This window comes from Pseudonaja textilis, chromosome 5 (genome assembly GCF_049901715.1).
Source record: "Pseudonaja textilis isolate UNSWEBS1 chromosome 5, rPseTex1.2, whole genome shotgun sequence".
Lineage (NCBI taxonomy): Eukaryota > Metazoa > Chordata > Lepidosauria > Squamata > Elapidae > Pseudonaja > Pseudonaja textilis.
The window spans coordinates 27,269,270-27,845,985 of record NC_141994.1 but is presented as its reverse complement, the minus strand read 5'-3'; the positions used below and the strand labels follow the sequence as shown (position 1 = coordinate 27,845,985).

General features: G+C 40.3%; 10 protein-coding genes, 3 long non-coding RNA genes and 1 pseudogene across 22 annotated transcripts; 8 read left to right on the top strand and 6 right to left on the bottom strand.

The window, feature by feature from the left end:
* Positions 1–15,436: 15,436 nt before the first annotated feature.
* NELL2 (neural EGFL like 2) lies at positions 15,437–110,307 on the top strand. Of its 2 annotated transcripts, XM_026700707.2 has the most exons (20): positions 15,459–16,006; positions 16,322–16,450; positions 27,134–27,284; positions 28,293–28,466; positions 28,568–28,664; positions 38,502–38,574; positions 38,804–38,886; positions 39,428–39,556; positions 41,150–41,252; positions 56,146–56,237; positions 61,550–61,652; positions 63,277–63,405; positions 71,923–72,048; positions 78,594–78,716; positions 79,261–79,356; positions 95,066–95,206; positions 101,105–101,298; positions 101,705–101,881; positions 103,300–103,524; positions 109,609–110,307. In XM_026700707.2, the coding sequence occupies exons 1-20, from the start codon at positions 15,949–15,951 to the stop codon at positions 109,657–109,659; spliced, it is 2,454 nt and encodes an 817-aa protein (XP_026556492.1). In that variant the 5' UTR covers positions 15,459–15,948; the 3' UTR covers positions 109,660–110,307. The 2 variants fall into 2 exon arrangements, with proteins under 2 accessions (XP_087790516.1, XP_026556492.1); XM_087934390.1 differs by lacking the exon at positions 95,066–95,206 and having other exon boundaries at positions 15,437–16,006.
* Positions 110,308–123,860: 13,553 nt separating this feature from the next.
* On the bottom strand, positions 123,861–199,873 carry TMEM117 (transmembrane protein 117). Of its 3 annotated transcripts, none has more exons than XM_026700670.2 (8): positions 199,271–199,873; positions 190,124–190,418; positions 188,777–188,909; positions 175,233–175,332; positions 157,830–157,927; positions 152,491–152,650; positions 144,991–145,120; positions 123,861–126,923 (listed from the first exon to the last, which is right to left on the bottom strand). In XM_026700670.2, exons 2-8 carry the CDS (start codon positions 190,398–190,400, stop codon positions 126,277–126,279), a joined length of 1,545 nt encoding a protein of 514 aa, XP_026556455.1. In that variant the 5' UTR covers positions 190,401–190,418; positions 199,271–199,873; the 3' UTR covers positions 123,861–126,276. The 3 variants fall into 3 exon arrangements, with proteins under 3 accessions (XP_026556455.1, XP_026556462.1, XP_087790517.1); XM_026700677.2 differs by lacking the exon at positions 199,271–199,873 and adding an exon at positions 199,086–199,268; XM_087934391.1 differs by lacking the exons at positions 123,861–126,923; positions 199,271–199,873 and adding exons at positions 136,088–136,198; positions 199,086–199,268.
* A 9,163-nt stretch (positions 199,874–209,036) lies between these two features.
* On the top strand, positions 209,037–228,957 carry TWF1 (twinfilin actin binding protein 1). The gene is made up of 9 exons (XM_026700721.2): positions 209,037–209,449; positions 212,854–212,931; positions 214,356–214,534; positions 215,717–215,812; positions 216,699–216,803; positions 219,093–219,218; positions 219,929–220,079; positions 224,113–224,234; positions 225,782–228,957. Exons 1-9 carry the CDS (start codon positions 209,425–209,427, stop codon positions 225,950–225,952), a joined length of 1,053 nt encoding a protein of 350 aa, XP_026556506.1. The 5' UTR covers positions 209,037–209,424; the 3' UTR covers positions 225,953–228,957.
* A 3,503-nt stretch (positions 228,958–232,460) lies between these two features.
* On the bottom strand, positions 232,461–252,553 carry IRAK4 (interleukin 1 receptor associated kinase 4). 3 transcript variants are annotated; one of them, XM_087934393.1, is made up of 13 exons: positions 252,379–252,553; positions 247,033–247,202; positions 246,042–246,187; positions 244,370–244,519; positions 242,326–242,486; positions 241,000–241,064; positions 239,606–239,720; positions 237,795–237,904; positions 236,971–237,154; positions 236,207–236,269; positions 234,587–234,745; positions 234,436–234,472; positions 232,461–233,775 (listed from the first exon to the last, which is right to left on the bottom strand). In XM_087934393.1, the coding sequence occupies exons 2-12, from the start codon at positions 247,191–247,193 to the stop codon at positions 234,437–234,439; spliced, it is 1,350 nt and encodes a 449-aa protein (XP_087790519.1). In that variant the 5' UTR covers positions 247,194–247,202; positions 252,379–252,553; the 3' UTR covers positions 232,461–233,775; position 234,436. The 3 variants fall into 3 exon arrangements, with proteins under 3 accessions (XP_087790519.1, XP_087790520.1, XP_087790521.1); XM_087934394.1 differs by having other exon boundaries at positions 232,461–233,607; XM_087934395.1 differs by having other exon boundaries at positions 232,461–233,242.
* Positions 237,382–263,185, top strand: LOC148125570 (uncharacterized). Its single transcript, XR_015743801.1, has 2 exons — positions 237,382–237,715; positions 261,317–263,185. It is a non-coding gene; the product is annotated as an uncharacterized LOC148125570 (long non-coding RNA).
* Positions 241,506–258,158, top strand: LOC148125571 (uncharacterized). The gene is made up of 2 exons (XR_015743803.1): positions 241,506–241,677; positions 257,156–258,158. It is a non-coding gene; the product is annotated as an uncharacterized LOC148125571 (long non-coding RNA).
* Positions 244,467–246,043, top strand: LOC148125572 (uncharacterized). Its single transcript, XR_015743802.1, has 2 exons — positions 244,467–244,928; positions 245,402–246,043. It is a non-coding gene; the product is annotated as an uncharacterized LOC148125572 (long non-coding RNA).
* On the bottom strand, positions 262,329–415,872 carry CAMK1D (calcium/calmodulin dependent protein kinase ID). The gene is made up of 11 exons (XM_087934396.1): positions 414,972–415,872; positions 340,310–340,441; positions 311,523–311,597; positions 290,120–290,258; positions 285,252–285,378; positions 276,372–276,447; positions 274,816–274,928; positions 273,073–273,151; positions 269,390–269,477; positions 267,744–267,885; positions 262,329–263,749 (listed from the first exon to the last, which is right to left on the bottom strand). Exons 1-11 carry the CDS (start codon positions 415,064–415,066, stop codon positions 263,625–263,627), a joined length of 1,191 nt encoding a protein of 396 aa, XP_087790522.1. The 5' UTR covers positions 415,067–415,872; the 3' UTR covers positions 262,329–263,624.
* LOC148125569 (uncharacterized) lies at positions 359,626–367,240 on the top strand (annotated as a pseudogene).
* A 16,031-nt stretch (positions 415,873–431,903) lies between the features above and the next one.
* CDC123 (cell division cycle 123) lies at positions 431,904–454,055 on the bottom strand. The gene is made up of 14 exons (XM_087934398.1): positions 454,027–454,055; positions 452,032–452,133; positions 449,769–449,840; positions 447,672–447,732; positions 447,336–447,368; positions 445,237–445,332; positions 443,939–444,045; positions 441,168–441,216; positions 439,964–440,039; positions 437,613–437,735; positions 437,483–437,511; positions 436,806–436,934; positions 435,169–435,306; positions 431,904–432,122 (listed from the first exon to the last, which is right to left on the bottom strand). Exons 2-14 carry the CDS (start codon positions 452,103–452,105, stop codon positions 432,090–432,092), a joined length of 1,020 nt encoding a protein of 339 aa, XP_087790524.1. The 5' UTR covers positions 452,106–452,133; positions 454,027–454,055; the 3' UTR covers positions 431,904–432,089.
* A 543-nt stretch (positions 454,056–454,598) lies between these two features.
* Positions 454,599–471,131, top strand: NUDT5 (nudix hydrolase 5). 3 transcript variants are annotated; one of them, XM_087934401.1, is made up of 9 exons: positions 454,599–454,699; positions 459,660–459,768; positions 460,709–460,776; positions 461,430–461,482; positions 463,535–463,642; positions 464,858–464,953; positions 467,654–467,766; positions 469,367–469,418; positions 470,868–471,131. In XM_087934401.1, exons 2-9 carry the CDS (start codon positions 459,706–459,708, stop codon positions 470,975–470,977), a joined length of 663 nt encoding a protein of 220 aa, XP_087790527.1. In that variant the 5' UTR covers positions 454,599–454,699; positions 459,660–459,705; the 3' UTR covers positions 470,978–471,131. The 3 variants fall into 3 exon arrangements, with proteins under 3 accessions (XP_087790527.1, XP_087790528.1, XP_087790526.1); XM_087934402.1 differs by having other exon boundaries at positions 454,599–454,764; XM_087934400.1 differs by having other exon boundaries at positions 454,599–455,214.
* A 1,281-nt stretch (positions 471,132–472,412) lies between these two features.
* On the bottom strand, positions 472,413–492,077 carry SEC61A2 (SEC61 translocon subunit alpha 2). 2 transcript variants are annotated; one of them, XM_026700794.2, is made up of 12 exons: positions 491,910–492,077; positions 489,222–489,289; positions 487,060–487,125; positions 484,933–485,011; positions 483,088–483,219; positions 481,947–482,056; positions 479,660–479,813; positions 477,090–477,250; positions 476,019–476,216; positions 474,437–474,628; positions 474,233–474,309; positions 472,413–473,497 (listed from the first exon to the last, which is right to left on the bottom strand). In XM_026700794.2, the coding sequence occupies exons 1-12, from the start codon at positions 491,914–491,916 to the stop codon at positions 473,311–473,313; spliced, it is 1,431 nt and encodes a 476-aa protein (XP_026556579.1). In that variant the 5' UTR covers positions 491,917–492,077; the 3' UTR covers positions 472,413–473,310. The 2 variants fall into 2 exon arrangements, with proteins under 2 accessions (XP_026556579.1, XP_087790518.1); XM_087934392.1 differs by lacking the exons at positions 479,660–479,813; positions 481,947–482,056.
* Positions 492,078–493,348: 1,271 nt separating this feature from the next.
* Positions 493,349–523,437, bottom strand: DHTKD1 (dehydrogenase E1 and transketolase domain containing 1). The gene is made up of 17 exons (XM_026700782.2): positions 523,197–523,437; positions 520,944–521,099; positions 519,260–519,471; positions 513,871–514,065; positions 512,445–512,714; positions 510,145–510,316; positions 508,348–508,546; positions 507,472–507,784; positions 505,826–505,910; positions 504,622–504,761; positions 502,948–503,098; positions 501,883–501,989; positions 500,516–500,680; positions 498,413–498,495; positions 497,595–497,764; positions 497,095–497,180; positions 493,349–495,941 (listed from the first exon to the last, which is right to left on the bottom strand). The coding sequence occupies exons 1-17, from the start codon at positions 523,366–523,368 to the stop codon at positions 495,840–495,842; spliced, it is 2,778 nt and encodes a 925-aa protein (XP_026556567.1). The 5' UTR covers positions 523,369–523,437; the 3' UTR covers positions 493,349–495,839.
* Positions 523,438–526,185: 2,748 nt separating this feature from the next.
* Positions 526,186–570,287, top strand: UPF2 (UPF2 regulator of nonsense mediated mRNA decay). 2 transcript variants are annotated; one of them, XM_026700761.2, is made up of 23 exons: positions 526,207–526,303; positions 533,738–534,117; positions 535,084–535,863; positions 538,016–538,176; positions 538,606–538,803; positions 540,511–540,660; positions 542,282–542,344; positions 544,074–544,177; positions 545,511–545,596; positions 548,468–548,576; positions 550,605–550,718; positions 551,037–551,153; positions 552,183–552,368; positions 554,238–554,441; positions 554,994–555,269; positions 555,986–556,169; positions 558,362–558,501; positions 559,557–559,661; positions 561,615–561,713; positions 563,941–564,108; positions 565,536–565,677; positions 566,512–566,632; positions 568,781–570,287. In XM_026700761.2, exons 2-23 carry the CDS (start codon positions 533,756–533,758, stop codon positions 568,788–568,790), a joined length of 3,879 nt encoding a protein of 1,292 aa, XP_026556546.1. In that variant the 5' UTR covers positions 526,207–526,303; positions 533,738–533,755; the 3' UTR covers positions 568,791–570,287. The 2 variants fall into 2 exon arrangements, with proteins under 2 accessions (XP_026556556.1, XP_026556546.1); XM_026700771.2 differs by lacking the exon at positions 542,282–542,344 and having other exon boundaries at positions 526,186–526,303.
* Positions 570,288–576,716: the final 6,429 nt, after the last annotated feature.

The window sequence follows — 576,716 nt, the reverse complement described above, 5'->3', positions numbered from 1 at the left end:
AATCGGGTTTGGCTCTCTACCCGGTACTTACTGATGATGCAACCATCGAAAAGCTCAATCACCATTACTTGGGACCTTTTCCAGTCAAGGTGATGATCAATCCTGTGGCGTTTTGCCTCTCCCTGCCATGGACCATGCGTATCCATCCTGTCTTTCATTGCTCCCTGTTAGTCCTGGTATTGGCCGATAGCCCGCATAGACCAGCTCCACCACCGCCAGGTCTGGTAGCTCCTCAGGGAGAGGCAGAGTACAAAGTGGACAGCATCTGAGATTTACGCCAGTTGCGGGGCCGATTTCAGTATTTGGTGGCATGGAAAGGTTATGGACCAGAGGACTTCACCTGGGTCGATGCCACTGATGTTCATGCTCCTCGTTTGGTCCAGGACTTTCATGCTCAGTTTCCTCAATGTCCTTGTCTGCCTGGTTCCAGGGAGGGGGCCTGCGGGGGGGGTAGTGTCATGTCCCTGGTGGAGACTGACTCTGAGGGAGAGGAGGAACAGCCGACAAGGAATGGGAGTGTGGCTCCGGAGATTGTGGAGGAGGCTGGGGAAGTGCAGAGGCTAGCTGGGCAGTCAGAGGAGGACCCAGGCCCATCCCCTCTCCATCCTAGGGCACGCAGGGAGGAGAGGATAAGGGAGAGGCATGGTCTACTAGGGAGGAGAGGGCCATGATCCTCTTCATGGTTTGCAGCTGTGACAACTGGATAAGAGGACGGACATGCGTACAGGTGAGTGCTGAAAACAAAGCAACAAACAGTGTGTATTCTGATATCTGTGGATGTCTTCAAGCCTTTATCTTGCCTGGTTTGTGTTGTTTTTTTACTCTTTATAATTTAAACGGCATTTCCTCCCTCTTGTAACTGCTTATGTGAGGGTTTTTTGTCTCCAGTCAAGGATATTTGTAGCTTGGAAGCAAAGTGAAAGAATAAAAGGAGCTTCACCTGTTTTTTGTGACTGTGTTTATTTTGTATCCCACCCTGGGTCATCACAGGGTTCAAACAAGTAGATGGCTCCCTGTTGGGAGGAGCCGATGCCACTCATTTAACCAAACCAGTGAGACTAGAGCTAGCGGACCACTGGGAAATGATTTGATTCGTATTGGCTCCCAAAATAACAGATGTAGTCATACTGGGGCTTTTCTGTTTAAACAAGTGGAGCGCAACCATCTGGTGGCAAGGGGGTAGCCGCAGACTGAGGATAGTGAAGGGACCCCAACCCCTTCCTCACCATCAAATAGAAGCACCACCCACACAGAGAACCCTTCCAGAGGGTTCACCAGAACAACTGGCAGCCACCTCCGACAAAACCCCCGAGGTCGGACAGATCCCAAAAGAATATCAAGACCTCGCTGAAATATTCAGCAAGACTGAGTGTGACATCCTACCTGTGAGACAGACTGTGCCATAGAAATCATTCCTGGGGCAAAACTACCAAAACCTAAAATGTACGCCATGACGCCCCAGGAAATGCGAGAAATGTGCAAATATATGGACAAAAACCTAGCAAGAGGGTTCATCAAGCCAACCAAGCCACCGTTGCAGCCCCAGTCCTGTTAGGAATGTTGCTTCAGTTCACACTAGCAGCAGTCAGATTAACTCCTCTTTTCCATGGTTGGAGAATATAGAAAAAGCTTCAGGCAATCCTATTTTCCCCTATGTTTCACCTTTCCTCTCCAAAGTAAAAAGAAGATACATTGGAGAAACATATGGTGTCATAAGTTAAGACAGTGTTTCTCAATGTTGGCAATTTTAAGGTGTGTGGACCTGAACTTCCAGAATTCCCCAGTCAGTTGAGAGTTGAAGTCCATACATGTTAACATTGCTTAGGTTAACATGAACTCTGGTCTAGGAGACTGAATCTAGGATACCGCCCGGAGATTCCTGTCATTGGTATAGAAGAAGGAGTATAAAAGGCTCCAACATTTCTCTGTGTTATTCATAATACTTTATTAGTAGAATATGTTTGCTCAGTGAGATCTAGCTGTCAACAGTTTAATCAAGTAACAGGGATTTTTGCCCATCTCCTATAAGCTAAAAGAACAAAGAACATCGGCTATACCATTTTAAGTGACAGGTAGCTCTAATCTTAAATTGGTGTCATTTGTTAAATTGTTATGATATATAATTATTTTTATTATCACGTCTTCTTTTCCTAAGGGAATGGAATAAATAATATACATCTCTAAAAACTGACAGCAACATCCATCCTCTATCTCCCCACATTTCGAATATTTGTTTTCAATATAAGCAATACTATTTTTAGCAAATCAGATATGTGCTGGATGAGAGGCAGATCTATTAATTTTAGAAGACAGTTCTTTCTGTGAAATATTTCTTGTTCCACAAAACTTGAGTCCAAACTACCATGTATTCAAATTGAATTCAGCTGGTTTTCTGCATGTACTCTCTCCCTTTATCAACAATGCCTCCCAGAGCGACTGTTATTAAATCTGCAATAGCCAGATCTTAATATTGAGGCATTCAATAACAGCAGCACAACTATTCCCCTCAATTATTTAAGTTTACTTATTGATTTCTAGCATTGAAATATCAGGATCTGAAACCTACACCAAACAATCGTGATAGATTTTTATCTGATATAGAGATGTTTAAATGTGCTAATGGCAGCAGACTGAGAACTAAATGGAAAAAAGCAGGTAGGAAGGGGACAATTAATTTCTTGTAATCTAGAGGAAAAGCTGAAGATGGCTTTGAGTGGAAAGCACTAACTGGCACCAATTCTATATTTATCCTCCTTTTCCATTTTCTGTCAATATTTTAATCTCCCTTGAATTCCTCATCAATTGCTAAAAGAGATGTAGGTGGATTTTTGCCTGAATGGTATAGGAAGAGAATAAAACCACCAGATCATGTTGAAGAGTTTGAAGGGATTTAAGCTACTTTTCTTTTCTATTTTGGTTGTGTAGATGATGATGGTTAGAATATTAGTAGCAAAAACATTTTTCTAATTTTTTTATTTCAGAATTTTGTAAATATAAGAAATCCCATCATTCTCATTGCCCTTTTTTGTTTTTGTTGTTTTGTTTTGTAATTAGCTCTGCCTTCTGAGCCAGATCAAGCACCATTAAAAAACTGAGTATGTGGGGTTGATTTTGCCATAAATATTCAACTTAAAAAATAAATGTAAAGAAGCTTGGGTGGAATTTCCAGAGACCAGGTACTCTGATTCTTGCTGGATTGCAAGTAGGGGACAAATATTATTGTTTCTCCCCAAAACTCCTCTTTAGAAATCTAAAAACTATGGTTTCAGTGCTACCAATATGCCAACATACTAGGGTGTTGTGATTGGAAGGATCGGTCCTGTTAAGAGTTTTGAATCTGATGACTGTTTGATCGTGGATTGACGTCAGAACCAGGAAACGTTAATCTGAAGGGCAAGCCAGTTAATTAGCACGTTGCCTTAATGGGTATAAAAGGACACAGCTGAGCTGGTGCCTTTTGCCAGAAACAAAATGACTAATTTGAATGAGGACGTTACTGCAAAGAGATCTCTGTTTGTTTGAATTTTGAAGTGGAGTCCTAACAGTTTCTGGCAACCGTTATCTTGTTATTTTCCTTCAGTTTGATTTGATTGTGAAACGGCTGCTTTGTGTTTGTTCGTTTGAATTTCCAAGAGGAGACATAACATTATTGTTTCTGGCCTAAAACAAACCATCTTTAAAGCAAGATGGATTCAAATCAACTGCAGCGTTTGGTAGAGCAGCAACAACAGCAAATAAATCAGCTACTGCAAAGCAATGTGACGCTTCAGAATCAGGTAACACAATTGCTGAATTATGTTTCCAGCTTACCAAGCCCTGCTGCTGTTCCCCCTGCCCCTCCTGTGAGGAAAAGCCCAGTATCCATGCTGGAGAAATTTTCTGGGCAAACGGACATGTTTCCGGCATTTCTGGGGCAGTGTCAATTATTTATGTCCTTGAGGCCTGAAAACTTTCCAAATGATCGGGCCAAGACAGGATTCATTCTTAGCCTCTTATCTGGGCAGGCTGCTAATTGGGCTACTCCTTTGTTAGTTCAAGATAGCCCGTTGTTGAATGATTTCCAGGGTTTTCTTCAACAAATGAGAGTGATGTTTGAGAACCCAATTAAGATACAAACTGTGGACAGACGTTTATGGGATATAAATCAGGGGAAACGTTCCCTACAGGATTACGTTGCAGAATTTCATTTGCTGTGTTTGGACTCCAATTGGAACGAACCGGCTCATATGGCTGCATTCCAGGAAGGTTTGTCTGATGCCATCAAAGATGAGCTGGTCCATGCAGAGAGGGCTTTAACTTTGGATGCATTGATAGTTCAGTGCTTACGAATTGAAGCTCGTTTACAGCAACGTGGACGCAAACGGCTCAGTATGGAACCATCTTCGTTTTCTCGTGCACATCCCACACCACCGAGAGTTTTCCAACCCACGGTTAATGTTGAGGAGCCGATGGAGTTAGGCGCACTCCGCCCTCACTTAACGGTACGAGAACGATCGAGAAGGTTCCAGGAAGGCTTGTGCCTTTATTGCGGGGGTCTGGGACATTTTGTTAATTCCTGCAAACGGAGAGGGACCCGCAGATCCGTACCTGAAACCACTCTTGTCTCGTCAGGAAAACAGGGTAGACCTGATCTCAAGGAAACCCTAGGTCAGACACATTTCACATCCCCACCTCAAATTGCTGAAGTAAACCCTGGCCCTCCTCGGCATTTACTTTTGGACACTCGAATTTTTCTACAGTCACAGAAGGAGGGAATTCCCGCTGTTGCGTTGGTGGACTCAGGGGCTACAACCAGCTTTATGGACCGAGCTTTTGCTAAGCACTATGGGATCCCATTGGTTGCTGTACATCCACCCATTAAGGTGGAAACCGTGGATGGGCGTGAGCTCAAGTCTGGGCCCATTCGTTTTGCCACCCAGCCAGTGCGTATGATCATTGGGGATCATGAGGAGGTGATAAGTTTTTATATCACCTCGAACCTTCATCTCCCTTTGGTGCTCGGAATGTCCTGGTTGCGTTTGCACAATCCGTTGGTGGCTTGGTCGCAGAACGGTATTTCTTTTCCAAGTCTCCAATGTGTAGACCACCTGAGACAATTGGAACGAGCGACACCTCCATTGGCTGTGGGAGACAAAGTGGGGTTGTCAACGAAACATCGTCAAGTTAATCATCAGACTCGGGGGAAGGGCCCTGCGGTGGGGGATAGTGTTGTGATTGGAAGGATCGGTCCTGTTAAGAGTTTTGAATCTGATGACTGTTAGATTGTGGATTGACGTCAGAACCAGGAAACGTTAATCTGAAGGGCAAGCCAGTTAATTAGCACGTTGCCTTAATGGGTATAAAAGGACACAGCTGAGCTGGTGCCTTTTGCCAGAAACAAAATGACTAATTTGAATGAGGACGTTACTGCAAAGAGATCTCTGTTTGTTTGAATTTTGAAGGGGAGTCCTAACAGTTTCTGGCAGCCGTTATCTTGTTATTTTCCTTCAGTTTGATTTGATTGTGAAACGGCTGCTTTGTGTTTGTTCGTTTGAATTTCCAAGAGGAGACATAACACTAGGGTTGTTATAAGTACAGAGTTTTATGGGAAACACTTGATATTTTTAAATGGCCATGTGGACTTTTACAGTGACATAATATTGAGATTAAAATTCTAATTAATGCTAATATTGGACTCATGTAATTTTTAAAAAGAATATGATATAGTGTAGACCAATCCTTCCCAACTTGATGTCCTCCCAATCACAAAAGCCTTGATTATTAGTCATGATTTGTACATAAAATTATCTGAATGGTACCAGGTTGAAGAATGATATAATTTAAGATTTTACTGTATTTTTTGCCTGATGAACCATTCTAGGAACTTGAACCCCTGAGTACCATTTTGTGTCATTTTGATTGCCATAGAAATAACTTTGGCAATCCATACTTAGCTATGGATTTTATTTTATTTTTTTTTCACCATGGATCAGCACAGTCGTGATTGCTTCTCATTAAGATTATATTCCTTCCTTGGCACATTGATCATGAATGCCAATGCTTTGAACTGACTCATTGCTTTGAGTTGTGAGTCACTGAGAATAAATAAATCCCATGTTATAAATTCTTGAATGTTCTGATGACTGTGTAGGCAGCACATATACTCATCCAAATGGTAGCAATTTCTAGTTATCTGTCTAACGCTTCAGTTATTTGAGACACTTTCAGCTTAAAGCAAAACATGATTCATATTTTTTTAAAAATAACAAGAGTATTAATAAGATTTTTTAAAAAAGAATAATTACATTTGAATCTATATCAAAAGCAACATTCATAGCAAGTTCTATGAATAGTTTTTCCAGGCATTGCATCTCCAAGTATTATGTTGGTTAGAAATCAGAAATTTCACTCCCAATAGCTAAAGAAAGAGTATCAAACTGGCGACCTGGAGGCCAAATGCATCACATGATTGCGATGCCCACCCCAGCTCCGCAAAGAGGCACATAATCTCAATTTTCTCAACTAGAAGTTTTGGAAAGAGATTTTTCTGAAATTTTAAATAATTACTCTTAAATAGACCAATTTTTCACAATCTGGTATCCTCCAGATGTGTTGGCATTCAACTTATAATTATCAGACAAATGGCTGGAAGATTTGGATCAGTGGTGGTATTCAGCCGGTTCGCACTGGGTCGGGCGAACTCGTAGCAAGGATTTGGCGTGAATCACTGAACTGATGGTAAGTTCTGGCTGGCCACGCCCCTGACCCGGTCACCTGGTTGCCACTGGCTCACTCACCCCGCCTGCCTGACGCTCGTCCCTTAAGGTATTTCTTTCTTTTTTTCCCCTCCTGACAATCAGCTGTTCATACGATCAGCTGTGCCAGGATTCCCCTTGCTGAGGCCAGGAATGCAAAAAATAGAGGGAGGCCCCCACCTCCATTTTTGCTTTCCTGAGCCCCAGAGGAGACTTCTGGGAGTAAAAATGCCCCCCTAGAGGTTCTTCTGAGACTAGGAAAGTCCTAAAGTTTCAACCCAAAGTCGCTGCATGCCCCTCCCATACTCGGCTTTTTTTCTTCCTGAACCACAGAGGATCCTCCTGGGAGCAAAAACACCCCCCCCCGAGGATCCTTTGAGGCCCAGAAGGCCCGAAAAATGGGTGGAGGGATGGCTGCAAAATAACTGCCCACTCACGCCCATCCAGTCACATGGCCATGCCCACAAAGCCACGCCCACAGAACCAGTGGTAAAAAATTTTGACTCCCACCACTGATTTGGATATTGAATTTCAACATACCTAAAGGCAGAGATGGGCTGTACTTTCATTGGGAAGGGACTAGTTGTGAGCGTGCATGCACCGCTTTGGGGTTGAAACAGTGTCAGGTCTCCGGCATCCGCCCCCACTCAAATCATGATTCTCTAGCCACATCTCTCAGAATTTCTTTTAAAAAAGATTTATTAGGAGTGAATATGCCGGCGTTACTTGGATGCAGCCAACTCTACATCATTCATTTCACCCTTGACCCTGGTCTTCCCCCACCCCCTGGATGTAGTAAAAATTTTAAGTAAAAATTTAAAAAAATTAAGTAGTAAAATTTTTTGAGAATAGTAAAAATTTTTGAATCCCACTACTGATTTCCAGGCAAATACCTGTCCAGTCTCATCTTGAAAACTTCCCGTGATAGAAGGAAGAATGAGGAAGTGATAGAACTAGGAAGGTGAGGCTCTGCTCCTGGAACACTATCACCCTATAAAGCCACCGCCTGCACCAGAAATCACCCTTAAAGCTGCCGCCTACGCCAGTAACCGTGAGTAAACCGGAGCCCAAAAAATGCTGGATTCCGAAGCCCTGGAGCCCTAATCACACCGGCAGAACTCCTGCTAGCTGGAGCGAATGAACCATTATTGGCCTTCTTCAGAGAGCTTTCTTAAAAACGTAAACCAGAGCCCCAAAAAACACTGAATTCTGGAGCCCGCCCCTCCTTCTCCAAAGAAGCAGAGCTCCTTCCCTCGAGCCATATTAATCACACCGGCGAAGCTCAAGCTAGCCAGAGCTCTCTGAACTGGATCACTTGGAGCCAGCAGAGCGCAAACAATGCACCCTCATTTAAATCCACCCCACAGCTGATCGGAATATCTTCTACACCAGACAATGTGTCTCCATTCAAATCCCCACACAGTTTCCCCGGAGCCACAGCGGATAGCTGGCAGGGAGAAACAAGAAGGGAGGAAGAAACAAGGAGGGAGAAACAAGACTTGAGGAGAAGGACATAACTAGTGCAGAGTCCTGAGAGAATTATAAACAGAGAGGGGCTCTTTACTTTAAACTCTGAGTTTTAAAACTTTAAGAATAAGCCAAGGAGAAACCTTTTCACTACTAATCTCTACCTCACCAAAAATCAATTGCTTTGAAGCCATTCAAACAAACAGAAACCAAGTGCCTTCAACTTCTACCTCACCAAGATTCCCTGGACAGAGACTCCCTGAGCAGAGATTTCCTGCCAGCTGAAATCAGAGTAAGCTATACAAGTAGATCAGATAACAACAGCAAAACAACAAATCTTTCTTACCAAGCATGATCACCAGCAAAAATAAACCTTTACTTACTGACTTACTACCTCATATAACACTGATTACTTCATTACCTCAAAATGTAACTTCCAACAACCACAAGACATATATAAATGATTAGATAATGATGTCTATAAAATAATGTCTCTATAATAATGTCTCTAAAATAATTGATCCAAACAAAACAGAACAAAAACTAAACAACATGGCTTTAAGGAAAAACAAAGGACTTCCACTACAAACCTCCAATACTTCACTACCTCCAGTATTTCAGTACCTCAAGACCAAATATTGATAGATATTTGCTTTGTCTAAAACAATTGTTTTATCAACTAATAGTATAATAATTGTTAAATGACCACTAATTTACTGATTCATTGAATTGATAGAGATTTAATACTGTATCATTGTTATCTAGTCGATTGATTGATTTTTAGTAATAAGTAACCTTACTTTTGATTTGTTCTCTAACTTATCTACAAACATTCATTAAGTAACTGTCTATCTATCGCATTAATTAGCTATTGTAATCATTTAGTGTACTATTGTCATTGACCATGCCAGCCAAAAACTCCAAACCCTCCACTACCAAAGAACAACAAAAGAATAATATCTCTACCAATGATCTCCCAGACTCCTGCACATGCTTCAGATGTCTTGAAACCATCAATGAAAGTGAAAATAACATCAAATGCCACCTTTGTGACAATCAAGCCCACCTTGCCTGCCTAAACTTAAACAAAAGCCTAGCTGATCTCCTAAAAAAATCAATGTCCTTGTCTATGTCCATCATGTTTTCCTAAGCTAAACAAACTAAATACCCTGCCTGACAGAGTTGAAAGCATAGAATCACTCATTAATAGAAAACTGCTTAGCAACACGTTTTGAAACAATTGTACAAAAAAGTCTAATCTCTCTTGAAAAAAAATACAGTACAGATAAGTGAATACTTATCAACTCAAAATCAAATCCCAACTCAACAACCACTACCACAATTATTACCTCAACTACAATCACAACTACAACCAAAAATAACCACCAAACCACAGCCACAAATAATTCCTATCCCATCAAATAATACCACAAATGATATCCCTTTACTCATCAGAGACATCATAGAACGTGATCAGAAACTTCCAAATGCCATCTTATTTAGTCTTGAAGACATCAATGAATCAGACAAAATCACCAAAGTTCACAATATCATAAGCAACTCAAATACAACAAACATCTCTCCTGAAGATATCATTGAAATAACCAGAGATGGCCCTGAGTGCAAATACAATGATGGCTCTGTGGCCCCAAGATTTTGTAGAGTTGTTTGCAAAAATGAGTCCAGCAAATGTATATTCATTCATACAATAAACACCATTGCTAAAACCAATCCCACCCATAACAAACTTCGCTCAAGACCAGATTTATCCATACTGCAAAGAATCGGCTCCCATGAACTCTGCAGAGAACTCAAAAAATGTCTAGATCATCCGCGAACAGAACACAGAACGCAGAACGCAGAACGCAGAACGCAGAACGCAGAACGCAGAACGCAGAACGCAGAACGCAGAACGCAGAACGCAGAACGCAGAACGCAGAACGCAGTTGCTTTTAATATGATCATATTAAAGTATAAAGAGAGTTGGCCCTAGAACGCTGCTTTGGGGGACACCACTGTTGACAGGTACACAATTTGATAGGGTGTCCCCTATTTTGACCATTTGTTGCCTGTTTGACAGGAATGCATCAATCCAGTTATGCAGGTGTCCACAGATGCCATAAGATTTTAGTTTTAGGAATAGTTTGTCATGTACCACTGAATCAAAAGCTTTACAGAAGTCTAGGTAAATAGTGTCAATTGCTTTGCCCTGATCGAGTTGTGTAGTCCATATGTTTTTGCAGTGTAGGTGTCAGACCCGTGTTTCCGCCATTCTTCAATGGAAGAAGGGGGGGAATTGGTACAAGTAATCATTTTTGATGAAACCCGAATATATTAAATTCTATACTGATTCTGTATAACTTGCATATGATATACAACTGGAGGATTGGAGCCAGATGTCCAGGAATTTGTCACCTCTTGAAGAGATAACAAGATGAGAAGGAACCATAAAAATTCTAGCTCTGGCAGGCACTCCTGAGAACTCTTCTAAGATATGTTCCCAGAGAAGGGGAGGGGGGGAATTAACATGTTGGTTCTTTGTTTGACTAAATCCACATCTGAATAAGGAGACGGGTTCTAACTTCCTTATCTACAATTGTATGCCTTAGACTCTGCTTTGCCTAGTATTGAAATAAAATCCCTTTCAATAAAGGATTCCTTTTGAAACACTTGGTTTTCAGAAGTTCATTTCTTTTTGTTTGAAGGGAAAAAGTCCAGTGCTTACAGTAGGAGTTGCAGATTACATGGTAATTTTTTTCTGAAACTAAATTGTTTGTTAGAGAGTAGGTTATTTGTCTCTAAGTGGAGGATAATGGATTGGTTAATAATTTATTCCATGACTTTACAGGTGACGCAGCATAAAGAGATTGGTCTGTAATTTTCAACTAGGCTGGGGTCTCCCTTTGTGAATATGGGGATGACCGTGGCTTGTGACCATAGGTTAGGCAAGGAGCTGGTCCTGAAAGATTTTTCAAAGATTATGCACATAGGTTCTGCTATGGCAGTGGATAGCTTTTTTAAGAAGTAGGCACATATTCTGTCCGGTCCAATAAATAGAGATGGTTTTAGATTGCATAGCGCTTTTTCAACATTATCTTCTGTAAAATCGATATTTATTAGATCATTGTAGTTGTCTGTGTTTTAACTAGGAAATATTGGGCATGATCCATTGCTGTTTACAAAGACTGAGCTAAAGAATGTGTTAAAGAGATTGGCTTTAATGGTGTTATTGTTACAGTCTTTGTTAGGTTCTTTCAGGGGTGGGATGGACCTTGAGTTTGTTGTTTACAAAATTGTAGAAAGCGCAGGTGGAATTGGTGCCTAGAAGTTTTTCCTCTTGTTTAATGTGATAATTGGTGCATACAGTCTTTATCTGGTGGCATAAAGTTTTGTATCGGTGTTTAAAGTCGGCAAAGTGTCCAGATTTGTTTTTCCACCAAAGGGATTTCTTTTTGGATTGGATTGTCCTTATTGTTATGGGTAATTTGTTTTTTTTGGGGGGGGGGGAGTTTTTATTGGTACATATAGTTTGATGACTCTTTTGACTTCAAGTAATAATTTGTTGTAATGGTCTTCGACAGTGAATAGAATTATCCAGTGAATAGAATTTGCCAATCAAGAGATGAGAGATAATTTTTTAAAAGATCATAGTTGCCTTTTTTGAAGTTATAATTGGGTATTCCATCATTATGATGATTTTTGTGAGGACGTATGTTGAGACAAAAGTCAATCATGCTGTGGTCACTGTTGGAAAAGGGTTCTTTAATTTGTATTCTGTAAATTGAATTCAAACTGTTGCAGAAGATGAGATCGAGGTAGTTGTTAAGTCTAGTGTTGTTAGTTACTAGTTGTTCCAGTCCCAGATTTGTTACAGCATTGTAGAAGGTTGCATGTATGGATTCAGTTGTACATTCGTTTAGGGTCCAGTTAATACGAGATAGATTGAAGTCACCAAGAAAGATAAAAGCATGTGGGCAGGATGTTGCCCATGTTAGTCGTGAATTTAGCTTGTTTACATGTTCTATTTCATAATCAGGGCTCTGTAACATAGTAAGAATCGAAATGTGATATTTAAGGACAGTTCACAGACGATGGTCTCAGGAAGAGCAAGCTCCTGGGTAATTTGGATGTTTTTTAGATGTAGGGACTTTTTATAGAAGATAGCAACACCACCTCCTTTATGGATTTCATGATCTTATAGGTAAGCATGATAGTCTCTTACTGTGGTAATGGAGTCAGGGAGAGATGCATTGAGCCATATTTCACAGACAAATATGATGTCAAATTTAGCCGTATTTAGTAAGAGGAGAATTTCAGGTATTTTATTTATGAGGCTTCTTGCATGTAAGGCCAGTTGTAGTTGGAATTAAGGTAGTTAGGGCCATGTATGCCTAGTTCTGGAAGATGGTGAATTGGATGATGCTGAGTTGTGGGTTGTATGATTTACGTTTAATACAATCAGCATGGTAGTCAATGTATAAGTCCTTCTCTCCATTGTCTAGATGTTTTTTTGAGTTCTGTGTAGAGTTCACAGGAGCAGATTCTTTGCAGTATGGATAAGTCTGGTCTTGAGTGAAGTTTGTTATGGGTGGGATTGGTTTTAGTAATGGCATTTATTGTATGAATGAATATATGTTTGCTGGACTCATTTTTGCAAACAACTCTACAAAATCTTGGGCCCACCGAGCCGCCATTGTATTTGAACTCAGGGCCATCTCTGTTTTTTTCAGTGATATCTTCAGGAGAGATATTTGTTTTTATTGGAGTTGCTTATGATGTTGCAAACTTTGGTGATATCATCTGATTCATTGGTGTCTTCAAGACCAAATAAAATGGCATTTGGAAGTTTCTGATCATGTTCCATGACGTCTCTGATGAGTAAAGGGATATCATTTGTGGTATTAATTGATGGGATAGTGATTATTTGTGGCTGTGGTTTGGTGGTTATTTTTGGTTGTAGTTGTGCTTGTAGTTGAGGTAGTAGTTGTGGTAGTAGGGAAGAGATAGCAGAAAAGAGATCTCCAAACCCCATGCACTGACTGTGACTCACAAATGATGCTGCCCAGTAAAGCAGGATATGTTGCACTAGTGGTCTCACGAGTAGAAGTCCCAGGGTTCATTGTGTGTAATTTTAAATACTAAATAGCCTGGATTGTACACTGGCTACCCTCAATTTGGCCTCACAAACACTGGAAGCTAAAAGCTAGGCAGGCAGTAATGATAACCTTGGAAACGGGCAGCCTGTAATTTAAAGGCTGTGGAGAATGTAGGGGCTTGTGCTTACAACCTGACTATAAGTTCATAAAAAAGTACATCAAACATCTGAAAATTATTTTTTTTAATATGTTTATTGAAAGTTTCAAAACAAAACAAAAGAATATATTTAAAAAAAATGAGAAACATGTTCTCACATTTTTGCAATGTTTTCATAGCAGTGTACATTTCTATTAGTGTCAATTAAAGTCATTTGTTACAAGTAAATCTATAACTTGTTTCATAGATCCTTACTTTTTAATGTTATACATTTATACTTATTTCCATTTTCCCTTGTTGTTTGTTTAATTGGTTTCACTAGACATCTTTACTTCCTTTTTATACAACCATTTGTACCTTATATTTCAAGTTGTAAAAAACTCCCCCCTTCCTTACTTTTTAGTAACATGGTTAGTCTAACCATTTCTGCACATTGGTGGATTTTATTAGTTATTGCCAGGTCCGTGGGTGTCATTATTGATTTCCAGTTTTGGGGAAAGACTATCCTTGCTGCTGTAATGATATGTGATATCGGATGCTGATGTTTTTTGCTCCATGTCGGTTCTATCATTCCAAGTAGAAAGGTCTCCTGGTTGAATTTAATCTTTAGTTTTGTCATCTCTTCTAACCATGTCTGTATCTTAGACCAGTACTTTTGGGCTTTAGGACATGTCCACCACATGTGAAAATACATTCCCTGGCTAAAGTTACATTTCCAACATTTGGGTGACATATTAGGGAACATCCTAGCAAGTCTTGCCGGTGGGAGGTGCTAGTGATATAACATTTTATAAATATTTTCTTTATATGAGACTGATAACATTAATTTATAGTTAGTTCGCCAAATTCGTTCCCATTGTTTAATTCAATATTGTGACAACAATTTTTAGCCCATGTTATCATGCTCTCCTTAACCGTTTCCTCTTCCATTTTAAATTTCAATAAATAATTGTACATTTTGGTAATCATCTTTTTTTCACTTCCTTGTAAAATTTTGTCTAATTCCTGATGTGTATTATAAAATCCAAATTGTTCCTTGTCTTTTTTGTGTTTTGCTTGAATTTGAACGTACGGCCACCCACCCAATTTCAATTCCCTGTGTTTTTAATTGTATCTGTGCTTTCAAGTTGCCTTCATCTGTTATTAATTCTTTATACAGTATTTTATTGTCTTGTTCAAATCCATAACATTGGGATATACTAGTACCTCCATTGGAGATAGGCAGAGAGGTATTTTCACATAATGGTTTATTTTAATTCTTTCCCATATATATAACAAAGCGTCCCTTATCCAGTATCTTTGAAAGTAGCTATGGGTTTTATTTTTTCCATCCCAGTCTTCTGTTGTCAATATTCTTTTGTCCTTCTGTAATCTGAAAATTAATTGGCATGAAAAATTGGATACAGCAAAAAAAAAGAAATCCAGAAGTTTTCCCAGGCTGCTAGACCTTCATGGTTGAAAGCTTTTGGGAGTCACTGAAGGAATCCTTTTCTGTTACCTCTTTTTCAATGCCTTTCCCTTTGCATCAGAAAAATTGAAAGCACCTGTCAAGTCTCCCTGATCTGATCACCTTTTAATCTTTTGCCAAGACACTCGCGTGTTTTGGGCTGTTTATCAACTACTGGAGACGGTTCAAGTCTCACTGTAGGAATTTCCAGCTTTACATCAATAGAGAGTTGTGCGCTGTGCGAGGACCGAATGGGGGACGAAGGCGGGTGGCAGATGGCTTTGCGTCTCTTTGGCAGAAAAGCGAACCCGGGAACTAAGCCCTCAAAGAGGCCCAACAGGAGAAGGATTTCCCGGTTCTCGGAGCTTTTTCATCCGTGGAAGGGAACGAAGCGCACGTCGAGGGGCGCGGACGGTGTCGTAGGCCGCCTCTCTCTCGACGCCCACCTGCCTGTCATAACCGGCCCCAGCTCGCCTCCTCCTCTTCCAACCTGTCGCCGCCTCGGCCCCTTTTGATGCTGCGAGGAGGAGCCAGAAGCCTCGCCGGCGCCGTTGGACAGAGCGGTGGCGGCGGCAACAGCGGCGGCGGCAGAGACTCCTGCTGCTGCTATTGGTAACGGCCGCGGGGCTTGGCGAGGAAGCCCGATGGGAGAGAGCGAGCTAGGCACGCCTTAGGTGCGTCATCCCCTCGCTACTCGCCTCGCTTGCCACGGGGAGCTCCCGACACTGCCCCACGCGCGACGCGTTCTCCGGATCTTTTTCCCCCTCTGATTCTCACTGTTTTAGGGATAGGGGCGGTTTCGGGCTTTGCGGCGTCGGGCGGCTGCTGCTGCTCTCGGCTTGACACGCCCGGGAGGATGCTGCCAGCTTTAGGGCTGGTTTCGATCTCGTTAACCTTCGCCGGCAGGAGCCTCAGTTTCTCCTGAGGTTTCCCTCGCCTCCGCGAGAGAAAGCTCGGGAGGTTTCGAGCATTGGTTTTTTTTTTTTTTCACCGCGATCCGCTTCCGGAGGAGGACTATGGACTGATCGCCGCTCCCTCTCCAGTTCTATGGAGTCCCCGCCGGTATTAGCGAGCACTTTGTGCCTGCTCTTCTGCCTGAGCTCAGGTAAGGGCAAGGAGACGAAGGTTCCCCACCAATTCCCTTCTTCACCAACCCCCGCGCGGTGCCTTTGATCCGGCCGGCTCTTTTGTTTCTCAAGGAGAGGACCGGAGTCTGTCTCCGCCAGTGAAGAGGTCGGGAGGAGAGTTGGGGGCCAACACCCGACCCCCAGAACTTTGCCCATCGACAGCACTAAACTAGGTCTCGCAGCAAAGGGATCGCGGGTCATCAGAGAGGAGAAAACTGGGTCGGGGAAGAAAAGAGCGGAGGGAGAAAAGTTGCCCCCGTTCCGTGATAATCTTTTATTTTTTCTGGATTCAGTTTTCAGCATTGGCGTGGACCCTTCGGTGCAGATTGATGTGCTGAGCGAGTTGCAGTTGGGGGATTCTGTGGCTGGAGTGCGGCAAGTTCAGGGACTGCACAACGGCAGCAAAGCTTTCTTCTTCCAAGGTAAGGACGCCCAACCTTTCTGGGTTGCAGCGGTGGCCGAGGGCTGATTCTCCGGGAAGGGTCGGCCGAGTCCATCCAAACAATTCCAGAGCTTGCAGACTCAGGCATTTGATTGAACTTTTTGCATTAATTTTGAAGCTATTCCACTGGGCTTATCAGGCAAGATTTGGTCAGCAAGGATTCTCAACAAGGATTCTCCTGTGCTTTTAAAACATTGCCTATTTCCTACTCTGCCCCCTTCCCTTCCCTTCCCTTCCCTTTTGTAGCTCTTCTCTGACTGATAGACCTTTCATTAAGGGTCAGCAGGAAATATGGTGGCAGATGGCTTATTTTGCTAGTCATAGAAAGCATTGCCTAATAAATACATATTAGTTTAGACTGGCTGAAATTAGTTTATTTGCTAGGGCAGAGTAAGCTTTTGGTTTAGTTGTCCCTTAGAAGAAATTGCTGGCAATAAGTGCATTACAGTCTATATCTGGCATTGCAAATGTTGCATAAATAATGACAGTCACTCAAAAATATTTGCCTTTTTCTTTGATTAAAACTCCTGAAATGAATGTAATAGAAGAAACCCCATTATTTCTATACACAATAATAGTCTTTAATTAAGCTATTTTTTTTCCTTATGGTTTTTAGTCCTTAGTTTGCAAACAGCAACACCTTCCATGAGATTGATACTTAATGAATGATTTTATAACGATAAAATATTTTCTGTTGAAAGTGCATTTGTTTTTTCCATTCGGATTTATTTTGGCCAAGTTATATAAATTAATGTGTAGTGAAACTAAGCTGTAGAGCTTATTGCATTTTTTAAAAATTAGTTAATACATAATTTCTTTAATGCTGATAATTATTATTTTAATGTAGTCAAATTGTTTAGAGAGTGGACTAGTAACAATATATTGTTAGGTATTCCAATAATGAGAAAAGTTTTTTTTAAATTTCTTCCCTGGTGTCAAATGTAAGACAAGTGTAACTTTATAAAACAAATGTAAAACAAGTGTTTTCACCCATCAATAAAAATTACAGCCTTTTTCAGATTGAAGCAGAATCCAAAAACCCAACCAATTTCAGATTTTGATAATGAACTAATCTAGAAATGTTTAGAGATCACCAGGTTGGGAAAGGCAAATCCATAGCTGCCCACATAATCACTGGAGGTTCTGTAAACACTGTTCTAGAGATCAGCCAGAGTGTGTCACTATAACCATTATCATAGAATATTCTGGATATTTAAATAGAATGATTGATACATACTATTTATATATAGAGGAAGGCTCATTACCCCAAGATCTACAATAACTGCCATTCAACAGAATGAAAATCTCAAAAGTCATCTTTGGGACTAATAAAACAAACACTTCAGAACAGTGCTCATTGTTGCAAGGGATAGATTTGTTCTTATCTTTTCTTTTAAAAAAATTAATTGATCTTTTTTTGCATTTTAAAAGTTTTAACATTTGTTTTTGTTTTGCTTCTACTTTCCCTTTTTATTCTCCCTCAAATAAAAGTCATTCAGTAGAAGCGTTCCTTTTTACTTCCTATCTCTTCCTACATACCACTAATCTGTGGCACATCTTAGGAAACGATATAATTTTTTCATCTTGGATGAAAAATAAATGAACACAGAGAGGCATCTGTCCTACCTTATTCTGATTCTTACTGCTGCCATTTTCTGATTCTCAGAGTTCTGAAAATCTGTGTAATTTCTTGCCCAAATGATGAAAATGTATTTTGGTGTCCTATGGCAAATAGAGATCTGTAGACATTCAAGAATATTCCTTACCAAATTATAATTGTTACAACAAAACATATGTACCCAGTCTACACAGTGTTTGAATTAAGGATGGATTTATTGTAATATAAAATAAAAAAAACTTTATTAAAAAAATATTCCTTACCTAAGCTAGGCATTTTGCTCAACATATATTAGTGCTTTTATCTAATTGTAAACTAATTCCAAAATCTGGGTAGATGCCTGAAGATCTTATTGCTTCATATAGAGAGAAGAGTAATTGCTTCATGTGCCAATAGTGAAATGCTACATAAAAATTGCCTGTAATTAAGAAAATGTCTCTTTGTCTGTTGTCTTACCCCACCAGTAGTTAAATACTACTTATACATCATCACAAAATCTCCAGAACCCTAAAGGCTACAAACTTGAAATTTGACATGTATGTTCCTCTTGGCTTCTAGGTGCTCATTAAGAAAGGATTTTTCAAAATGACCATCAGAGCATTAGTATTTTGTATATTATTATTAACATGCTCTGATGCTAAGGAGTTCTACTCCCTCTCCCCACCTGAAAAGAAACCTGTTCCAAATGCAAAACACAAGCAGAGGAGAGGTGTTTCAGATTCAGTTTTACAGCACCAAGCAGCTTTAGTACAAAACAGTTGAGCTAAGCCATGCCCAGGCTCCTTGCTGTCTCCTTCTTGCTTGCAGAGCAAATACTGCTTCAGTTTCTAAACAGCCCTCAACTCTTTCACACACTGACAGGATGCCAGCCAGATGAATACTGATGGATGCTGGTAGGCAGAGGCAGAATTTTCCCCCCTTGTTTTCCTCCCCCAAAACTAAGCCCAACCACATAGTTTTGTAGCGAAGCACAAGTATCGAGCTAGTCTAGAATAAAAGACCAAACAGGAATTGGATTACTTATAAATACTCAAGATTGTTATCTGGTTTTTCATTGCAGAACTGTACTGTATATAAGACTGATGAAAGGAATTGGGAAAATGTAAAGTCATAACATTGGGGCCATATAAGATCATTTTGCCATGCAAATCTGCTTTGTCCTGCTATTCCTGGAGCAGGTATGTCAAATTCAAGGCCTGGGGGCTGGATTGGCCCCATGGGGTGCTTAGATCTGGCCCACAGGGCTGCCCTGGAGACAGTGAAGGACCAGCCTGTGGAGCTTCTGCCAGTGAAAACAGCTTCTGAGCTCTGTTTTCCCTGGCAGAGGGTTTCAGGAGGCCATGGCAGCCAAAAACTGAGCTCAGGAGCCCGTTTTCAGTGGCAGAGTGCTTGGGCCTCCACAGGTGCCCCCAATACAAGTGAAATCAAGCTGACCACTCACACCCTGGCCACATCCCCCCTCCCGAGGTCAAACACAACCCTTATACAACCCTCAATGAAATCAAGTTTGACACCTCTGTCCTGGAGAAATGTCACTAAGAAAAATGTCACTAAGGTATTTCTTGCTTTCATTGCCTCTACTGGGATTATTTTTGCTATTAATTATTCCATTATTGTGTTTATTTGTTTATTTCAGTGTGTGTGTGTGAGGTGGGGGGGAGAGGGAGGGGAGGATGGAGGGAAGTGGCTACTTCTTTTGTCACTGGGAAATCTGTGAGGCTTCCCTTGGCTAACAAGGCAACACAAACAAGTAAACAAACAAACCCTTTGAAGAATCGATTCCAAGGCAGCAAATTTTCAGATAAAGGCATAAATAAAGTTTATTTATGCAAAGTTTTAAATAAATTGTACAAAAGCAATAAAGCTATTATAAATGAATCTAGGTGACTTGGTATCAAAATGTAAGCTTCATTTAGAGTGAAATAAAGGCTTACATTCTTTCATTTTTCTCCTACCTATATAATGTGGCATCTGTCTTTAGTAACAAACAGGCCTGGTAACAAACTGTTTGTTTTTGACCATGTGAGCTCTCACATCATCCCCCACTTCAAGAGCAATTCTTCCCGTCCACTTTAGTTAAGGAAGGTTGGTGCTTCTTTCCTCCCTCTTTTCCACATAGCCAACTCACCAAGGATCTGCAATTTTTCTGCAAGTTCTCTGCATTTGTTGAAGTTAACAGCTTCACAGCTCTCCTTCCTTCTCTCCCCCTCTGGGAAACTTGGATGAAAAGGACTATCCCTTCTCCCACCCTAAAATGTCATTTTTCACATGGAGAGAAGAAGGAAATCAATCTTTATATTTCCCGAGAGCTAATTACAAGAGGGTAGTTTCTGATACTACAATTAGTTGCTCAGATACAGTTCCCAGATCGAACTCATCGTTCGAGGATCTGATGAAGCTGGGTAGGTGGCAGGAAACTGCTTATTGTAATTTGGAGATCAGAGGCATTACGCCATTACTGACCCACTGCAAACCGGTCATGCTGGAGGATGTTGCAGGCAGCAGAACGTTCTCCATGGCCTCTCCAGGCCCTGTCATGTCTGTCACATGTGCTCAGTGTGAACCTGCTTTCATTTGTGAAGAGCACAGGGTGCCAGTGGCGAATTTGCCAGTCTTGGTGTTCTCTGGCAAATGCCAAATGTCCTGCACGGTGTTGGGCTGTAAGCCCAACTCCCATCTGTGGACGTCGGGCCCTCATACCACCCTCATGGAGTCTGTTTCTGACCATTTGAACAGCCACATGCACATTTGTGGCCCGCTGGAGGTCATTTTGCAGGGCTCTGGCAGTGCTTCTCCTGTCCCTCCTTGCACAAAGGCGAAGGTAGCAGTCCTGATGCTGGGTTGTTGCCCTCCTACAGCCTCCTCCACATCTCCTGATGTACTGGCCTGTCTCCTGGTAGCACCTCCATGCTCTGGACACTACGCTGACAGACGCAGCAAAACTTCTTGCCACAGGTTGCATTGATGTGCCATCCTGGATGACCTGGACTACCTGAGCCACTTGTGTGGGTTGTAGACTCCGTCTCATGCTACCACTAGAGTGAAAGCACCGCCAGCATTCAAAAGTGACCAAACCATCAGCCAGAAAGCATAGGAACTGAGAAGTGGTTTGTGGTCACCACCTGCAGAACCACTCCTTTATTGGGGATGTCTTGCTAACTGCCTATGCTTTCCACCTGTTGTCTATTCCATTTGCACAACAGCATGTGAAATTGATTGTCAATCAGTGTTGCTACCTAAGTGGACAGTTTGATTCCACAGAAGTGTGATTGACTTGGAGTTACATTGTGTTGTTTAAGTGTTCCCCTTATTTTTTTGAGCAGTGTATATACAAACAACACATATACAATCTTTGCAGTGATGTGACATTGATTTTTCCATTTAAATCAATATATACATATTTACATTATTTTTTATTCCTACAATCTAACCAATTGTACCATTTTTCCCAGACAGTGTAGTATTCCATGTCTTCTCTATCTTGCAATTCTAGTGTGAGTTTGACCATTTCTGCACAATCCATTATTTTCTTTATTATCATACTTTCTGTGGGAATGCTATCTAGTTTCCAAATTTGTTCCAACTTTAAGTTATTCTTGCCTCTGTTAGTACATGTATTATGATATATTTAATTTCTTTCTTCAATACTGCTCTGATTATCCCTAAAAGAAACATTTCAGGCCTAAGTTCTATTTGGAGACCGGTAATTTCTTGTAACCATTTCCTTATTTTGTTCCTTTTTTTTTTTTTTGCTTTTGGGCAGGACCACCACATGTGAAAGAAGTACCTTGTTTGTTTTTACATTTCCAACATTCTGGGTTCATGTTTGAGTATACTTTAGCAAATCTTGCTGGTACTAGATGTCAACGGTAAAATATTTTATAGAGGTTTTCTTTATAGGCAGTAGCCATTATTAATTTATAGTTTTTGTTCCACAATTTTTCCCATTTCTCTAATTGTATATTATAACCAAAATTTCTTGCCCAGGCTATCATTGTTCCTTTGACTATTTCCTCTTCCCTATCAAATTTAAGTAAGTAATTATACATTTTAGTTGTAAATTTTTCTTCTGGTCCTAGTAAAATTTTGTCGATTTATTGTTGTTCTCTATCTATCCCAAATTCCTCCAGATCTTTTTTGTATCTTGTCTGCAATTGTAGATAGGGCCACCAATCTATAATTATTCCCTCTTCTCTGAATTCTTGGTTCGTTTTCAGTCTTCCTTGGTTATCCAGCAATTGGTTATATCTTATCATTTTGTTTAGGTCTAATGTATTTGGATAAATCATTGCTTTCATTGTTGAAAGCAAATCAGGTATTTTATAATGTTTTTATTTTATTTTACCCCAGACTTGTAATAATGCATTCCTGATAAAATGGTTTTGGAAGCGTGAATCTGTTTTGTTCTTTTTCTTCCACAAAAAGGCATGCCATCCTATTTGTAGGTCATGTCCTTCTAGAGTTGGTATTATCTTGTTCTTTAGAGATATCCACTCTTTAATCCATGCGAGTGCTGCTGCATGATAGTATTATTCCCAATCAGGGAGTCTGAAGCCACCTCTACTTCTACTATTCTGTAATAGTTTTGGCTTTATTTGGGACTTCTGATAGTGACATCACGATGGTGCGGAGAAGAGTGAGTGGAGCTCTGTGTCCTGAATTCAAGAATCAATGACCAAAAATAACGAGATGAAGAGTGAGATGGGGGAAATGAAAGGCAACATACATAAATTGGACAACAAAATAGGTATAATTCAGCAGACAATTGAAAAAAATGAACAAAAAATAAAAATGGTGGAAAACAGAACAGAGCAGACAGAAAAGAAACTGAAATCAGTAGATCAAACTAATGGCAATAAACAAGGGCTTAGAGGAATCTATTATATATTTGGAAATGAAACAAGTGGCCTTCTACCTACGTTTTCAAAATGTAATGGAAAACAAAGAAGATTTGAGAATAATTATGTCAGAACTGATAGCAGAAGCTACATGAAGGGATAATCAAGCAATTCAAAATGAAATAGATGAGATATACAGGATGCACACAAACTATGCTAGGCGTCATAAGTTACTGAGAGAAGTTCACATCAGATTCGCAAAGAAAAAAAATAAGAGGTGAAATCTATAAAATAACAAGAGACGAACCAATGACATAAAAGCAAAAAAAAATCTGACACTGAAACAGATACTAAGACAAGTGAGAGAATAGAGAAGAGACTACTGTTTCCTGGCAATGCAATTGATAAAATACAACATACTATTCAGGTGGTTCACACCAGAAGGAATGTTAACATGGCAGGAGAAGAAAATAAGAATCAACAATTTAGACAAGGCACAGGAGTCCAACTTATGATAGTAGAAGAGGAATTTAGTAGCAAAGAAGAATTAGAAAGCAGAAGCCAAGAGGAGCCACAATCTGAGGAAAAAGAATAGGAACAAGAAGAGAGAAACAAAGAGGAAATAGAACAGCGTGAAAAAGAAGGGATAAGAACAAGAAACAACTGTATAGACAATAAAATGGAAGAAGATATTAAACTAATAACTATGAACATTAATGGATTAAATTCCCCAATAAAAAGGAAACAAATTTTACAAATTACAGAAACAAAAGGCAGATATAATATGTCTCCAAGAAGTACATATTAAGAAACAACATAAGAACTACTTGGAACAAACAAAATTAGGGAAATTATATACCTCATTGGCAGACCAGGAAAAAAATGGGATAGCTGTACATATCAAAGAAAAGATAAAATCAAAACAAATTTACTCTGATGACAACGGAAGAACTTTAATGATAGAAGTTAGAATACAACAAAAACAAGTATTATTAGTAATAATTTATGCCCCAAATGATAACCAAAAGAAATTTTATAGCTGGAAAGCTAGAATAAAAGACTAAAACCACAGAGTAGACTTAAATAATTTGGAAAATACCTTGGACTACCAGAATATTGAGTAAATGCTGGAATTGGCTCATTTAAAAAATTGATGTTTTGAAAGAAATGGAGATTTAAGTGAAAAAGACATTTTATAGGAGAAGCTGGGAAGCTGAAATAAAAGACTAAAATCACAGAGCAGATTTAAAGATCTTGAAAAATACTTTGGACTATCATCAGAGTATTGAGTAAATGCTGGATTTGGCTTATTTAAATAACTGATTATGTTTGGAAAGAAATGGAAACTGAGTGAAAGAAACATCTGTTGGAAATTTGAGAGAAGAGACCCATCTACTAATAATTGGAAAATAAACCATACTCCTATAATGTTGGTCTCTCTGAATCAGATTGAGGCATGATCGTTTATTCCATTTTTATTGCTGCTATGATGGGAGTTGAAGGAACAGCTGTGGAAACGAGAGGACTTTTCAATGAGATATTTTTGTTGTTCTGAAATATTATGGATCTGATCGATAGGAGGGATGAGAAAAGGGAAAATATCTTGCAAGTACAATGAATGAAGAACAAACTGCCCATGAATTGATGGAATCAACAGAAAGATGGGATGAAATGGACTACTTAAGCCAGTAAATGAAACACGAACAGGGAAAGAATATGGATCAGCAAAACCAGCAAATGAAGTAACAGCTCAATGAAGAGGAAGACCAGATAAATGGCAAGCAAGAGGAAGGAAGGAACAGATTAATTGGTCACATCAACAAATAAACCAAGGACTGGAGCAAAAAATAGGACTGACAAATCAGCTGATAAAGGAAAAAAGACAAGAAAATAAAACAGATAAATCAACAATTGGAGAGCCCGGAATATACTTTTGATAAGGAGATTGGGACATGGACAGATATTTGGGAGAATTGGCACCATAAGATTGTATTGGAAGAAATGTCTAGATTAAATAAGAAAGACACAGATGAAGATAAATATGAGGAGTGTGGGAGGTGAATTTAAAAATGGATAAGAAATGAAGCACCAAGGAGGAGAAGAAATGATGGATAAAAAGAATTGCCTTTTAAGTAGCCTGATTGTAAGCTAAAGGAAGCAGAAATAAAATTAAGGGAAATATTAAAATATACATTTTTGGAGAATGAATAAAAATAACGGATAGAAAGACTAGAAGTTTACAGATGTAAGGCATTTCCTTTTTGTATTTTTCAAATAATATAATGAGAATTACTTAAAATTTGATAAATGTAATAGAGATTACTAATATTGTTAGTGTGAATTGGATCAATAGGAATGATACTTAGAATTAATTTTGTTTACATATATAAGGAAATGTTTAGACTGAACAAGAAAGACATAGATGAAGACAGATAAAGATGAAGAGTTAGGGTTTTTTTATTTAGTTGATGTATACTTAAACAATATAATGAGGATTACTTAAATTTGACAAATGTGATAGAGATTACTAATATTATGATGATGAACTGGATTAATATGAATGATACCCAGAACCAACTAGGTTCACACACAATATCGATGTATATTGGAAAAAATAATTAAAAATATACCTTAAAAAAAAAACTGTATGAGCAGGTGAAAATTCCAGAAGAGAGAATTAAACAATATTTGGAAAAAGCAGATCCACCTAAAATAATGAAAACTGTGTTAAATGAATCAATGATGGAACTGTCAGAAGCAATTAAGAAGCAAAAGAATAATAAAACACCAGGACCAGATCAGCTGCCAGCAGAATTTTATAAACATTTACAAGATATTTTGGACCCATCAATGCTGAAAGTTTATAATGAAGTATTATTTAAAGTGAAGGTACCAAATTAGTAGATGGAAGCAAACATTACTCTTATTCCAAAAGAAGATTCAGATTTAATGCAGATAAAAAATTATAGACTTATATCTTTACTAAATGCTGATTATAAAATATATGCTTCAATAATAGCAGAGAGACTGAAAAGATTTTTGAATGAATTTATTCCTTCAGATCAAAATGGCTTGTTGCCTAAGAGACAGATTAAAAACAACATGAGAATGATTCTGAGTACATTGGAATATTATGAAGCACATCCTGGAAAACAAATGGTATTGATTTTTCTGGATATGCCGAAAGCATTTGACAATGTAAACTGGCAATTTATGCTGTTACAACTAAAATTTATGGATTTGGGGGAGAGATTTATTAACATGATTATAGTAATATATAACAAGTAAACAATATTCTCATGGGTCATCATGGCTGTTTAAATTTTTGAATAGAGACAAAAGGATAATCTAAAGTCTCTTTGAAGCTATATTACATGAAAAGGATACATAAGCAGTTGGAGATCTTCCTGTGTGCTCAGAATAATAACTAGAATTATTTAAACATTTTGTTAAAGTTACTTTGTAATGGTAAAAAAAATATATTTCCCAATTTTTATCACTGAGCATTGTGAATTTTATTGTTTGTTTCTTGCGAAGAGTAAATGCCATGGTATTTTGTAAACAGCTGCATTGTGTTTTAGCCTTTGGGCAAGGTACATGTTTTCCTGAGTATTTTTCCTTTGTCCTTTGCCAACTTTGGTGAACAAGCTGTTTATCTTTTTAGATTTTGGTGTACATTTTAAAGAATAGAAATGTGTAATATTTTATAATTTTAGAATACTGAAGTGGTTGCATTTGAATTTCTCCATAATTTATTCACACTGATATTATGTAACAAAATAAGGAATTATGAATCAAAATATTAAGAAAATTTAATGTAATTTAAATATTAATACAATATTTTTAGAAAAGCAAAGAGTTTAAAGATCCTAAACTGAATTAAAATTTAATTTTCCCTTCTTGGTGAAAATTTCTAGAAAGACATGATTCTAATCAATGGAATAATTTTTGTGCTCAGAATTGTAAAACAACATATTGATATGTAAAAAAACTATAAATGTTTTAAACATAATTTTTAAAAATATCATTTCAGTGATGAGGATGAATACTTGATTCCATACTAAAATACATAATGAAATAGGTCTGAAAGTTGTATTTGACCAATCAATTTTTTTATCATAATAAACTGTAAAGATGGCTCTATGCCTAATTTGCTTATGAATGAGAATAATTTGTTGTTGGTTTTTTTTTTTTTGCTTTATTTCAGGAGCTGCAAGAAATATAAAAGTATCTCCAGAGAAAGCTGAACTTTTTTTTCAGAAACTGAGAAATAAACATGAATTTACCATGTTGGTATCTCTCAAACAAACTCTCTTAAATTCAGGTGTTATTTTTTCTGTTCATCATTTAGATCACAGGTATGCAGAAAAATATACATTTCTTGACATTTATTCATGGTATATTCAAAGTGACATAAAAATAGGATCAAACCTACTTCATACTTAATAAGGGACACCTTGGAAAAAAGTGGATTAAGCATTGAAAAAATATTTTTGGAATAAAGCAAAGGCAAAAAAAAATGCTTGGCTAGGATAATTTCTAGTTGAGCTCAACTCCAAGAAGTCTAATTCTGCCAACTTGGAATAAACCTAAAATAAATCTGAAATATATGACGGACACTAACTTGGGCAGTGATCCTATGCATATCAAGCTTTATTGAAGCAAAGATTTATTTCTAATACATTTAATGAGGACTCTGAGCGTAGTTAAAACAGGGCTTTTAATTTTGATCATTCCCCAAAGTTGTAGAAGTCTACCTACAGAAAAAGTAGAAAACTAAAGAAGACCTGAGGACATTTGAGAAAGATCTCTTAAGTGACCATTCAAAGTTACTACAGCACTGAAAAATGTGACTTATGACTGTCCTTCAAAGTTATAACCTTTGCAGCATCCCCATGATCATATGATCAAAATTCAGATGCTTGGCTCTTGTTTATGACTGTTGCGATTTCCCAGGGTCATGTGATCACCTTTTGTGACTTTCTGACAAGCAAAGTAAACGTGGGAAGTCAGTTTCACTTAACAGACTACTAACGTACTGACTGCAGTGATTCACTTAACAAAGATGGCAAGAAAGATCATAAAATGGGGCAAAATTCACTTAACAAATGTCTTATTTAACAACAGAAATGTTGGGCTCAATGATGGTTGTAAGTCAAGGACTACCTGTATATGTTTAATTTTTGATATAACTTTAAATTTGAGTTGTTCTTTGTCCTACTGAAACAATTTAGGAGAAAATCTAACTATGCAGCATTTACTTCTTATGAATAAGTGTTCATGTTTAGTTTGTATGCAAAGAAATATGTTATCTATTTATTTGGTGTTAAATTACTTCATAACTTTCTGGCCCATTTCTGATGCAGGTACTTGGAACTAGAAAGCAGCGGCCATAGAAATGAAATTAGATTGCACTATCGTTCAGGAAACCATCGTTCACACACAGAAAAATTTCCTTACGTTTTGGCAGATGACAAATGGCACAGGCTGTCCTTAGCAATCAGTGCATCACATTTGATTTTGCATGTAGACTGCAATAAGTAAGTTAAAAGTTACATTTTGTTCCAGTAACTTATATGAATTAAAAGAACAGGACTTCTTCTAAAAATTATTTTACTCCTAATTTCTTTTTTAAAATCAGAATATATGAGAGAGTGGTGGAAAAACCATATATGGATTTACCAGTTGGCACTACATTTTGGTTGGGACAAAGGAACAGCGCTCATGGTTTTTTCAAGGTATGTTTTTTTTCTTGAAATCCTTTTTCCAAGTTTAGGTAGACATGGTCATTTAGCTTAAGTAATGCATATATATGATTGTATTATGATTTTAGCTTCTCTAACTTAAAACACTCTGGGATTTTTCATGTTTAAATTAGATTTTTTTGTGTTTTTGTTCCATGTTTTAAAAGTTAAACATATGAAGTTCTTTTCCTCCTATACTGAATCTGGTTATTGAATTTAACATTTACACACTGGCTGGATGCTGAAAGAAAATCAAAAACAGTAAATTCTCCCCTTTTTCCTGGGACATTATTTTACCAAAAGTATAAACTTTACTGAATAAATCCACATTGGCACAGAAGTGAAACCAGCTCTGGCTTCCTGTGCAAAAGCACCATATTTCATTCCCCTTTCCCCACAGGCCACCCACAGTCCATTACATCAACCAATCACTTCTGTTTATTTTGTTATGAGAACCAGCCAGCCACACTGTGACATCTGCTCTGGGTGTCCTTGAGGGGGAGAGCAATATCTCATGGGAACCCACAATGCTTGGATGCCATTCCTCCCCACTCTTGCATTCCAATTCACCACCCCCAAGCTGCCAGCGAAGTGGAAAACAGGTGAATGTTTGTGTCAGTCTTACCATAACCCCCCACCCTCCGAAGAAGGGTAGACCCGAAACAACAATAACCACACATACACATTATTACTTACATCCTAACTACTGCTGCATTCCTTATTGGGGCCATTGAGGGTACCTAGTGTGAAACTTCTTAAACATTTCCATTTTTATATTTTCTAACATGGCATACAAAGAGAATACAAAAGTAAATAATAGGAGAATTAGGGAAGAGAAAAAGGAAGTGGATAGTGGAGGAAAGGAAAAGAAAGAAAAAAAAAGGAAAAAAGACATTTAACTTCCAACTCCTTTGGTGCAATAAAATAAGACATTAACATCTAACCGCAACTTTTTACTTTTATAGAATAATATAAACCATCCATTTTGATAATTCTAATTGATAAAACCCAAAATCAAACTTTCATTTTTTCCATCTCAAGCACAAATTCCAGAAGTGGTTTCCAAGTAGAAATAATGGTATTTGTACTTTTTTTCTTTAATTAAAGGAGTCAATTTAGCCATCTCTGCTAACTCCATCAGTTTTTGTAGCCATTCATCCATTGTGGGGATTGCTTCTGGACTTTGTGTTTGAGGTGGGGAAAAAAATGAAACTTTCATTTTGGGAGGAACCATCCACTCCGTCTACTAATAGGTAGCCTTTCCACAGTACTAGTTGTTGTAATATTTCCTTGTAATATCTGGAATTGAGGATCTTTTGGATCTCATAGTGCTCCTCTCCCTTTACTAGGATGGGAGGAGGGGATGGTTCTTTGACTGGGCTCAAGCCAGATCCCCAAAAGGATTTTAAAAGGCTGCAGTGAAATATCAGATGAACTTGCCTGAAGCTTCTTGGCAATTTCAGCTCCACTGTCACTAGATTCATGATCCGGATGATTAGGAAAGGTCCTACATATTTGGGACTTAACTTTTTACAAGGCTGACTCAGCTTTAGATACTTAGTGGACAAATATACTTTACCTCACTGTCAATTCCCTTTGGGGGGGCTTTTCTGATCTGCTTGCCTTTTTTTGGGCTTTCCCTAACTTTATTTAGTGCTTCATGCATGGTGGACCATATGGCTTTTAGAGTATCCATCCAATCAACTAATGACACTGAAGATGGAGCTTCCTGTGAGATATCTTGTATGGGTATGAACTGTGCTACATTCCCTGTGGCCACTTTGAAAGGGTAAAACCTGTGCTGCTGTGTGCCCTGTTGTTATATGTCACTTCTGTGAAAGGCAGGAGATTGACCTAATTAGTCTGCTGATAATTTATATTATTCAGCAGCCCTTTTGTAGTTGGATGGTAGGTGGAGCTAAGTCTCTAGAAGGAACCTATCAATTTTAAAAATTCCTACCACAATTTTGCAGTTAACTGCACTCACTTATCTGAGATAATACACTTTGGGACTCTGTATAGTCTGTACACGTGCTGCACGAATATCTTGGCTAGGGTCCAGCTAGAAGAAATGGTAAAGGTTCCAAGTTATATATCCCATTCAATAAGAACTCTGAGGCAGGCATATTCCTCAAATAACATTTTGTTGGAAGATATCAAATTGGCATTTTCTTGGTGAAAAATCAGCTCTAAGTTCCTGCCAGTTTTAACACTCAATTAAAAGTAAAACTTTGTCATTTCCCCCCAGAGTCACCAATCACATGATCCAAACAGCATGTAGTCCAGTTGCTAGGTGACCTCAGTTACTATCTTTCAAACACCTGCACCAATATCCTTGATTCCAGGGGAAACAATTTTATTTTGGCTGCAGCACCCCAGCTATCTCTACCCCCCTCCCTGGCCCCTTTGCTCCAGGCTGTGTCATCCCTGAAGCAGTGAGAAGAAACTCTCTAGAGAAAAACTACAAAATAAAATGGTCACAGTTCAGCCAACTTCATGGTTGACAGGAATCTTCAGACATGCCACAAGTGTGCCTGCTTCAAGAACAGGTTGATGACAGTCCAGATTACTATGTTCCCTGCCCTCTCAAGCAGCTCCACAATGAAGTCCATGGATATCTCCTCCCATGAGCTAGCTGGGTTTGCTGCCAACTGTAGCAAGTCTGGAGGCTTCTCAGATAGGCATTTCATGGACACACAAACAGGACAGCTGGCCATATAGGCATCTATGTCTTTTTCCATCTTTGGCTGCCAGAATTGTCTCTTCACCAGGTGAAAGGTCTTCAAAAACCCAAAATACCCTGTAGATTTTCCATTGTGGCTCCTCTGTAGGACCAAAGTTCTCTGGCTGGCTGGGATGTACATTTTACTCTCCTTCCATGCCAAGCCTTCCTTCATCAATAGGTCATCTTTATGTCTCTGGAACCATTTATCTGCCCCTATCCTCTCAAATTTCCATGCTTCCTTTTTTCCAACAGATGTTTATTTCACTCAATTTCCATTTCTTTCCAAACAAAATCAATTATTTAAATAAGCCAAGTCCAGCTCAATACTCTGATAGTCCAAAGTATTTCTCAAGATCTTTAAATCTGCTCTGTGATTTTAGTCTTTTATTCCAGTTTCCCAGATTCTCTTATAAAATGTCTTTTTCACTTAAATCTCAATTTCTTTCAAAACAAGGTCAATTGTTTAAATGAGCCAATGCCAGCATTTACTCAATATTCTGATAGTCCAAGTTATTTTACAAGTTATTTAAGTCTACTCTGTAGTTTTAGTCTTTTATTCTAGCTTCCCAGCATCTCTCTTATAAAATTTTCGCCTCTGGTAAGCATAAAGCTTACCAGTTAAAGATCACAACCACCAAATTTCAAATATTTCAAAAGAAATCTGGTTGTTAGGAGTATGCTCTGTGTTCTAATAATTAATAGATGGCACTCTCCTCCCAAATTTTCATGCTGCCTTTTTTCTAGCAGATATTAATTTCAATCAAGATCCATTTCTTACAAAGCAGTCAGTTATTTAAATGAACCAGTTCCAACATTTACTCCATATTATAATAGTCCAAATTATTTTCCAAGTTCTTTAAGTCAGCTCTGTAATTTTAGTCTTTTATTCTGATTTCCCAGAGCTTCTTTTGTAAAATGACTTTCTTATTTCCACCTCTGGAAATAAGAAACAATAATTGTTGTGAGACAATAAAGAGTTAAAAGTCACAGCCCTCCATGGGATATCAAATTCCTTTACCTCCCCTGTAACTCTCCAGGAGTCTAAGAGTCTCTTTTCCTTTCATTAGTAGATGGTACTCTTGACTTGCTTTTCAACAAAAATCTCTGAAGTGCTTATTTTCGCAGCCTAAACAATTGTGTTATAAGAGTCTCTTATCATAGATTTTTTTTATTCCTTGGGGTTGGTTTTTAAGTAAAAGAAGAATCAGCAACAATCTCTATTCACTGCTCTATTTGCTCCTGCACTTTCTTAGGTGTTCTGAACTATCCCTGGTTTGATGGCAGCCATGTTATCTGACTGCCACTGGTCCTTGTCTTTGGATGAGGGGGATTTTCCAAGTCACGGAGGAGAGATGCGGCTCTCCTCAACCTGCAAGATGCCCCCTTTCCCTACAGGGTGGCTATGGCTTCTTTTGGAGCCCTCCAACAGGGAGAGTTTGGAGCAGGGCCACAGAGCTCATGGTCATTGCCTCCAGTGCCACTAGAAGCACAGCCAGAAATCTGCCCATACAGTTTTTCATAATAGCCTTGTTTTGATGATATAGTGTTCCTTTCTCATCTACTAATCCATGTATCGATTTCTTTTCTTTCTCTATTTTCAATTTGTATTCAAGGTTTATTCGCATTTTCAAAAAAAATGTTTTGCATTTTTAATTTTTTGAGTCAATTCGTTATGTAGCAAATTCAGTTTGTGTTTTGTTAATTCCATTTGATTTTTTAAAGTCTTTTTTTTGGTGGTTCTTTCTGTAGTTCTAATTCCAATCTTTCATGTTTTCTTCTTCTAATGTCTTTTGGTTTGTTTTCTTTTTCTTATTTTTTTCCTGCTATAGGTTATAGCTAATCCCCAAATATACACCTTGGCAGTATCCCACACATTTTGTAGTGAGATTTCTTCTTTCCTATTTTCTTTTTTAAAAAGTCCATTTCTCATTCCATAGTTTGTATAAATTCCTATCTAGTATTGACTGGTTTAATGTCCATCTCTTTTGTCCTTTCCACTTGACTCTCACTGGATGGTGATCTGCCCAGACACTTACTTGCCTCTAGCTCTATTTCTTGAACAGAATTTTGATGGTAGAAATAGAAATAAATTATAATATTAATAGTAGAAATTTTATAATATTAATATTAATAGTAGAAATTTTAATAGTAGAAATTTTTTCCACAAATGGGAGCCAGGAACAATTTTTTAGAAATTTACATAATATAATTCAAGATATAGAGTATGACAAGATTTGTGTTCTAGGTGACTTTAATGCAATCATTGATAAAACATTAGACTACAAAAACAACACAAGAATAGGGAAAAGAAGAATATTACCTAAAACCTTCTTTTAAATAGCTGAAAATTTAAACATCCAAGACATCTGGAGAGAAAGGAATCAAGAAAAAAAGCAATACACCTTTTACTGAAACAGACAACAATCATGGTCGAGAATCAACATGGTGTGGATGTTGAAGGTAATTAATTCAGAAGTAAAGGAAGTAAAAATAGAAACAAACCTATGGGCAGATCACAATCATATGAGATTTAGCTGGAAATTATGAAATAAAAATCCAAGATAGACTCTGCAAAGATCAATTTTAAAAGAGAATGACTTTAGGTCTAAAATGGAGAAAGAATTGGGGTTCTTTTTCAAAGAAAATAAGAAAGAAGACACATCCCTACAAATTCCTTGTGACACAGCAAAGGTTTACATGAGAGGGGTGGCCATAACATACATGGCAAAAAGAAAGAAAGAAAAAAAGCAGCAACAGAGAATCCTAGAAGGAGAGTATAAAAGAAACAAAACTCAAGGAAGAACCACAAAAAAAAAAATGTAAAATAACAAATGGACCTAATTAAACATAAAATTAACCTGCTTGAGAAAGAAGAACTAGTGCGACAACTAAAAAAGACAAAATAAAACTTATTCGAGAATGCCAATAAACGGGAAGATGGTTAGCCTATAAATTGAGGAAACAGAGAGAAAAAAAGTTGGATCACCAAACTACAGAATGAACAAGGGAAGATATGCGGAGGAGGAAAAAAAATAGAATCCAGGGGTTCTATGAGAAATTATGCAATGAAGACAGCCACACCATAGAAGAAAAGGTGATATCTAAAGGATGCAGAATTACTGAAAATAACGGTAGAAACAAAAAATATGTTAAACATAGAGATAAGATTGTCAGAAGTAATTGTGACGATAAATAAACAAAACCAACAACAAGACACCAGGCCCAGATGGACTCTGGCAGAGTTGTACAAAGATCAACAAGAAATTTTTGGAAATATATTACTCAAAGTATTCAATGCAGTCCAAGAAGAGGTGAAAATATCACAAACGTGGAAAGAAGCAACCATTACAATATCCCCAAAGAAAATACAGACCAAACACTTATTAAAAATTATAGACCAATATCTCTTTTAAACACAGAGTATAAGATTTTTGCATCAATAGTAGCTGATCAATTTTAAAAATTCCTAAATGATTTTATACATGCCGACCAAAACGGCTTTCTACCAAAAAGACAACTCAAAAATAATATAAGAGTAATTTTAGATGCCATGGAATTTTATGAAGTACATAGCGGGGAGCAGATGGCACTACTGCTTCTGGATGCCCAAAAGGCATTCAATAACATCAAATGGGATTTTATTCTACAACAACCTAGATATATGGATTTTGGTCAGAAATCTGTAAACATAATATCGACTATATATAACAAGCAGGACACCAAAATAATAATAAATGGAGAGACAACGAAAAATTTTAAAATTAAAAAAGGTACGAGGCAAGGTTGCCCACTATCTCCACTTCTGTTTATACTAACACTAGAAGTACTAACAAGGATAATTAGAAAAAAAACATCAATAAAAGGTCTAGAAATTAAGAAAAAAATATTTAAATTAAAAGCCTTTGCAAATGACCTAGTTTTTATCCTGGAAGAACCACAACAATAGGGACTAAAACTCATAGAATTACTAGAAGAATATGGAGATGTCGCCGGATTGAAAATTAACAAAGAGAAAACTAAAATAATCACTAAGTATATGACGAACAAACAAAAGAAACATTGACCAAGGTAATGGTCATTCAGATAATTAATAAAATAAAATATCTATTCACGCATCAGCAAGATGCATAACAATCAAGGAAGATAATTATGCCACATTAATGAAACATAACAGAGGATCTGGAAAGATGGGGAAACTTAAGGTTATCTCTCATGGGTAGAATAGCCATAATAAAGATTAAAGTCCTGCCAAAATTACTCTTCCTCTTTCAAAACATACCCATAAAATTAGATATATATATATATTTTGCGATTTGAACAAAATAACATTAAATTTTATATGGCAAAGGAAAAAACCCAGGATTCAACTAAAATTGTTACAAGATGCCAAAGAAAGAGTTCACCAGATTGGGAAACATATTACCAGGCAGCAACACTTACTTGGGAATTGGATAACCTTAAAAAAAAAAGATTATTAGTGTTAGAAGGATATAATCTACAGTTAGGCTGGCATGCCTTTTTATGGTATGGCAGACATGATGCTCACCAATATTTTCAACAACATCAGATTAGATAGGCATTATTATTGGTATCGAATAAAATCAAACAACAAATATACATAGAAACCCCAGTTTGGCTATCCACTCTTGAAGCTTTAGTACACCCAAACTTTTTTAGTCAAGGAAAAATTATCACATATAAAGATATTACAAATGAAGCAGGAGAATTGAAATCAAGACAAGAGCTAAAAGAACAAGGGATGGAACTGGAATGGTGGGTCTATCTGCAAGTCCAATCAAGATATGGAAAAAAATATGAAAGAATGGGTGATTAATAGCTCATGACACTAGATGAAATACTACTTGAATCAGAGGATAAATTGATAAGAAAAATATACAGATTCTCACTGGATTATTAATTGGAGGAGAAGCAGGTAAAAGAAACGATGTTGGTGTGGGCTAAAAACTTTGGGCATGGTATTAATTTGGATAAATGGCAAATTTTATGTGAGAGAAATAAAAAATAACATTGGCCACATTGTATAAGGAAAACCTATATAAAATGTTTTATAGGTGGTACCTTCCATCAGCAAAATTGACCAAAATGTATAAAATATATCACCCAACTGCTGGAAATGTACCCAAAATTTAATTCCTCAAAATTTAATTATCCTAATAATTGGTGTTTGGTTAACTTTTTTATCTAACAGAAAAAGTTTAAATTATTTATTTGTTAATAGAAAGATTACCTCTGTTTGATTTTTATTTTATCAGCCAAGGATGGAAGTATTTTACATACTACAGAGTTTGATTTTAATACATTACATTTGTACTGATTTTTAAAAATATGGAGGACTGTGAATAATTTGATTATACCTTTTTTGTAGTCCCTAAAATATTTATATTTTGTACTTGGGTATGGTACAATAACATTTACAACATATTTTTGAGTTGCTTATCCACATAGATGTTCCATTCTCTTCCTCTAAATAATTTAAGATTTGTAGAATGATATAAATGATAAGAACTTAATATTTATTTTCATAAAATCATATTCATGTGATTTTATGTTAGATTTTCTTAATTTGAGTTTCTCTGCAATGGGACTTTTGAGTCTTGACTAGCATGATGAATGTTTTCTGAATATCTAGAACACTTAAGTTGGGTAAGGATAAGATATTGAACAGTGTTTTGTTTTTAGACTGGCTTGTAGACTTTTCTTTCTTTTTCTTTTCTTTCATCTGTTTTCAATTTTATAGCATAATCTAGTGACTAGAAATAAAGGAAAAGATGAATAGAATTAACTAGAAAAAGAGAAATAGAAATAGAATGAAGATTGAAAATTCCCTGTTCTTTTTATAGGAAAATTTTCTGTTCTTTTCTAGTTTAAAGAAATTCACCTGAAATAATAGAGCTGAGAAACATTTGGACATGTAAGGTTATTGAGAAGATGCACTTTATTCCTAAAATATCTTCTGTTCAGTTCATACTTAACTTTGAATATCTTGGTAGAACTAATTTCACATAAGTATTCGGACCAATATATTTTATAGTATTTTATTCTACCATTTTGTTTCACCATAATGGCTTTCAGTATAATGGCTTCACTATAATGGCTTTTTCATTATAATGGCTTTTTCAGGTCTGTATGCATCATTTAAATAACTATTAAAACTTGGATTTTTATTTATTTATTCTTAGTTGAATTTCACACATATACCCAAAACTTTTGAAATCAATGTGGCTCCTAAAAAAGACTAATGCTTGATTTGAAATCAGGAATAATCAGCTGCTGAGATTTGGAATATAATCATACCATGTTTTCTGGTACAAAATCATTTGTTTCTTTAATAATTGTATGCTATATATTGCTTCATGTATTTTTATGACTAAGTATGCCCTTGAAATTCACACAGGATTATGAAAAAGAAATTAGTAAATATAGCTGTCTAATTAGTCTATATATACCAATGGTTGTATATTCCCTTTTATTGTTAAAGTCAGGAAACTAGTGATCCTTTAGAAGTTGTTTAGAAGGTGTCATTCCAACTGTCTGTCACCATTTTATTTGCACTTATTTCTGTAGAATTATTCTTAACAGATTTGTGAAGTATAATTGTTGAAGACCTTCGTGATTTTGAATACAATCTACAATGTATTATTTTGCCTAAATTTTCTTAAATAAATTAACTTGTAACTCACCATTGTAGTTATGACTTATATTGCCATATTTTGTTTTAATGAATGGCTCAAAATTCAGTTAAACTGCATATTATATCTAAATTGCTTTTAAGATCACTTGAAACCTTTCCTTTGGCAACTAAATGAAAGTGACAGTGAATTCACAGCAAGCAGTCTCTTCCTAATTAATTATACCTTGACATTTGATCTTAAATGTCTGAAAATGGTTGACTGTATCAGTATGTTCATGCATTGTTACCTCTAATGCTACAATAAATAAATTAGAGAAACAATGATTTCATAGAAACGGTGTTTTTGTTTGTAGAAAGGTGCAAAAAAGTATACTAAAACTATGACAGTTTTATATAGAAATTTGGGATATTTTATTGCCAGGAATATAAAATTTCTTGTATCACTTTGCTACAGGGCATAATGCAAGATGTGCAATTTCTTATCATGCCTCAAGGATTTATCTCTCAGTGCCCAGATCTTAATCGCAGTAAGTCCTCTACTTTTTATGCCATAATATCCAGTATGATGGATTGTTTAATTTTTTATATACTGATTGGTTCTTAAAATGTATTGCTGTTCAATGCAACTTGCTAGACTGAAAAGACAATCTTATGAATTGCTATTCGTATTAAATTCAGTTGGCTTTCTTATTATAAGATTGCAATTTTTTGCTTAAAGTAATTGCAATGAGATCAATGCAGTATTTGTAATTTCAGCATGCCCAACGTGTAATGACTTCCATGGTCTTGTGCAGAAAATAATGGAGCTGCAGGATATTTTAGCCAAAACATCTGCAAAGGTAATAAGCTCTTCAGAAGCTTTTAGCGAGCTGAATAAAACTAACTTTTTTCACTTAATTGATTTGAAGTTTTTATGCAAGTCTAAGATTATTGAAAATCTAAGTAAAGCTTCTTTCCATACAACTACTTAGTATTTCTTAATATATTAAGTAAGGATTCTTTACATAGAAATTTTATTTAATTTAAGGTTCCAAAATGTTAAAAAATATTTTTGCTTCAGGATTGTAACCAATCATATTTTTTAAAAAATAAGTAATTCTTATTACGTTTGTTCATTGGAAGTATCGGGTAATTTACTTACACTGTAGTAACATGGTTGCTATTAGTTTAAATTGATAAACGACATGACATTTTTAATACCAGTGTTTATTTAAAATACGATTGATTCAATAAATGAATATATGATTTGTTTTTAGCATTTCTGTTTTCACATTTAGCAATATTCTTCTGCTGATTGAGATGTATTACATAGTGAGCTTAATTTGTGAGGGCAAATCTTTCTGTACTTAACAAATCTCTTTCTGTGAAACATCTACCTAGCTGTCCCGAGCTGAGCAGAGGATGACTAAGTTGGATCAGTGCTATTGTGAAAGAACCTGCACTATGAAAGGCATCAGTTACAGAGAATTTGAATCTTGGACAGATGGCTGTAAGAACTGCACTTGCCTGGTATGAGTGTAAACTTACAAAAATTCAAGGACCTAATTATGTATTAAAATATTTATGGATTTTGATTAAAAATAATTATCAGACCAAATCACTTAAAAGCAAAGAAATCATAGTGTCCATAAAAAATTGCAGAATCCATAATTAGGCCTACCAGTATTATAAAATCATACTGTCTTGTTTTCTACAACAAAATAAATCTGTATATATTTAAAAAAAAAATTAACATTATAATATAAGTTGCACTTTCTCTTTTAAAATACTTTTGATGAAACAGAGCTGTAAGTGTCAATAACATTCTAATGTTGGGAAATATCAGGATAAGCAAAAGTATTGCCCTTCCAGCCTGTTTGCCCTGTTTGCCCTGTGGTTGATGTTTGTTTAGTAATAGATTTTATATGTGTTCCAAATTCACAGCATGACTTGGGTAGCACTGAAAGAACCAATAACAAAAATAAGACAAAATAACAATACTAGGTACAAGGAAGGTATAACTATTAAAAAGTCAACAGGGACCCAAATTTGTTAAATGTCACCAGAAGGGAACTCATTCTAAACCAAATGCCTGAGGAAATAGCCTGATCCTCTCTGTTACAATGAATAATACGATCTGTGGTCATAATATATTAAAATATGGCTAAATCTTATAGAATGTTGAATGAAAGGTTAATAAAGCAAAGAGATAAGTGTAATAAATTTAATTCATTTCAGTGGAACTGAAAATAGCAGTTGGCTTTAGGATCAGTTCACAATTATATTTCATGCTGTAGGAAATGTAGCTGCATTTATGTGTCTTTGGTTTAAAACATGTTAACCACAATGAGATATTCATGAGATATTCATCTATTATTGGGATTTTCTACCTTGAGTTAGTGAAACAGTGTCAGTGTTGTAAAGAATATTAATTGTTCATGTAGAACATACCGTATTCACTATGTTAGGAAGCTGGCTCATTACATTTGATTTTATCAGAACTATGCAGTTATTATTAATCATTTAAGAACAGGGTTTTTTCAAATAAATTTACACAATGATGTTACTAAAACATTCCATTAGTGAGGCTGGCTACTTTCATCTACATTCTGTTCTATTGCTTTTCTCCAAGAGATTTACATTTTGGAGATGGTATTTTATCTTTTCAAATTATTAGTTGACTTCTTATCTAAAAAGATGCTTTATAGCTGCACACTTATTCCTTATTGGTTTAAGAACGAAGTAGAGAAATTCAAAAACAGAGATGCAAAAGTAGATAAGATAGATATAATAATTGATCTGTGAAAGTTACACCATAATTTGAAAGACTTTGATTTTTGAAAAATCATACTGAAACATAATAGTCAATAATCTTCAAATTACAGTATAATACAACATCTTGATTGATAATGACAGGATTTGGAACATCTTTAGGAATAATTGAAATGGTTTATCAGAAATCTAAATCATCTTACATAATGTGTTTCTCCTTCATAATTACTGTTATATAAGACATGATATGTTTTAAAGAATTCATGTCTTCAACTACCCAGTTTTATTTATTTGGAAAATTAATAGACTAGGTTCTGGCAATGGTTTTTAAAATAAGCTTTTGTTTTTTAGAATGGTACTATCCAGTGTGAAACATTGATTTGCCCACTTCCTGATTGTCTTCCTAATTCTGCACCTGCATATGTAGATGACAAGTGCTGCAAGGAATGTCAACGTAAGTCTTTATATTTTTTTATATATAATATTCATTGTTCCATATTACAGTATGTACAACCCTTCATTTCTATGCATATGTCTCAGGTTTTCACCACTGAAACAGAGTGTAATTTTATTGCTAATGAGATTGGTACCAAGTATTCACAATGAACTTTTATAGATGTTACATTAAGAGACAATGTAGGCAGTTCAGCCAAGCTTAAATTAAATGGAATATTTATCATGTAGCATTTCCAATGGCTTCTGGTTATGACTGTTTCATATGTGAATAGATCCATTGACTAGCAGAATTTTCATAAAGGAAGTTGTCCAGAATAAATCATATATCATGAAATTTAGATATCTACCAGGGTCATTCTTTACAGTTGACAAAGCTTTGTGTTAGGTCTATTAGTCTTTAATACGTAGCACAATTTGCTAGTTTTAAGATATAATAGCATTCTTTCTTGTAACTTATGTTACCTCTGTATGCATATGTGAAGTATAGAATGCTTTAGGAATGGGATAATAATGTTAGTTATTCTAGAGGAAAATTTTGCTCAAGTTATTCTGCCTAATTGTTTTCTTTAAAACCAATTTTCACTTTAAAAAGTCATTCCAAATTTATGAGATATAAAAATGCAGAAAACTGCAGTCCTACTTCTATCAAATTTAGATATGTGTGTATATTTATATAGCTTGTTCTCTTATTAGGATTTAACCCTCATTTTCTCAATGTTGTTTCTACTTAATTTCAGCAATGTATATTACTTCTATGGTGATATTTAAATAGCATTATTTTCTAGTGCATGTTATCATGGGACAAAATGGTTTATACTGGTAATCTTTGATTTATGACCAGTTGCTTACTGACGTCTGAAGTTACTGTGGATCTTCAAAAGATACTTATATCCCAGTTCCAAAGTTCCAACACCGCCTCCATAGTCACATGACACATTTTACAATTTTTTTTTGCCAACAACTGGCATTTATTTCCATTATGGAAAGTAAAGGTTCCATTATGGTCATAATTCAAGGACCATCTGAAATTTGTATTTATTTGTCATTATATTTTGAATGTAACATTACTCCTTTCTTCCTCTCTCCCTACCCACTTTCTTTATGAATACATATTATCACATATATGCATTAAATATCCTTCATTATTTTTAAGGGCAATATGTAATTATGCTCTACTTTATTTTTTTTCAAGCCATCAGTATTTTTACCATTAAAATGAATCCTATATTTGATTGGAATCTGAAAAGGCAACAGAAAACATACCATTACACAAAAATTCCAAGGCTCTTATAACTACTAAACTTTACAAAATATAGGCTCAATTCTCTTCTTTCTAATATAAATGTACAATATATCATATAGCTACTTATATACAGTGATTAAGGCACCAGGCTAGAAATTAGGAGACTGTGAGTTATGGTTCTCTCTTAAGGATGAAACCAGTTTAGTGACCTTGGCTCTCTTTCCGCCAGCCCTAAGAAGCAAGCAAAGGCAAGCCACTTCTGAAAACTTGCTCAAACCACAAGCAATAAATCTTACTTTGAGATCAGAGGTTTATTTCATGAGCAATTTGGAACATGAAAAGCCATCATAACATAATAACGTTTCTAGTAAGATAATACTTACTAATAACAACCCATTGCAATGAGGTTCAGAGATAGCAGCTAACTCCAGAAAGGATAGCTACTATCAGTGGCCCCGATTTCAGATTTACCCTCTTCTTTTATATCCCTCTTCTTCTGAAGCCCACCCAATGGTATATAATCTTACTGGATGTACTTCCCTATTCCCACATACTGTCCATCACTTAATACCCACTTGTAGGTATATGCCAACTCTTTGCCAACTCACTTACCACATGCTACTTTCAGTTCCCCCTTTTCTCAATGTCCCAGACATTTGTGATCCAAAATAGCTCTATTTTTGATTGTCCAGCAGATATATACTTTTTTCAGAAGTAGCAGATAGTAACATATTGCGAAGCTTGCAAAATTTTGTTTCGCCATGGTTGCAAAATCAGCTCAGCCAGCAGTTATTATATATTGTTAATTTGAGACCTTCAATTAAGCAGAGGCCTACACCAACTTTAGGGCCTAGTTGTCTTCCTCTCGTAATATATATCACATTACATCTTTATAATCATTTTCTGTTCTAAGTTTTAAAAAAATATTCAATAGCACTTCTGCAGACTTGTACATAGAAACACAAACATAGTAAACATGGTAACAAATGAAATCAGTTAATTACAGTCCTAAGTCCAGATACAATAAAATATATAATAGTAGAATATGAAACAGAATAAATATAACAGGATATATGAATAATTAAGAACAGATTGAAATAAAATAAAATGAAAACATAATGTTGTAGGTTTTTTTACTTGGAAAGATATTCTTGTCTGAAATAAGTAACATTAAGTAAAAATCTGCTTAGAGTTCTTATATAAGGAGCAGCATAGTAATATGAGTTTCTATTGAGCCATCACTACATGGACATAACTGAAGGTACACAGGTATCTTTAAAAGATCAAAAGGACTGTTTAGGGCAATGCACCCAGCCTGCTAAAGTGAAGACCTGACAAAATTTTAGAATCATAATGGATGATAAATAGGAGGTTGCTTGAATTTGTTTGAAATCTATATCCCGAATTTGTTGTTTCAGAGCAGTTTATCAAAACTTCTGGGAACAGAATTTTCCATAGAGAAATCCATTGAATGATTTTTATGTAGCACTTTTTGAAATCATGCTGATTTAAAATGATCTCTAAATACCAATGGAGCCAAATCTATAGGAAGAAGGAGTAACTTTAGCCAGAAAGTAATGAAAAACCATGCGGTAGTGTCCAATGAGACTATACCTGTCTCTATATGTAAGATGGCATTTTGGGAATCAACAGCATGGCTTGAATAAACTTATTTTGAATAGTTTCAAGAATATGAACCTTTGCCAAAACAAACAAACCATAAAGAGGTTGAGCCAGGGATGTAATGGGTTCCTTTTAAGTGATAAAATCTTACAATAGTTCTGGAAGTATCCTATGCAACACTTGTTCAGCAAAGAAAAAAAAGAGTATTCCAGAACAGAAAAACACAGAACTACACTCCAAAATATTTATAGCTACACATCTGTTCAATTTGAATCACATTTACTTCCCATTTGTGAATTTGATGATAATGTAAGGCCCAATACTGAATCTTAGTTCTATTGGTTTATTAATAGTTTTTGTTCAGAAATAAAATTACACAGAATAAAATTAGTGCCCTAAAGTGCTTTTGTCAAACCTGCCCCAATCAGGTCTCTTATTAAAGAAATCAACTCCGTGTGGGTGAAGTGATAGGTTCTTTTACTAAAATCTGCTGATTGCAGTAAAGTCAGGCCAGTCAACCAATGGAACAGCTTGCCCTCGGAAGTTGTGGGAGCATCATCACTTGAGACTTTCAAGAAGAGATTGGACTGCCATTTGTCAGAAATGGTGTAGGGTCTCCCGCTTGAGTGGAGGGTTGGATTAGATCACCTACAAGGTCCCTTCCAATACTGATTATCTGTTATCAGATACATTTTTCCCCTTCTCCCAACCCTCCTCTCATGACCAGTTTATGTTCAGCCAATGAAGAGCCACGTAGGTTTTTTGAGATGTTTGGGGTAGTCCACATTCCAGTCTCAGGGCACTTGGCTTTGAGAGCTGGCATCAACTGGTTCTGTGCTTCCCTCGTCTTTGTCAAGCTGTCATCCTCCCTCCCTATTTATTGCTCATTTCTCCTCCTTCTCCCACCTCCTTCCTGCTAGCCTTTGATGCGCATGTGTGTGTGATTCCCTTGCTGTGCACCACACATCTGCACATGCATGCACGACCCCCTTGCTGCACGCCTGCACATGTGCATGCAATTGCCCCACTGCGTGCCATGTATCTCTGCACCTGCGTGTGCGATTCCCCACCATGCACCATCCATCTGCACATGCACGCACAACCCCCCAGCATGTGCTGTGCATCTGTGCATGCACACATATTTCCCATGCACCCCTGCCCCCCGCACATGCCTGCCAGATATTTGACAATCAGCTGTCGGGTGGCAGTGGTGCGTGCACATTCACAGTGGGGCTCTTCTGGGCGAGCTCTCACGTGCCGGTGGAAATGGCTCTGCGTGCCATAGGTTCACCATCACGGATAGTGGAAATAACCTTGCTGACCCAACCTCAGTCTTAAAGCCACAATACCCTGCTGTCTCATTCTCATTGCATCAGAATTTACAGCAGCCTTACAATAGCTGATCAGCTGTTAAAATCTCCAATACCTTAACATGTTGGTATTTCAAGCAGCATTGAAGGTATTGCTCCAAGACTGCATTCATGCATTCACAGGCTCCATTCATTTGAGACTGATGGGCAGAACTAAGATACTAAGAAACTCAGGAACTCACTGCTAGAGGCCTCTGCAGTCCAATGGCATAACTTGAAACTGGTAGCAGCCCAGAGGACAGTTAAATGTAATTTTTCATGCATCTCCTTCCTTAATTCTCACTTGATAGTATGCGTCCTTCAAGTCCAGCTTTGTGAAGATCCTCCTCTTTGGAGATGCCCCAGCATGTCCTTCATCAATGGGAGGAGGTACATATTTTCCACAAATATACAGTTTAGCTCTCTATTTAGCTCTCTCTATAGTCAATGCATAGCCTAAAAGACACATCCTTTTTTCATACAACAGGGGCTGCCATCCTCAACTTGGCCAGCTGAATGAAGCCCCGGGTTAAATTTTTGTCTATGAAAATATAGAGCTTCTCCATCTCCCTGCGTGTCATCAAATATAGCTCTGGCTTTGGTAACTTGGCCACAGGCACAATTTCAATTTTACAGTCTGTGGGGCATTGGGGTGGAAGCGTGTCAGACTCCTTCTAGCTAAAGACTTCAGCCAGGTTGTGTTATTCTTTGGGAATCCATGTCTCTAAGCTATCTCCTCCCTCTAGTTCATTGGTGGTTTCCATTTTTGGTTTTTCAACTGCAGGTACATTTTTCAGGACTTTCACTAATTCTTGCCGATTTGTCAGAGCGTTTGCAGCATGACTACTATTATGAGACAACCCAGGAGCAAAACACAGCATACAGAGACTTAGACATTTAACAGTGGTTTATATACAAGACATATACAGAAATACACGTGGTAGGTATACCTGAAGAGGACACCAAAATCATTACCCTAGCATCATAGGAATGATGGAGCCGTTTACTTCAGGTCATCTCCCTCACTGTCATTTTCGTAGATGACTGGCCTCATCTTGGGAAGGATCAGAGTGTCCTCTCCCCTCACTGGATGGAATGGGGAACTCTACAACTTGTTGCCCTGCACAAGTTTTCTCCTTTGGCTTTGGTGAAGTCTTTTTTTTTCTTTGTTTGGCTTGGAGGCAGGGTAGCGATCATTGGTTGCAGCATGAGACACTCAGTAGCTCAATGCCCTCCTTTTCACAGCAAAAGCAGCCACCAAGGTTCTGGTGGAAGTCTCCCTTCTTTGGCTGGAAGTGCCCCCTGTTTTTCCCCTCTTGGAGCCACTCACTTCTCTGCAGGATTGACTCTCCTGCCCAGTGTGTTTGTGGAACTCGATCAGGTCAATGTCTACCCTGGGGGCTACATGGTATCATGTTTGCAGGTTTTGCGGCATCTCTTGAGATAGGCAATTTTGAAACAGTTCCTTGTTCAGTCCATCTCAGAAATGGTAGACCAGTAAGCACTCAGGCCAGTCTCCCAAGTGGCTGGCCAGGCAGCAGAAATCTTGAATGTACAACATTATCAGTCACTTTCCTTGCTTCACAGCACAGATGTTTGGCTGCCATGTGGTCTTCAAACCACTCTCACATGGCTTGCTTGAAGGCATTGATTGAATTCTTAAAATTTTGGGTCTAGTCATTCTGAAAATTAAAATTGATGATAGTCTAATTGAATAGTTACTATTAAATCTAATTATCTAAGGAATTAGAGTTCTGAATAATGTAAAACTGGGAATGGTTATGTTTTGTTTAGCATATTAATTTTCAGAACATTTTTGAACATTTTTGCACCAAAATTCAACAATTTTTTCCTTTGAATTTTTGTAGTGCAGCATAAGGACTCTTTTACTACAAGGACTTAAGCGGTTTGTATAGCACATTGTTTACATACAGTAGATACAGATTTAATTTCTAAGTTTTAAATGGTCTAGGAAAAATCTTCCTGAAACTCTAGAGAATTGGAAGTAATCATTGTACTGCATGATTGCACAAATTTTTGATTCCTGGTGTCTTATTTAATAATGGAGTTTTCTCAGTTAGCAACTTATCAACCAACCAAAGAGATCAGACCAGGTTTAATGATTTGGAGATAAAGAAGTCTAAATATATTCCACTTTAACAACTTTGCAAAAGTTGGTGTTTTGTTAGTGAAGTTTTGGCATGTGTGTTTATGCAGTTGAGAAGTTAATAAACTATGTAGAGTGTCAAATTTCTGCTTCATTCAATGTTACAATCCACTAAATACACAGGGGAAGAGTCCTGAACAATTTGCTTTCAGCAAGAACCTGCTGGGAGATTTTGGAAATGAAATTTCTGGAAGCAGCCCTGCAGCTAAGATGTCACTCATAATGTAATCCTTACAATACTGGTGCATATGGTGGTGGTGTCATTAGGGTTGAGCCATACCAGTGCTTTGGAGCTTCATGTTGCGAAGGTCACTTCTAATAAACTACAAGCTATTTAATTATACTTGACTAATAAAGTAGCTAAAGCTGGTGAGTTGAATATTGCCTTGAGATTGGAACAAATTGTGTACATCATTTGTCCTATAACATCCTATGTAGATCATATAGTCAAATATATACTATGTGAATATGTGAAATATTTATCTGGATTATGAATATGTGAAATATCAAGTGTCTGGAATGTGTACAGAACCACATTTCCTTTCTAATGGAATGAACTTTTGTGAGTGAAAAATATTTACAATCTTTTGGAAAAGGAAATCAAATTTAAATTATTAAACATTTGTCTTTAATGATTTCCAGGACCTGTACCAAAACTATAATAATGATGACTATAATTTTTAAATCATATACATATACATTTGAACTGAATATATTGATTAGAAATTTGTCATCTATGAATGTACTCTATCAACAGAATTAGTGCAAATTATGGTAAATTTCCCAACCTGCGTCTATCAAAGATAGATCAATTTCTAGTGAAATTGAATCCATCCAACTAATTTATTGACTTTATCATTCAACCTTTGGTAGCATCATAGACTTCTCAAGAAAGTTAGGTTTTGTTCGGTGCATTAATTCACAACCGATTAACTTATTAACAACCATTAGTTTATTTTCAGGAATATTCTCTAACACCAACATTCAATATTCTTTCTATCCTGCTTCTTCCAAGTCAGTTCTGTGTTCTACTTGGAAACCTTTGCATAAATGATTCTGATCTTTATACCATGGACATGTATCACATGTATGGACAATATCACAGGTGGTCTGTGGTATTGTCCATATAGAAGATCCTTGACTGCTAGTTCTTCTAGTGTTGATGATTAATCCTAGAAGGCAGATGTTCATTTCAATATATTCATGATCAGTTCTAAGATTGGCACTTGCTTCATTAGTGTGATACTTTTCATATTTAATTTATATCTAATTTATACAAGGTACTCCTTGACTTATTACTTAGTGACCATTTGAAGTTACCTATGCTTAGTGACCATTCAAAGTTACCATAGCATTGAAAAAAGTGACTTATGACCATTTTTCCCACTTATGACCATTGCAGAGTCATGTGATTTACATTTGGATATTTGACAACTAACTCATATTGATGACAGTTACAGCCATAACTGGGGTCATGTGATGACATTTTGCAATCTTCTGATGAGCAAAGTCAATGTCAGATTCACTTAACTAATTTAACTATTGCAGTGATTCACTTAACAAATGTGGCAAAAAAAAACCTCATGAAATTTGACAAAACTTACTTATCAAATGTCCCACTTAGCAATATTAATTTTGGGGTCAATTGTGGTCATATGTTGATGACTACCTGTATTTAATCATAATACCATTTTTCCATTGTGGTCCCTGACTTTTATTAGTACAGCTTCCAGATAATTTTCAGGTATCATCATCATATCACAGGTTATTGATTACTCTTCCTCCAAACCTCACTCTTCTTCAGTACATATACATATATTCATATACATAACACCTGAAATATATATTCAGTATATAGGCTGAATAAATAAAAGGAGAATATATATCTTTGTTTCCTTTGATGACTTGGAGCGAGTCTGTTTTTGCATGTACCATAGAACTGAAGCTGTGTAAAATCCTGTGTTATGTTTTTCATATAAGGGCATGAGATGTGCTGGGATTTTCATTTTCCTAAGCACATTTTACAGCTTGACACGGTCAACACAATCAGGCACATCTTGACTTCTTTTCTGTCTTTCTTAATTGTCCAGCATGCAACCATCAATGTGTCTTGTTCTATGGTCTTTTCTAAAGCATCTTCCTTTTCCTGTAGGACTGTAATGTGTATTCAATGAATCTAAGCATTATTTTGGTACCCTGTGAAAATAAGGATATTGGGCAATAGTTGCACACTCTGTTAAGCTTCTTTTCTTTTCTTTTTACATGTAGGATGACCTCTTCAATTGATGGCCTCTATGTCATTTTCCAGATTTGCTGGCATGGCTGGTTACAACCTTTACTGTTTCTTTTTCTCTAGCCTATGATTTGCATTCTCAAAAGTATTTTTGTCCACCACATAATGTTACCTTACTCAATACAATCATATGCTGGAACAAATTTATGTTTGTCATATTGTTTGTTTGTTTATATTTCATCTTTCTGAACTGCCTATCTCTCTCATAGAGGGACTCTGGTTAGTGTACAATAACCAGGATATTTGAAATGGTGTTAGATTTCAAACATCTGTTCTGTTATATAAATCAGGAAATACAAATATTTCATTGCAAGAGCAGATACTATGCTAGAATCACAGTTCTAGCTGGAACTGCTGCAACACTGAAGCTCAGAGTTTTACGTAAAATAGTTGAGGGCAATGAAAAGAAATGGTTGGTGCAATATGGGAAGGGATGACATTAAGAACAATTTTTCCTACATCAATAGGACCAGTCTTCTACTCCCTACTCAGAAAATGTTCTACTCCCTACTCAGAACATATGGCTAAATTATAGCATGAACAGATAACTAAATAAAATGGAATAGCCATGAGTCTGAAAAGTATTGGCAATGGACTTACAATCCTGCATCTTAAATAAGCTGGAAATAGATTTTAACTTATTCTGTTATTAGGTATGATGGTTGCTCAAAATGTTTTCAAGGCATTCTAAGTTTAGAATTCATATTCTAAGCTTCAAGACATTCACATAGAGATATGCAGCATCTTCCAGAATAGATAGTAATAGAATTAGTGGCATCTCTTGGTAATGAGGTGAGGAGGTCAGATTGACCAGACAGAATTGAGGTGTCACAATATAAGCCGTACCCCCTTCTTATGTGGATCTTAATGTCACATGAATACCTACATGAGGCAGAATTTACAGCATAATCTGTAACACTGATTTTCATCTTTCTGATGAAAATGGTGTCAGAGTATATTCATTAACTGGCAGAGACATGGTTAACAAAGTCAGCAAGTGAATAAGCAGGGCAACAGACCAGCCAATGGGAGCTGACAGCCTGGGTGTGGTTTGGCTCTGTGTGCTTTGCTGAGAATTGAAACTAAAACTGATATCTATTCTGAGCCCTCTGAGCTGCTGCTTGTGTTTTTGCTTTTATTACATTGAAAGAATCTACTAACGGTATTGTAAACTTTATATGTTATCATGTTTATAAAAAAATTAATGATCCTGCTGAATCAGTCATATGTGTGTTTTCTGGATTTGAATTTATGCTGCAAACTCTGCAAACCAGTTTGGCCCAGTTCAGCTGAACTGATTGTTAACTTTGTGTGCAGTTCGGCAAACTGGCTGATCCCACCACTAGTTGGCCCCACCAGTCACCACTCCTTGCCTTGGCTGGCCTCTCCTGAGGCCATTTTGGCATCTCAGCGCACCTCTAAGTCACCCCAGGGTGGCTGCACTGCAGGTAGCGGGGCAAAGGCATTGCCCTTGTTTCAGAACAACTCACCCACTTGTTTTGACCCAGCATGATGCTTGATCGGTAGGTTTGAACCTTCATCTTGTCAAACCTAAGATTTAAAAATTATATTTTATCCATTTATCTATTTGTTGCAATTCTCTATAATCCATCCTTACAATCATTGGTACACAACAAGCAAGTTATGATATTGGTAGACAGAGCTGGGCACTTGAAACATGGGGGGGAGGCAACATTAGGGAAAAAGGGCACAGATAGCAAGGAAGGGAGTACCCCCTCACCCCCTTTCCCTCCCTTGCAGTCTTCGTTAGCATCTCCAGGCTCACATTTCATCATTCTGCTTCCACTTATCTCCAGTGCATGAATGTAACATTCCTTCAAGGTCACTTCTTGAAAAGGAAGAAAAGTTGAATTTTAAGTTTAGTTCTCTGGGAGTCCATGAAATTTTCCCTACTGTGGCCCCATTGGTGAATGTGATGCTGCTTCCCAATGACAGCGGAAGGGAGAGGCAGCCCAGCCAGAATGGAGCCTCACCCACCACGGGCCTGTTTGGCAGGGGCACCATTCAGCCTCCCCCAATAGTTCCTTGGAAGAGGTGCAGTTCCACTTACCAGATGGATTGGCATTGGGAGAAGTCCATTTCATGCCCACTGTTTTGCTGGTTCATGGGGAAAGATCCACTCCAAGGATTATCCCAACAAGTCAGTCTTTGCATGCAGCAACACCTAGTAAATAATGAATTTGCCAATGAATTTTAATAAGGATAAAAGTAAAGTCCAGGAAGTTTCTCTCCCTCCCCTGCTGTGTGTGTGTGTGTTGGGTGAACCCTACTTGGCAGCACAACACAGTCCCAGATAGGATTGCATGTTCCTCTGCGCTGCTTGGCAGTCCTGGACTTGCAGCTTGATGAGCATGTGGCAGCTGTGGTAGGAGGACCTTTGTAGAGGTTTCTCTTGTGTACCATTTGACCTGTTCCTTGACCTTGAGGCAATTGTATTTTAGTCATCTCCTGGATGGACTACTGCAATATGCTCTACAGAGGGCTGTCCTTGAAGATCCACCAGAAATGACAGTTGATCCAAAATATAGCATCCCAAGCAGTAATGGGCATTACTCACTGTGCCCATGTCATCACTGGAATGTAAACTGTATTGGCTATCAATTGGCATCTGGGTACAGTTCAAAGTGCTGCTTGTCACCTATAAAGTCTTTGATTGCATAGGGCTTGATTATCTGTTTGGCCACCTGTCTTCAGTTATTTTTGGCTTGCCTGGTAAACCTAGACAGAGTGGCTGTGCCCTTGGTGCCCTCAATTAAACTTGCCATCTTCTGTCTTCTCTGTTGCAAGTGCTCTGTGCCTGCTCTTTTGGGGTCTGGAAGATGGAGTTCTGTTCCCCATCATGAAATTAGTGGAGCCTCTCTTTTGACTGTTAGGTCTGGTTTTTGTCTCAACTGTTATGCTTTTTAATAGTTTTAATTCTATATTTGATGTGTGGTGATATGGGAGTAGGTGACTCTAATGAAGCTAAATAGGAAGGAAATTATAGGTAGCTAAAAATGTCAAATCCAGTCTAAACATCTGTCTGACAACCATATAACTGATAAACGCAGGGGACCGGGAGGCCAGGTAAGTGGGCAGCTTAGCCGTGAGGTGAGTGGCCAGGCAAGGGGAGGAATGGCTGGGAGGAGAGGAGCAAAGAGAGGTGATGCGAGGCACCACTCAAAGTGCGTGATGTTGAGTTGGCCCACCCAGTCAAATGACCACCCAACCACACCTACCCAGCCAGTTATTAAGGCAGAGAACTGGTTGTTAAATTATTTGAATCCCACCACTGACTAAAATACTCCTACCAATTGCCATGCCTGACTAGATAATATTTGTTCTCCCTCTTCCAGTTCATTTTAGCAGGTTTACAGATTTGTTGTAAAGTGTGCTCAGATGTAACCATTCAAGTTACATTTGAAAATCCAGAATACATGTTGTTGTGAACTAAATAATGAAAAACAGTCATGGTTAAATGTCTATGGAGATTCTCAATCATCCAGTTATGGTTGCTCCAAAGGTGCTTTTTCCAAAAGGCAAATGGACTTCCTTGGTTTATTAAAAATGTTTGTTCTGAAGAAGTTTCTTGGAGGAAAATCAATCAATCATCAATCAATCAGTCAAAATAGAGCTGGAAGGAGCCTTGGAGGTCTTCTAGTTCAACCTCGTATTCAAGCAGGAAACACTATACCATTTCAGACAAGTGACTGACCAGTCTCTTCTTAAAAACCTCCAGAGATGAAGCACGCACAACTTCTGAGGGCAGAGTGTTCCACTGGTTAATTGTCCTCACTGTTAGGAAGTTTCTTCTTAATTCAGGTTGCTTCTTTCCTTGATTAGTTTCCATCCATTGTTTCTTATCCTGCCCTTTGGAAAATAAGTTGACTCCTTCCTCTTTGTGGCAACCTCTCAAATGCTGGAATACTGCTATCATGTCCTACTAGTCCTTTTCTCTAGACTAGCCAAACCCGAATCCTGTAACTGTTTTCCTATGTTTTTGTCTCCAGGCCTTTAATCATCTTACTTGCTCTTCTTTGCACTTTTTCCAAAATCTCAATATTTTTTTGTAATGTGGTGACCAAAACTGAATGCAGTATCCCAGGTGTGTCCTTACTAAGGCTTTATAAAGTGGTACTAATACTTCATGTGATTTTTGATTCTATGCCTTTGTTTATACAAAAAAGGATTGTATTAGCATTTTTGACTGTTGCCACACACTATTGGCTCATATTTAAGCGATTGTCCACTAGGACTCCAAAATCCCTCTCAAGCTACTGTTTTTGAGCCAGGTTTCTGTACTTGTACCATTGGTTTTTCCAGCCCGGGTGTAAAACTTTGCTTTTCTCCACATTAAATTTCGTTTTCTTGGATAGGCTCCATTGTTCAAATCTGTCAAAATCTTTTTGGATCTTGACCTTGTCTTCTGGGATGTTGGCTATTCCTGCCAGCTTAGTGGCATTGGCAAATTTGATGGGTTTCTCCTCTATTTCCTCATCTAAGTCATTTATGAAGATATTGAAGAATTCTGGACCTAAGACAGAATCTTTGGTTCTTCACTATTTACTTTCCTCCATGTAGATGTAGTACCATTAAGGATGACTTGTTGGGTATGGTTTGTTAGCCAGTTACAAAACCATTAGGTAGTGATGCTGTCTATCCCACATTTTTCTAGTTTACTAAGAAGTAGCTTGTGGTCTACTTTTTCGAATGCCTTGCTGAAGTCTAAGTATACTATGTTCACAGCATTTTGTTGTTCTAGTAATGTAGTCACTTTGTCAAAGAATGAAATAAGATTGGTTTGGCATGATCTGTTTTTAACAAACCCATGCTGGCTTTTAGTTATAACTTCGTTTCCTGATGTTCACAGATCAGGAAACGAAGTTATAACTAAAAGTTATCTGTTTTTTGATTATTTCTTCCACTTTCTTCCCAGGTATTGATGTTAGGCTGATTGGTCTGTAGTTTCCTGAGTCTGTAGTTTCCTGAGTCTGCCCCCCCCCCATTTTTTTTTTGAAGATGGGAACCATGTCAGCTCTTTTCCAATCCTCAGGTAGTTCCCCAATGTTCCAGGATTCCAGTTGCCTTTTGGAAAAAAGATCTTTGGGATAGTCATAGTTAAAAAAACCAGGAAACAGTGAAAAGGGTTAATTTAAGAGTATTTATGCCATTGCAGATTTGAATTTTTATCCATGCAGGCTACAGTTACAGAAGGAAGTAAGAGCATAGTACTCATGTCTCTCATATGATTGTAGCTAATGCTGAAGAATAATGTTCAGTGAATATTTAATTATATGTTGTAAATCAGATGCTGCTTTTCTTCTTATCACCTAATTTTATGGATTACCTTAAAACCTATCTAAGTAGAATTTAAAAATGTTTAATTGAAGGATTAGGGTTTATGTATTCTCAGGGTATTTTCTCAGAGAGTGATTTAAAACACGATCTTATTAGAATATTAATTATATTATTTGATAGGTTGGATAGAGGGAATGTATTGTCCACTCCTGCAGCCATCTTGCTCTGTTGCTTATTAAATCAGATGCTTATTATGTATGTACGTGTATATAAATTTTATGCATAATACTATTCATATTTCAAAAGTGTTTTGCAAACTTTAAAATAAAATAAAGTATATATAGCCTGAATGTTCATTAAGACACCAATAACAACATTCTCATAGATTCAGTTTTAACAGGTTCTTGTTTAAATGTACGTTATAAAAGTAAGTATTTATTTACTATTTAAGAAAAGTTGTAATTACAACTTCCCTTTCCCTTGCTTCACTTTCTGTCTCTTTTGCTTGACAACAGAGGAAAACAGAATGATCCTAGCCTGAATAATCATTTCCTCACATACAAATGCAATATTGTACAATTATAGCTGCTAAGTAAGAATTGCTATAATTTAAGTGATATTTAAATGGTGTCTAATATCTAGAGTTTTCTGTTAAGTGCTGTAAACCAGAGGTGGTATTCAGCAGGTTCTGACCAGTTCTGGAGAACTGGTAGCAGAAATTTTGAGTATTTCTGAGAACTGGCAAATACCACCTCTGACTGGAGATTTTACAGTATCCTTCCCCTGCCAGGCCCACCAAGCTACGCCCACAGAACCGGTAGTAAAAAATTTTGAATCCCATCACTGGTGTAAACGTGTCTATAGTTAGTTATACAGAATCCAAGTACCAAAGTATTGTTCTGTTTTTTAACTTTATAGCAATCTGTGTGTTTGAAGGCAAAACCTATTTTGAAGGAGAAAGACAATCAGTATATTTAGACTCAGAGGTCTGTATTCTGTTTGAATGCAAGGTAAGATTACTTTTAATTTCTCTTTCCCCTGTAATTTGGTCCAATTTTGTAAATAAACTTTAGAAGATGTTATAAAGTAGCAATGATGGCTTTTTAAGTTGATGTACATTTTTCCATATCATTTTTAAGAGGAAGATCCTTGTTAAAAATTGCATGTTACTTCATAATAAGGTTGAAGGGGATCCTAAATACTTCATAGGATATCTGAAGATTATATAAGAACAATATTCGGGTTGTTAACTATGTCATGCAATGTCATTTCTCCACTTATTATTGCTTTTAAGCCATTCATAATTTCATTGAATTTTTATGTAATATGCTGCTTTTACAATTTTGCAGTGTATCTCCATACATTTATTTTAGTTGAGATATTCAGTATGCTGCTATAACTACACACACACACACACACACTTTTTATAAGGAATGGATAAATATGTCCGCTTTATTAATTATCACAAATGTTTTTCATAAGACAACATATATCACTTCAATTATTTTTCCAATTTTGGAGTCATTAATTTTGGTGCACGTCTTATACAAAGTAGAACTGTATTTTTTCAGAATAATTTTAGATCTGTTTTAAGAGATGAGGGGACTATGTTTTGAATTTAACATGAAGAAAATATTCATTCATCAGCAAGGCTGGTTACTCTTATTAGTGCATATGCACCAACACTATCATCTTCAACAGAATCTAAAGACAAATTTTACAATGATCTGGCTGTCACTATTAAGAAAACCCCTGAGAAAGAATCATTATTTATCCTTGGCAATTTTAATGTCAGAGTTGCAGCTGACCATTGTTCTTGGCCCACTTGTTTAGGTCAGTTCAGCATTGGGAAGATGAATGAAAATGGCCAATGCCTGCTAGAGTTTTGCTGCTACTATGGTTTTTGTGTTATCAAAACATTCTTTAATACAAAGCCTCAACACAGAGTCTCCTAGAGACATCCAAGATTGAAGCATTGGCATCAGCTCGACTTGATTCTCACCAGGCACCCCTGGTTTTTATTTATATATACATATACATATACGTATACGTATATGTATATGTATATGTATATATATATATATTTTTTTTTCTTAAGTTTTCGCGGGTACTTACATGTATGGCATTCAGCTTTGTTCGGATATTTTCCCACGTCATTGTAGTTGTGCTTTTAAAGTTGTAGCAACGTTTTGGCAGAATCTCATCTGCCATCATCAGGCTTCTGTATAGTTCATCACAACTACAAGGACGTGGGAAAATACCCGAACAAAGCTGAATGCCATATATATATATATATATATATATATATATATGTTTTCTGAGGTTCTCGCGGGTATTTATATGTAAATCTTTGGTTGTTCGGGTTTTCTCCCACGTAAGATTCAAAGTATCTAGGCAACGTTTCGATGAAGTCTCATTCATCATCTTCAGGCTTCTGTCTCCGGCTCTGTGCTTTTCAGAGTAATGTGAGATTGCAGCTGCTTCTTCCTTTTAACTGCCAGTGGGGGTGGGACTTGATTGGGTGGGGGCTTGGCTGTGTTCTGATTGGGTGGGGGGGGGTTCTCATTGGTAGGGGGTTTAGCTGTGTTCTGATTGGTTGGGGGGGTTAGCCGTGTTCTGATTGGTTGGAGGCGTGTTCTGTTCAGGAGGGGGCTTGGTTGTGCTCAGGTTAGTTTTAGTTGCTGGGGGATTTGAGCTGGAGAGTTGTGATCTTGCTGTTTGGCTTCTAGTTCGTGGTCCTGCTGCATCTTCATAGTGGGTGTTGGTTTGCTTCATGTATGGCTCAGAGGGGTTTGAAGTGGGTAGTGATGCAGCTGCAGTGCAGCTTCTGGTCCAAGCTTTATGGTCTCCCCAAAATACACAAAGAAGGAACCCCACTCAGACCAATAGTCAGCTCCATAGGCTCACCTCTACAAAACCTGGCCAAATTTCTTGCCAAACAACTACAACCCTATGCAGAATCCATCAACTCACACGTAAGAAACTCATTCCAGTTCATCGAGATCATAAAGAAACAAAACTTACAACCTTGCGACCTACTAGTAAGCTTCGATGTCATATCCCTCTTCACCCAAGTGCCAATAAAAGAAGCCTTGACAGCCATCCAAAACAAATACAACCCCCCCAAGCACATCCTAGATCTAACCAACCACTGCCTATCCAATACTTACTTCACCTACAATGGACAAAAATACAAACAAATAGAAGGAGCACCCATGGGATCACCCCTCTCACCTGTCATCGCAAACCTCTACATGGAACACTTTGAAACACAAGCTCTAGAAAAATACGACCACAAACCCAAACTCTGGCTCAGATACGTAGATGACACCTTCATAATCTGGCCACACGGGAAGAAAAACTGAACAACTTCCTCACATACCTCAACAGCCTACACCCCAAAATACAATTCACCATGGAAACAGAAGCCAACAATCAACTTCCCTTCCTAGATGTCTTGGTATACAAAAGATCCAATGGCTCCCTAGGACACACCATCTACCAGAAGAAAACACATACTAACCGCTATCTACATGCACTCTCACACCACCACCCAGCACAGATCAATTCCGTAGCCAAGACACTCATCTCCAGAACAAAATGCTTAGCCGATGAACAACACCAAAAACCGAACTACACACTCTCACCAACGTACTTACAGCCAATGGATTCCAAAGAAAGAAGATTACCCACCTAATCCAAAAAGAAACCCCAACCAAAATCCAAGACAGAGAACAAGAAAACGGCAAAGCCCTCCTCCCATATATAAAAGGCACTACAGACAAAATTAGCAAGATCCTCCAAAAACACAACATCAAAACAGCATTCTGCACAAACAGAAAAATATCCACCATCCTAAGAAACCCCAAAGACAAAATCGAATTAGAAAACCAAGGAGTATACGAAATCCCGTGCACTGCCTGCCCTACCACATACATTGGACAAACTAACAGAAGAATAAGTGCACGCATTGAAGAACATAAGAACTCAATCAAAAAGAAGAAACAACCTCTTCCCTGGTCCAACACCTCAAAGCCACAGGACATGAAATTGATTTTAAAAATACCAGAACTATTGCCCAAACCGAACACTTCAACAGCAGAATAATCAGAGAAGCCATAGAGATAGAAAAACGCCCACACAGCATGAACAAACGAGATGACACCTCCCGCCTTCCAGCCATTTGGAAACCCGCCCTCATGAACAGACGAATACCTAACATGAAGAAGGACACCGGACCCACACCCATGAGAGCCACACAAGATGCCACCACCACACTTCCATGTAGAAAACAGACTCCCACCCATTCAGAAAATGAGAAAGCGACCATGGACCAGAAGCTGCACTGCAGCTGCATCACTACCCACTTCAAACCCCTCTGAGCCATACATGAAGCAAACCAACACCCACTATGAAGATGCAGCAGGACCACGAACTAGAAGCCAAACAGCAAGATCACAACTCTCCAGCTCAAATCCCCCAGCAACTAAAACTAACCTGAGCACAACCAAGCCCCCTCCTGAACAGAACACGCCTCCAACCAATCAGAACACGGCTAACCCCCCAACCAATCAGAACACAGCTAAACCCCCTACCAATGAGAACACCCCCCACCCAATCAGAACACAGCCAAGCCCCCACCCAATCAAGTCCCACCCCACTGGCAGTTAAAAGGAAGAAGCAGCTGCAATCTCACATTACTCTGAAAAGCACAGAGCCGGAGACAGAAGCCTGAAGATGATGAATGAGACTTCATCGAAACGTTGCCTAGATACTTTGAATCTTACGTGGGAGAAAACCCGAACAACCAAAGATCTACATATATATATATATATATATATATATATATATATATATATATATATATATATATATATATATATATATATATATATAAATATTATGTTAATATTTGCTTGTCATCTATAATTTATCTTTTAAAATTCTTTTTACTGACCTCAGTTATAGATTCAACCAACAGTAGAGTTATTCACTATTGTTCACTAAGGGCAACAGCTGTTAAAGGGACTATGCAACAATACATGGCAAAAGTTTCAGTAGCATAATTCATAAAAATGGCTATCAAATTCTTTATCAAAGCAGAATTAGGAAAGTTTACGAATAGAGTTCTGAATAGATGAGGCATTACTGTAGACCTTAACAATTCCTATATAATATTTATCATTTGCTGGCATAAGTTAAATTTACATGGGCACTTTTCATGCCAATTAAAGGTTAAGTTCATATATATTTTTGATGTATTGAAACTAGAATAGAACATTTGTGTGTTTCTTGTGCAATTCAATTTGAGGCTGGCTAAACTGAATGGTCTCTAATGTGCTCTGAGCAATTAACCTAGTACTAGTAGTAAGCTAATGATGAATGAATGCTGTTTATGCTGATCAACTGAAGTAGGAGATCTAATTTATTGTGTTTGTGCCCATTGTTAGTAGAAGGTAAGACCTCCCTCTGGACTGCCAAGCACCAACCCATTTAAGATTTGTGGATCATTTTTCATAATCAATTAGACTAAACTCTGCCTTTTATTCTTAATGCCTTTATACTGGGGACAGCAAGTTGTAGAACAAGCTTAAAGCTGAAAAATTAAAATGTTAAAGAAAAATGTTAAAATGTTAAATTAAAAATGTAAAGAAAAAATGGCTTATCATCAGAATCCATCCTTGCATTAAAATTACCAGTTACAATCAACTCAGAGTTTGGATATAGAGACAATTATTCCTTTAATTACAAGGTGCCTTTATTTATGACAGGTACCTTTATTTATGACAGACATTCAGAGGGAAGGAAATAAAGATTTGCTAATAAATCATTGGGGCTTCCAATTTTCAATTGGGGGAGATGCCTTGGGCATTAGAATATGATTTTATAGAGATATATAGTGTAACTAGTTGAATTTTAAAAAAGAACCCTAAAATAACCCAGGACGCTCCCATTTTTCTTTCAGATAGCTAGACGTGTGGCTTTGTATACTTAGGATAAGTAGATATACTAAAATTCATATCACCCATCAGAATTTTCCACTTCTGTCAAAATCACACAAATATGTTAGGTATGATATCTGAACATATGAACAACTGCATGGTGAAATAGATGATATTTGACTAGTAAATCCATGTGAAACAATAAAAATAAACAGCACAATAATGTTTTATAAACAAAAGAGATTTCAAATAGTTTCTACCCAGATTATTTATGTGAATACAACTGGTTATTAATTATGCAATTGTGTTTTTATTGAATGATATAATTATGCCCAAAATATATTTCATAGCCAACACAAATAATAATCTTGATTCAATAGAATTACAAAATGCAACGTACAATGGAGTCAAATTGTCCTGCTTTGAACTGTCCTGAGTCTGAACAAATATCCTTATCTAAAAGTTGTTGCAAAATTTGTAAAGGTAAGATAAAAGAAAAAAACAAAAAAAATGCAATCCATATTCATATAATTTTATCTTACAGTAGTTATTTCAAGCTTTTTAATACCATATTTACTGTTTTATTGTAAAAGTTTTTTTAAAAAAAAAATACTTGCCAGTATACAATATATATGAATAGATGCAACATAAATTGACATGAAAATTTCTTGAAATGCTTACTACTGAACAATTATTGTATGGTTGGCATACAATAATTGTTCAGTTGGCATAGGTGTCAATTCCATGTGCCAATTCCACTTTCTTAATTATTGCTGAAGAGGTAGAAATTTAATGGAATAATCTTGAGATACCCCTTATGTGACAAAGCATATTTTCACTAAGTTATACTTAGAAAAAACACACACAGTTCTAATTATGAAAATAACAAGGATCATGTAATTCATACTCATGACAGCAACATTTTTGAAATATCTGACGATTTATCAATTTTTTCAAAGTATTCTATAAGCTGCAGTGGTGCAGTGATTAGAATGCAGCACTGCAGGCTACTTCTGCTGACTGCCATCTAACTGCAATTTGGCAGTTTAAATTTCATTAGGCTCAAGGGTGACTCAGCCTTCCATCCTTCTGAGTAGTAAAATGAGGACACTTTCAGAATCTTGTGTTATTAATGATTAGGCTAAGATTAGGGTGTTCTATGACAAATAGACAGAAGAATGAGGTTAATATAACTACACACAACAGTTTTCAAATAAGATGATCAAAAAATGTTACTTCTCTTTTTTTTTTCTTTTGGTTTCTATTGTCTTCCCAACTGAAACACTCTTTATATAATCCAGGGTCTCGGTACAAATTTCTGAACATATTTCATAACTTCATTATTTCTATTCTAAGGTCTTCAAAGGTGAAGCCTCTAATTAGTCAAAGAATTGCCATAGGGCCACAACCTTAGCTTGATGAAAAAGTTACATGTAACAGAATTTATAGGAAAGGTAGTCAGTCCCTTTCTTCAAGATGAACTTTGCAATTTAAAGACATCAAGCCTTAATGAAATTAATAAACCAATTGCTCTAAACAGATGGCCAAATACTAGTGCTGTTTTGCAACTGTCACAATCTTTAAGAAAAGTGATAAATCTGATCTTGCTAATTTCTTTCCATTCAGCTCATTAAGCATTATTAATGAACTTTATACTAAATATCTGAATGAGATATGCACTGACATTTGTATGAATTCAAGGTGTCCTTTGAGACTTAATTCAATTCAAGTGACCCAGCGGAAAGAAACAATAATTTTAAAAGAAATGTTTATTCTTTGATTTTGAAAAATGTAAACCAGGGTTGACATCAAGACCAAGGCTAGGTCTGGTTGATGATATTACTGTTGATAATATAATATTACTGTTTGGGAGCTTTTCTTATCTATTCATGACTGTTGTTGTAACTTTTCTATCTCCTCTACTATTCTTGGCCAATATATTGTTGACCTCCTGGTGAAGTTTGGGTGGGAGCCCAGGAATCATTGTTAGAGGGAATTTGAATAAAGAAACATTCATTTTCATTGCTTTAGTTCATGTTTAGAGGATCACTACTGTATGTTTCTTCAATGTCAACTACTTAGGGTTTGTTTGTTTGTTTGTTTTTAGGCCACAATTTTTGCTCTGAAGGACATAAGTGTTTAGAGAATTCTTTTTGCCAAAATGTTGAAGAAAAGTCAGTTTGTAGCTGCCGAGATGGTTTCCGAGCTCTTCGAGATGACAGTGCATACTGTGAAGGTAAATTCTTATAAAACATGGCCATATCAGCAACAAAAATTAGTCTGGAATATTGCATGAAGTATAATTAATTCATAGCTTGCCCAAGTGATGGAATCATGAGAACATTTAATTTAAATCTTATTAAGCAAATTAAATAATTATATCTCAAATTAAAGTTTTATCTCTTTTAAAAAATTGATTTGTGTCAAAGTAGTACGCTAATATGACTAAGTTCTTGATTTATAAGTAATACATTTTGATTTTGTTCCATTGATCAGATTTCAGATAAGTTATTTGATATATATATATATATATGTGGATCTTTGGTTGTTCGGGTTTTCTCCCGCGTAAGATTCGAAGTATCTAGGCAACGTTTCGATGAAGTCTCATTCATCATCTTCAGGCTTCTGTCTCTGTGCTTCTCAGAGTAATGTGAGATTGCAGCTGCTTCCTCCTTTTAACTGCCACTTCAAACCCCTCTGAGCCATACATGAAGCAAACCGACACCCACTATGAAGATGCAGCAGGACCACGTACTAGAAGCCAACCAGCAAGATCACAACTCACCAGCTCAAATCCCCCAGCAACTAAGACTAACCTGAGCACAACCAAGCCCCCACCTGAACAGAACACGCCTCCAACCAATCAGAACACAGCTAACCCCCCAACCAATCAGAACACAGCCAAACCCCCTACCAATGAGAACACACCCCCACCCAATCAGAACACAGCCAAGCCCCCACCCAATCAAGTCCCACCCCACTGGCAGTTAAAAGGAGGAAGCAGCTGCAATCTCACATTACTCTGAGAAGCACAGAGCCGGAGACAGAAGCCTGAAGATGATGAATGAGACTTCATCGAAACGTTGCCTAGATACTTGAATCTTACGCGGGAGAAAACCCGAACAACCAAAGATCCACATACAAATACCATGAGAACCTCAGAAAATATATATATATATATATATATATATATATATATATATATATATATATGGGGACATGTTAATACATTTTGAGCTGTTGTATCATCGTAATTAAATAATTATGATTGTCCTTAAAATCATAGCATTCAAAGTAAACAAAAGGATTTTATAATATGCATAATTTTAATAACAGCATTATATTTGAAGGATTGAACAAATATTGCTACAGTTATGAATCTGCTAACTTATTACATGGTTTGTTCATTGAATATACATACACACAGTGTGTGTGTGTGTTTGTGTGTGTGTGTGTGTGTGTGTAGAATGCATTGCAAGTCAAGATGGGAACTGACTAGGGTGTGAGTGGCTGTGAGCAAAAACTGTTGGTTCAGAAGACCAAGAGTGGAGATAGCAATTCTCCATGGTTCAAAATATTCTAAAATCTAAGGTGAGGGTGCCATCTACTGATGAATGGAAAATATACCATACCCCTACAAGCCTGGGAAAATTCTGATAAGAGAAATAAACAAAATTCATCTGGAGGACTACAGTGATACCTACTGTTCTATAATTATCTACTTTATGATTACTAGAGACTCAAGTGTGAGAATAAGGAAGATTCTTAAGTAAAGTGACTTTTGACTTTTGGAAAGCTTCCTGATTACCTAAATGGAACTGATTGAATAATCCTGGGATATAAAGAACTATGATTATTATACTCTCAGAGGAGCAATATTAGGCTTGAATATATTGTTTTTGGACTATTGAGTAAGAGTGGGACCTACTTAAATAAGACAAGATACTCCACCAGGGGGAAATGAGTGAAATTTCAAAAGAAATGGCGTTGATGTTCCAAAGCATTAAGGATAGTATGACAAAGAGAAGAAAAAGAAGAAAAAGAAGGAGGAAAAGAACCTATTGCAAGGCATAAATGGTAAAATAGAAAATACCCTACAACTGATAATGAATGAAGATCAAAAAGGAAAGAGAAGAGACAACAGAAAGAATGGAGAAAAAGATAGAACAGACAAATCAGCAAATAAAGCAAGAAGATGAGAAGGAGAAGACAATGAAGATAATAATAACTGATGAAATATACCAAGGGGAAAGTACTTTAAGAGATTTAAAAATGGAATCAGATAAGCAGGAAGATATTTTTGAAAGGGAGATAGGGGCTTGGGCAGAGACTCTGGAGGTCTGGCAGCATAGGAGGATAGAGATGGGAGAAATACTTGGACTGAGTAGTGAAGACATAAATGTAGATAGAGACAAAGATCCAAGAGAGGAGTATGGGAGGCAAGCTAAAAAAACGAATAAGAATTGAGATATTAAGATGGACAAAAGATAATAGATAGAAAGGAAATATTTTTTCGTCTTCTTTTTAATATAATGATGGCCTGAACTAGAATAGAAGTAGGAATAATACACACTTTTTTTATAAAGCAATAGTTAGATGGAAAGATTAGAGGTCGACGGATGGTATGTTTAAATTAGTGGTCAAAAGTCATATGTTTAAATTGGTACTAGAATGGCATATTGAAATATTAAATTACTAAATAATGAAGGACTAAATCTTAATATAAAATGTGTATTAACACTAGGATTAGTAATGGTGGCCTGACTAGAAGCTAGAATAGAGGTAGAAATAAGAAATAGGAAGAATATTAGCATACATATTTTTATATAATAGAATAAAAGCAATAACTAGATGAAAAGATTAGAGGTTGAAAGATGGTATTACTATGTATGCTCAATTATTATGATCGGCATTAAAATGGAACATTGAAATGTTGAATAACTACTTTAAAACAAACATGTATATTAAGTTTATATTAATACATAAGTTTGACTAACAAATATTACTAATATTATTATTTTTATTTGTATCAAAATGAATGATACCCAGATACCACACTGTTCATGTATTGATGTTGATATATATTTAAAAATAAAGTGAAAATAAAAAAAAAAACCCAAACCCAGAGACATTCCATCTTGCCAGGGTTCTGTTTCAATCCGTTTCTCCCCATCCAGCCCTTAACAGCCTCAAGCACTGTTAGAGGGAGATCATGGCATTGTTTAACTCACCATGGGCCAAGATATATAACTATATGTGTGTGTGATGGGAGGTGTTTATAGACAGAGAGAGAGAGAGTCGGGGGCGGGCGAGAGAACGAGAACAGAAATGGAATCATAATTCACAAGTCAGGGATATTTTGCTTCTATAATGTTTCAAAACTTTGACATTCAACTGAATTTCAGTGAGTTATAATTCAGATGTTAGAACTAGTATTGCTTTAATATTTGTCCAGATTTTTTGTAATATTTTAAGGGTAGGGAGGAAATCTTCAAAAGTGTATTAATGTCTGTCTTTCTCCTTTTTCATGAAGATGGGCTTATTCTACCTGGAAAAAATGTGATTGTCTTTAAAGACAAGATTATCAAGAGTTTTCTTCCACCTCCCCACTTTTTTAATGAACATTTTGCCACTCTTCAAATTAAAACTTAGTTATTCCATGAAGTATTTTGAGAGTGAAGTGATATAAACCAATCTATGAATATTTCAGCTTTTGCTGAATATGACACCTGTTCATTATCTTTGTTCTTCTCTTACATTTCCTTGTTTTTGGGGGGGTGGGGGATAAAAGAATGTATAATTATACATTTTCTTTTCCATTTATTTTACTTGGTGTCATCAGGTACAGATAAAGAATTAATTATTTAAAAAAAACTGGTATTTTCAGGATCCATATTATGAAATAGATATAGTGCTATGTGGAAATGATCTCAGAAGACAGAAGGAAGAGGTATAGCCTAGACATCAGCCTAATTAATGGAATTGGTTCCAAAATAAGAGAGGGATAAAATTATTGCAGAAGTGACCCTTCATAGTTTTAGAAGAAAGTAAAAGTGAAGGATGGAATGAAGGTTACTTTCAGACTTTCAAGATTCTGGTTGTACTTCTTGTCTGAACTATCTCAGAAATACAATAATAGCTAAGCATCATTATCGTGACTAGTTTGAATTTTATGAGCAAAGAAAATACTTATGCATTTTAATACTGTGCTAAAACAGGTAATTTTACCCCATGATCAATAAACAGCAACCAAATTCTTAGATATTTTGAACAACCATATTTACAATATTTTTATTTAAAATGCTATTTTATTATCAGAGTGAAAGAGCGTGAAGCTGCAGCTGTAATTGTTGGCAAACTCAGAGGTGGTATTTAGCAGATTCTGACCAATTCTGGAGAACCAGTAACAGAAATTTTGAGTAGTTCGGAGAACCAGCAAATGCCACCTCTGATTGGCCCTGCCCCTATCTATTCTCTGCCTCCTGAGTCCCAGCTGATCGGCTGGGTCTTCTTTGGTTGCCCTGCATAGGAGAACGGAGCTGGAAAGCAGGTTAGTGGTATGGGGAGGGAATGGGGATTTTGCCGTAACCTTCCCCCAGGAGTACGGAGGGAATGGGGATTTTACAATATCCTTCCCCTGCCATGCCCAAGCCATGCCCACAGAACCAGTAGTAAAAAAAAATGAATCCCACCACAGGGCAAATTGCAGCTTTAATTACTACCACATATCAATTACTCCCTGTGTCTAGTGCACACTTACTGTATTACTGTACATAGTTTTGTCCCAAATAGATCTTCATGGAAATTAACTACATATTATATTTAAATTAGATTTTCTATTGAAGATTTTCTTCATCAACTGCATACATTAATGCTTGCCAATAAAGTCTAGAGTGATAAAAAATAAAGTGTTTTAAAAGGCAAGTAAAATAAAGTGCTTAAATGTATTTCATTAAAACTTGTGCCATCTGCAATATATTACACTTACAATTTTTAAACTTTTTAAAAATATGTATTTACAAATACTCATTATCTCTACTTCTAAAAATAGGGCCATTTTCTCTCAATAGCTTTCTTAATTATTTGGACTCCAGAAGATTGCACATTAACTGTAGTTATGCTAGAATTTCTAGATTCTTTTGCACATTCCCTATTATATATTATAACACCTTAGATCAGGGGTGGGATTCTACAGGTTCGCACCTATTTGCTAGAACTGGTTGTTAACATTCTAAGCAGTTTGGAGAACCGGCTGTTAGAAGAAATTACTGGCCTAATCCTGTAAAGAAGGCAGGAAGGAAACATTCTGGTGTTGCTTACAGAAACTGCCTCTCCGTTAACCCTTATTACATTCTTGGCAGGACTAGACTTCCTGTCTCAGGAACATCTCTGGAGTTTTTTTTCCCTTCCTTTGCTGGTACTTTGCTTGCATGGAGTGACCATTCAAACTTACAATGGCACTGAAAAAAGTGATTATGACCATTTTTCACACTTATGACTGTTGCAGCATCCCCACAGTTATGAGAGGCCAGGCGAGGAGATGTGTGCCTCGGTGTGAGTGATATTGAGTTGGCCACACCCAGACAATAACATGACCACCAAGCCATTCCCACCCAGTCACATGACCACCAAGCCACACCCACCACCTAAGCCACGCCCACAGAACCAGTTGTGAAAAAAATTGAATCCCGGCTTCTGGTTTGAACTTCTTCGGCGACAGACAGAAACCTGCGATCGTGTGTGGTTTCGGTCTGGGCTCGTCGCTGGAGTGCCCCAAGCCGGCTGGTTTCGGGGCTAAGCCACCCCATAGAGGTGGTGAAGAGGGAGGAGACTGCCAGCAGGGTTGAGGAGAGCCGCATCTCTCCTCCTCAGCTGGCCATTACTCCCTTTCTCGAAGGTGGTTGCAGCGGTGGTCAGAAATGGACACCTCAAAGAAGAACTTGACTGGGAAAGAATGTGCAGGAGGAAGATAAGAAGTGAAAGTTTTGGCTGACCGGGTTAAATTGCAAAAGCAACAACTAAGGTACCCTGGAATTTAAACTAAAAAAACAAATAACATCGTTCCCAAAGAAGATTCTGAAGCAGCGAAGGAAAGTGAAAAGGGAAAGGTTTGGCTTTTTTTCCCCCTTCTCTCTCCTTCCCTATACTGACAACTAAGAGACTTAAATAAGAAATTGTAAAAAAAAATCCACTTTGACATTAACAGGCAATTAAGCTGAAAATAAAACAAAATGTCAAAGGGATAATAAAGATTTCTGGACACTAATATTTTTCATAAGCAGGAAAGGAGAGAAAAAGAATAAAAGGGCAGGATCTGGAAAAAAGGGAGGAGACTGCCTGGAATTAAAAGGAATCTACAGTAAAACTTCAACAAGACTTCTAAAAGATACATTTTAACTGAAACTTGGCAACTAAATAGTAGAATTCCAGGAAGAAAAGCTGGAAAAAAAAAGCAAAAAGAAAGCTTGCTTGTATTTGGATTACTTGATGATCTTTGGATTCTTGGTTATTGCATTTGAATGACTAAAATTAATTGGGTGATTGTTTAAAAATTTATACAATGGCACTACTTCTGGATGAACTGAAAATGGAACTTAAAAAGTACAAAGAAGATGCACAAGGAGGGAGGGGTTCTTTTGGCTTCATTTTTTAATTCTTAGAAATGGAGATTTGGAACTATGAGAAACAACAAGAAACGTCTGCAAAACAAGAAGACTGGGACAAAGAAGAAGCCATCTTTAATGAACAAGTAATTCTATGTGGGGAAGAAAAAGGAAACGGGGTGGGGGGGAGAGAATGGAGAATTTAAGACTTAAAAAAACAAGCAAAGCAAAGAAAAATAATTCGAAAAATAAGTATAATACTGGAAAGCAACAGAAAAGGGGATTACAGAAGAGAGAAATAGAGGTAGAGAGACAAGGGGGCAAAAAGAGGAGAGAAGAAGAGAGGGAAGAAGGAAAGGAAAAGAAGTTATAAAGGAAAGAAACAAGATGTAGAGAAACAGGGCCTATTTAGAGATAATGGGTGAAAATTTAACTGAAAAAGGGATTCTGTAAAGGTACATAAGATTGTATTGTTATATTAGTAATAGAAATAATTTTAGAAAATTGGAAACAATGTATGATTAAAATGAGGGATAAAATAGTTACTGTAATCTAGTGAAATGTTTGTTAATAAAATAAATGAAATAAAATAAATAAGAAAATTGAATTAGGAAGGGACGGGAACATTTAATTAGTTAATGTTTTATAAAATATAAGTGAAGAGGGGGGGAATTAATTGTGGAAAGCTTATAACTGTTCCCATAGAAGTATGATATTTAATTGAAAAGTAATGTTAAAGAAGTTAAGATTTTAATGAATATTAACATTAATGATAGAATTGAATTGGAATGGAATGTGTTGTTTTAATTACATATATTTATAATCTTTTTTAAAAAGAATATAGTGTGTATTTTAAGAATGTACCAAGCAGAATCCAAATGGAAGTTATGTATTATATTGAATGTTATAACTTTAAGGTATATATTGAAGCTTAAATAAGAGTTAAATGGATAAAATTAAAAGATATAAAGGTGTCATACTCCAATCAGCAACGACAGGAGAAACTTTGTTTAATGAGAAAAGATAATATGAAATTGATACAGGACAGACAAAAAGTATAAATATAATGATTTGAATTGAGACGAGATAATTAAAATAAAATTGAGAAAATCAAAAGAGGGGAGAAGCTATGTAGAAAATGTAAAACAGTAATAAGATATGGAATAGAACATAAAAATGAGCATGAAATTGAATTTGTGTCTGTACGAAGAAATGTAACCCGGGATTACGCTACTTTCAAAAACGATGTTTTATTTGTATTTTTTTGGTGAAAACTCAAATAAAATTTACAAAAAAAAAATGGAATCCCACCCCTGCCTTAGATACTACACCCCACAAACTTTTTTTTTCTTTTTCTTATTCTATTCCTTTAGCTGTTATATCTAGTTCTTTAGTTAATTAGGAATTATGAAAAATATTAATTCCATCTCTTCTTAAAATTACTTTGTAAATCATAACATATTTTGATTTATTGTGCTAATTTGGTGGAATTCAAGACTTTTTTAGAAAATAAATTAGATAATGACTTAAAGGTAAATTTATATACCAGCATCATTTGTGTTGCTTCTTAGTTTAAGCAATTACTTCTTATAGATGATTTAATTGAAACAGGACTTTTTAAAAAATACAATAAGCAGTTCAGATCTGACTTTCACATGGAATGTGGTGGCTGCTGCTGTGATCTCTTTGAGATAATTTTCTAAGCTGCATAAGTAATAAAAATAATTTCACAAATATAAGTGCTGTGGATATTTGTTCTTCCATTTTAATCGATTACTGTTTTTATTAATTACTAATACTTAATATCTAATATTAATCAATAATTCCAGTCATTCTGACATTACTTATTAAAATTACTAAAATATTATTTTATATACTGTGTAAATTGTATATTTTTTATAAACTGTATAAATACACATATATACATACACACACATATACATATATAAAAAGTGTTACAAGGGATGAAGGAAATTGCTTCTATGACTAGTCACAGAATAAAAATTAGTGAGTGGGCTACTGTAACTTAAATCTCTGTCTAGGAAATAAGACAGAGACAATTGTTCTAATTGGCGACATTATTCCAATCTGTGTTAACAGCAGGATATTCAGCAGTGTTCGTTCAACTGGCCTTGTTATTTTATCCACAGATATTGATGAATGTGCTGAAGGGAGGCATTACTGTCAGGAAAATACCATGTGTATCAACACACCAGGATCATTTATATGTGTCTGCAAAACAGGTTACATCAGAATTGATGACTATTCTTGTACAGGTAAGAATAGATTCTTAACATAAGCAGGTGCCCATTACTTCAATTTTTTTTAAAGATTATTCACTTTTATAAGTCATTAGCAGATATAAAAATATGTTACTCTGTTTCTTTCATACAATGAGAGTCATATAATTACCAGAATTTTTTATGACATCTGTCTTGGTTAATTCTAATGTATTCTTACTGTTTTCCTCTTGTTAAAAAGGGAAGGCTTGATTTTTGTACTAACATAGAATGTATATGAATAAATGTAATGTAAGAAGTGAGGTGTAAGGAGATTAACCTCCCCTTCCTTCTTTCCAATTTTAAGCTCCTACCATCCTGCCCACTTTATGGTGTAGAGCAGGGGTGTCAAAATTTCACCGAGATCAGCATTATGGTTGCCCTCAAAGAGCCATTAGCCAGGTCACCACAACTAGATGGGCATGGCTGGGTGGGTGTGGCTGGTCGGCCATTGCTGACTTCATGCCACTCACTGGGTGTGATGACTCAGGATGGCTGGGTCAGGATGAAACGAATTACACTCGCTAATTTGACGTGGTGACTATTCAGTGCACAAACTCTTCACCTCCCCAAACTGCTGGAAGCCAAGTGTGTGAGCATGCATGTGCGTGCACGCGCATGCGCGCGCGCGCGCACACACACATGCATTCCAAGTTTGGGGACTTTTATCCACAGAGGAATGAGAAGGTGTTCTCCCCAAGCCCAGGCATGATTGGCAGTTTGTAAGCTCAGATGTAGATAAAAGTCTCCAAGCTTGCAATGGTGTGTGTGTGTGTGTGTGTGTGCATGTATACGTGTGCATGCATGTGTGTGTGCGTGTGTATGCAGAGCATGCCAAAGGAGATGTTCTTCTCCCAATCCCAGACATTGTTGCCATTTCCCTGTCTGGTGCTCCCTCCCAGCAAAGCAGGAGTCAGAGGACGCTGCTGCTGTGTGTGTAAGCATGGAGGAGAAAGTTTGCAGGAAGCAGACTGGTGGAGACCAAGATGAGTAGACAGGGGAGCAGTGTTCGCTCGTCCTGAACAAGTGACGCTGGCCCTTCTCAAAAGGGAATCCCTGTTTTCAATTACGTGTGGTAAGGATTCTGGCTTGTTGGAGCAGCCTTCCCTCATGCAGCTGTCTCACCACCCCTCCTCTCCATCTGTCAAGGCAAGTTGGACTTGGAGCAAGCATTCACATATTTGCATTTGTATGTGCAGGCAAACTTTTCGATAAACGCTTCTTCCAAGTGAGCCCTTCTTATTCCCATCTCCTTCCTTCCTTCCTTCCTTCCTTCCTTCCTTCCTTCCTTCCTTCCTTCCTTCCTTCCTTCCTTCCCATCCCTCCCTCCCTCCCTCCCTCCCTTCCTTCCTCCCTTCCTTCCTTCCCATCCCTTCCTTCCTTCCTTCCCATCCCATCCCATCCCACCTCACCTCACCTCCCCTTACCCCTTCTTATTCCCATCTCCTTCTTTCCTCCCTCTCTCCGCACTCAGGAAGGGATGAGGAGGAGAAGAGATCAGCAGCACAGCCAGTGGCCATGCTGCAGGTGGTTGTGGCTTTCCCACATGGAGTTGGCGTGGTCTCAGTGAAAGGGAAGTGCTTGTGTGCTGTGAGCCAGGCCAGCAAGCCAGCCAGGCCAGCAAGTGGACTATGGATATGCTGGTGTCTGGCACAGCGCTGATGTACAACTTGTGGTGGCTGTCTGGGCTGAAATGCAGTCAGCCTTAGATCTGATTTCTGGGAACTGGCATCCTGGGTGAAAGGGAAGCACTCAGAATGCATTCTGCCTGCTCGGCAAGATGATCACTAGGAATATCAGACCCCATATGCTCACTGCCTCCTGTGCTCCTTGCTGGTTCCAGGGCAGCCCTGCAGATCTATGGCTAAATGCATTCTAACCCAGATAACCATCATCAAGTTGTAGATCACCAAGCCATCACCAAGTTGTAGAGTCAGAAAGAGACTATCCAATTCGTGGTGGCCCAAAAATGGTGGAAGTCATGATATTGGGTTGGCATGGCTTAAGAAATGAAGCCAAACAATATATTGGCGAAAGGATGGGGTGCTGAATGATGACCCTGGAGAACCCAAAACATAGAGAAGAAGCATAGTGAGCTCCAGTCACAATCAGGAGGAAAGAAAGGGCCAGAGTACATGAGAATGGCTACTGAATAGGCACTCCAGGAGCCCACCATCCTCAAGGAGTATAGAGACCTAGCTGAAGCATTTAGCGAGAAGGAGTCTGACATCCTGCCTCACCATCATCCTAAGGACTATGCAATTGATATCTTACCAGGGGTGATGCTCTCTAAGCCTAAGATGTACATAATGGCCCCCAATGAGGTGTGAAGCTAAGAGACTTTGTAAATAAATATTAGCCAGGTGCTTCATCAAGTTGGCAAAATCCCAAGTGGCAGCCCCCATGCTGTTTAAAGAGAAAAAAGATGGGTTGTTGAGGTTGTGTGTGGATTTCCGCAGGATCAAAGGGGTCTGTGTGGAAAACATGTACCCGCTCCTTCACATGAAAGACATGTTGGGACACTTGTCAAAAGGAAATGTGTTTACTAAGCTGGACTGAGGGAGACATTCTACCATATGAGAATTAAAGAAGGAGATGAGTGGAAGACCACATTTAACTGCCCTTGGAATGCTACTAATTTAGAGTGATGCCTTTTGGGCTGCAAGGAGCACTAGCCGTGTTCATACAACTGATAAATGAAATGTTGCATGAGCGTTTGTACAAGGGGCTCCTTGTGTACCTGAATGATATTCTCATCTACTCTGAGACAATGGAGAAACTGATGTGCCAGGTGCTTAGAAAACTCCTGGATGCTAAGCTGTATGCCAAACTGTCAAAATGCAAGTTTCATAAAACCAGTCTTGACTACTTAGGATACCAGGTGTCATGTGAGGGAATAGAGATGGACTCAGAGAAGGTGAAAGCCATTTTGGAGTGTCAAGCCTCCCGAGCCCCAAAGCTGCAGAGTTTCTTAGGTTTTTAAGGCAGTTTATTCCCTCATTTGCTCAGATTGCCTTGCCAATCACAGAGTTGCTCAAGACAGGTGGAGGTGGAGTGAAGCCCAAACCCAACCAGCTGCTAAACTGGGTTATGGAATGCCAGGTAGTGTTCAAGAGACTCAAACAGCTAGTCCTCAAACACCCAAACCCAGACAAATCATTCGTAATACAGGCAGATACAAACAGTGTGGCAGTGGTGGCAGTCCTGCTCCAGAAGAATGTAGGGGGGAAGTTGCAACCCTGTGCTTACACATCTAACAGTTTGTCCCACAAACTAAATGAGACTAAGAGATTCTGGGAAGGGTGGAAAAAGAGTTTTTGTGGTTTGTTGGGCCCTGCTAACATGGAGGCAGTTCCTAGAAGGCAACAAGGTCCCCATTGAAGTATGGACAGAGCACAAAAACCTGGAGTATCTGATGACATACACACCCCAGAAACTTTCCCTGAAGCAAGTGCTTTGGGCCCAATACTTCAACTGATTTGACTTCAGACTGAAGTATATTCTGTGAAAAAGAACTTCTTAGCAGATGCACTTTCTCAGATACCCAGTAGAAGAGCATCCAGGAAGAGATAGTTAATTCTATTATACCCTTTTAGCAGCTAGTGAACCAAGTCTCTACAAGACAGCAGATGCGAGGGACCCTACTGATGCCCAGTGATGCCCTAGAGCAACAGTTGAAAGAAGCATTGCAAAAAGATGTGTGGTTCAGGACCCATTGGGAACATGGACAATATCAATCTTCCAACCAATGGATTCAATAAAAGGAGGCATCTTCAGGAATTTTAAAATCCCAAAAGCAAACCTATTGAGTCCATCATTTCAGCACTGAAAAAAGCAAAACCAACTCTTAAGTTTTCCCGCACAGTTAAAAATGAATTTTATCCCCTCCTTCCATGGAACTGGTCACATTGTCCAATTAGGAATCAGTCTTTTGTTTTGATAACAGTCCACATCTTGGCAGACACCTGAAAAAGTGTCCTTTGTTCTCATGGTTGAAGATTGTAGCCTCCGCATTCCATCTCACCCTTCCCTTCCCCCAGTTCTTTGGCAAGTTGGAAAGCAATAATAGTCACAGGAAGCTTAAGTGTTTTTCAATCTTGACAATTTTGTTTGTTTGTTTTGTTGCCTAGATCTGGCAGTGCCCTCATAAAGCAAAATGGTAAATCATAAAAAGAAAGAAAAAAAACATCCTATTCATATTGTAGATTGTTTAAATGCATTAAGGTTTTAAAATTATTGTAAAGCAATTAATTTCAAATCTCTTCAATATTTTCACCTCATTATTAAAGATCAACTGTTTCTGCTGCTAAGCTTTGAATAGTATAAACCTATGGTGGTGAACCTATGGTACGCATGCCACAGGTGGCATGCAGACCCCTCTCTGTGGGTATGTGTGCTGTCACCCCAGCTCAGCTCCACCGTGCATGTGCACCGTGCATGCCTCCCATTGGCCAGCTAGTCTTTGGACCTCTGGAGCATGCATGCAGGGTGCGTGTGCATGCATGGGACATGAATGCACACTGCATTTTGGGTATGCATGTCTGCACCTTTGGCATTTGGTGCCAAAAAGGTTGGCCATCACTGCTATAAACCATTGAGGGACATATTCCAAAGTTAATTTTCATTCATGGATGTCAAGTGATTTTTTTCCTATATTTTTGGGGACTTCAAATTTCTTATGAGATCTTCTAAAATACATACCCACCACTATCATAGTGTAGCATTTTGAGGAAAACACTTGTAGAGGCAGTCAAGCAATTTTTGGATGAAACATGCCTGATGTAACTGATCTTCCTTTTGAGGAGTGTCTGATAGGTTTTCCAGGATTTCCTCAATCATATTTTGAAAGTAACAATCTCAAGCATCGAAGTAGAGGCATAAAATGAGCTGTCCTGATATATTTAAGCTGTCTAAAATTATATATATTTAATATTTTTAAAAAGAATATCTAATTAGCAACTAACTAGGTGTAACCAGTCCAAATTGGTTTTCAGTTCTAAATTGGTCAAGTACTCTTTAACCAGCTGAGACACAAAAAGTACATGTATTCTTTGACTTACAATAGTTAATTTAGTTACTATTTGAAGTTACAACAGCACTGAAAAAAGTGACTTATGACCATTTTTTACACTTATGATTATTGCAATACCATGATCACCTGATCAAAATTCAAATACTTGGCAATGGATTCACATTTATGACAGTTGCAATGTTTTGGATTCATGTGAACTTCTGACAAGCAAAGTCAATGGGGAAACCAGATTCACTTAACAACCACATTACTAACAACTGCTGTGATTCACTTAACAACCAGAGCAAGAAATGTCATAAAGGGGGGCAAAATCCACTTAACAAATGTTTCACTTAGCAACAGAAATATTGGGCTCAATTGTGGTTGTAAGTTGAGGACTATCTGTACCCTTAATGCAGAAAGAAATTCTAGTGATCTGCTGGAAGTTTCCGTATAACATAGAGGGAACAGGAGAGTAATCAATCTCGGCTATTAGAGAATGGTGTTTTGGGAAGCCACTTGGTGTTAGTTGGTAGGAATAGTGTTTTTATTTTTTAAAAAAATATACTGTCAGTGTTCCAGAAAAACAAACTCCAACACCAAAACTCTGAGACAGGCATTTTCTCAAAGTTCCATTTTATTCGAATTGTCATACTGGCACATCTGGGAAAGCCTGAATCTGAAAGTTCCAGGTTTTCCCTCAATAATTGAAATTCAAAACCCCATCCCCTGCACCCCTCAGTCCACCACATGGCCCAAACACCATATGTCCCAACTTGAGACATTCTTCTAACCACTCCTCAACAAGGTGCAGAATAACATGACCTTGACAGAAAAGAAGAATGCTATTATGTCTAACTACATCCACCCTATGAAATCCCCCCTCCCAGTTTCCCAGACACAGGAATGTGGCAGCATGGAAGCTTCTGGTACTAATATGGTTTCCAAGGCTGACATATACATTATATTTGTATTGTAGTTTGCATTGTATTTTATTTTCAGTTCTGTTACCCAACTGATGAGATGGATTGATATAAGATTATACCAATCGATCAATCAATAAATCAATTGTATTAAAATTCAGAAGTTTTTGGGTTCTTCTTTGTGATGTTGCATGATCCAAAGTATTTTAGGAAGTATGGTGTAATTAATAATAATAGAAAAAGGAAAGATGTAAAAGTAATCTATACTTTTACTATTATTTGTATCTCTCAAGATAAGGTAAGGTAGGGTAGGGTAGGGTGGGATGAGATGAGAGAGACAAGATGAGTTAACACAAGATAAGATAACCTTTATTGTTACTTACATCACATTATATTGATACAACAGATTTCTTCTAAGTTATCTTTACTCAAGTCCTACTAAATCCAATAAGACATAGTAAGTACCACTGTTTCTGCAGAGTTTAACTCAATATATTAATATGTTTATTTACAGACCAATTACAAGGAGAAAAATGCAGGCAGAAATGAATATATCAAGATATGTTACAATATTAAATGCTACATGGTTTTCTTTTTTTAACCTTTAGAGCATGATGAATGCCTCACCAACAAACAGAACTGTGATGAAAATGCACTGTGTTTCAATACTGTAGGAGGACATAACTGTATTTGCAAACCAGGTTATACTGGAAATGGCACCATATGCAAAGGTAAGATATGACAACATGATTCAGATTTCAAATCCCTTTGTTTCTCTAACCTTTGCATTCCAACATCCATTGTTAGTACCATTTCCTTTCTTGATGTTGCAATTAGCACCAGATATTTATTTTTCACACCTTATGTGCTAAACTTGCTTTTGCACCTGAAAGATTAATGTGATTGCAGTTCTGAAAAATCCAAAAGGTATGTAAGTTTGATTATTTGGATATGTCAGCAAAATAATGATACATTATTATGTGAAATCATCCAAGGTCAAAAAGGTTATAGAGAGTGATAGAAGATGACTGTGGCAGATATGCAGCCTTGTCACCAAAGCAAAAAGGGATAAAATACATCTGAAGCCATGTGGAGGGGGGTTGGTTCAGTATAAATTTGCAGGATTCTTTTAGGAGTTTATAATATTTACTGTGTGTTCAAATTAAACTTAAATAATTTTTATTCAGATATTTAGAAAATATCCTTCTCTCCCACTTGAAATAGAATTGAAAATCTTATAATTTTTCCTCTTATAATTTTCTTCAATGGTTTCAGCCTTTTGCAAGGATGGTTGTAGAAATGGTGGAGTTTGCATTGCCTCCAATGTCTGTGCCTGTCCACAAGGATTTACAGGCTCAAGCTGTGAATCTGGTAAGAGATCCTTTACTATATTACCAAGCACATAACTGAAGTTTTGTGTATAACAAAAAATAAGAATATCTTCTTGAACACGATGGTTTATGTTGAATGAGACAAGAATTGCCAGGACCTCTATGAACCCCAAGCTTACTCTATGAAAATTGAGCAAAAAAAGAGTTTATTTTTGGCAACATTTTTTTAGTCTCAGAGTGGTAAGTTTACCGCTAAGATCTGGAGGGAGATTTAAAGCTCTATTGGGTCATCCCAAGGATTATCCTCAGCGTTCCATCCAGCATGCAATGGAGCAGCAGAGAGAGCGAACGCCATGGTGGAACAATAGATTAGATGCTATGTAAATTATCAACAAGAAAACTGGGCGGAGTTATTACCATTTGCAGAGGTTGCTTATAATAATGCAGTACATAGCAGTACAGGGTTGACTCCATTGCAAATCAATACTGGCATGGAATTTGTCCTTATGCCAGAATTACCTGGAGAATCCCCACATCCATGTCTGTAACAGAATGGATGAACCCATTAAAAAGGGGTTGGGAGGATACGAAAAAAGCTTTGACTGAGGCTGCTAAAGAATACAAAAAGCAGGCAGACAAACATAGATCCCTCCAACCATTGTTTAAAGTAGGAGACAAAGTATTTTTGTCAATGAAATATCTCAGATTGAAACTTCCTAGTAAGAAGTTGAGCCCTAAGTTCTTAGGTCTATTCCCAATATCAAAGGTAATCAATCCAGTCACAGTCCAATTAAGTCTTCCCTGGTTATTGGGAAAAATACACCCAGTGTTTCATAGTAGTTTATTAAAACCAGCTGTTACATCAATTATAAGACCAATACCAACAGCTCCCCCTAAATTATGAAATTATGAAATCAAAATTATGAACACATTATGAAATCAGGAAAATCCTTGATTCTAGGTTACATCAAGGAAGATTACAATAATTGGTATTGTGGAAGGGTTACCCTGAATCAGATGCTACTTGGGTAAAAAGTCAGGATGTACATGCAGATAGGTTAGTTAACCAATTCCATGAAGAATTTCCCAACAAGCCAAAGGGTCCTCTTGGAGGGGGCAGAGGGGATTTAGGACTTCGCATTAACCCCTGGTTGTGTTTTGTTTATGATTTCTTATAGGAGGTTAATTTCTCAAGGGGGGATGCCTGTCAGCTTTGGAATCCTTATTCATCGCTGCCACATAGTTTGAGAAAGCAGGAGGGGGTGATTTTTATTGAGCAGCTCTAACTAGACAAAATAGAATTCTTTTGTTAGTTCAAGGTCATAGAATGTGGCTCAGAGACAAAAAGGAACTTACTTTGGGATTGGTTCATGTGATATGATGATGAGAGAAAAGGGGATGGTTTGTAGTTTGGGACATTGTGGGAAGTCTGGGAAACTTTTAGTTTTGAAATTCCACAGATGTGGCAGGTACTTTTGAGATTATGTTTGTCTCGGAGTTACTGATTGGAATGGAAGTTCCTCGGAACACTGACATGTAACACCCCAGTGGGGTGTTAAAAGCAGTTTTCCACTCATCCCCTTTCCTAATTCTGATGCAGTAGTATGCCTCTTGTAAATCTAATTTTGAAAAAAAAAATTTTTTTCCACGCTGATGGTGTTCAGGTTACAGAAATCCACACAGAGTCGTAGGGTGCCATCTTTCTTTTAGAACAATACTGGGGCTGCTATTTTTGGTTGGGTGGGTTCGATGAAACCCCTTTTTAGATTTTTGTCAATAAATGCTCTGAGTTCATTTAGTTCTCTAGTACATTTTTGGTTTTGAAAGTTTAGCTCCCAGCAGGATCTCAATGGCACAACCTGTGGCACGATGAAGCAGGAGTTCATTTTTAGTTTGAATTTAGTTTACTTTATTGTCATTGCACCTCGTACAATGAAATCAAACACCATCTTCATGACCATGACCATGAAAATAAACACAAATACACATCCTTCACTCTTCACATATTGAACCAGAAATCCCCGACACCACACCAACATTGCACTATACAGCAGAATTCAAAAGAGCTACTGCCCTGGGATAGAAGCTGTTTTTCAGCCTATTTGTCCTTGTTTTAATTATTCTGTACCATCTGCCAGATGGTAATAGTTCAGAAAAAGGGTTCCCAGGATGAGATGGATCTTCGAGAATGTTTTGAACTTTCTTAAGGCAGCAGAAGCTGGGCTCCTGGTCAAAATGCCAAGAACAAAGGATTGAGTAATCCTTGATTGAGTTTTATACATTTTCACTAAAGGAGAAGGTGGGACAAAGTGAGATAATAAGAAATATCATCTAATAAACATTTTAGGAATAATTCTACAATTTGTTCTGTTGGTCTCTAGCTGTCCCTATTCCCAAGTCTTGGCTAACAAAAGCCCTAGGAATTATCTAATATACATTTGATTTGCTGAAGCCCCAACTTTAAGCTGAGGTCTGCAAGTTGCTACTTTTATCAGCTTTCCAATTAGCCAGGATTGTTACAAGATTTACACATGCATATCTCCTATAGATAAGCATTCTTTGTTCTTGCCAGACAGACTCCACAATTACAGGCTTCCTAATTTACTTTGAAGTATGTGCCATAACCTGGCTTTATTTTAGCAGATGGCCCATCAATCTGGCTAGCATCCTGTCAATGTGTGAGAGAGCTGAGGGCTGTTTGGAAACTGAAACAGTATTTGCTGTGTGAGCAAGAAGGAGACAGCAAGGAGCCTGGGCATGGTTTAGCTCAACTGTTCTATACTAAAGCTGCTTGGTGCTGTGAAATTGAAATTGAAACTTCTCTGCTTGTGTTTTGCATTTGGAACAGATTTCTTTTCAGGTGGGGAGGGGCAGTGGAAGTCCTTAGTATTGAAGCATGTTAATAATAATATATAAAATACTAATGCTGTGATGGCCATTTTGAAAAACCCTTTCTTAGTGAGCACCTAGAAGCCAAGAGGAACATACCTGCCAAATTTCAAGTTTGTAGGCTTTATGGTTCTGGAGATTTTGTGATGATGCATGAGTTGGTTTTCGCTTTTATATATATAGATTAGATGCTCCTATGTTTTTATGGCATAGGTAATACATTTGCAGAGATAAATCATAGAAAAACGCAGCCAAAACAAGGGGACATAAACGATGCAAACAGCTTACTAAAGGGTAAAAAAGGAACAACCACGTGAAATACCTTTTCCCTGAATATCAAACCAATCCCCAGGAGGAAATGTCTGACCCTGTATATTTAGTCATTATATTATTATGATACCATTAATATACTTTGATGTTTAGAAGATTAAAATTCAGCTAACATGTATGAAGTATTTATTTATGCCTATCTTCATTTGTATGTCACATTCTGTGGAAACTAAATAGTGTTGTGTGATCAAACCTAAGACTCTTTATCTCTCAGCAAACTGGTCACTCTAATATCATCCATGAGCTGTTTCACAGAGGTCATAAGTAAGAATAAATTGTCCGTGTCCAATTTTGCACCTGGAAGCAAAAGGGCAATTTTAACTGGGTTAATTAAAGCTTCCATACCTCACTAATCAGTTCCAGGCCCATTTCACTTATTGATTTGGATTCCACACAGTCCCCTGGGTGCTTACTTTAATATTAAAACAGTAAGACTTTCTGTATTATACTTCTAATTGGGATTATACGTAATCTGCACAAAGTTTCTATTTACCTGACATAAACTGTGTTGATCCATATTTAACTATCTCTTGGTAAGATATGATAAGGATCACAGATTTAGTAATTTTGTATCTTTAACCTTATTTTTTATCCTTATAATTCTACTTTATGGGATAATATTGATATTTTAAGTATCAAAAAATACAGTAATTTACTATGGTTTTGGACCCTGAACCCATATTCAACGTTCACCTGATTGCTTTAAGTTAATTAAAATGTACATTTGTATCTATGTATAATTTCAGATATATCAATATATAGAAGAATTCCATCAGTGTGCTTGAAACATCGATACTCAGAAAATGCTTAAAATAATGACGAGAATCTCTTGCATGTCACTTTACAGCATTGCAATTCCATTTTTACTTCACAGAATTGTATGTACTTGTCAAGCATTATAGATTATGGATCATCTGAGTTTAAATGCTGTCAAATCTTTAATGTCTCATTTTATTCTAAAGAATTAGAGAAATCTCTAACCTTCATATAAGAAATTATTTATTTATTCAATTTTTAAACTGAGGAAGATCCTGATATAAGTACGCTGTACAGTGGTAGAAAATGAATGCCCCACACCAATCATAAAAAATTGTGCTGGAGTATCTTCTTTTCTATTTTCTTTAAAGAAAAAGGCAAGTTCTTTCTCGAGCCATTGTATAAATTCCTTCTCCTTTAGGATAGTATTATTTAACGTCCATCTCGATCTTTTTTTTTTTGGCCCTTCCATTTGATTGTCAATGGGTTGTGATCTGCCCAAGTACTTGCTTCAATGTTTATTTCTTGAATACTAGATATTAATTCCGTTGAGATCCAGATCATATCTAATCTGGACCATGATAGGTGTCTATTTGAATAAAAAGTATATTGTTTGGTTTTAGCGTTTCTTTCTCTCCATATATCTTTTAAAATTAATTCGTCTGTCATTTTAAAAAAGGATTTAGGAAGTACCTTTCTATTATGTTTTGCTGTTGTTGCTATATAGTCTAATTTATTGTCCACAATTCCGTTAAAATCTCCCAATATAATTATATTGGCATAGTCCAATCCAGTTATTTTCATATGTAATTTTTTATAAAATTCTTCTTGTTTATCATTCGGGGCGTAAATTGCAATCAAAAGTGTTTTTATATTATTATCCATCATTTCCACCATTAATATTCTTCCATCTTCATCAGTGTAGATCAGTTTTGCGGGGATAGCCTCTTTAATATATAAGACCACTCCTCTTTTCTTACATTGAGTCAAAGAAGTAAATAATTTCCCTAATTTTGGCTGCACTAACAATTGTTCATGCTGTTTTTTAATGTGTACTTCTTGTAAACAAATTATGTCAAACTTTAATTTCCCTAGTTTATGAAAAGTCTTCCTTCTCTTGGCAGCTGAATTCAGTCCGTTTATGTTCATTGTTATCAATTTTTTCTCTTCCATGATGATATTTTATATTTAGACTTGGCGGGTCTCATACATCTTGGTTCACGTTGGTCTTTGATATCCACCTGTCCACGTACTACCCCTTCTTCTTTTCCCATCTCCATTTGTTCCTCTTGGGATTCAGTTAATAAGACCTCTTTTTCTGCCTCTTCCTCTCTCCTTCCAAAGAAATCTGCGTAGAAGATTTCTGCTTTCTCAACTGAATCAATTCTATATCTCTGTTCTTGCCATATGAACGTCAATCCTTCTGGGATCAGCCATCTGTAATTCACCTCCTTCTTCAATAACGTTTTGGTCAGAAATCGATATTCTCCTCTCATCTCTCTCACTCTTCTAGGTATTTGTTTTAGGACCAGGATTTCTTTACCTTTGTATTTCAACATCTTCTCTCTTGCCGCTTGTAAAATCTGTGTCTTAATAGATTTTTTGCTAAATCTAATGTGGACTTCTCTGGGCAGGTTATTTCTCATCGCATATTTTGTGGATCATAAAAAATTGTACTGAACTTTCTATCCTGCTTCTAGCAAAATGGCTGTAGTGTGTTATTTTGTTTTAGTTTTAGTTAATAACTGGTTAACCTTTATTAATTATATTAGTCTTGTGAAAACCTTAACCGACAAATGTTTTCCTTAAAATAAATATTAATAATCAGATTGCTTTTTATAAAAATATAATAAACAATGAAAGTACCTACTCTACATACTATGACTCTGGCAGAGTACATATTAAGGGAGAAACAGGTTGTTTTCAACACTACTTAATGTTTATTGCAAATTCTACTATACTAAAGCCTAGGACCTTTTAAATTCTCAGGATATCTTAGCTTATTTCCATTAATCAATATTTTTTCCACTTTTAAACAGTATTCACGGTGAATACATGCCTTTTAAAGACATCTGAGAGAAAGCAAGATACCATTAAAGTTTGTGATGTTCCCTATATAGGAATGAATCAGGATTAAATAAATTAGCCTGGGTCAATTTCAGAAACTCTTTTATACCATAAGAAAATGCACTGTGGTGCACTTTTTAAAAATTTAAAATGTTTTGCAAAAGAGGCACTGAATTTTTCTGTCAACTTAATCAGTTTGATCAGAAAGAATGAGTGAATAATGTAGAGTGTATATAATGTATAGAATTCACACAAGTAGAAAAGCTTTTGCAATGGAATAAATTGAAGAGGGCAGAAAAGAAAGAACGAAGGAGATGGAATTATATGTGTGTGTGTGTATACACATACACACACACACACATATATACACATTGTGTGTGTGTGTGTGTGTGTATATACATACATACATACATACATACATACATACATATATATGGGGTGTATGTGTATATTTGTGTTTCCCCCAAAATAAGACCCAGTCTTATTTTCTTTTTGACTGCAAAATAAACACTAGGGCTTATTTTCAGGGAAATATGATTTCAGGGTGATCAACCTGGCTGGGCACCCTCCTAGCACACATTCAAGAGCTAGCAAGTGCATGGGAACTGACCATATCCAGTAGCAGCTGCAGTGTGCCAGTACCTTGGTTGGCACACTATGGGGCTGCACAGAGCAGAAGGCACAGAGCAGAAGACAGGTGACAAACCTCCTGTGGTCGCCCGCCATTTCAGCCCACAGATGCTTGGTTTCCCGCAAGCCACATGATGTGTCCGGGTCACCTGCCTCTCCCCACTTCTGTTTCTGCCTGCTGCTTGGACGTGTACTCACCTGTGCTGTGCAGGCTGCGATTGCTGCCAGATAATGTCAGTTTGCATGCATTTGTCATGCCCACCTCTTCGTTAGGCTTAAATTAGGCTGGGGCTTATTTTCGGGGTAGGTTGCATTTTGGGAGAAATACATACATACATACATACATACATACATACATACATATGCTGATGGGAGTGGGAGTGCAGGTATCACTAGCCCCGCCCTCTCCATCTCACTGTCTGTTTGCCCTTGGCTGCAGGTTAGCCAAGCTCTCAGCATGCCCCAGCCTCCACTTGCCCTGCCTGCTGGTCCAGTTGCTGCTCAGACACTTCTCAGCTGTTGTAGGTGTCGTGCTGGTCACCAGGGGGCTGCCCATGCTGGAGCTAGCCTTGCAGGGACTCTTCACCTTCCTGGCAGGGTGTGTAGAGGCCAGAACATGCCGAGAGCAGACAGTGAGACAGAGAGAATGGAGCCAGTGGAAGCTGCCCAAACACTTTTCACCCAGAGGGAGATGTAGCTTTGTCTGCTTGCAAAGGGGATGCTTTGAAATGGAATGTCATCGTTCCAAGTAATGAACCCAGGGAAGTCAGAACTCTGACATGATGTGCAGGTTTAAGAAACCCTCTCTTGAGTACATCATCTCAGCACTTAGAAAGATGAAGCTAGCTCTAAATAGTTCCCACGCTCAGAGATAGTTAAAAGAATAGGATTTTCCCATCCCCATGTGTCTATTAAGTCACATGGGCCAATTATGTCAGCTATAAGTTCCCACTCAACTCTGACAGGTGGCATGGCCTTGGTTCACACTGAGTGGTAGACGTTTTGACTAGCAGCTGAGGTATCACATTCCTAAGTTCCCCATCCCCCACCCCCACAAATGGCAACCAAGAAACGAAAGAGAAAGTAGCATGAGAAAGAAAGGCTTCAGATGAGGTCATTTTGCAAGTTGGCAGGGAGCTAATTGCTCCCTTTGAAATCATCCCCTTCGCAAGCACACAAAGCTTTGAGTCTCTGTGGATGAAAAGTGTTCGGTCACCTATGGTGCACTTGGGAATGGAGTGATTAGCTCCTTTTCAAAGTGTCCCCTTTGCAAACATCTCCCTCGGGGCGAAAAGTGTGCAGTAGAGCCAGGTGGAGGCAGAGGCGATCCCAATGCCGACTCCATTCCATCACCTCTCAGCTTGCCTGTGGCCATGCTGACCAAACACCCATGCAGGGCTTTGAGATCACCTGCCTCCCCCAATGCCTCTGCCTGCTGCTGGGGCCATCACGCAAACCTCCTGCGAGTCAGGTAGCCATGCAGCATGTCCGGATCAGCGTGTCTTCTCCCCCACATCTCTGCTTCCACGCTTGGACTTATCAGTATTTGCACTGTGCCAAGGGACTGCTGCTGCCAGACACTCTCAGCTCATGTGCACTCACCACCTTTCATGCTGGCCACACCCATCCCCCCCAGGCTTATTTTCAGGGTAGGGTAAGCCCACCCCAAAAAATCAGGCTAGGGCTTGTTTCCAGGATGGGTCTTATTGGGGGGAAATTCAGTGTGTGTCACACACACACACACACACACACACACTCACACACACACACACACACACACCTATGGTATATAGGTAAATATATATATATAACAAGCAAAATTCCATTTCCTTCTTTCTTTCCTCTCTGAACATCTTTAATTTTTCCATTGCCAGAGCTTTTCTATTTGTGTGAATTCTAGTGTTTTGACTTGCCTATTACAACCTTCTCTCTTTTAGATTTTTCATGCTCTATCATTCCATCATATCCATTTCACAAAATGGATATAATAAACCAAATTATTCACCTCATTGTTTAGCTTTGCCATGATGGTTACTATTTAATACTTATAATTGCCTACTGCTTAATTTCAGATTTAGCATAAACTCTTTCTACAGTCCTCAGCATTATCTTTTATATTCTCTCTTTCTCTTCATATTTCTTATTGTGGACAATTTTGGCACAATATGAACCCATATTTACTTCTTAAACTTGAACATTCATCTTTTTCTTTTATGCCTTCTTGTGTTGAATTTTATGCTGCAAAAGGTAAATGAGGACTATTTTTCCACCAATATTTATTAAAAGGTATGAATTTGATATACAATCAATAATTTTTTTTACAGTCATAGACCAACATTACAAATAAAATCATTAAAAAAACAACATTAAAAATAAAAGACAGACAGAATACTATATTGTGATGGTTGGTGGATTAACAGTCAGCAATTAAAGTTTGCCTTTTATATACAACTTAGAAGAATTTGACCACATTCAGAGTAATTACTTCAGACTAATCGGATAATAGTAGTTGCATGTAACAAAGATCAGATTTTCCAGATATTTTATTAGATGAGGTGTTATAAATTGAGTCTATGAGTCTTTATAGAAGATGCAGTATAACAATAGGACATAAGCAACAGTTTCAGTGGCCCCTTGTCCACAGGGACAGTCTCAGTTCATATGGTATTTTTTTGTATCAGGCCTCCAAAAGGGCCTTGGGAAGTGTGTTGCAGCATACTAAGGTTAATGCCCTTCAGATTTCGATGAACGTTATTTGATATAAATAACACAGCATTAAATGGGGTGTTTGACTGCTCATGTAAGCATTATTGGGAAGAGCAGCCCCTTGTTGGATTTCCAGATCTTTAATATGTTGTTTAAGTGTATTAAGTGCACACTCATACCCTATCAATAAAAGCACTTCCTTTTAGAAACCAAGTTATTAGAATTTTTGTGATATGGTCCTGAATCATACTCATTTAAAATTATCATCTTTAAAAAGAAAAATCAACCCTGTAGGATTTTTTTTTTACCAAATGTGCAAAAATGTACATTTATGTACCTGTTTCAATTTTGGCTAGTCCTGCCTCCCTCCTTATGTAGTACTACATTTGGGACACAATGCACTTCCTGAAATATGGCTCTTTGGAATTTGGATTGCACCTTTTCCAGAAGAGTAAAAAAGGAGTAAGATCCCAGCTGAGCACCAAAGAGTAATTGTGCATGAGCCTGAATATAACTTCAGTCCTGCTAGAATATATTGTGCTACTCTGGAAAAATAAAACAATATAGTCCTTTCCCTCCTTCTTTGAGAGATAGTAATGAAGAAATAGAAATGGAAAGAACAAAAAAGGTGAAACAATAGTGGGTCATACAAAATAAAAAGTAGATTTTAACTCCAACCAAAAAGCAGCCAAAAAAGCTAATTCAATATTTGGTTGTATAAACAGAGGCATAGAATCAAAATCACATGAAGTATTACTACCGCTTTAGAAATCCTTAGTAAGATCACACCTGGCATACTGCATCCAGTTTTGGTCACCACATTACAAATAAGATGTTGAGACTTCGGAAAAAGTGCAAAGAACAGCAACTAAGATGGTTAAGGACCTGGAGACAAAAACATAGGAAGAACAGTTGCAAAAATTGGGTATGGCCAATCTAGAGAAAAGAAGGACTAGGGGTGTGTGTGACATGATAGCAGTATTCCAGTATTTGAGGGGCTGCCACAAAGAAGAGGGAGTCAATTTATTCTCCAAAGCACCAAAAGGCAAGACAAGAAACAATGGGTGGAAACTATTCAAGGAGAGAAGCAACCTGGAATCAAGGAGAAACTTCCTGACAAGACAATCAACCAGTGGAACAGAAGTTGCCTTCAGAAGTTGGTAGGTTCTTCATCACTGGACATTTTTAAAGAAAAGACTGTCTGAGGGTGTCTTGTTTGAGCAGGGGGTTGGATTAGAAGACCCCCAAGGTCCCTTCCAGCTCTGTTCTGATCGATAGAGATAAGGCATGAAAATAAGAGAGACGGTGCTTAGGCCAGATAGAAAAGTTTAAGTTCCATTCCCAAGCATTAGCTATTCTTTAGATACAATCTGTTTTCTTTATTCTGGTGCCCACCCTGTGCAGTTGCTTCCTCTCCGAAATTTGGATGAGCCTAGTCCTGTTGACTTTTGAAAGGAACTGAAGACCTTAATTTTGAAATAAGCTTTTAAGAGCTGTCTTATGGAGTTGAGTGATTGTGCTTGGTTGCTAGTTTGTTCCTAAAGTTGGATATTTTAAACCAGGGCTGTCAAACTCCCGGCCTCTGGGCCAGATGCGTCATGTGCTGGCCATGCCCACACCCAGTTTAGCAAAGGGGGGGGGAGTCCCGATATATCACGTGATGCCACTGTGATGTGAGTTTGATACTTCTGTTTTAAATCTTACTTTAAATGTGTTGTAACCCACCCACAATTGTTTTGAATTGGGTAAGTAAGTAAATAAGTATGTAAATATTATGTTTGGCAGCATATGATTACAGCTGTTCGCCTTTTCTGTTATAAATTCTTTCATTTTCACTGCTTTTTCTATTTTTCATGACAGAGGCCTTTCCATGAAAGAGGCCTTCCCATTGTCCCCCATGGCATTGGGGGATACTTTCTTCTCCTATAAATAAGTATTCCTATTCTGAAAATCTCTACTAGTATTTATGAGCTTTAGAGAGGGTTTTCTTTCATATTGAGAAGGACAATGCTAGATCTAAATATGAAAATCAAATTTCCATTAAGAGCATAAGTGCCTTGGACCCAGTAGCTTTCTTATCCCTTCCTATCATCCATGCATAATTTAATGGCCCAAATCCTCTGGAACAGGAAAGTCTGCTCCTCTTCAAATATAGGAAGAAGAAGGTCTTAGTTATGTCTCATGGCAGTTTTTTCTGTGTGCTGCTGCTATATTTGGGTTGACTAGCTCTTAAATATACATGTGACATAAATAAAACATGAATTTTGGCAGCAGTTGAGCAATATATTATATTTTGTTCTACTGGGAAAAGCATAAAGAATGACCTCATAATTCACTCCAAGCACTTTCACTTATGATTTATAGTCCATTATATAATTAAAGAAAATACAATGAATAATGTCATTAACATTCTTACATGTCCCTCTTTCATTTCTCCTTTCTCATTTTAAAAGAATCAGCAGTTCCTATATTTAGAATAAAGTATCCCTAAGCGTATATGGGGGATGGTTTAACCAAACCCAGCATCCTTAGATAGTTGGATTTTTATGTGCTTCCTAGTTTTTGTAGAATATTTGCTTTCAACAGGAAGGAAGGAAGAGTGAATAAAGCAAGAGGAAGAGGAAGACTGAGAGAAATGTGGCCAATGCAGTTGATGAGTTTCCCAAAAAAGAGAAGGTGAAAAAAATAGAGGACAAAAAGCAGTGTTGACCTGGTGGAAGCAAAAATTCTTTGCAAAGAAAAAGATATGAAGAGGTGTAGTTTATTGTGTTGGTATACATTAGATTTATCTAGATTTTTGTTTGTTTTGTATATCTCGTGGCTTATTTTCATTTAGTATTTGTTTTGCTTTTCTGCACTTTACATAATGCTTCTTACTCCAAAGGGAATGTATGGGTACATCAGATGCAGTGGTGGGATTCAAATTTTTTTACTACCAGTTCTGTGGGTGTGGCTTGTTAGGCGTGGCATGGCTTGGTGGGTGTGGCTTGGTGAGTGTAGCAGGGGAAGGATTCTGTAAAATCTCCATTCCCACCCCGTTCCTGGGGAAGGATATTGCAAAATCTCCATTCCCACCCCTATTCAAGGGGAAGGATTCTGTAAAACCTCCATTTCCTCCCAACTCCTGGGGGAAGGTTACTGCAAAATCCCTAATCCCTCCTCACTCCTGAGGGAAGGTTACTGCAAAATCCCATTCCCTCCCCACCCCACTAACTTGCTTTCCAACTCCATTCTCCTGTGCAGTGCAACAAAAAAAGACCCAGCCGACTCAGAGAATAGATGGGAGCGGGGCCAGTTAGAGGTGGTATTTGCCAGTTCTCTGAACTACTCAAAATTTCCTCTACCGGTTCTCCAGAACTGGTCAGAACCTGCTGAATACCATCTCTGATCAGATGTTTTAAATGTATAATTTTCATGGTTAAGTCCTCCTCAAAAAAGGAAAAATTAAACCCAACAAACTAAAGTGTTATCCATAAAATCCAACAAACAGTGTTATCCATAAAATTTTAATTTCATTCCCGTAATTCAATCTTAAATCCTGATTTAGAGATAGGCTTGGCTATGAATATTTCAGGAATCTAAACTGTTGGAGATTAGTAACAAGGCAAAATCAGTCAATGCAACTATGGGTCAATTTGCAGATAGGTTGTTAAGATTTAATTTTGCTTGTATAATCATACAATTAGGTTAGGTTCTTCCTGTTCTATAGTTTTCCTCAGCTTACAACAACAATTGGGACTGAAATTTCAATTGCTAAACAATGCAGTCATTAAATCAGTCATCATTACCATTTTTACCACAGTCGTTAAGCAAATCACATGGTCATTAAATGCAGTTGTTATGTGAACACAGCTTTCCAACTGACTTTGCTTGTTGGAAATTGGCTGGAAGATTGTAAATCATGAAGATTGTAAATCGTGATTGTAAGTCACTTCAAATTTTGTAAATACAAACCAGGTGCCAAATGCTCAAAATGTAATCATGTGACTGATGACTTTGAGGATTGATTGCAAGTCACTTTTCCTGAGGCTGTTAACTTTGAACCAGTGTTAAATGAATGGTCATAACCTATATTCTTAATGTTTGACTACATTTTCCTTCCTTCCTTCCTTCCTTCCTTCCTTCCTTCCTTCCTTCCTTCCTTCCTTCCTTCCTTCCTTCCTTCCTTCCTTCCTTCCTTCCTTCCTTCCTTCCTTCCTTTATAGAATGGCAGAATATAAATTCTCAGCTAAACTATGAGCAAACTTAATTGGAATTCACTTAAAGGCAATGTAACCTATGTTGATGTCAATGAAGCCTGTAAATTTTAATACTTATTTTCTATAGTCAAATGCTGCTGAAGATACATTGGAGGAAAAATCTTTAGAGTACTAATCTCTGAGAGACCACCATTTTTGGCAGTAAATAAATAAGTGTATCTACTGTTAAATATTGCAGAAAAGAAATCCTTCCATAAACCTCATGAGTACTGAGAGTTTGTTTACAGTTTTTCATTTGTGGCAATGAAATATAACAGACTCAACTATTTTGAAACAATGTTTCTGTCAGGATTCCAGCAGTTTCTTTGCAATTTTATAGTTGCCAGTTTCAAGCAGAGCTGATTTTTTCTCTCCTGACTTTAAAACAAACATCTTTACAATTTTATTCACACCATTAGTTTGTACTAACTCTTGGCATTGTGCCAGATTGACAGTGTACTCAGCTAAAGAAGCCTTGACATTTTTCTTCATTATATAAGCACTAATTCAAGCTGAACTATAGATCTCTAAAGAGGAAACTTATATTAATTGGATCTGATCTTTTTGGAAGATTGTGGTTTGAAAAGCTCTGAATAATTGGGAAGGAAAAGAAAAGAGGAGGTGTGGATTTTTTAGAACAAAGAGTGCCATCTGAGTTAAATTTAACTTGACTTTTTAAAAAAAAGACTCTGTTTCTTAAAAATATAAGGAAAATTGATACAATAAAATAAGAGTTTTGGAAAATTGAAATATTGAAGTAAAGAAAGGCACAGGAAAATTCTGCCCTTGGATTAATTGTTGATTCTGTTATGGACTTGGTATTGGACTAGCTGAGGACTAAAAGTTGAGAGGAAGGAAACAAAAGCGGACTGTTGGAAATTAACTTTAAAGACACTAACTGGATTAAATAGAAAATTGTTAAATGGCGATATCTCTTCAGACACTAAAAAAGGAACTTGGAAACGTTAAGGAAACCTTACAAGAAAGAGGTGAAACTTTGGGCTTCGTTTTTAAGTTTTTTTTGAAGAGGCGATTGCAGAGTATGAACAACAAAGGCAAAGTACAGAAGAAGAGGTGGAGCAAATTTCAGAAGGGGCCATCTTTAATCACCATCGAGAACAAAGGAATCCAGAAGGAAAGAGAAAAAGAATTGAGAATAAATATTGGAGGTCTGGGAAATTGAATAAAGAGGAAAATATCTGGAAATTAAAAAAAGGGGAAAGAATCAGCAGAAATCCGAAGGGCGGAAGGTAGCTAAGAACAGAGAAGGGGTTAAAAACTGGAGTGAAATAATAGAGGGGGAAATGTTAGGGGAAAGAAGGGGAAAGAAACAGGATTTGGGAACAAAGGAATATAGGAATTTTTATAAAATGGGGGTAAATTTCTTACACAGAGATAATGGTTGAATGATACTGAGAGAGGGGATTCTGCAAGGTGCTGGGGAATAATATAGACAAATTTGTAGTTGTGAAATGGGGACATATAAGATGGATAATAGAATTGTTATTTTTTGGCAACGTTCTCTTCCTTTATTTTTAAGAGGTAAATACAATAAATATATGGAATATGTTTATCAAATATATTGAAATACTTTGAGGATTGGAATGCTGATTTTCCTTTTTATTTTTTATTTTGGTTTAAATATGAATGGAATAATTAATAGAATATGTGTAATAAATAGATTGAAATAAATGAAATGATATAGGAGGAGAGCTGAAAGAAATTGGTATTAGGATTTAGGGTTAAATGAAGAGATAAATATGTCCTTTTTCTTCTCTGAAAAGATAGTGTAAGACATAGGGGAAGAGATAATAGTTAGAAATAACCTTCCGGATGGAATGACTTTTTCTGCTTGCTATGGGCAGTAACACACAAAATATGCTTCTCATTTATCTTCATTGACTAAATTAGAAATGTTTCAACAATATTGAGTATTTTAATGGCGTTATTTTGTTCATGATTCACATTTATTTCTCATCTTGCATCTTTGAAAAAAGATACTTCAGTTCCTTTTATGTCATTTTATAGAACGTAAATGTTTTTTGTGTATCAATTTCTTTTATGTGTCCACAAACAACAGCCATTTCTGTGGACTGATACTATGGTTTATGTTGTTTTCTATTTATTGAGCAGATATTGATGAATGTTCAGATGGCTTTGTTCAGTGTGACAGCCGTGCCACCTGTATTAACCTACCTGGATGGTACCACTGTGAGTGCAGGGATGGTTACCACGATAATGGCATGTTTTCATCTAGTGGAGAATCATGTGAAGGTCGGTAAAGGGGCATCATACTTCATTTGATATTCCTATGAAATTGTGTTTGAGTGATACTAATTGTCTTGATTTAGGCTAGGAAATAATTGTGTTGAGCCCAGAGAACTTATAAAGGGAATAGAATAGCAAACAAACACTATCTTTATTGCAATTTATATCCCCACAAAACTGGGGTTATCTGGAACTGAGCATTATTTCAGCAATCTGACCCATTGCAATTTACTTCAGGAAAAAAATCAATATCACATCAATACACATAAAATACTTTTCCTTCACCTCTTTCCATGTCACCCCAAAAGAGCTTTTAATTTCTTTGCTCTTTCTGCAACATCTGCTTTCCCTAAAATATTTTGGGAAGACTTAGAGCCTTCTTGAAATGTGGGATATCGTGGAAAGAATAAATGACCTCAATTCAGTCTTAATCTTAAACTAAGTAGAAAATTCACGTAAGGAATTTTTCGGGGTCTGTGTGAGAGAAATATCCCTACCCACATTGTTTAAGAGCATTTTCTAATGCAGAGTTCCCCAAGCTTCTGCCTTTGTGGACCAGAGGGTGGGAAGAGGAGAGGAGATGGTTCTGTGCAAGTGATGGCCAAGAGTGCAGGCACATGCATTTCCATTTGAACAAGTGTTGGGCTTACACAAATGAAAATGTGCTCACACATGAGCTTGCCCGCCACTTCCGCAGGGTGGTTCCACACAAGGCATACCACACAAGGCATGGCAGTGGGCCATGGCAAGGGTTGGGGACACCCTTCCTAGTGCCTTTGAAAATACAAATAGATAGAGAGAAACAGTGAGAATCATAAATTTTGAAACATATATATTCACAACAAACCAAGGCAAAGTCAAGGCTTGATTAAGCTAGTTTGTGCACATTACAGATATTCCTTTGATATTCTGGATGTTGAACAAAATGGAATAAGCAGTATGCCTTCATCAGATAACTGGAAATATCACTTGATGTTCACATGCACATTCGTATTCCATGAAATTGGGTAGACTTTTGGCAGCTTTTTGGGACTGGGAAAATGGATGAGAAGGAAGAGATTCTAAAATTATAGAGGGGAAAGTATTTTGTATCCTAGTTTTAATATTTTCAAGTACTTTGGAATAAATTTTATTTGAAAAAATATGGATGCTTTCATGGGTTTCTTACATTCCTAGACTCTATCCTGTGATGCGCAATCTAAATTTAGAATACCAACAGGTATTGTCTACTTTCATAGGAAGACTCATCTCCTTATGAACTGGTCTTCTCCTATAATACATTCAGACAGCTTTTTCCTTCTAAGAAAAGAGAAATTTCTTTACTCCTGTAAGATTAATTATATTTAGATTTTAGACAATTAATATGTAAAGATTGAATAAAAATGTAAATCTTAGTGCTATCAAAATGAAAGAGGTTTTCTTTCCTCTTACCTCTTCTTGATTTAAATAGTTCATTACAGAATGTGCTGTATAGTCTTCCTTGAGAAACAGAATACAAAGCTTCTACGTAGATATACTTTAAAGTTTCATTTCAGAACAATATCTTAGAAGTACCAAGTACAGGCCCACTAAATAATTGCCATTTATATAGTGCCTAATCTTTGTACAGCTAAGTTTGCAATACCGCTATACAGGTTTTTTTTCCTTATTTGCAGAATTTCTACAAATTATAAAAGCAGAATAATATTATTTTACTGGTGGTAAACGTTTATAGGTTATTAAAAGGTTTGTTTAAAATGTACAGTATATTAAATATGTAAAGCAAAAACAAAAACAATACAGAATGGTTTTATTCAGAAAAAAATACTCTCCTTTGCTGAAAATCTAGTAATCAATACCTTTAGTATATAGTCCACCTATAAAATTATGATTGTACAGAAATTGCCTGATCATATGCAGGTTGTCCTCAAATTATGACCATAATTGGGATCCAAATTTCTTTTGCTTAATAAGGTAGATGTTAAGTGAATCACATGCAATTTTATGAACTTTTTTGCCCCATGTTAATGTTAAATGATCACTGCAGTTATTAAGTGAATCATGTGGTTACTTGCCAGAAGCTGGTTGGAAAGCTTTCAGATGACCCCAGATGCTGCAAGTGTCATAAATACTTGCCAGTGGTTAAGTGCCTCAATTTGATCACATGATCGTGCTATCACTGTGACAGTCATAAGTGCAAAGACTTTTTTCAGTGCTGTTGTAACTTTGTATGATTGCTAAATGAATGGTTGTAAATTGAGGGCTACCTGTCCTCTTTATCCACATTTTCTGAGCAAACACTTACAGTCAAAACCATAATCAAGCCGGTAGGCATGTTGAAAGTGGAAGACATTGCTCTAATGCAGTAATCTCCCAACAAATATAGAGGGATTATGTAGCATCTAAACGGAGCTTGTAAGCCAGTGTATACAATGCCATTTTGTTCAGTTAATCCACTAATTATGTATGAGGTACTGGATTTATAGAGATTTTATTCAAGTATTACAAAGCCATAAAGATATTCTGGGAACGTTTGAGACAGAGCAGATAAAGAGGAAGCTCCAATCTATTTTTGCTGTCCAGACAGTATATATAGGTAATTGGGAATTGAGATAGTTAAGTTAGAATTGGGAGCTGTCCCCTTAAGGGAATGCCTCATGGTAAATGTAGTTATTGCATCGTGGGAAATGTAGTTCATGTCATGTGGTCACATCTGTAATCCTGATTGGTCACTGAATTGATCCTTCCTTGGTTGGGGGAGTTTCCTTTATTCTTGCTCGGACCCCAGCATTGTGCTGGTGTTTCACCCTCTCTGCTCCATCGTTATGGGATGAAAGATCACTATAATTTTACACTATGAAGTCAGCTGTGCAAAGAATTGGACATTAGTTGAATCTCGATGTAACCATGAGTTATATTTGAGGATGCCTTGTGAACCAAATAAAGAAACTTTGTATGGAAGCCTGTCTGTCTTTATATTCAGCTAGGAATTTAAAAGACAGAACACTCAGCATCACTTTTAGACTAAGAAAGTATCATTATCTGCTGCAATGCTACACAGCTTTATAAAGCTGTGAGGCAATTATATTGTTTAAAATAGAAAAGAGCAAAACTTATCTTTAAAACATTGGCCATTTTTCTAAAAACTTATCTTTAAAACATTGGCCATTTTTCTAAAAAAAAAACATAATGAAAGCAAAATAAAGAAAAAATAAGGAACACTGTGAAATTATTTTTGACTTACACATCTCTAATATATAAATTTGAAATAACTAAATCAATGTGGTTACTAATGCTGTATCTTAGTCGTTTGAACAGTATAATTCTTAATGTGCAATTGTTGCTCAAATCTAATTCCCTAGTGAGTTGACATTGGGTACTAGCCATTTGGAGAAAATATGTATTTGTGTTTTATGAATAAATGATAGCTTGTATGTATTTGTCTTCACTAACTTTTTAGCTGGTTATAAGGCAAACATGATATCTACATTAGCTCTATATGAATCGCTTTTAAGACAGCAATCTTTTTAAGTATACATAGCAATGTGATGTAATGTTCTGAACATGCTTAATATATTTTTTTAATGCTGACAAAATAAAAATATCTCAGAAGAGATGGAAACATCTAGGGTTCTATGAAATATTAATACAACATTTAGGAAATAAAAGGTCATTGCATTTTTTTAAAAAAGTTATCAATATATGGTGTAAGAGAAATAAAAAATAAATTCTTATTTTCTGAGAAATTAATGGAATCTTTAAAATGAATAATAAAAAGTTGAAATTACATCAAATAAACCAACAAAATATATATGTGTGTATAATTGTGAAAATAATGTGGAGGAACTATTTGTATCCATTATTAACTTTTGTCTAAATTTTATAATAATAATTCAAATGTTGACAAGCAATAGATATTGGCAACTTACTGCTGCAAATCAGATGCAGGGTGATGTTTTGTCTCTTTTATTCCTTAAAATATTCAATTCCCCTTACAAAATAAAAAAGACTGTATGGATATATTCTTGCCATTCAGCAACTGATCTGAAATCACTTGTTAACAATAATGTGATAAAATCAATCCATCTGAATCAATATGCCCACTAATAGCATTCCAATAACACAGCAATTGCAAGCAAACTGTTGTGTCACAATTCAAGCCCCTAAAATTGCTACCAATTATGAAATTTCATAAAGAATAATAACATTAGGAATAAAAAGTCAAAATAATTATTGCTAGTTGAACTGGAAAATTTGCTAAGAAGCATTCTGAGCTAAATTGTTTAATAAGAACTAGTCATTCTAAGATCCATTTTATTAAATTTACTGGCAGCATTTCAATCTACAATTATCTCTTAACTAAGTATTTTTCATAAGTAAAAATGTCCAAATTATGCCTGCAACTGAATATATTCCCCACTGATTTCAAACAAGCAAGAATTCCAATACTTGCCATGATTACAGTCAAATAGTAACCAATGAATAGTGGTAAATAAATGCCAATGATGGTGTCTGAAGCTGTGAAAAATTATATCTATCTGTTCCTGGTCATTTCAATCTATGCATTGAAAACTTAGAAAAATGCCCTTGCTATTAAAAATATTATTTAAACATGTGATTTATCACAATATTTTTAAACAAGCATTTTATATATATATATATATATATATATATATATATATATATATATATATATATATATATATATATATATATATATATACATACATACACACACACACACACACACACACACACACATTAGTAGGACCGTGCGAATCATTGCTTGGGACTTCACAAGCATGGTCTCTTTGAAGGAACACCATTCTTCACATCTGAACCAATTCTTTGTCATCATACACATTTTTAAAATTAATAATAATACATTTGCTCGTATTAGTAAGATTAAGTATATTCTGGGGAATCATTTGTTCCTATATCATAAGATCAAAAATGAACGTGAAAACAGAAGAAAAAGAAATCAAAGAAAAATATGTATATAACAGAAGCAGCTCCTAATAGTTTGAGAAATTTTGTACATATGCAGTATTTTCACTGTGTTTATTCATTTCTCCTCATTTATTTTGTTCAAAGTATCTGTGAGGCAGAAGTTGCAAAGATTTGTATAATGGATGCTTTTTGAAATGCCACAGGCGTGAAAATAGTTACATATGCCGCATAAAGCAATAATTGGCTAAAGTTTGAGTAAAGTTTGGTTCTTCACATCTTTGAAAAAAGAGTGGTATTTAAAACTGTGAATCCTTTTGAACTTTTCACAGTAGTCCTAAAACAAGATAAATATAACTCAGTGAAGCATTCATTTATTGAAATTCTATAGCCTTTAAGTGATATATATCCTTATGAATATATTTATATATTATCTATATTTTCATTGCTGCCAACAAATTTTGTTGCTTCTAATTAAAGTAGGATAATATTTTTGAAGTGTATGATGTATTCAAAATGGTAAATTAGACATACTTTTGATACTTTCTAATGAATAAATATGAACACTGAATTTTACTGATACATAGCACTTTCTTATTTCTAACAAGCATTTGTGTAAATGTTTAGAGCCTCTAATTCTTTGCAAAAGACGTTTGGACAAACCTTCTTGCTTTCCTTTTTCTTTTCTTTTTCTTTTATTTAGCTACTTGAATTTGTCAGCTCAATACCTTTTGAAACATTTAAGTAAAACAACATGTGACCTGATATAACATTGTATAGACGACTATCATCTTTGACTTGCCTTCTGATACACAGTACTAAACAATTGCTATTTTCATGTATTTTAATTGCTCTTATAATTAACTACAATAAAATAGATTTTTGCTATAAGTTAGTGTGGAACTCAGGCCTTTTGACTGAAAATTACTAGGGATTCTTTTATTGACCAATGGCAGATGCATCCTCCTTTTTCTACAGATATTGATGAATGTGGAACTGGGAGGCACAGCTGTGCCAATGACACGATTTGTTTTAATTTGGATGGAGGCTATGATTGTCGATGCCCTCATGGAAAGAACTGCACAGGAGACTGTATCCATGAAGAGAAGATCAAACACAATGGACAAATCTGGGTGTTGGAAAATGATAAATGCTCCATTTGCTCTTGCCAAGTGAGTTGGGAGATCCTGTGGGAATGTGAGAAAGTAAGAAATGAGAAAGAGCTGAAAACAGGTGTTTTTTTTTTTAGGAGAGTGGGTTGATGTGCTACATGAGAGATATTAGTATTCACTTATTAACATGAACAGACTTATAATTTATAGCATAACTAGGACATTATTCTGAAGAAGAAGAATGGTTTAACTAACTCAGTGTTCTATGTAGGGATAATCACTATAATTTTTTCCAATTGTAAATAATATTGTCTTTAGGTCATCCTTATTATAAATTAAATATGCTTTTAAAAGTCTTTAACTTTCATGCTGCAAACTAATGCAAAATGCAAAATGTTTTTCCTTTATTTTTTATGACATAGTAATGTAACATAAGTGACATTTTATTTATCTCTTACAATGGCAGACTGGCTATGTAATGTGCCGACGGATGGTCTGTGACTGTGAAAATCCCACTGTTGATTTATTTTGCTGCCCTGAATGTGATCCAAGGCTGAATAGTCAATGTTTACATCAAAGTGGGGAGATTGTATACAATAGTGGGGATACATGGGTTCAAAACTGTCAACAGTGCCGATGTTTCGTAAGTCTTCCCAGTATTTTATTTATTTATTCATTTATTCACTTTTTGTTCTCAAATGGACTTTGGCACAGTTAAAGTGTTATAAATAACTTAACTGTTGTTTATCCTGAGTAAAATTTCAGATAAGTGACAAGTACACACTGTAGCAGAAGACAGACATCATGAATCTTGGCATCAAAGCAATGCATTGGTATTATGGTTGCAAGGAAAAAAATGAAACAACTAAAATATAATGCAAATATTTGACTTAAAATTCCTTTACAGCACACAGGGAAAAGTTCTCCAAGATAATGGGCAATTCAGATCAAGTTAGGCATAACTGAGGCCTATTAAAATCTAAAGTAAAACAATAATTCAGTGCTTAATTATGACAATGTGATTTAAGCAATGGTTTCTGAAATGGACCTTTAATTGTTTAATGTTGATTATGCAGTTTCAGCACTTGCAAACACATAAATATTACAAATGAACAGGATAGGATATGCTAGAATATTAAACAATTTGTTTTTAGTTAAAAATAAGTTCTATGGGTCTCAGTAGGACTGTTACTGATGGAAAATCACAACATGATAATATCAAATAGATTTGAACTAAACATAGATTTCCAGTTTATTGCATGAAGCCATGTATAAGCCTGATTCTAAGCTCAATTTAAATATTTTGAAGTCCTGATCTAATTCAAATATATAATAGTCTCTATGGGAGTAAACTGGCTCAAAACAAGTGTACAATATGAAAAATTTGTATAAATATCTCTATTTTTCCTGGAAGTCTCATTAATAACTTAAGTCAGTGGTGGTATTCTACCTGTTTGGCCCAGTTTGGGCTAATTGGTAGTAAAAAAAATGCTACCGGTTTGGCTGAACTGGTAGTAAAAAAAAAATGCTACCGGTTTGGCTGAACTGGTAGTAAAAAAAAAATGCTACCGGTTTGGCTGAACCTATATTTTTGACGATCAGCTGTGCCACGTGATTTAGATTAGCTAGAAAGCAGGAAATCATCAGATTGCTTGCTTTCTAGCTAATCTAAATCATGCAGCACAGCTGATCCGCCCCCCCCCTTGTTGTACTTACCTCGCCAGGAAATTTTCCTGAGGCCCAGTAGGCCAAAAAATGGGGCATGGGGGGGGTGCTGCAAAAGGGAAAAAACCACATAGCCATGCCCACCCAGTCACATGACTACCTGGCCACACCCACAGAACTGGTAATAAAAAAAATTGAATCCCACCACTGACTTAAGTGACTGTTCGTAGCACATAGCCCATGGCAGCAATCAGATGGCTTTCTATATTTCATGGATTAGCAAACAATAACAGTGATTTTATTCATACATAGGGTATATATACAATACATACATACTCAAATATATACATATTATTACAACATACATCATAACTTTTGATCTGCTTTTTTTAACAGCAGGGAGAGGTTGACTGCTGGCCTTTGTCTTGTCCTGAGATGCACTGTGAATTCAGCATACTCCCTGAGAATGAGTGTTGCCCACATTGTGTCATTGATCCTTGTCATGCAGACACCATTAAAAATGATATCACCAAGACTTGTCTGGATGAAATTAATGTAGTCCGATTCACTGGATCATCCTGGATCAAGCATGGCACAGAATGCACTCTCTGCCAATGCAAGGTATGGAAAAGTGGAACTTTCTTTAGCTGGTTTTATAAAATGTAATAACATTTGCATCTTTGCTCTAGGTTCCTACAGCTGAAATATATGGCATTCCAATTTTATTAAAATCAAAATTATGTTCACATATCACTCTTATTTATGCCAGGCACTACATGACTTTGCAGATAAAAATAGCAAATACATATTTTTATTGAAATATATTGATTCTGTTCAGATAAATTAATGAACAATATCAAATTATTTTCCAGATATGTAAGCTATAACTTAACCTTCCCCCTTGCTCAATTTTCTATGAAAACAAATAACTGTCAGAGAGAATTATGGTATTTTGATGATGACAATCTTTTTATATTTCAGAAAATCAGAAAGGCAAATACTGTCATTTTTTTCCTTCAGAAAATAGAATGCATGTGATAATTTGGATCTGGTATTCCAGAAGAAATGTTAATATAGAAGGAGTGAAGAACTTACAGGATTCTAGTAGTTTTTTAAAATGCATAAGCTAGGAGGAAATTGGAATAAAATTGTTTTTCATTTATAAATAAACACAAGAGATAAAACATACTTTGTATAATTCTTTCTGAACTAAAATTAGTACTGATTCTTGAAATTTGAAACTTATATGTTATTATGGACAAAGACTAGCATTGAACAATATAATAATTTTTTTAAAAAAATCACATGACAATGAGGAAAAAATATACAAAATATATGAAGGTATAATTAAAACTGCCATGGTAAGTCCCAATAAACTCAAATAACAAGTAGTCAAAACTATAAAATCTATAACGGGCAAGCTAGTCCTAAAATCAATATAAAAGATGAAATCAATATAAAACTAGAACCATTATAAAATTACTGTATTGTGTAGACAATATACTAGTCAACTCTAGGCCCCTAGAAAACAATAATATCTGTTCAATGTCAAGATTTTCCTCTTTGCTTCTTAATATAATCACTGCAGTCTTTTGGGGTATGATATCAGGAAAATGAGTATTATAAAAAATACCTTGCATCTGCAGCAGAGAATACATCTGTGATACATCTGTAACTAAATGAACAGTACAGATTTTTGTTCAATCTAATTTATTTTCATTTGTCCAATTTTTTTCTACTACTCACAGAATTGCTTTCTATGAACAAAACTATTACTGTTCAAAGCAGTCCTATTTATATATAAATCATGATGCTTATGATTTTGAAAAGGTGATTCTTTTCATCCTGCCAAAAATATGGAATATTTTCAAGAACCAACTTTTAGAGATTGTTCACATCAGAAAGAAGGGTTAGTTATTGGTTTTGGAGAGAAATCAATTTTCCATTATTTCTTAAAATTTGTAACAAAATTTAACAAATCATATCTGGAAGAGTTAGAATTAGACCAAACCTGAAAACATTTTTAAGTTCTTAAAATATGAAAGAGAATTCTTGTTCTTGCTGTGTACTGTAGAGTTTATTGCATCACAGACCAACCCTAGTATGGATTCCTTTTTCTCTTGTTGCTCAAGAAAACGAAATGCTAATTAGACTTCCATTTCAGTCAGACAGAATAGAGCTGGAAGGGACCTTGGAGGTCTTCTCATCCAGCCACCACTCAGGAAGGAGGTCCTATACCATTTCAGACAAGTGACTGTCCAGTCACTTCTTAAAAACCTCCAGTGATGAAGCACCTACAACTTCTGAAGGATTTGGTCAATTGTCCTCAGTGTTAGGAAGTCTCTCCGTAATTCCAGGTTGCTTCCCTCATCATTATTTCTTGTCCTACCCTCTGGTGCTTTGAAAAATAAATTAATGCCCTCCTCTTTGTGGTAGCCTGTCAAATACTGTACTGGAATAGTACTATCATGTTCCCCCTATTCCTTCTTTTTTCTAGGCTAGCCAAATGCAAATCCTGCAACCGTTCTTCATGTTTTAGTCTCCAGGCCTTTAATCATCTTAGTTGCTGTTCTTTGCACTTTTTCCAAAGTCTCAACATCTTTTTTGTAATATGGTGACCAAAACTGTATGCAGTATTCTGGGTGTGGCCTTACTAAGGCTTTATAAAGTGGTACTAATACTTCACATGATTTTGATTCTATGCCTCTATTTATACAACCAAGGATTGTGTTAGCTTTTTTGATTCATGTTTAAGTGATTGTCCACTAGGACTCCAAGGTATTCAAATTCATTATCAAATTCATATATTCAAATTCATTATCCTCAGGATTGTTGCACAATTATTTTACTTCATAAACAAAAGGCAAACATGCTTAGTATATAAATGGTTATTCTAACAGAATATCTCACCTAGAAAAGAATTGTGAAGTAATTCTTTACAATAAACTGATATTTTTTACTGAGAATGCTACACTGAACTGTGACTGCAAAAGTTGGTGTCAGCCATCAAGGACCATATCAGTATTCTGAATGAAATGTAGGCTAAAAAAATTCTCCATCAGAGAACCTTGACTAGAGAGCAATAAACTAGCTTAGAACTAACTTCCTGAGATAATTGGAAGATAGCAGGATGGAATCCAAAACAGAGGTGTCAAACTTGATTTCATTGAGGGCTGCATCAGGGTTTTGTTTGACCTTGGTGGGCTGGGGTGGACATCTTGTATTGGGGGTGCCTGTGGTAACCTGAGCGCTCTGCCAGCAAAAACGGGCTCACGAGCTGTTTTCAGCTTCGTTCCTCTGCCAATGAAAACTGAGCTCATGAGAGCTGTGCTCCGTTTTTGGCTGGGACGGCCTCCTGCAACCCTCTACCAGCAAAAGTGGAGCTTGGAAGGGGTGCATGTGGCCCTCCCAAGCTCTGTTTTCACTGGCAGAGACACTGCAGGCCAGTCCCTCACTGTTTCCAGGGTGACCCTGTGGGCCAGATCTAAGCACCCCACAGGATAGAACTGGCCCACTTTGACACCCCGATCTAGAAAAATGTAAAGAGAATGCTTCAGATAGATTCTGGTTGATATGTTTAAATACTGCTGTCCTTGAAGCAGAATATTTTTGTACTTTATTTCATAACAGAGTGGATTTAAAAATTATGTATTTGCAGTGCCATGCATTCAATAACTAACATTGTAATTAAAATGAGACTCATTATTTGCTATATGAACATAATGTGATACTATAAAATAGAATATTAATGTTCTAAATGTTCTTGGACTGCATAGAAAGGAAGGTAATGGAATAAGACTTTAATTTGCAATAAAATAATGTTATTAAAAATTATAAAATTTCTTTTAGCTGAATATAACCATGACATACCATGAAATTGACATGGGTCAGTTTCTTAGTCCTTAAGTGCAGCCTTATATATATATTTAAGTTTTAAAGTGTATTTAAAGTGATAAATTTTTCTTCATTCTTGTTAGTAGCAAACAGTGATGTGACAGGAAAACTAAATACATGCTTTTTATTTGCTGCAGAATAATAATATGCAGTTGTAGAATAATATATAGTTCTGTAGAATAATATATGCTATAGAATAATATGTAGTTCTTCCTAATTACTTCTGAGATCAAGTCTTATAAGTTATCTTTATTTAGGCTAATGTGTATTTAAGAGTAGTAGGTTGTTGCACTATAGTGCATTATATACACTATAAGGTCAGATCTGCCCCAGTCCGATCCCTTAGGGAAGAATGATCATTGATTCCATTTAGTTGAAGTGACAGGTTCTTCTACTAAAAGATGCTGGGTGCCATGTAGTCAGGTCAGAACTGAATTTCCCATGTGAAAACATACAAACCTTTCCTATTGATCCATTTCCCCCCTCCTTCAACTTGTCCAGCCCAACGCCATCCAATGAGCTAGTGTCTAGGTGTTTTGGAAACAGCTGGTGTTTGGAGCAATCAACATTCCTTTCCCAACATCTCAGTTTCTTTGAAGGCTGGCCTGAACTGGTTTGAAGCATCCTGGTCTTCCTCAACTGTCATTTCTCCCTCCCTATTTCCCATCACACACTAACACAGGTTTATTGCCCGTTTATTCATCCTCCCCATGTCCTCTGTCCCTTAGCCTTTGATGGCAGGATGCCAGCAATGCGCCAAACTGGAGATAGATTGGAAAAGAGAGAGCAAAATTATGTGTGTTATATAATTTATTTAGCCAGCAGCTTTCTGCTATTTTTAGAAAATGATCAAAGTAGAATTTAAATTTGAATGAAGGCCGAGAGTGAAATTCAATTCACAGTAAGTTATTTGTGAGGCATATTTATATCTGACCTTTTTTATCATGAAATTCAAAAGGGGGGTTCATGTTATATTCCCCAGTGGTTTCCAAGAATCAATGTGCATAAAAGCTGGAACACATAGTCCAGTTTGTGACTGTTAAAGCAAACAGGTAGAATTCTAGGCATGAATATTCATCTTTTCTACTTCAGCTAAACCAAGTGATAGAAGTTTGGAAGCATTATTCTTTATTTTGGTTAATCCAACAACATTTAAGAAAAATATTACTATCAGTTTAATGGGAATATAATCTGATGCACATAAATAGATTCATATTACCTATAGCAGCAGTCGCCAACCGGTGGGCCGCAGCCCACTGGTGGGCTGTGAGAAAACTGATGGGCCGCAGAGAAATTTCACCCCCAGAGTACCCCCCCCAAAACAATTAATCCAGGCTGTGCAGAAACACAAGGCTGCACAGCCCACATGGCCCACATGAATCCTCCCCGCCCACTCACTCCTTACCCGGAAAACTTGCCTGCTAAATTGCTATTTTTCCTTTTTCCGACCATCATCTGTTCTGCTGTGCTGGGAGATTTAGATTAGCTTGGAAGCAGGAAATGGTTGGATTTCTTGCTTTCTAGCTAGTCTTTAGATCTTCAGCTCTGCTTTTAAGCACAGCCAAACCTCCTTTAGGACTGAAGGTTCTATTATTCAGTGCAGACTCATAGCAAGCAAAATTGAGAGACTGAGCAAGCCGATGGCAAATAGATAGATCTCTGAATGAATCTGTGATTCTGTGAGCAACTCAATCTGCCTACCTGCTTTGCCTGATTTTGGGTAAAAGTTGCTCTTTTTTTATAGAAAATTCAATATTTACATACATGGTGTGTTGTGAGTTAATTTTGTGGGTTTGCTTGCAAGCAAATTTTATGTGACAGACTGAGCTAGCCAATGGCAGATAGATAGATTTATGAATGAATCTGTGATTTTGTGATCAACTCAATCTGCCTGCCTGCTTTGCCTTATTTTGGGTAAAAGTTTCTCTTTTTTAATAAAAAATTCAATATTTATATAAATATTTATATTTACATACATGCTATGCCCAGCCAGTCACATGACCACCAAGCCACACCCACAAATTAGGCCACACCCACAGAACAGGTTAGTGGTCCCTGGGATTTAAAATTATGAGTTTGGTGGTCCCTGAAGTCCAGAAGGTTGGCGACCCCTGACCTATAATATGTTAAAATGTTATGGAAGAAAAAAAGAAACTATTATAATCCTGAAATCTGATTACACTTTTAACTGCCAACTTTGCTATACTTAATAACAGTAGCTGTTAGCTATGTCTATTCCTGTGGTATGATCAAGAGAAAAGACAATTTTCAATTTAACTTGTAGCTGTGATAAGAATAAAAAATACAACACACCATATGCACTAGCATCTGTAAAATAATCTCTTTGATCAACAATTATTTTTTGAGTACAGCTGGATAGGGCACACTTTGCTTCCATCACACAAGTATTGACAAGAGTTCTTTTTCATCCACTCTTTAGTTATATACAACTACTTCCAGGATATTTGATTATGTATAAAAATAAAATAATGGTAGGTGGCATGCGCTGTTTCTAAAGGAATATTCATATACAGATTAGGAGTATACATATACTGTGCATAGATATCGAATAATTAAATATAAAAAAGGGATTCAAGTATTCATTTTAAGTGATGTTAGTCATTAAAGGGTGGAAAATGAAAATTGCTGAATCTAACTAGAACATCAAATGAAAGTGTATTCAATGGACAGCTGAACAACAAGTGCTAATGAATGCTTTCCCCCCACCCCTCTCCATTTCAGTGTTTCTAGGGACACATGCTTAATTTTGAAAAAACTCTACTGAAAAATATTTTTTCATTTTTTTTCTAGAATGGGCATATTTGCTGCTCTGTAGATCCACAGTGTCTGCAAGAACTGTGAACACAGTATCATAACCCTGGACAATTTATGTTAAAGTATAGGGACTTTAACATAAGGACTTTCAAACCAAAAATTAATAAGCCAAACCTGGAACAACATTAATTTGATACAATTACAGTGCAGAAATGCTATGAATTGAATGAGATGTCTAGTTCCTCAGACTGAATGAAATGTGTATGATTAGGAAAAAGTTCAGATGTATAAATCTATGTTTTGATGTGAGGTTCAAGTTCTGGTTTATGTTTGTGTTTGACATCATTATGATACTGGACTACTTAAAAAAATGACATGCAAATAAAGATGTCAAAATCTTCAAGAAGGGAAATGCTTACTAAAGTTTTGAAACTGCACCTCATATATGGCCAAAATATATATTTTAATATAACTTCTCTTGTCTATATCAATTTGTTTGATTGATAACTGTAAGAATCCCGAAAGTTATATAAAAGGGTATTGTTTGGAAACACATAATTTTTTTGCAATGTATCTACAGCTATGAAAAAATCCTTTAACTGTAAAAATAATGCATGATTGCATAATGTTTTCTTATGAAAAAACCATCTGTATTTCCTCATTTGATTGCATTTCTTGATTGAATTTGTCCAGTATATACTCCTTGTTGCAAAATTTAAATAAATATTTCTCTTACCTTATGTTTTTGAGAATTTGTCAGATTTACAGAATGCATTCATTTATGAAGTCGATCATGTAATTATATTCACAATGTGGGAAGATGAGGAAGCACATTTTGTCCTTTCCTTCATAACATTTGCATCATTCTCATCTCACTGTCTTCAATGTACTCACTTCAAATATGAAGCATGTCTACTTCAGTAAACCTTCTAAAAGATTCTAAATTAAATGACAAGACTAAATGTGCTCCCCATTGCATACATGACTTATAACTGTTTATTGAACAATGGTTCAAAATTACCATGTCCTTAGAATTGGTGACTTACAACCCATTCTCAAAGTTACAATCACCACACCACCTCTACTGTCACATGACCACAATTTGGATGCTTGGCAACTGGTTCACATTTCTGATAGTTGCAGTGATGTATGGTTATGGCCAATTGATTGTGATTTGCAACCTTCCCAGCCAGCTTCCAACAAGCAAAGTCAATTGGGGAAGCCAGATTTGCTTAGTGACTGCATGATTCATTTTAACAACTAGGTATAAATCAGTGTGGGAATTACCTTGGGAACCAGAAGGAAAAGCCATAGAGTAGATCAGGCAAAAAGCTATCTCAGTGCGCAGTAGCAAAGACGCTGCATAAGTGTCTTGTAAGAGAGTCACCTTTTCTGGAAAGTAGAAGTACAGGAGATGAAAATGCTTTCAGACTTGCAATATTCTGTTGCTGTAAACTTACAATAAAGATAGCAGAAACTAGGAGGGCAGGGCTGGCATCGCGATGGTTATGGTGTGCAATCTTGAAGATCCGAGATCGCCGCCGATATCTTTGTTGCTGAATGGTTCAAACGGATCTAAACCGTCCCGAAGAGACGGTGAATGTAAAGAGCGCATCCTGTTGATCCCAGGGATATTGCAAAGTCCCTGGTAGATCCAGGAGAAGCTCTTTTTGCCAGTGGCAAAGAGGCAGCCATTAAAGCTGCTGAAGTTGGGACAGCTCTGAAACAGAAGAGAATGGAAAGAGAAAGTGTGCAGGTTTGGTGAGAGTGTTTCTTTTCTTTTATGATTTGAGAGAACACCCTAAGGAAAAGTAAGAACTTGCAAGATTTGAGACAGAAGTGATTAAGCAGCAATCTTAAACAGAAAGTCAAAATTAGTATTTCTTTTTTTACTGCTGGACTCTTAATGTATGATTTTTTACTTTGAAACTGGACTGGTCTTCTTCTACCTTATTTTTTTCTTTTTTCTTTTTTTTGCCCTTATAATATTCTAGGCTAGTTTTCTTTTTTAAGTTTTTCTTTTATTTTTAGTTAATTTTTTATTACTTAAAACACATTTTGTTTGAAAAAGGAGGGGGAAAGTGAAAGTAAAGGAAAATTTGTAACACTGCTATCTAGATGCTTGGAAACATTGTTTTCTTTTCTTTTTTTACTATTGAAGACTAGACAAAGCGGAGAAAGAACTGAGGCTTCTTTCAGGACTTTGAGCCTTCTTAAGGACTTTGAGCCTGTTTGATAAGTTAGAGGGAAGAGCACGGGAGAGAGTTATTGCAGGTGCTCCTCTGGGTTTCTATCAGTGTCTGGAGTCTGGTGTTGAAATCTATAGAAAGAAGATTATAAGACTCTAGAGAAGAAAGTTATAAAATTGTTTGGAACTTAACAAAAAACTTTGGATATTTAAATAGGTGCAGTGTGTTCTTTCCTTTTTTTACTGTTTTACGTTGGGCTATTCTCTACTTCAACAAACCCCCTCCTTATTAGCTTACTATTTTTGATAGCCACCTGGATTTTTGGCCTTCTGGAGTTTGTTTTTGTTCTTTTTTTGTTTTTGAGTCTATTTTTTATTTTTATATTTTATTTTAACAGAATTTTTTTTTCATCCACCTGTTTTTTGGTATTATTATTAGTATCAAATTTTCTTTTTCTTTTCAAGGGAGTTGTTTCTTTTTCTTTTTTTCCTCTCGCTTCCCATCTTTTTACTCATTTTTTATATTGGTTTTTTCTGTGACTCTTTTTTTCCCTCTTTTTAATATCTGAGACCTTTTAATTGGGTTAAGGTGTTGAAGAACCTGAAGAACTTTTTTTTTTTTTTTTGCTTTCCCTTTTCCTCCACTATTTTTACTTGGAATTACAATTGGTCATTAAACAAGTGGATTAAGATCTAGAAGAACCTGAAGATTTTGAATTGTTTGAAATGAGTAGGAAACTAACAGTGGCTGGTTCCTCAATTCCCACTTCTTCCTCTTCACTATCTGGAGGACAACGCTCAATACAGATGTTACAACAAGAAAAAGAACAGGAAAAGGTGATGCTGCAGATGATTATGCAAGGAATTCAAAACATACAAATAAGAACAGAGAATATTGAAAAGAGAACAGAGAACATTGAACAAAGAACAGGAAAAACTGATGAAAGGTGGAGAACATTCAACAAATAATGATGAAGTATGATGAGAGATTCCGAAAAATTGAAGAAGATGGCAAACAAAGAGATAAGAAGATTGGAGATATTGATGGCAGACTAACCATGGTTGAACAAGATAAGAGTGGGATGCTCGGATGATCAGAATTTTATCTCAGGTTCCAAAACATAGAGGTAGAAAAGGGACAAAATCTGGCAGAGATCATGATAGAAATTTTGGCCGAGGCTTTGGAAATAACTAAAGAGAAGATGATGGATGGAATAGATGAGGTTTTTTGAGTTTTCACAAGATATGCAATGAGAAATAGCTTGCCAAGAGAAGTTCGTATCAGATTTACAAGGAAAGCTATTAAAACGCAAATACTACAGGTGGCAAGAGAAAAAACACTGAAATACAAAGATAAGGAGATTGTAGTTCTGAAACAAATACCTAGAAGAGTGAGAGAGAGGAAAAAAGACTATCGATTTCTGACTAAAATACTACTCAAGGTGCTGTAGGCAGAAAGGTGGAAGTTAGAGAACGAGAACCAAGATCCAAGAGGGCTGCAAAACCTGCCTACAAAGTATAATCATGGAAGAGAAAAAACTGATTACAATTAATATAAATGGACTTAATTCGGCTGTTAAAAGAAGGAAAACTTTCCACAAGTTAGAGAAATTAAAATTTGATATAATCTGCCTACAAGAAGTACATATTAAAAAGCAGCATGAACAACTATTGATACAGCCCAGGCTAGGGAAAATATTTACTTCTTTGACACAATGTAAGAAAAGAGGAGTGGTTTTATACATCAAAGATGCTATTCCAGTGAAATTGGTCCGTACAGATGATGATGGAAGACTTTTAATGGTGGAAATAATGGACAATAGTATGAAAACACTCCTAATAGCAATATATGCTCCAAATGAAAATCAAAAAGAATTGTATAGAAAATTACATATGAAAATAATTGAATTGGACTATGTTAATATCTGTATGATGGGAGACTTCAATGGAATAGTAGATAATAAATTGGACTATACAACACAGAAAACAACAAAGCAAAGCAGAAAGACTCTCCCTAGATCCTTTTTTAAAATGATAGATGAAATAAATTTAAAAGGTGCATGGAGAGAAAGAAACGCTAAGACCAAACAATATGCCTTCTATTCAACCAGACATTCATCATGGTCTAGAATAGATATGATATGGATGTCAACAGAATTGATTGCTAATCTTCAAGAAAATTATATTGAAACAAGTACCTGGGCAGATCATAATCCAATGACAATTAAATGGAAAGGACAAAGAAGATCTAGATGGACGTTAAATAACACTATATTAAAAGAAAAAGATTTTACACAGAGAATAGAGAAAGAACTGGCCTTTTTTTCAAAGAAAATAAAAAAGACACATTAATGCAGAATGTATGGGATACAACGAAGGCATATGCCAGAGGCTTGATAATAGACTATACAAGGAAAAGAAATATTATGAAAAGACAAGCCTCTAAAACACTAGAGGATGAGTATAAAAAAGTTACACAAACTGCCACAGAAAAAGGACATTAAGTTAAAAATGGATACAATTAAACATAAAATGGGATTAATGGAAAAAGAAGAATTAGCACAGAAAATTAGAGGTGTGAAGCAGAACTATTTTGAAGATGCAAATAAACCAGGTAGATGGTTAGCATATAAATTGAGAAAGGAGAGAGAATAAAGGAAAATATCGCAATTAATAGATGATCAAGGCCAAGCTTGCTATGGAAGTAAAAAGAAGAAAAAAAATCATACATGATTATTATGGGAAATTATACGAACAAGAGAATATTGATGATGAAAGAGTTAAACAGTACTTACAGAATGCTAATTTACCCCAGATACCTAAAGAGACTGAAATAATGTTAGAAAGTAATATAACGATGATGGAGTTAACTGAAGCACTTAAGAAGCAAAATAATGGAAAGGCACCAGGTCCAGATGGACTTCCAGCGGAATTTTATAAGACATTACAAGAATCGTTGCATCTCCCATTGTTAGAAGTTATGAATGAAATTATGTCAAAGAAGAGGATACCCAAATCATGGTCAAAAGCTTATATTACACTTGTCCCAAAAGAGGACACTGACCCACAACAAATCAAGAACTATAGACCCATTTCCCTATTAAACTCAGACTATAAAATTTTTGCTTCAATATTGGCAGAAAGACTCAAAAATATTTAAATAACTTTATTCACCCTGATCAAAATGGATTTCTGCCAAAGAGACAAATCAAAGACAATATGACAATAAGTTTGGACACATTGGAATATTATGAGGCACATCCTGAAAAACAAATGGCTTTGATATTTTTAGATGCACAGAAGGCCTTTGACAATGTGAATTGGCGATTTATGTTATTACAGCTGGAGCAGATGGGCTTTGGTAAAAAATTTATTCGTGCAATAGAAGCTATATATCATAAACAAACAGCAAAGGTAATGATAGAGGGATAATTGACAGACTCTATTGATATAAGGAAAGGAACAAGACAAGGCTGCCCACTGTCACCTCTGTTGTTTGTGTTAACTTTGGAAGTGCTAAATAGAAACATTAGAGAAGGATATAAAAAGGATGAAAATTAAAAAGGAAGAATTTAAACTGTAAGCATTTGCAGATGATCTGGTTTTCATCTTAGAAGATCCATTAGAAACAGCATTAAAACTGATAGAAAAGATAGAAGTATATGGAAAGGTAGCTGGTTTGAAAATAAATAAAGATAAAACAAAGATCCTGACAAAGAATATGTTATTAAGACAAAAGGAAGAATTGGCAGATGTTTTGAAAGGTCACAAATAAGATCAAGTATTTGGGGATACATTTGACAGAAAGATGTAGCACACTTAAAGAGAATAATTATATTAAACTCAAGCAACAGATAGTGACAGATTTGGTGAAATGAAATGGGAAAACTTACCAATTGGGAGAATATCAACAATCAAGATGAACATATTACCCAGAATTTTATACTTGTTTCAAACAATTCCAATTAGGCTAGGGAAAGATTACTTTGAAGATTTAAATAAAATTGTGTTGAAATATATATGACAGGGAAAGAAAGCAAGAATAAAACTAAAACTCTTGCAAGAAGCTAGAATAAGAGGAGGATTTGGCCTGCCTAATTGGGAGTTATACTATCAAGCTACAAATTTGATGTGGGTTAAGAAATGGATAACATCAAGAAATACTAGATTGATGGCATTAGAAGGACATGATTTGTTGTTGGGGTGGCATGCCTTCTTATGGTACAAGGGAACTAAAACACAGGGGTACTTTAGAAGACATTATATATGGGAGGCTTTGTGGTTAAATTGGGAGAAGACTAAAAAGCAATGTTATTTGAAAATTCCAGTCTGGTTATCGACTATTGAAGCATTTTCTTATCCTATAACATATAAAAAGGAACAAACAGTTAGATATGGTGAAATATTGAATGAAAAGGGTGAACTTAAATCTATGCAAAAACTAGAGGAACAAGGTATAAAGATGAATTGGTTTTCATATGCGCAAATATGCTCTAGATATGACAAAGATTCCAAAACAGAAGGTTTTTATGATAAATTGACAGATTTAGATAAGATTTTGACAGGTACTGATGAAAAGGCAATTAAAAATTGTATGGATATTTACAAGAAGAAGAACAAGTTAAAGAAACAGTGATTGTTTGGGGGCGGAAATTGGATATGGGATTGATTTAGAGCAATGGCAAAATTGTGGTCTCAAAATTATAAAATGACAATGTCAAGAGCATATAAAGAAAATTTGTATAAGATGTTTTACAGGTGGCACCTACCTCCAACAAGAATAGCAAGAATGTTCAATAACTAATCTGAAAAATGTTGGAAACGTCATCAGATACCTGGCTCATATTACTATATGTGGTGGACGTGTGCAGATGCTAAAAGTTATTGGACTAAAATCCACACATGGTTGGAAAAAATGACAAAAAAAACACATAGACTTGAAATCAGAGATATTTTTATTGGGAATTTTACCTGAAATATACAGTAAGGAATTGAAATACTTGATTGTATTAACAGCAGCTAGGATTGTATTTGCTAAAAACTGGAAAAATGAGAAAATACCAACGCAGGAGGAAGTTATTAAGAAAATAATGGAATGTGCTGAAATGAGTAGATTCACATTTGAAATCAGAGAACAAGAAGATAAATAATTTTATAAGATTTGGGATTTATTTTATCAATGATTAGACAATAAAATATGGTAATGAAATATGTAGAACTTTAGAATATAAAGAATATATAAAGATGTATTATCATAATATAACTATGGGATAGATTTGGGATGATAATATGAATTGTCATAAAATAAATCAACTTAAATATGGACTATCTTGCAGAACATGAATGAATAATAGTATAGTCAAATGATTGGTAACAATGATATTAATGCATTTAGGAATATTTGATAGATAATATGAGAACATATACAAGTAATTGTAAGTGATGACTATGAAGTGGATACACAAAACAATTTGTAAACCAACTGACACACTGTATGTACGTAAGGGGAAGATGGCTTGATGTTTTTATGTTGTGTTTGTGTATATTTGTCAAAAAATAATAAAACTTTTGGAAAAAAAAAAGATAGCAGAAACTACAGATATTATGCTTCTTGTTTGGACTATTTCAAAGGTCCAACACATGTAACAATCCATTATGAATTATGAAAAAGAAAGATTTTCAGAAGAAATGTACATATTGATACACTGCTGTACATGTGCTTTTCAAATGCTTGTCTATAAACAACTGCTGCTACAGGCATTTTTTTTCTGTTTTATCCAAAAATTCTTCAAGCAGCAGAGTTTTTCAGTGTGAACATTTCAATACAGCATTTTCCTGCCAGCTAATAACTTTCAGTGAAACATACATACCGAATACCAATGATAGACTATAACAACAGACAAGTGCTGATTATGTACAGAAGTCCAATCTGATAAAAAGCAATACTGTGGAAAGATTAAATTCTAATTTATTATTAGTATGTGAGCAATTTGTAGTGAAAAAGCTGACATTCTGCTTCAGGAAGGAAAGCATAGATGAATCTTATTAGGTGTCATGGAATTTATGTATGGAAAGCGTCAAAATGTGCTACTACCAGTATATAACTACAACTAACTCCTGAATTTTTTAAATGTACTTAAAAAGAAAAATAAATTAAACTTGAAGGAGGAATTTAGCTAAGAAATCTGTTTGGCTTCTTGGATGCCAACAGAGTACAAGAATTACAAATGAGAGTGATTTAAAGAACTGTTGTTCAAAGTTTTGATGCCCAAGGCTCTTCAGTTAGTAGAAGCTCATTAAAATGGTCAATATATTTAGCCTTTGTTGCTTATCTGACTCCACAATTATTCAGATTTTCCTGAAATCAATGACCTAAGCCTGAACATACCAAGACTGTTTTACTGATTAATTTCAGCAACCTAAAGCCTTAATTATTCAATTTCAAAATACTATATTATATAATATTCTTCCCATCAACAGGAATAACATAACTGTATCAGCCTCCAAGCAATAAAAAGGCATTGGTGACAACTATTTACAGTCATCTTCAAATCATGATTCTTTTCTATGCCTATTATAGAAAAAAATCTATGAATACTTAGATTTTCTGAGATGTTCTTGAAATTTCAGGTTAAAGCAGAAAAAGCCAGATAAAACCATTAGAAAATGACTGGCTGTGTTACAATGGCATTAGTATAATTCAAAAAATGAAAATAAACCTGGATAAGTATGTGAAGTAATCTTATTATTCCACAGTGGCAATGCAGTATATCAACTGACTCAGTTTCACTAAATGCATTGGATTGGATCCAAATGTTTGCTTCCTCTTGATCAGGGGTGTCAAACTCAAGGCCAGTGAGCTGAAACTGGCCTGCAAAGTGCTTAGATCTGGCCCTTGAGGCCAGCCTGCAAACAACAAAGGACCAGCCAGTGGTGCCTCTGCCTGCAAAAACAACTCAGGGGGTGAAAGCATCCCCCATGAAATGTTTTCAACTGTGGTGGCCTTCTGCAGCCCTCTGCCAGTGAAAACAAAGATCAGAGGGCCGCGCATGCCCCCTTCGAGTTCTTGTTTTTGCTGGCAGGGGTACAAAAGGCTGTTGTGGATGAATATGAGGCATGGGGGGGGGGCATGTGCCCCCAAGTTCCATTTTTACTGGAAGGTTGCAGGTGGCAGTTGTGGTCAAAAACAGTGTGGGCAGGGCTGCATGCTCCCCCCCCCAGCTCTGTTTTCATTGGCAAAGGGCTGCAGGAGGCCATCGCAGCTGAAAATGGGATGCAGGGCTGCATGTGGCGCCCCGGGCTCCATTTTTGCTAGCAGAGGGCTATCAAACTAAAAACAAAAGAAAAGGAGAAAAGTTTCCCCTTTTGCATTTGAGTGTGCAAGAAAGGACAAGAAAGGAGAAAGGGAAAGAAGAAAGACAAAAGAGGACGGAAGTAAAAATAAGGAAACTAGGCACAATCCTGATGCAGCCCTCAATGAAATCAAGTTTGACACCCCCTGCTCTTGATAGATGATTCTGAGAAAGATTCATTTGTGGAAATTATTCTGTAATGCTGCCATACCCACATATGAGTCACCCTTGGAATTCTAGCTATAAAGTAAAATAATGGTTAGGTGTGTCAACCCTCAAATATTGCACGATGATGGGAAGAAAGCTTAAATCATAGTGCAATAATTGAAGATAATAAAGCATGCAATTACATATAATAGTAAGTTGACTGACATATCAAGTGAGAACTATGATCAGGATAATGTGAAGGAAACAGAAGGGCAAGGAGACCTTTTCTAAGCTCAGGGTTGACATACCCTTGGATGAGGTCTCAGATTGGCATCTCTGTTTGAATCTCTGACTTCCTGAACACATTGTGAAATTCCTTTTACTGACGTGCTTATGATACTTACATTTCTTAAGGATGTCCACTATGTCCGAAATCAGTGATTACAACTGGAACAAATTAGCTTCAAGAACATTCTTCAGGAGATCTGTACATTAACAGGTACACAAACCCATCCTTTCTCCTTCTAAGAACCATCTCTCTATCTCCATATATCCCCTTTTCTCTCATTACCTTTCCTACTTCTATTAATGAATATCCAATTGTTTTTCTATCTGGAAGTGTTGCTGAAGGAATAAATAAAAGGTTGGTGTCACCAAAAAAACTTTGATTCCTGGACCATGGTCTGCACTACCTCTATGTTGGGCTTTTGGCAAGGGATGGGCTGCAACTCACAAAGACTGGGAATAATGTTTTTTGGAAAGTGACTGGCTCAACTTACCAGGAGGGCTTTAAACTAAAATTGAGGGGGGAGGATGACCAATCTTTAGGATTTCCAGGACCTGGTTCCAAGCATAACCGCCTAGAAATCAAGTCAAATAATAAAGTAAGGAGGGATGGCAAGAAAGAGAAACTCAAATACCAAATAGGAGACATAGGAAGCATACCTAGAGTGAGGGTCAGACAAAAAGATGTACTTTCTGTGCAGAAAGACTTCCAGAGCTTGGGGTATGAACTTAGTAGTATGGGCTGTAGGCTTATCTTTTCAGAGGTTCTACCTGTATACAAGGAACAGAAAGGGAAAGCGTATAGTGGAGTTTAATGTGTGGCTAAAGGAGTGGTGTAAAAGGGAAGGCTTCGGTTTTATTAGTCATGATGTCTACAGCTGGTAGACATCATGTCTATGAATAATTATACAAAAGAGATGGTTTGCATCCATCAAAGAAAGAGATTGGGTTGCTTGGCATTAAATTCACAGATTTTCTGGATGAACATTTAAAATGAACAGCAGAGACAGAGAATTAATGGATACAGAACATTTCTGTCCCCAGCAATCTAAAATTAATAAGGATACCAGTGCATGTAACATAGATGTTTGTGGAGGTAAGATTATCAACCTTGCTGTCAAACAAAACCAAGCATTTAATAGAGAGTGGCATTCCATGTGCATTCATCAAACAGTGGCAAAAAGTAGGGGCAGTCAGGTACAACACAGGTTATGTAGACAGTAAAAACAGCATCAGTCTTAAAAACCTCAGGTGCCTATATACAAATCCACAAAGTTGGAATTACAGAAACTTGGCAGGATGAAACCCATGACTTAAACATACTGATAGAAGGATACAAACTGTTCAAAAAACCCAGACCCCACAGTACATAGATACACTGTACAGTAAATGTAGGTTTTTACTTCCAGAAAGGTTTAAGCAAAGTCCAAAATAAGCAATCCAAAGTCATTCACAAGTAAATCAGTCAGTTTTCAATCCAGGGATAATCCAAATATCAAAGTCCAGTGTCAAAAAATAGTTCAGTAACAGACTTACATTAAATCCAGTAATATCAGTCAATTAGAAGAAATGGAGAAATGGCAATACTTTCCAACAGAAGGAAATAGAGATACACTCACACTCTCTTCTGAGACTCAGACTAAAAAACCCAGGTTTCTGGCTCCATCTTATGGCCATTTGAGAAACCACACCCAATTGCATGCTCTTGCATTCCCTAAAAGAGACAGTATTAAAATGTGTTTCCTGGTTTATATATTTCTAACCCAAATACCTGTTAGGTGACTTATATTCCTAATGTCTCTTACTGTGGTAATGGAGTCAGGGAGAGATGCATTGAGCCCTGTTTCACAGACAAAAAAGATGTCGAATTTAGCCATATTTAGTAAGAAGAGAAATTCAGGTATTTTTTTTACAAGGCTTCTTGCATTGAGTAGCTTGCATTTAAGACCAGTTGTAGTTGGAATTGAGGTAGTTAGGGGTGTGTATGCCTCGTTTTGAGTGATGGTGGATTAGATGAGGTAGGGTTGGATGCAGAGTTGTGGGATGTGTGACTTACTTTTGATACAATCAGCATGGTAGTCAATGTATAGGTCCTCTCCATTGTCTAGACGTTTTTTTGGAGTTCTGTGCAGAGTTCACGGGAGCAGATTCTTTGCAGTATGGATAAGTCTGATCTTGAACAAAGTTTGTTATGGGTGGGATTGGTTTTAGCAATGGCGTTTATTGTATGAATGAATATACGTTTGCTGGACTCATTTTTGCAAACAACTCTACAAAATCTTGGGGCTACCGAGCCACCATTGTATTTGAACTCAGGGCCATTTCTGGTTATTTCAATATCTTCAGGAGAGATGTTGTTGTATTTGAGTTGCTTATGATATTGTGAACTTTTTTCTATGCTTTTTACTATGATTCTACGCTTTCAACTCTGTCAGACAAGGTACTTAGTTTGTTTAGCTTAGGTAAATATGATGGACATAGACAAGGGGTTGAAGTATTTAAGGACAGTTCATAGTTGATGGTCTCAGGAAGAGCAAGCTCTTGTATAATTTGAATCTTTTTTAGATTTAGAGACTTTTTATAGAATATAGCAACTCCACCTCCTCTATGGATTTTGTGATCAGACCGATAAACATGATATTCTCTTACAGTGATAATGGAGTCTGGGAAAGATGCATTCAACCATGTCTCACAGACAAATATAATGTTGAATGTGGCTATGCTTAGTAAGATGAGGAAATGAGGAATTCATGCATTTTTGCAAGGCTTCTAGCATTGTCTGCATTTAAGATATGAAGTAGTGGGTCTGGAGGAAAAAGGGATGTGCATCTGTAACGTTGGATGTTTGGGTGATGGTTGTTAGGAAATAGGTTGTGGCTCTTGCTTTTGAAACGATCTGCATGGTAGTCAATGTATAGATTATTATTACCTAATTCATGTATAGATTATTATTACCTAATTCATGTAGTCTTTTGAGCTCAGAGTGTAGTTCATGGGATCGTATATGTTGCTGTAAGGTTAGATTAGGGTGAGAATGAAGGTTCTTGTGGTTGTTGTTGCTCTTTGCGAGTGAATATATTGAGAAAATGAATTTATATTTGTTTGATTCATTTTTGCAAACGACCCTGCGGAAGCATCAGGCCATCAAGACATCTTTGTTTTTGAGTTCTGGACTGATGCAGAAAACATAAAGCATTTCATCAAGGAGATGGTTGACGCTTGATAGTCTCTGATGATGTTGCAGATGTTAGTGAAGTCATCATTGTCATTGACCCCTAGACCAAATAAAATGCTAGGAATCCAATGTCAAACCACAACCTAAAAAGAAAGAAATCCCTGCTAATGAACCACAAGACCCTTGCTTTTACCTTTAAAAAAACTTTAAAGGATAATGAAGATTACATCAAATGTTCTTTTTCTGACAACTACACTCACCATAATTCTTTAGTATTACCCAAGCAAATGGCTCTATTCCTAAAATCATCCGCCAATGCTTTTCCATATTTCTGTCCACCCTGCAGACCCAAACTAGACAAATACATTTCCCTGTTCGAAAGAGTTGATACCATAGAAACATGTATAACATCCCTTGACATCCCTTGATTGCAGCATCCCTGGACACTATACAAGCAAGATTAACAAACCTTGAAAAAAAGACACAACACAAAAAAATGAATGTTAAACAACTATAAACCATATCTCTACCCAACAACCAAAACCCAATCCACAAAAAAAACACAAATTCTGCAAATATTGATATCCCCATCCTCATCAAAGAAGCCATTGAGCATGAACAGAAGTGACCAAATGCCATTTTATTTGGTCTAGGGGTCAATGATAATGATGACTTCACTAACATCTGCAACATCATCAGAGACTATCAAGCGCCAACCATCTCCCTGATGAAATACTTTATATTTTCCGCGTCAGTCCAGAACTCAAAAACAAAGATGTCTTGACGGCCTGACGCCTCTGCAGGGTCGTTTGCAAAAATGAATCAAACAAATATAAATTCATTTTCTCAATATATTCACTCGCAAAGAGCAACAACAACCATAAGAACCTTCATTCTCACCCTGATCTAACCTTACAGCAACATATACGATCCCATGAACTACACTCTGAGCTCTGGTGCCTTAACTACTAGAACCAATTGGCTGCATTGTTCATCCAACATATTGTGGATAAAAAATATTGCAGATAAAAAACAGTAATATTTGCTGTATAGCAAAAGCAAATTTCTGTTTTCTAATAAGGAATTGTAAGCCCCAGACTTTTCCCTTTCAACCGATAAGAATGAACTTCTGAAAGCTAGGTACTTCAAAAGGAATTCTTTATTGAAAGAAAGTGATCCAGGTACTAGTCAAAGCAGAATCTAAGATGCTTCCAGGCATACAGTAATAAATAAAGGGAGTTAGAACCCCTCCCCTTATTCTGATGTGTCAAACAAAGAAACAACATGTTAATCCCCCCCACTTTTCTGGGAACATATCTTAGAAAAGTTTCCCAGGAAGTTTCTTTCAGAGCTGGAATTTTTATGGTCCTTTCTCTTCTTGCTGTCTCTTCAAGAGGTGACAAGTTTCCAGACATCTGGCTCCAATCCCCCAGTTGTATATCATGTGCAAGTTATACAGATTCAATACAAGACTTAAGATATTCAGGTTACATAAAAAAGGATTACTTGTACCAACTCCCCCCTTCTTCTTCCATTGAAGAATGGCAGATACACGGATCTGATAGGAATTAAATAGCCAGCGATCATTGGATTGCCAATATGGATTATTCTTTTTACTGCTTGAATAAGTTTATACTTACCAACACTAATGAGAGTTGCAGAATCTAAGGGATTAACATTTTGATTAAAACTTTCTCCTGATAAAATATTAAACATTTTGAAGGCAAAGTGGGATAACTGTGACCTTGATGCATTTGCACATTTTATTTCCAACAGCCAGTAATATTTATGATCCTAATAGCCTGATGCCCAGATTTTCTGTGCCAGCAGAGAAATGCTTAAAATGGAGCACAGCTATCATAGTGCATCATTTACAAGCTCTGACATTACATCAGTGTTTCAAGAACATTATGGCAGCATTTCAAACTCTTTTGCTGCAGCAAATATCAAAGCACAATATCAATCTGCTATTGGCTTTAGATATAGCTTTATCTGTTACCAAATGCTGAATAAATGTAGCTCTCAACACTGATGCAGTCAATGTGTAGTTCAGCCATGATTTTACTATGGAAATTTTTTTGAAAGCAAGCAAAATATGCAAATATTAGCAGATGATTAAAAATAATAATTGTTATAGTCAATTTTAAGTTTACAGTTAAGACACCTTAAGTGTTTGGGAATATAAAGACTGCAGAAGGCCATATCATAAATTCATCTGACCAATCCAAATCAAAGAAAGAACAAAAAAAAACACCAAATACAATATTTAATTCCATGTCTCCATTGGAATCTTTTTAATTAGTGAATACAATGTTAATTCTTCAAGGTAAGAAAACACAGTACTTGCTGTTTGATTTCATGCATTTACTCCTGTTCACAACTCCTGTTCCACAGCCTATTCCCGAGTATCACTGAAACTTAACTTTCTAATTCATGTTTATATTGCAGTATCAAATTCTGCAAAGAGAGTCCTATTATCCTTAATATCCCCAATATTATGAATATTGGCACTGCATAGATTTCATCTGGACATCTAGTTGTTCCACAAGTATTGCTTTTTATCTTCTTTCTCTTAAACAGGGAAAGATTTTTCTTTAATTAAGTAGAATTTTGACTTTATGTATAAAGATCTAATTAGTTATCATTATCTAAATCCAATTACTACTAGAGAAAGTTACATGTTTAAAAGTCATGTTACCTTATCACTATGATTCTACAGAATTATGAATCTGTCTTGGCTTTAGAATCTAACTATTAAAGTCAATCACTATCTAAATCAGTAACATAAAGTCACTATCATGGCTGTTATTTATTGGAAACCTTTCCTTTCTAAGAGTCTATAGAGATTCTCAGTCATCCAGGTCATGATTGTCCCAAAGGTGCTTTTTTCAGAGGCAACTGGACTTTCTTGTTTTTCTTTGAAGATGTTTCACTTCTTACCCAAGGAGCTTCAGTTGCCTCTTGAAAAAAGCACTTTTGGGTTTCCTTTTTAAGAATTAAGTTTTTTTTATGCTACAAACCTCTCCTTATCTAGTAACCTTCTATTGGATACATGGCATCTTCCATAGATTTTATCATCACTACAGAAAGCAATCTGCTCTGCTGCTGCACATGTCTTTATTATCTAAAGATAAGGAAAGAGGTCTGGGAAAGAAACCATCAAGTTCAGTTGAAGGAAAAAACATTCTCTGGCCAAGTCCTAAATCATTTTGTTTGAAACAATGTTTGAATACTTAATAAGGACACACACATTTTTTTTTCTATATGCTTGAATTAAATGTTTGAAGGCACCACCAAAGCAGCATTTTGTACCTGCAAGAAATCATCTAGTTCACTATTGCAATTATTAGAAGCAATCTATAAAGGAATGTTTACTATAATACAGTAGGCACAGACATTATAATATGAGTAGAAAACAATGCCATAGAAAAAAAGCATATTGAGCACCATTGGTGTATTTCTCCTGTTCTAAAGACTATGAACTGTCACTTACAAAAAAAAACCTCAGTGAAATCTCACAATATTTCTTTGTTTTACTGTTTCCAAGAGGGATGTTATTACTTATTAGGTAAAGGATTATTCTTTGGTACCGTGGACTCCCTTATTGGTTGCAATGGACTTGGCTGATCATCTAGATGGGAGCGAAGATTTTCAGATGTTAAGAGTGAGGAATTAAAGACAATCTCACTCAAGTCAGACTTGATACATATCAAATGGGGATCTTCAGAGCTTAAAGGCTCCTCAGCTAATACTTGTGTGTTCTCTCGTGTCATTCCCACATCAGATGGTGATTTCCTTTTCATTTGTGTGTATGATTTGTTAAGATTTTCCATGCCTTGATCGGTTTTGTGAAAACGCCCAAAGAACCAGATGAAGAATCCAAACAAAGCAAATGCTAACAAACACGGAATGAAGGCCAAGCATTTGACATCTAGGCTTGCACCAATGTATCGGCTATGTAGAAACATATCATCTTCAGTATAGGTTCTGTTGGTCAAAGGGTTTGTGTTGTTTGACCGCCACTCCCAAGACAGTTTGGTTCTATTGAGGTCCTTTAAGCTTTCCAAGTCTTCCACAGTATAAATTTTCTGTCCAGGACCAATATATTGACCATATTCATGTGGCTTGTAAAATATTTGATTCTTCCACATATTCAGATCCAAGATTAAAACAAGAAATATAATCCCATAATTAAACCATTTGCCTGTGGCAGAAAGAAAAGAATAATAATTAGAATAATAACTACAGCTACAACAAATAGTACATGCAAAATCTGTAGAAAAAATAAAATGTAAGCCTTTCCAATTAATTTCACACTGAAGTTTAATTAAATGTTTCATAACGGTAGATTTGTGACTGAATAAATTTTTACAATTTCACCTTGTAGTTAATTATTTGGAAATGTGAACCTAGAAGTAAAATAATAAAATTCTAGGTGGCCTGTAGATTAAGTAATTTTGCACTGCAGAATAGATCACATCATGGAAAAGCTGCCTTTTAATATTTTAAAATAGATCCTGGAAAATAAAAGCTATGTATGACACCTATATATTATTTTTACAGGTTATTTGTGCATTGTTAGTAGTCATCAAGCACTATAATATATATTGTTGTAAAAATGGAATTCAGAAGTTCAAATCATGAAAGATTGTAGACCTGCATGTTCAAGCAACAGATTAGATGGGTAATAGCTGCTTAGGGAATTCTGGGGTTTCAAATCCAAACCGTAAGGTTGTTAAAGTTGAGAAACTCCGGATTAGACAATTATGCTATACTAATTGCTCTTGAATGTTAACTTTAATAAATATGGAGTTAACTCTGAAGTTAATCTTCTTTTCCTCATCTTTTCCTTTTTTCATATCACTATTTCAGCTTCTGCTCTCTATCCCTGTCAACTCTGTGCTCTCCAATTTGATTTACACTATGCTAAACATGAGTTTATAGTATATGCTTTGGGGGGTCAGTGCTAAGTTGAAGTCAGTTTTACATAGTAGAGCAGAGATGGACTACAAATAATCTTCTAGGTTATTTAATTTCTTCACCAGTTTGACTCAAACAATTAATGCTGAATAACGGTAACCAAATATTATCTGGAGAAACATGTTTGTTCCCTTGTGATCTTTGGATAAAGTTGGAATGATTTCACAGGTATTAAGCAGTGACTTAAAATATCTTAAACCTTTGCAGTGGTGGGATTCAATTTTTTTTACTACTGGTTCTGTGGGTGTGACTTGGTGGGCGTGACAGAGGAAGGATACTGTAAAATATCCAGTCAGAGATGGTATTTGCCAGTTCTCCAAACTACTCAAAATTTCCACTACCGGTTCTCCAGAACTGGTCAGAACCTGCTGAATACCACCTCTGCTTTGGTGTCCTTTTCTTTCCTTTTCTCCCTTTATACTATATTTCTTTTCTTGTCCCTCTCCTCTTCTTAATTTTCCACTATTTTTAAATTTTTCTTTATATTTATATTTCTAAAAACCAATACAAATTATACATGAAAAAGATGCTAAACTCTTCACAGAAATATATAGGAATACAGACTAATTTATCTTAATTTTTTAAAGACTATGTCTTTTCTGTAAACTAGTGTAGATTTATTTTACAATAACTCAAAACCCCCAACTTAAGTAGCTTAAACACATAAACTGTTGCTTACGTCATTTGCATAGGAATCCAAAGATAAAGTTTTTCCATTCCTTTTCCAAGAAAAATTGCTTCCCAAATGTGCCAACTACACATTTTGTTTTTCTTTTTAATTTTTTAATTACTTTTTTGCTACAACCTATTAGGTTGCCATACAAAAATAGAACACAATAAAATAAACTGTTGAAATAACAATTTAAAAAAAGCAACAGAGACCAAACTACTAACAATACCAGCAGAAATACAAAAATTAAAAGACAGAATGAAAAGATTTTGCCTGACATAAAATAAAGTTATCAAATGACATGCCAGACCAGGAAGATCTCTAAAGAATTGCATTACTACATTCACTAAGTGTGCTCTCAGACCAGCCATACAATCTGTTTTTCATATCTGATATCTTACATAGTATAATTAATTAGCTGAAATGGCTATCCTTCATTTTATTATACTTCTTTAAACTTATGAATAATATATATACATGTCAGAGGTGGTCTTCAATAGGTTCTGACCAGTTCTGGAGAACCGGTAGTGGAAATTTTGAGTCGTTCAGAGAACCAGCAAATCCTACCTCTGACTGGAGATTTTACAGTATCCTTCCCCTGCCATGCCCACCAAGCCACGCCCAGAACTAGTAGTAAAAAAATTTGAATCCCACCACAGATACTTGTGTTTCTCCATACATATTCTATAACTAGGTTAACCATATACAAATTTTCATACACCCACATCAACATCAGATTACCAGTCTTTCCACAAGCAGAGCCAACTATAATGGCTGAGAACTCTGAAAATTGATGCTCAACCTATCTGGACAACTCCAGGTTTAGAAAGGCTCATCTACACAACCATCAGCAACCATCAAAGAGAAGATCAAGATGTAACTTCTGTTATGTTTTAGGCCCAGCAAGGTCTCAAAAGAATAAATCCAGGCTTGATATTTCAAGAGGAATTATAAGTTTGGTGTTTCAGAAAGAACACCATGAAAGGCCAGGCTCAACATTCAGGCTTTCTGTTTTCTAACCTTGCATGGAGAAAAAGGTCAAAGGTAAGGGATATATATCAATATGGCTGTTTCTAATAATAAATGACCCAAACAGTGCTCTTTCACCTCAATTATACCAAGTGCAGGAATATCAAATATGTCTATCCTAACAGCAGGAGGTCTTCCCTGGTGTCATGAATGACTGGGACATCTAAGTGTCTTGTTGTATTCTTAGCATGCGACAATGCTGCTGGACCTGCCTTCATGACTGTAAAACTGTTGATCAGTCTTATCCACTCAATCTGCCAGAGCTAATCTTCACATGCTGGAATAGACAAACCCCTATCTCACTGAGAGCAGAAGAACCATTGGCCTGGTTCACCTGGTTTGGTCTCTCTCTGTTGGTGAGAGCTTCACCACCACCAAGAGGGCCCGCCTGTCAGCTGCACTAGGCGCCCCAGGCGAAGCTCTTCGCACTCTGCCCGGCACCAGGCAGGGATGGTGGCTGGGCACTTCTCCCGGGGTGGGCTGATCCTGTGCTGCGGCCCCAGGAGATTTGCCTCCCCACATGGGGTTGGGCTGCCCTCTCAGGCAGGGGAGGCTTTGTCGTACCGGTAGTAGGGTGTAGTTTTTAAAAGAATTGGCTTTGCCTTTGAAGGCGAAGGGAAGGCAGCGACAGAAGCGCCCGAAGCCGAGTGTCTCCACCAGGCTCTGGTTGCAGGGAGGAGCCCTGGCTGGCCGCATGTGGCTGCGCCAAACGCCACGGCATTGCTCTATATGCCGCAGCAGCAAGGGAGAAGGGAAAGCAACGGTGGCGGAAAGTCTCCCAATACGAAGTGCCCACCAACGCCGAGGTCAACATCCAAGCTGTCGCTGCCCACCCACCTGAGGATGCAAGGGGGGGGGAATTAAGTCACCCCCAAAAAGACAGCCTAGCCATTTTTGGGGGGGCCAAAAAAAAAAGGGCCGGCCTTATTTTGTGAGAAACATGGTACTTATTTCCAGTATAGTTAAGTAAAAACATTTACATTTAAAAACATGCACACAAGTTAATGTTCTTTAATGAGGAAATAGTTGGAGAGAGTAAATAACCAAATTTTCTTTTAAGACCTATAGATCAGGGGTCTCCAACCTTGGCAACTTTAAGCCTGGAGGATTTCAACTCCCAGAATTCTGGAAGTTGAAGTCTAGGCTTAAAAGTTGCCAAAGTTGGAGTCCCCTGGTATAAATCACCCTGGATACCATGGAAACTAGGTTATCCTGTGTATTTCTATAAGCTACTGCCTAGGAAAGAAAGCACATGCTCTATAATGAGCCATCTGTCAAAGGAAATCTAGATGAGATAAGCAGATGGAAAAATGCAGCTCTCTATGTAAACAGATAAAAGAAAAAAAGTAAATGAGAAAATTAGGAATTCCATAGTATATGAAGGGTTAAGATTAAGGATAGGATGGGCAAACATAAACTGGTCAAATGTTTAGAAACAAGATCTACTCAAAAGATTGCCCTCTTCTTAAAAATCTCTAGTGATGGAACACCCACAATTCTGGAAGCAAGTTGTTCCACTGGTTAATTGTTCTGTCAGGAAATTACTTCTAAATTCTAGGATGGTTTTCTCCTTGATTAGTTTCCATCTATGGCTTCTTGTTCTGCCTTCAGATATGGAGTATTTAGTATGGAGTATTCAGGTATTGCTACTTATGGAGCAGATTTAACAAATATCACAACTGAAATTATATAAGCTTTAGAGTAGACTTTTGGGGACTGCCTTCAATTCAATGTTGATATTTATCTGACTATATTCACCATCAATAGGATATTCCATTTTTTTACTGATGCTTTTATATAATGCCTGGTAGCTGATAATGCTTTCCATAAATTGTGAACGCAGATTAAAGGCAACAAGCCTTTTCTCATTCCAAGAAACAGTGGCTTTCTTGTTGCTTTACCAAGGAAGGAGAATGATTCAATCTAAAATAATTTAAAAATAATTTAAAGGGAAATGTATCTAACATTCAAAATTCAAGCAGGTGAAAAGTGAAAGGCAATATATGAATATATGAAGCTCCAGAAAAAAAAAAGAATAGGTCAAGCTTTTGAAAGTCCTTTGAATTTGCTAAACTTGGTTGGATCCAAATACAGCTCTCACATTTATTACCGGAATCTTTTGTTGTGTTCTATATCCATTTCAAATGAAATCTCGATCCAAGATAACCTTTGATTTGGTACAAAGTGAATTGAAACAGTGATCCCTAGTAGAGTTGAAAATATATGGATTTTTCAGAGTTCAGATTAAAGAGGAAAATTAAGGTTAGCACTCATTAAAAGAACTATATTAGGTTGAAAGGAACATGTCTCCACATATTTTAGTTACGTGAAAAGAGATGATTGTGAACCACAGATATTCACAACTTCTCCTGGCATACCCACAGAATGGTACCCAATCTATTGAAGCTTCTAATTAGTCAGGGAAGGATTAGATCTGTTCCTTTTTGGGCTTTTATCATACAATATTAGATTTCTCTGAATTCTAGGCAAATAGATTGAAATGTATATTCTAATTCATCATGACATGAATTAAAACTGTAACTTAAGCAAAATGATGACTCCCCACCAACTTTTTAATGACATTTGTTGAACAGTTGTCCAATATATTCTTTCCTGTTTTTCTTTTAAACTGTAGAACCCTGCTCATATTTCTTTGCCAAATGGCTATCTCTCTGAGAGTAAACTGCATTGCTATGTAATTAATTTTACAACAAATGGCTTACAAAAATAATCGGAGACACTTAATTTAAAAGAAATATATTTTTCAAAGAACTTTTAAACGGAGTCATCAGATAAATCTGTGGAATTCTTTTCTACCTCTAAATTTTGGATTGGAATAAGATATTCATAAGGACAACCTTAAAAGATCCAAAGATGGAGATCAAAACTTAGAACTGATTTAAGAACAGATGGCCATGCACAGCTTACCCAAGGGGAGTTTCTCATGCTGGCTTGATACTCTTTATGATTCTCCTAAAATGGCACTGAACTGAGATAAAGCAGCCTCTTGCAGCTCTGGTGATATGATATGCATTCAAATGGACTAATTTGTCTAGTAACTGTAATAAATTGGACTTATTAATTCTGAACTGGAAAGGGAGAAAAAAATATTTCACAATCCTTATTCATGTGCTTGTTTTTCAATTAAATTATGCCCTTCACAAAAGTTCTCCATCACTTTAAAGGGTCTGAGAGAGGTAAAATGCACTGTAAATGCAATGGTCAACCTAGACAATCTGCTTTTAAAAAGAGCTAGGATGGGGGGGGGGGGAAAGCAAGTCACTTCAAGTTGCTCACTTCATTATGGAAGATTTTTCTCCATGTAGCCACTCTAGAGCCTCTGTCAGCATTCCAACAAACCGCCATTCCAATCAGTAACTCTGAGACAAATATATCTCAAAAGTACCTTTATTAGAATAGCACCTGGCACATCTGTGGAATCCCAAATCTGAAAGTTTTCGGGCTTTCCACAATTCCCCAAACTACCAATCCATCCCCCCCCAGTCATCATCACATCACATGGCCCAATCACGATCCATCTAAAAGTAAGATCCTTATTTCATCCTGCGCCATACTAAATGACCTTGAATTAACAGAAGAATTTCATTTTGTCTACTTAGAGCTACTTAATTGAAATTACCCCCCTCCCACCTTCTCAGGCTATGTGGCAGCATGGAATATGGCTTCCAAAGCTGACAGGCATCCCCCCTTGAGAAATTCACCTCCTAAAAGAGATAATAAACAAAACACAACCAGGGGCTAATGTGATGCCCTTAGCCCTCTCTTCTGCCTCCAAGGGGACCCTTCAGTTTGTCAGGGAATTCTTTATGGAATTGGTTAATCAAGCTATCTGCATGTATATCCCAACTTTTCACCCAAGTAGCTTCTGACAAAGGATAGCCTTTTCATAGGACCAAATATTGTAATTGTCCTTGGTGTAATCTAAAATTGAGGATTTTCTTTATCTCATAATGTGTTTCGCCCTGTACTACCAGAGGTTTGGGAGGGGGGGAGCTGCCAGTACAGGTCATAGATTGAAACCAATAGCCAGCTTCAACAAGCTACTATGGAATACTGGGTGTGTTTTACCTAACAGCCGAGAGACGCTAAGTTGGATAGTCGCTGGACTGATTACTTTTGATATAGGGAAGAGACCCAAAAATTTTGGTCCCAACTTTTTACTAGGAAGTTTCAACTTAAGATATTTGGTTGACAAAAACACTTTGTCCCCCACTTTAAATGGTGGTTCTATGTTTGTCTGCTTGTTTTTTATATTCCTCAGCAGCTTCGGTTAAAGCTTTTTTTGTATCCTCCCAACCTTTCTTTAATGAGTCCATCCATTCGGTTAAAGATATAGATGTTGGGGGTTCCCTCGGTAATTCCGATATAGGGACAAATTCCATGCTGGTGTTGACTTGGAACAGAATCAAGCCTGTGCTGCTGTGTACTGCATTATTGTAAGCAACTTCTACAAATGGCAACAGCTCCACCCAGTTCTCTTGTTGATAGTTTACATAGCATCGAATGTATTGTTCCACCATGGCGTTCACCCACTCCGCTGCACCTGTTGCACACAGGATGGAATGCTGAGTAAAGCCCTTGGATGACCCAATGGACTTCAAAAACTCCCATCAGAACTTAGCAGTAAATTGTATACCTCAGTCTGAGATTACTCTACGAGATACTCCGTGGAGCCTATACATATGCTTCATGAACAGTTTCACAAGTTTTTTAGTCAAAGGTAGTCCATTAAAGGCTGTAAAGTGGACTTGCTTAGAGAATAAGTTGATAATAGTCCAAATCACGGTATTTCCTCCACTCTCAGGTAACTCTATGATAAAGTCCATCACAATTTCTTCCTATGGCTTCATTGGTTCAGCTACTTGTTGAAGGAGGCCAGGGGTTTTTCCAATTCTGTGTTTCATTGTGGCACAAATTGACCAGCTTTTCACATAGTCTTCAACATCAGGTTTCATTTTTGGCCACCAGAACTGTCTCCTGACTAAATGCAAGGCTTTTAAGAACCCAAAATGTCCCCCCAACCGCGAGTCATGGCTACGCTTCAGTACCATTAGACATAGAGTATTGGATACATAAATCTTGGTTCCTTTCCAAGCCAATCCTTCGTTCATTGTCAAATTGGGTTGATGTTCAACAAACCATGGATCGGTTAAAAGTGGTTTTAAGCACTGGACTTTTTCTCTTCAATCGAAAAGAATGAACTTCTGAAAGCTGGGTACTTCAAAAGGAATTATTTACTAGTCAAAGCAGAATCAAAGATACCCCCAGGTATACAGGGACAGATAAAGGGAGTTAGAAGCCCTCCCCCTATTCTGATGTGGATTTAGTCAAACAAAGAAACAACATGTTAATCCCCCCCTTTCTGGGAACGTATCTTAGGAAAGTTTCTCAGGCAGTTTCTTTCAGAGATGGAATTTTTATGGTCTCTTCTCCTCCTGCTATCTCTCCAAGAAGTGACAAGGTTCCAGGCATCTGGCTCCAGTCATATATAATGTGCAACTCATACAGATTCAATACAAGGCTTAAGATATTCAGGTTACATCAAAAAGGATTACTTGTGCCAACTCCCCCCTTCTTCTTCCATTGAAGAATGGCAGATACATGGATCTGACGGTGCTATTTTCAGCTCAGCTGTCAGGTTGTCTGGGTCTGCATTTGGCTTGGCCTTGGGTGGTTATTTGGCCTGCAGGTTGGGTTTCTGATATCATAGTTTAAACTACCTCCTCCCAGCGACTGTCAAATTGGGGTTTTCTCAACAATGCATCTGCCAATATGTTTTTTCCCTCCTGGGATATATTTCATGTTAAAGTTGAATCTCTTGAAGTATTGAGCCCAGCTGACTTGTTTGGGTGATAACTTTTGAGGTTTCTTTAGAGCCTCAAGGTTCTTCTGATCAGTCCACACCTCAAAAGGCTCCTTCACTCCTTCCAGGAAATGCCTCCAAGATAATAAAGCCCATCGCATGGCAAACGTCTCTTTTTCCCAAACTGCCCATCTACACTCTGTGTCCATCAATTTTTTTTACATAGCTCAAGGCATCAGTTCTTGAGAGTTCTTTTGAAGTAGAATCACTGCAACAGCCACATCACTGGCATCAGCTTGGACTACAAAAGGCTTGGTTGGATCCAGATGTTGGAGGATAGGCTCAGCAGCAAATAGGCATTTTAAAGTTTCAAAAGATTTCTTTTTTAAAAAACAAGCTTTATTTCAGTTTTCCACGTTTTAAAAATGTCTCTTTTTAGTGAACAGCATTACAGGTTTCCATATTTACATACAAATATGACCATAGTTACGTATTCAACTTTTACATTCAACTTCTTATCTTATCAATGTTTCTATACATTTTCTATTTTATTATATTATTTCAAATGCTTTCCTCTTATTTAAATCACGAGTATTTTTCGTATCTTCACAATTATTATACTTTAATACTTTTGTCTATCATATCTGCATATTTCATCGCATATTCTTATTGCATCCTTTCATAGATTCTAATTTAATACAGTCATTTAAGAAATAGTTTCTCCCCAAATTACTAATTTAAGTATGCACCGCTATAATTTACATATTCATTAATTATCTCCCCTTTAAATCCCATTAAACATTTAACTTTTATTACCTAGAACATTGAACTTAATAATCCCTTTAAAACCACATAGCACATATACCTTTTAAATCAGATTGGAAACATCCCCCTCATTCATCACATCTGTGATTGCAGTGACCAGGTTGCAATATGTTGCATATTGGGCTCCAAACCAATCTATGTGGGACCAGATCTGAGTGAGAAATAAGCAAATTATTCATATCGTCCATCAAATGTTGCTTTAAAAGCCACCTGGTCTGGTCTGAGGGGGTGGGTAGGATTGCCATAGCAACTGCGGGTTGAGCTGGAATGAATGGAGTCTGGCGAGGAATGTATGAAGCTTGCAGGGGTACTCCAAGGGCCAGCTGTGTTGGGGCTCTCTGGAAGAAGGGCCTCTGCAGGGTTGCTCTCAGGGGTGGCTGATTTGGCACCTGCTGTGAGGAGGCTGTTTGTTGCACTCTTCCCTGCAATGGGAAGAGGGGAGTGGCTGCCATCTGATGTCTGCACAGATCCCTTTGCTGAGAAGGGATCACTGATGCTCTTTGGGGCCAGGTGGTCCCGAACCAGGTGGTGCAATGGGTGTTGTCATCCACTGGCATTGGACCCACCCTTGACCAGGATAAAATCCCCATCCTGGAGGAATACTCTCTTCAGGGGGTAATCTCCTTTCTGGTTGTGGAGGGGGAGGGCTTGGGGTTTGTAACATACCCAATGTTGGGTGCATCTGCTGTCTCTCCCTTGAAACTTGAGCCTGCTGGGCTGGGTGCTTCGCCAGCCATCTCCAACCAATGCCACAGTGATTGTCCCTCCACTTCTTGGACTAGGGAAAGTAAAGGGGGGCTGCATTAGGATCCAGCTTGTCTGGAGAGGTTGTGGCGGTGAGGCATAACTTTCCACCTTAAGTTGTTGGAGTTGTTCTGGGATTCCTGCCAACGACTGGCTTCAGGATGGAAGCCACAAGTTGCAGTCTTGGGAGGTGTCTGACCCCAACATTCCCCCACATCTTCATTCTGTCTCTCTGGTCATTCTCAGGGGGCTGGAGAAAGAGAGGCGTCCAGGCAGCATCTCCCCCAATCTCACCCCTGGATTCAGCTCCGTCTCCTTGGGCCGGCCTCCTAACCTCCGTCTCTCCTCTGCAGCCTCTAATGCCTGCATCACCTCTTCAGAAGGGGTGCTGGGGGCTTCAATTAATTGTCTGGTGTCCAGCCCCATAGCCCCTTCTGTATCTTCTCCTATCTTCACTGAATCTTCGCACTGCTCCATGTTTGGGATCAGTGCTGGGGCTCAGCACCCCTGACAGCCCCCTTTTGGGGTGCTGGAGTTCGTTAGAGATTTGGGATAATATCAGCATTCCAGCAAACTCCATTCCAATCAGTAACTCCGAGACAAACATATCTCAGAAATACCTTTATTAGAATAGGACCTGGCACATCTGTGGAATCCCAAATCTAAAATTTTTCAGGCTTTCCACAATTCCCCAAACTACAAATCCATCCCCCCTTGGTTGTCATCACATCACATGGCCCAATAACAATCCATCCAAAAGTAAGATCCTTGTTTCATCCTGCGCCATACTAAATGACTTTGAACTAACAGAAGAATTTTATTTTGTCTACTTAGAGCTACTTAATTGAAATCACCCCCCCCCCCCACTTTCTCAGGCTATGTGGCAGCATGAAATATAACTTCCAAAGCTGACAGCCTCTCTTTTTCTTTTAGACCATTTTTTTTGCCAGAAATGTTGCATTAGCCTTGATTTTTGATCAATGATATATTTTGAAAATATTAGCTTCTCCTGTCTTCACATCCTTCTATACATGAGGTACAGATCAATCCATTATTTATGCAACATTTAAAGGAAGAGAAGAATCAAATTAACTCCATAAGTACACAATGCCTGTGCTTTCTAGTAACAGATATTAGCTTCTCTTACATTGTGAAATATGAGTGTATCTCCTTTTTTTTTTTTTAGTATTTATTTGATTTGTCAATCGCTTACAAGATACAGGTATAAAAATAAATATAGTTTTGAATACATGAGATAGATACTTATAAGAAAAATAAAAAACAATAGGACAGGGACAGTAGGCATGATTGGTGCGCTTATGCATGCCCTCTACAGGCCTCTTAGGAAGTGGGTGAGGTCAATAGTAGACAGTCTAAAGTTTTTGGGGTTTGGGGAAGAAACCACAGAGTCAGGTAGAGTATTCCAAACACTGACCACTCTGTTGCTGAAGTTGTATTTTCTGCAGTCAAGTTTGGTGCGATTAACCTTGTGTTTGTATCTATTGTGTGCTCTTGTATTGTTATGGTTGAAGCTGAAGTATTCATTGACAGGTAGGACATTGCAATGTATGATTTTATATACTATACTTAGATTGGACCGAAGGCGGTGTAGTTCTAGGTTTTCTAGGTCTAGAATTTCAAGTCTGGTGGCATAAGGTATTCTGCAACAAGTAGAGGAGTGGAGAACTCTTCTTGTGAAATATTTTTGGACTTTCTCAACTGTGTTAATATCAGATATGTAATGTGGGTTCCAGACTGATGAGCTGTATTCAAGTATAAGTCTAGCAAATGTTTTGTATGCTCTAGTTAGTAGTGTGATATTACCAGAGAAGAAGCTATGTAGGATTAGATTAACAACTCTTAATGCCTTTTTGGCTATGTAGTTACAGTGGGCTCTAGCACTTAGATCATTTGAGCTGAGTATGCCAGGGTCCTTGACAAAGTTTAGATCCTCAACAAGCTCTTGACTATTTAGCTTGTATTTTATTTTCTGATTTTTTCTGCCAGTATGTAAGACAGAGCATTAATTAGTTGAGATTTGAAGTGGCCATTTGATTGACCATACTGATACATAGTCAAGGTCTTTTTGGAGGGTAGTATTGCCTGTGGTGTTGCATAGCTTTACATCAGCAAAGAGAACGCAGTTGCAGTTAATATGATCACAGAGGTCATTTATGTAGAGTATGAAGAGAGTTGGTCCTAGAACACTGCCTTGGGGGACACCATTGTTGACAGGTACAGAATTTGATAGGATGCTCCCAATTTTGACCATTTGTTGTCTGTTTGACAGGAATGCTTCTATCCAGTTATGCAGGTGTCCAGAGATACCATAAGATTTTAGTTTTAGGAGTAGTTTGTTGTGTATCACTGAATCAAAGGCTTTTCACCTTCCCTGGGCCACATTAGAAGATGAAAATTTGGTTTGGGCTGCACATAAAATAAAATAACAGTAACGATACCTGATCATCCAAAAAAAAACCATAGAAAACATAGTTAACATATTAAATTTATTTGGAAATGAAGTTAGTGAGATGTTTTTATTATTTATTATTAATTATTTATTAAAAATTATTTATTTTTTATCACGGTTTTTTTATCATGGATTTTTATCACGGTTTATTTTCCGGCCAAATTTTGCAGGGGGGGGGGAGAAAGCTTGCCCGCCTCACGCCTACCTCTCCTCCTGCAAATGGCCCGGCTGGATGAGGCAGGACTGGAAGGCAGAAGCAGCAGCAGCGGCGGGGGAAGAAGTGGCAGTGGTGCCGGGGCAGAAGCAGCAGTGGCAGCGGGGGCAGAAGCGGTGGCGGTGGCGGCAGTGGCGGGGGCAGAAGCGGCGGTGGTGGCGGGGAAGAAGTGGCGGCAGTGGTGGGGAAGCGGCGGCGGGGGCAGCGGCGGTGGGGGCAGAAGCAGCAGCAGTGGCGGGGGAAGAAGCGCCGGTGGCAGCGGTGGGGGCAGAAGTGGCGGCGGCGGTGGGGGCAGAAGCGGCAGCGGTGGCGGGGCAGAAGCTGTGGTGGGGGGTGGCGGTGGGGGCAGAAGCAGCAGCGCAGCGGGCAAGAAGCGGCGGCGGTGGAGGGGGCAGAAGCAGCAGCGGCAGCAGGGGCAGAAGCGGCGGCGGGGGCAGGGGAAGAAGTGGGGGTGGGGGGGGGGGAAGAAGCGGCAGTGGTGGTGGCGGCAGAAGCAGCAGCGGGGGCAGAAGCGGCGGCGGGGGCAGAAGCAGCAGCGGTGGCAGGGGAAGAAGCGGCGGCAGCGGAGGGGGAAGAAGAGGCAGTGGGGGCAGTGGCGGTGGGGGCAAAAGTGGCGGCAGCAGGGGAAGAAGCGGTGGCGGGGGCAGCGGCAGTGGGGGCAGGAGGCCTTTTCTGTTGCTGCTTGGCCTGGCACTCGCTTCGCCCCGCCTCGCACCTGCCTCTCCTCCTCCTCCTCGCTGGCACGAAGGTTGGGGTGGGCACTGGGCTGCATTACAAGGCGACCTGGGCCGCATGCGGCCCGCGGGCCGCGGGTTGGACAAGCCTGGTCTATTGCTTTGCCCTGATTGAGTTGTGTAGTCCATATGTTTTTGCAGTGTAAGAGTTGCAGATTACAGGATAGTTTTTTTCTGAAACCAAATTGTTTATTAGAGAGTAGGTTGTTTGTCTCTAAGTGGAGGATAATGGATTGGTTAATAATTGATTCCATGACTTTACAGGTGATGCAGCATAAGAAGATTGGTCTATAGTTTTCTTTTCTTTTTTTTTAATAAAGTTTTATTTGGGTTTTCACACACAAAATACAAGTAAAACATCTTTTTTGAAAATAGCATGGTCCCGGGTTGAATTTCTTTATACAGACACAAAACTCAATTTCATGCTCCTTTTTGTATTCTATTCCATATCTTATACTATTTTACATTTTCTATATAGTTTTTCCCCTCTTTTAATTTTCTCAATTTTATTTTGAATCTCATCACAATTTAAATCATTATATTTATACTTTTGTCTATTCTGTTTCAATTTCATATTATCTTTTTTCATTAAACAAATTTTCTCCTGTACTTACTAATTGGAGTATTACACCTTTATATCTTTTAATTACATCCATTCAACTCTTATTTAAACTTCAATATATACCTTAAGGTTATGACCTTCAATATAATACATAATACATAACTTCCAATCAAATTCTGCTTGGTATATTCTTATAATACACACTATATTCTTTTTTTTAAAAAAAGAAAGATTGTAAATATATGTAATTATAAACCCTCATTCCATTCCAGTTCAGTTCTATCATTAATAATCATTAAAATATTAACATCTTTAACATTTCTTTTCAATTAAATATCATACTTCCTTAAAAACACATATAATCCCCATAATTAATTTTTCCCTTATTTCTCTTCACATAAGTTTTATAAATCATTAATTATACCTTTTGTTACATTTATTTATTGACAAGCATTCCACTGAATTACGATAGCTATTTTATCAGACATTTTAATCATACATTGTTCCATATTTTATAAAATTATTTCTGCTTCTAATATAACCATACTACCTTATGTACCTTTGCAGAATCCCTTTTTCCATTAAGTTTTCACCCATTATTTCTAAATAGGCCCCATTTCTCTATATTTCGCTTCTGTCCTTTATAACTTCTTTTCCTTTCTTTCTTCCCTCTCATCTTCTCCCTCCCCCTTTTACCCCCTTGTCTCTCTAGTTCTAATTCTGTTCTGCATTTCCCTCTTCTGTTGCTTTCTGATTTTATACTTATTTTTCACTCTATTTTTGGGGGGGGGGGAGTTGTTTCTCCCAATCTTAAACTTTCCCTTCTCTTTCCCTGCTTTCCTTTTTTCCCCCCATCTAAGATTACTTGTTCATTAAAGGTGGCTTCTTCTTTGTCACAATCTTCTTGTTCTGCAGGCATTTCTTGTTGTTTCTCATAATTCCAAATCTCCATTTCTAAAAACTGAAATACGAAGCCAAAAGAACCTCTCCCTTCTTGTGCATCTTCTTTGTACTTTTTAAGTTCCATTTTCAGTTCTTCTAAAAGTGGAGCCATTTTAAACAGTTTTAAACAACCACCCAATTGATTTCAGTCATTCAAAACAATAACCAAGAATCCAGAAATCATCAAGTAATCCAGATAGTCCCGAGTTATATCTTCTTATTTCTTTTTCGACTTTCTCTTCCTGGGGTTTTTGTTGCGATATTTCAGTTAGAATGTATCTTTTGGAAGTCTTGTTGAGATTTTGCTGTAAGTTCTTTTTTAATTCCAGGCAGTGTCCTCCCTTCCAGATCCTACCCTTTTATTCTTTTTCTCTGCTTTCCTGTTTTCAAAAGCTTTTAATTATCCAGAAATCTTTATTATCCCTTTGACTTTTTATTTTCAGCATTAAATGCCTATTGATGTCAAAGTGGATTTTTTTCCAATTTCTTGCTTAAGTCACTTAGCTATCAGTATAGGAAAAGGAAAAAACCAAATCTTTTCCCTTTTCTCTCTCCTTCGCAGCTTAAAAATCTTCTTAGGGAACAATGTTATTGTTTTTTAACAGTTTCAATTCCAGGATACCATATTTGTTGCTTTTGCTGTTTGACCCGGTCAACCAAAACTTTCACTTCTTATCTTCCTCCTGCATATTCTTTTCCGGTCGAGTTCTTCTTTGTTGTGGCCATTTCTGACCACCGCTGCAACCGCCTTCGGGAAAGGGAGTAATGGCCAGCTGGGGAGGAGAGATGCGGCTCTCCTCAACCTTACAGGCAGTCTCCCCCTTCTTCACCACCTCTATAGGGTGGCTTAGCCCCAAAACCAGCCAGCTCAGGGTGCTCCAGCAGCGCACACAGATTGAAGCCTCAGAGAGACGAGATTTCGGTCTGTCGCTGAAGAAGCTCAAACCGGAAGTCAGATTGGTCTGTAATTTTCAACTAGGCTGGGGTCTCCCTTTTTGAAGATGGGGATGATTGAAGATGCTCTGAGCAAGTATACTCTAGAGGAAAGAGAATTCTGCTTTTTCCTGGATTTCCTTTATGTGAAGGGAGACTATGCACAACAGTATGATTCTGAGATCAAAGATATTCATGTGGGAAATGTGAAATTGTTCTTTTTGTACTGTTGTTCCCAGAATACATGGAAGATGTTCAAATGGACACTTGTCAAGCATGATTGAAAGCATTGTTCTTATCTTCTAGATTGCAATGTAAAGATATACATTTAAAAACAATACTTCATTTTCAGACTTTGTTTCATTTCTTCACTCCACTGGCTTTTGTGTGTGTGTGCGTGTGTACCTCTTCATTGAAATGTACAGTATTGAAGAGTTCTCTCTTCCTGCTGACTATATTTTGGAGTTAACAATTTAATTATTTTAAAATTTCAGTATTCCCCTCTAGATTCATATCTGCCAAAGGCTGTTGGATATATAATGTATTTCCATTTTATAAGTACTTTTAAAAATATATAATCTTCTAAGCTTTATTTTGTTTTCAGTGGAGATTCTTTCAAGATCGTTCAGTTTATCATTTTGACAGTTTCCATCGAAAAGATAGCAAGAATTAAAGTGAAGGTAATTTTCCTATTGTTTATGATTTCTAATACTTTTTAATTGTTTATTAATCTGACAACATAGCTCTTTCTATTCAATTTTTTCAGATCATAGTATTCATTTTTAATTTACTAATGCAAAAACAATGCAGTTGTATCAGTCAGTTAGAAGAAACCCTTTAATGAGTAAATATATTATAAAACTGAAATTGAAGGATTTTCATTCATTTTTCGTATTCTTTTCTATAATGGATCTAGACTTGTCAAATTGTAGACAAAAATCTCCTCTTAAAAAAAGTTGTCATTAATACATGTAAGAAAATAATTCCCCTTCTCTATTTAACATTGATAGTCCCAAGGTTAAGTTTTCTTATGAATGCCATTTACTAACAAAAACAAGCACATTAATTGCATTTGTACAATTCTATATCATAACATGCTATTTTTAATGCATACTCAAACCTAATGGAAATTTGGATTTCTTTTAACATTTAGTCTTATGGTTAAGTTTATTTTTCATTCTTCTGGAAATCATCTGCTATTCCGTGCTTCTTAAAGTTAAAGAATGGGGGAGAATGGCAGCCAGACTTTCTGAGCCCATGGCAAAGGGAGGATTAGGAGGAAATGACAGCTAAAAGTTATATGGATGCTAAATTAATCTGCAAGAATATAACCTGTGATTCACATTGGTTAGATCCAGGGGTGGGATTCAAATTTTTTAACAACTGGTTCTGTGGGTGTGGCTAGGTGGGCATGGCTAGGTGGGCATAGTCATGTGGCTACATGGGTGTGGTTTTTTTGGCAGCACCCCCCCCCCTGTTTTTTGCCTCCTGGGCCTCAGGGAAACCTCCTGGGGGGGGCATTTTGGCTCCCAGAAGGCTTCCCTGGGGCCCAGGAAGGCAAAAACTGGAGCACAGGGGCAGCACCCACCTGCGCTCTGTTTTGGTGCCTCCTGGGCTTCAGGGAAGACTTCTGGGGAGGTGTTTTTGCTCCCATAAGGCTTCCCTGGGGCCCAGGAAGGCAGAAAATGGAATGCGGGGGTGTGCGCAGCACCCACCCCCGCACACCCCTTTTTGCCTCCTGGCCTCAGGGAAGCGAAGCAGTAAGACAGCAAGGGGGATCCCGGCACAGCTGATCATCGGAACAGCTGATCGTTGGGAGGGGGAAAAAGAAATACTTAAGGCAATCTCGGGCATGTGCACGATGTCACGCATGTGCAATAAAGACTGACTAGGCAGGGAGGGGAGGGGCAGGTGGAGAGGGGCAGGGCCAGCCAGGGGCACAATTTGCCAGTTCTCTGAACTGCACAGAATCATAACAACTGGTTCTATAGAACCAGCCCGAACCAGTAGAATCCCACCCCTGGTTAGATCTTCTGAAAGAATTTTGCTACAAGGGCAAATTGTATAGGACAAGTGTTATGGACTGTACCATTTCAAATTTTAGGTGAATAATCACATGAATGAATGAAGCATCTCTTTTTCCTGAAAATCTCATTGCTCTTTTAAGAAATCATATTTATGAGAGTATTTTAATCTACGCAGATTTCAGTATATACTAATGTTATGTTCTTCCCAAGAAAAATATTTTTATTTTCTTTCCCGATTATGGAAATCAAAGATAAATGTAGCACTTTGGAATTCTCCAATTCTGTTTTGAATAAGATGTTCAAAGAATGTTACATACCTGTAATGTGTATGTGATACTCCTCCTTTAAAATAGTTTTAAAATAAGGCAGTCTGAACTGAAAATGTGCAGCAGGCAAGCCTGGAAGATTCACATCAACATCACCCATAAAATGTGGAAATTCCCAGTCCTGCGAAGAAAAGAAAACCTTTCACTTTCTAACATTTTTATTTAAAATATATTTCCTCTCACCTTCAGATACACTCTACAGAGTTGATTTATAGATTATCTTTCTGTGCCCAGATAAGCAGGGATTAACACCAGACAATCAAACATAAAACAATACCCTAATCAAGGAACCACACTGGCAGAGAACACTATTGTATATATGAGCAAACCTCATACTCATTAGCAATAGTGATGTTACTTAATTCCTATAGTTACTATAATATATAATATGTTATACTACAGTATACTATAAGTATATAATAATACCATAATTGTGGGCATCAAAAGCTCAGAAAGTCCACAAATGGGAGAAATCTACATGTAGGCAAATCTTCACTAAAAAGGAAACAAATCCCACACTCAATAGTACTGATGATGTTACCTATTCAGGTAATAACATGTCTGCAACCAAACAAAATTGCTTCAAGAGCACCATGGACCTCACAGTTCAACTTTGACCTCCATATTTTTCTATTATGTATATTTTTGGAAAAGAGTGCAAAAATTGGACCCCGCTGTGCTCCATTATAAACCACAAACAGAATTCATTCTTTTAATTTCTAGGAACAGTCCTTGCTATCATAATTAAACTGTCAGTTTACAGACAGTAGTTGGCTACAAAATTGATGCAAAAGTAAAACGGTTGCAGAAGACAAAAGAGATATCTTGTTAACATAGAAAATTGTTCTAAAATCATTGCTCTATGCATTAGATTAGACTCCTTCTGTTCATATTCTAAAATCTCGTCTTTCATGAAGGTAGTATTTTAATATTTCACAGAGATGCAGATTGTATGCTATATTCTAGGGACTCCTGGTGAAATCCCCCCCAAAATACTAGACTATATTAAGCAATCTGTCTGTTTATTTATGTTATATAGTCTGATAGATTGAAATGTCTTCGTTCCTGGATATGCACATAACAGGTGTGAATATCCATCCTTTGATACATTGGTTATAGTGTTTTCCATAAGACTGGTGCTTGGCTAAATATGCTGATTTTGTACAATTGAGTGAGGATTGTCTTTAGATGATGTAAGAAATTGTGATACAATTAGGAATCAAGAGGCATTGGCATCTTAAATCATAAATAGCAACTTGTTCTACCAGCCAGAATCCTTATGATAGCCATGGTCTACATCCAAAATATAAAACCATATATCTCTTTTGTAGGAAGTAAGAAGTTTCAAGGACTGATATCAATGAATTATATTTAATGGAGGGGCATATACAGAATCTTGGAATCTGGAAGAATAATTTATCCCCTAATTTATTGTGTTCACTATGGTAAAATCTCTTTGAACTATTTGAAAGGCTTCTTACTACCTGGGTTGAGATGCCACTTATGAGATTAGTTTAGTTTAGATTAGGGGATTTTCCTTCTATTTTGATTGCTTCTTTTTTTAGAATAGAATATTCTAATTCTACTATTCTAAGACAGGGGTATCAAACTCAATTTCATTAAGGGCTGCATCAGGCTTATGGTTGACCTTGAATGTACCAATTATCATATTAAACAAGAAGAAAACCTTCTATGCACCAATTCCACCTACACTTTCTACAATTTTGTAAACAACAAACTAAAAGACTCAAGGTCCATCCCACCCCTGAAAGGACTTAATGGTAAAGACTACAACGATGACACTATTAAAGCCAACCTTTTAAAGACATTCTTTGGCTCAGTATTTGTAAGCAATGGATTATGCCCGGTATTTCCTTGTCGAACCACAGACAACTACAGTGATATATTGATTTTATAGAAGACAATGTTGAAAAAGCACTACGTAATCTAAAACCATCTCTATCTATTGGACCAGACGGAATATGTGCCTACTTCTTAAAAAAGCTATCCACTACCATAGCAGAACTTCTAAGCATAATCTTTGAAAAATCTTTCAGGACCAGCTCCTTGCCAAAACTATGGTCACAAGCCACGGTCATCCCCATCTTCAAAAAGGGAGACCCCAACCTAGTTGAAAATTACAGACCAATCTCCTTATGTTGCATCACCTGTAAAGTCATGGAATCAATTATTAACCAATCCATCCTCCTCGTCCTCTTAGAAACAAACAACCTATTCTCTAATAAACAATTTGGTTTCAGGAAAAAACTATCATGTAATCTGCAACTCTTACACTGCAAAAACAAATGGACTACACAATTTGATCAAGGCAAAGCAATAGACGCAATCTACATAGACTTCTGTAAAGCCTTTGATTCAGTGGTACACGACAAACTACTCCTACAACTAAAATCTTATGGTATCTCTGGACACCTGCATAACTGGATAGAAGCATTCCTGTCAAACAGACAATAAACAATCAAAATTAGGAGCGTCCTATCAAATTCTGTACCTGTCAACAGTGGTGTCCCACAAGGGGAGGGTCAACTCTTTTCATATTCTACATAAATGACCTCTGTGATCAGAGTGTTCTCTTTGCTGATGATGTAAAGCTTTTCAACACCACAGACAATACTGCTACCCTTCAAAAAGACCTCGACTATGTATCAGAATGGTCAAACAAATGGCAACTTCAAATCTCAACAAATAAATGCTCTGTCCTACATATTGGCAAAAAAAAAAAATCAGAAAAAAAAATACAGGCTGAATAGTCAAGACCTTGTTGATGATCCAAACTGTCAAGGATCTTGGAGTACTCATCTCTAATGATCTAAGTGCTAGAGCCCACTGTAACTACATAGCCAAAAAGGCATTAAGAGTTGTTAATCTAATCCTATGCAGTTTTTTCTCTGGTAATATTACACTACTAACTAGAGCATACAAAACATTTGCTAGACCAATACTTGAATACAGTTCATCAGTCTGGAACCCACATTACGTATCTGATATTAACACAGTTGAGAAAGTCCAGAAATATTTCACAAGAAGAGCTCTCCACTCTTCTATTAGTTGCAGAATACCTTATGCCACCAGACTTGAAATTCTAGACCTAGAAAACCTAGAACTACGCCTCCTTTGGTCTGATCTACATATAATATATGAAATCATACATTGCAATATCCTACTTGTCAATGAATACTTCAGCTTCAACCATAACAACACAGGAGCACACAATAGATACAAACTCAAATTTAATCACACCAAACTTGCTTGCAGGAAATACGACTGCAGAAATAAAATGGACCATGTCTGGAATACTCTACCTGATTCTGTGGTTTCTTCCCCAAACCCCAAAAACTTTAACCTTAGACTGTCTACTATTGACCTCACCCCTTTGCTAAGAGGTCTGTAGGGGGCGTGCATAAGTGCACCAATGTGCCTACCATCCCTGTCCTATTGTTTCTTTTATTTTTTTATTTTTCTTATATGTATCGATGTATTCATAACTATGTTTTTACTTATACCTATTATTTGGTAAGCAATTGGCAAAAATATAAATAAATAAATAAATAAATAAGAAGGTGAGATGGACCTGGGGACCAAAAGAAGCCTTCACCTTTGATGCAGTTGTTTTTTGAAATGAATGTGATTTTTTTTAAAAAAAAAAATTACCTAGTCTCAACTAAATTGAGGAACTGCCAGACAATTTTTTCAGTTTATGGACAAAATGTAGTTAATTTTGCTCCTAGAGAAACCAACAAGTTGTAACATGGTACATTACACATGGGGAATAATTCAGTTGTGTCATTAAGTTTTCTTGTAGACCAGTGGTATGCTAGCTGGAGAATTCTGGGAGTTGAAGTCCACAAGTCTAAAAGTTGTCAAGTTTGGCGATCTCTGTTGTAGACCATTAAAATGTCAGCATTTTGTTTCCCTTTTGTAGCTATGATTCCATGTGGACCTGTATATTCTGGATCTACAGCCTTCATGAAGGAATCTTTATTGGGAATGTCTAAATTCTGCTGGCTGGCAAGGAATCTCTGTTAGAAATATCCACTTTAAAGGGACTCAGTAATGAAAAATTACAGTAGAAAAATAGAACCACAGAATGAAAACAGCTAGCAGTTTCACTCAAAAGTTCCAGAAAATTTGACTTAGCTTACCAACGGTAATTGTGTGTAATTGTGAATATTTGATCAAAAACAAATAATATGATGGATGTCTATGTGATTATCTCAGAGTAGCAGCTTACAATTCCAAAACTTCAGGATCTAACAAAAGCAGAACCAGCAGGGTAGGAGGTACAAGGAAGAAAACCACATAATATTTAATTCATACCAACAACTTTCTATAGCCAAGGCAAGCACATGTCTAATTTCTCCATCATAGAAGCCCTCTCAGACATCTCCATAAGGAGCCCTTTTTAATTGATTGTGCATCATTTACTCAAATCTTAGCCAGGAGGGCAATAAATATACAGTGGCCTCTCCCTATTAATATAAGGTCTACCAGTTTTATGGTTTTCAGTAATAAGACAAAGCTTCATAAAGATAGCATGCTACTGCCTGAGATATTGCACTTAACTTTCCACCCAGATACTGCATTTCTTATTCACAGGGATTGAAAGAAATGAAATATGCCGCTATTAAGGAAAACACACCACACTTGCTTTATGCATAAAAATCAATAAATTATTTCCTGCTTTTACTTCCAAGCAAAACATCTCAGGCATAGCCAAAGGGGGAAAAAACCTGCCCCATAAATCAAGTCCTTTAGGCAATGAATGAATCATAAAACTAAATACAAGGCTTAAGAATAAAAAGGGAAGGAGAAGCTGTTGTATTCCCTCTGATCCCAATGCAGTCGCATATGCAGACATATATGTGTTCAGCATCTCCAATCAAAATGCCTTTCTTTGTAAACTTGTAAAAAAAATATATATAAATTTCATTTTCAGTATGAATTTCATTTTCACTATTAGGAATCACTTGAGCAGATTTATCAAAGCGAGCAACCAAACAAATCAACAGCACCCCTATTTTAATTACATTTGCACTACCAAGTTTTAACAAACAAAACCAGGGGTGGGATGCTACTAGTTCGGCCTGGTTTTATAGAACCTGTAGCTGTGAAGAGCAGCTGACACCGAACCGGTTCGGTGTTTGGCCTACCCACCTGCCTGACCTCTAGGTTGCCCTTTATTCCCTGCTTTCCCCTTCTCAGCTGCTTTGTGCGGCACAGCTGAGGTTGAAAAAGCAAGAAACAAGAAGATTTTCAAATGCCGCGTACCTGAGCACAGCGCTTGTCAGCTGTCCAGGCGGCACAGCTGATGATTTCTTGCAAACACTGCACACATGATTGTCTCCAGTTCGGAAACCGGCAAATCGCTCCACTGGCTGGCCCCTCCTCTCCCTTTCCTCTCACTCCTTACCTGGCATGAGAGCCATCCAACTTGCCTGGTTTGGTAAGATTGCAGACGGCAAGTCCTTTCCTGCTCCAAAGTCTGTTTAGTCAGAGTCTACCCAGCAGGCCAAAGAGACAAAGCCATTAAGTTTTATGCTATTCTAGATGAACAAAGAAACAGGTCTTTAGCCAGCTCAGCCTTCTTTGATGAATTTGACATTAAAGGGCCTAGCACTCCACATTCCTTAAAAAAACTTGTGCAGAAATTGTGGAGTTGTGGGGAGAAGAGCATCTGGTTACCAAGTCGAGTCAGTAGAGGGGAAAACATGTCTGACTTTACCAACTCTTATTGAATGCAACCAGATCCCTGACCATAGATCTGAAATCCCTATGCCAGATGCAATGATTCATCACCCATATTTGAACCACGTAGCACATCTGATACCAGAGCTCAATCCTCAAGCTCAAACTTGCTCCTAGGGAGAGATATTTTACAAGTCCACAAAGCAAGAGCTCAGATCAATGGTCCCCACAGTACTCCATACATTCAGAAATTACCTAGGATGGGTCATTAAGGGAGATGTCTGTTTAGGAAGCGTGCACAAACCAACCTCTGTTAACAGCATACTGACAAGCACATGAGAGAATAGACTCCTTCTATTTTCCAGCCAAGCCACAACCAATTCCTCTTAAAAGAACCACTGCATGTCACCCATTTGCCTTGTCCCTTCACAGGCACCTTTAGTGAAAATCTTGCCTATGGCAGTGACAGAGGTCATTTAAGGTGCACAGTCTTCCAAAAGACGGAAAATGACAATCAGGTGGCAACATCTACTGAGGACAAACTCTCTTTAGGAAAGACAGATCAGGAATTAGTCAAAGAAGATAGTGACAACTCCTCTTCCCTTCAGACCATAGAGACGACGTCCACCTAACAATAAAGAACAAGAGGTTCATCCATATGGTAAAGAATCAAACCAGAAATAATTTGGGAAGAGGCAGAACTGGTAGCTTAAGTCAGTATTGCTCTAAGGAACTAAGATTTTTATGAAATTGCAAAATCTTGGAGTTATAATTATATGAGAGTTCCTATTACTGTTGCAACTACTTGCCTTCCTTTTAAAGTTTTTTGGCTCAGTTTTCAAAGACCAGTAAGCACAATCTCCTACATCAGTATATAATATTGTGCAATTAGGAGTACAATGTTGACACAGTTCAAAACTAAAACTTTGCCTGCATTTGTACAAAAGATGTTTAAGTTTTGATGTAATCTGACTATTTTAACAAAAAGGACATTAAAACTGATGGATTGAGCCCATATTTTGTAAAGTAAGGCTTCAGCTTGGAAACCAAAACTATATCAATAATAATATAGGAATTAAGTCAATGAAAGACTACATGTTGCTATGTTAATTTGCATGCAAAATGGTTGAAACATTTAGTGTTTCCCTGAAAAATGTAATTGTTAACAGTTTCATGACATTTAACAGCTATTAAAAGATTACCATGAAACTAAACCAAACTTGGAAATGTAGCCAGAAATAAAAGAAATTAGAACTATTAAAAATAAATAAACCCTCATTAGATAGACCTTTTGATTCATTTGTAACAAAAGAAAAAAATCAAATAGTAGAAAAGAGCTATCAAGGAGGCTTCTTTGTTATCAGGACAATTTTGTGCAGGATTATGTACTCTTGTTTTAGCATTAAGTCTCAAAAAAGCAAAAATGAGATCATCTTTAAGAATCCATCTCCTTGGAAACAGTAGTTGGTAAAAAGAAACTGATTATAAATGAAGGAGTACTTGGTGTAAAGAGAATGAAACTGCCTACCAATACAAGTTAATTTTTCATGTGATACATGTGAAACAACCTTACTTTGCTAAAATATTTATTTCAAATTCACAAGGAAGGTTTTTCAAGGAAAACCTTCTCATATGTTTATCCCATTTTGATTTTTCTCCGTGCCATTTTGAGTGGAACGCCTCCATTTGTAAAATCTATAAGAGTTTACATAAAAAGAATACATCAGAATAAGAAGATTTCTGGCCACTTAAGCACTTTGTGGAAGGAATACTGGAATAACACACCTGCATGACAATAAGAAGGTCAAAAACTAAGATGAAGGAAGCCAGGAAAGCTCTTGAAACCTCATCACTTGGCAGAAATCCACGATTCAACTTGTCCCAGCTTATCCAGTCTGTTGTGATGATCAGCACAACCACTGAGGTCAAAGTAAATAAAACTGTCCTAAAAAGAAAAAAAATCAAAATTCAATTAGGATTACTAATTACTAGTTATCTCCAAAACAATTTGAAAATACAACATCATTTTCTTTGTTAAACTTAAAATACCACTGCATGAATATTCTTGTAAACCTTCTACAATTAGATTTGTTCTATATGTGCTGGGCTACAACTCTATAATTTGGAGTAGTTCAAAGAACCAGCAAATACCATCTCTGACTGGCCCTGCCCCCATCTATTCTCTGTCTCTTGAGTCCTAGCTGATTGACTAGGGCTTCTTTTGTTGTCCTGCACAGGAGAACAGAGCTGGAAAGCAGGTTAGTGGGGTGGGGAGAGAATGGAGATTTTGAAGTAACCTTCCCCCAGAAGTGGGGAGGGAATGGGATTTTGCAGTATCCTTCCCCTGCCATGCCCACCAAGCCGTGCCATGCCCACCAAGTCATGCCCACAGAACCAGTAGTAAAGAAATTTGAATCCTAACACTGGTATGTATGTGAATGGGTCAACCAACTTCTTGTATTCAGAGAAGGTCCTTTCTTAAGTACTGTCAAGTTCTTTAAAATGTCACAGATTTGATAGAGTTCTTCCATGTTTAGGCTGCAAACATTTAAAACAATGAGGTCCCTTTGCTTGCTTGTGAAAATATGCATATGGATAATTGGGGGTGTGTTCATTGATATGATCTGAAGTATGTGTATGTGCATTCTCTCTCTCTCTCTCTCTCTCTCTCTCTGCTCTTCTACTCAATTTCTGACTGCTGCCTTTGTTCTTACTCACAACTGGAATTGGCAGACTATGAAAATACTGTCCTAGCCTTAACCAGCTCAAATCTTAAATAGCTGATATAAAAGCTTAAGTTATAGTTATATTTCTCCCACAATATTAGTGAACTGTAAACATATTCATTAAACAGCAACTACTCACAGTAAGATATATATTAACAAATGAAACCCACAATTATTTAGGAAGGCAATTCATATAGTTTGAATTACCACCACTAAATTGCTTGCTTTAGGCTCTCCTTGCACATTAGCTGTGAATCTCTCTTCTAAATATGCTTTAGAAATATTTCAGACAGTAGAAACACAAACAATAATTCTGGATGTCTATGCACATGTGTTATTTTAGGAAAGATAAATGCGTAGGCAGATGCATAAATAGCAAGTAAGCAAATCAATATTTGCCACGGTTTCCAATTGGAGTTCTCATACTGTTCCCAGGCATTTTTTAACCCTCAATTCCTTCTTTTTTCTGTGAGTGAGCATAGAAAGACAAAGTACTGAAAGCGTTCTTTTGTATTTCCAGTTATGCCCGATACTCATTATTCTTAAAGATCAATCACCCTTTCACTTTTTAAAAACAAGTCCCATACCATGTAATACTCAGTTTCTTATTTTTCTTTAATTTCTAGTGTTAATCTATTCATTCAGTATCTTATCACTTTTCCAATTTTGAGCAATTCTAGCTGCTGTTCAAACATGTATAATTAAGTATGTTTTTTCTTTACTATAACCTTCAAGTACTATTCCTAATAAAAATATTTCAGGCTTCAAATCTATATGTTGTTTAATCATTTTTTCCAACCATGTGTGTATTTTAGTCCAATATCTTTTAGCTTCTACACAAGTCCAACACACATGGTAATATGTTCATGGTGTTTGGTGACACTTCCAACATTTAGTTGATTTAGTTACATTTAGTTATCTTTGAACATCTTCACTAGTTTTGCTGGTGCTAAGTGCCATCTGTAAAACATACAAATTTTCTTCATATGCTGTAGATATTGTCCATTTATAATTCCTGTCCCATAACTCCTGCCATCTATCTAATTCTATAGCATATCCAAAAAAATTTGCCCATGTTATCATTGTTTCTTTAACTTGTGCCAGGGGTATACAGTGAGGCTGCACAGATAGCGAAATGTTGTCAGACCTGTCAGGCCAATATTGCCTCATCCAAAGGGGCGATACATGTGGGATGGAGGCCATGGGCACAATGCCCCTTTGAGAAACTACAGTTAGACTATATTCAACTGCCTTGAGCCAATGGCTTGTTCTAGTATGTAGTGATCAATTCACCCACTGGATAGAGGCCTTCCCCATGCCACTTCCCTTGAGACAGCAAGGCACCTGTTAAAAAACATAGTCCCCAGGTTGGAGTACCAAGCATCATGGACATGGACAGAGCTATACATTTTGTGTCTCAATCAACATTCATGTCTTGCAGGCCTTGAGGACTGCCCAGACTCTTCACACTCCTTTACACCTTTGCTCGTCTGGGGAGGTTGACAGGGAGAACAAAGGACTCAAGACCCTCCTAGGAAAACTGTCAGGAAACCCATCTACTATGGCCTCAAATACTGCCTATAGCCCTATTTTACCTTAGGACTCGATCCTGAAAAGACTTAGGCATTTGTCTGTTTGAATTACTGTTTGGCTGGCCACCAGACACTCTAAAAGGCTTAGACTCCCACTCCCTTAGTTTAGAAAGGGTATGTGTGTGATTTTATCATATCTTTTAGCCTTGCATTAACAACTCCACAGACGTTGAAGACAGAGTGCCCTGACCCAGACCCTGCCACTGGAAGAAAACCTTCACCCCTTTGAGCCTGGAGACTGGCTCTGGATCAAGTCCCTCACAAGGAAATCACCACTACTACCCAAGTGGAATGGACCCTTCCAGATCTTCCTCACAACCCACACTGCTGTAAAGGCAGCAGAAAGAAATGCCTGGATACATTGGATACACATCAAACCAGCAGTCTTCAATCACAGCACAGAATCAGCCTCAACGCAGAAGAGTGACTACAAAAGGACCCAGAGACTGACAAGTGGGCAGTAAAGATTCTATTTTGCAATGAAGATAATTGGGGGTGGGGTGGGGGAGCAGGAGGCTGTTTTGACATTCCATTCAATTTATCTGGTGAAAACTGAGAGTTTTGTAGAAACTTATTTCCTGAAAAGGAAAATGTGTGGGAATACTTAGTGGGAATACTAAAGAGGTACTGAATACGACTAACTTTTATCTACAGGGAAGCAAGTCAGTCAAAGGCATCTTAGCAATCTGCCATAGAGGAACAGCAACTCACCTACAGGCCATCCAAAATTTTACAAAACTCAGGGATTTCAAACTAGTATCAACACATTCCATTATTTGTGACTGGGGACGCAGCACAAATTTCAAGGATAGGACCATGTTTGCCTTAAATACTGCTATAATAATCAGGGCAGCCAGTGTTTTAAGATGACAGGCTGCAAACCCTCAAAGGTGTCTGATTGTCAAGTTCTAGAAAATATGGCCCTCAGTGGAACCACACTGAGGTAATCCCATTCACTTACACACATGTCAAACTCCCCTTAGGCTGGTTTTTACTCTGCAGCACAAAATCCTTCTCAAATTCCACAATTAACAGTCCTTACGCCTTCATTGCAGAGAAGACAAACGAGGGAACTCCAGCTGTTAACACCAGACTAACACCATTCCAAAACAGCTCTATTAAGAATAGCTGAGTATGTAGCCCTGGCAGTATCATTGGTGAGTGCGCCAAGCCTTGCAGTGTGGAATTCCAGAAATATTAGCAACCTAGCCTGCATATTGGCAAAAAGCCTTAATTCGATCTCTCAGGCCCTGGATGCTCTAAATAGAGAACTGAGCCAAGTATGGAGAGCAATGCTAGATAACCGGCTAGCTGTTGATTACCTCCTGCTGAGGCATAACCATGGTTGTGAAGAGTTTTGTGGCAGGTGTTGCTTTGACTTAGACAACTCTTCAAAACATATAGAGCGCTATATAAAACATGTCCAGGAGCTAACGAAAAATATGAGAAATCCCCCTTTGATCTATCAGGGCTCTTCCCCTGTTTTCCAGTCTTTCACTGGTTAAAAGCTTTCCTTTTGGGAACTGTCACAGTAGTTCATACAGGAGCCCTCCTCTGTTGCTTCTGCCAATGCTTACCCCTCAGCAAGCCTGAGAAATTGTCTCCCTCCCAGAACTCAAGGAAGAAAGACAGGTTTCCCTCATGATGTGCCAAATTGACAAAAAGTATCAGCTGTACTCCCATGAAATAGTTGGGCTAAATAATATATGAAACAGCCCAAAATGGGGGGCTGCTGGGGGAAAATCAAATAAACCCCTATTTTCTGAAATAAAATATCAGCCATAAGAAAAAAAACGCAGAAAAGCTAAGCTGCTAAGAAAAAACTGCCTAAGGCTCATTCCATATTCCAGCCAGGGGCTCAAAGGAAACAACACTGTAACAAGAAACTAACCACAAACAGCTAATGGTTATTTAGAAGATAATGAGCCTATTGAAAGTGGAAGCCCATTGACAAACAGACAAAATGATCTTCAGAAACCCATTCAAGACAGGATATTTCAAAATCTCCCCATGGCAAAATTTGACAACCAACAAAACAGAGTAATAGAATAAGAATAAGCGGCCCCACACCCAAGACCTAACACAGGACAAAAGTCATTTAGTCATAATAGGAATCGCCCAACACCCTTTTAGAAACACGAAGACCACATTGCATAAATCCCAAAACTTCAAAAAAAAAGAATCATATAAGAATCCTTCCTCTTACCCAGTTTTTTGTTCAGCTGACCCAGAAGTGAACTGAATGTTGTTGGATCGCGGGAAAGAGAGACGGGAGACCAGTGTGACTTTTCAGCTCTTTATTTCATGTATAGATCTGTGCAAGATCTTGGAGTCGCTGCAGCCCTTTTTATAGGGATTTTCTGCGGCTCGCAACCAATGACAGTTGTTTGAATCTCCCGCGATCGGCTGTGCCAATTGCGGGCGATTCTTAGTGAACCAATAGCGATCGGGTAATTGAACCAATCATGTCACAGTATCTCTCAACCAATCAGAAGAGGTTATTTCAAGTATGCTAATATGGAACAAATGTCACTTCACTTCTGCAATTAAAAACCTCCTTCTGAAGCAATCGTTTTCAGTTTTTCCATTTCAAATGGCAGCAGCATTTTTTTTTCTCTTATCTCTGCCAGGCGATCTCCCTGCTGGAAAGCGAGCCCTGACCTTTCCTTTTGACAGAACAGTTTGGTATTTTATTTTAATGGAGAAGGTTAAATTGTAAAAAAATTTTAGGAATCAATCCCTTCATGATGGCTTACAAGAAATTTAGAATATCAGTGTTTTTAATGTAAAGTGTGATTTTTCCTACCAGAATAAAATGATCCTAATGTTCCCCCTTTTCCAAAAAGCCCTGGCAGATTTTCCCCAGTCAGGGTAAGGCTTGTCCTGAAGCATCATATCGGTCACCTGAAGTGAAGAGATAGAGAGATAAACTATGTAGTTCAGTTTAAGGAGAAAAAAAAAACTGCATTAGGCTTGAGGGGTATAGAAAAACCTGACAATTGTCCTAATCAGCAAGATATTTTTTGCATATGCAAAAGAATCCTTATGTGCATATGTGTATAGAAAAGTCAAGTGCTTATACTTGGGTCTAGAATACATGACATGCAGTGATGCCCACAGACAAAAGACACAATGCCACACAGCAGCATATGCCTCACTGAAAAATATGACATTACATCTCTTTCCCTCTCTCTCTCTCTCTTTACCACCCCACCTCCACCATTGGTTGTAACTCTAAACAAGAAAGGTAAAATTGCCTATTGGCATGTGTAGAGAAGAATTCCACAAATATGAAAGGCAACTCTTAAAAGAAAGTTTAAATGTAATTATTCACTATAAGAGCGCAATTTCTGAATGTACACCTACAAGTTGTAGAAACTTGTAGAGAAAACTACAAGTTGCATAAAGCATTTAACTTTAGTTACTTATATGAAGTCATCCACAGAGATTCTGGGCAGCTAACAGTTAAGATACACACAATAAGAAAAATAAATAAATAAACCCAATCATAATATAAATAAATAGCTCAACATCAAAGCAATAAACAGTAAAATATGCAAACGTATGAATCCACCAGACTTCTGCCTTCCTTCTGAACTAGCTGGAATAACTGAACTTTAACTGTTCCCCTGAAATCTAAGAGAAAAGAAGCAGAGTGGATCTCTATGGGGAAGAAATTCCCAAGGATGAAAGCAGTGGCCCAAAACTTTGCTTCCAAGGTCTGGTGATGCAACCATGTCTTATAGAATGGATCTATGAATGTCCCTATTCAAACTGATCAGAGTGACAGTGATAACATGATCTGGAACCAGAAAGGCCTTTCAAGGAAACCTGGAATCACACCTAGAAGCCAACTGGCAACCAATACACCCAACTATGTATCTATCCCTATCCAGTTGCATTTTTCAAAATGCAGGCCCATGCAGAAGGCAAATAAGTGACTGAAGGCAACTGACTGAAAGCCAGGCCTCCTAACTGAGAAATGGGCCAAAATAGGAACTCAAGATATAACTGTATGAACATCTTCCAGGTGGCAGCTGTCACATGCTGATCAAACAATAGTTGTGAGTTCAAGAGGACCTCAAAGTTGTGAACTTTGAGGTCATGTTGAACTTCCTCTAACAGGAGAAGTACACCCATTTCAAAGTTGGATCTGTTATGGCCACAAAATCAAATATATTGTCTTTGGAATCATTCAAAATCTGCTCTTCCCCATTCAGACATTGACAGTCCTTATCATTTTTTAAAAAAATTCCACAGGTAATTTTTACACAGCGTTTTCTTTAGTTTTCTATTCTTTTTTTTAATTTTTATTGATTTTTGAAAACAAACATAAATGAACAAAACATAAAACATCTTTTTTGAAAGCAGCATAATCCCTTCGTACAGACACAAATCCAAGTTCATGCTCATTTATATATTCCATTCCATATCTTGTTACTAGTCTACATTTTCGATATAGCTTCTCCCCTCTTTTAACTTTCTTAATTTTATTTTATTTATTTCATCTCAATTCAAATCATTATACTTATATTCTTTGTCTGTCCTGTTTCAACTGTCTACTATCTTTTCTCATTAAACAAAATTTCTCCTGTAATCACTGATTGGAGTTATATCTTTCCCCTAAAATTATAACACTTAATATAATACATAACTTCCATTCAGATTCTGCTTGGTACTTTCTAAAACTACACACTGTATTTTTTTAAAAAGAACAAAATATAAATGTATAATATAATTAGAACAACAATCCATGCCAATTCAATTCTATCATTAATATTGATATTCATTTAAATCTTAACATTTTACACTTTACTTTTCAGATAAATATCATACTTCTATGGGAACACTTATAAACTTTCCATAGTTTACTCCCCCCCACTTCACTTATATTTTATAAAATATTGAGTAATTAAAATGTTCCCGTTCCTTTCTAATTCAATTCTCTCATTTATTTTATTTCATTTATTTTGTTCACAAAAGTTTCACTAAATTACACTGACTATTTTATCCCTCTTTTTTATCCCTCTTTGTTGTTTCCAATTTTCTAACATTATTTCTATTACAAATATAACAATACCATCTTATGTACCTTCACAGAATCCCTTTTTCAGTTAGATTTTCACCCATTATCTCTGAATAAGTCCTGTTTCTTTACATCTTGCTCCAAACCTTTGTAACTTCTCTTCCTTTCCTTCTTCCCTTTCTTCTTCTCTCTCTCCTTTTTACCCCCGTCTCTCCATCTCCATTTCCCTCTTCTGTATTCCCCTTTTCTGTTGCTTTCCAACATTATATCCACTTTTCAAATTATTTTTCCTTTTTTTGGTTGATTTTTTAAGTCTTAAATTCTCCATTCTCTTTCCCCCCCTTTCCCCTTTCTTCCCCAAATAGCATTAAAGATGGCTTCTTCTTTGTCCCAGTCTTCTTGTTGCGCAGTCTTTTCATTGTTTCTCGTAGTTATGAATCGCCATTTCTAAGAATTGAAAAACGGAGCCAAAGGAGCCCTTCCCTTCTTGTGTCTCTTCTTTATATTTTTTAAATTCCATTTTCAGTTCATCCAGAGATAATGCTATTGTAGAATTTTTTAAACAACCACCCAATTGTTTTTAGTCATTCAAATATAATATCCAAAAATCCCAAAGTCACCAAGCAATCCAAATACACACAGGCTGTTTCTTTTTACACTTTCTTCTTTTTTCACTTTCTCTTCCTGGGGTTACTATTTAGTTACAAGTTCCAATTAAAATGTATCTTTTAGAAGTCTTATTGAGATTTAACTTTAAATTCTTTTAAAGTCCAGGCAGTCTCCTCCTTCCAGATCCTGCCCTTATTCTTTTCCTCTTCCTTCCTATTTATAAACAAAAAGGATTTTTTAGTGTCCAGAAATCTTTAGTGTCCCTTTGGCATTTAATTATATTTTCAGCTTAATTATTGGAGCTAAAGCGGATTTTTCCAATTTCTTATTCAGCTCTCTTCATTGTCAATATGAGGAAGGAGAGAGAAGAAAAAAAAACATTTCCCTTTTCACTTTCTTTCACTGCTTCCGACTCTTCTTTGGGAGCGATGTTATCTTTTATAAAATTTAAATTCCAGAGTACCTTAGTTGTTGCTTTTTAACCCGGTCAGCCAAAACTTTCACTTCTTATCTTCCTCCTGCACTTTCTTTTCCGGTTGAGTGCTTCTTTCAGGTGGCCATTTCTGACCACCGCTCCTACTGCCTTCAGGAAAGGGAGTTTGACCAGCTGAGGAGAGATGCGGCTCTCCTTGACCCTATTGGCAATCTCCCCCCTCTTCACCACCTCTACGGGGTGGCTTAGCCCCAAAGCCAGCTGGCTCAGGGCGCTCTAGCGGCGAGCCCAGGCAGAAACTGTGCACAATCGCGGATTCCTGCCTGCTGCCAAAGCCCTGCAAACCGGAAGTCTTTAGTCTTCTATTCTGTGGACCCTATGAAAGATCCATCAACAGAATCACATTACAGAAAAAGATCTGTAAATAGATAAGTAGATAGATAGATAGATAGATAGATAGATGATCTAGAAAGATAGAAATAGAAAAATAGCTGAATGGTTGGGGGGGAGGGAGAGAGAGATAACACCATGCAGAATGAGCAAGTATTGTAATAAAATATATTCTGAATGTAGAAATTAATATAATAATACAATAGAGCAGATCCTAAATCTTTTAATCGCCTGTCACCAATCGTGTATATAATAATCAAGTATCTTCCAAAGCACAAAATTATTCCCATCCCGACTTCCGGTTTGGGCTTTGGCGACGGACCGAAATCTGCGATTGTGTGCCATTTTGATCCATGCTCGCCACCAGAGCACCCTGAGCTGGCTGGATTCGGGGCAAAGCCACCCCATAGAGGTGGTGAAGAGGGGGGAGACTGCCAGCAGGGTCGAAGAGAGCCACATCTCTCCTCCCCAACCAGCCATTACTCCCTTTCCCAAAGGTGGTTGCAGTGGTGGTCAGAAATGGCCACCTCAAAGAAGAACCTAACCGGAAAAGATTGTGCAGGAGGAAGATAAGATGAGAAAGCTTTGACTGACCGGGTTGAACTGAAAAAGCAACAACATAAGGTACCCTGGTTTCTGAACTATAAAGAATAACATTGTTCCCAAAGAAGATTTCTGAAGTGGTGAAGGAGAGAGAGAAGGAAAAATATTTGGGTTTTTTTCTTTCCTTCCCCATACTGACAGTTAAGAGACTTAAGTAAGAAATTGAAAAAAAAAATCACTTTGACATTAATAGGCATTCAAGCTGAAAATAAAATGTCAAAGGGATAATAAAGATTTATTGGATATTTAAAAACTTTTAAAAGAAGGAAAGGAGAGAAAAGGAAAAAACAAAAGGGTGGAATCTGGAAAAATGGAGGAGACCACCTGGAAGTAAAAGCAATTAACAGTGAAACCTTAACAAGATTCCTAAAAAATACATTCTAACTGAAACTTTGTAACAAGATAATAGTACCCCAGGAAGAGAAAGTGGAAAAAAGAAACAAGAAACAGCCTTGGATTATTTGGATTACTTGGTGATTTTTGGATTTTTTGTTATTAGATTTAAATGACTAAAATCAATTGGGTGGTTGTTTAAAAGTGTTTAAAATGGCATCACTCTTGGAAGAACTGAAAATGGAACTTAAAAAACAGAAAGAAGATGCACAAGAAGGAAGAGGTTTTTTTCGGCTTCGTATTTCAATTTTTAGAAATGGAGATCTTGAACAATGAGAAACAACAAGAAATGCTTGAAGAACAAGAAGGGTGGGACAAAGAAGAAGTCATCTTTAATTATCAAGTAATCCTATGTGGGGGGAAAAAGGAAAGGGGGGAAAGAGAGTGAAAAATTTAAGATTTGAAAAAACAACAAAAAAGAACAGTTTGAAAAGCAATTAGAATATTAGGAAAAATCAGAAGAGAGGATCAAAGAAGAGAGAATTAGAATTAGAGAGACAAGGGGTCAAAAAGGGGAAGGAGAAGAGGGGGAAGAAGGAAAGGAAAAAAAGTTATAAAGGACAGAAACAGGATATAGAGAAACAGGGAAACATGTAAGGATTAAAGGTATAAGCCTATTTAGAAGACATAGAGATAATGGGTGAAAATTTAATTGAAAGAGAGGATTCTGCAAGGGTACATAAGATAGCATTGTTATATTCATTAAAATGAATTTAGAAAATATGAAACAAGTTTGATTAAAGTGATAGATAAAATACTTATTGTAATGGAATGGAATGTTTGTTAATAAATAAATGAAATAAAGAGAATGAGAGAATGAAATTAGGAAAGGATCAGAACATTTTAATTGTTATTAATGATTTATAAAAATTTAAGTGAAGAGAAATAAGAAAGAAATATGAAAAAAATTATGGAAATTTTACAAGTGTTCCTAAGGAAGTATGATATTTAATTGAAAAGAAATGTTAAAGATGTTAATTAATATTAATGGAAGACTGTAACTAACATTAATGGTTGAGCCAAATTGGAATAGAATGAGCATTTTATGTATTATTGTTATATACACTATATATTTTATCTTTAAGAACTTTAAGAACTGTATTTTAAGAATGTACCAAGCAGAATTCGATTGGCAAAAGTTATATGTTATAAAATAGAGGTTAGATAGTGAATGTTAGGCATAAATTGAAGTTTAAATAAGATCTGAATGGACAAAAATTAAAAGATACAAAGGTGTCATATTCCAATCAGTAACTACAGGGGAAAACTTGTTTAATGAGAAAAGAAAATATGAAATTGAAACAGGACAGACAAAAGTATAAACCTAATGATTAGAAAGATATTGAAACTTAGAAAAAGATATGTACTTGAACTTAAAAAGGAATGTGATAATTAAAAACAAGGTTGAGAAAACTAAGGGAAGGGGAAAATCACTGAGAAAATGCTAAAATAGTAACAAGATATGGAATAGAATACAAAGATGACTCTGAAGCAGGTTCCTAAGAAGGTGCGCGAACAGAGAAAAGACTAAGTTTTTGGCAACACAACTCATCCAGAAGAATATAATGTTTCAAAGGTTAATTCCAGAAGGCTTGTTGGTAACATGGCAGGAAAAGAGGATCAGGATAGATAACTTAGACAATGCGCAAGATTTCTATGAGCAGATTGGAGGAAGAGAAGAAAGCAGCAGTAGAGACGAGCTAGAGACAGAAAGCCAAGAAAAACAACAACAGCAAGATATAGGAGGACTAGAACAAGAAGGAGAGAACAAGGAGGAGACTGAAGGAAGAAAATTAAGAACACGCCTGCAAAGAGAGACTAGAATTAACAGAAGACAGATAATATCCCACAAGTAGAAAGACGGAAATGGAAATGAAGCTATTATCATTAAACATAAATAGTCTAAACTCATCCATTAAAAGAAAACAGATACTATCTAGATTAGCCAAACAGAAATTAGAAAGAGTATACCTGCAAGAAGTCCTTATTAAAAAAACAATTTTGGAAATGTTTAGAATATCCTAAATTAGTAAGATTATTTGTAGCCCTGGCAGATCAAAAACAGAAAGGGATAGCAGTATATGATAAAAAAGAAATTAAGGCAGTAGAAAAATATGTAGACCCACAAGGGAGAATTTTTATACTTGAACTAGAATTAGGGTACAAGCCAATGTTATTAGTTATAGTTTATGCACCGAATGACAACCAAAGTCAATTCTGTAAGGAATTACATGAGAGAATTGTTGAGATGGGACAAGACAACGCATGCATTGTGGGAGATCTTAATGCGGTAGTAGATATAAGGAAGGATTATTTTAGTAATGCAAAGAACAAAAAGAAAAGGAAAATTTTGCCCAGATCTTTTTTCAATATGACACAGGAACTAAATTTGATAGATCAATGGAGGAGAATAAATTTGAGGAAAAAAGAATTCACATTCTACACAAATCGTGGTCTAAATTAAACATGGCATGGATGAACGCAGAACTAGGAAACCAACTAGATACGATAGAGATTATGACAAATGTATGGGCTGATCATAACCCATTAAAAATAATTTAGAAAGGAAGGAAAAGGAAGAGTAGAAGCTGGATACTTAATCCCCAAATTTTAAAGGAGAAAGATTTTTTAGAGAAAAATTAAGAAAGAAATGGAACTTTTTAAAAAGGAAAACACAGTGGAGCAAACATACAGAATATATGGGATACAGCAAAGGCAGTCTTGAGGGGGCTGGTAACAGCATATACAGCGAAAAGGAATAAGGAAAAATGGCAAAATCAGAATAAATTACAGGAGGAGATTAAAGACCTAGAAAGTAGATTACAAAAAAAACCCACAAGATGAAAATATGAGGAAAGAGATGATTCTTACTAGGCATAAATTGAACATTATAAATCAGGAAGAGAAGGTTAAAGAGGTGAAAAGGGCAAGACAGAATTTTTTTGAACATGCAAATAAACCAGGGAGGTGGTTAGCCCATAAATTAAGATTAGAAAGAGAAAGAAGGTTGATACAAGAATTGGAGGATGATGATGGAAAATTAGAATATCGAATGACTGAGAAAAAGAAAATAGTACAAAAATATTTTGAACAACTATATAGGGAGGATGGAATAAACCCTGAGAATATAGAACAATATTTGAAAAGGAAAGGTCTCCCAGAAATTAAAGAAGAACAGAAAGAGATATTAAATAAAGAAACGACAGTGATGGAATTGAAAAGGGCAGTTGAAAGGCAGAAATAAGACGCCAGGGCCAGATGGTCTTTCAGCGGAACTGTATAAATGTATTTATGAATGTCTTGAACCAGTGATGTTAGATGTGTACAATGAGGTATTAGACTTTGCCAAAATTATCTGATTCATGGAGAGAAGCAAATATCTCACTAATTCCTAAAGAAGATTTAGATCACAAACAGATTAAAAATTATAGACCAATCTCATTCTTGAACATAGACTATAAAATATTCACAACAATAATGTTGGAAAGATTAAAAATTATATTAAATGAACTTATTCATATTGACCAGAACAGCTTTCTACCTTCTAGACAGATACAGAATATAAGGATAGTATTAAATGTATTAGAATACTATGAGACCCACCCGGAAAAGCAGGCAGTGTTGATTTTTTTGGATGCTCAGAAGGCCTTCAACAATCTCAGCTGGCAGTTCTTGATCCAACAGGTCGAAAATATGGGATTTGGATCTAAATTCAAGAAAATGATTGGCACAATTTATTCAAACCAAAAAGCTAGGGTAATTATAAATGGGGAGATTACTGAAAACTTTAAGATTATGAAAGGTGTTAGGCAGGGATGTCCAATGTCGCCTCTGCTTTTTATCTTCACCATCGAAGTGCTTTTAAATCAGATTAGATAGAGAAAGGAGATAATCAGAATGAAGAGCAAAAAAGAAGAATATAAAGTACAGGCGTTTGCGGACAACTTAGTGTTTTTTGTGGAAGATCCAATGGAGTCAGGGACCTATCTAATTAAAGAATTAGAAGAATATGGGGTGGTAGCAGGACTAAAAATATATAATGGGCTGTGTGATGGCCTTGTGAGTTTTGTTGTGGAGATATCCTGGATCTTGTGCTGTAATCTCCTGGGTCGTTTGTTTTGTAGTGATCTACAACTCCATCAACCAATCAAGAGGCAGCATCGCAGCCAACCAGCCCAGCACACCAGCCCTCACCATCAGTATTTATAGAGAGACAGCAGCTCTGATCACATACACTTGCACTGGCACAAAGCCGAAAGCAGCAGCCTGAGGATGGCAAGTGGGACCTCGCCAAAACGTCACCAAGGTACTCTTAATCTTACACGGGAAAAGACCCAAACACACCTAGACCTATATATATTCTTAAGTTTTCGCGGGTACTTACATGTATGGTATTCAGCTTTGTTCGGGTATTTTCCCACGTCATTATAGTTGTGCTTTTAAAGTTGTAGCAACGTTTCAGCAGAATCTCATCTGCCATCTTCAGGCTTCTGTATTGTGTTCGTCTGTGAGTCAGACTTTTACAGTTGTTTCAGTTTTAAATTTGGGGGTAGCCTACTGCTGTGCCAGAATGGTATTTTCTTCATCCTGATTGGTTGGGAGTCTTGGGAGTCTTGGTCTGTGTTTATTGGTCTTGGAGTTTGCTGTGTTCTGCTTGCTTGGTGTTTCTCATATCTTCTGTCTGTTTTGTGGCTTTTCCTCACTTAATGAGGAAGTATGTTCCAGCTTTTTTACTGCATTTTTGTGCTCATCCAGGCGGGTACTTATTCTTCTATTGGTCTATCCAATGTATGTGGCCGGGCACGATGCACAGGGGACTTCATATATGCCTTGGTTTTCCAGGTCAATTTTATCTTTGGGATTTCTAAGGATGGCTGCTATTTTTCTGTCTGTTTTGAAGGCAGTCTTGATGTGATATCTGTGTAGTATCTTACTGATTTTGTCTGTAGTACCTCTTATGTAGGGCAGGACAGCTGTTCCATAGGTCTGTTCATCTTCTAGGTCTCCATTATGTCTCAGTGTGTTTTTGTGGATCAAGCCAGTGATTTTGCTTTTGTGGAAGCCGTTGGCTGTCAGTACTTTAGTCAGGGTGCATAGTTCAGTCTTTATGTGTGTCTTGTCTGCCAGGCATTTGGTTCTAGCAATTAGTGTTTTGGCCACGGAGTTTATCTGTGCTGGGTGGTGGTGGGATTGGGCGTTGAGGTAGCAGTTCCTGTGTGTTTTGTTCTGGTATATGGTGTGTCCTAGTGTGGCATCTGTTTTTTTGTAGATTAGTACATCTATGAATGGTAGTTGTTGTTTGTTTCTGTTTCCATGGTGAACTTGATTTTGGGGTGTGTGTTGTTTAGGTGTGGTAGGAAATTGTTTAGGTTTTCTTTTCCATGGGGCCAAATCACAAATGTGTCATCAATGTATCTTAACCATAGTTTGGGTTTGTGGGTGGCATTAGTCAGGGCTCTGGATTTGAATTCTTCCATGAACAGGTTTGCAATGACGGGTGACAGTGGTGATCCCATAGGGGCTCCTTCAATTTGCTTGTATCTTTGTCCTTTGTATATGAAATATGTGTTGGTTAAGCAGTGTTCTGTTAGTTCCATGAGGTGTTTAGCTGGTTGGTATTTATTTTTGATGATTTCAAGAGTTTCTTTTATCGGGACTTGAGTGAATAGTGAAACCACATCGAAACTTACAAGCAGATCTTGTTCCACGTGTAGATCTTTGATCATTTCCAAGAAGTGGTATGAGTTTTGTACATGTGAAGCTGCTGTTTCAGCATGGGGCTGTAGCTGTTTTGCTAAGTGTTTAGCTAGGTTTTGTAGTGGTGCTCCTCTGGAGCTGACTATGGGTCTGAGAGGTATGCCTTCTTTGTGTATTTTTGGGAGGCCATATATTTTTGGCCAAAACACTCCTCCCACAACCTCTGGGAATTTGAAATGCAAAAACAAATTTTGCCTCCTTTTCTACGCCCCTCCCCCAACCAGTGGGGCTCTTTTTTTCTCTTTAATTGGATTTTAACTTTTTAAACCAGGAACTAGAATGTAAACCTTTTATTTTGATTTTCTTTTTGTTTATTAAGAGGAACATATAGAATATTTTTCTTCTTTCTTTTTTTCTTTTTCTTTTTCCTTTTTACATATACCATTGCAACTAATTGGATTAAGCTATACAAGTGCCTGAAGATTTACTTTTTCCTTTTTTCCTTTGGAGTGGCAATTGCTTGCCTTCATTTTTTTTCTTTTTTCCTCTTTTTTTCCTCTTTTTTCTCTCTCTTTCTTTACAGATAAGCATTACAAGATAAGTAGAAAGACACCAGCTCCAGCTTCTTCGATACCAACTCCCTCACCATCTGGAGTACAACGATCTATACAGACAATATTACAACAGGAAAAAGAGAAAGAGACGGAAGTGACATTACAGATGATTATGCAAGGAATTCAGAAAATTGAGCAAAAAAGTGAAAAGACAGATGAAAAAGTGGAAAATATTCAACAGATGATGATGAAATATGGAGACAGATTTTAAAAAATTGAAGAAGATATACAAAGAGATAAGAAAATTGGAGATATTGATATTCGATTGAGCGATGTCAAGAAGGGCAGATTTGAACCATTAGGATGGGAAATAGACAAATCAGAATTTTATCTAAGATTTCAAAATATAGAAGGTATAAATCTTGCTGAAATAATGGCAGAAATATTGGCAGAAGCACTGGAAATAACCAAAGAAAAGATGATGGATGGGATGGATGAAGTGTTTCGTGTCTATACAAGATATGCAATGAGGAATAGACTACCAAGAGAAGTTCACATTAGATTTAATAAGAAGATTATTAAGACACAGATACTCTAGGTGGCGAGAGAGAAAACACTAAAATATAAAGACAAAGAAATTGTGGTGCTGAAACAGATACCAAGAAGAGTAAGAGAGATGAGAAGAGAATATTTATTCTTGACTAAAGAGTTACTTAAAAGAGGAGTAAACTACAGATGGTTGATACCAAAAGGCCTTTTGTTCACTTGGAAGGAACAAAGGCACATAACTGATACAATGGAAAAAGCTGAGCTATTCTACTTAGAATACTTTAGAGAAAAGGAGGAAGAGTCACTAATTGAATTCCAAGAGGAGTGTTTTGCAGTAATTGAAAAAGAAAAAGAAGGTGCAGTAGGCGGTGAACCCAGAGAACAACGAGAATTGAGATTTACTAGAGCAATAAAACCCTCTTATAAAGCTTAACATGGATGAAAGAAAATAGATTATGATTAACATAAATGGACTTAATTTGGCTACTAAAAGAAGGAAAGTATTTCACAAATTAGAAAAATTAAAATTTGACATAATCTGCTTACAAGAGGTACATCTTAAAAAAACAACATTAATATATACTAAAACAAGGAAAACTAGAGAAATTATTTATGTCGCTGGCACAATCCAAAAAAAGAGGTGTGGTATTATATATTAAAGATTTACAGAAGTCCCCACAAAAAAAGACATTAAAAATAAAATGGATACAATTAAACATATGGGACTAATGGAAAAAGAGGAATTAGCACAAAAAATTTAAAATGCCAAACAAAATTACTTTGAAGATGGAAACAAACCAGGCAGATGGCTAGCTTATAAACTGAGAAAGGAAAGAGAAGCAAGAAGGATTAGTCAATTAATAAATAAAGGACAAGTTTGCTATGGAAATGAAAAAAATTATACAAGACTACTACGGAAAACTGCACTTTCAAGAGAATATTCAAGAAGAAAAAGTTAAGCAATATCTACAGAGAGTGAACCTACCTCAGATACCTAAAAATACTGAAACAATGTTAGAAGGAAATATAACAATGATGGAATTAACAGAAACCTTAAAAAAACAGAATGTTGGGAAAGCACCAGGTCCAGATGGTTTGCCAGCAGAATTTTACAAGACTTTTCAGGAAATATTGAATTTTTATCTTTTAGAAGTTATGAATGAAGTTATGTTAAAGAAAAGAATACCAAAAACATGGTCAAGGCATACATTACACTTATACTGAAGGAAGGTACAGACCTGCAGCAAGTTAAAAAATATAGACCTATATCTCTATTGAACTCAGACTATAAAATCTTTGCTTCAATCTTGGCAGAAAAACTAAAAAGTTACTTAAATAATTTTATACATACTGATCAAAATGGATTTCTGCGAAAGAGACAAATCAAAGACAATGTGAGAATTATTTTGGATACTTTGGAATATTATGAAGCACACCCTGAAAAGCAAATGGCCTTGATGTTTCTTGATGCACAAAAAGCCTTTGACAATGTGATTTGGCAATTTATTTTACTTCAATTGATACAAATGGGCTTTGGTAAGAAATTTCTCCAAGCCATTGAAGCAGTATACCATGAACAAACTGCAAAGGTGATGGTGAATGGAGAATTAACAGAATCCACAGATATAAGAAAAGGGACAAGGCAAGGCTGTCCATTGTCGCCTCTGCTCTTTGTGTTAACATTGGAAGTGTTGAATAGGAATATCAGAGAAGAAAAAGAAATAAAAGGAATGAAAATTTAAAAGGAGGAGTATAAATTGCAAGCTTTTGCAGATGACCTGGTATTTATATTAGAAGACCCATTGGAAACAGCACCCAAATTAATAGAAAAAATAGAAGAATATGGAAAAGTAGCAGGTCTGAGAATAAAGACAAAACAAAGATAACACAGAATATGTTAGCAAGATGAAAGAAAGAGTTGGAAGAAATTTTAAAAATACAGGTCACGAACAAGGTTAAATATTTAGGGATACATATTACACCAAGATGTAGTACGCTGAAGGAAGATAACTATGTTAAACTCAAACAGAAGATTGTGACAGATTTGATAAAATGGGAAAAACTGCAACTGTCATTGATTGGAAGAATATCCACAAGTAAGATTAATATATTGCCTAGAGTTTTATATTTATTCCAGATAAATCCTATTTGACTAGGGAAAGAGTTTTTTGAAGAATTGTGTTGAAATATACTTGGCAGGGTAAAAAAGCAAGAATAAAATTAAAACTGTTACAAGGTGCAAGAATAAGAGGAGGGTTAGCCTTGCCTAACTGGGAGCTATATTACCAGGTGACAAGTTTGATGTGGGAAAAGGAATGGATAACACTAAGGAACAGTAGATTATTGACTTTAGAAGGCCGTGACTTGCTGTTGGGATGGCATGCCTTTCTCTGGTATAAGGGAACTAAAACACAGGGGTATTTTAGAAGACATTATATTCGAGAGGCATTGTTTTTGAACTGGGAAAAGATAAAAAGACAATATTACTTAAAAATTCCAACATGGATATCAACTATTGAAGCTTTTTCTTACCCAATAATATATAAAAAGGAACAAACAGTTAGATATTGAGAGATATTGAATGAAAAGGGTGAACTTAAATCTATGCAAGCGTTGGAAGAACAAGGTGTAAAAATGAATTGGTTTTCATATTTGCAAATACAATCTAGGTTTGATAAAGACTTATCTAAAGCAGAAGGTATTTATGATAAGTTGACTGATTTAGATAAAAATTTGATGGATACTAATGAAAAGGTAATTTAAAAACTTTATGGACATCTACTAGAATTTAAATTGGAGGAGGAACAAGTTAAAGGCACGATGATTGCTTGGGGGGAAAATTTTGGATATGGAATTGATTTTAGAAAAATGGCAAAAATTGTGGTCTTAAAATTATAAAATAACAATGTCAACTGCATATAAAGAAAATTTGTATAAGATGTTTTACAGGTGGCACCTACCCCCAACGAAACTTGTGAGAATGTTTAAGAATAAATCAGATAAAAGCTGGAAATGTCATCAGATACCTAGTTCATATTACCATATGTGGTGGACATGTTCAGACGCAAAGAAATATTGGACTAAAATCCACACATGGTTGGAAAAAATGATAAAACAACATATAGACTTTAAACCAGAGATCTTTTTATTGGGAGTCATACCGGACATATGCAATAAAGAATTGAAATATTTGATTGTAAATGTTTTAACAACAGTTAGAATTGTATTTGCGAAGAACTGGAAAAAAGACAAAATACCTATGCAGGAGGAAGTTATTAAAAAAATTATGGACTGTGCTGAAATGAGTAAACTGACATTTGAAATTAGAGAACAAGAAGACAAGCAATTTTATATGATATGGAATTTGTTTTATCAGTGGTTGAATAAAAAGACATGGTAAGGTAACAGAATAGATACTTTTGTTATAGAAGCTTAATAGATTGATATAAAATATAATGTAGACATATATAACCATTGGATGACAGCATAATACAATATTGATGGAATAAATAGCGGGATAATTGATAAATAGATAAGCATATGTTAGTTTGACAATGTGAGATTGATATAAATTGTGAACAATGATTATGAAAGGATTGCACAAAAGATTCAAAACCAACTGACACACTGTATGTACAAAATAGAAGATGGTTTTATGTTTTTTATGTATTGTCTGTGTATGTTTGTCTTAAAATAAAAATTTTATATACAAAAAAATATTTCAGGTCTCATTCTCCTTGGGCACAGCTCCTTGTTGGTCTAGGGCCACCAAACCTTCCCAAATGCCTTCATGTTGCTGTCACTTCTTCCTTGATCCACAATTGGGCGTCATGGCTCCGGATCCACTATACTGACCAATCTCCTTCTTGTCGCATTTGGGGGGATTTTCCTTCCTCCTTGTTGCTCCCCGGACTTCCCCTCTGTTCCACAATTCCCTCCAAGATTCCTGGTGGTGCGATGAGCCTCCAGACAAAAATAATCAGGCAAAGGGAATGAAGCCCCCTTTTCCTTGCTCCGCACCGCCATGATGTCACCACCAGAAGTCTCCAGTGATATGTCTTGTTACTGGAAACGCCATACATAAGGTCATCAACATTGTCAGATTTTATTAGGGGCCACACTGACCCAGATTTCATTTTAAAAAGTATATAATTCAAAGTAGTCATTAAAAAGTTGATCATCATGCATAGTCTACTTTGCTGTTAATTCACATGAGTTCTATTGATTACAATTCTAAACTTGCAATAGCAAGCGTCAATTTTGGGATCTTTATCTGTCAAAAGAATCAGTATACAGTAAAAATGTTTTTGTCTGATCTGAAAGTGAGCTACAAAGACATGTAAGTAACTCATTTGGGGGTCTCTTGGTTAAAATTAAAGTACAGCATGACATATGGTCCTAGGACTCGGTGCCCCCATCTTTCAAGGGATGAAGTCTTCTGGCATAAAATATTTTGTGGCACTCCTATCATCATGAAGTGCTTTGAGAAATTGGTTTGCCAGCACATCATTTCTGGTCTTCCACATACATTTGATAAGCACCAGTTTGCATTACAGAAGAAATAGATCTACAGAGGACGCTATAGCCATCACTCTTCATGCTGCTCTGACAAGGGGGCGGGGGCTATATGAGGATGCTTTTTTGTAGATTTTAGTTCTGCATTTAACACAATTCTTCCACATAGACTAGTGTCTAAACTTCTGGACCTTGGCCTTTCTTATTCAATCTGCCTTTGGATTATGGATTTCCTGTCTGGCCACTCACAGAGGGTCAGATTAGTTAATCATACCTCCTCAGCCCTTATTCTTACACTGGATGCCACAGGGTTGTGTGTTGAGTTCCTTGCTCTATACTCTTTATGTACATGACTGCATTCCCACTCACACTAGTAATACTATTACTAAATTTGCAGATGATAGAACAGTGGTGGGACTCATCTCCGGGGGGGATGAGTCTGCCTACCGAGATGAGGTGGACCGGTTGCTTTTGTGGTGTGGAGACAATAACTTGGTCCTCAACACTAATAAGACCAAGGAGATTATGGTGGACTATAGAAGGAACAGATCAGACATCCAGCCCTTGCTTATCAATGGAGACTGAGTGGAGCAAGTGGCCAGTTTTAAGTTTCTGGGTGTTACCCTAAAAGAGGACCTGACCTGGGATGCCCACATTGCAGCACTGGGCCCAGTAGAGATTATACTACTTGAGACTTCTCAGAAAACAACAACTTAATGAAAAACTGCTGGTGACCTTCTACCGCTGCACCATAAAGATTATCTTAATTTACTGCACTTCTGGTTTGCCAATTGCAGTGGTAGATAGGACAGCACTCCAGTGGGTTAACGTCATTGCCCAGAAGATAATTGGTTGCCCTCTCCCCTCTTTGGAAGAGCTTTATAGCTTCCTCTGCCTTAAGAAAGTTCAAAACATTCTTAAAGATCCATCTCATCCTGGGAACCCTTTTTTTGAACTATTACCATCTGGCAGACAGTACAGAATAATAAATGCAAGGACAAATAGGCTAAAAAATAGCTTATATCCCAGAGCAGTAGCTCTTTTGAATTTTACAGTGTTGGTGTGGTTTCGGGGTTTTTAATTCAATGTGTGGAGTGTGAAGGATGTGTATTTGTGTTTATTTTCATGGTCATTGTGCACTGAAGATGGTGTTTGATTTCGTTGTACGAGGTGCAATGACAATAAAGTAAATTAAGAACTAAGAATATGAAATAAGCTTCAATATCATTAGTCAGGAATGATACCAAGAGGGCTATTCAGCTTCTAAACTGTTCTGTTTGCAAGGTACAACCATATCCAGTTGTTCTTGATCATGCTACTGTTATCCTAGGGCCTATTTGATTTGAGTTATGCTTTAGAGACCTTCTAGTTATTTTGCATTTCAATTACCAATTGCATTTCTGTTCAACTTTTTGGATTGGTTTTTACAAAAATTCTTACCATCCAAGCTGTGACAAAATCTCCCATCCAGGTCCCCACTGCTGCTACTTTCATAAAGCTTTCATTCCTGATGCCCATGAAGTCTGTCACAATGTACAGCCTGTAAATAGAAGCATAAATATTGTTAGCCATTTACAGCACATTAATAGATAATCAGGCTCTGCTGTACCACTTACCACCACAACTGAGCCCCAATTTTTTGTTGCTAAGTGAGACATTTGTTGAATGAATTTTGTCCCCTTTTACAACTTTTCTTGCCCCGTGTTAAGTGAACCACTGCAGTTGTTATGTTAGTAACACAGTTGTTAAGCGAATCTAGCTTTCCCATTGACTTTGCTTGTCAGAAGGTCACGAAAGGTGATCACATGACCCTGGGACACTGCAACAGTCAAAAATATGAACCAATTGCCAAGTGTCTGAATTTTAATCATATGATTATTAGAATATAATAGTCGTGTGAAAAACAGTCCTAAGTCACGTTTTTCAGTACTGCTGTCAGCGTTACAGGGAACCTCCATTCCGATCAGTAACTCTGAGACAAGCATAATCTCAAAAGGACTTTTATTAGAATAGCACCTGGCACATCTCTGGAATTTTGAAACTAAAAGTTTCCCGGACTTCCCACAATGTCCCAACCTACAAATCTCCCCCTTCATGAGGGGGAGAGGGTACATGTTTTTGACAAACACAAGTTCACACCCCTAAAATCAACACATAATCTCAACCTGCCATCTTTCTTTTCTTTAAACAGCACTAGGGTGGCCAACCTAGATTTGGCAGGTTCAATGAAACCTCTGTCCAAATTGTTATCGATGTATGTCCCAACCTACAAACCATTCCCTTTTTATTCATTATCACATCACATGAACCAATCCCAAAGTAAGTTCCATTTCTTCCTGCGCTACACCTTGAACTAACAAAAGAGTTCTATTTTGTCTACTAACAGCTACTCAATTAAAATCACCCCCCTCCCACTTTCTCAAGCTATGTGGCAGCAATGAATAAGGATTCCAAAGCTGACAGGAGTCTCCCCCTTGAGAAGTTCACCTCCTATAAGAAATAAGAAACAAAACACAGCCAGGGGTTAATGCGATGTCCTTAACCCCCTCTCCCCCCTCCAAGCGGACCTTTCGGTTTGTTGGGGAATTCCTCATGGAATTGGTTAACCAACCTATCTGCGTGTACATCCCAACTTTTAAACCAAGTAACATCCAATACAGGGCAACCCTTCCACAATACCAAGTACTGTAATCATCCTTGGTTTAATGTAGAATTGAGGATTTTCTTGATCTCATAATGTGTCTCACCCTGTATGATTAAAGGTTTATGGAGCGCTGTTGGTATTGGTCTTATAATTGATGTAACAGCTGGTTTTAGCAAACTACTATGGAACACTGGGTGTATTTTTCCCGGTAACTGGGGAAGACTTAATTGGACTGTGACTGGATTGATTATTTTTGATATCGGAAATGGACCTAAGAATTTCGGGCCCAACTACTTACTAGAAGTTTCAATCTAAAATATTTTGTTGACAAAAATACTTTGTCCCTTACTTTAAACGGTGGTCGGAGGGATCTATGTTTGTCCGCCTGCTTTTTGTAATCCTTAGCAGCTTCAGTCAAAGCTTTATCATATCCTTCCAACCCTTTTTTAATGAGTTCATCCATTCTGTTACAGACATGGATGTGGGGGGTTCTCTAAGTAATTCTGGCACAGGGACAAGTTCCATGCCAGTGTTGATTTGGAATGGAGTCAAGCCTGTGCTTCTATGTACTACATTATTATAAGCAACCTCTGCAAATGGTAATAACTCCACCCAGTTTTTTTGTTGATAATTTACATAGCATCTAATGTATTGTTCCATCATGGCATTCGCCCTCTCTGCTGCTCTGTTGCATGCCAGATGGAATGCTGAGGATAATCCTTGGGATGACCCAATAGACCTTAAAAATTCCCTCCAGAACTTAGTGATAAACTGTACCCCTCTGTCTGAGATTATTCTACGAGGTACTCTGTGTAGCCTATAGATATGCTTCACGAACAGTTTTGCAAGCTTTTTTGCAGATGGAAATCCTTGCAAAATGGGCCTGCTTAGAAAATAAGTCAATAACACTCCAAATGATTGTATTCCCTCCACTCTCAGGTAATTCTACAAGAAAGTCCATCTGCAAAAAATTTCTTCCCACAGCTGTGTTGGTTCAACTACTTGTTGGAGAAGACCAGGGGGTTTCATCGTGGCACAAATTGAGCAGCTTTTCATATAGTCCTCAACGTCAGGTTTCATTTTTGGCCACCAGAACTGTCTTCTGACTAAATGTAGGGTTTTTAAGAAACCAAAATGTCCCCCCAACCATGAGTCATGGCTACGCATTAGTACCATTAGTCTTAGATTAGCGGGTACATATAAAGTTTGGTCCCTTTCCAAGCCTGTCCCTCATTCATTGTCAACTCGGTTTGATGCTCCACAAACCAAGGATTGGTCAATAGGGCTGCTTTCAACTCAGTTGTCAGTTTGTCTTCTAGGCATCTGGGGTTGCGGTTGGCTTGGCCTCAGGTGGTTACTTGGCCTGCCAGTTAAGATATCGTAGTCTGCACTACTTCCTCTCGGTGACTGTCAAATTGGGGTTTTCTTGACAGGGTGTCCGCCAATATATTTTTTCCTCCAGGGATATATTTCATGTTGAAGTTGAACTGATTGAAATATTGAGCCCAGCGGACTTGTTTAGGTGATAGCTTCCAAGGTGTCTTTAGAGCCTTGAGGTTCTTGTGATCAGTCCACACCTCAAACGGCTCCTTCACCCCTTCTAGGAAATGCCTCCAAATCAGCAAAGTCCATTCCACTGCAAATGCTTCTTTCTCTCAAACTGCCCATCTTCACTCTGTGTCTGTCATCTTTTGGACACATAAGTGCAAGGAATTAGTCAATTCTGAGAATCCTTTTGGAGAAGAATGGCCACGACAGCTACATCACTAGCATCAGCTTGGACTATAAAAGGTCTGGTCGGATCTGGGTGCTCGAGAATGGGCTCAGCTGCAAAGAGGCATTTTAAGGTTTCAAAAGCTTTCTGACAGTCCATTGTCCAAGAAAGAGGTTGACTGGGCTTCAGGTTGGTGGGAGAAGGCCCCATTTTAATAACTCTGTCAAAGGGAGGGTGACCTTGGCAAAAGAAGGAATGAATTGTCTATAGAAATTGGCAAAACCCAAAAAGCTTTGAAGTTGTTTTTGTGTTTTGGGGGGTTGCCAATCTAGCACGGCTTTCACTTTTCCAGGGTCCATCTCAATTCCCTGGTTGGATATTCGGTAGCCTAGGTAATCCAGCGACTCCTTGTGGAATTCGCATTTTGACAGTTTTACATATAACTTGGTGTCTAAAAGTTTTTTCAGCACTTTTCTGACTAATTTGACATGTTCCTCAATGGTTTCGCTGAACATAAGGATGTCATTGAGGTAGACAAGGACCCCCTGGTACAGGTGCAGATGTAACACTTCATTGATGAGTTGCAAAAATCCTTGAGGGGGGGCTTGGAGTCCGAAAGGCATGACTAAGAATTGGAAACTACCCAAAGGGCAGTTGAAGGCAGTTTTCCATTCATCTCCCTCCTTTATGTGGACTCAGTAGTAAGCTTCTCTCAGATCTAGTTTGATGAAGACCTTGCCTTTTGACAGGTGTTTTAATAAGTCCTTCATGAGGGGGAGAGGGTACATGTTTTTGACAAACACAAGTTCACACCCCTAAAATCAACACATAATCTCAACCTGCCATCTTTCTTTTCTTTAAACAGCACTAGGGTGGCCAACCTAGATTTGGCAGGTTCAATGAAACCTCTGTCCAAATTGTTATCGATGTATGTCCCAACCTACAAACCATTCCCTTTTTATTCATTATCACATCACATGAACCAATCCCAAAGTAAGTTCCATTTCTTCCTGCGCCACACTCTTTAACTTGGAACTAACAAAAGAATTCTATTTTGTCTACTAAGAGCTACTCAATTAAAATCACCCCCTCCCACTTTCTCAAGCTATGTGGCAGCAATGAATAAGGATTCCAAAGCTCACAACTGCTGTATCTTTAAACAATGATTAAATGAACTATTATAAGTCAAGGATTACCTGTACTGAAACCATAAATTTGAGTGGTTCTGGAAAATGAGTGACTTATGAGAGTTAGATCCAGTCTAGCACCTTGTTCATATCATGCCTGATATAACAGTTATTGAAAAGAATATAGTCTGGTTTGCTGACATTGTTACACTTGCTAATGCTAACAATGATAAAAACAATTAGAAAAAATTACAAAATACCAGGACTTGCAGATCAAAATTGAACACCTATGGAAAAATAAATCTGTTGTTATACAAATCAGAATTGGAGTCCTGTGCCCTAAAGTAGATGCTCAATTGGACAAGCTTATTGCACAAGGAGTTCTAGAACCTGTAGATTTGCAAAGTGGGAGACCCCAATAGTCATTCCTTTAAAGCAGGATGGCTCAATCAGGATTTGCATGGATTACAAATCCACAATTAATAAAGGGCTCCAGCCCAATGCCTACCCAGTGCCCATCATCCACATTCACAATGTGCTGACGTATTCATTGAAAAATCACCCTAATTTGAATGGCCAGAACTACCTCCAACCATAACTATCAACAATTAGTTGTACAGTTTCCATACATTGAGGTCCAAAATGTATAAAAATGGTAGCATGAGTCCTAAAACCAGTTTAGCATTTTTTCTAAAAAGAAAACTGTCAACCCTCCTCCCCCACCCACCCCAAAAAAAAGAAGAGGGAAAAGGGGAAAAATGTTGTGGTTTTACCTTCTAATTCTCAACTTGTTGAGAAATCTTAAGTGCATATACCTGCTGCAGTGCTGAGATCTCCCACCCATTTATCCTATGGGCAAACTTTACTTTGCCAGATGTATTAAGAAGCAAAAAGACATTGTTTTAAAATAAAGACAGTACAATGCAAGAAACAAGATGGAGCTATGTATGTAAAACAGAAATAGGAATGGAATCTATTTTGCTTGTTGAGAACAAAAGTCATCCCAAGGTAAGCATAAAGAAAAATTGTACAGCAGCTAATAGATTTCCAGGCTTTGGGGTATCTACTTGGCCCTAACACCTGTGGCTATTCTGCTAATGAATTCTGATGTGATGGCCTCAAATGGGAATTTCCCCTTCATTATTATTCAGGCATGGTATTATGGAAACTACTGTATGTCTATAACAAACTGCCCAGGAAGACTGAAATTGCTGCCGCTTATTCAACCAGTGATAGGATTGGATACTATATATCTCTGTTCTTATAAACAGATGCAACTGAATAGGGCTTAAGATTACCAGTTTAAAAACATCAAGGGGTGGGATTCTACTGGCTCAGACCGGTTCTATAGAACCAGTTGCTATGATATTGCGCAGTTCAGAGAACTGGCAAATCATGCCCCTGGCTGGTCCCTCCCCTCCCCGCCCAGTCAGTCCTTATCACGCATACGCAACATCGTGCACATGCCTGACATCACTGACTGTGTTCTTCCCTGCCCAATCACTCCTGAAGGTATTTTTCCCCTCCCAGCTGTTCCTATGATCAGCTGTGCCAGGATTCCCCTTGCTGTCTTACTGCTTTGCCCAGGCGGTTTTCCTAAGGCCCAGGAAGGCAAAAAATGGAGGGTGCAGCCCCCCCATGCTCCATTTTTTGCTTTCCTGGCCCCAGGGAAGCCTTCTGGGAGCAAAAATACTCCCCCCCCAGGGAAGCTTTCCTGAGGCCCAGAAGGCCCAAAAAATGGGTGGGGGTTGCTTCAAAGAAGCCATGCCTACCCAGTCACATGGCCACATCTGCCTAGCCATGCCCACCTAGCCACTCCCATAGAACTGGTTGTTAAAAAATTTGAATCCCACCTCTGAAAACATCCCATCCTGAAAACTCATTTGGATAATTCATTATATAAAGAATGCTTTGAAATCTATAACTATATTAGCTAAAGATGGTTTGGGGAGGAATCTGAAGAAATTTTCAAAGGGTATTGTATAGCTTCAAAAAAAAATTGAAACCAGCCATTTAATAAAAAAGGCGGGAGAAGTAGAAGTTAAAGAGATTCATATTATTATTATTTTTTTAAAAATAGCATATATGACAATTAGTACTGTAGTTAACACTGGCCATCATTTACTGTTTTATAATAGTGAACTCAATGGCTAACAGTCCCAAGTATTTGCCAAGTATTTGTACAGTCCTTTGCTGTCTTCTTGTGGCTTTCTCAGAAACGAAATTGAGGGGAAAAATTGACAAAAAACAAATGAATTTCATTATACACACACACACACACACACACACACACACACAGAGTTTCTTTTCAGTGATCAATGATTCAAGGGAGACTCACTTTAGTATAGAACTGACTGATTAGTTTTTCTTGCATTCTACACTACTCTTAATAATTGACTCCAGATTCATAATTTGAAGGTATACACATATTTTTTTCAATACATATATTTCTTTCAATTTCTTCCCATCTGCTTCCATATGTATATTATTATTTTGTTGTCATAGAAATATCTTTGAAATCTCAATCACTATCTTTTTCACTGTATCCTTCCTAAATTACTTCTCCAGAATACTAACCATCTTTATTTTTTATCTCAAGGAAATAAAACCACATTTTACTTCAATGTCCACTACAAGTATGCTTTTTTGCCATTGGGTTTATCTTCTTAACAATTAATATTAATCTTTTTTTCATTTTCTATGTTTATTTTCAAAATTAACTTTATTTTCAATTAAAGGGGGAATCAAATTACAATTATAGACCAGCATAAGGTTGATGAGGTACAATCAATTAAAAAGCATGTAAGATATATCAGAGTCCAAAATAAAAATTAGGAAAAGCTTAAAGAAGAGTTGTCAAATAATTATTTTTGTGGCCTATTTGGTGTCTACTTCCATCCTACACTTGCTGTAGAAGCTGAACAACTGTTTCTCCAGATTCTGTTGTTACAGGAACTTTTCCTTTATTGTATTTACTGTAACATTTCTTCAGAGGAATAATCTGATAATCTGGTACTCCCATTAGCTCTAATATAACACACCTTCTGGCATGATCTATATTACACAAAAAATTCCCACATTGCAGTACTGAATATAGTAAAAATAAAGCACCTTATTCGTCTACTCTTCTCTCCATTATCCTTTTTGTATTATCTATCTGATAATAACTTTTAACTACCTCTTCTTTAGTTTTAAATAGTTCAATGGAAATTTGATTTGTACTTCATGCTTTTCTATTTAATATCTACAGGTTCTCCTTTACTTACAATCACAACTGAGCCTGGAATTTGGGTTGTAAGTCATTGCAGCTGTTAAGTGAGATGCATCTGTGACCACTTTGCTTAACTCTGCAATCCCACTGCAGTGGTTATGCAAATTATGCAGGAATGCCTCAGTTGGTGAGAGAAATATTTGGAGGCCTAGCACCTACCAGCACTCAGAAACCTGCTGCAGGTCAAGAGGCCTGGATTGGTTCCAAACAGCCCATGCTTCAAATGCCCCATGCCCAAAACCTGCTTGGCTTTTGCATCTTTGACAGCAACAGGGCTGCTTGGCATAGAGACTCCACCCCATTTAGGCAGCAAGCAGCCCTGTTGATCTCCAAAAGACTGGCTGAAAAAGGTCTCTTCCGAAATGGATCCCAATAGCTTTCAGGAATCAGAGGGAGTCCTATCAGTAGAGGCAGTGGCTTGTGGCCTTCCTGCTGACTTCCCCATTGACTTTTTTGAAAGTCAGTAAGGAAGATTGTTAACGGCAATCACATAATTGCAGGGCTTTGGCATCCCAACCTAAGTGTGAACAAGTTGCCAAAAGGCCAGGTTGCAATCATGGAGGTGCTGCAAATGCTGTAACTTTGGGCACTCGTGATCAGTTCATTTAGTGGCATCATAATTTTGAACCACCACTGAATGAAGTCATTAAGCAATGACTCCTGTGGTATTGCTATTCCCCCTTAGTTTTGGTTTTTCAACTCCTTGTTTCATGTATTTTGGGAAAGTAAATAGGTAGCATAACTGAGAATTTGGATGAATGGATAGTTTTTAACCAATCCAACATTGAGGATCCATCTAATGCGGGGTGTTAAACTCATGTTGTCATGGCAGTATCACGTCACGTATCGGAACTTTTTTCCCCTTTGTTAAACCAGGCGTGGACTTAGACAGCACGTGACACATCTGGCCCACAGACTGGGAGTTTGACAGCCCTGATCTAATGTGTGAATGTCAACATGTAGAATTCACCAGCCACCATAGCTATTAAGAAATATTTTGGAAGGTACAAAGACTCTATTAGTTTTTAAAAAGGCTGTTTTCCCCTAACAGAGAGTGATCCTTTAACAACCTTTAATAATGGTATTTGGGAATGTCCTTGGGAGACAGGAAGAAGAGATGCAGCCAAGGGAATGGTCAGATAAATGGCAACTTAGCCTACAGCAGGAATTCAGAAGAGCAAATGGCTCAGAAAGGATTCCCCCTAGTTTTGTGAGCTGCAAAGTGGATGGAGGCAGAGAAATGTATTTTTAGGCTTGCAAGATTCTGCTAAACTGTCCTTATAATTCAGTAGAGCTAGCTCATATGGCAATGCTTCTAATACCAAATTTTAACAAGTAATTTACTATTTAGTTAGATGATACCACCTCTATCTATCTATCTATCTATCTATCTATCTATCTATCTATCTATCTATCTATCTATCTATCTATCTAAGACAAGTACCACTCACTCATCACGAAATCTGCAGAACTGTAAAGCCTATAAATTTGAAATTTAGCACGTATGTTCCTCTTTCACCACAAGATGGCGGCGTGTGCACAACGCGAGGCTCAGCATCTACCTAGAATTTGAAAGCTAATAGTTGTTGGGTTTTTTTTTGTTCGTAGCCAGTCTGGGTTTGACTTCCTACAGTCGACATGAACTTTTGGAAATTGGTTTCATTTATTACAACTGTGACATTTTATTTTAATTTTATTTTTTTAATATTTAAACTTTATTGGTTTCTAAAAACAAACATAAACAAACAAAACATTAAAAACATCAAGCTATCTTCCATAGGTGTACATACAGTGTGCTGGTTGGTTTACAAATTGTTTTGTGCTTCCATTTCATAGTCTTCAATTACATTACATATAATCTCATATTGTCAATCAAAAATTAAATACCTTAGTATCATTACTAATCAATCATTTGATTATACTTTTATTCATTCATGTTTTACAGGGTAACCATAATTTACTTAGTTTATTTTATAACAGTTCATATTATCATCCCAAATCTATCCTAAAATCATTTTGTAGATATAATAAGAAAGAAGTACATCTTTCCACATATGGAACTGCTTCCGAACTCAAGGCGGTGGGAGAGATATTCCCTTATGAGTTCCAATCACCCACCACCACTGAGCCAATGGATTGTAAACCAAATTTCTCCTGCACAGTGTCCCAGCTCCAACTCACTTCTTACACTGACCTCCTCAGTTCAAACGAATCTGTTCCTTCTACTGTAACACCAGTTAAAGGGAAAAGAGGGAAAAACAGGACAAAAGATTTACAGATGGAATTAGGAAAACACAAACAAGCGAAGCTGCAAAAAAGTATCGTCAACGTCATTCCAAAGTCAATAGAGAGGCTGTAAAAAAGTATGCATCTAATAACCCCTACATTAATCAGGCAGCTACAGCTAAATACAATAAAAAGGTATCACAAATCAGATCAATTCCTTGGAATAAGTATTTGTCTGGTTTTAACTATGAACCTCAGATTGATTACTCCAGGAAAAGGTTGTTGATCTCGGACCTCCGTTACCGTGTGCCTACTTAATATAGGGATAAGGCTACCAGAAAGAAACCACTTGACTTGAATGCAGACTACTTTCTATCACAAGAACATTTCCTTTTAATCAGGGGGTTCTAAAGCATGATTTTGTTGCTTTTTAGTTAAATTTCCAATCCGACAGTTTGGCAACCCTGATTAAGTAATCTTCCCAAGATGGCTGTGAAATAGTAAAGCACCTGAAAGATAATGTATGTCATTGATATAGCTTCATAAACTGTTTCAGAGTTTACATTAATATTTATTTACTTTTGGGTGGATTTTTAATTTAAGAAAAGATTTTAAAGGTGTTCCTTTTTTCATGTAGCATAGATAAATGGACAGATGATGATTATCATACTTCAGTCCATCTGCAACAGGCAGTGGCAATATGTACTTCTCCAGGGATATAGATTTGCTGGATTACAACTGTCATGATTACTTGATTACTGATGAATCTGATGGTAATTGAGTTCACTAACATCTGGATGATCACACCTTATTTCCTAATTTGTCATTTTAACTTCCTCATACTTCTCAGGCAGATGCTCAATGCCATCTGTTGGTATTTAAGAAATGCTACTACTTTCTCATCCAGAACACTATCCCCATAGATTCTCTCTGCCTATGACATTCTCAAAAACTCTGAACTTGGCTATTCTCCCAGGGATAGGGAGTTGAAGCCCTATCAGTTGTTGATTATTTTTGTTTCATTGAATGTTTTGTAATTGTGCATGATTCTTTTCTTTTTTGTTATTTGTCATTATTGATTTTAGTTATAAGTCACAGAATTGTCTATGGTTAGGCAGCATCTATATTCAAATAAATAATCCTCATCTGTTTTGCCATCTTTCAAGTAAGGAAGATTCTCCCAGTTCATTAAAGGACATTTGGACAGCTGTAGCAGCTATTAAGATCCTATAGATGGCGCTAGATGCTAGTAGCAAACTGCAGTGTTTAAAACATATATGGGGCTTCTTGGCTACTTGCATGATCTCATTCCCTATATCTTGATGAAGGTGGAAAGTCCTGGACTTTCCAGAGATAGAGGTGATCTCATTTACTAACACCACCACTAGTCTTAAGAATTGGTTGGGAGGTTGTACCAATATGGTAGAGAAGTTTCACCCATGTAGGATTTATTCTGCAATCCAAATGCTGTATCTATGCTATGTTTCCTTGCTTGTAAAAGGGGTATAAAAAGAATAAACGCCACGTATTTGGTCAGACATCTTGGCACCCTGCACAATGCCTGGTCTTTGAAATCCATCAGATAGCATATGGTCATTCCTTTTACACGTTTAGTAAACAAATTTTATTTATTTAAACTTCCATACCACCCAACTTCATATTGGCTCTGTGAAATTCATACCATAAAAAACAAAATTACAAATATACAAAAAAGTAGAAAACATAAAATGTAAACAAAATGGTGGCACTGATAAGAATAATTTCTCCTCTCCAGTTTGCGACTTGGAAAATGTCTAGTCTCTTTACTATGTCTAGTATATTAAGTTTTTTCTGGCCTACAAAACGTGATAAAAGCAGAAGACAGAAGCAAATTCCATCTCAATAAAAATAGCTGAAAGAATCAAGTACCTGATTTCATTCCTTCAAATTACTTATATTAAGGGTTTGCCATGGTGACTATCAAAACTTGAAGAAGAGTACAAATTCTGGAGAAAACTTTTAAAGAAAGTTAAGTAGCAATTTTACTGAGCAGTAATGATATTCTAAATGAACATCGAAAATGCAGTTTCAACTAACTTTAAAGAACGTTTGATTGGAAACTAGAACAGACTTTCTAATTTGAAAATTCTGTAGATGTGTTCAATATTGTCAGGGAATTGGGCAGCTGGTATCCAAATGGAGTCAGCTGACACAAACCAGTTTATTATATAAATAAATATATTTACAGTAAATAAGATAGGCAAACAGGAGTATCATCAGGTAAATCAACATAGCAGGAACATCACTAGGAGAATCACAGAGCACATAGAGGCACGCAGAGGAAAAAAGGCAGGAAACAAGAAAAAAAAATCTTTACTCAACCCCCCTATTATTCTTTATGACCTTGCATGTACCTTTTGCAAACATTAACTTGTACCCTTCATTATCTAAGCAAGACACACTCAAATTGTGATCTAAATCTGGTATACATAAATCTGGTACACATTTGCCAGGCTTACATATTCCAGGGCAATTAGTTCTAGATTAGAAAAAAAAGTTTTGGTTATTTACAATATGCTCACTTGCCCCACTGTTCAGCAAGTTTTTAGTGACTTTGGTGTTTGTTTTCACCACAGAAGTCTATGTGTCTTCTTTCTTCCATTGTTGCACTTCCTCTTTCTTTCTTGAATCTTTTAATATTCTTGATGGGAAATTTCTCTGGGTATGCAGACTGAATACACATGCATAGCAGCATTTTAATACACATACTTTATCCACCATCTTGTTATTTCACTGGAAAACAGTTCCTTCCTGACCGAGGTGTAAATCACTTTTGTTTCCCCTGGATGCGATGTACTTTTCCAATTGTTTCTATTCTTCTTCGAAAGTCTCCCAGTCACACAACTCATTGTTGAATCACACTCGTACATGGACTCCAGGCTTGTTATTAACACATCCCACGTATCAAGGGAGCTTAATACAACATACACTTTGTGCATTCTGAAAACATGATTCCTCGCTCTTCTAACTCTAGGAAGGTTTTCCTCATAAACTGAAAGTGATCTGACACACTATCTCCCAACTGTAACCTTGCTCTATAAAGTTTTCTGGTGAAAGTAACTTTGCTGCTTCCAGTCTCCCTTATATAAATTCTGCATAAGGACAGCCATCATTCTTTAGCAGATGTAAGCCCACGCATATGTATTATTTTCCAACCACAATCTTCCAAGTATCTTCCAAGCACAAAATTATGCTGGAATTTTTATTCTGTCTTTGCCCCTCCTTATTGAGATCTGAAGGAGGATTGCTTACAACTCACCACAAATCTTCCCTTCACAGAAAAATCTTCATCTTTAGGCTCCATGAGAGATAATTTGTTTCATTAAGACAAGCCACAAGAAATCCTTTTCCGATTCCTGTAATGGATAGCATCGTGCAGTCTTTACAGGCCAACAGTCCTCAAACTCCTTCAGGCTCACGAAGAAACATTTTCCTCAGAAAAATACTATTGGCTCTTCAGGGCATTTTTGGGCCCATAACCTGTCATGGAATTGTGCAGCTGGTGTCCAAATGAGTCAGAAACACTGACACGAACCGGTGGTTTTATATAAATAAATATATTTACAGTAAATAAGATGGGCAAACAGGAGCATCGTCAGGTAAATCAATACAATAGAAACATCAGGAGTTAAATCACAGAGAGCACACATGGCACACAGAGGAAAAAAGGCAGTAAACATGGAAACTCCCTCCTTTACTCTCATGGCAAGCCATTACAGCTCAGATTCCCTCATACAATACCCAACTCTTTTTAACCAATTAGCTATAACTGTGTCCAAACCTTCACTGCTCCAGCTATTAAATCATCAGTAGCAACTGGAATTTTTCTCCTATAGTTATTTAGTATTTTATACTTTGAAAAATGTGAATGAACTAGTTTCCTGTTATAAAACTTGCATATTTATAAAATTCTAATCAATGAGTTATAATTAACAAAAGAAGTATCAGAAAGCTACAGCTTACCTCATATTACCTGCCATAAGAAGACATAGATTGTAAATATGAGAAAAGATGAAGAGAAAAAGTATGGTGCTGAAAAACATTGTCATCCAAGAACCATGATCCTCTCGAAACATTTTCAACCGAAGTAGCTGACCTGCAAAATATTAAAAATTTATTCAGATTTCTCAAAGAACTTCCTACTATTCTAGAAAAGACAGAATAGTACAGAATTTGTAAACATGCCAAGACTCAGCTTTAGCTCCATGAATAATTCCTACTTACACTGAAGCAGAGAGTAAACGTCTCTGCCCCTTGTAATGTGGCTTGGAAAGTATGAGTCAAATCCATGTTTCATCAATGCAACATTTCCTAGACCAAACTCAATTTTATTGAGTGCTGCATCAGGGCTGTAGTTGACCTTGCAGGGGTACGGTGACTGGGTGGGTGTGCCCAATTGGGTGACCATGGCCGTCTTGACACCACTCACTGGGCGTGGCCGACTGGGTGGGCATGGCCAGCTTGACGCCACTCCCCATTGCTCTGTGGACTAATTTTGGCTGCTCATGGTTGGACTTAATTGGGACAGGTCTGCGTTTTGGTGAAGGGAATTGCTGGGGAATATTACTAAACTCAGTAAACCGCAGTTATGTGTGTGTGTGTGAATGAATGGGGTAGCACATCATCTCAATGCGGCCATGTTGCTGAGGCCGACTTACTGCGAAAAAACTCACCATAGGACAACTCACCATTGCCAACTCTCAGCGGAACAATCTATGTGGGATAATTAAAAAAAAATAACTTATCCGCCTTTTTTTCTTCTACACTACTTCCATTTTTGTCAATGGAAATAATGTTGAAGAAACAGAGATGGGTAATATTAATTGCACTGAGTTATACTGCATGGAACTGTCCCACAGCGAGTTGTCTCATGGTGAGCTAGCCACAGCATATTGAACCATGGCAAGTTGGCTGAGGAGGCATGGCAGCAGTGAGATGACTGAATCAGGTTGGCCATGATAAGATGACCAGGGTGGATTGGTCATGGCAAGATGGCTGCAGAAAATTGGCCGTGGTAAGTTTTCCCATTCTGAGGGAATAAGCTATACATTTGGGAATCAGATGATCCCCAATCACAAGATAGAAATTTTAGATGGTAGATAACAAGACAAAAAAAAGTTCTTTAGTACACTGTGAATGTAGATTAAAAAAACTGGATATTAATAATTAGATATTATTTACATATTCAAAGCAGATAAATACTGTACATTACACTGAGACTTGGCAAGGCCTCTGTTGCATTTTTATTTAAATATAAAAGTGTTAAACAACAACATCACCAAAATGCTTTTAACACAATTTGGGACTTACCAAATAGACGCTGGTGGAAGACAAACTTGCCAGCTATGAGTCCTGTGAGAATGGCAAGTAGCCACAAAGTCACTTTTAAAAAGTTCCAACCACCTCCATCAGGATATTTATTTGCAATGAAGGAAAAGCAGTTCCCAACAACGATGACGTTTGCTTCTGTTTGGCTGTGAGATACTGGATCTTCAGCAAATATTAAAAAATTAAAGAAGATCACTAGGTAGGCCACAATTAAGCGAGACCATGGATGCTGGAAGTAGTAACGGAAGTCTTTTTCCATTCTTAAATGCTTCAATCCCTGCACACAAAAACAAAGTATGGGAATATTCCATTATATTCTTAAAACTTAGGAAGCTACATTTTCCTTCTCTTTCCTCCAAACCTTTTTCCTTTAGCAAGCCTCCCAGGAGCAACTATTTGTTTCAACCAGATTTCTCCCCAAAACTTGATTTATTAAACACATTGTTGACAAATCAAAGAAAGTAGGATTGAATGAAACCACTTTACAAATGTACCTTTTTATGTATTAGGCAACAAAAATTGGAAACTCTGAAGAAAAAAAATATTTCGCAAAGACATACCTAATCTATATACTTGCCTATCAAAAAAACCTGCCAGTTTCTGAATTAATAGAATATAAGCCCATAAAAATACAATATAAAAGAAATACATGTAGGCAGTATTCATTCATAATACCATTGTATCGTTTTTATTTGTCTTCTGCATTAACTGTGTCCAAATAATAGATATGGATAAAACCCCACTGTAATTAGTGTAATTAGTTTGTTCAATTGAATAGAAAGTGTTTCTGTTACATTTGAGCAAACGTTCAGGTAAATGTAATAAAATAATAAAATTGAGTACAATTGTTAGTGGTTTTGTGGAACTTCTGCTGTATAAAAATGCAAGTGACTTGTACTTTTTGTTGGAAGTATCATTGATACACACTGAGTTTATTTGTTGCATAAAACTGAACTGGCTTATATGTCGGATATAAGTTGGAATCTTGAAGCAAGATTTTTTTTTTCACTTTTAAATTGTGCATATATTTTTGTATGTTTTCTGGTTTGAAAGTAAAAAAGAAAACAAATGCTTCTTAAAACAATGTTTGCCATCTGAGAGTTAAAAGGTATTCCTCTTTAAAATTATACATTAGTTATTATGGAATGGAAGATTGTTGCTGCCATTTACTATCAAATACCAATTAATATTTCAGAACACTTAATTGGCCTGGTTAATTGCCTACAACTGCGTATATTGATGGCTTCAGAACAGTGTTGAGTCCTGGCAACCACTATACTACACTAAGCTGATATGCATTTTTATTTGTATATACTGCACTAAAAGCGATTTCCATTCATTCTTGCAATCTTGCCTAAAAGCCAAAAATCCTTACTATGAAACAAGAACGGGCATTGGTAGAAGTTACCATGAACACCGTTTCTATCTATGCTGCAACAGAGCCCAGGATGGGTTGACTCCTTCCTATGACGTCATTTAGCTGAGTCTGTACTAAGATATAAAAGCCAGGCCCCGGGAGAGACTCCAGCTTTAGCAAAGATACTTGACAGACTGAAAGGTGTCTCTGAAAGCACAAAATGAATACAGAAATATGTCTTACCCTCTCTGGACGAATCAAGGGAGGGGCTGGGATCTCTCGCAGCATAGATAGAAAGAGCATTCAGGGTAACTTCTACCAACACCCATTCTCCTCCATGCTGCATCGAGAGCCCAGGATGGGATATACCAAAGCTTGCATGTCCATGGGCGGGTCCTTGTCCAGCTCATCACACCAACTGTGGAACCACTTGTTGAAGCATCCGTCTGCCAAAGGCTGCAGTTGCCGAGGCAAAGTCATCCAGACGGTAGTGTCTGATGAAAGGAGATGGGGATGTCCACGTGGCTACATGACAAATCTCCTCAAAGCATGCTTGGGTCGCCCAGGCAGCAGAAGTGGCTGCACCTCTGGTAGAGTGTGCTGTCAGACCTTGGGGAAGTGGAAGGGCCTCAGCTTTGTAGGCCTGCTCAATGCAAGACCTGACCCACTTGCTAATAGTAGGAGAAGAGGCCTTGTGCCCCAAGTGAGAAGGGGAAAAGGAAACAAACATGGCTTCCAACTTCCTGATGGAGAAACTGGCAATGATGAGGCCAAATTGGGATGCGGAGGTAAGCCTCAGTGAAATCAATGGAAGAGAGGAGGTCGCCCTCCCGAACACTCTCTAAAATAGAATGCAGAGTCTGCATTTTAAATCACCTGTATTTTACAAATTGGTTGAGAAATTTTAGATCAAGAATGGCTTGCCACCTGGGGGGAGATGCTTTGGGAATGATGAAAAGGCGAGAGTAAAGCCCACGTCTCCGTTGAGAGGGGGGAACAGGTTGAATAGCCCTGATTTCAAGAAGGTGCTGAATGGCCTGATTCATGAGGGCTTGCCTTGAAATGTCCCGAGAGACAGGGCAGATCAAAAAAAAAATTGGGGGGGGGTGGCATTAGGAAGTCCAATTGTAACCCTGACCTAATAGTGCTGAGCACCCAGGCATCCGTCGTTGACTCCTCTCATTTGGAGGCAAAGAAGGCTAGATGACCTCTGATGGGTGGGGAGAATGAGGGATTACTTAGAGCGATGGAAGGAACGACCTCCTCCCCCCCGCCAGATGCTTCCGCCTGTTGGTCTTGACGTTGGGAGTACGACCTCTGAGAGCGGGGGAAGCGAGATGAGGTCTCCGCTCGAAAGGCAGGAGGGCGATAAGGAGCTGGGCAATAATCAGCTTTCTTCCCAGAGGAAGAGAGAATTTTACATTTATCTCTGGTTTCGATGAGATAAGGTTCCAGAGCATCGCCAAAAAGCTTATCGCCTGTGAATGGAACTGAAGCCAGCTTCCATTTTTGGCGTGACTCCGCCTGCCAATTTCGGAGCCATAAAAGTCTTCTTGCTGTTACAGAAGATGCCATGGCCTTGGATGCAAATCTGGCGGAATTGAGAGTCGCATCCACAGTGAATTCCGCCGCTGCAATAATCTTATTAAAGTCTTGGTGAGATTGAAGGTCAGAAGCAGGCAATCTATTCTGGAGTTGGTGCAGCCACCGTATGGGTGCCCTTGTGAAAAAGGATGCTGCTTTTGAAGCCCTAATAGCCCAAGCAGCGGCCTGGTGATTGCGCTTGAGGGTCTGTTCGGAACCTTTATCATCCGGTTTCAGGATATCTTCTGGCTCCGTGGGAGTGCCAGAAGATGAGAATGAGGCCAGAACAAGAATGTCAACAGAAAGCACTGCCAGGGCATTGTCCAGAGATGCACTGACATTGTAGAAACGCTTATCCAGAGAAGATGGGCGAGGACCTGCCGAAGGGGAAGCGCACTGTTCCTTGACCATGTCCAGGAACAAAATGAGAGAAGGCAAAACCTCTGCATGCACTACAGGCTTGGAGAAGAGCAAATCCCCTTGACTAGAGGGATTTCCTTGTGGCTCGGGAGCCACTTCCTCTATAGACAGCTTGGCAGTGACCAAGGCCTTGCTGAGTAATGGCCTGAAGAGAGTAGGTCTGAAGACCAATGTAGAGGATGTCTGCTCTGGGCAAGAATCCTCTTCCTCTGAAAGATTTTGGTCAAAAATCTCACCCTCTCACCCAACGAGAGGAGTAACTGTGTTCAGATGGTGAAGTCCTTCCTTCCTCATCAACCTCCTCCCATTCTGGTAGAGAAGAATGGACCCTGAGGTCCTGGGGCCTGTGTAAATCAGGGTGATGAGGCAAAGAACCTATAGATTGAGAAGGGAGAAGGGCTTGAACCCTTTACAGAGGTCGAAGAATTTGCTTGAAGCCTTCAGCCAATCCCTGCCTAATGGCCAATGAGACAACATCTTGGATATCCCCTGTCTATGCTCAAAGGTAGAGGCAGAAGACTGAAGGCCCGCTGCTGTGAGAGTGAAGGTCTAGACTGAGGAGAGGTTCGAGGCCTGGAGGGAGGGGGAGGAGCATAGGGCCCAGAAGCCTGTTGGAAATAAGGCCCAGATCTGCTTAGATCCTGAGGATCTGATTGTACTGCAAGAGCCTCAGGAGACCAGGATGGAGGATGGAAAGGCTCATAGATAACTTCTCCTCCCCTGGGAGGGCTTGGCTGGGGCTCACGAGTATCACCTGAAACATGCTGTAGTTGCACTCCCTTCTGTTGAATAGTTCTGTTGAACTGCCTCTCTAGGGTTGCATGTCTGTGCTTCTCTACCCTCAACTCAGCCTGAGTTGCCTTCTTAGGGGCTAGAGCCTTAGCTATGATTTTAGCAGCCACCTCCCTCTGGACTGATTGGGTGCGTTGCCCACATTTTTTTCTCTGATTGGGGTTAAGAGACTGTTCCACTGGGGGGAAGCACTGCCTGAGCCTTATCTTGCTCCATTTGTAGAATAAAGGCTCTTGCGTTGGAAAGAAACTGTTTAGAATTTTTTTCTATTAAGCCCCTTAGGGTATAAAATGGCCTCCGGGCTTACAAAATAGCCGCTCACCTCGTGGTGGAAGGCTCAAATCCAAGATGGCTGCTGACTAGAGGAAACAGGCTCCGAGATTGAAGAATTGCTCTTTAGGCTATACAGAGCCCTGAGCAAAGTCAGCAAGGGAAAAATGCAGCAACCAGCCACACGATCAGCTGGCTTGCGCTCTTATCGGTTTGCCAATCATTTTTATGATTGCTCAAAACCGCAGGCATGGGGGTGGTCTACAGACGCTGCCCAGCTTGCCTGCACAGAGCTCTGGTAACGCTGCTCCCAACGTTGCAGGAGAGAGAGCCCTGCTCTCCTGGAAGAGCAGCTGCCCAGATCCCTGGGAGCTGCTTGAAGAGAGTAAAAAGTACTGAAGATCGCTGGTGAGTGCTATCTAACAGAACGTTTTCAGAGATACAGCTACTGACTGAAAGGAGCTGAGTCAAAAGCTGGGGTCTCTCCCGGGGGCTGGCTTTTATATCTTAGTACAGACTCAGCTAAATGACATCATAGGAAGAAGTCAACCCATCCTGGGCTCTTGAAGCATGAAGGATAAATATTTGTTTCACAATATAGTGTTTGGTTTCTGTCGGGTTTCATTTTCAAATTAATACTGAGCACTAAGATAACAGAATCATTCAATGTCTTATTGTTAATGAATCCCTTTCAAAAGCCTCTATAATGGGGTGTAAAACTCAATTTCATTGAGGGATGCATCAGGGTTGTGTTTGACCTTCGGGGGCTGGGCGGGGCATGGGCAAGTTGGGAGTGGCCAGCTCGATGCCACTCATCGAGGCAATATTTTCAGCCCTGTCAGCCCTCTCGGGCTCCGTTTTCGGCCACAACAATCCTCCTAGGCTCTGTTTTCAGCCATGACAGCTTCCTGCAGACCTCTGCCAGCAAAAATGGAGCTTAGGGTGGCCATGCAGCCCACCCAGGCTCCGTGTTTGGCCATGACGGCCTCCTGCAGCAAAAACAGAGCTCGGGAGGGCCAGTATGAGGCCACCCCAATCTCCCTTTTCACTGGCAGAGGCACCAGCAGCAGGTGCAGACAAGGGCGAGGACTTGGATGAGGGGCCTGTGTGTGATGCAGGGATGGGGCCAGGACTATCAGAGACTGGAGTGCTGCCTTCGGAGCTTGTGAAGGCTGGCAGCAGTGATGCAGTGGACCCCAAGGAGCTGTGCCCAGTGCAGGGCCGCTCGAAGAAGAGAGCAGCTGCAGCAGCATGAGCGACCCCAGAGTAAGTCTGCAAGGTGATAGCCCCTCCCTTAAGGGATAAAAGCCAGCCCTCAGAGGTGGGATTCTTTGCAGGAAGCAAAGAAATTCTTGCACTTCAAATCTTGTGGAAGTTCAGACTATGCTGGTTTGTGTTTGGAGACTTTTGGTTTTGATTATTTCCTTGCAGTTTAATCTAGTGTTCTTGGCAGCCTTGCACAACCTTGGCAAGGCTTGTTCTTATCTGGGACAATCAGTTTTTGATAGCGTTTTACTGTGAATGAACGGAATTCACAGAGAAGCATTAAAAAGGTTTTGCTTTTATCTCTGTTTGGTGTTTGTTTGCTTTGAGTGAGGCTTGGGTCAGAACATGCAGGCCAGTTCTTTGCTGTTTCCATGGTGGGCCTGCAGGCCAGATCTAAGTACCCTGTGGGCCGGATCTGGCCCACGAGCCTTCAGTTTGACACCCCTGCTCTATAATGAAAGACAAGTTCCATCAAATTTGATTGCTATTAATTATGTTAATGGTCAGTTAATAGATATTCTTATTTGTACAATTATCATTTAGGATAGAATTATATTGAATATAGATGCTTAAAATGTTTATCATACTTATCTCTATCTGTACTTATTGTAACATTCTAAGAATTCTATTTATTAATCAGACATTATTATGCAGTCTACTTTTTACTTTTGGATTAGTTTTATTTTTAACTATTTTTCCTTAGTGTTTCTTTTCAATTTTGCACATAATTACATAAACATGAGATGGAAGAGTAATATGAAAGAGTTTTCAACTATAAACATTTGCTGACACCTTAAGTGTACTTTAACTTAGATGTACAGCACAGGGCACATTTCAATCCTGAGTATCCTGAGATTTAGAAAAAAGCAAATGGTTTTTCTGTCTAAAGCATGTACTCCATAATGTAGTATCATTTTGTATTTATAAAAAGAGTAAAATGATGATTCTCAGTGCCTTTTCCAGAAAAAGTATCAATAAATGTACCAATCCTTCTTTTAAGGAAAATACCATTTTTTCTGACAATTCAAACTGCTAATTATGTCAGAGTAGCAGTATCTGTAAGAATAAGATTTAAATGTCTGAATATTTTTGGCAAATATTTATTTAGTGATAAGTGCCATTTGGAAATATAGCTCTTTATAAATCTTTGCAGCCAAAATTTGCCATTGTGGGAACATATTTGAAAAGTATGGACAAGTTCATAGACAATTTAAAGAAATGACTTTAAAATGGAACCATAAGGTTTCTAAAATAGATCTACAGCAGTCTGTTACAGTATGAGATTATTATATGCACAGAAATAGAAAGATTTGACACCACTTCGCTATAGATAAATGGTGGGTAAATTTGGCAAATTGTTTGAAATCAATCAGTTGACTTCTTTGATTAGAGAAAAGACATTATTTCTACATTTACTGGTGACTGGAAATGTCTAATGGACTTTTTGTGTAAAAATGAAAACAATGAACTCGTGATTTATATATTTTTGATTGCTAGATATAATATGTTACAGAAGGAAGAGTAATATAACTTTAGAGAGGTTAAAATATATTTGTACCTATGTCTGCAGTGAAGAATATTGGAAGCAACGTTTTTATATTTTTTTTTCTCTTTCGTTTCTTTTTCGTCTATTTCTTTTTCCATGCACCTTTTGCTTTCATTTTAATCTCTTTTCTTTATATTTGCATGTGTTGTTTTTTAATCTTGTTATACACACATACACACACACACACACACACACACACACACACATACACACACATAAAAAGATCCACCACAGCTTTCTAGAAGCTGGTTCTATGTTTCTCAAAAACTATGCAAAAACAGGAATTCTGGGAACACAACCTAGTGTAAATTACACACTGCACAAGAAGTGGAGCACATTGAGCAATTTATTTAAAAAATTCAAAAGCCATACAGCACTTTCATATACAAAAAAAGATTGCCAAACAAAGTGATTCAATGTTTTGAACATTAAAATGTTTTGGGCATCAGTAATGGTGATTACTGAGAGCCATAACTCATCTGAAGGGTTGTATTCAAAAGTTTTATAATTATTATGGATAACTTTTATATTAGTGTAACAGAACACAGTGTTTCTATTAATGTTAGAAAGAGTTAAAACATCAGAAGAGGAAAAGTTTTCAGATATCAATACTAAATGGCAGGAAAGCCCCACTTTGACACTTTTACTCATATTACTAACATGAATCTTTTCACCTATCTCAATTAAGTACTGTAATTCCTCAAAATGATAAGCCCCAATATAATGAGGCAGAATATGAACAATATAGGACTTTTAAATAATGTCTTTATGCCCTTTACTATGTGGAACTTTAAAAAATGTAAAGTAGAATAATATTATACCTTTGCAGATGAGTAACATAACTTCTAATATCAAATTTAAACAGAGATATCCAAGGCAGCTTCTTAAGCATTATAAATATAACTTCGGTTCATATTGCAACTCTAATCCTATACAGAACCTCCACACAAAACTGTTGGAAGTCATTATACACATGCAAACAATTCTACAAAAGTATTTTAAAATAAAACAGAAAAACTGTTCACTGAAAATCCAAACCTTCTATTCCCCCCACCCCAAAAGTGGGGGGGGGGTTTAAATGTGAAAGATAAGGTAAAAAGAATTTACCACACCTTTGTCTGGTGGCCTAGTGTTAATTCTGGGTAATGCAGCGTTAAGAATAAGGTGCCACCAAAAACAAAGGTGACAAGTGCCATTCCTTCACATAAACAGCTGAGATGGTAATGGAGTGGAAGGTGACGATACACCGTAAGCTTTCGATCTTAGGCTCTTAATTTGAATGGCTTTTTAAAAAACAGGATCCAACAGGAAAAAATTAAATATTTTCCCACGCATTTATTTCTACTTCCATCTCGAGGAATTCACAATTTCCATATATAACGAAGTAGGTTAGTAATGAAAACAACGTGCCAAAAACAACGTGCCTTCGAAAACGATACAAAGAATAAGAGCCTGCTTATCCTCGCTAGAACACGTGTCATACCCCGCATTTTTCCTGTGTCCGGGGCACGCACGGGCTAGTCACAGTTAGGGATCATTTTTTTCGGAAACTAAGGAAATAAAACCTCGTCAACTAACTCCCCTCTTATATATTCCCGGAATTAATTCCACTAGGCAGCAGCTTTGAACCCTACAATTCAGGCGCGAGCATGTGCAGAGCGCCTTTCACTCAGCACCGACTGTTTACGCTTGTCCCCCAAATTTCTTACCCGGTTTAAAAGAAGCAACTCCCCGGCACTCTGAACTGATATTAGCGCTGCCTTTTAAATGCTAAATTAAAAAAAAAAAAAAGGCTAAGTCACGGCGGGAAATCGATCAAGGCCAAACAGGCCAAAAAACGCCTGACAGGCTGCTGCTAGAAGCGGAAGCAGAGGAGGCGGCGTTTTTTACTCACCCCTCCCGAGCCGCCAAACGCGTTTTGTTTTCGGAGTGAAGCGGATCTTCCTCGCCGTTTGTACCCGTCAAGACTTTACCGCGACACAGAAAGCTGCTCTCACCATTTCTGAATGTAACATTAAGCCCCGAGTAGCCCACGGTCTTTTAAAAGCCCCAGAGTGGCGTGAGTGACCTTAGCGGCTGTCCCCTGCTTGTATCTCCCGGGTCCCGCCGCGCTTTTTTTCTCGACGAGGGGAAAGACAAGAAGGAGCTGCGCCAAGGCCGATTTACGGCTGTCACCAATAGCTCCCCAAGGCAAATGCTGCTGCTTTCTTCCCTTCCAGGCCTCAATGCCTTCTTAATGCAAGTAACCAATTGTGGGGAGGAGGAAGGAGCTACGGTGTTGATGTCCAAAGGTGGAGAGAAATATAGTCACTGATCTCGGATCCATAGTCAAAGACCTGGTCTAAGCGTGGAAATACAGTTACAGATTTTCCAAGATTGCTTTCCTCCTGCAAGCCGAATTGTTTATTTTGATGTTTTGCATCTACCGACCTTGGAAACCCACGCATCATTCCCGCGTTGAATTTTAGGCAAGGAATAATAGTCGTCCTTCAATAACAGGAGAGCCCCAGGAGGTAAGACAATGTAATATCCGGGCCAATATCATTGGGTACTTCTTCAGTAAGAGAGATTGAGAATTGTAGACTTTTCTCCTCTACAAAGGATTGTTGTCCCCAATTTGGGTCTGAGCCTGGTGCTAAAGCCAAATGATAGGATCCAGACACGAGGTGCAGGTTTTCTGATTGCCTTTTATTGGAGTACTCCAAGGAAAAGGGCTCCTGGTCAAAACGCCAAGAACAAAGGATTGAGCAAGTTTTATACATTTTCGCCAAAGGAGAAGGTGGGACAAAGCGAAATAATAAGAAATATCATCTAATAAACATTTTAGTAATAATTCTAAAATTTGTTCTATTGGTCTCTAGCTTTCCCTATTCCCAAGTCTTTAGCTAATGAATGCCCTAGGACCGCGATGGCGAATCTATGGCACGTGTGTCAGAGGTGGCATACAGAACCATGGCGAATCTATGGCACACGCCTGTCACCAGCTGTTCTTCTGGTTTCTGCCGCCAGATGGTCTTCGTGGGTGTTGAAGCACCCCCCAAAACTGGCAAAAAAACCAGGCTGTTTTCGGGTATTTTTCAGACCATTTTTCAGGCCCCAAAACAGGCATGTGCACCGACCAGCTAGTCTTTGGTTTTTCCGGCGCTCCAGCATGCACACACGCAAGGGCATGCATGTGGGTTCTGTTTTGGGCACTCGGTGGTGACAAGGTTCACCATCACTGCCCTAGGAGTTATCTAATACACATTTGATTTATTCCTAACTTTTTAGCTGAGGTCTGCAAGTTGCCTAACTCTTGTTACTTTTATCAGCTTTCTAATTAGCCAGGATTGTTACAAGATTTTCACATGCATATTTCCTGTGGATAATAATTCTTTGTTCTTGCCAGATACACTCCACAATTACAGGCTTCCTTGATTTATTTTGAAGTGTGTGTATGACCTTGTTTTATTTTAGCAGATAGCTAAAATGAGTTTCCCCACCCATCCTGGCTCAGGCACCAAACAACTTTGCCACAAGATTTGCTATTGAGCAGTTCCATTCTGTGTTTATGGCATGTTTCCTAGCCTGGGCTGGCCACATTTCAAGGGTCCCAGTCATTACAGGGAAGGGTGCCTGGCTTTCTGTTATGGCTCTGCTGCCTTCCCATCTCCCTGGTCAATCAGGACACTGCAGCAGGAAGAGGTTGGTCTTGTCTTCAGAATAATTTGTAGATTGCCCCTTTGGGTACTAAAATCAAAATAAATCAAAATAAAAAGTTCAAAGAAAAAAATGACAAGATTCTAGGATAGAAATATAACAGCGTGGAGACAGGTTTGCTATGGTGGGCTAAATAGATAGATGGAGGGATGGATAGAAGGGGGTGGATAGATGGAGGGATGGATTCAGGGATGGATTCAGGGATGGATGCAGGGATGGAGGGATAAATGGATAGATGGATGCAGGGATGCAGGGATGGAGGAATAGATAGAGGGATAGAGGGATAGATAGATATTATTTATTTACTTGTCAAGCGATTATAAGATAACAGGTATAAGTATAAACATAGTTATGAATACATGAAATGGATACATATAAGAAAAATAAAAAGAAACAATAGGACAGGGACAATAGGCATGTTGGTGCACTTATGCATGCCCCCTACAGACCTCTTAGGAAAGGGAATAGTAGACAATCTAAGGTTAAAGTTTTTGGGGATTGGGGAAGAAACCACAGAGTCAGAGTATTCCAGACATTGACCACTCTGTTGCTGAAGTCGTATTTCCTGCAATCAAGTTTGGTGCAGTTTACCTTGAGTTTGTATCTACTGTGTGCCCTTGTATTGTTATGGTTGAAACTGAAGTATTCATTGACAGGTAGGACATTGCAATATATAATTTTATATACTATACTTAGATCGGACCAAAGGCGACATAGTTCTAGGTTTTCTAGGTCTAGAATTTCAAGTCTGGTGGCATAAGGTACTCTGCAACAAGTAGAGGAGTGGAGAACTCTTCTTGTGAAATATTTCTGGACTTTCTCAACTGTGTTAATATCAGATACGTAATGCGGGTTCCAGACTGATGAGCTGTATTCGAGTATTGGTCTAGCAAATGTTTTGTATGCTCTAGTTAGTAGTGTGATGTTACCAGAGAAAAAGCTACGTAAGATTAGGTTAACAACTCTTAATGCCTTTTTGGCTATGTAGTTATAGTGGCCTCTAGCACTTAGATCATTAGAGATGAGTACTCCAAGGTCCTTGACAGAGTTTGGATCATCAACAAGGTCTTGACTATTCAGCTTGTATTTTATTTTCTGATTTTTTTTGCCAATATGTAAGACAGAGCATTTATTTGTTGAGATTTGAAGTTGCCATTTGTTTGACCATTCTGATACACAGTCGAGGTCTCTTTGAAGGGTAGCAGTATTGTCTGTGGTGTTGAATAGCTTTACATCATCAGCGAAGAGAACGCAGTTGCTCTTGATATGATCACAGAGGTCATTTATGTAGAGTATGAAAAGAGTTGGTCCTAGAACACTGCCTTGGGGGACACCACTGTTGACAGGTACAGGATTTGATAGGATGCTCCATCCCATCCATCATCTTTTCTTTGGTTATTTCCCGTGCTTCTGCCAATATTTCTGCCATTATTTCAGCAAGATTTTCACCTTTTCCTTCTTCTATATTTTGAAATCTTAGATAAAATTCTGATTTGTCTATTTCCCATCCTAATGGTTCAAATCTGCCCTTCTCGACATTGCTCAAACGAATATCAATATCTCCTATTTTCTTATCTCTTTGTATATATTCTTCTTCAATTTTTTTGAATCTGTCTTCATATTTCATCATCATCTGTTGAATATTTTCCACTTTTTCATCTGTCTTTTCAATTTTTTGCTCAATTTTCTGAATTCCTTGCATAATCATCTGTAATGTCACTTCCTTCTCTTTCTCTTTTTCCTGTTGTAATATTGTCTGTATAAATTGTTGTACTCCAGATGGCGGAGTTGGTATCAAAGAAGCTGGAGCTGTTGTCTTTCTACTTATCTTGTAATGCTTATCTGTAAAGAAAGAGAGAGAAAAAAGAGGAAAAAAAGAGGAAAAAAGAAAAAAAATGAAGGCAAGCAATTGCCACTCCAAAGGAAAAAAGGAAAAAGTAAATCTTCAGGTACTTGTATAGCTTAATCCAATTATTTGCAATGGTATATGTAAAAAGGAAAAAGGAAAAAATAAAAAGGAAAAAAAAAGAAAAATATTCTATATGTTCCTCTTAATAAAAAAAAGAAAATCAAAATAAAAGGTTTACATTCTAGTTCCTGGTTTAAAAAGTTAAAATCCAATTAAAGAGAAAAAAAGAGCCCCACTAGTTGGGGGAGGGGCGTAGAAAGGGAGGCAAAATTTGTTTCTGCATTTCAAATTCCCAGAGGTTGTGGGAGGAGCTGCTGGCTGCTTGTGAAGGAAGCAGAGGGTGAGTAGAAAAAAGAGAGGCAGTTTGAATTACTTCCATTGCATTTCAAATTCCCAGATGTTGTGGGAGGAGCTGCTGGCTGCTTGTGAAGGAAGCAGAGGGTGATAGAAAGGAGAAAGATAGCGGCCCGTGTGCACCTAATGGCACGCGAATCATATAACTATAAACCAAGAATACCAATAAGACATTTAGAGTAAGTGCGCTTGAGATTGTGATTTTATTTTATTTCAAAATGACCAGCTTAGTTCAGTGTAATACTTGTTTTACAGCTGTCTTTCACAGTACTCTTTTCAAACTTGGATACTGTCCTCTTTGTAAAAAATTACCAGTCTACGTGGACAGATTACCTATCTAGAGTCTCTAATCTGTGTTCTCCAAGCAGAAATTAGGTGCCCAATCCAACCATCTATTGAGCTGCCGTGCTACCAGCCCCCACTACCACAAAGATCCTACAGGAAAAGGGCAGTATGGACAACCGTGGGATCTGGCAGGGTGAGAGCTGTGGACCATAAACCCAAAACTTTTGCTGTGTCCCAACATAACAGATACAATTGCCCTTGCTGACCTTAACAGGGACACTAAAGTGACAGGTCAAGGTAGTTGTGATAATGATAACTTAAGTAAGCCAGGGATCATGGTCCTAGAAGAAGAACTTACTTTGGAAAGGAGAAGGTGTGAATCAGGTATTACGCACCAGTCACACAAGAAGAGCAAGGTATCCAAAAAGAGAAGCCACCTTCTGGTTGGGGAGTCAATTGTAAGGGATGTAAAACTTTCTGACAGAACAATCAACCAATGGAACAGAAGTTGCCCTCGGAAGTTGTGGGAGTGCCATCAGTTGAGACTTTCAAGAAGAGACTGGACTGCCATTTGACAGAAATGGTGTAGGGTTTCCTGCTTGGGCGGGGGGTTGGACTAGATGACCTACAAGGTCCCTTCCAACTCTGATTATCTGTATCTATCTGAAAAAGGTAAAAAGCAATTCTAATTTAAAACAAGCCTCTGACGCCAAATATCCAAGGCTCTTTGATAAATCAGCTCAGAGTTTTTCAAGGTCACTTCAATCTTCTTTCTTTCAACTTCAATTCCAGACTCCAGCTATCTGTTCAGAAATGAGCACCCGAATAAACAAACTGCCATGCTCATCTCTATCTTTTCCAATACGCAGCTCAGAGTCCTTGATTGTAACACAAATTTGTGAAAGAAAAAAGAAACAATGTATCCAAGCCTCTGGGTGGCAGTGCTACTTACTTTCCTTCACTTTCACTTCCCCCTCCTAAATTTACAACCAGGAACTAAAAAAAAAGTAAAGTCTTTTCCCTTTTTTTTAAAAAAAAGGAGAAAAATAAATCTTGAGTCAAGCAGAAGAATCATAGTCAAAAAGGGATTTTCAAAGGAGTTGTTAAAAAAAGGGAGAAAGAAATACAAACAAAGATAAAAAGATTAAAAAGTACCAGTCCAGCTTAAAGTTAAACAGCTTTGCCAAATTCAAAGTTGCAATAAAAAGGGGAAAAAAAACTTTCACTTTGATAATTAATCATGCCGCTTAAAGTCTTTTCTCTTCACTTTTAGTCCACTTTCATTTTTTCAGGGTGTTCTCTCCAAGAAATAATAAGTAAAAGTTCATCTCACCAAACTGACACACTTTCTTTCCATTCTCTGCCGTTCCGGAGCTGTCCCAGCTTCAGCAGCTTGGAAGGCTGCCTCTCCGCCGCCGTCAAAAAGGGCTTTCCCTGGATCAACCAGGGACTTTGCAATGTCCCTGGGATCGACAGTATGTGCTCTCCTCAATCACCGTCTCTACAGGACAGTTTAGGTCTGGTGGGACCATCCTGCAACAGAGATATCAGCGTTGATCTTGGAGCTTCAAGATCGCAGGCTGTGCCCTGAGATGCCATCAAATTTTCCTCCCAGGGATGGGACCTTCCTCTGCAGTTGTATGTCTCTGGGTTGGCCAGGGTCAATCCCCTGTTCTGGGGCATTTAGGGGTCGGGTACCTAGCATGGCTGCTGGTTCTTCAGCTTGTCCCGCTGCCCGATCATTCTCAGCTGAGTCCAGGGTGGTGGCTTGGGTTCTCTCATTTTCTGGTTCCCTCGCTCTCCTGTGTTGGCGTCCTGGTGCATCCCTCACCTCAAGGTTCTCCAGGGCTTCCTTCATGAGGCAATTTATGTACCGTCTCAAGTCGGTCATCGGCTGGTGGCTCCTTGCTCCATCCTTCCTGATCCAATAGGGCCTCCAGCTCCAAGACATTTGGGCTGATTTGCTACCTTTTGTGGAAGCAGCCTACAATAATGCAGTCCACAGCAGCACTTGACTAACTCCTTTCCAAATTACTCATGGGATGGACTTTGTGCCCATGCTTGAGTTAGCTAGAGTGCCTCCGTCCTCAATGTTCCTAACCAAATGGATAGACTAGCTAAAACAGGGATGGGAAAATAGCAAATGTGCCCTCACCCAAACCGCTGAGAAATACAAACGTCAGGCAGACAAGCACCGATCTCCCCAAGCCCCCTTTAAAGTGGGAGATTGGGTCTACTTGTCCACTAAATACCTTAGATTAAAGTTGCCTTCAGAGAAGCTGGGGCCAAAATTCCTAGGACCATTTCCCATAGTGAAAGTAATAAATCTGGTAACTGTGCAACTAAGTCCCCCTCACTTGTTAGAGAAAGTGCACCTGGTCTTTCATAGAAGCTTATGGAAACCGGCTGCTTGCTCACAAATAAAACCAAGAAATCAACCCACTCCAGGCCAATCACAGTATAAGGGGAAACACATTATGAATTAAAGAAAATATTAGACTCTAAATTACACAGGGGTCGGTTACAATACCTAATCCATTGGAAGCGGTACCCTTTGTCTGGGTGGAGAGTTAGGATGTAAAAGCAGATAGGTTGGTGAGACAGTTTCACGAGAAATTTCCCGATAAGCCCAAGGGGCCCCCTGGGGGGGGAGAAGAGTTGGTTAACTCTGATCCCTAACCTCTTGTCACTTGTCTCATTTCAGGACGTTCTCATTGCTTGAGGGGAGGCAGTCTGTCAGCCCCGGATCCATCTTCAGACGGATTCCGGGCTGCCATAGTAAGGGATGGGTAAGCTGTGGGAATGAGAGAGTAGTGAAGGGAGTATAGCCACAACAACATTCTTTCACCAGGGATCAAGGACAAGCTGCTGGCACCTGGAGGGGAGTGACTAGAATTTGGCGGCAGTTGAGGCAGGAGGTTGATTGGACAATGTGATCTGAGAGTCACTAAATGGGGCAGGGTGTGAGTTTTAGTGTGGAGGGGGGAAAACATGGGAATTCAGATTCGGGTTTTCCCCAGATGTGCCAACATGACTATTCTAATAAATTCTTACTTTGATGGACTTTGTCTCGAAGTTCTGAATTGTTTGGAGTTTACTTGGAATGCTGACATAGAGAAAAGGAGAGGAAAACAAAACACTCAGGTCTACACCCTGGTCATTCCCACCATAAATCTAAAGTCAAATGAGGGAAGGCACAAATCTTAACAAACACATTACTGGTTGCATAGAATATAGAGAAGATAGAGAAGAAAAATAAACGTTCCTATATATACATATTTCCCTTTTCTTTTTAAGTACAGTAGAACCTCTGTTCTACAGTCACGACTGTTGAATTTTCAATGGTGATGTTAGATTTTTCCCATCGGTTCATTTTCTGGGCAGGAAAATGGACAGCCGTCAGTGGCTGAAGGGTTGGACAGCGACCTGTAAAACCAACAGCAGGAACCTGCCTAGGCTGCCGTCAAAAATGTCCTTGAATTCAGTTTGCAGCTCCACTCTCATTGTTGTCATCTTCTTGTATGGTGTGTATGGTCACTTCCACTTCTATGGCTTCAGTCCACTCTATTCTGAGCAGGCTGGGTAATTCTTTGTCCGTGATAGTTAGTGGCAGCTGTGCCTGAGCAAAGCCCATTCTACACAATTTTTGTGCTCGCATCTTCTTCTTACCAGCCAGTATGGGCCTCTTGTCCCATGCCATGAGCAAATCTCCTAGAGGGTGTTCACAATCCTTGATCTACAGCTTCCCATGTTCCCCTTCTGAAGTGGGGCTTCCCCTTCCCCTTCCCATGTTCCCCTTCTGAAGTGGGGCTCATTTAGCTTAGCCAGTCACAGCCTGTCACTTTTTGGACCAAAAAGGGGCCCTGGAGGACCTGCTGCCCCCTATACAGACAGGCACCTCCTAACACAGCCATCCGTTTTCAGACCCTCAGGGGTTTGGGACCTGTGGCTTTTCCTAAGCAGTCGAGTATGGGCATCTCCTGACATAGGGATTTGCTCAGTGACTTTCCAGCTGGTTGCCCGATTTCTACTCTCATTCACTTTTTCATTCCATTTTCACACAGCCCCTCCCTTTTCCCTAACAGAAACCCCTGCGCTCTGGCTATATTTTCCAGCCTGTTAGAAAAGGCACAGGGAGGCAGGATTCAGTTGTGATTGGGAGAAGGGCCTTCTCACTTTCCCAGTAAACTCTCTTTACTACCCTTGCTCCAAATGGCCAAGGTCCAGGGAAACCCACCCACAGACACAAAGGGTCTGCTGCCAGCAAGGTGGAGGCTTACCCAGGCCAGGCCCTTGGGTCAGATTAGCTTGGAGTCCTGTCTTGGGGTGCCAAATTGTTACAAGAAATATCCATCTGGTTCAGTTCCAAGCTGAGAGAAAGACACTGGAAACATGGAGGCTGTTTGGAAAGATGGTTTATTGTTGAAGCAAAACCAAATGGGATGCTGGGCAGCTGACCAAATGGAGTTGAGAGTGGGTGGGTTTTATACCTTCTTTGGCCTTTGTATTTGAGCTTCCTGTTCCTGTGAAAGAACATGTCTTTTAATATTCTATTGGCTGTTATCAGATTCCTATGGGGTCATGTAGGGGTTATGTAGGGGTCATAGCTGGCTCCATAGGCAAAAGAAGAAATGCAAATCCTAGGAACTTGTCTGAGCTAATCTGGTCAACCTCTGATTTATTGTTTATATGACCTCCCATGTTTCTGTGACTGGGGGTAGTGCAATGAAGGGGTCTGAAACGGTGTTGAGCAACTCCTGTTGTGACTAATGACTTTCATCTTGGATGAGGGGCTGCTTTCTAATCCTATCATTCTGCCTTTGTTAGCTTTGCTGCAAGGAGTTTCAAAATATCCTGATTTGAATGGATTACTAAATCTGCATTTCTAAAAGCTGGCTGCCTCAGTTTCTGCTTGGGGGATATTAAGAAAAACTGAGTCTGCATTCTGCCTTTAAGAGCATGTTCCTTCATTTCTCCTTTAGGGAAATAAAATATTTTGTCTCTTTTAATATTTCATTCTTGGTGGGGGGGGGGTGCTGACTTTCTACAACAGTATTTAGGTAAAAAATAAGTCTTGTTGCCATTAAAATGCCCCTAGTTATAGGTTCAAAAATGAAGTCTATTGCAACAATAAAAACAGTCCTGTGACACCTTAAGAACTAGCCAATTGATTATTGTAAAAGGAAGATTCTGGAGCTGAATTTGAATACATTTTTTTTTGCTTTCAAGCAAAGTGTTCATAGGGTTTATTTTTTAAGTTTTTAGATGAAACATTTAATATGGGGAGGTCACATATAAGGAAGGACAAGACCTTAAAACTAAATTTCTCATTCTTATGTCTCTGTGGATATTTTGTTTTCTTTTCAGTTGACATACAGTCGTCATAAAGAGAGGGAGTAAACTGTTCTAGACTAGGATTTGTTTGAAAAGGAGGCTCTGGTGCAATTCTACGCAAAGGTCTTGGGAATGACATGAATCAAAGCTAGTAGGATTGACTTGGACCTCAGCACGTCCGGGATCGCCCGCTATCTTGTAAGAAAAGTTGCAAGGCGAGTCTCGGACCGCCCCTTTTTTTTCCCAGCGAGCGGCACTAGGATGCAATCTAGAGGTAACTGAGGTCAGCGCTCCCCGTGGCTCCCGGTGCAATTCCAACCGGAAGGAGCTGCCGGCTGGGCGAAAGCGGGTGAGTGGTGGCAAAGTGTCATGTGAGCGTCCTGCGCCGATCTGGGCTGTTGGTGGTGTCTCCTACCTTTGCCCGCTGCCCAGAGTTGCAAGTGCGAATAGCTGCTATTGCTGAAGTCATGTCCCACCAAACTGGCATTCAAGGTACAGTACGGTATCTTTCGTGGCAATCTGTAGTTTCGGGTTTCCTCCTTTTTATTTATTTGTTTTTGGATTTCCTAAACACCACTACCCCCCGTGCACCAGAAGGGCTCTGCTAGGGCTCATTGGGGGGGCGGGGGGAGTTCTGGCATTTAGATTTCACTCATTCGCCCAATACGCAGACTTGCGATTCCCGTCTGTGTGGAATTTATGCCTATATTTTTAGAAGAAAGCGAGGGATGCCTCTAAGTATGTGCCGAGTGCTTTGCGCTACTGCTCAGTTGTGTTGATTGAGGAAGCGGTGGGGGTTCTAGATCAGCAACTTAATTCCGGACAAGAGAAGCGGAGACCTGGTTGATAGGCTTTCAATGTCCGGTCTTTTCTCAGTTCTTCTCACTGGCTATTGAAGCCATTAAAGTGATCGAGTCGTTCCAAAGTCCGTCCAAAAGTATTTTGTTATTGTACATAGCAAACCCACAAAGCACCGTGTAGCGACGGGCTTGTAGAAGAGGCTCGTCTTTTAATTGCCACCAGGTGACGTTGCAAAGGAAGTGGAGAGGAGGGAGACGAGTGGAGGCGGCGGAGGCGGCTTGCGCTGCCCTCTTGGGAGTCGCAACTCCTTGCGGACGAGGCGAAGTTTCCGAGCAAAACGATTAGAGCTGGAAACCAATATGACGGAGGTTGTTTTGGACGAAGCTTAGTTCAACTGTCGCAAGCTCGTATTTGACTACTACAGCGTCTTATAATGGCAAATGTTAACTTTATCCTCATTTTTTTCTCTGTGTGAGCAAATTCGAAACAAACTCAGTTCCGGGATTTACATCGGATTGCCCTGCAACGGGAAAGAAACTTGAATAGCTAATAACCTGGCGAGAGTCTGAAACATCATCTAGCCATCATCATTTAGCTTACAGGATTTTATGAATCGAATCTGTGTGGTCAATTGATGGCAGAGGTCCCCAAATTCTTCAGCTCATCCCTTCATGCAGTTTTGGGTTATTCATCAACCCCAAACATTTATTATATTTAAATAATGTAACAAATACTACTTTAATAGTACTACTACAAATATTTACCCCTTGGATAGTCCTATCCACCCTGGTGGATCACTTTGGGAAGACCTGGTTTATAACCAAGATGTGAGCAAACATTGGAAAATTGGTCAATTTCAATAACCATAGTTAACAGCTGGTAAGGCAGTTGGATTGACAAGGACAGTGGCAGGAATTTAGTGAAGTTTCTTCCTTAAGTGAGAAAGGAATAGAAAGGCCACAATGGAAAAATATAAATCCATTGAATTAATTGATATATATAAACTGAAAATTCCAACCAGAATAGAAAAATGAGGGTTGACAAAACAACCCTCTGTCCTAAATATGCATTTTGTCACTCATCTGGAGAATGTGTTTTAGGTCTGCAACTTTAAACACTCAAAAGGGAGCCACAAAACCTGAGTGGGTGTGGCCAACTCAACATCACTCCTTCCCACCCACACATGACCCCCCCTAGCCACACCTACCCAGCTGGTCATTAGAGTAGAGAACCAGTTGTTAAAAAACACCCAGATCCACAAAACCCTTTCTCCCTCTCCCTCCCTCCCTCTCCCTCCCCCTCTTTCTCTCCCTTTCCTCCCCTCTCTGTCTCCCTGTATATCTCTGTGTGTCTCTCCCCTTCTCCCCCTGTCTCTTCCCCTCTCCCCCTCTCTCCCCTCTCTATCTCCTTCTGTGTCTCTCTCTCACTGTCCCTCTATCTTCGTCTGTCTCTGTATCTCTCTCTTTGTCTCTCCCCCATCTATCTTCCCATCTCTCCCTCTCTATCTCCCCTTCTCTATTTGTGTGTGTGTGTGTGTGTGTGTGTGTGTGTGTGTGTGTGTCGCACTCTTCTCTCTTGGAAACCTGAGGCTGGACCAATCTGGCGAACTCTCCTTGGGGCTCTTCACTATTCCTTTCTTTTTGGCAACTTTTTGGAAATCTGGGCTGGCTGAGGAATGAGTGCGAGCCATGGCAGAAACTTCCCTTCGGGAGACCCTCCTCCCTCTCTTCTTGCAACCCCCTGGCCGGTTGTGGTTGTGAGAGGAGGAGGAGGGGAAGGAGGGTCATCCGAAGGGAAGCCTCTGCTGCGGCTAATGCTCCTTCCTTAGCTGGCTTTCTGACAGAGAGAGAGATAGAGACAGATACAGAGAGAGAGAGAGAGAGAGAGAGAGACAGAGAGAGGGGGAGACTGGCTGACAGATGAGCGTTATTGGTGAGGACACGCTGGCTTTCTCTGAGCCTTATTCCCGGGGTGGCATTCAGGATTTGGTGGGGTCAGCCCCCTTTTCCCGCTGTCCTGAGCTGCTTTACTGCAGCAGAGTGGTGCCGCTGGCGGCTTTAATTGAAAACCGTTCTCTGGGTGGCAAAAGTCTCCCGTGCAAGTTTTAAAGCCATGACTGAATGCTGCAGGCCATCCCCCTTTCCGTTGCCCCATCCTCTTGGATCCCATTCCCACCCCGCCAGTCCTTGTGTTAGAGAGGCCGGATTGGGCCAGTGTCTCAGTGTCTCCCCAAGCGACGGAGGCACGCCCAGCACCAGTAAGCTCCAGCAAGAGTGAGGTGCTGGAGAATCAGCCCAGGCCGCTTCTCTATCCCCCACCGTCGCCTTTATTTTCTCAGGCCAGGCAAGGAGTGAGTGAGAGGAGAGGGCGAGGGGCGGGACTAGCCAGTGGTGGGATCACCCAACAGGGAGCCACAGCAGAGGGCCCAAAGAGCCGCATGCGTTCCGGAGCCACGGGTTGCAGACACCCTGCTATAAGGAATAGGGATGATGTACCAGAGGGATAAATAGATAAGCAAAGAAAGCTGCAAACCAAAGTTCTTTCAACAATTTTTGCAGTCTACAATTAAGGATGTCTTCTGGAAGCTGAATAAAGATTTGGGACTTTTAATAGATTTCCAGGAAAATAAATTATTTCCTCTGCTCTTTTGTCTTTCTTTAAGAAAAGGGGAAATTCTTCCAAACTTGTGTTCAGGCTTTGGCTGCTTTCTAAAACTGTTTCTCATGTGCCTATAGAAACTAGATCAGATCCGGTTGCCATGATTGTAACATAGTAACATTTATGTGACTCTTTCTATGCTATTCTGTAGGAGAATGTATTTTTGTCTTGCTATGTTGACTTATTCTCAATGCCAGCAGCTGAAGGCATATGCAACATACTTAAATGCTATTAACTTTGTGGATTTATTACATGTACAGGTATATTATACAATATAAAATGAAATTTCTGATTATGCTACTTTATTTAGTTTGAATTTATGAGGTGAACAGGACATCATTTGTAGTATAAAATATCTAACAGTGCAGGTCATGTGAAAATATATTTCAGATTCCTGAAACCCATTGTTCTTTTTCTTTGTTTTATCTTTCTTTCAGCTAGTGAAGAAGTCAAAGAAACCTTTGCCAGAGCTAGGAATGGCCAATACAGGTTTTTAAAAATAGTTATTGAAAATGGTATGTATCATTTTCCTTTCTGATACTTTCTCACAGTGTTGCCTAAATGAATAAAGGAAAGTTGGTGAAGTGGTGGATGAATGTATTGTTTCCGAGTGTTTGGAACAAGGCAGTGCTTGTCAATAGAAATTGCCTATGTCTTAGGTGACGCTTTGCTTACGTCAGGCTTGACTCCTGGTGATAAGCTCCAGCTGAGGAAAGGTGGACCGAAAGACTTCTAAGCTCCCTTTGAAAACCCTATGTTCTATCACTACTGACAGATTTGCATCAGGATTTTTCGAATTATGTTCCACAGCAGCAGTCCCCAACCTTTCCATCTTGGCAGGTTTGAGAGGGGGAGGAAAGGGGATGGTTCCATGTGAGCAGCAGATGCGCATGTTGAGCATGGCCAGCTCCATTTGATCAGGCACTTACTGCTAGCACAAATGGAGCTTCATGCATGTTCACACATTCGTGCAAGTGGAGCTGCGCGCACGCAAGCACCCTTGTGTCCACCACTGACTCCAGTGGAACAGGGCACACATAAGCACCTGCCACTTGCACAGCCCAGTTCCAGGTGACAGCCTGGGGGTTGGAGACCCCCTATTCTACAGAACACTAAGTTTAACAAGAGATTTCTTGAAAGGCTAAGGGCAAAAACAGGGAGGAAGGGTCTTGAACAGAACTAATCTTCTGTCACTAGAACTTTACCTTTGGATCAAGAGTTCTGGGATTTTATTTTTTTTAACCAGCAGGTTCCATATCTTGAACTAGTTTGAAAATTCCTGATATATATTGCTTTTTTAGCAACAGCTTTTACCGTATTTTTCGGAGTATAAGGCGCTCCGAAGTATAAGATGCACCTAGCTTTGGGGAGGAAAATAAAGGTGGGGGGGGGAGAATCTGCCTCTGCCTCCCAGCAATTTGTCTCCTTGTAGCAAACAGCAAACACCCTGGTCAGCTTCAGCACAGCCTGATTAGCACCAGTAGCTGATCGTCAGTAGGATCGGCGTCCCGACAATCAGTTGTTTCCGGCTGCAGGGATTGCCATCACCTACTGCTGCCTCCATGCACTCCATTTTTGGCCTCCACATCCCGTATTCAGCCTCCGTGTGCCCCGTTTTCTGCCCTTTCCAAGCGGTGGGGATCAGAACAGGTGGAAAATGGGACGCACAGAGGCAAAAAACGGGCATGCTGAGGCTGAAAATGGGGGTGCACGGAGGCGGCAATAGGTGATGGCAATCCCTGCAGCCTGAAACAGCTGATCATCGAGAGGCCGATCCTACATACAATCAGCTGTTGTGCTAATCAGGCTGTGCTGAAGCTGACCAGGCAACTCTACAGTAGATCTTTAAGTAGTCTTCTGAGAAACATAAATATGTTTATTTAATGTAAATGTTGCTATCATTAATAGTTGGTCATTCATGTTTAATGTATTTTTACAGAACAGCTTGTTGTGGGATGTGCTAAGCAACCTAGTTCAACCTGGGAAAAAGATTATGACTCCTTTATTCTCCCTCTGCTTGAAGACAGACAACCATGTTATCTCCTGTACAGATTAGATTCTCAAAATGCCCAAGGACATGAATGGATTTTTATTGCATGGTCACCAGATCATTCTCCTGTACGTAACAGAATTAAATTGATGACAACAAACCATACATTAAACTTTTTAAATACATCTTTTTCTGCAAATTATTATTTGGTTATTCCCATACTTCACAGATCCATGTCTTCCACCTTCTCACCCTTAAATCATATATTTCTTGGCTAACGGAGCCATTGGAAAGGATAGAACCAATTGAAACAGAAATAAATGCACATCTGTTCATGTGAATTTTTTATAATGATATTTTTTACTAGGCCTGGCATTCCGATATGCCTCTAGATGTTTTGGACTTTAATTTTGAAGTGCTGTTGTCACCATAGCCAGTGCCAATGAATTATGTAACTAATAATTCATCAGTTTGTGAAGAATAGTGATTTTTATTCTTATATTATGAGAAGCCCTTCCATCTAACCTATAAACAACTTTCAGCCCTCCCAGGTAAACAAGACAAATGTGGTAATTCTACTTTATCCTAAGGTTACATTAACAGAATCTTGCAAGTCTGGAAGTGTAAATCTCCTGCTGTCTCTCTTACAGTCTGAGAACTGGCAGTCTCTTATGAGCCCCTTTCTTTGCCTATTATCCAGCTGTGGACTATGCTGTCTCTTATCTAACCATTTCCTAGGCAGCTTCTCTCCCCTCCATCCCATTTTCCCATACAATTAAATAGACTTGTTTCAAATACGAGAATATGAATTTTTCCATCTGGGATTGATAGTGTTCCAGAAATTTGCATTATAATTTCCAGCAAGATCAGTAGCTAAAAATATTGAACCATATGGGGAGCACCAGATTGCCTGTTATTTTAATGAATAATGTATTTAGGAGGTAGTGGATATTGTACCCAAAGTTTTAAACTTTTGTAGAGAGTAAGATAACATCAATAATGTTGTTTTATAACTGATAAATTATACTTTTTGATAAAGAAATCAGTAATTGTTCATGTTTGCACCTAGCTCAACATTTTACTATTATGTTTTCCTTCCTGTTATAATAATTTGCAATAATCTTGTACATTTATCATATATATACACTGATAAAAGGGAAAATTAAAACAAATATTTTCAAAATTAAACATTTCTGTAAGAATAGAAGGGTGGAAGAATTGTAAATCTATATGAAAAGTAGTTTTAGCATTTAATTTTCATTTAATTCAATTTTAAAAAATCCAAAGTTATCCCTTTTATGACCAATCAGGTTCGTCAAAAAATGTTATATGCAGCTACTCGGGCAACGTTAAAGAAAGAATTTGGAGGTGGACATATTAAAGATGAAGTATTTGGAACAAACAAGGTGTGTATTCTATAGAAGCTAACTTAACCATTTAGAATACTTTATTGGCCAAGTGTGATTGGACACACAAGGAATTTGTCTTGGTGTAAATACTCTCAGTATACATAAAGAAAAGGTACATTCGTTAAGAATCAAGAATCATAACCTACAACACTTAATGATAGTCATACAGTACAATCAACAATCAAATCATACTAGGAAACAGTCAAGTGGGAGGGGATGGGTGATAAGGAGTGGTGAGAAGATTAACAGTAATAGTAGTGTACACTTTGTAAATAGTTGAACAGTGGTGAGGGAATTATTTGTTTAGCAGAGTGATGGCTTTCGGGAAAGCACTATTCTTATGTCTATTCTATTCTATTCTTGTTCTGGTGTGCAGTGCTCTATAGTGTCGTTTTGAGGGAAGGAGTTGAAACAGTTTATGTCCGGGATGTGAGGGGTCTGTAAAAAATTTTTGTAAGTGATAATCTAAGAAGAAATCAGTTGTATTTTCATGTGTTAATTTGATATTTTGGGGAGGGCAGAGAAACTTAAACCTGTTGAAATATTTTTGTTGGGAAGAATTTTGTTGTTTGTTTCTTGGTTTGTTTTATCTCAGAGCAATTTGAGTTTCCCTTATTTCCTTTCTTGCCACGTTGCCTTTTAAATGTCAGATGTTAGTAAAGCTGTTTTTGTATTCTGGGGCAGAGAGTCTATAAGATACTTGCTCCTCTGAGGTGGAGCATTTCTGAATGAGAGAGCGTGTCTGGGAACACTCATAAGGGCTGTAGGATTGCATCTTTAATTAACTGTAAAGCAGTATGATTCTGAACTGAACTGCTTCTGAAGAAAATGTTGCAATTTGAAATTACCAATCGTGCAAACCTAATGGCTCTGTGTTTTTCAGGATGATGTTTCATTAAATGGTTATCAGAAATATTTAATGACTCAATCTTCCCCTGCTCCTTTGACAACAGCTGAAGAAGAACTTCGACAAATCAAGATTAGTGAGGTACTGCATCTTGGTTTGGAAGCCAAACTCTTTTTAGAGAATTTAAAGCAAAGCCTGGATGTTAAATTTCCTACAGCCTGAAATGTTTTTTAACCTTTAAACTCTGTGTGTTTCCTTGTAAATACATTAAATAAGATTTATTTCTGACCAAATGTTCTTTGAATAGAAGCAAACCCCACTCTTCTGCAATCCAGTTTAGTGACTGTTTTGTTTTTAATTATGAGAATTCTTTTAAACATAAAGCAGATGGCCCTTCAAAATTATGACTACAATTGAGGATTCTTTTTTAAAAATAATTTTTATTGAAAATTAACTTTTAAAACCATTGAACGTGGTGATCTTTTTTGGCATGTATCTCAGCCTTTACATTATTGTATGAGCAAAAAGTCCACCCTCTTCTTAAGACGCCACTGCTGGACTCTACCCGGTTGGATAATTTCCAACCTGTCTCCATGGATTCTATCTTAGATTTTATGTTGCAATATAAACTCTTCTTAAATTCTATTTCACATTTTTTAGACTTCCTTTCATATCCCTCCATTTATAAATTTTTTTCCCATATTGCATGGAATTCTGAAGTGTCTCACTTCTTCAGTTCTAACATCATATTATCTAACTCAGTGCACTGAAAAAAAAATCTATTATTACTTCATCGTTCAGTATTCTTTTTAACTTCCATGTTTGGGCAATTGATAATCTTGCAGCTGTAATAACATGAATGATTATATATATATATGTGTGTGTGTGTGTGTGTGTGTGTGTGTGTGTGTGTATGTTAAGTTTTCGCGGGTACTTACATGTATGGTATTTAGCTTTGTTCGGGTATTTTCCCACATCATTATAGTTGTGCTTTTAAAGTTGTAGCAACGTTTTGGCAGAATCTCATCTGCCATCATCAGGCTTCTCTATTGTGTTCGTCTGTGAATCAGACTTTCTTGATTGGTCAATCAAGAGGCAGCACCGCAGCTGACCAGCCCAGCACACCAGCTCCCACCACCAGTTTTTATAGAGAGACAGCAGCTCCGATCACACACTGCTTGCACTGGCACGAAGCCGAAAGCACCAGCCTGAGGATGGCGAGTGGGACCTCGCTGAAACGTCGCCAAGATAATTTTAATCTTACACGGGAAAAGACCCGGACACACCTAGACCTACATACCTTTACCCATGAAAATCTACAAAAACAAATATATATAAAGATACATATAAAGATATATATAACGATATATATAAAGATATATGAATATAAATATAAATGAATATAAATATAAATATATATGCTTTTTTGAAATTCTCATTTATTATTCCCAATAAAAACATTTCTGGTGTATAATTTATTTTTAGGTCTAACATTTCTTCTCACCATTGCCATATTTTGTGCCAAAATTCTTGTATTTTCTTGCATTCCCACCACATATGATAATAGGTGCCCCATTCTTTCAAACATTTCCAGCATATAGGTGATTGAGAGCGCTCCATTTTGGCTAGACTGGTAGGTGGGAGATGCCATCTGTAAAACATCTTAAACAGGTTTTCTTTGTAGGATGTGGCTAATGTAATCTTTTTATTCTGATCCCAAATTTTCTGCCATTGATCCAAATTTATGTTATGGTCGAAATTTCTAGCCCAAGTTAACATTGGTTCTTTCACCTGCTCCTTACATTTTATAATCTAATAATTGTTTATTCTTATAATTATTTATTTGTTTCTTCTCTGATCCTAATAATATTTTGTCTAATATTGTATCTTGACAATTTATTCCCCATTCTTTCTTATCTCTTTCATATCTGGATTGTACTTGGAGATATGCCCACCATTCCAACGTTAAACCCTGCTGGTTAAGTTCCGATCTTTGTTTTAATTTTCCTTCATCTGTTAGGATATCTTTATATGTGATTGCCTTTTTCTGGTTGTAGAGATTTGGATATGATACAGCTTCTAAGGGGGAAAGCTAGCTTGGAGTTTCCATATAGTTTTGTGATCTTATTTTATTCCAAATTGAGATTAGGGTTTGTCAGATTTTATGTCTCAAAAAATATTGGCGTGTCATATGTCTACTGGGCCACAGATATGCACGCCAGCCCTGTTGTAGATTGTGCCCTTCTCAAAGTATTTCAAAAAGCAACTTAATTAATTCAATTTATATGATATAGTTATATTTCAGTACAGTACAGTTTTTCAACAATCACTTCTCAGGCTTCTAATTTCTTCTTTTGTGCTTTGGATGAAGCACAAATGTGCATTACATAATTGCCTTTTTGTGATTCTATTTTAAATTTTGTGTTCCAGGTAGAAACTGAAGTCAGTGTCAATACTAAACATCAGACTTTGCAAGGAGTTGCATTTCCAGTAGCTCAGGATGCCCTTCAGGCACTAGAAAAACTGAAAAACAAAGAGCTTAACTATGTACAGTTGGTAAGATAAATTAATTCCTTAAAATTCCATTTATCAGCATTGCATATTGAATTATAAGATCAATAGGGAACCCAGACATTGTACTCCAATGAAAGAAAACAAATCTCCCTTAGTCTTATTATTTAAGTGTTATTAGTCATAAAAATATTGAGGCTCTGGAAAAGAGCATAAAAGACCAAAAAAGATGATTAGAGGATAAAATATATGAAGGATAAAACATATGAAGAATGGCTGTAGGAATTCGGTATGTCTGGTCTAGTAAAAAGAAAGACTAGAGGTGACATGATAGCAGTGTTTCAATATTTGAGGGGCTGCTACAAAAAATAGGGGCGAACAAAAAACAATGGATGGAAATTATCAAGGTGAGAAGCAACTTAGAACTAAGGAGAAATTTCCTAACAGTGAGAAAAATTAACTAGTGGTTGCATTCAACAAAAAAATTTCCATGCTTCGTTCTACTTTAAAGCTCCTTTTGGATCGAGCCACCCTTTTTTGTCAGCAGAGTGAAAGTTTGAATTCCCTCCCCTCGTGCTTTATTATTTTAACTTTCATTCAAATCAAGAATATATTGTAGGGGTATTCAACCTTGGCAACTTTAAAACTTCTAGACTTCAACTCCCAGAATTTCCCAGCCAGCATTTCCAAGGTTGAACACCCCTGATATATTGTATACTTTTCTTTATAATCATTAATATTACATTTGTTCACAGCAAATTGATATGAACAATGAAATTATTGTCCTAGCCAGTGCACTTCCAACTGAATTAAAAGACTTGCCAAGAAGAATTCCTAAGAATTCTGCACGATACCATTTCTTCCTCTACAAACACTCACATGAAGGAGACTACTTAGAATCCATAAGTAAGTAAATACTTTCAGGCAGTCATGTAGATGGACAACTGAGTGATTAGAAGTTTTTTGGTAGGTCTTTGAGCCAGTAATTTGCATAATTGTAAAATGTACTTAATTTTTTCAGTGAATGGGGCCCTAGCCTAACTACCAAGCATCTGTGTAACAGATGAATTGTGTTCTCTGATAACAGCAACCTGCACTTCTCTGATAACAGCAACCTGCACTGTCCTGCACCTTACTGCTTAGGACAGAGGTGGGGAACCATGGCCCCTTTATGACTTGTGGACTTCCAACTCCCAGAATTGAAGCCCCAGGAATTCTGGGAGTTTGTCCACAAGTCATAAAAGGGCCATTGTTCCCCAATCCTGGCTTAGGGGAAAGGTCACATGATCCCCTTCCTTAACTTAGAAGTACTACAATAGAAGTACATAGCTACAAAGCTTGGCACACCAGTTCCGTGCTCCCCTCGCTTGCCAAAAGCACTCCTTAAAAATGCAAACAAACCTGCTTTCCAGCTCTGTCGCGTTTCTTCCCGCAGCTCAAGATGTTCTTTCATTGGATAAATAGAAAAGCTGGATTCCAAACAGCAAAAATGTGCAGGGAAACAAAAAACACTCATGGGGCTAAAAAAGAAAGTAAAACCAGACCTTCCAACTTCTCTCGAGAAAAAAGTAAGATTTCGTGAAATTGGAAAGGCTGATTTTACTTTTTAAGCCCCACAAATCTTTTTGATTTCCCTGCACATTTCTGCCAATTGGAATCCAGCCTTTCCATTTTTCCAGCGAAGAACATCTTGAGTTGTAGGAGAAATGTAATGGAGCTGGAAAGCAGGTTTGTTTGCAATTTTTTAAAAAACAAGTTTTATTCAGTTTTCCACATTTTAATGTCTCTTTTTAGTGAACAGCATTACAGTTTCACATACACATACAAATATGACCATGGTTACATATTCAACTTTTATATCCAATTCCTTATCTTAACAGTGCTTTTATACATTTTCTATTTTATTGTATTGTTCCAAATATTTATCTCATTATTTAAATCACTTATGATAACTTCATAATCATTATACTGTACTTTAGTACTTTTAACTGTCACATTTGTATATTTCATCTTAGATTCTAGTTAAAAAAGACACTTCTTCTATAAATTGGTTTTCCCCCTGAAATTTCAATATAAGTGCGCCACCTCTAAGTTACAAATTCATTTATTTTCACCCCTTTTAAATCTCATTAAAACATTTAACATTATTACCTAAAACATTAAACTTAATCATCCCTTTAAAGCTACATAGCATATATGAATCAGATTCTTCATGGTTTTTCTCCTTTTAAATTTCATTAAATCCCCCCCCAAAAAAGAGGACATATTAATCTACTCATTCAAACAGTGAAACAATCCTAAGCCCTAACATTAATTCCATTTCAGCTCTCCTCCTATATCATTTATTTCCATATATTTAATACACATATTCCATTAAATATTCCATTCATATTTAAACCAAAAAAGCCTACATTCCAATCTTAAAAATATTTCAATATATCTAATATACTTATTGCATTACTTGTTACAATTATCTCTCTACATAACGAGGAAGAGCATTAGATTCCATTATCTAAAAAATAACAATTGTGTTTTTCCATCTTGTTAGTCTATATGTTCCTATTTCATAACTATAAATTTATTTATATTACCCCCTCAATACCTTGCTGAATTCCCTTTCTATATAATAACCAGTCATTATCTGTGTCCAATTAAGCATTTCCCTGTTTTTTTACAATTCCCATATTTCTTTGTTCTCAAATCCTGTTTCTTGTCCCTTCTTTCCCCGTCTTTTCTCCTTTATTCTTTCACTCCAGTTTTTATCCCTCTATTTATCGCTTCCGTTCGCCCTTTGAATTTCTGCTGACTCTTTTTCTCTTTTTTAATTTTTCAGATATTCCCCTTTTATTTAATTTCTTAAATCTCCGGTATTTATTTCCAACTCTTTTCTTCTTTCTTTCAAGAGTTCTTTGTTCTCGATGGTCATTAAAGATGGCCCTGTCTATGATTTGCTCCACCTCCTCTTCTCCCTTTTGTCTTTGTTGTTCATATTCTGCAGTCGCATTTTCAATAAATTTTAAAGCAAAATCCAGCGATTCACCTCATTCTTTTAGTGTTTCTTTCGTTTTTCTGAGTTCCGTTTTTAATGCCAGAACAGAAATCGCCATTTTACAACTTTCTAATTCACAACTTAATCCAAATAGTATCTTTAAAGTTTATTTCCAACAGTCAACTTTTCTTCTTCTCAGGTTTTTAAGTCTCCGCTAATCCAGCGCCTAATCCATGTCAGAATCAGCAATTAATCCAAAGGCAGAATCTTCCTACTTCTTTCTTTGTTACAATGTTCAAATTTTTCAAAGTTCTTGCTTTATTGTATCAATTTCCATGCAATTTTAAGAAAGTTTTTTTTAAAAAAGAAAAACTAGTTGAGTTTAACTGAGATGGCACTCTTTATTATGCTAAATCTTCACTCCCTCTTTTCTTTTTTCTTCTCTATTATTCAGAGCTTTTTAAACCACAATTTTCCAATGAGAAAAAAATCAAATCCAGTTGATATTAAATTTCCTCTTTAACAGTCTATAGTTCAGCTTTATTAGTGCCAATATAGAATCAAAATATGCTTATCCAAGTTGATTATATAGTTCCTTCTACAGCTTCTACCTTTTGTGGTTTCAAAGCCCCGACTCTGTTAAAAGCAATTCACACCTTTTTTTTCTCTTTCTCTTCGCTGCTTAAATCCTTTCTTAAAGATTCTTTGAAATGCTAATTCTGGGGTATCTTCCATTTGATTATATCGTCCCATTCCTCCTGCTGTTTGATTCTTTCTCCTGCACAGTCTTATTCCAGTCTAATCTTCTCCTTCAGGGTGGCCATTTTAGACCACCGCTTCAGATGTCTTTGGGAGGGAGCAATTGCCAAGCCGGGGAGGGGATTTGTGACTCCCCTCTACCCAGCTGATGGTCTCCCCTTCCTCCGCCACCCCTGCGAGGCATAAGCTGCCCCGAATCCAAAGGATTTGTGCTCTCCATTGCCGAAGCATGAACCAAAGCTGCGCACGGTCGCGGTCAGTGGTCCATCTTTGGGGAGGCTCAAAACAGGACAGGTTGGTTTGCAATTTAAAGGAGTGCTTTTGGCAAGCGAGGGGAGCAGGGTGGTGGCATCCCAATCTCTTTAGCTCCGCAGTGGTGCAGTTTGTGAAATTTGGGTGGGTTCTGCGCTCCAAGCAACAGGGCAAGGCTTTGGGGAGGGGAGACCAGCTTGGCACTTCTCCGGCCAACTGGACAAGGGCTTCAGCACCCAAGGCCACACAGGAAGCGGGTGTAGGTGGCGCAGGGCTCTGAAACGCAGCACCTAAAGTTAACAGTTAGTGACTGGAAGGAGAGGAAAGGACCGAGCAGCTTGACACCTAGGAAGAGCAACATGGGATCTCTCAGTGGGTCAGAGGAGGCCTTGGATAGTCGGAAGCACTAGGCCTCCCATGGCCTTCTCCACCCCAAGTTACCTTGCGCAATTACAACCCACGCATTTGATTAGTGAATGCATGGGCTAAAGCAAGGAAGTTTTCACATTCATTTTACGTGATTCACTCCAACAAATCCTCTGGTTACGAATGTAAGGATCCATTCCATTCATAACTTGATGATTCCCTCTATATATTTTGCTTCCATACAGGTTTCATTTTGTTGTATCTTTATCTTCATTTATCCCCAGTCAAATTGTAGGCCTCAAAAGATTAATATCCTCATCCCCATCTTTTAACTATATTTTATCTTGTTTTGGATTTCTGTTTCTAAGATATTTGTTATGATTTTAATATTTTAATGCTGGAAGCCACCCAGAGTCATTCATTATAAGATGAGGAAAAAAAGAGAAAAGAAAGTCCTTAAAAATTTTTTTGTGTGTTACCTGTTTGGCTATTTAGCATTTCCTAATCTTGTGATACTTACAGGTTTTGTTTAAAAAATTGCAATAACAAATCACTACTTGAATTACTTTGCAGTTTTTATCTACTCTATGCCTGGTTTTGTGTGCAGTATACAAGAAAGGATGCTTTATTCAAGCTGCAAGAATCCTCTCCTAGAAATTGCAGAAAGACAGCTGTGGATACAAATCATTAGAAAGGTAAGACTGTAATTCCAGGCACTCTACCTCTTGACTTGACAGACCCGAGATAAAGTTCTCTGCAGATGATGTCTTTTCTTACAAAAAGAGGAAGAGTTTAAGATAACATTCAGTAGATTTATTATTGGATCCAAATGACTTTTGCAGAGAATAAAAATGGTTGCTACCATGTGTCACAAACATTTGCCCAGGAGTATTAAGCTATTTCACGTCACTGTGAGATAACATTTTCAGTATATGATATCAAATTATTAAACAATTCAGACACTGTGAGATAACATTTTCAGTATATGATATCAAATTATTAAACAATTCAGACAGTAGTAGGGTGATTCAACAATATACTTGATTATACAATTCTCAAATTTTGTTCCATTTTCTGATGTAATACATTAGAGATTTAGGAAATATATTAAGATGTATATTTGTATATGATATATATGATGTAAATATAGATGTAATATATTAAGAGATACAGGGGGAAAAACTTTTAAGCGTATAAAAGATTGTCTCTGATGTCATCCATATTCATGTAATTTAGGGCTGAACAAAGTTTTGTGCTTAGGAGCTACAAGTTTTCTTCAAATTATTTTTGGAGGTATTAGGGATGGAGCATTATCACCCTTGTTTATGGAAATCAAATGGGGAAGTCAAAGATAGCTTACTTAAAAGTTTTGTACAACTTTATTTTCTCACAACAAACAAATCAGAAATAGCAACAATGGTCTGTGATTTATGAATAAATTCTGAAAATGTGGAAGTGAGGGTCCTCTAATTTTTTTAAAAAAAGATTGCAGACCATGAGTTGCCCACCCAATATAAGTCAGACTGGAGTAGTTTTTAGTCAACCATGTTTCAATGTTGGTCTGAGTTTGTCAGATAGGCATTTGCCTAATGTATATTAAATTCATAGTTTTCTGAAAGATGTTTGTCACTGCCATAACCATAGCCATATTTTTTTAATTACTAATCCAGCCTACATCCCCTACCAAGTTTCTGCTAGTGTCTCATCCAATAACCTGATCTATACCTGTTAGCTTTTGGATATCAGCTGAGCTAGACATTATTTGACAATGCTTTCAATATGGAGGAATAAAATCCTTCACAGCAGGATATGGAGTTCTTGTACTTTCCTTCATTAGGGGGTGGCTTAATTATACAAGCTAATAAATTTTAAAGATACTATATGGAATTGATTTTAGTAGCTGTAGGAGTATTTCATTACACTCACTAGACTGTAAGTTTATCCTTTTAAAACTATCAAATCTAACTGCAATAAAATAATCCTGAAATGGTAAGAAAATTCAGCATTTCTTATAATTACATATGTACATACATACATTACATACATATACAGTACATATATGAAAATAATGCTTAAAATGGTCATAGGTGGCTTTGCTGAGTTCAACTATCAGGTGACAGATTTGATAAGATTTTTAAAGTATATAAAGTGGTAAGTTCAAGATTTTTATCTTTAATAGTTATATGTATGCTGGATGGAGCCTTTCTCAAACTTGGATTGTTATCTCCCCCTTTCATGACAGATTGAAATAGATGATGGAGATGAACTAACTGCTGAATTTCTCTATGAAGAAGTCCATCCCAAACAACACGCGCACAAACAAAAATTTGCTAAGCCAAAAGGACCTGTAGGAAAAAGAGGAATCCGAAGGTTGATCCGAGATCCAGTTGAAACTGAAACACCTGTTGACTAGACATTTATTGGGTAGAAAAGCAAAGCAGCATAATAGGAGGGAGTGGAAGAGTATGAATGCGTATGAATCTTTATAATGAACTGCAAGCGTTCTGTGTTGTTTTCCAATGGAAAATAAGTTACTTTCTATTGCACTTACCTGGCTATACCACTATAGATCTTATAAGGTCCAAAGACTGTGCTTGTAGTGTATGTGTTCAAAAGAAAAATACAACTTTGAAGAATATTTTGTCCTAAAAATCTTAACTCTTACTTTTATAATAGACACATGGCTATTCTTCATTCTCTCTTAGTAACTTCATAAAATGTACTTCGATCATTTACCTTGTGTATCTTAAGTAGACCATGTCTCTGAAAATGATAAAGAATAAGCCTTGCTTCTTTTCATAATTTCTTTGCTCCTATTCTCCAGGCTTGTATGTACATTTTGTACCACAGCTAAAATGCTTAGAGCAAGTTCCAGTAAATTGGAATGTACGAGACCAGTTTATTTGCTCTAGGGATGCAACTCTAGTTTTCATATAACTGAATAACAATGCATTTATTGTTTTTCTGAAAGAGCAATTGTTTCAAAAATTCTGACTTACAAATTTTATTTCTGCTTAAGGAAAATGCTACTCATTAGGATGATTCTGTCATCAATATGCTATTAAAGAACACAATACACTTTCCTATTCCCAGTAAATGAATTCAGTTTCTCTACAAAAATTGATACTTTGTCAGTTAGTTCAACATTATTAAGCAAGAAAAAATGTGAGTTCTAATGCATTTCTAGTATCTTAAGAAAACAAAAAATTATCATTGTTTCCAAGTGTCTCAAATTGTGAAACTAATTGTGATTACTTTAAGTTCAAACAAATCCTTTGATGCTACAGAACATTGTTCCTGTAAGCAATCTTTCTTATTAGTGATTTCCAGATAAAGGAACATACATACATGCCCATTAGAAATTAAAGCCCCAAACTTATTATAGAGGGCCAAATTCACAAAGTATCCATTCAAAATAAAAATATTGATTAATGTAATCTTAATGTATGGGTTGCTTATAGGAAGCAATGCTCCTATATCCATTGGCTTTTGCTTCCTTGTAAATATGCAGGTTTTATATTTATTAAATAAGCATTTTATATGCAATGAATGTGAGAAATGTGTAAGGTATATGTTCAAATTCCAATTTCTTTTCTCCTTGTCCCTATATAAAATATATATCAATAAATTCAGTAAACTGATTTTTATTTTATTTTATTTATTTATTTTGTCAAACCATTATTAGATAACAGGTATAAGTATAAACATGGTTATAAATACATGAAATGGATACGAATAAGAAAAAAAAGAAACAATAGAACAGGGACGGTAGGCACGTTTTGGTGCGTTTATGCACGCCCACTACAGACCTCTTAGGAAAGGTCAATAGTAGACAGTCTAATGTTGAAGATTTTGGGGTTTGGGGAAGAAACCACAGAGTCAGGGTATTCCAGACATTGACTACTCTGTTGCTGAAGTCGTAGTTCCTGCAATCAAGTTTGGTGCATTTTATCTTTAGTTTGTATTTATTGTGTGCTCTTGTATTGTTTTGGTTGAACCTGAAGTATTCATTGATAGATAGGACATTGCAATATATAATTTTATATATTATACTTAGATCAAACTGAAAGCGGCAGTTCTAGGTTGTCTAGGTCTAAAATTTCAAGTCAGGTGGCATAAAGTATTCTGCTACGAGTAGAGAAGTGGAGGATTCTTCTCGTAAAATATTTCTGGACTTTCTCAATTGTATTAATATCAGATATGTAATGCGGGTTCCAGACTGATGAGCTGTATTCAAGTATTGGTCTAGCAAATGTTTTATATGCTCTAGTTAGTAGCATGATATTACCGGAGAAAAAGCTATGCAGGATTAGGTTAACAACTCTTAATGCCTTTTTGGCTATGTAGTTACAGCGGGCTCTAGTACTTCGATCATTTGAAATGAGTACTCCAAGGTCTTTGACAAAGTTTTTGTCATCAACAAGGTCTTGACTATTCAGCTTGTTTGTTTTTTTTTTGCCAATATGTAAGATAGAGCATTTATTTGTTGAGATTTGAAGTTGCCATTTGTTTGACCATTCTGATACATAGTCGAGGTCTTTTTGAAGGGTAGCAGCATTGTCAGTGGTGTTGAATAGCTTTACATCATCAGCAAAGAGAACGCAGTTGCTCTTAATATGATCACAGAGGTCATTTATGTAGAGTATGAAGAGAGTTGGTCCTAGAACACTGCCTTGGGGGACACCACTGTTGACAGGTACAGGATTTGATAGGATGCTCCCACTTTTGACCTTTTGTTGCCTGTTTGACAGGAATGCTTCTACCCAGTTATGCAGGTATCCAGAGATATCATAAGACCTTCGTTTTAGGAGTAGTTTGTCGTGTACCACTGAATCTAAGGCTTTACAGAAGTCTATGTAAATTGCGTCAATTGCTTTGCCCTGATCGAGTTGTGTAGTCCGTATGTTTTTACAGTGCAAGAGTTGCAGGTTGCAGGACAGATTAATAAATAAGGTTTAATTTGAATGAAGAGAGAATCATTTGTGAATCAGCACTGATGCTCTCCTTATTTTAAACACGTGCTTGGTGATAAAATAGATTTTCAGTTAATTTATAAAACTAGTTCTGTAGAAAACAAACTGCCAGTATTTCTGCAGTTTTTCACAGTATATGCTGTGGAATGCAACATTACAGTTTCAATGACAATAGCATCAATTATTAATAATAGTGACAGGGTTGTTTATTTTTCTAATAACATACCTTATATTTTAGGGGGTTTTGCCCATAATAATTACCGGTATTCAAAAACGGCATCAGCTAGAAAAAAGGGAAGTGTAGTAACTGATCCAAAGCAAATAAAGATTGCTTGTGAAGCAAAAAATACTCGTCTACCTGAAAATAAGCAGTTTTGAATTCATTAGTTTATTTCCTAATTGTGCATTTCATTTCACAATAAACTGATTAATTAGTGATTGAAAAGGTGCTTGCTATTGTATTCTTTAAAAATGCATAATGTGGTATAGGAAGAAAGGTAAGCTGAATTGTGCAATCATTATAAATAGTTAAATAATTAAATAGATGAGTGCTTAAGGATGTGAATGAGGAAAACAATACCTGCCCGCTGTCAGCCTTCCAAGTAACATGTCCCCTGAATAAAGACCCAAGGCTTTAAATAAAGATCTTTCTTTAAAATCTGTTTATTAGGAACATATCAAGTTGGAAAGGATCTGATGTAATTCTGACTCTGGCTAGATCCTGGAATTACACCCAATAAAAGCAAAAATGTGAAACTCTTCACACACACACACACAAGTCACAATCTCCAATTCACAGTCCTATCAGCCTGGTGACTCCAAACTCCACTTTCCTCCAGCTGTAGGCATCTTCTCTGTTCTCACGGGAATTCCAGGAGCTCCTTGTAGTCCAAATGGCCTCACCCTGAAGTGGAAGTGTCCTAAGGGGCAATTAAAAGCAGTTTTCCACTCATCTCCTTTTATCCGCACTCGGTAGTGTGCCTCTTGGAGATCGAGTTTAGTAAATACTTTTCCTTTTGCCGGGTGCCCCAGCGTATCTTTCATGAGGGGCAAAGGATAGTTATTGTGTATGCACACAGCATTAATTCCTTTAAAATCCATGCAGAGCCTCATCCCGCCACATCTTTCTTTTCCTTGAATAACATAGCAGCTACCTTGGATGTTATAAAATAATATAGAGCAACTGGTGGCAGCACTCCTGGCTTGCAAGGGGGCGGATGCAGGCACCAACAGCAAGCAGACCAGGAGCAGGAGCAGCTGGCCCTGGGCCGCGGCAAGCAAGCGAGGGAAGCGGGGAGTCACAAAGTCAGCAACTTACCAAATATTATGCAGTCAAGAGAGGAGTCAGGGCAAGTAGGCAGGCAGGCAGGCAAGCAAACAAGCAAGAAAGTGGCAATGACAACAAGCAAGGAGCAGGAACCAGAGCACAAAGAACCGTTAGGCGGTACACATGACTCTGGAGGCGGGAGAGACAGATGGGGCGGGGCCAGCTAGTGAGGCAAAAAGTTACAGTTTTTGCAAATAGGATGGAGGTCAGTGTGATCTACAGACCTGAAAATCAGCTGGGAGGCACGCATGCACGGTGGAGCGGAGTTGGGCTGACCGCTTGCATGCCTGCAGAGGGCTCTGCATGCCACCTGTGGCACGTGTGCCATAGGTTCGCCATCACAGATATATACTACTATTTTCCCTGTATATATTTTCCCATTTTATTGATATTTTTTCTCATTATCCATCATCTCTTAACCTTTTTGGAAATCCCATTGTTTATTGTTTTTAATCAACCTTTTATTTCTCTCTTGGAATCTTGTATTATTTGGGGGGCGGGGGGGAACCTACTAATATTCCCGTTCTGTGAGTGCCCTTTGTCTCTTTCTTCTGTATTATTTGAACCCCTATCAACAAAACTTCTTTTTAGTTTTTCTAAAAAGAGATATATTCCTTTTCTCTCTATTCTGTTATAAACTTTTAGGGGGTTATATAATTGTCTTCTACTTATTATATTTTACTTATTTCTCCTCTTTGTTTTTGCGTCTCATTTTGATTTTTTCCTTCTGCTTTTTCTAATTTCTCACCTATTTCTTGAATATCATGTTTTTTCCCTCCAATTGTTGAGTAGCTTCTACATTCAATTCTGTATCTTTAAACCATCCCCTTGTCTCTTTATTATCTTTTAAAAATTCACACACACCTTTTAACATAAACAATAATTCTCCATATAACTCTATTGTCTCTTTGAAATCCATTTTATAGAACCCCTTATTTTATGATTTACAGCCTTATATTTTCCCAATTATATATGTCCCAATTGTCCATATTTTAGAGTCTTATTTAGCTGTGCTTTTCTCTTCTCTTCTGACACTTTGTCTCGTAGGATATTCTGTTGAATGACATTAATAATCCATCCAAATTCACAGACCCACAGCAAGTTAAAAATTACAGACCTATATCCCTATTAAACTCAGATTATAAAATTTTTGCTTCAATTTTGGCAGAAAGACTGAAAAGATAAACAATTTTATTCATTCTGATCAAAATGGATTTCTGCTGAAGAGACAAATTAAAGGCAATATGAGAATAATTTGGGACACACTGGAATACTATGAGGCACATCCCAAAAAGCAAAGGGGTTTGATGTTTTTAGATGCACAAAAAGCTTTTGATAATGTGAATTGGCGTTTTATGCTGCTACAATTGAACCAAATGGGCTTTGGTAAAAAATTTACTCAAGCCATAGAAACAATATATTGTAAACAAACTGCAAAGGTTATGATAAATGGAGAGTTAACAGACTTTATAGATATAGGAAAAGGGACTAGACAAGGCTGTCCACTGTCTACAATTAAGATGAATGTATTGCCTAGAATCTCATATTTATTCCAGACAATTCCAATCAGACTAGGAAAAGATTTTTTTTAAGATCTAAATAAAATAGTGCTAAAATACATTTGGCAGGGGAAGAAAGCAGGAATAAAACTTAAATTGCTACAAGATGCAAGAATAAGAGGGGGATTTGCTTTGCCCAATTGGGAATTATATTACCAGGTGACGAGTTTGATGTGGGGAAAGGAGTGGATATCACTAAGGAATACTAGACTTTTGAATTTAGAAGGACATGACTTGCTGTTAGGGTGGCATGCCTTCCTCTGGTATAAGGGAACTAAAACGCAGGGGTATTTTAGAAGAAATTATATTCGAGAAGCATTGTTTTTAAACTGGAAGATAAAAAAACAATATTATTTAAAAATTCCACTATGGTTATCTACTATCGAAGCTTTTTCCTATTCAATAATATATAAAAAGGAACAAACAGATATGGTGAGATATTGAATGAAAATTTTTTTGACAGGTACTGATGAAAAAATAATTTTAAAACTTTATGGACATTTGCTGGAGTTTAAATTAGAGGAAGAACAAGTAAAAGAAACAATGATTGTGTGGGGGAAAATTTTGGATATGGATTGACCTAGATAAATGGCAAAAATAGTGGTCTCAAAATTATAAAATGACAATGTCAACGGCATATAAGAAAATTTGGATAAGATGTTTTACAGGTGGCACTTACCTCCAATGAGAATGAAGAGAATCTTCAAAAATAAATCGGATAAATGTTGGAAATGTCATCAGATACCTGGTTCATATTACCATATGTGGTGGACATGCTCAGATGCAAAAAGATATTGGACTATAATCCATACATGGTTGGAAAAAATGATAAAACAACACATAAACTTTAAACCTGAGATATTCTTATTGAGAATTATACTGGAAATATACAGTAAAGAATTTAAATATTTGATTGTAAATGTTTTAACAGTGGCTAGAATTGTATTTGCTAAGAATTGGAAAAATGAAAAAATACCTATGCAGGAGGAAATTATTAAGCAAATCATGGACTGCGCCGAAATGAGTAAATTGACATTTGAAATTAGAGAACAAGACAAAGAATTTTATATGATATGGGATTTATTTTATCAATGGTTAGATAAAAAAACATGGTAAAGAAATAGATTAGGAAGCTTTACAATAAAAGTTAATAGATTGATATAGAATACAATATAAAATATATAACCATTTGGATGAATGTATAAGATTAAACCATAATGAAATGTAGAATATTTCGTATAGAATGATGGAAAAATAGTTTAGTCAAATGAATGATTAATAATTGATATTACATAAGTACATGTTAGATTGATAAGGTGAGAATTTATACAACTTGCGAGTAATGGTAAAAAAAAAGGATAGCACAAAAGATTGTAACCAACTGACACACTGTATGTATATAATTGAAAGATGGTTTTATGTTTTTATGTTTTGTTTGTATGTTTGTTGTAAAAAATAAAAAACTTTACAAAAAAAAAATAATCCATCCAAATTAAATCCAATAGTCCAAGTCCAAATTAGTCCACTAGATTCCTTCAGTCTTTCAAATCCACAATCCAATAGCCAAATTTAATTAAGTTTAGTTATTTGCAAATTAGTTCCTTTTATAAATCTTCCAAAAGGCAAGAAAAAAAGCCTCAGTAAATGTTCTCAAATTATCCAAGTCGTCAACAGTAGAGTCAAGGTCAGGCCATCCTCCAGATGTTATTGCTTCTATTCTGCCTATTAGGCTTTGTGTGTATTGAAATAACTTTTACTAAGCATGCTGTGGATTAGTACTTTTCTTCTTCCAGTAGATGGCTCTCTTATCCAAAAGCCAATGTTGAATAGTCTGTCAAAAGCAGCTGATTTTCCGATTAAATCCAGGGGGTTTAAAAATACAAATAAACCAGATAAATTCTCCCAGAAATTGCTTTTCAGATTATTTGAGATTTTTCCAAGCTTTCTATATTTTATTAGCTTCTATTGGGCTTCTTTTACCTCTTTGTTCTCAGTTTTTTTTCTTTGTGTGTCAATTCGCCACTATCTTAAGCTTAGGAATTACCTTTTAATATTCTTGTAGTTACTTCAAATCTTTAGGGTAAAAGTAATTATCTCACCCAGTTTCAATTCTCTGTCCATATACTGCCCCAGCACAAATATTGTGGTCCCGGTTGTCCCAGCTTCATGACTGCCAAAAATGGCAGTTATGCCTGCTGTTTGGAAAGACCTAACGAGGAAATTGTGGGTTTATTGTGATCAGTGAAGTGCCTCTCCTTCCTTCACCGCTCCTCCAAGGCAGCTATGAGGGTCTCCCGACAGAGGTTACCAGCTGGATTTTGTGAGCTCAGCAGAGCCCTCTATTTTCCAGCCATTCTCGCCGCGACATCAGCCGGAACTATCAGGATAACAATCCTTGAGTTAATACTATAATCCTTATAATAAACCTTTACTAGGATCCTTTTAATAAACTTTGTGAGATAATCCATAAATAATAAGGCTCTCGCCTACTTTAGCATCAAACCTACAATGAAACTTTTGCTAGGCTAAAATGAAGCAAATAAAGACAGTTTCCTCTCAGCTATCCATTCAAAGCAAATCTTCCAATACTGAAGAGTCTTGATAGCTTCTCCAACCTTAAACCATTTTTTTTCATTCTTAGCAATCAGAAACAAAGTTACATAAGATTATAGTAAAAACTGACTCTAAAGGTGAAATTAAGAAACCGTTTTAAGAAATATGCTAAGGAAAACCAGACTAGAAAAGAGACAATGTTTTTGAAAATAAATTATATTTGGTTTAGAATATATAATAGAAACATACATGATTTTAAAAATACAAGATTATATAATCTTTGTTGCAGATATCATTTTGGTATTCCTGAATACATTTTTATCACTATATTGTAGATCCTAATTTATGAATAGATAGAAGGGCCACAAACCTTATTGTGTTCATTTAAAAAAATACTGATTAACCATCATAGAGGAACACAAATATTCAAGTCAAGATATAAAAACAGGTTTATTTAAACATCAAGTTAAGATACAGAACTGACCTTATCCGATCAACATTTCTTTTAATTGTTCTTTGACCTGAAACAGAAGGAATATAAAATTCATGCTGGCAAATTTAAAAAGTGTGTGTGTGTGTGTGTGTGTGTGTGTGTGTGTGTGTGTGTGTTGCATCACTATATTTAAAATTGTTACCCTTTCAATATCTGGCCTCCGGTTCTTCTTCTCATGCAGACACGGGGCAGCAATTAAATACATTTGTTCAATCAACGTGATGTTCCAATTGCTGATTTTTTTATCAACATAATCTTCAACAGTCTTTTCTTCATCTTCAATTTCCTCTTTGATGGACAGCTGATTGGAGCAGCAAAGTATGAGAATAATATTACTTCATAATATAGGAATTCCATAGGGAAGGAAGAAAAACAAATTGTTCTTGTGAATTGATTAAAAGGAATAAAGCAAGCACGGGTTGTATGGTAGGATGGGGCAATGGGAGAGGTCATATGTTTGTATCACCCTATCTATAGGTCATCTTGTACATTCATTCCAAGAAGGGCTGTTGAGTGCTCCTACCCTATGAGGTTAAAGGAGTAGGAATCCCTATATTATAGAATGCAAATAACAGATTTCCATGTTATGTTTTGCTTAGATCCTGATAGAACTTTTTCTATCCTAATTTTCACAGTGTTACAGTTCCCATCTTCTGGAAGAATATTTTGAAGTTAAATAGACAATTGTATTTCAATCACATTAAACATTTGGTTATCTGAACTTGCATATTCTTATGAGAATAGATTACACTGGAAGGGACCTTGGAGGTCTTTAGTTCAGGCCCCTGTTCAAGCAATACCAATTTAGATGACTGCCTGGACCAGAGGCCACCAACCGGTAGTCCGCACGAGAAAGTTTTGGTAGTCCGCAGCACACCTGTGCCTGCAACAGGGATGATACCAGTGGCGGATGGACTGATGCGTGCGGGGAGGGTAATGCGCAGGAGATCAAGGCACTGGAGCCCTTCCCGGGTGTTCCCTAGCCTGAGAGGGGGTGGGGGGGAAGGAACCTTTGAACTGGTGTTGCATCCTGCCTCTGCGCATCGAGGAGGCCGAGCGGCAGCCAGCAATGCCCTCAAGTGAAGATGTTGCGAGGGGGATGCTCAACCCCCTCCCCTCAGGAGCCACAAAGTGCTCATTGCCTCTCTGATATCCGCCAAGACTCCTCCCACCGTGCTTCTCTTCACCAGAAGTGCTCACACACAGAGGGAAGGAGGCAGCTTGGCAGAGGCCAAAGGGGTGGTGAGCGCCCCTACAAGGTCCCTTCCAACTCTGATTATCTGTTATTATTCCTTGATTCATATTCAGATACTTCTTAGGTTTCCAAAAGGAACCAAGAAACTGCTTTATTCTATGACTTGATACTTCTGGTCCTACTAAAGAATTCATAGAAACAAACTGTCACACTAGTTTTTATACTTGCATCGATCTAACTTTAAAATAAATCAGCATAAGGACAAGAGTATTCTTTTTAATTCTCCGATACTGATATTACAAATATTTGCTGTTCACTTCAATAATCATCACCCTGAATTCTGTTTTAACTACAACTTGTTAAATAAGCCACAAGCAAATCATAATACAGCTTAGGGCAATATGTGAATTTGGCAAATGTTAGCTTCTACCAGAATCTGCCAAACCAACCGAAACAGTAGACCAGCCTTCCTTAGCCATGTGCCCTCCAAAGATGCTAAACTTCAGCTGGCATGGCACTGGCATAGCACTGAAACTGACAAATGAAACTATATATATAAAAACATACTAGTAACTGGGGATCCCGATTTTCATCCATAGGACTAAGCCCAGTTATTATTTCAAGTAATACCTGGAAACAGATGAAAATTAATAAGTGAAATACATGTCACAAGTTTTCATCAAATATCACTGTACAATAAACAATATAAAAAGGTAACTATTTTATTTCATGAGGGACACTCAATTACTTTAGCAACAAAGTGAGCAAGCTTTTATACAATTCCATAAAGATCAAAAAGTGTACTAATGAATATATGAACAAACTGCATTTTCAAAATCTCTGTCTGGCTATCACTAGACATAGGATTACATCAGAAACTTTTCAAATTCAGCATTTTATAGAATTTGAAGCCTTTTCACAATTAACAAATATTTAAATAAGTAATATCTGATAACTACCTGAAAAAGAAATAGATATTATTGGACTGCTGTATCCCCTCTGATCACTAGGAGTCTGGCTCTTAGGAAAAACTCTGGCTTGAGATAAAATAATGGGCAATACCCACTAAATCTCATTCATAACTTTCTTCGTGAAGAAAAATGAAGTCTGTCTTCAAAAGCAGAACAATTGAACAACAATTGAGACACTGGCATTACAGGAAACTTGGGAGTTAAATTTAGTTGTGCATTGGACGATCCCAAAGTTGGAAAACAAGGTACAGTTTGTGAGCTAACAATTTTTCATTAGGCAAGATGGTTTAAGAAACAGAAAGGGAGCAGAAAAGGAAAATAACCCTCATTTATGATTTATTTTAAAAAATAGCAACTTACCACGCCAAAACTGAAAATATCCGATTTAGGAGTTATCTCCCCTCTTAATGCCTCTGGAGCCATATAAGCTGCTGTCCCAACTATTCTATCTGTTAGAATAGTGTGTGTAAATTTTACCGATGCCCTTGCAAGCCCAAAGTCAGAAAGTTTTGGCACAAATGATTCTGTTAGTAAGATATTTGCACTGGGGAAAAAAACAGTAAGCTAAAAGTTATTGTGATGACCCATAGTCTCTCAAAATAACCCAAAACATACGTTAACTAATCATAAACTCCAGGAAAATAACCGAGAGTGCATGGGAAGAATGCCAGCAACGATAAACCTCTTTCAAAGTAAACACTAAACTTTGACTCCAGCAATTCTAACTGCATAGTTACAAAGTTATATACATAGCTCCCAGCTGCAAGCCACAAGGAGGTTCATGGTAATCTCCTCTTGAGTAGACTTCGCTTTTCCCTGATCCTCTCCTCCCTGCGTGACCTAGGATGGATAGGGGATGGGCCTGGATCCTCCTCTGACTGCTCATCCAGCCTCTGCCCTTCCACCACCTCTAGAGCCACACTCCGACTCCCTGTTGGCTGTTCCTCCTCTTCCTCAGAGTCAGTCTCCACCAGGGGCATAACAGTTATGTTTTGCCCTCTTCCTGAAAGAGGGACAATATATCAAACAGAAATAACAGCTGGTGGAATCCAAATGGTGGGGAACCTGTCTGGAACTCAGTTCACAAGGAACTCAAAGGAAAAGGGTAAATCTTATAGCCCTTTTTATCCCACTCCACCACCCTTTAGAATGCTTTGTACAGGAATTAATTTTACAGATTCTACCTTTTAATATCTCGATGAATGTGGTTATTTTCATGCAAGAAAGAGATTCCATTTGATGCCCCGTACGCAATGTTGCATCTTGTTTTCCATGGCATTGGTGAAGAGTTTTCCTTTATAAACAGGGAGAATAGAAAAGTTTCAGCACTTTATTGGGATCACTTATTTTATTCAATAAAATTAAAGTAACAAAAGAAGAAAAACAAAGTTGAGAGCATTCCATTCCCAAGATCCATTAAAGCTACAATAACTTCTGATATTTTTTTTCAAGATAAGTTGCAGTTTATAATAAATTTGGATCTTATTTTTTCATGTCACCGATTCCATGAAATGAAAGGTCATATTTGGCAATTTGGAAAAGAAGTATATCTCTATCTCATTTTTATATTTAAATATCAGCTGTCGTGAATATATCTCATTTTAGAGATTTCTGTTTTATAAAAAGTGCACTGTCTAAATTAACACTGTAAATCACTCCTTTCATATCTGCTGAGGCTGATCATTAGTAATTTCTGTATGATTCTTATGAACAGAATATACAGTTATTAACATCTTATATCTTAACAAAGCAAAGCCTTTTTGCACTGAAAACTCCAATATTAACTTATACACTTAAAATTCCTAACTGGTTATTTATAATTATAAACTCCAATCTTTAAAGTTTATCCTTAATTTGTTCAATTAGTATTAGCAAGATTAGTAGTCACTAGTCAAAGAAAACTGTTCATGTTATAATGAACTTTTTGACTACAGAATTTATGAATTACAATACAGAATTTATGAATTACAATTACAATAGGTAGTCCTCAAGTTACAACTATAATTGAGCCCAAAATTTATGTTGATAAGTGAGGCATTTGTTAAGTTAATTTTGCCCCATTTTATTACCTTTCTTGCTTCGGTTGTTAAGTGAATCATTGCTGTTAGATATGTTAGTAATTGGTAGTTAAATGAATCTGGCTTCCCCATTGATTTTGCTTGTCAAAAGGTCACAAAAGTTGATCATGTGATCTTGGGACACAGCAATGGTCATAAATATGAACCAGTTGCCAACCATCTGAATTTTGATCACATGACCATGGGGTTGCTGGAATGGTTGTAACTGTGAAAAATGGTTATGTCATTTTTTTCAGTGCCATTGTAACTTTGAATGGTCACTAAACAAACTGTTGTAAGTCAAGAACTACCTGTATTTTATAGCCAGTAAAAGAAAATTTGGAAATACATTAAAAAGTCTACTTTAGGAAAAACAATAAAACATACTTTAGCATTACATGAATAATATGGCTAAGATATATACTTTTCCCATTAATTCGAATAACACTGAATGAAGAGCAGAACTCTATTAAAGTTTTTTATGCCTTAAAGTACTATGTTTTTCCAACAGACGCTATACTTTAAGCTAAGAACATTTTGCTCCTATTCAGGCACAACAATCTCTAATTATTTTTAAAGATAGTGAAACATCTGATATACCCATTCTAGCTGTACTAAATAACACTTGTAACACTTTAACATTATGTCTTCAAAGGCTACAGATTTTTCTGAAATCTTGAATTGATTCATAAAACATTTATTAGTAATACAAACACGAATTAATCTTATGTAGAGAAATGTTACAATATTAAACAAGTTTTTCTAAAAAAAAAATCGAGAAATACTTGACAATGTACTAGAAAAACAATCTTAATAAGCCATATGATTTCTGGTTTTCACTGTTAAATTTTTAAATAGTTAAATATTTAAAAAGCATGATCCTGCATGAATAGTCAAGTTTTATACATTTAGACCTGAATACTAAAGAAAGCACTTACCAGGCAAGCTAATCTATCAAGCAAGGAGCCGTTGGGCATATAATCATATACTAAGCAAGGCTGATCAAAATTATTTGAAAAACCAAGCAATTCTACTAAGTTTTCATGTTGGCATCTGTAGACAAAAATAGATACGTTTTATATTGTTGGGGTTTTTCTGTTTTTCAATATGTACCATTCTGAAAAACAAAAGAGATCTAAGCTACTTCTAGCTTTGACTATAAATTAACTATGTAGTGTAGAAACTGATTCAATGCCTTCAATGACTGATCTCGTATTTTCTACACAAAATATTCTGTTAATTTCTATGGGTAGACTTAGAAATATTCCTTTCCAAAAATCTGATAGTCAATATTTTGAATACTGAACACCAAATTAAACATAATACTCAAGTTTTCAACTCTACCAGCACCACCAAGTGTTAGTTAATCAGATTGGTAGGGGAGAAATAAAAGCTGAATAACCTTGCTTCTAGTTTGGGCTTCCCACTTTTGAGAGCATTTTTGTTTTTAAAAATTGCATGACAGTTGTTAAGATATGAATGCCACCTGTCCCATCTGGCCTGAGTTAGGGCGATCACTGGTCTAACTAGATACAAAGTAGTATGGTAATTTTTTAAAAACCTAAAAATTGGATATTTATATGTAGGATATTTATATATATATAATCAAAAACAAATGTTTATTTTAACACATAAATGACCTAAAAAAAATCCATGAAACTTCAAAGGTTATAAAGAGTAAATTTCATTGCAATTAGTGAAAACTACTTTTTAGTTCATATATTCAGAATTGGTCACAGTAATTATGCAAAGAAAGCTACCTAAACATAAAAAATTTGTACATAAAAATAATTGGGAATACGTTCTTGCAAATGAACAGTTCAGATCAGCAAAATAGATGACTTCTGAAGAAGTCATAACACAAATCATGTTCATTTCTACAGAAATTTCCTCTCATGCTAGAACTGAAACCGAAGTTCCCTTCAGCTATCTCATGTTTAATTTTTTAAAAATTTAAAACTTTTTAAAAGCTATGGCCTTGCACAATGCTAGTCCCTTTCCCAAAAGAGATGGCCATTCTATGTGTATAGTTGTATTAGTGATATTAAAGTACATGGAAATTAAAAAGAAATTTTAGAATTACAACTTAACTGTTTTGATTGCTATATCAACATTTTCCTAAGCTACTTCACTGCAGTAATATTATCAGTAATTATTTTCCTAGTTTCTAATGCACCTTAAATTCCACAATTTGCAATTAGAAGAAATATCTAATATTTCTACATATTTTCTACCAAGATTTCAACTTTAGTACTAAGACCAAATAAAAAAACACTAGCAATTTATTCCAGATATATATTGCAACAATATTTTAGCAACACTTACTACTTACTTTGCCATAATCTTTATTTCTTGCTCAAATTGCTTTTTCAGGTCTTCGATACATATATTAGCCAACTACAATAAAATAAAAATAAAAGTACATGTGGTTAATAGAAAAGATACTTATTTTTGCAGAGCCCTATTATGGTTAGTTCACATATGCTATGCCTTGATTTCATTACCTAAGAGAAAGTGAATAAACTGCAATTATCTGGGTTCATATCCTGTATTGGCCAGAAACATGGCCTATTATCCATGATATTTGGTTTAAATAGTGTTGGAAGAAATATCTTTCTGGGTTCCGTTCCAAGTGGGGAAAAAGGCACTGGATTCATGGAAGTTGCTTGGAAAGGTGGTTTAATGGTGGACAGGACTTCATGCCTTGGAGCTCCTCAGTGAAAAGGGAAGAGATGTTGAGAATCCCTTAGTTTTATACCCTCTGTTGGGCCCCACCTTAGTGTTTCCTGTTCCTGTGTAAGAAATATATCCCATTGGCTGTCAGACTCCCAGGGACAGGGCTCTTAGCTAACTTTGTAGACTTTGTCTGGATCACATGGCTTCACTTGAGTGGTGGCTGATGCAATCTTCCCAGGCCATGTGGTGAGATGAGTAGAGGGCTTTGTTATGTAGAATACTCTGTCTCCGGCCCGCCCATTAACAAAGGTGGAGGTGAGCTTCTGCTTCTGAAGTGAGTTTCTGCTTCTGAGTTTCTACTTTTCTTTTTAGGGGAAATATTCTGCCTTTTTAGTATGTCCCAAAACATTTCATTTTCCTAGGATGGGTGGGTGGTAACTTCCTACAATAGGAAATCAAATCAAAGGGAAACGCTCTAGCTAATGAGGGACTTCTAAAAATGCTTTATGATTCAGCATGTTATATCAGTCCATCAGCTTTATGATTGTGGCTGATTTAAATATCCACTGTTATATTTCAACATGTTGTGAACAAAACAAATCATTATGTTCTCAGAACCAGTAAATACCTGAATTTCTACTTGTACCAGCCTTATTTTGTCATGCCTAAAATGTTTGTAGAACAGTAAATTGAAGGATTTTGCCATAAGTAAGGTTTTCTACACAGGATTATTAAAATCTGTTAGTAACTCAAACATTTCTGAAGTATAATTATTCGAAATAATTTTCCTGCCTGACTTGTTAAAGAGTTTTGCTCTTGTTCTAATTTTTCTATTAGATACTATAAATGTAGTGGAAAGGTAGCATAGAATTGTTATTACTGCATGATTTTCTGGTCTCCTTTTATTACATAATTATTTAAATTAAATAGGGAACATAGGATAAATCAAAGAATACTATTAGCAAAATAATTGAAAACCTACAGCTGAAAGTTTTTTAACTGCCACTGTTTGGCCGTTGATGCATCCTTTGTAAACCACTCCAAAGCCTCCTTCGCCAATCTTGTTGCCACCAGCTGACACAGTTCTGTCATCAAAGTTATTTGTGATACTTTTCAGCTCATAAAACAAGAACCTTTTCAATCCTGGGCAGAAGCGAGGAGGCAGGAAGAACAAGGTTGAGTGCAAATCACAAAACCATTTTAAGCATGGAAATCTTACAATACAAACTCTACATTTATTTACATATTGTAAATCACATGTTGTCCCAGTGCTATGCCATGGCATATAGCAGTGGTAGTGAACCTATGGCATGTGTGCCCAAAGTGGTATGCAGAGCCATCTCTCCAGGCACTCCAGCTGTCACCTGTTGCTCTTTTGGGTTGCAACGCACGCATGCCAGCCAGCTGGTCTTTGCATGTGCAGGAGCGCCAGAAACTGGAAAAAAGCTCCCCAGCACTCATGCGTGCATGGGAGCACCAGAAACCAGGAGAGCAGCTCCCTGGCATGTATGTGTGCGCTGGCCAGCTGGTTTTCACACACACATGCATGTTAGAAACCGGAAGACCAGGTGGCTGGCGTGCATGTGCCTGCCAGGAAGCTGAACTTCCATTTTCCGGTGTTCCTGTGCAGCGTGCCAGGGAGCTGTTCTTCTGGTTTCCAGCATGCAGGATGCCAAAAAGATTTGCCATCACTGGCATATAGCAATCTAAGTATAATAAACATTATTAATAGGGTTCAGAGGCTTTCCAAAACTATTATAGTGACCTCATCTCCAAAGGAAAATGAGGAAGAACAAAATCGTTACCATAATTCAACCAGGCAGTGATCACCGTACAACAAAGTGGATCAAATTAAAGTTTGTAGACAGTGGCTGGAATCAAATACCTGAATGAGGTTCAGCAAACACAATTAGTTTAATATACGGATGTAGGCTTTCAAGGCTGGTATCCGTTGGACTTCAAGGTTTATGGTCTAAACAACAGATTTCTTGACATTTTGCAAGCAACCAAGGCTGATATTGTAGGATTATTGGAAATTTCTTTTCTTTTTAGGTATGATATCTTTTCAGCTTAAAGATTTGGTAGTTTATTAGGTTACTACTAGATAATTAGAGGCTTTTGTAAACTTTTAAATTAACTTTAGCCAGAACCATTATTTCATTTGTGCCGTTGACTGCTAGAAGTAATATTTCATAACATCTGGCAGCAAGAGCTGGGAAGAGGGGTGTCCACAAACAGTCCGTAAGTCCAAATGTCTCCTATAAAGTATACTACAAATGTCTCCTATGTAGTCTAACAAGTTGTGCCTTTGACACTTGCAAGCAAACCTGTTACTGGATTATTTAAAGGGTACCTGGTATTTAGCTTAACAGTGGGCAGTCGTGTTTAGACAAGGGCCCGGAGATGTAATTTATCATAGCATAGTAAAAAAAAAAATCATACCCAGAGGTAGTCAGCTTGTATGATAATGACACAGAATTAAATAATTAATGGAGTATTGTGGGATAGTTTTGCTTTGTATATAAGTATGACTGTCATGTAACTTTGTAACCCATAAGCAATTCTCTTATTTTTGTTTCCTGTAGCACATTATATAATAATAACTGTGCCTGATTACTGGGGCGCTACTTGAATGTAAACTCCAGAGGCATCCTCTTCTACTTCTGAACAGAAATAAAAGGGTTTTTCCTTTCCTCAATTCTTATGTGGACATCGGATTCTTCACAACAGGTTCTTGTACTAGCCAGCCTTCTGGTCAAAAGCATTTTTAGAGACAAGATTATTTACTACACAGACCACAGGCAACTGAGCAGATCTATCTTTATAGCCAGGTGTCCTGACTGCTGACTGACAATATTACAGTGTAAAGGCACAGAAAGAAACAGCCTTGTTTCATGTTATCAAGAGCTGTAAGTTTATAATATATCTACCAGCTTGTCGTCATCTGGAACCAACCCTTACACTGGAACGGGCTAGCAAGGGTGGAGTAACAGATGAGTTAAAGTTTGGAAAGGATAACTGTCTACCTGTATCATTAAGGTGACTGCTGTTGTTATCGGAACTCAGATCACAATTGTTTGATGTTAGGTGACCTTCATTTGGATCCAAGGGTGGCAATTCAGATAGTATTTTCTTGCCTTCTACAAAAGATCCTTTTGTATGTAGGAGTACAGTTTCTGGTAAGGATAGAGAAAGGGTCATGTTTTTTGTCATGGTTACAGAATCTGTCATTAAATAAAATTATATAGATGTCTCGTAGGAAATGCATCCTAGATCACTTAAAAAGGTGTAAGGAATGAATTATGCTTGAGTAACAATTTAGTCTCTTAAGCATACTACGGGACTAACAAAAAGCTATGAGTCTACTAGAATGGTATGAAAACTTGGGGCTGGTTAAATTGTGAATGATGGCCTTCACCACAGTTTATAACCACAGTTTTTCATAATATGTGTCTCACATAATCTGAAAGATTCCTCAACTGTAAACTTGAAAATTTTGTCATCATTTCTACCCCACTGAATAAAAGGGATTTTTAATATATAAAACAAAAAAAAATACTAGCCCTTTCACATACATAAAAAGCTGTTTTCTTTTCCTTCTTCTTCTTCTTTTTCTTCAGCGTTTGTCTCGCGCTCGGGCGAGGTCCGCTAATGTCCTTGAGTACTGCTTCCACACCTCTCTGTCTGCCACGTGTGTCGGGTCTGCCTTCGCGATCTCTAGATCGGCCTTGATCGTGTCCATCCAGCGTTGTTTAGGTCTACCACGCGGTCTCGCTCCTCCGACAGTCACCTTCATTACAGATTTGATGATGGATTCTTCCTTGGCGCGGCTCACGTGGCCGAACCATCGTAGCCGGGACTGCCTCATGACCGTGGGGATGGGCACGACGTTGAACTGTCTACGCACTTCTTCGTTCCTGACGCGATCGAGTAGGGTGAGGCCTACCGACCATCGGAGCATTCGCATCTCCATTATCTGGAGTCTGCTTTCGACTTCTTTGGTCGTCGGCCAGCACTCTGCGCCGTATATGGCCACGGGGCGCACCACAGAGTTATAGATTTTCTTTTCCTAACTTATTGATATTTAGTTCTACATGAGTTTCTTCAAATCCAGATGAAAAAATTAAAGTCCTGAAAATACTATCCACTTCATTTTAAAATAATCTATTAATTCAGCAGCACAACCTATCAATAAATGTAATAAAGTTTTTTTTTTTAATGTAAATTTTAATTTTATCCCCTAAAATTATTTCCAACAAAAATAAATGAAGATTTCAACTCAGTAAATCTCAGTATAAAGGAGCCACTTTGTGGTACTTATTCAATAATGCTAGCCAATAATTTCTTTGACTACAAATACGCGTAATTGATAAAATCTGTGAGAATTTGTGCTTCACCAAAGAAGGCTAATCAGAGTTTATCTGTACTGTCTTTTCCACTGTCAAATCATATTGTAGGTCATCTTGTAAGCGGATAGTGATTTAGGTGTACTCTCTACAGAAGTTTCAGGCAAGGATTGCTAATAATGTTTGGTTCACTACAGGTTTAACCATGGCTAGGTTTCATATTAGCAATAAGCCAAAACAAAACATGTTTTCCATTATAGTTTAATTGTATGAAATCAACATTTTCAAGAAAACAAAATGCTTGGTATTAATTTCTTAACTATGCCAAAAATAAAGTGTAGATCAAAATTACCTGGAATCAAAAGACTTGCTGGTGCCAAGAACTGATTTCTGATGAGGAGGTCCACCAAATCACTAACTGTACAATTGAATGTTCCCCAGTCATAAAGTAATTCACATGTAGGACTTTTCCCTACTTGTTTTAATGCTTCAAATCGCCTTTAAGAAATATACATATGTTAAAGGATTAGCTATTATTTATTAAAAATATGACATGACCATTTTAGTTGCACTTTTGCTACTTTTTAATCCAAGCCTGAACAGCTAAATATTAAACATTCTGTCAGATATAAAGTACTAGGATAAATGAACTTACTGTCTTAAATTATATAATAATTAATCCCAGTAACAATGAGAAAACAGGACTATACCTAGCACAGAAACGAATGGTATAAAACAAAATAAAATGAATTGAACTGGAGAGCAAGTTAATTTCCAAGATTGTTTTCACAGAGTGATGTATGTAACTAATATAGCAAAAATCAGATATTACAAGAAAGGTTCAGCATCAAGGTGCCATTCTTAAAATAAAGTTGCCATCCCTGTAAGACAGTAGACACCTAAGTCTTATTTTGGACAGTCTACCTTTCAATGAAAACCTATAGGCAATATAATAACAATGATCCAATACAGCTTCTCACATCTCTAGGCTAGATATACGAGCAGGAGAAAACTCAGACATGGTCCATCTCAAAGGCTGATTTTTACTTGTCAGATCAGAACAGAAAAATCATCAGAACAGCTGCTGTTGGGAGGTCCTTAGTGATGTCCCAACAGCAGCGGTTCTGACAATTGTTTTGGTCCCTTACTCCAATTACCAATCACTCATAGTGAAGCAGCATGCTTGAGCATCCACTATTTCTATTGCCTTCATTTTCAATGACCAAATTATTTAGCAAGTTGCAAGCTAACTCTAGCTATTAATCAAGGAGTTAGGCATATAAATTTATTAAAAATATAAATAAATCTGTAACAATGCTTCCCCTTTGGTTTCCATACCTTACCTTATTTGCATTTGGTTGTATCGTTTAACACCAGATGAATCTGTTATATCAGCAGCTAACTTCTTCCATCCTTCTTGTGGATCAATGAAATCTGCCAGCTGTCTCATCAGTCCATAGCCAAGGGAACGTACGTAGGTAGAAGGTGTTATGGAATTAGTCATTTTTGATCCCTGACAAATGCAAATGAAGTTGCTTTTAAGCACTTTTTTTATAATCCAAGACTATACACTAACCCCAAGGCTGTAATGCAGAGCTTTCCAAACTTGGCAACTTTAAGACTTGTGGACTTCAACTCCCAGAATTCTCCAGCCAACATAGCTGGCTGAAGAATTCTGGGAGTTGAAGTCCACAAGTCTTAAAAGTTGCCAAGTTTGAGAACCCCTGCTGTAATGCATGTTTCATTTGTATTTTATTTTTACAAGTTTTGCCATAGTACTAATTATAATGCAGTATTTGATTACTATGTCCCCACAAGTTTTGAACTATTTTAGCAGATTCTTTTAAAAAAAAAAAACCAATCATCCATCACACATAGTCTCCTGTCAAATAAATGTGAAAGGATAACCAATATAGGTAGTGTCAGCCTCCAAGAAATTTTCCTGACATCTTTTTCTGCTTGACTCTTGCCAGCTACCATGGAAATGGATGGAGGGTAATTTGGTTTTGAGGCGGGGAAGGGTGCTGGAGGGCGAAGTTGTGTGAACTGAAAAGGATGGGATGCTTTCCTGCATATTGCGCAACTGCATACACTTATCTTTTCTGGGCCAAGGCCAACCGTCTTGGCATATCAGATGTGTGAGACACCATCTGAAGATGTACCCCACATGACATTATACACACCTCAGATTGGATGTCCAGTTTGAACTACTGGGGGAGGGAACTTGGGATAACTTTCAATATGTAATTTCCGCACCTATTTGCCTCAGAACTTGCTTTCCTTTTGTTGCTATCACTTCAAATTCAGTAAAAGTAATTTTCTCTATTTTAATGGAGTCTAAGGTTTTCTTGGATTTTGAATGGAGGCACAGCTGACAGCTATTCTTCGACTTATGAGAAAATTGAGCCCAAAATTTATTTATTTTTTGTCAAGTTTATTTTATATTGCTTATACATATCAATGCGTGAACAGTGTGATACCTGAGTATCATACATTTTAGTACAAATAAGCATATTATTATTACTCATAGTTATTACATTTCATGTTCATTGTTTCATATTGTTTAAACATATCTATTGTAATATTACCGCTATTCAATTTCTAAACCTCCCTCTTTTTATTACAGATCTTTTGTTATATTAAAATATGTATATTATTGTTCCACTCTTATTTCTATTTCAACTTTTATTCATGTCACCATAGTATTCAAAGACGTTTCTTTCCTGTTTTCCATCTTTCACCTGCTTTATTATTCATATTTCCCTTATTTAACTCTTCACATTTGTATATATTAAAATTTCATCCTTCATTCTTTCATTGTTCAGTTTTTCAATATACAATTCTTATACCAATTACAATATCATTTAAACATATAGGGTAGACCTATTCATATTCCTTCTATTCCAATCCCTGTAATTTCACTATTAGTACACATGCTTATATTAAAATATATTCTTTCATTATCTAATTACTCATTGTTTAATTTTATTATTAATATTTATACTATTAATTTTATTATTTCACTGCTAATCATATTATTTCAGTATGTTAACGCCATCATTCATTCTCTAATTTTTCAATTAATGCTTGGTTCTTATTCATAATTCCCATATTTCACTCTTCATATCTATTTGTATTAAAATATTATCCTTGTGCCTATCACAGTACTTACAAAATAGTCTATATAATTCTGTAGAATTCTAATGTTAATACACGTTTTTGCTTAAGTATGTTCTTAAAGAATCTTTTTTCCCCCTTTCTTTTTTCTATCCATCCTCTCTTGGCCTCAGCATTATTTGAAGTCTTATCCTTTTTTAATTTGCCTCCCATATTTTTCTCTTGGATCTTTAACTCTATCTATAACTGAATCCTGACAATTCAATCCAACTTTTTCTTCCCTCCCTACCCTTTTCCACTGTCTAATTTAAAGTTACCTGTTCTAACCCCTATCTCCTTTCCCAAAGTATCTTCCTGTTTCTCCCATTCTCTTTTTAAATCTTTTAAATTATTTTCCTCCTGTTTAAATCCCTTAATCATTATTAGTTGTGATGAAATCTTTTCCTTGTCATCTTCTTTTCGCTGGTTTCTCAGTTGTTCTTTCCTCCATTCCTTCCGCTAGTTCCTTCCTTTCCTGAACATCCTGGTCTTTGCTTGTATAATATTTTCCAGTTTTGTTCTATGCCAGTGATGGCGAACTTTTTTGTTGTGGTGTGCCGAAAGCGCACCAGCACCCACAATGCAATGTACCCTGCCCCCCCCTCCCACGCATGTGTGTGCCTCCCAGCTGATTTTCGGCTTATTTGAGGCCTTTTTTGCCCTCCCAGAGGGAAGCCTCTGCAGCCTCAGGAGGCTGAAAAACAGGCCTGTTTCAGCACTTCTGGTTTCGGCACTTCTGTTAGGAATGTAAGTCACCTAATAGTTGGGTTGGACAATATATAAACCAGGATAGACATTTTAATATTGTGTCTTTAAGAGAATGCTAAAACTGTAATTGGGTGTGGTTCCTCAAATGACCATAAGATGGAGCCAGAAATCTGGGTTGTTTAGTTCCTGTTCTGTTGTTCTGGAGAGCGTTGCGGTTCCTATTAACTATTATTCTTGGATTTGATGTAAGTCTGTTACTGAACTGTTTTTGATACTGGACTTTGTTATTGGATTATCCCTGGACTGAAAACTGACTGCTTTAACTGTGAATGATTGGACTGTTTTGTTGGACTTTACTTAAACATTTATTAGAAGTAAAAACCTACATTTTACTATACAGTGTATCTATGTGCTAGTTGTGTGTTATTCTTCACCACTCTCACTACGTCTCCCTGTATGCGCTCATTCTCCTAAAGAGGAATTACTTCAACAACTTCTGGAAATACCGGAAGTGCCTAAACAGGCCCGCAGAGGCTTCCTTTGAGCCTCTGGGAGGGCGAAAAAGGCCTCAGTCGGGCTGAAAATGAGGTGGGAGGCATGTGCATGCATAGTGCAGGTAAGTTTGGCTGGGGCTCGCGTGCCCGCACAAATGGCTCTGCATGCCACCTGTGGCACGTATGCCATAGGTTCGCCATCACGGGTCTATGCCATCAAATACTTTCACCATCGCCTTGTGTTGTTTCTGTATAAAATCCTTAATGCTTTGGAACATCAGCTTCATCTTGTTAAAAATTCCACTCATTTCCGCCTTGTGTTGTGTATTTTATTTTAGTAGATCCCACTTTTAGCCAAAAGTCAAGGAACCATTTATTCAAGGCTGAACTTATATAAACCACAATTCTTTATATCTCACAAATAATCAGTCAAATCCATTTAAAAAGATCAGAGGATTACCTAAATCTCAAATTTTATGGATTCAATTATATAACATAGCATTCAGGGGTCTTTTAATTGAAAATCTTATTTTAATATTCAATTCTCCAGTGATCTCAGGGTAGATGAATGTAATCCAATAAGTGTTTTCACAGTTCTTCAAATGGTTATTTCCCGGCTTGTATATTTTTCCTCTTGTCAGCAAATGGCGTTCTCTACTTCACAATGTTGTTACTGGGACATCTGATTTTAATTATTGTTCATTATTTCAGATTATAATTCAAGTGAAAAAGCAGTATTGATTTTTTTAATCCATAGTTCCAGCATTTTAAAATGCCTCCTTAATACCACATCTTCTCACTTTAAGAGTTCAATTTTCTGTATTTTTAAAGAATAAATTGTTTCCTCTCTCTTTAAATCTCCTCCTTCCAGCTTAATCACTTAATCCCTTTCCAAAGTGTTTGTTGGCTATTTAACAAATAGTTCTAAGTAGATAGTTCCCCTGAATTTCTTTGGGGTTGAAATTTGAATAGTAAAAATTCTTCTCATCCAGTTCACACACTGTTCACCAAAGTCCTTAGATGGTCATCTGCTGCCCAGCTTCTGGGCAGTCATCTTAGACTGCCTCTTCTCCTCGTGGCATAGAGAGAAAAAGGCCCAGGGTTCAGGAGGAGAGTTGCAATCTCTCAGAATGTCCCTCCTTAGCTTTGCCTCCCCTACAAGGCAGCTTTGGCTCCTTTCGGAGCTCACAGAGAAGCCAACACAGGAACAGAGAGCTCTGTTCCCTGTGACTGGCAATGCCAGGAAGCTCTACCGCTCTCCCTAAATTGAGCCCAAAATTTATGTTGCTAAGCGAGATATTTGTTAAGTGAGTTTTGCCCCATTTTACAACCTTTCTTGCCACAGTTGTTAAGTGAATCATTGCAATTGTTAAGTTAGCAACACGGTTAAGTGAATCTGGCTTCCCCATTGACTTTTGCTTGTCAGAAATTTACAAAAGCTGGTCACGTGACCACAGGACACTGCAACTGTTATAAATATGAACCAGTTGCCAACCAGTTGATCATGTGACCATGGGGATGCTGCAACTGTCATAAGTGTGAAAAACGGTCATAAGCCACTTGTTTTAGTGCCATTGTAACTTTGAAGGGTCACTAAATGAACTGCTGTAAATTGAGAATTACCTGCACAAGGCAATATCTCATTACCCTGTTACTTTAATATACATACCTCAACTACATATTTATATTCATCCATAGCATTTACTTTGCAAACAAAACAGGATATATTACAGCAAAACTGTTTAGTGGGCAGAGCTGCTATCATAAAAAGTGAAATGCATATAACCTACTAATCTACAATATTCCCCCCCCCCCAAAAAAAACCTACCAACTTCCTGTGCATGTTTGTATGGGAGACAAAGCAGAACTTATTTTAAAGAGGGCCTTTAGTAAACGTTTTAAAAAGCCAGTCTTAATGCAACAAGTAGGCACTGGGCGGAGGGAGGGTGGGAAGAGAAAGTGCAAAAACAAAAGAGATCACTTCGCAAGGTTTATGCCCATTCTCAATATTATTTAATTTTTATGCTGTTTTTCACGTTATGCCAAACTGTACAGAAAATCACTTTAAAAAAACCTCAATATAAACAGTTCAAATGTAAGAATTTAGCTGGCTGCCCGCCCAATCACAGAACTGCTAAGGAAAGCCTTTTTCCACTCTTCTGTTGTTTTATCAGAGAAGGGAAGTTTTGCCCTGGAAGGCGACGCAATACAGCGGGACTCTCTCAAAAACCCTATAGGATGGCTGTTGTAAAAAAAAAAAATGAGTCCCAAATCCGCCGCCTTTAACTCCGGATGAAAGATAGAATCGAAATCTAGTAAATAAATACTTACTACTTATAACCTAAGGAAGCGCCGCAGGTCTCACTTTGCGTATTTTACGCTCCGATCCACCGAAGCAAGGAAAAAACAGACCCCCCTCCCAGCCTCATCATCCGGTTGCCCAAGACGGGAACTTCCTTGCTTTCTCTTCTCTTTCATCCGGATTTCGCGCACTCGCTCTCACAACAAGAGTCTGCGCAAACGTTCACGTTTTCTCTCCGCAGGCTCGGCCTATTGGGACGGGTGTCGGGGAAGTAATTGATTGGTACCATGAAGTGAAACGCAGGAGACGCTACGCTCTTCTCTTTTTCTACCCCGGTTATAGGCCACAAGTGAACCTGTAATGAGCTTTCTATCTCCTGCAACTTAATCGGCCGCTCTGCTCCAATAGTCTAGATTGCCGCAGGGTTTGATTGTGGTACGGTCCTTTCTGCCTGACTCCTCCTTATTTTCTCTGTTCAGCGGCGGGTGGAAAATTGCTCGATGCGGTTCTCGCCCGGGAAGAAATTTCATTGCTTTTTATCTACGTGAACGCATCAACTGAGGCCGTGGAATTGCGTGCAATTGCACGGATCGGTCTTGGGATTACTAAAACACACAGTGGGGAAATACGCTCAATTGTTCGCTGAGTGCGCTTGCAGCTGCAGGCGCCAGTGCATACTTTTCGATGTGTATTCCTCATTGTATGCTGTTTTAATGTCTTGTAGTATAGAATAGAGAATAAGAGTTGGAAGGGGTCTTGTAGGTTATCTAGTCCAACCTCCTGCTCAAGCAAAAGATCTATACCATGTCTGACGAGCGGCTTCTTGAAAGCCTCCAGTGAGGAAGTACCGACAGGTTATGAAGGCAAGCTGTTCCGTTGGTTGATTTGTTCTCACTGTCAGGAAATTTCTCCTTATTTTAAATTGAATCTCTCCTTGATCAGTTGCTTTGGAAAATAGACTGTCCCACTCTTCATGACAGCCCCTCAAATATTGGAACACTGCTATCATATCATCATATCAATTTCCATCCATTGTTTCTTGTCTGGCTTTCAGGTGCCTTGGAAAATAGCTTGACTCCTTCCTCTGGCAGCCCCTCAAATATCGGAACTCTACTATCATGTCTCCCCTGGGCCTTCTTTTCACTAGACCAGCCATGATTACTTCTTGCAACTGTTTTTCATATTTAGCCTCCAGGCCCCTAATCATCTTTGATGCTCTACTCTGCATTCTATAGTCAACATCTTTTTATAGTGTGGTGCAGTATTCCAGGTGAGGCCTTACTAAGGCTTCATAGAACAGTGTTAGTATCTCATGTGATCTTAATGTTAATGCAAATTGCATTAACAGAGGGACTGACTCAAGATCATGTGAGGTACTAGAGCTCCTAAATTGCATTGATTTTTTTTGTCTGCTGCCACATTTTGCTGGCTTATATTTAATTGATTGTCCACTAAGACTCCAAGATCCCTCTCCCATTTAATATTCCTATTAAGCCAGCTTTAAGCTAATATGTACCTGTACGTTTGGTTTTTCTTGCCTGTGTAAGATTTCACTTTTCTTTACATTGAATTTCATTTTGTTATAGTTTCAAGTCTGCCAAGATTCATTTGGAAGCTAGGGTATCCCTCTGCTGTGGCTCTCTGCTTCTCTTCTGAATAATTCACGTACATCTGGGATGTGTGTGTACCTTATCGAGTCCGAGTGCATGTGCCCCAATCTCCTTTTCCCCCACAGAGTCCCATACAAAAAGGTTGCTTTAATGATTGTGAAACACTTTTCTGGTGTGTTTTGCTTTGCAAATAGTTTGAAACGTTTTGCATATAGCTAGTTGCAATCTGCAGAAACATTGTCTATGGTTTAAAAAAAACCAGAAATAATAAAGGAAAATTGTACATTAGAGGAAAATGTCAGGTGAATAATGAGTCTCAAAGATTAGATTAACAGAGTTGGAAGGGATCTTGTAGGTCATGTAGTCCAATCCCCCACCCAAGCAGGAGACCCTACACCATTTCTGACAAATGGTACTCCAATCTCTTCTTGAAAGCCTCCAGTGATGAAGCTACCATCAAGGAAGGAAGGAAAGAAAGAAAGGATAACTATGGAATTCCAATAACCAAGGAACCCTAACCACAATTTTATAATGTTCATGAATCAGATTTCTTGCTAACACTTTGTGTATGATAAAAACTATATAGAAAGTGGCAATGTAAATTTATAAAAAGAAAACACCATCTACTAAATAATTTCATTGAGAAAGTCATAGATGCTCTATCACTGGAGGCTTTTAAGAAAAGACTGGACAGCTACTTGTCTGAAATGGTTGAGTAGGGGCTTGGACTAGATGACCTCCAAGGTCCCTTCCAGCTCTGTTATTCTATATTCTGGATACTCTCAATATTGCAGTGCCCTCACCATGGAAGTATAATTTCTCCTGAAAAGAGGTGTGTGAGCTGAAGTCTATAAAGAAAACAACACCACTAGAACAAGTATTTGAAGTGGAAGACATACAACTGGTAGAAGATGTCCATATGAAACATATTTACTGAGTTTATTATATTTCCTGTTGTTGCTGCCTTAACTTGTCATGGCTTGTCATTATTTAATCCACAAGAATCAGTAGCAAGCTTGTCATTATTTAATTGGCAAGATTCATGTTCAAGAAAGCACAACTCATCATAATTTCTAGGTGGAATTTTGCGGTGTGACATTTACTTTCCGAATGTGTTCTCTGCAGAAGAAAAAAAATCTCCGTAGAATTCTTTTAAAAATCAAAACCCATTATTTAGCAGTAAATCCATCTCCGGCACAAAAGCTTTGAATCAAATTCAGCCACGACTATAAAAAGAAGGATGTGAGTAATATCATTTTTGCTCAGATTGCAAGTTTTCTGGGACAGAAGTAGTAAAATATGGCTGGTGTAATCAGAACTCCCCGGGTTTTGATAGGATATCTGATGTATTTTCCTTTTCAAGGTCACCAATTCTTCTTCCATCAGAAAGTCAAACCTGCTTCGTGATGGCCCATTTTTCCAAACTGCAGAACCAATTCCATTACCTTATTTCCCAGGTACATTGGTGCAGAATAATCTACAAGTAGACCTCAACTTACAGAAATTCATTTACAACGGCACAGAAAAAATGACTTACAACCATTTTTCACACAACCATTGCCACCTCCCTGTAGTCATGTGATCAAAATTCAGATGTTTGGCAACTGATTTGCATTTATGATGGTCGAAGTGTCCCGGGGTCACATGGTGCCCTTTTGTAACCTTCTGACGAGCAGTCCATGGGGAACCCAGATTCACTTAACAGCTGTATTACCCTGTTTTCCCAAAAATAAGACCCAAGCAGAAAATAAGCCCTAGCATGATTTTTCAGGATGCTCGTAATATAAACCCTACCCTGAAAATAAGCCCCAGTTAAGATTGTCAGCCAGACGGACACACCTAGTACCGTATTTCCCCCAAATAAGACCCAACCGGAAAATAAGCCCTAGCATGATTTTTCAGGATGCTTGTAATATAAGATCTACCCCCAAAATAAGTCCCAGTTAAGATTGTAAGCCAGATGGATGTATTTAGTGCCATATTTCCCTAAAAATAGGACCTAACCAGAAAGTAAGCTGCAACGCGTCTTTTGGAGCAATAATTAATATAAGACCTGGTCTTATTTGGGGGGAAACACAGTACTAACCTAACAACTGCAGTGATTCCCTTAACAACCAGGGCAAGAAAGGTCATAAAATGGAGCAAATCTCTCTTAAGAAACATTTCACTTAACAACAAAAATGTTGGGCTCAATTAAGGTCGTACGTTGACTATTATCTGTGTTGCATTCAGCATTACCAAAATAGAAGAAGAAGAAGAAGAAGAAGAAGAAAAGCGATTACAACTATTAACTGGGAAACAGACTTTAAAAGCTAACTGGAGAAGAGAACATTTTTTTCTCCTTAGACTTTAATTAAGGCTGTCACATCAACCTTCGAAAAAAAATCTAGATGCAGGTAGTTCTCAAAGTTCATTTAGTGACTGTTCAAAGTTACGATGGCAGTAAAAAAAACTGATTTATGACCATTTTTCACACTTAGGACCATTGCAGCATCCCCAAGGATCAAAATTCAGACACTGAATTCAAATGACTCATATTTATGATGGGGTCATGTTAGAGAGAGATTTCTCTGAATTAAGTGAGCAATTTATTCTGTCCAAATGGTAATTACTTAGAATAAAATATACATCTGCTCTGCATTTCTTACTTTCACTTAAAGTCACTTTAACACATTTGGCCTCTTAAAGGTGTTTTTTTTAGGGGATGGAAAGTGATCTTAACAAAAAAAATAAAAGGTCATGGAGAGAAAGTTTAAGAGTGTTCCATGGAAGTTGTAAGGAATCAGCCAGGGGTAAAACTGAAATGCAGATATTCACACATTTACAGCCCAGTTTTCAAACATTTGAAACACATTTGGGAAAATGGAAGACAAATGTCATATAAGTTGACTTGGAACATTTCTGGGGATGGAGAATAATCTATAAGCTTGAAGTAAAATTAAGAAGGGGTAACCTTACCCTTGTTAATGGGCTCCTACATTTCCTCTGCCTGATCCCAGATTTCAAAATTGTGGTACCCAAACTGAGATCTGGATGAAAAACAAGTTTGGAGGTGAGCTGTATCAGTCAGTTCCTCTCATCTTCTCATTTATGTTTTATTTTGCCTTCGTTGTCTGTTTATTCCTTCTTTAGTATGTCTGAATATGTATTGTTGCTGCCATTATTATTTTGATCCCTACCTTCTCTTTCAAAGTAGATAAGGTCGTCTTTCTTTCAAGAACTCATAGGCTCTCCTGTCCCCAAAGTGCTTTTTCAAGAGGCAAGTGGATTTTCTTTGTTTTTCTTTGAAGAGGTTTCACTTCTCATCCAACTAGCTTCTTCAGTTCTTTGCCTTCAAGAGCCTTTGGGTCAACCATGACCTGGATGACTGAGAATCTCCATAGACAAAATGCTTCCATTTGTTCTTCTCATCCTACACCAGCTCTAGAGGGTCACCTGTGGAGGATTGCTTAGTGTTAGATTTGCAAATGAAAGCTTTGTTGCCATTTTCTTTTATCCTGTTGCAGTCTTCTTTCTGTTGCTGCATCTTATTTGCTGTAGCCGGCTATGACTGGGCCCGTAACCTGTGAAAAATTCTGCATATAGCCCTATAGATCAGGGGTGTCAAACTCACATCGTCACAGCATCATATGATGTATTGGGACTTTCCCCCCCTTTGCTAAAATGGGCCTTGGCATTTGACAGCCATGCTATAGAACAAACAGTGCACAGTCCACATACGCTTTTCTGCTTAACTGCCACAAACGGGAACCTATAAACACTACCATCTATTGGTTGAAGAACATCTCTCTCTACTGAATGCACGAACACTGTATTCCAACAGTTATATGTTTGGTCTTCCCTGCCCTTATGCTTGACCTCCCACCTTCTTGGGCCCATGTGCAGAGTAGACAATAAGGTGTCTCAGAAGAAGCCAGTTTCATTTCATTTATTGGAGGAAAATTATTCTCTATATCCCTTAAATAATCTTTATGATAGAAATCTCGATAAGTACTGTATACATGATTGTCAAGGCAGAGAATAATTTGCAACACAGCCCCATGAAAAATTTGTAGCATCGCAAACTCCTTAGGCGGGTTAAACATTTTGCTTTGCCTTGTTACATGCACTGAGTAAATACACATTTCTTTTCTCAATGATGGTGTTATGGAACTGAATTGATTACAAGACTTATAATAACAGGCACACCGAACATTCCCGGATTAAATTTGCAAGTGGTTTCCCGCCCCCACCTTTTAAATGGACTTTTAAAAAAATATTTTTAAAAACATGCTTGCTTTTTTGTTGTTGTTGTTATTGTTGTAAAAATAAAAGCAAGAATGAGATGTTTTGCAATAAATGCCATTTTTAAAGAACTGTTCCAGATTTGGATCTGAGTCAAACCAAGCTTTAAAAAAAACACACACACCAAAGGAATATAAAATGTACATAAAATGCTGAATTTCATTGAGGAGCAAAAGTGTTCTGTCAGCTTCATTCACAAGCAACCGGTCACATCTAACAATAGGTAGCTCTGCTTGAAAATATACATCCAAAGTCTTACCCATTGAATGAGCCTTGAAAGTACATAGCGATAGGTATGAAAACACACAAATTAATCAACAATATATGCCACAGCGTAACTCCTTTGATTTTCCTGTTCGGTTGCTGGTTATCCAGAAAGCATCCAGAAAGGTTAAGGCTGCAAAACTAAACCCACTTATGGAAGGGCAAGTTCCATGGAAATGAATGGCCCTTATTTTCAAGTAAGTACACATAAGGTTTGCCGGAGAAGTGCATTAAAACGTATTTCATTCTATAGCAGACTGTGGTTGAAACCTGTAGATATTTGTTCTAATCAGAATAACAGAGTTGGAAGGGACCTTGGAGGTCTTCTAGTCCAACCCCCTGCTCAGACAGGAAACCCTATATACCATTTCAGGCAAATGGTCATCCAATCTCTACTTAAAAACTTCTAGTGTTGAAGCACCACCACTTTTGGAGGCAAGCCATTCCACTCATTGTTCTCACTGTCAGGAAATTTCTCCTTAATTCCAAGTTGCTTCTCTCCTTGATGAGTTTCCATCCATTGCTTCTTGTCCTGCTCTCAGGTGCTTTGGAAAATAAGTGGATCCCCCCTTCTTTGGGGCAGCCCCTCAAAGATTGGAACATGCTATCATGTTACACCTGCTCCTTTGCATTAAACTAGTCATAGTTTAATACAACTGTTCTTTGTATATTTTAGCCTCCAGTCCCCTAATCATCTTTGTTGCTCTTTTCTGCACTCTTTTGAGCATCATTAATTTCAGTGTGACTTGAGTTGTGAAGACCCCAGAGATTTGTAGAACACCTCTGTTTAAAGTATTTTTTTTTACTTTGACTAGAGTGCTTCTATAATTAATGTAGAATCTTGATTCTTAATGAATGTACCTTTTCTTTATGTATACTGAGAGTATTTTCACCAAGACAAATTCCTTGTGTGTCCAATCACACTTGGCCAATAAAGCTATTCTATTCTATTCTATTCTATTCTATTCTATTCTATTCTATTCTATTCTATTCTGTTCTATTCTATTCTATTCTAATGGGAAAATTAAAACTATGCGCATATTCTATCTATGCCTCCCAGCTTTCAAACTTCCCACTGATGTTTGCCAAGAAATTCCTGTGGAAACATCCTGTTACAGAGGATTATGTAAAATTGGTTGGGACTTTCCTTTTTTCTGTCTTTCCCAGAAACATAAATGGATGCAATGCATAGATAAGAGGTTTTCCTCAATAATTCTTGTTATTGGTATACAACATGGCAAAAATTTAGACCATTTCCAATTCTGTGTCCCATAAGGGGAAAGAAGGAAATTGCAAACTTTTTTTCATTTATGTTTTCTGATTTTCCTATCAAGGAAGCAAAACAGCATTTCAATGCTACCCATTTATGCAAAGCATCATCGGGCACAAAGAAATGGGTGGGTTTTGTGACATTGTGTTTGTACTGTTTTGCTTCTTCCTTCCCAATTCCTACTGAGCTGCAGGACTGACGATGGAGAATAAGTAATTGTTATTCTGATCACAAGGAATCACAATGGCACATATATCCTTTCACTATTTTGTCTAATTCATTGGACTTTCCTGTCTCTTTCTTGCCCTAGATACAATGGACCAATGCTCAGATTAAAAACACCTCTCCTTACTGAGAAACTACAGTGTCTATAACCAGAAAAAAGAAAATTAAAGGACTTCCTTAATCCTTTCTTGGTTAGCTTGTCCACTGGCACGATAAGCCATGATTCAGAAGTTTTATAGAATGAGATACGTTTTACAAAAATTTTTAAAAAATCAAATTTAAGAGATGGCAAGAAAGCCTACGGTTTCGGAAGGTGTTTTCATACAAAGGCAAAGATTGAGAAAGCAAGCTCAGTCATTAAAACATGCAGTGCAGCTTCATGCATTTTAGTTTTTTTCCAACATCTCCAAGTTGTTAATTCTTCCAGCAACAATTCCCAATTCTGTACCAAGGCTCAGCTTCACTTATCTGTTTCCCACCATTCCTCAATTTGGGTGGAAAATTGTTTTTTGAAAACTTCAGACAAAGCCAGGACTATATTGTTTTCCCATCAAGAAAGAAATAATAATAATCTCTCTTTTTTTAAAAAAAGTTTCTATAGATAAATGAACTGCCATAGTAGGCTTGTATTGGTTTATTATTTTTTTAAAAAGATAAAAATAGAATCTATTTTCCCCTCTTCTGTAACCAGAGAACCTTTTCAAAACTTTGCATTTTTTTTTAAAAAAAGATGAATGACATAATGATTCTAAAATTACCTGCAATCTAAGATAAAACAAAACCAGGCATGAAGATCAGGTGCTGGGATCCTGAGATTTAGCAAGAGTACTTTTTAAACTTATTATTAAAATAGATTTTAAAAAATTAGCCTTAATTGAAAAAAATCTTTGATTTATGAAAAATAGCGGCATCGGTGAATTTTTTTCCCCCCAGGTTGAAATAAAATGGAACAAAACAGCAATTCTCCTTTGCTACATGGTTGAAATGAGAGATCCTTGGTGCTATCTGAGCTTGGTTGTTTTCTTGCAGATGTTTCATGACCCAACTAGGTAACATCATCAGTGCTAGTCTTGTAAAGTCTTTGGGATAAAGGGAAAAATGAGACAGAGAAGGGAATAAGGAAGAGAGAAACACTATTAGGAGTCAATACTGGCCATCAGCGATGAAATCCAGCCCAAATGAAGCATTTCTATTGATTTTAATGGGAAGGACTTAAGCTTTTCTCACTGGCTTGACAGTTGCTTTATTCTGTGCTATTGGCTTATATTCTTGCATTACAAAGATGATTTTATTAACCAGTCTTTTTTTAATCAGACAGGAAAAATCTGCAAGAGAAGGGGACATTTTCCAAGTTTCTTCATGGGCATGGCACTGGAATTAATATAGACCACATAGACCAATCTAAATATTCAAATGTATGTCCTGGAAGCTCACCTAGCCATATATTTTCAGAAGACAGGACTCTGCTGGTTCCTTTATCCATGACTTAAAATTCACAGCACAGCAACAGATGTTTACATCTGTTTTGGTTTCAAACCAGAGCCAGCGGTTTTGAAGTATTATGGACTCCAGTAACACAGTCTGGGCTGTTAAAGTAGTATTTTCCTCAGCGTTTTGAACCGGGGCAATGATAATCTGTCAATCTGTGGAGGGGATGTTAGGTCTGGGTGAGATTAAGAAGAGAATTCCAAGAAACGGGACAGGGAAGATCAAAATTTCATCTCAAAATTATTGTCCCAAAGGTGCTTTTTTTTTTTTCCCCAAGAGTCAGCTGGGCTTTCTGTGTTTTTCTTTGAAGAGGTTTCACTTCTCATCCAAGAAGCTTCTTCAGTTCGGGGTGAATGGTGGAGGATGGAAGAACTGAAGAAGCTTCTCGGATGAGAAGTGAAACCTCTTCAAGGAAAAACACAGAAAGTCCAATTGCTTCTTGAAAAAAAAGCACCTTTGGGACCACCAGGATCTGGATGAGTGAGAATCTCCATTGACATCTGACAAAATTATTATTATTTTTTCCCTGGCTCAAGGAATGGTTGGAGAGAATTCAAACCGGTGGTTGGGCGTCAAATTCTTCTCCTTCTTTGTGGTTCCCATTTTAGCTAAATCAAGATGTCATAAAAAGGATTTCCTTTCTTTCCTCATTTTAAATCCCAGTCCTATTCTTTGATAGGAAGCTGTGCAGAAAGATTCTAGTAAAATCCACCTTTATTCTGAGGGCCGCACACCAGCAATTTGTTTTCAGATTTGCAAAGCAGTATAGTTGCATCTTAAGTAAACCACAATGGAAAAATTGGATGTACTTTTGCACCTGCTGGGAAGGAAGGTCACATTTCAATGCAAAGGTGGATTTTAATATCACAACTGCCCAACATTTCTGGAAGAAACAGACTTAGGAATCACTCCACAGCTTACTGCAAATAATTGCTGGGTCAGTACTGAAAAAAAAAACCTTTTCTAATTGCAATATTCATGGGGACAAAAATGATATTTTGTCTGGGTGAAGGTTGTCCAGCTCCTTTGCTTAGGAAACTCGATTTAAAAACAAATGATTCCATATTTTAGTAGAAAGAATCACACTGAAGTCGTTTACAGTACATTGATTTCCTGATATGTCTATTCTGATGTGTTTATGAACTCCCCTAGCTCCACACGGTTTCATTCTTTGCTTTTTCTACAGTCATTTTATACTTCCATATCCCTTTTTATGCTATATGGAATATGCTGGTCTTTGGCCATAATAAAGTTTTTATAGGGTTTTCCCTCCTCCCTCCTCAATTCAATTGAAAAGGGGGAAAAAAACCCACACAAGGTAATTTTGAAAGCCCCATTTTAGAGCCCGTGAAGATGAGTCTGGTGCGAATACAAACAGAATAAAACATTACTTCTGTGATTAACACAGAAACTTATCCTTAAATTCAGTCTATGAAACCTTCCCCTTCCATGAGACTGGAAGGAAACAAGAGCCTGTTCCCATATTCTTGACAAAATAGGATGCAAAAACAGTTCGTTTTCGACGTCATCGCAAGACCCAGACAAGTCTGCAGTCCAGAGTTAGGGAGTTTAAGAAAAATAGGTACATATATGTACATATAAAACACACCGCAAAAGCCTTCCTGATTTGAAAGATTAATGCAACCTTCTTTGTATTCTGGGGGGGAAAAAAACCAAGAGGAAAAAAAAAAAACCCAACAAAGCTGAAAATACAAGAAATACAATGGAAAAAAAAATGTCTAAATAATCCAGTTGAACTATTTTGTTAATGATAAACCAAAGCAGGTTAACACTGAGAGCTGAGTTAAATCATTGAGGTCCAACATAAGTCAGAACATTTTGGATTCCTGGATCCAGAACCAGGTGGTGTTCTCCTCTCCATCCTCCTGAAGTCACTTCCGTTTGCGACGAACGCAACTTTTCAGTATCACAGTATAAAATATGGCCATTTATTTTGTGTGTGTGTGTTGTTTAAATCCTTCTATTCTTGTAATGCTTCGATGTGTTTACAATGCAGGATGAAATCACCTGGGAGAAAGTTCCCTTCCCTGCCTGTTTGGGCACTGAGATGGGGTCCTTCCTCCCATCTCTGACATCTTCCTTGTTGGGTGTGGGGATTGCGAGATGACCTGGATCACTTGGTCGTTGTGTGTATTGTGGTTGTGGTTATCGTGGTCTGTCGGGGCCTCCTCTCTCCTCCAGAAGAAATACTGGGTGAAGCTGAAGAAGCTAAACTACAGTGAGTAGATGAGGAAATACCTGAAGGAGGAGGGAGAAAAAGAAGCAACATCACCAATCAACATCCATGCAATCGATGGATACAATTCTCAGAAGACTGTTCTGACCCAAACCCTTTTCCAATAAGACAAACACGAAGCAAAGGGAACAGAAAGCTTTTAATGCGTCTTACGAATCCCCAGTTAAAAGGCTGCTGCAAACTAATTAACTTTGATAAGCAAACCTTGCCAAAACCACACGAGACTGCCAAAAATCACAGATAAGAAATATTTCACAACACAAGAGTCTTCAAATATCAACTTAAAATACTGTAATATCCACGAGGCTGAGTTTCAAAATGTCTTTGCTTCCTGCAAAGAATGTTCGCTTCACAACTGGCTTTTATCTTCTTGAAGGAGGGGCCATTACCTTGCAGCCTTACTCCTGAGTCGCCCGTGCTGCTGCAGATGCTCTTTGCTGTGAGCAATCCTGTGTGCATGCGCACTTGGCACAGGCTCCTCGGGAACCTCCTCATCGCTGCTGCCAGCCCCACAATTTCTGAAGGCAGCAGTCCACTCCCTAATGGTCCTGGCCCCTCATCTGAGTCCTCAGTCTCCTCAGCCATCCGCACCTGCTGCAGCTAACCACAACAAAGATATAAGTTGGGGAGTGTGGGAAGCTCCCCTCTCCCTTGAGAATGAGATACATTTTGGGGAATATTAAAAGAAGGAGTCTATAGAGATTCTCAGTCATCCAGGTCATCGTTGTCCCAAAGGTGCTTTTTTCAGGACTTTCTTGTTTTTTCTTTGAAGACATTTCACTTCTCATTCAAGAAGCTTCTTCACTTCTCATCCAAGAAGCTTCTTTGCTTCTCATCTCCACCATCCAGTCAGAGCTGAAGAAGCTTCTTGGATGAGAAGCGAAATGCCTTCAAAGAAAAAAAGAGGAAGGCCTGAAAAAAGCACCTTCGGGAGAATATTGTATTTCCCCTAAAGTTAAAGAGGAGAAATGTGTTCTTAAAGTCAGGAAGCAGCCTCAGTCTTCTTGCTATAGGAAAGCAGCCTCAAGCAGAAGCCTGATGTCTTTAGAAATGGATATTTTGTACCCATTAAGAAAGCCAGGCCATCCTATTCATAAACCAAACGCCTTCAGCCACAGCTCCCCCAGAAGGCTGGAGCTGATAGGATTAAAGAGTAGAAAAACAAAGACTCCTAAAATCTACATTCCCCCACCCAGCTCCAAGGGACCTCCCAGCCACAAAGGGAGTCAGGCAACAATAATTAGAATATGGAAAGGGCACACTCAGCATATTTCACAACAAACAAGCATCTCACCTCCATTTTGTCAGCTGCCCCCCCCCGCCCCGCCCCCCAAAACATGTAGCTGGAACTGAAGTTTCTGGCTGCTAAATAGAAAGAAACCTCCTTTCCTGCAGCCTGCCTCCATTTTATTTCCAGCGTCTTTCTCCCAGATTGGAACTGGACTGGATTTTTCTTCCAACAGAAGGAAAGATCTAACATTTAACCCCTCTTCCCACAGGGAAAGAAATTTAGAACAGACTGAAAGAAAAGATTTCTTTACCAATCAAATCTTTATTAGTCAGAGATTGGCAGCCTTAATGAGTATTTAACTTGTAAGTTAAGAATGTTTTGTATTGTGGTAGATTTAGTTAGCCGTATATTAACTTTTCAATGTTTTTTGTATTTATTTAATGTTTTTCACCTTTTGAAAGCTTTTTAAAAGAATCTTGTGCTATCTATCTATCTATCTATCTATCTATCTATCTATCTACCTATCTATCATCTATCTATTATCTATCATCTATCTATCATCTATCTCATCTATCTATGATCGATCAATTGATTTCTATTATCTATATATCATCTATCTATCATCTATCTATCTATCTATCTATCTATCTATCTATCTACCTACCTACCTACCTACCTCTATCTATCTATCTACCTATCTGATCTATCATCTATCTATCATCTATCTATCTATCTATCTATCTATCTATCTACCTACCTACCTACCTACCTACCTACCTACCTACCTACCTCTATCTATCTACCTATCTGATCTATCATCTATCTATCATCTATCTATCTATCTATCTATCTATCTATCTATCTATCTATCTATCTATCATCTACCTATCTAGTTATCTATCTCTCTCAAATATTTTTAATTTTGTGTATTTTATCTTTTTTTTATCTTTTAAAAAATTCTACCTTCTTATGCTGATCTGGGGCCATAATAAATAAATCCAATAAATTCAAAAAAGATTCACTCTAATGATCTTTTTTGCAAGCCCGTATTATTCCCATTTGAACCACATATCCCTGATCAGAATAGTGATGATGGAGCCCAGACTCCTCCCCTGAAGATGTATTTAGATACTGAATTCCAAAATGGGAATAAATCTTCAGGTATTCGTGACATGAATTCCCCAAGGGGCTGCTTTGTTGACCATCTCTAAAACACCATTCTCTCCCTCTAGAGAGGAAACGACATTTGGTGATAAGAGACAATTGGATTCTATTGATAAAAATGTCAGGGATGTGATTCAAGCCAGCCACTTGGGAGTCAGGCTGAACTTTGGTGAACAACTTGATTTGGCTGTGAGACCAAAACCTGAGCTCCAGGAAATTCAGATCACCAGGCTCCAAATATAATATTGTTTTCAGAGGAAGACAAGCCATCTCCAGGGCTGCATTATTATGGAGGCAAAAATATCTAAAGAATGGTTGCTGGAATTGGAGATGTCTAGTTTAATGAAGAGAAGGAGGACATGATAGCAGTCTTCCAATATCTCAGGGGCTGCCCCAGAGAAGAGGGAGTCAAGCAATTCTCCAAAGCACCACAAGGACAGCACAAGAAGCAATGGATGGAAACTCATCAAGGAGAGAAGCAAGCTAGAACTAAGAAGAAACTTCCTGACAGAACAATTAATCAGTGGAATGACTTGCCTCTAGAAGTTGTGAATGCCCCAAACCTGGAAGTTGTTATTATTATTGTTCTCACTGTCAGGACATTTCCCCTTAGTTCCAGGTTGCTTCTCTCTTTGATTAATTTCCATCTGTTGCTTCTTGTCCTGCCTTCAGGTACTTTGGAGAATAGGTTGATTCCCTTCTTATTGGGGGCAGCCCCTCAAGTATTGGGACACTGCTATCATATCATCCCTAATCCTTCTTTTCTCTAGACTAGACATACCCTGTTCCAGCAACCGTTCTTCATACATTCTTCATACATGAGTTCTTCATACATTCCAGCCTCCAGGCCAGTGGTGGGATTCAAATCTTTTTATTACTGGTTCTGTGGGTGTGGCTAGGTGGGTGTGGCCATGTTATTGGGTGGGCATGACTTTTTTTGCAGCAACACTCCCACCCCATTTTGGGGGGCCTTCCTGGCCTCAGGGGATCCTCTGGGGTGTGTTTTTGCTCCCAGGAAGCTTCCCTGGGGCCCAGGAAGGCAAAAAAATGGATGGGACTGCTTCCTGGGCCTCAGGAAAGTCTCCTGGGTGAAGCAGTAAGAAGTGAGGGGAATCTAGGCACAGTTGATTGTTGTGAGGTTAAAAAAAAAGAAAGAAATACCTTAAGGAGTGACTGGGTGAGCGAGCATCAGATGGACGGGGTGAGCAAGCATTGGGCATCAGGCAGGTGGGGCAAGTGAGCGACCAGTGACCGGGCAGCTGGGTTGGGGACATGGCCAGCCAGAAGGTACTACCGGTATAGAAACCCATGCCAAATCCTTGCTACCAGTTCGTGTGAACCGGTGTGAACCGGCTGAATATCACCACTGTTCCAAGCCCCTAATAATCTTTGTTGCTCTTCTCTTCACTCTACATAGAGTCTCAACATCCTTTTTATATCATGCTGAAGATAGTTAACGTTGTGCAGAAGATGGCCAATATTATAGGTAGCAGGAGGTGATCAATATCAGATTAAATAATTGATGATCAATATTGCATTAAATAAACCTTGACCCAAGCCCCTGGTTTAATGACTACACTTGCTCCACGCCATGTACTTACACTCTTTTCTGGATGCACCATCTGGGAGCGGGTTGGCCAGACTAACATTGTTAGATACACTAATGTTGGAGCCACTATCCAAACTGCTGCCAAGATGTAACCGCCGCATGTGCCTCACCACGGCGGTGGCATTAAAAGCTTGCTGGAAAAGAAGAGACAAAAGTGACTTTCAGGAATTTTGGAGAAAGAGAAGGAACATGGCTGTCAGGGTTCCGACTGATGCCCTAATTAATTCATGAGTCTCGAGCCAAGTTTGAAAAGAAATCCAATTATTTATTAGGAGCAACATGTCGGCACTACTTTTCCCAGGTGCAGTTGGCTCTGCCCTACATAATTTTCTGCCCACGCAGGCTGTGGAAAACATGCCTCTCCGGCTGGGCTTGGTAACTTCAGACACAATCTAGAGAAAGATATGCATGGAATGTGCTTCTGGTCATTTCAACCAAACTGCTCCATCAGATCTCCCCCTCTCCTTAGGGCAACTCGAGACCAAACCAATAATGCTTTACAAGTTGACAAGGGCGCTACTACAGCTTTAGAATATCTACTCTCCCAGCATATCGGGTCTCTGAAGATACAGTCCCGTTGAGAAATGACAAATACTGTGGTTGAATACTGGCAGTCTTTGATTTCCAACCATTTGTTTAGGGACTGTTCAAAGTTACAAAGGCATGGAAAAAAAATGAGTGAAGGCCATTCCTCACATTTATGGTCATTGCCGCATCCCTACTGTCATGTGATCATAACTCAGGCACAAATACTCTGAATGTATTCTCAACGAGGAAAATATTAGAATGTGTGGGAATGAATGGCTTAACACTTGCAATTAAAGAGAAGGAACAAACTGAATATTATATGACATTGGAATCATTTTATCAATGGTAAGATAAGAAATATGAAAGTTAGAAACAGAAGACTAGAGAAATAAGATCGTATGCTAATAGAAGTCAACAAAATGAGGATTGTTATAATGATTAGATATATGATGTATATCAGTAATAAGCTAAGAGTAGAGAATCAATACTAATGTAAATGAGTATGGCTGGAAACTTTGGTTATTGTTGCACAAGATATTTGTACCCAGATGACACACCATTTAAATGGAAGGAGGATAGTTTGTTTCAAATTAAAAAAAATGTAATTAAAAATGTATCTGCAATGGTCATAGCATCCTGAGGTCACATGAATGCCATTGGCCACCTTCTGTCATGCCCCTGTCAAAATCTGATTTAGAGGGAGAGGCCGAGCAGCTGACAGGGAGCGGGAGTGGGAGTGTGGCTCCGTTGGCTGTGGAGGAAACTGGGGAAGGGCAAAGTCTGGCTGGGCAGAGCAGAGGAGAGGTAGAGCAAGGGAGAGGGAATTCAGAGGAAGACCCAGGGCCACCTGCTCTTCATCCTAGGGCATGCTGGGAGGAACGGAGACGAGAGCAACGTGAGTTGTGTGGCTTATGGGGGAGGAAAGGACCCTGATTCCCTTCATTAGCTGCAGCTGGGAACACAGTGTATAAAAAAGGCAAGCTACGTGCAGCAGGCTGTTGGGAGCAAATGTGACTTTATCTTGTATCGTCGTGGCTTATCTGTGTTCTTATCAGTCAATCAGTCAGTCAGTAGGTCTTCTACAACAATGTAAACCACCTGAGGACTTACTCTCCATTTGCTTTTTGCAAAATTCTTGCGAATCTGAGCGCTGACAGACTCGTGGATATTTTTGTTGAGGGCTGTGTCACCGGCGATCCTGAAAAATAAAATAAAGACATTTGATGAAGTCCTTGTTTTTGAGAGTTTACAACTGTAGGAACATTCCTTGTCATTCTTACTGAAACAAGAATGAAATCCAACTCCACATTTTTATCAACAGGTTCAGTAAAAAGATAGCTGCCCTGATAGTTAGCAAGGAAACTCCGAATGAAATGCAGTAGTGCATTTTATTCTTGGGTGAAAACAAATTCCATAGTTTTCCATAAGATGAGCCTCAGGAAAGCTCTCTGAAGACCTCTGCCAACCAGCAGGATTAAATTTAGTGAAGGACCAAACTGATGTAGCTTATCACTTGACTCTCAAAATTGTCTCATCTTTGCCTTGATGTGGCATTCACCCAGTTGGAAGTTCTTCTGGGTATCAGACTAGTCCAGGGGTTCTCCCACCTTAGCAACTTTAAGACTTGTGGACTTCAACTCTCAGAAGCTTTGCTGACTAAAGAATCTGGGAGTTGAAGTCCACAAGTCTTAAAGTTGCCAAGGTTGGAGACATCTGGACTAGGTCATGGTTGATCTGGAAGGAGACCCTTGAACAGAAATCCTGATTCTGGACAGGGGCTACATGCTCAAGTTTTCTACCTATTAAGATCATGAACTGACTGAGATATAGACCATTTCTTTCATCTCTCTTCTCAAGTTGCCTTGTTATCTGCTGTTGAAACAATTCTCTGAGGACTTTTGAGATGAGAGGTGCTGGAAGGGGGGACTTCAGAGAGCCTTCACTGCATCATAGATGACAAGGAGTATCAATCCTTCCATTCCCCACCATCCAGTCACAAATAAACTTCCAAGTGGCCTCAACGTCTCTCTAAAAGGATGCAAATGACCAGCAGTCTGCAAGGAGTATCAATCCTTCCATTCCCCACCATCCTGTGAGAGTTGAAGAAGCTTTTTGGATGAGAAGTGAAATGTTCTCAAAGAAAAACCAGAAAGTCCAGTTGCCTCTTGAAGAAAACACCAGGACCTGGATGACTGAGAATCTCCATGGACAAGAGCAAAGTTGATTTCTTCAGGGACTATCAGGCACAAAGAATGAGGATATGTTAAATTGCAGTTCAGACCATGTATTGCTCAAGTCTACACACAAGAATCCAGTCAACTAAAGTTCAATGCTAAATTGGCGCCAGGTAAGGTAAGTCAACTGAATTCAAGAGGAGTTGGATTTAGACCATTTGTGGCAATGTAATGGCTGATGATTTGTTTAACTCCCTCCCAGCTCTGCCTGCTCTTCTCCTACAGAACCATGCTTTCAGATTCCCAAACCAGTTTACAACTCCATGGCTTCCTGGCGGCTAATAATCTCCCATTCAAATATTCCACAGGGCTGATTATACTTAGCTTTCTAGGTGAGCCAATGTGGCTTAGATCTTGCCAAGGAAAACATCTGGCCCAGAAGAGATATCTAAGCTTGGATTTTATTGTGGAAGGGTCAGTGGAAAGTCTTGGCACATCTTCAGTCAGCCACTTGCTGAACATCAGGACGTTTTCTTTCCTTCCATAAACAAAAGGACCCAAGCTCTCTTTTTTAACAGCTTCCTGTCAAAATTGGTCAGGTCAAACTTTTCTGGTCTTGCTTGGTAAATGAGAGGGAAGATCTCCATAGTCCTCAACCAGCAGAAGTTCAAAGTTGGCCTTCTCCCTTCAAAGTATCTTCTGGGCTTGACCAGTTGACTTATTCTTCGTTCTTCTGCTTCCTTATTTGTGTTGGTGGGACATCCTCAAAACCAGAGTACTGTATGTGGTTTAGATTTTTATCAAGAGAAGTAAGGAACATTTGCAGCCAGTGAGGAAGGATACATGGAATCTGGCCAATAAAACACAGACCAGAGAAGGTAGGCTACACTTAAGATTTTGTCCCTCATGGCAAAGATTTAAGATACTCAAAGCAACTCGTTAAATGTTCTGTGGTGTAATTTAAATCAATGAGCCCTCACTGCTTAATGGAATGGAAACTCTAGAGCAAACTTTAAAGGAGCATCCAGGAAAAATAGCAGAAATAGCAAGTACTACTGGGTGTAGTTCCCAGTCAGCTAGCCCCAGCATTGCATATTAAAATAATCAGATGTTTGCTTCACATCATCCAATAATTCTGGATTAAATCTAAAGAAGGGGTTTCCCTCTATGCTGAATCTTAAATGTTCTCCAAAAAACTAACAAGGGAGCCTGATGTCTATGGAGATTCTCAGTCATCCTCCACCATTCAGTCAGAACTGAAGAAGCTTCTTGGATGAGAAGCGAAAACTCTTCAAGGAAAAAACAAAGGAAGTCTGGTTGCCTGTTGAAAAAGCATCTTTGGGGCAACAGATCTTGATGCTCATTGAAAGGAGCTGAGATTATTATTATTTTTTTCTCCATTGTCATTCCCCCCCACCCCATAGCTTTGTTTTTCTTAGAGGTTATCAACCTGCTTCCCTGGTCTTTCTAAACTTACAGGAGTTGAGTTGGATTTATTTTAACTACAGGGGTCCAGGGGTGGGATTCAAAAATTTCAGGAACTGGTTCTCTGCCTGGTTGCTGGGTGGGCGTGGCCATGGTGGGCGTGGCTTTCTGGAACTTCCAGGAGGCCTATTTTTCGCCCTCCCTGGGCTCCAGAGGCTTTTCTTGAGCCTCCGGGAAGGCAAAAACAACCTCCCCCGGGCCCTGGGTGCCCTCTAGACGCCGGAAACAGGCCCATTTCCAGACTTCCAGAACTTCAGAGAGGCCCATTTTTCACCCTTCCTGGGCTCCGGAGGCCTTCCGGAAGCCAGAAACAGGCCCGTTTCTGAAGTACTGGAACTTCTAGGAGGCCCATTTTTTGCCCTCCCCAGGTCCCGAGGCTTTCCTCGAGCCTCCGGAAGGAACAGCCTCCCCTGGGCTCCAGATTTACTCTGGGGGAGACAAACGGGCTCATTTCTGGACTTCTGGAACTTCTGGGAAGCCCATTTTTTGCCCTTCCAGAGCCTCCACACTTACCTGCATCCAAAACGGGTCACATGGAGACTCCAGGAAGGGGTGGGGTGGGGTAGGTAGACCCAGCTGGTCCTTGCAACTACTGGTTCAGCGAGCCCGATGTAAAATTAGAATCCGGCTTGTCTGAACCGGTCTGAACTGGCTGAATCCTACCCCTAATGTTAATTCAGTGGGGAAAGAATACCTGAATGTTTTTTTCCATTACAAAAAGAGAGAGAGAGAGAGAGAGAGAGAAGAAGAAGAAGAGTGAACACAAAAGGAATTGAGAGTCACGATGAGGGTGGCAGATTGCTGTTTCCCTTGGAAGCACATCACAAATTTTCCTTTACGGTGAAGCGGAAGAGCATTCAATTTTTCGGTCCTTCAATTTTCCATTAAAAATCTCCTCTCTGTTTGCCCAGACTGAACCTCAGATCTATGTGTGCTGTCCATCTGCCATCAGGGTTGCCTGGAGCTTTAAATCCAAGTTTGTTTTGGGCTTTGATATTATAATTAAATTTTCAGCGCCTTCTTTTTCGTCTCCAGTATTTTGTCTTTGTGCTGCGATCTTTCCCCAGGGACAAATGAGACTGGAATTTATGAACACGACAACTGACGGGGAATAAAAAAAAAAACCCAGCTTACCATGGGTGACGGGCAGCCTGTTCGCAGGTATATCTTTTATTGGGATCTTTCTCCATCAGGTTCCGAATAAAATCTTTCGCTGGGAGAAAGGAAAACAGCAGAAAGAAAAATGGCATTTGGTACTCAAAGGAACAAAACGGCCCAGCGGTATTGATAAAGGCATCGTGAGGCAGCCCAAGCCTCCTTTATAGAGGGAATTACTTTCATAATCGATTCAACGCATTGATTATGTAATAAAGCTTGGCTCAAACCCCAGCTCTCTCTCATGATTCCTACAGCTGTATTTTACTTGCACAATTGCTATTCACGGGTTTCTCAAACCAGAAGATTTATCTGGGTTTATTAACTGGAGACTGAGAATTGATTCACGTAATAATATAACAGAATAACAGAGTTGGAAGGGACCTTGGAGGTCTTCTAGTCCAACCCCCTGCTCAGGTAGGAGAAGCTATACCACTTCAGACAAATGGTTGTCTAATCTCTTCTTAAAGACCTCCAATGATGAAGCACCCACAACTTCCAGAAGCAAGCAGTTCCACTGGTTAATTGTTCTCACTGTCAGGAAATTTCTCCTTAGTTCCAGGTTGCTTCTCTCCTTGATTAGTTTCCATCCATTGTTTCTTGTCCTGCCCTCTGGTGCTCTGGAGAATAACTTGACCCCCTCTTCTTCTTTAGGGCAGCCCCTCAAATATTGGAACGTTGCTATCATGTCCCCCCTAGTCCTTTTTTCATTTCATTCATAAACTAGACCCATGGTGCATTCAGCCGGTTCGCACCAGATCGAGCGAACCGGTAGCAAGAATTTGGCGTGGGTCGCGGGCTGGCCACGCCCCCGACCCGGTTGCCCTCCCGCCTGATGCTCGCTCACCCCACCCATCTGACATTCACCTAAGGGATTTCTTTTTTTTTTTCCCCTACCGACAATCAGCTGTAGATAAGATCAGCTGTGCTGGGATTCCCCTTGCTGAGGCCCAGGAAGGCAAAAAAATGGAGGGAGGAGTTCAGGCCTCCCGCTCCATTTTTGCCTTCCAGACCCCCAGAGGAGTCTTAGGGGAGCAAATACGCCCCCCCAGAGGTTTTTCTGAGGCTAGGAAGCTCCCAAAATGGGTGGGTGGGGGTGCAAAAAAAAGCAAAAAATAAAAGCCACACCCACCCAGTCACATGACCACACCCACCAAGCCACACCCACAGAACCGGTAGTCAAAAAATTTGAATCCCACCACTTAACTAGACACACACAATTCTTTATATGTTTTAGCCTCCAGTCCCATAAACATCTTGGTTACTCTTCTCTGCACTCTTTCTAGTGTCTTTTCTTTACATTTGTGGCGATCAAAACTGGATGTAGAATTTCAAGTGTGGTCTTACCAAGGCCTTATAAAGCACCTCATGTGATCTTGATTTGATCCCTCTATTAATGGAGCCTAGAACCGTATTGGCTTTTTTGGCAGCTGCAGCTGCACCATATTAGAAAAAAATTTTTTAAAAAAAGGAGAGGTGGAAAAGTAGGGAATAGTGACTGTTCCACAGGAGGAATTGAGTTGTACACTGAGCCAAGGTTTCCCATTTTAAAGTGTGTGGACTCCACCCCCCAGAATTCCCCAGCCAGCATATGTGTAATATCATATCACACCCACGCACACCCACAGCAGCTCTGAATAGGGAAACTATTCAGAAAAACTACAAGGGAAAATGCAAGCTAAAATTGTTGGTATCAAGGAATGATCCCGACTTGTTTCTTACCAGATTCAGAGATATCGTCCCAATAGGGAGAGTCAAATTCATATTCTGCTTTCAGAATTTGCTCAAACAGCTTGGAGTCATTTTCGTCATAGAATGGAGGGTAGCCACAGAGCCTGAAACCCAAAAATTAAAAATTATTTTTTAACAAATTAAAAATGCGCTAAGTCACGGGGATACTGGAGGAAGCAAGGTGGAAATCATTTCAAAATTTGAGAATTGATATGATTCTGTTCCTTAGAATCCAAGAAGTGGGATTCAGCCAGTTCTGACCAGTTCTGGAGAACCGGTAGCAGAAATTTTGAGTAGTTCAGAAAACCGGCAAATACTACCTCTGACTGGCCCTGCTCCCATGTATTCTCCACCTCCCATTGAGTCCCAGCTGATTGGCTGGGTCTCCTTTGGTTGCCCTGCACAGGAGAACGGAGCTGGAAAGCAGGTTAGTGGGTTGGGGAGGCAATGGGGATTTTGCAGTATCCTTTCCCTGCCACGCCCACCAAGCCACGCCCACAGAACCGGTAGTAAAAAAATTTGAATCCCACCACTGATCCAAGAGATCTCTTATGAGCATATCTGGTTCTGATAAACCTACAAAGATTTTTGTTTTGAGCTTTTCAAGCATCCAAAGAGACACCCAGATACGGTGTATTCCTCCAACGTGTTAGTGACTCTTTTTTTTTTTAAGATTAGGAAGAGATTAGAAATGTAAGAAATATCTTGTTTGATGTCTATGGAGATTCTCAGCCATTCAGGTCTTAGTTGTCCCAAAGGTGCTTTTCCCCCAAAAAGGCAACTGGACTTCCTTGGTTTCTCTTTGAAGATGTTTTGCTTCTCACCCAAGAAGCTTCTTCATTTCATCCTCCACCATTCTGTCAGAACCGAAGAAGCTTCTTGGATGAGAAGCGAAAGATCTTCAAGGAAAACCAAAGCGTGGTTGTCTTTTGAAAAAGCAGATGTGGAGAGACCCAGCTCATAGAATTGTCAAGAGTTGGACACTATAGAATGGATAACATTGTCATCCTTATTGGATCTTCCATTTCATATTTCCATAGCTTGGTGCTAAACTAAATTTCTATTCAATGTGGTCTCACTCATGACCTGTTCCAACCTGGATGCTCCCAATAAAAGTGTCAGGTTCCAAGTAATGCAATCATCATAAAACAAACTCAGAGGCATTGTAATTCCTCAAAGAACTATTTTATTTAATCACACATCTTGGCACTAACTGGTGGAAGCCAGTACTTGAAAGTTTCCCGGGCTTCCATGTCATTATAACTAAAAGGTTCTCATTTTTCCAAAACAATAAGTCACATTGTCCAACCAGGATATAAAATAGTTTCCTGGAAACTTTGCTCCTCTTTTCTCTGGCCAAGCAGCAATTGGAATGCAGCCAACTCATCACTCAGCTATGTTGTTTTGGCTAGAGCTTCCTCCACCTCAGGTCTCCCTCCCTTCCAGTCCTCAAGTGTGTCAAAGTGAATTCATAGATTCCATCACCAAATTAAATTCAGGCTTGATAAAAAGTTCATTCCAGAGTAGATTTGTGTGATACCACTTACAGTATATAGGCAATCACTCCAATGGACCAGCAGTCTACCGCTTTGCTGTAGGGTTTCTGGGCAAGGACTTCGGGAGCTGCAGGAAGGAAAGAGGAAGGGAGAAAAATCAATCAACGAGAGAACATTCAATGAAACTGGCCAACATCCAACCAAGAACTCAAGGCGTGCTCACTGCAGCATGCCCTCCACTCTGTCCAATTGCCAACCTGCAAGAAATGGAGAGAATGGACAAACTCTTTCTTTCCTTTCCATATCTGTGCACATGGAATTCTGGCTGCAAGCAACTGATACAACAACAACAACGAAGTTCCAAATCTTTTTTTTCCAACTCATGATCTAGTCATTGTAAAAGAAAAAGAAAAAATCAGGTTTCAATTTTATGTTAGTTTTAAGAATCTTTTGCTTTATACAATGAATCTGAGCCCAATTCTCTCTCTTCCCTTTCCTTTCACACTTCCCTTCCTTCTTCCTTCCTTCCTTCCTTCCTTCCTTCCTTCCTTCCTTCCTTCCTTCCTCTCCCTTCAATTCCCTTCCCTTTTTCTTTCCTTCCTTCTCTTCCTCTTCCCGTTCCAGATATGGGGTTCTTTTGAAACCAAAGAAGGAATAAAATATAATCAGGGTCCACAAAAAAGGGGCAAGAATGATGTGGAAGATGGAAGCTAATAAGACCACTGCATCTAAAATGAGCAGGAGTTAAGAGTTGACTATTTGATAAGCGGGGAAGGAATGAAGAATCAGGATAGAATCAGGAACTGGAACCAGTAAATTCCAGTTCAGAAAATGTTATTGCTCATGTTTATACACCCAAGAATCTGGGGTCAGGGTCAGCACTAAATTGGTGCTTGATAAGAGTCAACAGAATTCGAGATAGGCTGCACTGACTTGGAGCATTTGTGGCCAAGTAACGATTCTAAGCTAAGTCCTCTCTTGACGCCACCCCCAGTCCCTGCCTTTTCTTCTCCTACAGGAAGCCATCCAATTATTAACAGATATGAGCCACTCTGATTGCCTTCTTTTGGCTTCATCCCCATTGCTCTCTGTTTGAAACATTCCTTTATTTTTAAATGGTGAATCATACCGACACACTCGTAAATCAACATCTGACAATTCAGTGGACTGTTAATAAAAAGAGGAGAGTGGGGAGGGGAGGAAGCCTCCCCATGAAAATCAGACACAAATCTTTAGGAAAGTTAGAAAAGAGGTGATTTATTCTAATTTAGTGAGTGGTTGGAATCTGGATGATTTTTCAATAGATAGGCAGGATACCTGGATCTCTGCTATATGGAAGTTGGGGGTGGGAATCATGTCAAATCCCACACAGAGAGGCATGGCATAATCCAATAGGCAGATTTATCTGTGTTAAGAGCTTAAAGGAAACTTGATACTTATTCCTTGCAGATAGATTCTATATATTCCTTCCTACTGCCCCTGAGCCTCAGGGCCTCAATATTTCATAAAGCTAACACATCTAAAGTACAAAGGTCCATGAGGTCAATTTTGAGGAGAGAACTTGAACCCCCATAGACCAGTGTTTTCTAACCTTGGCAACTTTAAGATGTGTGGACTTCAACTCCTTGAGATGTTTTTCAACATTGGCTATTGTAAGATGGGTGGACTTCAACTCCTTGAGATGTTTCTCAATGTTGGCTATTGTAAGATGGGTGGACTTCAACTCCTTGAGATGTTTCTCAACGTTGGCTATTGTAAGATGGGTGGACTTCAACTCCTTGAGATATTTCTCAATGTTGGCTATTGTAAGATGGGTGGCTTTAAGATGGGTACACTTCAATTGCTAGAATTCTCCAGTCAGCGTTGCTGCGGAATTCTGAGAGTTGAAGCCCACAAATCTTAAAGTTGTCAAAAGTTGAAAAACCACCATCCTAGGCCTAGACTAACACCTGGAACCCTGTGTCTATGGAATAGGATGAATCTGCTCATGTATTATTTGCATCTTTGCTCCTAAGTCAGGAAAAAGACTTAAACAGATCGGAAAGACTTAGAAAGATTGGAAAACAGATCTTTTAGCAGAAAATTGGGAAGAAACTTGTCCCTGAATGGAACTTTGAATTTGACATATAATTTGAACATGGTTGGGGGTTACGGAAGCCTCCATCTTTGCATAAGCACATCTGCATCATCATCATCATCATCATCATCATCACCATGACTAGTGATTTGTGATACAAAACCCAGCATAGTTATCTTGTTTGCTGTGTACACTGACATTTTTTGTGTATAATCTTAATTTTTGTGTATAATAATATTAATCAGTTCTGAAAGTGTTTGAATTGGCTCGGTATTTGTACATCTCTTGCCTAACAAAAGTGCTAACTTTAAAAAATTTGCTGGAGGAAATGAACATACAAAGTGTGGGGGGGGGACACAGATATTTTTGCTACAAGATCTCATTCTATCTTCCTCAGAAAAGGTTCTGGACTGGATGTATTTTGTGCTCTTCCATTCTTCTGACCATTTTTATATCATAAGAAAGACAGTAATTTATGCAAGGGCCATTCTCAGTAATAAACATCCCTGAATAAAATCAAGATAAAGAATGTGAGCAAACGGGGAAAAAGCAAAGTGTTTGATTCAGAGACCAGAGTGAAGATACAGCCCTGGCCGGCAAAAGGAAATTATAACTGCGGTGGAGCTTATCTTAGACACTGCTTATTATACCATGCAAGTTTTTTTTAAAAAAAAATAATGAATTTCTTTGTCAGCAGTATTTTGGCAAGAAAGAAATGTGGTGAAATTGCCTGTCAAAACGAAAGGGCGAACCTGCAGGAAGAAAATCAAAAGGTCCAGCAAGGTTCTGCTGAAATACAAATGATTGGCATCCCTCTACACTTTGGGGGTGGTGGTGGAGGATTGGAGCACACCTGAGAACAGGATGGTTGAATGCCAGCAAATGTCAAAAAATGAGAATACATCCATCAAAGGTGCAATTCGATGGAAATACCATCCGAAAGTATTTTATGTCAGCTATGCAATTATGTTTTAAAAAGTCTCCCAAACTACAAAACCCGTTAACTTAAAAAGGCAAGACTTTTAAAAAGGGAGTGTGTAACTTGGTAGAGCTTGATCAATAATAGAGGGGAAAGTATATATATCATGTTTCCCTGAAAATAAGACCCTGTCTTATATATTTTTTGCCACCGAAAAAGGCACCAGGTCTTATTTTCAGGGGACGTCATCCACTGACGAACCTCACTTGCGTGCGTTGCCCCCGTCCTCCTTTTCACTGTCTGAGGCCTTCAGGAATGTCTTCTTCTGTGGCCAGCAAGGCTTTCCTGAAGGCCTCTGCAGGGCCAATAACAGAGCTCTGGATCGATCCTGAACATTTTTCCTCAGCTCCAGAGGCCTTCAGGAAAGCCTCGCTAGCCTTGCTGGCTGCAGAAGAAATGGGCCGGCAAAGCAGGTGTCGGGGTGTGCGAGGCCTGGCTACAACTGTCCATAGGTAAGTAGTAGGGCAGCTCCACACATACACCATCCTCACCCTAGCTTAATTTTTACCTGTCCATTCTGGAGTGGGCGGGATCTTAATTAGGGCTTATTTTGGGGGTAGGGCTTATATTGGGCACAGGTGTAAAAATCGAGCTAAGACTTACTTTCAGGGTAGGGTGTATTTTCGGGGAAATCAAGTAATAACTGTAAATGAAAGATAATCTTCTAAATTACAAGCAGTTCTTGACTTACAATATTTATTTAGTTTTTCACAGTGATGCTCTTTGCAGGGTTCCCATGATCACATGATCCAAACTCAGATGCTTGGCAACCACCTCGTATTTTTGATTGTTGCAGTGTCCTGAGGTCATGTGATCCCCTTTGGGGACCTTCTGACCACCAAGGTCAGATGGGGAAGCCAGATTCACTTAACAACCGGGTGACAAACTTATCAACTGCAATGATTTGCTTAACAACCATGGCCAGAGAGGCTGTAAAATGGGAGAAAATTCACTTAACAACTTAGAACAACTTTTCCCGAAATGGCCTTTTTATTGGAGAATATACGCAGGATGTCAGCATTCGGCAGTGACCCCCATTTAAATCATGAGTCTTGAGCCAAGCTTCCAAAGCTTCAAAAGGATTTATTGGGAGTTAACATGTCCAGCACTGCTTGGCTGTAGCCGACTCTGAGACACAACATTCCTTGTCACCCTTGACGCTAGTTCCCCCCATCCCCTGGGTGTATCGTTATTCATGTCCTCCAATGGGACACCTCCATAGCCAAGAGTCATCAATCGTGCTCTCCAGTTAGAATTTTGCTCAGCAGAAACTTCAGTCACCCAGTTACAATCTTTGAAAACATTTATGGAATGCACTTTCAGTTTCCAAGCTGTTGCACTGCTCACCTCCCTCCCTTTCTGTTGGCAACTCTAAAAAGACCAGAGAAATATTTTATGAGTTGTCACTGAATTTTAAAATGATTCCGTACACCAGCTGAATTTAAGCATCTGTTCCATTTAATTCTGCAGCTAAAGTTCCTTATTTATACCTAATTTGTCAGTGCCATTTAATATTTATTAACTTTTTTTTAAAAAAGTACTCTCATAAATCTATACCAACCACCATTTAATTTGTCTCTGCATGGTACATAAATAGAATAGAATAGAAAATAATAGAAGAGGACACAGAATAGAATAGAATAAGATAGGATAGGATAGGATATTGGAATGAAGAATAGAATAGAATAGAATAGAATAGAATAGAATAGAATAGAATAGAATAGAATAGAATAGAATAGAAAATAAGAGAAGAGAATACAGAATAGGATAGGACAGAATAGAATAGGATAGGATAGAATAGAAATGAAGTCTTTATTGGCCAAGTGTGATTGGACACACAAGGAATTTGTCTTGGTGCAAATGCTCCCAGTATACATAAATAGAAAACCTTTTAAAGATTATACTTTGTCTCAACTTTTACTTTAATGGCCAATTAATCAAATTGTTCCTTGACCAGTCAGATGCCAAGTTACCACACCGGAAAACAAAACAAAACAAAACAATTCTTTTTAGGGCTAGATTTCAGAGAGGTGAGGAATTTTGCCGTCTTCACTTTCAACACAAGGGTTTCGATTTATAGCTGCTTTTACAATGCGGGAGATGGGCTTTCTCTCCATGAAAAGGAAAGTAAAATTATATGCCTGGGAAAATTAAGCAAATGCTGATAATTGGACGGATGTCCCTGGGACTCAAAAGGTCTACTTCTTCTGGAGGAAGAAACAGTGAGAGAAATAATCAAGGCTCTCATTATGGGTATTGTAGCAATGGAAAAATCTTGCCAAGGGCATAATGTAAAAAGGCCAGCATCGTTGTCAAGGCTTTGTCCCACGTTGCCTGGGTAACAAGCCACAGAAGGATGGAGAAGAGCTGGCAGGCACTGGAAATTAAATAAAACATAAGCCATGTTTCAACCGCTGAATAAAGTTATTGACAGCGGAGTCTATAGATCCACCCAAGTGGATGACGAGTGAAGAAGCTTGTTCAAAGAAAATTGGACAACGTACGGTGACCTCAAGGATGAGACTTCAAACTAGAATAGAGTTGGAAGGGACCTCGGAGGTCTTCTAGTCCAACCCCTTGCTCGAGCAGGAGACTCTATAGCAGGGATGAGATTCTACCGGTTCAGACCGGTTCTATAGAACCGGTTTTATGATTCTGCGCAGTTTGGAGAACCGGCAAATCGTGCCCCTGGCTGGCTCCTCCCCTCTCCACCCGCCCCTCCCCTCCCAGTCATTCCTTATCCTGCATACACAACATTGCACAGATGCCCGACATTGCTAGCTGCATTCTCCCCTGCCCAGTCACTCCTTAAGGTTTTTTTCCCCCTCCCGATGATCAGCTTATTGTACCCTATGACTATCATTGTGCTGTACCTGAGGATTCTTGATTAATGTATCTTTTCTTTTTATGTATACTCAGTTGGGACTCTAGAAAGAGTGCTGAGAAGAGCAACCATTATGATTAGGGGACTGGAGGCTAAAATGCACAAAGAACTATTGCAGGGATTGGATATGTCTAGTACAGAGAAGAGAAGGACCAGGGATGACATGATAGCAGTCTTCTAATATTTGAGGGGCTGCTACAAAGAAGAGGGGATCAACCTATTTTCCAAAGCACCTGAAGGCAGGACAAGAAGCAATGGATGGAAACTAATCAAGGAGAGAAGCAACCTAGAACTAAGGAGAAATTTCCTGACATAAGGACAATTAATCAGTGGAATGACTTCCCTTCAGAAGTTGTGAATGCTCCATCACTGGAGGCTTTTCAGAAAAGATTGGACAACCATTTGTCAACAATGGTAGAGGGTCTCCAGTTTGAGTAGAGGGTTGGATTAGAAGACCTCCAACTCGGTTATTCTGGATTTTAAAGGCTGCTGGTAAAACTTTCTTTTAGGTTCATAAAATACAACTCTAGGTTAAAAAAAAAAAAACCAGCATCTTCAATTTCTCAGCTTATTATTATTTTTCATTGTTGTTCTCTGAAAGCTGCTGATGAAGCATTTTTCTTTGGCCATGCGTTGGTGCCCAGAATAACAATGAAAATCTGGTTTCCAGCCTTTTAAAAGCTTATCTAAATGTAAATGCACAGAGTCAAAAGAGGGTAAGAGGAGGAAAGTGAGCAGCCTAGATGAGATGTGTTCGGCTATTTTTACTCAGCTTTAGATTCCGCAGCTTGTGAGGACTGCGGCGTAAGGACAATGCTGGATTTGTTGAAGAAATGATCAGGGGGTGGAGGTTAAAACATACAAAGAATGGTTACAGGAACTGGGTATAATCCAGTCTAGAGAAAAGAAGGACCAGGGGTGACATGATAGCAGTCTTCCAGTATTTGAGGGGCTGCCACAAAGAAGAGGAGGTCAAAATATTCTCCAAAACCCCGGACAAGACAAGAAGCAATGGATGGAAACTCATCAAGGAGAGAAGCAACCTGGAATTAAAGGAGAAATTTCCCAACAGTGTGGACAATTAACCAGTGGAACCACTTGCCACCAGAGGTTGCAGTGGCTCCATCACTGGAGGTTTTTAAGAAGAGACTGGACAGCCACTTGTCCAGAATGATAGAGGGTTTCCTGCTTCAGCAGGGGGTTGGAATAGAAACCTCCAAAATGGACTTTCCAAGTCCATTTTTCTATGTTCCATGGTTACCACTAAACCCAGCCATTCTTATTCCCTAATTAGGTTCCTTTATTATAGAATGTTTATTAATCCTTTCCAAAGCAGAAATAACTATCCCAAATTATATAATTCAAAGCTTCTACAAGGGAGAAGGATGGGTTTTCTGATCAAATGTATAATAAATCTTCCATTTCTTCAAAAGCAAGCAACGATGACCAATCTGGGTTTCCTCTCTAGACAATCTCTAGCTTTCACTCTCTGAGGTTTTGGGGAAATGAGTTTTGTATAACTCTTCGATGGGCAACCTAGAAGCAACAGCAAATCTTCTGGGAACATTTGCAGATAATTGATCTGGTGCTTTTGTTATTCAATGGGATGTTTCTAACATCAAAATATAGATCAGACCTAAAAGATAAAGATTCCAAGTTGATTTTCAATCTTTTGGTGATTGCAGATGTGTATTTTCTCCTCCTCCTCCTCTTCCTTCCCTCCTCCTCCTTTCTTTCTCCTCCTCTTCTTCCTCCTTCCCCTTCTCTCCTCCTCTCTCCTCCTCTTCCTCCTTTTTTCTCCTCCTCCTTGTCCTCCTCCTCCTCTTCTTCTTCCTCCTTTCTTCCTCCTCCTCTTCTCCTCCTCCTCCTCTTCTGCTTCTTCTTCCTCTCCTCCTCCTTTTCTTCCTTCTCCTCCTTTCTCTCTCCTCCTCCTCCTCCTCCTTTCTCCCATCTTCCTAATTTAGACAGAAATTCTTGGTTGGTTTCTTGTTGGTGGTCTCCACCAATTCATAACAAGATTTAACTGAGCCTCTGAGCCAGAGAAGATTGGTCACAGTCTGCCATTTCAGGTAACCAAAAGACAAAGCCCATTGACCAAACCAATATTGTTACCAGAACAAATGAGCCCTTTAAGAAGAGAATTCATTTTAATAGGTATCCTAAGAGTTCAGGAAGCAGAAAGACAAAATGAGGATTTAAGTTTAAATAGAGGAAAAACATGGTTTTTTGGGGGACATCTACCTGGGTAAAGACTAGGATTATCTTCTGGGCAGTTTTCAAAATACCAGCATATCCATCCATCTCAGACATGGGGGAAAAATATCTTTGAGCTCAAAGAAAGGTTGACAAGAGGCCTTTCACAATCAGTTTAATGCAAGGAAGACTAAACAGTATTCTCAATAAACCCACCTTGTATTTCATAGCCCCTGGTGCATCCTTTGGGCATGGGAACATAAACAGAGAAACCTGGCTCTTTATAATTAATTAAAAAGTGAGATATGATAGGGGGACCCTGTAGGGATAACCTAATGTCAACTTGTAAAACATTTCCAGGCCTGTATCCAAGTTGCCATAAGAAAGCGGGAGGTGGGAACCTGAAACAGCATACGGCAAATGAATTCAGAAGCACATTCCAACCTTATCTCAAAAGGATTGTAGCTAAGTTACTGGAGCTTTTGCCCATGAAATTCCTTAACTGCAGAATGTGATTGATGACACTCGGTGCTTAATTGGAGAATCTGATTTATGACACACCCAGGGGGAAACAGGGTCACAGGGGACTGTAAATTACGTATGCCAGAGTTGGCTTCATACAGGTCATGCCAGTATGTCGCTCTAATAAATTCTTTGAAGTTTTTGAAGTTTGGCTCGAGGTTCATGATTTAATTAGGGCAATCGCTGGAATACTGACACCTACAGTAACTGGCTTTGCTAAAATAGCACACATGAGGAAATGGGGCTAATAGGCTATTTTCTAAGTCTTGCACTTACCAACGTATCCTGGGGTACCACAGGCTGTGGACATGACATCCCCTTTCCCCTCCATTTTGGACAATCCAAAATCACTGATCATGATTTTAGAGTCTTCATCCTGGCTGTAGTATAGCAGATTTTCAGGCTATAGGGAGAGTAAGAAAAAAAAACATGATGTGAGAAGGGATGATAGAAGAATATAGATTTTTGAGTCAGATAAGATCTGTGTCTACTTTGCATCTCATCCCCCAACGTAAAAATATGTTTAAAATCTTGGCTGGCCGGGCCTGCAGCAGTGATTTACCTTAATAAAAAACAAAATGGAGCTAATGAGTTAAACCCAATTAAACAAAATGGAGTTAAAGAGAAATGCATCTTGAAGAGACGTGCCAGAGAGAGACTATCTCAGCAGTTGCAATGGATTAAACTACACTTACTGAAAATAATTTTCAAGTACCTTACTAAGCATGCTCTTTGCCTGGCTTCAACAGACTGGGATGATTTCTGTGTGTAGGCTCACAGCAAGAAAACAGCTAATTGGATTCTGCTAATAAAACTAATAAATTCAGCTAATAAAACAATAAAACAGGTAATTGAACTCTGCACTCTGAAGTGTGGATCTGGATGTTTGCCCCTGAAATTAATAATCTTAGGCTCATGGTTTGTTTGCACCTGGGTGAGACTAGATAAATGACATTCATGGGGACTTTGCTCTCTTGTGCCCACATAGAGATTCTAGATTAAGTCCTTGTTTAACTCCTTCCTCAGGCTCAGCCAATCTCTCTCTTACATTCCTCCTCCAATTAAATAATAACAATCAAGAAATTAGGTTCGAAAAGGAATATTGAGGAAGAACAGGTTGGATCATGTCCTTTGTAAGTGAGCCAAACATGACAATGATGGTGAAAAGATCATATAGATTGACTCTTGATATTCATCTACAACTTGTCTGACTAGCAAAATTTGCAAGCATCCAAAATATTAAAACTGGGTAATGAAAGCAAGTATATTTGGAGGGAGGTACTGGTCTCTTTTGCTAATATTATTGGAATAAGTCAAAAGATTTCTTCGCAATTGCTAAAGGATTACATTAATTTGGAATCTGCCAATTTGTGGATCTAGGACATACTGTTCTGGATCATATCAACGTCTTTCAAAGCTTTCCGTGCCCAGAATACCTCAAACTCTTTGTGGTTTGGGCAAATTCACTTCCATCAATTGACTAAAAGGCCTCAATCCTAAATTTTATGGTCTGGAGGAAAACAGAAAATTTCAGAATTCCACCAGGGTGCTCTGCTTCCAGATTGATGAATTCTATAGATCTCTAAAATAAGTGCAAATCCAGTTCCAGAGTGATAAATCAGCCTTTGAAATATGCTCTTATTAATTCATTAACGTCTATGGTAATACAATGCTTTCCTTAATAGAGGCACTTCTGTGATGGCAGTTTTCAATCAATCAATTCTTATTTGTGCTCAAAGAAAAGAAGATAATCAGGTGCATTGTTACACTGGCTACGAAGTGAGCAATTTTGCTGATTTGAGATCAATCGACATACATATTTAAATGAGAGAGAAAGAGAGGAGGGACAGAAGGAGGGAGAGAAAGAGAGGAGGAGGAGGGAAGGAGGAGGGGATGGAGAGAGAGAAGGAGAGGAAGAGGAAGAGATATTTTCAGTAACATTAGAAACAGGCTTGTCAAAACGTTTATACAAATTCCTATCATAATTTAATATATTCCTTTTACAAATGTGTGTTCCAGGCAGGGAATTCCAGGAAATGGCAAGGAATGTAATTTAATATTGCCACATTCCTTGGTCCCCAAACCAAGCTGACGTGAGGAGTTATACCACCATTTAAGGCAACAAGACATCGTATTATGTGGGGGGGGGGGGGGAGAGTGGGGCTTTGTTTAATATTCACGTGAGACAAGAACATTAAAGAGATTCACACAACTGTTATTTATGGGATTGCAATTATTTTATTGGTGTGTGTCTATGTGTGTGTGTCTGTGTGCGTTGCATTTTTATTAGCTCTGCACCTGTCCTTGGGGAAACATGTTTTGCAATGCACGAGGGTACTTGTGAACACCTCTTTTCTCATGGTTAAATTAGAAATGGTTTAATTTGATGGTTGTTAAAGCAGCCATGTCTTCTCCCGGGCTCCCACACTTCTGTGAAAGTTATTCTGGGCTCTGTCTACCTGTATGCACCTGTATAGCTTTTGAACAAAGTCCATCAGAAGATGCTTCAAAAGCAGCCATATATAAGAGACATGGCTGCTTTTGTTCTGGCCAAGGCTTCCTGAAACCGTAACAATCACACGCTGTTCCCAAAATCTTTTTTTAAATTATTTCAACGGCTGTGAATTATATGCATTCACAGCCCGTAATGAGTCCCAAACAGTTTGTGAATAGTCCAAAAGAGGTCTGCCACATTCCTTCAGGATAAGGCTGATAAGCACCCACCTTTATCTCCCTTGAAATGCTGCCAATGACTAAATTGCCAATTAGCTCTACAAGGCCAAATGGAGCACAAAGTCAACATGAAGCTTCAGAATTTAAACCGGCCAGAACGAACAAAGTTGCTTCCTTCAAAGACTCCTGTCCCTTTGCTCCTCCATTATGTCTTATGGAAGGGGCCAATCACCTCCAAGCCTTACTCCCGAGTCGCCCCTTTTGTCTTAGCTGCCCTTGCCTTCTGGCAGCTCTGCACATGGGTGCACTGGGAACAGGCTTCCCTTGTTCCTCTGCCTCGCTGCTGTCAGATTCTGGAGGCTCCGGAATCAGCACATAACTCCCAGATGGCGCTGGCCCCATCTCTGTATCAGACACAGGCTCTCATCTGAGTCCTCCCCAGACACTCAGACTGGCCCATGCTCCTCCCCACTGTCTGACTCTGCTGCCAGCTTCGCAGGCCACCGGTGGAACACAACAGCTTTAAAGATATCAAAATATCATCACATTATAAAAAAAGATGTTGAGAGTCTGGAAAGCATGCAGAGAAAAATCACCGAAGATTATTAGGAGCCTGGAGGCTAAAACATAAGAACGCTTGCAGGAACTGGGTGTGTCTAGTCTAGTGAAAAAAAGGACTCGTGGTGACATGATAGCAGTCTTCCAACATTTGAGGGGCTGCCCCAAAGAAGAGGGAGTCAAGCTATTCTCCAAAGCCCCTGAAGGCAGGACAAGAAGCAATGGATGGAAACTAATCATGGAGGGAAGCAGCCTAGAACTAAGGAGAAATTTATTAACCCTGAGAGCAATCAATCAGTTGAATGGTTTGTCTTCAGAAATTGTGGCTACTCCATCACTGGAGGCTTTTAAGAAGAGACTGGACAGCCACTTGTGTCTGAAATGGTAGAGGGTCTCCTGCATGAGCAAGGGGGTTGGACTAGAAGACCTCCACGGTCTGTTATTCTCTTGAATTATGGAGCTTCTCCTTTGGAGCGCCCTGCTATGCTTCCCCTACTTCTTACAAGTGCAATGAGAAAATTGATATATTTGAATTGATTTTTCTCCTCTGCTTAGCTCACCCTGCTTTATATAAGCAATTCCCTACAAATTCTGTTGTTTCAGCAGAAGATTGACTTAGCAAAAGGTGATACGTCTAAGCCGCCTATTTTGGCTTTACACTTCAGTGGCTGACTAAGCAAAAGTGCTAAGCAGTTAATGACCAAGCTGAGTGGACAAGTAATAATTTATGCACTATTATCTTTCACCCTCAAACAACCAAGAAATAAAAGGGAATTTTAAAAGTCTTGTTTTCATACCAAGGCTCCAAACTTTGACAATTTCAATTGCATGTAAATTACTATACAGGGATAAGATGGTGGATGGACAAGTAGAAAGATGTTAGAAATTCTGTTCATTCTGTTCATATATAGCAGCGCAGAGCAAACAAAGGGCACAGTCATCATGTGCTTTACTACTCAACTATTTAACTGTAACAGGAAACAGGAAACTCTACTTAGAACAAAAGAGAATAGGGTATATATCATAGATCCAAACTTGTAAACATGGGCACCTACTGACTGAATACTACTGTAGATGTTGCATAGATGTTGCCAACAATGCATTACAACAAAAGATTAAGTTTTCCTAAAAAAATTGAAGTCAAGACTATAAGGCTCTTTAGAGTAGCTTGCATCTGTAGCCATAGAGAAACTATCACAAATATTTATTTGTTTGTTTGTTTGATTGATTTATGTATGGTTTTGCAACTTAATCCCAATCCTATGCTGGATTAGAATTTTGAGTTTTGTAATCCCAAATCTCTAGTGGTTATTTTCTAGATTCGTGAAGGCTCAGGTAACATCTATCTTGTTTGGGCGTGTGCCTTTGAGTCTGTTTTGACTTCTGGCAACCGCCTGGAACTAATCCTTGCTGTTTTCATGGCAAGATTTCAGAAGTGAGTTGCCATTGCTTCCTTCCTAGGGCTGCCATTGAGTGACTGGCCCAAAGCCAGCCAGCCAGCTCTGTGACTAAGGTGGGACTAGAACTCACACTCTCCCGGTTTCTACCCAGATGCCTTAACCACTATACCAAACTGGCTTTGAGATATAGCAATGAAGAATATCTGTAGCTCAGGGTTGCAATGAGAGGTCCTTGGTGCTCTCTGCTTTCTTGTAGACATTTCATTACCCAACTAGCACTGATGATGTTACCTAGGGTGGTAATGAAACGTCTGCGAGCAAAACAACCAAGCTCAGAGAGCACCAAGGGCCCCTCAGTCCTTCTCTTCCTCCACTCTGCAAACTCTACTCCTTCTAGCACTGATGATGTTACCTAGTTTGGTAATGAAACATCTGCAAGAAAGCCACCAAGCTCAGAGAGCAGCAAGGGCCCCTCTGAGATATATATCTACGGTACTATCAAATTTTAAATACCTTGAGGTCTCTGTGAACAATGCCCATCCGGTGAAGATAATAGACAGCATCCAAGACTTGTCGTATCAGAGTGCTGGCATCCTTTTCAGTATAAAATCCTTTCTCTACGATGCGGTCAAATAGTTCACCTCCAGACACTCTGAAAAACATCACCATGTACAGCAACATTAACAGACCACTGAACAAGTTAAAGAAACAATGATAGCATGGGCAAAATTTTTGGATGTGTTATAGAATTTGATTAATGGCAGAAGTTATGGGACAGGAATAAATTATAAATTGACAATATCGACAGCATATAAAGAAAATTTGTATAAGATGTTTTACAGATGGCATTTAGCACCAGCAAAACTAGTGAAAATGTTCAAAGATAAATCAACTAAATGTTGGAAATGTCATCAAACACCAGGAACATATCACCATATGTGGTGGACTTGTATAGAAGCTAAAAGATATTGGACCAAAATACACACGTGGTTGGAAAAAATGATTAAACAACATATAGATCTGAAGCCTGAAATATGTTTATTAGGAGTGGTACCTGAAGGTCATAGTAAAGGAAAAAAAACATATTTAACATGTATTAACAGCAGCTAGAATTGTATTTGCTCATAATTGGGAAAGTAATGAGATACCGATAGAGGGAAAAGTAATTGAAAAAAATTTGAATGTACAGAAATGAATAGATTAACATTAGAAATCAAAGAAAAAGAAGAATCTGAATATTACATAGTATGAGACTTGTTTTACCAATGGTTAGAAAATAAAGGGGATTAGATTTATTTATAAGGCAATAAGAGAAACTAGCGTAATAGATATACTGGATATTACTTATATTATATATAAATATCAGAATGTGATATGGTTATATTGTTATATTGATAAGAAGAATGTTATTAGTAATTGTTAAGCACATGAAGTATGTACCTAATGGACATACAATTGAAATAAAGCAATAAGAGATTTATTGTATGTAAAAAAAATTTTTTTAAAAAAAAACCAGACATCTTTGTTAGATAACCAGTTAGAACCCCAAAGCCACCAGATTCGAAGGAATCAAGACTCTTTAATCTTTCTCATTTGAAGTGCATGCAACAAAATTACAACATGCAAAGGAGAAAAATTCATCTTTCATTTGAAGCCTGATCACATTTATTTCTGTACGTTTGCTTCAAACAGCTTTGAAGTGTGAGGAGGCCCTGGGTGCATTTAATCCCAATGTTTCTTAGAAAGAACCCATTCGTCTGTTGCATTTGCTAACTGGGACTTGAAATCCATGGCTGTAAAATGTCAAGGCACTTCCTTGGAGAGAAAAAAAAAATCAGAAAATAACCAGAGCATCTTTTTAAAATGATCCAATCCAATTCCAGAATTTGAAGGGTCTTTCTAATGAAATGTCTCTTCTGAACCTTACCATAATGCTTGCAACTATTGAATTATTGAAATCACCTCATGTTCAATAACCATTAGATACTTTAAGAACACCCAGAGAAAGTGTGACAACTCTAAAATGAATTTCAGGAAGGCAATAATAAGCTGCTCACTTTTCTGCTCAAATTCTATCGTTCGATGAAAGAAAAAGAGAAAGGAATTTATCCTAAATGTGCTGTCCCAGCCTTCCAGAGTTACTAATGTCCTTGCAGTATGCCAAATACTTCCCCCCCACCCCTGCCATTTTGTATGCATTGGCCATCTATAACACAGGATAAAAGGGAATGTAGTCGTGCATGATCCACAAATATGAAATGACAATTTGCACGATGTTTTCCCTTAATTCCTTACAGGGAAACCGGTCTTGCAAAATTTTAACAGGATCTTTCCTTTACAGAAGACCAAATTTTGAATGTCTTCTGCTTCTTCTGAGTTTGTAGACAGCGTGTGCCTTTTATCAGATAGTGGATTAAAATTCTTAATCAGCAACCTGAACCGACAAAGCAGAGAAGCAACCTGGAATTAAGGAGAAACTTCCCAACAGTAAGGACAATTAACCAGTGGAACAGCTTGCCACAAGAAGTTATTGGTGCTCCATCACTGGAGGTTTTTAAGAAGAGACTGGACAGCTACCTATCTGGAACAATACAGGGTCTCCTGCTTGAGCAGGGGGGTGGACTAGAAGACCTCCAAGGTCCCTTCCAGCTGTATTTTGTTTGAATAGCTTTAGCTGTTGGACAAATGGCCTCACATTTGACTCTGGAATATTTTGGTAGACAGAGGAGTTCATGGTGAACTCAATGAATATTGTTAGCAGTTACTCCTTGGTGGCCAAAGATTGCCAGAAGCACCATAACGAGGAGACATCATGTTTCTCAATCAATGTAACGTGCATCCCATTGGTCATTCAGAAATAACTGTACAAATAACATACTAAGGATTTACACAACAAAGAGACTACAAGGAGCAAGGGATCTTACTCATCTTGTGAGGCTATAAAACTGCCAGGTGGAGAAATTTAACAGCCCCAAACAGATTACCTAATGCTCCCCTCATTTCAAAAAGGAAATGGATATTAAATATCCATCATTTGTTGCATAAATCTTCTGCAAGCTATGCAGCTTGGCATATGAAAATAACACGCCAAAATTTTCTATGAAAAAAAAAACTTTATAGGATAGTAATACATTACCAAGAGCCCCCTCAAAAGACCCTTTGCTTTTCAACTCTATAGACAAGAGCCAACAAATCCCCACAAAACACCCTACTATGGGACCCTACATGGCAGTGAGTAAAAATTCAAGCCAGGAAATCGTCAGAAGGAAAATAAATCTGAGTTTCAAAAATCTCTAGATGATTTGCAGTGGATGCGCTGTTGACGTTTAACTGTCAAATGGTTTAAAAGGAAGATCAAAATTAGCTTCCTTTTTGCTGGATGGATAATACGCCATTGAAGTTCAGAGAAGCTTAGATTTAAACCCAAAAAGGCAAGGGCTCCATTCAGTTCTGAGCTATTAAATAAACTCCGGATCCAACCATTCGTTGGAATGCAAAATTATGTAGGAAACAATGAATGCTTCTGGCTGTCAAATGCCTGAATTTTAATTCTATGGCCAAGGGATTAAACGCTTTGATGGTCATAAATGCAAGAACCAGTTGCAAGCTACTTTTTTCACCACCATCATAACTTTGAATGCTCATTAAATGAAGCATAAGGTAAGTTGAGGACTATGTGTAATGGCAGAACCTTGAAAACCTGGCTGTAGGAGAAGGAGTGGGAGAACTTGGAGGGTGGAGTTAAAAGAGGCATCAGTCTAGAATCTCTACGTCATCACAAATGAACTAAATCTGACCTTCCTTGAATTCTGATGACCCTTATCTACTCATAGCAAGTGCAACTTGGTAGTTGAGAAGATTCCTGCATATAGTTTTTTAAGAAATAAATCAGTTCTCTCTTTTGCCTCGTTGCTGTTTTCCCCTACTATTTCCATGTGAGTTGCACACCAATGTGTAGAGTTGCACACACCCTTGCAATTTCTCCTCACTTAGGCTGCGTCTTTCCAAGATCCTGATTTTTGGCTGCCGTCTCTAATGAAGCACCTGTTCTCCCTATACCTGCGGTGTTCCTTGCTGCCTATTTGCACATTACCTGGCCTCTCTCCCACTGAAATGAACAGATTTGGCTTAGCAGCTGCCACAACAGGGACTGGCTTGGATTTAGAAGGACCCCCGAGAAATATATAATTCAGGGATATGTTTTTTTTCCCTTCTTCTTCTCTAAAATGCTGGAAAGTTTCAATCTCCTAATTGATATTTAGTTGATACAAAGAAAAGTTAAAATATAAAGCACTAAAATATTTTTTAAAAGGCAAAATAATTAAAAACAACAACAACAAAGAAGATATTAAAAAAAGAAAAGAAAAATGAAGACTAACACATATATTCGTAACCTCCTCCCTAGCTAAATGCTGATTCATATAATACAGAATAACAAAGTTGGAAGGGATCTTGGAGGTCTTCTAGTCCAACCCCCTGCTCAAGCAGGAAACCCTATACTATCTCAGACAAATAGTTGTCCAATCTCTTCTTAAAAACTTCCAGTGTTAGAGAATTCACCACTTCTGGAGGTAAGTTGTTCCACTGATTAATTGTCCTCACTGTTAGGAAATTCCTCCTTAGTTCCAAGTTGCTTCTCTCCTTGATTAGTTTCCATTCATTATTTCTTCTCTTGCCTTCTGGTGTTTTGGAAATAGCTTGACTCCCTCTTCTTTGGGGCAACCCCTTAAATATTGGAAGACTGCTATCATGTCACCCCACCCCCCAAATCCTTCCTTCCTCTAGATTAGCCATACCCAATTCCAGCAAAAAACACAGCAGTGTTAAGTTTCCCACAGACCAAAAGAATTTTAAACTGTTTTAAACTGTTAGCCTGTCCTCTGTGCATACCCTTTTATTTTCAATTCTTGCAGCTTCATTTTCTCCATGGATGGAATTGACTAGGCCAAAAAGGAACGAAAAAGCAACCACGGTCCATTTCCACACTATAAATATTTGCACTCCCTTTCAAAGAAAATCTGTCGTTCATTGGCCTTCGACTGGAGATACTTAGGAGGAAAAAAAAACACCAAATGACCAGGGTCATTTTTTCTCCTTGATACAACCATTTGGCATGATTCATTTTTGTCCATAAACTACCATGAGACAGAAGTGGTTTTTTTTTTTTTTTGGTAGTAAAATGGTGGAAAGTTGGGCAATGCCTATTTCCTTCCTCCTTCTTCCCCTGCCCTCAAAAAGAGGGGAGAACAAAGCTGCTTCTATATTCTGGTAAGGGAAAAAAGTGTCACTGCATTTTCAATTGCAAAGCAATGTTAAAAACTACCTTTTTTTACAGCAAATTGGTGCTCAGCAAAAATCAAAGTGCCTTTTCTATGGACGGGAGGCCCCTGCTGTAAACACTGACTGTACAATTTCCAAACTAAACTAGAGCAACCGAGTTAACTTTTTAAAAACTTTTTGGAACAAAAATCAAAGCTAATTCTATCCTTGGTTGTATAAACGGAGGCACAGAATCAACATCACATAAAGTATTTGTTGTTAGTTGTGAAGCTGTGTCCAACCCATCGCGACTCCATGGACAACATTCCTCCCAGGACTTCCTGTCCTCTACTATCTTCTGGAGTCCATTTACTGGAGTAAATGAAGTATTTTAAAACCTCAGTTAGGCCACAACTGGAACATTGCATCCACTTTTGGTCACCACGTTACAAAAAAATGATGTTGAGACTTTGGAAAAAGTGCAAAGACTGACAACTAGGAGGATTAAAGACCTGGGGACTAAAACATTTGAAAAATAGTTGCAGGAATTGGGGTATGGCCAGTTTTGAGAAAAGAAGGACTAGGGGTAATATGATAGCAGTCTTCCAGTATTTGAGGGGCTGCCCCAAAGAAGAGGGGGTGAACTTATTCTTCAAAGCACCAGAAGGCAGGAGAAGAAGCAATGGATGGAAACTAAACAAGGAGAGAAGCATTATGGAATTAAGGAGAAACTTCCTAACAAGACAATTAACCAGTGGAACAGCTTCCCATCAGAGGTTGTGGGTGCTCCATCACTGGAGGTTTTTAAGAAGAGACTAGACAGTCACTTGTCTGAAATAGTATACAATTTCCTGCTTGAACAGGGGGTTGGACTAGAAGACCTTCAAGGTCCCTTCCAGCTCTATTCTGATTGATTGATTGATTAACAGTAGGGTTGGTTCTGGCACCTTGGCAGACGAGTACATGTTGTGTTTTTGTGTTTCTCTTTTTATTGGGTGCTATGCACCGCTTATGATCCCTAGATGAGACAGGCAGCCATCTAATTTCTTTAAATAATTCTTTCAATAGTGTGTTGGTGTGATGTTCGGAGTTTTCAATTCAATGTGTGGAGTGTTAAGAATATAAGTGTTTCCTTCTGTTGGAGAGTATTGCCGTTCCTCCATTTTTTCTAATTGACTGATATTCATGGATTTGATGTAAGTCTGATGCCGAATTGTTTTTGATATTGGACTTTGTTATTGGATTATCCCTGGATTGAAAAACTGACTGATTTTACCTGTGAATGACTTTGGACTGTGTCTGAACTTTGCTTAACGTTTCCGAAAGTAAAAACCTACATTTACTGTACAGTTTACCTATGTGCTGTGTGTGTATTATTCAAACACTACTCTCAATATGTCTCCCTGTATGCGCTCATTCTCCTAACAGGGAATTACCTCAACATGGAGTGTGAAGGATGTGTGTTTGTGTTTATTTTCATGGTCATGATGTACACTGAAAATGGAGTTTGATTTCGTTGTAGGAGGTGCAATGACAATAAAGTAAGTAAGTAAGTTTTGCAAATGTCCCTGTGGCCCTCTAGACAACGTACGAGCATTTAAAGATCATGATTAAAATGGCTGGCTCCTTCTTCCCTCTTCTTTATGCTGCCCTAGTTTTTAGGACTCAATTAATCCACATTCAAGATAGTGAATTCATCCCTTTTAAGCCTTTCTCTATTACTGCTTTCTCTATTACTCCCCTCGGAGCCTTCAAAATGCCATCCGTCCAGTTTTTATGGGCCAGCAAAAGTTTAGGACAGCCGAAAAGACGAGAGAAAACCTACGGCAAAGGAACATGTGCATTTATTACGTCAGTTTTGCAATGCTCGATTCAAAGGAATCCTTGCTCAAGTTAATTTCAAAGCAGTTAAGAAAACACAAATATCCACTGTTGATGTACATGAAAAAGAAACCCACATTTCTGGTTTCAAATATCTCTCTATATAAAAGCTAAATGCTTTTCACTCATCATCACAAAATCTCCAGAACCGTAAAGCCTACAAACTTGAAATTTGGCTCGTATGTTCCTCTTGGCTTCTAGGTGCTCACTAAGAAAGGATTTTTTGAAATGACCATCAGAGCATTTAGAGTATTTCCTATATCGTTATTATTAACACGCTCTGATGCTAAGGAGTTCTACTCCCCCTCCCCACCTGAAAAGAAATCTCTTCCAAATGCAAAACACAAGCAGAGGAGAGGAGGTTTAGTTTCAGCTTCACAGTACCAAGTAGCATCCCTATGGTCACCTGATCAAAATTCAGGTGCTTGGTTACTGAACAAGTATTTATGATGATTGTTGTTCAGACCTAGACCTTCCTCACCCCAGTAAAACCCCTTTTATTTAGGTTAAAGGGAATTCCTCTCCAGCAAAGTCCCAGCAAACAGTCTTTAAAGAGATCTCACAACTACAGACCCTTATCAGGCTTGGAGAGTTGCCAGGCTGATAGCTTCCAAATGCCACGCTGCAGCAGCAATTACTTGGCAAGAAGTCAGAACAGATCTTCACCCTAATGAACTAATTGTCTCCTGCAAACACCACTCCCCTTTCAGTCCTCTTTATTCCCTATGGGAGGGGCCATTCACCATCCACCTGTGCCTTTACTCCCGAGTCAACCCTTGTTCCTTAACTGTTCCCTTCTCCTGGCAGCTCTGCACATGTGCACATTGGGAACAGGCTCCAGCTGTTCTTCTTCCCCACTGATCTCTGACTCCAAAGGCAGCTGATAACTGTCAGACAGCCCTGGCCCCATCTCTGCCTCCGACACAGAGCCCTCATCAGAGCCTACACCATACTCCAGGACTGGCTCATGTTCCCCCCCCCCCCCAACCACCTCACTCTCCGAGTCTGCCACTAGCTCCACTGCCCACTGGTGGGCCACAGCACCTGTAGCACATGATCCCCATTTGAAAACCATCCAGCTGACAAAGCCAATAAGGGGAACTAGATTTGTTTAACAACAATATAATTGCTAGTGATTCCTTTAACAATAAGGGCAAGGAAGAAAAAAAAGAAGTTGTAAAATTGGACAAGGCTCGCTGAACAGGCCCCTTGCTTAGCGACAGAAATTCTGATCTTAATTGTGGATGGAAGTTGAGGACCACCTGTCAAAGGAGACTGTTGAAGGATGTCAGTTAATGGCTCCTGCGAATGAATTCCAATGGGACACTTCCATAGCCCAGAGTCATCAATCATGTTCTCCAATTAGATATTTGCCCGGCAGAAACTTCAGTCACCTAGTTACTATCTTTGAAAACATTTACGGAATGCACTTTCGGTTTTGCAAGCTGCTGCACTGCTCTCCACTCCCTTTCTGTTGGCAACTCTACAAAAACCATAGAAATATTTTATGAGTGGGCATTAAATGTGAAAAACAGTCATAAGTCACTTTTTCCGGTGCCATTGTAACTTTGAACAGTCACTAAATGAACTGTTGTAAGTTGAAGACTAGCTGTACTGCAAAGGAACTTCCTATCTTGGAAGGAATGATGTATTGTTTAATGGCACCAAAACAAAACAAAACAAAACAAAAAAGGATTTATACAATTAGGACTCATGATGTACAGCCTTATATAAAAACAACAGATTTTCGCAGTCAGTCCTGAATTAAACACAGAAAGGACATCGTCCAGAATTGTTAGGATAACGCAACTGGTTTGTAATCTCTCTGTGTGTGTTATTCGCCCCATGAACAAACTTGATTACAATCCAATCTTTGATGGATCGTTGTGAGGGCTACTTCTCTCATAGTAAAAACAAAAAAACCCAGCTTGAATATGAATTCTGTCCATTATCTCTCTCTTTTTAATATATAATTTCATTTCAAAATGTTTAAAAAGAAGATAAAACGAATACAAACTAATATAAAGTGAGAAAAAGAAAGAAAGAAATCAGAGAGAAAGCTAAAAGTATAAAAAAGGAACGGAAGGAAAAATAGAAAAAAAGAAAAGAAAAAAACAGATACAAAGAAATAGCGACTGAGATTTACAACAGTTGTAAGTACAATTATAAATTTATCTCTTACTCTACATCATAATTCTCTTCTTTCTATAATCTACCCTGACTAATTATCAAAACCTCAAATCATAATTTTTTTTGTTTCTCCCAGGCAAAAAGCCCATATGAAGTTTCTAATCAGCCTTAAATTTGATAATCAACTTTTCTCTGATCAAAAAAGTTAATTTATCCATCTTTGAATCAGAATAGAGCTGGAAGGGGCCCTGGAGGTCTTCTAGTCTAACCCCATTTTAGATAATGTCTCTTCTTAAAAACCTCCAGTGATGAAGTACCCACAATTTCTGGTGGCAGGCTGATTCACCGGTTAATTGTCTTCAGTAAGTTCCATCATCCTGCCCAGCTATTCCTCCATGGTGGGTAATATGAATCTTTCTATCCTTGTTCATACCATAAAAAAAAAAAAGATTGGAGTGTACCGAGTGTATGAAAATAATTCTAATTAAAGTTAATGAATAATTAAGACCCATTCTCTATTGGAGCATGTCATCTTAGGATTTTAAAAAAGTGAAATCTACACCCAAAAGCTGAACATTTCAAAGAAGAACACCTATAAGTATGAAGCTAACTTTTAATACCTTGTTGCTATTACCATCAAAAGTTTTTTCCCTAGTCTGATTTTCTTTCTTTCTTTCACTTAATGTTACTTTTAAAACAAACATTTCTTTTTGTAGTTCTGTGAAATTTCCCATAGGAGGAGCTGTGAGTCCATTGTTGCCTTCTGAGCTTACTATTAAAGATCACCAAAAATTCTTTTCAACTCTTAAAAGAAAACTTTTTAAAGGGGAAAAAAAGAGAGGAGGGAATGGGTGGGCGGGCTTGTAATTGTTTGGAATGTCAACATTAATTATGACCATCAGATACCTGGAAGCACAGATGAATATGTGAAAATGTTTGAATAATTCAATGCACTCCTATCTCAGTTCTTAATACTTTTAAATGCAGAACCAATGTACTACAATTAAAATGATAGCTGGGAGTGCTACCTTTTAACATGTCCTTAAATAAATCATGAGACACTAAAAATATGTTTGAATTCTAAGGTAAATTTGGCCTAAAATATCAAAACATAAATTGGACTCCTAGAACAAGCAGAGCGGTAGGTGTTTGATACTTATTCCATTTTCTCTTCCAAAGGTTTCCTTTCCTAAATTCTCCTGAGTTATATTTGCATTCTCTTTTCTATAGCCAGGCTGGTCACAGGTATACTTTTCAATATACATCATAACTCGTTTTTTAGTCAAGAAAACATTTAGACTTTCACATTCATTCAGAATCTTAATAGCAATGGGGGGAGACAATGGAGTTACTCTGAAGGTTACATATAAGGATGGATGGCTGTGAAACAATTTTGTGAATTTAATTATAGGAAAGCAGATTCCAAGCAGAGGTCGGGAGAAATGTCCCAACGGAAAGAGTGACAGTCAAACTGTGTATCCAGATCAATGTTTCTCAACCATGGGAACTTTGAGACATGTGGATTTCCCCTCCCAGAATTCCCCAGCCAGGCAGCATGCTAAGGAACTGAGATTATGACCATAGCACTGGGGAATTTCTTGACAAATTAATAGAATTAATTAGTAGTGGAACAGCTTCTCTCCAGAAGTTGTGGATGATCCATCACTGGAGATTTTAAAGAAGAGATTGGACAGCAATTTGTCCAGAATGGTATACGGTCTCCTACTTGAGCAAGGGTTGGACTAGAAGACCTCCAAGGTCCCTTCCAACTGTATTATTCTATGTTCTATGTAATCTTATTTAAAAAATTCTGGAAAAAAAATCACCAGTTGAATCGATTCTATTCATTCACTGGGATCACTCCCTAACATGCCATGCGAGTAGAACAAAGTCCATTAAAAAATTCTAGGAAGAGATGGTCACAGAACAAAATAAAAAGAGAAATTGGATTTATTGAAGACGTTTTCTGATGGAAAGCTTGCATTTTTGAGTCTTATATCCTCCTAATGGGAGAGATGAAAAGAAGAAAATGCTACGGTTCTTCTTAGAAAAGCCAAAAGCTCCCAATCAGGGAAAAGCAAGCCAGAGAAGATAAAGTCAACCCCCTAAAGAAAAAAAATACCATCTTTTCCACCAAAATAATTTCATTCCTTTCCAGGGGCACGATGTCCCCAGAATTTTCAGCATCTACCTGTGGAACGATTAATCAGGTTGATCAGATCTTTCCATGATCTTTCTCCTTAGAGCCTGAATCCTTTTGTAGAGAACGTGGAAGTAATAGCAATTGAAATATAGAAATTTCTCCACGCAGAATAGAAAACCTCTGCTTTTCACCAAGAAGCCCCCGAAAGCAATTTCCTTTGGTCTAAAATCAATTAAAGTTGAACATTCATGAGCGTTACGCAGACATTATTGGGTTGGCTGCTTTTAGGCAACCTAGCCACTACCATCTTATGTTGGCTTATCCTTCACTGCTATGCCGACTGCCATGAGCTGTGGAGAGAGGGGGATAAAGGAGGGAATGCTTGGGGAACTGAAAGTAAGTGCAGTGTCTCCTTAAGAGACTACCTCAAAGTCACCCAACTAAAAGAAGAAGGGGAGCTGCATTACCAAACTGTGTTTGGGCTCACCATTATGAAAACATCTTTCCTGAATGTTAGGAATTGATAGTCACCTAACAGTTGGGTTGGAAATATATAAACCAGGATAGACATTTAATACTGTCTCTTTAAGGGAATGCTAAAATTGTAATTGGGTGTGGTTCCTCAAACGGCCATAAGATGGAACCAGAAACCTGGTTTGTTAGTTCTGTTGTTCGATGTTCTTTGGTTCCTGAATTTTTCCCTATTGACTGTTGCTGATCGTCATTCTACTTGGATTGCTGTAAGTCTGTTACTGAACTGTTTATGATACTGGACTTTGATATTTGGATTATCCCTGGACTGAAAAGCTGACTGCTTTAACCGTGTATGACTTGGACTGCTTGTTGGACTTTGCTTAACCGTTTACTGGAAGTAAAAACCTACATTTTATTATATAGTGTATCTGTCTGCTGGTTGTGTGTTATTCCTCACCACTTTCACTACGTCTCCCTGTGCACTCATTCTCCTAACGGGGAATTACCTTAACACTGAACCTGATTGGTTACACTGGGATGGACAATGAAAGGGAGGGAAAAAGTAGAACTTAGGGATTTTGGTGCTGGCTTTCCAATACTGCAACGACACTCGACTATGTCTACTTTATATTAAACTAGACCTTTCTCAACAAATGGAGCCAAGGATCATCTCTATCTAGAGATTGAAGTTGTGCAGGTCTGATACAACCTCTGAGAAGCTTCCACCATCCTATGTGAAGCCTCTAGGATCAGCTAGCTTTCAATGATATGCAGAAGTTGTAGAAATCAGCTGCTGTTAGTGATCACCTAGTAAGGAGCCTTCCATGCAGGATTTCTGCACCATTCCAGAGTTAGCGATGGATTTCTGCAATTGAATGGCGTTATCTATATTCGGCAACTGAGTTGATGGATTTCTGGCAAATATCTAGCATTGCTGAAGAGGCAACCTTCCCCTTTTTCTGCACTGACATTCTGGAAAGCTTGTGGGCAGACTGTTTTGTGGCACTCTGCCTCCTGGCCACAATCCAATCTCACTACCCTTCACATAAAGACTCAACCAGTATATCTCATGCCAAGGGCTGCAGCTAAAACTGTTGCCATCAACCTCATGTAGAGATAATACCTTTGTGGCTTTGTATCTGTAGGAGAAGGAGTGGTAGAGCCTGGAGGCAGAGTGAAAAAGGGAATCAGCCTAGAATCCATACATAGCCACAAAGGAACTAAGTCCAAACTCCCTTGAATGCCATTATTATTATTTCACTATAACCAGGTATCATTAGTTGAGAAGATTCCTTTACCTAGGCTTATAGTAATATATCAGGTGCAAAGAATCAGGACTGTACATTAAGTTTCAGTTCAGAATATTTATGGTTCAAGACTATATTCAAGAATCTAGTCAACTCAGACTCAACACTAAACTGGCACCAGGTAAGGGTTAACAGAATTCACAAGAGGTTGGATTTGGACCTTTGTGAGAATTTAATGACTCTAGGCTGCTGACTCGTTTAACTCCACCTTCCACTTCTGCCTGCTCTTGTCCTACAAAATCAGTTTAATTGGACGTTGACGTGTGGATCTGATCTTTCCTGGCTGACTATGTGACAAACAACAACAACAACAATAATAACTACTTCATTCCCAGATAGAAAACTTACTGGGGGAGTCTATAATAACTATGAAATGATAATTTCCACTCCATATTCTTGAGCTATTTAGTTGGGAAGTCATTCAACTAACTAGAAAAGAGATGGCACAGAAAGAAAGAAATCTGGGACTCTGCTGTTTAATTATTAATATTTATTTCACTTGCTTAATTTCTTTAATTTACTTTATTGCCAGAAGAGGCCAGAATAGTTTATAAGAGGCCAATAAAAACAGGCTTCAACAAAATTGTCATAATAAAACCCACAATGCTTATTTATACATCCAACTAAAAAATATGGCTAAAAACATTCACGGATGAAACAGCTGGTTAATTGAAATTTCTACTACGACAATCTGTCGGTTTAGCTTATTATTGAAAGTTTATTATAAATTAACTCCTGAACTTCACCACGACTTCAAGGATACAGAAATGTCTAACAAGGGTGTTATTTTATGTAAATCAAAAGACAGAAGTCTTTGAAAAAAATCTATGGGTATGGATCAGTGGTGGGATTCAAACATTTTTACTACTGGTTCTGTGGGTGTGGCTTGGCGGGTTTGGCATGGCTTGGTGGACACGGCAGGGGACAGAGATACTGCAAAATCCTCCTTCCCTCCCCACTCCACTAACCTCCTTTTCAGCTCCTTTCTCCTGGGCAGGGCAACCAAAGGAGACCCAGCCAATCAGCTGGGACTCAATGGGAAGCAGAGAAGAGATGGGGTTGGTGGGACCAGTCAGAGGTGGGATTTGCCAGTTCTCCGAACTACTCAAAATTTCTGCTACCGGTTCTCCAGAACCAGTCAGAACCGGCTGAATGTCACCCCTGGTATGGACATTTCTTGGGAGCTGGTGAATACAATCTCTGTTTTACACAGTCACACCGGAAAAGGAGCTGGTGAAAATAAGATGTATGGTCAGTATGTACACAATGTCCCATGTTTATCTATTTATCCAGATTGAGAAAATGCCCGACGTCTTAATGACACTGGGCAACTTCCATTAAAAAGAAGAGAAACCACTTATTGAGATTCAAGTTGAAAGAAAGAAAGAACTGTGGCCATTTGGGAGATGGAACAAATGTAATGAAATCTTTCTGTTTCGAGCCTGGAAAAACAAACCAGATTTTTAACAGTTCTAGATATCACAAAGGTAATTAGGAGGCTGGAGGTTAAAACATATGAAGAATGTTTTCAGGAATTGGGTTATGTCTAGTCTAGTGTAAAGAAGGACTAGGGGGGACAGGATAGCGGTGCTCCAATATTGGAGGGGCTGCCACAAAGAAGAGGGGAGGGTCAAGCTATTCTCCAAAGCATCTAAAGGCAGGACAAGAAGCAATGAATGGAAATTAATCAAGGAGAGAAGCAACCTGGAATTGAGGAGGAATTTCATGACAAGTTAGAACAATTAAGCAGTGGAACAGCTTTGCCTTCAGAAGTTGTGGGTGCTCCATCACTGGAGGTTTTCAAGAAGAGACTGGGCAGCCACCTGTCTGGAATGGTACATGTAAATGGTACATGAGCATAGGGTTGGACTAGAACAGGGGTCACCAACCAGTGGGCTGGGGACCACTGGTGGTTTGCGAGAAAAATTTGGTGTTCCACAGAGAAATGTCACCCCCAAAGCAATTAATCCAGGCTGTGCGGTAACACAAGGCTGTGCCGCCCGCATGGTCCACGGGAACACAAGTCCTGTGTCACTTGCATTGTGAACAACATGAGGTAGTGAGGGGAGGGGGAAAAGGGAGGAGGGGGGAACTTGCCCCATTCACCCTACGCACCTGGGCTGGCCACCGGGCTACTTCTTTCCGCTTCTTTCTTCTTCTGCTTTTGGCTGCAGGCAGGGAAAGCAGCAAAAGTCTTTCTTTCTCTCCCCCAAACTCCACCAGAAATGAGTCTTTGGGACCCTGCAAGGCCTCCTTCTCCAAGAGGCTGTGCCAGTAAAGACTCATTTCTGGCAGAGTTTGGGGGAGAGAAAGAAAGACTTCTGCTGCTTCTGCTGCTTTCCTTGCATGGAGCCAAAAGTCTCTCAGTCTCTCTCTCTCTCTCTCTCTCTCTGAGAATGGAGCTGGAGATGGTATCCTACGATCCCAAATAAAGTTTGATCGATCGGTAGGAAAACGGTGTGTGGGATTCTCCTGCAGAGTTTTTGGGGGACTTTCCCAGGGTCTCTGGTCTGCAGGATTTAAAATTATGAGTTTGGTAGTCCCTGAGGTCCAAAAGGTTGGCAACCACTGGACTAAAAGGCCTCCGAGTCCCTTCCAACTCTGTCATTCAGTTACACCTTGCAAGGCCGACAGGTATGGAGGTGACACCATTGAACTGACTAAGAATAGTCGAGACATGTAACAGTTTTTGCAAGACTTCACAACCCAAGTTTCTTTTTGACAACACTTTTCAGGCCAGGAACTCTCACTCTGTATTTTATGCAAACGCTGAGTTACACCTTAGACATTAAATTTGGGACTTTCCTTCAAGCCCTACCAAAAAACAAACAAACAAACCATGGTTTTCACAGCTCCCCCACTAGCTGTGAGTCACCGCTGTAGGCTTGCAGATACAACCATCTCGGCTCCTTCTTCCCTTCCTCCCACCACGAAACACCTCTCCTTCCTTGGCAGGAAGTGCTATAAGTTGCTTTAAGCATGAACACCTCCTTGTTAGCTGCTAAAAAGGACTCCAAGCCTTGAAAAATGGGAGTTCAGAATGATTTTTAGTCAGCCTAGAAAACCCACGGTTAGAAATGGCTTTAGCTTACACAACTACCCCTTCCAACAGTTACACTCCGTGGTTGTACGCAAAGACTCTCCTTAGAGCACGGATGTGTCCAGGGATGGGATTCAAATTTTTTAACAACCGGTTCTGTGCGTTTGGCTAGGTGGACGTGGCTAGGTGGGCATGGCCATGTGACTGAGTGGGCATGGCTGCTTCCTCCTCCTCCTCCTCCTCCTCCTCCTCCTCCTCCTCCTCCTCCTCCTCCTCCTCCTCCTCCTCCTCCCTCCTCCTCCTCCTCCTCCTCCTCTTCTTCTTCTTCTTCTTCTTCTTCTTCTTCTTCTTCTTCTTCTTCTTCTTCTTCTTCTTCTTCTTCTTCCTTCTCCTCCTCCTCCTCCTCCTCCTCCTCCTCCTCCTCCTCCTCCTCCTCCTCCATCCTCCTCCTCCTCAATCCCTGTTGCATTTATTGGGCCTTCTGGGCCATAGGGAAGTCTCCTATAGGGGGCGTTTTTGCTCCCAGAAGGTTTCCCTGGGGCCCAGGAAGGCAAAAAATGGAGTGGGGGTGGGGGCAGGGGGGAGCTTCATCCCCTCCTCCATTTTTTGCCTTCCTGGGCCTCAGGAAAGCCTCCTGGGTGAAGCAGTAAGGCAGTGAGGGGGATCCCAGCACAGCTGATCATAGGAACAGCTGATCATTGGGAGGGGAAAAAAAGAAAGAAATACCTTAAGGAGTGACTGGGCAGGGAAGAATGCAGTCAGCGATGTTGGGCATGTGTGCAATGTTGCGCATGCACAATAAGGACTGACTGGGTGGGGAGGGGAGGGCCAGGTGCAGAGAGATGGGGCCAGTCAGGGGGACGATTTGCCAATTCTCTGAACTGTGCAGAATCATCACAACCGGTTCTATAGAACCGGTCTGAACTGGTAAAATCCCACCCCTGGACATGTCCTCCTTAAGACTGCAAGCAGTAGAAGGAAACACAACAGCTCTTCAGCTACGGGCAGGATTGGATTCTACCCGGTTTGGACCGGTCTGTCCTTTGTTTACGTGTTTTGCAGCCCAGCTGCTTCATGCAGCAAGTGGATGGCCATGCCTCAGCTGTTTTACTCACCACTGCGCATATGTGCGAAGCATGCGTTTGATGCGCGCGCGGGGTCACCGAACCAGTTGTTACACCAGTTGAATCCCACCACTGTCTATGGGACAGCTCTATCTGCCTTCTGATGGATAGGAAATGGTGTACAAACAATGACTTGGGTATATAAAAGAAGGAAAGAGATCTATGGGATAAATTGTGTGGCTGCCACCACGGCCGCTTGACTACTTGAGTCCATATGGGAAGAGGTCCAGAGAGCATTTGCTAAAAATACACCCTAAAGATTGTGAGCTAAATCAGCCAAGGTTTTGTTTACAGTCCGTTGAGATGAGCAAATAAATTTCTTTTTTTAAAGAGAAAAAAGAAAACCGAAAAAACTATCCACTCTCTTGAGCCTTTCCTGCGGTCATTCTTTTTGTAAATCTAAATGGGGATTTTGAAAGAAGGCCAAACTCTAAATATAAAAGAAGGAGCCAGCGAGAAAGCCTGGGTTCTAATTCAAAGAAGGGAGAGAGGAAGGAGGAGGATTTGAGCTCTCCATCCTTCCTGCATGTACCGAAGTAAGGAATTGAATGGGGGTTTACTTCTGAACAAGCAATATGTAGGCTTCAGCTGTACAATTTTAGCAGTGGTTCCTGCAGAAATGGTAAGCTGAAGCATTGGCTGTATTACCATGAGAGGAATGATCTGATGGAAATCTGGACTTCAGCTGTCTATCATACCTTTCTAAAAATGTACTATCGTAATGATATATAGGTAAGAGATTCTTGGGTTGCATGGAGGATGTCACCTCGTTGCTCATAAAATGTCTGCAAGAAAACAACCAAGCCCAGAGAGCACCAAGGACACTTCAGTTCTCCTCCTCCTCCTCTTCTTCCTCCTCCTCCACCTCCTCCTCCTCCTCCTCTTCCTCTCTGAAAACTCCACTCCCTTCTAGCATTGATGATGTTACCTAGTTGTGTCATGAAATGTCTGCAAGAAAACAACCAAGCTCAGAGAGCATCAAGAACCCCATAGTTCTCCTCCTCCTCCTCCTCCTCCTCCTCCTCCTCCTCCTCCTCCTCCTCCTCCTCCTCCTCCTCCTCCTCCTCTGTTCACTGAACTGAAAAAGCTTCTTGGATGAGAAGCAAAACCTCTTAAAGGAAAAACAAAGTCCAGCTGCCTTTTGAAAAAGCACCTCTGGGACAACCGTGCCCTCGAGGACTGAGAATCTTCGTAGATAATTGTGGAAGTATTGGGGCTCACCTCACAAGTGAAGCACCCACACCAATGTCTTTTCAAGCATTGTGTTGGTCTTCCCCTTGCCAAGACCACTGCGGTAGACTGTGACAAACAGAAACACAACGCAAGAAGACCACAAATGCTGCAGGCTTTCTAAAAGCTAACTAAATTTAGACCTTTTAAGAGCCTTCTGATGCTGCATATTTCAGCTCTTTGCTTGGTGAATCTAGCTGGTCTTTGAAACGATGCCAGTGATTTTGATTAAATAGCAAGCTTCATTCCCGCTGGCTGGTATAATACCGAGATTAATTTTAACCTAGTTCGTCTTCCTCCAGCGTGCTTTGTTATCTGGCACGTAACGAGTAGCTTAGTTAGCTATCTAGAAAAGGGGTTTACCTAAGGCGCTTCTTTACTTTCATCCTAATTGTTATACAAACAAACTTTCCTGTAATCTTAATAGGGCACAAAATGGATGTTCTCTCTACCCTATGAGCAGATGGAGGAATTACTAGCACAATCAATCAAGTATTAGAATCCAATCATGGCTAGGGAGGAATCAGTGAAGAGGGGCCACAAAAGGCCCACATTCTGGCTGTGACTGGAAGATCAAAGCCGACCTCCCTTTTTACATATTTTCTCATGCATGGAAAGAGAGGGCTGCCTTTCAGTCACACAGTCATAACTCAGAAACCTCTTGGCTTTGGATTGTCCTAGTTCCTCCTGGGCTTTTCTGTAGGTCGTAGAATTGCTAAGTTTATCATTGAAGCAATTGAGTGAAGAACCCATACATGGAACAGACTGAGATATCCTGTATGGGAGATTTAATTTATCTGAACGTTGAGAATACATATGTATTTTATTACTATATTTTATCTATTTTATCCTGGAATTAGATCCTGTATTTTATTTTATTTTATTTTATTTTTTAATATGGTCATAAGATTAATCAATTAATAAAATGTCTGTCTGTCTGTCTGTCTATCTATCTATCTATCTATCTATCTATCTATCTATCTATCTATCTATCTATCTATCTATCTATCTACCCTACCCTACCCTACCCTACCCTACCCTACCTATCCATCTAACTACCCATCCATTTATCCATCCATCTATTCACCATCCCTATCCATCTATTCCTATCTATCCATACCTACCAATCTGTCTATCCATCCATCTATCCTTCTATCCATCCATTTATCCATCCATCAATTCACCTTCCATTTATCCATCTATTCCTATCCATCCATCCATCATCTCTCCATCCATACCTACCAATCTGTCTATCCATCCATCCATCCATCGATCCATCATCCATCTATTCATCATCCATCTATCCATCTATTCCTATCCATCCAGCATTCCATCCATCCTTCTATCTATCTATCCATCCATACCTACCAATCTGTCTATTCACCCATCCATCCATCCATCATTCCATCCTATTTGTCTATTTATTTATTTATTTATTTATTTATTTATTTATTTATTTATTTATTTCTATCTATCTATCTATCTATCTATCTATCTATCTATCTATCTATCTATCTATCTACCCATATCTCTCTGCCTGCCCCCCTGATTTATTTTGACCCAGCTGTCCCCAATAAACACCCCTCCTGTACTGAAATTGCAATGATAACAAGAAATAGGAAAAATCTTTATATTCTCATGCATGATATGTTTGCAGGAAAACCATCAAACGCAGAGAACACCAAGGACCCCACAATTCAACCTTCAAATGCAAATATTCACTTCCATGACCATTTATTACCAACCTATTTTGTACTTCAGGATAAGAACATCTATTACCGAGAAAGAGACTTGTCTTCGGTCCCCCCTCTTGCACCATATGGTCGGATCACTGCTTTCACTATTTCGTCTCCAAAATGTTAGTCAGTTCTAGCACTTACAAAGCAGCAGCTGGTACACAACCATGAATGAACGAAGCGATGAGAACGGAACACTTTGTCCCCGGATTCACAGCAAGAAGAATTAAATATATTCATTGCAAGACAGGCCTTTAAAATATTGCAAAGCCTTACAAGATCCCGGCAACCCTGTTTGGATAACCCTGTGAATTGATTTTCCCGGCGCTCTGCAGGAAGAATGAGTTATGTGGAAGGAGACAGAAATTCCCCATCCGTGTAGCGTATGGAATTCAGGTTTGTGGATGGGTGAGAATATTTACGATACCTTTACACAGCATTCTCAGGGAGGTGATGCAGAAATAATTAAGCAAGCTGTCAAGAGGCTATTGAAGGTTATTGAGCAGCACACATTCACCTGGGATCTAAAACCAGGGTCAAAACACAGACCACAGCTATTTCCAAAGAATGAGCTATGTCACAACCAGGGAGCTGGCTGTTTGAGATAACATATGCATATTTGCATGTAAGAGCCAAATCATGATTGTGGATTTATTTATTAAAGTGAGTTTTATAGCTCCTGGTCAAGATAAGATAACAGAATTGGACTAGAAGACCTCCATGGTCCCTTCCAGCTTCTGTTCTGTTCCATCCCATCCCATGTACTATTTTGTTGTTCTGTTCTGTTCTGATCTGTTCTCTTCTCTTCTCTTCTCTTCTCTTCTCTTCTCTTCTCTTCTCTTCTCTTCTCTCTTCTCTTCTATTTTCCATTCCATTCCTATTTTCTACTCTATTCTATATTCTATTCTATTCTTCCCTTATTCTATTCTTTCCTTTTTCTATTCTTTCCTTATTCTATTCTATTAATTCTCTTCTCTTATTCTATTCTATTAATTCTCTTCTCTTCTTCTCTTCTCTTCTATATTCTCTTCTATATTCCATTCCTTCTTCTATTCTATTCTATTCTATTCTATTCTATTCTATTCTATTCTATGCTATGCTATGCTATGCTATGCTATGCTATGCTATGCTATTCTATTCTATTCTATTCTATTCTATTCTATTCTATTCTATTCTATTCTATTCTATTCTATTCTATTAATTCTCTTCTCTTATTCTCTTCTATATTTTTTCTATTTTATCAATTCTCTTCTCTTATTCTATTCTGTTCTATTCTATTCTATTCTATTCTATTCTATTCTATTCTATTCTATTCTATTCTATTCTATTCTATTCTATTCTATTCTATTCTATTCTATTCTACTCTACTCTACCCTACCCTACTCTACTCTATTCTTTATTCTGTCCTGTCCTGACCACACCCAGATATTGGGTTTTACAGTGAAGACCCCCCAAAATGAATTGCACAAATTATTTTCTTGGAGCAAGGATGGTTTCCAGGAGCTTTATAGGACTTCGGCATAGACATGCATTACGCACACATTGACAAATTGATTTTAAAAAGATAAAGATTAATTAAAACTGATACTCACAATTGCATAACCAGATACAGATGGCTTGAACTCTCGTAAATGTCTTCCAGGGCCACAATATTTTCATGCTTGATCCTATATAAAAGAGAGTAGAACAAGGTTAAAAACTAAGCACCCTGGGATGGTACACTTGTATAATTGAGCCAGATGGGCAACCCGGGGCCAGTCATTCTCTCTCTGCCCTCGGAAGCCACTTCTGAAATCTGGCTAAGAACACTGCAAGGATTTATCCACTAGGAGTCAATGCTGACTCAGAACGAGGCTCAAGATAAGTCCATTTATCAATAGTATACAACAACCCATTAACCTCTTTCTTGTGAGGTTAAGAGGCTCTTCTTGAAGATTAAACAGCAGGGGGCAGCATCCGATTAACCATGGTTAGGTTCAAAGGTTAAGCAGGCTTCCAGACTGAATTAGCACTTGATGACAAATCTTAAAAACCTGGTATAGGTTAAAAGCCTGGTATATAAGCCAACAGAAAGCTATTTCTGCATTTGGGGGGGTGGGGGTGGTCACAGCCTGGAGGTGCTTCCAAGGTTACTAAGCTTGACTTGAAGAAGACTTTGAAAAGATTGTCTATTATTGTGAAAGCATCTGCTTCTCTCTGAGGCATGGATAGCAATCCAAATAATTTAGACAGATGCTTTTGGAACTCAACATAATTAAGCAGGCTTGGAAAGTGCGTTGATAATTGGGCTGATAGATTCAAAATCAGCCCTAGTCAAAAAATTTATTCAAAGCGCTGGTTTGAATACATTCTGGTACTCAACTATTTTGAAAACTGATCTGACAATTATAAAGCCCTTAGCTGAAGAACCACAGAAACGATTGTAACAAATAAATATTATGATGTTCTGACCAAGGCTTCCTCAGACCATAATTAAGCACACACATAGTCCAAACAACTCTTGTTTTATTTCAGCATTGGGAATTATGTTCATTCCCAGCCCGTAATTAGTCCCAAACAGTTCCCCGAGATAAGCACTCATCTTTCTCTCCTTTGAATGGCTGCCAACAACTAAAGTGCCAAATTAACTGTAAAAAACCAACCAAAGTACAAAGTCCACACATAGTTTCAAGGTTTAATCCAAACAGAGTGAATGACATTGCTTCCTGCAAAGGTTTCTCTACCTTTGCACATCCTTTATACCTTATGGGAGGGGCAATCACCTCCAAGCCTTACTCCCGAATCGCCCCTTTTGTCTTAGCTGTTCTTGCCTTCAAGCAGCTCTGCTCATTCGTGCACAGGGAACAGGCTCCCCTTGTTCTTCTGCCTCGCTGCTGCCAGACTCCAATAGAGGATTTTCAAGCCCAGAATATCCGGTTGCCTCAATTACAGTCTTTGTGAGATAAGCTTGGAATGTGCTTCTAAGTTCATTTGCCCTATGCTCCTTCAGGGTTTTACCCCCCCCCCCCTTTCTTATAGCAACTTGGAAACTGGCATAGGAGTGTTTTACAAATTGACAGTTCAGAGATGGGATTAAAAATATTTTTACTACCGGTTCTGTCGGTGTGGCTTGGTGGGTGTGGTGTGGCTTGGTGGGTGTGGCTTGGTGAGCATGGCAGTGGAAGGTTGCTGCAAAATACCCCTTCCCTTCCCTCCCCACCCCACTAACCTGCTTTCCAGCTCCATTCTCCTGTGCAGGGCAACCAAAGAAGACCCAGCTGATCTGCTGGGACTCGATGGAAGGCAGAGAATAGATGGTGGTGGGGCCAGTCAGAGGTGGTATCCCAAACTACAAAAAAACTACAAAAAAATTCCATTACCAGTTCTCCAGAACTGGTCAGAACCTGCTGAATACCACCTCTGTGACAGTGGGGTTGTTTTGCCACAGTTGTTAATTGACTTTGTTAATTGAATTGTGTGCGCATTCATTGAATCTGGCTTCTCCCATCGGCTTTGCTTGTGAGAAGTCAGCTGGGAAGATCCCAAGGGGAGACCACGTGAGTTCTGGGATCTTGCAACCATCATCATCCCCCGCTGATTGACAGCACCCAAATTTTGATCACACCCTTGGGAAGATGCTGCGACAGTTGTTAAAGTGCAAAGAACAGTTGTGAGTCAATGCTGTTGTAACTTTGAACGGCCCCTCAATGAATGGTTGTAAGTCAAGGATCATCTGTGTTAGAAATATGTTTTACTTTCAATATAATGTTCACGCTTGTTTAAAGTAAAAACTCATTCTAAAACTGTTTCTGGAATGTATAAATTTATTACCCAAAAAAAACAAAAAACCCCAGCCTGTGCAAATATTTCTACAAAACTGAGAATGTTTCCATACTTACAGATTTGCCAAACAGATGTCCTCGTTATGGTATCTTTCCTATTGTGTTCATTTCAGTACACAATTTCCTTAACTTAACATAATCTAAAAAAAAAAATCTAGTCCCATATTTGATAGCAAGCACATATATTATTTTGGTAAATTGCTCTACAATTCAAGCTGAACCATTTTTGGGGCTTTACTCTCAAACCAAACCAGCATATGTCCTTCTCTGTACATACTCATCCCTTCTCTTCCTGGTGCTATTCCAAAGGTGGAAAAGAGGTAATAACTTATAAGCCATAGAAATGAAAGGTTTAAGGGGAGAAATGAAAAGGCATATTGCTAAATCTAACTTACATTGACACTGTTTGTTATACTTCTTTAGAGCTTCCGATCATGGTTTCTTCTACAACACATCCCACAAGGCCATTCCCTCTACTCCTTTTTAGTCTTCACTGTTATGTCCCTGGAACTTGCAAGAGTTCCCCCTCAGGTCCGCTCACGCTGCGGGGGTGTTTGCTGTCCCTCATTGGCTGACCTTCCCCAGCAGCCGGCTATAAAAGCAGGCTGCGAGGTTCGGTCAGCCGCTGATCGCTGCGAGCCAGTCCCAGGCTTGGTTAGCACGTTCAGTCCTTTATTGACATAATAAAGTACTGTTGCATCCATGCCCTGGTTCAGCCTCTCATTGCTCAACTACAACACTGGCGACGAGGATGGGATGGCTACCAGAGGCAAACCGCAACAGCTGAATCACTAACCTGCCGATCCGCAGCCGCGCAGTCAGAGAGCTCGGTCGGCAGACAAGCGAAAGTGAGAAGCGTCTGTAGCCGCTTTTGGTAGCAAGCTACAGGGAAAGTGTAGCGCTGCGAGCCGCAGCCACTCAAAACAAAGGGCGCGAAATTCAAACGGCTGTCGTTTGAATTTCTTTACAGAATACAGCGCGGTGCTGTGTTTCCTTTTGAAATCACTGACGCCTACGCAGGCGCCAAATTCAAAACGCTGCCAACGGCCGTTGCAGCCTAGCCACGTTTGCAACCCAGAGAGAGAGAGAGGCTTTTGGGGAGCCCCTCCAGAGCTGAAGTCACTTGCCTGCCAAAGGCACTAGAGTTTTCTCTTGTTGTCCCAGAGAGATTCCACAACAGCAAGCTACTAGATTCTCAACATGAACTCCAACCCAGCCTTCCCATCGTTCAAACCGGATGAGGAGAAGTGGGAATCATACAAGAATCGTTTTAACCACTATATCGACGCCATTGGGCTGGCTGATGCGGGGGAGCACCGAAAAAAATCATTTTTCCTGAGCTACTGCGGAGCCATCGTTTTTGATACTGCCACAGCACTCGTGGCCCCACGTGAGTTAAAAAACGTCCCCTGGACAGAACTGTTAGAAATCCTCACTAACCATTATTCTCCTAGACCCTCACAGATCGCCAGGCGGTTCACCTTCCAAATGAGGAAGCAAGCGGAAAAAGAAACCATCAACCAGTACATGGCTGCCCTGAGGACTGCAGCACTCCACTGTGGTTTCGGAAGTTACCTAGACGACATGCTCCTAGATCAGCTCGTCTGCGGAGTCAAAGACCTCCACCTCCAAAGACGTCTACTCGCCAGGAAGGACCTCAATCTCGCCCAAGCAGTTGAGGAAGCCCTAGCAGCAGAATTGGCAACACAATCAGCCACCGAAATCCAAGGTCCTGTCCCCAAGCAAATTGCAGCCACCATCCATTCAGAAGAGGTGGTCAACGAAGAAGACCCCAGCGATTCGGCTGACATCCACCGCCTCGCTCACACCAGACACCCGCAGGTAGGAGCCAAGCAAGAGAACAACAGTCCACTCAAACACATCACCCTATGCCTATCCTGTGGTGGATCTCACCCGAGGGCCACCTGCAAGTTCAAGGGAGCTACCTGCAACAATTGCCACAAAAAGGGGCACATCGCCAGAGTCTGCCAAGCCGCCCACAATTCGGCACAAAAGGTCCCTTCTTTTTCACATTCTGGACCCCAAAGGCAAGTACTAAACTGTCACACTCGCTTCAATGCTAAGCACACTTGCCATGCCATTAGTAAAATTTCACTCTCCGTTTTATTAGAAGGTAAACCTTGTCGGATGGAGGTTGACACAGGGTCAGCGCTCTCAATTATCTCTTGGAGCACCCTCAAGAAGCTACAGCCCAGACTATCCAGGAGCCACCTCCAGAAGTGCCAGCTCACCTTAAGGGACTACCAGGGGAAGGACATCCCGGTACTCGGTAAAGGCAAGTTCCTTGTTAATTTTAAAGCTTTCAAAGGCCACCTGCCTCTAGTGGTAGTTAACGGCAATCTCCCTACCCTCTTGGGGCTTGATTGGTTCCCCCATCTCGGCCTAGGTTTAACGGGAGTCCATGCTGTCTCAGCTTCTGACACTGACTCCTTATTCGCTGACTACTCAGACGTATTCAGCAATGAGCTGGGGTGTTATAATGGTACCCCCATCTCATTCTCGGTCGACCCCCAAGCAGTCCCAATCCGGTTGAAGCCGCGTAGAGTCCCATTCGCCATCCGGCCTAAACTGGATGCGGAGCTGGATAAGTTGTTAAAGCAAGGGGTAATTGAGCCAACAGACTTCGCCAAATGGGAGACGCCAATAGTCACACCCCTTAAAAAAGACGGCAGTCTGAGAATTTGTTCAGACTATAAAACCACAATTAACCGGTTTTTACAAGTTAGCGCTTACCCAGTCCCCGTCATTCAACATTTATTGCACACTTTTGAACCCGGCAACATTTTTGCCAAATTGGACATGTCACAAGCGTATCAACAGTTCCCTGTTGACAATCAAACAGCCGAACTCCAAACCATTGTCAACCACAGGGGTGCTTTCCGGTGCAAGCGTCTCCAATTTGGCGTAAGTGTTGCCCCGGGCATTTTCCAATCCCTCATGGAGCGGATACTACAGGGCCTCCCTGGCGTAGTACCCTACTTCGACGACATTTTAGTCTCGGCCAGGGACAGGCCCCAACTCTTCCAGAGAGTTAGAGCAGTGTTAGAGAGGTTCAGACAGCATGGCCTCAAATTAAAAAGGGAGAAATGTGCCATTGCCACTAGACAGGTGGACTTTCTGGGTTATAAAATTGACGCCTCAGGCATTCACCCCCTGGAGTCCAAGGTTAAGGCAATCCATGAGGCACCCACACCAACCACCAAAGCAGAGCTTCAAGCCTTTTTGGGGTTATTGAACTTTTATGCATCATTCCTACCCCACAAAGCATCAGTAGCAGAGCCCCTGCATAGACTTTTGGATAAAAAATCACCTTGGCACTGGGGACACAACGAAGATACAGCTTTTCGCGCAGTCAAGTCACTGCTCACTTCAGATGCAGTCCTCATTCAATTCGACCCACACCTTCCACTAGTGCTGGCAGCTGACGCATCCCCTTTTGGGATTGGAGCTGTTTTAAGCCACAGACTGCCTAATGGCTCCGAGGCTCCAATCGTCTTCTTTTCCAGAACACTCTCATCAACAGAGCGCAACTATAGTCAGATCGACAAGGAGGCTTTAGCTGCAGTGGCCGCGGTAAAGAAATTTCATGAATTCCTTTACGGCCACACCTTCGAGCTAGTCACGGATCACAAGCCTCTCCTAGGTCTCCTAGCCGGAGACAGGCAGACTCCCCAAGTGTTGTCTCCCAGAATGACGAGGTGGACCCTATTCCTGGCAGCATACTCCTATAAACTCATACACCGCCCAGGAAAAACATTAAGCCACGCAGATGCTCTCAGCCGCTGCCCCCTGCCTGCTCCAGCTGAGGATCCTGCCCCGGTCCACGCTATTTTTGAGGTCACTCAACTAGACCTTCCCATCATTGCCCTCGACATCGCCACCAAATCCAAGTCGGACAAAACGGTCGCCCAGGTACTGGACTGGGTGAGGAGGGGGTGGCCGGGCACTAACCTCGCAACCGAATTCACACCTTTTAAGACCCGCCAGCAGGAGTTATCTAGTTTGCAGGGCTGCCTGCTGTGGGGCACCAGAGTGGTCATCCCGACCTCACTTCGCACCCGAGTCCTGGAGGCATTGCACGAGGGCCACCCTGGCATCGTCCGGATGAAGGCTTTGGCGCGAAGCTACATCTGGTGGCCGGGCCTCGACGACGACATCATCAAATGGGTAAGCTCTTGCCAACCCTGCCAAGAGTCCAGACCATCCCCTCCAGTCACCACCCCTACAAAGTGGGAAAGCGCCAATGCACCTTGGTCCAGGATTCACATTGACTTAGCGGGCCCAATCCACGGCAAAACATTCTTGGTGGTCGTGGATTCATACTCTAAGTGGATCGACGTGGCCCAGCTGTCCACGACCACCACACAAGCAGTCACCAAGGTGCTGACCCGCCTATTCGTGACACACGGGCTACCGGACTCTATAGTTTCCGACAACGGTCCCCAGTTTGCCTCAGCTGAATTCAGTCATTTCGCCACAAACCTGGGCATCCGTCACATCTTCACGGCCCCTTTTCATCCTGCCAGCAACGGATTGGCAGAGAGAGCCGTTAGGACCACAAAAGAAGCATTGGCCAGGTTCAGCAAGGAAGACTGGCACCACAGACTATCCCGTTTCTTGCTGAGCCAACACTCAACCCCGTGCACAGTCACTAATAAATCCCCTGCCGAACTCCTGATGGGTAGACGCCTAAGAACGGTGTTAGACAGGCTTCACCCTCATTACTGTCCTGACACGCCTCTCGCTTCAATGTCGGGGGTTAGAGATTTTGTCTTGCAGGAACATGTATTCGCGAGGAACTATGCTGGGGACCCACTGTGGATCCCAGGAGAGATCGTTGCCATCACCGGGCCCAGGTCATACCGAGTCCGACTGGAGGATGGCCGCCTCTGGAAAAGGCACCTGGACCAGCTACGAAGGCGTCAAGGTACCCTCGCCAACACAGAGTCATGGGCACAGGTCAGCACGCAGTTACCGCACCAAACCCTCGTCGACACCAGTCCCAGAGGTCCTTCACCACCTCCATCAGAGCCGGAGAGACACGACATAGATCGGGATCATCAGATGAGTGACCCACCCGAACCAGCAGACGAGGGCACATCATCACCGGCCCATTGTACGTCACCCAGACCAGTGCAGACCGCTGCGCAAGCTCGTGATTCTGCACCGGTCCCACCTACCACTTCGGACTCTGGACCACTTGTCAACTCACTCGAGTTGCGCCGCTCAGGGCGCCAGCACAGACCACCAGCATATTTAAATGACTATGCGTGTTCGCATCTGGGGGGAAGGGGTGTTATGTCCCTGGAACTTGCAAGAGTTCCCCCTCAGGTCCACTCACGCTGCGGGGGCGTTTGCTGTCCCTCATTGGCTGACCTTCCCCAGCAGCCGGCTATAAAAGCAGGCTGCGAGGTTCGGTCAGCCGCTGATCGCTGCGAGCCAGTCCCAGGCTTGGTTAGCACGTTCAGTCCTTTATTGACATAATAAAGTATTGTTGCATCCATGCCCTGGTTCAGCCTCTCATTGCTCAACTACAACATTCACATTTTGCAACTCTCTGCTTTGACCTCTGAACTTTCTTAGTTTTAAATCTTCCTCTTGACCCTTTGGCTTTTTAGTTCTTATCATTCCTTCTTTCCTATATGACCAACCCATACTGTACTGCTTCTATACTGTCTCTTACTTTGAATCTAATACACAATTCATCCATCATCACTTCTTCCTTCCTTCTTTCCTCCATCCCTCTCTCCCTCCCCCTTTCCTTTCCTTTCCTTTCCTTTCCTTTCCTTTCCTTTCCTTTCCTTTCCTTTCCTTTCCATTCCATTCCATTCCTTTTCTTTCCATTCCATTCCTTTCCTTTCCTTTCCTCTCCTCTCCTCTCCTCTCCTTTCTTGTTTCTTTCTCACACACCCCAATCCAACTGCGTTCAACTCCCTTTTGTATGCTTCCACCACCCCTCCTATCCCTCACAAATTCTTAGATATCCATTTTTAATTCCCTGCGAAAACAGTCGATTCCTTTGCAGCACACCGCACACCACACACCATCCACTCCCTATTGAACCCTTTCCATTCAATACTTCATCTTGAATATACCCATTGGATTTTAAAAAAACAGCCCAAAAGGGAAAGGGGTGATTCATCATTCCTTACACAGAAAACAGAGGGTTGGAGGGCCACAGAGAAAATTAAACACTGCAAGGTAATCGACAAAAGTAGATAATTGCCACAGAAATAATTCATTGTTCACAGTCAGTCTCAGACAAATTGAAATGAAGCCTCTTCCTTTATGAAAAAGGGAGAAGAATGAGAAAAGGCCATTATTCTAAGATCCTGTGTCATGCTAAAGAGAGAGTAGGGTTAGCATTGCCAAAACTGAAATTGTATTTTGAAGGCAAGGGTGACGTTGAAAATTATTAGATCTAGAAGGACATGATGTGAGATTTGGGTGGCATAAGAGGATTAAATTCAATGTTGATTTTGGAAATCCTTTTATTAGATGAACCATCCTGAGAATTTGGAACAAATACAAATTTAGAATATAACCAAACTAGCTCTATGACTACCTCTATAAGAAGAATATTATAGGAAAGAAATGGCAATTAGACAGAAATGGTGAAGATATGGTGACCTATGAAAATACTCCCAGGGCATAATTAAATTAAAACCCAGAGAAGTTTTAATAACAGAAGGTTTCAAATGTCAATGGTTTTCATATATACGTCACTTTCTCAGTACAGTTTAAAATTGATCAAGGAGTGAAAGTTTTTGAACAGAACAAAGAAACCACACTTGAAATAGAATTATGAGCCAAGAGTGACTGCCAAAACGGATATGTTTTTGTTAACATTACCAACAGAAGAAGAATTAATTAAAAGTTGCATAAGATGGGCAAAAAAAATTCAATACAATATACAAATTAATCAATGGGACAGCATGTGGACAGATGGATTGAAATTTACAGCAAGTTATTACCTTAAAGAAGATTTGCATATAATGATACATAGATAGCAGTTATCATTGGGTAAATTGTCAAAACATGTACAAAAGGGACTTCAAACATAGGCTGTGAGAATAAAAAAATGTAAAAACCAAGAAGGAACATTTTACTATCTCTGGTGGGCATACAAAAAAAACCAATAGAATAGAATAGAATAGAATAGAATAGAATAGAATATAGAATATAGAATATAGAATATAGAATAGAATAGAATAGATTAATAGAGTTGGAAGGGACCTTGGAAGTCTTCTAGTCCAACCCCCTGCCTAGGGAGAAACCCCTAGACCATTTCAGACAAATGGTTTCCAATCTCTTTCTTTCTATAGTTTTCACTTTTTCATACTTATTTCTATCTCTGATCTACTTCTCTCTCTCTTGCTTTATTTTCTTTTAATTTTTATCATTATGGTTGGGGTTTTTTTTAAAAAAAAAAGTTAATAAAGTGGAAAAATCCCTCTCCGATTTAAAAAAAAAAAGTTTGTTGAAGGAAATGAAAAGTGGTTTCTCCAAGCAAGGAGGATTAGAGGCTTTTCACTCCACAGGATTCCCTGAAGAGTGAGCAGTTCCTGTTTTTAACGTCGCCATAGCAATAGTCTCAAAACAAGGGCAGAAACAATTTATCTCATCATTCGAAGGGATTAGTGTTTTACTCAGAACTAGTTTTTAGATCTCAAACGTGGTGATTTAGACATCCCGAGGAGGTCAACGATGGTTTCCACACAAAATTTTGCTGCACAAGAACTTGAGAGTAGATAAAGGAGAAATACATACAGTGGAGATTAATAGAATAACAGAATGTCAGAGTTGGAAAGGACCTTGGAGGTCTTCTAGTCCATCCCCCTGCTCAGACAGGAAGCCCTATACTATTTCAGACAAATGATTGTCCAACCTCTTCTTTAAAACTTAAATTTAAAAAGAAGGACCATGGGGGACATGATAGCAGTCTTCCGGGGGGGCTGCACCAAAGAAGAGGGAGTGAAGCTATTCTCCAAAGCACCACAAGGATAGGACAAGATGCAGTGGATGGAAACTCAACAGAGAGAACAATTAATCAGTGGAACATGTTGCCTCCAGAAGTTGTGAATGCTCCAACACTGTGTTGTGGTTCGCCGGCAGCAGGTGAGGACAGCTGAGGCCTCGGAGAGTGAGGATTCCAATGAGGGGCCTGCATGGGATGCAGGGATGGGGCCAGGGCAATCAGGGAGTGGAGTGCTGCCTTCGGAGATGGTGGAGACTGGCAGCAGTGAGGAAGAGGTCCCTAAGGAGACTGTGCCCTGTATGTGTGCGCACCGGGCTGATCAAAGGAAAGAGCAGCTGCAGCAGCACGGGCGACTCGGGAGTCAGGCTACAAGGTAGTGGCCCCTCCCTCAAGAGATAAAAGCCAGCTGAGAAACGGGAGTTCTTTGCAGGAAGCAAAGAAGATTTTGCACTCAAGCCTTGTGGACGTTCGGACTCTCCTCGTTGGTGTTTGGAGACTCTTTGTGTTTGAAATATTTCTTGGCAACCTTATCTAGTGTCCTTGGCAGCCTTGCTTGGGTCAGAACACACTGGAAGTTTTTAAGAAGAGATTGGACAACCACTTGTCTGAAATGGTATAGGGTTTCCTGCCTGAGAAGGGGGTTGAACTAGAAGACCTCCAAGGTCCCTTCCAACTCTGCTATTCTGGAACTACATTTAAAGATATTACAGACAAAAGGTCCTCCATTTTATGGACAAGTCCCAGAACGAAAATAAAACAGAGGAAATATCTGTAGAATCTATAAGAAAGTTCTGCCTAGCTGGTCAGTAATAATTCCAAAGTCATTGCTAACAAACACAGTCTCACACAATTACATAGGTCAAAAGGGCCCACTAATTATGGGATGGAGTAGAAAACATTTCTTCTCTTGTCATCTTCTGCAGTGGGTGCACCAATTATTCCCTCATTCAGTAAATGATTTGAGGGTGTTTTCCTATACAATAAATTGTTCCTTGGCTGCCCATCAATACTGTTAAATTGGCATTAAATCACACCTGGATTTTTTCTCACCTCAGGAAAAAAAACCCAGGCCTTTCTTTACAGAGAGTGATTCACCATGCAATACAATCACCTTTTTCAAAATTGCAAGAATGGCCGAGAATCCACCATGTGAACAGAGAAAGCGAAGATAAAACGAACAAAGATAAATAATCATAATGAAGATAAAACCAAAACTGCCAACAGAGGGAATTGCATTGCACTGACCAGATATTCTTTTTTTTATTTCTCAAGTTTTTTTATTTTATTCTACATATTCACATCAATGCGTGAACAGTGTGGCACCTGGCTATCATACATTTTGGTGCAATTAAAAATAGCATTAATCATATCTGTTACATTCATCAATCTTATATAATTCTAATCTTAATACACATCTTTATATTAAATTATGATCTTTCATTATTTGATTATTAGAATAGAATAGAATGAGTAAAATAGAATAGAATATAGAATGAATAGAATAGAATAGAATAGAATAGAATAGAATAGAATAGAATAGAATAGAACAGACCAGGAGAGAATAGAATAGAATAGAATAGAATAGGATAGGATAGGATAGGATAGGATAGGATAGGATAGGATAGGATTCTTTTATTGGCCAAGTGTGATTGGACACACAAGGAATTTGTTTTTGGTGCAAATGCTCTCAGTGTACATAAAAGAAAAGATACATCAAGAGTCCAGAATCATCAGGTGCAACACTTAATGATAGTCATAGAGTACAATAAGCAATCAAATCATACTAGGAAACAGTCAATATAGATCGTAAGGATACAAGCGACAAAGTTACAGTCACACAATCACAAGTGGGAGGAGGTGGGTAATAAGGAAGGATGGGATTAATAATAGTAGTGCAGACTTTGTAAATAGTTTGACAGTGTTGAGGGAATTAGTTGTTTAGCAGAGTGATGGCATTCAGGGAAAAATTGTCCTTTTGTCTAGTTGTTCTGCTGTACAGGACTCTATAGCGTCGTTTTGAGGGTGGACTACCTGTATTAAGTTTCTGCAGGGGGTAGAAAGACTAGCAACGTCCAACTTCACTTGAACTGTATCACTGTGTTGACCTTACCGTGGTTTCTTTCCCAATATTGTAATACATTTTACAAATAAATAAATGTTAATCGAGGAAGGCATGTATTAGAGCATCCTACCTCTTGCTTTCCAAGTTGCCAATCAGTTCATTGCCTTGAAAAGTTTGCTAACTCCACTTCTTTATCTAAAATCTCAGAAAGTCCTGGAGGTGTATTCACTATGTAATTAATGGGGGGGGGGGAATGCATGCTTTTAATTAATGGTGATTAATTATGACTGGGAAGTTCCATACTGCTCCATAATAAATCACACACACACTTTTTTTTCCAGTCGATGCAATTTAATTAAAGAGCATAATGAGATGACTTTTACTTGAATAACAAAAAAAAACATATACAATCATCCTAAAACGGATGCTGTCAACTCATAAAATATTTCTATGGTCTTTTTAGAGTTGCCAGCAGAAAGGGAGTGGGGAAAGGGGTTTGAAAGAGCGGCAGCTTGGAAACTGAAAGTGCATTCCATAAATAGCTTTTCAAATAGCAATAGCACTTAGACTTATATACCGCTTTATGGTACTTTACAGCCCTCTCTAAGCGGTTTACAGAGTCAGCCAATTGCCCCCAACAGGTTGAAGTTTCAAATATGAAGTTTCTGCCATGAAAATATCTAACTGGAAAGCATGATTGATGACTCTTGGCTATGGGTGTGTCCCATTGGAGAATATAGATTATGAAACACCCAGAGGGTGGAGGGAAAACCAGGGTCAAGGGTGAAAAGGAATGATGTGTCTCAGAACCAGCTACACCCAGGCAGCGCTGGCATGTTAACTCCCAATAAATCCTTTTGAAGTTTTGGAAGTTTGGCTCGAGACTCAGGATTTAATTGGGGTAACTGCCAGAATCCTGACAGATGCTTTGAAATATGATAGAGATTGTATTGGTTTATCTCTATATATAAACAGACACAGAATAATATGAAAGATGAGGCTATTTCACTGGAAAATAATTACAAATGCTGTTTATTAAATATTTCATATATCAACTAAGACATTGTTTTTAATTGCTTGTAGCCTATTATTATTATTATTATTTGGAAATTTAAAATTGTCCCTAGGAATCTCATCAGTTAAAAAGATGTGAGATTTATTAATAATATGCACAGTGAAATGATAAATGCTAGATCAATAAAGGTACAAACATGTAAAATTATATATCTAATGCATTAATGACTATTTAAATTTAAAATACAGCTGAATGTTTTAACTAAAGGCTGCGTTACTGAATTAACAATAAAACATTGAATATTTATTTTAGACTGAAAGGTGCTTTTGAATTTACCCTGTTTCTCCAACAATACAGCCTCCCCTAATAGGAAGTCCCAGCATGTTTTATAGGCATGAAATGAAATTAAGCCCCTCCCCCCAAATTAAGGCCTGTATTAAAACATGCGAAATGGGGGGGAATGGTGGGGGGGCTTGCCATTAGGAAGTACTTTTGTCGCACACCCGGATATGGTGCTGCCTGCGTTGACCCTGATACGAAGTGCCCCACCAATGCCAAGGTCAACATCCAAGCCGTCACCGCCCACCCAAAGATGCAAGTGGGGGGGAATTAAGCCACCCCCGAAAAGACAGCCTAGCCATTTTTGGGGGGCTCAAAAAAAAATAAGACCCGGCCTTATTGTATGAGAAACACGGTAGAATTTCCATGCTGCCTCCCAAAATAATAAAGCCATATCATTTCTTAATACCCTAATTATCTTTTTCAGATCAATATCTTCCTTCTTACACACTAACTTGTCCATCTTTACATTTCCCAGATGTGAAGAAAACATTCCTTTTTTGATGGAAGAATAGAATATATCAATTCAATAATGTTGCTACCGAATTATAAGACCAAACATAGTTTGAGGGATTCTTGAATTCTGTATATTCATACATTAAAAAGTTGATCTTATTTATGCATAAGCACACCAAGCATTGCATTGATATATTTTTCATGTCTTTCTAATCGAAATGTATCAAGAAGAGAATTAAAATAATGCTTTGCACCGTCTTAGGAAAAAATGGGCCTTTTCCAATGTTCTTTTTAGCCTGCTTAGACATTGCTGGATTCCAAGTATATTGTAATTTAATCAATAGAGAAACAGATGTTGAAGTGGTTCATTGTGATTTATACTTGACAGCTGAGCATGTGGTGGAGCTAAGAAACACGTGAAAATAAATTTGTCAGCAAGCGTAGGAGAAAATGGATGACTTATTAAGGCATCTGGCTTTTAATCAGCATTTTTGGTGTTTTCTTGTGGTTCCCTAGATAAATGGAGAACAGATGGTGCACTGAGAAGACATCCTCAACCAAAAAAAGATGGAAAGACACAAAGAAAAAACACAAGATCTAGGCTAGTTTGCTATCAATGTCAATCAATGGCCTTTTGGCTACCAACAATGAGTAACTCATTGTAACTCGAGTCCAGGGTTTCATTAATGAGAAACAACAGATACAAAGCCTCAGAAATGAAGCTTCATTCTTATATAATGATATAACAATATATAACTTTCTTCTTCAGATAATAATTTGGTCAAATTGCCCTTCTGGCCAGTTTCAACCAAGTTTCAACTAAGTTCAGAGGCCCTGATTTTCTGACACATTTCGTGTAGCATCCAGGGGAGACCATAAGAGAACGGATCAATTCATGGAATCACTTTTGATCAGTTTATTGGACTATTGGAAGTTCCATTAAAAAAAAATACACTTGAAAGTTAAGTTCTGTTTTTTGAAAGAATGTTGGTTGGATGCAAGGATTGTTTTATTGGTCTACAGGTCAAAACACAACGAGAGTGCAACCAAGCCATTTTTCAGGCTGGTAGAACTTTACAAATTTTTGACTTCAGCTATGAGAAAGTTCTTTAGAGCATTGGTCACCAAACTGGTGGCCTGTGGACCACTGGTAGTCCATGAGAAAATTTTAGTGGTCCGCAGAAAAATAATTTGCATTTTTTTATACTGCGCTAAATCAGGGCTCCTCAAACTACAGTCCTTGGGCCAGATACGTGCAATGAACGTTTGTATTGCTGTAGAGAGTCTCCCCCTTCAGGGTCTTTTTGTGTGGGTCAGAGAGGGGGCAGAAGGACTAGAGGTGACATGATAGCAGCCTTCCAATATTTGAGGAGCTGTCACAAAGAAGAGGAAGTCAAGCTATTCTCCAAAGCACCAGGACAAGAAGCAACAGATGAAATTAACCAAGGAGAGAATCAACCTAGAAGCAAGGAGAAATTTCCTGACAGTTAGAACAATTAACCAGTAGAACTCCTTGCCTCCAGAAGTTGTGAATGCTCCAAGACTGGAAGTTTTAAAGAAGAGATTGGACAACCATTTGTCTGAAATAGTATAGGGTTTCCTGCCTAAGCAGGGGGTTGGACTAGAAGATCTCCAAAGTCCCTTCCAACTCTATTATTCTATTCTATCTTATGAACATTAAGGTAGGAAGACTACCAGTAGGTATGCTTAGATAAACTGAGCCTTTTGATTCTCTGTAAGTGGAAATATAAAACATACTGTAAGTGTATAACAGCAAATCCCTCTCAGTGGCTATTCAGCTACAGCCCTATTTCAAGCCTGTGTGTAACGAATTGTGATATTTGTTAGGAATATCATAATTTTTCCCTTTACCAAGTGGAATGTTTTACATTTAGGCAGGGGTGGGATTCAAAAGTCCCAGCAACCCATTCACTGCCCGGTTGCTGGGTGGGTGTGGCCATGGTGGGCATGGCCTACCAAAACTTCCGGGAGGGCCATTTTTCACCTTCCCAAAGATCTGGAGGCTTCCCTTGGGCCTCTGGGAGGGCAAAAACAGCCTCCCTCAGGCTCTAGAAGGCCCTCTGGAAGCCAGAAACAGGCCCATTTCTGGACTTCCAATACTTCTGGAAGCCCCGTTTTTCCCCCTCCCAGAACCTCCACACAGATCTTGCACTTACCTGCATCGAAAATGGGCCGTGCAGAGACTCCTGGGAAGGACGGGGTGGGTGGGTTGGTTCAAATACCGGTTCAGCGAACCAGATGCAAATTTAACAACCGGGTCACCCAAACCAGTCCAAACCGTTTTCCAATTATTTCCAAAGACTTGAGATGCAGGCCTCGTCTTAACTTAAATACTCTTGGTTTAAGGTAACCCTAAGTGCAGGAGTGGGATTCTACTAGTCCGAACTGGTAGAATCTCACTCCTGCATTTAGGGTTACCTTAAACCAAGCGTATTTAGTTAAGACGAGGCCTGCGTCTCAAGTCTTTGGAAATAATTGGAAACTCTGAGATGAATGCAGGAGTGGGATATGACAGGGTTAACTCCCAGTTCAGGATTTATGAGTTTCCCTGCATGCTGGGAGCCACACACCTGTAAATCGTCATCATCAGCTGCATTCAGAGAAGCAGCCTTTGAAACAGCCCTCTTTTCCAGCTTTTTAAACTGCAGCTGTGCCTCGTTCGGCAGCTGAAGTTGAAAAATCAGGAAAGAAAGATCAGGTAAGAGCCTGGGTAGGTGGGCAGGTGGGCAAAAACATCAGCATAACTGGTTCTATGTTTGCTGCTCTTCAGAGCTACCGGTTCTACAGAGGTGGACAGAACCGGCAGAAACCCACCCGTGGATGAAGGGTGAATCAAACACAAGCTTGGTGCCTCTGCCCTTAAGGACCTTTCTGAAAATCCAAGCAATAATTGACCAATTGCTTTGGGGCCAGGCAAAAAAAACAATCTTCACCCACCCATCAAGAGAGCTAGCGAGCAAGCTCTTGCAGGAATTTTGCAGGACAACGAGGCCAGTGTTAATTAAGCTGGGGCCTCTTGTCTGCTCCTTAAGATAATCCCTCTGTGCCACACTTTGCCTACTGCCAATTGGCAAGACACAAAATTCACTTCACACTTTTTCCAAGAGCAGCTGGCAAGAACAAGAAAGCATCACAGGCTCCAGTACCCAAACCCTCTTTGCGTGACAAAATTAAGGGGGTGGTTTGCATGCAGTGTGAAGGCCATCATGCAGACAACTATTGTGGTTTATCAGTTTGGAATTGGTATGGATTTTTGGAATGGAATGGAATGGAATAGAATAGAATAGAATAGAATAGAATAGAATAGAATAGAATAGAATAGAATAGAATAGAATAGAATAGAATTCTTTTATTGGCCAAGTGTGATTGGACACAGAAGGAATTTGTCTTGGTGCAATTGCTCTCAGTGCACATAAAAGAAAAGAGACATTCATCAAGAGTCAAGAATCATCAGGTAGGAGTTGAAACAGTTAATGTCCGGGATATGAGGGGTCGGTAGATATTTTCACATTGTTGTTCAAATATACTTATCTTGTGCTTTCAAGTCACTCCTAGCAACTGACTGAACAAGTCCCTTCAGTTTTCTTGGCAACATTTTCAGAAGTGGCTTACCATTGTCTTATTTCTAGGGTTAAGAGGGTGACTGGCTCAAAGCCAACCAGCTAGCTTTATGTCTGATGTGGGACTAAAACTCATAAATTTCTGGATTCTAACTTGGTGTCATTAACCACTGCATCTCATATATTCTTTCTTTCTTTCTTTCTTTCTTTCTTTCTTTCTTTCTTTCTTTCTTTCTTTCTTTCTTTCTTTCTTTCTTTCTTCCTTCCTTCCTTCCTTCCTTCCTTCCTTCCTTCCTTCCTTCCTTTCTCTCTTTCCTTCTTTCCTTCTCTCCCTCCCTCCCTCTCCCTCCCTCTCTCTTTCTCTTTCTTTTTTTCTACAAATTAATATGACTACCCTACTCTCACACTCTGGGCCTCTTACAGCATATACTGGATTTTTCAGAGTTCCTGGACAACATGCCAACTCTACTAAGTTCTACCTTACAATTTAAAGAAAAATCATACATACATACATACATACATACATACATACATACATACATACATATTCATTTCATCAAACGGTTTGGGAGGGCTCCAGACTTCTTCCCTCTATTCAGCCTCAGAAACCCAGCTACAGAAACGTGATTTATTCTCAAAATTTTGCCTTCTGTCATTTTTCCCTATTGACCTCTTAAAGCAACCTCACCAGGAACAAGACAACCCCAAACAACACTGCAAATGAAATGTCGTCACAGCTGCCAAAACCAAGAGGAAAAACAAGATGCAATCTGCTTTTCTTGCAGTAAGCATCCAAGGTGTTTCAGGTAATCCAAATCATTACAAACCTTGGAGAAACCTGGCCAATAAAAGAATAATATTGACTCATATGGATGTAGAACATTTGGAGAAAATCCACATTATATCTACCCTCTATAATCTTCAAATTATGACCACAAGTGAGCCCAAAATGTATGCTGCTAAGCGAGACAGTTGTTAAATGAGGTTCGCCCCATTTTATGATCTTTCTTGCCACAGTGGTTAAGTAAATCACTGCAGCTGTTCAGTTAGTAACCCGGTTGTTAATTGAATCCGGACTTCTCCTTGGACCTTGCTTGTCAGAAGGTCGCCAAAAGGAGATCATGTGTCTCCAGGACACTAAAACCGTCATAAGTACATGCCAGTTTCCAAGTGCCTGCATCTTGATCACAACCACAGAGAGGCTGCAACGGTTGTAAGTGTGAAAAGTGGTCACAAAGTCCCTTGTTTTTGTAACTTCGAACAGTCACTAAATGAACTGCTGTAGGTCAGGAACTATCTGTATTCCTAGCGTATTTCTTTCAACAACATTTTAGGAAGATCGTTTGCAAAGAAAGACGCAGAGCATTTTGGGATAGTTGATTACGGGAAAGCCAAGCTGATATTAGTGTATCCAGAAATTCAAGAATCCACAGAGATTATCATTTTGATCCACTTTAATTTACAGATCTATTCTGTTTTGTTACTAGGTGGCAATCGACATGGAGGGAACCTTTCCCAAATTTTCTCATCGAAGAAATAAGTTTATTTGAAGAATATCTTCTACAGAAAGCAAAACTTCCTCATTTTTGTTTGCTGAAAAGGAGACTCATTAACAGACCTGCCCTGATGAAATAGAAAGAAAAGCACAGGAAATCGTGTTGCTGCTATCAGGAATATCTAAACTCAACTCTCTTCTGTTTCTGAAGCTAAATCCCCTATCTCTGTCTTCCCCCCCCCTTTCTTTCTAGTCAGTTCCAGTTCCTTCTAACAATCAATTAAAATACACTGTTCCAGAGCACAGCTTTTGCTAAATCAAAGCCTTTGCACATTTCCAAAACCAATCTAGGCTTTGCAACTTGTTTTCATCATAATTAGGGCAGTTTTTATCGGTTTGGATCTGGAGACACACAGGGTTAAAGTTTTTGCCTGCAAACAACTAGAAAGTTGTCAAACCAGAACTGAATAGAATAACAGAATGGCAGAGTTGGAAAAGGGGACCTTGGAAGTTTTCTAGTTCAGCTTCCTTGCTCAAGAAGGAAACCATTATACTATTTCAGGCAAATGGCTGTCCAATCTCTTCTTGAAAGCCTCCTTCTTGATCACCCACAACTTCTGGAGGCAAGAGATTCCACTGGTTAATTGTCCTCACTGTTAGGAATTTCCTCCTTAATTCCAGGCTGCTTCTCTCCTGGATTAGTTTCCATCCACTGCTTCTTCTCCTGCCTTCAGGTGCTTTGGAGAATAAATTGACCCCCTCTTGTTTGGGGCAGCCCCTCAAATATTAGAACCTTGCAATCATGTCAGTTCTAGTCTTTGTTTTCATTTCCCTTATTATTACTAGTTAAAGCAGTGGATTCTGCAGCCCTGCAGTCTATTCTACTTCCAGGTTCTACAGAATGTTTTAAATCTAGATTTAATGATTTATATCAGACATAAGACCTGTAGGTTTACAGTGCTAACCTTTGAATCCCAATGGATTAATTTAAACTGAGATTTTAATCCCTTCCCTTAATGGAGGAGAACGCTCACAAACTCATTTTGGTTTCTAGAAGAAATGACAACAGCATGCAATCTGGTCTGGATCTATGACAATTTGCCATGGCCAACTCGCCGTGGCCAACTCACATGGCCAACTCACCACAGCCAACTCACCACAGCCAACCCACCACAGCCAACTCTCTGCAGGGCAAGAGTTACACTAATATCAAAGAAACGGTGTAACAGAGCACGAAAGAAAGGATGCAAAACGAGAAACCGAATGACATGCGAATGGCAGAAATTCAAATAACTTTTATTTATTTTAAATAATTAAAACGGAATTGTTAAATTGTCCCACAGCGAGTTATCCCATTCCAAATCTGTCTCACTTGACAAAATAAGCAATTTAAAAGTAAGTTTATCTTCATGAACGTTGTAATTGTTCTGCTTTTATTTCCTTGGGCAACTAAGTTAAACAACATCCCCATTCAAGAGAAAACACGGCTGTGCGGATTAAATTACACGGGGAATAATATTTGAATAAGAAATCAGAAGAAAATACCTGTTGTTGGCTATTGCTTTTTAAGAATCCGTGTTTCTGGTTTAAATAAATTCTCCCTGTATATTTTGGTTCCTTTATTACTTTATTACTACATCATCCAGCGTTTTCGTGAAAATTGAGCCAATATACCCCAGATTGTAAGTGAGATTGCCTATCGTTGTTTCCTTTGATTAGATGATTTTATTAAGCAATCTTTTAAAATGCCAAAAGCTGCATGCTTCTTAGTCTTTCCAAACAAAATAAATAAATAAATTTGAACCATTTCAGCATGAGGTTAATTCACCAACCGATGTCAAATTAAATCTGATGGTCCTGACAACAATTAGGCAACAAAACAGCCTAAGACAATTTGATTAGAGGCTAGGAAAAAGGACACAAAAATGCTGTTGTGCGTATTTAAAAATTAGACGTGTGTTCGCTGCAGCTGCTGTGCAACCTTGAGAGAAGGCGCACCTGCTTAAAGTTTCACATTCAGGGGCCACAGTTGTTCTTTCTTTATTTTTTTCCCCTAACTTTATCCCCAAAAGCAAACTCAAAACTGCTGAAATTAGCTTGTTTCCCAGTCCAGCAGGCACCACACAATGCTCTTTCGGAAAAGAGCCTGGTCAATTTCTAAATCCCTTTTGTGCTTTGGATTCCTTTCACACGGTCCGATGCGCAAGAGCTATGTAACAATATTGTGATGCACCCACCGTGGGGATCTTCTCCATTCGAGCATATATAGACGATTACGCAGCCATTCTGGGAAATTCAGGGAAAGAAGGCCTCTGGGATGGGGTGTTTTTTTTTTTTTTTTTTTGGCTCTGAGCAAACTTGGCTTTTAAACAATTAAAATATACGAGATTCTCTCTTGCCAGCTTGAAAAGGTAGGAAGTCAGCGCAACTCCTGTTCATGTCCTCGCCCAAAAGAAGAGCAAATGCTAACTGGCTTTTTCTCAGTTTCTGTTTGTTTGCCTTGGTAGGTGTCCCCTGGCCTCAATATTAATACTCAAATTAATTGCTAGCTGAATCTGAGGCCTTTTAATTTCTTATTCACGGAGTTAAGAGAACTGATGAATGAGATCACTGCCTTGTTGGGATTCTCTCTAGGAGAAGCAAAAATTCTCTGGTTGGGTCTCCCTCTCTCTCTCTCTCTCTTTCTCTTTCTCTCTCTCCCCCTCCCTCCCTCCATCTCTCTCCCTCTCTCTCTCTCTCTCTCCCTCCACTGGTGGGATTTAACAGGTTCACACCACTTCAGCCAAACTGGTTGTTAAATTGCTGGCTAGCCCCGCCCCTTCCAGGTATCCCCACATGCCCCATTTTGGCTCCCAGGTAAGTGCAGGGAGGCCTACTAGGCCCAAAACTGGGCGTGTGTGCGTGCAGCGCCGCCTGCAGCCTGTTTTTGCTCCCAGGGGGCTGCAGGGTAGCATACTAGGCCCAAATTGAGGCACAGGGGGTGCAGTGCGGGCCTCCCCACTGCCCATTTTTCCTCTCAGGGGAGTGCAGGAGGCCAAGTGCTGCCTGTCACATACCCCTGGCCACACCCACCATGGCCCTGCCCACTCGGTCATTAGGGCAGAGAACCAGTTGTTAAATTATTTGGATCCCACCACTGCCTCCCTCCGTCCCTCCCTCCCCTTGGGAATAACAGTAACTCCTTTGAGAATTGTCCTCTGTCCAGGTCAATTCCAGAAAACCAGGGATATTTGAATGGTTCTTGACATTTCCGACACAACAACCCTCATCAAAGATCAGTAGAGTTACAAGAAAGGAAGTTCTTGCCAGACTTTTCCCCATCTACCATTGACCTGTGCCTTATCTATGTGTAAGATCTGATCTTATGAATATACAAGATTGCCTCTGTTATTTTAGCTGGACTTTAATTGTTGACTGGGCCCTCACAATATTTGGTGGGCTTGGATTTTGCCTTGTAGACCATTCTCTGTTGCTTCTACTACCATGGTCAACACAATGCATCATTTTACGATAATTGATCCTAAACAGAATAGAGCTGGAAGGTACCTTGGAGGTCTTCTAGTCCAACCCCTATACCATTTCAGACATATGGCTGTCCAGTCTCTTCTAAAAGAGTTCCAGTAATGAAGCACCCACAATTTCTGCTCCACTGGTTAATTGTCCTCACTGTTAGGAAGTTTCTCCTTAATTCCAAGTTGCTTCTCTCCCTGATTAGTTTTCAACCTTTGTTTCTTGTCTTGCCTTCTGGTCCTTTGGAAAATAAGTTGACCCCCTTTTCTTTGTGGCAGCTCCTCAAATATTTGAATACTGCTATCATGTCCCCACCCCCCCACCCGGTATTTCTTTTCTCTAGATTAGCCATACCCAATTCCTGCAACCATTCTTAGTCTCCAGGCCTTTAATCATCTTAGTTGCTCTTCTCTGAACTTTTCCCAAAGTCTCAACAACTTTTTTGTAATGTCGTGACCAAAACTGGACGCAGTATTCCAGTTGAGAGTCACATGCAAACAACAACTGCTCATCCCAGGTTTAAACTTCTTCCTGGATCAAAACTGCTCAACCAAGCTGTAAATCTGCCAGCAAGGTTTTAAGGAAGTCCTGACTTAAAACACAACAGACAACTCACTTCAGTTCGGTTGTTTCATTTCAGAGTACTCGAAAGTTAGTGCTGGTTTTTTCCCCTCTGAACTTGGTTTCCTCTTTCATTTTGAGCCAGGTAGCTTCCATTTCTCTCTGCTTCAGTTATCCCTGATTTGAGTTTGTCTCACCTAAGATAGTTTCAATCTGTTCTGTATTTACAGGGCCACAGTATCTAAACATGGAAACATGCTAGTAATTAAAATGAGAATACAGACATATTCAATACGCTACCTTAAGAGGAAGCAAGGAGGTACAGTTTCAATTACATTATATCCTTTATGGATTTGGGAGTGTATAATGTTTGCTGTAAAAAACAAATTATCTTGCAGGTCTCCAGTATGAAATATCAAGTGAATATCTCTGCTGTCCAAGGTATGACTTTTGTATTACTTCTGTCTAGTCTCAGGTTGGCCTAAAGGAGGCAGAAGTCATTTCCGATTAGCATGTCATAAGCGTTCATTTCCAATTAGCATGTCGTAAGCGTTCTTTAAGATTTCAACCGATTGATTTTATTTTATCTGCAGAAATAGGTTGTTAAACCATTTATTTATGATGTGACAAGATTCAAGGCAGTGCTAAAAAGACAGAGCAGTCTAAAAATAAACGGGGACCTATTATAGGCTGAAAGATTTGCGGATCAAATGTATCCAGTCAAATAATTTTACAATCCTTTAAGAAATGCAGACAAAATACTGTACACTTTAAGTTGGAAGCAAGGAAAGTGAGAATACCATGCTAGGATGACAGCTGCTCTCCCCAAAAAGGGACATTTCTTTGGGAGGTGCTGGGAATGTTATAGCATGCAAAATGTTCCTTAACCTGCCTCCCTTCCCCACCCCCCAAAAAGGAAAAAAAACTAACTCAGCTTGGAGGGGTTCTGAAGGAATTATCTTGGACAGAAGGAATGATCTTGAAGGACAAGCGAAGAACTCTATGAAGCGCCTATGGAGATTCTTAGTCATCCATGTTGTGATTGTCCCTAAGGAACTTTTTCAAGAGGCAACTGGACTTTCTGGTTTTTCTTTGAAAAAAACAACAACCACCCTACAGGTGCTCTTCCATAACAGAGAAACGAAGAGAACAATAAACAAAGCAATGTTGTCATTCCATGCGTTGCAGGAATATCAGAAAAGCTCAGGAGGATCTTCAGCCAACACAACATATGTGTACATTTCAAACCCAAGACCACACTAAGCCAGAAGCTTGTCCAGGCCAAGGATAAAACACCCAGACACAAAGTGAGCAACCTGGTGTATGTAGTACAATGCAGCAAGCCATGTGCAGATCTGTGCATTGGGGAAACAAAACAGCCACTTCATAAACGCATGGCACAACACAGGAGAAAAAACCCATCAGGATTCAGCAGTCCATCTGCATTTAAAAGACAAAGGCCACTCTTTTGAAGACAGCAAAGTCCACATTTTGAACAGAGAGGACTGCTGGTTTGGAAGAGGAGTCCAAGAGCACATCTAGGTCAAAATTGAACAGCCCTCTCTCAACAGAGTGGGAAGGATACGACATCATCTATCTCCAACCTATAACACAGTCTGTGATGACCCGGAGTGTAACATAAATGTAACAAAATCTAAAATGTAAATAAATGTCCTTTAATGCCTCCAACTTGGCCCCACTGTTTAATAATTCTCAGTTGGAGATAAAACTTACTCAGAAATAGTCTTCAAAAGAAAACAATACAGTCCGAACTCAATGAGCAGATAGAGGTGAAATAAAAAACCAAACAATCTACAATGAAGGAATTTCCACAACGGACCAGGATAAGTAATTACCAAATTCAAGGAGATAACAAGGCACAGTCTGTTGGAAGGACCCCAACCAAGATAACTTCAGCCCAAAATTAAACATGCTTTGCTTTTGGCAATGTTGTGTTTTAACTGTCTCTCTTATATACTATTCTTCCCATCTGCAACCAATGAGGGGGATCATGGCCGCTTTCTCTCTCATAAGCCAAGTTGTTTCCTTCTCCATTCCTCCCTGCATGTCCTAGGATGAGAGGGGATGGACCTGTTTCTTCTTCTGACTGCCCAGCCGGCCCGTGCCCTTCCCCAGCCTCCTCCACAACCTCCAGAGCCACACCTCCACTCCATGTCAGCTGTTCCTCCTCTCCCTCAGATGCCAACTCTACCAAGGGCATGACACAGTCCAAGAAGGCTCCACATCCATTTACACCAGTCAGTTGACCCCAAGGACACAGATAAACCTCCAAGAGGCCTCAATGACTCTCTGAAAGGATGCAAATGACCAGCTGTCTGCAAGGCATATAAATCCTTCCCTTTCCCACCTTCCAGTCAGAGCTGAAGAAGCTTCTGGGATAAGAAGCAAAACATCAAATAAAAACTAGAAAGTCCAGTTGCCTCTTGAAAAAGCATCTTTGGGAGCTCTATGAGGACAATGGCCAGATAAGGTCTTCAGCCTCAGCAACGAAAGTACCTCAAGAAAACATCTCAGATAGAGTTCCTCCCTCGTTCACAAGAAGACAAACCCAGGCAGGAGAAGAACATTTAAAATTTTGCAAAACTTTGGTACTAAAAGCTATTACAACAAAAGCACAGGTAGTCATTGACTTACGAGCACAATTACAATCCCAGTATTTTCATCGCTAAGCAAAGCGATTGCTCAATGTGTTGCACCCAATGTTACGGCCTGTGTTGCTATGGTTGTTAAGTGAATCCTTGCAGTTGTTAAGTGAACCATCCTAATTTCTAGCCTGGGCTTTTCGCCACCACCTGCGAGACTTCCTATCCCATGCATTTACACTTTGTAATAATGTCCAAAGCGAAAAACCAAAGATTAAGAGACCTCATCGGAAAAGGATGGTGAATCCGTCCAACTATGCTTTGGAATCTGGGTTTGTTAGGAGATGACTCAAGAATGTATGGGGTAGTTAATACTCTAGGAGACAGAGGGAACATTCAGAGTGTTCTCTGAGGAAGTGGGCTGGAAAATAATAGAAGAAAATAAGATTTTAAGCTGTGTCAACATGTGGAGTTCTCAAATCATGGGGAATAATAGACCTACCAGATTACTCAATCCTTAGTTCAAGTGGCCAATTAGAAAAATCACATACAAGGAGGAGGAGGAAGAGGAGGAGGAGGAGGAGGAGGAGGAGGAAGAAGAAGAAGAAGGAGGAGGAGGAGGAGGAGGAGGAGGAGGAGGAGGAGGAGGAGGAGGAGGAGGAGAAGAAGAAGAAGAAGAAGAAGAAGAAGAAGAAGAAGAAGAAGAAGAAGAAGAAGAAGAAGAAGAAGAAGAAGAAGAAGAAGAAGAAGAAGAAGAAGAAGAAGAAGAAGAAGAAAAAGAAAGACAAAACATGGTGGTTTGATATCGCATAGCATAAAACATTTTCTGGGCAAAGTTTTCGAAGAGGTCTATATTGCTGAGCAAAAATTTCTTGTAGAAGGCTTCCAAGGAGCTCAGGAAGATTTCTTCCGTATTGTCCTTGAGTGATTCTGAAATTGGACGTTCCCAATTGTAAGGCAGAAGAAATCAAGACTTCAATGGAGGCCTCGATGGATGAAAAGGGTGTTGGGTCAGCAAACGGACAATTCCCAACAGACTAGGATCAACAAAATCAACTAGGGCTGTTGAGACTCAACATTGTGAGCTATTCCCCCCCTGGATAAAGCAAGAGGAACAGCTTTCCTATCTTTACACCAAGAAGGGTGAGAAAACTGGTTGTCCAGATAAGAGGGCAATACTTTGCAGAAACACAACGTATGTGGTATGCTTAGAAAAAGAAAAGAAACTCTTGTTCCACGGAGTGATCATACAGTAGACTATTAAACCAATAAATGGATCCATCTACTATAAAGGGAAGGAAGAAACAATGGAAGGGAACTATTGATATGTGAAAGCATGCATCTTGAAAGTCTATCAACATGAGTCACATCCTCTTTTGCAAGAGAAAAAATCAATATCTTCCTGACACAAATGACTCCACAAAAAAATAAAATAAAATGGAAAGTCCATTATGGACCTCGGCCTGTTATCCTTTTGGGGAATAAATATGTATGGTTTTTTTTTTAAAAAAAAGAAGAAACTTTCTGTGGAAGAAAAACCAAGTGATGAAACTTTGGAGGTGCCTTAGAAGTAACAGAGTGTGAGATTAATCCAGGGCTTAGCCTGGAAGCCATAGGAAACCACGGATGGAACCCAAAAATTATGGAAGCTTAAATATCTTGAAAAGGTACCAGGTGGTCACTGAATCTTGCTGTTAGGAAAAACTGAGGGAGAGTCAGGCAGGAAAAGCCCACATGTGAAGGTCCAATTAAATGGATTTATTGCTAAAAGCCTATGCGCAGGAATCTTCTCAACTCATGGTTGATGGAATTCAAGGAGAGTTGGATTTAGTTTGCTTGCAGCTACATAGGGATTCAAGGCTGATGCCCCTTTTAACTCCACCTCCAGGTTCCCACCACTCCTCCTGCATAGATGCTACTTGAAGCTTCGAAACTAGCAGTGGAGTAGTACACCTCTACTAATCTTTCTACCGTGTCAAGGAGGGAAGGAAAGAGGGAGCAGCCTTGCCTCATTCATCCTAGAAGACCCCTCCAGATTATCTCCAGGTTTTTGCATTGATGAACTACAGCTACCCAGGACTCTGCAGCAAAGCTTCCAAACACAATACAGGTCAACCTGGACTTACAAATATTCATTTAGTAACTGCTTTAAATAACAACAGTCCTGAAAAAAGTGACTTATGACCATTGTTCACTTATAACCGTTGCAGGATTCCCACGGTCATGTGATCAGAATTCAGATGTTTGCACTCGGTGACAACATAAAACTCCACATCTGTTGAGGTTCCTACCAACTCAGTGAGAACGTTTGTTTAGTAGAGGAAGAACAATCACAGTCAAATCTATATATCTAAACGTGAAATGCCCCTCTTGCATCATCACAAAATCTCCAGAATTGTAAAACCTACAGACTTGAAATTGGACCTACAGACTTGAAATTGGGCCTCTCGGCTTCTAGAAGCTCACTAAGAAAGGATTTTTCAAAACGACCACCACCAGAGCATTTGGAGTATTTCCTATATTTTTATTAACACACTCTGATACTAAGGAGTTCTATTCCTCCTCCCCACCTGAAAAGAAATCTCTTCCAAATGCAAAACACAAGCAGAGGAGTTTCAGTTTCAGTTTCACAGCAGCACCAAGCAGCTTTAGTACAGAACAGTTGAGCTAAGCCATGCCCAGGCTCCTCGCTGTCTCCTTCTTGCTCACACAGCAAATACTGTTTCAGTTTCCATGTTTCAGTTTCCAAACAGCCCTCAACTCACTCACATACTGATAGGATGCTAGCCAGATGAACACCAATAGATGCTGCTAGGCAGAGGCACAATTTCCCCCCCCCCCACACCTTATTTTTCCTCCCCAAAAATGAAGCCCGATCACATAGTTTTGTAGTGAAGCATGAGTATACAGCTAGTAAATGATATTTTAGGTCCTTACTTTCGAAGAACGGCAATTTCGTTTTCTATGCTGCTTTCCTTCCCTTTCAGGGCTTTCTTGGGGATGCACTTCACTGCAAAGAGCTTTCCACTGCTCCTGTTTTCAGCCAGGACGACTTCAGAAAATGCACCACTGGAAAAAGGAAAAGAACAAAATTTGAACTCGTATGCACTGAAAGCAGAATGTAAGAATCCTGATCAGCGTTTTTCAACACCAAATGCAGTTTTAGCCACATGATTGAAAAAAAAATCTCACAGGGCACATGGAATTCATTCTCAAAAAAAAAACCTTCTTGCCCATTACAGAAAAGAGACCTCTCTCGCTGGGTCTTTTGGGGGGATTTGACCAAGGCCCAGTTAGAATAACCACAAGTTGTGAAGAATTCCTCAGAACTGTTAATTTATCAGCATTAACTTGTGGTTGTCTTAACAGGGCCTTCATCAAATTCCCACCTACCCCCCCCAAAAAAAGAAAAGAAGCAGCAGGATCTTCTCCATAATAGAAAAAGAAGAGGACAACAAACGTAGCAACGTTGTCGTTCGATACGTTGCAAAAATATCTGAAAAGATCAGGAGGCTTTTCAACCAACACAACTGTTCTGACCAAGGCTTATGGAGACACTAACAAACACACGTTAGTTCCAAAACCCTTTTTTCTTTATTTCAACAGCTGTGAATTTTAGTCATTTACAGCCCGTAATGAGTCTCAAACAGTTTGTAAACGGTCCCATGGAAGTCTGCCAAAGTCCTTTACCATTTGCAGTTTGCTTCAATATTTTCTAGTCTGTAGCTCTTCCTTTGATCTCCCAAGGTCATTTCCTGTTAGAAATTGTGTTTATATATTGTACCACAGAGCAAAAAGGAGTACAGTCACCATGTGCTTTACTGTTCAACTGTTTAACTGTGAGAAGAAAAAGGAAACTCTACTTAGAACAAAAGAGCATAGAACATATATCACAGATCCAAACTTGTAAATACTACCATCTACTGACTGAATACTACTGTAGTTGTTGCATAGAAATACATTCCAACAATGAATTCCAACATTTCCACATAGCATTATGATTGGGCAGAGAAGGGGAACCTTTGCACAGCAATCCTTTTCAGACTTGGCTGAGCCACCTGGCGTGATCTCATGCTAATAAAAACTTCTGAGCACATTCCATATCAAGCCTTATCTCTGTCTGGGTCAGACAACAACGATTTGTGACTCACAGCCCAGACTGAAGAATACATTCCCACATTGTATCTATTGTGTGTTCAAAGTCAATTGAACAGAAGTGAGATGTCATTCCAGTGTTAAATTGTGTGCTGTAGATATAGAGCAAAGGGGCACATTCTTACATTTGAAAAAAATGTATGGGTGTGCTATTTAACAATGTATCTATCAAAATTGTGTGTCTGTGGCACAACAAAATTCTTTTACCTGTTCACCTTCACAGTAGACACAACACCTACACATAGGAGGGGAGGGACAGGCACTCCCATAATTGATGTCAAACATACCATGACATCATCAAGCAAATAACACAAAAATAACCCAATTGTGTCAATGTATGTTAATGTCCTGGCATGTAGGACATCATTATGGCTTCTTGTTATTGTTCTTCAGTTACTTAGTCATGTCCAACTCTTTGCAACTTCATGGATGATAGTGTCAACTCATAAAACACTCCTGGACTCCTTTCAAGTTGCCATGGGGGGGGGGAGACCTGAAGGAGCGGCAAGGAAATCAAAACCAGAAGTACATTCCACACATACCTTACCAAGGCTGTATCCCAGGTTACCGATCCAGTTGAAGGGGTGTGATCTCTAGAGCCCTCGAAAGTCCTCTGTTGGCTAACATGATTTATGACACACCAGCCCTGACCTTGCTCCGATTGGAGAATGTGATTTATGACACACCCAAGGGCTCGAGGCTCATGATTTGATGAGAGCATTTGTTGGAACCTGACGCATAGCACATGAGGCCTCCCTGTCCTCCACTATCTCCTGGAGTTCGCTCAAAATCATGTTCATTGCATCAATGACCCTGTCTAACCATCTCTTCCTCTGTCGCCCCCTTCTCCTTTGGCCTTCCATCTTTCCCAACATCAAGGTCTTCTCACTTGGTGGCCAACATATTTGTCCTTCAAAAGTATCTGTCAGTACCTGACAGTATCTGTCCTCCAAAAGGACATTCAGGGTGGATTTCCTTCAGGAAATCTGAAATCTGATTGATTTCATTATGGTTTCTGATGGCCCTCAAATTCTGAATAGATTAAAAATAGGGGGGGGGCTCTACTCTTCTCCCACAAGGTCCCCTATCTGTGTCACCTGGAGGATTTTTCCCCTATCAGAGCGTGAGACTCTCAAATAGACGCTTTTTGCCGTGAGCTAAACAGCTTCAAAGCATCTCCAAATTTATTTTAGCAACTTCCGAAAGGGTAAGAGATGCTTTACACCTCATCCGCCTCCTGTTTTATCTTTAACTTCTTCACTTCCATTTTTATCAGTATCTCATTAAGCCCAGACAATTTTCTGACATCCCTTTCTTCACCTGATTTGCATCTGTGACATCCTCTGAGGGATTTTCCTGCCTGACTAAGCCTTGCCCTTTGAGATTCAGACAGGTCTAGTGACACAATAGGCACTGGCAACCTGACAAGGGCTGCCTGGAAAGGAAGAGACTTGTCAGAGGAAGGGTGTGGCTGAATCCTGGGAGGAATCAAATACACAAGCAGGAGTGTGGTAAAATAGGACATAAATTGATTTCTCTGTGACTTATCAAACCTCTATGTTGTAGAGAGAGAGACAGAGAGAGAGAGAGAGAGAGAGACAGACAGACAGACAGACAGACAGACAGACAGATATAGAGATACTGTAGATAGATAGAGATAGTTTCATGGACAGACAGATAGATACAGATATGCAGTAATTGATAGGTAAGTAGGTAGGTAGAGAGACGATGATGATGATGCTAGAAAGATGGATAGAGATGATAGAGATAGATAGGTAGGTAGGTAGATAGAAATAGAGATACTATAGATAGATAGAGATAGATGATAGTTTCATAGAAAGACAGATAGATAGATATACAGTAGAGATAGGTAGGTAGGTACAGAGATGATGATGATAGAAACATGGCTAGAGATGATAGAGAAAGATAGGTAGGTAGGTAGGTAGGTAGGTAGGTAGGTAGAGTAGACAGATAGATGGCCATAATATATATTCATTTGTGTCAAAATATACTGTCTATGCCAAATTATGTATATGCTGTCATTTTCAGTCAAACCTCAAAGTATACAATCCCCATTATATATATTTATGGAGAAGTCTTTGATTTAATGGACACACCTCTGATTTAATGAACAGAGTATGGGGTGAAAATGCCTGTTGGATCCTCAGCTAAACCAAGTTTTCTTAAAGCAATTTAACTATCCCTAAAGTAGCTTGTTCCCAGAGCCAATATAACATTCAACTTTCCCAAGCCATTCCTTTCCAACTGAAAAACATCAAGTTGTTTGCCACCTTCTCTTTACCTTTTCAGCTGCTTCTTCTAATTCACTGCCCAGAGAGATATGTTCAAAAGCTTTCAGCTGCAAACCCATGAACCATCAAAAGCAATGTCAACCATAAAACCCACCCACAGATGTGCACCCTGAGTGTGACCAGAGCTGCGAAAAAGCTGCAAGGAGGGATTGTCTCATGATTGAAGGCTGCACAATAACACCTGTAGGCCAGACAAGGAAGAATGGATGGAAAGTGAACAAGGAAAGATTAAACCTGGAAATAAGGAGAAACTTTCTGACAGTGAGATCTATCAACCCATGGAACAGACGTTGCCCTTGGAAGTTATGGGAGAGTCATCACTTGAGACTTTCAAGAAGAGATTGGACTTCCATCTGTCAGAAATGGTGTAGGGTCTCCCGCCTGGATGGAGGGTTGGACTAGATGACCTACAAGGTCCCTTCCAACTCTGATTATCTATTAGATCTCTGGGCCTTGACATTTTGCCCTCCTTTGCAACATCCTTTCATCAAGTCCAACATTCAAGTTCATATCTCCTCTTCCACATTTCTGGATTTTTAACACTGATCGCCCCACTTCCCATCTGCATATGACTGGGGTGTCAAACTCAAGGCCTAAGGGCCAGATCAGGCCCACAATGTGGATGGATCCAGCCAGTGGGGCCATCCTGGTCTACTCAATGCAAAGAGATCAGCCCAGTCTACCCAATGGGAAGAGGAAACATCCCAGCAGTTTGGGGAGGGGAGTCAAACTGGCAACGCCCACCCAATTGGCCACTCCCACCCACTCAGCCCTTCCGAGGTCAACCACAGACCTCATGCAACCCTCAATGAAATTAAGTTTGATACCCCTGCAGAGGTGGTATTCAACAGGTTCTGACCAGTTCTGGAGAACTGGTAATGGAAATTTTAAGTAGTTCAGAGAACTGGCCAATGCCACTCTGACTGGCTCCGCCAACCCCATCTATTCCCTGCCTCCCATTGAGTCCCAGCTGATCAGCTGGGTCTTCTTTGGTTGTCCTGCACAGGAGAACGGAGCTGGAAAGCAGATTAGGGGCGTGGGGAGGGAATGAGGATTTTGCAGTAACCTTCCACTGTCCATATTATTCAGACTTACGCATGGTTGCATTCTGCATTATAAAAAAGTTTTTAGTCAGGCAGCTATTTACTACACACTGAGAGGCGAGTCATTTGTCCTGCTTTAACCCTTCTCTGAAAATTGTGGTTGAAATCACACTTTTGTGAGCTTAAGGTTGGAGGGAAGTATTCACCACCCACAAGCCTAGGTCGAATAACTCCTTCACATATTCAAAAATACAATACATGCTGGTTGCTTAGTATCTAAATTTGATCATCCTTTGGATGCTACAGTAGTTGTAAGTGCCAGGATGGGTTGCAAGTCCCATTTTTTCTATCACTAAATGCATAGTTGTAAATTGAGGACTTCCTGTAAGTCAAACTCTGGAAGAGAGGAGGGTTTTGTCAGCAACACAATCCTCTTCATTACAACGGTGTCCATTTGGTTTCATAACAATGCATAGAGAGGTTCAATTTGCACCAGTGGTGGTATTCTACCGGTTCAGACCGGTTCAGACAAACTGGTAGTAAAAAATGCTACTGGTTCAGATGAAATGGTATTTCCGATGATCAGCTGTGCCACGCGATTTAGATTAGCTAGAAAGCAGGAAATCATTGGATTTCTTGCTTTCTAGCTAATCTAAATCATGCGGCACAACTGATCCCTCCCTCACTGTTGTACTTATCTCTCCAGGAGGTTTCCCTGAGGCCCAATAGGCAAAAAAACGGGGTGCATGGGGGGGCTGTGAAAGGGGTAAAAAAAACCCACCACTTCATCATGCCCACCCAGTCACATGACCACCTGGCCACACCCACCTAGCCACGCTCACAGAACCAGTAGTAAAAAGAAATTGAATCCCACCACTGATTATATATTCACTTAACATATTCAGGCTGTGCACTATTTGGCTTCCGAAGCAAAAAAATGCCCTTTGGGGCAATTATGTCTTCTTGTGGATTTGTGTTTGGAGTTGACCGATGCCATATTCACATTCTCAGGTGCTCCAAAGCCCAATTTTGCATTTGAAATCAAAGCACAGGCCTGCTCTAAAATGTGTAGAACTTCCTCTAGGTGGGAAGTCCTTCGCTTGTCATGTTCCTAACAAGGTTGTGATAGGGCTGGCCAGGGAAAAAATAAGCCAAGACTGGCTCTGAAGATGCATTTGTTGTGTGCCTTACACATAAAAATGCATAGAGAATAATTGCAGCTCTAGATTGAACTATGGGATCCTTGATATTCTCTGAGCTTGGTGGTTTTCTTGAAGAAGTCTCATTACCCAACTAGGTTACATCATCAATGCTAGGGAGTTGGGTTTGTGAGATGAGGAGGAAGATGGAGGAGAGGAAAAAGAGGAGGAGTAAGAGGAGGAGAAGTTGAAGGAGGAGGAGAAGGAGAATTTGGAGGAGGAGGAGGAGGAGGAGGAGAAGTTGAAGAAAAAAGTGGAGGAAGAGGAGGAGGAAGAAAAGTTGGAGGAGGAGGATAAATTGAGGGAGAAAGAGGAGGAGGAAGAGGAGGAGGAAAAGTTGAAGAAGGAGGAAGAGAAGGAGGAGGAGGAGAAGAAGAAAAATGAGGAAGAGGAGGACGAAGAAGAAGAGGAGGAGAACTGAGGATTCCTTGGTGCTCTCTGAGCTTGGTGGTTATCTTGCAGACATTTCATGACCCAACTAGAGAGCATCATCACTGGTAGAAAGGACCAAACCCCACTTTCTTTTAGCACTGATGATGTTCCCTAGTTGGGTCGTGAAAACATCTGCAAGAAAACCACCCAGCTCAGAGAGCACCAAGGACCCCACAATCCTCCTCCTCCTCCTCCTCTTCCTCCTTGACTGCACTCTGATTTGTAGTCAACACATCCATGTTAATTCCATTAGCCATCGAATACCATGCCTGTCCAGGGTTGGATTTGTCTGCCCTGCATCCAATTGCTGTAATTACATTGCTAAAACAGTGTTTCCAATGGGTAAAATAAGCTGTTGCATTAAATTTCAGCAAATGGTTTTCACTGTGCTTTCAAAGTAATAGAGGGGGAAAAATGCCAGCAGGTAAGAACTGGATTGCTTTTTGCAGAATTAACAGCAAATTAAATTTATTTCCTTCTGGCTTTCGTGTCCTTGGAATAAACGTAGGAGGGGATTAAAAAAAGGAAATCAGAATATTTTTTTTAAAAAAATACATATGAAGTCAAAAATTCAGATGCTTGGCACCCGATTCACAGTTATGATGCTTGCAGTGTCCCGGGGGCATGCGATTCCCTTTTGTGACAACGAACAGGGAAGCCAGACTCACTTAACAACCATGTTCCTAACTTAACAACTGCAGCGGTTCACTTAATGGCAGTGGCAGAAAAGGCTGTAAAAACGAGGCAGAAGAAATGTTTCACTTAGCACCAAAAATTGGGGGCTCAATTGTAAGCCGAGGACTACCTGCAGTTGGGTCAGTGCAGATTGGATGTGGAGGGAATGTTATTCCTAGTCCAGTCTCTCTCTACTTTCCCTTTCCAATCTGCAATAAAAGTATTTCGGCTTTAGAGGAATGATGATGATGACACACTGTTGGCTGACATGCCCTCAAATTGATGTGACAGCAGCTGCTTGATTTTGGTCAAATCGAAGGAGAAATAAGGAGAAATGCTCACATTTGCAATGACAATATTCCCGGTGCCCTTCTCTGACTGTTCTTCCTACATAACTAGAAAATATCCAGACTCAGCAGTGAGAAAATAAGCTTCAATAAAGGAGAATCTTTGTAGCTCAGGGTTGTAGTTCAGGAGGAGGAGGAGGAGGAAGAGGAGGAGGAGGAGGAGGAGGACTGGGGAGTCCTTGGTGCTCTCTGAGTTGGTTGTGTTCTTGCAGATATTTCATTACCGAACTAGGTAACTTAATCAGTGCTAAAAGGGGGTAGAGTTTGCAAAGAGGAGGAGGAGGAGGAGGAGGAGGAGGAGGAGGAGGAGGAGGAGGAGGAGGAGGAAAAGGAAAAGGAGGACTGTGGGGTCCTTGGTGCTCTCTGAGCTTGGTGGTTTTCTTGCAGGCCTTTCATGACCCAACTAGGTAACATCATCAGTGCTGAAGTGGAGGAGGAGGAAATGAAGCTGAAGGGGAAAATATCCAGACTCAACAGTGAGAAAATAAGTCTCAATAAAGGAGAATATTTGCAGTTCAGGGTTGAATTGTGGGATCCTTGGTTCTCTCTGAGCTTGTTTGTTTTCTTGCAGACATTTCATGACCCAACTATGTAACATCATCAGTGCTAGAAAGGAGGAGGAGGAGGAGGGGAAGGAGAAGGACTGTGGGAGTCCTTGGTTCTCTCTGAGCTTGGTAGTTTTCTTACATACGTTTCATGACCCAACTAGGTAACATCATCATGGCTAGTACAGCACTCCTTACTAGCACGGTGGAAAATATCAGATTGAGAACTATAAAGAAAACTCCAAACCCAATGAAAAGACAATCCCTCCAGCCGCCAAGATTTCCGTTCAACTTGAATGAAATTTCCCTTTAATCACAATTACGGAGAGAACAATTGCAAACACTTTAACACTGAATGAATTACAAAATTCCCTTTATTTAAAGAAGAAAGGTGCCTCAATTGGTCACGTGCCATTCATGTTTTCGCTTCCTTATACTTAAAAAAATAAATGGAAATATAAACTCTCACCCGATTCCCTTTTGGAATTAAAATTGCATGACCCTTGCTATTGTCTTATGAACTAATTGAAGATGAAGGTGGTTATTTTTATTAAAATTAAAATAAAAACACTATCCTTTTGTGCATGTCTAGAGAATGCTAATTGACTGTTTTATATTCTGTTTAAAGCCCATCCAGCTGGGCACAATTATTTGCTTTAAATATTTCCACTGGGAATCTTCATGTATTTCTCTATCTTCCACCCCCTCGTAATCACAGCTTCTTGTTAAAAACAAAAATTACCACCAAACAAAGGGGGAAAAAATATTAACGCACTGCCTTAAATGAGTCCCAAATTTAACTTCATTAGTATGCCAAAGGAATGTCATGAATAATAATTTTTGTTTCCAGACAGAGTGTGCTGTCCCAGTCAGTCTATGGGAATTGGATAGTTACTTAGGAATTATGAGTTCTCCCCTTAAGGAAATGCATCTTGGTAAATGTAGTCAAAGGTATCCTGGGAAATGTAGTCCACGTCACGTGACCACATCTGTAATCCTGGTTGGTCACTGAATTGACCCTTGGTGGGTTGGGGGAGTTTTCCTCATTCTTTGCCTGAACTCACAGAAGCATAGCATCTTCTTTCTATTGCTATGAGATGGGTTAGGAGATAACCATCTTTTACTTTTCTGTATCTTGTACAGAGGTGGATTCATAAACTGTACAGATGCAGTGAGATAACTCAACAAGACGTTCATAACAAAGAACATTTATTGGTTCATCAGGTATCCTCGTAACTCACGTTTGTGATGAAGTTCTTCTTTTATGACCAATCCTTTGTATATCTGCCTTGTAGTAAAGATGGTTATCTCCTAACCCATCTTGTAGTGATAGAAAGAAGGTGCTATGAGTCTGGGAGTTCAGGCAAAGAATGAGGAAAACTCCCCCAACCCACCAAGGGTCAATTCAGTGACCAACCAGGATTACAGATGGGGTCACATGACATGGACTACATTTCCCAGGATACCTTTGACTACATTTACCAAGATGCATTCCCTTAAGGGGACAGCTCATAATTCCTAAGTAACTATCCAATTCTCATAGACTTGCTGGGACAACACAGAAAGATTTAATTTTTTTAACCAAAGGGGTCTTGAGCACTTGGAGAGAACATAGCTCTCAACCTGTAGTGCAGGATTTGTAAATTAAATTCTGAATGCCAAATTTAGGGATTGGGTGGGTTTTTTTTAAAAAAAAATCTAACATCTTATGACCAGAACCCAAATGCAGGCATATCAGAAAAAAATCAGGAGGTACTTCAGCCAACACAATATACGTGTACACTTCAATCCCAAAGCTTGTCCACCCCAAAGTTAAAACACCCAGACCCAAACTGAGCAATGTGGTGTATGCTGTGCAATGCAGTGAGCCATAGGCAAATCTGTACATTGGGGAAACAAAACAGCCACTTCACAAACTCATGGCATAGCGTAGGAAAACAAACACATTAGGACTAGATTCAGCAGTCCGTCTGCATTTAAAAGACAAAGGCTACTCTTTTGAAGACAACATAGTCTATATTTTGGACAGAGAGGATTGCTGTGTCAGGATTCCAGCAGTTACCCCTATTTAAATTGTGAGTCTCGAGCCAAACTTCCAAAACCTCAAAAGGATTTATTGGGAGTTAACCTGCCGGCACTGCCTGGGTGCAGCTGACTCTGAGAAACCTCATTCCTTGTCACCTTTGACCCTGGTTTTCCCCCCACCCAGTTGGTGGATCATAATTCATATTCTCCAATGGGACACCTCCATAGCCCAGAGTCATCCATTATGCTCTCCAGCTAGAATTTTGCACAGCAGAAACTTCAGTCACCTAGTTGCTATCTTTGAAAAACTATTTATGGAATGCACTTTCAGTTTGCAAGCTGCCACACTGCTCCCTCCCTTTCTGTTGGGCAACTCTAAAAAGTCCATAGAAATATTTTATAAGTTGACATGCTGGTTTGAAAGAGGGGGTCCTAGAGGCCATCTATGTCAAAATTGAACAGCCCTCACTCAACAGAGAGGGGGGGGATATGACATCATCTGTATCCAGTCTACAGCACAGTCCTTTCAGCAGTTTCAGGAAGGCTCCACACATATTTACAACACTCAGGTGATTCTGAGGACACAGACAAACCTCCAAATGGAAGCCGTCCATGTGTAACTACTAACAGAACTCACCCGAAATGCTAAGGCGAGAGTGTGCAGTCAGCATAAATACTGCTGGCTTTGGAGATTGGTTTGTCAAACTTTTTCTGTGAGGCACAAATGCTCCCTCAAAACAAATATTTAGAACTTAAGTTAATCTCTTGTCTTCCTTGGGAAGCAGGGAAACAGATAGTGGCAGCCTAAAAGGAATGCACAGATTATCTAGCCCGGATCCAAAGAGAATTAGTAGGTCCAGCAAAACTTTGCCAGCTGTATGTCCACAAACATTTCTTTCCCCTGCCTAAACTTCGGCAACAAAACAAACTGCAGATATTCAAGACAAATCCAAAAGGACACAGGTGTGCAAAAGAGTAATGATGTGCATAACTTTATATTCTCTGGCTGAGACATTGCCTCTGCTTTGCACCGGAACTCTTGCTTAAGTTAACTTCATTGGTTTCTCTCTTTTCATAAAATGGGTCTTTGATATGGGCTGGGTCAAAGGGCACCCCTTATGGTAGCAGTTTGGTGGGGGTGCCTGTGATCATCTTCCCAAGATCCAAGTAGGTGCATGAGTCTGCAACAAAAAAACTGGGGAGCCCTATTCATACAAGGTCCCCCCCCTTGTTTGTAGCTGACTGGTTGATGTAGAAGGGTTACCTGTTATTTCTTAGTCGTATTTATTTATCATTTATTATTACCTCTTATTTGCCCCTTCTACTGGTTGCACACTTTTATTATTGCTGTTATTGTTATTTCTCTGTTGCTTTGCTATGTGCTTCGGTATCAGGGACTAATCACACTTAGCCAAATAAAATGTTCTGTTCTGTGCTGTTCTGTTCTGTTCTGTGTTCTACTCTGTTTTGTTCTGTTCTATTCTATTCTATCTGCACTCTACTCCTCTATTCTATTCTGCATTCTGTTCTGCACTCTACTCTTCTCTTCTGCTCTCTTCTCTTCTGCGTTCTATTATTTTCTGCACTATTCTATTCTATTCTATTCTATTCTATTCTATTCTATTCTATTCTATTCTCTTTTCTTCTCTGCTCTGCTCTGCTCTGCTCTACAGGGTGCCATAGAAATATGAAGCTGGCAGATTGCAAGCCAGGGTTAGATTACAATAGTGCATTTTAATCATCAGGTGGTTGGTTATGTTCGTGCATATAATTAAGAAACTGTTGAAATGGCAACTGAAGGCCTGTACTTCATCACAGGTGTCAAAATTCCCAGGCGTGCTCGTGGGAACACTTAGGACAAGTACCAAAATCAGTGGTTTTCTACTTTGAGAGGCAAGCCTTTTGAGAAACAAGTGATAGGAGAAGGTGACAAGGGCCGTTGACTGAAAGGAATGTACTGATAGCTCAAAGCTCAGGGCTCACATTACACAACCTTTATCACACCCCAATTAATTTTGCTATAGAGCTACAATTACTTACTCCCCCGCAGCAGTTGTATCTCTTCAGATATGATCAAAAATATACTCTACGCTATTCAAAAGCTCTTGTTTTGAACTGAGCTGAAAGTTCTGCTTTCAACCCCACTGTAGCTCCGATTTTCACACAGGCTCTTTGGGAGTGAAGAACATCCAGACATCTTGCAAGCCAAGGGGCTCTCAAGAATCTTCATCAGTACCACAAGCATCAATCCTTTGGCTCTCAGCCTTCCTTATGGTCCAACTCTCACAGCCATGCATTACTATTAGGAAAGTCATAACTCTGACCGTATACATAATAGAGCAGAAACCAAATTAATATCTTATTATGTTAGATATTAGAGACATAGACAATCATAGTCCAGAGCTCAAGTCAAACCCAACTTCATTGAAGGCCACATCAGGGCTGTGGCTGACTTTGAGGGGCTGGCTGGGTGTGGCTGACTGGGTAGGTGTGGCCAGATTGATGCCACCCATGGGGTGTGGCTGATTTGGTGGGCGTGGCCAACTTGACACCACTCCCCAAACTGCTAGTATGTTTCCTCTTTGCATTGGGTAGACCGGGCTGAAGCAACACAGGTAGACTGGGCCAAAGCAGTACGAGTTAGCTCTTTACATTTTCCAGGATGGCCTCGCAGGCCAGATCCAACCACATTGTGGGAGGGATCCAGCCCCCGGGGCCTTGAGTTTAACCCCCCCTGTTGGAAGGTTTTTAAAAAGATGTTGGATAACCATTTGTCTGAAGTGGTGTAGGGCAGGGATCACCAGCCTTTTGGACCTCAGGGACCACCAAACTTATAATTTTAAATCCCATGGATCAGAGACCCTGAGAAAATCCCCCCAAAAGTCTGCAGGAAAATTCCCCACTCCGTTTTTCCTACCAATCAATCATTCTTTATTTGGGATCGCAGGATACAGTCTCCAGCTCTGTTCTCAGGGAGTGAGAGAGAGAGAGAAAGACTTTTGGCTTCATGCAAGGAAGGCAGCGGAAGCAGAAGTCTTTCTTTCTCTCCCCCAAACTCCGCCAGAAATGAGTCTTTGTGAGACCTGTCACACCAATGCAGCCTCTTGGAGCAGGATGCCTTGCAGGATCTCAAAGATTCATTTCTGGTGGAGTTTGGGGGAGAGAAAGAAAGACTTTAGCTGCTTTATGTGCAGCCACAAGCAGAAGAAGAAAAAAGCAGACAGAAGCAGCCTGGTGGCCATGCGACATGAGTGGGGCAAGTTCCCCCACCCCTGCCCTTCCCCCCCTCCCCTCACTACCTCTTGTTCACAATGCAAGTGATGCAAGCCTTGTGTTCCCATGGGCCATGTGGTGGTGCAGCTTTGTGTTCCTGCGCACCCTGGATTAATTGCTTTGGGGGGTGCTACGGGGGTGACATTTCTTGGTGGACCACCAAAATTTTCTCATGGACCACCAGTGGTCCCCAGCCCACTTGTTGGCAACCACTGGTGTAGGGTTTCCTGCCTACTCCGGGGGTTGGACTAGAAGACCTCCAAGGTCCCTTCAAACTCTGTTGTTCTGTTCTGTTCTGTTCTGTTCTGTTCTGTTCTGTTCTGTTCTGTTCTGTTCTGTTCTGTTCTACTCTAGTCTAGTCTAGTCTAGTCTAGTCTAGTCTAGTCTGTTCTATTGATTGACTATGGATATCAGAAAAACGGAATATGCCCTTTGCTCTTTTGATGTTTGGCTTACAAAGCTGGAAAACCCTGGATTGTTATTTTTCCCCCCGCCATTAAGGAATTGTTGTCATTACTGACAAACTGAGCTGCTTCACAATGCCCTTTCTAGACTTCTGCCCTTTGTACCAAAATGAGAGGACACAGCTGGACCAACATAGTTGGAAGATCTCCAATGGGGGAAGCTCGCTCAGGACAAAAATAGCTTTCATAGGAAGTTGTCCTAAAGCAAGGACAGTTCCATGCCTTAGTTCCAAGTCTGGAAATAGTTTGGGGTGCTCTTGAACAATAGGAAACACATTGGCCTGTAATTAAAAGCATTGTTTTTGATCACCTGTGCGATTTTTTTCTCAGTTTTGTACCTTGAAGTTCAAACGAGGTCTTCTGGTGGCTTGGAAGAACTAAGAATGCTCTGGCTTGGTACTTAACCCTTCCTTCTCCAGATGGTTCCTGGAAGAGGACCAGTTCTGGTGGATGATGACTCATCTATTGGAACAAGAAGCCCCTGAGGAATATCACAGCTAGGAGAGCCAGCTTTTTTGCTTTTCCATAGCTGGGTTTGGAGGAGAAACTCACCTCATTTTCACAAATTTTGATGCATTCACCTCATTTTTATGAATTTTGATGCATTCACCTCATTTTCACAAACTTTCATGCATTCACCACATTTTCACGAATGTTCATGCATTCAGCACATTTTCACAAATTTTCATGCATTCACCGCATTTTCATGAATTTTCATGCAATCACCTCATTTTCACAAATTTTGATGCATTCACCTCATTTTCACGAATTTTGATGCATTCACCTCATTTTCACAAAGTTTCGTGCATTCACCACATTTTCACGAATGTTCATGCATTCAGCACATTTTCACAAATTTTCATGCATTCAGTGCATTTTTGTGAATTTTCATGCATTCACATTTTTGTGAATTTTCATGCATTCACTGCATTTTCATGAATTTTCACGCATTCACTGCACTCTCATGAATTTTCATGCATGCCTGCATTTTCACAAATTTTCCTGCATTCACTGCATTTTCACGAATTTTCAGGCTCCTTGGTGTATGTCAGTTCATAGAAATTATGCTATCAAGTCTGTGGTGGCTTGAGAAGGGCTGAGAATATACAGAACGGTTGCCGAGGAAACCAAACTGACACTCGGTCAGATAGGATTGCATGTCCAAATGTATATCCAGCTGAAATTAATACAATGCAGAAGAAGGACATTTGGATGCTCGTGGCAACTTGGGTGTCTTTTTCCCCCCCATCTTTGGGGTTTTTAACCTCAATTTGTAGGCCTGTGTCCATGAAAAGATCTTCCTTATTCACTAGGACAATCTGCCAGTGTTCCAACTAACCAACTGATAAACTCCATGACAAACAGTTCCTCAAGGTTCTATTTTATCAGAGTTGTCATATTGGCGCATCTTCCCAAAAGAGAAATAAAAGATCCATCCCCCCTTTATCCATCAATCCATCACATGGCCCAATCAAATCTTTGTCTCAACTGGAGACATAACTCCAAGCACTCCCCTCCAGGTGCAGGGTAACACGTCCTTGACTCTCTGAGAAAGAATGTTGTTGTGTCTAGTTTTCTACCCCACTATGAAATCCCCACTCCCAAATTCCCAGGCACTAAATGTGGCAACCTTGAAGCTTCCAAGTAAAATAAATTGCTTCCAAGGCTGACACAATCACAGTCCACCATAAGATTGGAATTCCTGTAAACCATCTTGGAAACCATTATTTGGTTAACATCTACTCAGCTTAACCCCTGAGAACATCTGGAGAGAGAGGTACTTCCTTGTGGCCTGACCATTAGTGGTCCCTCTACCAAACTACCTGGTTTTGATTTGTTTCGTCTGGTGAACAAAATTAGGTATATTCATATTTATAAGGTCTTTTTAGAGTTGCCAACAGAAAGGGAGGGTGGGAGTAGTGTAGCAGCTTGCAAAACCGAAAGTGCATTCCATAAATGTTTTCAAAGATAGTAACTAGGTGAGTGAAGTTTCTACCGTGCAAAATTCTAACTGGAGAGCATGATTGATGACTCTTGGCTATGGATGTGTCCCATTGGAGAATATGGATTATGATACACCCAGGGGTGGGGTGGGAAACCAGGGTCAAGGGTGACAAGGAATGATGTCCCTCAGAGTCAGCTATACCTAGGCAGTGCCGGACATGTTAACTCCCAATAAATCCTTTTGACGATTTGAAAGTTTGGCTTGACACTCATGATTTAAATGGGGGTAACTGCCGGAATCCTGACATTAGGTATGACACTGGAAGAAGTGTCTCTGCCCTGTATCCATGGAGAAGGAAAAAGTCTCCTTGTTGTGAAAGGAAAATGCAAACTATTAAAGAAATTCTGCAAGATTGCCCACAATGTACATTCTCTTGTTCCCTAGAAAACCTGCACGAAGCAATGCCAGAGAAATAATGGAATAACAGAAGAGTTGGAAGGACCTTGTAGGTCATCTAGTCTAACCCCCACCCCACCCAAAAAGGAGACCATTCACTATTTCTGACAGATGGCAGTCCACTCTCTTCTTGAAAGCTCCCAGGGATAAAGCTCCACAACTTCTGAAGGCACCTCCTGTTCCATGGGTTGATTGTTCACTGTCAGAAAATGTCTCCTTAATTCCAGGTTGCTTCTTCTCTCCTTGATTAGTTTCCATCCATTGTTTCTTGTCTTCTCTTTTGGTGCTTTAGAAAATGGCTTGACCCCTTCCTCCTCTCCGTGTCAGCCCTTCAAATATTGGAAGATGGCTATCCTGTCTCCCCTGGTCCTTCTCTTCACTAGACTAGCCATGCCCAGTTCCTGCAACCATTCATTGTATGTTTTAGCCTCCAGTCCCTTAATCATCTTGGTTGCTCATCTCTGCACTCTTTCTAAAATCTCAACCTCTTTTTTTATAGTGTGATGACCAAAACTGGATGAGTATTCTAGGTATGGTCTTACTAAGGCTTTATAGAGTGGTATTAGTACCTCACATGATAATAGTAAGTAATAAAAAGAAGGTTGATCATTGTGTGCTGATGCTAGATGCTTATTTGGTATTCTTTTTCTAAATGTTGAGAACAAGATCAACAAAGCTTGAGCCCACTTGGGAAAAAGGGAACCTTACTTTGCAACAGAGTGCAAATAAATTGTGAAGAAATTTATGTCTCCTCGCTTTGCAAAATTAGACACGCAATTTACCTGCGCACAATGAAAAGAGGAGGAAAAACAACAACAAAGGAAACCTGTGATAGAAAAGGCTAAAAGCACAGAATGAATATGAACTGATGTATGCAATTATTTCTCATAACATAAATTCGAATGTACTTCAATGCTCATTGAAACTCAGATATAAATGGGATGGGGAATTCCCATTTCCAAACACTTTTGAAAAGAACAATTCCAGATAGGTTTAGTCTTTTCATGACAAAATAAGAGTTTTAAGAGTCTTAAGAGTTTACTTATTTTTTAACCTGATCAGCTGATCCACAGGAAAGGAGTAGAAACTTATCTCATGCTATCACAGAATGCGCTTGCTGTAAAATCGTACCTCAATAATCCCCACCCCCCAAACATACCACTTTACATTCATAGACAAAAAAGATGAGATTTAACTTCAGCCAGAGGTTCACTTGCAGTCTTGAAAAGCTGTCTCTTTTCCCAAATCCCTAAGAATGGTAATTTGAAGAAACGAATCTCTAGAAAAAGTCATTTTCTTCTGTTTTTGAATTGTCACTAAATGAATGATTGTAAGCTGAGGACTATCGGTACTAGGAGTTTCACAAAATGTTTACACACCCTGTATGGCATTTCATTTAAAAAAAAATGAAAGCATGTTTGATCTGGGCATCAATGATCCCTGAGTCACTCTTAAAAAAAGAAAGAAAGATTAAAAGTGCTTTTATACCGGAAACAGAGGCGTTTCATGTCATATATTTCAACAAGATATATTTTTTAGCCTACCTGTGTAACGAATGAGTCTCTTGATTTATACAGTCTTGATTTATATGTAGACACTGTTTACTCCCCAAAAATGTAGTCTAACTGCAGTGAATAAGGACACACATTCAATTTTGCAGCTACTCAGATTGTTGGACAAGCAGGGACAAAAACAGCCAGAGAAACGATTGAAGCCTGGGAAAGAAGGCTCCTCACAGGAGTGCTGATTTACAACAAGCTTATCAAATACTTAGGAGGCAAGGGCTTGCAGCCCAAGGAAATCATGATTTAATAGCCGGCCATCAAAACCCGAATCAACAACTAAAAAGCCGCACACAACCAGGCATCACATATATACCCCACATAGAATAGCCCAAGGCACACATTCTCATAGGCTGAAGTTCCCTGAGGACGAAGCTCCAGCATGAAAACTCAGAAAACTAAATCTTTGGTCCCGGTGACCGATCCAGATTGGATCCAGCAACATTATCCTAGGACACGTAGATTCACCTTCGTTCATGTATTTAAACCTTCCATCATTTTGAGGTTTTAGTGCAGCAAATATTCAATACCACTTCACTCTGACATCTGCTTCCCAAGGTTTCACTCTTTTTAGAGTGACACCTTTGCAAATTTTGATAAAGCAGCTCAGTTTGTATAAAATGACCATCTCCTATTCAGAGCTTTTAAATTTCAAAAATCCAATAACTCCAATAATCCATTAAATTATTACTATGAATTAAAAGAGGAGTTAACTAAATGGTATATAAGATAAAGTGGGTAGTACATTCAAATTAGTAATTAAAGGGGAAACTTTTTGAATCATTAGAATTAAGATGGAACTTTTGGAATAATGAAATTAAGAATATGCGATGAAATGGCAAATGTGACAGATTAAAATATAAAACAAAATGAACATGAAGACATGAAAACTATTTAAAATAAAAAGAAATAACTTAAGAAAGGAATAGAAATATATAAAATAAATTTGAAGGACATAAGAATATCTGAGAAACTTCATAGAAAATATGAAATGATATGAAATCAAATGTGAAAAATGAATATGTAACCAAGGTCATGTTTGAATGGAAATGTGAAAACCTGGAACCATGCTGTTCACTAAAAGAGATGTTTCTTTGAAATATAAAAAATAAAAAAACTTTTAAAAAACCATCTCATAGAGGAGGGGTGGAGGGAAAATTGTGTTGGTTTAACGCACACCAACACGATAAGGCTATGTATGACTTGTGGAGATCAGCTGGCTGTAAAGTTTGCAACCTGCTACGTTCCTGATTGTGTATAAACTATTCTTTACTGCTGACTAAACAGATCCATAACTAATTATTTCTGATTTCTCTTGCTGGAAATGATTTCATTTTACATTCATCTGTCATCAAAAATGTTGGAGAAGGAGAAGGCTATCCTGGCATGAGGCTGCAGACATCCTGGTTTTAAAGACGAACATAAAGGAGGTATTTATCAGGAAGCAAAGTGTTAGAGAGTTGAATCCCTGCAATTCTGTCCAGGAAAACCTGATTTACAAAGCAACAGCAGCCTTTCAAAGCTATTTGAGCGTACCAATATATCTTTCTTTTGAATTCCCTTTTCAAGGCTGGGTGGGAGAATTTAGATGGATGATTCCCAACAATCCAGCAAATTAGATACCAGCAAATATTGGATGATATATAAAAGGATTTTAGAACAGATGTTCAAAGTTAGCAAGAGGTGATTAATTCTACTCAGTATGTATTGCTTTTACTATAAGCCCAATTAATGCAAATCTAATGATTTTAAAAGGGACGCAGTGGCTCAGTGGCTAAGACGCTGAGCTTGTCGATCAGGAAGGTTACCAATTTGGCAGTATGAATCTCCAGCACCGCATCACGGAGTGAGCTCCTGTTATTTGTCCCAGTTTCTGCCAACCTAGCAGTTCGAAAGCATGTAAAAAATGCAAGTAAAAAAATAGGGACCCTTTTGGTGGGAAGGGAACAGCGTTCCATGCACCTCCGAAGGTGTTTAGTCATGCCAGCCACATGACCACAGAGACATCTTCGGACAGTGCTGGCTCTTCGGCTTTGTAACGGAGATGAGCACTGCCTCTGAGAGCCAGAAACGACTTGCAGGGATGTGCAAGGAGGGGAATCTTTACCTTTAGTTTATTGATTTTCTAGTTCTGATTTTACAGTAAGGTTTGAGTGACAGGAAGGCCACATTCTAAGTTATTGCAAAGCAGCAAATTTTAACTCAGCTCCTCTAAAGGAAAGTAGAGATGAGTGTGGAAAGGAAGGAATAAATTCTTACAGCAGCTCAGTACTGGTACTCCTCGACTTATAGCCACAATTGGGCCCAAAAGGCCACTGCTAAGCGAGATAGTTGCTAAGTGAGTTTTTGCCCCATTTTACAACCTTTTTTGCCACTGTTGCTAAGTGAAATCCTGCAGTGGCTAAGTTAGTAACCTGGTTGTTAAGTGAATCTGGCTTCCCCATTGAGTCTTCTTGACAGAACATCGCAAAGGGGATCACATGACCCCAGGACGCTGCAACCATCATAACCATGAGTCAATTGCCAAGTGTCTGAATTTGGACCAGGTGACCAGGTAAGTGTGCAACACGGGCCAAAGTCCCCTCTTTTTTTTCAGTGCCCTTGTAACTCCCAATAGTCATTAAAGGAATGGTTGTTAAGAAACATTTGCAAGTAAAACAATGAAAGAGGGAAACTAAAACTATCATCCCTTTGTCTAGTATCAGTCTGGGCAGAAAAAAAAAATGTTGAAGATTCTGTTGCTACACCCTATAACCCTAAAATATAATTTCTGGAATCTTTGCACGTCTGTTGGTTGGCCTATTTTGGAAATGTTGACAGCTGACTAACTTTGAGGTAAAGAAGATCCGCCAGTTTGCTCATTGTTAGCAAGCTAGTTGGGGAATGCTGGGAATTGAAGTCCACCCATCTTAAAGTGGCCAAGTTTGGTGGCCACCAGTCAAGAGTGTTCCTCCCTTCATAATCCCAATTTAAGTCCTATCCTGGTCTGTCCTCTCCTTGCTGTTGATGAAGGATGCTCAAAAGCCTCTGCCTTTTAATAAAATTTGTTATGGAGGGAGGAGGGTCCTTGGTGCTTTCTGAGTTTGGTGGTTTTCTTGCAAATGTAGTCAGGAGTAGCACTGGTGATGTTACCTAGTTGGGTCATGAAACATCTGCAAGAAAACCATCAAGCTCAGAGAGCACCAAGGACCCCACAGTTGTACTCCTCCTCCTCTTCCTCCTCCTCTTGTCCACACACCCTCTCCCTCCTAGTACTGATGATGTTACCTAGTTGGGTCATGAAACATCTGCAAGAAAACCACGAAGCTCAGAGAGCACCAAGGACCCCAGTCTTCCTCCTCCTCCTCCACTCTACACATCTTTTTTCCTCCTAGTACTGATGACGTTACCTAGTTGGGTCACGAAACGCCTGCAAAAGAAAACCACCAAGTTCAAAGAGCCCCCACAAGACCCTTCATTTCAACCCCAAGCTACAAATATTCTCCTTTATTGGTCGAATTTGTTAGTAAGGAAAAGTGTTACCAGATTCCTTCTAAGGGATCACTTTGGAGCTACACCGAAGCAGGGATTGTTCTCAGTCTAATTTTAGGCTTATGTAGCAAAGCTCTCTGTGAAAAAGCTCAAGCCAAATCCGCTAGCTGAAATGTAGGCCATCTCACACTATCAGAAGCAGAGGAAGTAACAGCAGGAGGAAAACACTACAAAGTGAAGCCAAAAAACTCTTGCCTGCAGCTGTAAAGTCCTACGGTTGTAGCCCACGAAGGTTGACATCCAAGTTGTAGCTTAGGAAGGCCAAATCAAGGGCTCAGTGCTTTCTTTCTCCTCACTGGGTTTGGAAATGTTTTCCCCGAGAAAGGGTATATAGCCCAATGATCTGTATTTTTATTCGGATATTAATTCCTTTCATTCAAGCTTTATGAAGTGTCTGTGGCAGCGTGATAAGATGGTGACTCAGCCACTTAGAATAAAATTAGCTCTGCTTTTCTTTCCTGGTTCTTCGAATAGGGTTCCAATAGGATAAAAACAATTTTTTTAAAAAATGTGTAGTTTTGAGAACATGGATTTTGAGATGTTTGGAGAGGAGGAGGGGGGCACCAGGAAGAGGAATGATGAATTAGAAGGAGAAGAATGAGGAGACGAAGGAGAAGGACCAAATGGAGGAGGAGGAGGAGGAGGAAGAGGAGGAGGAGGGGAATGATGAAGTAGAAGGAGAAGAGTGAGGAGATGAAGGAGAAGGACCAAATGATGGAGGAAGAGGAGGAGGAGGAGGAAGAGGAGGAGAGGAATTATGAAGTAGAAGGAGAAAGATGAGGAGACAAATGAGAAGGACCAAATGGAGATGATGGAGGAGGGGGTGGGGGAATGATGAAGTAGAAGAATGAGGAGACAAAGGAGAAGGAGCAAATGGAGGAGGAGGAGGAGAAAGAGGAGAGGAATGATGAAGTAAAAAGAGGAGGAGGAGGAGAAAGAGTAAATGAAGCTGAAGGGAAAAATATCCAGAATCAGCAGTGAGAAAATAAGTCTCAATAAAGGAGAATATTTGTAGCTCAGGGCTGAAATGAGGGGTCCTTGGTGCTCTGAGCTTGGTGGATGGATGGGTAGGTAGGTAGGTAGGTAGGTAGGCAGGCAGGCAGGCAGGCAGGCAGGCAGGCAGGCAGGCAGAGATGGAGAGATAGAGAGAAATAAAGATATAGGAGAGAGAGAGAGACATATAGAGAGAGGGGGGGAGGAAGAGGGAGGGAGGGAAAGGGGGTGGAAGAGAGTGAGAGAGAGAAAGAGAGGGAGGGAGGGAAGGAGGAATGCATCCTTGGCTACAACTAAAATATCAGATAATATTTAGGCTGGTACTCTTTTGCTCTTCAGACACAATTGCTTTAATATGCCAGACTGTAAATGTAATGCTTTTGCTACAAGTGAAAAGGCCAAAAGAATGAGGTAATTATCTGTTTACAGTTCCAGAATCAGTGCTGTAAAAGCAGAATGAAGTTGTTTAGTCTGCGGGAAACTGGACTGTGTCTTACAAAGAGCACGCACTGAAATATGATCCCATCCAATTTGTACTGCAGTTGTATTTTTTTTTTTTAATGAAACCAGCATGCAAATCTGACATGGCAGCAGCAAGGAAAAAAAGATGTGTAAATGCAAAATACGACCTTCTGGAAAAATGTAGATCTTTTAATCATCCCCATACGCTACCAGTTTAAACCAACATCTGTGCTGCCAGGATAATAATCATCTGCTATGAAAAAAAAATATTACTAACCTAGGCAACATAGAGCAAACAGATTTGATTGAATATCTACATTTTGGGGAAATGTGCACAATTCTTTGTGGCTGTGTTAAGTAATTTCCGATGATGTTAAAAAAAACACAGTTCTCTTTCGATGTAACCCTGGAGAGAATGCACGTTAAACCTTCTACAGCTGGTCCTCAGTTTATGACCAGAATTGGGGCTGGAATTCTGGTCGTAAGTCATTGCGGTCATAAGTCGAGGCAAGGCAAAACCTGACTTAACGTTTTCTACCACTTTTTACAGCAGTGGTTAAAGTGAATCTCGCAGCCGTGAATCCAAATTAACTGTCCCAAATGGCCATTTACACACACACACACACACACACACACACACACACACGATTAAACAATACATTGAGGTTTACTGTGTATTCTGCTCTTTAACTGTGAAATAACGAACGGGCACTAAACAATATATTCAGTCCTTAAGTCATTGCACTCCAGCTATGTCATAACTGATGGATAATATGAGCATTTCTCTTCTTATCTCTTCCTAACTTATGACTATAACCGTGTTGCTTGTATCTTTACAATATATATTGTTTTGTTTGTTCCCTAGTATGATTTGATTGCTTATTAGTAACCTATGACTATCACTAAGTGTTGTATTTTAGGATTGATGAATGTATTTTATTTTTTCTTTATGTACACTGAGAGCATTTGCACCAAAGACAAATTGCTTGTGTGTCCAATCACACTTGGCCAATAAAGAATTCTATTCTATTTCTATTCTATTCCATTCCATTCTCTATTCTATTCTATTCTATTCTATTCTATTCTATTCTATTCTATTCTATTCTATTCTATTCTATTCTATTCTATTCTATTCCATTCCATTCCATTCTCTATTCTGTTCTATTAATTTTCTATTCTACTCTACTCTCTTTTCTCTTCTATTCCATATTTCTATTTTTTTCTATATTTTATTCTATTTTCTATTCTATTCTACTATATTTTCTACTCTTTTCTATTCTATTTACTATTCTATTCAATTCAATTCAAATGTCCTTTTTCAGGAGGCAACTGGACTTTCTTGTTTTTTTACTTTTGAAGACATTTCACTTCTCATCCAAGAAGCTTCTTCAGCTCTGACACAATCATGGGGAATGTCAGAGCTGAAGAAAAGTCCTGGATGAGAAGAGAAATGTCTTCAAAAGAAAAAAAAAAAAAACTCCAGTGTCTTTTGAAAAAGCACTTTTGGAACAACCAGGACCTGGATGATGGAGAACCTCTACAGACATCTAGCTGTACAATTTGGGATGAACATCCTTGGAATGGTGTGGGAGTAGGAATGGGTTTCCAGAGGGGAAAATTGCAAACTACTGGAACCAGGAGCACCACTCAAGTGACACTGAGGACACAGATAAACCTCCAAGTGGCCTCAAGGACCCTCTAAAAGGATGCAAATGACCAGCTGTCTGCAAGGAGTATAAATCCTTTCCCTTCCCCACCTTCCAGTCAGAACCAAAGAAGCTTCTGGGATGAGAAGCAAAACATCTTCAAAAGAAAAAACCAAGAAAGTCCAGTTGCCTCCTGAAAAAGCCCCTTTGGGATAACCAGGACCTGGAGAACGGAGAAATCTCTATAGATTTTGTGTCTTATGTTTTTGTATATACACTTTCAATTAATTTATATAGCTGCAAATTTAGAACTCATCCACAAACACCTTGCTTACAAATACATTTTAAATTACTAACTGGTTATAATATGTCTCTCCTCCCCAAATTATACTGAGCCCAAGAGACCAGGCCCTTCATTCTTCTTCTGAATTTCTTTGCCCGCATACCGTGCGTGCATGTATATTAAAAGCTAATTTTAATAGATTAATTAGGAGTAGAGTATATTACGGTTCCCGGAAGGCTTTTGATTCAGAGACATCATCCCAGCAATGCAAATGATACAAATGCAGACAAATTAGGAGTTTGAGTTATTTGCATAACTGCGTCATTATGCAAATGAGGCCCTTCCTTTAATGACACTAGAACACAAATGATGTAAATCACTAAAAATCTGAAAAAATAAATTCTGGTTGTTATTTATAATTTTATACTAGAATTTTTAATTGTATATATACTGAGTGTTTTTATTTGTTCTGGTCTCTGGTCTAAGACTGTAATAAATTGATTGAATTGATGTAAATCATGGAATAATTCGTTCTGTTGCGTATGAAATTTAATGTGATCAAGGTCCAATCTCTTGAGTTTTCCCTATTCTGCATCTGAAATATTTTCTCTCTCTCTTGGCCTCACTGAAGTCTATTCAATGAATTAAAATGAATGACAGTTTAATACCTGCAATACAAAACTCAAAAAAATTATATTTCCAGCTACCATAATATCCTGCCCCAACACATTCTGGAAAAGTGCTATTAAAATGCAGGTGGGGGAGGAAAATTGGATATTTAAAGCTTTTTACAGACTTTGGGAATCCTGCAGATTAGGTATAAATGGATAACTCTTTTATAATTAATTTTTAAATAAGCTGAATCATATGTTTGATTAGTCAATCAATGTCAAAACACCAAATTAATAACCTTAGAAACAAAAGGCCAACATTGTTGAAGTATTTTGACATAAAATGTAATTTTGACTTTGGGTTTTACCAATTAGATTGATACATCTTTATAGAAATGGCTTGTTTGTATCATTATGAAAATACAAAAAGTTGTTTTTTTGATTAATGTCTTGTTTTACTGCAACAGGGAAAGTTTCTTTGTACTTTTTTTCTTACCCTTCCTCACTTCTTTTCCCCCTCTTCCTCTCCACCATTTTCCTATTTACATTTGTATTTTATAAAGTTATTTTATCTTATAACTCCATAAACATGTTAAACAACTGAAGCACCACTTGAACACCATCAGTGGCATTGATACATATGCCATCGGTCAATTGCAGAAGGCAGCTTGGCTTGGAACAGCTTCCATCCTGCAGCGAAATCTGCAACACCATCAAACATCCAGATTTGCCTATCCCAGGTCCTTGGTAAGGACTCGAGAGGGAGACAAAAATGCCAAACCCAGCCTGAATATCTGGCTGACTGTGCAGTGAATAATCGTAATAATAACGCTGCCAGAAGGGTATTTCTGCTGAAAATGGTTTGATCATCATCATCATCCCACCTTACTGGGTCTGCTCGCATTATCCGCCGATACATCATGAAGCCCTAAACACTTGGGAAGCGTTCGACTAGTGATTTGTGATACGAAACCCAGCATGGTTTTGTCCGCTATGTGTACTGCCATTTTTATGTACAATAATAATAATAATAATAATAAAAGCTGTTGAACCAACTTTGATGGAGGTCAACAAGAGGAAGCTGCTCAAAGTGCAGCAAACCAAGAATCAATACAGGAAAACGATACGAACTCGGGGTGACAGCTGGTGTAACAAAGCACTGCATGGACAGTTCCTTGAAAAGATCCAAGAGAAAGTAGATAAGGAAAAGACCTGGTTATGGTTGACCAATGTAACACTGAAGAAAGAGACAGAAGGCCGATTCTTGCAGCCTAAGAACAAGCCATCAGAACGAATGTAATCAAAGCCAGAATACAAAAATCTGCTCTTGACCCCAAATGTAGACTCTGTAAAGAAGCGGACAAAACCATCAATTACATACTGAGCTGTTGCAAGACAATCGCTCAGACTGACTACAAACAACATCACAACACAGTCGCTCAGATGGTCCACTGGAACTTGTGTCACAACTACCATCTGCCTGTAGCAAAGAACTGTAGCAAAGATCATAAGCCTGAAAAAGTGGTCGAAAATGTGCATGCAAAACTTCTGTGGGACTTCTGAATACAGACTGACAAAGTTTTGGAACACAATACCTCGGATATCACAATTGTGGAGAAGAAAAAAGTGTGGATCGTCAACATTGCCATACCTGGTGAGAGCAGAATTGGTGAGAAACAACTTGAAAAAAATCAGCAGATATCAGGACTTGAGAATCGAACTGCAGAGACTCTGGCATAAACCAGTGCAGGTGGTTCCAGTGGTACTGGGCACACTGAGTGCTGTGCCTAAAGACCTAGGCAAGCACTTGAAAACAATTGGCGCTGACAAGATCACCATTGGTCAGCTGCAGAAGGCCACCTTACTGGGATCTGCTTGCATAATCTGCCGATACATCACACAGTCCTAAATGCTTGGGAAGTGTGCAACTAGCGATTTGTGATACAAAACCCAGCATGGTTATCTCGTCTGCTGTGTATGCTGTCATTTTTGTATATCATAATAATAATACTGCCGGAAGGGTATTTCTGTGAAAATACTTTGCTAAACTCATTATAATACTGAAAAGGGTGTTCAGACAGAGGATGAATGAGCAAGAAGAAGCAAATTTTATGAAAGGAGAAATTTTAGAGCAACCCACAAAGTACAAAGAAGCTCTGGTGATTTAAGTCTTCCCAGATGACATAGGTCAAATGAACACTTCTTATTTTTTTCAGGAATTATATTGGGAGAACTAGAAAAATAAATTTAAAAAAATTGATGGCCTTTTCCAGGTGTGATTTCTAAGTCTTCCACAATGTTGATGCTTCCGAAACCATGATTCTTATTTTACAGAACAACAAAGTTGGAAGGGACCTTGGAGGTCTTCTAGTCCAACCCCACCACTCTAGCAGGAAACCCTCTACCATTTCAGACAAGTGTCTGTCCAGTTTCTTCTTAAAAACCTCCAGGGATGAAGCACCCACAACTTCTGGAGGGAAGCTGTTTCACTGGTTCATTGTTCTCACTGTTAGGAAATTTCTCCTTCGTTCTAAGCTGGATCTCTCCTTGAACTCCAGAAGTTGTAGGCGCTCCATCAATGGAGGTTTTTAAGAAGAGACTGGAGAGCCATTTGTCTGGAATGTACAGGGTCTCCTGCTTGAGCAGTGGGTTGGACTAGAAGACCTTCAAGGTCCCTTCTAACTCTAAGCATGCAATAAATAGAATAACAGAATAACTCTGTTATTCTGTTCTCCTTCCTTCCTTCCTTCCTTCCTTCCTTCCTTCCTTCCTTCCTTCCTTCCTTCCTTCCTTCCTTCCTTCCTTCCTTCCACCAATGGAGGCTTTTAAGAAGAGACTGGACAGTCACTTGTCTGGAAAGGTAGGGGGTCTCTTGCTTGAGCAAGGGGGCTGGACTAGAAGACCTCCAATCTCTCTTCCAGCTCTATTCTGATTGATGAAACTCTAACTCTTACCTTCAGAGCCCACTGCATTAGTCTGGCCGAAGCAAAACTGCTCACATTCGTTCTGATGGCTTGTTCTTAGGCTGCAAGAATCAGGCCTTCTTCTGTCTCTTTCTTCAGTGTTCCATTGGTCAACCATAACCAGGTCTTTTCCTTATCTACTTTTCCTTGGGGCTTTTCAAGGAACTGCCCATGCGGTGTTTTGTTACACCAGCTGTCAGCCTGAGTTTGCATTGCTGTTTTCTTATGTTGATTGTTGGTTTGCTACACTTTGAGCAGCTTCCTCTTGTTGACCTCCATCAAAGCTGGTTCAACAGCTATTTATTATTATTATTATTAGTAGTAGTAGTAGTAGTAGTAGTAGTAGTAGTAGTAGTAGTAGTATCCTGCTTTTATTATTTTTACAGCAAACATACCCTACATACCTTCCTCCTCCCATTTTCCTCACTACAATGATGCTGTGAGGTAGGTTGGGTTGAGAGAGAGAGAGACCAGCCCCAAATCACCCAAACAGCTTTCGTGCCTAAGGCGGGACTAGAACTCCCAGTCTCCTGGTGATCGGCCCAAAGTCACCCAGCTGGCTTCCAGGGCTAAGGTGGGGCCACATGGCAACCCAACTATCACGCCTTATGCAGGCTCAATTAGAGTCGTATGCTGAGGACCCCACCCGAGGGTGGGCTTCAAAAATTATAGCAATGGGTTCTCTACCCAGTTGCTGGGTGGGTGTGCCCATGGTGGGCGTGGCCTAATTGGCCTCCTGCACCACAGTATGGAGGGGGGTGTTTTTGCCCTCCCCAGGCTCCAGAGGCTTTCCTCGAATCTCTGGGAGGGCGAAAATGGTCTCTCCGGGCTCCCGAGGCTCTCTGGAAGCCAGAAACAGGCCCATTTGTGGCCTTCCCGAACTTCTGGGAGGTCTATTTTTTAGCCTCTCCGAGCCTCCGTGCATGCCCTGCACTTACCTGCATCCAAAATAGGCCTCGTGGGGACTACTGGGAGGGGTGAGGTGGGCGGGGCCAGCCAGGAGTGGGATTTGGGGGTTCTCCAAACTGCGCAGGATCTTAGGTAGGGGCTCTCCCGAACCTCCAGCACCCCAGCCCTGGGCCCATCCATCCCTACCTGCCAGAGTTGGCAGCAGCCTTCGAGAAAAGCTAGGATCCCCAAGTCCCATCCTAAAGAGCAACCGTGATCCATATTTTAAGGTCTAAATAAATGTGCAATTCGGAGAAGCTCTAATGTTTGATTCTGAAAGAAGACTGATGTTGAACTGATGGGCAGAACTAAAACAACATTAACCTCAGATGGGGCAAGAGATTCACCCCACCGGCTGATTTTTGAAGGTCAGAGAAGGTCACAGACTTATTTATGAGTCCTTTAATTTATCTTCCACGGATTCACACTAGTAATACCATTGCTAAATTTGCAGATGATACAACAGTGGTGGAACTCATCTCGGGGGTGTGGGGGGGGGATGAGTATGCCTACCGAGATGAGGTAGACCAATGGTTGCTTTTATGGTGTGGAGACAATAACTTGGTCCTCAACACCAATAAGACCACGGAGCTTATAGAAGAAACAGATCAGACATCCAGCCCTTGCTTATCAAGGGAGACCGAGTGGAGCAAGTGGGCAGTTTTAAGTTTCTGGGTGTTACCATAAAAGAGGACCTGACCTGGGGTGCCCACATTGCAGCCCTGGTCAAAAGGGCCCAACAGAGATTATACTACCTGAGACTTCTCAGAAAACACCAATTGAATGAAAAACTGCTGGTGACCTCCTGCACCATAGAGAGTATCTTAACTTCCTGCACCTCTGTATGGTTTGCCAATTGAACAGGGGCAGATAGGACAGCACTCCAGAGGGTTAACGTCATTGCCCAGAGGATCATTGGTTGTCCTCTCCCCTTTTTGGAAAAGCTTTAGAGCTCCCGCTGCCTTAAGAAAGTTCAAATCATTCTCAAAGATCCATATCATTCTGGGCACCCTCTGGTTTTGAACTATTACCATCTGGCAGACGGTACAGGATAATAAAAACAAGGACAAAGGCTGAAAAACAGCTTCTATCCCAGGCCAGTAGCTATATTGAACTCTTACTGTGTCATGCAATATTAATGCAATATCAGGGGCTTTCAATTCAATGTATAGAATGTGAAGGATGCATGTTTGTGTTTATTTTCATGGTCATGATGTGCACTTAAGATGGTGTTTGATTTTGTTGTACGAGGTGTAAATGACAATAAAGTAACTAGGCTAAAGTAAACTAAATTCTTTCTGCCAGGGACAGCAGGAACCAGAGAGTTACCTTGGTGGATTCAGAGTGCCCTTGAATTTTGGAGCAGGGAAAGGCACCGTTTGCTGACTTCTCTTGAGTCAGCAGAACATTTTAGGATGTCCGAATGGTGTGGTGGTGGTGGGAATAAACCTCCTACGCCTGTGTGCCAGAAGTCTATTTTTTCAAATGGAGTAAGATGGAGTGGGTAGCGAGCACAGGGGCATGCAAAGCCCTTGGAGGAGAAAAAAAAATCACTCACAAGCAAATGTCAGTGCTGAATCAACTCAGGAGCAGGGATCTAAGCACCGATCTTTGAAGGAAAGGAAATTAGGAAAAGATTGAGGTTTTTAAAAACACGCTAGTTCAGGTGGATCTCGCCTTACGGCCACGATGTTGAGCACAACATTTCCACTGTGAAGCGAGGCAGTTGTTAAGCGAGTTTTTTTGCCCCATGTGAGTTACGAATTTATGACCATAAATTTAGCCCCAAATTTCTGTGGCTAAGCGAGACATTTGTTTTGGCCCCATTTTAAGGCCTTTGAAAATGAGTTTGGGCCCATTTCTTGACTTGGTGGTTAAGCGAACCACTATGGTTCTTAAGTGAGGCATCCACAATTTCCAAAGGCAATTTCTTCCACTGATTAATTGATCTTACTGTTAGGAATTTTCTCCTTAGTTCTAGGTGGTTTCTCTCGATTAGTTTCCATCCATTGCCTTCTTGTCCTGCTTTCAGGTGCTTTGGAAAAATAGTTTGAGCTAAATAGTTCTAGGTGGTTTCTCTGTGTCAACTCCTGAGATTTTGGAACACTGCTACCATGTCCCCGACTAGTCCTTCTTTTCATTAGACTAGACCTACCCAGTTCCTGCAACCGTTCATCGTATGTTTTAGCCTCCAGTCCCCTAATCATCCTGGTTGCTCTTCTCTGTACTTTTTCTAGAATCTCAACATCTTTTTTTATAGTGTGGTGACCAGTGGTGGGATTCAATCTTTTTTACTACCAGTTCTGTGAGCGTGGCCTGGTGGATATGGCGTGGTGTGGCATAGACTGGTTGGCATAGCCTGGTGGGTGTGGCAGGGGAAGGATACTGCAAAATCTCCATTTCCACCCTACTCCAGGGAAAGGTTACCATAAAATCCCATTCCCTCCCTACCCCACTAGCCTGCTTTCCAGCTCTGTTCTCCAGTGCAGGGCAACCAAAGAAGACCCAGCCGATCAGCTGGGACTCAATGGGAGGCCAGGAATAGATGGGGTTGGCAGGGCCAGTCAGAGGTGGGATTGGCCGGTTCTCTGAATGACTCAAAATTTCCGCTACTGGTTCTCCAGAACTGATCAGAACCTGCTAAATACCACCTTTGGTGGCAACCAAAACTGGATGCAGTGTGGCCTTACCAAGGCATTATAAAGTGGTATTAACACTTTACGTGATCTTGATTCTATCTCCCTATTAATGCAACCTAGGATTGCATTAGTTTTTCTTGGCGGCTGCTGCACACTGCTAGCTCATCTCGCTGTTGTCTCATTCACTGCTTTGAGTTATTTGTTAAAAAATAATAAGGGCGGGATAAAATTCTAAAAAAAATAAAGTTTGAAGAGCTGTGCAAATAAAGAAGAGTTACGACCTTGGAAAATCATCAACTCTAATTGTTCTAAGGAAGCTCGAGGCCTGTTTCAACTTCTCTTTATAACTGTTTCAAAAGACACGCAGTTTAATGCAAATCAGAAACCAGGATACTATACGCCCCTCTTTCAAAAAGGAAATGAAATAAACTGTAAAGCAGCACAAGTTTTGCATTCAACGTGCTGAAGAAAAAAAACACCCCGAAATAACCTTTTGCAAATTCATTTTCCTGGGCCGGGAGCATTTCCTGTCCTGCATAGGACATGAAAATCTCGTTTTTCTTGTAAAACTGCACTTCCTCTTTCGCAGAATTTTACAAGGGGAACTAGGCAACAGCCTCTTCTAATTGTCAACCTCTCTGTCCTGTCCCACGTAAGTCTCCTGGTGTAGTTTTCCTTCCAGCGAACTGGTCTGTCCTAGGCCTCCCCAAAAAGCACTAAGTCAATTCTGAGTCCCAACAAAAGCCTCTTTTATTACATTGATGTGAATTTATTTCATTCACAGTCAGCGAACAGCTTGGCAAACAGTCTTGCAAAGGTAGACTAATGAGTTCAGACCTTTATCAATCCTGGAATGCTGCGGGGTAAATAGTTCTACACTCAGTGCTGACAAGGAAGGGCTGGGTTACACAGACAAATCTCCATGAGGCTGGAACGAACGAACGAACGAATGAGTGAGTTGTTTCCTGCAGAAGCCCCCTCCCCTTTTGCTCCTCTTTTAATCCTGATGGGAGGGGCCATTCATCATCCACCTGTGGCCTTACTCCCACTTCGACCCTAAGTTCTTAATTGTTCCTTTCTTTTCGTTGCGCATGCGCAGGCTTGGAACCGGCTCCATAAGCTCCCCTGCCTCACTGCCGTCCAAGCCCAAAGGCAGTTGATGACTGCCAGCCTGCCCTGGCCCCATCTCTGCCTCTGATGCAGAGCCCTCATCCAAGCCTTCCTCAGCCTCCAGGACTGACCCAGGTTCTTCCCCAACCTCCTCACTATTGTCCAACTCTGCTGCCAGCTCCGTCAGCCACCGGCAAGCCACAACAGGAACATCCATTCTGCTGGAAAACATGGAAAGCTGCACAATTTATTTATATGTGAAACCTTTGCACCCAGCAACGAGTTATGCAAAAGACCTTCAAACCAAGCAGGGTCCTCATATTAATTGAGCAGGTGAGCCCACAGAGGAGAAACAGAGATTTTCCTTCCCTCTAAGCTTATAATTTCCCCCTTTGTAAATTCTACTTCCAGTTGTTTGCTTTTCCTTCCAACTAGACTTGGAGACAAATCAAACATGGATATTGGACAAGCGATTGATGTTATTTTCAGAGGACCAAAGAGAAAACCCAAAACATCGAAGCAGGAGTGTGCAGGAATGCAACCACTTAAATCCAAGTTTTTATGTGCATCACATATTCAATTGTTGAAGGGCGGATGGAGGGGAAGGAGTTGGCAGAAACTGGGGTTGGAGTCAAAAGAGGCAGCAGTCTAGAATCCCTACATAGCCACAAACCAAATAAGTCCAACCTCCCTTGAATTCCACAGATCCTTTTCCTAACTCTTAGCATAGGGCTGTCAAACTCAGGATCCGGATACATCAGAAAAGTGGTAGAAGTGCTCATTTTGACTGTTGTGTGTTGGCTTAACAACCAGCACCAGAAAGGCTGTAAAATCGAGCAATAGTTGTGACCTATTCTGCTACAAATGACAGCCAAATTTGCAGGCCGAGGAATACTTTTTCCATTTCTTCAGCGAGCACCGCCACACGATTCGTTACTACCAGACGCTGTGAAGTTCTTAAAAGCCAGGCTAAAAACTGATTTTTCCCAGTTCTTCTGAAAAAAAGTCCTTTTAATTGCAAAGCATTGGGCAAGAAAGCAGGGGGGAGGGGAACCACAAAGGGGACTTTGATAAATTCTTCTGGCAGGAAGGTGTCTTGTCAGAAAGACTTTTATTTTTTATCAACGTTAACAAAACAAGGACCTGGGGATTTAAGGCAGCCAAACAATGTCAGAGGAAGCCTAGAAGCTGCACTCATCATTAATCAGCAAGCAGACAGGAACAAAGAGCAAAAATGTAACTGCAAAACAGAGTTAAGCAGCACTAAAGAGAATACACACACACATACACACTCATCGTCATCATCATCATCACAAAATCTCCAGAACCGTAAAGCCTACAAACTTCAAATTTGGCCCATATGTTCATCTTGGCTTCTAGGGGCTCACTAAGAAAGGATTTTTTGAAATGACCATCAAAGCATTTAGTATTTCCTATGTCATTATTATTATTAACATGCTCTGATGCTAAGGAGTTCTACTCCCCCTCCCCACCTGAAAAGAAATCTCTTCCAAATACAAAACACAAACAGAGGAGAGGAATTTCAGTTTCAGTTTCACAGCAGCAAGCAGCTTTAGTACAGAACAGTTGAGCTAAGCCATGCCAAGGCTCCTTGCTGTCTCCTTTTTGCTCACAAAGCAAATACTCTTTCAGTTTCCAAGCAGCCCTCCATTCTCTGACACACTGACAGGACTCTAGCCAGGTGAAAACTGATGGATGCTGGTAGGCAGAGGCAGATTGTTTTCCCCTTATTTTCCTCCCCAAAAACTAAGCCCGACCACATAGTTTCGTAGATAGATAGATAGATAGATAGATAGATAGATAGATAGATAGATAGATAGATAGATAGATAGGAATACCAGTAAATACCATAGATGTAAGTACCCGTGAAAACTTAAGAAAACATATATATATATATGGCCTGGTTGGCTGCGGTGCTGCCTCTTGATTGACCAATCAAGAAAGTCTGACTCACAGACGAACACAATACAGAAGCCTGATGATGGCAGATGAGACTCTGCCAAAACGTTGCTACAACTTTAAAAGCACAACTACAATGACATGGGAAAATACCTGAACAAAGCTGAATAACATACATACATACATACATACATACATACATACATACATACACACACACACACACACACACACACACACACACACACACACTCACACACACACCTTAAGGGAATCACTGCTACGTTAGTTAAGAGCCCTGGTGGTGCAGTGGTTAGAATGCAACGTTGCAGGCTGACTTTTCCCACTGCCAGAGGAGTTTGATCCTGACCAGCTCAAGGTTGACTCAGCCTTCTGTCCTTCCAAGGTCAGTAAAATGAGGACCCAAAATGTTGGGGCAAGAAGCTGACTCCGTAAACCGCTTAGAGAGGGCACTGTGAAGCAGTATGTAAGTCTAAGTGTAATTGCTATTGCTAGTTACATGGTTGTAAAATGAATCTGGCTTTCCCATTGACTTTGCTCATCAGAAGGTCACAGGAGGGGGTCATATGACTCTAGGATGCTGAAACCATCATAAATATGAGTCGATTGCCAAGCATTGAAACCATCATAAATATGAGTCAATTGCCAAGCATCTGAATTTTGATCTTGTGACCATGGGGATGCTGCAACGGTTGTAAGTGTGAAAAACAATCAGTGCCATTGTAACTTCAAACGAATTGTTTTAAGTTGAAGACTACCCATATCCATTAGAGGGCAGCAAAGACCCCTGGGAAAGTCCTGCTTATTGCTGACATCTAGTGGTGACTGAGATTGCTGCAGCCCAGACTTTGGAGTTCTAACTTCCATTAGAGGACAAGAATGAAACCTGGACAGACCATCAAAGGGGAGAAGAAGGAAGGAATGAAGGAGGGAGGGAAGGAGGGAAGGAAGGAGGGAGGGAGGGAAGGAAGGGGAGAAGAAGGAAGGAGAGGGGAAGGAAGGAAGGAAAGAAGGAAGGAGGGAGGGAAGGAAGGAAGATCCCAGCCAGAGAGACAGATCTCTAAGTCAATATCTTAAAAGTTCCCTTATGAAGTCTCCCCTTATTAATCTAAGCAACATTGCCCTGGAACAACACAGCCGTTGACCCATGGAGATCAGTTAAAAATAGCGAGCCAGCCATGGAGAAAGCCTCTCTTAAACCCTTTATGCAACTGAAGATAAAAGTCTGACCCAGATGGCCAGATACGTAAATTACTAAGTATATAATTCAGCCAAACTTGTCTCGATCTGTTAAAGAAACCTGCAAAAATTGCAGTGGGTAACCTCTGCCAAGCAATCCTTGTAATTTAACAAGGAGAAAGAAAATCCGACGCTTACTTGCATTTGGAAAGGGAAGTTAATCCCTTCTGTACATTATCCCCCCCACATGACCAGGAACTTCTGTAAAAGGTTGGTTATGAATGTATTGCCTCATCTCTGGGAGGCTCACAAGATTGTCCCAAACACATAGTTTAAAAAAAGAAGAAGAAGGTTGTGGAGTTATACCCCTAGCAATCATACTGAACAAGAGAATAATATGATGATGATAGCAATTCAATAACCCAAGTTAAAGATGTATGTGAGAACAACTAAAACACGCTGAAATATCAGTTTACCAATAAAGGAGAATATTTGCAATTCAGGGTTCAATTGTGGGGTCCTTGATGCTCTCTGAGCTTGGTTGTTTTCTTGAAGACGTTTCCTGACCCAACTAGGTAACCCCATCAGTGCTAGAAGGGAGGAGGGGGAGGGGGAGAGAAAGGGGGAGGAGAACTGTGGGATCCTTGGTGCTCTCCGAGCATGGTTGTTTTCTTGCAGACATTTCATGACCCAACTAGGTAACATCATCAGTGCTAGAAGGGAGGAGGAGGGGGAGGAGGAGGAGGAGGAGGAGGAGGGGGAGGAGGACAACTGTGGGGTCCTTAGTGCTCTCTGAGTTTGGTTATTTTCTTGCAGACATTTCATGACCCAACATCAGTGCTAGAAGGGAGTAGGGTTTGGTCCCTTCTAGCACTGATGATGTTACCTAGTTGGATCACAAAACGTCTGCAAGAAAACAACCAACATCCATTTAACATGATGGGGACACAGGTGTTATTTCTGAATGTCTCATGACTTAGGTATGGCATCCTCTGCAGACAGTATAAATGACTTCATTTCAGGGGTGGGATTCTACCGGTTCAGACTGGTTCTATAGAACTGGTTGTTATGATTTTGCACAGTTCAGAGAACCAGTAAGTTGTGCCCCTGGCTGGCCCCTCTCCTCCCCACCCACCCCTCCCCGCTCAGACATCTGGCGCATACCCAACATCACCGATTGCATTCTCCACTGCCCAGTCACTCCTTAAGCTATTTCTTTTTTTCCTCCCAATGATCAGCTGTTCGGATGATCAGCTGTTCCGGGATCCCCCTCGGTGTCTTACTGCTTCGCCCAGGAGGCTTCCCTGAGGCCCAGGAGGCAAAAAAAGGAGCATGCAGGGGAGCAGGGGTGGGTGCTGTGCACACCCCTGCACTCCATTTTTTTGCCTTCCTGGACCCCAGGGAGCAAAAATGTCCCCCAGGAAGCTTCCCTGAGGCTCAGGAGGCCCAAAAATAGAGCGCACAGGGATGCACACCCACCCAGGCTCAGTTTTTTGTCTTCCTGGGCCGCAGGGAAGCCTTCTGGGAGCAAAAAATCCCCCCCACCCAGGCTTCTTTGAGGCCCAGGAGGCAAAAATAATGAGGTGGTGGTGCTGCAAAAAAAAAGAAGAAGCCATACCCACCCAGTCACATGGCCATGCCCACCTAGCCACGCCCACAGAACCACTAAAACATTTGAATCCCACCCCTGCTTCATTTGCATAACGTCTCTCCATTGACCATCACCACAACGAGAATTTCATCACTTGTATCCAAAATCCAGGCATGGTGCCTGCACAAGGTAAGTAGTTGAGTGGCTGAGGACCAGTACAACATATATATTCGTATGTCTAGTCTAACAAAGAGAAGGATTGGGGGTTTGTTGATGTGACATGATTGCAGTCTTTCAATATTTGAGGGGCTGCCCCAAAGAAGAGGGGGGGTCAAGCTATTCTCCAAAGTACCTTGAAGGCAGGACATGAAGCAACGGAGGGAAAATAACCAAGGAGAGAAGCAACTGAGAAATTTCCTGACAGTTTAGGAACAATAAACCAGTGGAACAGCTTCCCTCCAGAAGTTGTAGGTGCCTCCATCACTGGAGGCTTTTAAGAAGAGACTGGACACCCATTTGTCTGGAAGGGTAGAGAGTCTCTTGCTTGATCAAGGGGGGGGTTGGACTAGAAGACCTCCAAGGTCCCTTCCAACTCTGCTATTCTGTTGTTTTTCTCATCGTATCAAGAAGTCAGCTCAGAACCTACACCGATGACAATCAGCTTGCTTTTTGCTTATTTCTATATCATCCTGCATGTGCTGACTCAACAACTGCATGCTCAGTTTTCATGCAAATGTATCCTCGCCAATTCATTTGAAAGGGAAACATTTCCAAACAGGATCCAATGCCTATTTTTGAATGTCTCCTAACACAACTCCAGTTTTAATTCTACAAAGATTAAAAATTGCCCTTCTCCGTCAAGCATGGGCAGCCCTACAGGTAGTCCTCAACTTACAGCAGTTCCTTTAGCGACCGAAATTACAACAATACTGAAAAAAAGTGACTTATGGCTGTTTGTCATAGTAATAACCATTGCTGCATCCCCATGGTGAGATGTAAATAAATCAATCTATCTATATAAAAGCGAACTGCCACTCATGCATCATCACAAAATCTCCAGAACCGTAAAGCCTACAAACTTGACATTTGGCACCTATGTTCCTCTTGGCTTCTAGGTGCTCACTAAGAAATGACCATCAGAGTATTAGTATTTTGCATTATATTATTATTAACATGCTCTGATGCTAAGGAGTTCTACTACTCCCCCTCTCCACCTGAAAGGAAATCTCTTCCAAATGCAAAACACAGGCAGAGGGGAGGAGTTTCAGTTTCAGAGCACTAAGCAGCTTTAGTACAGAATAGTTGAGCTAAGCCACACCCAGGCTCCTTGCTGTCTCCTTGCTCACACAGCAAATATTGCTTCAGTTTCCAACCAGCCCTCAACTCTCTCACATACTGACAGGACACTAGCCAGGTAAATACCGATGGATGCTGTTAGGCAGAGGCAGAATTTTCCCCCTTATTTTCCTCCCAAAAAACTAAGCCCGGCAACCAACTTTCGTAGTGAAGCATGGGTATCTAGCTTGTAAATAAATAAATAAACAAATAAAATATTGAAGAAATGCAGGAAGAATTCAGAGATTCAAAAAGGCTTGTAAAAACATTAAACAATCAATTAAAGATGTTTTTTTTTACATGGGAATGACTCCCTAAGGGAATTACTCTTAAACTTCTCACAATAAATAAGCAATGTTTGACTGGGAGAGCAAAGAGCTAACATTTATTAAGAAAGCATACAGTTAGATAGTGGGAATAATACGTCCTTCCCCCGACTCCTGAATAGCCCCTTCCATGGTCTTAGCCTAACCCTAATGCTTGATCCCAGCGTTTCTCAAACTTCACAATTTTAATCTTGACATCCATCTTAAAATCGTCAAGTTTGAAAAAAATCATCTTAACCATTACATTCAATTATTTTTTTTCTATAAAAACACCACACTTATAATTAATAGTGCTATTTGTCTATACTGCATATGGTTTTATGGCCATGAATATTTGCTAGATACACCAATAAACACACTATTTCTTCCATAAAATGCATGCAGGTCAAACATTCTGGAACAGATTATATTATTATTATTATTTTAAAAATCATACATTTTGCATTTACAATGGAGCAATTTCAAACTGCAATTCCCAGCATGCTTAGAAAGCATGACCAAACAATGACATAGAACAGGGATCCCCAACCTTGGCAATTTTACGACTTGTGGACTTCTACTCCCAGGAATTCTGGGAGTGGAAGTCCACAAGTCGTAAAATTGCCATGGTTGGAGAACCCTGGCATAGAACCTAAGAAAAGAATTGGACAGGATGCCTTCCCTGGGACTATAAATTGCAAAATTTATTTCTCAAAGTTGATGGTTTGGTGTTTAAACTAAGCACATTTCACATGTGTCTTCCCCAGCATCTCTGAACAAGAGGAGGTTACACATGCAACCCACAACAAGAAATTACAACCAGCTAAATCTAGGAGACAGATTTATCGCTTAACAGCATTTTGAAGATTGCCAAAGGGGCCCTCCCCAAACCAGATCTTCTGCAGCTGTCCCAAAGCTGCCGTTTTGTTTTTTTTTTTTTTCAGGAGGCAAACTGGACTTTCTTGGTTTCTTTTCTTTTGAAGATGTTTCGCTTCTCATCCCAGAAGCTTCTTCAGCTCTGGGGAACGGAAGGCTGGGAAGCAAAATATCCCGTCAGAGCTGAAGAAGCTTCTGGGATGATAAGTGAAATGTCTTCAAAAGAAAAAAAAGAGAGAAGTTTAGTTGCCTCCTGGGGGAAAAAAGAGCACTGTCTCTCTCTATCTGTATTTTTTCTGTGATTGATAGATAGATAGATGATAGATAGATAGATAGATAGATAGATAGATAGATAGATAGATAGATAGATATAGTTAGAGATAAAGATAGATAGGTGGAAGATACATGATAGATAGGTAGGTAGGTAGATAAATAGATAGAGCTAGAGATAGAGGTACAGCTAGAGAGAGAGAGAGATGATGTAGGTAGATAGGTAGGTAGGTAGGTAGTCAGGCACGCAGGCAGGCAGGCAGGCAGGCAGGCAGACAGACAGATAGATATAGTTAGAGATAGAGATAGATAGATGGAAGATACATGATAGGTAGGTAGGGAGAGAGAGAGAGAGAGAGAGAGAGAGAGAGAGAGAGAGAGAGAGAGGCTCATCCAAGAAGCTGACTGGTTCAGTCAGAGCTGAAGAAATATCTTCAAAAGAAAAAACAAGAAAATCCAGTTGCCTCTTGAAAAAGCACCTTTGGGACAACCATGACCCGGAGGACAGAGAATCTCTACAGACTTTTTTTAATCTTCTGCCAGTTGACTGTTTTGGCAAGTCTAGGAAGAGAAGGGACATCTTTCTTCTTCCTTATCTTTCCTTGGCCTCCGTTGTTTGCGGTTGCCTAGATAACACTTGGAAAGAAAGAAAGAAAGAAAGAAAGGAGGAGGCTGTGACGGTCTCCTTTTTGTGTATCTGCAGACAAAGGACATCTGTTTCCATTACCTACCACTCCGGCTTTTATCGTGCCAAACGAACGGGAACACACGTGTGTCTTGTCATCCAGCAGCTGACGGGACCTGCCAGCTCCGATGATTGAGCCTTGGGTAGCATCAGAGCACACCATGCTATACAGGCCACCAGGCCCATCTGCCCCTGACAGCTGGAACTCTGTTTGAAGGAACCCAAAAAACGGTATCTTGGCAACAGCCTCCGTTCTGAACATAACTCAATGCGGCAAGAATTGACGGGTCTGGTTTATGACCGGATTGTCAGCTTTGGAAGCCATATTAGAACCAGAAGCTTCCACGCTGCCACATTCCTGTGCCTGGGAAAGTAGGAGGGGGAGATTTTTAGAGTGTTGGTAGTTAGACATAATAGCATTCTTCTTTTTGGTCAAGGTCAGTGGTGGGATTCAATTTTTTTTACTACTGGTTCTGTGGGCGTGGCTTGGTGGGCATTGTCAAGCCCGAAATTGACATATGTATAGCCATTTTAGTTTGTCTTAGTATATATTCTTTTTCTTACTTTCTCTTTGGGGCTATGGGGGAAGAGATTTGGGCTTGCCACATTCCTAAGGGGGGGAGGAGGGGAGATAGAGTTGTTTAGGCTGGGTGGTTCTTCTTCCTGTGGGAAAACGAGCTGTCCTTCCTTGGGCCCCTTGAGGTGGAGATTTGTGACATCAAGCAACGTTGAATTCCTTCTATTGGAGAATGTGACTTTTGGGGCTTGTTTCTAATTTTTAATATTGTGGGATAATTCCAGGTTGTGTCAGATCCAGAATTACCATGGCATTTACCAATTTGATACTTTTCTAAATAAAAGAAATTGTCTTGGAAGATGGACTTTGTTCTTTTCTTTTTAAATGGATTTCATCACTTGGAAACCTGATAGGCGTGACAGGGGAAGGATACTGCACAATCCTCCTTCCCTCCCCACTCCACTAACCTGCTTTCCAGCTCCGTTCTCCTGTGCGGGGCAACCAAAGAAGACCCAGCTGATCAGCTGGGACTCAATGGGAGGCAGAGAAGAGATGGGGTTGGTGGGGCCAGTCAGAGGTGGGATTGGCAGTTCTCCAAACTACTCAAAATTTCTGCTACCGGTTCTCCAGAATTGGTCAGAACCTGCTGAATACCACTTCTGGTCAAGGTCCTGTTATTCCTGCACCTGGAGGAGGAGTGGTTGAAGGGATGTCTCAAGTTGGGACATTTGGTGATTGGACCATGTGATGGACTGATGGGTGCAGGGGTTGGGTTTTGACTTTTGAATTACTAAGGGAAAACACAGAACTCTCAGATTTGGGTTTTCCCAGATGTGCTGGAATACCTACTCTAATAAATAGAAACTTTGAGAAAATGCCTGTCTTGGAGTTTTTAACTGGAGTTGGGTTTTTCTGGACTCTCAACTCAAGTCAAGAATTTGCAGTGGGGTGGAGACTCAACCCAGCCACCCACCAGGCTCCAGAAAGGAGCTTCGCCGTAGAAGGTCTTGTCACTTGATCTGATGGTACTTATCCAGTTTGTCAACATCATGTTCCAATTGAGCAACAGCCAGGAGATGGAAACTGTCTTGGTTACAATCCCCGACAGAGAGGAGAGAGAGGGGGGGGGAGAGAGAGAGAGACAGAGACAAAGACAAAGAGAGAGAGAGAGGGAGAGACAAAGACAGAGACAAAGAGAGGGGGGGAGAGGGAGGGAGAAGGTGTAAAAATGAAGAGCACAAAGCTAATGCAAAGCCAGATTAGAAGGGGCTAAACAAGCTAGGATGCCTTTTTTTTCCTGCAAGGATTTTCAAATTTAGGGGACACTTGCCATGATTTGCCCAATCAATAATCCATGGGTCTTTATGGCTAGCAAGATTACAAACTGGTGTATCTTCTAGATGAACAATTTATACAGTCTTTAAAATGAGGAAGAAAACCTTATAAGTTTAGTCCAACCCCCTGCCTAGGCAGGAAACCCTATACCATTTCAGACAAATGGCTGTCCAATCTCTTCTTGAAAACCTCCAGTGATGGAGCAACCACAACTTCTGGAGGGAAGCCGTTCCACTGATTAATTGTTCTCACTATTAGGAAATTCCTCCTTAGTTCTAGGTTGCTTCTCTCCTTGATGAGTTTCCATCCATTGCTTCTTGTCTTGTCTTCAGGTCCTTTGAAAAATTGGTTGACTCCCTCTTCTTTGGGGCAGCCCCTCAAATATTGGAGCAATGCCACCATGTCCCCCGCTGCTTCTTCTTTTCATTAAACTAGCCAAATCCAATTCTTGCAACCTTTCTTCATATGTTTTAGCTTCCAGTCCCCTCATCCTCTTTCTTGCTCTCCTCTGCACTCTTTCTAGAGTCTCAACATCTTGTTTTTACATTGTGGCAACCAAAACTGGATGCCATCTTCCAGATGTGGCTTTACCAAGGCAGCTTCTCAACACCAGCTGTTTCCACCCTCCCCCAAAACCTCCCTGATATTTAGGGCAGATGTCTGCATTACTATTACTAGTAATTTTCTCATCTCTCCTTATCACCCATCCCCTCCCACTTGTGTGTATGACTGTAACTTTGTCGCTTGTATCCTTATGATTTATATTGACTCGTTTCCTAGTATGGTTTGATTGCTTATTGTAAGTGTTGCACCTGATGATTCTTGACTCTTGACGAAGGTATCTTTTCTTTTATGAGCACAAGGTATTTGCACCAAGACGAATTCCTTGTGTGTCCAATCACAATTGGCCAATAAAGAATTCTATTCTATTCTATTCTATTCTATTCTATTCTATTCTATTCTATTCTATTCTATTCTATTCTATTCTATATTACTCTTCTCTTCTCTTCTCTTCTCTTCTCTTCTCTTCTCTTCTCTTCTCTTCTCTTCTCTTCTCTTCTCTTGCATAATTCTCTTTTAGTCTATTCTACAAGATCCCTTCTTTTGCAACCATTTTCAACTCTGCAAACAGGTCTCACTGCTGCGTTAACATCCCTTCTCATTTCTACTTCCAACTGTTTTCCAAAGGATGAAGAACGAGTTTTATGTGTGTGTGAGCTGAAGAGCTGTAACTGTTCCCAGGGACCAGAAGGTGACCTCCTCTCACCTCCTTGGATGTGACAAAATCAACGGGTGAGGCTTTCTCAACCTGAAGACAAGCAGAGCCTGTGAAGGCCAATGCAGAAACCAAGCAGTTGAAAATTGCTTTCTTTTACTCGCTCTTCAAGGGATGAGCTAGCTCTGACTTACAATCTTTTCCCCCATGATGGCCAGAAAGGTGAGTCTTTGGCTCCATAGATAATCAGTCATAATGGGAGAACCTCACACTTAAATAATCAGAATAGAGCTGATTAATATAACACATCCTCTTGTAGTTTTCCTAGCTATTTTTTTTTTTATTTTAATTTTTGGGCAGATCCTACACACATCATATATGAGGCTTTACTCTCTGGTCCAAATCAGTGCACTACCCATCAGAGCAAGCAACTGGAAAATATTTCTATTTATCAGATTTATTGCCTGCTCATCTTACCGTGGAGTAACTTTGAGAATATTGCAGCCTCCTTGTATGAAAAGAGATTGGACAGCTATTTTTCTGAAATGGTATAGGTTTCCTGCCTTAGCAGGGGGGTGGACTGGAAGATCTTCAAGGTCCCTTCCAACTCTTGTTATTCTGTTAAAATCACGTTTATATATTTTCAAATCCCAAGGTTGATATTCAACATCTTCATGATTACAGCTGTTCAATGACTCATCATTAGAATATCGGACACATTTCTAACACTGGGATTGAATTGTTCAACGTGGAATCCTGCCAGCCCTCTTGAATATCCTTTCCTGGTTGTTTTCTCTTTCTCAAGAGTTCCTCCTACTATACCTCACAAGAATGTCATTGGACAAAATGAGAGGAGAGAGGGAACGTGCTGAGTTGGGGTCCAGAAGGAGAAGGGGGATAGATACAACCAGTGATGGGATTCTACCAATTTCCCTACCCGTTTGGTGATCGTGAAGTTCACGCACACGCAGCTTTCCACACACCAGCCGAGGTCTGCAATGCCAATCAGCCGAGAGGATAAAGAAGAAATAAATACAGGGGCAGGTGGGAGGGCCAATCCTGCACTTTTCTCTTCTTTCTCCTCTCAACTGATTGTCGGAGCTATGTTTACTACAGGTTTGGCTGAACCATACTGAACCGGTAGCATTTCACCACTGGATACAACTCTAACAAACACACCATGATGCTGTTTAGAAGTCAAAGTTTGGAGGTTGCTTGGATTGTCTACCATCAGGAAAGATGAAACTGTCTTACGCATGGATTATTTCCATCACACGATGGGAACACAGAATAAACTTGAATTGTTCAACAAAACGGAGAATATGCCAAATACTGGACTGGCTCACAACTTAAGCGTTTCTGGACATCTGATATGATACTTGGCTCCTACTGCCAACGAGTAGGCCAAATCACACCAAATAAACTTATTGAAGTAACTGGGACCCAAAATAGAAACTTTAATCCCATAATACAAGTGAAAGCCAGAATACAGCATGCAAGTTTTAAACTGGATGGCAAAAAATGATCTCACTCCAAATGTTGTTTAATTCCTGGAAAGCATTTCGGATTAAAATTCACATTACTTGTTACACTGAAGGTTTATTTTTTAGATCACTCTAATATTTGAGTTGGCATATTCAATTTAATCTTAATGAAGATTAATTAATGAATTTAATTAAGTCTAAGTTTGGAGCACCAGTAGAAAAACACACAAGAATTCTAAATCCACTATCATGGGAATAATCAATGGTTCACTTAACATTGGTGGCAAGAGAAGTTGTAGAATGCAGCAAAATTTAACAACTTGCCTCACTTAGCAACAGAAATTTTAAGTTCTATTTTGGTCATAAGTCAAGGATTACCTATATAGCTCTTTCAAAAAGGCCCCCAAAATACCCCTAGTTAACATAAGGCTTGTTGTAGACATATATATGAAAGTGATCACGCTTAGAAGAACCTCTTATTTGTGCCAACTGAAACACCCACGGAGAAAAAATAGAAATATCATTCACCCTTAAAAGGTTATTGGAAAGTTTCTAGTGATAATTGGAAAGTAAGCAAGAGTCACAAGAAAGTAAGAAAAATTAAAGTGATTCCAAAAATGAGGAATGGTTTTAATTTTATGTTAGGGTTTTCTTTTCGGTGTTCGGTTCTTTCAAGTTGCACAAATCAAAAGTATCTTCAGCTTAACACTGTTACTCAAAAGATGATGCTACTAAACCCAGATGATTTGTTTTTCCTCCATTCCCATGTCCCAAAGCATACACAAAGGATGTATCTACAAAGAAAGAAATCTACAAATTGCAGATAAAATTCTTCTGCAATGACCAAGAATCCCGCCTTGTCAATCTAAGACTGACAATCCTTGATGTTTTTCCAAGTTCAAAAATGTGAAGATCACAAGTCAAGTTTTTCAGTCCTGTCTGAAATATTGACTAATTATTTTTAATTGCTGGAAAGTCCCCAAATCTAAACAAGCAACCTCAACCTATCCTGGCCACCCCGTTGTCCCATTATTATTTCTTATCTTTATAAAGTATTTACGCCACATTTTCATTTAGTGTCCAAGACGGTTGACATTAAACCCAATTCACAGTTTAAGACCTTTATAATTTCTGTGAGGCAGGACAAACAGAATGACTCTGTTCTTTTACTGCACTCTTTGCCATACAGTGTTTAAAATATTTATTTTTTTTCCATTTGTTTTAAAGTCTTTATTTTTTATAGCATATAAAAATTCCAATTTCAACTGAACAGTGTGTTGTCTAGGTACAAATATTTTTAGGCTATAATAATCAAAATGTTTTCTACAATATTCATTACACTGATATTCATTATAAGAGTATCAATTATAATAATTATAATATTATTTTATTAACCAATTCAACATTCCTTGCTTATATCACTGATCCTATCCATCTATTTCCCTGTTACTAGCTCCTGGTTTTTTTCAGCTAACCATTGATAAAATAAGTCCCAAGTCAAAAAGAATTCCATTTCCTTTTTTCCTTAATTATAGGTGTTGGCCCATCCATTTCTGCACATTCTCGTATTTTTTAAAATCACATTTTCATCTTCGCATTTCCATATTCTGTTTTATCATTTTTTCCAGCCGTATGGATATTTGTCCAATATTTTTTTTTGCTTTTTGACATGACTACCACATATGAAAATATGAGCCGGGTGTCTCATGGCATTTCCAACTAATAATTTCAGCTGTACCCTCCATCTAGCATTGTAGTTATCCACCTACTAGTAGTTAAAGTTTGCACAATTTTGTGCTGCGGTATAAATGCTGAATTCTTTCTTAAAGCCACTTCTTCTTTCTCTTGGGGCAGTTCTGCTTTCTCTTTAACTTCAAGAAAAATTAAAAATTACTACTAGGGAAAAAAAAGAGAGAGAGAGATTTCAGATTCCCCTAAAGTAGGATCTTTATTCTTGTTTTTAATTTCTGGATACAGAAATATTCCTGCATATTACCAGAACAGTATAATAAAGGGAATACATATTTAACTTTGCATGTAGTAATGGTAGCAAGAATTGTGTTTGCACAACGGTAGAAAAATGATGAGATCCCTACAGATGAAAATGCAATACAAAAAATATTAGAATGTGCTATGATGGATAGATTAACACTTGAAAAGAAAAGAAAGAAACAGAATACTTTTTAACATGGAACTTGTTTTACCAATGGCTAACTAACAGAAACAGAGGTTAGAAACCAGAAAGAGTAAAAAGATAATAAAAATATTTGTATTGAAAATTTTGCAAGATAGATAAACTACCATGTTTCCCCCAAAATAAGACCTGGTCTTTTGTTCTTTTTGGCCCCAAAATAAGCACCAGGTCTTATTTTGGGGCAGTGTCTTGCCCACTTAGCTTAGGACTACTGAAGCCATGCCTCCCACGCCCTCCCACTGGGATGTGGGGGGCTTGGCTGTGGCGATCCTAAGGTAAAAGGTCGTGGGGCACATGGGGAAACTCCCCACTCCACCCCTGCCCTAGCGTGAGTTTTACACCTGTGCCACACCCCACCTTGTACAACCAGATGGTGGGTGGGCTTAACTAGGGCTTACTTTAGAGATAGGGCTTATATTAGGCACAGGTGTGAAAATTGGGCTAGGGCTTGTTTTCAGGGTAGGTTGTATTTTCGGGGGGGGACGATAATTGTATAACTTTGTGATTACTATTGGTATGTTTATTCAGTCTATTCATATGATTATTGTTGTATCTTTACTTAAAATGAACTGTGCCCAGACAACAGATCGATATGTAATTTTTTAATGCTTTTTAAAGAAAAAAATGTATCGATAAAATATATATTCAAAAAAAAAAGAATCAAGCCGATAGAAATATTAAGCTATGCCTTTATTATGTTCATGTGCTTCCCCCAAAGTGTTTGCAGAAGCTACTTAGCGCTGAGTGCTGCACCATGACAGCTATTAGCTTATCTGACATCTATACTTCTGTTCCATGAACCAGAAATGGCCATGTTTATTTACACAAAGAAGCAGGGCCTCCAGAGAACTTGGCATTTATTATTTGGATGGCTAGGCAGATAAGGCAATTAAACTGGATTGAAATGCAGAAGAAAGTTTGGCCCTTTCCATGTGCAGAAAACTTTACAACTCACTGAGAAAAATAAATAAATAAATGCAGCCAGATAACAGATAATCAGAGTTGTAGGTCATCTAGTCCAACCCCGTGCCCAAGCAGTAGACCCTACACCATTTCTGACAGATGGGAGTCCAATCTCTTCTTCAAAGTCTCAAGTGATGGCGCTCCCACAACAGGGAATACATAAAACTCAATCATGAAATTAATCCTCAATACAAGTCATTGATTAGGGTTTGTTTAATGACCAAAGTTATGTGCAGAAATGAACAGATTAACACTTGCAATTAAAGAGAAGGAACAAACTGAATATTATCAGACACGGGAATTATTTTATCAGTGGCTAGATAAAAAAATATGAAATCCAGAAATAATTATTAGACCACTCAAATACAGAAAATATGTTAATAGAATTGAATCCGTAAAGAAGGGAAATCTTATAGTCATAGAAATAATATGCATACTAGTATGACAAGAATATGACAAAAATAGAGAATTAATATTAAAATAATGAATATGGTTGTAAAATTTAATTGTTATGGCACAAGACATTTGTAATCAGATGACACACTGTTAAATGAAAGATGAATTGAATGTATGTATTTTAAATTTAAAAAAAAAAATTATTTTTTTATTTTTTATTTTTATAAAAGTTAGAACGGCACTGAACAAAGTGATGTATTACCATTTTTTAGCCTTATCACCTGGGTAGGGAGTCTCAAATTTTTCAACTTCCAATTTCCAGATGTTAAGGGTAAATATGAAAAAAATCTGAAACACAGCTATTCATAAGAACAAAACCCACTCCCTTCTAGCACTGATAATGTAACCTAGTGGGGTAATGAAACATCTGCAAGCAAATAGCCAAACTCAGAGAGCATCAAGGATGGTGGAAGCTACTTACAAACCACTAAAACTCAAAAGATTGAATGTCTGAATCTTGGATTTAGCAGGAAAGTAACATAGATTCAGCTTCTCATGCAAGGTGCAAATTTACAAGGAAAAGCCAGAGAAAGCAAAAAATGTTTGTTTTTTTCTCCACTGATTGGGGGGATTCTGGGAGGTGAAGTCCACATATCTTAAAGTTGCTGAATTTGAGATACTTGCTGGTGGACAGATGCCATAAGCCTCAGTGACACATACAGGTATCGTCCTCAACTTATGACCATATTTGAGCCCAGAATTATGGCCACAAGTAGTGACGGTCATAAGTCAAAGCATCACATGACTGGACCCAAATCATTAAATGAGCCCCCCCAACCATCATTAAGTGAGTGGCATGGTCGTTATGCAAATCCATTTTCCCCAAGGGGAGAGGGTTTTTTTTTTTCCTTCAGAAACTGGAAGTAAATGCCAGAAACCAGCAAAAAATAAAATAAAAAATGTGCAACTATATTTTCCTTCTGCATCTCAAGGACAGTTCCTGGACAGAGGAAAAGCTATTTGTTAAAATCTCCCAAAAGTTCTCCGAAGGTTAAAGAGAGAGAGAGAGAGAGAGAGAGAGAGAGCTCATCAAACAAAAGCAACAAAAAGCAAGCCCAATTTTTTTTAAAAGTTCGTTAAACAAAGTTCCTTGTAAGAAACTCAATATTTCACAAGTAAGTGATCAATATTTAATCTTCAGCCTTCAGATAGCTATCAAAATCCAGGCTCTAAATCACTTTTTTATTTCAAACACCTCCGAAAAGAAGTGCCAAAAATGTCCAGCTGAGAGAGATGAACAAGAAAAACGGCGATCACTTGGCCACTACGTGGAAAACTTATTAATTTTTTTTATTAAAAAAAACATTAAACAAGTCTATAAAAGTCACAGTTTCAGATTAAAAGCACGTGTGGGAATCTGAATCCGAGGAGAAAGATGAACAGCTGACAGGGAGCAGGAGTGTGGCTCCGTTGGCTGTGGAGGAAACTGGGGAAGGGCAAAGTCCAGCTGGGCAGAGCAGGGGTGAAATAGAACAAGGGAGAGGGGGTTCAGAGGAAGACCCAGGCCCACCCCCCTCTTCATCCTAGGGCAGGCAGGGAGGAACGGAGAAGGGAGCAACGTGGATTGTGTGGCTTATGGGGGAGGAAAGGGCCCCGATTCCCTTCATTAGCTGCAGCTGGGAAAACAGTTTTTTAAAGGGGAAACTGCACGCAGCAAGCTGTTGAGAGTAAATATGAATTTATATTGTATCGTCGTGGCTTATCTGTGTTCCTGGCATCTTTCCAACTGTGTGAGTTTTGCCATGCTTTCAAGTCTGAAATTCCTTCTCCTGCCCTGTCAAGTGAATTACTTCAATTTGGTTTGTTTGGATTTTAAGTTACAGTTTGTGTGTACCTTGTTTTGGACTGAATTTTGCACAGTCAGGTTGTTTCTGGGAGAGTTTTTCTCCAGCCGAAGGTAACCTGGACTTTGGGGGCAAAATTGGAGATAATAAAGGGACTCTTCTTGCTTATTTTACTGTGTTGCCTTCGTGCCGTGCCCTGTTGGGTCATCAAACCAGCCATCAGGTAGGCCAAGAATATACAGGCAGTCCTCACCTTACAACCACAATCAAAACCAAAAATTTCCATTGCTCAGTGAAGACAACGGTTCAGTAAGTTTCGACCCTATTTTATGACCTTTCTCGGCACTGTTGTTAAGCAAATCCCCATGCTTATTAAGTTAGTGACACAGTTATTAAGTGAATCTGGCTTTCTCTTTGACTTTGCTGGTCAGAAGGTTGCAAAATGAGAATCATGTGACACACACACCTAAGACACTGCAGCCACCATAAATATGAATCAGTCGCTGAGCGTCCGCATTTTCCCAGGCTTTAATTATTTCCCTGGCTGTTTTTGTACCTGCTCAGCCAACAATCTTAGTAGCTGCCCAATTGAATTGCCCAAAGCACACATTCCGGTAGAGTCATGTTTCAAGAGGATGGGCTTCAGCACAAATCCAAAAGTTTGGAAAACGAAACTCCTGGTCCAGAGGTGGTCTTCAGCAGGTTCTGGGCAGTTCTGGAGAACCGGTAGCAGAAATTTTGAGTAGTTCAGAGAACCGGCCAATCCCACCTCTGACTGGCCCCGCCACCCCCATCACTTCTCTGCCTCCCATTGAGTCCCAGCTGATTGGCTGGGTCTTCTTTGGTTGCCCTGCACAGGAGAACAGAGCTGGAAAGCAGGTTAGTGGGGTGGGGAGGGAATTGGGATTGTGCAGTATCCTTCCCCTGCCATGCCCACCAAGCCACGCCCACCAAGCCACCAAGCTACACTCACAGAACACCACTCCTACCAGGTCACTCCCACCAAGCCACACCCACAGCTGATCAGCTGGGTCTTCTTTTGTTGCCCTGCACAGGAGAACGGAGTTGGAAATCAGGTTAGTGGGGTAGGGAGGTAGGTCACCCCATGTTTGGAACTCTGCAGAACATCAGAAAATGCTCCTTATGTGCGACCGTTTAGCTCTGGTAACTTGTTAAGAAGTTGCTTGTCCTAATGTCAAAAACTCAGTGCCAGTTTTCAGAGCTTCCCAATTCTTTATTTTTTTTAAAAAAAAACAACCAGAAGTAAGTTCAAAAGCGACACTTCTACTTCCCTTTGGAGGCCAAGGCTGTGAAAGATAGCTAAAGTTTGCTGGCTGCTAAAACAAATCACTTTTCGTAGATCCACAGGGACTAGCAGCTTGCTCACGTTTTGAATCCTTTGCATGATGGAGAAACAAGCAAGGAAAGATCCTTTTATCATCCAGAAAACATACAGAAGTCCAGGGTCTATGAGCTTTTATTCCTTTTCCAAGAACAGACACAACAGATCATAAACTGTTTTTAGATATAGATATACAGTTATAGATAGTTCATGTTATATATTATATTAGTTAGCATTATAAAACTATACAAATGGTACATTATATTATTTGGGCACAGTGGTATTTTACAGCATTGACTGGAGATTATTAACACTGTAGTGATTTAGATAACTTAAGCCTTTAATGATAAAGAAAGAGGTTATGTCAATATGAATTATGATTTCTCAAATGTTAAGGCTGATAAGGGTTGAGGTGCTTAAATCTTGCATCTAGAGCCAAGGATAGCGGTGATAAAGAACTGCAAAGTACAGTACTTGAATTATTTGTTACATAATGGTTTCTAATCTTAAGCTTCATATTGAATATCAAGATCTCTACCGCATTGTTACTTGTATTGTTGTTTAGGCATGTTAGAAAACAGAAATGGAAAAAAAACCTTGAAAAAGCTTTGTGATGTTTTATAAACAGTGAAAAGGAATGGATGCTCCTAAGAGAGAAAAGCTAAGCCAAGGAGATAATGTTTAGCAAATTTCTGTTCCCATATTGTGAAGCTTCTGTTTGTCTGGGTTTTTGCTGAGACAGACAGCCAGCCCGATAGATAGATGATAGGTAGGTAGGTAGGTAGGTAGGTAGGTAGATAGGTAGAGATAGCTAGATAGAGATAAATAGAGATAAATTGATGGTTGATAGATAGAGATAGATAGATGATAGAGATAGATAGAAATAAAGATAGATAGATAGATAGATAGATAGATAGATAGATAGATAGATAGACAGACAGATGATATAGATAGAAATAAAGAGAGATAGATATAGACAGATGAAATAGAGATAGATAGATAGATAGATAGATAGATAGATAGATAGATAGATATAGAAATAGATAGACAGACAGACAGACAGACGGACAGATAGATATAGAGAGAAATAAATTGATGATTGATAGAGATAAAGATAGATGATAGAGATAGATAGAAATAAAGATAGATATAGAGAGATAGAGATAGATAGTGATAGATGATAGATATAGATAGAAATAAAGAGAGATAGAGATAGTTATAGACAGATAAAATATATATATATAGAGAGAGAGAGAGATGGATGGATAGATAGATAGATAGATAGATAGATAGATAGACAGACAGATAGGTAGATAGATAGATAGATAGTCTCATCCAAGAAGCTGGCTCGTTCAGTCAGAGCCAAAGAAGCTTCTAGGATGAGAAGTGAAATGTCTTCAAAGAAAAAAAACAAGAAAGTCCAGTTGCCTCTTGAAAAAAAAGCACCTTTGGGACAACCATGATCTGGAGGACAGAGACTCTCCATAGACATCAACCCCACCATTCAAATCTCTAAGCAAACCCCTTTCCCTTCTAGCACTGATGATGTTACCTAGTTGGGTCTGTGAGAAAACCACCCAGCTCGAAGAACACCTCATGTCAACCCTGAGCTACAGATATTCCCTTCTGTATGTACAAGAGGACTTTTCTGAAGGCAGAATCCTTGAAAACCTGGCATTTAGTTTCGGGGGAGGGGAGAAAGCAAATATATGAATAATGCAACAATATTCATGTTGATTTTCATTCAGGAGCAAATTGCACTTTTATTTGTCTGGGAAGTGAGCTGTCTTGCGGTGAGGCTGTTATTTTGTGATACCATGTCTTCTAGGAGCAATTTTGTCAAAACGGCAAATGGCTGCATGGTGATTGCTGATGAATAACATTACCCGATTTTATGACAGGGACACAAAATGAAGTGTTTGTATTGTCTGGGCTGCAAATGGGTTTTGTGAAGAGCTCGCATGAACAATTGTTTGAAGCCACAATGATAAATGACCGTTGCGCTAGCAGAGGAATCTTCTAAAGCTCAGTAATTCAATTTTTTTAAAAAATATGGTCCCTTCTCCCGGCTTACAAAAATAAAGAAATGGTTGGAGAAATGTTTGAAGTGGGATATACATTTGGCTGGCAAAACGTTCAGGCCTGATCTTGTTGAGACAAACGATAATCTGGTGAGACAATCAGGATTTAATTTCTTTGCTGGGTGACTTGTCCTCAATATCCATGTTAAAAATAAAAACAAACAATAGAATCCAATTCCTGTTTGATTCTATCCAGGAATTGCATTTCTCTTTTGTTCCGTGGATAAATCAAGTTCACACATGCACTGATTTTCTCCTTTGGCGCCTTTTCGTTTGAAGGATGAATTCGTTCTTATGCAACGTTCAGAAGCACCCACTCAACGGTTAGCCCTCTTGAATTAGGGCTATGCCGTGCTTCAGGTGTGAAGGCGAAAAGGTATTTTAAAGCACACACACACACTCAGCCCCTCCCTGACATGCCTTAATCAAAACCCAACTTTTCCTTTAAAAAAAACCACAACAGTGCAGGAGATTTAAGGGTTTGCGGGGCAGAAGCTAGAAGAACACGCCCCATGGCCAAAGCAGACACACGTTAGCTCAAACCCAGTGCTGAAAAGTGTTATTGCAATGGTTATCGCTTACATATTTCTTCCCTTTCTGATTTTTGCAGATAGATTTCCTTGTCCATATTCTGGGCCAGTGCAGTGAGGTGGTTAAAGTCATGGGTTTGGCTTGCAGAAGATTTAATTTAAGTCTATCCTTAGATTGGTTACCTTTGTGCTAGACTAGGGGCACACAGGCCCAGCTTGGCCTTCCTTGCAGGGCTGTTCTGGAGAATGAACTGGAAACAAACTAGAATCCATGGAGGAGAGCCAGGGAAATGGGGGAAGGAAAGAGGGGAGGGAGGGAGGAAAAAGAGGAGGAGGAGAAGGAGGGAGAGGAGAGGAGGAAGGAAGGAGGAGAATAAGAAGAAGGGGAGGGGGAGGAAGGAAGGAAGGAAGGAAGGAAGGAAGGAAGGAAGGAAGGAAGGAAGGAAGGAAGGAAGGAAGGAAGGAAGAAGGAGAAGGAGAAGAGAAGGAAGGAAGAAGAGAAGGAGAGGGAAGGAGGGAGTGGGGAGGGAAGGAGTGAAAGAAAGAAAAGGAGAAGGAGAAGAAGGAAGGAAGGAGAGGAGGAGAAGGAAGGAGAGGAGGGGAGGGAAGGAGGGAAGGAAAGAGAAGGAGAAGGAGAAAAAGGAAGGAAGGAAGGAGAGGAGGAGGAGGGAGAAAGAATAGAAGGAGAGAGGGAGAGAAGGAGGGGAGGAAGGAATGAAAAAGGAGGAGAAGGGGGGAGGGAGGGAGGGAGGGGAGGGGAGGGGAGGATGGATGGATGGAAGGGACAGAGGGACGGAGGAAGGGAGCTGACCATCAAAATCACAAATGTAATGAGGTGAACAAAATAATCTTCAGACAAAGCTCAACTCCTGGTGCCTTTTTGGACAACCCCACGTAGACTTCTTGGCAGGAATGCAGAAGCTGCTCACCACCACTGGCCTTCTTCTGAACTTCTCTCTAACTTCCCAATTTTATCCTGCAGCTCCAGGGTTTTCCCAGAAGCCGCTCATCCAAAGGCTGACCACACCTCACCCTGCTTAACCTCAGCTCCCAGGCGAGGCCAGTCCGATGTTTCCATCCAGTCTTCAAGGGACCCCTTCAAGCCCTGCCCTGAAAAGCTTCTGAAAACTTCCAACTGAGGAGCAGCTGTCCACCATTTGTCTCTCTCCCTCTGGGCAACACAATATGTCCAGGGTCATCCCGGTGGGCGGACAAGAGATCCAAAGAGGATCTCTGCAAACCTTCTCTCCGTTGTAGGTGTCAACTTACACCTGAAGGAAAGGGCTGAAGGACACCTACAATCCTTCTTGGTCCCACCTTGTTTTTGCTGCGAAGATCCCTCTGAATCAGTCCAGATACCAAGAGAGAAGATGAGACTCTCTCGTCCCTCAGCATGGCGTGACTCAAATCCCTAATTTTCTTTGAAAAAACTCGACTCAGTGCCAATTAAGAGGCCCAATCATCTCCAACACTGCGTACAATGGCAGAGGAGGTCAAAGTATGAGGAGAAAATGATGTATTATTATTATTTTGCTTTCTACATTGGTAATAAATGGGACACTCACTGAATACTTGAAGCACAATTGCCTTGTCCTTCTTTAAATTGTCATCCAGAATGTTCCCTTACAAAGCGTTCGCAAAACTATTATTTCCCAGAGAAGTTCAGGAACAGAGGACACGTCTTAAGCCTCCTGAATATCTGAAATACTGTCCTTGAAAGAACCAGAATGAAAGGCAGATAATGAAACTGGAGAGAGAGAGAGAGAGAGAGAGAGAGAGAGAGAGAGAGAGAGAGAGAGAGAAATCTTTCCGCTACCTTCATACAAATGTCCTCTCAGTAGACAACACGGATGAAGAAAGAACGGTATCCGTCGCTTCTTCAGCGGGTACAAGACAGAAACAATTCTTATCCTTCTCTTTCTAAAATCATGCCTTTATCGTTCTTTTGAAAGGTGACCAAAAATGAGAATTCCCTTTTTGAAGAAAGAGAATTCCCCCTCCTGGATGATGCCACAGAGAAAAATTAACAGAGTAGGAAGGGACCTTGTAGGTTATCTAGTCTGACCCATGGCCCCCGCCCAAGCAGGAGACCTTCCACCATTTCTGACTGAGGGCAGCCCAGTCTCTTTTTGAAAGCTTCCAGGGATGAAGCTTCCACAAACTTCTGAAAGCAACTTCTGTTCCATTGAATGTAGAATATCAGAGTTGGAAGGGACATTCTAGGTCATCTAGTCTAACCCACCCAGCCCAATCAGGAGACCCTATACCATTTTTGACAGATGGGAGTCTAGTCTCTTCTTGAAAGCTTCCAGGGATGAAGCTCTCATAAACTTCTGAAGGCAACTTCTATTCCATGGGTTGACTGGATATCTTGGAATATCTAAAATATTTGTGCCCGTGATGTACAGGTAGTTCTCAACGTACAACCACAATTGAGCCTCAAAATTTTTTGTTGCTAAGGGAGACATTGGTTAAATGAGTTTTACCCTGTTTTACAACCTTACTTGCTAGAGTTGTTAAGGTAATCATTGCAGTTGTGACTAACACGGGTGTAAAGTGAATCTGGTTTCCCCATTGACTTTGTGTTAGGATTCTGGCAGTTACTCCAACTAAATCATGAGCCTCGAGCCACACTCCCAAAACTAAAAAGGATTTATTTGAAGGTAACATTCTATGTCTGGCACTAATCTGGGTGTAGCCAACTCTGAGATACGTAATTCACTGTCATCCTTTATCCTGCTTCCCCCCCCACCCCTCTGGGTGTATCATCCAACGAAACACGTCCATAGCCAAGAGTCATTAATCATGTTCTCCAATTAGATTTTTGCATGGCAGAAGCTTCAGTCATCTAATCAGTCTTTGAAGAAAATATGAATGGAATGTACTTTCGATTCCACACTGCCGCCTGCTCTTTGAAACTCCCTCCACCCCCTTCTTTCTACTGTCAACTATAAAAAGTGTATACAAAATGTTTTATGAGTTGACACTTTGTTTCTCCAAAGATCACCAAGAGGGATCACGTGACCCCAGGACAATGCAACCGTCATAAATACGAGTCACTTGTCTGAATTTTGATCGTGTGACCATGGAGATGCTACAGTGGTCACAAGTGTGAAAAATGGTCATAAGTCACTTTTTTCAGTGCTGTTCTAACTTTGAACAGTCACTAAATGAACTCTTGTAACTTGAGGACTATGGGTAGGTATCTGAAGACCACCAAATATCTCTGTTGGGCCTGATAAGATCTCCATGAAGGCATCAATTTTATCTTACCGGACCGTCTGCATGTCTTTGTGTGAGTGGGTTTCATTTAACAACCTACGTGGAAATGGAATGGTTGCCACTATTTGCTTTTCTTTCCCTGAGAAACCATGGCTAAAGATCAAAGGTTATATCGGGAAAGCTGCATAGGAAACATCAAACTCCTTTCCTTGTCTTATTACAGAGAGAGAGAAGAGAGTACAAAGAAAAGATAAAGTTACGTAGGATAATAAAACAGAATATCTGTAGCTCAGGGTTGAAATGAGCCCTTGATGCTCTCTAAACTTGTTTTCTTGCAGACATTTCATTACCCCAACTAGGTAATAGAACAGATGGTGTTACCTAGTTGGGTCATGAAACGTCTGCAAAAAACCCACCAAGTTCAAAGAGCACCAAAGACTTCTTATTCCAACCCTGAGTTACAGATATTCTCCTTGATTGGTACTGATGATGTTACGTAGTTGGGTCATGAAACATCTACAAGAAAACAACCAAACTCAGAAAGCACCGAGGACCCCCCAGTTCTCCTCCTTCTCCTCCTCTCTGCAAACCCCTCTCCCTTCTAGCATGGATGATGCTACCTAGTTGGTTCATAAAATGTCTAAAAGGAACCCACCAAGCTCAGAAAGCACCAAAGAGACCTCTAATTTCAACCTTGAACTACAGATAATTTCCTTTATTGGTACTGATGATGTTCCCTAGTTGGGTCATGAAACGTCTGCAAGAAAACCACCCAGCTCAAAAAGCACCAAAGACTTCTAATTTCAACCCTAAGCTACAGATATTCTTCTTTATTGATACTAATGAGGTTACCTACCGTATTTCCCCATGTATAAGCCACCCCTTTTTTCCAAAATTTTCAAGCCCAAAAAGTAGGGGGGTGGCATATACAAAGCAGGTACACTTTTTATACGTGAAAAATGCATAAAATAATAAAGTAGGAATAAACTGGTTTTCCAGCAGTATGCTATACTTTTTTGTAAAAATTGTACGTGATGATACGATTACGAGTGCGAGTACGCGATAGAAATGCATACGCTAGGCATCGGCCTGAATGCTTCGTTCCTACTCTCGTTCCGATGCATAGATTGCTAGCGTCGCCGCACCGCTTTCGGCGTCATGACCGAAGTTGTAGATCTAGACGTCGAATTTTGTTTCTTTGTAAATTTTCTTTCTTCATAACTTGTTTCTCTAATAAAATATTTTTTTCAAAACTTCACAGTCCAAAAATTGGGGGGTGGCTTATACAAAGGGGGTGCTTATACATGGGGAAATACGGTAGTTGGGTAATGAAATGTCTGCAAGAAAACCACCCAATTTAGGGGGCATCAAGGACTCCTCATTACATAGGACATTTGAGATAAAAATGATTCAACTCTTGATTCCCATAAACTTCTAACCCATGAGATTCTTAAAAAGGAGATTTTTAAGAGGATCCAGCACCCAGTGCAAGCAAGTTCTTTTCATATATATATATTCCGCAGAACTGTTTATAAATGCAAATAGATAAAGCCATGGCCAAGAATGGGTTCCTATCCATGACCTCACCAAATTCATCACAGGAACATCGTCTTCCTTGGGCTATAATTAAAAACAAAGCTGAACAGGAACACCTACCAGATGCAGACATATCGGGCCGATTTCCAAGCACACCCTCGACGGGTTAGGAAAAAACCCACAAAAGAACAGGGGGATCCAATTTCGGTACTGGCCGTATTGCCCGTGACTTCCCTTCGTCCCTGCCCCACCTTGCTTGAAAAAGCATCCTTTTAATTAAAAGAAAAAAACAGAAACGTTGCATGTTGTTGCAGAAAGGTGTTAATTTATGGCTGTCCAAAATCAGCTGCAGCTCACAACAACCGATACTTTTTACATAGCATTTTGTAAGCTGGAAAAAGGTGCCATCAAACTCTTTCTGACCTCCAATGTTACGGTAATTTTATTTACAAGGAAAAAAGTTTATTCGCAAGAATAAAGGTTTATTCGCAAGAATAAAGGTTTATTCGCAAGAATAAAGGTTTATTCGCAAGAATAAAGGTTTATTCGCAAGGATAAAGTGATTCACAAGAATAATGGTTTATTCGCAAGTTAAAAGGTTACTCGCAAGAATAAAGGGTTATTCACCAAATTAAGGGTTTATTCACAAGAATAAAGGCTTATTTGCAAGAATAATGGTTTATTCGCAAGAATAAAGGCTTCTTTGGAAGAATAATGGTTTATTTGCAAAAATAAAGACTTATTCGCAAGAATAAAATATTATTCGCAAGGAAAAGGTTTATTTGCAAGAATAAAGGTTTGTTCACAAGAATAAAGGTTTGTTCACAAGAATAAAGGTTTATTCACAAGAATAATGGTTTATTTGCATGAGTAAAGGCTTATTCACAAGATTAAAGGGTTATTCGCAAGGATAAAGGGTTATTCGCAAGGATAAAGGGTTATTCGCAAGGATAAAGGTTTATTCGCAAAGATAAAGGTTTATTTGCAAGACTTCTCTCCTCTGCTTGTGTTTTGCATTTGGAAGAGATTTCTTTTCAGGTGGGTAGGGGAGTAGAACACCTTAGCATCAGAGCATGTTAATAATAATATAGGAAATACTAATAATGGTCATTTCGAAAAACCCTTTTTTGCACCTAGAAGCCAAGAGGGAGTTATGTGACAAATTTCAAGTTTGTAGGCTTTACGGTTCTGGTGATTTAGTGATGATGAATGAGTGGCATTTCACTTTTATATATGTATATAAGATATATTTGTTTTGGTCTCCCAGCATTAAAGCTGATTAAACACCACTCTGTGAGAACTTGGTTACGCAACGTTGTTAGAAGCTTGGTAGGGATTTCAATTTTGACCTTAAATTGCTTAAGCTGTCTGGGAACAGCTTTTCAGCTTCATTTTGTTTTCATACTCTTAAAAAAAAAATCAAATGCAAAATTATGGGCCTATGAAGTAAGCATAAATTTTAATTGTGACTCTCTGAATTCAGTTAAGTTGTGGCACTGCTAGTAATAACTTGAGGTGCTGGTTACAATCTATATACACCTTCATGAAATTGGGCCAGACAGGTATAATTCAGGTCCTTCGTTTTACTGGGACCTACAAAATCTTCCTTCTCTGCCCCAGGGTCTCCCCTGGGGACAACCTCCCACCAGAGGACCTTACATCTTCTGTCTTGATGAGGTTCAAAAAGTCAATGAAAATGTGGGTGCTCTCTACGGATCTGGGGGGAGGATGGTGGGTCAACCAATGTAGGAAGTTTTATATATAATTTGTCTTCTGGATGCTGAAGATAGATAGGTGGAGAGAGGGGGGAGGAGGAGGAGGAGGAGGAGGAGGAGGAGGAGGAGGAGGAGGAGGAGGAGGAGGAGGAGGAGGAGGAGGAGGAGACAGAAAGAAGACAGAAAGAAGACAGAAGATGATAGATGATAGATAGATAGATAGATAGATAGATAGATAGATAGATAGATAGATAGACAGACAGACAGACATGGATGGATGGATGGATGGATGGATGGATGGATGGATGGATGGATCTATATAAGAGTGGTGCAGTGGCCTAGAGGTGGAGCCTCACAATGTCATCTCACAATCAGGAGTCTGTGAGTTCGATCCTAGGTAGAGGCAGATGTTTCTCTCTCTGGGCACACTGAGAATATATCTGCTGGAAAAAACTCCACATTGGTGACAGGAAGGGCATCCAGCCAGTAAAACACTTAGCTCCATTCAGTTACCCAGACTTCATCCACAAGAGATTATGGGGTTGTTAAAAGAAGATGTGGATGGATAGATAGATAGATAGATAGATAGATAGATAGATAGATAGATAGATAGATAGATAGATAGATAGATAGATAGTCTCATCCAAGAAGCTGGATGGTTCAGTGAGAGGAGAGAGAGAGAAAGAGAGATTGGCCAAGTGTGATTGGACACACAAGGAATTTGTCTCCTGTGCATAAACTCTCAATGTACGTGCAAAACAATAAAAGTGATGGATCGTAGATCATTAATCATAAGGTATAATAGGAGATAAATCATAAGTTACCAATAGGAGAAGACAGTAGGACAGAGGAGAAGGGGAGAAAAGGTGAGAACTGAGAAGATGAGAAGAATAATAGCAATATAGCCCTACTACATGGGTAATCTTTAGGATGGTGCTGTGGGAATTCGATGTTCAGCGGAGTGATGGCATGGGATGGTAGTGGTGGTAGAAATATCTTTGTGTCTTAGTTGTTTTGGCATGCAATGCCCTATAGTGGCGTCCTGAGGGGAGAAGTTAAAACAGCTGATGTCCAGGATGTGAGGAGTCTGTAGATATTTTCCCAGCTCTCTTTCTGGTTCGTGCAGTATACAGAACCTCAACGGAAGGCAGGCTGATTGCAATGATTTTTCCTGCATGATAATTTTGGATTTTCCCACGGTTCTTACTTGTTTGATGTAAGTCGTCTGGAGTTGAGCAGCCTCTGCATCAGGGCTTCCCAAACCAGACTGTAAATTCCGCAAATGGAATAAAAATTGTTTTTCTTTGGGCAATCCTCACAGTCCAATGACAATAGGGACATTTAAATTGATACCAATAAAGGAGGATTATTTGCAGCTCGGGGTTGAACTGTGGGGTCCTTGGAGCATGGTGGTTTTCTTGCAGACATTTCATGACCCAACTAGGTAACATCATCAGTGTTAGAAGGGAGCGGTGTTTGAGAGAGGAATGAAGGAGGAAGAAGTAGTACTGAAGGAGAGGAGGAGGAAGAGGTCAATGACTATGGGGTCCTTAGTGCTGTCTGAGCTTGATTCTTTTCTTGAAGACATTTCATGACCCAACTAGGTAATGTCATCAGTGCTAGCAGGACAGGAGTGAAGGTGGAGGTGGAGGTGGAGGTGGAGGAGAAGGAGGTGGTGCTCTTGGTGCTCTCCAAGCTTGGTGGTTTCTAGCAGACGTTTCATGACCCAACTATGTAACATCATCAATGCTAGTCATCTAGAGCCTTGATAATGTTACCTTGTGTTTGGATAATAAAAACTCTGCAAGAAAACCACCAAGCTCAGGTAGCCCCAAAGACCCTGCTTCTCCAATCTTTAAATCGATTTAAAGTGTTTTAATTACATTGGGTATAAAAGACTTTCTGATAAGCAGTTTTGAGTAACGAAGGAAAAAAGTTTGGGAAACTCTAAATTAAATATAAGCCAAGAACTTCGCACTTTAAGTCCATATGGGTAGGGGTGGGATTCTACCAGTTTTCACCTATTCGGTAGAACCAGTTGTTAACATTCTAAGCAGTTCGGAGAACCATTTGTTAGAAGAAATTACTGGCCTAATCCTGTAAGGAAGGCAGGAAGGAAACATTCTGGTGTTGCATACAGATATTGCCTCTCTGTTAACCCTTATTACATTCTTGGCAGGACGAGACTTCCTGTCTCAGGAACTTCTCTGGAGTTATTTTCCCCTCCTTTGCTGGTACTTTGCTTGTGTGGAGTGACCATTCAAAGTTATAATGGCACTGAAAAATGGCAGTGACTTATGATCATTTTTCACACTTATGACTGTTGCAGCATCCCCACAGTCATGAAAGGCCAGGCGGGGAAATGCATGCCTCGATGTGAGTAATATTGAGTTGGCCACACCCAGCCAATAACATGACCACCAAGCCACATCCACCCAGTCACATGACCGCCAAGCCATGCCAACCACCTAAGCCACGCCCACAGAACCGGTTGTTAAACATTTTGAATCCCACCCCTGCATATGGGCCAAAAGAAGTTTGTCATAACATGCCATCCTAAGGTTTACATGAATTAGAAATAAGTTGAATTGGGCCATTTTTAGAGGTGGTTGACTTTTGCCAAGATTTTGCTCTCCAAAAATGTTCCAGCATTGCAATATTTCCACGGAGAATTCTAACCCAAATCTGGAAGGAATCTGCAAAAGGAAACGCAGAATTCTGGCTGTTGCAATGACATGACATTGAACTATACAACCGCTTCATTTTCTGACTACAACCCCAGTTCCCGTCATAATCTAGGGACTACTTTTACCTCCTGGCACCTCCAATTTTTTATTTCACAATTTTTTCTTGTCCTGGCAGAAGCTGTTTAAGTGGAAAAATGCCAGTCAAGCTATCCAAGCTCATTTGAACAAGGCAAACTTGTGATCCCCAGCTACTGTGAGCCAAAGAAAACACACCAGGAATGTTGTAAAAAATCAGCCAAATCTACGGCAAGACTCCAAGAAGAGACCAAAGTCTGAATGAACTTACTAGGCCTCCAGTTTCTGTGTAAACAAAAATAATAATCCAGCCCTAGATTTTGCTGGTATAAATGTCACAAAATTCAGGGAGGGATTAAAAGACCAGTTTTCACAATTCTCTTCAAACAGGTAACATTTGGAAGAAAATCTTCTCTATTACATGATTATTTGCCAATAATAGAACAGAGATTCCAGATACGCTTCTCAACTCTCCCTGTTTTAACAGCTGGAATGAACAATGAAAAATAGACTAATGTTGTAGCCAACATGAAACCTGGCTTGAATTCTGGGAGCCGAAGTGTCAACATCTTTAAAAGTTGAGAATTGTTGCCTAAGACCATCCAAAGTACAGGTAGTCCTTGACTTACGACCATCATGGAGCCCAGTGTGTATGTTGCTAAGGGGGACATTGGTTCAGCGAGTGTTGTCCCATTTTATGACTTTTCTTGCCGCCGCCATGAAGCAAATCATTGCCGTTGTTCACGGCAACCATCATAAATACCAGTCAGCTGCTAAGCCTCTGAATTTTGACCACGGGAAGGCTTACAACAGTCATAAATGTGGCCTATGCCAGAGACTTGATAATAGGCCATACAAGGAAAAGAAATATAAAGAAAAGACGAATGCAACAAATGCTAGAGGAATACAAGAAACTCGAGAAGGAACTACAGAGATGTCCACACAAAAAGGACATTAGAAACTAAATGGACTTAGTTAAACACAAAATGGGGTTGATGGAAAAAGAAGAATTAGCTCAGAAAATTAGGAGTTCCAAACAGAATTTTTTTGAAAATGCAAATAAACCAGGCAGATGGCTGGTGTATAAAATGAAAAAAGAGAAAGAAACGAAAAAGATAATGCAACTGATAGCTGAGTAAGGAAAGATTTGTTATGGAGATGAAGAAAAGAAAAAGATAATACGGACATATTATGAAAAATGATGGAATTTATCATGTGAGCTCTTGCTGAACCAGTCAGTGGTTCTTGAAAGAGTTGTATTCTTTACTGGACTCACATGGATCGGTGTCAGGCGCAAAAGATCAGGTCCACCTGTGAAGATTTAATTAATCTGATTTATTGCGAGTCATGCCTACACGCAGCAATCTTTTTTAAGTAACAGCCAACACTAGTTAGAGTTAAATATGTGTCAATGGCACTCAATGGGGGGCTGGACTTAGTGCGCTTGTGACTACGTAGGAATTCTAGGCTGCTTACTCTTTTGACTCCACCTCTAGTTTCTGCCACTCCTTCCCCGACCTTGGGCCCAGGGGTGGGCTGCTGGAGGTTCGGGAGGGGTTCGGGAGAGCCTCTACCTAAGATTCTGTGCAGTTCATAGAATCCCCAAATCCCACTCCTGGCTGGCCCCGCCCACCCACTCTGCCCCTCCCAGGAGCCCCCATATGGCCTGTTTTGGATGCAGGTAAGTAGAGGGTGAGCACAGAGGCTTGGGGAGAGTGAAAAATGGGTCTCCTGGAAGGTTCAGGAAGGGCAGAAGTAGGCCTCTTTCCAGCTTCCAGAGAGCCTCTGGAGCCCGGGGAGGCCATTTTTGCCCCCACCCCCAAGCTCGAGGAAAGCCTCTGGAGCCTGGGGAGGGCAATCCCCCCTGCCATGATGCAGGAGGCCGACTGGGCCATGCCCACCATGGCCACCCAGCAACCAGGCAGAGAAACCATTGCTAAAAGTTTTGAAGCTTGGGACTCAGTTGAGAAGATGGCAGTATGGTAGAATCCCCACTTCATATTTGATTGCTACAAACATAGATCTCTTTCCCCATTTAACACCCTAGAACCATGATGGCGAACCTATGGCATGCATGCCACAGGTGGCACACAGAGCCATTTGTGCCAGAACGTGAGCCGCAGGCAAACTTACCTCACTGTGCATGTGCGCACCTCACAGCTGATTTTCGGCCTCCCAAAGGCTTGAGGAAGGCTTCTGCAGGCTTTTCAGGATGAAAACCAGGCCTGTTTTGTCACTTCGTTTTTCTGGAAATACCAGAAGTGATGAAACGGGCCTAGTATTCGGCCTGCAAAGCCTGCAGAAGCGTTCCTAAAGCCTCTGGGAGGCCAAAAAAGGCCTCAAACCAACTGAAAATCAGCTGTGAGGTGCAGTGCAGGTAAGGGGTGGCGGGGGTGGGTGGGGATTGTGTGAGCATGCATAGAGGGTGTGTGGGGGCACGCATTGCATTCTGGGTGCTGACACACAAGTCCATGCATGCAAACGCGTGCACAATTTTTGGCACAGGAGCCCCAAAAGGTTAGCCACCACTGCCCTAGAAGAAGAAAATAGATAAGTCATTCAATAGGTGGTAGCTTCTATGTTTCTCATTTCTTGCTCACCGAGATTAAGACACACTTATAAATTTATTCAATTCTGGATGCGGGACAATCTGAGGAATTAGAAGATCGGATCACTGCCTAGGAATCCAGTTCCAGCTTCAGAAGTTCTCCAGAAGAACGGGCCACAAGTTTGAGCCTGCTTCTAAATGAGAAAAAGGCAGGCATTTCTCCTAAAGCTCATGAGAGTTAACGAACTGTGAAGGCTGAAGTTGTCAAGGCAGGAAGAAAGGATGATGGATCCAGATAACAAGCTTGTGTAAACACAACTATCAACATTCAAGCCTGAGAAAATGACGAGAAAGGGCAGGAGAAACAAACACGGCGGTGACATACGTTTGTTCTCGCAGACATACATAAATGTTATACACAGAGCTTAAATTTTTACTTTCAACCTTCATCATTATTAGAACTAATTCATATCTACAAAGAAAGTTACTTATTCATCTGATTTTGATTCCTAACTTCTCCATGAATGTCCCAAGGAGAGTTTTTCCAAAAGATAATTTGACTTTTTTGTTTTATGTTGATGGACATCCAGGTTGTCCCAAAGGTGTTTTTTTCAAGAAGCAACTGGACTTTCTCAGGTTTTTTTTCTTGAAGACATTTCACTTCTCGTCCAAGAAGCTTCTTGGGTGAGAAGTGAACCATTTTCAAGAAAGTCCAGTTGCCTTGAAAGTCAGCTGAAGAACTAAAGAAGCTTCTTGGGTGAGAAGAGAAATGTCCTCAAGGAAAAACAAAAGTCCAGTTGCCTCTTGGAAAAACACTTTTGAGAATTTCTTGTTTTGTTTTTCTTTGAAAACCTTTCATTTCTCATCCAAGAAGCTTCCTCAGTTCTTCAGTTCTTCTTCAGAACCGAAGAAGCTTCTCGTGTGAGAAGCGAAATGCTTTCAAGGAAAAAAAAACAAAGGAAATCCAGTTGCCTTTTGGAGAAAGCACCTTTGGGACAACATTGACCTGGATGACTGCGAACTTCTTTCTTACCTTCTCTTTTCTTCTATTACTCATTCTTTTCTGTACGTGATCATTTCCATTTTCTATGTTTGCTGGTTTTCTTTCTATGGAAAGAAAACTGAAAAACTGAATTTTACTCCACTGAGAGTAAACCTGAATTTTACTCCACCGAGATTAAAACTGAATTTTACTCCAATGAGAGTATACCTGAACTTTACTCCACCGAAAAAGTAAAACTGAATTTTACTTCACCAAGTGTAAAATTGACTTTTATTCCATCGAGAGTAAAACTGAATTTTACTCTAAACAAGAGTAAAACTGAATTTTACTCCATCAAGATTAATTTACAGCCTCCTTCCACAATCAATCCCCTTCAGAAAGAAAAGAAAAAAAAAAACCAGCGTTTCTAATGTTTATTTTTTCAATCCTGGGGAACAAATGCCTCAGAGAGAAGTTGTAACTTTTTTGTCAGCAATTTCCCTTCTTAATTCTTTGAAGCCCATCAGATGGATACCATCTGGACTTGTCTCCTGTTCCCCCAGTCGCTAGCTTGAGCTTATAACGTTTATTTCTCTCGGTTCCCGGGGAAAGAAAAAAAAACCAGCGAACTGCAAGAGCATCTGTTCTGTATCCTCAGCCGTGAAAAAATCGAAATAAAAGAAGCAAGTCAGCTTCATGCCAAATTGTCTTGCTTTTCTTAAATATCTCTTAGAAGGTTCCCACCACGCGATGGTTCAACTGCCTTCCCTTATCAGTTCATCCCGTTCAATTTGTATTTTTATGTGTCTTATTAAGGCTCTCTGCCAGATGTTCCTAAAAGTTCTGCTCTCTCTCTCTTTTTTACATTGACTTAACAACTGTGTGACTCACTTAATGACTGCACTGAAAGACTGCACCGATTCACTCAACTAATGTGGCGAGAAATGTCGTAAAATGGGGCAAAATTAGCTGAACGCATGTCTCCTTCAGTGACGGAAAGTTGGGGCGCGATTGTGGGCATAAGTCAAGGACCTTCTGTGTTTCCTAGCAGGGTTTTCGACCAGGATTTTGAATAAAGGAATGGAGCCAACATAGTTATTTCCAAGGTTGTTTTGTTTTTTTATTCTTTCAAAAGCACATTTTCCCACCCTTTCTCTCAATTTGTTTTTCCTGCACGATATATTTTGCTATCCTGGAAATCCTGGCCTCAGAAATGATCCTCTTCCTCAACCCTATCATTTCCTTTACAGTCATATCATATTACTATTTTTTAATCCTAAATAATTTTTATTTATTTTTTATTTATTTTTTAATTTTAATTATGAGAATACAACACAATATATCCAACTTAACTTTGTTATACATATATACATTTTACTTCCTCATTTGTAATCTCCTTATTTAGTACATTAATTACTAATTAATCTAATCATAACTACTAATATTTCTACCTTGTCTTCTGCTATACAATCATTGATAAAATTTATTCCATATTTAGACTCTCCTTTGTCTTTTATTTCTAAAGTTGACCTATCAGATTCTGCATGCGCCATAATTTTTCTTATGGTCATCATCATCTTCTTGAAGGGCTAGGAAGGTAAATATTATGCATCCCCAAATTATAAATATTATCTTCTTTCTTTCCAGGACTTGCCTTCTAAAAATGAAATGTTGCAAACAGGTGGGCGAAATATGGATGCCGTCCTTTCCGTTGTTCCACAAATCGAACATGGGCGCAACCAATCACAAATGGAAGCCCGTTTTCAGCACCCAAAACCTCTGGGCTAGCAATCACCACCAACATTCAGCCATGGCGAAGACGGCTCCCCATTAGTCACCGTGCTGTGACAACTTTCCCCCAAAGTTTCACAAAATCACCATGGCGATCCCAAAACTTCTAATGACATCATGCGGAGGTTCACCGGAGCCCAGAGGGAACTGTCAGCTATTCTTAGAATCCTCAACCGTAGTTCACAGAAACAACACCGAAAGTACATTCTCCAACCCTTCTTTAAAAACACAGCTAAAATATTATTAAATATATAGAGATTATATAGAGATAGATGAGAGAGAGAGAGAGAGATAACTATAGAGAGATAGCTATAGAGAGATATAGAAAGAGAAATGATAGAGATGATAGAGAGATGGAGAGATAGAGGTAGAGATGATAGATAAGAGAGAGAGCTAGAGAGAGAGATAGTGTGTGTGAGAGCTATATATCTATATATAGAGAGAGAGATGATAAAGAGATGACAGAGATAGAGATAGATAGATATAGATGATAGAGATAGAGAGAGATGAAAGATGAGAGAGAGAATTAGATAGATGATAAATGAGAGAGAGAGAGAGAGAGAGAGAGAGAGAGAGATCAAATATCCCTGGTATTCTGTGTTCAAAATCTTCTCATCTGGATTTCCGACTAATTGCAAAAACGCTTACTCTCGAGTAAATAAGAGGAATATACACTTAGAAATGGAGGCACTCTGATTTGTAAGTAGGTGTTGCTCGGGTTTTCCTACTACACGTTAATTAGACCTAATCTTGGAGCAGCGTTGCAGGCATATGTGTGAATACCAAAATCCCCTGCTTGTTCCCTTCTGCATGGCTCCACATTCACCCACCCAATGGCTTGATTGACAGCAACTCCAGTCAATTAAGCAATTGGGAGGTGTAGCATGTGGATTCCAGATCTACTATCTGGCTGAAAGCATCAGCTTCAAGTTACCATCTGATATTTCTTTCCTTCCTTCCTTCCTTCCTTCCTTCCTTCCTTCCTTCCTTCCTTCCTTCCTTCCTTCCTTCCTTCCTTCCTTCCTTCCTTCTCCCCTCCCCCCTCCCCCCCCTCCTCCTCCTTCCTTCCTTCCTTCCTTCCTTCCTTCCTTCCTTCCTTCCTTCCTTCCTTCCTGGGCAGCCACTTGTCTCAAATGGTAGAAGGTCTCCTGCTTGAGCAGGGGCTGGACTAGAAGACCCCCAAGGTCCCTTCCAGCTCTGCTGTCCTGTCAATGAAGGGAGATCCCGAATTAATGCATGAAGCTCTACCGTTGGCAATTCTAAGCATGAAATAAGCTGCTCTCTAGAAACCAATAATTTAAGAAAAGTAATCTGAGAGGAATAATTAGGCTGGATTGACATACCGTCTGCAATTTTAGGGAATTCTTTTCAGAAATCTCCAGCGGATTTTTGAAGGAAAGAAAGATAAGAGGTTAACCCTAATGCACGCCCCCCCCCACACACAACTCCACTGGGGCTGAAGGAGTATTTGGGCTGCATTATAAAAGCCATGTCTTCTTCGGACTAGCCACAGGAAATCTAATATCTCAGGGTTTCCTAGGTGATTTCTGATTGAAATGCTCTTTGGGTCCTCTGTGACTTAATCCGGACTGAACCAGGTTGGATCACTCAATATGATTTAAAACAGAAATTTCTTTTAACTGAGGGATCCTCCTTCCATATCAACCAAACGTTCTACAGCGGAATGATTGAGTCTGTCCTCTGCACCTCTATAACTGCCTGGTTTGGTTCTGCAACCCAACAGGACAGACACAGACTTCAGAGGAGAATTAGGACTGCAGAAGAAACAATGGCTACCAACCTCCCTTCCATGGAGGACCTGTATCCTTCAGGAGTCAAAAAGAGGGCTGTGAAAATGTTTACAGACCCCTCACACCCTGGACATAAACTGGTTCAACTCCTTCCCTCAAAACTATGCTATAGAGCCCTGCACACCAGGACAACTAGACACAAGGCGAGTTTTTTCCTGAACGCCATCACTCTGCTAAAAAAATATTTCCCTCAACACTGTCCAACTATTTACGAAGTCTGCACTACTAGTACTATTAATCTTCTCATCACTCCTCATTGGAAGGAAGGAAGGAAGGAAGGAAGGAAGGAAGGAAGGAAGGGTCAACCTTGAACTGGTCAGGATCAAACTGCTGGTAATCGGCAGAGTTAGCCTGCAATACTGCATTCTAACCACTGTGCCACGATGGCCCGTCCTCCCTTCCTTCCTTCCCTCCCTCCCTCCCTCCCTCCCCACTTAGAAATAACGCTTAAATTCCGCTTCATAGTGCTTTCCAGCCCTCCCTAAGCGGTTTGCAGAGTCAGCCTCTTGCCCTCAACAATCTGGGTCCTCATTTTACCCACCTTGGAAGGACGGAAAGCTGAGTCGAACTTGAGCCTGGTGAGATTCGAACTGCCAAATTGCAGTCCACCGGCAGACAGCCAAAGTAACCTGCAGTACCGCGCTCTTACCACTGCGCCACCATGGCTCTTAATCTTGATTCTATCCCTCTGTTCATGCAGCCTGGGATTGTGTTGGCTGTTTTTGGCTGCTGCCGCACACAGCTGGCTCATCTTTAAGCGAGTTCTCAACATCTTTTTTTAAACATGGCGGTGACCAAAACTGGACACAATATTCCAAACGTGGTCCTACTAAGCCCTTATAAAGCGGTACTAACACTTTACACAATCTCAATTCTATCCCTCTGTTTATGCAACCTAGGATTGTGTTGTCTTTTTGGGCAGCTGCCACACAATGCAGGCGCATATTGAAGTGAGCGTCCACCAGGACTCCGAGATCCCCCTCGCTGTTACTACTACTACTACTACTAACACTATTGAGCCAGGTAATCTCTCTATACTTAAGTGATACACTTGGAGTTTGCAAGTCAGCTTTCCTCAACGCCCTGCCTGAAGAATATTTTTCCAGGGCTGGATTTGTGATTCCAATCGCGTCTTAGCCCCCGTGAAACCACGACAGGGTGGCCGCGATGCCAAGGAAATTGCAACCCAAACCTCCTTTTCGCTAATCTTTTTATCCGAAGCACTATAAATAAAATAAAAAAGGGAGGGAAGGAGGGAGGGAGAAAATATTCCGGCAAAGAAGAGTTAAGCATAGTGGATAAAAGAGATCCAATCCGCAGCTCTCCTCTTCTTACTATGAATAGACTCTGCTGTCAGATTCAGCCAAGAGAGCCTACACGACAATCTGTATTTACCCTTTGAAATCCCAGCTCTATAAATACGGACAGCTGACATTCCTGGTTTGTATTAACTGGGGTTGCGTTTCCGTGGGTCCAAGAATCCTCTTTTTCGTGAAACCCCTAGCAACACAGGTAAATCCTCGACTTACGACCCCAAGTGATCCCTACGTTCCTGTTGCTAAAAGGTGAGAAATTCTGCCTCATTTTACGACTTTTCCTCGCCACGGCCGTCCTTAAGGGAAACACCACAGTTGTTAAAGTAGCAACGTGGCCATTAAGCGAATCCTGGTGTCCACCTGTTGGACGGTCCGCTGAAGAGGATGACGTGACACACACCCCCGGGGAAAACACCGCCACCGTCATAAAAGCGAGTCCTTCATCATTATCTGAATGTAAATCACACGACACCCACCCACTCCATCCACTCCAAGGGATGCTGGAACGGTCGTTAAGTGTGAAAAACAGTCGTAAGTCACCTTTCTTACAGGGCTGTTGTGACTTAGGGCTAGTTCCAGGACTAGCTGCATTAAATTAGATGAGCATTGGCAATTACAGAAAAAGAAGGAAGTGGAATATTATATATGGTATGCGATTTATTTGACCAACGGTTGACCAATAAAGGAATCCGTTAAAAAACCCAGGTCGATAAAAATAGATAGAAAAATCAGTTAAGATTGTCAGAAAGCTAAAATATGTCAGCAATAACAGCTTATAAAGAAAAACGGACTGCTGTTATTTTGGAAAGAAAAGTGCATTAATTATAATTCTTAGCACAGGGTAGATGTACCCAGTTTGACACACCATTTAAATGAAAGATGGGTTTGTTGTAAATATAAAATAAAAAACTTAATAACAATAATAATAATAACCACCCTATTTGGAGCAGCTTATATCCTCCGACGCTACCTGAACAGTTCCTAGGTCCTTGGATAGGACTCGAGCTGTTGAGCTACCAACCAGTCCCAAAGGCTGTGAATCTCACTAAAGATTAAATAATAATAATAACAACAACAACAACAGCAATAATAATAATAATAATAATAATAATAATAATAATAATAATAATAATAATAATAATTGGACTAGCTGTATTTCACAAGAGCAAAGGTCTCCAAACTTGGCCACTTTAAGACTTGCGGGCTTCAACACCCAGAATTCTCCACGCAGCTTTGCTGGCTGGAGAATTTGGGGCGTTGAAGCCCACAAGTCTTAAAAGTGGCCAAGTTTGGAGACCTCTGCACAAGAGGCTCTCCATGGGGGTAGAGGAACTCCCAGGGCCCCCCTTGGACATCAAAATCACACGCCACCCTTTCCTTTCTCACCAAGGCCACCCCCCTTCTCTGCCCAAAAAAGCCAGTGTGGTGTCCAGTCCACGCAAACCAACACAACGGAACACACACCTCCTGGACTCAACATCTCCATGCCAAGTGTGGACAGAGGACAGTTGACCGAAATAGAGACATGTGGTGGTGGTGGGGGGAGATCTCTAGATGGATTCTCACACACACCCCACCCTCCATAGGGGAAACAACCTTGAGAGATTTGGCTACTACAACTACTACCCAAACCGGCCTTCTCCGGTTGTCGCAGAGGCACCACAAGGACAATACACCATCCTGTTCTGAGGGAGGAACCCGCTTCCAAGCTCAAAAACTCCAGGTTGGGGAGTGGAGGGGTGGAGCCCAAGGCTACCTTAAGCAGATTTAAGGCCAGGAAGAGAAGGTGGCTGGGTCCACCGATGATGGGGAGGAAGCCTCCTCAGATGCCTCCTCCATTGGCTTCAACCCAAGGAGGACTTCCTGGTGGCACATTGGGTGGGACATCTCCTCTCTAAGTTAGAGCAGCTGGGCGGGGGTGGGAGGGGCTCAGGAGGAGGTGGGGAAGGGCTACCACCCCCTTCTCCAGAATCCAGGGGGTCTCCTTTCCCCGGGAGGGGGTGATTTTTCAACCCTCCCCACCCCAACCTGGCCAAGCAACAAGGGGGCCAACCCAACTCCACCGCTGGCCCCAAGTCGGACCCCGAGCTCAGGACCCGCATCTCCCCCACCCCACCCCATTCCAAGTGCAACACCCTCCCCAAACACACACACACACACACACCGTCCTCCCCGGTCCCCAAAGGATGGCGAGAGGGGCGCCCCGCACTTACGTCCCCAGGGTCTCCTTGAAGGCGAAGATGCGGCCGATGTCCTCGGCGGGTTTCTTCCAGGACGAGCCACGCTCCTCGCCGTTCTCCTGGGCCATGGCGGCGGCGGCGGCGGCGGCGGAGCCGAGGGAGCCGGCGGCCGGGCGAGGCGAGGCGGGCGCCAGCCGGGAGAGGAGGAGGAGGAGGAGGAGGAGGAGGCACAGCCGGCGGCTTTTGCTTTCTCTTCTTCGGGGCGCCCAGACTTCTTCCTGGCTGGCTGCTCTCCGGCTAAACTTGGAGAATTTTCAGATCTATCCTTCCTTCCTTCCTTTCTTCCTTCTATTTTCTTTCCTTCCTTCCTATCCTTTCCCCCGCTGTCTTCCTTCTTTCCTTTCTCCCTCCCTCCCTCCCTCCTCTCTTCCTTCCTTCCTTCCTTCCTTCCTTCCTTCCTTCCTTCCCTCTCTCCTCCTGTCTTCTTTACTCTCTTCCCTTCTCTCCTCCTCTCCTTTCTTTCCTTCCTTCCCCCGCTTTTCTCCCCTAGCCTTCTTTCCTCCCTTACCCGCTCCTGCTTCTCACGCCATCCTTCCTTCTCGCAAGGCTTCCTCGGGTGTCAAAGGCGAGGAGGAGAGGCGTGCCCCCCCCTCGCAGTCCCCGGAGGCTGGAGGAGGAGGAGAGGAGGAGGGGAAAAGGAAGAGAAAGGGAAGAGAAAGTCTCCGCTTTCCCTTTTCTCTTTTCCTTCGGCTGGCTGAGCTTGACGGCGAGAAGAACGAACTTTCCCCGGGAAGCGCGCGGAGCTCTGGCTCGGGCGTGCGTCCCTGTGTGCGTGTGTGTGTGTGTGCAAGGGAGAAAGTGAGAGCGCCGCGGAGGGCAACCCTCGCCCGTTGCCCTCCGGCTGCTGCAGCTCCAGTCCGCTCAATGGCATGTCAGGGGGAGGGTTGGCGGGGCTTAGTTGTTATGGTAATAGAGGAGGGCGGAGACTCCGGCTGCCGCTTCTTCTTTTTTTTTAATCTTCCCCCTATCCCCTCCCTCTCATCCTGCTTGCAAAGCCAGCCCTCTCCTCCCCTCCCGCCCCTGTTCCCCTTTCGAAACGGCCCGCCACAAATTCGCATTGCACCAGCCGGGCGCGGGGAGGTCGGGGGCGCTTTGGTACTCTCCAGCGACCCCCTTCCTTCCTTCCTTCCTTCCTTCCTTCCTTCCTTCCTTCCTTCCTTCCTTCCTTCCTTCCCTTTTTTTCCTTTCTTCCTCCCTCCCTCCTTTCTTCTCGTCCTCCCTTCCCTTTCTCTGCCTTCCTCCCTTCTCTTCCTTTCTTCCTCCCTCCCTTCTTTTCTTCCTCCCTCCGTCCCCTTCTTCCCTTCTCTTCTTCCCTTCTTTTCCTTCCTCTCTCCCTTCCTTTCTTCCTCCCTCCCTCCTCTTCTTCCCTTCCTTCATCCCTTCTTTTATTTTCTTCCTCCCTCCCTCTTCTTCCTTTCCTTCTCTTCTTCCTTTCCTCCCTCCTTTCTTTTCTTTTCTCCCTTCTTCTCTTCCTTCCTCCCTTCTTCCCTCCCCTTTTTTCTGTTCTTCCTCCTTCTCTCCCTCCTCTTCCTCCCCCCTTCCTCCTTTCCCTTTCCCTCCCTCCCTCCGTTCTTCTCTTCCTCCCTCCCCCTTTCCTCTTGCTTGTCTCTCTTCCTCCCTTCCCTCCTTCCGACCAGTGAGGAGGTCGCGGCAATGCGGGGCCAACCATGCGACAGCCCGGGGCCGCAGTCGGGGTTGCCTTGCCAAGAAAGCGGCTCCAGTCTGCAACGGGGCGCCCGCAGGAGGAGAGCCGGCCTGGGCATCGGCCGCCGAAGAAGAGGGAGGGGGTCCCCTCTTTTCCCCAAGCGGGTCTTGAAACATGTGCGACTGGGGGGGAAGGGAAGGGAAGGGAAAGGAAGCCGCCGCCCACCCACCCACCCGAAACTGACCGAAGAAACAGCTGGGCAGTTCTCAGGTTTATTTTTTTATTTTTTATTTTTATTTATTTATTTGTATTTGTCAAGCAAGTATTAGATAACATGTATAAGTATAAGCATGGTTATGAATACATGAAATGGATATGAATAAGAAAGAAAGAAAGAAAGAAAGAAAGAAAGAATTAATTTGCACTTATGTTCAAATAACTAACTTGTTTGCTTTTTTAATCTTTTTACAATTAACCCACGGGGGTGTTTATGTTCCTACTTAGAGGTTCCGGAATCGAGAAAAATGAAGGCTAAATGATCTCAAGGGGCCCCGAATTGAGCAATTGAATAACTCACATAGTCTACTTACCCTAACCCTACCCCTCACATCCTGGCCATCCCTCTGCTAAACAACTAACTCCCACAATGCTGTCCAACTATTTACTAAGACTGTATTGCTATTCTTGTCATCCTTCCTATTACCTGTCTCCTTTCTACTTATGACTATAACCATGTTGCTTGTAGCTTTACAATTTATATTGTTTCCTAGACGATTTGATTACTTATTAGTAACCTATGACTATCACTAAGTGTTGTATCTTAGGATTGATGGACGTATTTTATTTTTTCTTTATGTACACTGAGAGCATTTGCACCAAAGACAAATTCCTTGTGTGTCCAATCACACTTGGCCAATAATAAAGATATTCTATTCTATTCCATTTTCTACTGTGCTCTTCTCTTCTCTTCTCTTCTTTTCCATATTTCTATTCTATTCTACTGTACTCTTCTCTACTCTATTAGCTCTTCTCTTCTTCTCCATATTTCTCTTATTTTCTATATTCTATTCTATTCTGTTCTGTTCTGTTCTGTTCTGTTCCATGCCACTCCATGCCATTCAATTCCATTACATTCTACTCTACTCTATACTCTCTCTTCCCTTCTCTTCTCTTCTCTTCTCTTTTCTTCTCTTCTCTTCTCTTCTCTTCTCTTCCATATTTCTATTTTTTTCTATATTCTATTCTATTTTCTATTCTATTCTCTTCCATATTTCTATTCTATTCTATTCTATTCTATTCTATTCTATTCTATTCTATTCTATTCTATTCTACTTCCTTCTGGGATTACTCATTACAGCTGGGTTTGCCCCCATTTTTAACCCTGGTGAACTCACCCACTCCAGGGGCCTCCCACCACCGGCTCTAAATCACAAGCAGAATGGCACAATTTGGATTTTTTTACACCGCCTCTTCTTGCTCCAGGGTGGTAGAAGCTCCAAGAGAGCATCGTGCCAGAAAGAGAGATCTGTGCAATATTTTGGTAAACTACAGCCTTAACTGTTCTGGGTTCCCTGTGAATAGACCTGTTTTTATATCCCTGTTTATGCTTATAGGCTTAGATGTTATGTTTGTACTTACACTTGTTTTCTCATACATGCTTGACAAACTTAAATAAATAAAGGAATAAAGGAGTGAATGAATAAATTCCTGGCTGGGATTAACTGTGGTTAAATACTTCAAGGATTTTGTTGCTGTGAAGGACACCATCACTCCAAAAAAGTCTGCAATGCAGCTCATTTTCCAATCTCATTTGTCTAGAGCTGGCTTTGAGGGCAGTAAACCGTGGTTTAAAGCTTGACAGGGGCTCACCTGGCCAATGGTGGCTGATTTACTAAGCCAGTGTTAAAAGGAGCAGGATGAAGGCCACTGTGTGAACTCTGAAAAAAAAAAGCTGTTTTTTTCCCCTCCCAATTGAGCTCAATTCCTCAACTTATATTTGTGTTGTGGTTCGCCAGCAGCAGGTGAGGACGTCTGAGGCCTCAGATGAGGGGCCTGTGTGTGATGCAGGGATGGGGCTAGGACCATCAGGGAGTAGAATGCTGCCTTTGGAGATTGTGGAGGCTGGCAGCAGTGAGGAAGAGGCCCCCAGTGCGCGTATACTCAGGGCTGCTTGAAGGAAAGAGCAGCTGCAGCACATGGGCGACTCCAGGAGTAAGGCTGCAAGGTAATGGCCCCTCCCTCAAGAAATAAAAGCCACCTGAGAAACCAGAGTTCTTTGCAGGAAGCAAAGAAGTTTTTGCACAGAAGCCTTGTGGACATTCAGATTATCTTGGTTGGTATTTGGAGACTCTTTGTGTTTGAAATATTTCTTAGTAACTTTATCTAGTGTTCTTGGCAGCCTCGCACAACCTTGGCAAGGCTCATTTTTATCAGACAATTAGTTTGAAACAGCCTTTTAACCAGGAAGGAATGGGATTTGTAAAGAATCATTAAAAGGTTTTGCTATTTACCTTCATCTGATGTTCCTTGTAACAAGGTTTGGATCAGAACAGGTTCATTTAGTGACTGTTCCAAGTTACAATGGTACTGAAAAAAGGGACCATTTTACACATTTAACAACTCTTGTGGTCAAAATTCAGACTGCTTGGCAACTGACTTGTACTTATGATGTTGGCAGCATCCCTGGAGGGAGAGGGGGGGTCATGTGATCTCCTTTGTCGACCGTCTTGACCGGCCAAGTCGACGCGGGAAGCCGGATTTGTTTAACAACCGGATTACTAACTTAATAACCGCAGCAGTTTGCGTAATGAGCATGGCGAGAAAGGCCGTCAAATGGGGCAAAAGCTCACATGTCTCACTCAGCAACGGAAATTTTGATCATGTAACTGCAAGGGGGGGGGGGTGAACGCCGCAAGGGCAATCAACGGTCGTTAAGTCCCCTTTCTTCCGAGCCATCATAACTTCAGACACTCAGTAAATGAGGGCCACCCTGGACGTTGTTAGGCCTTCCAGTGCCTGGATCCAAATCCATCTTGGCGCTTTACCTGTAAATTAACCTAAAGGAGGAAGATAAAGAGCCGAGCTGTTTATTCAGGTTAAATCGGGGGTTAAATTTGAAAGCTGAGCAAACAGGAGATTAGAAGCACCTCTTAAAGGCTGATCTAAGTTACCAGGAGAGATTTAGCAGCTGGGAAAAAAAGACGAATTCCCAGGAATGGGGCTGCATGCATTTCAAGTACTCACACCTGGCTAAGAAAGCTTAACAGAACCACAAGAAGGGAGCTTGGAGATCTTCTAGTCCAGCCCCTGCTTGGGTAGGAAACCTTGCACCATTGCAGAGAAATGGCTGTCGAATCTCTTCTTAAAAGCCTCCAGTGATGGAACAACCCCAACTTCTGAGGTTTCTCTGAATAACAAGAATTGGAAGGGGACCTTGGAGGTTATCTAGTCCAACTCCCACCCCCGCTGCTCAGAATACAGAATAAAAGAGTTGGAAGGGACCCTCAGAGGTCATCTAATTGAACCCCCTGGTCAAAGAGGAGACACTATAATATCATTCCAGACCTTATATATCATGTCCGGTTTCTTCTTAAAATCTTATAGTGTTGGAGCATTAGCAACTCCTGGTAACAGGCTGTTCCACTGGTTAATGGTTCTAACTTCTCATAAATTTCTCCTTAGTTCAAGGTTACTTCTCTCCTTGATTAGTTTTCATCCATTGCTTCTTGTCCTGCCTTCAGGGGCTTTGGACAATAGCTTAACCACAGCTCTACTTTGGGGCAGCCCCTCAAATATTGGAAGACTGTTACCATGTCACCCCAAGTCCTTATCTTCTTAAACTAGACATACCCAATTCCTGCAACCTCTCATTTTAGCCTCCAATTTGAAACTCTGCCTGTTTTCTTCTGTGAGTCTTTTTTTCCTTCCTTCCTTCCTTCCTTCCTTCCTTCCTTCCTTCCTTCCTTCCTTCCTTCCTTCCTTCCTTCCTTCCCTCCCTGCCTCCCTCCCTCCCTCTTTCTTTCTTTCTTTCCTTCCTTACTCCCTCCCTCCCGTTGCTTTGGAAAATATCTTGACCCCCCTCTTCTTTGGGGCAGCCACTCAAATATCGGAACCCTGCTATCATGTCACCCCAAGTCCTTCTTTTTTTATTAAACTAGCCATCGTAAATTTCCTGCAAATGTCCTTTGCAATGGTTTTTTTTAGCTTTCCGGTCCCCTTCGAACTTCAAGCAGCTTAAAAGTTGGCAGGTTCCGCTTTCAATATTATTTTCAAGGTCTTCCACGTTTCCTACCATTTGCAAACACACACTACACTGCACGGTTGGTGTCTGCAGTACAACCCCACTTTCTGTATGGGTTGTTTTGATTTTGCAAGTTTTGGGTTGTTGTTTTGTTTGTAAACCCAGAACAGGTGTTTCTAGTGAATTTCAGCCAGTGAGCTAACACTGCCCCCTGGTGGACACCAGCCAATTTTTTTTAAGTCTCTTCTTATGGATAAGAAGAATCAGAAGCGGGTAATAAAAATAATTTGGTTGTGCCTGAATTAAAAGTCATTGGGCTATTAATATAACACCAGGATAAATACACTGAGGTATTCAATTGTAACTGAGTGAATGAATGAGGGTTTGTTGCTTGGGTTTTATGATTACAACCTGGTCTGAATTATAATTAAAGAGATATGTCTTCACCAACCGGTGCTAAGGTCGAGTAATTATACCAGAAGGGCTCCCTGTAGAATTCCTGCATCAAGTCCTCACTTTATTTAACTTTTGTCTCTGCAATTTTGAAGCCTGGTCCTTCTTTCAAAAATTGTATTACGGTCAAAGAACAGCATAGAATTCGTATTGGTCTGTATTGCGTGAGAAATGCCCCTTTTTCTTAAAAAATAAAACAAAATTGATTGTTCAGTTATTCCCACCATCTAGACCAGTGGTGGCTAACCTTTTTGGGCTCCTGTGCTGAAAATTGCATGCTGGCTCGCTCGCTTACATGCCAGCACCCAGAAGACAATGCACGCGTCCCCCCATGCCCCTCCACAATTCCCCCCGCGCGCAATTCCCCTGCCATCCCCTTACCTGCACTGCACATGCACGCACCTCCCAGCTGATTTTTGGGCCTTTTTCAGCCTCCCAGAGGCTCGAGGGAAGCCTCTGCAGCCTTTGGAGGCTGAAAAATGAGCCCGTTTTGTCACTTCTGGGCCTGTTTTTCGGCCTCCAAAGGCTGGGAGGCACGCGCATGCGCGCACATGCCTAGGGCTCACATGCCCACACAAATGGCTCTTCATGCCATCTGTGGTACACGTGCCATAAGTTCGCCATCATGGATCTAGACTCTACTTTGCCAACAGCCTGGTACATAGAATTCCACATGCAAACACATCGGCATCACATGTTTTCTAATCAAGGAATACATCCAGGGGTGGGCTTCAAAAATTTTAGCAACGGCTTCTCTGCCCTATTGCTGGGTGGGCGTGGCCAAGGTGGGCATGGCCTAGTCAGCCTCCTGCACCATGGTGTGTGTGGGGGTTGTTTTCACCCTCCCCAAGCTCCAGAAGCTTTCCTTGAGCCTCTGGGAGGGTGAAAATGGCTTCCCAAGGCTCCGGAGGCCTCCCTTGGCCCATTTCCGGCCTTACGGAACTTCCTGGAGGCCCATTTTTCACCCTCCCCCAGCCTCCACACAGGCAATGTACTTATCTGGCATCCAAAACCGGCCACATGGGTACACCTGGGAGAGGAGGGGTGGATGTGGCCAGCCGGGATGGGATTTATTGGTTTGCCAAACTGGCTATTGAAAATGATAAAATTAGCTACCGGTTCACTCAAACCGAGGTGAACCGGTAGCAGCCCAACTCCTGAATACATCATAAATTTAGACTTTCAGCTATAAAAGTTTTGGAAAACAGAAGGATCAAAAATGTTTAAAGGAGCAGGATGGGGAAGACTACGGTGACAAAGGACAACTTTGTGGCACCACAATGGAAGGACTATTGGCATTGACCCAAGGGCAACTTGGTGCTAATCACACCTGTGTTTGAAAGAGCCATGCGTATTAAACAACAGGTGCAGAGAATAGTAACTTAATTACAAAAGAAGATTTAACAAAGTAGAAATAAATACGGGCATATAGATATTTGTAAGAATATATACCGTAAGCAATATCACTATTGGACTGTACGTGAATATAGATTAAAATGTACAGCGTGATAAATGTAATAGAAGGTTATGGTACAACAATGAAAACAATAGTTATAATTGTGACGTACTATGTATTTAAAAGAGACTACACTGTATGACTAGGAGAATAATGGTTATAACCAGGGTGCATAATACGACGTGTATTTAAAAAGAACTTGATAGAGGCAGTACACAGCCATTGCAAAACTGGAAATGTGATGTGTCATAAAGGAAAATGTGCAATAAAAATATTAATAAAAAGAAAAAAAGAAACAGCAATGCATATTAAGCAGCTCCATTGGATAAAAAGGGCCTGGAACTCTCTTGTGCGTGGTGTGTTAGTGGCACAATGGAGCATGACTGAGTCATTACAGGCGTTGTGAAGTGCCTCCCACTCTCTGAGTTTAATGCGGGTTGATTGTCCGATCCTGCTGAGCTATTGTGGAGAAAGGAACAATTTAGAAAACTCAAGGCTCTTTTTCTCAAATATATACAGCGTGTGACCTGCCCATCAGGCTGCCTGCATATAATGATGTTTTATTTATCAAGCATGCTGTGGACATTGTAAATATAACTTACAGGAACAAAAAATTGTACAGGGGGGAAATAGTAATAATAAAAGGTTTCCAGAATTTGCCAAATACTCTGGTGAAATGAGCTCGATTGGGCTTTCGTGCTCGTGAATTAGAGAGAATAACAATAATTATGATTTATATTCCGCCTTTATTGTTTGGACAAAGAACACAAGGGGAGGAACATAGCTCAGGCGCAGCCCCCCTCTTCTTTGCCTCACAACAACAACCTTGGGAGGCGAGTTAGGTAGTAGCGCTTGACTTCATTTAGTTCCAAGTTACAATGGCGGTAGGGGGGGAAAGGGACTTAGGACTGCGTTTCACACATACAACCGTTGCCACGTCCCCAGGGTCATGGGATCAAAATTCGGATGCTTGGCAACTGACTCATAGTTATGACGGTCGCAATGTCCCAGGCAGGTCATGTGGATCCCCTTTGGGGCGACCTTCCGATGAGTAAAATCGACGCGGAATTTAGATTCGCTTCACAACCCGGGTACTAACTTATCCATTGCAGTGATTCGCTTCACGGCCGTGGCCAGAAAGGTCATAAAATGGGGCTTAACAAATGACTCACTTAGCAACATCCATTTTGGGCTTAGTTGCAGTCATAACTCGAGGGTGGCCTGTGCTTTGTTCCACTCCATCCGTGTTCTGACCTAGACCTTCCCAAGATCACGAAGCCGACTGCTCGTCCCGATAAAACCCCTTTTATTCAGTCTAAAGGGAATTCCTCTCCAGCAAAGTCCCAGCCAACAGTCTGTCAAGAGAGTTCACAACTACAGACCTTTATCAGGCTTGGAGAGTTGCCAGGCTGATATCTTCCAAACGCCACTCTGTAGCAAACAATATTTGGCAAGGAGTCAGGAACAGATCTTCACACTAATTAAACAAAATAATTGTCTCCTGCAAACACCACTCCCCTTTCACTCCTCTTTATTCCCTAAGGGAAGAACCATTCATCATCCATCTGTGGCTTTACTCCCAAGTTGACCCTTTTTTCTTAGCTGTTCCCTTCATCTGGCAGCTCTGTGCATGTGCACACTGGGAACAGGCTCCAGCAGTTCTTCTCCTCCACTGATCTCCGACTCCGAAGGCAGCTGATAACTGTCAGACGGCCCGCGCCCCATCTCTGCCTCTGACACAGAGCACTCATCCAAGCCTTCCCCAGACTCCAGAACTGGACCAGGTTCCTCCCCAACCCCAACTTGGAAACCTGGCACTCACTGTCTGAGTCTACCGCCAGCTTTGCTGGCTACTGGCAGGCCACAACAATCAGCTTCCAGTTAGACAGACCCTGACTGTCATTGCACATGGGTCCTTTGCTGGCTGAGGAATCTGGGAGTGGAAGTCCACAAGTCTTCAAGTTGCCAAGGTTGGAGACCAGGGATGGGATTCTACCAGTTCGGTCTGGTTTGGGCGAACTGGTTCAGTCCAATGCTCAGCTGTTGGGCCCATCCACTCACCCTGGCTCTAGTCTGTGCTTTATTTCCAAGTTTTCCAACTCAGCTGCTTTGCACACAGCGGATTGCAGCAGAAGGTGAGTTGTATTTATGTTTCTGCATTGATGGATGCATCGGCAAATGGGCAATTCTCAATTTTGGACATCGAACGATGTGGGCACTTCAACTCCTAAACTTCCTCAGCCAGCAGACAACTTAGATGATGGCTTTTTAATTAACGTTTCACTGGGCAAACATTGCTTTTCATTAAATGCGATTCCAAAGCCAAGACTGATAAAAACTGTCTGTAAAATCCTAGCCTTTGGAAAAGTTAAAACGTTTGGCAAAATTGCCAAATTGTCAAACTGAGCACTGCCAATGATGGCAAGCTGGGGTGTGGACACAGCCAATGGTTCCCTGCTGGTCCGAGCCAGAAAACAAAATAAAAATTGTGGGATCAGCTACAAAACAAACATATTCCATATTCCTGAATCCTTTCCTTAAGCATTTACTCTCTTCTGTAAATGTGAAGTAGGCTACCCACTTTGTGTCTCAATCAGAATAGAGCTGGAAGGGACCTTGGAGGTCTTCTAGTCCAACCCCCTGCTCAAACAGGAGATCCTATATAATTTGAGATAAGTGGCTGGCCAGTCTCTCCTTAAAAACCTCCAGTGTTGGAGCACTCACATCTTCCAGTGGCAAGCTGTTCCACTGGTTAATTGTTCTCGCTATTAGGAAGTTTCTCCTTAATTCCAGATTGCTTCTCTCCTTGATGAGTTTCCATTCACTGCTTCTTGTCCTGCCTTTTGGTGCTTTGGAAAATAGGTTGACCCCCTCTTCTTTAAAGCAGCCTCTCAAACATTGGAAGACTGCTATCATGTTCCCCCTAGTCCTTCTTTTCTCTAGACTAGCCGTACCCAATTCTTCTTATGTTTTAGTCTCCAGGCCTTTAATCCTCTTAGCTGACTCTTCTCTGCCCCTTTTCCCAAAGTCTCAACACCTATTTTGTAACGTGGTGACTAAAAGTGGATGCAGAATTCCAGGTGTGGCCTTCAAGGTAAAGGTTCCCCTTCCACATAGTCATTTCTGGCTCTCGGGGGTGGTGCTCATCTCCGTTACAAAGCCGAAGAGCCAGCGCTGTCTGAAGACGTCTCTGTGGTCATCTGGCTGGCAGGACTAAATGCCTTCAAAGGCACACAGAACACTGCTCCCTTCCACCAAAGTGGTCCCAATTTTTCTACTTGCATTTTTACATGCTTTCGAACGGCTAGGTTGGCAGAAAGTAATGGGAGCTCACTCCGTTATGCGGCGCTAGGGATTCGAACCGCCAAACTGCTGACTTTTCTGATCAATGCTCAATGTCTTAGCCATTGAGCCATCGTGTCCCCCTTACTTGGTAGAGTTTTACCAAGGCTTTACAAAGCGGTATGAACACTTAATGTGATTATGGTTCTGTGCCTCCTTTATATAACCGAGGATCTTATTCGTTTTCTTGGCTGCTGCTGCACACGGCTGGCTTGGCCACCTCCCCGCCCAAATGCTAAAGGTAGCCTTGATTCCTCCTCCCACCCCCACCCCCATATAGATTATGCCTTGTAAGATGGAAATTGTGTCCTGTAACAACTCGCTTCGCGCTGTCAAAAGGACAGAAACTCAAAAGCAAAAACTGGTAACAGATGCCGGAGGTACGTCAATCGTACACATGGAGTTAGCAAGGCGGGAGGGAACTCTGCACTGCCTGTTCAGAAGGAAAGGAAATGGAGAAGAAAGTTACAACTGATGATTAATTAGCAATTATAACACTTTTCTTCCAAATAGGCTGGAGCCTTGTTGGATGTGGGCCGTGGTGTTTTGATTCTTACTGACTTAATAATTAATACTGCCGCCATTAATTGGGTTCATTTGTGGTGAGATTGGCACGTAGAGGTTAGTTTGATTCAGGAAGGAAGTGGGGCTCAAAAGTGCTTCGTAATAATGCTCACAATCTCTGTGAATTAGACTAAAAAATAACAGTGGAAAATAGATAAGCAGGGATTAACTCCTGACAAATAGTCAAGCAGCAAACAACAGCCTAAGCAATGAACAATCAAGAGAAAACAGTATCTCCACCAATACCGGCAGGGCAAACTACTGGGCATGGATAGGGAGCAAACCCTACACTCTCTAGTTACCTAGTTGGGTCATGAAATGTCTGCAAGAAAACCACCAAGAAACTTGCAAAATAGGTTTCCACTTGTACAAAAGATTAGATAGAACCCATCTACTCCATTTGTCAAAAGCGTAGAGTTAGTTCTTGTCGAGGACTGCCTGAATGTTTCTGAAGGATGACAACCAACAGTTTCGCATTTCGTTTTTGTAAAATCTGTAACTAGGAACGGCAAGTGTTAAGAAGCAGAAATCAAACTAAATTGCAATCATTGCCTCTGGCAAAATGTCCATGTGGTCAGTTTATAAATCCTGTCCTAGTCCCAGGAGGGAATACTTTATTATTTACTAGCTCGATACATGTGCTTTGCTATGAAACTATGTGGTTGGACTTAGTTTTTGGGGAGGAAAATAAGGGGGGGAAATTCTGCCTCTGCCTACCATTCTGCCTATCCATCGGTATTCCTCTGGCTAGAGTCCTGTCAGTGAGTGAGAGTTGAAGGCTGTTTGGAAACTGAAAGAGCATTTGCTGTGTGAACAAGGAGACAGCAAGGAGCCTGGGCGTGGCTTAGCTCAACTGTTCTGCACTAAAGCTGCTTGGTGCTGCTGTGAAACTGAAACTCCTCTCCTCTGCTTGTGTTTTGCATTTGGAAGATATTTTTTTTTCAGGTGGGGAGAGGGAGTAGAACTCCTTAGCATCAATAATAATACAGGAAATACTCTAAATGCTCTGATAGTCATTTAGAAAAATCCTTTGTTAGTGAGCCCCTAGAAGCGATGACGAACATACGGGCCAAATTTGAAGTTTGTAGGCTTTACGGTTCTGGAGAGTTTGTGATGATGCCTGAGTGGTATTGATGAGCTTTTATATACCGTATATAGATTATTGAACTACAAAGCTCTGTCTCTTTTTTCCATTATCTTCTGTATTGCTCTGTTTTCCAAGGTAAGAAGTGCCCACAGGGAGTGTAGAGAGATATAATTACATTGTGCCGGTGGAAAATTTTAAGGTGGCGAATTGTGGCTTGGGAATAAATTAATAATCACTGTGCTAAACATCTGTACTCAGCTCTCTGCTTCTGACTTCATTGTTTGTGAGGCACCCAGGATTACATTGCACAAGATGGCTCCATAAATCTTTAATTAAATAATCAAATATAATCAGAAGATGGATTCTTCTTCCAAACTCTCTGCACCCATAGAATATGACAGGGAAAAACCATTGGCTGGGCGATTCAATTTTTTTGTCACTACAGGTAGCCCTCAACTTACAACTGCTTGTTGATGGTTCGGAGTTACGATGGCACTGAAGGGACTTGTGACTGTTTTTCACACTTACAACCATTGCAGCCTCCTCCGTGTTCATGTGATCCTAATTCAAAGGATTGGCAAGTGACTTGTATTTACGATGGTTGAAATGCCCATGTGATCCCCTTTTCCATCCTTCTGACAAAGTCAAGGCAAATTCATTTTATAACCATGTTACTAAATTACCCAATGCAGCAATTCGCTTAACAGCCATGGCAAGGAAGGATGTAACATGGGGCGAAGCTCACTTCACACACATTTCACTTAGCAGCAGAAATGTTGGTCTCAGTTTGGTCAAGGACTATCTCTATTTATACTTGTATTTCTTGCTATCTTGGGCCTTGGGCCCAGAGAGGAAGATCATTTAAAAAAAAAAAAAAGTTATCCTTGGGTCACGAGATCAAAATTCAGACTTTTGGAAACTGGTTCATATTTATGACGGTTGCAGTGTCCTGGGATCATGTGATCTGTTCTGACCCAGCTCCCCAAACATGACCAAGCCTCTGACGTGAACTCAAAAGATTCCTTTATTAGGAATGCCGGCAACCCCGGCAAAAAGTTCCTCTCTCACTGCAGGACAACAAGTCCGTCCGGCAGGGAAGATGAATAGTTGTCTGCCACATCTGTCCATCTCCGCCCCCTGCTTTTTATCCCCAGAGCTAGGGTGGAGAGTTGGCTCTTCTGTCCCAAGGACCGGCCCATAGATTTCCACTGCTCTCCTCTCCTCTGCCTCCTGCTCATCTGCATGTCAGGCACTGGACTCGGCTGCTCCTCCTCTTCCTCATCAGCCACCTCCAGACCTGGGGACTGTTGAATCTCCATCTGAGGGCTGACGGATGGCCCGGGTTCTGCCTCTGTCTCTCTCGGTGTGTGTTGTGGTTTGCTGGGAACAGGTGAGGATGGCTGAGGCCTAGGAGAGCAAAGACTCTGATGAGGGGGCTGCATGTGATGCAGGGATGAGGCCAGGACCATCAGGGAGTGGAGTGCTGCCTTTGGAGATTGTGGAGGCTGGCAGCAGTGATGGAGGCCCCCGAGGAGCCTGTGCTCAGTGTACATGCGTGCAGGGCTGCTCGAAGGAAAGAGCAGCTGCAGCACATGGGCGACTCAGGAGTAAGGCTGCAAGGTAATGGCCCCTCCCTCAAGAAATAAAAGCCAGCTGAGAAACCGGAGTTCTTTGCAGGAAGCAAAGAAGTTTTTGCACTCAAGCCTTGTGGATGTTCGGAATATCTTCATTGTTGTTTGGAGACTCTTTGTGTTTGAACTATTTCTTGGCAACTTTATCTAGAGTTCTTGGCAGCCTTGCACCACCTTGGCAAGGCTCGTTCTTATCAGAGACAATGAGCTTGAAACAGCCTTTTAACCGGGAAGGAACGGAATTCGTAAAGAATCATTAAAAGGTTTTGCTGTTACCTCCATTTGGTGTTGGTTTCCCTGGAACAAGGTTTGGGTCAGAACACTCTGCCAGCTTCAATCCCTCTTCCTCCTCGGAGCTCCCAGGTTGCCCTGATGATGATTTGACTCCCACGCTTCCTCCTGCTCCTCTGATTCGGCTGTTGGAGGGGCTGGCAGCCGACAGGCCACAATATGATCCCCCTTTTTGCCACCTTCTGATAATCAGCATCGATGGGGAAGCTGGATGGACTTAACAACCGTGTTGCTACCTTAACCCCTGCAGTGATTTGCTTTACAACTACGGCAGGGAAGGTCGCAAAAAGTGGCCAAAATCCATTTCACGACCGCCTGACGGAGCTGTAGTTCAAGCCAGAGAAGCGACCTACATCTAAAACACGTATCGTATCGAGACTCATACAACAGCCACCCAATGCACGATCCAATTAATGACACAATTTGATAATACGTGGCTGGCGAGCCCTTTTATAACTGCAGGTCCGGAGATCCTCTTGGGGGCAGCAGGAAATTATCTGGTATCCATCTACTTAAATAGCTACTGAAAAATATTAAAAGGCTGCCCCCTTCCAACCCATCTCCCCGGAAGGCGATTTACATTCGGTAGCTAATCAGGAGAAGGTGACTGTTTCTGCATTCTGAATGCTTCTCTGGGTTGCAGATCAGAGGAGAAATTTGCAATGAAAAATTGAATTTGGTCCGAGAGAGAAATTAAGAATGACTGGACTCAACTGTGATCGTTAAGTCAAGGACTAAATGCATTCATTAAAGGTATCTTTAATTCTCCGTATCACTGGGCACTGGATTAGATAATTAGGAGACTGGAGGCTAAAACATATGAAGAATGGTTGCAGGAACTGGGTAGGTCTAGTCTAATGAAAAGGAGGAACAGGGTTGACATGGTAGTTGTGTTCCAATATCTGAGGAGCTGACACAAAGTAGAGGGAGTCAAGCACCAGAAAGCAAGACAAGAAGCAATGGGTGGAAATAATCAAGGAAAGAAGCAACCTAGAACTAAGGAGAATTTTCCTGACAGTGAGAGCAATTAACCAGTGGAACTGCTTGCCTCCAGAAGTTGTGGATGCTCCATCACTAGATGCTTTTAAGAAGAGACTGGACAACCATTTGTCTGAACTGCTATAGGGCAGTGGTGGCTAACCTTTTTGGGCTCCTGTGTCAAAAATTGTGCGCTTGCGCGTGCGCCAGCACACACACCAGCACCCAGAAGGTACTGTGTGTGGCACCCCACACCCCCTGCGTATGTCCGTGCAAGCCTCCCCGCTGCCCCCTTACGTGCACTGCACTTCCCAGCTGATTTTCAGCCTGTTTCAGGCCTTTTTCGCCCTGCCAGAGCCTTGAGGGAAGCCTCTGCAGGCCAAAAAATGGGCCCATTTCATCATTTCTGGTATTTCTGGAAATACGGGAAGTGATGAAATGGGCCTATTTCTTGGCCTGCAAAGGCTGTAGAGGCTTTCCTCAAGCCTCTGGTAGGCCGAAAAAGGCCAGAAAATCAGCTGGGAGGTGTATGCATGCGCAGTGAGGTAAGTTTGCCTGGAGCTCCTGTGCCATAGGTTCACCATCACGACTATAGGGTTTCCTGCCTAAGCAGGGGGTTGGACTAGAAGACCTCCAAGGTCCCTTCTAACTCTGAAAAAAAAAAAAAGGATGGAAATTAATCAAGGAGAGAAGCAACCTAGAACTAAGGAGGAATTTCCTAACAGTTAGAACAATTAATCAGTGGAACAACTTGCCTCGAGAAGTTGTGAATGGCCCAACACTGGAAGTTTCTAAGAAGAGATTGGATAACCATTTGTCTGAAATGCTATAGGGTTTCCTGCTAAGCAAGGGGTTAGACTAGAAGACCTCCAAGGTACCTTCCAAAGCAATTATTCTATTTCTTCATTTTCTACTGCAGTCATCCATTGTCTTGAAAAAAGTCAAGATTTTCCCAAGCCTTTTGGCCAGGCCCCACATAGTATCCAACTATTACTAAATTCTATCCTGAGGCCTGGTAGTGGTTCCCATTTTACGCACAATCTTTTCTCTTCGGCTGACATTACATCCTCTTTAAAAGACAAAATATTATCAACCCCGCTATAAATGGGAAACCTGAAACAAACCCCAAACCAAACACTTAGAAGCGAAATATACAGATTTAGTGTGAGAGAACGGAGTCCTGGAGATATAAGCAGGTGATCTGTATCTCCCAAGCCATTTTTGTCTAATGAGGTGAAAACATCTTTATTCCGCTAAAAGGATTACACCATGTTTAGCATCCCCTTTCCTTTGTGACGAAAGAAGTTCTTAACTCAGAACTGTTACGGTTAAAATGCTATTTTTCTAGGTGGCCTCCTTTCTGGTTTTTCTTGTGTGTGTTTTTTTCATTTTATCCTGTGATCTTCATGCTTCATCATCCTCTGGCTGGTTTCTTTTCTGGTTTAAAAAACAAACAAACAGACAAAAATTTGGAGTGGGTATTTTATGGATTTATTCATAAAAAGCATACTATTTTGTTATGTCAGTTTTACTCCAGGGGATATGGAAGGCACCAGGCTAGTAACTAGAAGTAGTGGGTTCTAGTTCCACTTTGACATGAAAGCCATCTGGGTGACTTTGGGCCAATCACCAGGAGACTGTGAGTTCTAGTCCCGCCTTAGCCATGAAAGCCAACTGGGTGACTTTGGGCCAATCTTCAAGAGATTGGGAGTTCTAGTCCAACCTTAGGCATGAATGGATGACTTTGGCCAATCACCAGGAGACTATGAGTTCTAGTCCCGCCTTAGCCATGACAGCAGTCTCTCTCTTAGCTGAACCCACCCAAAGTTGTTGTTGTGGGGAAAACAAGACTAGGAAGGAGCATTATGTATATATTTACAGCCATGAGTTGCTTATAAAAATAACAAAGTTGAGACATAAATTAATAAAGCAAAAAAATAATAAATAACCACCACCACCACACGAAGGGGTTGGACTGAGGGTACATGACTCTCCTAAAACAGTCAAGGGACAGACCTGAACCTCCCTTCTCTTAACCCCATTTTCTGAACCATCCTAACAGCTTTGCACAGACTGAGAAATTATAACGGATTTGTGGAGACATCTAGGGGAAAAAAAGCGATAAACAAACCGATAGTAAAATTAAGAATCAATAACCAAAATGACAGTTAGAAATCAAATGATATTTTTGATCAAGCCATATTGATGGACCACAAGGCATCGTTTATTATTTTACAAGGTCGATACCTCTGCTTCGCTATGAAACTATGTGGTCGGGTTTAGTTTTGGGGGAGGGAAATAAGGGTGGGGAATTCTGCCTCTGCCTACCAGCATCCATCAGTATTCATCTGGCTAGTGTCTTGTCAGTGTGTCAGAGAGTTGAGGGCTGTTTGGAAAGTGAAATAGTATTTGCTGTGTGAGCAAGGAGACAGCAAGGAGCCTGGGCATGGCTTAGCTCAACTGTTTTGTACTAATGCTGCTTGGTGCTGTAAAATTAAAACTGAAACTGAAACTCCTCTCCTCTGCTTGTGTTTTGCGTTTGGAAGAGATTTCTTTTTTTCAGATGGTGAGGGGGAATAGAACTCCTTAGCATCAGAGCGTGTTAATAATAATAATATAGGAAATACTTAATGCTCTGATGGTTATTTTGAAAAATCCTTTCTTAGTGAGCCCCTAGAAGCCAAGAGGAGCATAAATGCCAAATTTCAAGTTTGTAGGCTTTACAGTTCTGGAAGATTTTGTGATAATGGGTGAAGGGCATTTCGCTTTTATGTATATAGATTAAATTTACTGGCTGTCCATCTTATCGCTGGGAGGTTTCCAATGTTAAAAAAGGTTAAAAAATTATACAAAACCTGTGCACAACACAAACAAAATACCATAAAGAGGTAAACTAATCAACTCCCACTTTCAGCTCCTAACATTGTAGAGACCACAGGATGACCGATCAATTTTCGTAAAGGAACAATTTCTATACTAGAAAGAATTGGTAATTTTCTTGCTACGGTTCTTTCATCCATCCTTAAAAAGCCCCAGTAGGGAAGTTTGCAGCTTACATGGATAACACCCCAGGCCACCTCTTCATGTTTTAAGTTAAAATATCTATAGGCTAAATATTTAGTTCTACCCTCCAGAGGTTGTTTGCAGAATGCCTAAGCTTTTGCTGTCCTTTGATCAGAACTGGGGCTGTATAAATACACAAGTCACTTTGTGTGACCACAAGCAATGGATGTTCCTTCACTGCAATGCATGAGATTGGATTTGTTTAAGGTTTCAGACCATTCATCATGGACTTCAACAACATAAAAGGGCTCCATAAAATCTTTTTTCCACTGAGATTTCAATCTTGGCCAGTTCCAAGCCTCCCCTTAGCTGTTGGTAAAAGCCAAACAGCTTAAGAAAATCACTCAACAGACTGAGGGAAAACTTTGTGGTTTTCTACTACACTTGATTTTCTGCAAATTAGTTTCCAACTTATTAGAGGGATAGAACTACAGATACTATATTTCGGAGAGCTGAAAATGATTTGTGAAAAGGTGTGCATATCCGCCCCTACTTTCTCTCTCAGATGCATCCAAAAACATAAATTTTGCAACCGTTTGAAAGGTAAGTTATTCCCCAGAAAAATTATTCAACTGACCTTAAAGATAATCAAGAGATTTGAATATATTTTTCCTAAAATGCCAAGTTAGAAACGTTTAGATTGTGACAGGAACTTGCAAGGAAACTGATATATATCTATTTCCACCACAAAGTACAAATCTGATAAATTATATTAGTATTTCTCAACTGTGGCAGCTTTAAATTGTGTGGACTTCAATTCCCAGAATTCCCCAGCCAGTATGATGGGAGTTGAAGTCCAGACAAACTGACTGAGGAATTCTGGGAGTTGAAGTCCAGACAAACTGATTGGGGAATTCTGGGAGTTGAAGTCCAGACAAACAGACTGGGGAATTCTGGGAGTTGAAGTCCAGACGAACTGACTGAGGAATTCTGGGAATTGAAGTCCACACAAACTGACAGGGGAATTCTGGGAATTGAAGTCCATGCAAGCTGACAGGGGAATTCTGGAAGTTGAAGTCCAGATAAGCTGACTGGGGAATTCTGGGAATTGAAGTCCATGCAAGCTGATGGGGGAATTCTGGGAGTGGAAGTCCAGACAAACAGACTGGGGAATTCTGGGAGTTGAAGTCCACAAATCTAAAAGTTGCCAAGGTTGAGAAACATTGGAATACAGACAAGGGGAGTGAATGAATTGTTGTTGTGAAAGTGGCCTCCGATTGTAATGCTTTTTAAGATAACCTTTTTATATATTTCACTGAATTATCCAGAATTTGGGAAGGAAAAAACTAGTGGACGTAGCATGAGGGCCTACATCAATGTTTTGCGAAGGAGGGTTTCAAGCTACAAGAATTCCTAGCTCGCTGACTTTTCATATCCCAAGAGATCATGTCAAAAGACAACCTTCTCCAAATCGGCTTACCAGCTTGAGCAAATCAATTAATTTGTGGACATCTTCTCCTGTGGAGAGATCTACGAAATCTTTGGGTAATCTGTAGCTCAGATACGGACTTGGCTGGACTGTGAGGTTGCTGTTCGTGCAACGGAATGACAGAGACTCCTAATTTGGAAGAGAAGAGCAAAATTGAGAAAGATTGACTCAATTATTTCCTTGCAAAAAATTTTATGTACTAATTAATGAATCAATGCAGTCTAATATATCACAATTTCTCTTAGTTTCCACCCATTGTTTCTTGCCTTGTCTTCTGGTGCTTTGGAGAATAAGTTGACTTCCTCTCCTTTGGGGCAGCCCTTCAGATATTGGAATATTGACATGATAGCAGGGTTCCAATATCTCTGCCATAAAGAAGAGGGAGTCAAGCTATTCTCCAAAGCACCAGAAGGCAGGACACGAAGCAATGGATGAAAACTAACCAAGGAGAGAAGCAACCTGGAACTAAGGAGGAATCTCCTGACAGTGAGAATAATGAATCAGTGGAATGGCTTCCCTTCAGAAGTTGTGGGTGCTCCATCACTGGAGGATTTTAAAAAGAGATTGGACAGCCATTTTTCTGAAATGGTATAGGGTCTCCTTCCTGAGCAAGGAGGTTGGACTAGAAGACCTCCAAGCTCCCTTCCAGCTCTGTTATTCTCTTATATACAAATAGTGAACAACTTCAAAATATCGAATAGTGATTTCATAAGCTGGGGGAGGGAAGATGGGAATTCTTCCAAAACACGGGTCAAGACCAGAATTTTCTAGGAGACCTCTGGCCATGAGAACCACTCAGGGAGCAGGCAGTCCACCAATCTTAGAGCAACCTCCTCCACACCCATTAATCATGGCTTGTTTGCAAGTTGGAGAAAGGAGATTCCCAGAAGTGAATGGACAGAGCATGAGGGCCTGCACCAGGATTTCTCAATCGCAGCAAACTTAAGATGCAAACTCCAACTCCCAGAATTCCCCAGCTAACTCCCTTTTTGGTAACGTCCCAAGACAAAACCATTAATAAACTATTCTATTCATTGCGGCTCACAAGCCAAAATTCTTACGGCCCATGAACTTTCCATCATTTTTATAGCTAACATTCATTTCCAACAAGGCAAAATTGCAGCAATGGGTATGCATGTATGTATGTTTGAATACATGTATGTATATTTATTTACTTACTTTGTTAGTTATTTATTTTGTTACTTTCTTACTTTACTTTCTTACTTAATTATTTATTGACTTTACGTTCTTAGTTACTTTCTTACTTAGTTACTTACTTTCTTACTTAATTACTGACTTTACTTTCTTACTTAGTTACTTTCTTACTTACTTTACTTTCTTACTTTACTTACTTTCTAAGTTATTTACTTAGTTACTTACTTTACTTACTTACCTTCTAACTTACTTAACTTTCTTACTTAGTGACTTTCTTATTTACTTCCTTATTTAATTACTTCCTTATTTATTTATTCTTGCCACACAGTAATTCTGGGAAGTTTTAAAAATTTTTTAAAAAAGGAAAATGTCAAATGCCTATCAAAATCAGGAAACCTGATTTAATTACAGTTACTCCTGTATATAGATTTGTCCTGTATTTTGTTTTAAATCCACCTGTTCTGTTCTCTTACCTCTTCCATCGCTGCTCCTTCAGTTTGGTCATTTTTCAAACTGTTTCCAGACCTGATTTCTTCCCATGTAAACAGCAGAGAGTCCGTCACTTCCCCGAATGGATTAAAATCAATGAGCCAAACTCTGCCCTGAAGGAGGATGGCAAGAGTCAAAATGTTAACTATCCATATGTGGACAGCATAAAATAAAATACAAACAACACAATCCTTCTTTTCCTTTTCAGATCAGTTATGTTTTTGTTTCAATGGTTCTGAGCGTTAAGACACCAATTCCACATAAATCTGGATTACTACTATTGGGAAAGAATCTAGATAATCCAAACAGGATTCCTTCTCACTTTATCTTCACTGTGAACTCGTGAGGTTTGTCTTAGATGTTTTCTCAAAGTTGCTTCATTTGTCTGGGTACAAGCCCTGCTTATCTGATCACTGCCTTAGTAACCCCTCTTCCTCCTGCCTTCAAGGCCATTCCTTATTCCCTCTGTAATATGGATTTCTTTTGAGATATGTTTTTGGGCTACCTGACTTTTTTCTCTCCTCCAGTTAGTGACCAATTCAGTGTTTTGAAGATCAGACCAGGTTGCCTAGATGCTGCCAATCTCTTGGGAGAGAATCGGGGTCTCAATTGTATACCTTCCCAATCATTAGCACGGATGTAGAAGAGAAAGCTCACTTACCATACTGTCCCTGTAGACATCAAATACAACTAAAAAGGAAGGGGGGAAAAAAGCAGAAAGTAGGAAAAGTAAGTATACTTGTAATTGTTAGAAAATACCAGCATCTTATTCAAATTAAAAGGGTACTCACAATCCTCATCCAAAAACTTATACTGTATGTGCTTCGTGAAAAAGTCCTGTATGCATCTACAAATCTCTTCTTTCTGTTTGGAGATATGTTCGTAGTACTGAGTGTAGTCTCGCTGAGATATGCCTGGAAGACAAATTATCTTCATTATAATTTTTTATTAATCTTGCTACTGCAAGACTTCCTTGGAATTAAAGCACAGTGGTAGAATATGAGTCCCAGCGATACCGGGCTGTTGTTGATGAATTAAAACAAAAAACAAAACCTTGAACCTGCTTAGATCTTATTTATTCTAATTAGTTACATTCGGAAGGTGCCAAACATTTCCTCTGTTGCTCTGTCACTTGTATCCTTACGATCTATATTGACTGTTTCCTACTATGATTTGATTGCTTATTGTACCCTCTGACTATTATTAAGTGTTGCACCTGATGATTCTTGACTCTTGATGAATGTATCTTTTCCTTTAAGTACACTGAGAGCATTTGCACCAAAGACAAATTTCTTGTGTGTCCAACCACACTTGGCCAACAAAGTATTCTATTCTATTGTATTCTCTTACAGAATTGTAACTGATGGTATTTCTGATTACTGAACCCATGCGTTGTGCTAAACACAACCTCCAAAAGGGAAAAATAGCCAAATGAAGGAAGAGTAGACTTCTTCCAATTACAAAAATACAGGTAGTCTTCAACTTACAATCGTTCATTTAGCGACCGAAGTTACAACGGCGCTGAAAAAAATGACTTAGGACCAGGGGTGGGACTCACATTTTCTAAGAACCGGTTCTGTGGGCGTGGCCAGGTGGGCGTGGCCATGCAGCTGGGTGGGTGTGGCCTCTTTTGTTTTTGCAGCACCCCCCTCCATGCTTCATTTTGGGGCCTCCAGGGCCTCAGGGCCCATTTGTTTGGGGGTGCCTGGGGGGGGGCATTTGTTTTCCCAGAATGTTTCCCTGGAGCCCAGGAAGCCAAAAAACATGGAGGGGGGGCGGCACAGTTCCCTCAGCCCCTTTTTGCCTTCTGGGCTGCAGGGAAGCCTCCTGGCAAGCAGTAAGACACCGAGGGGGATCTTGGCACAGCTGATCGTCGGGAGGAGAAAAAGAAATAAATACCTTAAGGAATGACTGGATGAGGGAGGACGCAGGGAGGGGAGGGCAGAGAGGGCGGGCCAGCCAGGGGCATGATTTCCTGCTTCTCTGAACTGCACAGAATCATAACAACCAGTTCTGTAGAACTGGTCTGAACCAGTAGAATCCCACCCCTGCTTAGGGCTGTTTTTCACATTTATAACCATTGCAGCATTCCCACAGTTGTGTGATCAAAATTCAGAGAGTTGGCAACCGACTCTCACATTTACGATGGTTGCGGTGTCCCCGGGGATCACGTGATCCCCTTTTGTGACCTTCTGACGAGCAAAGTCAACGGGTAAGACGGATTCACTTAACAGCCGTGTTGCTAACTTAACACCTGTAGTGATTCACTTAACAATGGTGTCTCTAACTTAACAACTGTAGTGACTTAACAACCAGGGGGAGAGAAAGGTCATAACATGGGGTGAAAGAACTTAATATTTAACTTCATGAATTTCTTTTGCAAATCCCTTTTGCAAAATTCTTTTTGAAAATCCCTTTTGCAAAATTGAACACACACCTCCCTCTTATGTGTATCGTATTATGATGTGCTCTTTTCATACATCTTTACTGCGGCTGTCCATGTGTTATAAGGCATATGCTAAATAAATAAATAAGCCAAATTAAGGATTAGCATGGTAGGTACATCTGGGTAGAAAACATTTTGAGATTTCGTTTTCCCTGTTTGAAATCTTGATAACCATATTTTAGAACGGAAACCTCTATATGTTAGCAGTTTCCGTGGGCAGGCTCTACAGATATGCCAGAGGTTTCTTAACAAGATCCAATAATGTTAAGAAAACTAAATTTCTTTATGTGATGCCAACAGAAACCCTGCGAACTCCGGATTTCAAAGCTGCATTAACAATTGTGCCATGAACCAAAAGAACAGGCAACTTGTAGCTTAAAACAAAAAAAAATGTAGAAAGGAACATGTTATTAAGTCCTCAGGCAATGCATAAATATTAAAATCTAATGAGGATGGTAATTCACATTATTGAGACATTATATACACATTATTGTGTATTCACACAAACAGAGCTACTTGGAGAATTATGGGAAACACTGTACAGAAATGATTGTGAGTTATTATCAAGACAACAAGAATTATAGCCAAACTTTTGTACATGGTCTTACAGATGAAATGCAGGAGAGATAAAAAATATTTAGAAAAGCTTTAGACACAGCTGAGGAAAAATGAGCTTTAAATAACTGATAAACTCACCGATAAGTTTGTTTTCCTTCACAAAGCACCTAAACTCTGCCCCAGGAATCAATTCACACCATTTTCGGAGGACAAGCTAAGGAAAGAGGTGGGGGGGAATTCTGATTAACTGGCACACACACACGCACAAAAAAACCCACTTTCATTTTAAGGGATAATTAAGAAGCTCTGTTAAGAATGTAAGAACTCATAATCTTAAGCAGCTGAAACAAGCCATGATAAAGTCACACGTGGAATGAAGGCACCATGCAAAAGATATGAATTGTGGAATGCATTTAACTTTTTATTTATTTATTTTACTCGGCTTATAGGCTGGTCTAATCTAGTTTTGACTCCGAGAGGTTCACAATCCTATTATACTTAAATAAGGGTAAAACTGTGAGAAAAACAAATCCAATAACAATAATATCAACCAACTACAATAATTACTGTGAGATGGGCAGTTTCCAATTTTTATATCCCTCATTCTATCTCTCTCTGTCCTATCTATCTATCTATCTATCTATCTATCTATCTATCTATCTATCTATCTCCTATCTGTCTATCTTTATATCTATTCATGTCTCTCTTTATCTAATCTATTCATCAGTCTATATCTATCATCTATATTCATCTTTCTTCTATCATCTATGATTTATCTCTACATATCTATATATCTATCCATCTAATCTCTCTCTCTCTCTATTCATCAGTCTATCTTTCTTATATCTATTCATATCTATCTCTCTTTATCTAATCATCAGTTTATATCTTCCTCTCATCTATCGTCTATCTAATCTATCTCTCTATATCTCTCTATTTACCTCGCATCTCTATCATCTATCTAATCTACCTCTATATATCTAATCATCTATCTATCTATCTATCTTTCTATCTATCTATCTATCTATCTATCTATCTATCTATCTATCTATCTATCTATCTATCTATCTATCTATCTATCTCTATCATCTAATCTCTCTACCTCTATTTCTCTCTCTCTCATACCTCTCTATTATCTCTATATCTATTAAATTTATTAAATATTAATTATCTTTTAAATATCTGTCGTATCTATCTATCCATCCCTCTAGCTGTTATAGCTATTCTCTCTCTCAACTAAACAGATTTGCATGCATTTAATTTATTTTTCTCCTGGTGTGGGAGGAAAACTTTTGGGGTAGATTCAAAATGCTACCCTAGGACGAGTAGCTGTCGTGCTTACTTCATAATTCAACGAAGGGTCAGGGGAATCATCGTTGCAATGGATAAACCTAGAGAGGAAGAAATGCATGTGATAGATTTGCGACTATGTCTTTAACAGCCACAAATATGAGCCACTGATTGTGACAGGCTTCCCGGTGTCACACTCACCACTTGTTAACAGTGCTAATAAACAAGGAAACAAATCAATTGATGAGAGCAAACCCCACCCCTCCTTCCAGCACTGATGTTGTTACCTAGTTGTGTAATGAAACGTCTGCAAGAAAACAACCAAGCTCAGGGAGCACCAAGGACCCCACAATCCTCCTCCTCTTCCTCCTATTGTAGGAGTATAATCTCTCCCTTTTTTCCATTTCCATCGTATTTGATTGGTGCTGTTAAATGAGTGATTTTTTTACCCTGCAGCTGAACAGTCTCTGTTGGGTTTTCCTTCCCTCCTTTTAATCTATAAACCTGTTTGAGCAACTAAATAAAGAATGAAGCCAATTTTCACCTGTTCAGCACTTTCCTTCCTTATGCCCAATTAACAATTATCATTTTCACTTCCAGGGGGGTTGTCAGCACTTAATCAATACCGAAACCCATGGACTGAGTCAGGATGTCTCTTTATTTCAGATTCTGACCAGGTACCTTCATGGGGACCTGGAATGGATCTTTAAATAATAAAGGGGGACAAAGTAGGACTATTACCACGTGGAAATTAAAAATTAAATCTGGATGCATAAGAGCTTTCTCTACAAAGGCCCATTTGCTGAGGTGCATCCCTGAGGCATAGAAATTGCTCAAAAAAACCCCAAACCCAGGCAACACTTTTGTAAAGGAACCCATATATAGGAGATGACCAGGCTGAGCCCGAGAGGGGGTCAAACACATCCCGAGAAAGTGATGAAGCACCCACAACTTCTGGAGGCAAGCAGTTACACTGGTTAATTGTCCTCACTGTTAGGAAGTTTCTCCTTAATTCCAGGTTGCTTCTCTCCTGGATGAGTTTCCAACCATTGTTTCTTGTCCTGCCCTCGGGTGCTTTGGAAAATAGGCAGACCCGCTCTCTTGCTTATGGCAGTCTCTCAAATATTGGAACTCTGCTATCATGTCGACCTTGGTCCTTCTTTTCTCTAGACTGGCCAAACCCGTGTCTCATCCTGCCCTCTGGGGCTTCGGAAAATAAATTGCCCCCCCCCCCGCTTCTACTCCAACCCTGCTCAAGCAGGAGACCCTATACCATTTGAGACAAGTGACTGTCCAGTCTCTTCTTAAAAGCCTCTAGTGACGGAAGCACCCACAACTTCCGGTGGCAAGTTGTTCTACCGGTTAACTTTTCTCACTGTTAAGAAGTTTCTCCCCAATTCCAGGTTGCTTCCAAGAGTCCTGCATCCAGTTTTGGTCACCACACTATAAAAAGATGTTGAGACTCTAGAAAAAGTGCAGAGAAGAGCAACCAGGATGATGAGGGGACTGGAGGCTAAAACATACGAAGAACGGTTGCAGGAACTGAGCCTGGCTAGTCTAGTGAAGAGAAGGACCAGGGGAGACAGGATAGCAGTCTTCTGATATCTGAGGGGCTGAGGACAGCCCCCTCCACAGAGAGGACAAGGGGTCAAGCTATTTTCTAAATAAATTTGCTGATTGCTTATTGTACCCTATGACTATCATTAAGTGTTGGACCTGATGATTCTTGACTCTTGATGAATGCATCTTTTCTATTATGTACACTGAGAGCATTTGCACCAAGACAAATTCCTTGTGTGTCCAATCACATTGGCCAATAAAAGAATTCTATTCTATTCTATTCTATTCTATTCTATTCTATTCTATTCTATTCTATTCTATTCTATTCTATTCTATTCTATTCTATTCTATTCTACTCTACTCTACTCTACTCTACTCTACAGCACATGTAGGCCAGACAAGGAATAATGGATGGCAACTGAGAGATTCAACCTGGAAATAAGGAGAAATTTTCTGACAGTGAGAACAAACAATCCATGGAACAGAAGTTGGCCTCAGAAGTTGTGGGAACTTCATCACTGGAGGTTTTCAAGAAGAGACTGGACTGCCATCTGTCAGAAATGGTGTCAGGTTGCCTGCTTGGATGTGGGATTGGATTAGATGACCTACAAGGTCCCTTCTAACTCTGTCTGTTATCTGTTATTTGCTTCTCTCCTTGATTAGTTTCCATCCATTATTTCTTGTGTGGCCTTCAGGTGCTTTGTAAAATAAGATGACCCCTTCCTCAAATATTGGAATACTGCTATTATGTCCCCCCTAACTAAGACGCTGAGCTTGTCGATCAGTTTGGCAGTTCAAATCTCCAGCGCTGTGTCACGGAGTGAGCTCCCGTTACTGGTCCCAGCAGCTTCTCCAACCTAGCAGTTTGAAAGCAGGTAAAAAAATGCAAGTAGGAAAATAGGGACCCCTTTAGTGGGAAGGGAACAGCGTTCTGTGTGCCTTCGCAGGCATTTAGTCCTGCTGGCCACATGACCATGGAGACCTCTTCGGACAGTGCTGGCTCTTCTTCGGCTTCGTAATGGAGATGAGCAGCGCCCCCTAGAGCCAGAAATGAATAGCATGGATGTGCGAGGAGGGGAACCTTTAACCTTTCCCTAGTCCTTTTCTCTAGACTGGCCAAACCCAAATCCTGCAGCTGTTCTTCATATGTTTTGGTCTCCAGGAGAGACACAAGGGAAGAAAAGGAAGCAAACAATATAGTGGGAGGTTTTTTTTTTAATCTCCCTGTTCAAAAAAGGGCAGATCCTTTGTGACGAAACTTACGGCTGAGTGAAGTCACGAGTGATGAAATCCGAACTTTTCAAAAGCAGGAAAATATCACTGAGGCTGTTGCATTTCAGGGAATTATTCATGGCGATCCAGTAGGCGTCCTAAAGAAAACAGATTAATTGTCCAATTTCTTCAGAAGTCTCTGTTCTGCATGACAATAACTCATTCAGGAGGTTGCAGAAGCTAAACTTTTAAACTTTCCCCTAAATCTGTTTAACACCCCGCTGAAAATGTACAAGGCTTTGTTCAAGTTGATTTATGCTGGTTTGTAGGGTAAATTGGGATTTTAGCAGATTAGCACAGCGGGGTCCTTTTAAACCACACAATTTATAGAACCCTTGCTGCATTATCCATCTAAATTCCGTTTCTTTTAATGTTGGTCAGAGGGAGAACTTTTGCAAAGGAAAGGCCTAAAACTTCAAATGTCTGTTTCCAAATTCAGAACAGAAACTTAAAATGTGTGCTTCAAAATTCAGAACTTAAAACTGAAAATGTCTGCTTCAAAATTCAGAACTTAAAACTTAAAAAGTTTGCTTCAAAATTCAGAACTTAAAAATGCTTCAGAATTCAAAACTTAAAACTGAAAATGTCTGCTTCAAAATTCAGAACCTTTCTTCTCCAAGGAACCTTCCTGAACAGTTGAGATGCATCTTCTCAAAGATGCTTAAATACAGATGGTCCTTGACTTACGACCACAATTGAGCCCAAAACTTTTGTTGCTAAGTGAGTTTTGCCCCATTTCTCCACCTTTCTTGTGCCAGCATGGCTAAGTGAATCCATGAAGTTGTTAAGTGAGTCACACAGTTGTTAAGTGAATCTGGCCTCCCCATTGACTTGGTCATAAATCAAAGACTATCTGTTACCATCTAAAAATGAAGTCTCATGTTGGAGACGCTATCATCCTCACAAAAATTAATATAATAATAGGGACAGCTTTGGTAGGTTTTTCTTTTCAAGGGCTGAATAAATCTTGACTGAGAATCTGAATAGAACTTGCAATGCGATATTTGATTCTGTCTCCCTCAATTCTCAAAGACACGAGAAAATAAAACTGCAGATTAAAACTGCAGATTAAATGAAATAACGTTCTTTTTTTAAAAAAAGGCCCTGGGATGCTTGAAGTCACAAAGCTGAACTTCATCCCAAAAGTCAGAACTGGAAAAGCTTCTTGGACGAGAAGTGAAACTTTTCAAGGAAAAAAAAAAAACAAGAAAGTCATAAAATGAAATTATAATTTGCAGGGAAACGTTTCCGGGAATTGTAAATTTGCCCTTAAATTCAATTCAAATTACCCTTGGAGCGCTCCAATTAAGCTTCGGGAAAACACTGCCTCCCAAGGAATGGATGGCCTCTTCAACTTTAAGGGAAAATTCAGGAAATTCTGGTGCCTGGAAGACCACAAAAGACAAACTGTTTCTAGAAACAAAAACTAACGCGAACAGTATTCCAGGAGAAACAATGCTGTATTGCACTGGTTGCATGAAAGCCAAATGTTTACAAAAACAGAACAAACTCAGCATGGATACTTTAAACAAATTAGGATCTCAACAAACTTCCTCAAAATATTTGCAATACTTGGATTTGAAAAATCTGGATTTTTTTAAAAATACTTTTTATTGAATTTTTACACTTTTAAAAACAAATCAATATACAATTTTTGCAGTAAGTTGTGGCATCAATTTTTCCATTTATATTTACACACACACATACACACACACACACACACACACATCATTTACATTTTGTATTGTCTTTTGTTCCTGTTATCTAACCAAACATACCATTTTCCCCAGACAGTATAGTATTCTTCCTTCTCCTGCAATTCCATTATAAGTTTATTCATTTCTGCACAATCCATAATTTTCTTTATAATTATATTATCTGTGGGACTACTCTCTAATTTCTATTTTTGGGCATATGTTATTCTAGCTGCTGTCAGTATATGTATTATTATATATTCAATGTCTTTCTTCTATTCACCTCTGATTATCCCTAATAAGAACATTTCAGGCTTAAGTTCTATTTTTAAACCAATTATTTCTGGATATTTAGAAGTTTAGCAGAACTAATGTGCAATTAATCTGACTGAAGGGTCCTTGAGGCTCCCTGAGTTTGGCGGTTTTCTTGCAGACGTTTCATTATCAAAACTACATAACAACATCAGCACTGATGATGTTACCTAGTTGGATCATGAAATGTCTGCAAGGAAACCACCAAGCTCAAGGAGATACCAAGGACTGTGCATTTCAAACCCTGTACTACAGATTAACCTGATTGCTAAATAGCCATGATGGACATTGGATGTTGCAATGGATTTCTCGCAATGTTTTAAAACACACTACTACTCAAGTTTGATCACTATGTCCGATGTTTACTTCACATTTTCTTTGAAATACACTTGTCTGCTTTAGGAATGACTTGGAGGCCAGCTTTAATTTCTAACTTAGGAAAAAAGTTCATTGCCTGATAAAACCCAAGAAAAACTAGTTTAGCATTTGCTGTCCTTTAACTCAAGACTTCTTAGGTAATTTAGATCTCTTGCAATTAGACACAAGGACAGTTTTTTTCCCCACATGCCATCCCTCTGCTAAACTACTCATTGCCACAACACTGTCAAACTATTTACTGTATTATTACTACTCTTCTCATCCTTCCTATTACCTACCTCCTTTCTACTTACGACTATAGCCTCGTTGCTTGTATCTTTACCATTCATATTTTTTTATTTAGTTTCCTAGTATGAATTGGATCGCTTATTTAGTATCCTAAGACTATCACTAAGTGTTGTATCTTACGATTCATGATGAATGTTTTTATAATGACTATGATGATTTATCACATTACTGAGAGCTTATGCACTGAAGACAAATTCCTCGTGTGTCCAATCAGACATGGCCAATAAAAAATTCTATTCTATTTTTATTTATTTCTATTTCTACTCCTATTCCACATTCTAGTGTGTTCTATTCTATTCTCTATATTCTACATTCTATTCTATTCATTTTCTATATTCTATTCTATTCTATTCTATTCTATTCTATTCTATTCTGTTCTGTTCTGTTCTGTTCTGTTCTGTTCTGTTCTGTTCTATTCCATTCATTTTCTACATTCTGTTCTATTCTATTCATTTTCTATATTCTGTTCTGTTCTGTTCCATTCTGTTCCATTCCATTCCATTCTCCTTCCTTTTTTCTCTATTCCATTTCATTCCTTATTCTATCCTGTTCTATCCTGTTCTATCCTGTTCTATCCTATCCTATCCTATCCTATCCTATCCTATCCTATCCTATCCTATCCTATCCTATCCTACATATTTTACATTCTATTCTGTTCCGTTCTCTATGTTCTATTCTACTCTATTCAAAAAATAATTGAATACAGAGGGACTTACCGTAAGGGTTGCCGTATTTTCATCATCAGACCACTGAAAAAAAAGAGACCAGAAATGAGTTATTTTTGATTGGGATGCAACTACTGATAGTGGTTTAACTGTGGCTAACCAATAAACATAATGGTGAATAGGTTCAAATGTTTATGGGCAACTGGATTTTTCTTTATTTTTTTTCTCTTGAAGAGACATTTCGTTTCTCACCCAAGAAGGTCTCACTTGATGCGACCCACACCTGACCCATTACAAGACCCTTACCTGATGGGAACATCACCTGGCATGAACCTCCCCATCACAAGAAAAAAAAAGAATAGTTACAGTATCACGTTTTTTACAAACCACAGTTTCTTCTGTCTCTTCCTCATCGCCTCCATCTTGGGTTATGGTTTGGGGCTCTTCTCTAAAAAGCAAACCAGAAGAGGAAACCTTTTGATGATCAAAGTTTTAACTGATTATTATGATAACCTTTTATAACATTTAAGGCTGGGGAAAAACATCTTTAAAAGCAAACCACTCATGGGGGAAAACCTCAAGATGAAAGATCATTCTGCTTTGGTCAATTTAATAGTATTTTTCCAATTAGAATAGAATACTTTCTTGGCCAAATGTGATTGGACACACAAGGAATTTATTTTTGGTGCAAAATGCTCTCGGTGTATATAAGAAAAAAAATGAAATACATTCATCAAGAATCATAAGATACAACACCTAGTGATTGGATAGAATAGAAATAGAAATAGAATAGAATAAAATAGAATAGAAGAATAGAAACAGAAACAGAAACAAGAATAGAATAGAAATAGAATAGGATAGAATAAAATAGAAGAATAGAAATAGAAATAGAAATAGAAACGAATAGAATTCTTTATTGGCCAAGTGTGATTGGATCCGCAAGGAATTTGTCTTGCTGCAAATACTCTCAGTATACATAAAGAAAAGATACATTTGTTAAGAATCAAGAATCATAATATACAACACTTAATGATAGTCATAGGGTACAATCAACAATCAAATCATACTAGGAAACAGTCAATATAAATCGTAAGAATACAAGGATATAAGGATATTGCTGAATAGGGGGAAGGAATAGAATAGAATAGAATAGAATAGAATAGAATAGAATAGAATAGAATACTTTATTGGCCAAGTGTGATTGGACACCCAAGGAATTTGTCTCTGGTGCAAATGCTCTTAGTGTACATAAAAGAAAAGAGACATTCATCAAGTGTCCAGAATCATCAGGTACAACACTTAATAATAGTCATGGGTACAATAAGCAATCAAATTGTACTAGGAAATGACAATGTTCGTGTTAAAAGCAGGAAATTGCAGGAAATTGTTATTGTAGGAAAAAAAACCCACTTAGCAAGATGATCAAAGATTTGGGGAACGCTCCAAATTGTTGCTTTGCCGAAAGACTCATTTAGAAGGTGGTGTTTTAAAAGCACAGGTAACTCCTCATCTTACGACCGCAATCAAGTCCAAAATGTGTTGCTAAGTGAAACATTTGTTACGTGAGTTTGTCCCATATTACGACCTTTTTCCATCACAGCTATTAAGTGAATCCCTGTAGCTGTGAAATTAGTCAGACTGTCGTTAAGTGAACCTGGCTTCCCTGTGGAAGGTTGCAAAAAGGAAATCACGTGACGTGATTTCGTTAAGTGTGAAAACTGGTCATAAAATTATTTTTTCCGTGCATTATAACTTGGAATAGTCACTGAATGAACTGTCGTAAGTCAAGAACTGCCTGTACTTACTGAAATATTTTGAAACCTTTGTACATATTCAAATTTGCATTCCAGGTTTGAAAAAAATATGTGGTGTTTATCATTGCACTTTAATGGGCTTAAGTCAAGCTTACATTTCCTTAGAGATTTAATGAAACACAAAATGTGAGATTTTTGGAGAGACAAAATGTGAGATTTTTGGAGAGACAAAATTTGAGATTTATGGACACAAAATTTGAGATTTATGGAGATACAACATTTGAGATTTATAGACACACAAAATTTGAGATTTATGGAGACACAAGATTTGAAATTTACGAGACACAAAATTTGAGCTTTATGGACATGAAATTTGAGATTTATTGAGACACAAGATTTGAGATTTATGAGGCACAACATTTGAGATTTATGGAGACACAAAATTTGAGATTTTTTGAGTGATAAAATTTGAGATTTTTTTAGAGAAAAAAATTTAAGATTTACGGAGACACAAAATTTGATATTTTTGGAGGCACAAAATTTGAATGCCTCTGAAGAAAATTGTATACAGTTTTACTCTTTTTTACTTTTACTCTTTTTTATTCTGTCATTAAAGGCACAATAATCATTGAAGAGAGGAAAAGCAGCTGCTGTATTTAGAAAAATCACAGCAACCCATATGTCATTATTTTTTAAAACACACCTTAATCTTTTAAGGACAATTTCTTACCTGCCAGAAACGACCAGGGTTCCATCATCCAGCAAATAATCCTTGACGTTCTGTGGGATTGGAAGGATGACACTAAAATGGGAAAAAAGGATTAAAACTAAATAATTTTAGAGAGCTTATAAATCTGAAGACACAAAAAAGAAACTACTTGTTTTGTACACTTTATGCAAATGCCTGCTGCTAGGGCAGTTCAGTTATACAGATAATCCTCAACTTACAACGGTTCGTATAGGGACCGTTCCGAAAGTTAGAATGGCACTGAAATATGGGCGTTTTTCACAGTTACGACGTTTGCAGACTTCCCACGTGATCAAAATTTGGCTGGTTGGCAGTTGACTCACAGTTACGATGGTTGCTGCGTCCTGGGGTCACGTGATCCCCTTTTGCGACCTTCTGGCCAGCAAAGCCGATGGGGAAGCTAGATTCGCTTAACAACCACATGATTCACTTAATGACAGTGGCAGGAAAGGTCTTAAAAAGGTCACTTTAAGAAACACCTTGCTGAGCAACAGAAATTTCTGGCTCTATTATGGTCGTAAGGCGAGGATGAACTCTATTCACTGTATTCTCATTCCAATCCCCCAAAATAAAACAAAACCAAAATGCTGAGAAGGAAAAACAAACAATAAAAGTGTGTCAAAATGTAAAACACTCACCAAAAAGGGTATTGGTCTAGAAGGCCTCCAAGGTGGCTCACAACTCCGTTATTCTGTTATCTTAAGTTTCTCACTCTTTTTTTCCTTTTTTTTAAACATCAGCTGATGTTTTCTTTAAACATTTCTTTTCTTAAACATTTAAAGACTCCAAGTGCATCCAGGTCATCCTTGACTTATGACTGCTTGCTTAGCGCCTGTTCAAATTATGACAGACTGACCTGGGGCCTACTTAATGACACCGATTCAAAGGTCCAATAAATTTTGGTCTCTGGACCACATTTGCAACATCCCGTGATCACACCTTGAGTTTTATGACAATTTCCCCCCAAAAACGGCAACCGCTTCCAGCAAAACCACACCCCTAACAAACTGTTACGACCCAAAAGGGGCGTGGCACAAAGGCAACACAGTCACTTAAGCGAGAAGAGCCCCTTTAGTACCTCCAATTTTGCCCCCAATGTCCAGGTTACCTTCGGCTGGAGAAAAAACTCTCCCAAGAACAGCCTTTAAGTGGGGGAAATTCTGTCCGAAAACAAAGTACATACAAACTATAACTAAAAATCCAAACAAACCAAGCTGAAGTAATTAACTGTACAGGGCAGGAGAAGAAATTGCAGACTTGAAAGGCCAACAAAACACACACAGTTGGGAAGACACTAGGAACCCAGATAAGTCTCGACAATAACAGATAAATTCACAATTTGCTCCCAACAACTTGCTGTGCGCAGCTTTCCTTTTTAAACACTGTGTTCCCAGCTGCAGCTAATGAAGGGAATCAGGGCCCTTTTCTCCCCCATAAGCCACGCAACCCACATTGCTCCTTTCTCCGTTCCTCCCTGCGTGCCCTAGGATGAAGACGGGGTGGGCCTGGGTCTTCCTCTGAACCCCCTCTCCCTTGTTCTACTTCACCCCTGCTCTGCCCAGCCGGACTTTGCCTTTCCCCTTCTACATCCAACAGAGCCACACTCCCACTCACTGTCAGCTGCTCAGCCTCCCTCTCCGAATCAGATTCCGACAGGGGCATGACACCAACCTTACTACAATAATATTCTCATAACTGCTGTACAAAATTGTGTCTTACGACTTTGACGGATACACTCCATTTTAGCCATAAATCAAGGACTATCTGTATTAAGGAGTTAATTCTGCTTCACCTAGCTTAATTCTGAAAAGCATCACTTTTAAACAAAAGAACAAAGGCACAAATCTAAAGACTGGCTGATTCTGTCTTGCATATAGAAACCTTACATATGAACTATTAGAAATCTCTAATTTCCAATAAGGTGTATCAGCAGAGAATTCTATAGAAATAAGCCTCTATCTAAAAATTTATGGAGATTCTCAGCCATCCAGGTCATGGTTGTCCCAAAGGTGCTTTTTCAAGAGGCAGCTGGACTTTGTTTTTCTTTGAAGATGTTTCGCTTCTCATCTGAGAAGCTTCTTCAGTTCTATCGTCCACTATTCACTCCAAACTGAGGAAGCTTCTTGGGTGAAAAGCAAAACCTCTTCAAAGAAAAAAACCCGGAAAGTCCAGCTGCCTCTTCTAGAAAAAGCACCTTTGGGACAAGCCTTCCATCTAATTCAAGGTAAAATTTAGTCTCGGGTACCTGCGGATCGTCTGCTTCTTGAAACGAGGATACCAGGAAGAGAACTGACAGTTGAGCATCTGTTCTTTCTTCATCTTTCTATTCCAAAGACAGCAGTCAGCTCTGCGTGAAAGGAAACAACACAACGTAACATTTGAAGACAAGTGCAGACAACCGTTTTTACCCCATTCATTAAAAGTGAGGAAGACTGAGTAGGGAGACATGGGAGTTTCTTTTAATATTGTTACTGAATGCCAAATATTTTACTCTGTATTGCAGGTATCTACGGGAAGGAGAGGTTTTAAGAAGCGCAAAGAGTTTGAGCAGCGTTGCTTTTGGGGGCTGAGATGTTATTTCCCTAGCCGGGGAAATATCCTCAGCCTTCAGTTTGGATCTAAAAAGTGTTTATTTCACTTCTGAGTGTCAGGAATTCTGGCAATGTTGGCTTGCGGGAACCGCTGGAACAGCTGGCTCAGGAATTCTGGGAGTTGAAGTCCGCAGGTCATAGAGGGGCCACAGTTGGTGAACACTGTTCTACAGGCACAGAATGACCTGTCCCAATCCCGGGGTTGGACCCACCTTGCAATCCCTGCCCCTAGGTTGAAGCCACCCACCAACTGGTCTCCCCTACCTTCTCCTTTCCCTCTTGCTCCTCCTCCTCTTTGCCTCCTTCTTCCTCTTCCATTCTTCTTCCCCCTCCCTTCTTTTCTTCTTCTTCCCTTTTTCTTCTTCTTCCTCTTCCCTTCTTCTTTTCCTGCTTTTTCTTTTTCTCCTTCTTCCTCTTCCATTTTCCTTGTCCTTCTTCATCTTCCCTTTTTCTTCCTGTTCCCTGCTTTTTCTTCTTCCTCTTCCCTTCTTCTTCCTCTTCCCCTTTCTTTTTCTTCTTCTTCTTCTTCCCCTTCCCTTTTTCTTTTTTTTCTTCCTTGCTTTTTCTTCTTCCGCTTCCCTTCTTCTTCCTTATTTGAATTTTTAAATACTCTGTAGTGTGATTGTAATGTGGTGTTTGGGGCACTGTGCTGGAGTAGCTTTCAAATTTCATGAATACAGTGACAATAAAGGTATTCTATTCCCTTCTTCCTCTCCCTTGCCTTTTCTTTTTCTTCTTCTTCCCTGCTTTTCTTCTTCCTCTTTCCTTCTTCTTCTTTCTCCTCCTCTTCTTCCTCTTCCTCTTCTTTTCCTTCCATTCATCTCAATATGTGTGTATGTGCACATGTATATATATCTATACCTATACACACACACACATCTACCAGCGTGTGTGCATGTGTAAATGTGTATGTATATGTGTATACACACACATTATATATACCTGCGTGTTTTGTGTGTGTGTGTATGTATACACACAGAGGCACACATATTGTGATGAATGGAAGGAAATACACACTTGTGTATCTGTACTTGTCTGTGTTATGTGTTTGCATGTGTGTATGTGTATGTGTGTGTGTGTGTGTGTGTGTGTGTGTGTGTGTGTGTATCTATATACATATACATGTATATGCATATACATGTATATACATATACATAGGTCTAGGTGTGTTCGGGTCTTTTCCCTTGTAAGATTAAGAGTATCTTGGCGACGTTTCGGCGAGGTCCCACTTGCCATCCTCAGGCTGGTGCTTTTGGCTTCGTGCTTGCACTGGCACAAAGCAGAAAGCACCAGCCTGAGGATGGCGAGTGGGACCTCGCCGAAAAGTCGCCAAGATACTCTTAATCTTACAAGGGAAAAGACCCGAACACACCTAGACCTACATACCTGTACCCGTGAAAATCTACGAAAACATATACATGTACATATACATATATGCATACACATTCAATTATGTGTGTCTTTGTGTGCGTGTGTGTCTTCGAGTGTGTATCACCATCACTTATGCTTATAAGTGCTTATTCACTTATGTAATTGGAAAACCTAGCAGACACACTCAGCCCACAACAACTAGCTCTGCAACAGACACGTGTCTGCGCGTGCATTCACACGTATCCTCCTCCCCCGCCTTTCCAGCTCCCTTCTTTTACCTGCTTACACCATCGTCCCAGCTGCTCCTGGAGGATCCGACCAATCAACGAGCGCGGCAGGCGGAACTTCACGGCTTCGTCTTCTTCTTATTGGGTAAGGCGTTGTCCTTCGACTAATAAAAAAGCCTGCGTCGTTAAGCACCGCCCTCCAGGGAAAGCCGGAAGACTAGCTTTCTTTGGAGCTGGTAAGTGACAGGCATATCTGTCATCCAATCAGTGATAAAGAGTGTAGGAGGTTCTCGGTCAGTCATGTAGAGATACGTATTCAAAACTTCTCAGGCGGAATTTCAGTTTTAAAAAACACCCATTGCTTTGTTTTTGTTCTGAAACAGAATATCATTTAAAGCTTTGCTGATATTAGATCACGACACGTACCTTATTTGAGTTAAAAATTTGTAACAATGACCATAAGTCATAGAGACTTGAGGGCGACTCTAAATTTCCTATCTCTAGGACCCTCCTTCGCGCTTCCAAAAAGAACGAAGAAGCGGGCATGCGTACAAAGTCACTCGCCAGGCGCATGCGTGACAGAGTCGGCCACCTATAGGGCCCCTACCCATCGGACGGTCTCCGGGAGAGCTTCGTGATGTTTTCAGCCAATCAGCGGAGCGGAACGGAACGGAACGGAACGTTCGCAGAGAGAGACTGCTTCGGCTCCTAGCTCGGGAAAACGGTGAGCAGAGAATGATTCAGAGGTGTTCTCCTGCCGCTCACTCGCGAGTCTCGCAGGAGGGGAAGGTTAGCAGCTTGTTGGGGGCTGATGCGGGGAGCAGAGAGAAATGGAGCATGTGCAGAGTGTCTGGGCTGAGGAGCTCCCGACTTGCACTATTACATGCCTATTGTTTAGAGTGGGTTGCAAAGTGCAGACACTAAGCCATATTTTTCAAGCTCTGCAAATTTAAGATTAACGGACTTCAATTCCCAGAATTCTGGGAATTGAAGTCCGCTTAAAAGTTTCTGAGTTTGAGAAATTTGGTTTTTTTAATGGCATTAAGTGGCTACAGTCTGGCTCATTTTCCTTTTATCTTCTGTTTTGCAAAATCCACCAGTTATCTAATAATTAACAAAATAACATATTCAAATATATTCTGATAATATATATATATTCTGCTGAAACGTTGCTACAACTTTAAAAGCACAACTATAATGACATGGAAAAATACCCGAACAAAGCTGAATACCATACATGTAAGTACCCGCGAAAACTTAAGAAAACATATATAGACAGATGAACTAGACCTTGGTGGGAATGTTATTCTGGCACATTCTGGCACAGCAGTAGGCTAGCCCCAAATTTAAAACTGAAACTGTAAAAGTCTGACTCACAGACGAACACTATACAGAAGCCTGATGATGGCAGATGAGATTCTGCCGAAATGTTGCTACCACTTTAAAAGCACAACTATAATGACGTGGGAAAATACCCGAACAAAGTTGAATAACATACATGTAAGTACCCGTGAAAACTTAAGAATATAATATATATATATATATTAATCTAGTCTCTCTCTTTCTCTCTCTCTCTCTCAAAATAACATTCCCACCAAGGTCTAGTTCATCTGTCTAAATGGATTCCAATGGGTTAAAAGAAACGCTTTCACCCTTAATCCTTCAAAAATACCTGGTCCCTTTATCCGTTTTAAACTTTTTTTACATGCAATGTTCTTTTTTTTGCCAAAAGTTTTTCAATCTTTAAAACCTTTTTCCTCTTTATAATATTAAAGGAACAGAAAGCAAAAGAGAAGGGATGGAAAGAACTTGCCTTTTCTTTTTCCCTTGTTCGAGATGTTAATTAAGAATGCAAATGTAATTAATGCATGCATTGAGACATGAATTAATAATACAGATGTAAAAAACTTAGAAATTCCAAACAATCCTATATAAAAGGAAAGAGTATTTCTGTTTGTCAGACAAACTTAAGCAAAAAAATAATATTTTTAAAAGTTCCATTAAAAAAAACCTGATTGTTTACAGCTTGGTGCCTTTAAAAAAAAAAGATTTTAAAGAGAAGAAATAGAGATAATTGACATCTTTCCCTTGAAAACTAATTGCTCTGAACTTTAGGTAGCTTCATCTAAAATAATTTGCAGGGGCGCTGTTTATGCTTCATGAAAAGCATTAGGAAATTACCTTTTTTATTGTTCAATTAAATTGGACACTAATTGTATCAGTCTCCTGTAACCTACAAAATGTTATTAGTTATTCTCACATAATGTATCCTGTAGATTTCAGCTGAAGTCAAGCGTGGCTACTTTGGTCCAACTCAAAACTCCTAAAATCAGCAGGATTTGGGAAATTTCCACTTGTAGAAAGTGTCCTTGTATTGTCTCTGTGCCATACTGGAAATTATAAACTCTCTGAATGTTTCATTTAAACCTGCGATTTATTTCTAATAGTTGTCCATGCCAACGTTTGCCATTAAAGATTAAAATCACCATTAAGTGCTAACACTTGTATGACATAAATTAAATGAACAAAATGAATGACATAAATGAACAAAATAAAGACAAAACTGTTGGATGGATGGATGGTAAAGGACAGCCCATTATTTCAGAAAACTGCCAATCAGTTTTTAAAATCAATAGATTTTATTGTCCAGAAAGTGAGTTTGGTCCTTTATTTTGTTCATTTAATTTATATTGTACAAGTGTTACCGATGAATGCACCGTCTGGTTGCAGAAATCCTTTTTAATACTCACTTCTTATAACATTATAGCTTCATATTCTTTCTTTTTTAAAAAATGATTAGACTATGTCTTTTTGCAAACTTTTTCTTGGTTTTGCTCTTGAATTTTCCTCTGCAAAGTGATGGACATAATCCTCTATTTTTTTCTTCTTCTTCTTCTATCATTACAAATATCTCTTTCAGATTTGCCCTTTTGTTCGGGCACCTTGTATTTTGCAAGAAAATAGGGTCACCATAACTGTATCTTTGTTTTGTCGGAAAAGATTACTTTGTGGCCTCCTGTGGAATCACATCCAATAAACAATGGATAGGCAAAAAAATAATAAAACCAAGGACATGAACAGCCCTGCTAAAATCAAAACCTTCTCTAGCTTTCTAAACTTGTAAAAAAAAACTGGTATTAATCGTGGGAGAGTTTTCACTCATTAAACACAGAGCTTTCTGAGATCATGTTTGGTTAGAAAAAAGTTGGGAGGACTTTGTCCTCAGGGGTAGGTCATTACACTCTCAATTGTTGTCCAAGAGAGCAGACTGTCCTCTGTAGACCTTTAGCTAGTTACCTTTAGCCTGCCTGGAATCGAAATCTATTTTCTGCAGAGCTGAAATTACTGATTAACCCTGACTGACCAATCGCCAAACTCTCTTATTGCGTATAGGTCAGGTGTCAGCAACCTGTGGCTCTAGAGCCGCATGAGGCTCTTTGGGGCCCTCTGCTGTGGCTCCCTGTTGGGTGCTCCTACCACTGGCTGGGCCCGGCCCTTGCCCTCCCCTCCCAGTCACTCTTCACCTGGCCTGAGAAACACAAAAACAGAAATGAGGGGGAGGGAGAGGGAGAGAGACCCATTTCCCCCAGAAAACACTGAGAGTCACAAAACCTGGGTAGGCGTGGTGCAGTGGTGGTATTCAGCCGGTTCGCACTGATTCAGGCAAATTGGTAGCAAGGATTTGGCATGGATCACTGAACAGGTAGTACTACGTACCCCTCCCAGGCTCTGTTTTTGTCCTTCCTGGGCCCCAGGGAAGCAAAAAATGGCTCCCCCAGGAGGCTTGCCTGAGGCTCAGAAGGCCCAAAAAATGGGGGGAGGGGGGAACTGCAAAAAAACCCATGCCCACCCAGTTGCATGGCCACTCCCACCTAGCCATGCCCACAGAACCAGTAGAAAAAAAATTTGAATCCCACCACTGGCATGGTAGGGTGGGTGGGTCATGTGACTGAGTGGGAGTGACGTTGAGTTGGTCACGCCCAGCCAGGTTTTGTGGCTCCCAGTGTTTTTTGGTGGGAAAATGGGTCCCCAATGGCTCTTTTGAGTGTTTAAGGTTGCAGACTCCTGGAATAGGCCATCCTTAACTTACGACCTTAATTGAAGCAACCTTTCTGTGGCTGAGTGAGACATTTGTTCACCGGAGTTTTCTCCCATTTCACAACCTCCTTTCTTGCCTCTGTTGTTAAGAGAATCACTGCAGTTGTTGATTACACGGTTTTGTTCAGTGAATCTGGCTCCCCCATTGACTTTGCTCATCAGAAAGGCGCAAAAGGGGATTCGCGTGACCCTGGGCTATTGCAACCGTCATAAATATGAGTTGGTTTCCAAGAACCTGAGTTTTTGCTCACGGGACAATGGAGGTGCTGCAATGTGTGAAAAACAGTCGTCAGTTTTTTCGGTGCCGTTGTAACTTGGAACAGTCACTAAAGGACCCATTGTAAGTCAAGGACTAAGCTGTAGTAGGTTCTCCCTGATTGCTGAAAGGAGTTGGCACAGTTTCCTGCTGATTTGGAAGGAAAACATGTAAGAACAATGGTGCAGGTCCCAAAATAGACCTAAACATATCATACATAATGATAAGACATCACACATAATCTCTGTCTAAATCAGTGGTTGCCAACAAGTGGGCCGGGGACCACTGGTGGTCTGCGAGAAAATTTCGATGGTCCGCAGAGAAATGTTTCCCCCAAAGCAATTAATGCAGGCTGCGCAGGAGCACAAGCTGCGCCACCCATATGACCCGCGGGAACATAAGGCTTGCGTTGCTTGCCTTGTAAACAACATGAGGTAGTCGAAAGGGGGGAATGGGTGGAGGGGGGAACTTGCCCCACATGCCTGGCCTGGCTACCGGGCTGCTTCTTTCCGCTTCTTTCTTCTCCTGCTTTTTGGTTGCACACAAGGAAAGCAGCAAAAGTCTTTCTTTCTCTCCCCAAAACTCTGCCAGAAATGAGTCTTTGGGACCCTGCAAGGCCTCCTGCTTCACGATCCTACACCGGCAAAGACTCATTTCTGGCAGAGTTTGGGGGAAGAGAAAGAAAGACTTCTGCGGCTTCTGCTACTCTCCTTGCATGAAGGCAAAAGTCTCTCTCTCTCCCCCTGAGAATGGAGCTGGAGACGGTATCCTGTGATCCCAAATAAAGAATGATCAATCGGTAGGAAAACGGGGTGGAAGATTTTCCTACAGAATTTTGTTGGGATTTTCCCAGGGTCCCTGATCCGTGGGATTTAAAATTATGAGTTCAGTGGTCCCTGAGGTCCAAAAGGTTGGCAACCCCTGGACTAGATGACCTCCAAGGTCCCTTCCAGCTCTACTCCGATTCAGTGATTCAATGGATCGAAAGGGGTTGAAATTCATGAAGTCGCCGAATGGCAATCCCAACTTCTAATTTTGCATGTGAATTATTCATGTTGCCCTCTTGTTGCTCTGCTTTCTTTGAGCAACTTATTTGCTCGTAATCAATCGAGTTCTTTTTAGGATCACGACCGGATCAGGCCAAACTGGCTGACAATTCCCCCAAGCCTCCCCCCGTCCATCCAACCGACATATTCCTCACTTGAGTTCAGACCACGCTTTGTTCATCTTTGTTAATATTTGCTGAAGACCTGGTTTGTCAACTTGAACATGGAAAGGATGAATGGGGCAGACATGATGCGAATGGCAAATATTGACTTTTTGTTTGTAGGAAAGTGAACTTTGTCCCGAGAAGGAGAAAGGAACATTCCCTGAAAATGGAAAAAGAACCATCTGTGGAAGCTCTAACATCTGCCCAAGAGACCATCATCAAAGAAGAGGTAATGTGGGGTTTAATGTAGGGTCATTTTACTGCCAGGGACCAATGTGAGGTTCAGGAAACACCAAAGTTGTTTTTAATTTCTTTGGAGAGTTTTGTTTAGCTTTTTTGAAAATGTCCTACAGGTAGTTCTTGACTTACAAGTCCAATTGAGCCAACATTTCTGTGAAATATTTGTTAAGGGGGGGGGGTCATTTTGCCACCTTTTTTGGCCAGTTATTAAGTGAATCACTGCAGATATTAAGTTAGTCACCCTTAAGTGAATCTGGCTTCCCCTTGGAACTTTGCTTGTCAGAAGGTTGCAAAATGGGTCATTGCAACCGTCATAAATAGGAACAAGTTACCAAGCCTCTGAATTTTAGATCATGGTTGTTAAGTGTGTGAAAAACAGTCCTAGGTTTTCTAGGGCCGTTGTAAGTTTGAACAGTCACTAAACGAACCATTGTAAGTTGAGGGCTACCTCTATTTTCCACTGTGAACGTAGCCCTTTGCTGCAGCAAAAATGTTTCTCTGCATTCAGTGGCCTTTAAATCCTACTTTTTGTTAGAAATATGAGTTTGGACCTTAGAAAATGACTTTGCAATGGACTGTCTAGAGGTTACGAGGTGGGTATACAGCCTAATGAACATCCAGACCTGTGGCCTTCCTAGAACATGTCTGAACATTGATGAAACCATCATTTTGCCCATGTTAAGAGAGTAACTCTCACTGAAAAAAATATGAGCTACTGCTTTGTAAGCAAGCTTGGAGGTGCTTTTCAAGTCAGTGGCCTTGGTTTGCATTGAAGACGTTATAGCTGAGGTCTCCAAACATTAAGACTTGTGGACTTCAACTCCCAGAATTCCCCAGCCAGCCATAGGAGTCGAAGTCCACAAGTCTTAAAAGCTGCCAAATTTGGAGACCCCTGATTTAATTGATGCTTTTTTTCATTTCCTTTTCAGACCATCACTCAAAGAAAATGGGTGAAGCTGGACCAAACCACTTATGTTGATCCAACTGGTCAAACAAGGTAGCCATCCTGTCTTTTATTCGGTCTATGAACTAAGAACCACGGTCAGTCCTCGGCTATGACCACAATGGAGTCCAAACCTTCCATTGTTAAGTGAGACATGTGAAGTGAGTTTTGCCCCGTTTTACACCCTTTTGTGCCACAGTCGTTGAGGGAATCACTGCAGTTGTTAAGTTAGTGGCATGCTCATTAAGCAAATCGATAAAGGACAAGAAAATTTTTAAAAAACCTAGATAAATAAATGGATGGATGGATATAGATAAAATAGATATATTAAATAGATAGATGAAATAGATAATAGATTAAATATATAGATGAAATATATAGATAAAATAGATACAAATAGAGATTAAATAGATAGATTAGGTAGATATAGATTAAATAGATAGATAAAATAGATATAGATGAAATAGATGAAATAGATAAAATAGAGAGATAGATGAAATAGAGATAGATTAAATAGATTAGATAGACAGACAGACAGACACATACATACATACATAAATTAGAAAACTAGATAAAGTAAATGAAACTTTTCAAAGAAAAAAAAAAGCACAATCAATTTGGTCAAAATGATGTTATCCATTAACAACTTTTGAAAGTAATAATATCCCGGGTTCTGATTTTTATCTTCTTTTTGTAATTTTTAACAGAATATGGGAATCGGTAAAACGTACTACCAGAAAAGAAGGAGTTTCTGCCGATGGTAAGCCAACTTTCCTTACTATGCGGGTTAAACCACCCCCCAAAAAATTATTGCTGAATGAGCAAATTGGACAAGGTGAGAAGGTAAAAAAGAACAAATCTGTCTTAGCACTGATGATATCACCTAGTTGGGTAGTGAGATGTCTGCAAGAAAACAACCAAGCTCAGAGAGCACCAAGGACCCCACAGTCCACCTCCTCCTCCAGGCCCACTCCCTTTTGACACTGATGGTGTTACCTGGTTAGGTAATGAGACGTCTGCAAGAAAACAACCAAGTTCAGAGAGCCACCCAGAACACAAATCAGTGCAAATGGGGAAATCGGCTCTGTGGACATTCCTGTTCAGTGCATGTTCCTGGCTAAACGTTGGGTTTGTGATAGACTCCGCTCTCAAATTCCTCTGGGAAGGTTCTGCAAAGTCTTCTCTGGCATTCGAGGAGGTGGAAATGGCCACTTGGGGGTACAGAAACTTGAAACCCCAGTGCTTCAAAGTTCAAACCAAGGTAGCAATGCAGGGCAATCTTGGAGGGTAATTCTGAGACTATGGGAGGTTGTGGTTCAGGTATACACTCATTTTAGAAGCTCCTTGGGCTCTTCACACACACACACCTGGCGGCACCGACGCCCCAAGAGGCTGGGAAAAATGGGAGAGCCTCCGAAGTTATTTCGAAGTTCCTTCAAAAAGGGATGTGATAAAATGCATTTTAATAAAATGTGGGTTTGTCTTGTAGACAGAAGCGTATTAATTTTTGCCCTTGATTCCCTGGGGTTGGGGGGACCTCCAGAAAGCTTTTTTTTTTTTTCCTGTGAAGTAGGTTAGATCTAAAGAGAGCAACTGGTCACTCCCAAACCAAGACCTTTGCCAGCCAAGAGCAATAAGGCCACTGTTGCAATGCACGAGATGCTCTAGATCAGGGGTGTCCAACCTTTCACCTTCCCTGGGCCGCATTAGAAGATGAAAATTTGGTTTGGGCCGCACATAAAATAAAATAACAGTAACGATACCTGATCACCCCAAAAAAACATAGAAAACATAGTTAACATATTAAATTTATTTGGAAATGAAGTTAGTGAGATGTTTTTATTATTTATTATTAATTATTTATTAAAAATTATTTATTTTTTATCACGGTTTTTTTATCACGGTTTATTTTCCGGCCAAATTTTGCGGGGGAGGGGGGAAAGAAAGCTCGCCCGCCTCGCGCCTACCTCTCCTCCTGCAAATGGCCTGGCTGGATGAGGCAGGACTGGAAGGCAGCAGCAGCAGCGGGGGCAGCGGCGGCGGGGGCAGAAGCAGCAGCAGCGGCGGGGGCAGAAGTGGCGGCAGGGGCAGCGGCGGCGGGGGCAGAAGCAGCAGCGGTGGCGGGGAAGAAGTGGCGGTGGTGGCAGAAGCAGCAGCAGTGGCGGGGAAGAAGCGGCGGGGCAGCGGCGGCGGGGGCAGAAGCAGCAGCGGTGGTGGGGGAAGAAGCGGCGGCGGGGGCAGAAGCAGCAGCGGTGGCGGGGGAAGAAGTGGCGGGGCAGAAGCAGCAGCGGTGGCGGGGAAGAAGCGGCGGCGGCAGGGGCAGAAGCAGCAGCAGTGGTGGGGAAGAAGCGGCGGCAGGGGCAGAAGCAGCAGCGGTGGTGGTGGGGGCAGAAGCGGCAGGGGCGGCGGCGGGAGGGGGCAGAAGCGGCAGTGGTGGCGGGGGCAGAAGTGGTAGCGGGGCCAGAAGCGGCAGTGGAGGCAGCGGCGGCGGGGGCAGCGGCGGCAACAGCAGGAGGTGGCGCTCTGATGGCGCCTGCCTTTTTTGTTGCTGCTTGGCCTGGCTCTCGCCTCGCCCCGCCTCGCGCCTGCCTCTCCTCCTCCTCCTCGCTGGCTCTGGCATGAAGGTTGGGGTGGGCACTGGGCCTCATTACAAGGCGACCTGGGCCGCATGCGGCCCACGGCCCACGGGTTGGACAAGCCTGCTCTAGATTGTCTCTGGATTCCCTGGGTATTGAGGTGTATTGAATATATCCAGCTGTTGGCGTGTCTGCAATCATGTTTCTTCCCCCCGCTTCTTTTCTTGGGCTGGTAGGTGTGGCTGTTATTCCGGTGCTGCAGCGAACTCTCCACTACGACTGCATGGTCTTGGTGAAGCAATTCAGGCCTCCCATCGGAGCCTTTTGCCTGGAATTCCCTGCAGGTAAGGGTGATCTCTTCCGGCTTCATAACTGGGATGAGAAATCCTTCCCTTCCCTCTTTCCTGTTTCCTTCCCTTCCCATTCCTCCTTTCCTTTTCTTTCTCCTTTCCTTTCCTTTCTCCTTCCCTTCCCTCTTTCTCCTTTCCTTTCTCCTTCCCTCTTTCCTTTCCTTTCTCTTTCCCTTCCCTTCCCATTCTCCTTTCCTTTTCTTTCTCCTTTCCTTTCCTTTCTCCTTCCCTTCCCTCTTTCTCCTTTCCTTTCTCCTTCCCTCTTTCCTTTCCTTTCTCTTTCCCTTCCCTTCCCATTCTCTTTTCCTTTTCATTCTCCTTTCCTTTCCTTTCTCCTTCCCTTCCCTCTTTCTCCTTTCCTTTCTCCTTCCCTCTTTCCTTTCCTTTCTCTTTCCCTTCCCTTCCCATTCTCTTTTCCTTTTCTTTCTCCTTTCCTTTCCTTTCTCCTTCCCTTCCCTCTTTCTCCTTTCCTTTCTCCTTCCCTCTTTCCTTTCCTTTCTCTTTCCCTTCCCTTCCCATTCTCCTTTCCTTTTCTTTCTCCTTTCCTTTCCTTTCTCCTTCCCTTCCCTCTTTCTCCTTTCCTTTCTCCTTCCCTCTTTCCTTTCCTTTCTCTTTCCCTTCCCTTCCCATTCTCTTTTCCTTTTCTTTCTCCTTTCCTTTTTCCTTTCCTTCCCTTTCTGCTTTTCTTTCTCTTTTCCTTCCTTCTTCTTTCTCCTTCCTTTCTCTTTTCCTTCCCGTCCCTTTCTCCTTCACTTCCCCCTTTCTCCTTTGTCTTTTCTCCTTCCCTTCCCTTTCTGGTTTCTTTTCGGTTTTCCTTTCTTTCCCATTCTCCTTCCTTTCTCCTTTCCTTTCTCTTTTCCTTCCCTTCCCTTTCTCCTTTCTCCTTCTCTTCCTATTTTCCTTTCCTTTCTCCTTCCTTCCTCCCCTTCCTTCTTTTTCTTTTCTCCTTTCCTTTCCCTTCCCTTTCTCCTTTCTCTTTTCTCTTTCCCTTCCCCTTTCTCCTTCCCTTCCCTTTCTCTTTTCTCTTTTCTCTTTCCCTTCCCCTTTCTCCTTCCCTTCCCTTTTTCCTTTCCTTTTCTGCCCTTCCCTCACCTCAACTCACCCATCTCTCTCTCTCTTTCTCTTACTGGTTCTCTTGTTCTTTCTCCTGTCCCTTTCGTTCTTTTTGAGAGAACAGGCTGTAACTCGAGTTGTCTGTTTGCATCACAGGTTTAATTGATGTCAATGAGACTCCCGAGATGGCTGCCTTACGTGAACTGGAAGAAGAAACGGGTTATAAAGGGGACATCCTTGAATGTTCTCCAGGTAGTTGTTGAGTTTTGCCTTCACTGTTGAAAAAGAAGAAGAAAGGAGGATGGATGCGGTCCTTGGTACTCTCTGAGATTATTTGGGGTAGGGGGGCGGGGTAGGGCTTATATTACAAGCATCCTGAAAAATCATGCAAGGGCTCATTTTCCAGCTGGGTCTTATTTTCAGGGAAACACTGTAGTAGCAGAACCCTTGTACGATAACTCAGAGTCCCCAACCCTCCCTAGCAATAATATGCCACTATGAGTTTTGGGGTTTGGTATTGTTTTTTTAATCAGGCAACCTGGTCTACCCAATCAGGGGATGGAGCATGCTGCTTCCTCTTTCACTTTCCAGCCCCAATCCAGGGGCCTTTGAAACAAACTATTTTTGTGTTGAATTTGTGTTTTAATGACAAATAAAGGGAGACTAATCTGGATCTATTTCAAGCCATTTAGCTCTCGTCAGCTAGCCATGCCCTTTCTGGGATTTGAACCCAGGCTCCTTGCATATACCATGTTTCCCCCAAAATAAGACCCAGTCTTATAATTTTTTTTTGCCAGCAAAAAAAGACAGCAGGTCTTATTTTGGGGGAAAGTCCTCCACTGACTAACCTCACTTGCGCACATCGCCCCCGGCCTCCTTTTTGCTCTCCGAGGCCTTCAGGAACTTCTTCTACAGCCAGCAAGACTTTCCTGAAGGCCTCTGCAGCTGATAAGAGAGCTCAGGATCGATCCAGAGCTTTGTTATCAGCTCCAGAGGCCTTGAGGAAAGCCTGGCCGGCTGGGCGGGCCAGGCAGGTATCAAGGTGTGTGAGGCCTGGCTACACCTGTCCACAGGTAAGTAGTAGGGCAGCTTCACACACACCCTATCCCCACCCTAGTTTAATTTTTACTCATCCACTCTAGAGTGGGCAGGATCTTAATTAGGCCTTAATTTGGGGGTAGGGTTTATATTGGGCGCACATGTAAAAATCAAGCTAGGACTTACTTTCAGGGTAGATAGTATTTTAAGGGAAACAGGGTATTAAATAGATGTATTAATCTGTAAGCCATGGGCTCTCCTGGCTTTTTTTGTTTGTACCAGGGGAAAGATTAAGTGGTTTGTTTTTTTTTTAGTTTTATTTTTTGCCACTGAGAGGTCCAGCAGGATTAGAAGCAGATCTCCTGGAAAGAGTCTATCCGTTGAGTCACTTAAAGGTCTCCACCCACTTAACAACACTTAATTAGTCCAATTAAATCTGGGTGATTATGTTGCTAAATCGGGAAACTGGTATTGTTGACAGGAGAAAGTTGGTGATAACATGCTAGACAGGTTGAAAAGGTAGACAAAACAGTTTTTGGAAGCAGAGTTGAGTTGGAAGGGACCTTGGAGGTCTTCTAGTCCAACCGCCTTCTCAAATAGGAGACCCTGTACCATTTCAGACAGGTGGTGTCCAGTCTCTTCTTAAAAGCCTCCAGTGATGAAGAAGGAAGGAAGGAGAAGGAAGGAAGGAAGGAAGGAAGGAAGGAAGGAAGGAAGGAAGGAAGGAAGGAAGGAAGGAAGGAAGGAAGGAAGGGGCTGTCCAGTCTCTTCTTAAAAGCCTCCATTGATGGAGAAGGAAGGAAGGAAAAGGAAGGAAGGAAGGAAGGAAGGAAGGAAGGAAGGAAGGAAGGAAGGAAGGAAGGAAGGAAGGGGTTGTTCAGTTTCTTCTTAAGAACCTCCAGTGATGGAGAAGGAAAGGAGGAAGAAAGGCAGGCAGGCATAACAGAGTTGGAAGGGACCTTAGAGGTCTTCTAGTCCAACACCCTTCTCAAGTAGGAGACCCTGTACCATTTCAAACAGGTGGCTTTCCAGTCTCTTCTTAAAAGCCTCCAGTGATGGAGAAGGAAGGAAGGAAAAGAAAGGAAAGAAGGAAGGAAGCAAGGTAGCAAGGAAGGAAGGAAAGCATAACAAATAACAGAGTTGGAAGGGACCTTAAAGGTTTTCTAGTCCAGCCCTTTGCTCTAGCAGGAGACCTTATGCCATTTCAGACAAGGGGCTGTCCAGTCTCTTCTTAAAAATCTCCAGTGAACTTCTGGTGGCAGGCTGTTCCACTGGTTAATTGTCCCCCGTCAGGAAGTTCTCTCCTTGATTAATTTCGATCACGGAGTTGCTGCAAAGGTTCTAACTGTGAAAAGAGGCCCCAAGTCTTCCCCCACCCAGTCCCATTGTGATTTTGAACGGTCACTAAATGAATGGTTGTAAGTCGAGGACTACCTATAGGCCGATCAAATAAGGGAATGGCTGTTCATACCTTCTCAAGATCCCGGGAATGACATTGTGCAAAAATTGTGCAAAAAAATGTGTAAATTTTTGTCATCCAGGAGGGTGTTCAGAGTATTCAGCACCAGAAAAGTAAACACAGATGGCTGAGGCTTCCGTTAACTTCTTTATAAACATGTAAAGTAAATTTTATGATACCAGTTGTAGATTTTCTCCAACGTGGAGCAAACTCAACCAGAAGTAGACATGTTACAGGTTCTGAGCAGAACTCTGGTTTTCTGCAAGCAAGTTAGTTTCTCTTTCACTTTAGAGCTGAGCACAGAACAGAGATAAACCACGCCTCTTTTAAGTTTCAGCCCTCAACTCAGCTCTCATTGGCTGACCTTGTTACTAAGTTCATGAATATACTCTATTAGAGGGCAGGTCCTTGCTTTTATTTTCTGTGTAACTGAGCGTTCGGTGTTTTTCCCGTAGCTTTGTGCTTAGATCCTGGCCTGACAAACTGTGCGTCACACATTGCGACCGTCACTATCAACGGAGACCTCCCTGTTAATCTGAAGCCGAAACAAAAACCCGGTGAGTCTTTTGTTAACTTTCCTTTCCTTTTGGATTCTCCCAAGTGAAAGGTTCCTTTGGAGAGAGAGGTTTCGGAAGTGGAGTAGAGCTGGAAGGGACCTTGGAGGTCTTCTAGTCCAACCCCCTGCTCAAGCAGGAGGCCCTATACCATTTGGGACAAGGGTCTGCCGTTGTACAAATATACACAGAGTTTCAGATCCACTAGAGAACTTATTTTTTTGTGACATTTGTGTTCTATTTTCTCCCCTACAGAGGAAGGAGGTACGTTACCTGGTTTATGTTCCTTTTTGGCTGGGAACTGAGATGGATCTTCTCAACTTCCTTCAAAGTTCCAGTGTCTGGTTTGAAATTTGCTCGTCTTTTGCATTCATTGATATCCTTCATCATTAGAAATTGTGTATTTTTTGAGGTCTTCCTGCACATTGGTCTTTTGTTAGTGCATTCATTGATATAGAATAGGAATAGGAATAGGATAGGATGGGATAGGATAGGATGGAATGCAATAGGAATAGGAATAGGAATAGAATAGAATAGAATAGAATTCTTTATTGGCCAAATGTGATTGGACACACAAGGAATTTGTCTTAGTGCAAATGCTCTCAGTGTACATAAAAGAAAAGATACATGCATCAAGAATCATCAGGTGCAACACTTAGTGATAATCATAGGGTACAATGAGCAATCAAATCATATGAGGGAAACATACTATCCTTCATCATCAGAAATTGTGCATTTGTTGAGGTCGCCCTGCGCATTGATTGGTGTTTTGTTAGTGCATTCATTGATATCCTTCACCATCAGAAATTGTGTATTTTTTGAGGTTGTCCTGTGCATTGGTCTTTCGTTAGTAACTGGATAATGCATGACATGAACAGGTAGTTGTTGACTTACAACGTTCATTTAGTGACTATCTGAAGTCACAACAGCACTGAAAAAAGCAAGTTATGGCCCTTTTTCACACTTATGACTGTTGCAGCATCCTCCCAGGGTCATGTGATCAAAATTCAGAGGCTTGGCAGCTGACTCATATTTGTGACGGTCGCAGTGTCCCGGGTTCACGTGGTCCCCTTTTGCGACCTTCAGACAAGCAAAGTGCATGGGAAAGCCATTCGCTTAACAACCATGTGATTCACTTAACAACTGCAGGGATTCACTTAAAAACGAGGACAAAAAAGGTCGCACAACAGGCCAAAGCTAACCGCTGCCTTGCTTAGCAACAGAAATGTTGGACTCAATTGTAGTCATAAGTTAAGGACTACCTGTATACAGGGATCAGGGGAATAGAATAAAATTGTTTCCGACTTAGAAACCTGGTTCTTTCTGGTTTGGGGGCGGGATCCAGATTCCTGCAAATCTTTTTGCCTTGGTAATGAAAGCTTTGCAGGAAAACCACCCAGCTCAGAGCGCAGGAAGGACGCCCCCCGTTCCACCCCAACCTATAGATATTCTCATTTATTCATAAAGGGCGACCAGAAGTGAGGGCATTTGGCATCCTTCTCGAGGCTAAAATGGGTGAAAGTGACATTTTATAATAAAAAATAAGAATGAAAACTGATGGATGATGGTGCCAACTCTGTAACATCCGTGGTTTGTTTTTCCCTCTTTTCAGAGTTTGTGGAAGTTGTCACGCTGCCAAAGAATGATTTAATGCAGAGAATTGAAGGTAAGGGAGTATGGAAAGTTTGAGATGGAGAACAGGAGCTTCCTTGCGAGGGTCAGCCTGGAGAGATGTCTGAAATGCTATGGGGTCTCCTGCTGGGACAGTGGGTTGGACTAGAAGACCTCCAAGATCCCTTCCAACTTTGTTACTGTCATGCTGTTATGCTGTTTTCTTCCTTCCTTCATTTCCCTTCCCTTCCATCTTTCCTCTCTCATTTTCCATTTCCTTCTTTCCTTCCCTCCCTCATTTTCCATTTCCTTCCTTCCATCCATCCTTACTCTCTTTCTCATTCTCCTTCCTGTGGCACAGTGCTACAATGCAGTATTGCAGGCTAATTCTGCCGACTGCCAGGAGCTCGATCCTGACTGGCTCATGGTCAACTCGGCTGTCCGAGGTGGGTAAAATGAGGACCCCAGATTGTTGGGGAGCAACAGGCTGACTCTGTAAACTGCTCAGAGAGGGCTGGAAAAGCACCATGAAGCGATAGATAAGTCTAAGTGCTTTTGCTAGATTTGAGCAATAATTTGGATAGTAACTCGATGGAAAAGGCAATTTATCGGGGTTGGCTCCATTCTGCCCAATTTCTTTTCTAGCCCTAAAGCATGATTATAACATCATTTTTATTACTGCAATAATGCTTAAGTTAAAGAGTGGGTTGCACAGATGGGCTCCCCCAAGAGCCTCCTTTTCAGCGGTGGTTACATTATCCAGTCAAGTCATTTCTAGATTAAACTCACGGTTTTGCCAGGATTATAGGGCCCACCTCTCCCTAAATGGGAGCGAAACCAAATTTGAAGCACCGCTGTTTTGGTTTGAATGAAACTCTCTTTGCCCAACTTTTGGCAAATGGCTTTTGGACCAGTTCTAACTGCTTCTGGTACAGGTGGCTCTTCACTTACAACCCTTCCTTTAGGTACCATTCCATTTTACAACGGCACTGAGTGAAACTATTGTAAAGTCAGGGACCACCTGTTATTACGGGAAACTGCCCTCCGTGGCCTTCGGAATGGAAGGCAGCTCTTCGATGTCTTTTGTCTCGTGCAGGGGCTGGCAATGCTCAAAAGAGCCATTTGGAGACGTTTCCCACAAAAAAACACCAGGAGCCACAAAACCTGCTGGCAGTTACTCCCATTTAAATCATGAGTCTCTAGCCGAAATTCCAAAACTTAAAGATTTATTAGGAGTAAACATGACAGTGCTGCCTGGGTGTAAGCCGACTCTTAATACGCGTCATTCCTGACTATTTCCTGAGCAGTCACAAAACTATGTAGTTGAATTAAACATTGTTTTCTTCTGAAACTTTTCCTGGATTTACCCATGGTTGGCCTACTGGGAGTCAAAAAGCTCAATAAAACAAATGCTGGTGGGTGTCACACACAGACTGGCAGTTGTGACGGAGCCGCAGCAGAGGGATGAAAGAGTCTAGTGTGTGTCCTTGTGTTTTTTCTGCAGAGCTGGTGGCCGAGGAGCACCTGATTGTGGATGCCAAGCTGTACGCTTACGCACTGGCCCTGAGGCACGCTTCGGACCAGCCCTTCCAGATGCCCTTCATGAAGTTCTAGAAGTCCCCGTCCTAGAACACCCAAGACCGAGAATTTGCCTCCGAATAATGCAACTGAGCTGTTTCCTGCACACACACACACACACACATAAAATATTTTAAATTCAAGTTCACTGGAATCGGCGGTGGAACAATAAAAGAGTTGTATTGCTGTTTTCTGGTCTATATAGTTCTTGAACTGCTGGGTTGTTGCACTGAGTAGTTGGCAGCCAGTGGCTCACTGGCTAACACGCTGAGCTTGTCGATCAGTTTGGGGGTTCGAATCCCTAGCACCGCATAATGGAGTGAGCTTCCGTTACTTGTCCCAGCTTCTGCCAACCTAGCAGTTCAAAAGCATGTCAAAAATGCAAGTAGAAAAATAGGGACCACTTTGGTGGGAAGGGAACAGCGTTCCGTGCGCCTTTGGTATTTAGTCCTGCCGGCCATATGACCACGAAGACGGCTTTGGACAATGCTGGCTCTTCAGCTTTGTAACAGAGATGAACACCGCACCCTAGAGCCAGAAACAACTAGCACGGATGTGCAAGGAGGGGAACCTGTACTTTTACCTAGTTAGCAGCCAAGACTGTGGGTTGGGTCTTGACTTGCCTTGGGCTTGGCCAACTCTTTTATCATCAAAAGGGAAGCTCTTGGGACTTCATGTTTGTCTCATTCCTGGATTGCACAGGGAAGAGTTCCCATCTTCCTTGCCTTGCTTGTAAATGGTTGGTGGACCAACAGGCAGAACTTGTAGAGTTCTTGAGAGCCACCAGTCACCTGAGGCTGCCCGTAATCTTCTCCCTGCCTCTAGCAAGGAATTCTGGGAGTTGTAGTCCACAAGTCTTCTAGGTTGCCAATTTGGAGAAACCCTGGTGTGGTGGGTGATAGGTTGGTTGGTCTCTAAGGCTGAGGAGACTGTGGTTCTTCTTCAGCTGTGGAAGATCTTTGGAGGCCTTGGAGAGTCCCTTTCCCAGCCCAGCCTACATCACAGGATTGCTTTGAGGAAAACTGGGAGGATGGGCCCTGTGGATAGGTAATCTTCTACTTACAACCACAATGGAGCCCAACATTTCTGTTGCTAAGTGAGAAAGTTGACTTCAATCTCATTTTATGACCTTTTTTGCCAGTTAAGTGAATCACTGCAGTTAATTACATGGTTGTTAAGCAAATCTGGTGCCCCCATTGATTTTGTCAGGTCGCAAAAGGAGAACATGTGAGCCCCTCTGGGACACTGTAACCATTGTAAATATGAGTCAGTTGTCAAGCCTCCACATTCTGATCACGTTGACTGCAGTTGTTAAGACAGCACGTAAAAACCAATTGTGAGTTACTTTCTTTTTCCAGTGCCATTGTAACTTTGGTCACTTAAGTCGAGGACTCTGTACACACCCCTTTTTTACTTCAAGGAGTTACAGAGAAGCCGTCTTATGAAGAAGCAGAAAAAACAGCAAGGATGAGCTTTTAATTAAATAACTTTTAATGTCTGATGTTTTTACACCGGCTACGATGCTGCTAAGAAGCACGACAAAGGCTCGGTGTCCGGTCAACACAAGCCCCTCAAAGACCAACAACTTTTCTCAGCTGTGGGTTGGTTTTTGTTTTAATTGACTTTGGAACAAAGAGACACCAGGGTGACATTTCAAGCAACTTAGGGTCTCTCTTCCCTCCTTGGCCCCCAGTCAGAAAGGCCCAGGCTCACAACGTCGACACAATCTCCCACCCTCGGAGTCAATTTCAGAATCAGGTTGGGTGGGTTGAGATGTCTGCTCCAAAGAGGGGCTTCAATTGCAAGGGAGGGGTGGGTGGGTTGTATTTTTCCTTTGAGTGTGTGTGTGTGTGTGTGTGTGTATAAAAGCAATTTGTGATAAAATATAGATTTCAAGGAAGGAAAAGGAATCTTTTTTTTTTTTTTTGAAACAAGCTCAAAGCCGTTCGGAGCAAGCCGGAACTCTTTGCAATGGGCAACAAGACAGGTGTAGATTGGTTTGCACGCCCACCGAGTGTGCACATGTGCAATGCAATGGCCACCCACCAATCTTCCCTCAAGGGTTGTTTTCCAACATTACAGGCCACGAGAGAGAAAAAGGGAGGGAGGGAGGGAGAGAGAGAGAGAGAGAGAGAAATGTTTGGATTATTATTAGTATATATTTTTAAACCAAGACAATGTAAACGTTGATTCTTTTAAGGCAGCCAGCTCTGAAGCTGTGCGCAAGCCCATTGATGAACAAATGGGGCGACTCATTTTGAAAAGAAGGGAGAACAAAAAAAAATAAATTAAAATGGCATTATTGAATTCAGATGAGGTCAAAGGACGTTTCCCTCCTTTTGTCACAAGCCAGGAGAATGCTGGCCTGTTTAGAAAAACAAAGCCCCCATGCCTCCAACTTCGGCCTGTTCTTTGACAAAGATCTCAAAATATTGATAAATGATTGTGACTGCCAGCAGAATCCCAGTGCCGGAGCCGATGGCTCCCAGGAAATCAGCCAGGACCGAGAGCGCCCCGATACACAAGCCTCCGAAGGCAGCTGCTGTCGGGATGTACCTAAATGGAAAAGAGGAATGAAACGCCTTTTAATTCAAAACTGCTCCCTTTTCAGTCGTTCTGCCTGCAGTTCCTGACGTTTTGTTCAGCAGGGAGAGTGAAATCTAGGTTAGTGAAGCAAGTTGCATTGTCGCCACATGTGCCTGAAAGTTCCACATTTCCTAAAGTTGTTCTATTTATTTTTATCTTTTTATAACCGCCTTTAAGGCTTGCCCTTGACTTACGACCACAATTGAGCCCCAAATTTCTGTGGCTAAGCGAGGAAAAGGAGGGGCAGGAGAAGGATGGTGGGTTCCTTAGGGCCTCCCTCCGAGGTTACTCGTTTTCTTGCAGACATTTAATTATCAAACTAGGTAACATCATCAGTGCTAGAAGGGAGAGGAGGAGGAGGTGGAGGAAAAAGACTATGGGGTCCTTGATGCTCTCTGTGCTTGGCTGTTTTCTTGCAGACATTTAATTACTCAACTAGATAACATCATCAGTGCTAGAAGGGAGTAGGGTTTGCGAGGTGGTGGTGGTGGTGAAGGAGGAGGAGGGGGAGGGGGAGGGGGAGGAGGAAGAAGTCTATGGGGTCCTTGGTATTCTCTCAGCTGGTTTGCTTTCTTGCAGACGTTTTATCACTAGCACTGATGTTGTTGCCTAGTTGGGTAATCAAACATCTGCAAGAAAACCACCCAGCTCAGAGGGCGGACCAAGGACCCCTCCTCTAGAGGACCTATTTGGGGGTCTCCTTACCGGTTTAATTCGTGAACCATGGATGTGTCTCGGTGCCCTCTCATTACCATCTGCTGCTCTTTCAGCTGCTTGGCGACCTGCAGAAACACCCAGGTGTCAGAAGGGACGATGCCAGGCGTGGCTTCCTCGAGGGAGAACCCGGGGAGCAGGTGTCGTGGAGTGGGGGTGAGATGTAGGAAGAGGGAGGGAGAGAAATCCACCTACGTCTTTGGCAGAAGATCCAGACACTTCGATCCATGTCTTGGAGAAAAAGGCACAAGAGCCCAGCATAAATATAATGTACACGACCACGTGGACCGGATCCTCAAAGATGGCCCCCATGGATTCCGGGGGGGAGAGGTAATAGCAGAGACCCCCCACCGGATAGGAGCGTGCTGGGCCGCCTCCGCTAACGTCCTGGGAAGGAAGGAAGGAGAGTGTGGAAAACATCACAAACACACACTGTCATGCCTCTGTCGGAGTCTGAATCCAAGGAAGAAGACGAACAGCTGACAAGAAGCGGGAGTGTGGCTCAGTTGGCTGTGGAGGAAACTGGGGAAGGGTAAAGTCCGGCTGGACATTCAGAGGAAGAACCAGGCCCACCCCCTCTTCATCCTAGGACACGCAGGGAGAAACAGAGAATAGAGCAATGTGGGTTGTGTGGCTTATGGGGGAGGAAAGGGCCCTGAGTCCCTTCATTAGCTGTAGCTGGGAACAGTGTTTAAAAAGGGAAGCTGCATGCAGCAGGCTGCTGGGAGCAAACATTGTTGCGGCTTATCTGTCTTCCTGGCATCTTCCCAACCATGTGAGTTTCGCCTGTTTTCAAGTCTGAAATTCTTGCTCCTGCCCTGCCAAACTAATTACCTCAGTTTGCCTTGATTGGATTTTAAGTTACAGTTTGTGTTTACCATGTTTTGGACTTGATTTTCTGCAGCCAAAGGCTGTTCCTGGGAGAATTTTTTCTCCAGCCAGAAGGTAACCTGGGCATTGGGGGCAAAGTTGGAGATAATAAAGCAACTCTTATTGCTTATCTGACTGTGTTGCCTTTGTGCCATGCCCTGAGTCATCACACACAAACACACACACCCCTCTGCAGACTGCAAAGACCATACAGTCCTTGGCTTATGACCGCAATGGAGCCCTACGTTGACGTGTTGAGTTTTTGCCCAGTTTGGCAAGCCTTTTTGCCACCGTTGTTACCGGAATTGTGCAGTCATTAAGCCAATCTGTCTTCCCCACCGTTGAGTTTGCTGGTCAGAAAGGTCGCAAAAGGGGATCTGGGACCATCGAGTCTGTTGTCCTATGATGGAATTTGAGTACGATGACCATGGGAATACTGCAATGATCGTAGGTGTGAAAAACAGTCATGGAAGCCTCCTCTTTCAGTGTCATCATAACCGTCACTAAACGAATAGCTGTAAGTTGACTTACAATAGTTCATTTAGTGGCTGTTCAAAGTTGACAGGTCTGAAAAAAGTAACGTTTTTCACACTTACGACCGTTGCAGCATCCATGTGGTCACATGATCAAAATTCAAATGCTTGGCAACTGACTCATATTTATGATGATTGCAGTGTCCCGGGGGTCACACGATCCCCTTCAACCAACTCAAAGGGAGGCATCCTGATTTGCTTAACGACCGTGAGACTCACTGGACGACTGCAGTGATTCCCTTAACAACAGTGGCAAGAAAAGCCACACAAAACTTACTGATGTCTCGCTAAGCGACAGAAGTGGGCGGAGAGCTTGATTGCGGTCGTTAGGCTGAGGGCTGAAGTCTGCCTTATAGGAAGAGCTGGCTACTCACCGCCCACTGGCCGAGTAAGTTGACCAGGAAGTTGCCACTGAAGCGCACAGACAGCATCTGGGAAATGACGTAGAGGTTGGACACTAAGGCGGACTGGAGGATGATGGGGATGTTGGAGGTATAAAAGAGCTTGATGGGGTAGCTGCTGTATTGACCCCGGTAACGTGCAGACTTGATCGGGAGATCAACTCGGAATCCCTGCGGAGAAGAAAGGAAGGAAAAAAGGATCACAACTGGAAAGAGGGATCTCTCCGTTTCGAAGCTGCAGGAATGGAGAAGGTCTTCAGGATTTTAGACCAGTGGATTTCTCCTCCTGGAGGACGGAGCCCGGAAGATCCCGCAATGAAGCTGCAAACTTTATATCAAACCCTTCCTCATGTTAAGGACTAGAAGCAGCCAGGATTAAAAATAAATCTGAAATCTGGAGTGTTTTGTCTCTTTCCCCAGCCAGCTACCCCGTTTTCCCAAAAATGCAACCTATTCTGAAAGTAAGCCCTAGCTTGATTTTTACATGTGTGCCCAATATAAGCTCTACCCCCAAAATAAGTCCTAATTAAGATCCCGCCCCCTCCAGAGTGGATGGGTAAAAATTAAGCTAGAGTGGGGATGGAGGGGGTGGAGCAGCCCTACTACTTATCTTTGGACAGCTGTAGACAGGCCTTGCACACCCCAACACCTGCCTGGCTGGCCCATTTCTTCTGAAGCCAGCAAGGCTTTCCTGAAGGCCTCTGGAGCTGAGAACAAAGCTCTGGATCAATCCAGAGCTCCGTTATTGGCCTCAGAGGCCTTGAGGAAAGCCTTGCCAGCCACAGAAGTTCCTGAAGGCCTCAAACAGCAAAAAGGAAGCCAGGGGCGATACGCGCAAGTGAGATTAGTCAGTGGATGACATCCCCCCAAAATAAGACCTGATGCCTTTTTTGGTGGGAAAAAAATACATAAGACAGGGTCTTATTTTGGGGAAAACATGGTAAAATTCTCTCTCCGTGATTCAGAGAACTCGCAATGGCACCAGACAAAATTCTGTAGAGATTTCAGCTTCTTTTGACCTAGTCCCCCCACAGGTGCGCTTACCTGAAAGTATATGACTACGGCAAACACAAAGACGGTCGCGATGAGGTTCATGAGATTTGGCAAGTTCTGGCGGTAAAAGGCTTCCCGCAGAGCGCGGACTTTGTCGGTGCGCGTGGCCAAGAGGTGGAACAAGGCAATGACGGCGCCCTCGAATTCCGTACCTGGAGGGAATCCAACAAAAAATCCGTCCCAAATCAGGTCGCAGGCATGATGACAAACTCTGGCATACGAGCACCGCAAAAAAACAGCCAAAGGGAACCCATGCAGCATTCAAGAAAGAAATGGAACAACAACAAAAGGGGGAATTACAGGCCATCCTCGACTTACAACAGCTGGCTTAGTCACCGCTTGAAGTTACGACAGCTCCAGAAAAAGGGATTTGGGACCGTTTTTCACACTGATGATGGCCAGGTGATTGATATTCAGATGCTCGGCAACTCACTTGTAGTTATGATGATCGCAGCGTCCCGCGATCCCCTTGGGCGATCTTTTGAATCGGCAAGATCATTGCGGAGGCCAGATTCGCTGAACCACCTTAACAGCTGCAGTGATTCACTTAACAGCGGTGCCCAGGTAGGTTCTAAAAACGGGGCTAAAGCTCACTTTAACCAAGGCCTCGCTCAGCGGCAATTTCGAGCTCCGTTGTGGTCGTAAGTCGAGGACTACCTGCCACAGGGTGTTGTAATTATTCAGTGAAATGGACGTGGTTAAGTTTAAAACAAATTGTGCTGAAGTCTTAAAGGAACTCTTTTATTTGAGATTCACTAAGCAAAATTTCATGCAAACCCCAAGGCTCTTTTCCTAGTGAAGAAACGAGGCTTGACATGCATGCAAATTCTTCCAAATGACGAGAGAGTACTGAGAAGCCGAAGTGGGGTATCAAGGCAGGTGTCCAGAATATTCCTTTGTGGATGCCCATTGTTGTGGCCCACCAGCAGCCAGTGGAGCTGGTGGCAGACTCGGACAGTGAAGAGGTTGGGGAGGGACATGGACCGGTCCTGGAGTCTGGGGAAGGCTCTGAAGAAGGCTCTATGTCGAAGGCAGAGATGGGGCCAGGGCCGTCTGACAGTTATCAGCTGCCTTTGCAGTTGGAGATCAGTGGGGAAGAACAGCTGGAGCCTGTTCCCAGGGTGCGCATGTGCAGAGCTGCCAGGAGAAAGGAACAGCTGAGGAACAAGGGTCGACTCTGGAGTAAAGGCCCAGGTGAACAATGAATGGTCCCTCCCAGAGGGAATAAAGAGGAGCAAAAGGGGAGTGGGGTTTGCAGGAGACAATTAGTTTGTTTAATTAGTATGAAGATTTGTTTATGACTCCTTGCCAAGTATTGTCTGCTACAGAGTGGCGTTTGGAAGCTATCATCCTGGTACCTCTCCAAGCCTGATAAAGGTCTGTGGTTGTAAATTCACCCTTGAAAGACTGTTTGCCAGAACTTTGCTGGATGTGAAGGATAGGAATTCACATTAGCCTAATAAAAAGGGGGTTTTATCAGGACGAGGAGTCTGCTTTGTGATTTCGGGAAGCTTAGGTGAGAACACCCACTTCTTCAGCATCATGAAAAGGTACCCCCTACTCTAACACCCCTCCCCCTACTCTAACGCCCCTGACATATTACTTGTGCAATGGTCTTTGGTAATATCCGAGAGAGAGAGAGAAAGAGAGAAAGAGAAAGAGAGAGAGAGAAAGAGGAGGAAGAAATGCACGCAGGCCAGTGGGCAGATAAGGGACACCTTGGCCCTCTGAAGGAACCAGGGTGTGGAAAGCACCACTGAAGGGATCTTCTCCTTGTTCCCTGGGAAGGAAAAGTGAGGGGGAAGAAGAAATGGGCTTTCAGATTACAAGGATCTCAGGTCACAAAGAGAGTAGAGAAGAGCAACCAAGATGATTAAGAGGCTAAAAAACATACAATGAACGGTTACAGGAACTGGGTATGTCTAGTTTGATGAAAAGAAGGACTGGGGTGACATGACAGCAGTGAATTTGGGGGGGGGGGGTATTGACCTTAGCTTCTCAGGGAACCCTATGTTCTGCTGGAAGTGTAGGGTTCTCTAGAACTCAGTTTATAGAGTCCCCTAGAACATAGCTTGTAGGGTCATGTAGAACAGATTGTAGGTTCTCTATACAGTTTGTAGGGTTGTCTAGAACACCATTTGTAGGGTCATCTAAAACACCGCTTGTAGGGTTCTTTATGTGCAGTTTGTAGAGTCCCTTAGAACATAGTTTGTAGGGTCATCTAGAACAGTTTGTAGAGTTGTCTAGAACACAGTTTGTAGGGTCATCTAGAACACAGTTTGTAGGGTTCTGTATGTGCAGTTTGTAGAGTCCTTTAGGACATAGTTTGTAGGGACATCTAGAATGTAAGTCTGTGGGGTCCTCTAGAATGTAAGTTTGTAGGATTCTCTAAATGCAGTTTTTAGGGTCTCCTAGAATGCAGTATGTAGGGTCCTCTAGAATGCAGTTCGGAACACTCCCCCCCGATCTAGAGCCACCTCTCGTGTCCGGTTCTAGGCTGCTCCCCGCGAGAGGCCGACAAAGCATGCAACCGATCAAGCCGAGAGGAGAAAGTACTGTACCTCTGCCCGTGTTTATGGTGGTGGGGCTAAAGGCCTTCCAAACTATGGTCTCACAGATGTTGGTGGCAATGAAGAGGGAAATGCCGGATCCCAGGCCGTAGCCCTTCTGCAGAAGCTCATCAAGCAGCAGGACTATCAAGCCAGCAACAAACAACTGTGGAGGGGGAGGGGAGGGGGGGAATTCCAAAAAGGTCCATAACTCTGTGCCCCCCTCCCCCCAAAAAAACCCCTCGCCCTTTGCCCCGGAAGTAAAACACCTTCCTTCTCCCTCCAGACTGCCACAGCCATGGCCTTCGCTTGCCCTGCCAACTTTGGGGCGGTTGGCTACTGAAGCCCTGAATTAGACGAAGGACTGAGAACAGCCAAATCTTTGACTTGCACTGAACGCAGGTAGTCCTCGACTTACGACAGTTTCACTTAGCGACTGGTCGAAGTTTTAAAATGGCCCTGAAAAAAGGGGACTTAGGACCGTTTTTCACGCTTACGACCTCTGTAGTATTCCCGTGATCACATGATTGAAATTCAGATGCCTAGGATCATTGCTACGACCGTTTCCCCAGAACTGGAGCTCAAACAAACACCAGGCACGTGTTGGGCGAAGGATGTGGCTTTGAGTTTTAGATCTGACAAAGGTGAAATAGTTACAGAAGGGAATATATTTGCAATTCAGGGTTGAATTGTGGGGTCCTTGGTGCTCTCTGAGCTGGGTTTCTTGCAGACATTTCAGGACCCAACTAGGTAACAACATTAATGCTAGAAGGGAGGAGAGGGAGGACGACTGTAGGGTCCTTGGTGCTCTCTGAGCTGGGTGCTTTTCTTTCAAACTAGGGAATGCCATCAGTGCTAGAAGGGAGGAGGTGGAGTTTGAGATCCTTGAGGCTCTCTGAGCTGGGTGGGTTTCTTGCGGACGTTTCAGGACCCAACTAGGTAACCACATCAGTGCTATAAGGGAGGAGGGGGAGGAAGAAGATGAGGAGGGGGGAAGAGGGCTCCTTGGGGCTCTCTGAGCTGGGTAGTTTTCTTGCAGACATTTCATGACCCAACAAGTTAACACCATCAGCATAGAGAGGAGGAGGAGGAGGAGGAGGAGGAGGAGGAGGAGGAGGAGGAGGAGGAGGAGGAGGAGGAAGGCTGTGTGGTCCTTAGTGTTCTCTGAGCTGGGTGCTTTTCTTTCAGACTTTTCATGACCCAACCAGGGAATGTCATCAGTGCTAGAAGGAAGGAGGAGAAGGAGGAAGAGTTTGAAGTCCTTGGTGCTCTCTGAGCTTGGTTGTTTTCTTGCAGACGTTTCAGGTAACCTCATCAGTGCTAGAAGGGAGAGGGCTGTATGGAGGAGGAGGATTGCTGTGTCCCCAAGGTCACGTGATCCCCTTTTACGACCTTCTGACAAGTAATGGGGAAGCCAGATTCGCTTAACAACCGGGTTACTCACAAGAAAGGTCTAAAATGGGGCAAAGCACACTTGGCACATGTCTCAACAGAAATTTGGGGGGTCAATTGTGGCGCTAAGCTGAGGACTGCCTGCAATTCATGTGGCCAAGTTCGATTCAACCCATGAGGAGCCTCTCTCTTGGCTTATGGTCATAGGCAGAAGGTCGCGAGAGGGAGGGCCCTCCTGTCGCTTTCATAATTGTATTTATTTTTCAATTTCCCGCCCTTTCCTATATTTTCCATTCAAAGGTTCATCTGATCTGCTTGGCTTCTGAGACCAGAGCAGCAGGCCAGGTACCCAGCAGCCTAAACACTTGGAAACTTTGAATTATGGAAACCAAGTTTTGTTAATTCCAGAAGTTCCTTGGGGAAATAGTTTTTCCTGGGGTTGAGAAAATAATTTTCCTCTGGGTTGGCAAAACAACTTCTTAACTACCCCTCCTTTCTTTTGTTCTTTTGTTTTTGGTGGAGATCTAATCCTTTACTCTTCAGTAGCCCATTATAACTTGTAAAATGTAAAAAAGATCAATTTTACACTACTCTTAAGGATTCCTGTATCACAAAATTCTGGCGTATATTTCTAGGTTTTAACCCAAAGGTTAGACTACTTTGAATTTATTTTTCTTTTTAATGCCACTGGTCTCTTGGCTGATTGATACCTTACAAAGGACAGATAGAATTAATTTATTTGGGTCTGGAGGAAGCAAACCCAATTCAATTAATTCAAAATATTGACGCTTTCCTTCTGCTATATTGAAGTTAACAAACTGGCTACCGTGTTTAAGGATTTCGGAGAAGACTCAGGCAAGATATCCAACTGTGGATTTCGTGCCACCTGTGTGATTGATGGACCTACCTGGATGATAATCAGAAGGCAGATCCCGGCCCCCATCTCAGAGGCATCCCCGTACATCCCCGTCATGACGTACACAATGGCCTGGCCAATCGTGATAATCATTCCAAACACTGGAAGAGGAAAAACAAGAGAGTTTATGATCCTGGAGAAGAGAGTAAGAGTAGCGCAGGATGGGAGTGTGGGGTCCTTGGTGCTCTCTGAGTTTGGTGGTTTCCTTGCAGACGTTTCATAACCTGACTGGTGTCAACTCATAAAATATTTCTCTGGTTGTGTTACGAGTTGCCAACAGAAAGGGAGGGGGGAGCAGTGTGGCAGCTTGGAAACTGAAACTTCATTTCATAAATGTTTTCAAAGATAGTAACTAGGTGACTGAAGTTTCTGCCGTGCAAAATTCTAACTGGAGAGCATGACTGATGATACTTAGCTACAGATGTGTCCCATTGGAGAGTATGAAGTATAATATATCCAGAGGGTATGGAGGGAAAACCAGGGTCAAGGGTGACAATGAATGATGTGCCTCAGAGTCGGCTACACCCGGGCAGTGCTGGCATGTTAACTCCCAATAAATCCTTTTTAAGTTTTGGAAGTTTGGCTTGAGGCTCGGGATTTAAACTGCCGGAATCCTGACAACTGGGTAGCATCATCAGAGCTAGAAGGGAGTGGGGTTTGTGGAGAGGAAGAGGAGGAGGAAGGAGGAGGGAAAGGTCCTTAGTGATCTCTGAGCTTGAGTGTTTTGTGCAGATGTTTCATGGCCCAAAAAGGTAACAGCATCACTGCTAGAAAGGAGTGGTGTGATATCGCATATAAACAGAGAGGAAACCCTTCTAGCACTGAAGATATTATCGAGTTGGGCTATGAAATATCTGCAAGAAAACCACCAAAATCAGAGAGCGCCAAGGACCCCACAGTCATTCTTCTGCTCCTGCTCCTCTTCCACTCTGCAAATCCCACTCCCTCCTAACACTGAAGATGTTACGTAGCTGGGCCATGAAACATCTGCAAGAAAATCCACCAAGATCAGGGAGCACCAAGCACCCCACAATGGCTCTCTCTCGCTACAACCACACAGGCTTAAGTAGTTAATCTGCTGCATTTGCTAAGGGGAAGGTGGTTCCATCCAGGGCCCGGAATGAATGCTCACACTTCTGAGCGCCGTTGAACAGAGCTCGGTCTTTTGGCGTGTCCCCCACTTCAATGATTTTGGCTCCAGCCAGGAGCTGCATAATGAGTCCGGAGGTCACGATGGGAGAGATGCCCAACTCCATTAAAGTGCCTATAGGAGGAGGGATGGAAGGAAGAGAAACAAGGAAATGGATCTTTAATGCATCGTGTTTTGCATGGGGGAAAAAAAATCTGAATTATGTCCTTAAATATCTCATCGAGGGGCCAATTTGCGGTGTCCCTTTCCAATGAGGCTATCCCTATATCCATGGTGACGTTAAGAGGGGTGGACTTCAACTCCCAGAATGCCCCCGGCCTGGGGAATTCTGGGAGTTGAAGCCCACTCCTCTTAATTTTGCCAAAATTGAGAAACACTGCTCTAGATTTTAATTCTCCTTGCTCCTATGAGTGTTCATGGTTTTAGGTAGTCGACTTACTATAATCCGTTAAGTGGCCGTTCAAAGTTACGACGGCACTGGGAAAAAAAAGGGGGGGAACTTGGGGCTGTTTTTCATGTTTACTGACGGTTTGAGCATCCCTGGGATTAAAATACCAGACGCTTGGCAACTGGTTCGTACTTACGACCGTTGCGGTGTCCCAAGGTTGCGCGATCCCCATTTTTGCGACCCTCTGTCGAGCAAAATCCCTAGGGAAGCTGGACTCACTTAACAGCCGAGTTACTGATTTAAAAACCGTAGCGATTCGTGGTGAGGAAAGTCGCAAGACGGGGCGAAACCCCCTTAAACGGATTTCCCCAGCTGACAACATAAATGTGTGTAAGGCGAGGACCGCCTATGTTGCACTCCCACGACTTAAAATCTAAAGACGAATGAGGGTTTATTCCTGCCAAAATCTAAGCTATCAAATTTGGTAAGCGAAGGAGACGGTGGCAGATCAGAAAGGGAGCGTAGAATAAATAGAATCGGAAGGGACCTTGGAGGTCATCTAGTCCAACCCCCTGCTCAGGCAGGAAACCCTATACCATTTCAGACAAGTGGCTGTCCAGTTGCTTCTTAAAAACCTCCAGTGATAAGGAAAGAAGGAAGGAGGGAGGGAGGGAGGGAGGAAGGAAGGAAAGGAAGGAAAGAAGGAAGGGAAGGAAGGAGGGAGGGAGGAAGGAAAGGGAGGGATGGATGGATGAAGGAAAAAGAAATGGATGGAGGGATGAAGGAAGATGGATGGAGAAAGGAAGAAAGGAAGGAAAAATAGATAGATGAAGAAAAGAAGGAAGGAAAAAGAGATGGATGGAGGGATGGATGGATGAAGGAAGGAAAACAGAATAAGAGAGATGGAAGGGACTTTGGAGGTCTTCTAGTCCAACCCTTTGCTCAGGCAGGAGTCCCTACACCATTTCAGACAAGTGGTTGTCCCAAACCTCCAATGATGGGGAAGGAAGGAAGGAAGGAAGGAAGGAAGGAAGGAAGGAAGGAAGGAAGGAAGGAAGGAAGGAAGGAAGGAAGACAGCATGACAGTATAACAGAGTCAGAAGGGACCAGAGGACTTCTAGTCCAACCATTTCAGACAAGTGGCTGACCAGTCTCTTTTTAAAAACCTCCAGTGATGAAGCCCCCGCAACTTCTGGTGGCAAGCTGTTCCACAAATTAATTGTCCTGTCTCCTTAATTCCAGGTTGCTTCTCTCCTTGATGAATTTCCACCCATAGTTGCTTCTTGTCCTGCCCTCTGGTGCTTTGGAGAATAGCTTGGAGAATCCCCCTCCTTTGGGGCAGCCCCTGAGATATTGGAGCACTGCTATCCTGTCCCCTCCCCAGTCCTTCTTTTCATCAAACTAGACGTAGACTAGACAGTAGAATGAAGCCCACCAACCCCTGTTTGATGCGAGGATGACTCTCATCCAGTAGAAGGGATCGGCGGAGTCCGAGGACATGATTCCGAATAATGGTATCTACAAGAGTCGGAACAATATTAAGCATGAATGAAAATAGAAGACAGAGGTGATTTTTGAGAATGGCGCATACAAACACGGAGTCGTTTGGGGCAAAAAAAAGTCCACACCATTTTTTGGTGGGAGATTCTTCAAGGATGCGCACCGTCAGTGCAGGTATTCCTCGACTTACACCCGAGAGGAGCCCAGAATTTGAGTCGTACGTCATTGTGGTTGTACATTGCAACACCACGTGGGCGGACTCAATTTTACGACAGCTTTCACAGCGGTTGTTATGCAAACCACAAGGTGGTTAAGCAAATCTCATGGACATTAAACAGATACATTCTTCTGCATGGGCAGGTTTTTTTTTTTTGCTGGAAATTGTAATTTTGAACTGTCCTAAAGCAAACTGGTTGTAAGTTGAGGATTACCTGTATAAAGTTAAAATTAAAAAAGAAACAAACCACTTAATCTTTCCCCTGGTATAGACCTCAAAATGAGGAGACCCCGTGGCTTAGAGGTTAATACATCTATTTAATATCCTGTTTCTCCAAAAATATGACCTACCCTGAAAGTAAGTCCTAGCTTAGATTTTTCCACGTGCACCCAATGTAAGCCCTACACCCCAAAATAAGCCCTAATTAAGATCCCACACACTCCAGAGTGGATGGGTAAAAATTAAGGTAGGCTGGGGATGGGGGGGTGGAGCTGCCCTACTACTTCACTTTGGACAGGTGTAGCCAGGCCTCACACACCCCAACACCTGCCTGGCCCGCCCAGCCGGCCAGGCTTTCCTCAAGGCCGCTGGAGCTGATAACAAAGCTCTGGATCAATCCTGAGCTCTCTTATCAGCTGCAGAGGCCTTCAGGAAAGCCTTGCTGGCTGCAGAAGAAGTTCCTGAAGGCCTCTGACAGAGAAAAGGAGGCCAGGGGTGACGCACATAAGTGAGGTGTGTCAGTGGAGGACATCCCCCCAAAATAAGACCTGGTGCCTTTTTTGGTGGCAAATACGAAATATAAGACAAGTCCAAATGATTTCTCCTAATCCTCAATTCCCCTACTCCCGTGATGGCAAACCTATGGCACGCGTGCTACAGATGGCATGCACAGCCATTTGTGCCGGCACACGAGCTGCAAGCAAACTTACCTCACTGCACATGCACACGCCTCACACCTGATTTTCGGCTGGTTTGAGGCCTTTTTCGGCCTCCCAAAGGCTTGAGGAAAACTTCTGCAGGTTTTGCAGGCCGAAAACTAGCCCTATTTCATTACTTGTTTTTCTGAAAATACCGGAAGTGATGAAACGGGCCTAGTTTTTGGCCTTCAAAGCCTGCAGAAGCCCTCCTCAAGCCTCTGGGAGGCCAAAAATCAGCTGTGAGGCGCAGTGCAGGTAAGGGGATGGGTGGAGATTGTGCGCGCATGCATAGGGGGCACGGGGAGCGCACACTGCCTTCTGGGTGCTGGCACGAGTGCGAGTATGCAACCACACATGAAGAATCAGTGGCCCAAATCTCCTGGACACATTTATGCCCTTTCTGGTTATCAGCAACCACACTTCTATGAATGTTGGTATATACAGATAGTATATACCAGCTTACAACAGTTTGTTTAGTGACCGTTCAAAGTTACAACGGAGCTGAAATAAATGACTTATGACCATTTTTCACACTTACGACCTTTGACGCACCCCCATGATCACATGATCAAAATTCGGACTCTTGGCAACTGACTCACATTTATGACGGTTGCGGTGTGCCGGGGGGAGTCAAGTGATCCCATTTTGGTACCTTCTGACCAGCAAAGTCAGATTCGCGTCACGACTGGGTGACTAACTTACCAATGCAACCAGGGTGAGAAAGGGCAAAACTCACTTAACCACAAAAATCTGGCGCTCAATTGTGGTCGTTAAGTCAAGGACTGCCTTTATGAATGTCAAAGGGCTTCTGCAGCAGAACGTACAACCTCCAGCCCTATTGATTATCTTGGGACATCAGGCAGACTATATGTTAGTCTGATGGAAGGTGAGCATTTAAAGGATCTTGGCCTATTATTGAGGTCAATTCTTACCTGGCAGCATACTAAAAAAATGAAGAGGGTGATAGCTGTCCATAAAACTTTCTCTCTGAACTGAATCTGTAAAATAAAACCAAGTTAACCAATATAAATTGTTTAGGATAGCAAGATGAAAAAACAATAGAACCACATCTCCATGGGGATTCTCAGTCATTCATGCCATGGTCAACCCAAAGCTGCTTTTTTTTTCAAGAGGCAACTGGACTTCCTTGTTCTTCTTTGAAGACACTTTGCTTCTCATCTGAGAAGCTTCTTCAGCTCTGATTGGATGGTGAGGAAGGGAAGGATTTATATTCCTTGCAGACAGCCGGTCATTTGCATCCTTTTAGAGGGTCATTGAGGCCACTTGGAGGTTTATTGTGTGTCATCAGATGAATGATCATGTCATCATTTTGGACTGAGAAGACAGCTGGTTTGAAAGAGGGGGTCCAAGAGGCCATCTAGGTCAAAATTGAACAGCCCTCTCAATAGATGGGGAGGGATACGACATCATCTATCTCCAGTCTACAACACAGTCCTTTCAGCAGTTCCAAGAAGGCCCCACACCCATTTGCACCATTCAGGTGACTCCAGGGATACAGGTAAACCTCCAAGTGGCCTCAACGACCCTCTTAAAGGAGGCAAATGACCAACTGTCTGCAAGGAGTATAAATCCTTTCCCTTTCCCACCATCCAGTTTGTTCTGACCCAAACCTTGTTCCAAGGAAACAAACACGAAACAGAAAAACCGTTTAATGATTCTTTACGAATTCTGTTCCTTCCTGGTTAAAAGGCTGTTTCAAACTTATCGTCTCTGATAAGAACGAGCCTTGCCAAGGTGGTGCAAGGCTGCCAAGAACACTAGATAAAGTTGCCAAGAAATAGTTCAAACACAAAGAGTCTCCAAACACCAACCAAGAGAATCCAAACATCCACAAGGCTTGAGTGCAAAAACTTCTTTGCTTCCTGCAAAGAACTCCGGTTTCTCAGCTGGCTTTTATCTCTTCAGGGAGGGGCCATCAGCTTGCAGCCTTACTCCTGAGTCGCCCCTGCTGCTGCAGCTGCTCTTTCCTTCGAGCAGCCCTGCAGGCACTGGGCCCAGGCTCCTCAGGGACCTCTTCCTCACTGCTGGCAGCCTCCACAACTCCAAAGGCAGCGTTCCACTCCCTGATGGTCCTGGCCCTATCCCTGCATCACATGCCCTTCATCCAAGTCCTCACTCGCTGAGACCTCAGCCGTCCGCACCCGCTGCCGGCAAACCATAACACAGTCAGAGCTGAAGAAGCTTCTGGGATGAGAAGTGAAACATCTTCAAAAGAAAAACCAGAAAGTCCAGTTGCCTCTTGAAAAGAAGGACCCTTGGGACCACCACATCACCATGTTATACTATTCACAAAATGAACTTGTACTTAATTATATGGAATTATCAGATACAGTAGAGACAGCTGAGGTTCAAAAAGTAAGGCCAATGATGGGTTAGGACTTGAGGGGACAAACGTGTTGTGCTAGTTGAATCATTTTTTTTAACTTTCACAAGTACACAGAGTCAAAAGGAAGTACTGATAGAAGAGAATTATTTATAGCTCAGGACTGAATTGTGGGTTCCTTAGTCCATTCTCTGAGCTTGGTTTTATTTTATTTTTATAGCAGAACTTTCACTACCCAACTAAGTAACATCACCAGTGCTAGGAGAGAATGGGCCTTGTTCTCATTGGGCTTACTCATTATCAATAGTGCAAACCCCACTCGCTTCGGCACTGATGATCTTATCTACTTTGATAATGAGATGTCTGCAAGAATACAACAAAGCTCAGAAAACAAGGACTTCAAAAGCAAATATTAAGAGCTTCCCTATCTTACCGCTGGGATACTGTAAATTAAGTCCTTTTTTCCATGCATGACTAAAGGGAAATACTTCATCCAATGGTCTTAATGGTTGTTTAGTGAAATCTGTTTGCACACTGACTCGGAAATAAGTCTCAGCCAAATAAGCAGAATTTACCTTCACAAATACTTAACATTATCTACCCAAATTTCCACAATCTCATTTATATTTGAAAATTACAGACAGCACTCAAATTTCCCACGTCTTCTCTTTAAGAGCCTGATTTCCTAGAATTTTAAGACTTTAAAAATGCCTTCTGTGAATCTTGCATAAGAAAAGTCACGGCACTTACTTTCCTTTCAGGCTTCTGGATTTCGGGTAAAACAGCACAGAAGGGCTTAATGAGTTCCAGAAATTTGACTGTTAAAAGATTTAAAAAAAGGCACAACATACATTACGGCGATAATAGAGGTGAGAATAAAAGTACAGAACGTGCAAAGTATTGTCAAGAGAACTTCCTTTAACTGCCTGCAAATATTTGTCTTACTTTAATGCCCATGACACACAAGGGGGCTGTGTCAATGTTGAATATCATTTGGAAGACCTCATAGATAAATCCACAATGGAGCCCCTAAATTTTGAGTCAGTTTACAAACATCCGAAAGTAAATCACACGACTGTGGGGAATGCTGCAATGGTCATAAGTGTGAGAAATGGTCATAAATAACTTTTTTCAGTGCCATTGTAACTTTGGTCTGTTGTTAAGTCAAGGATTGCCTGTATAAGAAATGGTATTTAAATATATATATGCATACAAGAAAGGCTGCATCACTAGCAGTTAAATGCTCTTTTATGATTAGTCACATCCAAAGCAATTTTCTCATTTTGTTATTTCTTTTATTTACCCAAATAAATATTTCTGCACAAATTGTCCCTCTCACCAGAACAATGCACAAGAGATTTGTGCATTTATGGACTGTGTTTAATGAAAACTTATGAGTCAAAGTATTGGCTAGCTTTAAGGAACAAATACCTAAGTGCAACATTATTGCTACGTTTAAGAAAAAGCAAACTTTTCCTAACCTTATTTCAGCTTTGAGGAAAAGATAAAACAAACACAAGAGTGTTTTGTGTGCAAAATTGTGGAGCCCATCAAAGGCTAGACATTAAAACTCCTAGAACCCACAATTGTTGGTTGCATTTTATTGTATTATAGTTTTAAAAATATCTAGAAAACCCTATTTTTACCTCCCTGAATTGGCCTTCATAATAATTTGAAGTCGTGCATTTAACAAGCACCTATTATCTCTAGATAGGTCCTGCAACATCCACAGATTTAAAAGCAGGTGTATTTTCCTAAGGATACTCATGCAACTACAAATCCGTGCAACCATTTGGTTTACAGTGAATTGTGACATGATCTCTACCAAACAGACACTTGACATACTTCCTACTGGCAAAGTTCGCTCAAGACGTGGCACCTTGTACAACCATGTTTATCATCACCAGAACCTGAGCAAACGTCGTTGTATTTTGCATCCCCCTCGGAGCATGGACCAACCTCATGTGCAGGTGTGGGAGAGGAGAGAAGGACAAAAAAGAAAACGAAAGAAAGAAAGAAAAAGGAAGGTCCATTGGCTTTTGGGGGGGATGGGTTTTGGAGGCAATGACTCCAATATCGGGCCTGGGCAGGTTTGTACCAGGGCTAATCCAGGGGTGACATTTTAGGTGGTGGCAGTAGCTGCCATATCAGGAGGGAACAGAAAAAGGAAGAAGGTTGGGAGGAAAGAGAGAGGGAAGGAGGGAAAAGAGAGGAAGGGAGGGGGAATAAGGAAGGGAGGAGAGGAAGGAGGAAGAAAAGGAGGAAGAAAGGAGAGGAGGAGGGAGGGAAAAAAGGAAGGAGAGAAGGGGAAGAGAGGAAAGAGGGAGAGAGGAGGAGGAAGAGGAAGGAAAGGGGGAATAAGGAAGGGAGGAGAGGAAGGAGAGAAAAGGAAGGAGGGAGGAAGAAGGGAAAAAGAAGGAAGGAGGGAAAATGAAGGAGAGAAAAAGAGAAGGAAGGAGGGAAAAGGAGAGGAAGGGAGGGGAAATAAGGAAGGAAGGAGAGGAAGGAGAGAAAGAAGGAGGGAAAAAGGAAGGAGGGAAAGATAGGAAGAAAGAAAAAGTGGGAAGGAAATAAGGGAGGAAGGCAACTCTACTCCCAAGTATCTCTCAGCCCACCTCTCCATGCCAACAGCAGGTACATATGCAACTACAAAAACCATACGTGGGGTGGGGGGTGGGGTGTCACCAAGCAACCCTCCCACAAGCCACAAGCCTTGGGGGGGGGATGAAATACCAGCAATGCACTGCATAATGGGTGCGGGGGGGCAGGCTTCAACTTTGCAACCCCCCCTAAGGAGCCCCTGATCCCAGCCCTGCAATGTCCTGGGTACCCTTCCCACCCCCGTTTCTTCCATCTTCCCTTTTCCTCCTTCCTTCTCCCCTCTTTTCCATCTCTCCTTCCTTCCTCTTCTTCCTTCAATCCCAGTCCCTCCTTTTTTCCCCTCCTCCTCCTCCGAATTCCCTTTTCCTCCCTCCCTTCCTCCCCTTTCCCTTCGTTCCTCCCTCCCCTTCCCTCGTTCCCCCCTTCCTTTTTCTTCCTTTCTCTTCCCTTTCTTTCCCCCTTTCACCTTCCTTCTTTCCTCTTCCCTTTCTCCCTCCTTGCTTCTCTCTCCTTCCTTCCCATTCCCTTCTTTTCCCTTTCCTTCCTTCCCTCCCCTTTCCTTCCTCCCTCCCTTTTTCCTCCTTCCTTCTTTGCATTCCCCGCTTCCTTCCTCCCTTTTCCCCCCTTCCCATTCCCTCCTTCCTTTCCTCCTTCTCTCCTTTTTTCTCCTCCCTCCCTCCCGCCTTCCTTTTCCCTTCCCCCTTCCTTCTTTCCTTCCTTCTCCTCCCTCCCTGCCTCCCCGAGGGAACCCATAGCCCGGAATGAGCCCGGGGGCCACCGGGGGAGAGAGGAACGGTGAGGAGGGGGACCCCCGCCCGGCCCGGCCCCTTCACTCACTGCCCATGCTGGCGGAGGCGGGCTCCGGGCTCCGCGGGGCTGGCAGGCAGGCAGGCGGACAGGCTGCAGCAACTCCCCTACCCCGCCTCCGGCCTCCTCGCCGCTCGGGAGGCTGCCGGCCTCAGCCCACGTGACCCGTGACGTCTTAAGCGGCGCGGCGCGACGAGCGGGAGGAGGACGTCCCGCCTCCCCATTCCCGCTAGAGGGCGCCGGGACCTAACCAACGGCACCCAAGCGCGGCGGGTGGGGGGGAGGTGAGAGAAGACCGGGTCGCCCGTTTTCTCAGGTAGCCCCCCCTTCTCTCAGGATGGGCCCTTCCTCTCCCTTGGCAAGCTCCGCAGCTCAGTGCAGGCGGTGCTCGACTTGCACCGTTCGTTTAGTGACCGCCGCGAGCCCTTTGCAAGCAGGAAGCTCGTACTGGCGGTCCTCGACTTGCAACCGTTCGTTTAGTTTACAGTGGCACTGAAAAAAAAATGACTTATGCCCGTTTTTCACACTTAACGACCGTTGCACCATTCCCACGGTCGGGATGCTTGACAACTGACTCGCATTTACGACAGTCACAGCATCCTAGGGGATTGTGGGATCCCTTTGGCGACCTTCCGACCAGCAAAGTCAATGGGGAAGCCAGATTTGCTTAACGACCGGCGTTGCTAACTGAACAACGGTGATGATTTGCTTAATGCCTGCGGTCGGAAAGGTCACAAAATGGGACAAAGCTGACTTAATGTGTGTCTCACTTGGCAGCATAAATCCTGGTCTCCACTGTGGTTGTTTTTAAGTCGAGGACTACCTGTGCTGGGCCTGGCTGGGGGTGTCCAGATCTTTTGGAGCCCATGGAGGAGCTGTGCATCATCTGTGTTAAGGAGGGGAGATGTAGTGCGGAAGGAAGGGAGGGAGGGAGGGAAGGAAAGGGAAGAAGGAAGGAAGGAAAGGACTGAAAGAAAAGGGAAGGAAAGGGAAAGAAGGAAGGAAGGAAAAGGAAGGAAAGAAAGGGGAAGGGAAGAAGGAAGGAAAGGGAAGGACTGAAAGAAAAGGGAGGGGCCTGGCTGCATCAGAGGCAGATTGTGCAGCATCGGATGCATTTCTTAAAAATAAATGGATATTTGCAGAGAATCTTGGTTGGGTCTTCCTGCCCGTCTCTGAATTCTTCATCCTACCACATCGTTTTTATAATAATTTTATTTTCTCAGCATAGAGTTGTCAGCTATGTTTCATTCATTCATCCACACCCATCCACACACACACACACACACACCACGTTTGGGGCTCAGTTGTGGTAGTAAGTAAAGTACAGGTTGTAATATCTGTATTTTTATGCTCATGGGATAAAAATAAAGAGAGACATCATAGTTTGTAGGACAACTTTTCTGCTTATCAGTTAGACATAAAAACCGGCTTTTTATTATTAAAATAAGAGAAAGATTCAAGACTCCATGTAACTTTGATATTTCAGTTTTATTACAGTAGTGTATGTTGATATTCAAGACCATGTCTTTGCTTCCCTCTGAAAAAGAGTTACAGCAACAACAGTAAAAACCAATTTTTCTTCAAACAGAAAACAAGAGCGCATCCATCAACGATCCTTGAATTTTTTATTAAGCAGGAGTTGGATTTAGTGGCAATTTTCAATTCAAGAACTCGGAATTCAAATAGCAGTTTGCTCTGCAGAGTGATTTCTTTGACCTGGTGGCCTTCCCTCTTATCCAAACTTAAAAATCATCCTTGAGAAATTCCTTTCAGCCCCAAATCGCTAAAGATACAAGGATTTACTGGGATCAGATCTTTCAAGGCAATAAAGAAACAGAAAATGCATTTGGGGTAGTGCAATAAATGTTAGTTTGGAAACATGAAAAGATTTGAAAAGAAATCAATTGTCACAGTTCCTAAAACATTTTGGTTGCAGGTACAGAAAATACAATTAAGGCATTCACAGCAAACCAAATAAAAGAGGGAGAAAAAAAATGATATTTTACACCCGCATTATTTCATCATACAGAATATCAATTTAATCCCATTTTATAGATGTGAGAACAGAACCTACTATAATTCATTACACAGTTGCAGTTTTCAATTTATATTTTCTCTATTTCAAATCTCACCACCACCACCCCAAAAAATCTGTGTATGTGGTTGATAAGATGGCATTGATTAGATGGCAAAAAAACCCTTTCATAATCAATTTCAACTCTAAGCAACCAGCAAAGATGGTGAAAATATTTGGACTATGGATGGAAAATGTATAGCTTCATATTTAAGTACATCATAAAATAAATTTAAGGCTGGCACATGGCACCCATAACCATACTTTGTACATAAAAAATATTTTTTCTGACAAGAATTGTTGAGCAACAATATTCCACTGTCTGGAATCCAAAAGGACATAACCCAGATTAATGTTTTTATTTGCATAAAGTAGGCCTATGCAGCTTTTAGATGGTTAAAGTGCACCCATAAAACAGGGCTTGTTTTTGCAATCAGAGCTGTATGTACAATAATTCCTGCATTTAAAAATTCCCTGATTTTCTGTGGTTTACAGACCACCTTTGTTGCCAAAGGCAGATCAACTGTCAAAAATTATTTTACACATCTCAGAAAAACTACTTTTAAGAAATTCTTTCTGAGAAATTCACCCCGGGATATTTTTTGTTTTAATGGAAAACACTAAATCCTACAGTTTGGTTTGTAATGCCACAGGCAAGCCAGCTAAATAGGATTATCCCCTGCTGCATTGTAATATGATTTAAGAACTTCGATAAAAACCATTGTACTGATTTTAAAAACGGTTGGTCTATTCTCCACGCTCACCCATCGGTGCAAAGGCGGAGAAATGTAAACAGGTTTAAATCCAAGGGTGAGATTCTACCGGTTCGCTCTGATGATCAGAATCAGTTTGCTCCAATGGTCAGCTGTTGGCCCTCCCAAATGGCTGGGACTCTAGTCTGTGCTTTATATCCTGGTTTGCAAGCTCAGCTGATTTGGATGTCAGCTGTTTAACACACAGAGATTGCTGGAGAAGGTCAGTAAAAATAAAAAAGCCAATGCAATCCTAAATTGCATTAACAGAGGGATACAATCCAGATCAAGGGAGGTACTAATACCACTCTATAAAGCCTTAGTAAGGCCACACCCAGAGGACTGCATCCAGTTTTGGTCACCAGACTATCAAAAAAGATGTTGAGACTCTGGAAAGAGTACAGAAAAGAGCAACCAGTATGATGAGGGGACTGGAGGCTAAAACATACGAAGAATGGTTACAGGAACTGGGCCTGGCTAGTCTAGGGAAGAGAAGGACCAGGGGAGACATGATAGCAGTCTTCCAATATTTGAGAGGCTGCCCCAGAGAGGAGGAGGTCAAGCTATTCTCTGAGGCACCCAAAGGCCAGACAAGGAATAATGGATGGAAACTGAACAAGGAGAGATTTAACCTGGAAATCAGGAGAAACTTTCTGACAGTGAGAACAGTCAATCCATGGAACAAAAGTTGCCTTCGGAAGTTGTGAGAGCTTCATCCCTGGAAGCTTTCAAGAAGAGATTGGACTCCCATCTGCCAGAATTGGTGTAGGATCTCCTGCTTGGGCAGGGGGTTGGACTAGATGACCTGCAAGGTTCCTTCCAACTCTGATTATCTGTTATCAGTAGCAAATGTTCTGCATGTGCGGGCTCACTGAACTGGTTGTTATATTGGTTGAATTGCACCCCTGTTTAAATCCCAGGAATTTGCACTGGCAGAATTGGACATCTGCAAGGAAAAGGAAGAGATAAAAACTCCCGCTTTATAACTCCGGTTTGGCCAAATTCATTTCAGTAGCATAGAACCTCAAGAGTAAAAAAAAAAAAAAGTTTTTTTAAGTTTTGGATTTTTTTTTTTTTTTTTTTGCTTTCCAGGCCTCGTTGTTAACAGCAAAAGTCCCACGGTGGGTTAAGCCTTCAACCGAACGTTTCGGTGAGGAGATTTTGCTGTTGTTTCTGGTGCAGCACTCCAATGCCCACGGCAGGGGCTGGCAAGGCGGGTCGGCTGACAAGGCTGAGCTGGGAGGAAGTGCAAAAGAGGCAACATTAGACCCTGATCCCTTTTGGTCAACTGGGGTTAAAAAGACGCTGGAGATTCGGGCTGCAATTCTGCAGCTCCTCAGATCTTTCTTTCTTTCTTTTTGGATGCCCTTTTTTGCTTGTATCTTACGATTTATGTTGCTTTCTTTACTATCCTAGTGTGGTTTGTGTTGATTGCTTGTTTAGTATTCCTATGACTATCACTAATTGTTGTATCTTATGATTTAGGTTAGGATGAATGTGTTTTATGAGGATTATTTATGATCATGATTTATCACTTGGTTGCTTGTATGTACACTGAGACCACATGCACCAGAGACAAATTCCTTCTGTGTACAATCGCACTTGGCCAATAAAGAATACAATTTCTATTGTATTCTATTTTCCTTTCCTCTATTCTATTCCATTCCATGTTCTGTTCTGTGCTATTCTACTCTATTCTTCATTCTATTCTCTATTCTATTCTATTCTCTTTTCTATTCCATTCCATTCCATTCTCCTTTCCACGGTTCTGTTCTATTGTCCTATCCTATCCTATCCTATCCTATCCTATCCTATCCTATCCTATTTTCCTTTCCTTTCCTTTCCTTTCCTTTCCTTTCCTCTATTCTATTCTTTTCTTTTTTCTTTCCTCTATTCTATTCCATTATGATCTAGTCCTATTATTATTATAATTATTTTAATTTTTAAACTCTGTAATGTAATTGTGATGTGGTGTTTAGGGCACTATGCTGGGGCAGCTTTCAAATTTCATTGTATTCATAGAATGCAATGACGATAAAGGTTTTCTCTTCTCTTCTCTTCTATAATTCTCTATTTTTCTTTCCTCTGTTCTACTCCATTCCATTCCATCGATTCTACTCTACTCTACTCTACTCTACTTGATTCTATTCTGCATTCTGTTCTGTTCTATTCTAATTCTAAATCTGTTCTAAATCTAAATCTATTCTAATTCTGAATCTATTCCAAATCTAAACCTATACAGTTCTGTTCTATTTCTGTTCTGCTCTACTCTATTATTTCTTTTGTAATGTTTTGATTGCTTTGTGTTTTGGGGCAGCGTTGGGTTTGTTTGTGTAGAACAAAATAAATAAATATACATATTTTTAAAAAAGAAATCTTGCATTTTTACCTTACAAGCCAGTTGCTTTTCAAACCTTGGGGAGACAAATGTCCAGGGCCCCATGTTCTGAGGTTCTTCCTGACTCCAGACGAAAGCTGCAAAACAAAAGTTCCCCCTTTAGCCCAAAATGTATATTGCCAAGTCAGAAATTTGTTGACTGAGTTTTGCCCCGTTTTACGACTTTTCTCGCCACATTTCATGTTAGGTGAATCACCGCTGTCGTTCAGTTGGTAACGCGGTTGTTAAGTGAATTGGGTTTTCCCATTGACTTTGCTTGCCAAAAGGTCGTAAAAGGGGACCGTGTCATCCCAGGACTTTGCTTGCCAAAAGGTCGTAAAAGGGGACCGTGTCATCCCAGGACATGGTGACCGTCGTAAATATGAGCTGGTTGTCAAGCATCCAAATGTACATCACACGACCACGGGGATGGCTGCAGAAGTCGTAAGTGTGAAAAACGGTCATAAGTCACTTTTTTCAGTGCCACTGTAACTGACATAGAGTCTGCTAACCTTTGGCATTAGTGAACTTGTTCATCTCTTGTCGCAGAGCTTCAAGAGGGAAAGGACACAATTCTTCTAATCTCACAACGGCAGTGGTGTGCTTCTTTTCTTCAAGCAGCTCTCGGTGTTTGGCTAAAGTGTAATAATGCTTGCCAGAACAGAGAATCACCTTGCTGACACTAAGGAGAAGGAAGAACGGAATTATTTCCAACACAAGAGAGCCCATAAAGTGAAACCTGCTTGTTAATTCAGTCATTAAGCGAACACAGTTGTTAAATTGTTTTCTGGTTTATTGGGAGTTTTAAACTTGTAAGTTGCCCAGAGATGTCAGGAATAAGTTGGGTGGGTCGTTATATAAATGTTCTAAGTAAAATGAACGAATAGACAGATGGATGGATGGACTGATCAACCGACCAAACAACCAATCAATCAACCAACCCACCCAACCAATCAACCAACCCACCCACCCACCCAACCCAACCCAACCCAACCCAACCCAACCCAACCCAACCAACAAACCCAACCAACCAGTGGTAGGATTCTTTTTTTTTTACTACCATTTTTATGGGCGTGGCTTGGTGGGTGTGGCAGGGGAAGGATACTGTAAAATCTCCAGTCAGAGGTGGCATTTGCTGTTCTCTGTACTACTCAAAATTTCCGCTACCGGTTCTCCAGAACTGGTAAGAACCTGCTGAATTCACCAACTCTGCAACCAACCAACCAACCAACCCAACCCAACCCAACCAACCAACCAACCCAACCAACCAATCAACCAACCAACGAATCCAGCCAACCAACAACACTACATACATAAATAACCAAGTTACCTTTTAGGATCTACTGTTGAATCACCAATGACAGGTTTGAATGTGGTTCCTGGGGCCATTTCTAGTAAGCTTGATACAGCAGTCTAGGCAATGAATAATATGGGAAAATATATAAATATTATATACAGGTAGTGCTCAGCTTACAACAGTTCATTTAGTGACCGTTCAAAGTTACAACAGCATTGAAAAATGTGGCAGGACTGTTTTTCACACTTATGACCATTACAGCACCCCCACAGTTACGTCATCAAAATTCAGATACTTGGCCACTAACTTGTACATACGACAGTCGCAGTGTCCCGGGGGGGTCGCGTGATCCCCTTTTGCGACCTTCTGATGAGCAAAGTCAAAGATTCACTTAACAACCATGTCACTAACTTAACAACTGCAGTGATTCCCTTAACAACTGTGGCAAGAAAAATGGGGCAAAACTCACTTAATGAATGATTCACTTAACAATTTTGGGCTCCATTTCGGTCATAAGTCGAGGACTCCCTATATTTGAGACAGGATGGGGAAAACAGGGACAGGCCATGGTTTTGAAAGACTTTCTTCTGATGTTCTACTCATCATTTCTGGTCCCAAAAGAGCCTTCTCTGTTCCTTTGCTAATGTTCTGACCCAGACCTTCCCAATATCACGAAGCCGACTCCTCGTCCCAATAAAACCCCTTTTATTCAGGTTAAAGGGAATTCCTCTTCAGCAAAGTCCTGGCAAACAGTCTTTCAAGAGAGTTCACAACTACAGACCTTTATCAGGCTGGGAGAGTTGCCAGGCCGATAGCTTCCAAATGCCACGCTGTAGCAGCAATGACTTAGCAAGAACTCAGGAACAGATCTTCACCCTAATGAATTGAACTAATTGTCTCCTTGAAACCCCATTCCCCTTTCACTCCTCTTTATTCCCTCTGGGAGGGGCCATTCACCATCCACCTGTGCCTTTACTCCCGAGTCGACCCTTGTTCCTTAGCTGTTCCCTTCTCCTGGCAGCTCTGTGCATCTGCACACTGGGAACAGGCTCCAGCTGTTCTTCTTCCCCACTGATCTCCGACTCTGAAGGCAGCTGATAACTGTTGGTCGGCCCTGGCCCCATCACTGCCTCCGATGCAGAGCCCACATCCAAGCCTCCCCCAGACTCCAGGACTTGCCCCTGTTCCTCCCCAACCTCCTCACTGTTTGAGTCTGCCACCAGCTTCGCCACAACAGCTAATGGATCTTCTCTCTCTCTCTCTCTCTCTCTGTGTGTGTGTGTGTGTGTCAAGGCTACTCTCTACAAGAGCTCAGTTTTGTTGTAAAGTGAACGTCACGGTCTTTAAGCGAGCCCATTGTCCTCAATGGATTTTTTGTTGTCGTTGTTGCTTGAAATTGGCCGTAAAATCCCATTTCTGGCCAAAGATGTTGTGAATTGTAGTCGTATGACCTTGGGACGATGCAAGCAGACGTAAACGCAGAGCTGGCTGCCAAGCACCTGACTTATGTGAAAATTTGGGATGTCAATACTTTCTGGGGCATCTCTGTGACTTTAAATGATTGATAAAGCAACCCGGTCATAAGTCAAGGACTGCCCATCCAGCAGAGGTCTCCAAACCTGGAAACTTTTTAAGACTTGTGGACTTCAACTCCCAGAATTTGAATTCTGGGAATTGAAGTCCACAAGTCTTAAAAGACCCCCGCCATAAAGAAATGAAAAGATGAAGAGTGACAACCAGTGGTGGGCTGCAAGTTTTTTAACAGCTGGTTCTCTGGGCCATTTTCAGGCTGTTTTGGAGGGTGTTTTCAGGCTGTTTTGGGGCCATTTTCTAGTTGTTTTCAGGCTGTTTCTCGAGCCATTTTCAGACTGTTTTTCAGGCCATTTTCAGGCCATTTCTTGAGCTATTTTCAGTATGTTTTGGGGCCATTTTCAGGCTGGCTGTTTTGCCCATTTTTTGCCCCCCAAACAGTCCAAAAAACAGGCTGAAAAATGAGCAGGGGCGGGACCAGCCGGTTATGGGATTTGCCGGTTCTCCGAACTGTGCTGAATCTTAACTATCAGTTCGCCCCAACCGGTGCAAACCATCAGCAGCACACCTCTGGTGACAACCACCCCAGGAAGTCTTTCTACGCACAGGTAAGCGAAGGAGAGTTTTGGGCGACACCACAATGAGGGGTTTCCGGAAGTTTCGGACCATCTGCCTCCGAAGTAAGTGGAAATACTGTGCCGGGGTAGTTGGATGGACCACGGACATATTGACGTGGTCACCGTCGATCCCTTCCTCAAAGCTATCACACATCTGTGGGGAGAAGAAAACCACTACATTGGAGCAACTCTTTTAAAAATAAGGGTTTCCACTCAGTATAAGTAAAGAATATAAAATTTGGATTGGATATAAGTAACTTCAGTATTATTATTACAGTTGTCCCTATTCTGACTATTATTATTGTTGTTGCTGTTATTGTTGTTGTTATAAACTTTTATTCATTAAATATGTATCAGTCAACTGAACATTTAAAAATGTATCACATCCTCATCCTCATCTTTATTATTATTATATTATTATCTCTTTTATTCATTAAACATGATACTCAGACAAATGAACATTTAAAAATGTAACAAACATCCTCATCCTTATCTTTATTATTATAAACTTTTATTCATTAAACATGAAACTCAACTCAACTGAACATTTAAAAATTTATCACAAATATCATTCGCTGACTCTGATGATGATGATTGTTGTTACCAATAACATTATTATTATATTGTATAAATTAATGGATCCAGACAATATACACTGCTTATTAAACATGTATATACTTTAGAGAAAAAAATGTATAAATAATTTTTAAAAAATTTTTTAGAAAGGGTTTATAGCCTTGGCCACTTTAAGACTTGTGGACTTCGACTCTCGGAATTCTCCTCTGAATTTTCCCAGAATTCTGGCTCCTCCCACACCAGCTGAGGAATTCTGGGAGTCGAAGTCCACAAGGTTGGAGACCCTGGCTTCAAAACGTGTCCTTCAAGGGATTCAGAATACAGGAAGTCCTCGATTTACAGCAATTCATTTAGTGACTGTTCAAAGTTACAATGACACTGAAAAAAGTGAGTTAGGCCCCTTTTTCACAGTTATGACCATTGCAACAGCCCTGTGATCACAATTCAGGCTTTTGGCAACTGACTTGTATTTACGACGGTTGCCGTGTCCCGGGGTTCACGTGATCCCCTTTTGCGACCTTCCAACGAGCAAAGTCAGAATGGGGAAGCCGGACTTGCTTAATGACCATGGCAAGAAAAGTCGTAACATCGGGGCAAAACTCACTTAACACACGTCCAACTTAACAACACATATTTTAGGCTCAATTTTGGTCGTATCTCAAGGACTACCTGTACAAAGAATGAACACATGGATGGGAGACATTTAAGGAGGTGTTTTTGGGGGGTTGTTTGTTTTGCAGGAACATGAATCTGAAGAAGAGGATCGTAAACTCTGGCTACCTGCAAGAATCGTTCAACCCGACAGGAAGAATGTTCCGGCCCAGCCCCATCATAGCCATGTGGAAGGAGAACCACCAGGCCGCTCTGCAGGAGCCACTTGGCTTCCCCTGGAGACGAGAAGTTATTCTTTTTGTTTTTTTTAAAATAAAGGTTTTTTATTTTTATTTTTTACATATCGCTTCATGTGAGCAACGTGATTCCAGATTACAACATTTATACATAGTCATAATTACATTTCCATCTGTCTTGTTTAATATCACCTCAAGTCATTCCCTCATCTTTAGATAAATTTCCATTTCATATTTCAATTCATTAGTTCAATATCAATGTCATTTCATCCTCACATATTTTCAATTCTTTATCCCCTATTATTTCCATTTTCAGCTTACCACCTATTTTATTTTACTTTATACATCATGATCATTCTAGACCGATATATAATAAACAATCAAAACAGAGTAAAAATAAAATGAAACTAATATATTTAAGATCTACATGGTAAATACTCTCATTGTAAACACTTTATATTCCAATACAATCCCTAATCATATTTTTTTCCTTATTTCCACTTAACCAAAGTTTACCTATGTATTTTAATAAATTTCTATTCCCCTACTTTTAATCATCAAAGAGATGAGAAGTTATTCAATGTCAAGAATGGTACACTATTAGCATCTGCCAAATAGCACGCAGGGAGTCCTTCGTTTACAACTATTTGCTTAGCTGTTATTTCCACGTATTGAAGCAAAACCCCAGACTCTCTTTTGGCCCTGATGATGTTCCCTAGTTAGGTCATGAAAGATCTCCAAGAGAGCCATCAAGCACAGAGAGCACCAAGGACCCTACAGTCTTTCTCCTCCTCCTCCTCCTCCTCCTCCTCCTCCTTACCCCACACTCCCTTTTGGCACTGATGATGTTACCTAGTTGGGTTATGAAACATCTCCAAGAAAGCCTCCAAGCTCAGGAAACACCGAGGACTCTTCATTTCTACCCTGAGCTACAGATATTTTCCTTCAACCAGAATTGTAAATATATTTTCTATCCCAACAGGCACCTGAGTCTCACCTCCAGAGATAAATGTATCGAATATTATCTGAGCTCCGTTGAAGAAATCCCCAAACTGAGCCTCCCAAATGGGCAGCAGGTTGGGGCTGTCAATACTCATCCCATACTCAAAGCCGAGCACCGCTTCTTCGGACAGGGGGCTGTTGCTCACCTAGTGGAGAACGGGAGACAGCAGAATGGGAAACGGCTGGCATATTTGCCGGAAATAGGCCCCTCTGAACACACACACACACACAAACACACACACACACATGCAAAATAATTGTAGAAGGTGATGGATGGGAGGGAGGGAGGCTGGACACAGAGGGATGGATGGACGGATGACACTGATGGAGGGATGGATGGAAGTAAGGCCACGGATGGGTGGAGGGATGGATGGAAGGAAGGAGTGAGGAGGAAGAGAAAAGGAAGGAAGGAAAGAAGGAAGGAAGGACATGGATGGGCGGATGACACTGATGGAGGGATGGATGGAAGGAAGGAAGGAAGGAAGGAAGGAAGGAAGAAAGAACGGACACCGGTTGATGGAGGGATGGACGGAATGACATGAATGGATGGATGAAGGGGTGAGGAGGAAGAGAGAAGAAATGAGAAAAGGAAGGAGAAAAGGACAAACATGGATGGAGGGATGGATGGAAGGGTGGATAGAAGGAAGGACAAGGAAGGAAGGGAGGAAGGAAGGAAGCTTATAGCAGAAAGAAGAAGATCTAATCAGATAAACATTTATCTGGAAGATTCATATTGTATGAGACCTAAAACCTCCATGCATAAAATTTCATTCTCAATTTTTTTATGACATAGAAATTGTTATTTGTATCTCCAACTTGACACGTTCATAGATTTAAAATCTAAGTATCTGGGTGTCTGGGTGCCTCTCTGCATGTGTACATATGTACATTTGTATCTGTGCATTATCTTTCTATGGATTTGCCTGTACACTTCTAAGAAAGTAAAACCCATTTTTTGTCAAAGGCAGTCCTCATGGGGCTATCTACTCAGCCATGCACAATAAGGAGGGAAAAAAAGCTGAGAGCATGAGCACATTGCATTATCCCGAGCTCCATCATGTAAAACCATATCCTCCATCGCACGTTTGTTGTGTTAGCAAGTCTCCCCATTGTTGTAATTCACATGTTCTCCCTAGAAACAATGCTTCAATAACTCTGATTTTCATGTGGAAATTCAAGAATGTAACTCTTATCTATAGAACAAGGATGGGGTTTGAGTATGAATCTCTTTCTTCCTTTCTCCCCCTTCCTTTTCTCTCTCTCCTCCTTTCTCTGTCTCCTTTTCTGTTTCTTTCTCTTCCTCTTTTTATCTCTTTGTGTTCTTCTATTTCTCTCTCCCTTTTTCTTTCTGTTCTCTCTCCCTTCCTCCTCTTCTTTCTCTTCTCTTTCTCCTCTCTTTCTCTCCCTCTCTCTCTTCTCTTTCTCTCTCTCTCTCTCTCTCTCTCTCTCTCTCTCTCTCTCTCTCTCTGTGCATCATCTGAAACTTTGTGGAATGAGCTGGCATGAAAAGCAAATTACAACACAATATTCCCACATGCTCTCAGAGGGCAAGCTAATGTGTGACGACCTGGAAATAAATCTTATGTGACCCAGGGAGTTTTGTCACGGTGTGAAATCCAGGTGAGGCAGCATGAGGTGAAGTCCTCTCGTTCCAACCTCCCTTTCTCACCTCAAGGAAGCCCTTCTGATCGGCAGACATGTGGTTCAAAGGGATGTAGGTCTCCCCCGTCTCTTGGCAAACCAACATGGCATGTCTCTGGCTGAACGTCCCTCGGCCCACGTCTTGCCCACTCAAACGAATGTTAAAACCTTGGTAGAAAGCAAATCTAAGGTGAGAATTGATGATGATTTGAAAGGTTCAGAAGGAGGAAGAACTTGCTTCTTCCTAAGGACGCCCCTAAAAGAAAGCTTGACTTCTATACCTATCTTGAGGTCTGTTTTGTCTTCTTCTTCTTGCTAGAATAAGTGTTTCGTCTAGTTTTTTAAAAAAACTCTAAATATCTCTTTTGGCCTATTTATAGGGGAGGTGTTGGTTTAATGGCAAGTCAACACAGTGGTGGGATTCAAAAAAATTTATTACCAGTTCTGTGAGCGTGGCTTGTTGGGCGTGGCTTGATGGGCATGGCTTGGTGGGCGTGGCAGGGAATGATACTGCAAAATCCCCCTTCCCTCCCCACCCCACCCCACTAACCTGCTTTCCAGCTCTATTCTCCTATGCAGGGCAACAAAAGAAGACCCAGCCAATCAGCTGGGACTCAATGGGAGGAAGAGGAGAGATGGGGTTGGCAGGACCAGTCAGAGGTGGGATTTGCTTTCTCTCTCTCTCTATATATATATATATATTTAAAATAAAAAACTATATCCAAAAAAAGCATCCCACATTATAACTCTTTGGATAGCTGGACATTGCCCTCATGGTCTTCTCTCTAGGCTAAACACACCCACTGCTTCCAACCACTCGTCAAAAGGAACATGCTTTCAAATCATTCATATTAAGTATATCTAGCTGGGTTAAACGGTGGGCCCAGCTATCCAAAAGTGGACAGGATCTTGGCAAAACCAGATCAGAACCGAATCCATTTAGCTTTATTTTTAAATTTGGGTCCCTGGTTCTGCAGAGGGCCTAAAACTGGGGCTCGTCCCACTGTCTGAATTTGGCAGGAAACCAGAATGAGATTAGTACTTTCCAAAGGGCTAGAAAGATGTCTAAATTCTCCACAAATGGCATAAAGATCTCCCCTTCTAATTAATTTAATGATACAATCAGCGAACTGTGCCAAGCTAAGTTCCCTTTTTTGTATATGTTTTCCCCATTTATGTTTACTTTCCTGGCTTAATAGTGGATGCAACTTTTATATGTTTTAAAGACCTACCTTGACACAGCAGAGAACCAAAAGCTAATGCTTCAGCAGTGGCCCAGTCTAATTTCACTCCTTCCTCCATCTTCAACACTCGTGGCTGCACGCCCAACGCAGAACACAACAGGACAGGAACAAAACAGGAATAGGAACAGAACAGGAACAAACAGGAGGGACAAAACAGGAAAAGGAACAGAACAGGAACAAAACAGGAGCAGGAGCAGAACAGAATAGGACAGAACCAGAACCGAAACAGAACCGATCAGGACAAAAGAGACAGAAAAAAACAGGAGCAGAACAGAACAGGAATGGGAACCAAACAGGAACAGAACAAAGCAGGAACAGGAATGGGAACAGAACAGGAACGGAACAGAACAAAGCAGAACAGGAACAGAGCAGAACAAAACAAAACAATAACAAGACAGGAACAGAACCAGAACAGGAAAACAACAGAAACAGAACAGAAATAAATGCAAATCATTATTTTGTTACTTCAATTACCGAAAGGTCTAGGAGTTTCCTGCTTAAGTTTTGCAGAAAAACTAAATAATAGCATACGACTGCAAGGCGGGGAAACCAGTGGCAGCACACAGACCATAACTTCATTGTGTATTACACACACACCATATAACCTGTACATCATCTCTGCCATTTGCACAATGAACTAAGCCCCAATGACTTGAATCGGGCTCCCTTGCTTGAATGTCATCCTAACCACTTTCAAAGCAGGTCAATTCTAATAAAAAGCTATATTTTTGAGATTGGCCTTGAAAAACCCACCTATTTTTAAAATTTAGTCTGCTTTTAAGATGAGGTCAATTGAAATAGGATGTATTCAAGGGGACAGTTTGTTCCTCCCATTCCTGCTGCTAGTTCAGAAAACTAACATTATTTAACAATATTTTTAACATAAACACAATACCTCACATAATGTCTTAAAAGCCATAAAATTTCAGACTCCAAAGTCAAGATACCAAAATGTCCTTTAGGGCACACATTACTAGTTCCTAAAACCAAACACGTATTTTTTTAAAAATTTCAAATATCATGGAACGGCAATCCCAAAGATGCTTTTTCAAAAGGCCAATAACTGGACTTCATTTTTGCTTGAAAAACCTTCCTTGAGAACTGAAGAAGCTTCCTGCGGATGAGAAGCAAAACCTTTTCAAGGAAAAAACCCAGAAAGCCCAGCTGCCCTCAAAGTCAGCTGAAGAACTGGAGAAGCTTCTTGGATGAGAAGCGAAACGTTTTCTAAAGAGAAAGAAAAATGAGAAAGTCCAGTTGCCTTTTGGGAAAAAAGTACCTTTGGGACAACCATATCCTGAATGATGGAGAATCTCCTCAGATACGGAAGAGCAAGTCTTACAAAATGCATTTTTACCTCACAATCCAATACTTGAGGTAAATTAATGACAACAAACACTTGGCAACTGACTCATATTTATGATGGATGCAGTGGGGGAAGCCTGATTCACTTAACAACTGGGTGACTAACTTAATGACAGCAGTGATTCGCTTACGAGAAAGGTTGTAAAATGCGGTAAAAACTCTCTTGACCCATGTCTCACTTAGCAACAGAACTTTTGGGCTCCATTGCAGTTGTAAGGACTGCCTGGACAATCTTCCGCACGACTACGGAATTGTATTTGAGGATGTCAAACCTGAGCATGAGTCTTCAGGATGTGGTTGTGTAGTTGTAATTCTTCAGGCACTTCCACCGACTTGACCCCGACAAATTGGAGGAGTGGGACTGGAATACCGGTGTCCCATGTTGTGACTCTCGGCATGGGCTCCACTAGGCCGGTCCAGTGGGCCTGAAGGTTGGGGTACAGAGGCGCATACATAGCCATGGTGGCGAGATGTTCGTTGAGCTTGGAGTAATAGGAAGTTTTGATCTCCGATATTTCCTGCTCGGTTGTAAGTCCCTCAGCTACCAGGCCCTCCGCGTAAGTATCCGGGATGCTTTTCCGGGATCTATCCGGCAAAACGAGACACAATAAGGCGAGAAATGAGCTTTTACCTCCCAAATGTCAGCCATTTTAAGATGTATGGATTTCAATTCTCAGAATTCCCACCCACCGTATCTCAATCTCAGCCGTTTTAAGATGTATGGATTTCAATTCCCAGAATTCCCACCCATCGTTTCTCAATCTCAGCCATTTTAAGATGCATGGATTTCAATTCCCAGAATTCCCACCCACTGTATCTCAATCTTAGCCAGTTTTACGCTCTTGGATTTTAATTCCCAGAATTCCCGAACAGCAATTCTCAATCTTAGTTGGTTTTATGATGTGTGGACTTCTGGGAAGGCCGGCGAGTGAATTCTGAGAATTGAAGTCCACACACAGAAACAATAAAAAAAATCTCTTTTTATGACCCCATAATCACAGGAATACTGCAAGTGTGCAAAAGTATTCAAATTCAAGCATGCCCAACAGATGTCTTCTTCTCAAAGACACCTGGTAAGGATGACTCTCCCACCCTTTTGGGTGGTACTTCCATGGTCAACAGCTCTTCCAGTTGGAATTAAATGATACCTGATTATTTTATACATGGTGGGATTGGTGAAAAAGGGCTCATCGAGTTCATTGTGACCCCACTGCCGATAGCAGAGAAGATCCACAATCACATCCTTCCGGAAAAGTCGCTGGTACTCCACGGCCAGTCGGGCAGCTCTGAGAACTTCTTCCGGGTCATCTCCATTCACGTGGACAACAGCACAGCCAACTATCTTACCTAACATGGAGGAGAGAGAGAGAAGGAGGTGAAGATGTACCAAAGAGGACTCCACGAAACCCAATTCTCTGGGAATGTCTGGTCAGCTAGAACTCCCGTTTTGGGGGAGTTTCCTCCTTCCAATTCAGGAACAAAACTACAAGATCACCTGAAACCATAGTGATTCTACATGGGACAAAGATCACGTCGAGTGAAAACCAACATTGGCTGTGTTGGGGAGGTCACCTCAGGTGAAAGTCACCTCAGGGGAGGGTCTTGTGAGGGTCAGATGAGAGTCACCTCAGGTGACAATGTTACAATCCCTAATCCTTAATTTCTACCCACACCAACACCAAACAGCACCAGTTTGACAGGAGCAACACAAAAATTGTCAACCACACTACCCATCACCATGCTCGTGAATTCATCGAAGCCGGGCACTCCACAAGCAATTCCACCAACAGATACATTGACCTACAACCAGCCTACAAAACCCCTCAGAATTGAAATCAACCACAAAGCCAACCAGAGACAGCAGCGGCTCTCAACCAATCCACACAATTCCCCCTTCGCCTCCACCAGAAGTTCACCTCCCAATGACCATGAACCTGAGGTAATCTCCTTATCTCAAGACCCATAAAAAGACCTTCACTTTTGACCCATACCAAACCCATCAGAAGACCCTCACTTGATGTGACTCTCACCTGATGTGACCACCCCATCACAAGACCCTCACTTGACACGACCCATACCTGACCTTCACAAGACCCTCACCTGAGGTGACTCTCACCTGAGGTGACCTCCTCATCACAACACTCTCGTGACCCATACCTGACCCATCACAAGACCCTCACTTGACATGACCCATACTTGACCCTCATGAGACCCTCACCTGAGGTGACCTCCCCATCACAAGACCCTCATTTGACACGACCCATACCTGACCATTAGAAGAACCCCACCTGAGGTGACTCTCACCTGAGGTGACCTCATCACAAGACCCTCACTGGTGACCTAGACCTGACTCATCACAAGACCCTCACTTGACACGACCCATACCTGACCCCCACAAGACCCTCCTCACCTGAGGTGACTCTCACCTGTGGTGACCTCCCCATCACAAGACCTTCAGTTGTGACCCACAACTGACCCATCACAAGACTCTCACTGGTGACCCCACCTGACCCATCACAAGGTGCAGGGATCAGCAGTGGGATCCTACCTCACCAACTATCGGTTCGGTGATTGCACGCACACCTAATGCATGCATGCAACACACCAGCTGAGACTGCAGCGCCAATCAGCTGAGAGGAGAAAGAAGAGAAAAGCACAGGGGTCGGTGGGAGGGCCAATCCTGCACTTTTCTCTTCTTTCTCCTCTCAGCTGATTGTCGGGGGATTTTTTTTACTACCAGTTCGGTCGAACTGGTAGGAATTTTGGCAACCAGTTGGGCCGAACCAGGCTGAACCGGTAACATATCACCACTGGCAGGGATCAATTGTCCTCTTTAGATTCTGCCTGTGTTGAACCACATGGGATTTTTACTTGATAAGTGTCTGAGTCCAATTCCAGTTTTCTGCATTTTTAACCAATTCTTTCCGGAATCCCGCGAGACCTACCGATATCACTACAATACAAGGAGGACCGTCCTCGCTCTGCCGGGGTGGTGTAGCCCAGTTGGTTATTTACGATGAGGTGAATGCTTCCCCCGGTTCTAAAATGGGGCAGGTTGGAAAGAGTGAACGTTTCCGGAACAATCCCTTGGCCGGAGAACGAAGCGTCTCCGTGAACCTGCATCCCAAAGATAAAAATGGCATCGGTCACAAACATGGATCATTCCCGGCCTTCTTCCACTTCATTTGTGTGGAAAAAGAAAAATGTGGGCACTGCTGTATTTTTTAGTTTCTAGTTTACTTTATTGTCATTGCACCTCGTACAACGAAATCAAACACCATCTTCAGTGCACATCATGACCATGAAAATAAACACAAACACACATCCTTCACACTCCACACATTGAAAACCTTGGACACCACACCAACACTGCATTATACAGTAGAGTTCAATAGAGTTACTGCCCTGGGATAGAAGCTGTTTTTTAGCTTATTTGTCTTTGTTTTTATTACTATCCTGTACTGGCTGCCAGATGGTAATAGTTAAAAAAGGGGGTTCCCAGGATGAGATGGATCTTTGAGGATGTTTTGAACTTTCTTAAGGTTGCAGGAGCTATAAAGCTCTTCCAAAGAGGGGAGAGGGCAACCCATGATCCTCTGGGCAATGACGTTAACCCTCTGGAGTGCTTTCCTATCTGCCCCTGTGCAATTGGCAAACCACACACAGGTGCAGTAAGTTAAGATACTGGTTAAGATGTGGGCATCCAAGGTCAGGTCCTCTTTTAGGGTAACACCCAGAAACTTAAAACTGGCCACTTGCTCCCCTCCATCTCCTTTGATAAGCAAGGGCTGGATGTCTGATGTGTTCCTTCTATAGTCCACTATAAGGTCCTTGGTCTTATTGGTGTTGAGAACCAAGTTGTTGTCTCCACATCACGAAAGCAACCGATCCACCTCATCTCAGTAGGCAGACTCATTCCCCCCCAGAGATGAGTCCCACCATTTTACTTAAGGAGCCCAAATTAAAAAGGAAAACCTCTCTGTATAATGGACCCAATGGATACAGGTAGTCAACAGTTCTGTTTAGTGACTGCTCAGAGTTACAACAGCACTTATAACCATATAAAATGTGACATAACCATTTTTTCACACTGAGGACTGTTATATGATCAAAATTCAGATATCTTTACAACTGGTTCCTATTTATGACGGCTGCCGTGTCCCAGAGGTCATGTGATTCCCCTTTTCGATGAACAAAGCCAACGGGTAAGCCAGCTTCACTTAACAACCGTGTGACTAATTTAACAACTGTGGTGATTCACTCAACAACGGTGGCAAGGAAGCTCGTAAAAGGAGGGGGAGCACTTCGGTTGCTATGATGGAGCACTTCGGTTGCTATGACCAGAAGTGCATTCCACGCATACCTTTCTCCCGATTGTATCCCAGGTTACCAGACCCAGCCAGAGAGAGGCGTGTTTTTCTACAGCCTGCAAAAGTGCTCTGTTGGAGAATGTGATTTATGACACATCCTGGGAGGAGGGGAGAAATAGGGTCATAAGTGGGCAGTAAACTCCATGGGGCAGAGCCGACTGTACTTGGGAAAAGTAGTGCCGATATGTTGCTCCTAATAAATAGTTGGATTTCTTTTGAAACTTGGCTCAAGGCTCATGAATTAATTAGGGCAGTGATGGCGAACCTTTTTGTTGTGGGGGTGCCAGCACCCACAATGCAATGCGCTCCCCCCCACATGCACACGCAACTGCAGCCACAGGAGGCCAAAAAATGGGCCTTCCGGAAATACCTCAAGTGCCCGTTTTTAGCCTCTGGAAAGCCTCTGGAGCACAGGGGAGGTATTTTTCACCCTCCCGGAGGCTCGAGCAAAGCCTCTGGAGCCTCTGGAGGCTGAAAACAGGCCGGTTTCAGACGTCCGGTATTTCCGGAAAGCCCGTTTTTTGGCCTCCCGAGGCTGCAGAGGATTTCCTCGAGCCCCTGGGAGGGCAAAAATGGCCTCAAATGGGCCGAAAATCAGCCGGGAGGCGCACGCATGCGCAGTGCAGGTAAGTTTGGCTGGGGCTCGCATGCCTGCACAAATGGCTCTGCGTGCCACCTGCGGCACGTGTGCCATAGGTTCGCCATCACAGAATTAGGGCATCCGTCGGAACCCTGACAATATAGTGATAACATGAAACAGGGTGAGCTTAATAGTCGCATCGATTACAATCACCCTATTGTTTACATCTCTATCTTGGCACACTTTCTATCATTCATTTCTTGTTCCCATTTTTTTTGCTGAGTCTCTCAATTACCTGCAGGCAAATGACTTTGTCTCCGGGCCGAGCCGAACCGGCTAAGGAGTAATCCCCATCCAACAATGTTTGCTGTCTCCCTCTGGTTTTGCCAACTGCCACAGGGTTGATGGCTTCCAGGTGGGAAGGGTTCGGCAACAGGATGACGTGAATTGGGCGGTGAGACCCAAAGTCCAGCTCCACCGAGGCCGTGAGGTGAGAGAGGACGTCTCCGATGGCAGCCGAGTCCTCCGGGAATTCGCTCAAGCCTTGCATTTTACGGAACATCAGCTTTTGGCAGGGAAAGAAGAACAGAACGGCAATTTTGGATGATGAAAAATTTCTTGCAGGGCTAACCAGATTCTCTAATGGCTTTGGGATTCCCTAAGGCACCCATCCATCCGTTTGGTGAACTCGCAAGGTCTGTTTTTCTCACCTTGTACATGTATACATCCAGACTAGACCATGTTGTTTTCCTGTGTCGTATAATATATGTGAGTATATGCATAATTTTGTATTTGTTTGTTTGTTTTGTCACGTTTATATAGTGTATATTGGAGGTGGTGACCCTTTGACAGCTGTATGCAATGAAATTTTGTTTTAATGTATGCCAATTGGTGTGCAAACTGACAATAAAGTTGTTCCGTGCTGTTCTATTCCATTCTAATCTATTCTATTCCATATTCTTATTTTACTTCTATTCTAATTCTTATTCTATTTCATTCATTATATTCTCTATTTTTCTCTATTCCATTCTGCTCTGTTCCATTCCATATATTATATTCTCTATTCTTTGTTCTCTATTGTCTCTTCCCTTCCTTTCCCTTCCATTTCATACACTGTATTATATTCTCTATTCTCTTCTGTTCCCTTCATTATAGTCTCTATTATTCTCTATTCCGTTCTGTTCCATTCCATTCCATATATTATATTCTCTATTTTCTATTCCCTTCCCTTCCATATATTCTCTTCTCTTCCCTTCCATTCATTATATTCTCTATTATTCTCTATTCCATTCTTCTCCGTTCTGTTCCGTTTCATTCCATATATTATATTCTCTATTCTCTACTCTTCTTTTCCCTTCCCTTTCATTCATTATATTCTCTATTCTATTCCATTCAATTCCATTCATTATATTTTATATTATTCTTTATTCTTCTGTTCTATTCTATTCTATTCTATTCTATTCTATTCTATTCTATTCCATTCTATTCTCTATTATTCTCTATTCTATTCTTTCTATTCTCTTCCATTATATTCTCTATTATTCTCTATTCCATTCTGTTCCATTCCATATGTTATATTCTCTATTATTTTTTTATTATTTTCTATTTCTATTCAACTCTACTCTATTCCATTCTATAAATTATATTCTCTATTATTCTCTGTTCTTCCCTATTCTACTTCCATTTCTATTCCTGTTTAAAACCCCATCCCTTTCCCTCACCTCGGGCGGGAAGTGAAGGAGGCCTGTGAGGAGATTAAGTCTTCCCCGGTGGGGCATCCCGAGGATGATGTCCGTCACGCCGCTGTACGAAGCCATCTTCAGCAGCTCATGGAAGAAGCCCATCATGCTCTCCGCCCCTTCGCCCCCGTAGCGCTTCACCGTGGCAAACTTGGTGGCCAGGAAGTGGTCAAACTCCTGTGGGACGCAAAACCTGGGAGTTAGGGATCCCACTCGCTTCACTTGCTTACCCCAGCTTCTCATAACAGGGAGTCCTTGACTTTACAACTGTTCTTTTTAGTGACCGTTCAAAATTACGATGGCACTTTAAAAAAAAGAGACCATGTTTCAAACTTACGACCATTCCAGCCTCCCATGAGGTCACACGATCCAAATTCAGACCTGTGGCCCCTGACACATAGTTATGAGGGTCACAGCGTCCCCCAGGGAGTCACACAATCCTAACCCTTTGGCGACCGTCTGACAAGCTGTAAGTCAATGGGGGGAGGACGGATTCATTTAACAACCAGGTTACTTGCTCAGCAACTGTGGGGAATTTACTTAATAATGGTGGCAAGGAAGGTTGTAAAAATGGAGCAAACCTCACTTAACGGTCTCACTTTGGGGCTCAATTGAGGCCACAAGTCAAAGACCAACTGTGCTCACTGCAAAAGAGGAACATGTACAGTCTTATCAGCTGTCAATTAAAATATAAAATAAAAATACTATAGGATACAGAATAAAGTCTAAGAGAATTTTAGAACCTTCCCCCCCCTCTTTTTAAAATTTAACCCTGTACATTTACATGATGTGTGACATTTATACTAGCCTGGTTACAGATAACAAATGATATTTGTTCCCTAGGCCATCCATCTTGTAAACTCAAAATTCGTCTTTCTCACCATGTACATGTATACATCTGAACAAGACTGTGTTGTTTCTCAGTGTCATATATGTGGGCTCTAGCTCAATACCCATGCTTCGCTACGAAACTATGTGGTCGGGCTTAGTTTTGGGGGACGAAAATAAGGAAGGGAAAATTCTGCCTCTGCCTACCAGCATCCATTGGTATTCATCTGGCTAGCGTCCTGTTGGTGTGTGGGAGAGAATTGAGGGCTGTTTGGAAGCTGAAAGAGTATTTGATGTGTGAGCAAGGAGACAGCAAGGAGCCTGGGCGGAGCTTAGCTCAACTGTTCTGTACTAAAACTGCTTGGTGCTGCTGTGAAACTGAAACTCCTCTCCTCTGCTTGTGTTTTGCCTTTGGAAGAGTTTTCTTATCAGGTGGGGAGGGGGAGTAGAACTCCTTAGCATCACAGCGTAATAATAATAATAATAATAATAACAACAATAACAATAAATGAAATATTAATACCTCTGATGGTTATTTCAAAACATCCTTCCTTAATGAGCACCTAGAAGCCAAGAGGAACATACGTGCCAAATTTCAAGCTTATATGTGTGTGTGTGTGTGTCTATATATATATATACACACACACACATATAATTTATATATGTGTGTGTGTGTGTGTGTGTGTGTGTGTGTGTGTGTGTGTGAGAGAGAGAGAGAGAGAGATATTCAGCTTTGTTCGGGTATTCTCCCACGTCATTATAGTTGTGCTTTTAAAGTTGTAGCAACGTTTCGGCAGAATCTCATCTGCCAAGAATCTCATCAGGCTTCTGTATCACTTCAAGACTGCCTTCAAAACAGACAGAAAAATAGCAGCCATCCTTAGAAACCCCAAAGATAAAATTGACCTGGAAAACTAAGGCATATACGAAGTCCCCTGTGCATCATGCCCGGCCATCATACATTGGACAGACCAATAGAAGAATAAGTACCCGCCTGGATGAACACAAAAATGCAGTAAAAAAGCTGCAACACACTTCCTCACTAGTCCAACACATGAAAGCCACAGGTCATAGCATCAACTTCAATGGCACCCAAACCCTAGCCACTATAGAAAACCCCAGCCACAGAATCATCAGAGAAGCCATAGAGATTGAAAAAAGACCAGAAAGCATGAATAGAAGATTCCACCAGACTGTCAATTATTTGGAAGCCTGCACTCACAAACAAAAAAATCTCCACATCACTAGCCAGGCACCTGGGCACAAACAGATCCCCCCTGATACCTCCAGCTCAAACACACCCCAACCAGACACCCAGATGAAACCTAGCTTCCTAACAAATGATAGCCGTCCATTTACTCGGAGCCAAGCTCACTAAAAGCCTCCAATACAAGAACACAATGTTGCCAGCCAATCAAGACAAAAAAAGACACAAAACAGACAGAAGATATTAGAAACACCAATCAAGCAGAACACAGCAAATTCCAAGACCAATGAACACAGACCAAGACTCCCAACCAATCAGGATGAAGAAAAAAACCATTCTAGCACAGCAGTAGGCTGCCCCAAATTTAAAACTGAAAATTGTGTTTTCTTCTGGTAGATGGTGTGTCCTAAGGAGCCATTGGATTTTTTGTATACTAAGACATCTAGGAAGGGAAGTTGATTGTTAGCTTCTGTTTTCAGATACATAGGCTCAGATACGTAGATGACACCTTCATAATCTGGCCACACGGGAAAGAAAAACTGAACAACTTCCTCACACACCTCAACAGCCTACACCCAAAAATACAATTCACCATGGAAACAGAAGCTAACAATCAACTTCCCTTCCTAGATGTCTTAGTATCCAAAAAATCCAATGGCTCCCAAGGACACACCATCTACCAGAAGAAAACACATACAAACCGCTATCTACACACACTCACACCACCACCCAGCACAGATCAATTCCGTAGCCGAGACACTCATCTCCAGAACAAAATGCTTAACCGACGAACAACAACTAAAAACCGAACTACACACTCTCATTAATGTACAAATAGCCAATGGATTCCAGAAAAAGAAGATTACCCACCTAATCCAAAAAAACACCCCAACCAAAATCCAAGACAGAGAACAAGAGAACAGCAAAGCCCTCTTCCCATATATAAAAGGCACTACAGACAAAATCAGCAAGATCCTTCAAAAACACAATATTAAGACAGCATTCTGCACAAACAGAAAAATATCCACCATCCTAAGAAACCCTAAAGACAAAATCGAGTTAGAAAACCAAGGAGTATACGAAATCCCTTGCACCGCCTGCCCCACCACATACATCGGACAAACTAACAGAAGAATAAGTGCACGCATTGAAGAACACAAGAACTCAATCAAAAAAGAAGAACCGACCTCTTCCCTGGTGCAACACCTCAAAGCCACAGGACATGAGATTGACTTTAAAAATACCAGAACTATCGCCAAAACCGAACACTTCAACAACAGAATAATCAGAGAAGCCATAGAGATAGAAAAACGCCCACACAGCATGAATAAACGAGATGACACCTCCTGCCTACCAACCATTTGGAAACCCGCCCTCATGAACAGACGAGTACCTAACCTGAAGAATGACACCAGACCCACACCCACGAGGGCCACACAAGATGCTACCACCACACTTCCATGTAGAAAGCAGACTCACACCCACACAGAAGATGAGACACGACCACGGACCAGAAGCCGCACTGCAGCTGCATCACTCCCTGCTTCAAACCCCTCCAACCCATACATGAAGCGAACTGATGCCCACCATGAAGATGCGGCACAACCACGAACGCGAAGCCAAACAACAGGATCACAGCTCACCAGCTCAAATCCCCCAGCAACTAAGACTAACTTGAGCACAACCAAGCCCCCACCTGGACAGAACACACCCCCAGCCAATCAGAACACAGCCAAACCCCCAACCAATGAGAACATACCCCCACCCAATCAGAACACAGCCAAGCCCTCACCCAATTAAGTCACACCCCCACTACCAGTTAAAAGGAAGAAGCAGCTGCAAGCTCACATTACTCTGAGAAGCACAGAGCCGAAGACACAAGCCTGATGATGATGAATGAGACTTCATCGAAACGTTGCCTAGATACTTCCAATTTTACACGGGAGAAAACCTGAATAACCAAAGATCCACATACAAATACCCACGAGAACCTCAGAAAACATATGTGTGTGTATGTATGTATGTATGTATGTATGTATGTATGTATAGGTATGTTTGGGTCTTTTTCCGGGTAAGATTAAGAGTATCTTCGCGAAGTTTCGGCGAGGTCCCACTCGTCATCCTCAGGCTGGTGCTTTCGGCTTCGTGCCAGTGCAAGCAGAAGCACAAAGCTGAAAGCATCAGCCTGAAGATGGCGAGTGGGACCTCGCCGAAACGTCGCCAAGATACTCTTAATCTTACATGGGAAAAGACCTGAACATACCTAGACGTACATACCTGTACCCGTGAAAATCTACGAAAACAAATTTTATATATATATATATATATATATATATATATATATGATGTACAATTTTTTTTTATTTATTTTGTCGTGTTCATATCGTATATATTGGAGATGGAGAACCTTTGACAGCTGTAGGCAGTGAAACTTCATCTTAATGTATGCCAATTGGTGTACATTCAAAGTGACAATAAAATTATTCTAAGTCTGTCAGTAAAGACAGCCAACCGTCACCCGCTCTGTGGAAATCAGGTGTTTTTCAGACCAACGTCCTCAGTTCCTCCTGGTTGTGGAGATATTTATTTATTGGACTTCGTACGCTGCTCACTCCCTCACCCATGGGCCGGTATAAATACACAGTGGGCTAATTTGAACCACAAACAAACTTTATGGGCTTATCGCCTGTGTTTCTGTAATAAGGCTAAGATCAGCACGGACTGTATTGACTTTTGTTCTACAAACACCAGGAGATCTCTCTCTGGGGTTGCCCCAAAGAAGAGAGGGAGTCAAGCTATTCTCCAAAGCACCAGAAGGCAGGACGAGAAGCAATGGGTGGAAACTCATCAAGGAGAGAAGCAACCTGGAATTAAAGAGGAATTTTCTAACAGGGAGGACAACTATCCAGTGGAACAACTTATCTCCAGAGGTTATGGGTCCTCCATCACTGGAGGCTTTTAAGAAAAGATTGGACCACCATTTGTCTGAAATGATGCAAGGTTTCCTATTTGAGCAGGGGTTGGACTAGAAGACCTCCAAGGTCCCTTCCAACTCTGTTATTCTGTTCTGGTCTGGTTACCAAGTGCCCAGATTTGGATCATGTGACAGCGGGGATGCTATAGTTGTCTTAAGTGTGAGGACCAGTCCTAACTCACTTTTTTTCCAGTGCCATTTTTGAATGGTCATTAAACAAACTGGCTGCAACTCCAGGATGTCCTGGATTTCAATCAAACACAACCCTCCCATTTCCCTCCATTCGCCTTGGTTTTGCTTCTTGCAAGTCTGTCGAGAACATGAGTTCCTTGCACGCGCATGCACACATGCCTACAATGCACCTGAGATTCTAGCATGATCTTGGACAAATACTTTTTCTCTTCAGTAGTAAAAGCTTCTTGCTTCAGTTCCTCAAACCGTTTGGCCATCCATTCCTTCTCTTGCATGCTGGACAGCTGGCCGGTCTCTATGGAGATAGGTCCACAAAAGATGTCTTCCAGATAAGACAGGACATCTTCAAGCGAGGCTTCGTCCTTCCCCATGTTCAAAAGCCCTGAAGTGGAAGGAAGGAAGGAAGGGAGGGAGGGAGGGAGGGAGGGAGGGAGGAAAGAAAGAAAAAAGGAAGGAAGGAAGGAAGGAAGAAAAGAGAAAGGAAGGGAGAAAGGAAGGGAGGAAGGAAAGAAAGAAAGGAAGGAAGAAAAGAGAAAGGAAAAAGAAAGGAAGGAAAGAAAGGAAGGAAAAGAGGAGAAAGGAAGGAAGGAAAGGAAAAGGAAAAGGAAAAGGAAAAGGAAAAGGAAAAGGAAAAGGAAAAGGAAAAGGAAAAGGAAAAGGAAAGGAAAGGGAGAAAGAAAAGCTCACCTCTGGACATCAACCATCCAAAATGCCAACAGTAACACAAATGTTCTCCCTGCAAAACTGTCAGTGAGTTGGACCCTTGTGGAATTTATTGGTGTATTCACGGCAACCTAAGACACCTAGAAACCAGGAGATGGTGAGTTCTAGTTCCACCTTAGCCATAGTTGGGTCACTTTGGGCCAACCACCAGGAGATGGTGAGTTCTAGTTCGGCCTTAGCCACAAAAACTGGCTGGGTGTTCTTGGGCCAGTTATACTCTCTTAGCCCAACCCACCTTGCAAGGATGTGGTGAAAAATAGGAGGAAGATGTTTTGGATATATTCACCATCTTAAGTTGTTTATTTAAAAGAAACAATAAAGGTGGGAGGTACATAAATAAAATAATATACAATACAGAATATAGTTTGCCATTACCCTGTTTTGGATTTTTGTTTGTTTACATTTTCTCAGTCTAGTTTCCAGCTGTAGGGTCTGCTGGTGAACTTCATCCATGCACAGTGTGTCAGAATCCCAGCAATCACCCTAATTAAATCATGATCCTCGAGCCAAACTTCAAAAGGATTCATTAGAGGCAACATGCTGTATGACCTGTATGAAGCCAACTCCGGCGTACATCATTCCCAGGCCCTTGTGACCCTGTTTCCCCCCCTCCCCCCTGGATGTGTCATAAATCAGATTCTCCAATTGAGCCCGTTCACAGGCTGGATGTCATCAATCACATTCTCCAATTACAGGCTGGATGTCATCAATCACATTCTCCAACTATGTTCTGGGTGTCATCAATTACGTTCTCTAATTACAGGCTGGATGTCATCAATCACATTCTCCAACTACGTTCTGGGTGTCATCAATCACGTTCTCCAATTACGGGCTGGGTGTCTTCAATCACATTCTCCAATTCAATGTATTTACAGGCAAAAGTTCCGGTAGTTTAGTTACAATCTTTTAAAGATAAAGAGTTGGAATGTACTTTCGCTTTCCCACCCTTTTTTGTGGCAACTACTCAAACAGGCCTAGGAACGTTTCATGAGTTGACACAGTCAAGGTTTAAACTTCTCCATTCTACGATCTTCCACCACTGCAGGAAAAAGCTATTTCTGAATTGACACCGAGTTGGACACAATCCTAAAGATACTTTACTTTACTAAAGTAATGATCATTTCACGTTACCTGCCGTGTGGAAAGGGCCTTGCAAGGTTTCCGCCAACACCTGGATCTCTGGCACCTCCTCCATCACCCCCTGGCCAGCAAGGAGAGGATTGATTTTGGCAGCCTTGTGTCCATGTTCATGATAGGCCGCAACTAAACGAGCCAGCCCATGGTCAACTGCAAATGAAAAGAGGAGAAGTGTAATGTCAGTACGTTCCCAAAACTTAACACAAAGTGAGAAAGCGTAGGAAGAAATCCACATTTCTTTTATTAAGTCTGATGCAGGTAAAAATATAAAGGTACTCCTCGGCTTACGACCACAATTGAGCCCGACCTGCATTTCTGTTGCTAAGTGGGACAGTTGGGAGTTTGGACCCTTTTTACGACTGTTCTTGCCATTTGGTTGTTAAGTGATCACTGAAAAGTTAAGTTAGTCACGCCGTTGTTAAGTGAATCTGGCTTCCCCACTGACTTTATTCCTCAGAGGGTTGCAAAAGGGAATCATGTGACCCCAGGGACACTGCGACTGTCGTAAGTATGAATCAATGGCCAAGTGGCCGGATTTTGATCATGTGACCACAGGGGATGTTGCAACAGTCGCTAAGTGTGAAAAATGGTCATAAATCACCCTTTTCAGGGCTTTCCATTCATCCCCTTCCTTCCTTCCTCATCTCCTCCCTCCCTCCCTCCTTTTCTTGTTTTCCTTCCTTCCAGTCATCCCCTTCCTTCCTTATCTCCTCCCTTCCTCCCTTCTTTCCTTCCTGTTTTCCTTTCTCCCTTTCACTCATCCCCTTCCTTCTTTCTCATCTCCTCCCTCCCTCCATTTTCCTTCCTTCCTTCCTGTTTTCCTTCCTTCCACCCTGTTTTCCTTCCTTCATACATCACCTTCTAATTAAACGTAATTTTGAATGCTACCTACAGTAGCACATAGAATCAATGTTAGTTGGGTTGACAACAGTGATACTCCAATCATAAAATCATGGCAGAAATTTTGGGATAAACTGCCAGAAGGTGTCCTTGCCAAAGGCACAACAACAATCTCAGGCAGGTTTATTGAAGGTTTAAGGAACCCATATTTTCTCTTTTATTTTTGTTTGAAGGGGGGTGGCAGAGAAGCGGCTTCTCCCCTTCTTGGCCGTAGGCAAAAGCCTGATCCAGTAAAGAAGGAAGCCACTAGATCACTGACTGATCTGCCAGCAGGGAGGGGATCAAGTCACTTTCCTCAGCATGCCTTTGAAGTTAAACTTTATGGAGGCTGGGTAATTATAATAACCATAAAAAGCTAGCTTTCAGGTGAGGAGGGGCAAAAGGAGGATCATATCTGGTATTTCAAGCTATGTCACATAGAAAGGCAATTCGCAACTCAAGCCATCCTCTTCCTCCCCTCCCCTCCCTCTCTTCCTTTTTCCTTTCCTCTTTCCTTCCTCATCCCCTTCCTTCCTCATCTCTTTCCTTCCTTCCTTCCCTTTCTCCTCCTGTCTTCCTTCCACTTATCCCCTTCCTTCTTCCTCCACCTCCTCCCCTTCCTCCTCCTGCCTTCTACTCATCCCTTCTTCCTTCTTCCACCGCCCTCCCTCCATTTCCTCTTCCTGTCTTCCTTCCTTCTACTCATCCCCTCCCTTTCTTCCTCATCTACTTCCTTTCTTCTTCCCTTTCTTCTACTAATTTCTTCCTTCCTTTCCTTTCTCCTCTTCCTTCTTCTTCTACTCATCCTTTCCTACTTTCTTTCCTGCCACTCATCCCCTTCCTTCCTTCACATCTCCTCCCTCCCTTCTTTCCTTCCTTCCAGTTTTCCTTCTGTCCTTCCACTCATCCTCTTCCTATTTTCCTTCCTTCCACTCACCCCCTTTTTTCCTTCCTGTTTTCCTTCCTTCACTCATCCCCTTCCTTCCTTCCTCATCTCCTTCCTCCTTTCCTTCCTTCACTCATCCCCTTCCTTCATTTCCTCCCTCCCTCCTTTCCTGCTTTCCTTCCTTCCTTCCACTCATCTTCCTTCCTTCCCATCTCCTCCCTCCTTTCCTTCCTTCCTATTTTCCTTCTTTCCTTCCACTCACCCTCTTCCTTCCTTCCTGTTTTCTTTCCTTCCTTTCTTCCACTCATCTTCTTCCTTCCTTCCCATCTCCTCCCTCCCTTCTTTCTTTCCTCCTGTTTTTCTTCCTCCACTCATCCCCTTCCTTCCCTCCCGATCATCACGGTCGGAGCGATTGCAAGCCCCCCTCTCCAGGGACCCCCAGCCCCCTCCTCCTGTTCACCCCCCTCCCACCCCCGTCCCACCTGCTGGCCTCCAGGCCTCCGCTCGCTCCGCGACCCCGCGGGGCTCCTGGCCCGGCCGGCCGGGCTTGTAGCCGTAGACACCGCGCTCGCTGTGGTAGGCGGCGCACCATGGGGGCCAGCGGGCCAGCAGCGGCCTCCAGCCGGCCAAGCAGCGCGCAGCCACCGCGGCCATCCCAGCTCGGCTGGTCCCGGGCCGAGAGCGGCGGCGATGCCCCGCCTCCCCCGACAACGCCCCCGGCCCTGATTGGGGCAGGTGGAGGGGAGGGGGCGGAGGACGCGCCCACAGGGGAGAAGGTGGTGGGCTCCGTTTGCTGCAGGTGATGGGGAGGGGGGGAGGGGCAGCCGCTCCTCCGCTCTTGCGAATTGCAACCCGTGCAAAAAAAAAAAAAAAAAAGGCAACCTGGGTTGCAAGTTTGCAAAAGGGTTTGCGTCAAACGTTGCATCTTTGGAGCCTTTAAGCATCAAATAACAGAATGACAAGAGATGGAAGGGACCTTGGAGGTCTTCTAGTCCAGCCCTCCCTGCTCAAGCGGGAGACCCTGTACCATTTCAGACAAGGGGCCGTCCAGTCTCTCCTTAAAAACCTCCAGTGATGGAGAAGGAAGGAAGGAAAACAGAATAAGAGAGATGGAAGGGACCTTGGAGGTCTTCTAGTCCAGCCCTCCCTGCTCAAGCAGGGGACCATAAATCATTTCAGACAGGTGGCTGTCCAGTCTCTTCTTAACAACCTCCAGTGATGGAGAAGGAAGGAAGGAGGAAGGAAGGAAGGAAGGAAAGAAAGAAAAGGAAGGAAAAGGAAAAGAAGGAAGGAAAAGGGAGGAAGGAAGGACAATAGAATAGTAACACAATAGCATAATAGAATGACAAAGTTGGAAGGGGCCCTGGAGGTCTTCATCATTACAATGTTGCCATCTAATCTTTCTAACTGCTATTTCTGTATCATCTAATTTTCTTGGTGTAGGTAGTCCTGGACTTACTATTGCCACAGAGGCCAACATCTCTGTTGCTAAGTGAGATGGGTTCTGGCTTCCTCATTGATTTTGCTTGTCAGAAAGTCATTTTAAACAGTGAACACATGATCCCAGGACACTGCAATCGTCGTAAGTATGAATCAGTTGCCAAGCCTCTGAATTTTGACCACGTGACCGTGGGGAAGGCTGCAATGGTCATAAGTGTGAAAAACGGTCATAAGTCCCTTTTTCAGTGCTGTTGTAACTTTGAACGGTCACTAAACAAAAGCAGGAATGAAGGCAAATGATTTTTAGTGCAATGATTTTGCGTTAAACAAACTGTTGTAAATCAAAGATTATCTATATAGTCATCCAGATTTTGCAGCTAATTAATTTACATTCACATTACAACTACCAATTACAATTATATTGTAAATTTAATTGTAAGTGCTTGCACCATTACAGTCAGTCTATCCAGGTTTTCATTTGGAAGGTGACAGAATTTTTCTATCCTCATTTCTATTTCATTTTTATATTAAAACAACATTCAACAATTGTTTTAAGCTCTACAACCTACACAGTCTTTGGTGAGAATTGAAGTCATCCATCCATCCTCTTTTCTTTTTTTTAAGAGAGTAAATTATGATTCTAATATACTTTGTTGATATCCTGGCTTGTCAATTTACAAGCCAGTTGCCCTCTGAGACAAGTAAATGTTTATGTGATAACTACAACTATATTATATTTTACCTTTAATAACATCAACACCTCTCATTTCTTTCTTCATTTTTTATATCATGGATGTACTAGCCACATGTTGTAAAGGCTTTATTTTAGCAAGAAAAAAAAATGTATGCACAACCACAATTTCAACTGGGTTTCATTAAAAACAAAACAGGGGGAAAAAAGACCTACAATACATATCGCCTGACCCTTATCCAGAAGTAAGTGATTCCTCTAAATCTACTGAAATTTGAAAATATAAACTTTGGGTTGCTTAAGAGCAGTCAGCCCATTAGAATAGAACTGAAAGGGACTTTGGAGGTTTTCTAGTCCAACCCCCTGCTCAATTAGAAAACCCTATCCCATTTCAGACATGGGATCTTTTCTTAAAAACTCCGAGTGTTGGAGAATTCACAACTTCTGGAGGCAAGTTGTTCCATTGGTTAATTGTTTTAATCACCAGGAAATTTCTCCTTAGTTTTAGGTTGCTTCTCTCCTTGCTTCATTCATTCACTGACATAAATGGTTTTTGGAGCAGTGCAAGGACCTAATCAGGGGAAAATAAAAATTGTTCAACAAACTTTTAAACCTTGGATTAATGTTAGTAAAACACTAAACATGCCTGTTGTTTGATTCTCTAGGCTTGGGAGTCAATTTTGTTTTTAAAGACGTCTTTGACAGGCCTAATTGAGCTTTTGGGGTGAATATCCTGCATTCATTCCCCCTCTCCTCTCTGAAAGAATTTAGAATGTTAGATTAGACTAGAGCCCCGTGGAGACCCTATGCTATTTCAGACAAGTGGCTGTTTCTACTTTCTTCTTAAAAACCTCCAGTGGTGAAGCTCCCATGGTTTATGAAAGCCCTGAACTGAGCAGGGATTTAATTCTAATAACTCCCCCTCCACCCAATATTCCTAATATTATTCCCAGACGGGCAGCCAATTGGAAAGAAACTCGGCTTTCAAAACCTGCAGCTTCGAAGCGTGGTCCCACCCCTTCCCAGGAGAAGGCCACGCCCCCCTCGGGCACTTCCGCCTCCCCTGGTAACCAAAGCACGGGGTTGCTCAGCTCTCTCGCTCTCTCCGCCTTCAGGACCCGACCGAGCGAAGTGGGGCTGTCTACTGCACTGCCTGACGGGCCCTCGACCTCGGATCCGCCCGCTCGCCGCTGGGAAAGACTCCGGTTCGCTCTAACCGAGCGCTTCACGTTCGTCTTCCTTTACTTTTTCCCTTCGAGGGTGGAGGGCTCGAGAAGCGGGTCGGGGCTTCCCCGAGGGGATCAGGCGGCCGGCGGGGCAGCCTAGGGGGCGGGGTCCTCGCCCTGGCAGAAAGTGAGGGCGGGGGGGGCGGGCGAGAGAGAGAGAGAGAGAGAGAGAAGAGCCTGACGGAGCTGCTGGAGCGGCAGAAGCGGAGACCGATGTTTACAGCGGGCCGAGGTAACCGCCCCCCTCGGCGGCCTCCTCCTCCGCATCCTCGGGCTCCGCTCGGGAAGGCGGCCTGAGGGGTGTGGGGGGAGAGAGAGAGAGACGCTAGGCCCCGGGAGGTGGGGGGGAGGGCCCGTTTCTACTACAGCCCCCCCCTTCCTCTTCCGGTGGCCTACCTCGCGGGGTTGTTGTGGCGGGGAGGGGCCCTCCAGGCGACGGAGAGGGGGCCCGGGGAGAGGTCACTGGAGCCGCGGGGTCCCTTGTGTGTGGGGGGAAGAGGGGGGAGGAGCATGGATGGGGAGGGGGCGAGGAAGAGTGGAGGGGGCGTCTTGGGGTCTGAGCTAATCGCGGGGGGGGGCTGCTAGTCTTTCTCTGCCTCACCTATGGTCTTTTGGTCTGTCATTTATAGTGCATCACCTGCCTGTCTGTGTCTGTCTGTCTACTATCTATATCTGTCTGCTATTATCTATCTCTGTCATCATCTATTATCTACCACTTCTCTCTCTTCTATCTCATCTCTACGTCTGTCTGTCTGTCTGTCTGTCTATCTATCTCTATTTCATCTGTCTGTCTCTATCTATACAGTATCTATCATAATCTATCTCATCTATCTGTTGTTTTTTGGTCTATTTATAATGTATCACTTATCACCTATCATCTATCTCTACCATCTGTCTGTCTATCTCTGTGTATCTCATCTCTCTATTTCATCTGTCTATCTCTATCTATACAGTATCTATCATAATTTATCTCATCTACTGTCTTTTGGTCTATTTATAATGTATCACTTATCATCTATCATCTACCTATCTGTCTCATCTATGTATTTGTTTGTCTATCACCTATCTCATCAGTTGTCTGTCTCTCATCTATCCCTGTCTATATTTATGTCTCTCTCATCTATGTCTCTGTCTATCTACATCTAGCTAGCTATCATCCATCCATCCATCTCTATTTACGTTATTTTTATACCTATGTCTGTCTGTCTGCCTACCTACCATTTACCTAGCTATGTACGTCTATCATCTATCCATCTATTTATCTTCACCTTATCATCTGTCTGTCTACAACTTCTTTATACATCTATCTTTATACATCTATCTGTCTAATCTATCTATTTATCATCTATGTACATCTATATCATCCATCCATTTATCTTCACCTTATCATCTGTCTACACCTGTCTTTATACATCTATCTTTATACATCTATCTTTGTCTATCTATTTCTATCATCTATCTGATATCTATCACCTGTCATCTATCTATTGTCTATTATCTATCATTTAGCATGTATCTATCTTATCTATCTAGCTCTATCATCTATCTAGTTCTGTCTGTCTATATCTGAATCTGTCAGTATCATGTATCCTTATCGTCTCTCTACACATTTCTATCATCGATCTCCCATCTTTAACTCATCTATTTCTATTCTGTATCTGTACATCTAATCTGTCGGTTTATCTCTCATCTATCTGCCCATCTTATCACCAACTCTTTAGTTTGTTCCTTTGTTTTGGTCTGGACTTCCTGTAGACTTTACTTGTTGGGGCCTTGGTGTCCCCCTCAGTTTGTGATTTTTCTGTGTTTAGACATTTTGGAGGCAGGTTTTGTAAGTCTTGACTAAAATATTAGGGGTTCAATGCACATTGTTCTCTCTCTGATGCACCTTAACATCCTTTTCCCTGCCACTATTTGGGGATGTGTATGTATACTTATGTTTATGGAGATGGATATGCTTAAAGGTCAAGTAGAAACTGCTGCCCTCTCCTTTTTATAGTTATAAATAAGAGAATTTTAGCTCCCAAACCAACTTCACACAGATTTTCCAACCCTAAATTCAGGAGAGTTGTAATTCCTACCTTTTTAATTCTTTCTCAATAGCTGTGTTGGAAGAGAGATATAAGGGAATTCCTTTTGAATCATGTTAGTGTTCCTGCCACAAGTGCAATTACAGCCAAGGCTCATATTCCTCATATTCCAGTTTTCAGCATATTTCTGCAGTTTCTATTTAAGTTATTTCTTTATCAAAATTATCTCTTTAAAAGTAGCAACATGGTTTGACATTTTACATACATACATACATATATATTCCACACGCAAATGGCCAATAACAATTAATGACACAGTTGGGTGCTAATTTTTCTTATAAACAAGTGTTAATCAGAGGGAGACAGAATAAAGAAATATGAAATATAAATAAACATGCTGGTCTATGACTAATAAAGATTTGTTATTTTTACAAACACTTGAAAACATTTGATTTGTTCAGTGTACTCTGAAGCACAGCCAATTCCTTTTTCTTTGACTGGTTTGGGGGCTGCATCAGCCTTTCCTTAACGCAATTTGTCATATTCTTTCAGTCTTGCAAGTGGCAATTATGTGCATTAGAGAGTAGGTGAGTGGCTAATTTCAGTATCTTTCTGAGATCACTCAGAAGTGTCACAAACTCCCATTCAGCCTCACAGGAACTACTCATAACTCTCATGTAAAGGAAGCATTTCAGGACCTGTGTAAGATTGCTATAGTTACCAGTTTAATAACCTCACAGGCTTGTTATAAATTCATGAGAGAATGGAAGAAGATTCAGCCCCTGCATTTAAGCTAAGCGTTTCTTTTTTCTAATACATAGAAAGAGCCACTTTGGCTACATAATCAGACTAGAAAGCAGGAAACCTTGAGTTCAAATCCTGTTTTAGTCTTGAAAACCAACTGGGTGACTTTGGGCCAGTCTCTCTCTTGTCAACACCTCACAGGGTTGTTGTTGTTGTGGAGAAAATAGGAGGAACGTGCATTGATATGCTTATTTGTAAAACCTTATTTTTAAAATAATAAAGACAGGATAAAATAAATCTAGTATAAGCCACAGTACTGCAGTCAGAAAATATTTGGCCAGTTGGTCAAATGACACAATTTGAGGATTTCTGCTTTAAAAACTAATAGAAAGGTTTGTGATTATGCATGCAGCAGAGTGAAATTACTTTTAACATTATATGGCTATATATCTGTCCGTTCTTTTATAGTTGGACCACAGAAAGTAACTTGGGTTTTAAAAGTTGATAGAGGGCATATTCTCCTTGCTTGGTAAGCAGGCAAAATTTCACATTTCAGTGGGGCTCTTAGGGCAGGGTGTGTCTACTCCTAACTGAAGTAGCCTGTGCTCCTGCAGCTTTGAAGAACTACAAACACCTGTCATATGACATGTTAATACAGCTTAAATTTAAAATACAGGGTGGCCTGTGCACTAACAGATGTGGCTTTGTACAATATACACAACAGTCAGTAAGGCAATAACTTGATACCATACTCATTGTATGCATTTTGCATCTTTGGAAATGCAAAGACTTTGAAAGAAGGATGACAAATGTTCTTATAGGTAATAAATACAGTGCTCACATTTTTACATTGACTTGATGATACATCAAGTCAATGAAGATGAAGACGAAGTGCGAAGGTCATTCAAATCATTTCTGTAATAAACGAAACTTGAAAACCCATGTAGAATATAAGCTGAATTTAGGTTCCTATGTCTAGAAATGCTGAGAAAATGTCACTCAAAAAGTAGGAAATTCCTCTGAAGATAGAGGGAGAGAGAGAGAGAGAGAGAGTCTTGATGTGTTGGCTTTTTAACACACCTACAGAGTGTCCGATTGAAAGAAGCCAAGATATCCCTTTGTAAATTTATATATACAGATAGTCCTTGACTTACCACCACAATTGAGTGCAAAATTTATGTAGCCAAGCAAGGCAGTTAGTGAGATTTGCACCATTTTATGGCCTTTCTTTCCAGAGTTGTCAAGTGAACCACTACATTACAGTTGTTAAGTTACCGTGTTTCTCACAAAATAAGGCCAGGCCTTATTTTTTTTTTGACCCCCGAAAAAACGGCTAGGCCATCTTTTCGGGGGTGACTTAATTTTACCCCCCCCTTACATCCTCGGGCAGGCGGCGACAGCTTGGAGGTTGGCCTCTGCGTTGGTGGGGCATTTCATATCGGGAGACCTTCTGTCACCATTGCTTTCCCTTCTTCCCGTGCTGCCACGGCATTTAGAGCAACGCCGTGGCGTTTGGCGCAGCCATGTGCGGCCAGCCAGGGCTGTTCCCTGCAACCGGAGCCTGGCGGAGACACTCGGCTTCAGACACTCCTGTCGTTGCCTTCCCTTCGCCTTCGAAGGCAAAGCCAATTCTTTTAAAAATGATGCCCTACTACCGGTATGACAAAGCCTCCTCTGCCCGAGAGGGCAGCCCAACCCCACGTGGGGAGGCGAATCTCCCAGGGCCGCAGTGCAGGATCAGCCCACACTGGGAGAAGCGCTCAGCCGCCATCCCTGCCTAGCGCCGGGCAGAGCATGAAGAGCTTCGCCTGGGGCGCCCAGCGGAGCTGACAGGTGGGCCCTCCTGCCCAGAGGTGGAGCTCTCGCCAAGGCAGCGAGTGCCTCCCCGCTGGACCCTCCCCTCATCCCGCCAGAGCTGTGCTGGCTGGCAGCGCCAGGAAAGCGAGCAACGGGTGCATGCCCGCCTGCCAAGTGAAAGAGCCGGGTCGACCCGAGCTTGGCTTCCTTCCCAAGTCCCGCCAGCCCAAACCCGAAGGGCCACCAGGAGAGGCCACCCGAGGCAGTGATAGCGCCCACCCATCCGTGGACAGGGAGGCAAGGCGACGGCCTGCACCACGTCCTCCTTCCAGCTGAGCTCTGCCGAGTGAGCGCCTCTGCCCGAAGCTCTTGCCGCTGCAGTATTTGGAGTTGCCGGCGCATTTGGAGATGTGTGGGGACGGGGACGGGTTGGGCGAGGGGTGGAAAGGACAGACGGCTTCAGGCTCTCTCCGCCAGACCCGCCGGCCAGGGAAGCAGTGCTGCCATCGCCTCGTCTCCCTATCTGCAGATGGGTGGGTGCTATCACTGCCTCGGGCAGCCTCTTCTGGTGGCCCCTTCGGGTTCGGGCTGGAGGGCCTTGGGAAGAAAGCCAAGCTCTGGTCGGCCTGGCTCGTTCGCTTGGCAGGTGGGCGTGCACCTGTGGCTCGCTTTCCTGGCTCTGCCCAGCCTGCACAGCTCTGGAGCAGCCCTGGCGGGATGAGCGGAGGGCCCGGTGGGGAGGCGCTTGCTGCCTTGGTGAGAGCTCCACCTCTGAGCAGGAGAGCCCGCCTGTCAGCTGCGCTGGGCGCCCCCAGGCGAAGCTCTTCGCACTCTGCCCGGTGCCAGGCAGGGATGGCGGCTGGGTGCTTCTCCCGGGGTGGGCTGATCCTGCGCTGCGGCCCTGGGAGATTCGCCTCCCCACATGGGGTTGGGCTCCCCTCTGGGGCAGAGGAGGCTTTATCGTACCGGTAGTGGGGCCTCGTTTTTAAAAGATTTGGCTTTGCCTTCGAAGGCGAAGGGAAGGCGGCCACAGGAGTGCCTGAAGCCAAGTGTCTCCGCCAGGCTCCGGTTGCAGGGAGGAGCCCTGGCTGGCCGTACATGGCTGCACCAAATGCTGTGGCATTGCTCTAAACACCACAGCAGCATGGGGAGAACGGAAAGCAATGGTGGCAGAAGGTCTCCCGATACGAAGTGCCCCACCAATGCTAAAGTCAACGCAGGCAGCACCATATCTGGGTATGCAACAAAAGTACTTCCTAACGGCAAGCCCCCCCCCGCCATTCCTCCCCATTTTGCATGTTTAATATAGGCCTTAATTTGGGGGGAGGGGCTTAATTTGATTTTACACCTATAAAACATGCTGGGACTTCCTATTGGGGGAGGCTGTATTGCTGGAGAAACACGGTAGTAACATGATTGTTAAAGGAATCTGGCTTCCCCATTGACTTTGCTTGTCAGAAGCATCCCAAAAGGGGATCCCATGACCCCGGGACACTGCCAACGGTAATAAATGCGAGTCAGTTGCCTGCTGTCTGGATTTTGATCACGTGACCACAGGGATGCTGCAACGGTCCAGACTGCCAACTCATAAAACATTCCTGATTTGAGCGATTGCTGGAATCTTGACACAGAGTGTGACAATGGTCACAAGTTACCTTTTTTCGGTGCCATTGTAACTTCAAATTGTCCTTAAGCGAACTGTTGTAAGTCTAGGACTACCTGTATTCAGTGTATGGACACAGGAAAGCTATCTGATATCGTATCCCAAAGGTGCTTTTCCAAAAGGATTTTGAAAAACTGGATTTTGAAAAAACTGGATTTTCTTAGGGTTTTTTTCTTGAAAACGTTTCGTTTCTCATCCAAGGAAATTAAGGGGGAAAAAACCGAAGTCCAGTTGCCTTTTGACTAGCACCTCTGAGATAACCACGTCCTGGAAGTGGTGCTTTTTTTTCCCCAAGAGGCAACTGGACTTTCTGGTTATTCTTTGAAGACGTTTCTCTTCTCCTCCAAGAAGCTTTTTCAGCTCTGACTGTGGGGTGGGGAGGAATAGAATAGAAATAGAAATAGAATTCTTTATTGGCCAAGTGTGATTGGACACACAAGGAATTTTTCTCCGGTACAGAAGCTCTCAGTGTACATAAAAGAAAAGATACATTCGTCAAGAGTCAAGAATCATCAGGTACAACACTTAATGATAGGGAAGGGAAGGATTTATACTCCTTGCAGACATATGGTCATTTGCATCTTTTCTTTTCTTTTTAAAAAAAGTTTTTTATTTTAACAACAAACAAAAAACATACAACATAAAACATAAAAACATCATCCTTCTTCATAAATTTACAAACAGTGTATCAGTTGGTTTACCACTTTTTTTGTGTGCATCCGTTTCTTAAACACTAATATAGTTATATTACATAATAACTCATTATCAATCAACAATTGTATAACCTAGTATCATTACTGAGAAATCATTTAACTATAATTTTATTAATTCATACTTTAACGAGATAACTATAATTTACTTAATTTATTTTGCAACAAATCATAAGATCATACCAAATCTATCTTAATAAGGTTTTATAAAAATTATATCAAAAAAAATTATATCCTAAATCTAAATATTCTATTATTGTGTTTTATTATCTAACCATTGATAAAAAAGGTCCCAAACTTCATAAAATTGTTTATCTTCTTGTTCTCTAATTTCAAATGTCAATTTACTCATTTCAGCACAAGTCATTTGCATCTTTTCGAGATCCCAATTTCAGGCCCTCTAAAAAAGGATGCAAATGACCAGCTGTCTGCAAGGAATATAAATCCTTTCCCTTCCCCACCATCTAGTCAGAGCTGAAGAAGCTTCTCGGTTGAGAAGCAAAATGTCTTCCAAAAGAAAAAATCAGAAATTGCAGCTGCCTCCTGAAAAAAAAGCTCCTTTTGGACAACCAGGACCTGGATGAGTGGGAATCTCCATGGATTCTCTGACATCCTGTAGGGTGGGAATATATTGGTAGATGCAGTTTTGAAAAACTAAAGGCTTTGAGTAATCCTTGGTGGACATAATGACACATACCCTCATTGCTCTGCTAATCTTCTAGATCTTCCTGGATAACACAATGCCAGCTGAGCGGAAGAAGTCGGCCAGCATGGAAGAAAAAGAAACCTCCTTAAGCAACAAAGAGAAGGAGTTTGGCGAGAGGCGGCCTGTGAGCAGCCGGGACAGACCCAAAGAGGACGTCAGGCTGGGCATGAAGAGAGAGATGCTCAAGCCACCCGAAGATAAAAAGAAGAAAATGGAGGAGGAGAAGCGGAAAAAGGACGAGAAGGAGTGGAAGAAGAAAGAGGACGAGAAGATAAAATCTGAGGAGGACCAAAAGAGAAAGGAGGAGGAGGAGAAGCAAAAGCTCGAAGAGGAAGAGAAGAAGAAGCAAGAGGAAGAGATGAAGCTGCAGCAGGAAGAAGCGGCTGCCAAATTGAAGTAAGAACGTCTTTGTTTCTTGGTGCCCGTGTTTTAGGAGGAATGTGTAGGATGTCCACCCCTGTTGTTCAAACACGTCACTTCCACATTAGTGTTTTCCACCATTCAGTATGAAAAGGTAAAGTGTACAGGTGCAAAAACATTTGGTAAAGAGACGGCTGAGTTTAAAACAATGGTATATATGTTGCACTAGATATTGCCTTAGGGCAGGGGTCCCCAAACTTGGCAACTTTAAGACTTGTGGACTTCAGCTCCCAGAGTCTTAAAGTTGCCCAGTTTGGAGACCTCTGACTTAGGGGGAAAAACCTTCACGGACAAGGAAACAGAGGTTGATTTTTCCAAATAATGCCTACCATTTTTAGTTTTAGGGCACCAGCCTAGAAAGTAGGAGACCGTGAGGTTTTGTTCCGCCTTGGGCATGAATGCTGGCTGGGTGACTTTGGGCCAATCACCAGGAGACTAGGAGTTCTAGTCCCAGGTTAGCCATGAAAGCTGGCTTAGTGACCTTGGGACAATCACTAGGAGGTGGTGAGTTTTAGTTCTACCTTAGACATGAAAGGCAGTTACATTAGGTGACTTTGGGCCGATCACCAGGAGACAGTTCCAGTCCCACCTTAGCCATGAAAGCCAGCTGGGTTAACAGTGTTGTTGTGGTGGGGAAAATGGGAGGAGGAAGGTGTGTTGAATATGTTTACTGCCTTATTTGTAAAAATAAGGTGGGATACAAATAAATAAAGCAGAATCACTATTTTTTAACAAACGTATTGTCCAGTCCTAGTAATGAAGATGGGATACAAATGAATAAACATAAAGTAAAATTACAACTTTTTTTTAACAGATGCCTTGCCCAGTCCTCGTCTCCTTGTCGGTCTTTATGAAAGGGTTTGTTTTTTAAAAGGCTGAATACCGACTTAAAAGTATAACCTTGCCCCCGCCCACCCCAATAGATGTGCTTTTTTTTTCCAGAGAGAAAGAAGAAGCCCACCAGTTGCACCAGGAAGCCTGGGAACGCCACCAGGCCCGGAAGGAGCTGCGAAGCAAAAACCAGAATGCCTCGGAGAGCCGCCCAGAAGAGAATTTCTTCAGCAGACTGGACTCCAGCCTGAAGAAGAACACGGCCTTTGTGAAGAAGCTGAAGACCATCACTGAGCAGCAGAGGGACTCCTTGTCCCACGACTTCCATGGCCTCAACCTGAGCAAGTACATCGCTGAAGCGGTGGCTTCCATTGTGGAGGCCAAGCTGAAGATCTCTGACGTGAACTGCGCCGTGCACCTCTGCTCCCTCTTCCACCAGCGCTACGCCGACTTCGCGCCCTCGCTGCTCCAGGTCTGGAAGAAGCACTTCGAGGCCAGGAAAGAAGAGAAGACACCCAACATCACCAAGCTGCGGACTGACCTGCGGTTCATCGCCGAGCTGACCATCGTGGGGATCTTCACCGACAAGGAGGGCCTCTCCCTCATCTACGAGCAACTGAAGAGCATCATCAACGCTGACCGCGAGACGCACACCCACGTCTCTGTGGTCATCAGCTTCTGCCGGCACTGCGGTGATGACATCGCGGGCCTGGTGCCCAGGAAGGTGAAGAGCGCGGCGGATAAGTTCAACCTGAGCTTTCCGCCCAGCGAGATCATCAGCGCTGAGAAGCAGCAGCCTTTCCAAAACCTGCTGAAGGAATATTTCACCTCGCTGACCAAACACCTCAAAAGAGACCACAGGGAACTGCAAAACATCGAAAGGCAAAACAGGTGAAGTTTTGTATGTGATCTCGGTGTTAACTTTGCCAGAAGTGTTTTAAAAACAAACAAACCAGATTGGGTAAGAATCCTTTTTTTAATTCGTCAAAGAAAGTGTTTTTAACTCTCAGGTTCTGCATTTTCCAGGCACAAAAGGAATGAATTAATTAAAGTAGTTAAAAGGTTGCAGGAATTGGGTATGTCTAGTCTAATGAAAAGAAGGACTAGGGAAGACAGGATCGCAGGGTTCCAATCTCTCAGGGGCTGCCCCAAAGAAGAGGGAGTCAAGCTATTCTCTAAAGCCCCAGAAGACAGGACAATTCAATATGTAGAGTGCAAAGGATGTGTGTTTGTGTTTATTTTCATGGTCATGATGTGCACCGAAGATGGTATTTGATTTCGATGTATGAGGTACAATGACAGTGAAGCGAAGTAAAAAAGTAAAGTAAAAAATAAAGCAAAAAAGTAAAGTAAAGTAAAGTAAAGTAGCAATGGGTGGAAACTAATCAAGGAGAGAAGCAACCTAGAAATTTCCTGACAGTGAAAACAATCAGTGGAAGGACTAGCCTCCAGAAGTTGTTGAATTCTCTAACACTGGAAGTTTTTAAAAAAGATTTAAATCAAACCCATTATCGGTTTTAGAATAACTCCACTGGCATGATAGAGCTTTTCAATATTTAAAAATTCCCCGAACAAAGAATTGTTAAAGAGTTGCCACGGGTTTATTTCAATGTGGGCATTGATTACCTGATGCAGATACGTCTCAGCCCAAAATTGTGACTTGTGATTGTCAACGTTGAATAGAAAGCGCTGAACTTTAAGAAGGGAAGGCTTGTTTTTCCTCCTCTGCAATGTTTTCTTTTGATGAGAAGTTCTGCAGAAGGGGGAGAATATTTTCCGCTGATGGGGTAGAAGGAAATAAAAGGGTAGAGTTTCCAGGAGGCAAACATTGAACCAGTGATTGACTTTCAGCTCAGCTGCCTGTCACTGGATCTGTTGTTGTACTAATCTGAAACACTAGAAGGCCTTTGATGCCTGCAGGCAACATGCAGTTTTGGGGCCTTGTCCTTCTGGCTCCTGAAACTTTGAATGCTGGTTTGCCGTGACTTAGAGGGCTAAGCCTACAATTAAAAGGAAGAAGTACAGGTCCCCATGTTTCCCTGAAAATAAGACCGGGTATTATGTTAATTTTTGTTGAAAAAATTACATTAGGGCAGGGGTCCCCAAACTTGGCAACTTTAAGACTTGTGGACTTCAGCTCCCAGGCCTTGCGTGAGTGTGTCAGATAACAGATAATCAGAACTGGAACGGACCTTGTAGGTCATCTAGTCCACCACCCCCCTGCCCAAGCGGGAGACCCTACACCATTTCTGACAGATGGCAGTCCAGTCTCTTCTTGAAAGCCTCCAGTGATGAAGCTCCCACAACTTCTGAAGGCAACTTCTGTTCCATGGGTGGATTGTTCTCACTGTCAGAAAGTTTCTCCTTATTTCCAGGTTGAATCTCTCCTTGTTCAGTTTCCATCCATTGTTCCTTGTCTGGCCTTCAGGTGCTCTTAAACTTTTCCTCTCTGTGGCAGCCCCTCAGATATTGGAAGACTGCTATCATGTCTCTGCTGGTCCTTCTATTCACTAGACTAGCCAAGCCCAGTTCCTGCAACCATTCATCATATGTTTTAGCCTCCAGTCCCCTAATCATCCTGGTTGCTCTTCTCTGCACACTTTCCAGAGCCTTAACATCTTTTTTATAATGTGATTTACTATAAAATTCATGTAACAACTGTGGCAAGAAAGGTCGTAAAATGGGGCACAACTCAATTAACAACTGTCTCGCTTAGCCACAGAAATTTGGACTCCATTGTGGTTGCAAGTCGAGGACTACTTGTAGTTTGTTCGTTTAGGATGTAAGAAATGGAAAAGGGCCTATAGCCATATCTGTTCTATAAAGAGTGAATATATGTTTGGTACTTGTTCAGTATTTTATAATTAAACATACTTATTGGTCAATATTTTTATGCAATTCCGCCTAGGTTTTTTGTTCCTTGTTAAAGGTATTTTTATAAATGTGGACTTTTGATAGCTTGTTTACAGTTAACTTTGGGATTCAACGTTGTCAAAGACTTTCCATTTTGCTTTTTTTTCCGGACTGCACATGATTTTTCTAGGCGTATTCTACATTCTAAAGGGGAATTGAGCGAAGACCGGCATAAACAATATGAAGAATTTGCTATGTCTTATCAGAAGCTGTTGGCAAATTCTCAATCTTTAGCAGATCTCCTGGATGAAAATATGCCAGATCTCCCTCAAGACAAACCGGTGCCGGAAGGTATGTAAATGATGCAGGTGTAAAATTTCTTTCTTGCTGAGTCTTAATGTCCCCACTGATTTTGTTCCCAGTCTGTATCTTTTAGTGTTGAAGTAAGAATATGGGAGTGGTGCGGTGGCTTAGAAGTGGAGCTCTCGCCTCACAATCAGGAAGCTGTGAGTTCAATCGTAGGTAGAGGCAGATGTTTCTCTCTCTGAGCACACTGAGACTGTATCTGCTGAACAAAACTCCACACTGGTGACAGGAAGGGCATCCAGCCATTAAAACACATTGCTAGGTCCATTCAGTTGCCCAGACTCCACTCCACAGGGGATTATGGGGTCATTAAAGGAAGATGATGATTGAAGTAGGAATACAGGGGAGGTGAGCTCACAACTGAAATTCTGACTTCATTGAAATATATGATGCTTTTGTATGTTTAAATTGCAGAACACGGTCCAGGAATTGATATTTTTACCCCTGGCAAACCTGGGGAATATGATTTAGAGGGGGGAATCTGGGAAGACGAAGACGCCAGGAACTTCTACGAGAATCTTATTGATTTAAAAGCGTTTGTGCCAGCTATCCTTTTTAAAGACAATGAAAAATGTTCTCAGACCAAAGATTCCGGGAGAGACGACTCTAGAGGTATAGTAATCTGAGATTGCGTCTTGGAGAAGTGGGGTAGGTTTATATTCTGAGCTGTGATTAGGTTTAGATTGGCTATACTGGTTTAGGAGGATGTGCATATTTGCTAACTTCATTAACCACTGCTGTATTATTCTACAGTGATGAATCGTAGAACACGTTAACAGTGGCTCAGTGCACAATAAGAAGCCATAAATATTGAGAGTTTTGCAGTGATAATTCAACGTCAGAAAAATAAACACAGATGGCTGATGCTTCGTTTAACATTTTTATAAACATAAGTAGATTTTACAAACCAGTTGTAGATTTCTCCAACATGGAGCAAACTCAAACAGATTGCAAATTCAGAGCAGAGCCCCAGTCGCAAGCAAGCAAGCAAGTTAGTTTCATCTTCAATAGACAGACTCGGAGCTCAACATAGTTGCAGAGCTTAACATAAAGCCACGCCTAGGCTACTTTTAGTTTCAGTTTCCAAACTATCCTCATTGGCTGATTTAGTTGCTATGCCTATTTATTGGCTGACCTTGTTACCAACCTCTATTCCAGTTCATGAATATACTCTGACGATAAATACATTAATTCTGGATTGCATTCAGCTAAGAAATCATGGTTTGTTTTCTGCTCCTTGCTAAATTGTAATCGCTCTTGCAAGTCATGGCACCCGCTTGCAACCATGGAAATTGTTGTAGAAATAAGTTTTGAAAAATGCTGCAGGAATTCTTTGCCAATCTGGGAATATTTTGAGCCAAAGTGAATTTGTGAATTTTGGGGTGAATTTCCTAGCCATTTTTCCAGCCACTTTGTTTCTTGGATGCCCAGTTGAATGACATGTGGAAACAAATCAAAGACAACTAAAAATATACAAAATAAAAAACACTGTAAACATGCCAGATTCCATAAATAGGTTTGGGACATATACCTAAGTATGGATAATTTTGAATGGATTTGAACCAACTACAGTGTAGCTTAATGCTATGTGTAAATGTGATCATTGCCAGTATAATATTTTTAATGTTAAAATAGAGCTTTTTATTTTCTGGCAAGAATAGGAAAAGAGTGCTTCAAACTTCTTTTTAAAAAATGAAAATGTCTAAGCATTAGGGACCAGATAAATGGTTTTACTATTTCATCTATATCTTATTTGTACTCTATGGCTATCATTAAGTATGATTCTTTACAAAGGTATGTTTTCTTTTTATGTACACTGAGAGCATATGCACCAAGACAAATTCCTTGTGTGTCTAATCACGCTTGGCCAATAAAAAAATCATTCATTCAATAGTATTCTTTTATTGGCTAAGTGTGATTGGACACACAAGGGATTTGTCTTGGTGCAAATGCTATCTGTATACATAAAAGAAAATATATATTCGTCAAGAGTCAAGAATCATCAGGTACATCACTTAATGGTAGTCAGAGGGTACAATAAGCAATCAAATCATACTATGAAACAGTCCATATAAATTGTAAGGGTACAAGCGACAAAGTTACAGTCATACAGTCACAAGTGGGAGGGGATGGGCGATAAGGAGTGATAAGAAGGTTAATAGTGATTGTATTGCAGACTTTGTAAATTGCTGGACAGTGTTGGACAATGTTCATTCATTCATCTGTCTGCTTTATACTTTCATCAGAAAAATAAGAGAGATCAGTATATGTTTATCTGAAGGGCAATGTAATATATGCCTCCAATTCTTTTTGAAACAGAGCTAAAAGAAACTAAGGAAAATAAAGATATATCCGGCACGGAAGATCTAGAACTGGATCTGGAAAACTTGGATATTAATGATGAGACCCTTGATCTGGATTGTGGGGAGGAAGCAGAAGATCTCACAAAAAAGCTTCTTGACGAACAAGGTAAAAATAATGTGGAAATAGTATGTTGTTCTTATTAATTTGTACAAATAGCATCTAAACGGTAGGCACGCTCTTTATATGGCTAGCCTTGTGGATGTGTTACCATCATGTAGCTCATCGGGGGGAATTTTTGTATCAATAGCAGTTTTGTCTGTAAGTTGCTATTCAGCATTCCTAAATATATGTAGTCGGTAGTACAGCAACTTAACCTTGGAAGCAACCTAGAAGTAAGGAGAAAGTCAGGAGCAAGTGAGAACAATTGAGCAGTGAAACAGGAGTTGTGCCTTCAGGAGTTGTGGGTGCTCCAACACTGGAGGCTTTTAAAAGGAGACTGGACAGCCATCTGTCTGAAATGGTATAGGATCTCCTGCTTGAGCAGAAGGGGTTGGACTCGAAGACCTCTCAGATCCCTTCCAGCTGTGTTATTCTGTTAAGAATTCTACTGTAGGTGGGAATAATTAAAAACCCTCTTAAGAAAAGTTAGATAATAACGAACATCTCTTCTGCTTTGTGTCGTAGTGGGTACCTGTTTAATGCTTGCATCATAGAACAATAAGCTATTTTTCCATTGAGAATGATGGCCAATCATTGTTTCCAACCAATTTCAAGCAACAGGGAAATCAATGATTATTTGTTTGCTTGAATTGAAACAATAAGAGGAAACAAACAACATCACGTTTTCCTGATAACTGCTTGCTCACACCCGATGGGTTTAGTATCAGATTTCCAAAGTCTGTACGCATCACAGTTAACACTTGCATGTTGGAGAAAGCAAATGTGGCATTTTAGGCACAGCTCCCTATTCCATCAAATCCCTTTTAACACTTTTAACCAAGACAAACAGCCTAGTGGGAGGATTCGTAAATGTGGACTCGCTCTCTAATCTGGCTTCAGTCCCATTCTTTTGAAAAAGGAACACGAGATGGATTGTCTCCTACCTCACAGGGTTGTTAGGGTGAATGAGATGGCTTGTAGAGCACTTTGTGTGGTTAAGGGCGCCATAATGGGACAGGAGTCTGTGAGAAAGATGAGTCATATGTGTGAACAGGGGAAGTATTGTCTGTTTTTGCTTAGCGAATTTGCTTTGGTAGACAAGTTTTAAGTTGAATAATAAGTGTAGACATTCCCCTCGTCCATGATGAGATCAGTTATTCTGATTTGACAGAACAATTAATCAGTGGAACTCCTTGCCTCGAGAAGTTGTGAGTGCTCCATCACTGGAGGTTTTCAAGAAGAGATTGGACAGCCATTTGTCTGAAATGGTATAGGGACTGCTGCCTAGGCAGGGGGTTGGACTAGAAGACCTCTAAGATCCCTTCCAACTCTGTTATTCTGTTAATTCCTTTCTCATTCACTTTATGAATATGCTTTTTCTTTTACCTAGTTTACAATGACATCCAATATAAATACTATAATGGCGTCCAATATAAACATTCTTCATGACCCTCCAGATAGCATTCTAAATAGACACTGTACACTTTTGGAATAATAAGTAAGACAGCCTTGGAGAGTTAACATGTACCAAAAAGCAAAGAGGCAATTAAGTATTAAGTTGTTCATAATAAAGGTTTGCTTCAGTACAATGTGTAAAAAAATATTTTTCTATTTTTAACACAATTAGGCAAGAAACAGGGAGCAGATAGCACCGGAGCTGAAAATAGTGACGGAAAGCAAGCTGCAAGAAGTGAGTTTTGAGGTGGTACTAAGAGGAAGAAAGTATTTTGAAGTAGATAAGCTTATAAGGGACAGGGACTAGATAGAAAATTCCAGGAAGAGATCGAATTATCTGTAACCTGAAAAGTTGCAGGCATATACCCAGTAGAGCTTTTCTAGGAACTCAAAGATAAATAATTTAAAATGGATGTTCTTTGCACTAATTTCCTTAATAGATGATAGAGAAAAATAATTCAGTTTCTTTGGTTTTGATGAATTTCAGTTCAGTGGTGAGCTTAACTTTTTAGGTTTCCTGGTCGAGAAGAACTTTTAGGTACATTTAGGAATGTATTTTTCTGAGCTAGCATTGTAACAAAATTAGAACACACACTACTAGCACATTAGCCAAAATGTAGAAAAAAGTGTTCTTCAGTTTCAGGAACAGTTGCTCATCCAGTAAATTTCTCAGAGTAAATTCACTTAGAAGATAGTGAAAACAAGTGATACTAACTGTATTTAACTTGCCTTTTAATTACAGTTGTGTAATTTGAGTTCATCTCTTCAGTCACTTCAATCCAGTGGCTCTCTTTCTCGAGTTATGAAAATAGCTTTGCCATAGTTTAGTCAATGTAGACTGTACAAATACAGGTAGCCTTCAACTTGCGCTCACAATTGAGCCCCAAATTTCTGTCGCTAAGTGAGATATTTATGAAATGACCTTTGTGACCTTTCTTGCCTTGATTGTTTAACAAGTGCACTTGTTAAATTAGTCAAACTGTTAAATGAATTCAGCTTCCCCATTGACTTCGCTTCTCAGAAGGTCCCAAATGCAACTAGGTTTCTCCCCCCTCACACTCCAAGTGGTACCCATTTATCTACTCTCAGTATCGCATGCTGGGTAGACGGGAGCTGTGGAGCGAGCGGCAGGAGCTCAACCTGTCTCATGGAGCCGGGCTCGAACTGCTGGAGTGCAGATCATTTCTGGCTGGCAGTTCCGGTGTCTATGTGGTTAGGAGTATGCCAACCCCATTTCAGATTCAGAGATTTAGTAGGAGAAATCATACGCAAAACAGTCAAAACACACGCAAGGAGAAAGGGAGAAAATCCAAGGGAAGTATCCACGGTGAATCCAGCTTTAAGGGAAAAATAATAATATTATTATTATTATTTATTGGATGTAGCCCTTCTAAAGTGCAAAGTGCTTTACACTTCTTAGCTTGAATTCCCTTGCAAAGGATCCTGGAGCTGACAGGCTCCATACAAGGAGTTTGATGAAATGTGAGAAAATATTCTCCTTGGAGGCAACATCAACTGATGAATGGAAAAAGACGTATAACTGGGGATTTAATAAGGAATCTGCAAATCTGTTTTACTTTCTAGAGGAAAGTGGATTCCTAAAATAGTTATGCTCTCTCCTCTACGAGAGGAGAGAGAAAAAAATCCCATCCAGGGTTTCATCTATCAGTTCCTTTCAAGTTGCGTTTACATGTGTGTTTTTCCCTCTGTCTCTTCTTAGGGGTCATTGCATTCTCCATTCTCTTTTACTAATGTTGTATCTGTTTATTTTGCTTTTGTCCGCTTGCTTCTAAGGCTGTATTAGGTATTAACTGGTATTCCCCTCCCCCAACTGAATAAAAAACTATGATTCATTGCTTACAGGGATTACGTAGTTCTTGTAGAAAATATTTTTAAAATGTCACATTTTACTTGTTTACCTGTTTTTGGCTTATCTCTCTCTTTTTTTAAAATGCTTGATTTAGAACAAGAAGATGAAGAAACGAGTACCGGATCACACCTAAAACTTATAGTAGATGCTTTTCTTCAGCAGCTCCCAAATTGTGTAAATAGAGACCTCATAGACAAGGTAAAATCCCCCATCTAATATGTGTAATGGCTATTTCTATAGAATACAATTTTCTTGAGTCCTTGACGTACAACCACAATTGCGCCCAAGATACTGGTTGCTGAGACATTTGTGAAACAAGCTTTGCCCCATTTTCTTGCCCCAGTTGTTAAGTGAATCACTGCAGTTGTTAAACCACTAACACGGTTGTTAAGTGAATCTGGCTTCGTTGACTTTGCTGATCAGAAGGTCGCAAAAAGGGGACACACTGTGACTGTCATAAATACGAGTCAGTTGCCAAGCCTCTAAATTTTGATCACGTAAGCAAGTGGCGGCTGGAAGGGTCGTAAGTGTGAAAAACAGGTTGTAAGTCACTTTTTTCAGTGCCATTGTGACCTTCAGTGGTTGCTAAATGAACTGTTGTAAGTCGAGGACTTCCTGTATTGCATTCTCACCCCAAATGCAGGAAACTTGGCAGCTTGCTGGAAGCTGTTCTGACAATGAATTTAAATGGGTTTTCCGATCTATGAATGGAAAGAAAAGGTGTGTTGACCCAAAGGGGCATGACACAAAGGCAACCCAGTCAGATAATCGGGAGGAGTCCCTTTATTAGCTCCAACTTTGCCCCCAATGCCCTGGTTACCTTCTGGGCTGGAGAAAAACTCTCCCAGGAACAGCCTTGGGCTGCAGAGATTCAAGTCCCAAATGTGGTCAACAAAAACTGTAACTATTAAGTCCAATCAAGGCAAAGTGAGGTCATTAGTCCGGCAGGGCAGGAGAAGGAATTCCAGACTTGAAAGCACAGCAATAACTCAACACGGTTGGGAAGACGCCAGGAACGCAGTAAGTAAGGTAAGTAAGGTAGGAGAATTGGATCTTGCAGACTGTCAAAAAGAATATCTGTTTGGTTTTAAAGCATGCATCTCTTTTAAAGTCTCATTCCCAGATGTGGCTAATGAAGGGAATCAGGGCCTATACCTCCCCCATAAGCCATGCAACCCACGTTGCTCCCTTCTACCTCTCCCCTGCTCTGCCCAGCCGGACTTTGCCCTTCCCCAGTTTCCTTCACAGCCACGGAGCCACACCTGTTCCCTGTCAGTTGTTCGTCTTCCTCCTTGGATTCAGACTCTGACAGGGGCACGACAAAAGGCATTTAAAATTTGTTTGGATTATTAACAGTTGGGAAAAAAATGATTCTGTAGGTTGGTCTCAGCCCAGAATCATTTTCTGATGGGAAGAACCTACTCTTCTCCAACATATAATTGGAATATGATGAGCACTCGTGTATCAGGAACTGGGTTTATGATTAGTTTGCCTTAAATTCAGATTTTCAAACCACCTCTTTCTCCCACAGGCAGCCATGGATTTTTGCATGAATATGAACACCAAGGCTAACCGAAGGAAATTAGTCCGGGCCCTTTTCATCGTTCCTCGGCAGAGGTAAGCATTGAATTTAAATGTCACATTTAAAGTCGGGGTCTGAGATCTGAAGAGGCGTGGAAATTAATTTGGTCTAAGCAGCCCATTTTTCCCATAAGCTCTCTTCAGATTTTTAAAATCCATTAATACACAAAAATGGGAGGATTTGTTTATTTAGTTCCCACACCGCTCAACTCTCCAAGAAGTGACTCTGCGTGGTTTACAACCTCACCCTAAAACCATATAAATACACGATATAAAAAGCATAAATTAACCAAAAAAATTTTTGTTTTGGGATTGTTGTTTGGGACAGACTTGTCTAAAACTTTGTTACAGATAAATTTGAAACAGCCATTGGATCGTTTAGATCTTGGAATCTTGAAACTTAGTTTTTGATATTTTTTTAATCATTCTGTTACTACTCCATGGAATGTTACTTCGTTGTTTTTCACTTAAAATATGGGCGATCAATAAAGTAGGCTAAATGCATATAAGCACCACATCTGGGATGTTCTAAGTGAGAAAACTACAATTAATTTTTAAGGGAAATCCTTTTCAGCCAGTTTTGCATTTTTACAATTGCTAGACTTCAGTATACCTGTCAAAGCTTTTTGTGTATCCACAGTTGTGGCCTTGTTTATACACACACACACAAACACACACCTGCTGACTATGCTAATATTTATTCCTTAAAGTCTCATATAGCCATGGCATTAATTCCCATGTCATGCCCTTATTAGAGTCAGACTCTGAGGGAGTGGAGGAACAGCCAACGGAGTGGAAGTGTGGCTCCGGAAGTTGTGGTAGATTGGGGAAGGGCAGAGGCTGGCTGAGCAGTCAGAGGAGGATCCAGGCCTATCCCCTATCCATCCTAGAACACACAGGGAGTAACGGAGAAGGAAACAACTTGGCTTACGAGAGAGGAAGTGGCCATGATCCCCCTCATTGGTTGCAGCTGGGGAGAATAGTATATAAGAGAGATGGTTAAAACACAGCGTTGCCAGAAGCAAAGCGTGTTTTATTTTGGGCTGAAGTTATCTTGGTTGGCATCCAACAGACTTGTTATCTCCTTGAAGTTGGTAATTACTTATCCTGGTCCATTGTGGAAATTCCTTCATTGTAGTTTGTTTTGGTTTTTTATTTCACCTCTATCTGCTCATTAAGTTTGAACTGTATTGCTTTCTTTTGAAGACTATTTTTGAATAAGTTTTATCTCCAACTGAGAATTATTGAACAGTGGGGCCAAGTTGGAGGCATTAAAGGACATTTATTTACGTTTTCGATTTTCTTTTGGTTGTGGTACACTCTGGGTCATCACACTCAGGATTGCCACAGATAATAAGGACTTCCTCATACAGGTAGTCCTCGACTTAACAACAGTTCATTTAGTGCCCATTCAAATTTACAGTAGCACTGAAAAAGTGACTTAGGGACGTTTTTTGCACTTACGACCCCCGTGGTCAGGTGGTTTACATTCGGATACTTGCAATCTTACCTTTATGACGGTTGTTACCTGATCCCGTTTTGCAACCTTCTGACAACCAAAGTCAAAGGGGAAGCCAGATTCACTAAGTATCCATATTACTAATTTAAGACCTGCAGCGATTCACTTAACAAATGTGGCAAGAAGAGTCGTAAAATGGGGCAAAACTCACTTAACAAATCTCTCACTTAGAAACATACATTTTGGGCTCAATTGTGGCCATAAGCAGAGGACTACCTATACAGTTGTTAGCCTCAAGAGTATCTGCCTGATTTTTCTTAGAATTGGAAACTAAATCAGATCAAACTTTATTAGTACTCATTTGGGAGACGACTGTGAAATTCCAGGAGTGAAAATAAATTACAAATTAGGAACCTTCCCAGAAAATTGGCAAACCACTTCCATATAGTTTCCAAGCAAAATAACTGGTTATGTTTCTGAAATTATCTAAAGGAAAAGGAGCCTTTGTTTTTTTTTAAATATATCTAGTTACACTATCCATATGAGCAATAGGTTTTTAAGTATTTTCAAATTCTTGGTGAAATGTTTAGAGTAATTCATTGGAAGATTTGGGCAGTCTGTAACGTAGCCCCAGTAATGAGTAAACATTAATCTTTACTCGTTTTTGTGGTGGTTTTGATTGTATTTTTTTATATTAGTCCTTGGAGTTAGGCCAAAAGAAAAAAAATAAGGTTAACTCATTCTTAATACAAGATTACTTCAGACTTTTACCAAGATGGCAAGAGCCAGTGTAATGTCTAACTTTTTTGTTAGGAAAAACTCAGATTTCAGTCTTTTCTCAGCCATGGAAATACACTAAGTGACTTTGAATCAAATTTGTTTCTCAGCCTTAAATTACTCCAAATGGTGGGGATAAAGTTGGAGGTATATTATGCAATTTGTCTTGAATTTTTTGGGATAAAAGGTGAGATAACGAAGTAATGACTATTTCATGAAAGAAGTGGAAACCTTTAATGTTAAACAAAACCATGGTGGGAGCAGTGGTTAAAATGTAACATTTGCAGGCTAACTCACTGCTCGCTGCAAGCAGTTCAATCCTGACCAGCTTGAGGTTAACTCAGCCTTCTGTCCTGCTGAAGTGGGTAAAATGAGGACCCAGATTGTTGGGGGCAGGAGGCTGACACTGTAAACCGCTTAGAGGGGGCTGAGAAGCAGTATATAAGTAAGTGCTATTGCATAATACTACAAAATGCAGTGGTTGCACTTTTCTGATAACTTCCCAGTAATATTTATAATTATATAATAGGTTCCTTAAAAGTACTGTTATAATTAATATATAATATATGTACCAACAGTGTGGTACTTATATTGAAAATATCTAAAAATTAGGAATCCTTAAATGTTCTTCAAAATAGAACATTTACCCATACATTGTCCTTTATTTGCAGGCTGGATTTGCTGCCTTTCTATGCACGGCTGGTTGGAACGTTGCATCCCTGTATGTCCGACGTAGCAGAAGACCTGTGTTCCATGCTGAAGGGGGACTTCAGATTTCATGTACGTTTCCATTTGTTTCCCATAGATTGAGTTAAAATAAAGCCCTAGTAAGACCACACCTAGAGTACTGCATCCAGTTTTGGTCACCACACTATAAAAAAGATGTTAAGACTCTAGAAAAAGTACAGAGAAGAGCAACCAGGAAGATTAGGGAACTGAAGCCTAAAGCATATGATGAACAGTTGCACGAACTGGGCATGGTTAATCTGGTGAAGAGAAGGACCAGGGGAGACAGGATAGCAGTCTTCTAATATTTGAGGGGCTGCCACAGAGAGGAGGAAGGGCTCAAGTTATTTTCTAAAGCACCCGAAGGCCAGACAAGGAATAATGGATGGCAACTGAACAAGAAGAGATTCAACCTCGAAATAAGGAGAAACTTTCTGACAGGGAGAACAATCAACCCGTGGAACAGAAGTTGCCTTCAGAAGTTGTGCGAGCTTCATCACTTGAGACTTTCAATAGGAGACTGGACTGCCATCTGTCAGAAATGGTGTAGGGTCTCCTGCTTGGGGGCGGGGTGGTGGTGGGTTGGACTAGATGACCTACAAGGTCCCTTCCATCTGATTATCTGTTATCTGATTTTCCCACATTTCAAAATGCCTGGCATAATAACAGGGAAACTCACAGTAAAAAGCCAGTGCTATAACATAATTATTTTTTATTTTACATTTCATTTATTAGAGTGCAAAATATTATTACATAATTTTAATGTTTGACAATGCACATATTCTTGAACAGACTTATTTCTGAATATTTCGCCTGAAAGAATTTTGAAAATACTGATTTTCAGAGCATTCCAAACCTTGCTGGCCACTGCAGAGACTGCCACATAGCATCGTTTCTTAAATTACAGACTTTGAATAAATAAAACAGCAACTTAAAAAAAATGGCCAAGATTAATTTGGGGCTTGCCTTAAGCAGAATTGCGAGCTGATTTAAATTTTTAGGTACTTGCTTTTTCAGCATGTTCGTTGGGTTCGGAGGTAAAAGACTCAAATAGCAGCTGCTTTTTAAATTTGGAATCTTCTTAAGTATTTTCTTGTATGGTACCCTGAAGTAGAAGCAGGAAATACCAATTACTATTCCAAAATACAATCAGTTGAATTGTGAATTCCTTTCCTTTGTCGTAAGTCAGAAACAGAACTGTATTATAAACAACTTCAATAAACTGTTAATTAAAACCAGAGTGCTTTAAAATAAGTCATCATGCCTGCCATATATTATATACTTCAAAACATGTGTTGATTAACTACTAATTTATATAACAATTATATAAATTATTCTAGTTGTCTAGGAAACGTCCTGGAAACAGAAACATATAAAAGCACTTTTAATGTCAGGTTTTCACTTACGAAGGAGTAATGAATTTAGTCATTAAACTTCTGAAGTCTTTTTTTCTAAAAGGGGGTTAGCTTTCTTTGTGGGTACAACCTATTTTCTTTGAATCCAAGGGCTATTTTATGCACATCTGGTTTTAACCTGCAGCTCAATACGGTTTAAATTATTTATTGTTTCTGCATTAATTTTAATGTGTATAATTCTCTGGAACAATGTGGTTAATCAATAAATAATTTTTAAATCACAAGGTGCATTTAAGGGTAAATCTCTCTGAAACAGCTGGTTTTGGATTCTTTAAATATTATTTAGGAGGTAGTACCAGGGAACTAACTTTATATGAACCTAAATGGAGAGGCAGAAATATTTTGCTGCTTTAGTTCTGGTCCTCCATGGTGAAACTTCGAAGTTTGTTCTTGCCACCAGAAATTGTGAATTCTCCAGCACTGGAAGTTTTAAAGAAAAGACTGGATAACCATTTGTCTGAACTGGTATAGGGTTTCCTGCCTAAGCAGGGGATTGGACTAGAAGACCTCCAAGGTCCCTTCCACCTCTATTATTCTATTCTGTTCTAAATCACCGTGCTCACATTTAGTGCATTCCAAATCAGCAGATTGAACTTGTGGCTGTTTAATATGAAACTAAATGTACATTGTCACATCTCGATAAAATCAACCATTATCCTGCCTTCAGGTGAGAAAGAAGGACCAGATCAACATCGAGACGAAGAACAAAACCGTGAGGTTCATTGGAGAGCTAACTAAGTTTAAGATGTTCTCCAAAAGTGACACGCTGCATTGCTTGAAGGTTAGTGTCCCATTGACTGGATCCTTTGCCGCCTTCATGATTAACTAGAGGGGATTATGCTTCAAAATGGGCTTATAAAAAGGTATATGCGTAATTAGAATTGTCCGTAATGAGGCTTTTATCATTTAAACATTTCTGTATTTAAAAAATATATATTAAAGTTTAGTGTTGCAAATTGGAGTAGAATATGCAAACACATTGCAGCTTTACTGATGTCCCAGAATGAGCTTTCCAGAGACATAAAAGTGTGTGAAATAGGCTGACACATGAATGTTTCATTACAAAATCCCTTTAAACGGTGATGCAAATTCTTTGCAGATGCTCCTGTCTGACTTCTCCCATCACCACATCGAGATGGCGTGCACTTTGCTAGAGACCTGTGGAAGATTCCTCTTCAGGTCTCCAGACTCCCATTTGAGGACCAGCGTTCTTTTGGTAAGAATTATATTATATGAAACTTTGTTCTAATGGTAAATATTCTTTGAGGTACATATTCTTCCTCACAGGAGAAGAATATTTTTCACAAAAAGGCACAGGAGTTACTTAGGGAATTTGCGGGTGGGGGTGGGGGTGAGTGTCAGACCCACAAATAAGATTTCTTCAGGTTCCTTCCTTCCTTCCTTCCTTCCTTCCTTCCTTCCTTCCTTCCTTCCTTCCTTCCTCCCTCCTTCTCTTTTTCTTTCTCTCCCTCTCTCCTTCCCTCCCTCTTCCTCCCTCCCTCCTTTCTTCTCTCTTTTGTTCCTCCCTCCCTCTCTTTTTCTTTCTCTCCCTCCCGCCTTCCTTCCCCCTTTTCTTCTTCCTTCCCTCTCTTTCTTTTTCTCCCCCCCTCTTTTCTTCCTCCCTCCCTCTCTTTCATTCTTTCTTTCTTTCTCTTCATATTATGGATCATTCTGGTAACTACAGAAACTAATTCTAGGGCTAGAGTGAAATATGAGTGAGTGAGAGGGTGTGATGGCTCAGCAGCTAAAGACGCTGAGCCTGCCGGCTGGAAAGCTGACCTTCTGTGTTTGAGACCCAAGCGTCGCGCAAAGAGGTGAGTTCCCCTTCCCTGCCTCAGCTCCTGCCCACCTAGCAGTTCAAAAGCTTGCAAATGCAAATAGATAAACAGGTACCACTTTGGTGGGAAGGTAACAGTATTCTGTGCACCTTTGGCATCTAGCCACATGACCACGGAAATGGTCGCTAACACTGGCTCCTTTGAGCAAGGAATGGCAATGAGTTTCGTGCCCTAGAGCCAGACCCAACCAGACAGGGAAGCCTCAGTATCTTCACCTTAGTAAATTGTTACTCTGTATTCCAAAGCTTCTGATTTGGTTAGAGAGAGATGGGCACGGGGCTTATCAAAACCGGGGTCCGATTAGAATTCTGTTTATGTATCAAATTTGGAAACCCGCCTGTCTCGCGCAGAGCGGCACAAAACTATGTCTTTCCTGCCCTGAGTGGTTTTGCGCCTCTTGTTTTCAGGAGCAAATGATGCGGAAGAAACAGGCAATGCACCTGGACGCACGCTACGTCACGATGGTGGAAAACGCCTACTACTATTGCAACCCTCCCCCAGCGGAGAAAACGGTGAAAAAGAAGCGCCCCCCCCTCCAGGAATACATTCGGAAACTGCTCTATAAGGATCTCTCCAAAGTCACCACGGAGAAGGTGGTTCCTTGATTTTCTTCCTCTCTAGCCGGGATCGATTCCAAGAGCAATTAGCATGAATGAATGAGTGAGTGAGTGAATAAATGAGTGAGTGAGTGAATAAGTGAAAGGATGAATGAATGAGTGAGTGAGTGAATGGATGAATGAATGAATGAATGAATGAAAGAATGAATGAATGAATGAATGAATGAATGAATGAATTCTTTATTGGCCAAGTGTGATTGGACACCCAAGGAATTTGCCTTTGGTACATTTGCTCTCAGTTAACTAAAAAGAAAAGATACATTTGTCAAGAATCATCAGGTACTACACTTAATGATAGTCAGAGGGTACTATAAGCAATCAAATCATACTAGGAAACAGTCAATAAAAATCATTAGGATACAAGCGACAAAGTTACAATCCTACAGTCAAAAGTGGGAGGGAATGAGTGATAAGGAGTGATGAGAAGATTAATAGTAATAGTAGTGTACACTTTGTAAATAGTTGAACAATGTTGAGGGAATTATTTTTTTAGCAGAGTGATGGTGTTTGGAAAAAAAATTCTCCTTGTGTCTAGTTGTTCTGGTGTGTAGTGCTCTATAACATTGTTTTGAGGGAAGGAGTTGAAACAGTTTATGTCCGGGATGTGAGGGGTCTATAGATATTTTCACAGCCCTCTTTTTGACTCATGCAGGATACAGGTTTTCGAATGGGGGCAGGTTGGTAGTAATTGTGTTTTCTGCAGTCCTAATTCTCCTCTGAAGTCTGTGTCTGTCTTGCTGAGTTGCAGAACCAAACCAGACAGTTGTAGAGGTGCAGATGACAGACTCAATAATTCCTCTGTAGAACTGATTCTTTAACTTATTCGGAGGAATGGAATTGGCGTGGCTGATGCCAGACAATTACACAGATTCACATTTTTATTTCTCACTGTTTTGCAATCCTTAAGGGATGTTGGCCCATTCTGTAAACGAAGAACCAAGGTGGAAACGAGATACTTTAAAATTCAACAATGGCAGGCCTAAACGTTAAGCTTAAAATGACAATATTGAATCCATATTTGATTCAGAGATCAAATAATGTTTCTCAGGTTTTGTATAGGTAATTAAGTTCTCCTGCATAGTTTTTCTGCGTTAAGTTTAACAGGTATAGTCTCCAGAACAATGTGGTTATTCAATGAATAGTTTAAACCAACCTTTCTTAAGCTGGGTCTGCAGTTAAGCTTGCAATTATCACTTAAAGTGCAACCATTTGGTAAGTGGGCTTGTTTGTTACATTTGTTTGTGGCAATTGTAGCACAGTTTCTCTTGTGGAAAATTCTTACCTGCCAAGCTGGTAGCAACCACTGTTTCATCACTTTTTTTAAAAAAAAAAAAGTGCTTTTCTGGAAAGGTTTTTGAATTTTTAGAATTATATTGGTTTGCTAGCAGGGTTTGCCTAGGGTACCTACAGATCTGGAATTTATACTGGTAACAGGTGACGAAGAGACTACGAGTATCAAAAACAGTGGTTGTTTGGGAATATTACTGAAAATTCTCAAACCTTAAACCTCCATTCAGCAAATGTTGGATGAATCAGAGAAAATTTCACTTCAGACTTTACCCCGGAGAAATCAGGACCACTGATACAATTTACTTCATTTCTGACAATTTATAAATAATAAATATAACTTTACAAATACAAATAAATACAACATAAATAATTTCAGTTTATTCCGTCATGCAAGTCACAGCTTACTTTAGCTTGGGTTTAATGGATGCCTCTTTCTTTCAGAAATTCAATGAAATTAAAGTTTTATTCTTAACAATCAACTAAACGTATGTAGCCAACTTTTTAGAGAAAAAAAATGCTCTTGAGTAATTTAAGGTTCTTCGAAATTTTGCTCAGGTCCTGAGACAAATGCGCAAACTGCCTTGGCATGACCATGAAGTGAAAGATTACGTGATATGCTGTATGATCAACATTTGGAATGTGAAATATAATAGCATTCACTGTGTAGCCAATCTTCTGGCAGGACTGGTCCTTTATCAAGAGGATGTTGGAATTCACGTCGTGGATGGAGTTCTAGAGGACATTCGATTAGGGATGGAGGTAAGCTTCTTTAAAAAATTGCTCTGACTATAAAAAATAAAGCTGAAGTATCTTTACATAAAAAATCTTCAGTTCTCCCTGGTGGCTCTCGTAGGTTAAGGGAAAAAAATTGTTTTATTTTCACCAGTTGTGATTTTACTTAGTGGGGTCCTTATTTGGAAGTTTACAATTAGACCCATTGCTTATAAACATATTCCAAACAGTCCAATTACATATAAACATAGGGGTATATAAACAGACAGCAAACTCCACTCCCTTCTAGTACTGATGATGTTCCCTAGTTGGGTTATGAAATGTCTGCAAGAAAATATGCAATATCCAAGCTCCAAGAGCCTCAAGGACCACCTCCTCCTCTTCTTCCTCCCTTTCTACAAACCCCACTCCTTTCTAGCACTGATGATGTTCCCTAGTTGGGCCATGAAATGTCTGCAAGAAAATATCCAAGCTCAGAAAGCCTCAAGGATCCCATAGTATTCCTCCTCCTCCCTCCCTCCAGAAGGAGGGTAGGTTAACTTTGTTTTTTTCCTCCTTCTTCCCACCTTTCCTTTGAAGGTTAATCAGCCTAAATTTAATCAGCGGAGGATCAGCAGTGCTAAGTTCCTGGGCGAGCTGTACAATTACAGAATGGTCGAATCGGCGGTCATCTTTCGGACTCTGTACTCATTCACGTTGTTCGGGGTGAACTCCGACGGCACGCCGAGTCTCCTGGACCCCCCCGAACACCTTTTCCGCATCCGGCTGGTCTGCACCATCCTGGACACCTGCGGGCAGTACTTCGACCGGGGATCCAGCAAGCGGAAACTCGACTGCTTCTTGGTCTACTTTCAGGTAGGGTAACCCCTCCGGCCTCACGATCTGCTTTACACATCACACGTTAGGTTGTCTCCCATGCTAAATACTGCATTTCCCCGAAAATAAGACTCTGACGTGTGTGTCTGTGTGTGTGTATGTATGTATGTATGTATAACTGTAGCTATATATATGTTTTCGTAGATTTTCACGAGCACAGGTATGTAGGTCTAGGTATGTTTGGGTCTTTTCCCATGTAAGATTACGGGAAATCTTACACGGGAAAAGACCCGAACAACCTAGAGCTATATATATCTATATATACTACATATCTCTAAGACTAACCTGAGCACAACCAAGCCCCCACCTGAACAGAACACACCTCCAGCCAATCAGAACACGGCCAACCCCCCAACCAATCAGAACACAGCCAAGCCCCCACCCAATCAAGTCACACACCCACTAGCAGTTAAAAGGAAAAAGCAGCTGCAAGCTCACATCACTCTGAGAAGCACAGAGCCGAAGACACAAGCCTGAAGATGATGAATGAGACTTCATCGAAACGTTGCCTAGATACTGCCAATCTTACGCGGGAGAAAACCCGAATAACCAAAGATCCACATACATACATACATACATACATATATACATACATACATACTTTCTTGCTGAAAGGAATTCCTGACTGATTTGACAACTGGAGAAGTTGGGTATTTACTTTGCGGTGAATTTTAATTTTTTCTCCCCCCAACCAGAGATATGTTTGGTGGAAGAAAAGCCTAGATGTATGGACAAAGGACCACCTCTTTCCTATAGACATTGACTATATGATCAGCGATACGTTAGAACTTCTGAGACCGAAAATAAAACTCTGCAATTCTCTGGAAGAATCTGTGAGGCAGGTACAAGAACTGGAAAGGGAATTCTTAATCAAACTAGGTAAGACTGCCACATCAAGGCCAGAGGGAGCCAAAATTCCCACTTTGGTCTATATTTGGTATCTTGGTAGCACTGTTTATAATTTTGAGATGTCTCTGGGTAAGTGGGTATGAATTTCTCCCCACTCTCTATTAAAAGGAGGGAGGAAATGCTTAATTGAAGCTAAAAAATAAGCTGAGGTGAAATTATCTGGATCTGGCAACGTACCCATTTAATAAATAATGGCCCTCAATCCAATTTCCTCTTCTTCATCATCATCTTCATCAAGAAGATGTATATTCCATCACAGGTAGTCCTCGCCTTACAACAGTTCAATGAATGACCATTCGAAGTTACAATGAAAAAAAGGGACTTATGATTGTTTTTCACTCTTAATGACCATTGCTGCATTCCCACGATCATGTGATCAAAATTCAAGAGGCTTGGCAACTGTCTCATATTTATGACCGTTGCAGTGTCCTGGGGCAGAACTCACTGAACAGGTGTTTCACTTAGCAACAGAAAGTTTGAGCGCAATTGTGGTCATACATTGAGGAATTGTGGAAAAGGAACAGGATTAGGAAATGAGACTATAATAAATATTTTAGGGGGCTCTCTCTCTTTACTTTGAATAAGCTTGAATCTCCAGAAACCAGCCAAGCCTTTAGGAATTTCCTTTGAGAAATCTTGAACTACCGAAGGAGAATTGTTCTACTTTTCCCCAAAAGACCTGCTGCAGACCATTCATCTTGGCTTAATCCTCTGGAAGATTCTAGACTCCTTTAGAAAGCAGAGTTCATTAGCATCGTGAAAACAGCATGGCGGTCCCCATAAATCAGACTAAATCCATCTAGAATTCACCTTGGTATTTTGATTTTACTTTTATTTTTTACAATGAGGAACTCCCTTCATAGAGGCTGGGAATACTGTTAGTCTAATAGAAAGGTAGAGAAGATTAGGATAATAACAAGGGTAAGGTGTATAATAGATGGTATTTCTATCGATTCTTCCACAATGCAGGAGGCAAAAGGGTGGATTTAGAATAGAATAGCAGAATTGGAAGGGACCTTGGAGGTCTTCTAGTCCAACTCTTTGCTCAGGGAGGAAACCCTCTAGACCATTCCAGGCAAATGGTTATCCAATCTCTTCTTAAAAGCCTCCAGTGATGGAGCAGTCACAACTTTTGGAGACAACTCATTCCACTGGTTCATTGTTCTCGCTGTTAGAAAGTTTCTCCTTCATTCCAGGTTGCTTCTCTCCTTGATTAGTTTCCCTCCACTGCTTCTTGTCCTGCCCCCAGGTGCGTAATTTGAGTAACCAGAAGGCAAATTGTGGCTGTAGATAAAAAAACAAATTCCCAATGATAACATTTTCTTTTTTGTTACCTATTCATTTGCCCTCTTCAAAAGCACACACCATATACTCAGTATGGCAGTGATTTCAACTTATGCAGCTTGGTGTAGCTCAGGGTACGTCCCATTGATGTCAGCGCTGTACAGCCTCCTTGTAATTAAGCCAGATCATAATTTTGGGAATTTTTTTAAAAATGCCTGTCTTCACTGTTTTTAAAACTGAAACCAGAGAATTTTCTTAGTCTCCACAGACTAAGGACAAGCAACTAGGAAAAAAAAGTCACGGACAACTGCCATGAGGCTGTTGATACTCTCCAAAGTGGCAAGGTACGACACAACGAACAGTGGAGGAATAATGGAATTTACAGAGAGGGTTAAATTAATTTCTTTTTTTTCCAGTGAAAAATAAAAAAAACACCCTACATTTATATGGTTGTCTGAAAATCCATTATAGACTTTTTGTGTGAATTGGAAAAAGTGCACTTAGGATTTGTGATTTTGATTCTGAGGTAAAAACCGCTGGGTAACTAGGAAAAAAAGTGAGCTTTTTTTGTAATCATCGAGTAAGAAATTATTTTGTAATTTTACTTAATATTTACCTCAAAGTAAATCAGAATTTTTCTTTCTTTCCTTCCTGCCTATCTTCCTGCCTCTCTCCTTCCTCTTTTTTTCCTTCCTGTCCTCTCTCCCTCCCTTTTTCCCCGTCCTCCCTCGTTCATTTGCTTCCTTCGTTCTTCTGTTTTGCTTGCTTGCTTGCTTGCTTTCTCTTTATTGGTCCATGTTTCATTTTTCTGCTTTTTGTAAAACTTTCAATTTAAACCCCTCCCCCATATTTGTTCCTTCTTCCATTCCCCCTGTTAGGTCTTATGAACGACAAAGACTCTAAGGATTCCATGACTGAAGGAGAGAACTTGGAGGAGGATGAGGACGAAGAGGAAGGTGGAGTAGAGATCGAAGAACAATCTGGAAATGAAAGCGAAATAAACGAGCCAGAAGAGGAGGTGATTTTCTCTGTTCTTAACTTTCTCAAATACAGCTTGGAAGAGTGGCTGATAGAGCTGTTGGCCAACTGCTCCCAATTCACAAATACCTGTTATGCTTAAAGCCTAACACAACTCAACACAACTGAGGAGTTGTATTATAGATTTGGGCAAGCAAGGAAGAGCAGGCTATACTCATCCCCACCCAGGATTGGACAGGGGGTTGGACTAGAAGACCTCCAAGGTCCTTTTCAACTCTGTTATTGTATTGTATTTTGTATTGTATTTTATTGTATTGTATTGTTCACACAGGATATAGTTAAAAAAATTAATAATCTAGGGGCACTTGCAAAGAAGGTGGAAATTTGTTTGCACCATGTGGCTGCCATCTTTAACCATGTCCAATGGCGACTCTGCTCCCAGCTGTGATAATTTACTAAATAGAGTATTGTTGAAGGGTAGTTTCTGAAATACAATTAAGAATATCGATAATTTTGTGATTCTGTGATCCATTATACACAGATTTTATTAGAATCCCATACCTTCTGATTTTTCTGTCAGGAACAACTGGACTAGATAATTAAGTTTGGAATGAATTTTGAAATAGCTCTGGCACGATTGCCAAAATATTGTGAATGGAATAGAATAGAATATGAATTAGGAATAGAATAGAGAATGGAATGGAATAGAATAGAGAATAAAATAGAATAGAATACAAAATACAATAGAATACAATACAAAATACAATACAATACAATACAATACCAGAGTTGGAAGGGACCTTGGAGGTCTTCTAGTCCAACCCCCTGCTTAGGCAGGAAACCCTACACCACTTCAGACAAATGGTTATCCAATCTCTTCTTAAAAACTTCCAGTGTTGGAGCATTTACAACTTCTAGAGGCAAATCGTTCCACTGGTTGATTGTTCTAACCGTCAGGAAATTTCTTCTTAGTTGTAATAGTTCTTAGATTAAGTTCAGCAAAGCTTGTGCGCAAAAGCTTTGAGGATGGTAATTGGCATAACTCACCCTAAAATGAGACTTTGGGCTGAATGTTCAATCTCTTGATCTTTTCAGGAGGGGTCGGAGAATGATGATGATGAAGGAGAAGAGGAAGAGGAAGAAAATACTGACTATCTTACTGACTCTAATAAGGAAAATGAAACGGATGAAGAGAACACGGTATATATTTTTTTTTTAAAAGAAGACAATGCTTAGTGCTCAAATAGACTGCATACAAAATTAGTTTTGGGAGGGAAAACCAATTTCCTTTAGTCTCTTATAAACATTAAAAAAAAAACACCTGCAAACACATAATATCTTATCTTTCTCAAATACAGCTTGGAAGAGTGGCTGATAGAGCTGTTGGCCAGTTTTAGAGTGAGAACATCTATATAGGTAAATAGAGTGCCATAATTGAATATTATGGGCCTTTATGGGCCAAGTGTGATCAGACACACAAGGAATTTGTTTTTAGTGCATATGCTCTCAGTGTGCATAAGAAAAAAATACATTAATCATAATAGAACACTTAGTGATAGTCATAGGTTACTAATAAGAAATCAAATCATGCTAGGAAACAAAACAATATAAATTGTAAAGATACAAGCAGCACAGTTATAGTCATAAGTGGGAGGCAATAGGTAATAGGAAGGATGAGAAGAAGAATAGTAATACAGTCTTAGTAAATAGTTTAACAACGTTATGGGAATGAGTTCATTTAGCAGAGTGATGGCATAAGGAAAAAAATCATTAATGGTCATTAATCTCCAGGCAAACTGAGCTCAGGAAGCAAAAATCTGGGAGAGAGAAAGGTCGAATAAACTCTTTTATCTTGACCTGATTTGTTGCCCCCATCTTAGAATGGCTGGTGCTGTTTTCCCCCTTGAAAGTTACCTGCGAGAGATTGCTTGAAAGAATAAAAAGAAAGCACCAGGGCTTTAAGCAGAATTAGTCATGTTGCTTTGAAAGGACCCGGCTGTAGAAGATGCAACGTTTGTGTGTCACTTATGCTACAGATCAAAAGGAAGGGCTGTCTCGAAACAGCCAGTGGAACGGTGGATGTGTTTCGAATCCTTTCTGGTACAAACTGTTCTTCAAAGCTGGAAGGGGCAGCTTGTCCCAAGTCTCAGAAAAGACAGCTGGATCTAAAGAATTAAATTGCATTGGGATATAAAAGAGTTCTGCAGATTTAACTCAGATGTTATCCAGGGCTGCTGGGTGCTCTTGACAATTATAGAATAATTAAGTTGGAAGGGACCTTGGAGGTCTTCTAGTCCAACCCCTGCTCAAGCAGGAGACCCTATTCCATTTCAGACAAATAGTTGTCCTGTCTTTTCTTCAAAACCTCCAGTGAAGGGAGGGAGGAAGGAAGGAAGAATAATAGCATAACAGAATAACAGAGTTGGAAGGGACCTTGGAGGTCTTCTAGTCCAACCCCCCTGCTCAAGCAGGAGACTTGATACCATTCCAGACAGGTGGCTGTCCATTTTCTTCTTAAAAGCCTCCAGTGGTGGGGAGGGAAGGAGGGAGGGAGGGAAGGAAGGAAGGAAGGAAGGAAGGAAGGAAGGAAGGAACCCTCTGCTCAAGCAGGAGACCCTATCCCATTCCAGACAAGAGATTGTCCAGTCTCTTCTTAAAAACCTCCAGTGATGGAGCAGCCACAACTTCTGGAGGGAAGCGGTTAATTGTTCTCACTGTCACGAAATTTAGTTCCAGGTTGCTTCTCTCCTTGATGAGTTTCCATCCTTCTTGTCCTGCCTTCAGGTGCTTTGGGGAAAAGGTGGAACCCCCCCCCCAGGTAAAAACAAGTGGAGCATCAGCACAATGACTTCTGAGTCACCGTCATGTAGCTAACAATTGGGGATTTCAGCAGAACAAAACGTATTCAGGGTGTGCGTTCTTACAGAAGGCAGAGTATTATGCTTCCCTGAATTAGATTTTTTTAAAAAATTATAGTCTTAACACTGGAAATGAAATCCATGATCTGGATGGCCGAGAATCTCCATAAGACAGCCAGGTTCTTTATGGGAGAAATTCAATCTGTTGGCACTTGGCAGAAAATATACAGCAACCCAAAAAACCCCATAATGGTGCTGATTTCTTTTTTCATCTTTTTATATATATATTTATCAGGAAGTAATGATTAAAGGAGGTGGTCTGAAACGGGTCCCCTGTGCCGAAGATGAAGATTTTATTCAGGCATTGGATAAAATGATGCTGGAAAATTTACAGGTACGGATTGATTTTTAATACAATACGGTCGTGCAAAAGTGTTGCGTGTCCGGATTCCGGCCATTACCCCCAATTAAATCATGAGTCTCGAGCCAAACTTCCAAAACTTCAAAAGGATTTATTGGGAGTTAACATGTCCGGCACTGCCTGGGTGCAGCCGACTCTGAGGCACATCATTCCTTGTCACCCTGGACCCTGGTTTCCCCCCCCACCCCTTGGGTGTGTCATTAATCATATTCTCCAATGAGACACATCCATAGCCCAGAGTCATCAATCATGTTCCCCAGTTAAGAGATTTGCCCAGCAGAAACTTCCATCACCTAGTTACTATCTTTGAAAAACTATTGATGGAATGCACTTTCAGTTTGCAAGCTGCCACACTGCCCTTTCAACCCCTTTCCCCGACTCCCTTTCAGTTGGCAACTCTAAAAAGACCAGAGAAATTTTTTGTGAGTTGACACTACGAGTTTCACAAAAGTCCCTTTTTCTCGAAACGACGGTGGAATGGTTCCAATCTTTTGAAACTTGGCTGTGGTCATTAAGTTGGAGGAATACAGATGCAGATAATTCTCGGCATATTACCACAAGTTTCTGATGCTAAATGAGACATTCGTGTAGCGAGTTTTGCCTCATTTTACGACCTCCCTTGACACGGTCGTTAAGTGAATCCCTGTAGTTTTTTTAAGCGAGTCTCCCGGTCGTTAAGTGAATCTGGCTTCCTCGTCGACTTTGCTCATCGGAAGGTCGCAAAAGGGGATCATGGGACACAGCGACCTTCGTAAATACGAGTCAGTGACCAAGCGTCCGGATTTTGTTCACGGGAATTGTCATAAGTGTGAAATGCCGTCCTAAGTCTCTTTTTCCAGTGCCGTTGTAACTTCGAACGGTCACAAAATGAATTGTAAGGCAATTTACAATTGGCAAGGAGGAGTAGAAGCCCACCCCTCTTAGAAGTGGCCAGGTTTGAAAAAACCCTAAACAGAATGGAGGACAAAAGAGCTTTGAGCCGAATGCCGTGTCCTCTTCCATCCTGATTAGTTTACTTTACTTTATTGTCATTGCACCTCATATAACGAAATTAAATGCCATCTTCTGTGTACATTATGACTACGAAAATAAACACAGACACACCTCTTTCACTTTCTATGCAATTGAATTGAAAACCCCTGATATTGCATTAACGTTGCACTATATGGTAGAGTTCAAAAGAGCTACTGTCCTGGGATATAGAAGCTGTTTTTCAGCCCATTTGTCCTTGTGTTTTTTATTGTCCTGTACCGTCTGCCAGATGGCAATAGTTCAAAAAAACAGGATTCCCAGGATGAGATGGATCTTTGAGGATGTTTTGGACTTTCTTAAGGCAGCGGGAGCTATAAAGCTCTTCCAAAGAGGGGAGAGGGCAACCAGTGATCCTCTGGGCCAAGAGTAGGGAAACTTGGCTCTTTTATCCCTTATGGACTTCAACTCCCAGAATTCCTGAGTGAGCCATAAAAGGTACCCCATCCCTGGCCTACTGGTTTTTCAGTTGTGGGGGAAATCAATGTTTGACTTGAATGGGACTGTTTAATATACAAATGTAGGACATTTTATGGCTCACTCAGGAATTCTGGGAGTTGAAGTCCATAAGTGATAAAAGAGCCAAGTTTCCCTACCCCTGGTATAGCACATTGCACCTGACCCTCAGTTGGTGCCAAGGCTGGCTGTGTAGCCATCGATGCTTGGAAGAAAGCGTTGCTTTGTGTGGGTCTACTGTATAGAGAGGGCAGAAGAGTTTCCCTGCCCCTGCTCTGGGCAATGACCTCAACCCTCTGGAGTGCTTTCCCATCCGCCCCAGTGCAATTGGCAAAACATACAGAGGTGCAGGAAGTTAAGATAGCCTCTCTGGTGCAGCGGTGGAAGGTCAGCAGCAGTTTTCCGTTCAGTTGTTGTTTTCTGAGAAGTCTCAGGTAGTATAATCTCTGCTGGGCCCTTTTGACCAGGGTTGCAGTGTGAGCACCCCAGGTCAGGTCCTCTTTTAGGGTAACACCCAGAAACTTAAAACTGGCCACTTGCTCCCCTCTGTCTCCATGGATAAGCAAGGTCTGGATGTCTGATCTGTTCCTTCTATAGTCCACTATCAGCTCCTTGGTCTTATTGGTGTTGAGAGCCAAGTTGCTGTCTCCACACCTCTTCTCTTGCCTTCCAGGCATTTTCATTGGGTCTCTTTGTCTCCCCCCCCCCCCTGCAGCAGAGAAGCGGCGAGTCGGTGAAGGTACACCAGTTGGACGTGGCCATCCCTCTGCACCTTAAGAGCCAGCTGAAGAAGGGCCCCCCCCTTGGGGGTGGGGAGGGGGAGTCTGAGTCCGGAGACACCATGCCGTTCGTCATGCTGACCCGGAAAGGCAACAAGCAGCAGGTAAGGATAAGCCTGGTGGCACAGGCGGCCCCTTTTCTTCCCTGAAATTTCAGGATAATAATTGCAGGGTTTTGAGGAGCAGTCCTTGGTGCTCTCTGAGCTGAGTGGTTTCCTTGCAGATGTTTCATTCCCCAAACTAGGTGACGTCATCAGGGCTAGAAGGGAGGGAGGGTAGCAGGGAGAGGAAGAAGAGGAAGAGGAGGAGGAGATCTGCGGGGTCCTCTCTGAGCTTGGTGGTTTTCTTGCAGATCTTTCATTAACCCAACTAGGTGACATCATCAGTGTTACAGTGATGAAGTTACCTACCATCATTCTGGCTGTCCAGGCTCTTCTTGGAAATCTCTCCTAGCTTGGCTGTTTTCTTGCAGACATTTCATTACCTAAACTGGGTAACAACATTGGTACTGATGATGTTATGTAGTTGGGTAATGACAAGAAAACAGCCAAGCTCAAGAGAGCACCAAGAACCATTCACTCCTCCTCCTCCCTCTCCCCCCTCCCCCTCCTCCTCCTCCCCCTCCTCCTCTCCCCTTCTAGTCCCACTCCCTTGCTAGCACTGATGATGTTACCTAGTTGGGTCAAGAAACGTCTGCAAGGAAACAACCAAGCTCAGAGAGCTCCCAGAACCCTTCAGTCCTCCTCCTCTTGCTCCTCCTCCTCCCTCTCCCCCTCTTTTCTAGCACTGATAGTGTTATGTAGTTGCGTTATAAAATGTCTACAAGAAAACCACCAAGCTCAGAGAGCACCAAGGACTCCCCATTTCAATCCCGAGCTACAAATATTCTTCTTTATCAATACTTAATATTGTAGGTTTTTGGGCAACAAGAAAACGGTGGCCTATTTGTCTCCCCGCCATTCACAGTTTTCCAGTGGAGTGGTGGTAATTCTATTTACATCTGACATTTATTGGAGTTAACTTCCAAAAGAATTATTTGGGGGAATGGGGTTGTCAGTGCTTTCTTTTATATATATATATCAGCAGATATCGATTGCTTTTCCCAGATGAGACTCCTTTTCATGTAATTAGGTGGAATTAAAGAGACTGAGTTTTTGTACTCTTTTGTACTCACACACTCCAATTTCCCCCCCTTCTTTTTATGACCCTTAATTCGAAGTAAAGTCAGGGTAACGGAATGGAGCTGAGCATTTACTGGCCGGATGCCCTTCCTGATGCCTAGGTGGAGTTCACAGCAGATATTTTCTGTCTCCACCCTGATCTTCCGCTGGCTAGGATTGAACTACACCCCTAGACCACCACTCCACTATTCACACATCCCAAATACGGTTCTCAAAATGCCCTGGACCTGTAACAGGCCAAGCCATGGTGCCAGTGACAGGATAATTCCCTTCCCTTGCCCTGCAAGGCGACGTTTAGTCAGGAACGCCTTCCTTTCTTGGGATTCTTAAATCGGCTTCTGCTCTTTCAGTTTAAAATCCTAAACGTGCCGATGTCTTCTCAACTGGCCGCCAATCATTGGAACCAGCAGCAGGCCGAACAGGAAGAGCGCATGCGGATGAAAAAGTTAACCTTGGACATCAACGAGCGGCAGGAACAGGAGGACTATCAAGGTAGGGCTAAGGGGGGGCTACTCTTCAAAGCTTTATACCTGTGATGGCGAACCTATGGCACACCTGCCACAGGTGCCTCACAGAGCCCTCTCTGTGGACACGCCAGCTGGCCCCCTAGCTCGGCTCCACCGCGCATGTGTGCGGCCCTCCAACCCTCCAAGCTGTTTTTCGGGTCTGCCAGGCATGCGAGGAGGGTGGGGCGCATGCGAGGGGAGGCATATGTATGTGTGGGTCCATGTGTGTGTGTGCGGGGTCCCTCCGGGCTCCGTTGGGCCTAGAAAGCCGCCTGCACCAACCTGGAAGCCAAGATGGGGCATGCTCCCCCCTGCGCCCCATTTTGGGCCTGGAAAGCTTCTTGTACCAACCTGGAAGCCAAAACAGACATTGCGGGGGGGGCAGGGGGCATGCATGGGGGAGGGGCACTCGCATTGTATTTTTGGTTGTGCGCCCGCATGTTCGAGCCCTCGGCACCAAAAAGTTAGCCATCACTGCTTTATACCATTAGTCCTCGGCTTGCAACCCTTCATTTAGTGACGGTTCAAAATTACAACGGAGAAAGCCACAGCCTGTCCTTGCGCTGGAAACAGATTCTTGGTCATGATTGTTTCACCCGATGCCGAGATCTTTTTTTGTCCTCTCCCCACCCCGAATATTGCAAATTTCTGCCCGAGAAGTCTCTCATTCGTTCATCAAATGGCGGGATTCATTCATTGAGGGAATTGCAGGGTTTCTGATGCTTTCCAGAAATGTCTCTTTTTAATTTAGACTGGACGCTGCTCTCCGTCACCCTTCCATTTATTTATTTTTAAAAATAACCCAAGTTGTCATCTGCAGAAATGATGCAATCCTTGGCTCAGCGGCCAGCTCCAGCAAATACGAACCGAGAACGGCGACCTCGGTACCAGCATCCTAAGGGAGCACCTAATGCCGATCTCATCTTTAAAACTGGTGGAAGGTAAGGATCCAGGGCGGGGGGGGGGTCAAACTCAAGGCCCACGGGGGGATGATCCAGCCCACAGGGTGCTTAGATCCAGCCTATGGGGCAGCCCTGGAAACAGCGAAGGACCGGCCCATGAGGTCTCTGCCAGCAAAAAAATGGAGCTTGGGAGGGACGCACGCCGCAGAGGGTTGCAGGAGGCCGTTGTGGCCAAAAATGGAGCTCGAGAGCCAGTTTTCACTGGCAGAGCGCTTGAGCCCCCACAAGCACCCCTGACACGAGTGTTGTTGAGCTGGCCATACCACCCCGGGCCCCCAAGGTCCCAACACAACCCTGATGCGGCCCTCAATGAAATTGAGTTCAACACCCATCATCCAGGGAATAACGTTGTATTATTCCGTGGTTTTCAATTTTTTTGCACCGCTCCTGATTTCAGAACGGAGACGTAGTTTTTAAAGGGATATAGTATCCTTGAGAAAGACTTTGCACACCAGAACTCACAAAGAGTTTTGATTTATTAGGAATGGTCATATTGGCACAGATGGGGAAGACTGAAGGCCCCAAAGGTTTTCTCCACCAAAATCAAAACCCAAAGTTCTTGTCCGTCCCCCCCCCCGTCACATGCCCATCACATGGTCCAATCAGGTCCCAGTCCCCATCTCCAGGCTTTTGGTCTACACCTTTTCAACACCTGGTGGAGCATCCTTGGCTCCCACGTGAAATAATGTTATTTTGGCTACATACCCCCAACTATCTCTGCCTCCCCCCCCCCCCGTTCCCCAGCTCCCCCCGGCCTCATGTGGCAGCCCTGAAGTTGTCCCCAAAATGGCTTTGTTCTGACCCAGTGTGATGACACAAAAATAACCAAGTCACAAAAATAGAATAAAGTTCCTTTAATGCTTCCAACTGGTCCCAATGTCCAATTATCCTCAGCTGGAAATCAAATTCTTAAAGAAAACAGTTTACGAAGGGAGTAAATGCAATCTGCACCCAAAGTAAAGTTAATTCAAAATAAAAAAACCAAACACAAACCACACTGAAGGAATTACTATGGCAGACATGGATGATTAATTGCAGACTTCTAGCAGATAACGCAGCCACTACAGTTGGGAGGAAGCCAAAACACAGATAAGCTCCGACTAGAATAAAACACACTTTGCTTTCAGCACTGGGCCATGTGCAGTTTGTCCTTTTAAACAGTTGTCCTTTTAAACAGTCCTCACAGCTGCAGCCCATGAAGGGAATCAGGGCCCCTTCCTTCCCCGTAGACCATGCCATTTATGTTTCTCACTTATCCGTTCTTCCCTGTGTGCCCTAGGATGAAGGGGCCTGGGTCTTCCTCTGACTGCCCATCTGGCCTCTGCCCTTCCCCAGCCTCCTCCACAACCTCCGAAGCCACACTTCCACTCCCTGTCGGCTGTTCCTCCTCTCCCTCAGAGTCAGACTCCAACAGGGGCATGACACCCAGCCTTAGCAGAAACAAGAAACAGACTCCTTTTCCGAAAACCCCTCTTTATTTATCTCCTGTGAATTAATGGCATTCCCCACCATAGTCCTTCAAAGACGTTAACTGCCATAACAGACCTTATCAGTTCCTTGCGATGATTGCCAGGCCATGAGCTCCCAGTGATAAAGTTGCAAATTAAGTTCTAGAAAGCAGTCTCTGTGGCACGAAACACGATGAGCAAATATTCAGAACTCCGAACTATGGTCTCCTACAACCACCAGTCCCCTTTCCTTCTATTTATTCCCCAGCCAGGGAAGGGCCATTCAGCATCCAGTGTGCTTTGCTTCCCGAGTCGACTCCTTGACCTCCGTTGTTCCCCTCTCCTAACAGCTCTGTGCATATGTGCATCTGGAACAGGCCCCAGCTGTTCTTCCTCCCCACTTATCTCAGCCTCCAAAGGCAGCTGCTTCTCCAGTGGCTGGGAAATGGCTCTTTCTCTGCGTCCGACACAGAGCATCCATCAGAGCCTTCCCCCAGACTCCAGCACTGGCCCAATGTCCTCCTCAACCGCCTCGTTGTGTGAGTCTGCTGCCGACAGAGCTGGCAGGCCACAACAGGGTTCAGGGCTGACACCAGGAATAGTACCACCTCGTACGCTCAATGAAATAAATTTCTACCCGCTGTCCTTCTGACCTTTTTCTCCTCCTTGTCCCTCCCAGGAGACGTTGATCCAGCCGCAAGAGTCATCTCACATCAGGTCCCGTATCTCCAAGGTTGTGGATTAGTGGAGTCCTCCAGCAATTAAACCGAGAGCAGCGGACACATCTGAGCATGTCAAGTCTTAAAAAGAGAGTTGAGCGATGGGCAGGCTGGGGGCCGTAGAGCAGGATGCACCAGCCTCTTATTAAAACAAAACAAAAACAAAACAAAAACAGAAAATAGTGGAAGCTTCCAGTCATGGCCTGTCAAAACCAAACCAACCAACCAACAACAAAAGCATCTTGAAACCGTGTGCTGCAAGGGTTAACCTTTTCATGAGAACAGAATAAATGAGATGGTTAACTTGACCGGTGGAGCAGTTCAGTTACAACTTAAAATAAGAGCAACTTTTTTAAAAAAAGAAATAAGACAGATTAACGCTGGAACAGAGAGACACAGTTTTGGTGGCTAAGTCTGGGGCAGGGGGGGAGAATTAAGAATAAGAATAGTCAGTAAGAAACTTAGAAGCAGCGTTTTCACGGAACGACGCGTGGCGGTGTGTCAGGAGATAGTGCTTTCTTTGGGAGGGATGCAGGCCTGCTCTAGAGGAGTCCTAAAACAAGGACTGGTAAAGCCCCCCTCCCCACACACACCACCCACCATCCAGGAGAAGCAAAGCAGCAACAATTTTACCAAAACGTGGGGTATTTTCCTTAGAAGGCGGTGATCTGAGCGGAAAGCGCGGTCTGTTCCAGGTGGCGTGGGAGGGTGAGCAAGAGAGTTGAAGGAACCAGGAAACAAGGAAGTGGGATGTTCTCCAGAAGGTTGCAGGTAGATGGGAAGAGGGGAGGGGGGAGAGAGAGAGAAAGGGGGGAGAGAGCATTGACCAAAAGTTGCTTCGAAACAGCCTGACACCAGCGAAGGGTCTTGAAAAGAGGAGCTCATTTAAAGCATCATTGAAAAACCAAAATGTGCCAGTCAGCACGACAGACAGATGCCAGGAAGTGGAGCTGAATGTTCTGTTGACTTTCATGGGTTGATACGCCTCTGTGTCTACATATTTAAAAAAAAAAAATGAAGAAAAAAGGAAAAAAAAATAATAGTTGGCAGAAAAGTAGAGTTTTTATTTTTCTAAATTGAGATAAAATGTTTTTCTCCGGTCAGTTTTTTCTTTTTGACAATCTTCGTTTGTTAGTTATAGTTGTTTGGGGTGAGGGTGAGGGCGATATTTTTTTTCTTTCTTTCTTTTCGTTGGCTTTCATGTAGCGCGTAGGACATTCGGTTGAAGGACACACCCGTAGGCTCTTCGGATTTTTCATTTGTTTCTGTTTTCCTCGCCTCTTTGGGATTCTTTTGACCGCCGTTGAGTTCTTTGCATGTAAACTTTTTTTTTAAAAAAAAAATGAGATTGTACAACTTGTAACATTTCACATGCGCCGTCAGCAACAACGCCACACACCCGATCTTCACCAGCTTCTGAAATCTGATCTTTGCCTATGCTGCAATAAAGTGTTATATAATTTAGAACGGCCTTTTTGTCTTTGTGGGTTCCCTTGGGGGTGGGGCGAGTGCCTTGGATTGCGTCGAACGACAGCGATTTCTTTGGAAGCAAAATTCCTGCACTCAGATATATTTCAAGCCAAGTCTCCTATCTTCCTATTCGCCTCTTGCAAAATTCACGGGGAGGGGGGGGGGGGACTGTTGCCTGGGATAAGTCAACACGAAGGGCCCAGCTACATATTTTACAGCATTTTATGCACCACCCTGAGGTAACTTTGTACGAGTTGGGTATGTTTACGTACGTATTATCCCAATCGAAAAAGTCTGGGGAGCGTATGAGCACTACTGGGTGGTGCCTCTGAAAACATCTGCCATTATTCTGTAGAGATTCTCCATCCTCCAGGTCCTGGTTGTCCCAAAGGTGATTTTTTCAGGAGGCAATTGAACATTCTTGTTTTTTCTTTTGAAGATGTTTCGCTTCTCATCCAAGAAGCTTCTGACTGGATGGTGGGGAATGGAAGGATTGATGCTCCTTGCAGCCAGCTGGTCATTTGCATCCTTTTAGAGGGTCATTGGAGGTTTATCTGTGTCCTCAGAATTACCTGAGTGGTACAAATGGTTCCTGCCATTATTCTGCCATTATTTGCTGCTGCTTTTCCAGGTCTTGGCACCCACAAACCCTTCTGCTCATTGTACATGGTCCGTGTTTGGAACTTGCTTTGGAGAAAACCCTTCATGCAACACTTCATTTGGAGGTGACCCTGAGCAAAGAGACCAGTTACGAGCCAGCCAAGCGCCATGGGTTGCCAAGGCCAAGTTCACGGAGACAGCTTGGAATAACATCTTGCATGTTATGATGCATTAGCTGGCTTAAAGAAAAGGGAAATATATCAGCCAAGCTCAGTTCTGGGAAGTACCACAGCCTGCTTTTAATACAGGTTGCTTGGGATTTGCAGAAGCTGGAAAAGCCGGGTGTTCCTGAAGGGAAGGGACTTGGCAGTCCTGCAATGGTGGTGTGCTACCGGTTCAGCACGGTTTCATCAAACCGGTAGTGAAAATCACTATCAGTTCAGATGAATCAGTAATAAAATAATCTGTTCTGACCGAGGCTTCGTAAATCATAATTAATCACAAACTTCTTTTAAAAGCAGAACCTACTTTATTGCAATGCTGGGAATTGTTTTCATTCCCAGCTGGAATTAAGTTCAAACAGTCCCCCAAGATAAGCACACATCTTTCAGTTCTGTGAACTGCTGCCAAAAACAGAATTATCAAATGAACTAGAAAAGAAACCAACCGAAATACAAGAAAAAAACAACCAAAGCACACAGAGCTTCAAGGAGGACTTGGAACCGATCAAATGACTTTGCTTCCTGCAGACTTCCTGACTTTTATCCCTTATGGGAGGGGCCATCACCTCCCAGCCTCACTCCCCAGTCGCCCTTTCTGTTTCAGCTGCTCTCGCCTTCTAGCAACTCTGCGCATACGCGCACTGGCAACAGGCTCCCCTTGTTCCTCTTCCTCACTGCTGCCAGATTCCAAAGACTCCAGAGGCAGCACCCCACTCCCAGATGGTCTTGGCCCCATCTCTGCATCGGACACAGGTCCCTCATCCGAGTCCTCTCCAAACTCCGAGACTGATCCCTGTTCTTCCCCACTGTCCGATTCCTCTGCCATCTGCACCGGCTGCCAGCAAACCACAACATAACCTACCGGTTCCTCCAACAATCAGCTGAGAGGATAAAAGAAGCGACAAGCCGTATGGGTCGGTGGAAGAGTAACTCCTAGCTTTTCATTTCTTCATCCTCTCGGCTGATAGGCGCATTGGGACACACACACATGTGCGTTAGGGGCATGCACTTGCATACACACACACACACATGCGATCACCCACCGAACCAGTAGCGAACAAGGTAGGAACCCACTACTGAAATCCTGGCCTTTGTCATCTGGCAAGGAGAATCCCAGGATCAATTTGTCTCATTGCCATGCTGGATTAAATTCAATAAGCTACGCCTGAAGGCCAGATAAATCTGATCGGACTACTCTAATTCAGGCAAGAAGGACGGTCCTGAACAGTTCCTTCCATTCACTGAAAACGACGTTTGTTCATTTTTTAAAATTTAATAAAGCCACTTTTCCAATTCCCAAAGACAGCACCAAAGTTCCTCTGCATTTCTTTTAACAGGAAAAGGCTTATAAAATCCAGCTCACATCTCTCTCTCTCTTGGCCTCCACTGTCAATTCTGGAAATAAAAGCCTCTCTGCCTCCCTTTGTTAAAAATTTCTCTCGTACCTTTGCACCTCATTGCTTCAGAGAGACAATTCCACCAATTCAGTGAGAATAACTTTGCAAATGTCGCAGGAACCCTGCAGCATAAAGTTGATCAGGGAATTGGTAGCTGCCAAGTAATCCTAGTTTGGAAAGCCTCCCTAAAACAGAGGGGAACTTAAGTTCAGCTACAGCATGGCATGGTTACTAGAAGCAGTTCTGATTGGAATGCTTAATAGGAATGATTTACTAAAAGGAAAGATTATGTAAAAAAAAAAAAGTTGTTGAGACTCTGGAAAGAGTGCAGAGAAGAGCAACAAAGATGATTAGAGGGCTGGAGGTTAAAACATATGAAGAACGGTTGCAGGAATTGCGTATATCTGGTTTAATGAAAAGGACAAGGTGGGGGGCATGATAGCATCTTTCAATATTTGAGGGGCTGCCACAAAGGAGGGATCAACCTATTCTCCAAAGAATCAGGGGAAAGACAAGAAAAAATAGATGGAAACTAATCAAGAAGAGAAGCAACCTAGAACTAAGAAATTTCCTGACAGTGAGAACAATTAATCAGTGAGACAATTTGCATCCAGAAGTTGTGAAGGCTCCAACACTGGAGGCTTTTAAGAAGAGATTGGACAACCATTTGTCTGGAATGGTATAGGGCAGTGGTGGCTAACCTTTTTGGGCTCCTGTGCCAAAAAATGTGCATGTTCTTGGATGCTCGCGCTTGTGTGCCAGGACCCAGAAGGCAATGCGCGCCCCCCCTATGCTCCCTACGCATGTGCACGCAATACCCACCCACCCACCCACCCACACCTGTCTCCCCATTAGCTGCACTGTGTTTCACAGCTGATTTTGGGCTGGTTTGAGGCCTTTTTTGCGGCCTCCCAGAGGCTTGAGGAAGGGCTCTGCAGGCTTCTGCAGGCTTTGGAGGCTGAAAACTAGGACCGTTTAATCACTTCTGGTATTTTCAGAAAAACAGGAAGTGAGGGAAACGGGCCTAGTTTTTGGCCTGCAAAAGCCTGCAGAAGCCTTCCTCAAGCCTCTGGGAGGCTGAAAAAGGCCTCAAACAGGCTGAAAATCAACTGTGAGATATGCGCATGCGCAGTGAGATAAGTTTGCCTGCAGCTCACATGCTGGCATAAATGGCTCTGCATGGCACCTTGGCACATATGATATAGGTTCGCCATCACAGGTGTAGAGTTTCCTGCCTGAGCAGGGGCTGGACTAGAAGACCTCCAAGGTCCCTTCCAACTCTATTGTTCTGTATTCTAGACCCATTTAAGTAGCGTAAGATTTCAGGATGAATCTGATGTACTGCAGCTGCTGAAAGTTTATTACTTTTAATTATATTTGCTGGTCCAAAAAAGAAAGAAAGAAAAAGCAAATTATTTAACATATTGCCAGACTCTTGAATTTTGTGCGCGGACAGCAGGGATTAATCACACATGTTATATAAAGATTGGGGCACAGATTACCATGAACTGCCCAATTTTTGAAAAAAAGAGAAAAGGCACAGTCTGATCACAAGACCCATGCTTTCACATTTAGTTTCTTGAAATAGGACTTAAAAACGGCTTCTCTGTGATAAATGAATTTAGATTGGGGATGGAGATAGCAACTGTTCGCTTTCAATTTTCTACACCTTATGGGAGGCCTTTTGTTTCAAGGAAAAAAAGGGAAAGAACTCTGCAAATTGGTAAATTAGTGTTTTTCACACTCTCAGTCTCCCTGGTTATTTGCCACGAAAAATAGCTGTGATAGGAGCATTTGCTGGGCATGAAGTTAATTGTCATTGCTGGAAATCAGTACAGCTTCTGTTACGGCACTGGAACATTTCTGGACCTGCATTCTTTAATTTTAGGATGCATCCAGAATGACAGAGTTGGAAGGGACCTTGGAGGTCTTCTAGTCCAACCCCCTGCTCAGGCAGCAGACCCTAAACCATTTCAGACAGGTGGCTGTCCAGTCTCTTCTTAAAAAGCTTCCAGTGATGGAGAAGGAAGGAAGGAAGGAAGGAAGGAAGGAAGGAAGGAAGGAAGGAAGGAAGGAAGGAAGGAAGGAAGGAAGGAAGGAAGAGAGAAGAAAGGGAAGGAAGGAAGGAAAGGAAGGAAGGAAGGAAGAGGGAAGGAAAGAAGGGAGGAAGAGGGAAGGAAGGAAAGGAATGAAGGAAGAGGGAAGGAAAGAAGGGAGGAAGAGGGAAGGAAGGACGGAAGGAAGGAAGAGAGAAGGAAGGGAAGGAAGGAAGGAAGAGGGAAGGAAGGAAAGGAATGAAGGAAGAGGGAAGGAAGGGAGGGAGGGAAGGATGGACGGAAGGGAAGGAAGGAAGAGAGAAGGAAGGATGAAAGGAAGGAAGGGAAGGAAGGAAGGAAAGATGAAAGGAAGGAAGAGGGAAGGAAGGGAGGGAGGGAAGGACGGACGGACGGAAGGGAAAGAAGGAAGGAAGAGGGAAGGAAGGAAAACCAGATTCTCTTCCACCGTCTAGCCACCAGGGGGCAGCCTGAATGGAGGAAATGATTATCCAGATGCTATTTCTCTGTATCTGAAATTCAGAATATGGAGGTGGGGGGAATAAGAGACCTGGACAATGGTTTTAAAGCTAAAACTCTGATATTTCTTCTCCCCTTTTTCTCCCTTCTATTATATTCTAATTTTTCTCCCTTTCTCTTTCCCCACCCCCACGTATTATTGTGTTTCATAGTTCTGCCGCTGCATCCCCTCCAAAGTTCTTTAATTCCCAAAGGCAGAAAAGGTGAATTAAGGCAATTAGTTCCTGCTAATGACATTAAGATGAAGACAAGCCCTTTAAGGCAGGGGTCACCAACCTTTTGGACCTCAGGGACCACCAAGCTCATAATTTTAAATCCCAGGGACCACCAATATGAATTTTGACTGACAGTGGCTTGCTGACATTGGTGGGAGAGAAAGAGAGATAGAGAAAGATCTGATCTAACTTCGGAGGGCTGGTGGTGATGTTCTCTGTCCCCCCCCTCCTCTCTCCCTCTCCCTTCTTCCCTCTCCCTCTCTCCCTGCCCCCTCTCTCCCTCCCTCTCTCTCACACACATACACCCTTCCAAGGCAGCCACCTTCCTAACCAGCTTTTCAGCTCCATTCTCAGGGGGAGAGACAATATTCTGCAATTGGTAGGAAAACAAGATGGGGGATTTCCCTGCAGACTTTTCTGTAGATTTTCCCAGGGTCTCTGCAGACAGAGAAGCAAGAAGGGAAGGAAGGAGGAAGAAGGGAAGGAAGGAGAATGAGGGGAAGGCACCAACTAAGGAAAGGGGAAAGAAGGAAGGGAAGGAAGAAGGGAAGGAAGGAGGAAGAAGGGAAAGGCAGGCAGGAAGGTAACGGGAAAGAAAGGAAGGAAGGGAAGAAGGAAAGGAAGGAATGGAAGGAAGGAAGGAAGGAGAATAAGGGAAAGGCAGGCAGGAAGGTAAGGGGAAAGAAGGAAGGAAAGAAAGAAGGAAGGAAGAGGGAAGGAAGAATGAGGGGAAGGCAGGCAGGCAGGAAGGGAAGGAAAGAGAAGGAAGGAAGAGAAAGAAGACAGGCAAAAAGGTGAGGGGAAAAAGGGAGGAAGGAAAGAAGGAAGGAAGGGAAGGAAGGAAGGAGAGCAAGGAGAAAGGCAGGCAGGAAGGTGAGGGGAAAGAAGAAAGCGGGGGAGAAGGGAGGAAGGGAAGGGAGGAAGGAGAGCAAGAAGAAAGGCAGGCAAACAAGCCAAAAATGAAGGAAGGAAGGAAGAAAGGAGAGTGAAGGGAAGATAGGCAGGTAAGCAGGCAGGAAAGGAGGAAGGAAGGTAGGTAGAAAGAGGAGTGAGGGGAAGGCATGGAAGGCCCAGCTTATCACTGCTCAGCCAGTGAATTTTTACGCAAAATGACCACCGACTACTAAAAGAGAGAGAGAGGAGGAGGAGGAGGACTGCCTTTCCAGTAGTGGCTGGACGATGGGCTTGTGTGTCTTCTCCTGGAGGCACGGCCCACAGTCCATTCTCACGCCGGCACAAGCAGCCCCAAAGCTCTTTGCAAAGAGATGCGTAATTCATGTTTCTCCTTCTCTCTTCAGTTCCGCTCTTCTTTCCCACAGGTAGAGAGAGGCCCAGTTTCTCCCTTGGGGGGCAGGTGATGGTGCATGGGACAGGTGAGCAGGAAGTTAAGGCGAGTTTTTAATTTTTCTTTTTTTTTTTT

Excerpts from the sequence above, each read along its gene's own strand:
- UPF2 (XM_026700761.2), top strand. The coding sequence starts at position 533,756 with ATGCCAGCTGAGCGGAAGAAGTCGGCCAGCATGGAAGAAAAAGAAACC. Across the intron at positions 551,154-552,182 it reads TGAGGACCAGCGTTCTTTTG|GAGCAAATGATGCGGAAGAA; the intron begins GTAAGAATTATA and ends TCTTGTTTTCAG. Across the intron at positions 565,678-566,511 it reads GGAACAGGAGGACTATCAAG|AAATGATGCAATCCTTGGCT; the intron begins GTAGGGCTAAGG and ends TGTCATCTGCAG.
- NUDT5 (XM_087934400.1), top strand. Across the intron at positions 461,483-463,534 it reads AGAAGGAGTTTCTGCCGATG|GTGTGGCTGTTATTCCGGTG; the intron begins GTAAGCCAACTT and ends TTGGGCTGGTAG. Across the intron at positions 464,954-467,653 it reads CATCCTTGAATGTTCTCCAG|CTTTGTGCTTAGATCCTGGC; the intron begins GTAGTTGTTGAG and ends TTTTTCCCGTAG.
- NELL2 (XM_026700707.2), top strand. The coding sequence starts at position 15,949 with ATGGAGTCCCCGCCGGTATTAGCGAGCACTTTGTGCCTGCTCTTCTGC. Across the intron at positions 101,299-101,704 it reads GCTCCATTTGCTCTTGCCAA|ACTGGCTATGTAATGTGCCG; the intron begins GTGAGTTGGGAG and ends TTACAATGGCAG. Across the intron at positions 103,525-109,608 it reads GCACTCTCTGCCAATGCAAG|AATGGGCATATTTGCTGCTC; the intron begins GTATGGAAAAGT and ends TTTTTTTTCTAG.
- CDC123 (XM_087934398.1), bottom strand. The coding sequence starts at position 452,105 with ATGAAGAAAGAACAGATGCTCAACTGTCAGTTCTCTTCCTGGTATCCT. Across the intron at positions 441,217-443,938 it reads ACTCGTGACTTCACTCAGCC|GTTTATCCATTGCAACGATG; the intron begins GTAAGTTTCGTC and ends CTTCCTCTCTAG. Across the intron at positions 432,123-435,168 it reads TAATTGATTTGCTCAAGCTG|AAAAGAAACCAGCCAGAGGA; the intron begins GTAAGCCGATTT and ends TTTTTAAACCAG.
- TMEM117 (XM_026700670.2), bottom strand. The coding sequence starts at position 190,400 with ATGGAAAAAGACTTCCGTTACTACTTCCAGCATCCATGGTCTCGCTTA. Across the intron at positions 175,333-188,776 it reads CTTATGGCAGGTAATATGAG|GCTGTACATTGTGACAGACT; the intron begins GTAAGCTGTAGC and ends TTCTATTTACAG. Across the intron at positions 145,121-152,490 it reads ACCTTCTTATTGTCATGCAG|GACTGGGAATTTCCACATTT; the intron begins GTGTGTTATTCC and ends TTTTCTTCGCAG.
- CAMK1D (XM_087934396.1), bottom strand. The coding sequence starts at position 415,066 with ATGGCCCAGGAGAACGGCGAGGAGCGTGGCTCGTCCTGGAAGAAACCC. Across the intron at positions 285,379-290,119 it reads TTGTTCACAGAGACCTCAAG|CCTGAAAATCTGCTATACTA; the intron begins GTATTTAAAATT and ends CTCTCCCTATAG. Across the intron at positions 269,478-273,072 it reads CAGGCTGCCCGTCACCCATG|GATCGCCGGTGACACAGCCC; the intron begins GTAAGCTGGGTT and ends TTTATTTTTCAG.
- DHTKD1 (XM_026700782.2), bottom strand. The coding sequence starts at position 523,368 with ATGGCCGCGGTGGCTGCGCGCTGCTTGGCCGGCTGGAGGCCGCTGCTG. Across the intron at positions 521,100-523,196 it reads GGAGGCCTGGAGGCCAGCAG|TTGACCATGGGCTGGCTCGT; the intron begins GTGGGACGGGGG and ends TTTCATTTGCAG. Across the intron at positions 514,066-519,259 it reads AGATCATGCTAGAATCTCAG|GAGTTTGACCACTTCCTGGC; the intron begins GTGCATTGTAGG and ends TGCGTCCCACAG.
- SEC61A2 (XM_026700794.2), bottom strand. Across the intron at positions 487,126-489,221 it reads TCCAGAAGCCTGAAAGGAAA|ATTCAGTTCAGAGAGAAAGT; the intron begins GTAAGTGCCGTG and ends TTTATTTTACAG. Across the intron at positions 476,217-477,089 it reads CCGTAGTCATATACTTTCAG|GGATTCCGAGTTGATCTCCC; the intron begins GTAAGCGCACCT and ends TCTTCTCCGCAG.
- IRAK4 (XM_087934393.1), bottom strand. The coding sequence starts at position 247,193 with ATGACTAATTCCATAACACCTTCTACCTACGTACGTTCCCTTGGCTAT. Across the intron at positions 244,520-246,041 it reads AGCAAGTCTTTTGATTCCAG|AAACTGTACTCCTACATACA; the intron begins GTAATTTTGATC and ends TATCCTTACCAG. Across the intron at positions 236,270-236,970 it reads ATATTTTCAGTTTTGGCGTG|GTATTACTTGAAATAATAAC; the intron begins GTAAGTTGCTAT and ends ATCTGTTTCCAG.
- TWF1 (XM_026700721.2), top strand. The coding sequence starts at position 209,425 with ATGTCCCACCAAACTGGCATTCAAG. Across the intron at positions 215,813-216,698 it reads AAGTATTTGGAACAAACAAG|GATGATGTTTCATTAAATGG; the intron begins GTGTGTATTCTA and ends TGTGTTTTTCAG. Across the intron at positions 224,235-225,781 it reads GGATACAAATCATTAGAAAG|ATTGAAATAGATGATGGAGA; the intron begins GTAAGACTGTAA and ends CTTTCATGACAG.